Source organism: Hemicordylus capensis, chromosome 2 (genome assembly GCF_027244095.1).
Source record: "Hemicordylus capensis ecotype Gifberg chromosome 2, rHemCap1.1.pri, whole genome shotgun sequence".
NCBI lineage: Eukaryota > Metazoa > Chordata > Lepidosauria > Squamata > Cordylidae > Hemicordylus > Hemicordylus capensis.
This window is the reverse complement of record NC_069658.1, coordinates 338,331,075-338,907,790: the sequence shown is the minus strand read 5'-3', so window position 1 is coordinate 338,907,790 and position 576,716 is coordinate 338,331,075. Positions and strand designations below refer to the sequence as shown.

The 576,716-nt window shown below is 43.1% G+C and overlaps 1 protein-coding gene across 7 annotated transcripts; it reads left to right on the top strand.

Annotated features, from left to right (window-relative positions):
- Positions 1-245,131: 245,131 nt before the first annotated feature.
- On the top strand, positions 245,132-544,267 carry GRIA1 (glutamate ionotropic receptor AMPA type subunit 1). Of its 7 annotated transcripts, none has more exons than XM_053288235.1 (17): positions 245,132-245,208; positions 245,382-245,644; positions 247,839-247,976; positions 411,309-411,548; positions 412,792-412,976; positions 423,307-423,360; positions 459,619-459,780; positions 460,914-461,081; positions 463,747-463,851; positions 464,426-464,533; positions 474,494-474,700; positions 475,626-475,996; positions 515,036-515,234; positions 516,202-516,449; positions 526,170-526,284; positions 538,778-538,912; positions 541,129-544,267. In XM_053288235.1, exons 2-17 carry the CDS (start codon positions 245,563-245,565, stop codon positions 541,318-541,320), a joined length of 2,709 nt encoding a protein of 902 aa, XP_053144210.1. In that variant the 5' UTR covers positions 245,132-245,208; positions 245,382-245,562; the 3' UTR covers positions 541,321-544,267. The 7 variants fall into 7 exon arrangements, 3 of the variants coding, with proteins under 3 accessions (XP_053144210.1, XP_053144211.1, XP_053144209.1); XR_008314540.1 differs by lacking the exons at positions 245,132-245,208; positions 526,170-526,284 and adding an exon at positions 525,346-525,470 and having other exon boundaries at positions 245,215-245,644; positions 541,129-541,233; positions 541,494-544,267; XM_053288236.1 differs by lacking the exon at positions 245,132-245,208 and having other exon boundaries at positions 245,215-245,644; positions 541,129-541,233; positions 541,494-544,267.
- Positions 544,268-576,716: the final 32,449 nt, after the last annotated feature.

Genomic DNA, 576,716 nt, shown 5'->3' with positions numbered 1-576,716 from the left:
AGCTGTAACAAACAACAAACGTACTGAGCAATATATTCACTATCAGTGGGTTAGAGAGATTGCTGGTCCCTAACAAATGAAAGGAGCAGATGGTACTGGGAAAAGACTGCATGTGTACTACAGTGTTGGGGTAGCATTCGTTAGCGCCCTGCTGCACAGCTTAGAGCAACAAAAAGGCAAGTCTATGAAGCCTAAGAGTTTGTTTATACAGTTTTAATATTGCATCAGGCCTTGTTTTCCTGATTTATTAGTAGCTGATGCTTCCTCTGGCATAATACTCTTTAGTAAGAGCTATGTCATGTTCTCTAGGCCTTATGCCAAGAAAGAATGTAGTAGGGCTCACCTCTGCTGCTCTGTACTAGGTCCTGGAGCATGTGTTATCTTTTTCAGCAGCTGCTTTTAGTAATTCAGAAATGGAAGTGGAGAAGCTACCAATTGTACCTGGCTCCTTTACCAGATGGGTTGAGACATCACAGACTTTTGCCTGGGAAACAGCATAAATTTGCACACACACATACCCAGAAACTGGATTCCTTTTTTTAAAAAAAGTAGATCTGGGATAAAGCTGAATGAGAGTGCCATATAGTAGCCTATTGCTTCCAATTATTTCAGCAAAAACAGAACAGCTTGTCTCATATCTGATTATGGCATTTCTTTCCCCAATAGGAAACAAAGAAAGGACACAAAAGGCCTGAGGCCACAGTGTATGGGTGAATCTGCTTCTTCTCACATGGGACTAAGTGGGACAGATTCTCACAAAGCCTCTACCTTTGGTTCTCTTGATTAGTCACAAAGCTGAATTGGAGAATCAGAAGAAGAAAACTAGACCCTACTGTTTAGAGTCAGCACTGAATTTTTAAAAAAGTGATATTTGAAGCAAACATCAGGGTTTATCTCATGGATGAACATTTGAATAATTTCAAGGAAAGGCAAACAAATTTCTATAAGACAAATGAAAAATGAAAGGGTTTCTATCCATTCCTAGAACTGGCAACCAAAATTTCACACCAATTGAAATTTCAGGGTTTCTCCCAAGGAGAAACATTTTCACAGGAAGCCAAATGAGTTTCTTTCAGACAAGTGACATTTCTCTGGAGTTTTCTGCACCCCACTGCTTCCTGTTTCCCTGAACAGTGAGAAATTTCAGGAGTTACAATGTTTGGTTTCCATTTGATAAAAAAGCACTGGAGGCTAATGCCTTTGTAATATTTTCAGAGAGAGAGAAAGAGAGCGCAGAGCCTCTCTTACTCCTGGATTTCTGGGCGGAGGTCCAGGGCCTCCACAACCCCCTGGGGGCCCCAAATCCCTTTTAGTGACCGTGACCTATGCCAGGCATGACCTCTGCTTTAGAGACAGAGTGGGGAGTGAAGAGAGAAATATGTGGGATGGGAATACATGAAGCTGCATGTTGAAATGTTTCTGCCAATGTATATTTGCATAACTATACATGCTTTATATTCCTACATTCTTGTGAGTTCAGTTGCTGTTTGTGCCCTCAAGAAACTATGTGTTTAAAAATACTGTGTGTATACCACCCCCTCTCTCTTACTGTAGGGGGATGATGCTTAACTTGTGGTAGGGCTGGGCTCCAAAGGCCTTTAGATCCAGACTCCAAAATTACCTATGTGCATCTCTGAGAGAGAGACCCTGCACCACCAAGATATCTTTAACTATCTTAGTGCCCTTCCACTATCCCAAAATTGCAAACTACTATTCTACTACACATACACACCCCTGCCCCATAATTTCATCTGGGGTGTGAATCATGTTCCGCAAGCTCTGATAGGTAAAAATACATAAGGGATTCTAATAAATATTTGAATGGGATGCCGGTAAGAAAGCTGGGCCTAGCAGTGCTCCCCCAGTGTCCCTTTGCTCAAACCAACTCCACCCCTTCCATGTGCCTTTTTTTGAAAAGCAGGAAAGGGAAAATCCAACCTTCTATGCAGGATTGAATTAGGGAGTAACATTTTCACCACAAAAAAATGTTGCTACAATTTTTGCAGCATGGCAGTGAGTTAAGGGCATACTCTGTTTTCTCAGAAGAAGCAAAGATGAAGATCCATCAATAATGACATGAATACTCAATAGCACTGACATTTAATTGGATTGTGCATTTTATATATTATCTGTTCTTCACTCTATGTAAATGCAAATTATCAGTGTATAGATTTATGTCAATTTTGTTTCAGTTTTGCCTCCCCTCCACTTCCCAAGGTGTTGAGCAATTTCCATGTTTCTCTAAATAGGTTTCTTGAAAATGAAATGGATACAGAATTCAAAGGCTATGTTGGATAAGATATGTCCCTTTTAAATTGCTCTTCTATAACTAATTATTGTTTATGATGTATGTTACAAAATGTTCCTGAGCCATATTCATTTGTGTAGCAAAATAAAAAGAGTTTTCTCTGGGCTTCTACCCGAAGCCCAGGGAGGTTCAAGCTCTGTCAATAAGAGAGGTGGTGGTGGTGGCAGCTTTTTGACCCTACCGATATTACATAAGAATTTTTTAGGAGAAGTCTAGTCCGGCAGCTTAACAGGGATGATTCAGTATTTTGTTCCCTCATGTAAGCTTGCTCTGAGAAAAAGGCTTTAATCCGATATAACTTGTAAGCCACATCTGTGAAAGTGGCCTTGGTAGCAGTTTCAGAAAAAAAGTGTTGTTAGCTGTGCTTATTCTGCCTGGCTCCCAGGACCCTCCCTGGTTGCAGTTGCATCTCCAGGCTTGGAGATTGCACTTTGGATATGCTCAGGAGCTTCAAAGTAACATGAGCTCTCAGTTTATGGTACACATGAGGGACAGGTCACTTAGTTGGTAATGGGCTAGTTGTCCCTAGATTTGGTTACCAACAAAGCAAATTGGAATGGGGATCAAGATGCACACCTCCTCCCTATGTGGGAGCCCCAGCTAAGCAGACTCCAGAGTTAAATACAGCAAGTTAACAGGCATCCAAGGCCACTCTAAACTCAGAGTGAACTGCGTTAACTCCCCTCATCCTCTTGCAAGAGATAACAACATAACAATACATCAGAGAGCTGGTCTTGTGGTAGAAAGCATGACTTGTCCCCTTAGATAAGCAGGGTCTACCCTGGCTGCATATGAATGGGAGAATAGAAGTGTGAGTACTAAGATATTCCCCTCAGGGGATGGAGCAGCTCTGGGAAGAGCAGAAACTTTCAAGTTCCCACCCTCGCTTCTGCAAGGTAGGGCTGAGAGAGATTTCTACCTGCAACCTTGGAGAAGGTGCTGCCAGTCTGTGAAGACAACGCTGAGCTTGATAGACCAATGGTTTCACTCAGTATATGGCAGTTTTCTATGTTCCTAACATGCTAACGAGTTCATTATGCCAAGCAGGAAGATATAAAAATGATTAAAACAAAAATAATAGATAGATAGATAGATAGATAGATAGATAGATAGATAGATAGATATTTTAAAAGTAGATAAGGTGGTGAAACAATGGTCTCCCCATCACAAAGAAGATGAGTCAGTGACATAGACCTAGAGGTGTTTCTATTCACATTATTGATAGGACTACTGGAGAGCCTGTCCAGGCACAGATACTCTTTTGCATAGCTGTATGCTCTGATTTTCATCACAATCAGCCTTGCACACAGAAGGCAATTCCCACATTGTTACACCCAGAAAAGAGTGACCAGACACAATGCATTCCATGCAGGTCCATTCTGGCACTTCTAATCAGAAAGAAAGGGCAAGAAGAATTTGCCCCAAGGCATGTTGTGGTATATAAGTATCCCCACTTCCATGAACCAGTGTGCTGCCCCGTGTAGTCATTCATTCATTCATTCAATTTCCATACCATCCTTCCAAAAATGGCTCAGGGCGGTTTACACAGAAAAATAATAAATAATAAAGATGGCTGCCTGTCCCCAAAGGGCTCACAATCTAAAAAGAAATGTAAGATAGACACCAGCAGCAACAGTCACTGGAGGTACTGTGCTGGGGGTGGATAGGGCACCCCACTTGGGACTCCAACAAGCAATCTTTGTGATCTCTTATGCCTCTCACTTGGGGCTCCATCAGATGCTCCCTACAACCTTTGTGCTCCCTCGTATGCTATACCTGGGACTCCATTGAGCCCTCCTTGTGCTTTCCTATAATGAGCTTGAAATCACTAGCAGCTTGGGCTATTTGCTGTGCACCCTCCATTGCAATGAGGGGTGTCCAATTTTTCATGCCACTCTCTGGATCAGTCCTTCTGCTGATCCATCCAGTTTGCCTAGCTGCCATAGGAAGCTGGTCCCATGGAGTACCCTTCTCATGGGCACCTCTCCCTCTACTAACCCCTGAAACCCTCCTGCATCCAGTCTCACTGTCTCAGAGGACAAGATTCTGCAGTTCTTCCCCAAGTCCTGAGGTCCTGTCATCCAGATCAGGTGAAAGTGAATGTTTGCCCCACAACTGGGCCCTTTCTATCCTTTTCATAGATCTAAGCTACCCCCATGATCTAAGCTACCCCCATCTCTCTCTCAAGCCTCTTTCTCTTGCCCACCTGGGAACTTACACAATTAGACTTTACGCTAAAACACCTCTTTGTAGTCTAATGTATTTTTGAAAGTAATATTGCATTAACCACATATTTCTTTCTTTTGTATCCCTCCCTACAATAAATAGCTTCTTTTAATTTTGAAACCATAACCTTTTCTCAGCCCAGCCATTTCTTGTGTTCAGATGTTTGCACAAATTAAAACTGATGAAGCTGACCCCCTTTAAATTCTAATTCCCCCACAAAGCCCGAACATTGGGGTGCTGACCAAACACCCCAGGGCAGTTCCATTAACAAGAGAGGCTATTTTAACAACCATTTGTGAACCACTGTTTTATTCCCTCTAAAATATCCCTATATATCTTGTCTAAGAACCAGATAAATTTGTGAATAAATCATTTTTAAGGGTCCTCATGAATGAATGGAAGGACCACATTTTCCCCACCAGTACATTTTTGTCATGATATGAAATCCATTAAAATGTCAGAAGAAAATGTCCTTTAGTTTGAAATCCTTAACATTCCTCTAGATTCCACAATTTCCCCAAATACAGTCTAATTATCTGTATCTAAATGTGTCCAGCTGCAGCAAAGCAAGATCTTTAATGAAATGGATCCACTTAAAACAAATTCACTGTGTCCTTAGAAGAATATCTGCCTCTGTAAGGGAAAGACTTGCCATTTGAACTACGAATACAAATACGACTATTTATATACCGCTTTTCAACAAAAAGTTCCCAAAGCGGTTTACATAGATATAAATAGATAACTAAAATGGTTCTAAAACTATTAAGGGAGCAGAAATAGTTCTCCACTACAGCTACAAGTGAAGCAAATGGAAAAAGTATTAAAGCCTCTGGCAAAACTCTTAAGATTTCATCTTTTATTATTCTGTGTAATTACTGCAGAAATAATGATAAGTAACTCACTGCAAGCAGATTCAGTTCATTCTACCTCTTTAGTTGCTATGAAGGCACAGCTGTGATCAAGGAGCTGAACAAAGCTGGCCAATGGCTTTCTCTAGGCAGGTTCATCTGCTGATGGTAAAAGGAAATCTGTATTCTTCAGGCAGATGTTGCTGCATTCAGGTGTTAGTTGCAGCAATGGTAATCACAGTCCATCACTAATGTGGATAACAACCATCCTCAACCATAACCCTGACAATGTTTCTCTTTCTGCTTCATTGGTGATTAGGGTGGGGAGTGGAATTGTTTAGAGAGCCAACTCTAGGTACCTTATTGTAAGTGGATTCCAGATGGCCAACAATTTAATTCAGGTGAACAGCTCATTTAGCAGGATAAGGCCAGCGATTCAGCAATTTCAAGAACAGACAGCATCTCTGTGGCAAAACATGAAGAACAAACCCCCATAAAATATTGAAGCAGAGTTATCAAATTGAAGTTCAGAAAATGGACGTGCACCTGAGCCCTACAACAGAGGCTCATGCATTTTTAAAGTGTACTGAAGCATCCAGACAAAAACTTACCTTACTGGTATGTTTATGCACATTGGGAAAGAATAGGAAATTAGTTGGCTTTCCACATTGTCAAGATACAATGTAATGCATTTTTTATGCATCTTCTTCCATGCAAAACATCTATGCTGCTATACAGAGAAACATGAGCCATGGATCTGAGGATAAATTGGGAAGCATTTGAATAAGTTTTTGGACTGGGGGAAAGTATGTGGGAATAGGTAACATTAGTTTACATTTCAAAGATAAACGTCCCTGGTATTGGAGAAAATAACCTTTATATTTGCAGTATAATTAAACTGATATAAATCAAACTGATTCAGATATCTGGAAATGAAAAGGTCCCAAATATCAAGACCAACAATTTCTAAAACTACTACAAATCCAAATATTTTTCCTTCGTTGACAAAGAAGGTCCTGCTTCTAAGAAAAATGTTAAAATTAGGCATGGTATGGAGAAAGTGAATAGCATTATTTGAGGTCATTCCCACTATCACAATCCCTGGTGGCTAGTAGTGGTGTGCAAGGAACTGGCGTCTGCTGGTTTGAAGGTGGGGGGGTATCTTTATGGATGGGAGAGGGCACTCTTACCCCTCCCTCTGCATTCCTACTACCAGCGCTGTCTTTTAAAATGGTCCGGCGGGGCGGCAGCTTACCTCCTTGCCACTCTGGTGCCTCCTCGGACCAGAAGTGGCTGGAAGTGCCCAATGTGTGTGTGTTTGTGACATGTTTGTGATGTGTGCACACTCACACACTATATGCGCACGTGCACCAGGCACTTCCAGATCCAGGAGGCACCGGGGCGCCAAGGAGGTACGCTGCCGCCCCACTGAACCGTTTTAAAAGACAGCGCTGAGAGGGGAAATGCAGCAGGAGGGGTAAGAGCACCCTCCCCCGTCCTTATGAATGAATAGCTTTATTACAATCAATGATCAGTCATATATACAAACAGATGATGCTATATTCAGCTAAGAAGTAAACCATACAGAATACACCAACATAGAAGCCTCATGTAACAACATCTAAAAAGAAGGGCTGGAGGTTAGCTGTTGATGGATCTTAACAGCAGCTGCACAAAATTTGGCAACCTTGTAGGTGGTAAAGGGTTTCTAATCTGCAAGGAAGAGTGTGGCGTAAAATTCAGCAGTCCGGCGGGGAAAGCATAATAGCAAGGGAGAAAAAAGACTGCACCGGCTATCATTATAAAAAGGACAAAAGAGCAGCACATGGTGGACAGATTCCACCTTACCTGAGCCACAGGGGCATAATCAACTGGCCAGAGGGTTTTTCAGAAAACTTCCAGATAAAACTACTGACAGTAATGCATCATATCTTGCTCTGAGGAAAATCCTGTGATGGCTTGGTAAAGAGAGGGACAGTAGATAGATATCAGGTTCCCAGTTAAAGTCACCAAGGTGCCCTCTTGTGGTCTCCGGGATGGAGCTTAAATCGTTCTGATGTTCAGTGTCCAAGACCCTCTGTCTGAGGATCTCCTTGGCCTGACTATAATCTAATAATGACAAATGTTCAGCAGACAGGCCGAGTGATGACAATTTACCCATTGGGCTCGTGTCCAGGTGGGATTGAAACCTATCGGCCAACATAAGAGAGATCAGTCCTAGAGGGGAGAAATGTATCCTAAGCCAATAACTGAGGATTAAAACCCACTTTTGTTTCCAACCTCTGGAGGGTCCCCCGTCCTTAGATATCACCCCACCTTCAAACCGGCCAAACCACCAGACATTTGAACCAGTTCGGAGGCCCATAAAAGGGCCTCCAAACTGGTTCATGCACATCCCTAGTGGCTAGGGAGGGTTGGAGGGAAGGCCCACATGATCAGATGCTTATTAGAGCTCCGCCACCCTGCATGCCTAAATGACCACTGTGGCAGAGCTGAATAAATAGGGGATCTGGAGGAAGAAGTCTTCCATTACCCCACAATGTATTACACGGACAGCCAAGAGGCTTCCTGTGGCAATGCTGCAGCTCTCAGATGCTCTTTAAGCTGTACTCAGTGATCCTCAGGTTGCCGGGCTTCCTGGAGCTGCAGAACACAGCTCCAGTCACATACACTGATGGGGTTGCCAAGGTGAGCTGGGGCTTTGCTCCTTTAACCTCAGTTTTAAGATGGGTTTCCTAACAGGGTAGCCCTACTCCGGAGCAGTGGAGCAGGAGCATATTCCAAGACTCCACATGAGCCTCACAACTCAGGTTTTCTCACTCCCGCTCCACTGCAGCTGGTAGTGAGAATGGCCTTAATCTTTTTTTTTTAATCCTAATCTTAATCTGTAATATTGGAACCCAGGGTCATCCAATGAAATTGATTGTCAGGGGATTCAGAACAGACAGAAGCAAGAGCTTCAGACAGCACATAATTGACTTGTGGAATATGTAGTAATGACAGTAGCCTAGATGGTTTTAAAGGGAATTAGATAAATTTGTGAAGGACAACTCTATCAATGGCTACTAATCTTGATGGCTACAGTATATGCACCCCAGCTTCAGAGTCAGTGTGCCTCAGAATGCAGGTTGCTGGGGATAAATGAAAAGAAATGGTTACTCTCCTGCTTGTGGACTTCCAGAGGCATCTATGGGGAGAGGACTGGATGTACCTTTGGTCTGATCCATCAAGGCTTTTGTTCTATTCTTATGCTCTTCCCTGGATCTTTTCTTTCATTGAGATGGTATAAGATCTCAGCTGGCTTCATACTGTATATTTAAGATCAGCCTTTTCTCTCTCTTCTAGTATCATTTTTTTTAATCTTATGGTTGCTGTGGACATCTTGATTTCAAGAAAGCATTTTGCAAAGTTTCCCAATTTTTGTTACCAACGTTGGCAAATAAAGGCTAGATGATAGTGCCATCAGGTGGATTCACGACTGGCTGGAAAATTATACTCAAGGAGTTCTTATCGATGTCATGTCATCAAAATGGAGGGAGGTTCTGAGTGTGTGATGCAGAATTTGGTCATGGGCCTGATACTTTTATTCGTGACTTAGATGAAGGGAATCTTGTTGGTTTGTTGTCATTCAAATCAAGTATTGGCATGGAAAACTTTCTCCCCCCATTGGCTAAGGGAAGAGAGGAGGGAGGGGTACACTTTTGGAGGGAATTGCAAAACGTATTCAAAGGGATTGGAAGGCAGAGAGAGAGAGAGAGAGAGCGCCCTTATGAAGAACAGGATACATCAGGACAGGAGTTTGGGCTGCAGAGCAGAGTGGCCCATGCAAGTTCATCGAGCTGGCTGGCAATGCTCTGCCAGTTCAACAAACTGATTTGAATTTTTGCAGTTTGATTTGAGGTTGAATCAGAAAGCAAAAAACAATTCACATACATCTACTAGATGGCCTACAAGGACCCTCCAGCTCTACGATTCTATGATTTTATGAAGTGCTATTATATACTGTATGTATGTGTTATAGCATGGGCTTGATGGCTGACTTGTTATGAAGGGAAGGCCTAAGTAATATTGGAAATGAAATAAATAATCCAATGGTTACCCAAAGGCATTGGCAAGATTGTTTCATGGACATTGGCCAGGATCCATAACCATTTTAATAAAGAGTATCTACCACTGGATTAAACATGAAGTTGCCATATTCAGAGTCAATCCATCTAGCCTAGAAACCAGTTACAGGTGTGTTGGAACTTCCTGGGCTACCAATGTATACACAGTGGAAAAGGAACATGACTGCAGTGTGTCTTCATTCGAGCTTCAACAGAGATAAAAAATAACTAGAGAAGCAAACATCAGTGTTAGATCAATAAGCAATTCAGTAGATCTAAGAGTGGTTTTTAGAAACTACAGTGAATGGGTAAGGCAGATGCAGGAGTAACTTGCACATCTGCTTTTTGTGCTTCCACAGCAAGATTAAAAAAAAAACCAACTTGTGCATCTTCCAAACAGTGAGATGCAGAAATTCCCAATGTGGGACCAGTTCATGCACATCATTGCAAATGGCAGGGGGGTGGGGCGGCGGAATATACATATGTTCTGAGTTCCTCTTTTAGATGTTATACCAGAAACACAAAAAGCAGACACACACATTCTTTCTGCATCTGCTTGCCCTCCTTTGGTGTAACATCTGAAGCTGTTCTAAGAGAACTTTGTTAGCTTTCTGTAGAGACGCCTGTAGAGTCTAACATCTGAAGCTGTTCTAAGAGAACTATGTTAGCTTTCTGTAGAGACGCCTGTTCTTAATGTTCCATAATAATTAAATGCAAAACCTAACCAAAAAAAAAGTTAACAAAGATCTGGTAGGTTGGGGGTGATGATTTCTCTGCCTTAATTGTATTGCAATGCTAAAACTATGAATAGATAATAGATTAATAATAGAGCATGGAGGACAAAAGAACAAAGGAGCAACAAAGGGTACAACAAAGCAACACAGAATAAATGCAAGCTCGTTCCCAAATCTTCTTCTTCTTCTTCTTCTTCTTCTTCTTCTTCTTCTTCTTCTTCTTCTTCTTCTTCTTCTTCTTCTTCTTCTTCTTCTTCTTCCTCTCCACAATCTTCAAACTTGAAAAATCCAGCTTAGGGATGGCCTGCTAAACTCTGGTTAGGAAAATATTTTTGTTTCCCTCCTAGACATGCCAGCGTATTGTACATACTCTGCAATATTGAGTGTGATTGTAATGGGAGCATAGTTTTTCAGACTGGCAGAAAGTTACTGGGAACCAGGACACCAATGGCTGAGCTCTGTTCTTGAAATAACTACCTGCCGTCCCCAGCCTTAAACAGGAAGTCATGTATGTACACTGGAGTCATATGGGGTGAAGCCTATATTGGTATTCTGGGACACTTCTGCATAACATCTTTTTCCGGACTTGGAATCAACAGAGAGTTGAACTCCCATGTAGAAGTGATCCAAAGGTGTTTCTCCCAAAGTCAGTAAAATAAAAAGTAAGTGAAATAATGCTTTCATGGCCAAAACATTGAAGCAGAGGTTGAAAGACAGAGCAGAATTCAAAGTGGTCAATTGTGCAGGAATAGAGGGTAGGTAGGGGAACGCATAGTAATAAACAGTGTTCCCTCTAAGGTGTGTGAGTGTGCACACACTGACACATTTTTTAATGTGCCCTCAGTTAATTTTAGATCTTGCTCAAGCTGGATCAGGAAGGTCCCATTCTGAATGCACGTGTGCAAACACTGCCTTGATACTGCTGCCCGTAACAAAACTCATTCTGTACACAGAAGAATGAAAATTGAGAGAACACTGGTGATGAAGTATGTGTCATCATCATGACACATAATGAGGTTTGGGAGGTGGATGTTAAGGAAGATTGTCCTATGATGCTTTCATAGCTCCTATACAACAAATATAAGTAGAATGTTTAAAACAATGTTATACAAAACTGAAAAGTCACATCAACCAAAGCTTTGCAGGCTACTAGTCTGAAAAGTCACATCAACCAAAGCTTTGCAGGCCACTAGACTCCAAACTTTGCTGCAATTGAGCTCTCCCCCCGCCCTTTTTATTTATTTTTATTTTTTAAAAAGCCACCTAATGGTGCAGCAGAGAAATGCTTGACTAACAAGCAGAAGGTTGCCAGTTCGAATCCCTGCTGGTATGTTTCCAACACTGATATCGGGCAGCTGCGATATAGGAAAGATGCTGAAAGGCATCATCTCATACTGCACAGGAGATGGCAAGGGTAAACCCCTCCTGCAGTCTACCAAAGACAACCACAGGGGTCTGTGGGCGCCACAGGGGTCTGTGGACTTGATGGCACACTACCTTTTTTTAGGAGAGGAGAGCTGGTCTTGTGGTAACAAGCATGACTTGTCCCCTTAGCTAAGCAGGGTCTGCCTTGGTTACATATGAATGGGAGACTTGATGTGTGAGCACTGCAAGATATTCCCCTCAGGGGATGGAACTGCTCTGGGAAGAGCAGAAGTTTCCAAGTTCCTGGCATCTCCAAGATAGGGCAGAGAGAGATTCCTGCCTGCAACCTTGGAGAAGCCGCTGCCAGTCTGTGTAGGCAATACTGAGCTAGATGGACCTATGGTCTGATTCAGTATATGGCAGCTTCCTATCTTCCTATGTTCCTATGTCTCACAGAGCAAATGCAAGACAGGTGACTGGATCTTTGGGTTTTTGTATTCTCTGAGTAGTGAGGCTCCTGCCACTTGAATGAGTCAACCAACTCCCCACGTAAGCACTCCCTCCAAGGACATGTTGTTATTAGGCTTACTTGAACCCTTGTATTCTATAGATGTGTGCATCTATGCTTTGAAGCTAAAATGGGGGAAATACTCAGAACCAAATTTGCAAATAGGAATAACATATAGATCAAAATCCAAGTAGTGCCAAAAGAGGAGCAAACACTCAGAGACAAAAATTTCTGAAAAATAAGAAATAAAGTTTATTTTTATAGAAGAGAGGCACAAGAATGTGGTATTTGGTAACCTTGATAATACATGGAGCTGAGCTCCCAGAGGAAAAGAGAGAGAGCGGTGAGGGGGAAGGCGGAGACTCAGATAGCTAGTGGCTGGTAGGTGATGAAATGTGGATGGACAAGAGGAAAACACTTGTCTCTGCAGCAGCCTAATAGTCAGTATGGTAACAGTTGCCCATGTGCAGCATTATGGAGCCATAACACTATTCTTCAATGGCAGCCCCCAGACTTTGTTCCTTCAGTTGGACATTGGGCTGGGGAGGGATGCATCTAGGCAGACATTTAACAGGTGCTGTTTCCCTAATCACTTCCTAGAGATGCACCTGATGAATTCCTGCCTGATACATCTCTGATTAAGGCAAAGTGTGGGTGCATGGAGCCTCATTTCTCATCATATACCAAACTGTAGAAGTCTTTACAGCTTATAGGGTGCGGAAGTTAAGATGGGCACCATAACTTGCCATTTCCATTCTTCTTAGAGCACAAGTGAAAATGTAAAGCATCTTAACTCTCAGCTTAAACTGAAGGTTTTTGGATTAATGAAAATCTTGCTTTCAAGTTCTTTCATATGACATTTTGGTGGCAACTCTGTACCACTCCTTCAGTGAAGTTCAAGAATGCTGAGTCCCTTGAGAAAAACAAATAGTCACATTGTGTGACTTGTAAGCATAGTTCTGAAAACAGGCTTTTCAGGTCAGCATTGTCTGCACAAATTTCAGCTTTCAGTATGGAAAGCACATGCCAAAGTTGCTTTTACAAAGTTGTAATGCACCAGATCTCTGATCTCCTTTCCCATACAATGGAATGGCAACTGAGTAGAAGAAGTTATTTATCAGATGTAAGACATTTAAACATGCAATTGATCATGTGTCCTGCACTCTCTTCCAATTAAAACAGATCAGATAAATGTAATAATGACTATAGCAGCACTTAGACTTGCACAATAGAACTACCCAGTGAGGGTTCCTATCTCTATCTTGCTGTATAATTAGAAATGCATATATAAACAATGCCAGCTGCTACTGTCTGATAAGATTCAGATGGAAAAAAAATATTATACCAATAGGGAACCCAATCATTTAAGAACCTAGACAGAAAGTATAAAGGACTGGCAATACTTTTCAGATGATATAACAATATCTTATTGGACAAAAGAGACTGAATCTGTTTGGCTAAAGAGATTTGGTTTTTCCACACAAAGCGCAGAACTGTTTCAGACTCCGTGTCTACCAAGGTTGTGGTGCAATTTAGGAGCTGGCCAAACTGGTTTGGTGGTTCAAGGTGCATGGTAGGAGGCCAGGTCAGTTCTGGAACTGCACTGCCACCACATGGGTGGGCTGTTGAGGGGAGCACTGCACACTGGGTCTGAAACAGGGGGCTTTGAAGAGCAGCCGCTGCTGCTGCCGGACCAGTGAGCCCCTTTACATCTACTTTTAAAGTTGCCCTCCCGCCACCCTCCTGGCCACCTTTTTGAAGCCCTTTCAAGCCAGGATTCCCCTTTGCTTATAAAGAGGAATTGTCATATATATGGTACACCTAAGGGAGAGAGGTGTGTGACACCCAAGACCATGCATTTTATCCCAGTCGGGCCTCTTGCCCAATGAAATGAATGCCTATGGTTCATCATTTCATCATCAGGCTAAGCTAGGCCTAGGACAGTCCAAAAAAGTAAAAGAATGAATAGAGGGACTCTTTCCCTCCTATTTTCTTTTTTATTGTGAAATGAAAAAGCAGCATCAAAACTCAATCATTGACATCAAGTCAAGGCACACACTTCATTAGAAGTTTTCAGTTGCAAGGACAGTAGCAAGAACAAAAAGACAAAACAAAAAGAAAATACCAAAACAAGCTCCAAAATACAAAGTATACCCCCTCCCTCTCTCCTGGATGGTCTCACTAAATAGTTGATATTTCCATCCCAGATAGCTCCAATCCACTCAGTTCTTTCCCTTGAGCCCCAACACACTGAGGCTATTCACACGGACTGCAAAAATCGGGCTAAGGGAGCCTAGCCCGATTTTTGCAGTCCATGTGAACCACTGGGCTAGGCTGCGAGCCCGGTGGTTCCTGAGCGGGTAACCTGCTCAAGTAACCCGCTCCTTATTCCAGTTTTTGGGATTGTGAGTAGCTGCAGCTCCGCAGCTGCTCACGAGGAGACCCCCAACCGGGAGGCTTAAAAGCAGCCTCCTGGCTCGGGGGTCTCTCCAGTATGCCCTGCACGCTCGCGTAGGGCATACTGGAGCTTCCAGGGGCTGTGCAGCCCCTGATCCTCCCAGCCCCCACTGGCTCCATCATGGAGTCAGCAGTCATGTGGGCAGCCGATCTGGCCACCCAGGGCTGCCACCCTGCTCATCTGTGGGGAAAGCGGGCTTAGCCCACTCTCCCCGCAAACCCTATGGAGGCGGGTCTCTGTGATTGTGAGACCCGCCTCACTGTTTCAGGCCTTAGTTATAGGGTTTCGCTCTCACTCTCCCTTCTCTCAACTCAAAACAAAAAGCCAAGTGCTGGTGATGAATTCATTGCTCTGAATGGGAGGGAAGAATTGAAAGCCATAGACTAGGGGTGTGCAATTCGGTATTTTCGGTGTTTCGGTTCGGACCCGAACCGGAACACCCCTGTTCTGTTCTGTGCCCGAATTTTGCTCACCCGAATCACCCCTGATTTGGTTCGGATTCAGATTTACCCGAATCTGAATCTGAATCGATTCGGGTAAGAAAAACGGGTCCTGGGGCCAAAAGAGTGGGGTTAACCCTTGCCGGGTAGGGGCAAGGAAGCTACCTGAATTTTTTCAAAGGATTTTGGCAGAGGGCTGATTTTTGGTTAATTGTTGAAGTTTACGCGTCTTTAAGGTTTTTCCTCATAAGTTATAATAGAATTGAACTTTCAGCAGCCCCATAAGTGCACTTGCGGGGTGCTGGGGTGGCCCAGAGCGAGTGGTGGTGTAGTGCACATAGGGTGCCAACCACCCCCATGGGTTTCTAACCCATGGCATACAGGGTTCTGTTGTTTCTGAGGTATTCTGAGTGTGGATTCTATGATAGCAAATGAGATTTTCAATGACACACCATAAATCCACTCTAATTTGCTATCATAGAATCTAAACCTTAAAGACATGAACTTCAGCAATTAACCAAAAATCAGCCCTCTGCCCAAATCCTTTGAAAAAATTCAGGTAGCTTCCTTTCCCCTACCCGGCACTACCACCAACCCCACACTGCTCTAGGCCACCCCTTTCCCCCTGACATGAAGCGATACACCCCCCATTCTACCTAATGGGGGAAAACCTTAAAAATGCGTAAACTTCAGAAATTCACCAAAAACCAGCCCTCTTCCCAATCACTCTGCAATTGGGGTGGTAGCCTCCACCCATTAGGCACTACCACCCCACCCCACTCTTTTGGCCCAGATCCCACTTTCTGCCCCTGATCTGCCCCAAAGACACTAAAACTTCAGAAATTCACCAAAAATCAGCCCTTTGCCCAATCCCTCTGCAATTGGGGTGGTAGCCTCCAACCATTAGGCACTACCACCACACCCTACTCTTTTGGCCCCAGGACCTTTTCAATTAAAGTAAAAGGAAAGCAATTTCTGCATTGAAATCAATGGAGGCAAAAAGGCAGGTAATTCAAAGAGACGTCAAACTGAAAACGGAGGGGGAAGAAGAAGACAAGGCTGGCACTTTTCTAGGGCATAAAAAGGAGACCCGAAACACCCAAAAAATTCGGACCCGAAACAGGGGTGATTCGTTTCGGGTCCGAAAATTATCGGGTCTCATCATGAGTGATTTGGTTCGGCTCCAAATCACCCAAAATTGGTCGTTTCGGGCACAGATTGTTCTGTGCCCAAAACATTTTGCACATCCCTACCATAGACAGAGAGCAAAACAACAGGACATTTTTCTGCTTTGCTGTTCTAAGCAAAAACAGAGTCTCAAACCAAGACTGCAAAAAATGGCTCTACTCAGCCCCACCCCTGTCCATTGTAGATCAAACACCCACCAAAAATTGACTGCTGTTCATAACACAATCTTCACTGGATTCCCCTTTACAGGTATAGCTCCTTGAACTGCATAACCAGTCCACTGCGAACCGGGCTGGATTTGCTTCAATCTCAGATTAAACTGACTGCCTTTCCTAAATGGTTGTGATAGTGATGTGATTATGATGAAACGGTTGTTCAACCAGCCCAGTTTGTAGCAGACTGTTTCACGGCCGAACCCTCCATGTACATTCCTAGGAGCTAGACAGGAAATTAGTATTTCCATGGTTGCAAGAATACAGATGTCTATAAAAATGAAAATTGTTTTAAAACCTTATATTTCAATTATCTGTGGCAAGATTTAAGGAGGATTTAATTGCTCAGAAGCAGAATCATTTTATGTGGTACTCATATTTTATCATTCAGAATATCTATAAAGATATAACCTCTATTCTGCCACAATCCATATGGCACTTGGAGTCTACTTATTGAAGTGCTTGATTATAGTATGGTGCATCTTGTATAGTTTAGTGTACTGAGGTACAGTGAAAACTAGTAAGAATGTAACCAAGGCCGGACTGGGAGCACTGAGAGGGTGGTGGAATGTATGTGGGGAGGGCACCGGGTTTTGAGCAAAATCGGTGCTTAAGAGTGGGAGTATTCACTGCTGCTGAGTGTGGCGGGACGCAGGGGTGCCCTGCAGGTGGGGCGCACCAGAAATATGCCCTGTTGCCCTGTGGGCTAGTTTGAGCCTGACTGTAACTAGCAAGAAGTGTGATAACTGGATTTTCACACCATAACTGCCCTCTAAGAAATATGGTTGACAAATGTGGTGATCTATAGTACATGTAGCAATACTAAACTCCACCCCTCCCTCCATCCCAGTAGTAATGGGCAAAAACTGTATGATCCAGCTGATCCAACTGGTTTTCCCAAGCTAAGCAGTCAATGAAGCAGTTATGCCAAAAAGATGAATTAGCAAAAGGTATTTTCTCTCTCTTTGAGTTCCAGCTTCATGTTTCATTATGGGTTTGTTTTTTTTATGGCTCAGATCTAGCTCTCCAAAATGTCTGGTTCTAGAGGAATCATATAATCTGGTTTGTTTGGTTTATGGGTTTGTTTCTTTTTATGGCTCAGATCTAGCTCTCCAAAATGTCTGGTTCTAGAGGAATCATATAATCAGCTCCATTATTCAGCAGTTTAACATTCCATGAATACTGAAGGGAGCTTTCTGAATGCTTCTCCATTTTCATTTGTCTTCTGATATGATTTTAAATGATGATAGCATTGAAGTCTGCAGAGACTAGGGAGAAAGCCGGCAAGGAAGTGAAATCAAAACTGTGGTGAAAGCAAATATAAATTTAAAGAATTCTTTTTTCTTTTTTTAAAAAAGAAAACATTGATTGGATTTTAGTTCCTCTTTCTCTCGTGTAAAGGCAATCTTCCAAAGTTCACAAAGAACTACTGAAGTCATTATTTTTAGAGCTGAGACGATTCTATCTTCCCACACTTCCTCTGACTTCAGTTGAATTTGATACTTTATATTTGATATATGGCATCTGATATTTTACTTTACATATTTGTTAGTCAGTAAGGGCATGACCCAGCCCCATGCTTGAATTCCCATAGATCCTCAAAAGTGTATAAATTCCTTTGAATGATTGTATTAGATGTATAAATAGGATGCATGCACAGCCCTCCCACTCTGTGTAATGCCCACTGCACATACACACCAAGCAGGCAGAGGAGAAGTCAATTCTGCTTAACTCTACAAAATACAATAAATACACAATACAAGCATTAACATGGCCACGGACAGCAATCTTTTAGCTAAACTCCCAGCGTCTTTTTTTTTTGTTCTAGTGCTTTATTTTTTATTTTAGCTCTTATCTTACAATACGAGTGTATGTACAATATGCAGTCATAAATATAGGGCTGGTTCATACAATAGGTCTGACTGGACCCTACCCACATATGATCAGAAACACATGTAGGCACATACCGTTTCCTTCACTGACCTTTCCTCTTATAATGTGAACAGTGGGTGGGGAGGTGGGGGTTCAGATGAACCATTTACCACATGATTAGCAGATGGGGAAAGGCACAACAGGAGGGAGAGTGGGATGTGCACAGTGATGTCTCTAATTGCATGCATCCAAACTAGTTCACTGTAGGTTGCATTTTAAGAGCTTCTTACATATGTGGAAGAAACTCGGCTTGCTCAAGGGCAGCAGGGAGGGGAGGTGACATTGACCAATCTCCTCTTCCCTCTAAAGCAAACTGCGTCCCCACAAAATCTACTCCTGATGGTCCTCTCAACATTTGACAATTTGCAGAGGGATTATTTAAAACCTATCAAAGCAAGCACAACAGTGAAGAAAGGGAAATGGGTCTTCAGCATATCTAGAAGATTGATCTTCTAAATTGTGAGATCATTTGATACTGGACTTTGCACAGAATTGATTGGTCATCATCAGTTTTGTATTATGCATTCAGAATGTTTAGAATGAATGAATTGTGAGGTCAGTTATCAAGGCAAGCCTATCAGTGAGTCCGCAAGATAGGTCTCTCAAGGAGATTCCAAAGGGAGCAATCTGAGACTCACAAATGTAAGAAGCCCTCAGGATAGAATCCAAGACCTATTAAATTACAATTTCACTAAAATGTAGTATCAGAATTACAGTTACCACGTGGTTACTTAACCCCTGAATTGCAAAGATGACCTTAATAGACCACAGGGCATAGAGACTACAGTAATTAGTGTCAGATATACAGTTGAATAGCAGTTTCAGTTTCCCTTCTGCTATCTTCATAGATGAAATTATAGATGAAATTATTCCTTTCAACCAGTTACAATTATGCAACACAACATGAAAGGTTGTGAACCTTTGGCTCTTAGTAAATTTTTCTGAGGCCTTATCTCTGAGGCCTTGCTTGCCCAAGCCTCCGTCAATAAGGCACAGGACAATGGAGCTGCATTGTTTGGCTGCCGGGCATTCTGAGTGATGATGCTGAAGCTTTGCCACATACTAAGCTCTCTTAGGTAGTTGGGCTTTTTCCTGATCACAATGGCAGGTACAGTGTGCTGCCGGGGAACCAAATTTAGATTGGTGAACACTTTAAGGTACATGTTTGATGTAAGGAAGGGTCCCTGTCAGTCCCTAGATGCTTTATAGCTCAGAGAGCACTGGTGAGGGGGCTCTTCTAATTTGTTGAAACATCACCAGTCCAAAATGCTTGACTGCTTGGGGCTGGTGATGTGAAAGTGGATACCTGGCTGTAGGTTGGCTAAGATGGACAGCTCAGATCTCGGCTGATGGTCGCCCTTTGTATTACAGGCCAGACTCACACCAGGGGTTGCGAGTCTGTAGGGACCAGACTGTAGGTGGGTGGAGAGTGCTTAATTGCTGTCATATCTATTAATAAAGTTGTGGCCCTTTATACCCAAAACTTGCCTCGTGACCTTATTCATGTGAGTGCAAGCTGACACAGACTATCAACTCTTTTTCCAACTTCTGCTCTGATATACTCTAAATACTGTGTGTTTTACCCATGTGTCATTTTTATCTTTGTATTTTTAATATTTTAAATCAGATTTGTTTCATATTTTTAGCGTAATACTTTTAATTGTTGTTTTTATTCTATATTTTTTAACTTTTAATTGTTTTAACTTTTAACCTTGGGATTGTTTTTAATGAAAGGGAAATAAATTTTATTTATTTATTTATTATTAGAATTTTTATACTTTCTATAAAAATTATAGAATTTTTAAACTTTTGTAAATTTTTATAATTTCTATAAAATTTTTAGAATTTTTTAACTTTTGTTAAAAAAATTTTAAAATTTTAGAATTTTTTAACTTTTAACCTTGGGATTGTTTTTAATGAAAGGGAAATAAATTTTATTTATTTATTTATTATTAGAATTTTGATACCGCCCTTCCAAAAGGCTCAGGGCAGTTTACATTAAAACACCATTAAAATCAATTAACAATTAAAACAGAATATCATGATTAGTTAGGCCTGGATAATGCAAACAAAACCCTGACTTGAATAAAAGGATTTATTCTGAACACATTACAATCCGTATCAGACATCTTATTTCTAAAGGAAGAAAAGATGGCCTCCCTCCATATCCCAAGGTAACATTGTTGTCTTCCTTTTGCCAATATAAGCCACTACTGAAGCATCATAAAAGTTTTGATTATGCAAGATACATTTTAATAGCATCCATCTTAACTTAAAAACTGCTCACAATTTCCTTTTGCTAGCCTAAAGAGGCCCCGATGCTTAAATTTTTTAAAAAATGGTCTATTCTTTGTTAATTCATGCATCTCTTCATTACATATATTCCAGACAGAGTTAATCTCTATTGAACGTGCATGATCATAGTGTTACAAATGTGGGCTTACAGTTCCCATTGAAGCTGAATTATTTCGTTTCCCCATCCTTTCTGTAAGTGTTTTGCCTAATATAACAGAGACTTGGCTTTCTTTGCAGCTGCATTATATTACAAAATCGTAGTCAGCTTCTGATCATCCAAAGACCCTCCAGGGCTTTTTTTCTTCTCCATAGTTCTCTGTAGATGAGTCCCCAGATGATAGCTAAAGTGTGTGACCATTTAACCTTTGTATTTTTGAAAGGGAATCTTCAGTACTAGCTTTTTCAATTCTTTGTCCCCTGGACATTTTCTCCCCACTATCATGTCTTAGAACAAAGCTTGTAAATTAGTAAGACAGGGCAATAACTGTAGAGTATTTTAATGAGTCTTTATCACTGTAATGCTACTACTCAGTTAATAGCTATTATATTAACTTCGTCAAGATTGCAATATTGGGAGCAGAGGACATGAGAGAGTGATATTTTTGAACAGGTTGTTTTAGATAATTATTCTATCCTTTTAATAAGACTTTTGTGATATGGAATCAATTGAAGATTTTGGGCCAGTTCAGATAATACTTTTAAATGCACATTTGAGTTTCCCACTTGGAAAACAGATTCATTTGAACAGACCAATAAGGTTAGAGTGTATTCTTCCAATCACGCATTTAGAACCTTCCTCCTTTCACAGATGCATGCTTATCACTCCCATATCTTTATGGTTCCCAGGCTTCCTTTGTTGCATTTCCTCCTTCAAACATAGCACCTGCTCACAGAAGTACATAAAATGAAAGCCATGCACAGCGATCAGCTGTTGAGATTCAATTCTTTTCCAAGGCATAACTGAGAACTTTGGCTACTTTGTCTTCTATGGAGATATGCTTACCTGTCTGATAACTTTAAGTACACAAATTAAATGGGCATGTTTGGTGATTGCAGGGTGCACCCCAGGAACATATATTAGCAACAGGGCTTGCAAACATTCCTCTCAATAGCAAACCCCACCCCCACCCCCGGTCTAGCCTTTCCTATCTCTATGGCGTTTCATTCTCCATGCTTTTCAATGGGAGAGTTTCCTCACATTTTCTGGGAAAGTAATGCATTTTTTGTGGGGTTTGGGATTGTTTTGGTAGTCTGGGCAAACCAAAAACCTACCTGCAAAAACTAGAGAGATGTTTCTATCTTTTGTGTGTTGGTCTGGGTGAGTGCCAAGCAGGGATGGCTGGGTGGATGGATGGATGGATAATGATCAATATAGTGAGCTCCAAAGTGGAGGAAACTCTTTTATAGGACAGGATCCTCTCAGTATCCAAGAGCACAATCCCAAATTTCTGCTGGAGAAGGAAAAGACACAGTTTTGCAGCTTTGAGTGGGGTGGTAGGAGGTGGAGAAGATAAGGCAAGGGAGCAGCAGTGACCCCAATACCTTAAGGGACCTACCTGTTGGTCTGGCTTCCTCCACCCCACCTTGAGCTCTCTCCTCTTGCAACCACACTATGTAAATCCTTCACCCCCCAAGCAGACTAGGATCTTCCTGGGCAAAATGTTCTGTCACATCCTAGCAGAGAAAAATGTGATGGGGGCGGAGCAGGAGGGAGTGACTGAAAAGGCTGTAAGTAGGGCTTTGGAAGGTAAGGGAGTGAAGACAAGGGACCAGGGGTGACCCTTGCTTGCACTTGATGGGTAACACTACCTTTTTTTACCCAGCAAAAGAGAGAGATAAAAATTCATGTCTGATACTCAAATAAAGGCACACACGTGCACACACACAGATAATTTTTCACATTTATTTAATGTCAGGAAGTGTGTGGAACTTGTAAACAGCATGCTTTCCTTTTCAGAAGCACATTTTCCACCTGTGTCAGTTAGTGTAGCAGAGATTAAAAGAGCTATTTCACAACTATCTGTCTCAGAAAGGGAGAAAAAAAATGTGCCACAAGTAATGTTCCCTCTAACAGGGATTCCCAGATGTTGTTGACTACAGCTCCCAGAATCCCCAGCTGCAATGGCTTTTGTCAACATCTGTGAATCCCTGTTAGAGAGAACACAAGTAAGTTCCGCCTACATAAACATATGACTTCGTCCTGGGCTCTGTCCTGGTTACAATTCAAACTCTGTGGTTAAGGGGGGAAACACCACATTGCAATTCAGAATATTCTCTGGTCACATGATAGTGACTACCACACATTCTAAATCCTACATATTGAGGTTGTTCTCATGAGCAGCCAAGACTGGCCTAGGGCAGTGAAGCCTGGGCTTGGCTGCCTGTGGGAACCACTAGGAGCCTCTTGGCTCCCAGCAGCACCTCGGTGGCAAACCCAACTAAGAATCTGGGCTATTACACGAGGTTGTGAGTGCTCCCTCAACCCCATTTAACTGACCATGTGTCAGCACCAGCTTCTTTCAGTCGGTGCTGAAATGACTGCCCGCCCATCGCTGGTGGTATCCCCACAATGCACCATGCACTCGCATCCTTTCCCCTTAAAGGATCCCCACCAACACTACTGCATGGTGGGAATGATAGCCTTTACTTGGTGCCAGAAGGACTGTGCAGAGTTTTCAGCTTCATCCGAAGCTTTGTGCAGGCCCAATAGTCAGGGAACTGTGCTTAGGGTTGCTAGGAGCTGCCACTGGCTCCCGGGCCTTACAATGAAGAACACTGTCCTAAGACCATTCAAGATCTCAGTTGGAATGGGAGGGGGGAAAGCCCAGGCCACACAGCTGAAAAGGGAGCCAGATTTGGACACCTCTTCAATTGGAGGCCGCTCAGATAGGCAAGCCCTAATATGAGACAAAGAAAGACATGTCAGGCTTACCACTACATGGCACTGAGTGCAACACCCACCAGGTCCCTTATATAAGAATACATGAACAATATTTGACTTTCTGCCCTCTAGACATGTGGGATGTTCTCACAGAGCCCCCGCTAACTTTAAAAGTGCAAAGAGGCATTTTTAAAGCGGAGAATTAGATAGGTTTAGCAGGGGATGTGTTACACACTTGAACAAGCATGTGTATATTACCACATAGTTCAGATTATTTTAATGAAAAGTGGTATATTAATTGAACAATAAATAAATATATGTATCTGCACTTTTCCTAGAGCCAAGGGAATCAGCTCTAAAAATAAACTTGCAAGTGTGCATAACAAGGGATTGCAATTTGGAAACAGGCAAATTTCAATTTTAGAGTATCCCAGAGGAGTATCAGTCTCAGAGATATTTGAAACAAAGAAATCAAGTTTATTTATAAAACAGTAGCACAATGCAAACAAGTATTTGGCACCGTTGGTATAACTGCAAAGAATACAAGCCGTTCACTCAGACCATTCTAAAAGGGAGGGGGAATGAGGGAATGATGGTTATGCTATTCAGGCAAAAGGGGGACAACTAAATTATTATTATACGGTTAACTTCTTGGCTTGACTACTACAATGTGCTGTATAATGTAGGGCTGCCTTTGTATGTTCGGAAACTTCAGTTAGTTCGAAATGCAGCAGCCAGATTGGTCTCTGGAGTTTCTCAGGGAGAGATAATATGCCTTTTTTTAAACAGCTGCACTGGGCGATATGCAAAGATACGTTTCTAGGCAAAATACAAAGTGCTGGTAATTACTTTTAAAGCCCTAAATGACTTAGGACTGGGTTACCTGGGAAAACTCTTTCTTCAGTGTGTTCTCCATTGCACTTTAAGGTCATCAGGATAGGTCCATCTCCAGCTGCTGTCAGCTCGCCTGGCAGTAACTTGGGACTGGGCCTTCTCTGTAGCGGCTCCTGGGCTCTGGAATGCACAGAATGGAATGCTCTCCCAGGAGGGTGAAGGGGTTTCCCTTAAAAGGCATGGAAGGCACTGCCTACCTGCCAGCCTCCGCCCCGCTGCTCTTCCCTTGCTGGTGCTCTCTCCAAAAGCAGGCACGCGGGACAGCAGCGTCCCTCTCTGTGCCCCATTCTGTGTCACTATGCAAATGGCCAGCCATCTTGCTATACTGAGTATATACTGAGTATACTTTCAGTATAGCAAGATGGCTGGCCATTTGCATGGTGACACAGAATGGGGCACAGAGAGGGATTGGGAGACAGTAAGCTCAGACAGTGTAAATGGCAAAGAGGTTTTACTAGATAGAGCTAAAGAGGATTACAGAACAAAGATATACCATACGTCCCTTCTGCTCATCAGGAACCCCAGATGATGGCAGATGAACCTCCCCCCCCCGCGCAAAGCTGGCAGTTGCATGGCATCTTCCTAGGACTCCAGATCCACGCTGAGGTTCAAATTACTGTGGGGCTCTGCAGACTTTCTTATACTTTTACAAAACTCATAAATATCACCTGGAAATGTGCTGCTGGAACACCTTATCAGTAGCCTGTGCAAGACCCAAACACTTGCCCAAATGCCAAGGGCATTTCAATCAAGATATTGTCCTTGGCTGCACATCTTCCCATCCTCCCCATCTCAGGTGGTTGATTAGGAAGTATGTTTGTAAGTAAACCTTATCTTGGTCTTGCTATACTGATTGGCACAAAGATTTAAATTCAGAATATGAACACAGGAATGCAGGTGGATACATGGTCTTCAGTGAAAAACAGGATTACAATGTTACAAAAGTTTAAACTGAAACCCTTTATAGGTATGAGTATAAGAAATCTGTAAAATCCCACATGTGCAAAGGGAAAAGGGGGACCACACCACTAAACCTCCTCAGTATACCTTCCACAGTGCCACTACACTGTCCTTGTTTCCCTTGGCTTACTGCTTTTTCAGGTCCCTGCCTCCTTAGGTCCTAGGCCACGATCCTTCTATTCTCTCATAAGAACATAAGAACAGCCCTGCTGGATCAGGCCCAAGGCCCATCTAGTCCAGCATCCTGTGTCACACAGTGGCCCATCAGATGCTGCTGGAAGCCACAGGCAGGAGTTGAGGGCATGCCCTCTCTCCTGCGGTTACTCCCCTGCAACTGGTACTCAGAGGCATCCTGCCTTTGAGGCTGGAGGTGGCCTATAGCCCTCCAACTAGTAGCCGTTGATAGACCTCTCCTCCATGATGTTATTCAAAGCCCTCTTAAAGCCATCCGGGTTGTTGGCTGTCACCACATCTTGTGGCAGAGAATTCCACAAATTGATTATGTCTTGTGTGAAAAAGTACTTCTGTTTGTAGGTTCTAGATTTCCTGGCAATTAATTTCATGGGTTGACCCCTGGTTTTAGTGGTATGAGAGCTCCTTTCCTTAGCTCTTCTATCTGCCCTGCTTTCTATGATCTGAGTGGCTAAGTCAATGGTAGCCTTGCTTGCCCCAGCCCTCTGTGATATGCAGTCACCTCACCACCACTGCTACCATGAAAATCCACAGAGCATCACAATGCAGATACTTTCTTCTAATAACTTGGAGGAAGTTATTTCTTCTAATAACTTGGTGGAAGAAACAACCTAGAATATACATATTCATTTATAATTAAGACAATATAACAGCATTTATATATAAAGTACAACTTCTATATTAATGTTGAGGCCTAGAACAGAAATAACCCAAAAAGCAGATGGCACTGCAAAAAATAACCCTGGTTTATTCAGAAGCATCATTAAAGTGAATAGTCTGATGATGAGGATATGGAATGTTCTATTTTGAGTGTTGGTTCGTCACCATTTTGTAACTATTAATTGTAGACAGTACAGTCTGGTGTCCCTTATTTTAAGGGATGACCTTTATCTTATATAGTTGCCACTTAATCCAGATGTCAGGAGCTGTCTGGTTTGAGGCTGAGCCATAGATTTTATCTACAGCTCACCCATGTGACACACTGTAGGGGGATGCACAAAAACAGTTTGTTTGGTTCAAGTCCAACAATGTGCATGCAAATAGCCAATGCACATGTATGGCAGGCAGAGGGCAGGGAAGGCCCATAAATGGGCCAAACTGGCCTGAAAAGGACTGGGGGAGGCTGGCGGAGGAAGGGGAACCTTCTGAGATCCCCCTGCAGCTGCGTCAGCACTCCCGGAGGCCAGCATTATGACCCAGACTCAGCAGTGAGTTATTATGATTTAAACAATCTTGCCAAAATATAGAGCTCTTGAGCCATGAAGTGGGCCTCCCAACCATGCTGGCTATTAAATCCAGGATGGACTAAGGCCTCCTTCTGGGACTAAGACTTGGCCCGAAGAACAAATTCTTCTTGCTTCTGGTGTGTTTTCTGATCATAATTCCTGCCCAGCTTGACTTCTGGCTTTCACTCTGACTTTTGTCTACTTGGCTTTGACCCTTGGCTTTGGTGTTGACTCCTGACTTGCTTCCAGATGCCACTGTGGCTGTCTGTGATCCAGCACTGACACCAGTATACCACAGTGCAACACATATAATAAATAAAATTTGTGTTCAAATGCCATCTGTTATAATGGTTTGTATCCCAAGAAAGTTAGTCCTGCCTAAGCCCCACTGAAGTTAATGGGATTTTAAATTAGTTACAACTAACTTGTTTCATTGATTTCCATGGTACTAAGTCATTATTAACTTTCTTCAGATCCAACCCAAGCGCTTCAGTTTCCACATTACAAAATTGCCTTTGGCCTTTCATTATTAGGGATAGGAAAAATGAGCCATGTAGCTTAGATTATGTGCACAAAGGGAGGAGCAATAGACCAAGATGTGTTAGGCTGGGCACAATTCCCTCCTCTGTCAGCCTACTGCCTAGGGATGACAGGGAACTCTGCACATGCTAAAAACATCTTTGTTTTTTGTTAAGTTCATACACTGAAAGGCTAAACATTAGTACTGAGGCTGATTAATTCTGGCTCAGACGAAGCACATAGGGTATCCTTATGTAGGCTTGGGGTCCAAACATTTGTTAATTTTTCTAAATATCTGTTCGTGTTTTCTACACTGATTTAACACCAGTTAAAACTGAGTCCCACAAATATAACACTAGAAGCAGTCTGTCTCCTACTTGCACTCCTACTACTGCCAGCACTGCTCCTAGTGACTGATATACTGCACAACACTCTGTGCGTGTTTAGCACAATGTGGGTGCCGCTGCATCTTCCTAATGCAAGGTGTGAAAGTACAATGTGCAAATATTAAAACTGCATGAGGAGACATGCGTGATTGCACAGCGACTAGAAATAATGGCCAGAGAATTGCACAAGTCCCTCATGCAATTTTGGCATGTCTGCAAGTGTGCGCTTTTGCAACTTGCATCAGGAAGATGCAACAGTGCCTGTGTTGTCCACAGAGATGTCCACAGAGCACTGTGAAGTATGTCAGCCAGTGTTGTTTGTGAGAGTCAGTAAGTGGGCTATGGAATATTAAGATACTAAAAAGGTGAATTATGAATGACTTGTTTTTTTAAAAAAATGTGTGAAATATTGTAAGAAAATTAAGCTTGCAGTGCTTTAAAAGCATGAAGACTTTTTTCCAGAATATATACATATTTATATAGACACACATGCCACACTTAAAATTCAACAGTTGCTTTTTCAAAGTAGTCCTTCCCGTCTCCTGTGGAGAAAAGAACACCCACAGAAAAAAATGATTCATGGTGTGAGCATAGATTGATTTGACAATGGTAAAAATATGTATGACTAGATAGCACAGATACAGATATGGACTGCAGAAAAGTTCCCATTGGAAAATGAACCTTCATTGAAATTGGCATTTCCCATCAGGAAATGTCAATGCTAATGGAATTTTTAGATTTGCTACCAGCAAAATATTTTTAAAATACATTCCTGTTTTTCAATTCTGCTTTGAATTAAAAATAAATTAGAATTGAAATATGGACTTAAAACTGGAATGAATGCTTAGAAGCAAAGAGGCAGAAGGCTGAATATTTGGATATATGTATTCTAGCAATGTGAAAGTCAGCACTGGAATTGACACTCTAGAAAAAATGAACTGATATTTCAAGATATTTTTTCCACATTTCTAAATGTCAAGGATGAAATTTTCCAAACAACATTTTCACAACTTCCATCCCATTTTCCAAAAGTTTTGAAATTTCTACTGTGGGGGTGGGGTGGGGGAGGAGGTAGAGATTTTATGGATTTCGGGTTTTTAGCTGGGGAAAATAAGAACTGGCAAAGCTAGAGCAACAGTTTTGCACTAGCACAATGTCTTCCTGCAAGCAATGTTTAAATCAACAGACTTTCTTAGTTGGACTGGAGATAATGTTAACTGATTGTATGTCATTAGGATGCCGGTGAAATTATCCTAAGTCAATCCTGGGACCTAATTTTGGGAGATTGTTAAAACCCACTTCCAAGGAAGTGGCTCGGTCACTGCCAGTGTTCCCCTTACAACTGAAGATGTGCACATGTGCACATACAAACACAAGTTAATTCTTTGAAGTGTAAGCATGCATACATAGAGATGCCCAATTTATCTTGGGAACATAGGAGGGAACATAGGAAGCTGCCATGTATCGAGTCAGACCATAGGTCCATCTAGCTCAGTATCATCTACGCAGACTGGCAGAGGTTTCTCCAAGGTTGCAGGCAGGAATCTCTCTCAGCCCTATCTTGGAGATGCCAGGGAGGGAACTTGGAACCTTCTGTTCTTCCCGCAGTGGCTCCATTCCCTAAGGGGAATATTTTACAATGCTCACATTTCTAGTCTCCCTTTCATATGGAGACCCTGCTTAGCTAAGGGGACAAGTCATGCTTGCTACCACAAGACCAGCCCTCCTCTCCTAGAGAAGGTGAGTAGCCTCAGTGCTAAAAGAGATAGGTACCTGTAGGCCCCCCCCCACACAATTTGTGAGCTAAATGCAATTTACCAGCTATGTACAGAGGGTCACTGGGGGCTTGATGACCTTGATGATGTTTATGTTGCCTACCTGGGACTGCAAAACCATAGGAGACACAGGAAGGCCACAAATACATGGTTGATGAGAAATATCCAGATCAGCAGACCATAAGCAACGAAGGCCTGTTCTAGGCATGAACCATCAAAACATGAAATTGGCACAAAAATAACATTGTCCAGCCTCAAATGCAAAGAGATTCCTTCTAATGCAAGAATGCAAGAGTAACATTGGCTTTAGTTCCACAAAACCTTGAGGCCATTCACATGACTAGGCAGGCAGGGTGGCAAATGGGTGGGTGGGATGGCTGGTTGTAATCATCTTCTCCCCAGACGAGCACTGGTTGTTTCTGGGAGTGAGGACCATGCTCCCAGACTATCCACGCTGCATGCTGCAGGACAGAGCTCCAATGCACCATGCACCATGAACCGAGCGCAGTGCACTGGAGGATTCCCCCAGGAGACAGGCACTCTAGGTGCTTGTCTCTGTGTATGGTCAGGCTGGAACACACAAGTAGCAAGCCTGGGTTAAGGGAGCACTTGCTCACTTAACCTTGGCTAATGGATAAGCTAAAAAGCTGGGCTAGGTGGTGCTGGTCCACTGGGATCTGGCCCAATCCTGGCAGTTCTCACATGCAGCCTAACCCAGGCTGAGCTTCCCTAGCCTGCACATGAGAACTGCCTCTATCTCTATAATCCATTTCAGAAAGAGCTGAAAATGTTGTTATCCTTATGGATGCATAACTGGAGCACCTGAAGGCTATAGGAAGGTACTAGCAGATTCTTGGTAACCTGCAGATACATTGGTTTCACAAAAATCTGAAGAAGAAAACCCCAGAGGGGCCAACCCCACAAAAAACTGTGCAAGTGTAACTCAATGGTGCAACATGTGCAGAGACATGTTCAGGGCAACTGACAACCAGGTGGGAAGAGCTAACAGAACTCAGTGGTGAGGAGAGAGGAAGGAGGGCTTGGACAAAAAGAGTGGGAAGTTTCTCAGCCTGAAGAATACTCCCTCATGACAGTCACAATCCCTTCTGCTTCTGAGGGAGAAAGGCGCCTAAACGTTCACCATGGTCAGGCTCAGGTGCAGGTTAACACATGCATAGCATGGATATGTTGCAACCTGTTGTTGCAGGTCTAGATTTGTATTATTGTGGTTATTTAGCCATTGTATCTCCTGTATATTGAATATCAGTCACCCCCATCTTTCACACTTTTTAAACATTTGTTCCTCCTCTTCTGAATTTCATTGTGTTGCTAAATGCTCCATAATTTCTAGAAATCATTTTGAACATTCAGCAATATCATCTACTTTGTTTGCTTATCCCGTATGATTTGAATCATCCAAGCATTACTGCCTGTTCCTTTTTATCCAAAGAATTGCTTAAGATGTTGAAAAACAATCTCAAGAAGACGCTCCAGAGCTCCACTGGATACCTCTTCCCAGTCTGTTTGAGTCTCCCCTTAGTGTCTCCCCTTCTCTGGATATTTTTAAGAAAGTCCTGAAAACATAACTGTTTAGTCAGGCTTTTAGTTTATATTTGCAGAGTTTTAAGTTTTAGTGTTCTTATCTGTACTTTAAACTGTTTTAATTGTGTTAATATTTTTTTAGGCTGTGAACTGCCTAGGGATTTGCATATGGGTAGATATAGCAATGTGTTAAATAAATGTCAAACATGCCCCCATACCACTATTGTGCAGGCTATGAATTCAAACCAAAAGCTAGTTCTCACTTCTAAGGAGAGACCACTTCAGAATGCTGGTGAAGTATGATTGAATACTGCGGTGATTGAATACTACTATGAATCCTACTACTTCCCCATTCAGAAAATTTTATGCACATAGAAAGCTAGAAAGAAGGCTAAACTGCTACCCTTCTCCGTGACAGTTTTCCACTTGCAAGGCATTTTTTGAACAAAGGAACTTTCAGTTATCTGAGCCCTGATCAGTGGTCTGAAGTGGCCCAGACAGAGAGTTACCAGCTCAGTAAGAACTAGGCCTGAGATTAATTATTGGTTGAACTCAGCTAATGGAAATATAGAAAAAGGTCTACTTTGAAGGCAAGGTATAAATGTGTGGTAGCAGGGGGAGAGCTGGTCTTGTGGCATATTGTCTTGTGGACAACATGAATTGTTCCCTTTGCTAAGCAGGGTCTGCCCTGCTTTGTATTTGAATGGGAGAGTACATGTGTGAGCACTGTAAGATATTCTCCTTAGGAATATCTGTGTGAAGAGCATCTACATGCTTGCATGCAGAAGGTTCCAAGTTCCCTCCCTGGCATCTCCAGACAGGGCTGAAAGAGATTCCTGCCTGCAACCTTGGAGAAGCCTCTCTGCCAGTTTGTACAGACAATGCTGAGCTAGATGGACCAATGGTCTGACTCGGTATAAGGCAGCTTCCTGTGTTCCTATGTGTAACATTAAAAATACAATTATCATAATAGTTTGCTACACTGCAAAGCCAGAAACCCTCAAATGACGCGTGAGGGGAAACCTGCTTGTATCAATTGTTAGGCCTGTGCAAGATGGAAAATGTCATATCTGATCTGATCTGACAGAGAAATTGTCATGAAGGCTGACATGCCCCCGCCCCCCAAAACTGTTGGAGTCAGATAAATTGGTCCTAACATTTCTTCAACATCCCCTCCCCCACTGCCCTCTTTCCATTCCCTTCTGTTACCTGGCCATGACTGTATCCATTAAAAGAACTATGATTCCCACAATCCGCCACTCTAACTAGGCTGCTAAAGACCTAAATGAAAGAAGTGCGCCTTACTGTGACAAGGGGCAAAAGGCCAGGGGGCTGCAGAAAAGGACATTACTCTGCTGTCCTCAGGTCCATGTGATGGGAGGGAAGGCTGAGAAAGGGTAAGGAAAAATAGGAGAAAGGAGGAGAATGGAGAGTGGGCAGTGTGGGGAAGGTCTGACAGACATGTCAGAACTCTGACAGCGTTCTGCAATCACAGGAATTTCATTGGAATTCTGACTATCAAAACCCTCTCCTATCACTGCAGGACTCATTCTGATAATGCCAACATGGTGTATATCAGGTCTGACGTGCCTGTCTGATGTGCCTGACCAGCCCTTTTAGGTGTAGCAGAAGTGCAGATCTGTTGTTCAGGGCTGGTGATTTTCTTTGAGGGTTTTTACACTTGCACTCTACAACCCAAGTAATCCAGAAAGAATAGTCACATGGCACTATCATGACTCTGTACTGGGGGACCTGTATTGCAGATATACTTGAGCCCGGAGCAGACATTGAGGTTGCTTTCACAACAAGCTGCAGTGGGGCAGGAGTGGGAAAACCTGGGTTGTGAAGCTCATGTGGAGCCCACCCTTCTGCTCCAGAGTAGAGCTTTTGAGAGACCCAGCTTAAAACTGAAGTTAAAGGAGCAAAGATCCAGCTCACCTTGGCAGCTCTGATCAAGTATGTGATTGGGGCTGTGTTCTGCAGCTCCTGGCAGTCTGGCTCCCTGATGATCACAGAGTGCTGGTTAAAGAGTGGCCAGGAAACTGGGATCTGCAGCATTGCCATGAAAAGCCTCTTAGCTGCCTGTGCAATGCATTGTGGGGTACTGGACATCCTCTTCCAGATCCCCTATGTATTCAGATCCACCATGCCGGCTGTGTGGACATGCAGTCTGGCAGAGCTCTAACAAGTCTCTGATCATGTGGAGGAGGCAGGAAGTGTACCACTGTGCATGTGCTCAACATAATGTGTGAATAAGTGTACCTGTAGAGACCTGTGCCTGTACTCTCATTGTACAAGTGTTGAACTTATGTAAATAGAGCTTTGAAAGCCCAAAGCCACAATGACTTGGGCTCCATCCATTGTTCTGTTCGTGTTTTTCTGCAAATATATTGAAATATTCCTGGAATATATTGAATATTCCTTGAAAAACCAGCCACTGTAATCAAGCTGAATTCTTCACACCTCCTTTCTAGGTGCTTTTCCGTAAATTAAACTTAGTAATAGCATCCTACCTTGCAGCTGGTTTTCACAGAGACAAGCCAAAACTATTCTGCTGATGATGCACAAGGAAGGGCCAGGATTCATCTCACTCACTCTTACCTGTCTTCATCTGCAAAGCTAATTGGGACAAAACAACAATAAAACCTGATTGTAGACACTGAAGTCAGCATGTGACCAGGCACACTAGGAGAAGATCTGCTGACAAAGTTGGTGGCATAGTTGCAGAGAGGAAGCCTTCTTCTCCCTCTGCCTCCCCTACCCCAGTCACCATCCTAAACCTCTGTGTGTTGAGTGGGTTAATGCTTCAACATTAAAATGTTAGCGAATCCTTCTTCTTCTTCTTTTATTTTTTTGCCAAAAAGGCTTAAGAAAATGGAATTAAGGACAGAGTTTGCATTTCATTAAAAAAAATCCTGCTCAATCAAGCATTTCAGTTTCCTCCTATTTTCTTTTCCATTGCCCCTCCAACATAGATTTTCATAGGACATATATACATGTCGGTGCCATTGTGAGCACAAGGTTCCTCTGTCAATGCCACACTCAATGCATGCAAGCATAAACCAGTGATTTAGAAAGCAGGGTTTTCCTCCAAGGCACTGGCCTCATCGTTATTAGCTATATAATTGCAACCATTTAGTTGAATGTTTCCTGTGTTATTTAGAGGAACAGCACACAATTGAGCTGCTACAATGCAAACTCTTAGACTTCCTGAAAAGCTCATTGTCAGATCAACACTTTGAAAGAAAAGACAGCCTGCATGGCCAGCAATATGGGCCCTGAGGAGGAAAAAACAAGGGTCATCTTCTTGGACTTGAGAGCTGCCTGGCATAACTGTCAAATTCTCAAGGGCTGAGTGCATCCTTCCAAGTCTACGTGTCACAAAGCAATAGCAGAGTGCAATTCTGTTCATTAGCCTTTCCAAACACACACAGGGATAGCCTTATACACTCAACCTGTAACAACAAGGCACTATATCAAAGATAAATTACTTAGAGCAATTCCTTTCCTCCAGCTTTGAAGAGATGGAGCCATTTCCCTCATTCATCATGCTCCCAGAGCCTCACTACAAAGTAATGCAATTAGCAATAAGAAAGGAAACCACGGCCAATCCGTTGAGTAATCTTCTTACATATCTCTTAACAATTATACACATTAATTAAATTTGTGCACCACTGTACTGCAGCAAGGAGAATTAGTGTGCAGCAATCACACCTCCAGGATCTTCTCTTTAAAAGAATTCTCCCTGATTCCTCCTACACCCACCCACTCCTTTTTTATTACAAAAAAGCTTATAATTATTTCCAAGTCCAGAACATAGTCTATGTCTTCTTTTATTCACAATACATTCACTCTGATATAACTCCACTTAATTTAGTAGCATTAGGGCTGTCAGCAGTGTGTAGGCCCTACAGTTTGCATAGCACAACAGTTTTCGGTTATATAGAATGAGACAAAAATAATGTTGACTTCTGAACATTTCAAAAATATCTATATAGCCTATGGGCAAACACATGTCCTTGATTTTTTTCACCACAGATAACCGATTATGGCTCCCCCCTCCACAAAAAACGTTATATATTAAATCTACTATTTGTAAGGTCTGTATTAGTAGAGGAGTTTTCTGTAGAGTAATGCTGAAAAACTAGTGAAAATGGCTTATTATCAGGGATTGTTGTGAGACATATGGTTTTTAGGGCCCCCATTTCAATTAACCTGGGCCTCTTTGTGAAACATAACTACATAGTACAAAGAATTTGTTGTATTCTATCCAGTAGTCTTGTTTTTGTTTTGTTGTCCCAGCGGTGATCCTGTAGAAAGTGTGGGGGAGGAATCAGAAAGAAAAAAGAGGGGAAAGGGAGAATGAGAAAAATGGAGTTGTCTCTGAATAAAATGTAGTTAAATAAATATAAGATTTATTTGAGTTTATGAGGGAAGCTTGATAAAACGGAATTATATTTTCTGAGAAAATGGGGCAAATAGCTGTTTACATCTACCGTAGTTCTATGCAGAAGATCCCAAGTTAATTCCCTGGCATCTCCATATCAGGTGGCAAGTGATGGGAAAGATTCCTGCCTGAGATTTTTGAAAGCTGCTACATGTCAGTAGCATCAACAACACTGGGTTAGATGGTCCAATGTTATACAAATGGCAGCTTCATATGGCAGGTCCACATTTTCTCTCGTAACAATATGTGTGCTTTAGTGCCGGAGAGTAGGCTTGCCCACTGCTTAAAGCAGGCCAACTTCAACTTCAGCTGTCTTGCAGATCTTGGCCTACAGCTCCAATAATCTCTGGCTATTAGCCACTGTGAAAGACTAATGAAACAGTTGAGGGCCGAAATTGAGCAGGCCTGGCTTAAAGCAAGAACAAAGCCAGCTAATCTGAAGCATGTTTTAAGTCTCATTAATTGCAGTAGGAAATATTAAGCAAGTGCTTAGCTCCCCCATTTAACTCAGATTTCAAATGGTGGCCATTGATACAAAATGGTCTGCAATCTTCCAGATGTTGAATGTTATATAGCACCAAAAAAGAGAAAAAAAGAAACAGTGTCCTTGTCCAAAACCTTTACATGGAAAACCCTGATTCCTTTCACATGCTAAAACATCAATATTGTAAACGTTATTTTACAGCATTACTCCCAATTCTGAATAGCTGTTGTCTGTGGAGAACCACACCAAATGGAACCATAGGCATGCTGTTCATCTATTGAAAGAATAAGCTCTACTGCTGAACATGCAGATCTAAAAAATAACTTCAAATGATTGCCAATTTTTTTTTGCTAATAGACTTCTGCACAGCTGCAAGAGATTTGCTAAGCTTTTTTCCACAATTAAAGAAGCCATACTTGGAGACTGGGTTGTGCACTGAGCATGCTCCAACAGACAGGACCTTAATTTGACCTTTAGGCCTGGCTAGTAGGGATGTGCAAAAAATTTCGGGCACAGAGAAACGAACAATTTTGGGTGATTCGGGGCCGAACCGAATCACCCCCGATGTCCCCCGATATTTTTCGGGCACGAGCCGAATCACCCGAATTTCGGGCATGAAAAATTCGGGTGATTCGGTTCATGGTTGATTTTTGGTGAATTTTTAAAGTTTTAGTGACTTTGGGGCAGTTCGGGGGCATAGCATGGGATCTGGGCAAAAGGAGTGGGGTGGGGTGGTAGTGCCTAATGGGTGCAGACTACCACCCCAATTTCAGGGGGATTGGGCCAAGGGCTGATTTTTGGTAAATTTCTGAAAATTTCATGTCTTTGGGTCAGATTGGGGCAGAAAGTGGGGCCTGGGGCAGAATAGTGGGGTGGAGTGGTAGTGCCTAATGGGTGGAGGCTACCACCCCAATTTCAGGGGGTTTGGACAAAGGGCTGATTTTTTGTGAATTTTTGAAGTTTTAGTGACTTTGGGGCAGTTTGGGGGCAGAAAGTGGATCTGCCCCAAATTAGTGGGGTGGGGTGGTAGTGCCTAATGGGCGGAGGCTACCAACCCCATTTCAGGGGGATTGGGCAGAGGGCTGATTTTTTGAGAATTTTTGAAGTTTGGGTGTCTTTGGGGCAGATTGGGGGCAGAAAGTGGATCTGCCCCAAAGGAGTGGGGTGGGCTGGTAGATAGTGCCTAATGGCTGGAGGCTACCACCCATCCCCAATTTAAGAGTGATTGGGCAGAGGGGGGAATTTTGGTGAATTTATTTTTATGAGGTTTGTCTTCATAAGGTGAAGTGTGCTAAATTGATTACTTCCTCATATTATTCATAGTAAAGGAAAGTGTGAAAAAGTGAAAGTGGGGTCATGAGAGTTGTTTAATTGAAAAAAATCTCATTTGCTATGATAGAATGAGAATTCACACCTCAGAAGTTTTTTTCTGAGGTGTGAATTCTCATTCTATCATAGCAAATGAGATTTTTTTCAATTAAACAACTCTCATGACCCCACTTTCACTTTTTCACACTTTCCTTTACTATGAATAATATGAGGAAGTAATCAGTTTAGCACACTTCATCTTATGAAGACAAACCTCATACAAATAAATTCACCATAGTTCACCCCTCTGCCCAATCACTCTTAAATTGGGGATGGGTGGTAGCCTCCAGCCATTAGGCACTATCTACCAGCCCACCCCACTCCTTTGGGGCAGATCCACTTTCTGCCCCCAATCTGCCCCAAAGACACCCAAACTTCAAAAATTCTCAAAAAATCAGCCCTCTGCCCAATCCCCCTGAAATTGGGGTGGTAGCCTCCGCCCATTAGGCACTACCACCCCACCCCACTATTTTGGGGCAGATCCACTTTCTGCCCCCAAACTGCCCCAAAGTCACTAAAACTTCAAAAATTCTCAAAAAATCAGCCCTTTGTCCAAACCCCCTGAAATTGGGGTGGTAGCCTCCACCCATTAGGCACTACCACCCCACCCCACTATTCTGCCCCAGGCCCCACTTTCTGCCCCAATATGCCCCAATCTGCCCCAAAGACATGAAATTTTCAGAAATTTACCAAAAATCAGCCCTTGGCCCAATCCCCCTGAAATTGGGGTGGTAGTCTGCACCCATTAGGCACTACCACCCCACCCCACTTCTTTTGCCCAGATCCCATGCTATGCCCCCAAACTGCCCCAAAGTCACTAAAACTTTAAAAATTCACCAAAAATCAGGATTTTGCCCAATCCCCCTGAAATTGGGGTGGTAGACTCTACCCATTGGGCACTACCACCCCACCCCAAAATTTTGCCCCTGGGCCCCTTTTTCCCCCCCGAATCGATTCAGATTCGGATTCAGATTAAATCCAAATCCGAACCGAATCAAGGGTGATTCGGGTGACCCAGATTCGGGCACAAAACAGAACAGGGGTGATTCGGTTCGGGTCCAAGCCGAATCACCCGAAATCCCGAATTGCACACCCCTACTGGCTAGCTTTGTGCTTGGCAGGCACCAGGTTCAATCCTGTCTTGCTCCAAGTGCACAGGGCTACGAAGGAGCTCCTGACTCCTTTCGATTATAGCTAGCTTTTTCCAGCTCTCATTCCTTCTCTTCCCTCCCCCAGCCCCTTAGTAAGGTGCCAGGAAGGGAAGGAACTCAGTTTTTCCATTTAATTTGCTAAAATGCCAAATTACCTTTTTTTCAGTTCTAATTTGACCCATTGGCTTTCACTTTCATTTTTGGTTCTTTCTTTGTTGGGGCTAGTTCTTTCAAGCCAGCCATGCTCTACTTTCATGCTGGAGCTTTACTTGAGGGCTCCCTCTCTGAGGGCCCTCCTTCGGAATCCTGAGGCAGGGAGCATTTGACTCACACGAGGTCTCGCTCTGCTTTGCCTAGCCAGAAGTGCTCTGCGCATAATCCCCTGGCTGTACCTGCTGGAAATGCGGAGGATGGCAAAAAAAGTGCACAAAAAGAAGACATGCCATATGGAGGAGGGTAAGAAAATAGGCGCAAGCTCTTGCAAGCGCCCAGCCCCCTCCAGTGTGGTTTGCCTCAGTGAATGCCTTCTGCTGCAAGCGCTTTGTGAGGAGCATCCCACTTGCCACCCTCACCGGAGGACCCAGCCATGCCACCTCCCTTAGAAGCTTCCAATGTGGCATTTCCACTGCCAGTTCATCTTGCGGGCAGCCTTGGGGAGTCTGTTATTCTGCTGCCAATCAGCTGGCAGAACCACCATATCCACAGTCTCTGACAGGCAGTCCCCCTCAACCAACTATGCCGCCGCCTTCCATCCAGCCTGCTTTACCACTGGCATTACCAGCAGACAAGGTGCCTTCTTTGCTGCCTCCACCCGTATTGCCTGTTGAATCTGAGCAACCTGCAGAGCCTGCATGGCCCAGCATTCCACCCAAGGAGGTTGTGAATATGGTCCTCTTGCCTACCAAGGACACTTTTCCTCCTGATGTGTCACTCTAGTTACAAGATTTTGTGTTGAGGCATTGTAGTTCCCTGATTGTAGCTCAGACTTTTTTGCCTGCTCCTGTTTTGCCTACATTCTCCCTTAACGCAAACACACCCACAACTAATCAGAGGCTTTCTGCTCAGCCTTCATGCTATTCCTCGCCAGCTTCTAGCCCTCGCAGGTGAGCTATACCCTTTAATAAAAGAGGGTGTTTTATTCCTTATGCCAGGAATCATAGATGCAAAAAGTGGGTTAGATCTCCTCCTCCTTTTTGTCTGAATAGGCTTCCCCCCCCCCCAAAAAAAACAACCTGCCCATTCCTCCTCCTCCTCCTAAAGTACCACCTCTGGTGCCAGGCCAATCTACAATCTCGGGACCTTCTTTTCCAATGCCTCCTACCCAGGTCCTTTCTACCACAATTATCCAAATTCCTGCAGAGGCCTTCCATTCAGATGGGGCCGTGTCACAATGGGGGGCAAATGTAAATAAGGTATACTCAGAACAGGTCTGTCCAATTGCCCCAGAATTATGGGAATCACACTTTCAGGAACTTTATGGCGACCACATGTTTAAATCCCAGATTGACTTACATATAGATACCTTACCTTCTTAGCCTTTGGTCTCCATCTATGAGGTGGAACAACTAATTATGCAGCTGAAGGGTAGAAAAGCCCCCGGGAATGATTACATCCCTCCAGAACTATTAAAAACTCATACAGACTGGTGGGCCCCAGCATTGGCTCTTTTGTTTACTTATATAGATCAAACTTCACAATTCGCTCAGGATTGGGGCTCAGCCATGGTCTATAAAATCTATAATCCAATCTATAAAATCTATAAAACCTGATCTATAAAAGAGGCAATAGGGAGGATCCCTTTAACTAAAGGCCAATTAGCCTTTTGAATATAATAGGTAAATGGTACACCAAACATCTAGGTATAAAACTTTGTCCTTGGATGGAGCAGGAGCATATAATCCACGACGAGCAAGCAGGGTTTAGACTTAATAGATCTGTTATGGACCATTGCTTAATTTTACAACAACTTGTGGACAAACAAGTTAGGGTCTTTAAAAGACCCTTGTTTGCCACTTTTGTGGACCTTAAAATGGCCTTTGATTCCATTTCAAGGAATTTACTATGGACCAAATTGGCTAGTACATCTATAGACCAAAGGCTTTTATTACTGCTCATTAAGCTCCATGAGAACTCCTCTTTAAGAGTACACTTAGCCACTGCTGGCAATTTCACCAATTCAATTCAAACTGAGAAAGGTGTGCGTCAAGGGTGTGTGCTGGCCCCTTATTTATTTAATTTTTACAACAATAATTTGATTAAACGGCTGCAAAATGTCGATATCCACGCACCTAAATTAGCCAGTAAAAAGATCCTGATCCTGATGTATGTGGATGACGTGGTTATTTTATCCCAAACCAGGGTCAGGCTCAAAAGAGCTTTAGGTGTTCTAATGTCATATTGCCAAGAGGAATATTTAAAGATCAACTATAACAAATCTAAAATTATGTGCTTTAAAAATAAAGCAAGGAAATTTATATGGACCTTGGATGGTCATAAATTAGAACAGGTCAATCAAATAAAATATCTTGGGGTGGTTTTTCAACAAAATGCTGGGAAAGCTGCACACATGAGAATGGTTACAGATTCAGCAAAACGTAGTGTGGTTGCAAAACAGATTTTTCAGAACGCAGGGAGCAGGTTTTTTTCCTGCGGCTTTAAAACTATATTCAGCAAGGGTTATCTCTCAGCTTTTATATGGGATCCAACTGGGACCTTATGTGAATTTTGATACGCTAGAAAGAATTCAATCAGGTTTTTTGAGAGCTATCTTCGGTACTACGAGAGGCACCTCAAATGTAATTTTGTATATAGAGGCTGGTCTCATAAAGATAGAATCTCGCGCCTGGCTTTTAATTATTTATTTTTGGTTGAGAGTCCACCTGTGTTGGGTGGGCCTAATTCCTCAGTTTCTATCGATAAATCCACAGCCACAATGGTGCACTGTAGCAAAATGCTTGCTACCCTAGTAATAGATCCTGAACAGCTGCTGGAGTTAGACTTGGTAAATGCTAAAAGAATAGTGAAACAGCGTTTGACAGATATTGAATTACAAAATAACTGGGCTTCTTTAACAGAATTCTATAAAGGAGTAAGAACTAGACGGGATGTTTTACCAGTGAATTATTTGTCCCATATTACACTCAGCAAATTTCAGTGAGCATTTACAAGGGCGAGAACAAATTCTTTTCCTTCTGCACTATTAGCCGGGAGATACAGTGGTATTCCCCTGGAAGAACACTACTGTAGATGCTGCAGTGGGGAAATAGAATCTATCGAGCACATTCTATTATCCTGTAAAATACATAGGCAATCGAGGGAGCACTTAATTTTACCTTTGGTCTTTAAACAGACGGATCAATCTGCTGAACAACTTGTTACATTTCTACTTAATGATGAGGATGTTTCAATTTTTAACTCCGTAGCAACTTTTGCTATATTGCTTTTAAGATGTATAATGAGAAGCTATAGAGTTTCTTATAAATTTGTTTCGCCTTTTGCATGTATGGATTGTTTGGTCTAGGACCGTAAATAAAACTTGACTTGATTGTGTTTTAATTGTTTAACTTTTAATTTTAATTGTTGAAATGTTTTAATCTTTTATTGGCTGTTTTTATCATTTTGTAAATCGCCCAGAGAACCTGTGTTTTGAGAGGTATAGAAAAGTATTAAACAAACAAACAAACAAACAAACAAATAAATAAATAATGACCCAGAGTCTACAGATAAGGATGAACAGGAACTATTGAATGAAGCTACTCCAGCCCCAATACCAGGCTCCAAACGTCTATTTTTCCTCCTCAGACTTTGACGTGCTACTTGTTAGGCCAAGCGTGCCACAAATGATGTAGTCCCTAATGATGCTCCCTTAGAACAGCCTGATTGATGGAATAAGTGCCATCAAGTCAGTGTAGACTCTTAGCGACCACATAGATAGATTCTCTCCAGGATGATCTGTCCTCAACTTGCCTTTAAAGTCTCTCAGTGGTGCATTCATTGCTGTCGTAATCGAGTCCATCCACCTTGCTGCTGGTCATCCTCTTCTTCTCTTTCCTTCAACTTTCCCCAGCATTATGGACTTCTCAAGGGAGATGGGTCTTTGCATAATGTGTCCAAAGTATGCTAGTGTGAGCCTGGTCATTTGTGTCTCAAGAAAATTCTGGATTGATTTGTTCTATGATCCACTTGTTTGTTTTCCTAGCTGCCCATGTTATCTTCAAAAGTCTTCTCCAGCACCAAAGTTCAAAAGCGTCAATGCTTTTTCTATCTTACTTCTTCAAAGTCTAGCTTTCACATCCATAGAATGTCATGGGGAAAACCATTGTCTGAACGATCCTAATCTTTGTAGATGTAGGCACGTCACGGCATTTAAATATCCTTTCCAAGGCCTTCTACCAAGTACTAGTCTGCGGCATATCTCTTGACTGCTGGATTCTTTACTGTTGATGGTCGATCCTAAAAAGCAAAAGCTATCTGCCACTTCAATGCCTTCATTTTCAATTCTGAGGCTGGTTGCTGTACCCGTTGTCATTAGTATAGTCTTCTTTACATTTAGTTGTAGTCCCATTTTTTCACTGTGCTCCTTGACTTTCATTACTAGAGCTTGCAGATCATCTGCATTCTCAGCTATCAGAGTGGTGTCATCAGCATAGCACAGATTATTGATATTCCTTCCTCCAACTTTAAAATAATGCTCATCTTCTTCCAATCCAGCTTCTCTCAGTATATGTTTAGCATATAAATTGAATAAATACGAAGAAGGTATACAGCATACTCTTACTCCTTTGTCTATCTGGAACCACTGTGTTTCACCATGTTCTGTCTGGACTGTGGTTTCCTGTCCTGTGTATAGGTTTCTCATGAGAACAATGAGGTGTTCTAGGATGCTCATTTTCCTAAGGATATTCCACAACTTGATATGGTCGATACAATCAACCCTCTGTACCACCTAAAAATATGTCTCTGAGGGTTGTGGGACCTTCAGAGACATATTTTCAAGAGACACAGGCAGTTGCAGAGGGAAGAGGGGGTGACCAGGAATCTCTCTCACACACAAACGCACATGCTCGTACACACACAGACACACACAGACACACACACACACAGATTCAAATCCTGTTTCATCATATGGTATTTGTCTGAATGACAGCCACTGACCTGGATGATATCAGCAGACAGGAAGCTTCTCCTGCCCCGGGACCACAGTTGCTCTCAGCATGTATAAAAATGTATAAGCCTGTTTCCTATCTTAAGTTACACCAAGCTCTGAGTTTAAACCAAATAAGCTTGACAACAGAACTGCTTTATTCCCCCTTGATACTATTCTGTACCTTTAAGCACCATATGCCTCAGACTACCATGCATCATTTACTTCTTGTACTTAATAAACCAAAAGTTCTTTTTTCATGCAAGGTAATGTGCCATTGGTTAATAATTTATTTTGATTGATTGATTGATTAATTAAGTGCTGTCAAGTCAGTGTCAAGTCTTAGCAACCACAAGTTTACTCATATTATGTATTTGTTATATTCTATGCACCAGAATCCCATCCATGTTTCCTCAATGTGAAACTTTCAAGTTTCATTCTAAGTACTTGTGCACAGAATTCCAGCCAAACTAACTGAAATACAGATAATTAAAGACCCCATTTTTCATTTTATCTATTGTAAAAAGTAAAGTGTGCCGTCGAATCGGTGTCTACTCATCGTGACAACAGAGCCCTATGGTTGTCTATGGTAGAGTACAGAAAGGGTTTACCATTGCCTCCTCCTGCACAGTATGAGATGATGCCTTTCAGCACCTTCCTTTATCGCTGCTGCCCAATATAGGTACCAGTGGGGATTCGAACTGGCAACTTCATGCTCGCTAGGCATGTCATTTCTGTTTATTCCCACATTCTGCTTCCCATTTTATCCAGTTACTGATGCAAAAGTTCATAGGCCTCAACAGCTAGCCAGAACATCTTCTTGCAGCCCCTTCCTGCCCACCACCCATATGCAATTTTATCATTAAGGACCATAACTACTAGCAGTTCTGTGAAAAAAATTTATTCATTGTGTCTCTTCCACTCTTAAATTGAGCCGTGGGAGGCTGAATGTGCTGAACTAGTACATTTCTAAAGACAAAAGACCCTAATGTTTTACTTTTTAGGCTCTTTTTTTCCTCTCTTCATTACCATGTTGCCAAGCAACACTTTACCAGTACCAGCAGCTGGAAAACTAAAATATGATTGTAGGAGCAGGAATTGAAAAGGAAGATTCTTCCCCCTCAATATCATTCCTTTGCACCTTCCTGTCAGCATTTTAAGCACATTTTCCCACCTCACAAATATTAAACAGTTTATGTCTTTCTTGTTCCTCACATATTCACAGCTTTCAATGTTTTTGATTGAGCTGGTGGCTTTCTGCATTTTTTAAAAAAGGCTTCTGTATTTAGAACACATTGAGAGATGGTGATCCACATTGGTAAGATTACAGTTGAAAAGTATTTCCAAATAGTTGCATAAAATAGCTGATTGCCTTATAGATAGCCAGCACTTGTAGACAACACTCTGACAAGGACATAATAGTTTATGGGATCAGTCTGTTATCTAATGCATGTAAAATCAGATCTAAAACAAATGTTCCAAGTTAATGTTATCAATGTTGGGCACTTTAAGAAGTTTAAGAAAGTTGGCACCAATGTCTCACAAAGTGAAATTCAAAAACATCTCAGGTTTCCTCTTAAGAGTTCTCTTATCTGAGAATTGCTGAGAATGAGGGAAAGCCAGCAAGTTTCTATAAGAGAAGTGACATTTCTCAGGAGTTTCCTGCACATCCCTATTTTAAAGGAACATTTCAGGTGGAGGCATTAATGAGTAAAAATGCCATGATAAATTTGTTTACTCAGTGGGAAACAAGTCATTTATGTAATTTTTGATTGGCTGATCATGTACTGTGCTGCAGTGCATATTAGTTGATTGGGTATTCACTGAATTCCTTGGTTTTTAAAGCTCACTCACATCACTTTCACTTTTAGTTTCTGAAAAGTTGAGCTAAAGAAAATAAAAGGAATTGATTAAGCAATGGCAAATGGAATGAAGAAGCTTATCTGAGCAATGATAAAAATTAGATAAGTTATATAATTAGCAAATAGCATGAACCCTGTTTGTTACAATTATTTTCTGAATGTGTACAGGCATTTTTTAAAAATCTAAATCTGGCTGAGATCCAGACTAATACTATGCTTGTGCAAATGTGTTGTGCTTACGTCTAGAGCCTGCACTTCAGACTAGTGTTGTGCTTCAGACTAGTACTGTGACACACCTCATACGTTTTGCTAGGGATTTTTGTACAATAGTGCAAAAATGTATTGTCAAGCATCCCCATGATTTGACAGAGCTATTCAATCTTCTTCCACTAGCACCCTTGCGCAAGCACGTCATTAATCTGGATGTGTCAACCCTGCCTTTGCCTCCCTTCCTCTTATAAATTCAGCCCAGTAAGTGGTGTTATGGTAGATAACAGATCTGCCCCAGGTGATCTACCAAGAGGTACACTGATGGTGTCTTTGCCTGATTCCCACTTCCCTCTAAATAGACAAAATAGTGTCTCTAGGAACTGAATGATTACATTCAATTCTCCTTTGTAATGCCACTCCCTACTGCCATGCTAGCATGGTAGAGAAGGGGTGGGGTTGTGCCCAGCCTCAAGGAGCAGGACAAGCCTAGCTGCCATATTGCCACATCAAGCAAGTGATTATGTTCAACTAATCAGGAGAGGAGGTGGACCAGCATTCACTCTTCAGTGTGGCATCGAGCAGGACCTGTTCCCTTAGCTAAGCAGGGTCTGTCCTGGTTGCATATGAATGGGTTACTAGATGTTTGAGCACTGTAAGATATTCCCCTTAGGGGATGGAACCGCTCTGGGAAGAGCAGAAGGTTCCAAGTTCCCTCCCTGGCTTCTCCAAGATAGGGCTGAGAGAGATTCCTGCCTGCAACCTTGGAGAAGCCACTGCCAGTCTGTGAAGACAATACTGAGCTAGATGGACCAATGGTCTGACTCAGAATATGGCAGCATCCTATGTTCCTATGCACTGAGGAGAGCTCGGGTCGGCCATGTGGCTGTGCAAAGCCAGTGTTGGCCAAGTCAGGGTGTAGAGGTAGGGCCAGGAATGGCCTGCCTGAGGGCTGGCAGCAGCTTAGCTGCAGGTCTGGCCTAGGGAGGAACGTAGTCAGTTGGCCTTTGCAGCGGTTGGGTGCTGCAGCCTGGGTGGTCGGCCAGAGGAGTGCAAGACGGCCTTGAGGACACACTGCTAGGCCACATGTGGCCTGCACTCAGCCCAGTGTGCAGCTCTCTTTGGTGAGAACAGAGTGCAGTTGGGAGGCTGCTGGAGTAGGTCAGGTACTGCCAAGGTGTGGTGCCGCTGGGGCAGTCAGAGGCAGCCCACTAGCAGGCTGCAAAAGTGTGTGGTGCAGCTCGCTTGGGGACGAATGGAGATTGCCCCTCCACTGGTTCTTGGGAGTGGGCTTTGGGGTGCACGCTTGCTGGGGGCTGTGTGTGAAGGGATTGCCCTCCCCTCCAGTTATCAGAGAGTAGTTGAGGATGTTCTTCCTGTCCCCCCACCTTGGTTTAAAGGATTCATCTCATTGGGTGATTCTATATATACTTGTTGGACTGAAGTCACACTGTTGCTGATGTTATAGTTTACTTTGGGGCAGCTACCAGCAAACTGTGCTTGTGGGATTGGAGTTGGTGGTGCAATGACGTTGCAGTAGTGCTTGTCATTTCAATTTCTAAAATGCCTCCTAATAAGGGGACTGGTAAAGGGAAAGGCAAGGGTAAAGGGGAACCTCACATGGGGAAAGGCAAGGGTAAGGGCCCCACCCTAACACTCCCTGCACATCGGCATTCAGAGCCAGAGTCCTCTTCTTCAGAGGAGGAGGAGGGCCAGCTAGTTATGGTGTGGATTTGATCCTGCCTGGAGGCACTGGAGAAACAGAGCAAGTCTCCTAGTGGTGAAGGCTCCAAGCAAGGGTTCTAAGAAAATTGGGATCCAGGATAATAGAAATTTGCCATTGTTACAGTCTATTGATGCATGGCTGGACACGCTGGATAAAAGCAGCACTCCAAAGGATTCTCTCACAGAGCCGGCTAATCCAGATGTTTTTTCTCAGCTGAATGCACCAAATGCGGATGTTGGCCCTTCTGGTGAGTACGATTTGGACATGGGGTATCCCCCTTGGGCTAGTCATGTGACTAGCTTTGGAGGAAAGCCTGGTTGGTGTGCATATCCTGTTTACCCCATGCCTGTTTGGCTGGGCGGCCCTGCCATGCCCGTGGCCTCCTTAGAGGTGACTGCTAAAAAGCCGATGCCCTCAGCACAGCAACAGTTGTCCCCAGGGGAAAGGAAGTAAATGGACAGTGATAGGGCGATGGTTTCTGGCCCTGGCATGGAGGGTATGAGCCAAAATATGGAAAATCTTGAGGAGAAGATTGAGCATTATCCACATGGTAAAGTTTCTATTCCTCTAGGGGATCATTTGCTCATGTCCATGAAGGAGGAGATTTGGAAGAATGAGTACATGAATATGTTTCCCTTGTTGTTCCATGAGACCAATTCTAAAGACTCAGACAAATCAGACAGAAGGGAGCAGTGTTCCCTCTAAGGTATACATGTGTGTGTGCTCACAAGTTTTTGTGGTGTTTTTTTTGTCCGCTCAGTTAATTTTAGATCTCACTCAGGTCGAATCAGGAAGATCCCACGCTAAATACATGTGTGCCTCGATACTGTCTCCCAGAACAACTCATTCCACACACAAATGAAAAAAATTAGAGGGGATAATGATAGAGAGAGTGAAAAAGTGAAGCAGAACGTGGTGGATTGGAAGTGGTCCAACTGGCTGGTGGGCTTCTTAGTGTATATGGGTGTGATGTTACAAAAACAGCCGGGGCATGGAGCGTCTACAGTTAAATAGACTCCCATGCTTTTGGGGAGTCTAGTGGACCTGCTTGGGCTTGGTATGGTGAGGCATTCAGGATGAGATAGGCATTAAGTCCTGCCCTCTTATTGGACTGTCACCAACCCCAGATTTGGTTACAGATCTGGTCCCTCCCAGTGGAGTATGTGCTACGCTTTTGCATTCCATTACACAATCGTGGTTTGTTTCCTGGGTCTATTGGCAGCAGGCTGGAAGCATTGGCCTTCCAGGCAAAGCTTGAGGGACATGCTGATTCCACTTCTGACTTTAGAATTTGAGGATGCTAGAGGGCTGGGCACAGATGCATCCCTGCCCAGATGCCGGGGTTCTCCCCCCACCCCCTCAACTGTTAGATAAGTTGCTTGTGCATTTTAATTCCTTTTGTTTCTCCAGCTGAGGTTCTGCTGTCCAGAGCTTCTGTCCTGGTAGTTTTTTGGGGGGCCTTGCAGATCAGTGAGCTGGTTGTCGCTTCCAGGTTTGATACCTTGGGACTTGCCCTGCCATGCTGGAATGTGGATGAAGGGAGGTCATTTTACACATCTGAATGGTCAAGACTGATTAGTGGGGCAGGGGTGCCAGGGTTACCTTTGCAAAGGGTCCCTCAGTGACGTGTCGGGTGCGGGCTTTGATTGCTTATGTTGAGGCCCAGGGAGACACTGGGGGCCCTTTATTCAGACATGAGGATTCCTCTGCTTACCTGCTTTCAATTCTGTTCTATTATGAAGGTGATGCTGGTGAGGGAGTGTTTCAGCCCTTCCAAATATGGCACTCACTCAATTTGTATGGGTGCCACATCTTTGGTGGCAGTTGCTGGGCTGCCAGAGAGTTGCATCCACACACTTGGGGGGGGGGGGGGTGTTTGTCTGTGTGCCACTGCTACATTCCTCCGTTGAGACCCAGTGACATTCGCTTAGCCCTGATCTTACAGGCAGTTGCTGACATGCATGTTTTGATGGCCTGTTGGCCAGGTTTGTTGTTAATGTGGTCCAACATGATTCCTTAATGAGTAGTGTTGAGAGCCTAAGAGAGTTCTGCGGGGAGAGCCTTGTAGCCAGAGGCTTCCCAAGCAGCAGAGTGCATATGAGCCAGGAGGGGGAGCAATTTTCACTGATCTCCCATGCCTCCAAAAATGCTCTTTGCTTTCCAGAAATACATCCCTGAGAGCCACACAGCCCTCAGGGCCATATTCCTGAAAGGCAAAGAGCACTGGAATCAGGGAGGGGAGAGGTCATTTTAACTGGAGGGAGGCAGGTCTTACCTGACCCTCCATTGCTCCTTTGCCACCCCAGCATGGCACTGTTTTTATTAAGCAGCCAGGCTAACTGTTTGAAAAAGCCTCGCTGCTCTGGCTGAATTTGTTCCCTCTTCCCAGCAGCCTTTGGACAGCATCTGGAAAGCAATGGTATCTGAGCATGTGCAGATGCCATCTTGAGTGGTCTGCATGGTGTTGCAGACCACTCAAGCTGGCATCCACATATGCTCAGACACCATTTCCTTTCACACTGTCCAGAAGGTTCTGTAAACAGGGAACTGATACAGCCAAAGCAGTGTGGCTTTTTCAAACAGACAGCCTGGCTACTTAATACAAACAGTGCCACAGTGGGGTGGGGTGGGGCAGCAGAGGAGCAATGGAGGGGCAGGTAAGACCTGTCTTCCTCCAGTTAAAGTGACCAGCTCACCCCCACTGAAACAATGGGGCAGCTCAAAACATTTCGGAGCCTTGAAATAGAGGTGTCAAAACACTTCAAGAACATCCCTAATTGTTATAAAGCAATTAACAGTTAGAACCAGTTTGAGCCTCCAAAACTGGGTTGGGTAGTAGGCACCCATGGATGCCAACTACCACCCAAACCCCAAAGCAATTGGACACTCCTATGATATTTAATGATTTTTTGAATTTTTTTAATTATTGCCCATTATTCCCAATATGGAGTACCTAGGGGCAAAAACTGGGGTGGGTACCACCCACTGAATGCCAAAGCAATCAGAAACTCCTGGGATTATTAATGATTTTCTGAAGGTTTTTTTTTTAATTTTTGTATTCCTCTCATAGAGAATAATGGGGATTTGAGGATGCCCCATTCCCCACCTTTGGGGGGTTGCCAGGGCACACCAAAGTGGGTCTGGGGGCACGGCAGGGCTGGCCTCCAACCCCCCCCGGCACCCCCAAGTTGAGAGGATTTATTGTTGATTAAGCAGGATTTTTAAAAGAATTAATTTTTGGCTCCATTAGAAACCATTGCCTGAGCCTTTCCATTCAGAAAGAACACTGTGTTCCCTTTCACCTTAATAGCTTAATTGCTGTGACCCGAACTCAGAGTTCAGAGCAATAAGCAATTAAGGTCAGTTGATGAAAAAGCATTCTGTTATTTCCTATGGATTCACCTCTGGCTGGGTAGTAAACTCCAAATGTCCTCTGATACCCTTCCAAGCTCTCATGAGAGGTGTGGTTCACCATCAGAAGCCTAGTGGCTCTAGAAAGCATAAGATATATCTTCTTTTGCTATCTGACTGTGCTCCAGGAACTTTCTGATGACCAGAGCTCCCTTCTCATAAGTCATGCAGTCTTGGGGCAGACCTTCAGGTGAGGTTCCCTTTGTGGAGTCTCTTTTTATTCTATTGAGGAGTTGCCCACCCTCCCTGTGGAAAAAGGAGAATCCCTTTCCTAGTATCCTGGTGAAACATAGACTTAAAGCTTCTAGCATGACTGGCTGGAACTTTTATACACTCAGACACTCATATCTAACCATGCATACGAAGGATGGGAGGTGGAAGATGTAAAAGGCTCCCAAGGGCCATGGAAGGATGGGTCACCCTCAGTAGTCACTTTGTCCATGTGAGATGAGTAATTGGGGTTTGAGAACAAAGATGGGGTGTGAGAATGGTATGGCAGTTTCCAGACAAGTCCTTGGAGTTATTGCCCCTTCGAATTTTTGGACAGTTCTAGATTCAAGAGAAATGCCCTTGTTAATACTTGCCCATTGACTCTACCAGTAGGAGGATAAAAGGGGTGCTTAAGGAAACAAAAGGATTCAAAAGAGTGCTAGATGGAAGACATACAAGTGATGGGGATTTGTGGAAATGTCAGCAATATTTTGGGGAGGATTCCAGAGATCTGTGAACTTCTGGGGCTTTCATACCAATCCAGGAGGACCTGGGCAATTTGGTCTGTACATGCAAGAATGCATGGATGTGGAGAACGTGTCCTTGAAGGACTAGGCAATGGAGATGTGGTCTGGGGAAGTCTTCAGGACTTTTTGGAAATAACAATGTGGTTAGCCTTGCTTAGGGGTTCAGGGAGACTGTTTCAAACTCTCAAAGGAATCAAAAGCTTTTGGCTTGCTTCTTCTATTTTGGCTTCCTGGGCTATTCCTAATGGCAGTGTTAAACACTGTCCCAGTCCTGGATGGTTTCCTCTCAGACACAGCCATGCCAAGTAGCTATGTAGGGGTGTCAAAAGCGGGGTGCACTTGTAGTTCCATTTTGCTGCCTCATAAAAATATGCACTAGGTGCAATACAAAAACTGAAAACACACATCTGCCCATAGTCTCACAACCTAAAAATATGAGACAAGAGAAAGAGTAACTGGAGGGGAAAGGGAAACTTTGCACCAGCTGGGAGAGAGTGAAAGAAGGAAGAGGAATCATCTGCTTTCAATGGGGGAAAGCTAACAAATCATCCCACAGACAAAGAGGAAATAATGGGCAGGATAAGGCATCAGCAGCAGTGAGTGATGGAACCAGAGATGGAGGGCAGAAGCAACGGGAGGTGCAAACATGAAGAACTTCCACAAGCATGCATTTCACTGGTATGACTGGCAGTTGAGGTTTGGGGTAAACTTGAAGTGCAGTCAATGTACTCTTAGCTTTCTATTTTACATCTATCTTCATCTTCAGATTCTATTGATCTCTGTGGGGCATTCCATGCATGCAGATTTTCTGAGTCAACATCTGCTGCACTGCTCTGAGGCAAAACCTTTGCCCACTAGGGTGAAACAAAGTGCATGCATGTAAAATGGTGCCATGCTGTGTTGCCACTGCATTGCCTCAGGCAGGGTAATACATTTGCAGCCAGAACATTCAGCTAGCGAAAGTAAATGCTGACTTCTTCCTAAGCTTCAGAGCATCAGAATCTATCAAGTTTCTTTATGAATTTCAATAGATATACAATATGTTAACATAAAGTTCAAAATGAATAACAGAAAGAGCTACATAATGTGACTAGACCACAGAAGAAATTAGTGTAGGAAAGGTGGTTAGATTTGCAATAAGAAGAGTATTAACAAATTTCTGTCTTGCTGAAGTTCATAGTGGAACCCATGGTTCCAGATGCTCCCATTGCCCAGCAGATTGGATTTGATAAGACATAGAGATGTGCATGCACTCTATGCATTTTGTACATTTGTATAAAAGCCACATTTTTAACTGTGTATTTTGCTATATATCATTGCAACAGCTGTTTGGATAGGAAATACATAGCATTCAAATATATAGTTAAATGTATTATATAGCTAAATCATTTTTTTTTAATAATGAAAAATGCATCCAGGAACTTTAGCAGAAGTGAGTAGTATGGAAATGAAAATAAACCATATGATGTTCTGATGGAATGGAAACAGAGATCCCTCCATCCCTAGTTTGCAAATCCCATACATAAAATTGATTAGTATGAAGACATTAGGGATGTGAACAAATCACAATTCATGTACCGATTTGAAGGGTCAGTTCGGGAATCTTTAGGAGTGAGGAGAGCAGGTCCATATCTCTCCTATGCCACTTGCTACAGCTTCCTGCGGCAGCATCACACTCCCCAGCACCCCTCATGTGGTGGCTCGGTGACGGCACATACATGCCTCCGCGCATGCTGACCACGCAAATGGCCCCCATCATAAGAGGGGTGCTAGGGAGTGCAAGAGGGGTGCCGGGGAGCACGATGCCGCAGCAGGAACCCGCGACAAGCAATGGAGGATTAGGTACAGGCCAGCTCTCCTTGCTCTTAAAGGTGCCTGAACTGATTTGTGATTCATGCACACCCCTAGAAGATATGAGTGAGAATTTGGCACTCTTGGCCAGGAAAGGATACTCAAGTGAGAAAAGTAGGGGTGCAAAATGGAGAACCCCGCATGATCAATACAATATTAATAAGGAAAAGATTGAAAAGGGGCTGTTAGCACCAAGCCTGGACATCAAGACTGAATGATCAGTTATGTTCAAGATGCCAGACGGATCAAAAGGAATGGAGATGAAAACAAGGATCTCTTTTAAATAACCAGAAATGTGTTGGAAACTTTATTAAGTACTGTTTTGATGGAAGATAATGAGCAAGTGGTTGATTGTGCCATCCATAGAGAATTGCGGGGCTAGCTGTAGATGTATGCAAAGGAAGGTTTGGTAGGGATGTGGGGGGTGGGGGAGAGCAATACTGAAAACAGAGAGGAAGATGCCAGATGAAAGGGAAAGGAATGACAGAGATGGATAATGCAAAGTAGAAAATCAAGGGGTTGGAACCATGAAATCAAAGGATTGGTAAGGAGCTTAGATCTCCCCAGCACTCTCAAAAGCCCACTTTTCATGTTGAATATCAAGTCTCACAAATTTTGGTGTAGTATTGATACTGGCTTACATCATATGCAGCATTATGAAGATGTAATGCTTCACTCCAAGCTGCTGCAAACCAGTAAGGCAGCCCCAATGCTGTTGAGAAGCCCTGGTTGCACAAACAGCACTACAGCAGTTTTCCTTATTGCAGTGAATGGGGGAAACTGCAGAAACACTGCTTGCACAACAGCTGCTTCTCAACAGCATCAGGGCTGCAAATTCAGAGCAGCCCAAGGACAGAGTGTTAACATCTCCATAATGCTGCACATCATGTAAGCCACTGACATTTAATCAGATGTGTCAAGATTACATTGTGCTGAAGGACAAATATTCAAACACTTTTAACTACTGAGGGGAGTGGGGAAATGCATGTTTACTTCCTTAAAGTAAAGGAATATTTATGAATATAACAAATATTTATAAACTGCTTTTTAACAAAGGTTCCCAAAGCAGTTTACAAATACATATACATACATACATACATACATACTACTAATTTACTAATAAAGGAAACTACTAATTACCAGAACAGAACTTTACTTCCATTATCATCACAGTTTTCTGTGATATTCACCCAGTTCCATTCCCCCTATTAATGTTTAATGAATAAATATCTATATTTGGAGACACCATGCCACGTAAAATGCAAATTGTATAATTAAATAAGCAGTTGTTTATGGAGAATACTAATTGTCAACTGACAAACATGTTATACTTCCTTCCATTTTTGTGTGCCTGTCCATCTTGTGATCTAATATAATCTGTCCATTTTGTGATCTAATCCACTAAATGTCTATCAAAGTAACTGCCTGAATCTTGGATAACATAAAAACACAAGATGCCAGTAAGATATAGTAACATGTAAGAGCTGTTCAACAGTGGGATCATCTATTCAAACAGAGGCTGGATGGCCATATATCAGTGATGTTACAGTAGAAGTTTCCTGTACTGTGCTTTGACTAGAAGACGTATAAGGTCCCTTCAAACTCTGTGGATTCTGTGATTCAAAGATATAGCACAATGAGCCTCGTGTTCAGAAATTTAGGAATAGCAAGAATAAATGATAGTGGGTCTGTATTAGTGTTGTTCTTTCCTTTCATACTGATCCAGGACAAACTAAATGTGTACAGAAACACATTTCTGGATCTAGATCCATAGATGCTAAAGGTGCTGGTAGGACAACTTATCTAGCATTGTACTGCTGAACAATGAATTAATGATTTCAGCACTAACAATGTTGATTGCCATTTTCCTTGGGCAGGGAAGCTGAATCCAGACATTCCTTTGCCCCCCTCCCTCCATTTTAAAAGCTGTTTGGTGAGGTTGAGAGGGTGGAACTGAGTTTGTCATAAACACCATTCTTTTTCCATTGATCTGCTGGGTGAACCTTGACCTTTTCAAATATGTCATTATAAGAGTAGTTGTAAGAGATAAATCAAACACAATACTCACCTCTCATTTTGTGTGAAAGATGAAAAATAAAGTAGACTCAGTGTTACAGTGACATTTGTAGGTAGAAAAAAATGTATTGCCTCAAAGTTCTAATGATCAACAGTTATGATCATAATGATCAATGAGCCCCTGGTGGCGCAGTGGTAAAACTGCCGCCCTGTAACCAGAAGGTTACAAGTTTGATCCTGACCAGGGGCTCAAGGATGACTCAGCCTTCCATCCTTCTGAGGTCGGTAAAATGAGTACCCAGAATGTTGGGGGCAATATGCTAAATCATTGTAAACTGCTTAGAGAGCTTCGGCTATAGAGCGGTATATAAATGTAAGTGCTATTGCTATGTTGATTTTGCAATGTATGGTTGCAAAGTTGCATCTGGGAGAAGTACTGAATGGGTTAGTATTAGGTTTTTCAGACTCACAAACCATTATCATGAAGCATATGTGGGATTGTCTAATATCTATTCTACTACTGGATCACTCCTGTAGACAATAATACAAGTGCCTTCTTTCACTTAGCCAGAGCTTCATAGAACTGGAAGTTCTATTCTTGAAGGTCCCTTTGCAAGGTTCCAACAGTATTAATATTAGTGGTGGTGGTGGTAGTAGTAGTTAGTATAATTGTCCTTCTTCAAGGCTCTTCTGTGATGAATGTTATCTTTGTTATCACCAATATATCTAAGGGCTTAAACTTCTTCTTTAACTCTATAATATTTCTTTTCAGTAGCTAGTTTAGACTTTACGCATGGTATGGAACCACAAAAGATAACATACCTTAATAAGGTGAATTGTAAAACTTTTGTTTTTAACAAAGAAAAATGATTCTTTCCTTTCTCCATAGTTGCAGAATAATATTACCACGTTTACATGGTGGCTTAGATACTGAGTAACAAACCGCACACCCAAGAGGGATGCAGACTCACAGCTTGCACAGCACTTACTAGCCTGTCACCATTGGTAGTGCAGACAGGGGAGATTCTATGCAAATGACAGTGTGTGTCAGATCAAATGACAGAGTGTGTCCAACTCCCATTGGGAATTTAGGGAGTCAAGTGCAGCTGCACTGACACAGTGTTGTTCACACGGAGCCTCTCCCACTTGTGCTAGAAGTGGCAACAGACCAGTAAGTGCTGCACAAGAGTGAGCCCGCATCTCTCTGGGATGCGCCGTTGACTGCACAACATCTAAGGCAGTATCCCAGCTGCCTTCCAGTTAAGTTCTTAAGGCTATGGTATCAACTGAGTGGACTTAATCATTCCCCTTGTTAGAGTCCAACTACCAATTTACTGCTTTTCATTCAATACTACTTCTTTACAACTCTCTCTCATTAGTTAGCCAATGAAGGTTGTTTTTTGTCTCAAACCTGATACCAGGGTCTGTAATTTCCTATACTGGCAAATTTATCAAGAGGAATCAGGTTCTCATCTCACAAACCTCCCAGAAACATTGGCCTGGAGATCACTCCTCCTTCAACACTTCTCTGGGCTTTCCTCTTGGTGACCTCAACCTTTTTGCCCTTTTCCAGGTTTTCCTTCCTCCAGCAATGCCTGCCTATCCTCAGGAAACTGTAGAAAACCTCCAACTGAACTTCTTCTCCCAACTGCCACTTTTTTCCTCCCTCACAGTACCTTCCCAGCCCAGTGGAAATCATACCCCTTAGCAACTCTCCTAGCAACAGTTATTAGGTTGGACTTCCTCTTAACAACACAGCCATTAACCTGGAAAGAAACACATAATCCCAACAGATTCTCAATACTTATTTATCTCCCCACAGAAGCCTGAGCTTTTCAGCACGTATTTATCAGGGCCATTCTGAAATATCAAAATGGCAGCCCCAATGCTTAAAGATAGCAAACATTAAAATCAAATGTCACTGGGTGTCAAATCCAGAAATCCATCATTCAGGGAATATTCAGACAATTTCCAAGGATTTGGGGATGTCACTTCTTAAGAAGACCTATAGTATGTTATGTCCAATGCTGGTTATTTGATCCTGTTATGGAAGCAAATGGCTGCCATTATGAGAATGGAAACAAGGAAGAGTTCTTGTAGTGGGTGGGTCAGTATGGTGCTGAAGGGAATAAAATGCACCAACCAGTGTTATCATGGGACTGTCTACAAATATGTTTGTACTGTGTGGATACTGGACAAGCAGATAAAAAGGACTTGTTCACATGCATACAGCAGCAGAGCAGTATCATCCCTGGCATGTGATCTCATACAGCTGCAGGCTGCCACATGCGTGAGCATTCCTAGGCCAGAGTGCTGTGATATGATTTACATGGGATTGCCCTTGACAAGCATTAGTGTACTGGGGTATACATATTTTAAGTAAGTTAGGCAAGTAAGTAAGATGTCTCATTAGGTACAGCTGGTGCAGTCTGTGACCAGGGTGCCAACTAGGATGAGTTGCAGAGAAGAAATCTTATCAGTCTGGGCTCATCTGCAGTGGTTTTCTAATTGCTTCTGGGTCCAGTTCACAGTCCTGGTGATGACCATCACCTTTACATTCCTAATGGCCTAGATCCCACATGTATTTTCTCTACATTATCATTTAAGATCTGATGATTTGCTGTTTTACTCTGTTTTCCCTCCAGTACTGAAGTAAGATTTATGCAGTTGCAGAGCAGACCCTGTAGTGGTAATGTCTTCAGTAATGACCTTCCTAGGGAGATCTGCCAAGAGGTCCATTTGATTTCCTTTTGTCAAAAGACAAAGACCTCCTTTTCTTGCAAGCTTTTCAAAATTAGGTATTATAGCATTTTTACTGCTGCTCTCATTCTGATTTGATTTGCATGTTAATATTATTTAGTTTGATTTAAGAGCATTCTATTTTTAAAAAATATTGTTGTGAGTCACCTTGAGAACAGATTTCCCAAGTTGAGAAACAACAATAATGCTACAAGAATCCTCCATTTTTAATAAATTATCCTGGTCATACTGATATGTTTTATCTTCAACATTTGTCCCATTATAATGATTTAATTTTCTTAAATGAGGCAAAATTTTGTTTTGTAGTTTGTAAAATTCATAAAGAGATACTGAATTGATGTAAGTATCCCCTTTTCAATTTGTTATGTATGATGATTACTGCATGGTGTTTATTTTTATGGTTGATGACCATAATGATGACCCTGGTGGCGCAGTGGTAAAACTCCTGCCCTGTAACCAGAAGGTTACAAGTTCGATCCTGACCAGGGGCTCAAGGTTGACTCAGCCTTCCATCCTTCCGAGGTCGGTAAAATGAGTACCCAGAATGTTGGGGGCAATATGCTAAATCATTGTAAACCGCTTAGAGAGCTCCGGCTATAAAGCGGTATATAAATGTAAGTGCTATTGCTATTGCTATTGCTATTGCTATTGCTATAATAAAGGAATCTGAATCTACCACGAGAATCACATGAGCAAGGTGAGCCACATTATCTTTCTCCACCCAGTTGTCCTTCCTCTAAGCTGGGCAATGTTTGAATTAGAAAACCCATGCAATTGACCTTGGCACACAGTTCCTGTAATCATATACTTCAGTTGTGTGGGAACATGCAGGATTGCGGATCAACAAACACTGCTGTTGATATATGTAGATTAGCTCAAAGAGCCCAGTTGTCAAGACCCATATAGGGAGATGCTTGCTAAGCAGAAGAATGCACAGCTGAAAGGGTTTAACACTTCTTTATAAGACCTTTATTTCTTCAGGAGGCTTTTAACAGAAATGAGTAGTTGTTGAGCTTGTTTTGTCAAAGTTTTGCTTTGGGTATCTAGTCCACATTCTACTCCTGTGCTCAGTTCTCTGTGAATTGAAAATATATTGCCATTAAATATGTATGAGTCTCAGAGAAACAAACTAAACCCATTTTAGTAAATAAAAAATTATTTTACTCCACATCAAAAGTGACATTTATATTAGCTCTAGTTAATATACATTGATTGGATTAAAATGTATCTTTATGAATAAAAGTGCCTGGCTTAAGGAAATGAGACACCATCAGTTTCAGAGAAAGAACAGCCAAACACTAAGAGGCAAGGGATTGAGTTTGTTTTGTATGCAGGGGATTTAGCAAGAAGGCATTGATGTAAACTATTCTTATGAAGAAGTAGCTGCTCAAGTTCATTTCTGCATTAGACATGGCAAGAATATCTACAAGAGTTGGTCTGTTTGTTTCCAGATATACAAGGGAGCTTATACATTCTTGTTCTTAGAGATAAATCTGCCAGAATTGTACGTAATTTAAACTTGGGGGGGGGGGGGATATTGTATGTATATATGAAGTTAAGTATATGATAAACATGCATCTTTAATAGATCCTCCCCTCGCAGAAAGTAAACTTAGGTAGTGTTATTTGTGCTCTCTTGACTTTTCTAAGTAAATTGTTGTAGGATTGTTATTATTATGCCATTTTTAAGGTGTTTCTCAACAACTCTCTGAAGTGGGTCATTATTAGTCCTATTTGGTAGCTCCTATTTGGAGCTGAGGTTGAAGATTGTGGCTTCCTGAAGAAAAAATCCAACCTATAGCACTTGTGCAGCCATCATGCATATGCAGCTTGTGCAGGGGCCTGAAGAGGAGGAACTATCTGGGACCCCGAGGCCTTGAGGATACTGCTTTCTGATGCCCGAACTAATATGGGTGGAGGCCATATTCACTTCAGCATCTTTTGCCAAATGGGACTAATGATAGCTACAAATGGCTTTACATATAGGCCATGTTTGGACATCATGCAAAACCTGAGGCAAACTTACCTCAGGTTGTTCCCTGAATAGACAGAGTCATGGTTCCAGGACCCAACCACGGCTCCGATTCACACCCGCCAGCCTCCAGATGAACCCTCGATTGTAAGTAAGGTTCACATAGCAAACTGAGGGTCCAGAGGCTGAAGTGTGTCATCTGGTTTGGGCAACTTGCCCAAACTGGAGTTAAGGAATGAAGCTCCTCCCGCTGCTCAAATTCCATTGACTGGCATGGCTTTCCTTCCTGGGTCCTGGGAAGCCCATGCATCCAGTTTCCTCCCACCTTCCAGGCTTGGTGAGCACAGCTCTAACTTGTCTGTGAGTGCATCAGGGGATGGAGAGAGGAGAGCCATGGGTTCACTGAACCCATGGTTGGGAACTAAGTCTGAACTTAGTGGCTTCATCTAGATTTAAAGTGCAAAGGAGACAAGATAGAGCTTTCCAGGACTCCACACAATAATGCCTATGGACTAGAGCAGAAGTTTCCTGCTGCTACCCTTTGAAACTGCCAAGTCAGGTGCACATGGGAAACAGGGCCTGTGAGCAATGTGTAGATGGCCTGAACAAATTATCATGCAATTTGGCATTCACACATGACAGACGAGCCTCTACTTTTCTACTAAGTCTGTCAAAGCATTCTGGAATTCAACAGGCTCAATCAGACTCTGGGGATAGTCTATATAAAGAGTTCTCCAACTCTGCAGAAGTTTTGAGTCTGTATATGATTTAACCACAACAAAACTATGTCAGGTCAACAGTATGTGGAGCCAATGACACGTTGTGGAACATTCCATAGTTATTTTAGATACCATTAATTCCTGAGCTATACCTGAGGCAACCTCAGCATGGATGAAATTTCCCCAGACCATAGGGAACCACAATACCAAACCAAAGACTACTTCACTGTGTTTAGTCAGACAGCCTACCAAGCTATAGGCTGTGGCGGAGGGAAGCTGGCGGCGGCCTGTGTTTGGCCGCAACGGTGGCCTAATGGCCCTGCCCCCCACATCTGCTGTCAGACCCAGGGGGGCAGCTAGCCGCACTCCCACATCTGAAGTCAGATGTGGGGTGTGTGGTCTCCCTCCCAAATGGGGCTGCGTGGCCCCATTTGGGAGGGAGATCGGCCCTGCTGCGTTGGCAGTAAGGCCAAGAATGGCTCTCCCTGCCTTTTAAAGGCAGGAAAAGTCACCGGCCTATTTTGGTCCCAAACAGAGCTCCACGGTCCCATTTGGGAGTGAAGTAACACCCCCGCATCTGACGTCAGACTTGGGGGGCATGTCTGGTGCCACAGCCCAGGTTCTTTCAACCCGTTCACCCAATGGTGGCTCCGCCCCTGTCTATAAGCAGGGTGGGTGACATACTAGCAGAAAGTCTAGAAAACCTAACGTAATGAATTCCTTGAACTCTGGGAACTGCACTCCCAGTAATAAATATCAAACTCCTGTTTTGCAGTTAAAGTTGGCTTCCTGTTTGGAGGGCACCCCAAGCCTTCCGATTCGGCTGATTCATTATTCTTTTTGTGTGTGGTTTTTTTTTACATTTTATATCCCACTCTTCCTCCAAGGAGCCCAGAGCAGTGTACTACATACTTAGGTTTCTCCTCACAACAACCCTGTGAAGTAGGTTAGGCTGAGAGAGAAGTGACTGGCCCAGAGTCACCCAGCAAGTCTCATGGCTGAAAGGGGATTTGAACTCGGGTCTCCCCGGTCCTAGTCCACCACTCTAGCCACTACACCACGCTGCTCTAATTGCTGACTGATTAAACACAAGGCTGCAGAGAAAACAAATGATGTTTGCCACTGTAAAAATGGCCATGCAAGTGCTGCATGTGGATCCAAAAATCAACATTGAATCCAGAACATGGCATGACACTGGTCCCTCCTATCATGTTCCCACTGGAATAGGCCAAGAGGTTTAAATGGGAAGAACCAGAAGAGAGGAAGTTGTTTGCCTCTTGGCAAATTGCTTCTTCTCTGCATAGACTGCTGGAGGGAGAGTGAGCTTGGGGTGTGGGCTATATTCCCAAGATGTAGAACCTCAGCTCTGGATTCCTTTTAGCTGTCTATATAAAGAAATGACTGGGATGTGGCATGAAGATTCAGTACAATTCCTGCTCCATGTTTGGATCAAACTACCATGCTCCAACAGTCAATGTTGGTCTCTTAATTTTAACTCAAGAGTAAATATTTTAACTTTGCATATAAATACAGTTAAAACTCAAAGGAGACCAATACAATATCAAGGTTAATGATAGCATCCATTGTCTGCTTGGGTTTTTAAAATGAATATGCAAAATCTATCTGACTTGGCTAAGCTTCCCTTCTCCCCAGTGCCTTTGACTGGCTTACCGGTCCTCGGAGTATGTTTTATTCAGCAGAACAAAACATGCTGGAACTTGAGACTTTGGTGAATAATAAATTTACTTTGCCTTGGCCTTTTAGCTCATTATGAATCTTTTAAAAGGTTAGTGTTCTTTTCTTGTCTCTTGCTATAGTGTCTCACTACCATTTGGTCAGGCAGGGATTTGGTGCAGAATTACATAGTCTGAGCTTGAGCATCTTTGTAAGGGCTGGAAACTGTTGGGTTTTGCTAAGCTGATATCAGGGTAACTTAGATAATAAAATTTTCATAAGTATTTTATATATTTTGTTAACTGACTTGAACCATCAAGCTGGGGTTGGTTAAAAAAAAGCCCATATAAATCCTGTCAACACTGAAGCTGCCAGTATGAAGCAATGTGAAGAGTTGGACCACTGGTTCATTATTGTCTACAACAGAGCTGGCTCTCTAAGGTTTCAGACGGGGCTATTTCCCAGTCCTACTCGGAGTGCCAAAGACTGAACCTGAGACCTTCTGTATGCAAAGCATGTGCCCCTAACTGCTGTTTTCCTTCACTACATTCATCACCAAACATAGCTACAGACACCTCAAATGCACTAAAACAGGGTTTCTTAACCTTGGGTCCCCAGATGTTTTTGGACTACAACTCCTATCATCTTCAGCTACAAAGGCCATGTCTGGGGATGATGGGAGTTGTAGTCCAACAACATCTGGGGGCCCAAGGTTAAGAAACCCTGCATTAAAAGATTTAACTCCGGAATGGACAATTGACAGTACTGAGCCCAGATATGGACTTCTTGTCTATGTTTTCCAGACAACCATTATAGAAACAGAATTAAATAACATCTGCCAAAAGATCACCACCACCACCACTAGATAGGAACTAAAGAAAGATTATTAGAAATGTTGTAACAGAAAACTTCCATTTGGTTAGCTATGCTTACACAAGGACGGGGAAAGAAAATCCAAATGAAAAGGTCAGGAAGCAACAGAGGGTGATCTGAAAGAGTGTCTGTGTATGATGGATGGAGATACTCACTCCCAACCTTCTATGGCTTCTCAAAGTGTTCTGTTTGCACTATTTGTGTTAGAAGGGGCTGCACCTGCTCAACAAGTCTGTCAGGTGTTTGTTTGTTTTTACCGAATTTGGGGAAATAGTTAAGTTATGAGGAGTAAAAGTTAAACAGTAGACATGAAACCTCATGACCACAGTTTGGTCTCTCCTCCCACCCCAACTTTCTTAATGGGATTTTCTGCATCCAAAGAGGAAAGCACAGACTGATTCAGTTTCTTCAAGAAAGATCTTCCATACAACACACTTTTGTGGATTAGTTTAAATAAATATATTTCTACAATTTTTTTTAAAAAGATGGTCCCTTAACATCAAGTTTGCACATGCCTATTAGTGTCAGAACATGTTCATGTGGAGGAAAGGAGAGGGGGAAGGGAGTGAGTGGGCAGAGAAGGCAGGGGAAGTAAACAGTCTCTGTCCTTGTTGCCCTGGAAACAGCTGTGAAGGGGTTCTGTTAGGGCTGGATGGTGAAATCTTTTCCCCCTTCCAGAGAAGGAGAAATGTCTTGAAAGGGTAACCATTACAGTAGAATGATTTAACTCATGTCTCTGAGGTAAATAAAATAGACTTGATCAGGCCTCATTTCTTACTTCTGGCTGCTTCTGTTTTGCTTCATTTTACCCCAGAACTTGGTAGACCTCAGTGTTCCACTATGGCTTTTACCACCCTCCAACCTTGTTCCTCCTGAGGGTGGAGGGCTGCAGCTGCTGAGTTCCTTGTAAGGGCCAGTGGACCCAGGACAGTTGCGTGACAGGCAGATAACAGGTACAACTTTGGCTAGCATGTGTTTCAGCTGCTTGACAGCCAGAACTGACACAAGTAATGCTTCAACCATAAAGTAGCAACCACCATAGCTGCTATAGTTGCCATTTTTGTTAAATAAAGTTATGGCTTGTTTTATACCATAATGAGCCGGGTCTCACGATCTGTGAGACCCGGTTCTGCAGGGTGAGTGGGGAGAGCGGACTAAGCCTGCTCTCCTCGCTCATGAGCGGAGAGGGAGTCCTGGGCGGCTGGATCGGCCACCCACGCAATTTCCGGCTCCGTGACAGAGCCGACGGGGGCTGGGGAGCTCGGGGGCTGTGTGGCCCCAGCAAGCCCCAGTATGCCCTGCATGAGTGTGCAGGGCATACTGGGGAGACCCCCGAGCTGGGAGGCTGCTTTTAAGCCTCCCAGCCCGGGGTCTACTCATGAGTAGGCGCAGCGCAAAGCCATGCCGCGGCTACTCACGATTCTAAAAACCAGGTTTGTGGAGCGCTCGCTCCGTAAACCTGGTTTTTTACCAGGGGTTCCCGAGCGGGTTACCCGCTCTCGAACCACCAGGCTCATAGCTGAGCCTGGTGGTTCTCACGTATAGCAAAAATCGGGCTAGGCTCTCCTAGCCCGATTTTTGCTAATCATGTGAATGGCCCCAATGTCTGCTTCTTTACTATTCCTTTATTACTCCTAAACCACTATTTCTCACTCATACTTAGTATTTTTCACTTATACACACTTCACAATATTATGACTTGCTTCCCCCATGCCCAGATCTCTATATAACAGCACTTACCACATGCTTAGAGTCATGTTATCAAATTCTTCTTAAACACTACTGTTAACACTAGCCCCAGCTTTTGCTGTTGCCACCAGCAACAAGTAGTGCATCATGGACCATTGAATTTCCTCATTTTTGGAGCTCAGTTGGACGTGCCACACCTATAACTATCCTGGAAACAAAAGGGTCCCCCTCTCCGCTTTAATGGAATATACTATAGTAATCAAGGGTTACTATAAACAACAGAGATTTGGAGCACATGTAGAGGGGTGACTTGGATGAGCACCCCTCTCACACACCCTCAACTCCTGCCTGTGGCTTCCAGTGGCATCTGGTGGGCCACTGTGCGAAACAGAATGCTGGACTAGATAGGCCTTGGGCCTGATTCAGCAGGGCTGTTCTTATGTTCTTACATATAAAGGTCTTCCTGATAGTGCGCATTCTGCAACAACAACAACAACAGGGTAGGCATGTTCTGGTGCACCCCCATCCTGATTGCACACTGAGGCCAAGAAAAAGAGATGTCAGAGGAATCTCACTTTAAAAGGGCTTGGCTGTGGCATGAATTCCAAGGAACACACTTGTCTGTCTCTTCAGCACTACATTGTGTTGCTTATTTCTTGACTCAGTAAGCTATAGACAAAAATCATACCAAGACCCAGGGCAGACTACTGGCTGCATTTGTACTGCACTAGACTGGCATGATCACACATTTTTGTCTTGACTTGTGGAGCACTTGCCAAAAGGGTTATCCACCACTGCTGAAATATGTGGACATGAAGAGATGACTATACATGAACTGAATGCCAATCACATGTCACATTGTAAATTCAAGTTCAATATCATTCATGAATTTCAAGTTCAATGCTTTCCAATATAATTCATTAACTATAAGTACAGGCTTAATGTCCATTTCATTAATCTATATAACATTTATTCTGTAACATAAATGATTCAGGAAAAATAGCACTCTCATAGTCAAAGTAATTAAGCCAGTGTTTCCCTACTTTTTCATCCTCAGCACACTTAATATTAACAAAGATTGTGGCAGATCGCCACCAACCCGAGACATGTTTGGTCCTCCCTGGTACATAAAGGAATGAGCCAGCTCCAAAAGCGGGGAATTTAAACTCCTCACTTTTGGAGGTGACTCAGAGTGAGTTAGTGCAGCACACCAGCTGAGAATTAAGCCTGAATTAAGCTGACTCTCTCACCTAATTATCCATAGCTTGCTATAACATGAGAATGCATAAAGAGACTGCTGTGTGAAATTATTGACTGCTGGTAACCAGCTCCTACCTTGATACCATGATAGTGATTTCATGTAGCAGTCTCCTTAATACATCCTCATTTACAGAGATCCTTGGATAATTAACTGCCCTTGCTGATGTGTTTAGCACATGAAAAAAAACCTACCCAAAGATTTTTAGATAAACCATTCAAAGGAGCTCATATACTCATTATAATCATGAGTGCTTGAAAAATATAAAACAAAACACCCTGTAATTTCACTGGGAAATTACTTGATTTAATATATATTTTAGTGAGCTTCATATGATCACGTTTTCAGAGTAGGATTACAATTCTAGCCCCCAGTAATTCCATGCAGAAAAAGACTTTTTGTCCCTTAGGAACCATGGGGGCGTGGGCAGTGAAATGTGTGAGAGTTCAAAGTAAGCGGGGGGGGGGGAGAAAGATGTGCAGCACAAGTCTATGCATTTTTACGCTGAAGGCAATCCCTCTGTATTCAGTGAAGCTTACCTCCAGGTAGGAGCATAGGAAGCTGCCACATACTGAGTCAGACCACTGGTCCATCTAGCTCAGTATTGTCCACACAGACTGGAAGTGGCTTCTCCAAGGTTACAGGCAGGAGTCTCTCTCAGCCCTATCTTGGATATGCCAGGGAGGGAACTTGGAACCTTCTGCAGGCAAGCATGCGAATGCTCTTCCCAGAGCGGCCCCATCCCCTAAGGGGAATATCTTACAGTGCTCACATATGTAGTCTCCCATTCAAATGCAAACCAGGGCAGACCCTGCTTAGAAAAGGGGACAATTCATGCTTGCTACCACAAGACTAGCTTTCCTCCCCATAAGCTAAGTATGCATAGTATTGCAGTGTTATTTCACTCCTATGTACACTTACCTGGCCGTGAGACCCATTGAGCACAGTGGGGTTTACTTCTGACTAACCCTGCATAGCATTGCACTGTCTAACTAAAGTCAATCAAAGAGGAGTTGTAAGATATCTGTAACAAAAGGTGGCAACTGAATAGCTCAGTCCTCTTTGTCTCCATCATCAGCCCCATTTCCTCACAGTCCCAACAGGGTTGTCACAAGGAGTACTTCTGGAAGAATGTGAAGACTGCCATACCATGGAGTAGGGGAAGACCACACTGCCTCTCCAGCTATTGCTAAACTACAACTCCCATCCCAATAAATTGCAGCTGGGGGTGATGGGAGCATGGTCAGTCCAAGGTCTGACAAGGCTGTGGTAGTTCATCTGGCTGCCCCATAGTGCAGCAATAAACAGGTTCTTAGATTCCCAGTTTTAACACAGATAGGAAACGTGTGTCATCAAGTCTATTTCGACTTCTGGCGCCCACAGAGCCCAGTGGTTTTCTCTGGTAGAATGTAGGAGGGGTTTACCATTGCCTCCTCCCATGCAGTATGAGATGATGCCTTTTAGCACTTTCCTGTATTGCTGCTGCCTGATATAGGTGTTTCCCCAAGTCTGGGAAACATAACAGTGGGGATTCAAACTGGCAACCTCTGGCTTGATAATCAAGTCATTTCCCTTCTGCGCCACACAGATAGCTCCCGACATATTGTGAGGGTGGTGCTTTCATGCCTGTTTGAGCATGGACTCTGATAGTTTGTGCCTCACATTCAGCCTACCTACTTCACTTTGCGGAGTGAGGTGGTGGTATTGCATTGTAAGTCTCCAAGATTCATATTCAAATTGCTTATCCATTTGCGGGGCGGGGACCCCCACACACTGCTGCTGCCTGCCTCAGTCCCAGTTATTAGTGCTGGCTCCCACTCAGGGCATGCATGGTGCACCCAAAAACTCTACTTCTGGGAACTAAGTGCATGGTATACAGAGTCTCTTCCTGAAAGAAAGATCCCTATTCTTAGTAGAACAATGTCACAGCTGATGTTGACCCCACCCCAACCCACCAGCATCACACCTATAAGCTCCACTACAAATATTCTATTTAGAACTTAAAATTTTAAAAAAGCAGCCATGTCTAGATGCAAACAGGATGCATTCCATCCTGCAAGTGTGGTATGTTATAGCTGCTGCCCTATGCATCAGAGGAGAATGTGATGGCTCAGGAGACAACTTAGCCCTCCTTAGCAAGACTCCTGAAATGTGTTTTAGCAAATGATGTCTTTTGCTACTGTTCCCAAATATCCCATATTTTCCCCAGCAGGAGACAGCACATACAGTCATTTAAAAAGAAGAACTGCATTTGCTGCTGGCTTTCCAGCAAGCTGGAGGAGTGAATCGGGAAGGGAAGAGGAGGAGGAAATGGAGAGAGGCAGGGGGAGAGAGAGAGAGAGAGAGAGAGAGAGAGAGAGAGAGAGAGAAAGGTTCTAAAATAGCTTCCCGTGTAATGATATCTTACGTGACCACAGCATGTGTCGTTCTTGCAGATGGTTAATTTTTGTTCAGAACATTGCTTGTACCATTTGTGAGGCATTCCAATTCTAGTAAATATGGGTCCTTGCTTGGTCTTGTCTGCAGCATTGATTGCAAGATATTATTTTATCACTGAATATTTCATTGCCTATAGCAATATTCTCCACTTTGGCTACAGTCCGGCAGGAATCACCACACACATGCACAAACACTCACCTTTGTAGAGATAGGACAGTTCAGCCTCTCAGATTAACAATGGTTCAAGCAGTCTGGGGAGACTGGGAGGATGCACAGCCAGCCAGTGTATCCTGGCATTAGGGGTGTGCACTAAACGTTAGATTTTGAACTGGTTCGCATTGAACCGGGCCGGTTCAGAGGCTCGATCACGAACCAAACCGGAGCTGATTAGGCCTGTGATCAAACCAAACCAAGGTTCGATGCAAACTTGTTTGACATCAAAGGGGAGTGGCAAGAAAGGTAGTCTAAAGTGCTTACTGGCCAGCGTGGCTGCCAGTGCAGTTGCTCGCCGCTACCCATTGCAGCCCAAGCACTGCCGATTTCTTTTTAAAACAGGCCGCCCATGCAGCAGTGGCACGGTTCCAGCCTCTGTGAATCCACAGAGGCCGGAACTGTGTTGCCGCCACGCGGGTGGCCTGCTTAAAGAGCGATTGGTGGTGCTTGGGCTTTACTGGGGGGCAGTGAGAGGCCACGTCAGCAGCCACACCGGCCAGTAAGCAACCTAGACTAACTTTCTCACTGCTCACCCACCACCCAGTGGATTCCCCCACCCCTTTACATCCAGCAACACACAATTTGTGCTTTATCCCACTGCTGAAGTGGAGATAGCCAGTAGGGATGTGCAAAATGTTTCGGGCACGGAACAATCTGTGCCCGAAACGACCAATTTCGGGTGATTTGGAGCCGAACCGAATCACTCATGATGAGACCCGATAATTTTCAGACCCGAAACAAATCACCCCTGTTTCAGGTCCGAATTTTTCGGGTGTTTCGGGTCTCCTTTTTGTGCCCTAGAAAAGTGCCAGCCTTGTCTTCATCTTCCCCCTCCGTTTTCAGTTTGACGTCTCTTTGAATTTCCCGCCTTTTTGCCTCCATTGATTTCAATGCAGAAATTGCTTTCCTTTTACTTTAATTGAAAAGGTCCTGGGGCCAAAAGAGTAGGGTGGGGTGGTAGTGCCTAATGGGTGGAGGCTACCACCCCAATTGCAGAGGGATTGGGCAAAGGGCTGATTTTTGGTGAATTTCTGAAGTTTTAGTGTCTTTGGGGCAGATAGGGGGCATAACGTGGGATCTGGGCCAAAAGAGTGGGGTGGGGTGGTAGTGCCTAATGGGTGGAGGCTACCACCCCAATTGCAGAGTGATTGGGAAGAGGGCTGATTTTTGGTGAATTTCTGAAGTTTACGCATTTTTAAGGTTTCCCCCCATTAGGTAGAATGGGGGGTGTATCGCTTCACGTCAGGGGGAAAGGGGTGGCCTAGAGTGGTGTGGGGTTGGTGGTAGTGCCGGGTAGGGGCAAGGAAGCTACCTGAATTTTTTCAAAGGATTTGGGCAGAGGGCTGATTTTTGGTTAATTGTTGAAGTTCATGTCTTTAAGGTTTAGATTCTATGATAGCAAATTAGAGTGGATTCATGGTGTGTCATTGAAAATCTCATTGCTATCATAGAATCCACACTCAGAATACCTCAGAAACAACAGAACCCTGTATGCCATGGGTTAGAAACCCATGGGGGTGGTTGGCACTGCATCACCACTATGTGCACTGCACCACCACTCGCTCTGGGCCACCCCAGCACCCCCCCAGGTGCACTTATGGGGCTGCTGAAAGTTCCATTCTATTATAACTTATGAGGAAAAACCTTAAAGACGCGTAAAACTTCAACAATTAACCAAAAATCAGCCCTCTGCCAAAATCCTTTGAAAAAATTCAGATATCTTCCTTGCCCCTACCCGGCACTACCACCAACCCCACACCGCTCTAGGCCACCCGTTTCCCCCTGACGTGAAGCGATACACCCCCCCCATTCTACCTAATGGGGGAAAACCTTAAAAATGCATAAACTTCAGAAATTCACCAAAAATCAGCCCTCTGCCCAACCACTCTGCAATTGGGGTGGTAGCCTCCACCCATTAGGCACTACCACCCCACCCCACTCTTCTGGCCCAGATCCCACTTTCTGCCCCTGATCTGCCCCAAAGACACTAAAACTTCAAAAAATCACCAAAAATCAGCCCTTTGCCCAATCCCCCCAAAATTTGGGTGGTAGCCTCCACCCATTGGGCACTACCACTCCACCCCACTCTTTTGGCTCAAGAACCCATTTTTCTTACCTGAATTGATTCAGATTCAGATTCGGGTAAATCTGAATCCGAACCGAATCAGGGGTGATTCGGGTGAGCAAAATTCGGGCCCAGAACAGAACAGGGGTGTTTCGGTTTGGGTCCAAACTGAAACACCGAAAATACCGACTTGCACACCCCTAATAGCCATACCTGAGTATAGACATCAGGTCTACAGAGGGAGTATTTTCCTTTGTTCTAGCATGGAACATCTACATATGAAAGTCCATGCCTGCTGAGACTACAGACAACTTTAGTCAAGCATGTTTGTAAATTGCCTTGAAGGCCTACATGGTAGAAAGGCAGACTATAGATCCTCTAAAATGAATTTATAAATTATGCAGCTATTGTAAGATACCATGGGGGAAGCTCTCCATAACTGAGATGGTTTTACACACTTTCCTACTCCTTTTGGACTGCATGTTCTATAGATTATCTGGGGTGTTGGGGCTGATCTGCATGCAGAAGGGTGTGCAAAGCTTTGAGACAGAAGTGAAACTGGACATTTTGACCAGACTCAAAGCATTTCAATCCAAACTGAGATCCTGGTCAGTTTGGGCCCAATTGGGCTGTATCAGGCTCACTTTGATTCAGGCTGCTTTGGGCCACTTCATCAGCCATTACTCCCTTACATAATCCCTTAACCCCCTTTAGGGACAAGACTAGCAGCTGCAGTGGCATCTGCTTAACAAGGAATGCCAGAAGACGTTTCTAATCCTAGGCATTTCCAGGGTTGTAGCTATTGCCATCGTTTCTGAAAAGACTATGATTCCCAGAAGATCTTGCAATTTCTCAGGACTGCACAAAAAGTCGATAAACTTCTGATTGCAAACAGGTGCCATGTTGCTGTAGCTATCTGTCTTCTCCTCATAAGTGAGAGGGTCAAAGGATTTTGCAGGGAGGGCTAGCAAAGAACCAGCAAAGTGGCCAACACAGTTTGACCTGAATCAAAGCTTTCCCCCAGTCCAAAGCCCTAAATCAAAATACAAAGGCCAAGGTGGCTCCCAAATCAAATCAGGAGAGCTTTGCACAACCCTAAGTGCACACATGTTTCTCTGGCAAAGGATGGCATGAATGGAAGTCATTTTTAATATGCAAACAAGAATTTGTTAATGCTGGGGTGCATTTGCAGGGAAGGACATTCATCCATAAACATAAAAGGGAGTGTTGCAATCAGGCTTTGGCAAATGCTTGGAGGCAGTGACTCAGGCAAGCTAAAGGCCATAGCCTTATTGATTGCAGGCTGTACAACAGACAACATGTCAAATTGCTGCTAAGTGTGGGGGTGACTATTGGCTCCGTCTGTGGTTAGTGGAAGCATGCTTCCAATAACACACCGACACACACTGCTTTTCATGAAAGCACTCACGCTCATACAGAAACAAACAAAAACAAACCATGACTGAGTGTGATAAGTGACTGTACTAACCTACCCATGCAGCACAATCATGAGTTCAATTGAGTTTACTCCCAAGTAAGTGTGCATAGTATCAAACATTCACTTGCTTGGATATGTCAAAGAGTAACTTTTTAAACGCAGTTGGCTTTAAAAGCATGTGATGTCAGAGATGGGCTTTCTGATGCAAAATGATTCTGGCAATCACCCTGTGAAAACAATACAAGACTTATACCATGACTAATCCAGGAATCTATTGCACTGTAAATAACTCACTGTTTTAGAGTCAAAATTCTTTGCACATCTGTTTGCTATTATTTATTCATATGGGAAAGGAGTTGTGCAAAACACTAACATTGAAAAAAAGAAGGGAAATTATATTATGAACTCTGTTAGGGTCTTTTTGTTTCTGGACTATTTATAAGACATACTGATGAAGAAGGCATTCTCTAAGGATGTGGAAAAATCCGTATTTTATTTCCATGGATATTTCCACATTTCTGTACATGGACTTTGCATGTTTGGGACCCTAATCTGAAAAAACTGGGCATGCTGCTTTTAATTTAATTTAATTTATTTGTTTAATTTTATTAAATTTGTAGACTGCGCCAAACGTCTATCTCTGGGCAGTGAAAACAATACAAGACTTTTTTTACATTTATATCCTGCTCTTCCCCCAAGGAACCCAAAGCAGTATACATGGTTTTAATGTTTATTCGCACAACAACCCTGTGCGGTAAGTTAGACTGAAAGAGGCACCCAATGAGTTTCATAGCTGAATGGGGATTTGAACTTGGGTCTACCCTTTTCCAAGTCCAACCCTCTAATCACTAAACGCATCTGCTCTCTGAATCATTGCTGTACATTGCATGCATATTGTTAGGGACAGTATTTACAGCTTCATTCTTCTCATTAAATGCACAGATATTACTCTAAGCAGAGTAATACAGAATTGAACCATTGCTGTGCATTGTATGCACAATTGGATTGATCTTGCTCATCTATTTGCTATTTCTTTACATCCAGTGAGACTTTATGCTTCATTTGTGAGAAAGCTGACATATCAATCGATGGATAATAAATGGATCTGTATCCATATAATGTATCCATATAATCCACCACCACCTAAAAGGCTTTGTTCCCAGTAGATGACATTCTAATCACCAATACTGGCAACACCTAAAAAACCATAGCCTGGGACGATTGTAATAAAGCAGGATTATATGCATCTGGTATTCAGCTCCAGATAGATGTCAAACTGCCACATTTTTTAAGAAATGAAATTAGCACACTGTCTTTAAGAGGTATACCACACAACACTGCAATGCAGTGCAGTGGTTATTATTATTAAAAATATTTTTATCCCACCCCTCCAATACAATACTACTCTGGGCAGTTCACAATTTTAAAAAGCACCAAGGAATATAAAATTTAACGCAATAAAACAAATCACAATGTAGACTAAAAACAATTAAAACAGACACAATTAAAATTAAAAACCCACCGAGCTCTAATAAAACACATTTAAAAGCCTCTGCTCAAGTAAGTTGTAATTTCTTCTTTTAAAAGCCTGAGGGAGGGAGCATGGTGAAGCTCTTCTGGGAGGGCATTCCAGAGCCGAGCGGCCTCAACCAAAAAGGCCCTGTCTCTTGTCTCCACCAGCTGAATCTCAGTTAATGATGGGGCCTTGAGCAGGGCTTGAGATGATGAGCAAAGGGCCCTGGCAGATTCATATGGGCAAATGTCGTCCAACAGATACCCTGGTCCCAAGCCGTGCAGGGTTTTAAAGTTCAAAACTAGGGATGTGCAAGCCAGCTCAATTTGAACTGTGGTTCAAACTGAACCATCTTGGTTTGGGTCCATCCAAGTTTGAACTGGCCCAGCCCCACAAAGCGGGGTGCCAGACTGGGTTTGAACTGGGGTGACCCCTGCTTCTAAGAACTGGCTCACAGCCCAGTTCAGGTATACTTGCAAAGGGGAATTTGGTGAGGATTCCCCTTTACAGGTAAAGGGGGATCCCCTAACATAAGACTGGGGGAGTGAAAGTACCTTCTATTTTAAGCCTGCAGTGGTGGTGACGCGAATGGACTCTGCGCTTGTGTGGAGGTCACAAAAATGGCATCCATGCATGCACAGAGGCCCAAACCGGGGTGCGGCCGGCCCTGGCTGTCATTCAGGAGGCTGGTGGGTGCTTGGAGGAGCCCCAACCATTGCCCTCAGCGGCCTCCAGAGACTCTCCTCCATTGCCTTTATATAAAAGGTACTTTCACGCATTCCCCCCACCTTATGTTAGGGAATCCCCCTTTACTTGTAAAGGGGAATCCTCACCAGATTCCCCTTTACAAGTATAACCCCAAAGTGACCCACAAACTGGTTTGGCCCAATTCATTGGCAGAAATGGACTGCACCCGATTGATCTGAGCCCAAAGCCGTTCTGGCCAAACCAGTTCCATGCACATCCCTACTCAAAACCAGCACTTTGAATCTAACCCAGAAGTATAGAAATATGTTAAATAAATAATAAATAAATAAACTGGAAGCCAATGAAGCTGCTGGAGGATGGATGTATTACTCGATAAGCAACTAGCACCTATGAGCATCCTTGTAGCAGCATTCTGGACCAGCTGAAGCTCCCGAACTGTCTTCAAGGGAAGCCCCACATAGAGTGCAATGCAATAATCCAATCTGGATGTCACCAGTTGGAGGTCAGCTCCAGCTTCTCCAAGTAGGGTCACAACTGGCATACCTGCCATAGTTGGTAAAAGGCACTCCTGCACACCGCCTGGGACTCAAAGGACAGTGTTGGGTTCAGAAGCACCCCCCACAACTTCAGACCTGGAAATGTGACCCCATCCAAGACCAGATTTACCTCACCACTCAGATAACCAGGTTTACCGACCCTGAGCACTTCCAGTTCAGTAAAGAAGTTAGCAGAGCAAGCATGACAGTATTCATTTTGGTATATAAATATTTGTCATCGTTGGCATTGTTGCTGTTGTAGTAGATCTTTTGCTTTTCCAAAAGAGATCCAGCTGATGAATAAGCACAGCTATCACCTGGATATTAAGCAGTAATGCTGGGACCAGGAGCACTCCCACTGTGACCTTTCTCTTTAAAGGGGAGTGTGATTTTACTGAGAAAAGATATGCCCCATATCCAGATTGGTGGACCTACCCACCATCCGCATCATCTTCCTTGTATTCCAGATCATGTATCCTCATACAGTTCATTACTGACCTTGAGTCATTCCTGAAGGAAACTACTACACCTGATGCAGAAGAAGAAGAAGAGAACTAAATCTGGGTGTCATCAGCATCTTGTGGAACAATTTTGCGGACTTCTAAATGATCTCACACTTCATTTCCTGTAGATGTTCCAAAACATGGGAGATAAAATGAGACCTAACAAAACCAAATAGGATAATTTCCACAGCAGTCTCCCAGCATCAACTTCTGAAACCATCCCATGATTAGATGTGAGATCTGGGGAAATCAACAGGGCCACCCTCCCCTTATCTTCTCCTGATGTGGGTCATCTTTCAGGGTGACCAATGCAGTCTGTATCCCAAACCCTATGTAGAAGCCAGATTGAAGGGATCTAATCAAACAGTTTCATCCAAAAGTGCCTGAAGCTTCTGTTACTGCCTGCTCCACTACCTTGGCTAGGGATGTGCACAGAAATCTTTGGCGCTGGTGGGGGTAGCGCTTTAAGGGCGGGGGAGGGTGTACTCACCCCTCCCGCCGCATTTCCCCCACCGGCGCGTTGTTTTTTTGAAGCCCCTCGGGGCGGCAGTGTTCCTCCCTGCTGCCCTGTTTGCCCCGTCGGCCGGAAGTGGCCGGAGGTTGTGAGCAGAAGGGTGCGCATGCAAAAGGCGCACGCGCACTCATGACTTCCGGCCGACGGGGCAAACGGGGCGGCAGGGAGGAATGCTGCCGCCCCGAGGGGCTTCAAAAAAACAATGCACCGGTGGGGGAAATGTGGCTGGAGGGTGAGTACACCCTCCCCTGCCCTTAAAGCACTATCCCCGCCGGCGCCGAAATGCCGAAACTACCCCCAGTGCCGAAACGTTTCGGAGGCCATCATAATGGCCTCTGAAACGTTTCAGGCACATGCCTAACCTTGGCAAGCAATGACTAATCTGTGAGTCACCATTATAAGAGGATCAGCTGAAGGTTTAAATACTATAAATTGACCTTTTGGGGGATTATTGGCACTTGAATCTTATGCAGAGAGTCAATAGTAATCACCAAAATAGGTTCAGAAGCCTTTCTCGGGAGGCCTTTACTAGTCAAGATGGATGAAGATTCAATGGCAGGTTACAGAGTGAACAGCACAAACTCATTTGTCCGCATTCTTAGATTTCAATAACTGAAACATTTCCTGTAGCATAGGGCACACAGGGGTTCTGGACACTTTTGCTATAGACTCTGTGCGTAAAGTAGAGTCTCAGTTGGAAGAGATTGGAGTGATTTTTATCCACAAAGAACTCTGAAAAACTAACAGCAAGTAACCGAGTGCTCTAAGATGCTGGATGAAGAAGAGCTAGGCTGAAATAGCCTCTTTGTCACATGAATAAGCTCCACTGGATGCAACAGTGTAGACACAATAGTGGCAGTGGAAAATAATTCTTCTTCAAAATCACTGAACAAAATCATTGAATAGGCCTTTAAATGGACCCAGAACTGCACCTGATCAGATTTCTCATGGATTTTCTTCCATTTGCACTAGCTGTTATAACTGCTGCCTCATTGCCCCAAGTTTCCCAGTAAACTAAGGAGATGACTGGGCTCTGGCAAAGAAATCGAGAAACTATTATGTTTAAGCAGGCAATACAATCAGATATCTGGGATGGAGAGTGAGACTAGGATCCAACAAGGGAACCAGTCAATTCCAGCCCAGAACTTGATTCCCCAATGGGCAGAGGCAGCAGAAGGTGGAGGAGAGGTCTATCAACGGCTACTAGTCGGAGGGCTGTAGGCCACCTCCAGCCTCAGAGGCAGGATGAGGCTGGAGTTGAATACCAGTTGCAGGAGAGTAACAGCAGGAGAGAGGGCATGCCCTCAGCTCCTGCCTGTAGGCTCCCAGTGGCATCTGGTAGGCCACTGTGTGAAAGAGGTTGCTGGACTAGATGGGCTTTCTTGGGCCTGACCCAGCAGGGCTGTTCTTAAGGTGTAAGAGACACACAGAGAGGGCATTCCAATCCCAGGTCTAAGGTTTAGAGGGCTGTGTGAAGCTTCAGATCACCATTCCATTTAATTGAAATTTGGGCTGAGGGCATCAAATAGCTAAATCCAAATCAAATAGCTAGCTCTCAAAATCTCTCTGAATTAAATAAGCAATGTCTAAATCTATAGGTAGAGATTAAAAGAGATTCAGCCAATCAGAGAGTTTCCCTCTGTTTTCAATGGCAGACATTATAACTTGTTGAATCTGGTTGTAATGGAGGGTAAACGTCCACATATGGAAAACACTGATGGGGAGAAAGAGTGCCAGGATTCACCCGGACACTGACCCTGAAGAGAGCAAGTTCAAGGAGGAGAGGGGGTCTATCTCAGCCTGGATTCCAATCCCTGATGGCAGCCCTTGGGAGCTATCAGCGTCAGAGCAGGAGGCGGTGGCGGGGGGGGGGGGGGCTCCAAGGCCAGGACCAAGTTCTGGCTTTGCAAACTGAGTGCATGCTTGCAGGCTGAGGTTGTCCCGGGTCTCCCTCCTGATGGGTTCCCGAGGGAGGAGGGGAGGGACAAGCCTGAGAGCAGAGGCGTATCTAGGGAAAATAGCACCTAGGGCAAGCACGGAAACTGTGCCCCCTGTCCAGACATCTGACACCCATCTTTCAGATAACTTTACCATCATATCAGCTGAAAAATACAAGTCAAGCTCATTAATCTTTTAATATTTCAAAAACTATTTAGCAGTGGACGTAGCCAGACCAAAAAATGCCAGAAAACTACAAATTTCAGTATTCTGGAGCTCATGAAATACCCAAATACTATGTGGAGGTGTACTTGGAAAACTAAACAGAAGTGCCTGTCTAATTCTCTACTATGCATTGTAGCATCACTATTACATAAGTTTTAAAAATCAATGGAGAATTTGACTTTTCCCAGATACTCTGAAAATAATTAAAGGATATGCAGAGTAAACTGTGTCACTGCTTGGAATATATTCTAGTATTTCAGAAAGACAGTTAAAATGAGAGAAAGAGAGCAAGAAACTCCCAGTGGGCCTTAATACTAAGGATTTCACACTGATTCAAAGACAAACTCACCATTAACAGCCACATTTAACTGACTTATCACAAGAAGCAAAGTAAGAGCAAATGAATACAATCCTAGCTCATAAGCTTCAGCTCAGTATTCATAAGCCCTGACTCTCTGTACATAGTACCAATCTGAATATGTGTACAGTGACTTATATTATATCATTTTAAAAAAAAAATTACCTGTAGCCCCTTCGGGGGGCTTCCAAAAGGCTGTGGGGGGTCTGCAAAGGTTCCCCCTCCCCTACTGGCCTCTAGGGCCTCGCAGGGACCGTTTGAACATGTGTGGTGGTCATTTTTTGAATTTTTTTTTTTAAATGGCAGCTGAAAACAAAATGGTTGCTGCGCATGCTCAAATGGCCTCTGTGAGGCCTGGCATGGTCTAGGGCCTCACAGATGCCTTTTTAGCATGTGCAGTGGCCATTTTGTTTTCAGCAGCCTTTTAAAAAAAATAATTTTAAAAAATGTCACCCCCCCTTCAAGTGGTGCCCGGGGCACGTGCCCTGCCTGCCCTACCCTAGATATGCCCCTGCCTGAGTGTCTCCATGGGAGCAGGGCTGTCCTAAGACTTCAGGGAGGGACAGATCCCTTGCTAGTCATAAAACCCCCAAGTTGTTGCTTGTGCATTACTAGTACAAAGGTTCTCTAAAGAGCTTGTGTCTCCTGCCTGCCTGACTTACCATGCTGCCTTTCCTGACCCAGGTTCAGACAAAGAGTCTTTGAAATTGACATCTCAAGGTGGCCAATGACTTTGTTCAGATTCTGTGTTCAGGCTCTCTATTCCCTTCCAATCACAGTGTTCTGGGTGAGTGTTGTAGAAAAAGTGTTCGCCTTCAAACATCATGAATCTGAACAAGTTTCTTTTTAGATTGTGAGCCCTTCAGGGACAGGGATCCATCTTATTTATTTATTTCTCTGTGTAAACCACTCTGAGCCATTTTTGGAAGGGCGGTATAGAAATTAAATACATACATACATACATACATACATACATACATACATACATAAAATCAAGGGAAAGCTAGGGAAAACCCACCTCAGGCTGGCCCTCTGTGATGTCTGAATTATGGGAATCACAGTTCCCAAATACCAACCGTGATTCCAATTCCTCCCCCAAACCTCCAATTGAACCCTCAGTTGTAATTAAGGTACACTTATGAAACCAAGGGTCTGGAGGCTCCAAGGTGTCATTTGGATTGGGAAACTGGCAAAACCAGATTTGTACACACCTCTCGTGGTCTGTGTGTATTTGCTAATTTTGTCAGAAACCCTCTGCACCTATTTGCATGAAAAGTGGTGGGCATAATGTCTTCTAGCAGGGCTGCGGATTCACTGTTATTTTCATCTCACTGCTGAATAACAAAAATGAATTGGAAGTCTTTTTTTCTCCAAAATTTTAAAGTTTATTTTTAGGGACCCTCTGCACCTATATTCCTTTGACATTTTGTAGTATTCATGCCCACCTAAGATGGTGCCACCTCTGTTGTTTTCATTTCATTCTGTAAAGAAATGAAGACATTATAGGCTTTTATATTGATTCTGCCCGATATAGCATGCACAAATATTCAGATGAATTGAATATTTCAGGTCTGAATTACCAAATAAGAAAATAATAACATAAAAATATGAGTACAGCCCTGATGGATCATGCTGAAGGACTATCTAGTCCAGCATCCTGTTTCCCACAGTGGTCCACCAGATGCCTCTGAGAAACTCACAAGCAAGAGGTGAGGGCATGCCCTCTCTTCTGCTATTGCTCCCTTACAACTGGTATTCAGAGGCATCTTGCTTCTGAGGCTGGAGGTGGCCTATAGCCACCAGATTAGTAGCCACTGATAGACCTGTACACCATGAATTTGTCCAAGCCCCTTTTTAAGCCGTTGAAGCTAGTGGCCATCACCACACCACATGGCAGAGAATTCTATAGATGTGCTGTGTGAAAAAATACTTCTTTTTGTCAGTCCCAAGTTTCCTGGTCACCCCAAGTCCTGCTATGCTGCCTCATTGTGGCAGGGAAGGGTGTTCCTGGGAGGGATGAGAGAAGTACGCTGGGAGGTATACTCCCAGTAGTGTCACCCAAAGCACGAAGGTCATCCCAGCTGCCCAGCTAAAGCAAGCAGGCACCTATATTGGGCAGCAGCGATATAGGAAGGTGCTGGAGGTGGACGATCATTTCAGTGACAACAACAAAGGCATCACTTCATACTGCGCAGGAGAAAGCAATGGTAAACCACTCCTGTAGTTTACCAAGAAAACCACATGGATAGACAAAATGGAATGATTGTCGATGTAGTGTTGGATGATGGGCCCCTCAGGTCAGATGGTACTCAACATGCTACTGAGGAAGAGCTGAGGATCTCTCAGAGTACCGCTGGTGTTTATGACGTGGCTAGACTAAAGCCTTTTGGACATCTAGCAGCTGATGTTGCCATACGGGAAAAGAAAATCCGAAGCTGCAAAGACAGAATTACAATGGGAACATAGAACGTAAGAAGCATGACTATGAGCCAGCCAGATATTGCCTCAAAAAAGAATGAAAGTAATCAGATCCATCAACATTCATGGGTAGACTATCCTAAGTAGTATACTACTCCTGCACAGGGTCTAGGAATATGTAGATCCGAATTTAATTAGATTGTAATGTCCTTTTTTCTTTCTTTTTTCTTTTTACAAAAGAGTTAATAAAATCTCTCCACAGATCATTTACATCCTGTCCAGAGCAGAACTAATGCTAATCTGGATTTGTCTTTCTCATTAATTTTGCCATGGGGTGGCTTCTCCCCAATTCATTGTGGGGAGAGTTTTACAAAGGGAGTGATGAAAATGAGAAAGAAAAAGAGTAGCAAAGCTAAAAAGAATTTGTGGAGTAGGGGAGTAAACACAACTAGGTTTTAGAGGTAGTTGTGTCAGGACTCCTCTAATTTGTCTTTACCTTTTTAACCTAGCAATAGCAGTGATTGAAGCACTGATCATCCACTTGCATCCAGGTGTCATTTTTCTTCCCAGAAGGCACCAGGTTGTAATGTTCACTGTGAATTCTAGGTAAAAATTTGGCCCCATAGGCTTCTGCCCTAGACCATTTATGAATAGTAATCCTCCAGACATACCAGACTCACCATTGTCTAGCATTTATATAGTTGACCTGATGATAGTTAGTAGTACATGTCTTCTCCTTTTGTGTTCTTGCTACACCACTTGTCTGCTATTCTTTTGTAAGGTAATCACTTTGCCTGTACGATGCCTCTGCTAATTCTGGGAAAGATAGCTAATGCATTGTCCTGTAGCACCATTCAGCATTGCTATGCTGGCACAGCCTCATGAGGCCAGCTCACAATCTCAGTTCAATGCTACAAGTCATAATATTGCCACAGCACATCAATGATTGCACTCTGGTACTACTTTTGTTGTTTTGCTGGCACATTGGGTTATAGGATCAGGCTGCTTGTTTGGCAAATATTTTATGGTAAGGTCATGAATGCATGTTTGGAATGTAGAGTGCTGATGGCTTTCTCATAAAGATATTATCCTTAGGTAGATGTGGTGATTGTGAAATGAAATTTCAAGAGAGGTAACATGGGTGGACAACTGAATGATCTACAAAAAGAAATGCAAATAGTCCCTACTAGAAATAAAATGGCAGATAAATAAATGAAAGTATTGATAGAGCAATAAGTCTGCCAATACTGGAGACTAAGCTGTTCGCTTCCTTCTTCTGATTCAGATTGATTCTAATTACAAACATGAGTCATTTGATTGTATTCAGGTTTTATTTATGATCAGTTTTGATTATACAAATTATGACAAATGAGAATTAGGTAGTAACGAGCCCAGCAATACACTCTATGTTGCTAGGTAACTAGCCAACAGTACTTCAAACAGTCCAGTCAATGAAACAACAAAGCCATTGTTCCATCTGTTTCCTTTTTGTATATATATATTAGACCTTGATGCTAAAAGCCTTTTAATTTCTTTCAATTGAATGCAAGGATTTTTAAAAAACAGAATTTCAGACAAGTGCCTATGTTCAGTCTCAGTAGAGACTATAGAAGAATTACTCAAACAGCTATTGAGGTCACAGCTGGCTTAGCACTGGAAAATTATGTAGATCTAGAAGTTAGAAACCCCACATGTGGTCAGTTTGTTCTGATGTCAGGGTACCCTACCAGCCAAATCAGTTAGGTGACCCACAGCGGGGGTGGGTGGTGGGGACAAGGAACACAACAGCTACAGAATCAGCTTTTATCCTTAATAACATAATAAAGCATTTTCTAAAATGTGTTTCATGTTCTTTTTCTGTTAACCTCAAATGTAATTGGATGGCTGATGAAGGACAGTCAGAAATTCATCTGAAAAATTGTCTCAAAGCAAAATATATTTAAATGACAATTTTCAATCAATATTTTCTTCTGAAAATGTCTGAGAAAGGCCAGTCAAAACAGAAACTTTATTATATGGAAAATAAGTAGGGGACATATAATTTCTAAGGAGGCTTAGCAGGTTCAGTATTGAAAGCTAAGGAGGACCTGTGCATTTGTTGTTGTTACTGTTCTGTTACTTCTCCTGTTATTTTATTGCATTTGGATATTTTAAACATGCTTTTTAAATTAATGGGACTTTTGCCCTAACTTTGTAGGATGGAAAAGGGGTTTTGTTCTTCTTCTTCTTCTTTCACTTTGATTTGCATATCTTGGTTTAATTTTTTAATGCAATCCTTCATGGTAGATTAGCGAGGGAATTAGTATTTCTAAGAAGTCACAGGTGAGAATGAAGAAATAACAGAATCCTTTCCCAAGGATCATTTCCCAATACAATCTCTTGTTGAATTACCCCAAAATTCCTTGTTAGCAGTTTGTTTGTGATCCATGATTAAGGCAGAGCAGTTTTTTGGGACTCAATTAATGTAATTACTCAAGGCACCAGAATCCTGCCCTGTATGGAATCTAACAGCTCCCTAGCCCATCACACAGTGTTTTTGTGAATCTTGTTTATTCCTCACATTCATTTTGCTAAGTTCATAACCTTTGTAACTGCAGCATAAAAGCTTAAAAGCACAGGTGGACATTCTGAATAAATTACTCGATGGCAGTCCCATTGACATTAAGTAGTCCTGTAGTGGAACTCCTTAGTAGTACTACTGACTAACTTAGTTTGGATGTCAGCCACACAGTTGCTAACACATTAAAAAATTAAGAAGCAGCATGTCCAGCACAGCCGCCTGTCCTTCCCTCCGACAGTGGAGCTGTGGGGTGCTACAGTGAGGCAGGAAGAAACAGCTGCTGGGGAGAAGAAGAAGAGGGCCCACCAGCAGGTAAGAACCTGGCCCCAATGGGCTGCAGCAGGCAAGAGCTGCAGCCCACAGCAGGCAGAAGCTTCAACCACAAGGCTGGCATGGAGCTGGCAGAGCCCTGAGAGAGTCGATAGGGAGGCATGCGGGAATGACTCCTGAAGGGAGGGGGTCTGTGAGGGAGGAGGGAATAGAGAAGGGCAGGGCAGCAGCTGGAGACGATGGGGAATTACAGGGAATAAAGATGGGCATTGGCCCTGTGGAAGGGAGTGGTAGGTGCATAGCCCGTGAAGGGGCTTATGAGAGGCCATCGGGGATGAGAGGCTGGCTGGCGGTGAGTGTCAGGAGCCTCCTGAGAGGGCCCAGTACAGGGAGCAAACTGCGTGGGATGGAGGAGGAACAGGGTGACACTGAACCCACTTCCCATTCCCGCTCTGAGGCCAGACCTGCTAAGCCTTGTCAGGTTGAGCTAAGAGAGCAAAGGGGTGTACATCCAGACAGTGGTGGCCCGTATGGAGAACTGCCTTCAGGGAGGGAGGTCCATCAATGCCCCATGGAGAGAGCAGGGAGACTGGCTACACCCTGTGAGTATGACAGACCCAGCAGTGGCTGCCTCCATGGAGTTGGCACAATTTGGCCAGTGGTTGTCTGACAGACAAGAGCAGCTTATTAGAGACGTAATGCGTCAACTAGCCACCCAGACTGACCTGGCTAGGCCCCTGGTGGTAACACTTGCAGGAACAGCCAAAGGGATGGGGGGACGTACGTTGGTTTTCAGGCTAAGTAATAACCCCCAGTGATGACTATGATATAGTAACGGGCGCCATCTTGGATCGATATGAAATCTCGAAAGAGACATACCACCAAAGGTTTAGGGCACTGATATGGTAAGGGGACCTGGCCACAAGCTTTTGTCGGGGAACTGAGGGAGTTGGCCCTGAAATGGCTTCAGCCCAGATCGGCGGGCGAGACCCGCATTATGGAGAAGATTGTGCTAGAACAGGTAATGCAGGGCATTTCAGTCGACGGCTAGGTCTAGCTGATGCGAAGCAGACCAGGCACTTTGAAAGTAGCTATCAAAATTCTGGAAAACTACGTGGCAGCCAAAACAATAAAGACTCTCAGAAAGAGAACCTGGTATGAGGTTGAAAAAGCCACCACACAAGAGGGCCAATGGGATACATGGGAGATCCAGGGCCGAGAGCCCAGGTGAGTGTGGTCGTCTACTAGGTGATTGATAGCCAATGAACCCAATGGTGACTGATAGCCAATGAACCTGAAAAAGGAGAAGACAAACAGGAGGAAGGAGAGGCAGGCCCCATGGGTCTTGCAAGCGACAGGAATTTATGGCAGGGGGGATGCCTGGCTGGGGCCCCTGTTTCACATGTGGGCAGATGAGCCACCTGAAGTGGGAATCTCCTTCATGGAATGCAACTTCTGCCAAGGTGAAGTATGGATGAAAGTGAAGGTGGAGCCTCTGGTAATCACCACAAAGCTACCTGGCGGGGAGGCCCAGGCTTTTTTGGACACCAGGAGGCCAATGGTTCAAGCTTGTTGGGCCAGCCATGGAACTACGGTAAAGTTTCCTGTCTTCATCGGCATGCACATCAGTTGCCAGTGTGGTCCTTTCAAATTGGGCTACCCATAGGAGAATGTATCTTGGAGGCGCTAATATCTGAGAACCTGCCCTATGACATGTTATTGGGATGAGATTGCCCCAGTTTCTGGTCTGTGGTCCATGCCGCATCACACCCTCTGGCTACAGAGGAGTCGTGTGCTGTGGCGGAAGAGGATCCAGGAGAAGGGCCTTCCACCCAAACACGACCCGCTGCCAGGGACAAGATCCAAGGAGGACTGGACAGGTGACCCTGAATTCCAACAGGCCCAATGGGAGGATGACTCTTCATCCCTTCTGAGCCTTGGCCCAAGAAGCAACCGCACAACATGAACCCAACAGGGAGGATGGGATGAGTGAATAATTTGAGATATGAAAGGGCATCTTGTGCAGGGTGGTAAACCAGGGCAGTAGACAGACAATGCAATGGGTAGCACCCCGAGGATATAGGGTTAATGTACTGAAGGTGGGACATGATTCCCCGGGAGGAGGGCATTAAGGAAGTCAAAAGACCCTGAGCATCATACAAAGATGGTTCTTTTGGCCCTTCATGAGTTAAGACATGCACGCTTATTGTGAAATATGCCCAACATGTCAGCAAGGCAACGCCAGGCTACCTGCTTTGGTTCCAGGCTACCTGCTTTGGCTCAATACAGCCCACCTATCGACCATTTGAGCGGATAGGTATGGATTTTATAGGCCCTTTACCCTGAACTTAATGAGGCTTTAGGTATTAGGGATGTGGGTACAAATAGATTTGTACTCGAATCTAGCTAATTCGGGTGAGTTAGAGACAAAACAAATCACCCCTGTGGTCCATTCGCTAGATTCTGGTCCAAATTGAATCGCCCCTGATTCGATTTGAATTGATTCAAGATTTGGACCACTCCTATTTATTCCCCCAGATTCCCAGCTTTCATTTTAAAAAAAGCTAAGCTCTAGCCCTTGTAGAAGTGGAGTTATGGAGCAAAATGAGTGGTCACTATTTTTCAAGTGTTTAGATTCTTTGGTGTATAATAACTTTCCCTCAATGAATCCTTATGAGGATTCATTACACACCTTCATTTCTTCTATTCATTTTGACTGTCTTTTCAACAGTGCCAACCGTCAACTGCAATGTGCCAATTACACCACACTCCCACCCACAAGGCAGTAGGTAGTACTCAGGTTATGTTCTAGGATTTTTTTTCAAGTGTTTAGGTTCTTTGGTGTCTAATAACCTTTCCTCATAATGAATCCCTATGAGGATTCATTACACAGCAAAGGGTCTAAACAACTCAAAAATTCCTAAAATATAAACTGAGTACCCAGTGGCTTGTGGGTTGAGGAGTAGTTGGAACATGGGATGCCTCTAATTCTCCAGTCCACCTGCAAAGCAGTGGGGTCAAAATGAACAGAAGAAATGAAGGTGTGTAATGAAGACACCAAAGAATCTAAACACTTCAAAAATACCTAAAAAATAAACTGAGTACCCCAGAGTATGTGTGTGTGTGGGGGGGGGTGTAGTTGACACATGGCAGTGACAGTTGGTACTGCCCAATGATAGTCAAAATGAACAGAAGAAACGAAGGCATATAATGAATCCTCATAGGGATTCATTATGAGGAAAAGTTATTTAGACCCCAAAGAATCTAAACATTTCAATATGCCTAAAAATTAAAATGAGTACCCCACTGCCTTGCAGGTGGTGTGTGTGTGTGTGTGTGTGTGTGTGTGTGTGTGTGTGTGTGTGTGTTGACAGTCCAAATGAATAGAAGTAATGAATGTGTGTAATGAATCCTCATAGGGATTCATTGAGGGAAAGTTATTACACACCAAAGAATCCAAACACTTGAAAAATAATGACTGCACATTTTGCTCCATAACTCCACTTCTACAAGGGCTAGAGCTTAGCTTAAAAAAAAAGAAAGCTGGGGATCCGTGTTAGGGTTAGGATAATCCCTACCATTGTTTCCTATGGCGGAAATGTTCAAAATCAGTAAAAACTAAAAGAATTCATTAACTAAGTGTCTCACTGCCTTGAAATTTGGGTGGTAGGTGGCACCCATGGGGACCTACCCACCTCCCAAATTTGGTGCCCCTAGGACCTTGTTAAGTGGTCCAAATCAGTCCAAATCCAAATCAAAGCAAAGCAAATAAAAATCAAATCTGGAGTGATTTGGAAGGGTAGATTTGGATATAAAACAAAATAGGGGTGATTCGTTTGGGGCATAAATCGAATCAAAAAAATTTGTGCACATCCCTATTAGATATACCCTAGTCATAGTGGATTATGCCACACGGTATCCAGAAGCTGTGCCCATGCAGACCATGAAAGCCAGTCGCACGGTCGCTGATGCATTTGTTTGCCCATGTGGGACTTTGCTAGCAGAGCAAAGGGGTGTATAGCTGGACACAGCACATGTATTCTTTTTCAGGGTTTCTAAGCTGAGTTCATTTTTATTAGCCTACTTTTCAGTAGGCTTATGAGATCACCCGACATTCAGTGTGTGTCTGTGTGTCCTCCCACCATCAACTTTTCAACACCTGGAACAATATGAAGCAAATTGCGTACAGTTATAGGGAAACATAGGGACACCTCAACAGTGTAGTTTGTGATGATGTCATCCACCCCAATCCAAGATAGTGGACACGTAAACTTTTGAGGCGTAAGTGAGCTAACTTGTGAACCGCTGAACCAATTTGAACCAAATTTGCTACAGCTGCAGGGACACATAGAATGCCCAAATGAGTGATGATGTCATCCACTCCAATTCAAGATGGCAACCATGTGAACATCTGAGGCATAAGCAGGCTAATTTGTTGACTGTTTAACCAACTTAAACCAAATTACATACGGTGGCAGTGAGTGACACACAAAGACACCTCAATAGCATAATTTGTGATGGTGTCATCCACCCCAATCCAAGATGTTGGACGTGTAAACCTTTGAGGTGCAAGTGGTCTAACTTGTGAACTGCTTAACTGATTTGAACCAAATGTGCTACAGCTGCAGGGACACATAGGGATGCCCAGATGGCATGGTGTGTGATGATATCATCCATTCCAATTCAAGATGGCAGCTGCGTGAACATCTAAGCCACAAGCGGGATAATTTGTGGACTGCCTAACCAATTTAAACCAGATTATGTACAGTTGCAGTGAGTGACACACAGGGACACCTCAACGGCATAGTTTGTGATGATGTCATTCACCCTTATCCAAGATGGCAGACATGTAAACTTTTGAGGTGTAAGTGGGCTAACTTGTGAACCGCTTAACCAATTTGAACCAAATTTGCGACAGCTGCAGAACACATAGGGATGCCCAAATGGCATGGTGTTTGATGATGTTGCCCACTCCAATTCAAGATGGCAGCTGCATGAACACCTGAGCCGCAACTGGGCTTATTTGTGGACTGCCTAACTGATTTAAACCAGATAACGTACAGTTGCAGTGAGTGACACACAGGGACACCTCAATGGCATAGTTTGTGATGATGTCATCCACCCCAATCCAAGATGGCAGACATATAAACTTTTGAGGCACGTGGGCTAACTTGTGAACTGCTTAACCAATTTGCACCGAATTTGCTACAGCTGCAGGGTCACATAGGAATGCCCAAATGGCATGGTGTTTGATGATGTCGCCCACTCCAATTCGAGATGGCAGCCATGTGAACATCTGAGGTGCAAATTGGCTAATTTGTGGACTGTCTAACCCATTTGAACCAAATTACATACAGTTGCAGTGAGTGACACACATGGACACCTCAGTGGCATAGTTTGTGATGATGTCATCCACACCGATTGAAGATGGCAGATGCATAAACTTTGGAGGCACACGTGGGCTAACTTGTGCACCGCTTAAACAATTTGAACCAAATTTGCTAGAGCTGTAAGGACACATAGGGTCACCTCAATGGCGTAGAATGTGACAATATCATCCAACCCAATTCAAGATTATTATTATTTCTTGTTTACACAGTCAGACAAGTGTTATTGACTGGTTTGTTTTATCCAGACATCGAGTCCTTCCCAAGGACCTAGGATGGCTGAATTCTATTGTCAATGTTGTTGTTGTTGTTATAGATATTGTCGCAGAATATAGGCTGTTCCCAGTAAAGCTGCTTTTTGTAACTGGCTGATGGTGATTTCTGTGGCCCCTATGGTGCTGAGGTGCTCTTCAAGGTGTTTTGGGATTGCACCTAGGGTGCCAATTACCACTGGGATTATTTTGGTCTTTTTCTGCCACAGCATTTCAATTTCAATTTGTAGATCTTTGTATTTGGTGATTTTTTCTTTTTCTTTTTCTTTTATTCTGCTATCAACTGGTATTGCTATGTCGATTATTTTAACTTGTTTTTCTTTCTTCTCAACTACAGTTATATCTGGTAGGGGTGTGCAATTCGAGTATTCGGTGATTTGATTCGGGACCCGAACCGAATCACCCCTGTTCTGTTTTGTGCCCGAATATGGGCCACCCGAATCACCCTTGATTCGGTTCGGATTCGGATTTAATCCAAATCCAAATCCAAATCGATTCAGGGGGGGAAAGGGGGCCAGGGGCAAAATTTTGGGGTGGGGTGGTAGAGCCCAATTGGGGGAGTCTGCCACCCCAATTTCAGGGGAATTGGGCAAAGGGCTGATATTGGGGGAATTTTTGAGGTTTTAGTGACTTTGGGGCAGTTCGGGGGCATAGAATGGGACTGGGAAAAAGGATTGGGGTGGGGTGGTAGTGCCTAATGGTTGCAGGCTACCACCCCAATTTCAGGGGAATTGGGCAAAGGGCTGATTTTTGGGAAATTTCTGAAGTTTTCATGTCTTTGGGGCAGATTGGGGCAGAAATTGGGGCCTGGGGCAGAATAGTGGGGTGGGGTGGTAGTGCCTAATGGGTGGAGGCTACCACCCCAATTTCAGGGGGATTGGACAAAGGGCTGATTTTTTGAGAATTTTTGACGTTTTAGTGACTTTGGGGCAGTTTGGGGGCAGAAAGTGGATCTGCCCCAAAAGAGTGGGGTGGGGTGGTAGTGCCTAATGGGTGGAGGCTACCACCCCAATTTCAGGGGGATTGGGCAGAGGGCTGATTTTTTTGGAATATTTGAAGTTTTGGTGTCTTGGGGCAGATTGGGGGCAGAAAGTGGATCTGAGGTGTGAATTCTCATTCTATCATAGCAAATGAGATTTTTTTCAATTAAACAACTCTCATGACCCCACTTTCACTTTTTCACACTCTCAATTACTATGAATATGAGGAAGTAATCAATTTAGCACACTTCACCTTATGAAGACAAACCTCAGAAATTCACCAAAATTCACCCCTCTGCCCAATACACTCTGAAATTGGGGACGGGTGATAGCCTCCACCCATTAGGCACTATCTACCAGCCCACCCCACTCCTTTGGGGCAGATCCACTTTCTGCCCCCAATCTGCCCCAAGACACCAAATATTCTCAAAAAATCAGCCCTTTGTCCAATCCCCCTGAAATTGGGGTAGTAGCCTCCACCCATTAGGCACTACCACCCCTCCCCACTATTCTGCCCCAGTCCCCACTTTCTGCCCCAATCTGCCCCAAAGACATGAAAACTTCAGAAATTTCCCAAAAATCAGCCCTTTGCCCGATCCCCCTGAAATTGGGGGGTAGCCTGCACCCATTAGGCACTACCACCCCACCCCACTCTTTTTGCCCAGATCCCATGCTATGCCCCCGAACTGCCCCAAAGTCACTAAAACTTCAAAAAATCCCCCAAAATCAACCATGAACCGAATCACCCGAATTTTTCAGGCCCGAAATTCGGGTGATTCGGCTCGGGCCCAAAAAATATTGGGGGACATCGGGGGTTATTCGGTTCAGCCCCAAATCACCCGAAATTGCTCATTTCAGGCACAGATCATTCTGTGCCCAAAATTTTTTGCACATCCCTAATATCTGGTGTATTGTGTGGCAGATGTTTGTCTGTTTGTAGTCGGAAGTCCCATAATATTTTTCATCTTCATTTTCGATAACTTTTTCAATTTGATGGTCCCACCAATCTTTGGCTACAGGTAGCTTGTATTTTTTGCAGATGTTCCAGTGTATCATCCCTGCTACCTTGTCATGCCTTTGTTTGTAGTCAGTCTGTGCGATCTTTTTACAACAGCTAATTAGGTAGTCCACCGTTTCATCTGCTTCTTTACAAAGGCGGCACTTGCTGTTTGTTGTGGATTTTTCTACTTTTGCTCTTATTGCATTTGTTCTTAGTGCCTGTTCTTGTGCAGCCAGTATTAAACCCTCTGTTTCTTTCTTCAAGTTGCCATTCTTAAGCCATTGCCAGGTCTTGGTGATGTCTGATTTTCCACTTATATTGTGCAAATATTGACCATGCAGGGGCTTATTTTTCTATATTTCTGCTTGGTTCTTGACTTGTTCTTTCTTGTAGGCCTGCTTTGTTGCATTGGTGTTGAATAGTTTCGCGTTATTGACCATTTGAAGTGCATCTTCTTCACTCTCCTTGATATATTCTTCAAGGCCTCTTTTCTCCTCCTCTACTGTTTGATGGACTTGCAGCATTCCTCTTCCACCTGAGCTGCGAGGGAGGTATAGCCTATCTACATCACTGTGGGGGTGCAGAGCATGATTGATGGTCATGATTTTCCTGGTCTTACAATCTAGCGTCTCTAGCTCTGCCTGGGTCCAGTATATTATTCCTGCAGTGTATCTGATAACAGGTATAGCCCAGGTGTTTATGGCTTGTATGGTGTTCCCACCATTGAGTTTGGACTTGAGGATTTTTCTAACTCTCCTGATGTATTCACTTCCCATTTTTCTTTTAACTTCAGTGTGTGTAATGTTATCAGCCTGGAGAATGCCCAAGTATTTATAATGTTCTTTCTCTTCCAGGTTCTTGATGTTGCTTCCATTGGGTAGTTCTATTCCTTCTGTTTTTGTTATTTTTCCTCTTTTCATTATTAATGCAGCACACTTGTCTAGTCCAAACTCCATTGCTATATTGCTACTGAATATACGGACAGTGTTTAGCAGTGATTCTATTTCTGACTGGGACTTTCCATACAACTTCAGATTGTCCATGTACAGCAGATGGTTGATTTGACTTGATGTTTTAGATGTTTGGTATCCGAGGCCTGTTTTGTTTAGTATTTGTGAAAGTGGGGTCATGGCGATTACAAACAAATTATTATTATTATCTGCCATAAGATGGCAGACATGTAAACTTTTGAGGCACTAACTTGTGGACTGTCTAACCAATTTGAACCAAATTTGCTACAGCTGTAGTGAGTGACACACAGGGACACCTTAATGGTGTAATTTAATGATGCAATCCACCCCAGTCCAAGATGGTGGATGCATGAACATTTGAGATGCAAGAGATCAAACTTGTAGACCTTGATTTGAACCAAATTTAGTCCAGTTGTGGAGACAGTGAAAGGAAAGTAGGCTGATTAGTTCTTACTAGAACAACATGTTAAGTTTTGGAGTTAATAACATTAGAAAAGTAAACATCTCATAGAAAGGAGTTTGTTTACTTATCTAGAATATTTATATGCTGCTTTTCAACAACAACAACAACAACAACAACAACAGCAACAACGAATCCATAATGCAGCTTAAATATAAAAAGAAAGAGAAGATGGTTCCCTGTCCCAAAAGAGCTCGCAATCTAAAAAGTAACGCAAGCGACACCAGCAATAGCCACTGGACAGATGCTGTACTGGGGTTGTATAGGGACAATTACTCACCCCCTGTTAAATATAGGAGAACTACCACTTTCAAAGGTGAGTCTTTGCCCAATTAGCAGGGACTGAGAGTTGGAGAAAGGATTATTTTGATGTGCAAAAGCAGGATGTTCATAAGCAGAAGTTGGGAGCTTATCCTTGATGTTTACCCTGATAGGCAAATTGTCTGTATGAGGTGTAATTTTATGTGGAGGTGATTTCAAATAAGCAGCACAAACCAACACTTGATAATTGTCCCTCAGAGAAATAATACTAATTTGATTGATTGATTGATTGATTGATTGATTGATTGATTGATTTGTTTGTTTGCTTGCTTGCTTGTTTATGTACTCCCTTCCAAAAATGGTTCAGGGCGCTTTACATAAAAACAAAAACAAAATCAATTAACAAATAAAATCATTAAAACATTAAAACCATGAATCTAATTAAAAGGCTGGGTGAATAAATTTGTCTCCCGTGCCTTTTTTAAAGTTGCAAGAGATGGGGGAGACTGTTATTTCAACAGGGGAGTGCATACCAAAGTCAAGGTGCAGCAACAGAGAAGGCCCGTTCCCAAGTAGCCGCCCAATGAGTTGGTGGCAACCGCAGACAAACCTCTCCAGATGATCTTAACTGGCAGTGGGACTCATGGTGAAGAAGACGTTCTCTTAAATACCCAGGGCCTAAGCAGTTTAGGGCTTTATAGGTAATAAACAACACTTTGTATTTTGCCCAGAAATGTATCCACAGCCGGTGTAGTTCTTTCAACACAGGAGTAATATGGTTTTTCCCAAATGACCCAGAGACCAACCTGGCTGCTGCGTTCTGGACCAACTGTAGTTTCCGGACTACATATAAAGGCAGCCCCACATAGAAAGTGCTTTATAAAGTTCACCTGCTTTATAGGTGAAACCTATATATTGAAACCTCAATATATATGAGTATATTGTACTCATTCCACTCCTTGTGACAGATGCAGGGCTGAAGCTGAGAGAACAGTGTAAGAAATTAGGGACACCTGGTGAGTGTCCAGGGGACTATTGGCCTCAGTTTCTTAGCTACTACACTATACCAACTCACAGGTTATTCTGCATCACGAAACACCATCCAGGAGGTCTTCAGTTCTGAAACTCAGGAGATTTAGGAATGTGTCAGATCCCCTCTTCCTATGAAATGTGCTGGTCTTAGCAAAAGTCCTGCTTCCTTCCTCAGGTTTCCCTGGATATTTCTTCGGAGCAGGTATCTCCAAATTCACCTTGAAATTTCACCCTAGGTAAATTTGGTGGCAACTTCCAGGTCTTTTCAAGTTTGGACTCCCAACAAAACATCCAGTATTGGCGAGAGTGAAATTGTATGCAGAGCATACTCTGGGTCTCAGGTTTGTCTGCCCCACCACCACCACCACCACTGAGAAGTTTTGCTAACCCTATCAAAACTGTTTTTGGCTTCATTCAACATTTCTTGGACCAACCAGGAACTTCAGTGTTTCAATTTTAGGAGGAAACTGTTCAGTATGATTCCATGTTTGTTTGAGAATTTGTTTAGGGAGCTTACTTAATCCTAAGCATTTATTTATTTACTGGAGGTTGGGAATTGGTTTCTACTGGAGTCCCATCTTACGAGTAGTCAAAAGAAATCCTTGCTCAGTCCATCCCAGCCAAGGATTGGCAGAAACAGCTAGTTTTAATCCAACAAATAATGCACTAAAACATTGTCACTTTGGAGATATGTCAAGAACACTTCCAGTCGCTTTCCTTCCTTGGAACAGCAGGAGAAATGCTCCTGAAATGCGCCAAGGAATAAATTCTGCTCTGTAATTATACCTGTCAGCACTTCCGACTGAATGGATATAAATAGCCTGCACAATAGACCTTTAACTTTTCTATTGTGCTCTTTTTCTTCTTTCAAAAAGCCAATATGCCCCTGCCTCAGATGGCAGTGCCAGTCTGAGATGCACAAAGCAAGCAGGGCCCCTTCTGCTATATATTTTGCTTCCATTATAAAGCTGTGCATTACTCACTGAGGGAATAGAATTTGTGTAATCTTGTTTGCTTTAGAGGAATTGTCTGTAAGGTTTATGTCACACAAGGAGGTTGGAGAGAGTGAGTTTAACAACTTAAGTCTTAATGTGTTTTTATTTTCATGCATTTGGGAGTATGTTGATAAAACTAGTTTTATTTTGGAATAACAGTGAGGATTATTTATTTATTTATCCTATTTTTCTACCACACAAAATGTACGATTATGGCCAGGACTTGAGCCTGCACTGCAAAAAATCATAATACAGAAATAAACATGATTTACTGGCATTCAGTGCTCATTTTAAGATCTCATATCATGAGATCTCTCAGTTCCTTGTGTGATGCTTCTGCAGAGAAAGGTTGAGTTGGGTGGGATAGACAGGATGGATCCTGAAACATTTTGCAACACTGGAGTCTTCAGATTGAATGAGGACAATTTTGTAACATGCACATCTCCCTGGAAAAGTGGACCCATTGATTGAACACTCTGAGTTGATTCAATGACTGAAGCAGGGAATGGGGAGAAACAGTGGGAACTGTGGAGCCCAAGAAAGAATAATTTTCAAAGCTAATGTTTGTCACTTAATCTGCACTATCATGAATTTCATGTGAGTATTGCCTGCTCATGGCAGAGATGATCTGAATGGCTAATTCTGATTCTTTTTGTAGGACCTGTTGAATCGTTCGTTGAATCAGCAGATCCATAGCATACTCCAACTCTTATGCAATTTCAATACACAGCTAGTTCACACTGCAGTCTGGAATGGAGATTCTACAGTACATGCTGCAAGGTACTGAAGTGACAGTGTGTGACCCTCCACCACTTAAATTGACCATTTCGTCTGAATCAGAGCCTGTGCACATCTAATAGGCCCCACTCACACAACCTATCCGCCATTTAATAAGGCTGGTTGCATTGTGTGGGTAGGTCCTACCTACTCACAAGAACACACAGGCAGGATTCAGAATGTTCAGTGACCATTGTCGTGTATGCCTGAGCATGAGACTCAGTCCTGTGCCTATCGCATGTAGAACCTTCACACCATGCACAGTGCAAACCAGCCATAGCTGCTTATTTCAGTTATAGCTGTGTGTGTTCACTCCCACCCCCACCCCACCCATGATGGCTCTGTAGGAATTGATATGGCAGGCTGTCATTTGCTTAGACTACTATCCATTTTTAAAGGCTTAGCTAATTAAATATACTAGTAAAACACAGTGCAAGAGACCTTTCTTTGATACTACATTGCAGTGACTTTTGCAGCTCTCCCTCCACCCCTGGCCCATCAAATGGTGTGGGAATTAATGGAAAATTATGTTGTTCATGTACATACAAAATTGGTGATAGCTTAGTGTTTAAGCGACATATTGCATTACAGTATATTATAGTGATTTGTGGTTTGGAGAATTGAGATTTGGAACCATCTCCTCCTCTCTTACTTATTAGTTCCCTCATTCACTTCCAGATTTTCTTTAATTATAATTTGACATTATGTCTAATTTCAAAACTATGAACACTTATTTCAAACCATGATTTCAAAAAAGTGGACAGACATCCTGACTAAAGCAACCTGGACATGTCAGGAGGATGCACAATTTTGTTATTTCCAATTTAACTGAGCAAATTTTGATGATCTGTTCTGCCTCTGGAAGTGCCCTGTAGGGATGTGCGAACCGGTTCAAATTCGAACCGGTTCAAATTCAAACCAGGGTGGTTCGAAGGTTCAAATTTGAACTGAACCAGCCATCAGGTTCGCTGCATGGGGGTGGTTGGCACCCTCTTTGCACTAGACCACCACTAACTCTGGGCCACCCCAGCACCCCACAAGTGGCTTTAAGGTTTTTCTCCATAGGGAAGAATGGAGGTTTCAGCAGCCCCATAACTGCACTTGGGGGGTGCTGGGGTGGCCCAGAGAGAGGGTGCCAACCACCTGCATGGGTTGCTAACCCATGGGGTACTGGGTTTTGTTGTTTCTGAAGTGTTCTGAGTGTAGATTCTTTGGCTGCATATAAGATTTTCAATGACAAACTATGAATCCACTCTCATTGCTAACCTTAAAGACACATAAACTTCAAAAATCACTTAAAAATCAGCCCTTTGCCCAATTCCTTTCATATAATTCTGATAGTTACCTGGCCCCCCTTGGGCACTACCACCCACCACACTCTGCTCTTGGACACCCCTTTCCCCCCGATGTGAAGCTATACATTTGCTGACACCTCCATGCTTCTTTATGGAGAAAAACCTTAAAGCCACTTGTGGGGTGCTGGGGTGGCCCAGAGTTAGTGGTGGTCTAGTGCAAAGAGGGTGCCAACCACCCCCATGCAGCGAACCACCCTTTTAAATAATTCTGATAGCTTCCTTGCCCACCTTGGGAACTACCACCTACCACACTCCACTCTAGGACACCCCTTTCTCCCCGACGTGAACCTATACATTTGCTGCAATCCTAATTATTCTCTATGAGGAATTCCAAAATAATTTTAAAATTCACCAATAATCAGAGGAGTGTCCGATTGCCTTGGAACTTTGTGGATAGTAGGCACCCCTGGTTGTCTACCACCTACCCCACTTTTGTGCCCCTAGGTGCTCCACAATAGGGGATATGGGCTGGTTCGGTTCCTATTATACCCTATGAGAAAAATAATTTAAAATATTTCAAATATTCATAAAAAATCATAGGGGTGTCTGATTGCTTCAGGGTTCACATGGTTGTTGGCACCCATGGGTGCTCCACAACAAGGAATAATGGGCTGGTTGGACTCCCATTATATCCTATGAGAGAAAAAATAAAAATATTTTTCAAAAATTCATAAAAAATCATACGAGTGTCCGATTGCATCAAAATTTGCTACCACAACTATACACCTCACACTGTGCAGCTGAGGAAGCTCTCTGCAGCATGGATGCATCTTCTTGGTGTATCTGCACTGCCTTGTTCAGGCTGTCAGTCATACGGCTTAGAATTTAGGAGTTTGCCAGTTCAGACAAATGGCAAGGTGTGATTTATAGGGTGGGTGGATTATTGATAGTAAAGAAACTATTCCACTCAAGGTGAAAAGCAGTTGGTCTCTCTCAGCTCTGTCCTCCAGATCATGCAACAGCCCCGCCTGGAGGGTCGGGGAGGGGGCATTGCAGTCATCTATTGAGAGATCCTCCCCATTTACAGGTGCCTGGTCAGGCAATCTCAGAATTTCGAGTGTTTGTCTTTGAGGGTGGGCCTCCAAGATAGGCTGGGGATTCTGTTGGTGTACCAACCACCCTGCTGTACTTCAGTCTCCCTACCTGAGCTGGTGGGGGTGGTCTCGGAGGTGGCCTTAGGTTCCCCCAAACTTATTGTTCTGGGGATTTCAATGTCCATGCTGCGGCCTCCCTAGTAGGTTTGGCTCAGGATTTCATGGCCTCCATGGCAACCATGGGCCTGTCTCAATTGGTATCGGGCCCTCACCACATGGCAGGACACACTCTGGATGTGGTTTTTGCCGACCAGGGAATAAATGATCTGAAGGTGGGGGAGTTTGAAATAACTCCCTTGTCACGGACAGATTATCATCTGGTGGGGTTTAGTTTGACTACTTCGTCTGCCCTCTGCAGGGCTGGTGGACCAATTAGGATGGTCCGCCCCCGGAGGCTTATGGATCTGCTTTGATTCCAGACGGCCCTCAGGGAGCTTCCAGTGTTCAGAGCCCATGACCCTGTCGAGGCCCTGGTAGATCTCTGGAATGGAGAGATGACCCGGGCTGTTGACACGGTTGCTCCTAAACACCCTCTCTGGCTTGGTGGAGCCTGTTTGGCTTCTTGGTTTTCCTCGGAGCTTAGAATGATGAAACAACTTGGACAATGGCTGGAACTATGCTGGAGGAAGAGTCATGCCGAATTCGACTGAACACAGGCTAGAGCCCATTTTAGGGACTACTCCGTGGTGGGGGCGGCGGCAAAGAAATCTTTTTTTCTCTGCCTCCATTGCCTCTGCTCAGTGCTGTTTCGTGTGGCAAAAATATTGCTCCACACATCCCCCCAGGTAATGGGGGAGGAAAGATCTACAGGCCGTTGTGATCAGTTTGCTTGTCACTTTGCAGATAAAGTTTCTCGCATCCAAGCTGACCTGGTCTCCAGAGTTTTGGCAGTTCCAGCAGACATGCCTTGGGTACCATCTTGTTCTGTTGTGTTGGATTCTTTTCAGTTGGTGCAGCCTGAGGATGTGGACAAGATCCTGTGCAATGTGCGGGCGACATAGTGCGTTCTTGACCCTTGCCCTTCATGGCTAATAAAAGCTGCCAGGGAGGGGAGAGGTGGATGGTTGGAGGTGATAATTAATGCTTCATTAAGGGTGGGCAGGATGCCACTGTGCCTCAAGGAGGCGGTGGTAAGACCATTATTTAAAAAGCCCTTCCTTGATCCCTCCAACCTGGATAACTATAGACCTGTATCTAACCTTCTCTTTTTGGACAAGGTGATAGAGCGTGTGGTGGCATCCCAGCTGCAGAGGGTATTGGATGATACGGATTATCTGGACCCTTTTCAATCTGGCTTCTGCCCCGGATATGGGACTGAGACTGCTTTGTTCGCTCTAGTGGATGACCTTCACCAGGAACTAAACAGGTGGGAGTGCGTCCCTGTTGGTTCTGCTGGACCTCTCGGTGGCATTCGATACCATCAACCATGGTATCCTTCTGGACCGCCTCTTGAGTATGGGAAGTGGAGGTACTGTGTTGGAGTGGCTCCATCCCTTTCTTGGAGGGAGGGTCCAGAAAGTGGGGCTGGGGGACTACTGTTTAGCCCCATGACTATTGCCCTGTTGGGTCCCGCAGGGTTAGGTTTGGTCCCCCATGCTGTTTAACATCTACTTGGGAGAGGTCGTCTGGAGATTTGGACTGAGTTGTCAGCAATATGCAGATGACACTCAGCTCTATCTCTCCTTGTCACCTGATCCTAGGAAGGCGATGGATGTCATGAATCGGGGATTGGAGGCCATGATGGGTTGGATGTGGGCTAATAAAGTGAAATTGAATCTGGACAAGACGAAGGTAATGTTGGTCAGTAGGAGAGCCAATTGGGATGAGGTGATTGTACCTGTTCTAGATGGGGTTGCACTCCATCTAGAAGGAGCAAATACGCAGCTTGGGAGTATTACTAGACCCGACTCTGCTTTTCGAAGCTCAGGTGGAGGCGGTGGCCAAGGGTGCCTTTGCATGGCTTCTGCTAGTGTGCCAGCTGTGTCCCTTTCTTGAAAAGGCAGATCTGGCCACGGTTACCCATGCCTTAGTCACATCACGGCTGGATTACTGTAATGCGCTCTAGGTGGGGCTGCCCTTGAAGAATATCCGGAAACTGCAGCATGTACAAAATGCACCAGCTAGGGTTCTATCTGGAGCTGCCCGGTGTGATCATATCACAGCTATTTTGAAAGAGCTGCACTGGTTACTTGTGTATTTCCGGGTCCAATTCAAGGTGCTGGTTTTGACCTTTAAAGACCTTGACATTTTGGGCCTGGGATACCTGAGGGACCGCCTGCTCCCAAGGGTTGCTGCCCACTTGACAAGATCATCTGAGGGGGCTCTGTTCTGGGTGCTGACAATGAGGGAGGCTCGGCTGTCATCCATTCAGGACAGGGCCTTCTCTGTTGCTGCCCCCAGACTTTGGAATGCTCTCCCGGTGGTCATTTGCTCCTCAGACTCCATCACAGTTTTTAGAAAGCTTATTAAATCTTGGCATTGTGTCCAGGCCTTTACATGATTGTTTTATTGCTGCTTCTGTGTGTTTTTATCCATGTACAGTTTATGTCTGTATTTTATATATTTTAAATTAGATTTGTTGTCATATTTTTAGCTTAATACTTTTAACAGTCATTTTTATTATGTTATTTCATTTTTATAAACTGCCTTGGGATTGTTTTTAATGAAAGGTGGTATATAAAATTTTTAACAATGATAAATAAATAAATAAATAAATGTGGAATGTTTCCTCAGGCCAGGTTAGTTGGTGCCCACTAAGGTAGGTTGTGTTTCACTCTCCCATTGTGGCATTTGGTTTGGCTCTCTTGCTTGTGCCATCTCTGGATCATTTTACGGTGACACTGAGGCCATTCTCATAACCACATTAATCTGGGTTGGGGGAGGGGAGTCAGGATCCCATCAGACTTGCCCCAGATGACCAGAGTCTCCTCTGGGCTCCGCCACTTACGCACCCACATAACCGGTGCAGCAGCAGATTCCCAAAATGGGATTGGGAAGAGGAGGTCCTCCCATCTCCTGCAATGCACCATGCAAGCAGCAGAGAGGCAGCCTGTGACAATGCAGCAACACTCCTCTCCCCGGACTCACTGAACACTGGACTCTCTAGGGCCACCACTCCCAGCAGCCATTTTATCTGCCACAGTACTCCAGATTACCACAAAGTGACTCCAGTGACTGTTGCTGGTGTCTATCTTATGTTTCTTTTTAGATTGTGAGCCCTTCGGGGACAGGGTTCCATCTTATTTGTCTGTTATTTCTCCGTGTAAACCACCCTGAGCCATTTTTTGGAAGGGCGGTATAGAAATCAAATGAATGAATGACGCAACATCATCCCTTGGTGCATTCCAGGAAGCAAAATGAAGCTGGCTGAGAAAGAAATGGCATTTCTCACTCTGCACCTGACACTGCCTATAGAGGTTGCAGGTGTTAGTTTAAAGAAGAAGAAGAAACTTGCCAATATAATGCACAAGCCTATTGTCACCATTGGGATTTGCAGTGCCACTGCTAGGGAGCTGGATAAAGCAATGCTGTTGGAGAGAACCAATGGTTACTCTAGCAGCATTACCATATTTCCCCCATTGTTATGAATGAGAAAAATATGGTAACACTACTGGTACTACTGTCAGTTCTCTACAGCAGCACCACTGTTTCTGGATCTGCAGTAGTTGTGATGAAATTCCCAATGATGACACTGGGAATGCCCACTACAATGATGCCTCTGTTGCCTTATTATGTATGTATGTATGTATGTATGTATGTATGTATGTATGTATGTATTACATTTATAAACCGTCCCATCCAGAGCTCTGGGCAGTGTACAACAACTTTTTAAAAAGACATAAAACCAACAATTCAAATAATGCTAAAAACAATATTAAAACAATTGAAAAAATCATTAAAATTATTTAAAACCAATTAAAATACCTTTAAAAACAACAACACTTTACAAGCCTTGGAAGGCCAGGCCAAATAAATAGGTTTTTAGGGCTCTCTTAAAGGCCAACAGTGAGCCTAAACTGTGGCTATCTGCCGGGAGTACATTCCATAGACCAGGAGCAGCTAGAGAAAAGGCCGGGTTCTGAGTTGCCGCCAGACATACTGGTGGTAACTGGAGATGGACCTCTCCAGATGACCTCAATGAGCGTTGGGGATCATACCGAAGAAGTCGCTCTCTAAGGTAACCTGGATGCAAGCTGTTCAGAACTTTAAAGGTAATAACCAGCACTTTGTATTTTGCCCAGAAACATATCGGCAGTCAGTGCAGCTGTTTTAAGACGGGCATAATATGGTCTCTCCAGGTTACCCCAGAGACCAATCTGGCTGCCGCATTTTGAACTAACTGAAGTTTCTGGACTACGTACAAAGGCAGCCCCACGTAGAGCGCATTGCAGTAGTCAAGCCTGGAGGTTACCAGCTGATGCACCACTGTTTTGAGATCGTTCTTTTCAAGGAATGGACGCAGCTGTCGAATCAGCCGAAGCTGATAGAAAGCGCTCCTGGCCACTTGAGATACCATGGTGAGGTCTGGATCCAAGAGCACTCCCAAGCTGCGTACCTGTTCTGGGGAAGTGTAACCCTATCCAGCACAGGAAGATCTAACTCATGCCTTAAATTCTGATCCCCCACAATGAGCACCTCCATCTTGCTTGGATTCAGCTTCAATTTGTTATCCCTCATCCAGCCAATTACTGCCTGCAGGCAGGCATTTAGGGAGTGAATGCCATTTCCTGATGATGATGATGATGATGATGATGATGATGATGATGATAAGGAGAAATAGATTTGGGTGTCATCAGCATACTGATAACACCCTGCACCAAATCTCCTGATGACCTCATCCAGCGGTTTCATGTAAATATTAAAAAGCATTGGTGACAAAATGGAGCCCTGAGGGATTCCATATAATAGCTCCAATTTTAAAGAGGAACTGTCACCAAGCTCCACCATCTGGAATCTGCCTGAGAGATAGGAGCGGAACCACTGTAAAGCAGTGACCCCTATCACCAGCTCCGCCAGGCGGTCCAGAAGGATACCATGGTCAATGGTATCAAACACCGCCGAGAGATCCAAAAAAACCAACAGAGTCACACTCCCTCTGTCAATTCCCTGGTAAAGGTCATCCATCAGGCCGACCAAGGCAGACTCAACCCCATAGCCTGCTCTAAAGCCAGTTTGAAATGGGTCTAGATAATTGGTTTCCTCCAAAACTGCCTGGAGCTGGTTAGCCACCACTCTCTCAATCACCTTGCCCAACCATCTATTTAATTGGTTTCCTCCAAAACCACCTGGAGCTGGTTAGCCACCACTCTTAATCACCTTGCCCAACCATGGGAGATTAGAGACCAGCCTATAACTGTCCATCACTGAGAGATCTAGGGAAGCCTTCTTAAGAAGTGGTCTAATAATTGCCTCCTTCAAACAAGGAGGCATCCTACCCTCCCTCAGCGATGAGTTAATAATATTAACTAAGACATCCCCAACAATCTCCGTGCTAGATAAAAGCAGCCAAGTCAGGCAAGGATCCAGAGAACAAGTGGTAGGCCGCACCGCCCCAAGCAGCTTGTCCACATCATCAGGCATCACAGATTGAAACTGATCCAATCTGCAAGAGGGATTGCTAGACATCACCTTAATAGACTATGCAGAAACAGTGGAGTCCAAGTCGGCCCGAATACAGAAGATTTTGTCCACAAAGAACCCATTAAAAGCAACACAGCAGAACAAAGTCCCCGAGGATTGGTTTGAATTGGAAGGAGCCTGAATCAAACTCCTCACAACCCGGGACAGCTCTGCTGAACGCAAACCCACAGAAGCAATGCGCACAGACCAGAATTGTTTTTTTGCCGTACACACCGCCTTCGCATAAACCTTCAAATGGGCTCTATGCTGTGTCCTGTCACATTCAAGCCAAGTTCTCCTCCACTTGCGCTCCAGTCGCCAACCTTGCTGCTTCAGACCCCGTAACTCCTCTGTATACCAAGGGGCCACTTTTAAAGCAGATCGGAAGGGACGCTTATGTAAGCCTGCAAGACTTTTCTGGAAATTCAATGCACTTTTATGCCGCCCCCCCCCCAAGTGTTGAATCCGCTCCTCCATTTTTTGCCCCCAGTAAAAACTTTGGCAAAAATGGGAGAGGGAATTAGTCCTACAACAAACTTCCACTCATGGAATGGGGCTTTCCTGCCTCCTGCCTCTCACTGCTACCCCCTTCACCCTAAAAAGCTACTTTTGAGGGTTGGGGGACTCTCCAGAGCAGTGGTAGATTTAGGATGATGGGTTGAATGGGAGAGCAATTGGCAGTAACTGAGGGCCTCCCTCCTTTCCACAAGCAGAAGTGTCTCTCTGCTAATGCATGGTACCATTAGATCCATGTCGTGGTAATGGCCCTAAACTGTCTTGACAGAATGCCATAAATATTAAATGTTCTTCTCGCACATCATAGGCAATGAGTCCTTTCTCACGATTGGAGAAAATGCTCAAAAGTGGCAACAGGAGGAAGCCTCAAAATGCTTACCTCCCCCGCAGACGTTCCTTTTCTTCTGGCTGGGTGAGCAGTTCACTTGCCCAGACATTTGCCAGCTGCTACTTTCTTTAGATGTGGTGACCAGAATTGTACACAGTACTCCAAGTGTGGTCGCACCATAGTTTTGTATAAGGGCATTATAATATTAGCCGTTTTATTTTCAATCCCCTCCCTAATGATCCCCAGCATGGAATTGGCCTTTTTTACTGCTGCAGCACATTGAGTCGACACTTTCAACAAGCTGTCACCACAACCCCAAGATCCCTCTCCTGGTCAGTCACCGATAGCTCAGATCCCATCAGCGTAGTTGTCAGCCAATTAATGGTTTTTTACTTTTGTCCTCCAAGAAAATTTCAAAGGTTGGGTAGTACTCACCTTATTCTGGCCTTGTGTGTCTTTTTCTGTCAATCTCCCGCTAAACTCCTGCAAACTCCTTCATTATCTGTTAGCAAAGCTCCTGGGAGCAAAGCTCCTCTGGTCCGAGCCAGCAGTCAAACTCACTCAGCTCAGGAATATGGGGCCTCCCACAACCTGGGGCCCTTACCTGGAATGAATTAATCCCCCACTCAGGCTTCTCCTCTGGCAAAGACACAAACACTGCCAGCCAGCCAGAAATCTAACCCTAGGAGATTCCCAGCCATAGCAGACCTAGCTTCTCCTTCCCCCCGTTGTTTTCTTGGTGATTTATTTATTTATTTAATATCCTTGCTGTGGAAATGTTGTGACAAGCTGGTTGCTTCTTTCCTCCTCAAGTCCAGCAAGCAACTCCTCAAGACCAACAAGTGGAGTTTGTGATGATGTACCAAGCTGATTAAAGATGGTGGACGCATAAACCTTTGAGGTGCAAGTGGGCTAACATGCACCACTTAACCAATTTGAACCAAATTTGCTACAGCTGTAGGCATACATAGGGACACCTCAGCAGTGTAGATTGTGACAATGTCATGGTACCTTGTGGACTGTCTAACCAATTTGAACAAAATTTGCTACAGCTGTATGGACACATAGGGATGCCCCAATGGTGTAGTTTGTGCTGATGTCATCCACCCCGATCTAAGATGGTGGATGTGTGAACTTTTGAGATACAAGAGATCAAAATTGAGGACTGTCTAACTGATTTGAACCAAATTTGATACCGTTGTAGTGAGTGACACACATGGACACCTCAATGGTGTAGTTTGTAATGATGTAATCCACCTCAATCCAAGATGGTGGATGCATGAACATTTGAGGTGCAAGAGATCAAACTTCAACTTCTTCTTCTTCTTCTTCTTCTTCTTCTTCTTCTTATTATTATTATTATTACATTTATATACCGCTCTTCCTCCAAGGAGCCCAGAGCGGTGTACTACATACTTGAGTTTCTCTTTCACAACAACCCTGTGAAGTAGGTTAGGCTGAGAGAGAAGTGACTGGCCCAGAGTCACCCAGCTAGTTTCATGGCTGAATGGGGATTTGAACTCAGGTCTCCCCGGTCCTAGACCAGCAGTCTAACCACTATACCACGTTGGCTCTCTTGTGGACTTTGATTGATTGATTGATTGATTATTTTATTTATTTATTTATTCATTTATTCATTTATTCATTCATTCATTCAATTTTTATACTCTCCTTCCAAAAATGGCTCAGGGCAGTTTACACAGAGAAATAATAAATAAGTAAGATGGATCCCTGTCCCCAAAGGGCTCACAATCTAAAAAGAAACATAAGATAGACATCAGCAACAGTCACTGGAGGTATTGTGCTGGGGATGGATAGGGCCAGTTACTCTCCCCCTGCTAAATAAAGAAAATCACCATGTTAAAAGGTGCCTCTTTGCCAAGTTAGCAGGGGTAATCATGACAATGTTATGCTGCCCATTGCATTCTGGGAGGTAAAGTGGTGTTGGACAAGACAAAAAGTAGGCCTGTGCATTATGAAAAATATCAAATTGGATCCAATCCAATAGATATCAATATTGGGACTTTTGACCCTTCAAAACATTGTTATCGGTATCAGATTTCTGATAGGAAATCTGATAATTATTGGTAAAAAAATCCCCATAGAAGTCTATAGGGAAACTTTAAAAGATTGGCCAAAAAAAATGACTGGGCAGAGAGCTAAATAAGCAAGCTTTACTCACAGATTGGTTCATGGATCCAAGTGAGGTGCTTCCAACTCAGTCCCTCAGCTATACAAGAGAAAAACAAATGATTTTTCCAGAGTTACACCAAAATTATTTGACAGAGCAGAAGTCTGAACCAAGATCTCTTATAAGCTAATTTTGTAGCCACTGTTCTGGTGGGAACAAGCAGAGGAGGTATTTTGTGTGTATACCAGCTTGAAACAGGCAAATATTGTTCTGCCATCGAAGGAATTTTCCAGAGGGAATTTCCAGCTCACTGAAGAATCAAAGAGGTTCATGAACTGAATCCAAAATGATTGCTCATATAGCTTAGGCTGTAGCTGTGTTTATATCAACCCAAACATAAAAAAATGGTATTGGTTAGTGGGTTTCCATTGTTCCGGTAGATGGTTTCCAGGGATGTGAATGAATTGATTATTTTGATTTGATTTGTGCCCAAATTGAATTACCCCTTATTTATTTTGTGTCTGAATCTGTCCCCCCCAAATCACCCCAGATTGGATTTTGATTTGATTTTGATCTATTCAGACCACTTATAAAGGTCCTAGGGGCAAGATATTTGGGTGCTGTTGGGTAGGACCCCATGTGTGCCACCTTCCATCCAAATTTCAAGACAGTAGGGCACTTGGTTGATTTTTTAATGAATTTATTAAGTTTTTACTGATTTTGTATATTTCCACCATAGGAAATAATGGGGATTTGAAGTCACCCTATCCTACCCCTAACATGGACCCCCAGGTTTCATTTTTTTAAAAACCTAAGCTCTAGCCCTTGTAGAAGTGGAGCTATGGAGCAAAATGTGCAGTCACTATTTTTCAAGTGTTCGGATTCTTTGGAGTATAATAACCTTTTCTCATAATGAACCCCTATGAGGATTCATTATATGCTTTCATTTCTTCTGTTCATTTTGACTGTCATTGGACAGTACCAACTGTCAACTGCCATGTGTCAACTACACCACCACCCCCGAGCGGTATTTTAAAAAATTAATGCACAGCTTATTTTTTAGGAATTTTTGAAGTGTTTAGATTCTTTGGTGTCATCATTATATACCGTCATTTCTTCTGTTCATTTTGACCCCACTCTTTGCGGGTGGAGGTGGGGAATTAGTGGCATCCCATGTGCCAACTACCCCCCAACCTGGAAGCCACTGAGTACTCAGTTTATATTTTAGGAATTTTTGAGATGTTTAGACTCTTTGCTGTGTAATGAATCCTCATAGGGATTCATTATGAGGAAAGGTTATTAGACACCAAAGAGTCTAAACACTTGAAAAAATTCCTAGAACATAAACTGAGTAGTACCCCACTACCCTGCAGGTGGGAGTGGGGTGTAGTTGGCACATGGCAGTTAACAGTTGGCACTGTTAACTGCCAAAATGAATAGAGGAAATGAATAGAGGAAATGAAGATGTGTAATGAATCTTCATAGGGATTCACTGAGGGAAATTTATTATACACCAAAGAATCCAAACACATGAAAAATAGTGACCATACATTTTACTCCATAACTCCACTTCTACAAGGGCTAGAGCTTTGCTTTTTAAAAAATGAAAGCTGGGAATCTCGAGGAATTAATAGGAGGGATCCAAATCTTGAAACAATTTGACCTGAATCTGGTGTGATCCAATTTGGACCCGATTCTAGCCAATGAACCACAGGGGTGATTGTTCTGTCTCCAAATCACCTGAATAAGCTAGATTCGGGTACAAATTGATTTGTATCCAAATTGATTCACACATCCCTACTGTAATTACATCCCTTTCATGTAATTTACAGGTTCTTGCCATTCTAACACGAATGCATTGTGCAACACAATTAATTTCTCTATTTCTTTCTAACAACCTTCACTTTATTTAATTTAATTAAAACTACTAATAGAAGTAATTGGTAACAATACCAAATCCTTTACCCTTTTATATGGTTAAAAAGCAGCACTGCTAATAGTTGAGTTCATTAGCACACCTCCCTTGGAATCAAGATGTCCTGTCATAACAAGGACATCTTCATTTCTTGCAGTCATTCCTCTGCATTTTGCCATGACCATTAACACTTGCTTTGATGGAAGTTCTTGTCATTCCAAGAGCTCCATGTTTCCTTTTGGTGAGATTTATATAACAGTGTTCTCCACATCCATATTTTAAACCATGTGCATATTTCATTATTGAAAGATGGAGATGTGAATAATGATATGATCAGTGTTATAAATTATGGGAGTGCTGTGAAACAAATCAATTCCTTTGGTGAGTCATATTTACAAGTGCTCTTTCTGAAATCAAAATGATTGCCTTTTTAATGTACCCGCTCCCTTCAAGTCTCCTGTGTATCAGGTTTTAAGTACCACTAAGTGTGTCTGTATTTTAGGTTTCATTTTTCTCCAGCACTTTTTTTCATATTGATCTGTCATTGAATAGTATCCTCTTCTTAAGAAGATCTGAACCAAAGGGCAACAAAATATGCTTCCATCTTTATCCACAGGAATCAGTACCATAATGGGCCAGTTCAGATGATACTTTCAACACATGATTAGATTTATCTATCCATTATCATCCAAATGGAAAACCATACATTCTCTACCCTGGATTTAAATACTAGATGTAATGTAGGATTTAGAATGTGGGGTAATCACTACCATGTGATTAGATGATCATCTGAATGGTGTTTCCCCCCGCTTAACCATAGAGTTAGCAATGTAAACAGCACAGAGCCCAGGGCTGGAGCATCCAGTTATGTAGGCAGGACTTCATTTTGGCACAGTTTTTTTCTCCCTGCCTGGAGAGTTTGGGGAGAGTTCTTTTAATCTCTGTCACACTAACTGACACAGGTGGAAAGAATGTGGCTTACAAGACAGCATGCTGTTGACAAGTTTCACCTATTCTCTGGTATAAAATAAATGTGAAAAACTGTTTGAGTTTCAAACATTTTTTTTTTTTTTTAAGCCTACTTTCGTTAAGGAAAGTAAGATTGTGAGATCACTTAGCATTGTGTGTGTGTGTGTCCCTTTCAACTTTGTAATGCCTGGACCAATATGAACCAAATTGGCTACAGTTGTAGGGACACATAGGGACATATAGGAACATCTCAATGGTGCAGTTTATGATAATGGCATTTACCCCAATTCAAGATGTTGAACACATGAACATTTGACAAGTAAGTGAGCTAACTTGTGATTGGGCTAACCTAACTGATTTGAACTAAATTTGGAACAGTTTTAGGGACACATAGGGACACCTCAATGATGTAGTATGTGATGATGTCAACCACTCCATTTAAGATAGTGGAAGCATGAAAATTTGAGGCATAACTGAGCTAACGTATGAACTGCCTGGCCGATTTGAACCAAATTTGCTACAGCTATACAGACGAATAGGGACGTCTCAAGGATATAACTTGTAATGTTGTCATCCACCAAGATCCAAGATGGTGGACACATGAACATTTGAAGCACAAGTGGACTAACTTGTGGACCACCTAAAGCAAATTTGTTACAGTTGTAGTAGGTGACACATAGAGACACCACAATGGTGTAGTTTGTGATGATTTGCTACACCAGTAGGAATACATAGGGATGCCTCAGTGGCATAGTTTATAATAATGCCATCCACCCCAATTCAAGGCTGAAATAGGCTAACTTGTGATTATCAATCAAGATTATAATGAAAGGAAAGTAGAAAGTTTAGTTCCTACCAGAACAATTTGATTAATCTTTTGCTGTGACAAGAAAAAAAGAGGCAGTTTTACCCACCAAGCCTTAAGCGCTCCCCAGTGCCCCAAGCCACGCCCCCTGCATCTGACATCAGATGCAAGGGAGCAGGGCAACCTAACCCACCCAATTCTTTCCCTTCCCATTTCTTGAATTCACCGCTAGGTTGCAAAGTTTGGTCCCCCCAGCTCCAAGAGCCTGTCTGGGTGGGCTGAGGCATAGGCTATGAGGCGCTTGGCTCCCTCCTGGCTGCATCTATCTATCTATCTATCTATCTATCTATCTATCTATCTATCTATCTATCTATCTATCTATAGCTGCTTAGACCTCCTTCACTCACTGCTATGAAACTCCTAGACCAATGCACAAAAGATAGAGCGAGGCGCTCAGTTGTGGCTCCTACTTCTGGCTACATCCGGTAAATGTGGGCACGGGGCAGCAGGGAGGTACGCTGCTGCCTCGGCAGGCTTTTAGGGACTCATGCGCTGGTGGGGGAAATGCGGCGGGGTGTATGTATAAATTCACCCACCCCCACCCTTGCGGCCCCCACTGGTTCTATGCACAGGAGAGCTGGTCTTGTGGTAGCAAGCATGACTTGTCCCCTTAGCTAAGCAGGGTCCACCCTGGTTGCATATGAAAGGGAGACCAGAAGTGTAAGCACTGTATGATATTCCCCTCATGGGATGGAGCCGCTCTGGGAAGAGCAGAAGGTTCCAAGTTCCCTCCCTGGCATCTCCAAGATAGGGCTGAGAGAGATGCCTGCCTACAACTTTGGAAAAGCTGCTGCCAGTCTGTGTAGACAATACTGAGCTAGATAGACCAATGGTCTGACTCAGTATATGGCAGCTTCCTATGTTCCTATGTTCCCTAATAGAGATAGGAAATGCTAGAGTCACAAAGTCAGATAAGTTGATATTTGGAAGAATGCTTCCGAACTGCAAGCCCTTTTACTAACATATGTACCTGGGATGCATCTTGAGATCTCCAAACATGCCCATTTAATTTGTGTATTTCAAGCTAACAGGCAGGTAAGGTAAGTATGTCTCCATGGAAGGCAAAGGAGCCACAGCTCTCAGTTCTGCCTTAGGAAAGAATTGCTTCTCAGCAGCTGATCATTGTGCATAACTCTATCTTTTTATATGTGTGTGTGTGTGTGTGTGTGTGTAGAGAAAGCGGGGGAGTGCTGTGTTTGAAGCAGGAAACACAGCAAAGAACGCCTGGGAATAATAAAGGCCTGTATCTGTGAAATGAAGGTACAGTAGGATTCTAAAGATGTGATTGGAAGAATACACTCTACCTACATTGGTCTGTTAATCTGAATCTATTTTCCAAGTGGGTATAAAAAACTACAGATATACTAAATGTGTGTTTAAAAGTATCATCTGAACTGGCCCAAAGTCTGTCTATGTGTCACAACTGAATCAAAATTCCTGCTGTTCACCATAGCCTTTGAGGGGGGGAAAGTGTCTTAGGGTACCTTAAATACTTTCAGAAGTAAAGTACATGATGATTGCTGTACTATCCCCACCATGCCCTTACTATTTCAATTGGGGAGCCATTTTATTTTATGAAATGGTATTTCAGCTTTCTCTTCTTCAACAGCTCATTTTGTGGATACCATACCTTGTTAAAGGTCCTGGCATACCTGGGACCATTGGCTCACCTGGGTCATTATTGACTACACTCTCTCTCCAAGGTTTAAGACAATGGGCTCGTTCTCACAACCTTATGGTGGTGAGCTCCTACCTCGTGCCTCCCAGAGTCCTCCTTTGGGCTCTGCAGCTTGTGCGCCCACATGGACACCACAGTGGTGTTCTCTTTTTGAAATCAGGAGCTGAGGTCTCCACCTATCCTACAATGCATTGCACAAGCAGTTCTCACTTGTTCTCAGCGTCATGGCTGTCTTATGAGTCTGCAGCACCCCTGGTGCACTTTGCGCCACCAGTGGCACACACTATGCATCATGTTGTCAAACAACAGCAGCAGCAGCAACAGAAATTGCCAGGCTTTTTGGGAAGGGCTATTCTGTTTGCCACAAGTTTGCTTTAAAGTAGCAAAGCCAGGAACAGGGCTACAGTGTCTCCGTCTCTCTGTCTTTGTTTCCCAGACCAGCACTCCAATCATAGAAATTGTCTTTCTCTGGCTAGGCTGCTGAAACACAAGGGACAATAAGCAACTCTCAGGAGTCATAAGTTAATATTCCCCTTGGAGTTTCTTTTACCTTTCTTTGACTTTCTTCACAGGAACAATGAAGCCATTGCTCTTCTTGTGCATGCTGCTCTTAGTCTCAATATATTATTGCCAAACCAAATCCCTCTGTGATATTGGAGCCTCCAAAAACTTCCACTCCTATCAAATTTGTGTGGGTCCTTATTAATACCTCTGGCAACGCAGTCATTCCTTCCTTCCTCTGAAACCAGAGATTTCAACAGTCATGGGAGTACCTTGCAGGCTGAATAATAGACTACATCTACAATTCACTAGTTTGGCTGCTGGATATAATTAGAGGAAATTTTCATCTCCTGATTGCCCATGCTCCTCAAGAACAATGTGAGCTAATGACAGGCTCATGAAGTGGTTTGGCTGCATTACTCTGCTACAACATGAACTGCAGTCCTGTTTGAAAACAGCCTCTAATTTAGAGGAGATTGCAAGGGGGAAATTATTCTTTCCCATTTTTACGGATGCTATTCCTCTCTGAATCCATTTCTTGTAGGGTTTTATTGTGTGTGTGCATTCAGATATGCATTTTCTTTGCTGATAACAATGAAAGGATAGCTGCCCACTGCTGGGTCACTTCTACCCATTTGTTAGAACATGCTTGTGAAAAGTCCTACACTGGATGCTTTCTCTCCTTGCAGAGTGTCAGTTCCTTCACTTTCAGAAGAATCCAGGATGTGTTTTCTCCCAGTGTGGTTGATAATGTTGCATTAACTGGGCAACGCCCTTTCAGATCAGTCCAACCTGGACTTCCTTCTCCCTCCCATTCCTGGGAGGGGCATAGCAAGACCCCTGGGGCCCAGGGACAAAATCTTTGTAGGGGGCCCACCCATCACACACGTGAAGTGTGTGCGCACCCCAAGCCATGCCCCCTGCATTTGACATCAGACACAAGGAGCAGGGTAACAAACATCTCCCCCCCGCCCACCACTGCCCTTACCCAACTGCTGCTTTTTATCTTTGCCCCTGTGACAGTGATGGGTGCTGTGGCTGGGCTGGGCCTCTCCAGTCACCCTGCATGCCTCTTTCTCTTGCCAGCCGGCTGAACTGCATGTCTGCACAGTTCAGCTATGGACATAGCATGCCCTGTGCATGGGGGCAAAGATAAGCGACGGTGGGGCAAGTGCAGGGGGCGGCAGGGCAAGGGTGGTGGTGTGGTGGTGCAGGGGCAGCGGGGAAGTCTGCTTTGGGGCCCCTTGACGCCAAGGGATATTTGTCCCTGCTTGTCCAATGGACGCTACGCCCATGCTGGGAGGTCTGTGTCAGAAACCCTTCCTTGGGATGTGTATATAACCTTTTAAAGAAATCAGATAACTGGCCAAAGCTATTTGGTTCCTGAGTTCAACAGTTAAGATTCAACAGATAACATAGGTTCAATGTGGATTGCCGTGCTTCCGCAAAAAGTTTTTACAGAAGAAAGGTTGCTACCAGAACAAGTATTAAGGTTTGGATCCATGCAAATGTTTAAAAAAGGAAGTGGAAAGGATTTTTTTTTAAATGGGCATGCAAAAGAAATCAGCAAGATAATGCTTCTGTGGCAATTGGGATCATCAGGAGAGGTCCGTCTGCATTTGCTACCGGCTCGTCTGGTGGCTACTCAGGGACAGGCCTTCTCCGTGGCTGCCCCGAAGCTTTGGAATGTGCTCCCTAGTGAAAGAAGAGCCTCCCCATCTCTGACAACTTTTAAAAAGTCTTTAAAGACACATCTGTTCACCCAGGCTTTTAACTGATATTGCTTTGTTTTAGTGGTGTTTTTAGAATATTGTGTTAAAATTTTAAACTGTGTTTTAAATTTTTGCTTTTAAATTTTCTGTTTTTGTTTTTAATTAATATTTTAATATTAATGTTTTTATCTGTTGTGAACTGCCCTGAGACCTTGGGATAGGGCGGTATAAAAATGCATTAAATAAATAAATAATAAAATAAATAATTTAGGAACATAGGAAGCTGCCTTATACCAAGTCAGACCATTGGACCACCTCTCCTCCCACTGCACCTGAAAGCAGCGATGCACTGCCCAGCACCTGCTGTGGCAGAGGATCAGCTCCGCCACTCAGCTGGCCTCTGCACATGTGTGGAGGCCATTTGCCACAGCTTTCAGGTGTGGCAGGATGAGAGGTAATTTAGAGTTAAAGGTGCCTCCCTCTAGCCCCACGAGCCAGCGGTGCCTGCACCAGCCGCCACTGCACCTAGTGATGCACAACTCAAATGCCCTGGTGGGCCAGAACCAAGCATGACTTGGTGTGCAGGAATTGAGGTGAATTTTAAGTGCATTAAATATTGCTTTAAAACTATTAATAATGATCCGAGTTCAAATCCCCATTCAGCCATAAAACTAGCTGGGTGGCTCTGGGCCAGTCACTTCTCTCTCTCTCTTCACAGGGTTGTTGTGAAAGAGAAACTCAAGTATGTAGTACACCGCTCTGGGCTCCTCGGAGGAAGAGCGGGATATAAATGTAAATCATCATCATCATCATCATCATCATCTCCTTTCTTGCGGATTCGTTATCTGCAGTTTCGTGTATCCACAGTCGGGAAAATGACACTTGAGCTTGGCATATGCAGCAGGTTGCATATCTGCAGGTTGGGGTTGGCCAGAAATGAGCCACAAAATGGCTCCCATAAAAACAATAACCCTCAAATGCAAATTTTGGCTGATTTTCGGCCATTTTTCAGCAAGTTGAGTGCACAGTGTGACTTGCGGGGAGCAGCAGAGACAGGTAATGAGCTCTCCCCCCCCCAACCACCACCATGAAAATTGGCTGGTTTGGAGCCATTTTTGGCTGAAAATGTCTGACCAGGAACCTAATCCCCACGATTCCATAGGGATCATTGATCTGATATTTATGGTTTCCATATCTGCGGTACAGCCACAGAACAGAAACCTGTGAATATCGAGGTCCAGCTCTCTCTCTCTCTCTCTCTCTGCAATGTGGAAGGGGAGAGAGAATGACAGAAACAGATAGAAGGGCTGCTTGTGCAAGCCTTCTTCAGCCACTATACCATAGTACAGCTAGGGATGTGCATAGAACCAGGTGGAGGTGGTTCAACAGTGGGGGGAGTGCATCTTTAAGGGTGGGAGGTGCACTTACCCCTCCTGCTGCATTTCCCTTGCCAGCACTCCATTTTGTTAAAGGTATGTCCCTGCCACCCCGTCGCCATGTCTCCCGGAAGTGACCGGAAGTAACAGGTGCACCTGAAGACACATGTGTATGTTCTGATGTGGCCAGTTTAAATTTGGCAAGTAGCCCTCACTGGAATATGTGTGAGTATTGTCAGATTCTCACATGCACACTGTACACTGAGGTTGTTCTCATGACCAGCCCTACCCAGGTAGCCCAGGTAGGTCTGGTCATGGGAACCACTGGAATTACACCCAATCCTGGTGCTCCTCTGCCAGATAGCCCAGCCATTAAAGCTTGGGTAAAAGTGAAGTAGGCGGAGGTGCACGCACCTCCTACTTCACTGCTTGGTCATGTGGAAGCTCAGCTGCTGGCAGCTCAAGTTTCCATAGAGCCGGGGGAAGGAGTGGCCTGGTAGTGGGAAATCTCCCAATGCACCATGCTACTCCTGGTGGCTAGGTGCTCTTCTCTCACCTCTAGATAGCTGTGCCACTTGCTGCATTGCTGATCATGTGAGTGTGCAGTGCAGTGGAGCCCAGGAGAGGAATGGGCAATGTGGGTGGGTGGGTGGGGGGAGATAGGTAGTATCCTGCCTTCCCCTCAGGTCTTCCCAATCCCAGCCTGAGCGGTCATGCGGACACTTTCATTATTTCTCTCTCATGCTCACAAACATGTCTGCTTTCAAAAAAGGGTATCTCAGTTGGATAGGCATATATTCACAGAACCAAACTTTCCACTGAGCCTGTTGAACTGGTTTGCCTCAGTTTGAAGTCTACTTCTGGAAGAGGAGAAGCCACTTGAGAAAGTAGCAAGGTTTTCTTTAAAAAACAAAACAAAACAACCCCTTCAAACAAACAGGAGGTTGAGGAGATTTTGAGAGGCTGATATCTCTTTACTGGAGAAGTCCGTGTGTGTGTGTGTGTGTGTGTGTGTGTGTGTGTGTGTGTGAGTGTGTGTGTGTGTGTGTGTGTGTGTGTGTGAGAGAGAGAGAGAGAGAGAGAGTGTCTGTCTGTCTTTTTTGCCAGGGCTGACTTTGAGGGCTGTGTATACTTCATTTTTAGATTATCTTTTGCCTGGAGAAAGACCGTGGGAGGAGCCAGCTAGGGCTGCAGTGAATCACACCTGTTGGGAGAGAGACATTCCTGTTGAGCCTGTTTGCCTCAGTTTGAAGCCTACTCTCTACATAAGAGGCAACGGCCAGAGAACTTACTGAGCACAGCCTAGCAAACAGAAATTGGCAAACAGGGTCATTGGAGTTTTGCGTGGAGTTTGGCAAGGAAGTGTGAAAGGAGGCCCCTTGATCACAAAGAGACCAGTGGAAAGAGAAGGTAAGTACTACTCCTCTTATATTCTTGGGATAGGGGAAACAAAGTTTGAACTGCATGGCTGAATAGCTGACAACTTCAGCTAACACTTTCAAATAAACAATCTCTAATACTCTAAACAACTAACAAAACCAGTCATTCAAACCGAAAGCCAGCAAGCGAGGGGGCTCTTTCCACTGCATTGCACAGAGTGTTGCATGTAACACTATCTTTTTTTTTTTTAAATCTGCTTGAGGGGCAGAAGTCATAGATGTGTGCTAGGTGCAAGGAGCTCCTTGCTTTCAGGGAACAAATTTGTAACCTTGAAGCCAAGGTGGCTTCTTCCCTGGAGAAGCTCAGAGAGGCAGACAGGTATGTGGGTAAAACCCTAAGGGACATCCCACTCCCAGGCCGACAGCTCCTCTGCTGTCATGGAGAATGAAGACCCCAGGGAAGGAGGACATCAGTCTGAGGAAGAGGAGCATGCTCCCTTAGAAGGGACCCCTTCCTTGGGTGATACATCCATATCCTCTTGCACAGAGGAGACTCTTCTTGTGACTGGGGGCCTCCTAGTAGTGGGTGATTTGATTGTTAGGTGCATAGAGAGATGGGTTTGTGACTCGCATGTAGACTGCACGGTGACTTGCCTGCCTGGTGCAAAGGTTGTGGACATCACACCTGGTGCATAGGTTGTGGACATCTAAATAGGCAGTGCTGGAGAGGAGTTGACTGTTGTGGTGCATATTGGCAACAACGATGTTGGGAAATGCAGTCGGGATGTCCTGGAAGCCAAGTTGAGGCTGCTAGGTAGCATATTGAAGTCTAGGACCACCAGGGTAGTGTTCTCTGAAGTGTTAGCTGTTCCACATGCAGAGCCAGTGAAACTGCTGAGGTGCCAGGAGGAGGGGTTTAAATTTGTTAGGCACTGGGATACATTTTGGGGCAAGCAAAGCCTGTAAGAAAGGGATGGGCTCCACTTGTACCATGATGAAACCAGACTGCTGATGCTAATTCAAAAGGTTCACAGATCAGCTTTTAAAATGATATCTGGGGGTTTGGCAACAGGAACTGGGTGGTATCTGGTTCCCCCTAAGGTACGAGGGAGTAAATGATTCAGATTAAATAGAAGGGGACAGAGTAGAACCAGATTAAGAGGAGACAGAAGGCTGTGCTAGCTAGCCAAAGAGACCAAATGGCCAAAAGAAAGATAGCACACACCAGGTAAGAGATTCAGCATATAGGTGCTTATATGCCAACGCCAGAAGATGAGTGAACTGGAGTGCTTGGTTGCTAATGAAAACATAGATATAGTGGGCATAACAGAAACATGATGGAATAGTGAGAACCAGTGGGACACTGTTATCCCTAGATATATACTCTATAGAAAGGACAGGGAGGAGTGAATTGGATATGGAGTAGCAGTGTATGTTAAAGAGGGGATAGAATCTAACAAGCTCGAAAACCTAGAAAGACCAGAGTCCTCCACAGAAACTCTATGGGTGACAATAGAAGACCTGAAAGGAAGTGTGGTACTAAGGACGTGCTATCGCCCTCCTGATCAAAATGCAGACAGTGAGTGGGAGTTACAGAAAGAAATCAGGGAGGCATCAAAGAGAGACAGAACTGACTTCAATTACCCACACATAAACTGGGTAAATTCACATTTAAGTAATGACAAAGAGGCCAAATTTCTAGATACACTGAATCACTGTGACCTAGAACAGTTGGTCATGGAACCAATCAGCGAGAAGGAGATCCTGGACATAATACTGAGTGGTGCCCAGGACCTGGTACAAGATGTCAGTGTTGATGACCATTTAGGGAACAGTGACCATAGTGCCATCAAATTCAGCATACCTGTGGGAAGAGAATCGCCAAGGAAATCTAACACACTAACATAGACAATTCAAAAGAGGAAACTTACCTAAAATGGTTAAACAAAAACTGAAAGGGGAATTCAGGAGAGTATCTTCACTCCAGAATGCATGGAGTTTATTTAAAATCACAATAATAGAAGACCAGTTAGAATGTATAACAAAAAGAAGAAAAGGTACCACCAAGTTTGGGACAATGATAATAAGGCTAGCAAGTGAGGTCAGGGAAGCTATAAAGGGGAAGAAGACTTCCTTCAGTAATTGGGCCTGTCCAAATGAAGAGAACAGAAAGGAACACAAACTCTGGCAAAAGAAATGCAAAGTGACAATAAGGGAGGCAAAAAGAGAGTTTGAGGAACATTTAGCTAAAAGCATCAAGGGGAACAAGAAAAACTCCTTTAAATACATCACAAGCAAGAAACCTGACAGGGAGGTGGTTGGTCCATTAGATGATGAGTGAGTGAAATGGATGATTAAGGAGGATATGGAGACTGCAGAGAAGCTAAAGAGTTCTTTGAATCTGTTTCACAGAAGAGGATACTGAGCGTATACCTGTGCCTGAACCAGGCTTCTCAGGGACAGAGGCTAAAGAACTGAGTATGACAGAGGTGACGAGAGATGATGTTCTAAACTCTCTGGAAAAATTAAAAATTAAGAGATCTCCAGGGCCAGATGGCATCCACCCAAGAATCCTTAAAGAACTCAAATGTGAAATTGCAGACCTTGCAAAAAATAGAATGTATCCCTACAATCAGACTCTGTACTGGAGGACTGGAAAGTGGCCAAAAATCTTTTGATTTTTAAAAAGAGATCCAGGGAGGATCCAGGAAATTACAGGCTAGTTAGCTTAATTTCTGATTTGGTCAAACTGATGGAAATTGTTAATCATATAGAAGAACAGGCCCTGCTGAGGGAGAACCAGCATGGCTTCTGCAAAAGGAAATTGCCTCACCAACCTTTTGGAATTCTTTGAGAGTGTCAGCAGGCATGTAGATAAAGGTGACCAAGTTGACACAGTATACTTAGACCAGGGGTGCTCAACTTCGGCCCTCCTGCAGATGTTAGCCTACAACTCACATAATCCCTGGCTATTGGCCATGTGGCTGGGGATTATGGGAGTCGTAGTCCAAAAACAGCTGGGGGTCCTAAGTTGAGCAGGCCTGACTTAGACTTTCAAAAAGCTTTCAACGAAGTTCCTCATCAAAGACATTTGAGAAAACCTAGCAGTCATGGGATAAGGAGATAGGTTCATTGGTAACTGTTTGAAGAGGGAAAGAATAAATAGAGGGTAGGAATAAATGGCCATCTTATGTGGCGCAGCAGGGAAATGCTTGACTAACAAGCAGAAGGATGCCGGTTGAAATCCCCACTGGTACTATCTTGGGCAGCAGCGATATAGGAAGATGCTAAAAGGCATCATGTCATACTGCACGGGACGAGGCAATGGTAAACCCCTCCTGTATTCTACCAAAAGAAAACCACAGGGCTCTGTGGGCGCCAGGAGTTGATACCGACTTGGCGGCACACTTTACTTTAGGAATAAATCGACAGTTTTCTAAATGGAGGGAAGTAAGAAGTGGGGAACCCCAAGAGAGATGTACTAGGACCAGTCCTTCTTAATTTATTCATAAATAATTTAGAAGCTGGGGTAAGCAGCGAGGTGGCCAAATTTGCAGATGACACCAAACTACTTATGGTAGTTATATCCAAAAGAGATTGTGAGGAGTTCCAAAAGGATCTCTCTGAACTGGGAGGGTGGGCAACAAAATGGCAAATGCAGTTCAATGTTAGCAAGTGTAATGTGATGCATATTGGGGCAAAAAAAGCAACTTCACATATGATGGGATCTGAGCTGTCAGTGACTGACCAGGAGAGGGATCTTGGGGTTGTGGTGGACAGCTCATTGAAAGTTTCGACTCAATGTGTGGCAGCTGTGAAAAAGGCAAACTCCATGCTTGGAATCATTAGGAAGGGGATTTAAAATAAAACTGCTAATATTATAATACCCTTATACAAAACTATGGTGTGGCCACACTTGGAGTAATGCATACAATTCTGGTCACCACTTCTAAAGAAGGATGTTGTAGAACTGGAAAAGGTGCAGAAGAAGGCAACCAAGATGATCAGGGGCCTAGAGCACCTTTCTTATGAGGCAAGGCTACAACACTTGGGGCTTTTTAGTTTAGAAAAAAGATGACTGAGGGGAGACATGATTGAGATCTATAAAATCATGCATGGTATGGAGAAAGTTGATAGAGAGAAATTTTTATCCCTTTTGCATAACTCTAGAATCAGGAGTCGTCCCATGAAACTGATTGCCAAGAAATTTAGGACTGACAAAAGAAAGTACTTTTTCATACAACACATAATCAACTTGTGGAATTCTCTGCCACGAGATGTGGTGACAGCCAACAACTTGGATGGCTCTAAGAGAGGTTTAGATAACTTCATGGAAGAGAGGTCTATCAATAGCTACTATTGATAGACTATAGGGCTATGGGCCATCTCCAGCCTTAGCTGGTCTTGTGGTAGCAAGCATGACTTGTCCCCTTAGCTAAGCAGGGTCTGCCCAGGTTGCATTTGAATGGGAGACTCCATGTGAGCACTATGAGATCTTCCCCTTAGGGGATGGAGCTGCTCTGGGAAGAGCAGAAGGTTCCAAATTCCCTCCCTGGCTTCTCCAAGATAGGGCTGAGAGAGATTCCTGCCTGCAACCTTGGAGAAGCTGCTGCCAGTCTGTGAAGACAATACTGAGCTAGATAGACCAATGGTCTGACTCAGTATATGGCAGCTTCCTATGTTCCTATGTTGAGGCAGGATGCCTCAGAAGACCAGTTGCAGGGGAATAACTGCAGGAGAGAGGGCATGCCCCCAACTCCTGCCTGTAGGTTTCCAGCGATATCTGGTGGGCCACTGTGTGAAACAGGATACTGGACTAGATGGGCCTTGGGCCTGATCCAGCAGGGCATTTCTTATGTTCTTACTTCATCAGTCAGTGCCTAATGGTGCAGGGTGTTGGGGGGAAGCTCAGATCCTGTTCTCATACCAGGAAAATGGAAACTTAAGGGTGGATTCCCTCCTTTCTTTGTCTGGCTTCATCATCATTGTCTTCCTTTTTCTTTCACAAGGCTTGAAATAAGCTGTAAGGGAAGATGGTATTATATAATGTCAAAAATATATTCGTGAGCAGCCACTGTAGCCAGACCCCTCCTGCCACTATTGTCCTTCTCTTGAAAATGTCCACACAGCACCAAGAACATCCTGAGATGGCTCATGGGATTAATTGTTAGGTGTCATTAAACACTGCAAGGTGCTTGATGGAAATGGGGAAGGCCCTAATTTGGCATGTGAATGAAAGCAGGGGTGTAACAAGGTTGGACAGGGCTCTTGGACAATAAGTAAATTTGGGCTCACCTCCACTTTCTTCTTCAGTGAGGCAGGAGTCGGAGAGTGAAGGGCAAGCTGTCTCGCAGCTAGTGGACTCCCTCTCTCTCAGGGACATTTGTCTCCCACCTTTATTCAGTTATCACTTGGCCCCTGAATGAAAGCTTCCAAGCCCTTTTCTTTCTTTATTAATATTTTTCAGGCCAGATGAAAACATTCAACAAGCATACATTATGACCAATAATCAATTAATGATACAATTATTTCATCTTTTAGCACAGTAAAACATCCCCCCCCCGCTGCATGTAGTTCATATTCACCACATTCCTATCCAACTCCCCTTTAAATAATCAAACAAAAAAAACAACAAATATTTATGCTATGGTAAAGTTTATAAATATGATATGCATTGTTAGGAGTGTCATGGGGGCGTACCCCCAAACCAGATATTGCCTAACTATTTAATAAAAAGGAGGATTTCGTAGAAATGGCACCTGGAAAATAACATATAGTAAGTGTTAATAGCAATTTCTTGTGCTGAGTTTGGATTATTGGGTTAATTAACTCATGTCTTGGAGCCCAAGACTAATCATGTTCACCTGGAAGTAAGTCCCAATGCTTAGGATTGCACTCGTGCTTTTTTTTTAAAGCCACTTGATGAAGTACTTGTTTCTTTCCCGAACATAGCTTTTCAGTGTAAAGGAATTATCCTTCTGACAGAGGAGTAACTGCAGCTGGTGGCACATTTGCCTCTAGGCCAGGAGGTTAGAAGTTTATTTCAATATCCTGGCTTAGGCTAAAATCATGGGTGACAAAGCTACACAGGCTTTAGAGAAGATGCTGTGCTATTAAAGGTGACATCCTTCAGATGAGATGTTACTTCAAACTCCTTTGACCTCATCCCACTTGACTGGGCAGGTAGAAGTTCATGATCTCATGACACTTTCAGAAGGAAGAGAAATGAAGCTCAGTGTCTAAGCTGATGTCTGTCTTCTTAACAGAAAAAGGTTCTGATGTCCAAGGTAATGAATGAGTTATAAACCAATAGTTCTATTTCTTAAGAATATCTAGACCTTAGATTTCCAAGATCTTATAATATAGCAATACTTCAAGTATAAGGATGTGATGGAGATGGGGGGGACAAACAAACCAAAAAAATGGTGGTGATGCACTATGATGAAAATACTGCACCATCTTGGTTTTTTCAAGTAAAAACAAGAAAGTTACATTGAAGACTAATGCATTTATTGTGGTGGAATTTTTTCAAAGGCAGTTGATGCTCTTGATTGTGAACAGTTGTGCCACAATGAATGTAATCCTAAAATGCCACTAGATATACCTGAGTACTTGATGTGCCCACTGCATAGGAGGGCAATGGGATGAAGCATGTTATGGTAGGTAGTTGTATGAGTTATCCAATGACCATTCATGGGATCTTGTTGAAAAATCCCTTGCCGCTCCAACTGCAGTGCTGAAAGAAGATGGGTTCAGAGTGATTGGACTTGAACATGGTAGAAATGCATCAGAGCAATATATCCTGCTTGTTCTCTCAAGATTTCTCTCTCTCATTTGTAGAATTTAATACAGTCGACAGGGTTTTAAAAAAGCAATGTTCATCTTAATAAGTAGATTTTTCAAGGAGCTTTAGTGCCAGCATGACCATTCTCTGCATAAAATCACCTCTGCTGCTTGTCATGCTGCTATAAATTGCTACCGCCCTACATTTAAATGGAAAGAATCAGCTACAGCCATAATCTCAGAATGGCAGGGTGGTCTCAGTGGAAAGAAGCGCCTGTGTTATTTTTTGCTTCACAGTGTCACCAGTTAATGTATCTGGGGAGGAAAATAGAACTCAGGTTTTCCCTTTTATTTCCTTTGTTCCTCATCCCTTAAAAAGTTTTTTTTAAACTTCCTATTATTATTCTCTTAAATTATTCTGTGCAGCAAGGTCCAGCATGGGAAGTTTATATGTAACATTTTCCTTAAAGCTGCAACATGTTTTTTTAAAGACTGCAGTAGCAAAACAGTTTCCAATAGAGTGTGTGAGAATTATTTTCTTGATTTTTCACAAATAATACTGGGCTTGAAATCCTCTTACCTCTTTTGAGTCCCTGATACTGAGGTGAGTCTCACAATCAGTGAGACTCACCTTTGGGGGGTTTGCAAGGAGAGTGGGCTTAGCCTGCTCTCCTTGCAGACGATCGCCCACAGAGCCCTGGGTGGCAGAATCGGCCGCCTACACAACTGCTGGCTCCATCACAGAGCTGGAGGAGACTGCAGGGATCGGGGGCCACGTGGCCCCCGGAAATTCCAGGGTGTCCCACATGAGCAAGTGAGGCATCCTGGAGAGACCCCCAGGGCTGAGAGGCTTGTTTCAGCCTCCCAGCAGGGGTTTTCTCGTGTGTTGCCGCGGCGCGGAACTGTGGCGTGGCAACACACGATCGAAAAGACAGGGTTAGTGGAGCCCTGGCTCCACTAACCTCATCTAACGGGAGGGCTAGTTAAGCGGGTTACCTGCTTTGAGGGCACCGGGCTCACCTGCGAGCCCGGTGGTTCTCACGATCACCAAAAAGTGGGCTAGGCTCCCTTAGCACAGTTTTTGACGATTGTGAGAATCACCTCACTGTTTTTGTCCCTTTAAAATGGGACTAAGAAGCCTTTTGAATTGTTCTGTGAGGAATAAAGGTGTGTTTTTCTCTCTGTTGTACTCTATCTAGCAGTCCTGTATGTTTTGTTGATTCAAAGTTTGTCCTAGCGGGGATCCTGTAGAGAGTGTGGAGGGTGGAGTTAGAAAGAAAAGGGAGGGAAAGGAGGTGGAGAAAATGGAGTTGTTCTTGGAATAGAGTCTTAGTTAAATCCAGATAAGATTACTTTGTATTTACAAAGGAAGCAACTATACAACTTCTCTTCCTTCCTTCCAGAAAATGGTCCAATGACTAATGGTCCACTTTTCATACCTTGATTCTCTTGGCTTCCAACATGTAGATTGAAATATTTCATTCCAAATAGCTTTTTAAAATGTATCTTTCCTCCACAAAAATATATACCTTCAGAACAGGGGTGGAGCTGTAATTGTGCGCACGGGCTCAAAGAACCCATACTGCGCTGCCGCTGGGGCCGCCTGGATAGCTTATGTGCACATGTGGTGGCCATCTGAGTGGTTGGCACAGCAGCAATTGTTGAGCTAACCACTCAAGTGACCACGACACGTGCACAGAGGATAGCAGAGTGACGGGGGCAGGGCAGCCTCCCCTCAAGCTGCTGGGTTAGCTGGAGAGGCTTCTGGTACCTGCTCATGTGTAGGTGCTGTGCGGAGCTGAGTGGCACCGATACACAATCAATTAGCCTAGTTTCTGGGTGCCCTTGCATCCCAAACCCAGGCTAAGGGGTGGGCTCCCTAAGTGGGTTTGCTGCCATGCCGCCACTGGGAGCCGCACAGCTCCCAGCAGTTCACACGTGCCAGTAAAACCAGGCAGGGCTTCTTTAGCCTGTTTTTGCCTGCTTGTGTAAATAGGCCCAAAGACTAAGGACGTGGAGGTTTCAGGGATTTGCAGCAGGCCCTCCTGAGAGCCAAGCCCAATAATCTCAAGCTCTACTCAGTAGTACGCCTCATTGGGTCCAACTCAATGAGGTGGAGGAGGCGCAGAGCCAGCCGAAAAGCAATATACTACAATCCCTTAGAAAAACCATAATTCTTGAGGAGAAAGATGGGTGGAAGCCACTTCTCCCCTCATTCATAAAAACCAGCAGCAAGCCTCAGCTCCTGCAACATAATCTACTTAGCCACCTGAGCAAAAATACTACTCCACCCCACCAAAGCATCAGCTAGCTATTCAACAAGAACAATATCGTACTTAGTTAAGCCTGCTTCTCTGGTGATTTAGAAATACTTCTGTGTGTGCATGCATGCACACAAACACACATACCAACCTTTCATTTATGTCCAATCACGAAAAAAGACTGAGGTTGAGGAAAACCAATACTAAAACCAATACTAACCAAAACAATACTAAGGGGCGATTCTCACAACCAACAAAAATTGGGCTAGGAGAGTCTAGCCCGATTTTTGTTGGTTGTAAGAACCACCAGGCTCGCAGCCGAGCACAGTGGTTCTCGAGCGGGTAACCCGCTCGAGAACCCCTGCTAAAAAGCAGGTTTGCAGAGCAAGCGCTTCAGCAAACCTGCTTTTTAGGCTTGTGAGTAGCTGCAGTGCGGCTTCATGCTGCGCCGACTCACGAGTAGACCCCCAGCTGAGAGGCGAAAAGCCACCTCCCGGCTCGGGGGTCTCCCCAGTATGCCCTGCGTGCTCGCACAGGGCATACTGGGGCTTGCGGGGGCTGCGCAGCCGCTGCTCCCCCCACCCCCCACCGGCTCCGTCACGAAGCCAGCCATCGTGTGGGCAGCCGATCCAGCCACCCAGGGCTCCCTGCCTGCTCGTCTGTGGTGAGTTTAACAAAAGCGGGTCTCACAGATCGTGAGACCCGCCTCTAAAACTTTGAGCCGAACTGGGCCAAGTCCAGTTCGAGGGTGAGCCCTTAAGCTGGGCCAGTTCGATGTTGGACTGGTTGAACCGGTTGAACCGATGTTGGTTGAGGTTGAACCGGTTTACACATCGCTAATGCTGACATACCTGGGAGTATGCACATATCCCCTACTGAACTCACTGGATGACATCCTGACTATCGAAGAGTAACGACAGCTACAGGGTCGCAGTGAAAGCCTGTGCACTCCTCCATTGGGTTCTCAATTATGCGTGCAATTGTGCAAGAGCACTAATATTTGAAGTGCTCTCTTATGCTCCAGAAGCATTATGTGGAAGCAGAAACACTCCTCTGTTTAGAAACATGTTTCTGCTTCTGCAAATCACTACTGGAGCATAGCAGAGCACCCCAAATATCAGTGATCTAGGACAATTGTGCTCAAAATTCAGAATGCAACAGAGCTCTCATTGTGTCCCTGCAGCAACAAGAAATGTGGATGCTTTGGTGGTCAAAATGTCAGCCAGTGGGACTTACTTCTGAGTAAACATGCATAGGGTGTAGATAAATATTTATAGCAGTATATAATTATTTAGAGGAAGAGGAAGAGTATAAATTAAAACTTACTCTATTTCAGAAGGTGAAATAGCTCTGCTCACAACTAAGTTCTGCTCCTAAGCCACAGGAGGAAAGGCTTTGCAGTTGGCTAGTGGGTGCTAGAGGAAGGAATACACCCCTCCTCCTTGATCAATCAGTCTTGGCAATGACTAGTCATTTCCCCCCCCCCACTCCGCACTATGGGTGTGGAGTGGGGGAGGGAGAAGCTGCTGCAGTGGGGAAAAGCGGAGTTTACTGGTTAAACATGGGAAGGGCTCTGATCCTCTCTAACTCCCCACTTCTGGAGCCCATATTTCTCCCAGTTTGGGACAATTCCCTTTCCCACTGCAGCTTCTCATTCTCTACTGCACTCCATTCCTGAAAGTCCCCCAAACCTTCCCCAAGGGGGTGCAATAGACTGATATGGGAAAGAAGGGATGTGGAAGTTTCCATGTTGGAACTTCCTTCAGTATTTAGGACCCAACCCATATATCAAAGAAGGAAAATTCATATTTTTAACTCAATATGGCCAATGTACAGTATTATATTATGTGATTAAATATTATTTACATTTGTATATTTATATGATATGTGTACTAAATCCTTCTTTCACCATCATCTTTATCTTTCCCCTTAGTTTCCTCTTCTTCTCTAACGTGGGTCAATTAATCAACCCTTATTACGGTCAGAGACGAGCATAAAATTTCATATACAGATTAGTGTTAAAGGGACTGATAGTAATTACAGATTACAAATCATAAAATTCATAAAGTCCAAATGAACTTTTTCAAAAGAATGAACGTGGATCAAAAAGGCTTACTTCTGAATAAACATGCTTTGGATAATGTTAGGATCATAGGAAACTGCCATATACTAAGTCAGACCATTAGTCTATCTAGCTCAGTATTGTCTTCACAGACTGGCAGTGACATCTCCAAGGTTGCAGGCAGGAATCTCTCTCAGCCCTATCTTGGAGAAGCCAGGGAGGGAACTTGAAACCTTCTGCTCTTCCCAGAGCGGCTTCATCCCCTGAGGGGAATATCTTGCAGTGCTCACACATCAAGTCTCCCATTCATATGCAACCAGGGCAGACCCTTTTTAGCTATGGGGACAAGTCATACTTGCTACCACAAGACCAGCTCTCCTCCACCTTGAGTTCCTGTTGCCTTCTCTTTCTTCTCTGTTCATTCCTTTGTAATTTTTCTTGATGTTTCTTGGATAATTTAGTTTATTATATAATTTATGTGTCCTATACTTTCTTTGTAGATATGATAGATTTTGTGCAGTATTTGAGACTTGTTTTATAAAATATGTATTTAAAAGGCATAGGCTAGTGGTGTGTGTGACTTTGAGAAGCTGATATGTTTGAATCATTACTGGTTTCTTCTTTGGTTGATAACTTTATTTTGCAACTCATTTCCCCAGAGTCTAACTCTTCTGGGAGCTAGTCCTTCCCTGAAGTTTGGAAATATGCACACAATGGCTATAATCTTGGTCAAAGAAAGAGGCACTAAGGAAAAACAGATGTGAACAGGGAGCCTCCTCTGGCATAAATGGTTTGGATGATGGTGAAAAACCTTCCAAGTGAGATGATGCTAACTGGGCAAAGAGGCACCTTTTTAATGTGATGATGCTCCTTTTTTTTTTAAGCAGGGGGAGAGTAATTGGCCCTATCCACCCCCAGCACTGTACCTCCAGTGACTGTTACTGGTGTCTATCTTATGTTGTGAGCCCTTTGGAGACAGGGATCCATCTTATTTATTTATTATTTCTCTGTGTAAACCGCTTTGGAAGCTTTTGTTGAAAAGTGGTATATAAATAGTTGTTGTTGTTGTGAGGTCACACAGTTATCATCCCTACGAATGTACACAGTAAAGAAATATAACAGAGAGCACCTATTGTGCCTAGTATTCTATCTTAACACCTCTATTTTAATGTATAAAAATGTGCTATTCATTGAATGTGTTTAGTTTCTTTCATGTTGTACTTCTCATTTTTCTTAGTGTAAACAGGAAAAAAAGACAAGAGCTGGATATACAGAAAACCAAAGAATACATGCCCTTGCTTTTCATCCATCCATTTTATACCTAGACAGGATATTGTTTACCAAAGACTAAGAGATCTCACTGAGTTATGTGTCTGTAATGTCTTCCTGTGTCTTTCCAGTGCTTTGTAAACTGATAGTTATTGACAGGTGGCATGTTCTCTTGAACATCCAAGAGCAGGTCATGTATAACCTTTCATCACTGATGGATGGATATGCAAAGGAGCCACTGCATAAATTCCTCATTGGGAAGGTTGCAAGAAATTATAATTGGACAGTCCTTATGATCCCATCTAAGGAATGAGAATGTTCCTGAATTTTATGGATTGAACCAAGGGCCACAACCTTATCAAGTGACCTGAAATTTAATGCCCATACGCCTCACCCCATACCCAGTCAATGAAGGTGTACTCGCTGCTAAGATGGAAGGCAGGCAAATAGCATATCCTGCTGCCAGCCCTGTTTTGGTGATCCCACCCTGGCTAAAAGCCTCAGAACAAAGAATATCCTGCTCCTTGCTCTTCATTGTCCACACTTTAATGGGTGTGCCAGGAATGGTACTGTCACCATTCCATCCCCAGCTGGCAGGTGAACCTAGGGAGACATTGAGGTCACTGGGTCCCCTCTAGCCTGTAAGCCATAGGAAGCTGGTTAAGTTTAGCTGCTCATCACTCCAATAACTCGGGGGATTTACGATGTATTTTAGATCTCTCATACCTCCCCCCGCCCCACCACACACATAACAAACCTGCTGATTGCAATCTAATTGTGCCAATAAGAATGTTTTTTTAAAAAATCATGGATCCAGTCTGCTACAAGACCACTCACTATTCCAAGAGAACAGAGCAGGGAGGAAACCTCCCCATCCCAGGGAGGTTGCTGCCAGTAGCCCTTTCTCTTTGCCCATTTCCCAAAGGTGTACAGGGGTCAAATCGGGAGCTCCCATTCTGACCCATGCAAGACTCTAGAGCACAAAACTCCTCTTTCTGCTAGTTCCTTACCTGGTGGTGGTGGCAGCAGCGGCAGTTGCAGCAGCCCCCACCCTCATCCTTGTTCTCTTTTCCTCCCACTTCCCAGGTGAGCAGCAGGAAGTGTCTTTCATCAATTCCTGCTGTTCCAACATCCCCATCCTTGGCCTTGTGAACAGATATAGAGCAGGAACCAGCAGAGAAAGATGGGGACAATGATGATGGGTGGGAGTGAGACAGGAAAGGTGGCAGGTCGTTATAGGTCCTAATCCACCACCTGCACCTGCCTGTGGCAACCACCTCACCCTGACTCATTAGCAGACTTCTCCTCCCTGACCCCAGGAACAATGGCATATTGCATTATGGGCTTTGTAAGTGTGTAGACCCTGGAGTCTGAATACAAGAACAGGTAGAGTCTCACTGCCCACTAAGGCCAGATCATTCCTCAAATATATGGACATTTGAAATGGATCACCCCCATTTACATTTTTCCTTAAAGCCTTTCAACACCTGGTCTATAGGCTCAGTAGCAGAGTACATACCTTCAGTATAGATGATCCAAGGTGAAATGCTTGGTATCTCTGGTTTAAGGATCTCAAGACCTTTGCCAGGGGCCCCAGAGAGCCCCTTGTCAGTCGGAACAGAAAGGTCTAATCCAGTACTAATGAGTTAGAGGGACAATTGACTGGTTCATTATAAAACAGCTCCTTATATCTAGGACAAATACATTTTTAAAATATTTGTATTTGCATACTCATACTTGTGTAGGTTTGCTGCAAATGTTGAAATGAATACACACAGGTTTGGAAAGGAGCCTACCTCTGTGATGCCAAGTCCCCATGCCTACATGTTCTACCAGGAACATGCATCTAAAAAGAGCTCTTGATGAAATTTAGTTGGAAGAGAACCAGGGATCTTAACATATGGGAAGAACCAGCTACCTACAGTTTTCTCATTCCTTCTCTAGTTTGGGAAGGGTAATGCACTGGTTTTATGATAAAGAATTTCCAGTCAAGTCTAACATATAAGGGAAAGATATAAGATCAGGCAGGATTTTGCTTCCTTTCTCTCTTCCATCCACATCACACCAGCCAAAGACAGGCTGATGATTGGGTCAATTACCATGTGCAAGTTGATCACATCTCTAAAAACCACAGGTTCCCAGTCCCACATCCTAAGATGAAAAAGAATGCATGTGTGTCAAGTGACAGCAGTGCTTGGAGAGCAGTTGCAAACGAAAACAAAAAGTGGAAAGGATGAATCACCCATTGTGTGCACTGACAATAGATTCATGTGCAGTTTGAGACTAACAAGTGCTTGCCCCATGTGTTGGCCTTCTGGCTTGCAAACATGGGCCAAATGTCACTTTTGGGGAAGGCTTTGGTCGGACGGGGTCTCCACAGTCAAATTGCTGGTATCATACAAAGGTCACAAACACCCCCACGTGTAATTTACTAGGCTCTTACTGGCAAATCTGTTCTGAGTGCTTAAGAAAAGCACAAAAGCAGGCCTAAGTGTGTGCCAGGTTTCCATGACTCCCTAGTCAATTTCTAACTGCAGCTGCCTCTCAAGAGCTAATTGCCCAGTAGGAATGTTGAGTTCTCTGCCTGCTTTCTTCCTTTTCCCCTCCCCCGATTCTCTTCCTTCTCCCCAGCCCTCAGATTCCTCTCTCTTTATACTTCACATTCAGGATACAAGAGAACATAGAACAGAATCACAGAGTCCCTTAAAATCTCCTGCTCTGAAACCCACTGCCTCGCTGTTATGTTCCATGGAACAAATAACAGTGCAGCATCTTTCTGTACTGAACTTTCACAAGTTGTCACAGTGTGTGGTTATGCTGCTTCTTTCAAGCCCCCAAAGAGGTTACTTTTTCAGTAATGGTGTAGTGAGTCAAGGGGCTGTGGTATTACCTGGTTGTTGACTAGGTACAATGGGTCAGAATTGCCAATTGGCTCTTTCAAGAACTTGGTGTGGAACATCACCACCTTCCAAGGTAGGCTCTGAAAATGGTTTTACAGAGCCCTGGTTTGGGAATGGGATTGCACCTGCTGGCTCCAACCTCCATTGTACCTTGTGTGCAGAATCTGTGCCACAAGGGAGTGGCCTGGGGGGAAGGCAGTAGCCTACCTGCCTTACCCCAGATGACTATCTGCCCATCAGGGCTCTGCTGCCCACACACCCACATGAGCAGTGCAGCAGCGAGCCCAATGGCATGCAGGGGAAAGTAAACCAGGGCCACCAGGCATCCCACAATGCACCATATGAGCAGATTGGTGCATTGAGGAGTCTGGATGCTCCTTCTCCCCTGCTCTCTGACAAGCATAGCCACCAGCTGCTCAAGAGCAGTGTCGGAAGTGGTGGCAGTGCACATGATCAGTGGGTGAGGTAGGGATGTGCTTGATTGTCTGCCTACCTCACTTTTAACCTGGGTAGCCTATCTGGCAGAAGGAGATGGGGAGACGGGAGATGGGAGAAGGAGACGGGGATGGCCTTGTACTCAGTGGCTGGATATTATAAAAAATGACATTGGAATGACCATGGCGGCCTTAAAGGAAGCTGTCCGAGATAGGACGGCATGGAGTGCAGTGATGCACAGAGTGACCGAGAGTCGGATATGACTGAACGGAGAGAGAGAGAGAGAGAGAGAGAGAGCCTATCTGGGCTAAACACATATGGATCTTCTGGCTCAGGAGAGCTCCTACTGCTGCAGATGACCAGAGCGACTTGGGTAGAAAAGGGTTAACCCAGATTGCTCTGGTGGTGGAAACAGTGTTTCTATGTTTTTGGCACGATACCAATCCTGCATGCTGTGCCTATGCATAAGGTCCAGCCAGAGTGTAGCAATCAAGAGTGAGGCCTGCCTCCCCACATTCCCTATCTCCCCTTTCTGCTGCAGATTGTACCCTCTTAGGAGTATCTGCATAGGGCTCAGGAGTGCATGAGGGGGGAAAGCAGCAGTTTAGATTTTACAGGCAGCTATTTTCAAATTCTAGAAATGGGATGATGTTGCTATGCCTTTGATACTGCCTGTGGGCTGTGTCCTGCAATAAGTGCTCAGCCAGTTGATTTGTGGGTGGGAATATGTCAGACCTGGGGTGGTGGGGGGGAGAGAAGTCTCTGGCATGTTCCAATCCAAGTAGATTTAAATAGAAGTGCCTACCTTAAACAAGGAAACCAAAGCCAGAAAGACAACTACATATGCTGATCACATAAACGAATCCTCAAGGTCATGTAAGAGGATGGTTTGCCAAGGGTGAGATGCATCTCCATAAGAAGGCTTACCCAAGTGTTAAGGGAGGGATAGGCTCCCCGCTCATCAATCCTCCCTCTGCTTGAAGCCTGGTGCCATCACCCAGGCTTGGCTGTGAGTTTCATGAGGGGGTGGGGAAATCTCCAGGCTTTTTCTGAATTCTAAAAATGCCTGTCCCCTCAAGGAATTGGCAGTGTGCCACCTGTCTGACCAAAGCAGCAGAAGCAGGTGGGAAAAGATACAGCAAAGCCAGATCCGAATGGAAAAGTGTACATGTGAGGCTAAGAAAAGAGGGAAATATGAGTAGTATTTGCATTCCAGCAAGCAGCACTTTGAAATTCAGCACTAAAACTCTGGAATTCCTTCTTCACTGCATATTAAGATGAACAGATGAGGGGCCAAAATAGATTATATACGAATGCTTATAGTACAGACCCTGATTCAGGTTTTTGTTTTAGAAAAGCTGCTTTCGAGGGAATGATTGAGAATGGTGAAACCGTGGGATGGAGGGGTACAGAACCTTTTCACTGCCTGCCATTCCCCTGTTCCAAATCACTTTCTCAACAGGATATAGGACTGTGCTGTGTTTTTGTACATGTACTTTTTGCTGGTCTATGATTGTAATAAATCATTCATTCCTCATTCCTTCATTCATTCATTCTGAGTAGATAATCCCACTTGCTGTTTTTCTAGTCCCAATCACCCCACCAAAACTGTTTTCATAAACCACAAAAAAAGCATCTGAGACTGTAATATGCACATTGGTGCATAATGTTAGTTAGCCTCTCCACCATGTTAAATAATCATGGTGAGTTAAATCACCATGATGTAGGGGGGCTTGTGGGGGGGATGTTACGGTGATCACTGCTTCTAATGTTTTGAATTGCCACAGCCCTTCATTAGGGATGTGTGAACTGGCTCGAGGTTGAGCAGATTCGCTATCAAACTGGCCTGTTCTATGGCTCACCTTCGAGCCAATCCGGGCCCAGTTCAGTTCGGCTCAACCTTGAGCCAACCTCACCCCACCCCCACCTGCCCGGGCCAGCTTGGAGGTTCTTGGAGGTTGTAAAACTTTTTTTAAAAATTAACAACTTACTGCCGGATCTGGCAGCCTCCGGGGGGTGCTTCCACGGCTGTGGGGAGGTCTCCAATGGTTCCCGCTCCCCTGCCAACCTCTCCTGGGCTTTTTCGGGCCTTTTCAGCCCTCTCCCTGCTCATGGTGGCCATTTTGAAGAACGCCATGTGTGCACACTGGTCATGACCTGGCCACACAAATGGCCAGTATGCATCTGCGGCGGCCATCAAAATGGCTGCTGTGAGCAGGGAGAGTTGAAAAGGCCCGGAAACAGGCTGAAAAGGCCTGAAAAAGACTGGGGGGTGTAGCTGGGGAGAGCGGGAACCGTGGAGACCCCCCCTCCCAACGGCCACAGCAGCACCCACTGGAGGCCTGCAGACATGGCAGTAAGCTTTTTTTAAAAAAAATGTCCCCTGCTTCGAGCTGGGCCTGAACCAGTTTGACCTCAAGCCAAACTAGGGCCCAATTTGACATGCACAGAACCAAACGGGCCCAGTTTGGTTAGAGTCCGGTTTGATTCTAACCAAACCAGGCTTCCTAGTTCCAAGCACACCCCTACCCTTCATGACCAGGTCCACCACGCCTTTCAAAGGAATTCTAGGAGGTAGTGGGTATCTTTTTATTCCAAAAAAATGCCCCCCACCAGCGTCAAAACAGTGTGAGTGCACATGCATTCAGAGTGGGACCTTCCTGATTAAACCTGAGCGAGATCTAAAATTAACTAAGCAGACATCAAAACATGTGTGAGTGTGTGCACATACACACACCTTAGAGGGAACACTGCCCCATACCAGGTTGGTGGGGGGCATTATTGCCAGGGGCAAACACTAGTGGATTGGAGCAAGGGAGAAAGGTAGGGAGAAAGATAGTCGATGAGGGGCAGAGCATGGTAGCATCTAACAAGTCTGGTGTGTGTGTGTGTGTGTGTGTGTGTGTGTGTGTAGCTCTAGCAAGGGAGAGTGAGAAAGAAGTTCACCAAATGCTCATAAATGGTTACTGATTACCTTCTAAAACATGGATTAGGACAATAATAGCTGGTTAGTAACCACAGCTGTGATCTTGCCAGGTGCCTATGACATCGAAATGTAAGCATAAATAAAAGAACATAAAAAATAAAATAAGAAACCAGAGCATCCAGTCATTATCTCCCTGCAGGAAGAATCATCATATATAGCTGGAGTCTTACCAGGCTCTGCAGGGAGAGTGGGCTTAGCCAGTAGGGGCGGCAGGGATCAGGGGCTGCCCAGCCCCTGGAAGTCCCAGGATGCCCTGTGCCAGGCGTGGGCATTCTGGGGAGATCCCCGAGGCCAGGAGGCTGCTTGTAGCCTCCAGGTCGGTGGTCTACTCGTGTGTCGCCGCAGTGCAGAGCCACTTGGCAGCGGCACACAATCAGTAAAATGGAATTAGTGGAGTGCTAGCTTAAGGGTGGGGCTTAATCAGGCTAACTGCCAGGAGCCACGTGGCTCCTGGCAGCCCCCACGACTGCAGGAAAGTGGGCTGGGCTCCCTTAGTCAGTTTTCCTGTGGTCGTGAGAATAGCCTCAATGGTTTACTCAGCTTCTTACCATATTTATCTGAATAGAAGGCAACTCCGAATTTAAGATGACACCAGTATAACCAGAGGTTAAATACATTTTATACCTGCATTCACCCAAAAGGAAGAGGACTCTGAATTAAAATGACCCCCACCCCCATTTCTAACATCAAAGAACTTGGTGAGAGGGAACCTAGTCTTAGATTCAGGTCAATACAGTAGTTATGACTTACTTGTGGACGTTCCTCCCCTTTTCCATTTGTTAGTGTCCTATCTGACAGTGTTTAGACAACAGATGAAGAAACCACTGACTCTGCAGGCTTTTTATGGAATCTGGCTCTAGCTGTCTGATTCTGCTGTTGTTTTGAATTGTTTTACTGCTGTTCTTTTTAGTTTTACTGCTTATTTTTAAGGGCTGACATGGTGTACAGGACTATGGAAGCTATAAATCAGGGCTGCTCAACTTCGGCCCTCCTGCAGATACTGCATAATCCTATAATCCCTGCATAATCCCATAATCCCTGGCTATTGTCCACTGTGTCTCGGAATTATGGGAATAGTAGTCCCAAAACATCTGGGGGCAGGGCAAGTTGAGTAGGCCTGCTATAAATGAAGGTAGCCCTGCAGTGCCACGAAAAGGCCGGGGCTGTAGAGAGCTCTGGTCTTGTTCTGCATCCTATCAGTAGCAGTGGGAGGAGCAGGGCATGGTTTTAGTTTCTCTCCACTCCCCACACTAGCCATTTTTGTTGCCAGGAATGTGTCTGTGAGAGGAGCACTGCTCCTAATGGAAGTAACTTCAGCACTGAAACTATTTTTAGCAGCCACGGAGCCCCTCTGAGCTATGTAGCACAGCACAGACACAGTTGGGAGGAGGACAGAGTGAGCCTACATGCCCCATACTTCTGTCAGTGGGGCACTGAGTGATATATCAGCCACTCTCTCTTTTGTCTGACCTTACCCAGGGTTGACCGATACCCTGAAGCAGGGTAAAGTGGGCTGCAAGCTGTGAACCAGTTCGCAGGGTCAGCACAGCAATCTGTCCAGCACCTTCTCCATGGATGGCCTACAAAGGAAGGAGGACAAAATGACAGCACCATGATTTCCCTCTTCTCTTCCGGATGGAAAAGGAAGGGGAGATATTTGAAAGAAGGGAGGAACTGAAGTGTAATTTTAATATAAAAAGCAGGGATGTGCACAAAATGCTTTGTGCATATCCCAGGGGGTGGTGAGGATTTCCTTCAAAAGGCTGCAGGCAGGTCATACCTGGCTCACTGGAGGAGCAGGTATGACCTGCCTGCCTCCTTTTAAAGGAACCCTTGCCCTGTGCCGAAATGTTTCCGCTGCAGGTGGCTGAATTGTTTTGGCACCTACCTCCAGAGGTACTGAAAAGAATCAACACTTCCCTAATAATAAGAGAAAGGGAAAGGGAAAGAAGGGGCTCCATGCAGTGTTCCAACAGCAAAATGCCATAGGCCAGCCCTGACTTTGCCCATAGACAGGGGTTTTATCACAGAATAACAGCCCTTACATAAAAAGTCAATAATACCAACCAACCTCTGACTCTTGACGTTAAATCCACCGAGTCCTGGAGGCGAATCAGAATTAAATGAACAGGGCCTTAGAAAAAGGACTCCGTTCATTTAATTTTGATTCAGTTTCAGGATGGAGTTAGCCAGCCCATCCCCATCCCACCTGACCCTGTTTCCTGTAGAGAAAGGTCTCTTCTCTATTTGGTTGCAGCAGATTAATTTGGCTCTGAAGCAATTTACTGAGGGTTGATAAAACTTCGTCCCATCTGGTTCTCCCTTTTTTTGTTTCTGAATTTTCATAGCAGCAGGAGAGTGTGGTGTACAATGAGAGTGTTCCTGAAGAATCAGACTGTGAAATACACAAAAGAAATACATTTGTTGGAATAACTGGCTGACTTAACAAATGCAACAGTAAAGGAGTTACAAAAATGAATCCCTCCAGGGAAGAATTGACCTGTAGAGGGGAAAGTTCTGCTGATGTATGTACACATGTGCATATAGAGTGAAACTCCATTTTCTTGCAGTATAGCTCTTTCTTTCTCAGCGTCAATCTTATAGAAAGAAATTTGTATGCCAAAAAATTCTCCATATTTGACAGGTCTTTATGCAACAGAAGCTTTTGCCTTGTGCACTGTCAAAAAATAAACAATCATAAACCAAGGGAACAAATTTGTCTAGACTCTTAAAAAAAAAAACACAAACCATTGATAATCCACAGCAGCAAGACTCCAATATAGCTTGGCTTGTTTTTCTCCTTCATAGTAATTCATAGCAGTGAGAAGACTGCAGACTGAGACCTCTGGAAAATGAAATTTCCCATTCCTCTCCAAAACAGCATTTGCAGCACATTCAGAGGCAAATTCAGTTTCTCCACACTGAACTGTTATAAAGCCACATCACTCAGATATAGACTCAGTCTTTACAATTCTCACACTTATATTCACATTGCTTTGAGAAGTTGCTCAGAAAGGAAATTTCTCATAGAACCTGCTTTCACTCAAACAAAGAAATGCTATGATTCACACCCCCTCCTTTTCCCTGCCGATGGCTCGTGATGATATCACTGCATGCTAAGCTTTCCCCATGTTTCAGACAGATTGCCTTGGTCAGTGTGGCTTCTTTGGATTCATATTCCCAGCTCTTCAACTGCATTAGGCTGGTCTTCTAACAAACAAATAAGTATGCCCTCTTCATACATTATTTCTTCTCATATTCACTGCATTCTGGACAATGATGGTACCTGCTGTCATGGTGTACATGTGTGCATCTTCTTGATCAAAAATGCCCAATGCACGGCTGCCAGAAGTATGAACAGCAAATTCAGCAGCATTAGACAGTGGGGCTAGCAGGGTAGCAAATGCAGCCCCCCTCCCCACTTTTATTGAATGGGGAATATTTCATGGGGGGCAGCTCTTGAGAACTGGTCACATTACTTGAGCATCTGTCTCAGTTCATTTGCATCAAATGTATATGTGGTTCTTATGTGACTTGAAGAGAATGCACAAAATCTGACAGCATGAAGTAGAGGTGTGCAGAGAACCACCTAGCCCAAACTCGAACTGCACTGGGCCAGCTTGGTTTTGGCCCCTTCAAACCCGCCCCCAAAATTGGGTTGGTTCAGGGCGGTTCATTGAGCTTTTTTTTTTTTTAAACACACAAACCAAAACCTTTTTTAGCTTACCCTCTCCAGGGGGCTTCTCCAAGGTGGCAGTCATGACCCAGGCCATGCAGGGTCCCACTACGCAGGCATGGTGGCCTCCAAAATGGCCACTGTACCAAGGAATAGGCTCAGAAAGGGCCAAAGATGCCCGAACCAGGTGATTTTTAGGAAAGGAAGGCTGGCGGGGGGAGAGGGAACCTCCATGACACCCCTGCACCTTTCTTAACAAAAAGAGGGGGAAATAAAAAAGCTTGACAAACCCCCAAACTGGTGGGGAGAAGTTTCAGTTTGGGGTCGAGCTGAACTGGGGGTGGTTCGGCTCAACCATGAACCTTGGAACCGGTATGCACACTCCTAGCATGAAGAGGGGATGTTTTTTACATTGCCTAGTCAATGTGTCTAAACTCCCATTGATGTGCCCAAGTAGACATTGTCGATCATGTGGCATATATATTGAGCCCTTTCTCATGACCAGTGAGAAAGGGCTACCCAGTCCGCGGGGAGGAAGCCAGAAAGTGCTTATCTCCCTGCACATGAGCAGCCATCCTTCCTTGGGCAGGCAGATCGCCTGCCCAGACTACCACCAGCTCTTTCCGATAGCACAGAGGGTTGGGGTGCTGGGATGCACTGCACCACCCTGTCCCCCGGAGCTCCAATAATGCACCACACAAGTGTGTGGTGCGTTATGGTGACCCCCTCCCTGAGTCTGCCAGCCCGTGGCTGCAATTAGCCACAGCTGACTCATGGTCAAATAAATGGGGTTAGGAGAGTATTCGCTCTCCTAAACCTGTTTAGAAGGGTGGCTCCATAGGTGGGTTTGCCGCTGTGGTGCCGCTGGGATCGGGTGCAATCCCGGCAGTTCACATGCACCTGCAAAACCAGGCTAGGCTCCCTTAGCCCGGTGTTGCACGGACATGTGAATAGCCTCTGTGTCCGGTCTATGTATATATAATTATATATCGTCTAGTCTATGTGGACTATGCAAGTTGCTCTAGCAACGTATAGCATCTATGTGGAGGCTATGCATATCAGCCGGGCAAAATATATAGTCCTCTCTGATCAAATCACAGTCTCAACATCTCTGGCTGATTAGTCATATTGACCAGGCAATAAACAAAATTTTCTCCTGCAGATGCTGTCAACTTGTGCATATTTGCCATGACTTAATCTGAATAACATTTATGCACATTAACCCTAACATATCAAGATATATGTATATCTGAACCCTGCATTTAACAGCACAACATCCCAGCATCATATGCATCACCACAATTAGCATTGGAATGCAAAACAACATTCATGGCACAGTTATTTCGACCATTCACAAGATGCAGAAGCAGGGATATGCAATCCCATTCCTCCTGAGAAATCTGGCCTACTCTTATTGGAACAAATTTAGCTCCTTTCAGAATTGCTTCTTGGATGCTTTACCCAGGAAGAAACCTTCACATTTATGACACAATTTTACTTTCGGACAGTGTGAGGTAATCGACAGAGTGCTAGACTTGGAGTGGGGGGGCTCAGGTTCAAATCTCCCCACTGAGGCCATCAATATTGAGGCCATCAATGCAGAGGCGTAACTAGGGAAAACGGCGCCCGGGGCAAGCACTGAAATGGCGCCCCCCCGCCCCCGACATACTACATTATACTTAGGTTTTTCCTCACAAGCAACAACCCTGTGGAGTTGGCCTGTATCTCAAACAACAGAATTATGACGCAATGATGATACACACTGATGAAGTTCACCTGATGATTATTTGGCTAAGGAGAACTAATGAATTCACTAGTCACAAGCAGAGAATCAAGGAAGCTGCTGTTCTTTAGAGGATCCACCAACTTGGACTGGTAATGAAAGAAAATTTCAGCAACACATTCAATCAGCCTCTGCAAGGTGAACTGCTTTTTTCAAAGTCTCTTTACAACTCCAATCACTTCAATTTCACAGGGTTGTTGTGAGAAGAAACTCAAATATGTAGTACACCACTCTGGGCTCCTTGGAGAAAGAGCGGGATATAAATGTGAAAATAAATAAATTAATTAATTAATAATAAACTTCTAACCATTCTTTGGAAGCCTCCCTCTTTCTGTAGGCTGCCAAGCACAAACTATAAATAGGCATCTCATTAAGATTTGGAGTCCTTTCCAGGCCTTTACAAAGCTCTCCTAGTATGGCAAACATGTGGGAATTAGTACCAATAAAAAAGGTGATTGAGTCAGAATGGGAGGTCCAGCACATACAAGAACAAGGGTATCAATAGGGTGAGCAAATGCAAATACATCCTTTGAGAATTTGACAAATAAATCTCTATATGGGGTAGAAAGTAAAGAGCTATTTCAAGCATTCTGTTTTGCAAAACTTGCCATCATTGTACAGTTTCCCAAATATCTGTTATTTGATTTATTGAAAACTCATCAGTCAGTCAGTTTTTAATTAATGCAAACTGGGAACAACAATAGGAGCTCTATTAAATGTACCTAGCCTACCAGTGATTTTCCCCCCAAAAGGGAATTTGAACTAATATATCAGAAAATGAGGAGCTATAAACATGATTAATAAGCATATTAGACTTTCCTTATCACATTTGTTGGCAGTTTTTATCTGGTCACAGCTGAAATTCCATGGAGAAATGGAATTTCAATTCTAAGCAATGTAGAACTGTATTTTGGTCATTTTCCAGTAGGAAAACAGACCTAAGTATATGATGATGGCACCTCTGTCTCTTGCATAGGAAGCTAGATCAACAGTTCATCATGAGTTTATCCTGAAAATGGTGCATTCAGATTCACAGTACTACAATAAATCTATGCTCGTGCTCTTTAATTATAGTTGAAGACTTAACATTTCAAAGAGGGGAATGGAGGAGGAGGCTTGGGAAAGAGAGTGAGCGCGCGGGGCGCAAGATAGGGAGAAGGAGGGAAATTGAGGCGACGGGAAAGAGAGAGCGAGAGAGTGAGATAGAGAGAAGGAGGGAAGTGGAGGAGATGGGAAAGAGAGAGCGAGAAGGAGGGAAGTGGAGGAGATGGGAAAGAGAGAGCGAGAAGGAGGGAAGTGGAGGAGACTTGGGGAAAAGAGAGCGAGAAGGAGGGAAGTGGAGGAGACTTGGGAAAGAGAGAGCGAGAAAGTGAGATAGAGAGAAGGAGGGAAGTGGAGGAGACGGGAAAGAGAGAGCGAGTTAGAGAGAAGGAGGGAGCTCAATGGAGCCATTTCAGAAAGCCAAACTGGGGAAGGTTAGTCACCTATAGCAACCTGGCTGCAACATTCCACACCAATAGCAATTTCGAGCAGTTTCTGCCGCTGGAAACCCAAGCCCCTGGGTCACTCCATTTACCCGCCAATGAGAACAGCAAGGGGGAGGGCCAAAGAGTGCCTCGAGACTTCTAGGAGCAGTTATTGCAGTGCAGAGCCAAGAAGGAAGAACCTAGAGAGTGCCTAATCAGTTTTAAAACTCTCTTCTACGTCCTGCTCTGCCTGGCATTCACCAATAGCTGTACACACACACTACAGGAGTACCCCCCCCCCCAAAGCTCCCTAAGGCGCTGGGTCCTCACCCTACTGCCGCCCGCTCCGAGATTCTGTCTCCCCCACCCCCTTTGCCCACTTCAGTCATACTGCAGCTCCTCAATGGAAAGCCATATTGAGGCTGGAAAACGTGAGGGTGGGATTGAAGCGAAGGCGGGTAGTGGTCCTAAGGAGTAGCCTTTCTGCATGCTTATATATAGACTCGACTCACTCGAGATGAACTAAGGATCTCTGAGGCTCCGCCTCAGGATCCGTTTTCATGACCACAGGACTGTTCTGGGGCTTTGCGAAAATAAACAAGAATGAAGTACCTTTGAGTAATTTCGCAGAGCTTTCTAACCACATTCAGACGCCCCTCCTGTTGCCCATCTGCAATCTGGAGTGAAGGTTTTCGGAGGAAGCAGGGAAGGAAGGCACACGCTTAGCTGTAGCAACTTTCACATTAGAATGTAAGCCTTGCTTTTAATGGATACCACCACCACCCCTCCCCGCGCACCAAAACACACACGCCAGAAAACACCCATACAACCATTTTGCTTTTTCGTCTCAGCAGTTATGCTTAAGCTAGCGAACAATACTAATTACAACTCCAGGCAGGCGCCCACACCAAAAAACTGCTGTTTGTTTTACCTGCCTGTGAAATGAAAGCAACGAAGGTTGTTCAAGAGAGAGGGGAGGAAGGGAGACAGAGAAAGACAGCGTTTCAGTAGACTTTGCTTTGATGTGGCCAAACTATGCTCTCCCCACGGTTTTTTCTCTCCCTCCCGCCCTGCCTTTAATCGCTGACCTGGGGATGGTGGGGTGAGACAGGCAACAAGAAGATTAAAGGGATTTTTTTTTCCAAGCACAGAAACTGGAATAACAGCAGGGACGTTTAAATACCTGAAGGGTTTGTAGTGGCGGGAAACTGCCTGTGCACACAAAACGTGCTCTTTGTGCCACACTCCACAGCTTTGGGGCAATCTTGACGGGATTTAGAGGCTTCCTCCGTGGGTATGACGACGAAGACGAAGTCCACGTGGTGCAGGCAGCGGCGCCGGCGGGGCGGGGAGTGAGCGAGCATCAGCGGAGTGATATGTGATGAATGACGGTCCGTTGATGAGCTGATTTACCGAAGCAGCAAGCAGGCAGGCACTGCAAGTTTAGGCGCCCGCGCCGCGGCGCCCAGGAGCAATGGGGGGGGACCTGACCCGGGGAGGGGACTGCTCAATGCGTCCCACACTGCCTGCTGCGCCCCCCCCCCCAAATTTTTTCGAACAAAAAAAATTTCCCCCAGAAAGGCAGGGGCTTGGCGGGGGCACTTTTTGGCGCCCCCCCACGTGATGCAAAGAGTGGCGCCCGGGGCACGTGCCCCCCTGCCCCCCCTATCGTTACGCCCCTGCATCAATGTCCTTCAAGCTACCCCAACTCACAACATTGTATGAATCAAACAGGAGGAATTGTCAAACCACAGAGACCACCTTGAGCATCTTGAAGGAAAGGTAGGATAAACATATAATAAAAATAATTAAAAACATGGTGGCAAATTTGTCTATAAGGTTTCAGATTTCTGTTACGGGTTCCGATGGCTCTGCAAAAGAGTTTCTCTGAACACCTTCTGAATACTCTGTTACCATTCACCTGGCAGTTTTGCCAAAGTTAAAATGCTGTCATCACTTTAAGATGAACTTTTCAAAAATACACAATTAATTTAGTTTTAATTTAGTCTATATTAAAACTGTAATTTCTTATTGAAAACAATTGTGGATTAACAGCTGTGTAATGGATCTGCATAAATTACATGGCTGTTATTCCTCATTTAATATGCCTTTTCAATCAGTTTGGTATTTAACCTACAATAGCTGCCTTTTGCAATTAGCTTTTCAAGCATTGCTGTTGGTAAATATGCAAATTCAGTACTTTCCTTTTAACCATTCAGGTGGCAATCGTGAGACAACAAACAAGCGTGCTTCTTGGCTGATGAGGCAACTTTCAGGTAAGTAATTTCAGGCTTCCAGGACAGGCATTTAAAAACCATTAAAAGGTGCCAATGCGGTTCAAGTCAGTTTGAACTGTGTGGGAGCTGCTTCAAATTACTAACCATGCAGAGTTGGCACCCAGGTGGTTTGTGTTCTCAGCAGCAGCCACGGCACCTGCACAACATATCTGAAGTGGGCCTGGGTGGGTGAAAATAGCCACCAGCTGGAGATCCCTGGAGCAGGTTACAAATATAGTCACAGTCTCTACCATTCATAACCTTGAGTAATATCAGTTTTCCTGGGCTTTGAACCCCAGGCTGTCTCAAGGCATGCCAGTGAAAGTAGCGATCCAGACAATCTACTGAGGAGGAACTCCTGATACTGACTCACCTTCACTCTATTGATTCATTTATTATAGCCAGTAGCACTGAAACATGCAAGATCTGTGAAGAATAAGAGGATAGAATAGGTTGGTTGAATTACTGCTAATATCACAATGAATTCTGTCTGAATATTGCTACACAAGTCCAATATAGGTTTCCCCCCTCCCCTCCAAAAAAGCATATCCACATGTGGGGAAAAGGAGAGCTGGTCTTGTAACAAGTATGACTTTTCCCCTTAGCTAAGCAGGGTCTGCTTTGGTTGCATATGAATGGGAGACGAGAAGTGTGAGCACTGTAAGATATTCCCCTCAGGGGATGGAGCCGCTCTGGGAAGAGCAGAAGGTTCCATGTTCCCTCCCTGGCATCTCCAAGATAGGGCTGAGAGGGACTCCTGCCTGCAACCTTGGATAAACCTCTGCCAGTCTGTGAAGACAATACTGAGCTAATAGACCAATGGTCTGACTCAGTATATGGCAGCTTCCTATGTTCCTATTTTATGTTGGAACACGTAATGCATGTGGGTTATTGCATTCCCGTGCAATATTTTGCCCCCACACACCCCAGGCCCAGCACAAGACAAGTTCGTTTTGGGTGAAAGGGACACAACTTTATTAATTATTATAGTGATTGAATGGTGGCAATAGGCACAGCTCCACCCCCAGCAGTGTGTGCTGAATTAAGACTGGTGTCAGACTCTCATCCTTCTTGAGCGTTTTGGGTAGGGTTGTGCGTTTTGTTTTGTTTTCTGTTTTGTTTTTGGCCTGAATCCGAAACACCCCCATTTTGTTCTTTGTTTGAAATCAGCCAATCCGAAACACCCCAATTTTGTTCTTTGTTTGAAATTGCAAAATCCGAATCCGAAATGTTTTGGATTTTAAAAAATGGCCCCAGGGAAAAACTAGTGGGTGGAAACTACCACCCAAATTTCAGAGGAATTGGGCAAAGGGCTGGTTTTTGGTGAATTTTTGAAGTATAGGATTTTTCCCATAGGGAAGAATGGAGGTTTTAGCAAAAGTATAGCTTTATGTTGAGGGGAAAGGGGTGGCCCAGAGCAGAGCAGGGTGGGTGGTAGTGCCCAGTGGGGGCAAGGAAACGGCCAGAATTATTTCAAAGGAATTAGGCAGAAGGCTGGTTTTTAAAGATGTAATGGAGTTTGCACATCTGTAAAGTTTTTCCCCATAGGGAATGATGGACCTCCATAACTCTTGCCCCATAACTGCACTTGGGGGGCACCAGGGTGGCCCAGAATGAGTGGTGGTGTAGGTTCTGTTGTTCCTGAGATGTTTTGAGTATAGATTCAGATTCTCTGGTAGCATATGATAATGGATTCATGGTTTGTCATTGAAAGTCTCATATGCTACCAGAGAATCTACACTCAGAACACCTCAGAAACAACAGAACCCAGCACTCCATGGGTTAGCAACCCATGGGGGTGGTTGGCACCCTATGTGCACTACACTACCACTCACACACAGCCATCTCAGTGCCCCCCAGGTGGAGTTATGGGTCTGCTGAAACCTTCATTATTCCCTGGTGGGGGGGGACCTTAAAGAAGCGTAAACTTCAATAATTCCTAAGAAATCAGCCCTTTGCCCTATTCCTTTGGAATCTGGGTTGTGGCAGACACCCCTGGGGGCACTGCCACCCAACCCACTGTTTTGCCCCTCAGGCCCCCTTTCTGTCCCAAATCTGCCCCAAAGACATGTCAACTTCAGAAAATCTTTAAAAATCAGCCCTTTTCCCAATTCCTTTGGAATCTGGGTGGTGGCAGGCACCCATTGAGGCACTACCACCTGAACCACTCTTCTGCCCCTAATTTACCCTTAAATTTGCTTAAAAGGAATAAGGAGGCAATTGCCAGCAGATCAGCCCATGCTTTTGCTGGCCAATCTGTGGGCTAGAAGGGCTGGAAATTCAAATAGATGTCAAAACTCAAAATAGAGACTGAAGGAGAAAGACTTTTTGCAATTGCAAAATGGAGTTCCAAAACAGCTGAAACAACAAAACGTTTTGTATCCGAAACAGGGACGTTTTGTTTTGGCCACAAAATTTTCTGTTTTGAGCATTGGGTGTTTTGTTTTGGCTACAAAACAGCCAAAATGGCCTGTTTTGTGCACAAAACATTTTGTATCCAAAACCCTACAAAAGCACATCCCTACTTTTGGGCAACACATCCTGCCTCAGTTCCCAAGGCCCTAGCCGAGGCCATCAACAGCCCCAAAAAAACATCGGAGGCAGACAGCTTGTTTTTTGGTTTTTAACATCTTGCAAGTTCACTAATCGCCCTTTCACTAACTTGCAATATGTTAAAAACCACACCCAACAACCAAATTTCAAATCCATCCAGGCAGCTCAGGGCATCACTACAAGGTACTGCCATGCCAGTGGGCCCCACACCTGCCCAAGACCCCAAAGGAGGGTACACAAAGAGCCGCTGCTCTTACAGCCCTGAAGGAGAGGGAAAAAACGGCAACAAGGTGAACCAGCACAATGCCCAAATGCTCCGAAAACTCCAATGCCAAGAACTTGTGCATAGAACTGCAGACTGTAAAAAACCTCCTATGGTCCACAATCTGCGATGCCTAGAACAAGTCTAAGCTTTCCTAGGAGAAATAACCCTGTTCCCACCCCCTCCCATCTGGTAGGAGGGGGGTCTGTCCACATCTGCCCCCACTGCTTGATCCAACCACAGCTGGAACTGGTGTTTTTCCTGCCACAGGCCCCACAAGCATGGTAGAATCTACACAGGTCATATAAACAGTACCCACTGTTTAATTCCTTTTCCAGGCCCTGCATGGGCCTGGAAGAGGACATGATTAAGAGGCACAATTCCCAAAGCAAGGTGTCCCATGAGATGGAGAGGTCCAGTGCCAAGCACATGCAGAAATTCTCATCATAGTGGATCCAAGATGTGCCTGTAAAATCCTTAAATGTGTGGTGAATAAGGCTGAGATACCTCACCAGCCATGAGCCCTGTGAGGACTGGATTTGCACGACCACCCCCATGTAAATTGACCATGGTATCCTTCTGGGCCACCTCTCGAGTATGGGAATCGGAAGTACTGCGTTGCAGTGGTTCCGGTCCTTTCTTGGAGGGAGGGTCCAGAAGGTGGTGCTGGGGGACTACTGCTCTGCTCCATGGCCATTGGCCTGTGGGGTCCCGCAGGGTTTGGTCTTGTCCCCCATGCTGTTTAACATTTACATGAAGCCGCTGGGAGAAGTCATCCAGGGACTTGGCTTGAGTTGTCAGCAATATGCGGATGACACTCAGCTCTATCTCTCCTTGTCACCTGATCCTAGGGAGGCGGTGCATGTCCTGAATTGGGGGCTGGAGGCCGTGATGGGTTGAATGTGGGCTAATAAACTGAAATTGAATTTGGACAAGACGGAAGTACTGTTGGTCAGTAGGAGAGCCAATCAACCGGTTCTGGATGGGGTTCCACTCCCCTTGAAGGAGCAAGTACGCAGCTTGGGGGTACTACTGGACCCGGCTCTGCTTTTGGAAGCTCAGGTGGAGGTGGTGGCCAGGGGTGCCTTTGCATGGCTTCAGCTAGTGCGCCAGCTGCGTCCCTTTCTCAAGAAGGCAGATCTGGCCACGGTTACCCATGCCTTAGTCACATCACGGCTGGATTACTGTAATGCGCTCTACGTGGGGCTGCCCTTGAAGAATATCCAGAAACTGCAGCTAGTGCAAAATGCGGCAGCTAGGGTTTTATCTGGAGCTGCCTGGTGGGAGCACATCACACCCATTTTGAAAGAGCTGCACTGGCTACCAGTTTGTTTCCAGGTCCAATTCAAGGTGCTGGTTTTGACCTTTAAAGCCCTTGTTTGGGCCCGGGATACCTGAGGGACCACCTGCCCCCAAGGGTAGCTGCCCGCTTGACAAGGTCATCTGAGGGGGCTCTGCTCCGGGTGCCGACAATGAGGGAGGCTTGGTTGTCGTGCACGCAGGACAGGGCCTTCTCTGTTGCTGCCCCCAGACTCTGGAATGCTCTCCCAGTGGCTATTCGCTCCTCGGTCTCCATCACAGCTTTTAGAAAAAATGTAAAATCTTGGTTTTTTGCCCAGGCATTTATTTGATTCTCTGCTGCTGCTCTTTATAGTCTGTATTGCTTTTATGCTTTTGTTTTAAGTTTTTAATCAGATTTGTTTTATTTTTTCCCACTTAATATTTTGTGTCTTTTTTACCATCTTGTGTTTATATTTTTGCTGCAAACCGCCTTAGGATTGCTTTAATGAAATGTGGTATATAAGTTTAACAATAAAACAAACAAACAAACAAACAAACAAACAAACAAACAAACAAATGGTATACCCCGTGAGCCAGTTATTCCAAGTGCGCTCTGCAGGCTTATGCTTTGTGGCCTCCTGTTCCTTGCTTAAGGTTTCCCTGCCCTTGTCTTTCACGTTGGGCTCCCTGAAGTGTAGGCTAAATATATCACATATGCCCCTCTGTCATATTTTCTCCTTAGTCGATGGCAGCAGGTGGTCACCCATAGGGAGTGAAATGGATCCATAAGGACTTGAGGAGAAGAGACCACTCCCATGGTCCCCTCCCATGCTGAGGAGAGGGGACCACTCTGATGGGAAAAGCCCCAGACCCCCCACTGTAGGTGCTCAGCACAGAAGGTAATGAATTAGCATGCCAAATCTGAGAGCAATTCCTGTTAAGGGGAGGAGCCCATACTCACCCATCTGGTCATGCCTCCAGTCGGACCAACTGATGAAGCAGGTGGTCACAACTGCACAAACCCCATCTTTGGATAAGAAACATTCACAAGGGGGGGGGCATAGGCTCAACCCCCACCTGCCTGGAAGTCAAATTCCCTGTGTCAAATTCCCCCACCTGCCCGGAAGTCAAATTCCTCACAACCACCTGCTGGCACTGCATCCAACCACCGAATGGCATCCGTCCCAGCACCAGGAGCCTGGGTCATCAGCTATCCAATGCAGGGTGGAGGCACTGGTGCAGGCATCAGGTCCACCACTTCCTGCATCCACCAGTCCCTCCCGACGATGCCATGTTCAAGCATTGTCAGTCTGTTGGAGAGATCACACATTAAACCACCTCTCACCACTCCCCAAGTACATTTCTTCCTGGAACCCTCTAGCTTGGAGGGCCCTCCACTATTAGCCTTACATCCCGCCCCCTGCTTTTCTTTCTTCAGTGCCTCCAGATGGGCAATAAGCACTCAGACTTTGCCCAAATCCTCATCCTCTTCTGAGGACAACTGCGGAGGTGGAGGTCTCCTTGGCATCCGCACAGGGCAGCCACTCTTCTTACCCTTAGCCTTTTTAGCTACCACACACACCGCAGCCCCCAAACCCCAGATAAAACATCCTACCGAGACCCCAAGTGGCCACCACCCCAAATGTGGTGGAAAGATAGTTACAGTGTGTGAGTTTGAGTCCCCTCAAATGTGTGTGTGTGTAAAGGCTCAGAGCCCACGCTCCCAGTCCAACACTCCAACCACCACAGTGCTCCACCCCACAACCCCCTTCATTGCCAGATAAGGCCCTACCTGGCATAACTGCGAAATGCGTGGGGGGGGGGCAGCTCAGCAAAGGCAATAGTATGCTTGCTATGCCAAGGCCAGCCTCTCTCCTTTCCAAAAGCCCTGCACTCACCAAGCCCTGAAAATATTTGCAGGGATGAGTCTCCCAATGCCCACAGCCCTCAAACCACCTATCCAGGAATGTGTTCTACAACAATCCAGAGGATAGAAACCTGTGGAAGCCCTGCTTAGCCAGGGGAACCAAAGACACTTGCTATCCCAGGCCCAAACTCACCCATTCTGGGACCCTCCCACACCTGCCAAATACCCAGAAACAACTCACTTAGGGGAGTCTCCATGCTCCCCACCCCAAAACTACCCAACCTGGGATGTGCCCCAGTGAAAAAGGTGACAGGGAAAGCCTTCTCCAAGCTGTTGCCTGAGGCCCTTGGGGCCTAACGCTCTGCTCCCCCATCACTTCTGGGCTGTGTTGCTCACTGCCAGCCCAGGCCTCAAAGCCCTGATGAAGCTGATGACGGCACCCCATTGCACAACAAGCCCTCTTGCTGCTGCTGAAGCCTGGTTGTCCCCTGAAGCAGTCTCCACTCCCCAGGGCTCTCCACTGCCCCTCTGCCTGGCTCACCCACACTGCAGATTCCACTTGGTTCTGGGAAGAGCAAAAAAAAAAAAAAAAAAAAGCTCCTTCTCCACTGCCTGCCCAAATCAAGCTGAACCTTGGAGGGCGAGCAGCCAGGAACAGCCTGCACAACCCCACCCCCTTCACAAGGCCTGAAAACCTCCCACTTGCTCAGTGCCTTTTATGGTGGGGTGAGGCAAAACGCCACCTCCAGGCATGAGGCCATTGGGTGGCCCATTTCACAGGTATTTCTCCATGAGGATGAATGTGATGCTGGTCCAAAATATATTGGCTGACATCTAGGCTAACACAGTGCTCATGCACTGATCCTAGAGGGGAAAGATAATTTTAGTCAATCTCCCTTTTGTGGAATCCAGAGGGAAGAGTTGTGGCACACAAGGACAAGGCAGTGGAGTACAATCAGGAATATTATGGGTTGAATGAAATAGATATTATTTACAGAGAGGCAAGTGCAGACTGCTTTTGAGTACTCTTGCTGCTGGCTGTTCCTTAGCCCCAACTGTACTACAAGACTGGACCAGTAACTAAAGCACCATTCGAAAGCAGGCCTGGATAAAAGAATGGATTAACCAGAAACACCACGCCCTTCTTTCTGAAACTTATTCTGTCTGCCATATATATTGTTCTTTTATTGCAGCCGTAGGCCAAACAGAAACAAAGGTGACAACCATTCAGAATTACAGTAAATAGAGTAAATATAATGATACATATAAACTAAAACTACCATAAAATCAAACCTATAAAAGACTGTGGTGGGATGTCTGTCTCATCGCCCCATATTCTGTCTGCCAAAACAATGTCCCTGAGGGCTCCAGGGACATATTGTAGAGAGGCAGAGTGGTCTTCAGAGGGAAGGGGAGATTGATGAAAATCACCCCTCTCTCATAGCACCATCACAGTGTTGGATGTTGGCCACTGAAACAATAATCATTCTTGAAGATCAAATCAGCAAATAGTATTGCCTCAGTTCTACATGAAAGAATAATCCAGAGTTCTACAAACAACAGACTGACTGACTGGCTAGGAGAGATATTTGGATCATGTTGGATAGCTCGTTTGTGCGGCTGCTGTGAAAAAGGCCAATTCTATGCTTGGAATAATTAGGAAGGGGGTTGGAAAAAAACTGCTACCCTTTGGGGACAGGGATCCATCTTATTTATTTGTTATTTCTTTGTGTAAACCACCTTGAGCCATTTTTGGAAGGGCGGTATAGAAATCGAATGAATGAATGAATGATAATGCCCTTATACAAATCTATGGTATAAGGGCATATGGAGTACTGTGTACGGTTCTGGTCACCATATCTTAAGGACATTATAGAAGTGGAGAAGGTGCAGAAGAGGGCAACCAAGATGGTCAGGGGCCTAGAGCACCTTCCTTATGAGGTAAGGCTACAACACCTGGTGCTTTTAAAAAAGATGACTGAAGGGAGACATGATAGAGGTCTATAAAGTTACGCATGGTATGGAGAAAGTAGACAGAGATACATTTTTCTCCCTCAATTAACACTAGAACCAGGGGTCATCCCATGAAACTGAATGCCAAGAAATTTAGGACTGACCAATTGAAGTGCTTTTTCATACAATGTATATTTAACCTATGGAATTTTCTGCCACAAGATGTGGTGAGAGTGACCAGCCTGGATGACTTTAAGAAGGGCTTAGATAAAATCATAGCGGTCAAGTCTATCAATGGATACTAGTCTGAGGGCTATAGGCCACCTTCAGCCTAGGAAGCAAGATGCCTCTAAATACCAGTTACAGGGGAGCAACAGCAGGAGAGGTGGCATCCCCTTACCTCTTGCCTGTGAGCTTCCCAGGGGCATCTGATGGGCCACTGTATGAAACAGGATGCTGGACGAGATAGGCCTGATCCAGCAGGGTTGTTCTTATGTTCAGGAGTAGGGATGGGCACAAATACAGTTCTGTGCACAAAACTGTTTAAGCACAGTTCGGAAGCGGGGACCAGGAGTTTCATGAAAGAGGGAACAGGTCCTTACCAGTTCTCCACCACCCCTTGCAGCTTCCTGCTGGGGCAGCACACATCCCAAGAATCCCTGCATGGTCCCAGCACGCGCATGGTATCCGTGCCTGAGCCGATTCAATTTGCATGGTCAGCAGAACCATGCTATCATGAAATGGCACCCATGCACGTGAGAGTCTGCATGCTGCTGCTGCCTGGGGATTCATGGGATGCACACCACCCCAACAGGAAGCTGCACTGAGTGATGGAGAGAAGGTAAGGACCTGCTTTCCTCTTTCTTAAAGCTCCCAGTTCCCGCTTCCAAACTGTGCTCGAACTGCGGTTCATGCACATCCCTAGTCAGAAGGAAGACAAAGGGGAGAAATGCTAATTAACATTAAGAAAAATCAGTGTCAGAATTATTTTCACTCACATTACCAAACACATATGAGTGTGTGACAATGTAACATCATCATCTTCATCATCATCATCATCACCATCACCACCATCACCACCACCATCATTATTACTATTTAAATATAACTTTTCAGAGCACTTTTTAGTTCCCTGACTTGATGAGTTTACCATGTAAAACTTGACGTAGGGGAGACAAAAGAGAAAGATGGAGAAATGGAGGCTAAACAGGGCAATACCATGTTATAAGTTCACCTAGCAAGTACTTAGGCTTAATTTCAGTAAGCACTAATAATAAGAAAAAAGCTACTATAAAATATTCACTGAAGTCAGTTGCTGACCACTTTAGAAGCCTAGTAAAGAAGCTAAATGCTTGTATTTGGTGCAAATTGGCTTTGAAAAATAATGTGTCATTCTGCATTGAGTGTACAAGTAGAAAATCCCCTTGCTCCTGCAAGAGCTCTGCCACCATGCACAAAGATCCAATATTACTGCATGACTGCAAACAAGTTTTCAAAAGTGTTTGTAGTGAATGGTGACTTGAGATTTGTATGCACGGTGGGTCGAGCTGAAGTCCAAACAACCAAATAAATAAAGGAACCTTCTTCCGTTCCTTTGATGTAAGTGAGAAAACTGAAATCTAAAACAAACTTCTGTTTGGTAAGCTTCTCTTTTATTTAAAACATTTCCCTCCATCACCAGAACCTTTCTAGCAACAGTTTTCTCTGCTTCCTTCCCCACTTTTCCATGTCATGTATCAGTGCCTTTGGTTCAGAAAGTGCAATTATCGTATTATACAATTGCAGGTATCTTATTTTTGGGAGGAAATGTGAGAAGTAGTTTAACATTTTATTTAGTCTATTTATTTATTTTACTCATATTAAGTAAGATGAAGAAGCTTGCTATTATCAAGGTTGACTCAGCCTTCCATCCTTCCGAGGTTGGTAAAATGAGTACCCAGAATGTTGGGGGCAATATGCTAAATCATTGTAAACCGCTTAGAGAGCTCCGGCTATAAAGCGGTATATAAATGTAAGTCCTATTGCTATTGCTATTGCTATTGCTATTATTTTAAGCATTCTCTTAAAACCAATGATATGGCATTGAAAGGCCCTACTGAAAGGCCCCCACCCCTCACACACAAATGCAAGGATAACACTGTTGTAAGCTCCAGAGTTCTAAAGCACGCAGACAGTTAAGCTTTCCATGTTTGCAGATCTTTCCACATTCAACTCAGACCAAAGTACATGTCATGATGATTCCATCTTGAAGAGACAGGCTCTATATATCAATCAATCAATATATATATATCATTCTCCCCACAACCACCACCACCTTCTTTTTTCTTTTTAAACAAAAAGTAGTCACAAAAGGCCAGTCAAGATCTGGATAATGGAACATGGAGGGAGTGTGAACATTTCCCTTCCCATACGATTTATATTTTTTAAAGAATTTACAGTAAGACTGCCCCTCTCCCCCCTCTCTCTCTCCCCCCCCTCTCTCTCTCCCCCCCCCCCTCTCTCTCCCCCCCCCCTCACACACACTTACTTTAAAAATATTTCTGGGCAATGATTTACTTTTTTTTTTTTTTTGCTTTTTGTTCTTCCAGTGTAGACAACTACAGTTTCCATATCAACTGTCAGGAATTAATATTCTATGGAAGCAAGCAGAGATTTAACTATTTTGAACATCATACAGGCGAAAAAGGAACTGGTAGCTTATTGCAGGCAACTTGGGAGAAAGTGGTAATAATGGGCAAAGTCTGAGTATTAAAGTGGGGGCATGGAGACCGTAAGGAATTTGAGAATATGCCGTTCTGATATCAACCACACATTCTAATCAATGTCAGTTTTACATCTGCATTATAGATGTGGGGAATGAAAACAACAATTTAATCTTCCCTTGTTAAAGTAGCCTCAGAGAACCTTTGTAGCTGATTGTAGAGGCCAGGGGGCAAATGACACATTGCACAAATTCGGATATAACATGAAACTGGAGTTAAATGGGGCAGAGGTTGGAATTTGGTTATGTCCGAATTCATGCAACTGAGGTTTCAAACTGAGGTCTTGCAATGGGTCATGAGGTGTTTTGGGTGGTGAGAGTGGGATGGTGTGGTACCCAGCCAAGGTAGTGGGGTGGAGGTGGTGGTTGGAGTTCTAGGGTGGGAGGTGGGGAGTTTTGGTGTGGTACCCATGGGTGTTAGTGTGGTAGCTGAGCTAGTTCCTTGTTTCTGGAGTTAATGAGGGTGCATGGCATGGCAACAGAGTGGGGTGGAGGGGTATGCATGCAGATTCTCTGGTGTGTGTGTGTGTGTAAATATAAATATAAATAATATATATGGATATAATATATATGGATATGAAAAGTTCATAGGAATTCATTGAGAGAACTCATACAGCAGGAAGTCCAAACACAAACTGGATTCTTGGTTGCTGTATGAATTCTCTCAATGAATCCTTATGAAGAACTTTTCATATATATATATATACACACACACACACAAGATCATCTACTCTAATAGAGATAGACTGTTAAAAGGCCAGAAACTAAAGAATTCCTGGAGAAAAAACATAAACCCCACCAGCTTGGGGCTGCCTGGGGGAAGTTGTGGAATAACCTGCTGTGCCCAAGCCCACCCACCCCCCAAAGGGGGGGTGGGGCTGCCTCAAATCCCTATTATTCCCTATGTGAAAAATGAAAAAAATGGAATAATCTTCCAAAAAACATCAAAAATCACAGGAGTGTCCAATTGCTTTGGGATTTGGTCATCTAGGTGCTCTTCATAGGGAATAATGGGCTGGTTCAAGTCTCCATTACAATCTATGTAGAACCTTTTAGAACCAGTTTGAATTCAAACCGCACTAGTCGGGGGGTGGGGGAGTGGTTCTCGCAAAACCAAAACTGAATATACCCAACCTGGTTCAAGGCTGTTTCAAATTTGAATCAAACAGGCCAAAGCAGTTTTATGCACATCCCTAGTGGTTCATGCACATCCCTACTAAAAAGGAGACTAGTCTTGTGGTAACAAGCATGAATTGTCTCCTTTGCTAAACAGAGTCTGTTCTGGTTTGCATTTGAATGGGAGAGTACGGGTCTATTCTGACGATCACAAAAATCAGGCTAAGAAAGCCTAGCCCGATTTTTGTGGGTCGTCAGAACCACCGGGCTCGCAGTCAAGCCCGGTGGTTCTGGAGCGGCTAACCCACTCCTGTAGCCCACCCCTTAGCCCAGGTTTGCAGAGCGAGTGCTCTGCAAACTGGGACTATCTGCTCGTGAGTAGCCGCGGCGCGACTCCATGCTGTGTCTACTTGTGAGTAGACCCCCGGCTGGGAGGCTTAAAATCAGCCTCCCGGCTCGGGGGTCTCCCCAGTATGCTCTGCGCGCTCGCACAGGGCATACTGGGGCTTCTGGGCGCCGCACAGCCCCCAAGCTCCCCAGCCCCCGCCAGCTCCATTTCGGAGCTGGCAATCGTGTGGGCGGCCGATCCGGCTGCCCAGGGCTCCCTCCCCACTCGTGAGTGGGGAGAGCGGGCTTAGCCCGCTCTTCCTGCTCACTTCCCCAAACCGGGTCTCATGGATCGTGAGACCCGGTCCTACATGTGAGCACTGTAAGATATTCCCCTCAGGGGATGGAGCCGCTCTGAGAAGAGCAAAAGGTTCCAAATTCCCTCCCTGGCATCTCCAAGATAGGACTGAGAGAGACTCCTGTCTGCAACCTTGGAGAAGCTGCTGCCAGTCTGTGTAGTTCTGATTCTACAATTCTAATTCTACAGTTCTATAATTCTGAGCTAGGTGGACCATTGGTCTTATTCGATATAAGGTAGCTTCCTATGTTCTTATGTTCTATGTTCCATCAAATCAAAGCCACTGATTTCCACAGAGAAAAAGTTAAGCAAATCTTTAAAGTTATAGTCACAGACACACTCCATTGAAAAAAATCTCCATCCAAGTAAGCAGCTGCAGAGCTTGGAGAAAAAACACTTTCACCAAGTTCTGCAGGCTGTGCTACTCAGAAGAAAACTCCACTTTGGCTCTCACCCTGCCCTGTGCTTTCACCAAGTTCTGCAGCTGCTTACTCAGAAATAAACTGCAGTTACTAGCAACAAGAAGCAACCCTTCCTCTCCTTCTCAGCCTCCCCACTTCTTTCTCTGGTTGGATTCAACAACCTGGGGCTTGAGAGGGTGCAGGCACTGGCAGCAGGAGGCCAACACATGCAGTGAGCAGATGGGGATGGAGGAGTTGGCTGAGCAGACAAGAGTAGTCTCCGGGATCACCCACAGTAAGTGTGCAACATGGGAAAGAAGGAGGGCTTGGCTGGGCAAAATGAGTCTAGACACAAGGAAACAGGCTAGATGATGCAATCTGAATTCACACCAGGGTTGTGTGTGTGTGAGAGAGAGAGAGAGAGAGAGAGAGAGAGCAGTAAGGCACTTCCACATTCTTCCCTCTGCCAGCATGAAGGCAGCCCTTGTGCTTCTCAGGCATTATCAGGGAATCTGGGGTGGAATTCAAAGTAGGTAGCCCCATTGTCCATAGCAGTCACTCTTGTACAGACAAGGATGGTGGACTTTTTCAATGTAAGATGACTTCATTTTAGTTTGACAAGAGAAGGACAAATGAGATCTGATCTCTCCAATCCATGCTCTGTTATCTCTTCTCTGAAGAATTCTGTTGTATGCTATCTAGTAATCTTTAATGTTGAGTTATTGAGAAGTTTTCTCAGTGGGGATTCTGTAGAGAGTGTGGAGAAGGAGTCAGAAAGGAAAAGGGAGGGAAAGGAGAAGGAGAAAAATGGAGTTGTTTCCTTTAGTTAAATCTACATAAGATTTCTCTGTGTCTATGGGGGAAGCTGCTATAAAAGAAATTCCTGCCCTGTCCCCTAGCACCAAGAGGGTACATGGTGGAGACTGTCTTTAGAATGTCTCTCAAAGTAGTTTATCCCCTGAATCTATAGTAGCTGTTTAAGAAAAAATGAGAAAGGCATTAGTGAACATACACTCCCAGTTCACACAGGAAAATAGTGAACTGCAGCATGAGAAATGCTAGTGCTTCTGAAAGCATTGGCTATTATGGGGGGTGGGATTTATTTATGTGCAGACATATCTTTATTATATATTGATCACAGTTACTATATGTAACAATGTTTTGCATCTTTTGTGGGAAAGGGTTTCCTTTTTTGAGTGGGTAGATCATCTTAAATTCAGGATCCTCTTCCTTTAGGATAAATACACGTATAACCGTTTTGTGGGGGAGTCATCTTAAATTGGGGTGAATACGGAACATTTCCCTTTAAACACTGACATATAATGTGGCTCTAAAACCCACAGTACCATAATTTCTGTCTTTTGAATAAGTTGCTTGGCTCAGCAACCTTGCCCAATAAGGGTTCCTTTGAATTTTTGTTTTTTGATAGTTACTTGCCATGTCTTGTGTCTTGGCTCTCTCTCTGTTCATTATTATAGTGATTAGAATGTTTAAAAGAGGATTGTGTTGTGCCACAACATCCTGCAGAAGAGGGAGTGAGTCATGAAGCAATGAGCTCAAGACATGCATATGGCTGAGCTAACAATGATCAGGAAACATTTTCTAATTGTATGGATATTTGAGCAATGGACTAAGATGTCTGAATAGTGATGGAAACCCCTACAGTATTTTTAGTGGATGCAGAATGTTGGTATTCTGCATCACCAGAGGGCACTCAAGCTGCCTTCTTATAATTCACCTACACCCTACCTCATCCTCAAAGCAATATATCAAGAAATGGAGGATGCTTCCTTATGTGATATTTCCATAATTTGTGAAGTTGAGGCAGAAGGAAGGAAGGAGAGTACCTGGCAATGGACACTTCTGTTTTGCCAGGCACACCCTCCAGGGTGGGAGAGCTGCTTGATTGACTCAAAAACTGCCTCAGGGCACATTTGCAAATATAACAATCCTGAATAAGCCACATAGCTTCAGAATCTGATACACTACGGAAGCTCACAAAGCTGGTTCTTGCCTCTTTCCCCCTTCTTGTCTCGCCATGCACCCTACTCTTTAGGAGGTGCCAAACCAAACTCCGTACACCAAACACACTAGGAAGGACAGGTAACACTTCCATTTCAGCCATCTATCTTCTGGGCAAACTCACCTTTCTGCCTTCCTCCCCACTCTTCCTTTTCAGGCATTTTCGGTAAAGAATCCTAACTAAACTCTCCATTATGTTCTGTAACGTGCTAGCCAATTTATTGAAGTTCCTAACCCAAACTCCCTTTGCCTTCTGTAATTCTCTCATTTTACTTTGAATAAAGCTTTGAATCTATAACTTCAACCTTCCTCATCCTTTGAAACATTTCCAATACACCTTACTTGCCTAAAATTGATACTGTGTCTTTGAACTGCACCCCAATTGAGCTAATTTCTCCCACACAGTACAAAAACCATAGCTAAGTGCTCCCGTAAAGTTTTGGTAACAGTACACAGTGTGTCAAAAACATATATTTTCATTTTTAGAGGAAACACAGATTTTTGGAGCCATGCTGTCAAATAATGTAATTGTTATTTTATTTGTTTATCAGAGCTGCTTTTAATTAGGCCTATAGGATTTCATTAAAAACTTCATGGCATTTTTCATTCTGCATAAATATTGATCTATCCAGCATGTTATGAATAGAGGTTCTATGAAATCTTGCTCAGCAGAAATGGGGATAACTACATTACTCAGAAATAGATATTTATAATAGATGACTATTATGTTACAGATTTACATTTATATTACATTGTTTGTATAAGGCCTAGTAATAACAGCAGTTGTTGCCATCATAGCTGATGAATGGAAAATTTCGAGACTTTCCCCATCACCATCCCCACATTTGGGGATCATAACCATAACACCTCTATAGGTGTAATCATAATACCTCTATAGTCATCTAAGGGCCAATCTACATGTTGCCATCATTACATGACTGAAGCTGCAAACATTCTACATGTGATAGCTTCTACGTACTGTAGTGCGCAGTACTAGCCATTATGTAATGTGTTGACTGGTTCTTTTAGGGTTTTCTTTCTTTCTTTTTTCTTTTTGCCTAAATGAAGCATGTGGCATGTAGGGATGTGCGTGAACTAAGATGCAAGGTTTGTGCACTGGTTTGGTGCTGCAGGGAGGAGAGTGGTGAGTGGGATCTTTTAAAAAGAGGAGAGCAGGACTTTACCTGCTCTCCGCCACTGCATGCAGCTCCCTGCGCAATGGTGCTTCCCACAAGAAGCTGTGCATGGCATGGGCACTCACATTGTGTCCGTGTGTGCGTAGGTGCCATTTGCATGGTCAACAACCCCATGCTGATCACACAAATGGTACCCATGCATGTGTGGACACTGTGTGTGTGAGCCAGTGCCATGGGTGGATTCTTGGGAGCGACACCACCGCAGCATGAAGCTGCATGCAGCATCATGTGAATAGCAGCCCAACACAGTACAAAGCTCTTTATAATAATAAACTGTAGTAGTGAGTTGATAGCAACGTCCCTTGAATTGTTCTTAATGCAGTGGACTGTAGGGATGTGCATGGAACCAATCTGGTGCTCCCTTTCTGGAGCGCTGAACTGGTCTGGTCCACTGGTGTCCAAACCGGTTTAAAGGGCAGGGTGTTAGCTTCAAGGGAAGGGAAGGCGCTGCCTCACTGTCAGCCCCCACCCTGCTGCTTTCCCCCCACCAGCGCCCTCCAAAAAGTGGGCGTGTTTGGCTACAGCGTTCCTGCTTGCAGCCCTGATCAGCATCACCACGCTCAAGGCCATTGCACATGTGCTTGAATCCAGCACACCTGCTTTTTGGAGGGCACTGGTGGGGGGAAAGTGGTTGGGTGGGGGCTGACAGGGAGGCAGAGCCTTCCCTGTCCCTTAAAGCTACCTCCTGCCCTCCCAGGAGTGCATGGACCCGTTCCGTGCATAGCTCTAGTGGAGAGAAGACTCAAGGCAGTCAGAACATGATGAATCTTGCCTAATTTTTAGCTGATATTTTTACAGGAACTTATTAAATGGGCAAATACATGTCATATATCATACTGAGTACTGTGGGAATTAGTTTATCATAATAAATATGAGGAAACATGGATATCAGGATTCAATAGAAACAGTGAGAAAAAACTTCTTCTTCCCTCATTAACAAAGCCCAGTAGCAACCTTCAGTTTTTACATTATATAAGCCATTCAACTGAATGGGAAAATAGGGACATGTTGGCATGTATGCATGAACCACACAGACAGCTGAAGTGTACCATTGGCAAGGGCAAAAAACCCAAAGCCCCATCTATAGCAAATATATTAGCTAGCTTATATAACAACGGACTGTATGTTGGTGACTGTTTCTGTGTCTGTGTCCATGTCTGTCTGTCTATGCGCACAAGAGTGTATGTGTCTTTGGGCCTGCCTTACTTTCCTCTGATCCACAGACAGCATAATTTGCCAAGCACTGGCTAATAGTCTATGAACATTTAAGTAATAGTAAGCACCACTGAACACAATCAGACTTACAGTTGGATCAGAAGCCTGCTCTGTTTCAAAAGATGAGCAGAGACTGTAACTGGGTCTAATATTAAATATGCTCCAAACTGTACTGAAAAGACTGAATATTGCAGATAGAAGAACTAGAAGAATATTGCAGATAGAAGAACTAGAAGCTCACAGTTCAGTACTCAGGCTATCAACCACAATGTATGTGTGTGTGTGTGTGTGTGTGTGTGTGTGTGTGTGTGTGTGCTCTCTCTCTCTCTCTCCATTTTTTTTTTTTTTTTTTGGCCTTAGTCCAGAGGAACTCAGTCAGGGGGGCGGGGTGTCTTCAGAATGCCCTGTCCACATTTCCAGGGCCTGTAATAGGTGGTTGTACAGTATTATAGAGACAATTAATATTAGTGCTGATTGACTGTGTGTTTCTCTACTGCAATTTATTCCACTGTCAGTATGGTAAAATAATAATAATAATAATAATAAAAATAATAATAATAATAATAGATATTGAACAATGGCTAACAACTGGGAAAACTCATCTCAACATGAAAGACCCAGCAAAAGGTGCAGTTCCAAGTAATTATAGACCGATAACTTGCCTGCCAACCATGTTCAAATAATTATTAACTAGAATAATAGCGGATGAAGTCATGAAACACTTATTAACTAACAAACAGCTTCCAGTTGAACAAAAGGGAAATTGCCCGAACACCAGAGGCACAAAAGACCAGCTGCTGATTGACATAATGATTTTAGAAAATTGCAAGAGAAGAAAAACCAATCTAAGTGTTACATGGATTGACTACAAGAAAGCCTTTGATTCATTGCCTCACACATGGATACTAAAATGTTTAGAAACAACTGGTGTCAGCAAAAACATTCAGATATTTATTAAAAAAACAATGAGCATGTGGAGTACACAGTTAACAATCAATGGTGAGACACTTGGAAAGGATAGCATTAGAAGAAGCATTTTTCAAGGGGACTCACTATCCCCTCTGTTGTTTGTAATTGCCATGACCCCACTTTCACAAATACTAAACAAAACAGGCCTCGGATACCAAACATCTAAAACATAAAGTAAAATCAACCATCTGCTGTACATGGACCATCTGAAGTTGTATGGAAAGTCCCAGTCAGAAATCAAATCACTGCTAAGCACTGTCTGTATATTCAGTAGCGATATAGCAATGGAGTTTGGACTAGACAAGTGTGCTGCATTAATAATGAACAGAGGAAAAATAAGAAAAACAGAAGGAATAGAACTGCCCAATGGAAGCAAGATCAAGAACCTGGAAGAGAAAGAACATTACAAATACTTGGGCATTTTCCAGGCTGATAACATCGCACACACTGAAGTTAAAAGAAAAAAGTTAAAAGAAAAAAGTTAAAAGAAAAAAAATTTAAAGATGGAAGTGAATACATCAGGAGAGTTAGAAAAATCCTCAAGTCCAAACTCAATGGCGGGAACACCATACAAGCCATAAACACCTGGGCTATGCCTGTTATCAGATACACTGCAGGAATAATAGACTGGACCCAGGCAGAGCTAGAGACTCTGGATCGTAAGACCAGGAAAACTATGACGATCAATCATGCTCTGCACCACTGCAGTGATATCGATAGGCTATACCTCCCTCGCAGCTCAGGTGGAAGAGGAATGCTGCAAGTCCATCAAACAGTAGAGGAGGAGAAAAGAGGCCTTGAAGAATATATCAAGGACAGTGAAGAAGATGCACTTCAAATGGTCAATAACACAAAACTGTTCAACACCAATGAAACAAAGCAGGCCTACCAGAAAGAACAAATCAAGAACCGAGCAGAAAAATGGAAAAATAAGCCACTGCATAGTCAATACTTGCACAATATAACTGGAAAATCAGACATCACCAAGACCTGGCAATGGCTTAAGAAGGGCAACTTGAAGAAAGAAACAGAGGGTTTAATACTGGCTGCACAAGAACAGGCACTAAGAACAAATGCAGTAAGAGCAGAAGTCAAAAAATCCACAACAAACATCAAGTGTCACCTTTGTAAAGAAGCAGATGAAACAGTGGACCACCTAATCAGCTGTTGAAAAAAAAGATCACACAGACTGACTACAAACAAAGGCATGACAAGGTAGCAGGGATGATACACTGGAACATCTGCAAAATATACAAGCTACCTGTAGCCAAAAATGGGTGGGACCATAAAGTTTAAAAAGTGGTAGAAAATGAAGATGTAAAAATATTATGGGACTTCCGACTACAAACAGACAAACATCTGCCACACAATACACCAGATATAACTGTAGTCGAGAAGAAAGAAAAACAAGTCAAAATAATCGACATAGCAATACCAGGGGATAGCAGAATAGAAGAAAAAGAAATAGAAAAAATCACCAAATACAAAGATCTACAAATTGCAATTGAAAGGCTGTGGCAGAAGAAGACCAAAATAATCCCAGTGGTAATTGGTGCCCTAGGTGCAATCCCAAAACAACTTGAAGAGCACCTCAACACCACAGGGGCCAGAGAAATCACCATCAGCCAATTATAAAAAGCAAGTTTACTGGGAAAAGCTTATATTCTGCGACGATATCTATAATAACAGCAACAACATTGATAATAAAATTCAGCCATCCTAGGTCCTTGGGAAGGACTCAATGTCTGGATAAAACAAACCAGTCAATAACACCTGTCTGACTGTGTAAATAAATAATAATAATAGCAGCTTTATTTGTTGGCCACCCTACAACAACAAACCCTTCTCTCGGCACCTTACAACACAACATCATAAAGCATGACACACAACAAACAAGTCACAACACAAAAGAGAAAAATAGAAAATACAATACCAAATGTTAAAAACAAATCTAATGTTCCAAAAATGATGGAAGATAAGATTCTCCCTGCTAGGGATGTGTAAAACATTTCAATGTTGTAATGTTTCAACTCGAAGTGGGCTGTTTCTAGCTTGAAAGAGGTCCTGTTTTGAGCTTAAAACCAAAACATCCCATTTCAATTGAAAAGTTTCAACATTTCGAGCACCATTTTAGATTCCTATTTCCCCCTTGATGATTGGTTTTCTAGCACTGATTTCCAGTTGGTTTGCTGTCTCCTTATTTCTTCGTAAGTATGTGCGAACCAACTCAACCTCTAGCTGGTTCGACATCGAACTGATCCGGCTCAAGGGCTCACCCTAAAGGTTAAGCCGAACCCACCCCACTGGGCTGGCTCCAGACCAATTCAGGGGTTAAGAGTCTTTTTTAAAAAAGTTTACCGGGTCCAATGGGTTCAGTGGTGGCCTCGGGGGGAGGGTGCTGCCGGAGCCGCAGTGGGGTGGTTTCCAGCAATTCCCCCATCCCAACACCAGCCTCCCCCCGGTCTCTAAAGAGACAAATATGGTAAGCGTGATGAGTTTCTGTGATCTGAAGGCTGGGGCACCCCACACAGCAATCACAGGCCTTCATCCTTAAGTATTTGTCTCTGCAGACAAATGCTGTAAATGTGTTCAGTATGGGTGAAGCTTCTGGGCACATCAGCACTGGGGTGGAGATTACAACTGTGCTCTCAGAACACATCTGCTCATGTGGGTACAGCTTCCCTTTTTAAAATAACATCTGAAGAGGACTACTTAAGCCTGTGCAAGTGGAATTTGTTATAGAATTCACATACAGAGACAGAGATAGGAAAAACGACCCCGCACAGAGCATCATATTCTCTTTTCCCTCAAAGTGATTCCACCAGTCAGACCACTAAGATGCAATTATTCTTATGGGCAAGTTTGTAAAACCCCAATTTTTTAAAAATAATAATAATAATATAGTCTTGGCAAATAAATGTCTACCTGACAGATACATTTTATTTCATTAAGATGAAACACTTGCGGTCATTAGGCTGGAGAGTAGTTCTTTTATTGTTGGCTAACAATGTTCAAAGAAGGCTGCCATCGACAAGCTGCAATAAGGGAAAAGCTCCTCTTTGAGACTCCCTGCCCTAGGCTTCCTGGAGCTTTTCCAAATGGAGATTGAATGTGGGTTCTCAACACTTAGGCTGGGTGTTCATTCATACCATGGAACCATTTACAGCAACCTCAGGATGGCGAAGGAAAGTGCTGTGCATACAGCCAATGGCACTATTCAGCTTTGTTTCTGACAGTTCACAGTTACTGTACATCATATGCATCACTGCATATGTACTTTAGAGTAGTGCTCAAAACAACTTAACTTTAGACACTCCCTGCTGTAGTATAGCCACCTGTCTGGGAAAGCTCCTGGTTCCTTTCCCAACTGCTTCTCTATCTAGAACCTGAGGCTCTCTACTCACTTTCCTTATTTATGATTAATGCTGCTGCTGGACTTTATCCAAGCCCAACACAGAAGTGAAATGTGGGGCATTTGTAATGCTTATCTTCAACATGAGATAAAACATTACCACTAAAAAATTTCTGCCACTCAGATTTTAATCTGAGCTGTAAAGGAACCTAAAACCACCTATCTGTCTGCCTGCCTCCCAACCATTAACAAGTCAATCTCTGGATGTACTGGTCAAACTCTGGGTGATTTGCAGTAGATCAGCAAGGATTTCTGACTCCCTATTGTTTAAAAGTTATAACAAAAATGCTCCCCTTTCCTCAGCAATCTAATTTAGAAATGAGGAAACCTTATGGGAAAACCAGGAAGAGATTCCTGTTTGAAAGTCTGTGAGCTCATTTTTTTTAATTGAAAACAAATTCCTGGGCACTTGAGCACATGCTCAGGGACACCATGTTCCTTCCTTCTAAGTATATGAGCCCTTGATCCACTATTTGTACCAGACTCTGGTTTGTGGTCTTCAGGGTTCTAGTAACAAATAAAGTACATCCAAGAAGCATAAAGTCCACCTCCCCTGCTATACATGAGGGAAACATTTGCAGTTTGGACACTTAACATGTGGATTATTCAGAATACGTAGGCCAGCTTTAATATGACAAAGGAATGGTAGACAATGGTAGAAAATGGAATTAATGAAGAATTCAAAATAGAATCTGGTACTATGGCTCTGTTCGCTGGTTTCCACTCAAAGTGTCTCCATAGGCGCCACTATCCCTACACAATTTATTTTCCAACTATGATTCAGACCAGTAATTTATCAGTTAGCAGCTGAAATTGGCTTTCATGCAAAAATAATAACAATAATTTTCCCTGGGAACAGGCTTTTAAAACAAGTTTCCTTGCAAATGTTCAGCCAATGCAGCTGACGCAAAATGATATGATATGCTATTTCCTGCTATGCTCTGGTACCAATACGCCTTTAAAATTATTTATATCGAAATAACATTGAGAGGTGATGCTGATATCAGAGCTCCCTTTGTGGTAGACACTGAGACAAATATACTGAATTGTTTCCACCCCAAGAATCTTCAATATGAATAGATGCCCTGGCATTAAAAATAGCTTCCCTCCTCCCTCTTTGAGATCATTCTGAATATGTAATTATATCCATTTTGGAGCTCTTGAAATAGTTTAATTTTTAATATAATTTGAAGAGTATTTCTGTTCTTCAAAAGTGAAAGGTGGGAAATAAATTCAGGTGGTGGAAGGGAGGGAAATGACAAAATTCAGAGCCTTGCACTTTTTCATCCAGATATTAATTTTGAAAAAGAATAATTTTTTTTAAAGATGTAAAATGATACAAAGCTATACCAGGCAACCCAAAACCTCACCAGGAAAAGAGGTGAATTCAGGGTCCCAGATGTCAGTAGTTAAACTGGGAATAGATCTTACATCTTCTGACCTCTCCAGGACAATGCAACAGAGTGCAATGTTGCTTTCAAACTAATCAAATATTCATCAAAAAGCAAATTGTTAAAACATTAAAATTAGCATGAACTTCGGGATTCACTACCTCCTCCCTTCCTTGATCCTCAGATCATGTTCAAAAGATTTTCTTTCACCAGAAGTTTGGGCCATCAGTCAGTCAGACTTTATTATGGTCTTTGACTAATATCCCAACATCTAAAACAATATAAAATTGTAAACATAGCCATATTAATTACAAAACTGTACACTGGATCTAACCATTAGCGAGCAGAATGCAATGAACTCATACTGCAGAACAGAATTTTGCAATTGTGTGTGAGATAGATGAATTCACATCTATTAGCAAATATTTGACAGAATTTGTCCAATCAACCTGGCAGATTATGTAAAACAGGGTCAATTAACCTTCACCTAAGATCTATATAAAAGACACACCACAGGAGCACATGTGCAACTGACTCAATCTCATCAGAGTTACAGGGGCAATATCTCTGCTCAATTGCAATTCTACTATATCTACCAGCCAAAAGGTCCAAAGGGAGGGCATTCATTCGGGCCCTCAGGATGGCCCATCTATGTTTAGGGAAAGTAAGGAGGAATAGATAATCTGGATGAGCTCTCATCCCACAGCTGAGCAGGTGAGATGACCTAGATGTCCTCGACAGGTCTTTCTGAAACTCAATATCCCAGATCCTTGGTTTAATAAGTTCTTCGGCCTGACCAAAACTTTAAGAACATAAGAACAGCCCTGCTGGATCAGGCCAAAGGCCAATCTAGTCCAGCATCCTGTTTTGCACAGTGGCCCACCAGATGCTGCTGGAAGCCTACAGGCAGGAGTTGAGGGCATGCCCTCTCTCCTGCTGTTCCTCCCCTGCAACTTGTACTCAGCATCCTGCCTCTGAGGCTGGAGGTGGCCTATAGCCCTCCGACTAGTAGCTGTTGATAGACCTCTCCTCCATGAAATTATCCAAACCCCTCTTGAAGCCATATAGGTTGTTGGCTGTCACCACATCTCATGGCAGAGAATTCCACAAGTAGATTATGTGTTGTTTGAAAAAGTACTTCTGTTTGTTGGTCCTAGATTTCCTGGCAATCAATTTCGTAGGATGACCCCTGGTTCTAGTGTTATGTGAGAGGGAGAATTTCTCTCTATCCACTTTTTCCACACCATGCATGATTTAATAGACCTCTATCATGTCTCCCCACAGTCATCTTTTTTCTAAACTAAAAAGCCCCAGGTGTTGTAGCCTTGCCTTATAAGAAAGGTCCTCTAGGCCCATGATCATCTTGGTTGCCCTCTTCTGCGCCTTTTCCAGTTCTACAATGTCCTTTTTTAGAGGTGGAGACCAGAATTGTATGCAGTACTCCAGGTGTGGCCGCACCATTGTTTTGTATAAGGGCATTATAACATTAGCTGTTTCATTTTCAATCCCTTACCTAATGATCCCTAGCATGGAATTGGCCTTTTTCACAGCTGCTTCACATTGAGTCAACCTTTCAACGAGCTGTCCACCACAACCCCAAGATCCATCTCCTGGTCAGTCACCGACAGCTCAGATCCCATCAGTGTATACTTGAAATTGGAGTTTTTCGTCCCAATGTGCATCACTTTACACTTGCCAACATTGAACTGCATTTGCCATTTTGTCGCCCACTCCCCCAGTTTGGAGAAATCCTTTTGGAGCTCCTCGCAATGTGTTTTGGATTTCACTACCTGAAATAGTTTGGTATCATCTGCAAATTTAGCCACCTCGCTGCTTACCCCTGCTTCTAGAACATTTATGAATAAATTTCATGTACAGTATATTTCATGTACAGTACAGTATATTTCATGTACAGTACAGATCCCTGGGGGAACCCACTTCTTACTTCCCTCCATTGTGAAAACTCTCCGTTATCCCTACCCTCTGTTTCCTGTCCTTCAACCAGTTAGCAATCCACACATGTACTTGTCCCCTTATCCCATGACTGCTAAGTTTCCCCAGGAGTCTTTGATGAGGAACTTTGTCAAAAGCTTTTTGGAAGTCCAGGTATACTATGTCAACTGGATCACCTTGATCCACACACTTGTTGACACTCTCAAAGAACTCCAAAAGGTTGGTGAGACAAGATTTACCTTTGCTGAAGCCATGCTGGTTGTCTCCCAGCAGGGCCTGTTCTTCTATGTGCTTTACAATTTTATCCTTGAAGATGCTTTCCATCAATTTGCCTGGAATGGATGTTAAGCTAACTAGCCTGTAATTTCTTGGCTCGCCCTGGATCCCTTTTTGAAAACCGGTCTTACATTTGCTACTCTCCAGTCCTCTGGTACAGAGCCCGATTGCAGGGATAAGTTATATATTTTAGCAAAGAGGTTGGCAATTTCACATTTGAGTTCTTTGAGGACCTTGGGATGGATGCCATCTGGCCCTGGCGATTTGTTTGTTTTCAGTTTTTCTAGATAGTTTAGAACATCATCTCTTATCACTTCTATCCGACTCCATCCCCGAAAAGCCTGGTTCAGGAACAGGTATATGCTCAGTATCCTCTGCCGTGAAGACAGATGCAAAGAACTCATTTCGCTTCTCTGCAACCTCCATATCCTCCTTGATAATCCCTTTCACTCCCTCATTGTCTAATGGTCCAACCACCTCCCTGGCAGGTTTCCTGCTTCTGATGTATTTAAAGAAGTTTTTGTTATTCCCCTTGATGCTTTTAGCTAAATGTTCCACAAACTCTCTTTTTGCCTCCCTTATTTTGGTCCATTTTGGGGGCAACTTTGGGCCATTTAATACTATAGAGCAATCATGGCTGAAAGATCAGACCCATTGTAGTAATGATGAATAGAAGACTCTTCTGGGAGAAGAGCCAAGGAGTTTCCTGGAATACATGGTTTTAAGCAAAACACATTGCTAGGATCTGCTATGGATCACACTCTACCTAAACTGATCCACTTAAACCCAAAATAGATAAAATAATCAAACTTGAGAAAGGCAACTTACTTCAGTCTCATTCTCACAAACAGCAGATGAACTGGTAAACCTTTGCCTCAAGTGCGCCCCTTCAAACTGCAGGTGGGGATGTCACATGCTTGTACAGAAAAAGAAGTCCCTACATAGAATAAGCTAGCTGACAGGGAAAGTTTCTAGCCTATCCACTCCCTGAATCTAGTTTTCTGAGCATAGGGAAATCCCCTGTGCACAGAGATTTTATCTTCATTCCAAGATGAAGTCTAAATACCATTGAGAAATAAGTGGATAATCTCATCTGTTGTGCGTGTGTGTGTGTATGTTTTGTATGGTGTTGGGTTTTTTTTTTAACATTTTATATCCTTTTCTTCCCCCAAGGTTCCCAGAGTGGTGTACTACATACTTAAATTTCTCCTCACAACAACCCTGTGAAATAGGTTAGGCTGAGAGAGAAGTGACTGGCTCAGAGTCACACAGCAAGTATCATGGCTGAATGGGGATTTGAACTCAGGTCTCCCCGGTACTAGTCCAGCACTCTAACCACTTTAACTAATTTGTTTTAACAAAGCCTTAGATTGCTTGAGACCACACTAGCCCCTGCACAGGTCCATGTCGAAGGAATTCTGGTCACATCCCATTCCATGCTCACCTTCATACATCCAAATCTTATCTCTGCCTCATTAAAATCTGTCACAGTTGGGATTAGGTTATGATTCTATCCACTGTAACAAGTTATTCTAGTAAGAATCTACCTACTTTCCTTTCACTATCCCTACTGGACCAAATTTAGTCCAGTTGTAAGGATAGTGAACAGGCTGGATGAACAGGGTGGATCCCTCTTGGATCAGGGTAGGGGTGTGCATTTTGGAATTTTCTTGTTTCGATTTGTATCCGAATCGAAACACCCCCGTTTTGTTTTATACCCAAATTTTCTGAATCTGAATCAGCCCTGTTTTGTTTTGTAGCCGAATTTTCCGAATCTGGATTGATTTGGATTTTTAAAAAGGGTACCAGGGCAAAAAGAGTGGGTGGTGCTGGTAGTGTCCAATGGGTGGAAGCTACCACCCAAATTTCAAAGGAATTAGGCAAAGGGCTGATTTTTTTGTGAATTTTTTAAGTTTACACATCTCTAAGAATTTTCCCATAGGGAATAATGGGGATTCCAGCAAATGTATCGCTTCAAATCAAGGGGAAAGGGATGACCCAGAGTGGAGTGTGGTGGGTGGTAGTGCCCAAAGGGGGCAAGGAAACTTCCAGAATTATCTCAAAAGAATTAGGAACATAGGAAGCTGCCATATACTGAGTCAGACCATTGGTCTATCTAGCTCAGTATTGTCTTCACAGACTGGCAGCGGCTTCTCCAAGGTTGCAGGCAGGAATCTCTCTCAGCCCTATCTTGGAGAAGCCAGGGAGGGAACTTGAAACCTTCTGCTCTTCCCAGAGCGGCTTCATCCCCTGAGGGGAATATCTTGCAGTGCTCACACATCAAGTCTCCCATTCATATGCAATCAGGGCAGATCCTGCTTAGCTATGGAAACAAGTCATGCTCAACCACAAGACCAGTTCTCCTCTCCATTAAGCAAAGGGCTGATCTTTTGTGAATTGTTGAAGTTTATGTGTCTTTTAAGATTTCTCCCATAGGGAATAATGGAGGTTTCAGCAGCCCCATAATTCCACTTGGGGGGCACTGGGGTTTCCCAGAGCGAGGGGTTGTGTAGTGCACATAGGGTGCCAACCACCTCCATACCCACAATCCCTTGGGGTACTGGGTTTTGTGTTTCTGAGGTGTTCATTGTAGATTCTCTGGTAGTATATGAGATTTTCAGTGAAAAACAAGAATCCACTCTCATATGCTACCAGAGAATCTACACCACAGAACACCACAGAAACAACAGAACCCAGCACCCCATGGGTTAGCAACCCTTCCCCTGGCCAATGTGGGGTCAGTAAAGAGTGGCAAGAAGCAAAAGAGCCAATGGGGAACAAGGAGGGAATTGTCAGCAGGTCAGCCCATGATTTATGTCACCGATCAGAAGGCAGGAAGGGTGGGAAATTCAAAGAGATGTCAAACACAAAATGGAGACTGACTCAGAGATCACCACAAAATGGAGGTCCAAAACAACAAAACGTTTTGTAGCCGAAACAGGGACATTTTGTTTTGTATACAAAACTTTTGGATCTGGAAAATGGGTGTTTTGTTTTGTCTACAAAACACCCGAAACAGGCTGTTTTGGGAACAAAACGTTTTGTATCCGAAACATTTTGCACATCCCTAGATCAGGGTGGATGAAATCATTTTAAATTATGCCCATGAGCCTTCCCTATGTGTCCCTACACCTGTAGCCAATTTGTTTCAAATCGGTTAGGCGATTCACAAATTAATTCACAAGTTAGCCCAACTGGGCCTCAAATGTTCACATGTCCATACTGATTGGGGTGGATGACATCATCACAAACTACACCATTGAGGTGTCACTCCCTATGTGTCCCTACAACTGTACCTGATTTAGTTCATATTGGTCCAGGCATTGCGAAGTTGATGGGGAGGGACACTCACATAGACACACACACGGAATGCCAGTGGTTTCATAAGCCTACTGGAAAGTAGGTGAAAAACAATGCCATAATACACAAGGGACTTTCTGGATTTTTCCCCCAATTGCACTGCAGTTCTGGTGATTACTGTGATGCTCAATATCCATCACCAAAAAAGTAGAAATAGAGGATACTTTTCTCATAAAATTTGCATATGTTTATTGGTATTATATATGCATATTTTGATAAAAACTGGATAATATGAGAATAAATACAGCTCCTCACTGTGAAACAGATTACCAGGGCATTTATCACATAGCAGGTTTTACTACCAGTTTACTGTGAGGCTTTACTGCGAGTTGGAAGTTGCACAAAAAAACTGATGCAAAAAATGGATTTTGTTTTTACCCAGGATATAAATTGGGCTATACTCTAATGCACAATGAAAAACCTGAATCATGTGTGAAATGCTCCTCGATAGCTCACAGGGACTTTAAGTTAAATCTGGCCAATATGTGAACACACACACTCTATTCCAGAGAAGATGCAAGCTAAAAGCCCTGTGTGAGCTGTATGTCTGCTCAGTCTGCTGTCTAGGTGCAGAGTTCTCAAGGCCCCTGTTTCTTAACTGTAAAATCATCTCCTGGTTTGGTTTACCACACACAAAATCATCTCTCCTCCCCGCTGGGTTACCCAGCCTTCACTCCCCAGTCAGGCCAGCAACTTTGTCTCTTGGCTTGAGGCAAGGCAGCCAGCTAGCTACCGAGCCAGCCTCTTTGCATGCTGGTGCAGTGGTGTGTGCATGGTTTCCCACTCGCTTGCTGTTCTCTACGACTACAAATATTTATATACGGCTTTTCAACAGAAGGTTCTACAGTGGTTTCCAAAGAAAAATAAATAATAAGATGCTCCCCTGTTCCCAAAAGGCTCACAATCTAAAAATAAATGCAAGGTAACACCAGCATCAACCACTGAAGGAATGCTGTGCTGGGGATGGATAGGACCAGTTGCTCTCCCCATGATAAACAGAAGAGATAGCAGGGGTGCTAACTGCTAACTTATCACTGCCGCCAGCACATGAAGCAAGCAAGCTGCACCTGCCAGGCCCACCTATCCGTGCTCCTGCATCACATGATTCTGCAACCTGCCACTGAAGCAGAACCTCCACTCTGGCTTTCTCATTGGATGGGTGTTCAGTAGGAAAGGGAAGGAGACAGAGGAAAAGAAACTGTACATGAGAACAAAGTATTCTGAGCAAACAAAATGTTCCAACTGCTCCCCAGAACTTTGGAGTTGTTGGATCCCCAAAATAGTCTCTGTTCCTCCAAATGCCAAAAAAAGTCATTTGGTCCCCCAAATAGTTGTATGCCATCTATAAAAGTCCCTAGTTGGTAACTCTAGCCCAGAGGCTTAGTGTGTCAATATATTGTCATGTCAGTGCAGGAGACTTCCGAATTAGACTTGGAAAAGAATATACTCCAATTCAAATTTTCTCAATTATTCTTCACCTACGGGGGTGAGAATATTTCAGAGAATTATTCTCCAAATCCCCACATTATCACCTTCCAATTTTTTTCAGACAGAAATAATCCAGATTTGCATATCTGTCCATAGATGGCTCCTTGAAGACATTTTAATAAAGAATCCGGAGCTCCAGAATACTGCTTAATGGTGGTTGGGGGGGGGGATCAAGAGACTCTTTTTTAAAAAAAAGCTACATAAGTGGTTGATAGATTCGATTTATGAACAAAATATCATTTTTTGGCAGAGAAGAAATGACTTTCTTAATTTGAAATTCTTCCAAATACGTAGAATTACTACTTTTAGCAAAACAAAAGGGGTCTTAGCAGTTTCTGTTTTGGTGCTGTGAAGACAGATCTCTCAATGTGTTTGAAGAGCATGCTTGGGTAGTATACAAATAAAGATTTATAAATTATAAAGGTAATCCATGGCTCTCCACTTTAATTGGTTAAAATATAAAGATGAGTTTAGTCCAATACTATCCCCTCTAACTGTTAGACCTAACTGATAGTGTGAGAATTGTTTGGTAATCTTTCAAAGAATACTTTACAGCTCAGCAGAAATTTATCAGAATTTCCCACCTCATATTCTCCTCCTGAAAATCCTTGGATAATATTTTGGGGTGCATTCATTCCCAGTCTTCTGCGCATGGCCCAGCAGATTCCAGTACATTCTATTCAGTGCTTTCATGATGGTGGGAAAGGTAGGGGAGCCCTAAAGAAAATCCTCAAGCCTCCCCCTCTGACTCCCCGCTCCCATTTTAGCCAAATAATGTAGGCTTTTAAAAGAGTAGCTAAGGATGGCAACACAAATATAAGAGGACTAGGCCCCATCTGCTCCCTTGAGGATTCAGTCATTAGAATCCCTTCTAATTCAAGCACGGATTCTATGGTAGAGCCATGGCCTCCAGAATCTAAGATTCATTCAGAAGGTGGCAGACATTTGGCAGGGATTTGGAAGAAAAAACTGAACCCCTTTTCTAAGGGTTCCATACAGCTATACTTTTTGCCCTACAAAACCAGCCTAAGCACAGTTTCTGGCCTCACAACCAAGCCTAAACCCAGCATTCCATCTTGTGTATGTATGTGTGTGGTGGGGGACCTATCAAACCTTCCTCTCCAGATTTAATGATCTTCCTCTCCCCTTACCAGTTTCAAGACCTTACAGTGCTGCTTGATATGCAAAAAGCAGGAACTCTGCCAGGATTTCCCCTCCGCCCCCCCGGCCCCGATGAATTTTCTTTCTCTCATGGATTGTTCTACCCTGAGGGATGATTTAGGACTGTATGTTTGCTCTCCTGGAACTAGAGCAGCTAAATTAGTGCCATTATTTTTCAATTAGAAAAATTGTGACTCAGTTAGAAACATGGAGCTCCAGTGAAAAATTGCAAACCCACTGGAAATGAGCAGTTCTGAAGAAATACTTGCAGTGCAATGGAGGCAGCAGTTTAATGCAATTAAACTGCTGCCTCCATGAGTGTAGATACCCCTGCAACATAAGACAGAAGATACAAACTACCATGAAGAGAAATGTCTGTTGTTAGAGATTGAGGTCACACACACAACCTCAGCCACATGCTCAGGAGGGCTGGGGTGAGGGAGGGAGGAGCTCACCTGCCTTCCCCTGCATATAAGTGGTGGCCATCTTGGGCTCTGCCATGCCACATGCTCACACAAGCAGTGCCACAGCAGAGCCGGGCTGGGATCAGGAGGAGCTGGAAGTCCTCCTGCATCCCAGTGTGCCCCACACCAGCAGTGGAGAAGCTGCTCTTAGTAGAGCAGTTGCTCCTCTAGGCGCAACCACTCCTTCTCCTCAGCTCACTGCCCAAAATGGCGGCGGGCTGAGGGAACATAGGAACATAGTAAGCTGCCATATACCAAGTCAGACCATTGGTCTATCTAGCTCAATATTGTCTTCACAGACTGGCAGTGGCTTCTCCAAGGTGGCAGACAGGAATCTCTCTCAGCCCTATCTTGGGGATGCTGCCAGGGAGGGAACTTGAAACTTCCTGCTCTTTCAGAGCGGCTCTATCCCCGAGGGGAATATCTTACAGTTCTCACACTTCTAGTCTCCCTTTCATATAGCTAAGGGGTTTAAGGGGTCCCCTGTTTAGCTAAGGGGACAAGTCATGTTTGCTGCCACAAGACCAGCTCTCCTCTTCTCGCACAAGGGTATGAAATTAATAAGTTGATGATGAACAAAAGCTACATGTCCAATGACATGGTCAGGGCCGAGGTGGTGATTGTCCAGATGATTGCTTACCAAGGTAGAATACACCCAGGGTTCAGTCTACCTCAGTAAAATGCCGGGTACAAAAGGCGGGTTCTGCAGGTCTGGAGCAGCTGGAAGCAGAGGGTTCCCAGAGCTCCTGGATAACCCTCTGGGTAACCCAGGTGGCTTGTGTCATGTGAATGCCCTCATTCCCCAGTCCTGTATAGTATTAATGATATTTTGAAGATTGTTTTAAAATCTGTAGCAAATTAAGCAACCCACACCCCACAAAAAAGGCACAACAACCAAGCTGGAAAAGCAAGAGAGCTCTAATTGCAGGCATGGAAGTGCTTTGGAAAACAAAAAGAGTGTTTCTGAGGTCTGACAGTAATTTCAAAATCAGCTTTTGCCTTCAAGCAGAGACGTACATAGAAAATGTGGTAGCAAAGAAAGAGATCCCTTCAGTTTCCCTCCCCAGGTAACATCATGAACCGTGATTTGCTTAGGTTGGGACATGGTGAAATGGAACGGGGTGGAGGCTGTTCCCCCATGATCCACCTTGGGTTACAAACCGAGGAAGACCTCTGTAGTAACCAGTCTCCCCTCCCGCTAAAGAGTTAACCAGAAGTGAAACCTTGTCTTGTCTTGACTGACAGGCTGATGACCTACAGAGATCGCCCAATCAGTCCTCCGGTGGGGGAGACCTAGAGAGCTGTTGCTGGGAATTCTGGGAACCAGAAAGGAAGAAGCTAGGCTGGAGGGGCCCAGTGGAACATGTGGCAATGGAGTTTGCTGCAACAGGATGATTGCAGCTCTTGGAAGATAGAGCTGCAGGGGCTTGATTCTCAATAGGAGTTTGGTGAGTTCACGGAAAGGAAGCCTGGGCTTTGGCTTCGGGAAGGTTAATTTAGGGGGAAAGTTTGGTTAGTCAGACTTTGCATTGCAAAAGACTCTATAAACATTTAAGCATGCCTAAGTCAACCTATTTTTGTATCCTACTAAGTATTCTTAATCATATCTAAAAGCTGAGAAAGCCTCAGATGGAAGCAGTCTGTAATAACTGAATAAAACTGTTTCTTTAGTTCTTTTCTTTTTACAAGCCTCTCCGAGTTGGTTTTTAACTCAGGAAAAAGAGGGGGGTGAAGGGGGACTTCTCTGGTGCAAACATTCAGCAGCTATCAGTTTTCTTACCATGTGTAGGCCTGCACATGGAAGATTTTTGTACTTGGCCAAGAGCCAAATTAAGAGGGTTTTTTTTGGGGGGGGGATTCCACTCCAAGCCCAGAGAGTTTCTGTAGACAAAAGTGGTGGTGTTGGCAGCATTTTGAATCTACCAATAATACATAATAATTTTAGGAGAAGCCTAGCCAGGCAGCTCAGCAGTGATGATTCAGCATTTCCTTCCCTCACGTGAGCTTGCTCTAAGACAAAGGCTTTAATCCACTACAACCTCTGTGCAGCTATTGCATGTGACAGTAGGTCACAAGACACAAAACACGTCTCTTAGAAGCATCCAAAAATGATCATTGGCAACATGTTTGGGCTAGATTTCTGTGCCTTTATTTGTCATATGAGAACAAACAATTCAGCGAGTGAAACTTTTCTTTGCACACAGATGCAGTATTAGGAAGAGCTTCACATGCTGACTTTCCTGCTGACATGTAACTGTTCAAGTCACACAGGAACTCTGCCAAAAAAAGAAAAATGATGACTGTCATAATTAATAAGCAATAGAACACATTTGGAGAGGCGGCTGTCTGCTGCTTTTCTGCTTCATCATTTTACGGAAGCAGCAGTGCTTGCAAAAATGTCCATGTGCATAGATTAAACACAGAAAGCAGGATGATTGTCCAACAGAAAATGTGCACAGCTTCAGCTTTTGATTTCAAACTACTCCCTGTGGCTTATTTTCAAACATATGGCCTGATATTACCAATACAAATGGCCTTCGTGTTATTGTCTGTAGCAGAGGGACTAGAGAGGGTCAATTGTTTCCTGAACAAAGTTACACATCTGGATTAGAGCTTGTGAGAAAGTCTTCTGTTTCTTGCTTCCATTTCAGTCTCCTGGGAACAGTACTTCTTTCAGTGAAACTGGCTGGCTTGTTTGTGACTCCTCCCTCATCATTGACTGTCTTGATGTTATGGCTAGGGCCAACAATTAATAGTGAAATACAAATGTCAATATTTCTCCCAAGGAGAAAAATCTGTGAATTTCCAAAGGAAATCAAATGGGGTAAGGTTTTCTACACAACCCTAGCTTGGTGGCCAGTGATTTAGTTCTTGGTGCTGATGGCTAATCAGTTCCAATTTTTGAAGGCATTTTTGCTTCTGTGTTTTCTTTTCTTTTTTTCTTTTTGAAACCTTAATTCATGCTACGGTCTCATAAGACCCTGTTCCTTCTTTTTTCTCTCATTCATCTCCCCCACCCCCATTATGGACAAAGCAATCACTACACTGTCAGCTTTCGTTAGTTACACACTAAGGGTATTCATGTGGGTGGGGCAGAAGGCAGAGTGGAACAATGCACCATACAATGAGCGATGTACAAGCTATGACTTTTTGCCATAATTTCTGGCAAACAGTTAGATTAGCTGTTTCCTCTCAAGCACAAGTGAGAGAAGAATCAACCTGTCCTCCCTCTTGCTGGCAAAAGCAGACTGGGAATAGTGACAGGGATGCATGTACTTCACCATTCCCAGTAGGCTCTTGCTGGCAAAAGGGCAGACAGGCTGCGTCTTCTCTCAATTTTCAGCAAGAGAAGCACTGAAACCTGTGCTAGATGGGCAGCAGAGGCAGGAGGAGGGCAAGGCAAGGCAAGGTAGGGGAGGCAAAGAGGGGCCAACACCTGGCCCTCACATGATAACGGAGGGGAGTGGGGTGGCTCTTGTTCTTCAGACATGTCTGCCCAATTACAGCTCCACCCTTGCCTCCTGCACTGGTGGGCCCCCAAGTTTTAACAGGTGGTGGCTAGAGCAGCAGCAGCAGCAGCAGCAAAAGGCAAACTTGGATGGCAGTGGGTGGCAAAAGCAGTTGTGAAAGTGCTGTGAGACTGGAGTATGCATGCCATTGTAATTGTTGGAGCTAGGATCCTGGCAGCATCTGCTCACAAGTGATTTTTAAAATCAAGCAAAATGCAGAAGGAGATGTTCAGCATTACAAAGCAAGACTGGTGGCAAAGGGGTTCTTGCAAATACATGGGGAAGATTATGACAAGACATTTGCTCCTGCTCTAAAACATACCTCAGTAACAACACTCCTTAGCATTGCAGCAGTGAAGAAAATGCAAGCGGATCACATAGACGTGAAAACTGCATTTCTTCCTGGAGACATCAAAGAAGATATTGATATGGAGCAGCCTCCAGGATCTGAGGAACCTGGTAAAGAAAAACTTGTATGTAAGTTGCAGAAAAGTATCTATGGACTAAAGCAGGCTGAAAGAGCTTGGGATGTTAAATTAAACCAGTTGCTAGTCAGTAAGGAATTTAACCAAGGAAAGGCTGACTCTTGCCTGTACTCGAGGCTCAAAGACAACAGATGGACCTATATACTTACTTTCATTGATTACCTGATAATTTGTTATGAAAGTAGAGAAGACAGCCTTGAAATAATAAAGCACTTGAATAGTGAGATAGAAGTAAAAGAACTTGGACCTGTTTGACTCTATCTTCAGAAACACATAGACAGAGAAGAGGATGGAAGCTATTTGCTTAACCAAAAACAAAAAATAAATGATTTACTAGAGTATTTAGGACTTACAGAGGCCAAAGAAACAAGTACACATGTGTACCAACAACAGAAGGAGGTTACCAACAACAGAAGGAGGAAAGTGAACTTCTGCCAGACAACAGTGACTACAGGACAGGAATTGGGAAACTTTTATATGTAGCTATAAATGTAAAAAAGACTAAACTAATGACAATGGGTACAGCAACCAGCCTCAGAATTGATAATGAAGACACTGAAGAGGTGGATACATTCTGCCTTTTAGGATCTACCATCAACAGTAAAGGATCCAGCAGTCAAGAAATACGCCACAATCTAGCACTTGGTAGAGCTGCAGTGAAGGCCTTGGAAAGGATATTTAGATGCCGTGATGTGTCTATACCTACAAAGGTTAGAATCATTTGGACAATGGTTTTTCCCGTGACACTCTATGGATGCGAAAGCTGGACTTTGAAGAAGCAACACAGAAAAAGTATCGATGCTTTTGAACTTTGATGCTGGAGAATACTTTGAGGATACCATGGACAACCAGGAAAACTAACAAATGGATCATAGAACAAATACATCCAGAATTTTCACTTGAGGCACAAATGACCCGGCTCAAACTAGCATACTTGGGACACATACTGTGAAAACCCAGCTCCCTTGAGAAGTCCATAATGCTGGGGAAAGTTGAAGGAAAGAGAAGGAGAGGACGACCAGCAGCAAGGTGGATGGACTCGATTACGACAGCAATGAATGCACCACTGAGAGACCTTAAAGGCCAAGTTGAAGACAGATCATCCTGGAGAGAATCTATCTATGTGGTCACTAAGAGTTGACACCGACTTGACAGCACTTAATCAATCAATCCAATCAATCAATCAATCAATGATAATAAGACTAGATATAGCTGCATCTGTGGGAATCTTGAGTAGGAAATTATGCACACCCAGCAAAGATGACTGAACTGCAGTAAAGAGACTAGGCAGGTACCTAAAAGGAACAATCCTTCTAAAATTAAAGTTGCCTGCTAGTAGTGGGCCCAAATTAGTAGGTTATATGGATGCAGACTGGGCTGAGGATCAAACAGACTGGAAATCAACCAGTGGTTATGTATTCTTTTATGGTGGTGGAGCAGTCAGTCTGCATAGCTGCAAGTAATCAACAATTGCTCTCTTATCTACTGAGTCAGAATATGTATCCGCCACTCAAGCATGTCAAGAGGTGGCATGGCTGCACAAGCTAATGTCAGATTTCAACATAGATGAACCAAAGCCCACTGAGATGTTCGAGGATAATCAAAGCTACATCCAGATCCCAAAAATGGTAGCAAATGTGCTAACTAAGCCATTGCCCAGGAATCATTTCAAAACCTTGAGAGAGAGAGAGAGAGTTGGGACTTATAGACAGCAACATGAGCTGATGAGAAGGAGTGTTGGAGCTAGGACCCTGGCAGGTTCAGTTTTCAGCTGCAATGTCTCATAGTAACTACTTGTTGGGGCGGTGGGGTTTAAGGTCATGGATAAAAGTGCTTGACTCCTCCCATCTTTGTTCTTCCAGTGTTAGTCTCCATTTTGTCTCTCCAGAGGTGGCTGTTTGTTTTGGTCTCTCTTTTCAGCCATGAGCTACAGCTGAAATTAAGCTGCAGATTTTTCACATTTGTTTGTAACCTTTTCTTTAAATAAATCCTTCAATACTAAAGAACTGTCTCAAGACCTCTTGCTTTGGTACTTTCTCACCAAACTGGTTTTTATTTGCTATTTGGGGACTGAACTACCATTCTTCCCCTACAGTAATTCTCCCTCAATGTACCCCAGTGATCCAGAGCAACAATATGTTAGGCCAGGCACTGACAAAATTTGGCCCTCACACTCCAACCTGCTTTTGCCACCACTGACCTTCCTCCTCTCTCTCTTCTCAGAATGTCAGTAGGAGATGAAAATGGAGATGGTGAGAAGAAGAGGAAGATGAGGATGAGCAGCAGCAGTGTGGCACATTTCAAGGTTTTAACTGAAGCACGTATGCTGTTTTAATTGCCTTAGTGCCTAGGCCTGTCACAGTATCACTTTGGAGCAAATAGGGATGTGCATGAACTGGTTTGCAGGCCATGTTGGAGGCCTGCGAACTGGTTTGCTTGTCCAGCAGTCTGACGAACCGCCGGCGGGGGGGGGGAGTTGCTTTAAGGGCGGGGGGTTGTACTTACCCCTCCCACCGCTTTCCCCCCTCCGGTGCTCCAGCTTTTGGCAAAATCTTCGGGGCGGCAGCATTCCTCCCTGCTGCCCTTGCCCCCTTGTTGTTCTCCAAAACCGGAAGTAACACGGGCACATGCGATTGGCAGCATGTGTGGCGGCGGTGCACACATGAGCCCATGTTACTTCCAGTTTTGGAGAACAACAAGAGGGCAGGGGCGGCAGGGAGGAACGCTGCCCTGAAGATTTTGCCAAAAACTAGAGTGCCAGAGGGGGGAAAGCGGCGGGAGGGGTAAGTACAACCCCCCCTTAAAGCAAAACACACACACCCCAGCATCGGACCGCGCTTCCGCATTTCGTGCACATCACTAGGAGCAAATTGCACTTGGGCTGGGGCATTGTGGAGAAATAAAAATGTCATGCACACTCCATTATTATAGCTGACTTTAAAGAGGAGAAAGAAGGCCTTCATCCAGGCATCAACAGTAGATCCTTCCGGGAGAGTGAGCCCTCAGCTAGCATTGTCAATGCTGACTGAAGCTTTTTCTGGTAACACCCCCCCCGCGCAATATTTCCCCCAATATTTTTTACAATGTCAAGCTTCAAATCCCTAGGACTGCATTCTATAATCACCTGGAGAATTATGAAAATTCCTGTGGGTTACTGCAACAGCTATTGATTACCTTCAAACATGAGTTCTCTGGGTTGCAACCTGGCAGACAATTTCTCAGATCCAGAGCTGCTACTCATGCCGTTGATTTACTCAGCTGCTGTGAAAGAGATTAATATTCCCTAAACCTGGTGACTGACCTGATTTGAATGCCCAATCACAGCTCCACTTACTGAGGGGTCTAAATTATCAGTTTGCTTTTCTGAAATCATAACCGGACGTACTCTTCTAATTGGATCTACTCCTTTTTCTGTCTTTAGCTGTCAAGACACAATCCCAAAAGTATTTTAAGGTATATCCAGAAGTAGCTGAGTGAGTAAGTTATTTAACCTTTTGTGGTTTTCGTCTTATTGAAGCTTCAGACTCACTGGAAGCCAATAGCTAGAGGAATTCAAAAGGACCAAGCCCAGCATCATCCCCATTCTAATTAGCCAAATTGCCATAGCAACCCTTGGAGGAGGGACACATTAGCAACAGCATGGTGAACTAATTGAACTTATTTCACAGCTGAGGAATGTAAAAGTGAATTTCACATTTAATCATGTTCACAACATTAACATTCAAATCAGAAGAATATTTTTGTGGGCCCAACTATACAAGGAAGTGGGTGGGAAGAAATCGTATCTTAGGCATGGAAACAGAAAAGATAGGTGTATAGGCAAAATAAAAACATATTTAATTACATTAATGATACTGTAAAATGTTGGGAACTGCGAAGATATATAGTCATGCATTCAATTTTTTCTCCTTATGTAGGAAATGAGGAAGCTTCTATTCTTTAAATTCTGCAAACATATTTATGTCACGTTAGTATGGCATTCTAATATATGTCCATTTGTTGTTATGGCTGAAGAACTATAAAGGTGTTATGGCTGCAATCCCAGAGGTGCAGCTCTATGGATTTATGGCTATATATTTAAACTTTTAAAAAGTGCTTTGTTTTGAATCAATCTGTCTAGTTTTCTGCCACCCAGACAGTATTTCTTTATACTACAACTCCAGTGTTCAGCAATGGACAATTTACATTTTAAAATATAACATTTTAGGGTACAATCTACAGGAAATTATCCTGTGCAAAGTAGTGCTTTGCTGTCACAAGCTCCCATTCATTTCCAACGTTCAAATTACAGGGTCCGGGGGAGCCCCTCATCATGTGAGGCTCTAAGCTGCAGCTGGATTTGTGCTTAAATCCAGCACTGTATACCATAACCAGGGATTTGAATGGCTCATGTGAAGAAGTCGACCAGCATTCCATGTACACCCATTGTGAGTTTTGTGTTCACAGTATCTCAAAATCTTCGGCTTCGGCTAGTGCACCAGCTGCGTCCCTTTCTCGAGAAGGCAGATCTGGCCAAAGTTACCCATGCCTTAGTCACGTCACGGCTGGATTACTGTAACGCGCTCTACATGGGGCTGCCCTTGAAGAATATCCGGAAACTGCTGCTAGTGCAAAATGCGGCAGCTAGGGTTTTATCTGGAGCTGCCCAGTGGGAGCACATCACACCCATTTTGAAAGAACTGCACTGGCTACCAGTTTGTTTCTGGGTCCAATTCAAGGTGCTGGTTTTGACTTTTAAAGCCCTTAACGGTATGAGCCCGGGATACCTGAGGGACCGCCTGCTCCCAAGGGTAGCTGCCCACTTTACAAGGTCATCTGAGGGGGCTGTGCTCCGAGTGCCAACAATGAGGGAGGCTCGGTTGTCGTGCACGCGGGACAGGGCCTTCTCTGTTGCTGCCCCCAGACTCTGGAATGCTCTCCCAGTGGCTATTCTCTCTTTGGTCTCCATCACAGCTTTTAGAAAGAGTGTAAAATCTTGGCTTTTGCCCAGGCATTTATTTGATTCTCTGCTGCTGCTCTTTGTACTCTGTATTGCTTTTATGCTTTTGTTTTAAATTGTTAATCAGATTTGTTTAATATTTTTCACTTAATATTTTAATTGTGTCATTTTTACCATCTTGTTTTTAAATTTTGCTGTAAACTGCCGTGGGATTGTTTTAATGAAAGGTGGTATATAAATTTAACAATCAATCAATCAATCAATCAATCAATAAAAATGCACCACCACAATCTCAGTGTCAACTGCATAGACGATTGGCTGCATTAACCATCCCTTAGGCTCCTGTAGTGGGAACAATGTAATTGAATAAGTTGAATTGCATTCTCTGGTTTGTTGAGATTTCAAGTTTTCTATCAGAAAGGACTGAGGTGTCCTATTAGTTACATCTTCCCTCACTATCTAATAAAGAGAACTCTTAATCTTTGGTTATTTCAATTCAGCCTATGACATAATTTGATGGGATTCATTCTTTTAAAAACAACTATGTAGCATTGTTTGAGGAGTGTAGATATAGATATATAAATATATGTAGCTGCTTTGGGCCTCACTGGCCGCCTTCAGACATCACCGGTGACCTGTAGCAAACGCATCTCAGGTTTGCCCCCCATGATGTACAAATGATTGGAACCACGGTTCCCAGACCTAACTGCAGTTCCGATTCTCCTCACAAACCTAGAAATAAACCTGCAGCTGGAAATTCAGTTCCACTCACCAAACCAAGGGTCCATAGCCTCCAGTGTGATGTTTGTGCAACTTACGCAAAACAGAGTTATGGAGGGGGGACTCCTCCCACTCTCAAGCACAATTGGCTGCTGTGGCTGTCCTTCTTGCATTGGAAGAAGCCTGGGCAGCCAGCTACTTCCCCTTTTCAGTCTCCGAGACTGCAAAGGACGATCGTCTGGGAACGTGCTGGGGAAATGCATGAAAACTGTGGGTCCACTGGACCCGTGGTTTGCTGTTAAGTCTGAAGGTGGCCACTTACGGACATGAAATTCCCAGACCAAAACACAACTGATAGGAACATGCCGTTTCCGCAGGTAGGTTCCAGACCCCACTCAGATTACCAAAAGTTTGTAAAACCCCAGAAAAATTCATTAACTTCCAAGAAAATGCAGAAAAACTCTCCCATTGGGAAGTATAGGAGATGATAGCTCATAGAGCTACAAAATGACTAGAGTAACAGTGAAATTTCAGCTTCTTCCTCCAGGGTATTCTGTAGAGGAGCTAGTGAGGGGATGTGGGTGGGGAGGTGGTATGGCTGTGGTCTATAAGGATAACATCTCCTTTACCAGGGTCCCTGTTAGGGTATCAGACCACAATGAATGTGTGAAGTTTGGGGACCAGGGATAGATTGAGACTTCTGTTGGTGTACCGATCACCCCGCTGCCCAACGGAATCCCTTACTGAACTTGCAGACTTGGTCGCAGAACTTGCGTTCAAGTCTCACAGACTTTTGGTGCTGGGGGACTTCAATATTCATTTAAGGACCAATTTGTCCGAGGCAGCTCAGGAGTTCATAGTGGCCATGACAACTATGGGCCTATCCCAAGCGGTCTCTGGATCGACACATATTTTGGTCTCACACTTGATTTGGTCTTTTACTCTGATCAGGGTGGTATTCCGTGGGTGGGGACTGCTGTGATATCCCCCATGTCATGGACGGACCACCATCTGGTTAAGGTTGGACTCACAACCGCTTTCCACCTCCGCAGGGGCGAGAGGCCTATTAGAATGGTCTGCCCAAAGAGATTACTGGATCCGGTAGGATTCCAAGAAGCCTTGGAGGGATTCAATGTTAGCTCTGCTGGTGATCCTGTTGATGCCCTGGTTGATAATTGGAACAACTTGCTCACCAGGGCAGTAGACATGATAGCTCCTAAGCGTCCCCTCCGACCTGCTTCAAAATTGGCGCCTTGGTATACAGAAGATCTACGAGGGCTGAAGCAGCAAGGTAGGCGACTGGAGCGCAAGTGGAGAAAGACTCGACTTGAATCTGACAGATGACAATATGGAGCACATTTAAAGATCTATGGTCAGGCGATACGTGCGGCAAAGAAGCAGTTCTTTTCTGCCCATATTGCCTCTGCAAGTTCACGTCCAGCGGAGTTGTTCAGGGTTGTGAGGGGACTAGTTTCTGTCCCCCCTCCCTTGAACCAGAATTTGGAAGCATCAGTCACCCACTATGATGTGTTTAATGAATTTTTCGCAGACAAAATCTCTCGGATTCAGGCCGACTTAGATGGAGACTCCACAATTAATTTGATGGCTGAACTGGAGGTGTCCAATAACTCCTCTTATACAATTCGACTGGATCAATTTCAGTTCGCGACTCCTGAGGATGTGGACAAGCTGCTTGGAGAGGTGAGGCCTACCACTTGTTCTCTTGACTCTTGTCCAACATGGCTTGTTCAATCTAGCAGGAAGGCTGTTGTAGGCGGCCTGGTAGAAATCATAAATGCTTCTCTGAGGGAGGGCAGGATGCCTCCTTGTCTTAAGGAGGCAATTATTAGACCTCTTCTAAAGAAGCCTGCATTAGATCCCTCAGAGTTGAGCAATTATAGGCCAGTTTCCAATCTCCCATGGCTGGGCAAGGTAACTGAGAGGGTGGTGGCCTCTCAGCTCCAGGCGGTCTTGGAGGAAACTAATTATCTAGACCCATTTCAAACTGGTTTTCGGGCGGGCTATGGGGTGGAGACTTCCTTGGTCAGCCTGATGGATGATCTCCAATTGGGAATTGACAGAGGAAGTGTGACTCTGTTGGTCCTCTTGGATCTCTCGGCGGCTTTCGATACTATTGACCATAGTATCCTTCTGGAACGTCTGAGGATATTGGGGGAGGGAGGCACTGTTTTACGGTGGTTCTGCTCCTACCACTCGGACAGATTCCAGATGGTGTCGACTGGAGATTGCTGCTCTTCAAAATCTGAGCTTAAGTATGGTGTCCCTCAAGGCTCCGTACTCTCTCCAGTGCTTTTTAACATCTACATGAAACCGCTGGGAGAGATCATCAGGGGATTTGGAGCTGGGTGTTACCAGTATGCTGATGACACCCAGATCTACTTCTCCATGTCAGCTTCTTCAGGCGTTGGCATATCCTCCCTAAATGCCTGCCTGGAAGTAGTAATGGGCTGGATGAGGGAGAATAAACTGAAGCTGAATACAGATAAGACGGAGGTACTTACTGTGAGGGGTCAGAACTCTAGAGACAATTTTGATCTACCTGTTCTAGATGGGGTCACACTTCCCCAAAAGGAACAGGTTCGCAGTCTGGGAGTACTTCTGGATCCACACCTCTCCCTGGTTTCTCAGGTTGAGGTGGTGGCCAGGGGTGCTTTCTATCAGCTTCAACTGATACGCCAGCTGCACCTGTTTCTTGAGATCAATGACCTCAAAACAGTACATTTGTTGGTAACCTCCAGACTTGACTTCTGTAATGCGCTATACGTGGGGCTGCCTTTGTACGTAGTCCGGAAACTTCAGTTGGTTCAGAATGCAGCAGCCAGGTTGGTCTCTGGGTCATCTCGGAGAGACCACATTACTCCTCTGTTGATGGAGCTACACTGGCTGCCAATAGGTTTCCGAGCAAAATACAAAGTGCTAGTTATAACTTATAAAGCCCTAAATGGCTTAGGCCCTGGGTATCTAAGAGAGCGTCTTCTTCATTACAAGCCCCACCGCCCATTGAGGTCATCTGAGGAGGTCCGTCTCCAGTTGTCGCCAACTTTTTTGGTGGCTACACAGAGACGGGCCTTCTCAACTGCTGCCCCGAAATTGTGGAATGCGCTCCCTGCTGGGATACGAGCCTCCCCATCTCTGGCAACTTTTAAAAACCTTCTGAAAACACATCTCTTCAACCAAGCTTTCTCAGCTTTTAAAAACTTTTTTTCAAATTGTTCTGATTATTTAATTGTTCTTTTATGATGTTAATTGTTAATTATCGTTTTATGCTGTTTTATAATTTTGTTTTATAAATAAATAAATAAATAAATAAATAAATAAATAAATAAATAAATAAATAAATAAATGTATGTGGTGGCCATTTGAGTGGTCAGCATGATACTTGATTGTGATGCTGACCACTCAAATGGCTGCCACACATGCACTGAGGTAAGCTGAGTGGCGGGGGCAAGAAGGCCTTCTCGTGGGATGCTGCATAGGGCTTCCTGCAGGATGCCAGGAGCAGCTGCAGCAACAATGTTCATCTATCTTATGTTCTCGCTGCCTCCCCAGAACTGCCTTCACAGGAGGAATGCTTGCAAACTGCAAACTCGTTTTACGTGTGTGTGTGTGTGTGTGTGTGTGTGTGTGTGTGTGTGTGATATATCTAGAAATCTTGAGGGCTAGAAATAGGAATCCAGGACTCTGATCCAACACCAAATTAGGTGTATATTAGCCCACTGATTTCAATGTGCTCTCTCTGTGTTGAATTGTGACCTAGGTATTTGATGACCCAGCAGCCACCTAATGGCGCAGCAGGGAAATGACTTGACTAGCAAGCCAGAGGTTGCTGGTTTGAATCCCCGCTGGTATCTCTCCCATACTATAGGAAACACCTATATCAGGCAGCAGCAATATAGGAACATGCTGAAAGGCATCATCTCATACTGCACGGGATATGGCAATGGTAAACCCCTCCTGCATTCTACCAAAGAAAACCAGGGCTCTGTGGTCACCAGGAGTCAACACCAACTCGACGGCACACTATATCTATTTGATGACCCATACAATCACAGCCTTCAAAAGTTTTAAAATATATAATAAAATCAAAATAGATGGTCAAGCATATTTGTTGTAAGCCTGACAGTAATCAGCCTGATGACAATTGGCCAATTATTAACGAAGGCTCTGGAAGACAATGAGGTGGTGACCACGACCTGTGGCTGCTGCTCAGGAGCAAGCAGGAGCTCGCTTGCCTTCCCCAGCAGATGAGTGGCCATCCTTGCCTCCCCTGTGCTGCTCACCCACATGAGCAGTGGCACAGTGAAAGCAAATGCTGGGAGTGGGAGGACTTCCTCCTCCCATATCCCAGAGGGCCCCGTGCCACAAGCGGGGCAGCTGCTCACATTAGGGCAGCTGCCACATGGCTCCTCCTTCCCCCCAGCTCACTGCTGGAAATGGGAGTGGGAGCAGGGCAAGCCTTTTTACCTGGTGCTGCACACAATCGCCTGCTGAGGTTAAACAAGCCTCCGGTTCGTTTAAGCTTGGCTCAGTGCGAGTTCAAGAGTTGGGCGAGTGGGGGCGGAAGTTCCGGGATCGTGAGCGATCCAAGGGCTCTACACAAGCAGCCCAACCCAGGCTGGCCTGCCCTAGCCTGGGTTGGGCTGCTTGTGTGGATATTATTATTTATTTATTTATTTATTTATTTATTTATTTATTTATTTATTATTTATTTATTTATTCTATTTCTATACCGCCCTTCCAAATATGGCTTAGGGCAGTTAACACAGAGAAATAATAAATAAATAAGATAAAATTGATAAAATAGCCTATCTGTCTTCACTATCCTATAAGTACAAAAGAGGATTCAAATGTTTAAAAACCTTCAGATTAAGATGAAAGTTAAGGTGTTAGCAGTGTTCACTTGTGCTTTCGCAAGTGTGCAAATTGCAAATTAAGGTAGTCACCTTAACCTCTGCAACATATAATCAGCAAAGGCTGTGCTCAGGCTTATGGATAATGCTGGCTTTACAAATTAGGGTCCATTCACCCACATTTTGCCTTGGTCTCTCAACTCAACACTGGGCTCAGAAATCAAGCACTGTGGCAGAAATTCAACAGAAATTCAACAAATCCCTGATCATTCATTAAGGGCTAAAGTATCACATGCCCCAAGATAATATTCTGGAACCCATGCATGAGGCCAGAAGAGGCCTCAGCAAACGTTTGTTGCATTTGCTCACAACCAACATTATGAAAATCACACTTGATTTCTGTGTGTCTACTTTATATTACTGAATTTGTATGTGTTACTCAGTCACAGTTAATATTAATGTCATGGGTAAACACCAAAATCATGAACTGATAAGCCATGACTTCTCAATCCAATCCTAGGAAGTATTGTACTACCTCATTAAATAGGATTGAACTAAATTCCCACCTTATTTTAATCCCTCACCCATTTATTAAAATGGGTACCCAGCTTCCTTTTGAATTCTCCTTGATGACTAGCCACCAGCATCATCATCTTAGATGTGGTCACTGGTCACAGTCAAGTATCTAGGACACTCTGTCCCTGAGGAAAGTTAATGAACTTGGTTGTGTTTGAAATCTCATATTTAATCTGTTAGCTGCCTTTCATTTCTTTTAGGTACACAGTCCTACCTACATTGTATCACAATTTCCCCATCAATCAAAGGAAGTTAATGATACCTGTTCATTTCAAGAAAGTATTTTAAGATACCTGGCTATTAAGATGTTTTTAGTGTAAAAGCAGAATATTATTCTGAATGATGCTAGTTTGAGTGCTGGGTTAAGTTTCTCTATAACTGAAGGTAAATCAGGAATTGAACAGCAATTTAAATATAAGTGCATGTCTTACATAGTTACACCTACTGAGTAAGAAAAAATAGAGTGGACTGAATAATTTACAATTCTGATTAGGAAGTTTGGCAAATTTAATTGCTTATTATATGTAGCATGATGCTATCTGCCTATTTATCTTGCAGTTTTTACAAGCCCCCACTACCTAAGTTTGATATTGGATAATTAAAGGATCAAGGGGGCTGAGAGAAGCTCTTTAATGTGTAGATATTTTAGTGTAATTGACCTAGAAGTTGACCTAATTTATTTTCCTGCAGTAATCATGTTATTCAGAAAAATGATTAGACTGCTTAATGTTTCAAAGTGTGGCAGTATAGAAAAGATGTTGGAAGGAGACTAAGGTCCAAAATGACATGTGCTGTGATGTTAAAACATGTAGTGTGGCACAGTGTGTTAGGTTTTTTAAAGTTAAAAAGCAGCTGTGAGGATGTGCTCATGTTGGGAGGGATATCTAATGTGTTGGGAGGGCATGTTGGGAGGGATATGTAATCCTGGCAAACATTTCACCTTCCAAAACTGTTGTTACCCATGCCAAGGAAGATGCCATGGGTGCCACTCAAAGCTGGTCTTGTGGTAGCAAGCATGACTTGTCCCCTTAGCTAAGCAGGGTCTGCCCTGGTTGTATATGAATGGGAGACTTGATGTGTGAGCACTGCAAGATATTCCCCTCAGGGGACAGAGCCACTCTGGGAAGAGCAGAAGGTTTCAAGTTCCCTCTCTGGCTTCTCCAAGATAGGGCTGAGAGAGATTCCTGCCTGCAACCTTGGAGAAGCCACTGCCAGTCTGTGCAGACAATACTAAGCTAGATAGACCAATGGTCTGACTCGGTATATGGCAAATTCCTGTGTTCATAATCTTTCCTTCAAAGGCTAATAGCAGCTGCAGGAACAGCATTTTTATCCAGACTGTGGTGCAGTTGGGAAGAGTAAAATAATCTCTCCTCATTTACCATAGTCTTAATCCTGATAATTCCACCTCCATGGCTGCAATCTAACTATGCAGGCTCAAAGTATGCATTTAAGATAATGCACAATTTGGCCCTCTGATGAGGCAGTCTGCAACTGAAAACTTTACATATTGTCATTCTGATGGTTCAGTTGAGTTATTATGACAGGGGTTTCGCTGTCCAGTAGGGGTGTGCACGGAAAAGCTAACTGCGGTCCGACACTAGGGTGGGGGGTTACCTTTAAGAGGGTTTACTTACCCCTCCCGCCGCTTTCCCGCTCTGGCACCCATAATCCTTAGAGTAATTGGGGCGGCAGGACACCTCCCTGCCGCCCCTTCCCCGACGTTGCCAGAGCGAGAAAGCGGCGGGAGGGGTAAGTAAACCCTGCCGCTCTTAAAGGTACCCCCCCATCCAAACCAGACCGCCCAGGACCGGACCGGTCGGGAAGCTTTTTTAATGGCCTCTGGACCAGTCTGGGCCCATCCCTACTGTCCAGACAAGATGGAAGTACTGCCGGTTGGAAACCCTTGTCAGTCTGGGTGGCATTGTGCAATGCCTGAGTTCTCCTCCTTCTCCCTAAAACCAGGTTCATAGTCCAGAAGTGCTTATGGACCCCTACAATGTCCTTAGGTGCTCAGGTGTGGCATTGGTTGCCAGGAGAACTGCTGTGGTCCTCTTTGGGGAAAGTGGATCTAGCCTGAAGAAGCAACGGCTTTAAGTGTGGTCATGAGTGCTTCTGTGACTGGAAGGCTGGGGCACCCTCACACTTACAGCATTTGATTCTTCGGAGAAATACTGTAAGTTTGAAGAGCACCAGGAGGGTGAAGTTTTCCAGTGTGTCAGCACAAGGCAGGACTTCCAGGCATGCTCTAGGACACTGTACAGATGTACCTCATCCCCCTTTCCCCCTTTTCCACATATGAAAAATTTCTTCTGCATGTAAAATTTCTTCCCATTGTTGAGGATGAGAAAAGTGTGATAACACTTGCATATCATGTCAACCACTCTCTTATATTCTGATTGTTTGTATCTTTTTTAAAAATCTGATTGCTGTTTCGCCACCCTGGGAGCACTTGTCCTAAAGACTGGGGTATACATTTTTTAAAAAATAAATAGCTTACTGACTGTTGGCACCATTTTTATAATGCTTGAGTATTGTAAATGTGTCTCCTTACAATGCTCTTAATGCTGTGTTGGTAGCAGGAAAAATGGGGGGGAACACACAGGCTTAAAAACACAACTGCTCTTTATTGTTACACTCAGGATCCACCCAACAGCTACAGCTCCCCAAAAAAAACTACAGGAGCTGCAGAAGAACAAAAAACACAACTGAACAACACAGCACCCCCTGGCAGACAACGGCCCTTCTCCTTTAGCTAACATAGTCCTTCCTCTAGTGAGGAGGAACCCATTCACAAGATGGTCTCTAAAGTCTACTGGTGGGTGTAGAAGGTCCAGGGGACTACACCTCGGCAACTGCTGCAAGCAAGGAACTATCACTCTTATCCACTGCTGGCTCTGGTAGTTCCATACTGAGTGTGGCAGACACATCAGCTCCAGATTGCTCCAAGAAAGGGGCCTCTGATGAGTCCATTGGGGCCCACTCACTCTGGGAAGAACACCTTCTCAATTGGTCAACATGGCAATGCCACACTGGTCCATCAGCACATTGGACCTTGTATGACACAGGTCCAGTGACCTCAATTACAGTGAAAGGAACACACCTTAGTGCCGGATTAACCTAGTAGCAAAAGTCGAATATGCTACAGGCCCCACATTTTCGAGGGCCCCGCACTAAATGTTTGCAAGCTGTCTGGTGAAATTGGCATCTCACCGTATTCTCATGATTTGGCAACACTGTTGTTTACTTGTTGGGGGAGCTGCATGCTGCATGGTACGTGTTGTGGATTCTGCGTATGTGCTGGTTGGCTCCTTGCTGTGTTGTGTGCAGGCGTGATGTCCTTTGTGCTATCTCCTATGTTGCCAAGCTGCTGTAGCATGCGCTGTTACGCCGCTGGAGGGTGCGCCACCACGGTGAGCCTGTGACAAGGGATGTGCAACTCCAGGGCTGGACGCGGTCAGATATCAGTGACTGTCAATTAATTACTGTCACTTTTTGACTTGCGAGTGTGATTGTGTGCCATGTATAAATGCCCGCTTTGAGGGGGGAAGGGGGAAGGGGGAAGAGAAAATACACGTGCAAACTCGTCATGGTGTGTTCTTCCTTGAGCATGACTGAAGTAGTACGTAATCATTATGGACGTCATTAATAACATGAATAAATAACTTCATTCAAACTGAATTACTTTACTATGTAAGTAAATAATTTATGTTTTAATATTTATGTGCATTTTTTAAAATTTAGGGCCCCTTTATAACATATGCTACAGGCCCCACACTAGCTTAATCCGGCCCAGCCCACCTTGGTTCAGATCCCTAGCTCCATGCAAAAACCTGTTCATGTGGTACAAATGAAAAGAGAGTAGGTGCTGACAGAGCAGCACCTAGAGCATGTTCCTGTTTGTCTTGTAAGTCCTCAGTTAAATCTGGATGGAGATGGTAAGACTAGTTTTTAGATGTCACCCCATAAGTAACTCAGCAGGACTGACTCCCATTGTTGAGCAAGGAGAAACCTGATATGTTGGCCAGTCTCCTCCAACAATTTGCTTCAGAGCATCCTTTGTTGTCTGTACCATCCATTCAGTCAGGCTATTTCCTTGGGGATGATGAAGTGCAATTGTGACAGTCCAGATAAGGTTTCTGTTCATCCAGACCTTAAACTCAGCTGATATGAATGTGGATCCATTGTCCGAGATGACAGTGTCAGGCAATCCATGGGTTGCAAATAAATGGCATAGTGCTGTAATTGTTGCAGTAGATGTTTGTGAGGGCACTAAGAACACTTCAAGCCATTTTGAATAACAGTCTACCACAATCAGAAAAATCCTTATATGAAATGGTCCTGCAAACTCCTGCTGATGACACCCAAATCCATGAATTGACTCAGACATTGAAAAGACTATAAATGAGTGCAGCACATACCAGACTACTAGACATAACCCACCAAGGGCACCTACCTTTCCCTGGGAAGTGACCAATAAGCCATGGTCAAGAATCCTTATTCAGTTAGTTCATTAGTTAATTAGTAGATTTTTATACTGCCCCATACAGAAGTCCCTGGCAGTTCACAATCTAAAAACAAACAGTAACATGAGTAAAATGATTTTAAAATATAAATGAAAACTCTAAAACCTGAAGCTTTAAAAATATAAACTAAAAGCCTGGCTAAAGAGATATGTTTTCAGATCCTTCTTAAGAACATTCAGAGAAGGGAAACCTCTAATTTCATTAGGAAGCACATTCCAGAGTCCTGGGGCAACTCTAGAAAAGGCCCAACCGAGCCAGTGGCAAATGTTCCAGAAGGAACAAGTATGCAGTCTAGGGGTGCTTCTGGATCCAAGTCTCTCCTTGGTGTCCCAGGTTGAGACAGCAGCCAAAAGTGCCTTCTATCGGCTTCGGCTGATATGCCAGCTACATCTGTTTCTTGAGTTAGATGACCTCAAAACAGTGGTATATCTGCTGGTAACCTCCAGACTGGATTACTGCAATGCGCTCTATGTGGGTCTGCCCTTGTACATAGTCCGGAAACTACAGTTGGTCCAGAATGCAGCAGCCAGGCTGGTCTCTGGGTCATCCAGGAGAGACCATATTACTCCCGTATTGAAGGAGTTACACTGGCTGCCGATATGTTTCCAGGCAAAATACAAGGTGTTGGTCATAACCTATAAAGCCCCAAACAGCTTGGGCCCTGGGTTTTTAAGCCTTCTTCGTTATGAACCCCACTGCCCATTGAGATCATCAGGAGAGGTCCGTCTGCATTTGCCACCGGCTCGTCTGGTGGCTACTCAGGGATGGGCCTTCTCCGTTGCTGCCCCCAGGCTTTGGAATGAGCTCCCTAGTGAAATAAGAGCCTCCCCATCTCTGACATCTTTTAAAATCCAGTTGTTGCTGTTGTTGTGGTGGTGGTGGTGGTATGTATGTTAATGCTATGTGCTTCAGAATTCAGCAGTAACACTCATAAAGCTATACAAAGCTACTCCTGAAATGGTGTGCAGAAAGGTAAAAACGAATACTGATGCACATTGACTATGTTGTGATTTAAACTAAGTGTGGACAGGGCAGGCAATTAGCTTCCATCAAACCTCCAGTGAAAGATCCTGGATGTAATCCTACATAATAGAGAAAACATTTTAAAATCAATTTTAAATGGAAATCTATGCATTTATGCCAGCTATCCCTGTTTTTCCAATGCATTTAGATAATGTGTTAGTTCCCCTACCCTAATAGCTCACATTTGAACTTTTGAACACTCAAACCATTTAAACACTCTTTCCTATAAATATTTTATAGATAAATGTAATAAGTACAGAAACATGCTTTCATATTTTGCTACCTCATATGAAAAATAAGCAGCTAAAAAGAAAATCCAATTTACAGACTGGAAGGAAATATCTTTATTTCAGGGGCGTAACTATAATAGGGCAAGGGGAGACAGTTGTCTGGGGGCCCACTGTCTCCCCCCCCCTGAGGCAAGTCACATGACTGACTCCCTCAGCTGCGCACCTGACCCGCCCCGGCTTCCTTCAGTTGTATTCATCCTCTGAAATTGATGTGAGTGTTAAGACCTGGAGCTACCAGAAGAACATGTCTTTCTCTGTACCGTTAAATGACTTGCATCATACACAATTTACAAAACCTTTTAAACAATAATTTAGGATGATGTTCTATTTTGGCACACATTTGTTGCCCCTATTCAGCCTCATTTAAGATTTCTTTACTTCATGAGCTGAGCTTCAGTGAGGGGGGGCATTTTAAAATCTTGTCTCTGGGCCCACTCCAACCTTGCTACGCCCCTGCTTTATTTACATTTATAATCTATCTTTAATGTAGCTGTTTCCTCCACTTCTACCCATAAGGAGAAATGACTGCACTTCTCACATAAAGAAAAGGTAGCACTAACGGCAAGTGCTTGTTGATTGTTGATGGCCTACTCATAGTCTTAAGCAGCTCTGATTTTCAGTCTGTGTAGACTTCCTGCTGTAGTGCTAAAGACTGAGCTGGTTGTGTGAATGCTGAACTCCTGTGAATTAGTGCCAACAGCAGAGGCTCAAAGAGCCTTGAATCACACATGTTCATAGGCCTCTTCCAGTCCCACACGTATGCATGGATGCACATAGAACATGTGTCAGAAATTACCTCATAAATGTGGTAATGGGGGTGCATGTGCCTGTTGATCCATCATAAGAGCTCAAGTCAGGTGACTGTGAAATAGCCTTGAAAAAGCACTATGCCACTTGTACGTTTTGTACAGCAAATAGCACTTGGCTAACCCTAAAATAATCTTAATTTTTAATGGCCTTTGAAAAAATAAGCTATAGCCTACACACACACACACACCGGGGGGGGGGGGGGCAATATTTCATTATAGATTGTGCCAGAAACTAGTTCCCCAACTACTTGAGAAGAAATCCCTCAAAACCGCTAGACATGCTACACAGGATTGGGACATTTCTCTACAGTCAGAACCAAATGAAATAAATAAGAAATGGCTCACTTCTACAAGCACTGTGAATTCCAAGAAGAGAGAGGCTCTGTGTGTGGAACTCCAAAGCAAATTAGCCTTTCAGCATTCAGGTAGGCAGCTTTGACCTTTTGTGAGGCCTGGGAGAAATGTGGTAGAAATCATTATCAGAGGCAAGGCATCTCTTATTAACACAGCACAAAAGAAAAACATCCAAGTTTCCCCTATCACTGCATGACAGAATAATGTGGAAAGGCCGAGATTTATCTCTTTTCATGATTACAACTTAGGGAATTTGAATGTCTAACATTCTTTATTTTAAATCTCTTTCGATAACAGTTATAGAAACAGCAAGCTTGTGTACTAGCAGCTTCAAGGCATTCTTATAGCACCAGTTTGCACTCATCGTGTTACTTGGATGCTCATGGCTTCAACCACACTTTAAAGAACTGGACCAAATCAAGACTGTTGTATGGCAGGTGCATTCAAGGGATTATTTATGACCTTCACCACCACCACCACCACCACATACACACACATATACACCACCCCAACACACCACTATGTTTGCTCTTGTTTTTTATGTCCTCCTTTGCAGATTTTTATTCCAGTGGGAAAGGGGAAATATAAGGTTTGCATTCAGAACAAAGAGATTCTGCGTGGGGGAAACATAAAATAGAGAGGGAGAAAAATATATTCTACTCAAACTGTTACCACGGTGACATTTCATAATCACAGCCCTTGGGAAGCATGCTTCAGCACAGAAACAGCAGGAGGAGGGACAGTTTTTTATAGCTAAATCATTAAAAGGTGTAGGCCTAATACCAATTGAGTGACCCATTCAGTGTAATAAAAAGTCAACACAATGAACTGGAAAGGGATTGTTAAAATGTGGTCATAATGGGTAAGGGTTTATAAGTCCTGGATATTTTGCTCTTTTTTTACCCAGTGGACCAATATTCATATTAAATCTCAGTAATAATTATCCTTTTTCCTCTTTATGCATAAGAAGGCGAGAGGACAGAAGGGAGGGAAGTACTTAATGCAGCCTGGTTGGCTCTCGTTAAGCTACAAGAAGCGAATTTTTTTGTGCTAGGTTTGGGCCTCCCACTTTATGTATTTATTTATTTTAAAGTTCAGCAGCTCAGGTTAACCAGGAGAATTCCTAGCAGATGGTGAGGCTTTGCATCCTTAAGGGGGTATAGTGTGGCAAAACGTATGAAAGAGCTGAAGGCCAGAGATTACAGATTTTCACTATGCAGCACAGGTTCTTGCATTGTGGAGTGCTTCATTGCCTGGGACTGATATAACTTAGAAAGGACAGTGTCTGCTCACTTAGCTTTTGATGTCTTCATAAAATAGCATGCTCAAAGTCCTTTCCATTCAGGAGATCAGGTTGTCAACCATACAGTATAGGACTCTCGGAGATTGCCCTAGTTTTAGAGAAGTGCCTCCCTTAAGCTACATCAGATTTCTTCGTGTGCTGAATTCAGGAATACTCCACACTGGTGTTTCTAATGTAAAGATTTATTTACATAGATAGCCTCCCTTAGTCATTCTTCAAATGAGATACAGTGTATCCAGGGGATGGAAGCACGCCAACTGGCCACACACAGACCCTCCAAATCCAAGTCCTTCAGTTCTCCCAGGTATAGTATTTGTCTGCAAAAGCAAATGCTATACACAAATCTTCTCATGATTTGGAATGCAGGGCACTCAGTGTCATCCAAGTTAGTGTCATCTATTTAGACATTATGGTAAAAGATCTAGAGCAGGGTCAGAGGTTCTGCTAGCAGTGTGCTGCTCATGGTTACTATGGCATTTATCTGATGAGATAAACACCGCATCCATGATGGTAGGTGTTTCCATGATTGGGAGGCTCGGATCCCCAGCCTCTCAATCATGGAAATGTCTGCCATCACGGATATGGTGTTTGATTCTTTAGATGGATGCCATTGTAACCATAAGTGGTGTGCTGCTGGGGGTGAGTGACTGGGATGAGGTGGGACTTCTGGCCCAACATCTTTTACTATTAAGTCTGATTATGGCTCTTGTCTCTCCAGGATCTATGTTCACCTCTCTCCTAGGGATGTGCACAGAACAGGATTTGTGTTTGGTTCCAAGCTTGGAATGCAACGCAAATGCTGGGGATGTTCCATTGGAACAACTGGTAGAGCCAGTTCCAACAGCATGAGCTCTAAATGTTTCAAGTGTTCTGACCACCATTTTGGAGGCCTCTTTCCCCCTTCCTGAGTGGTTTTGGCACTGACTTCTGTAATCTCCTTGCTTCTTGATCAGCTTGTTATCAGACAAATCAAGTTGATTTGTATAACAAGCCAATCAAGAAACAAGGAGATCGCAAGCCAATCATAAACAAAACCAATACCAAAACCAATCAGGAAGGGGAAAACAGACCTCCAAAATGGTGCTCAGGACACTCAGAACATTCCAACTCAGAAAGCGGTTGTTGTGTTCTTTGCTCAAAACAGGCCCTTCATTTGAAGGACATTGTGCTTTGAGCACAACAGACTGTTTTGAGTCAGAAAGTTTTGAGCTCAAAATGTTCTGCACATTCCTACTCTCTACCCAGGGAGAGCTCTGGGGCATGGCTAAGGATAGAATTAGCCAGCGTGTTTCAATTCCCCTGTATTTGGGTATACTATATCCTGTTATAGGTTGAATAGGTTGTACAGCTTCCTGCTAAGGTTCCTAATGCAGGTCTGCATCAAGGTTTTCCCTAGTGTAAGGGAACAGAAGGAAGAGAAGTCTGGGTTGGCCTTATGTGAACAATATACTGTACTGTTAATTCACTGTGATTTAATACAGTACATCTCTTTCCTGTTTTTTACTATGCCATTGGACCAGTTTGGATGGCATATCCACTGGTCCATCCTAATTGTGTGAGGGGGGAACATGGGTGCACATGACCCCTCACCACCTGGTACACCATCTCACCTTCATTTGGAGAACAGTTCGTCTGAACTATTCTTCTCGACACATGAATGCAATATTTTAAAGTACTATTTAATCTCTGTGTTGAGGGGTGGTTCAGACAAACCACCCCCACACCACATGATTTAACAACAGTATACTGGATGAGGGGAGGGGAGATGAGTGTGTCCACCCTTCTCCTCCATGATACATCATCTACATCCAATAAAGCACAGATTACATATTCAATGCTACTGTCTATATACCAGTTTATAAATTCACTGGGGCTGACACTCCACAATGGAGATAACTAATGTTAATAAGGTGTTCCACATCATGCAGAAGCCTGTTTTATGTGATCTCCCTGCCCACTGTGTTTTGAGGAGAAAGTGATAGATAGATAGATAGATAGATAGATAGATAGATAGATAGATAGATAGATAGATAGATATGCTATATATGGTTGTATATCACAGCTATGTATCACAGATAGGTTGCATATAGATGATGATGATGATGATAATGATGATAATTAATAATTCTGAGCTAATTTCAGTTGGGGTCTCAGCAGTTAACCTATTGTTAATTGCAGTAGAAGAGGAGAAAGATGAAATCTGGAAGCAAATAATTTGAATTTCTGTTTATGTGCTTTATTGCCATCTTTTTCTGATTCTAATAAGCCCGCATGCATAATACACACTTAGAGGGACATGGCAGCTTCCTATGTTTCTACGACTTCTGTGACAGGGAGTAAGCATGTAGTGGTAGAAATCAGAGATTAGATAGTATCAACAACTTTGTTTACAAACCTGCTTATCCTCAGAGGAGTGGGGGGCAATCTCTGGGCTTAGAGCTGACAGAGAGATAGGATGGGGGTGGTTACTGTTTGATGACTCTCCGAGGTACCCATTATTACCATAGTCTTTGGCAAAACCTTTCAATTCCGTCTCTGAACCAGTGGATTCAAATATCACCTGAAGGCTATTATCTTCAGAGTCTCCCATCCCATTTGTTAGACAACATTTCTTGAACCATCATTGTATAATGGCAAGATCTATTGCTTTCCATGCCTCTTTGATCCAACAAATGATAACAGAAAGGTCTGGCTGCTTCTGGCAGCCTGATGAGGTGAGTTTCCTCAACCCAGAGTACATCCACTCTATCCATTCTCCTGCAATAGCTGCTTGAAGGGCTGACTGCAGCTCACATCCATGACCTGCACCAGGATGGTTACAAGATCAGTCTGGTTTTCAGAGAGGATTGATTATATGGATGATGTTCTGTGGCATTTGAATGTATCCAGTACCAGCATTAGACGTCTCCTGGGGGAGTTTTCCAACCAGACAGATCTAAACCAATCCTCGGTTAAATGTTGATCCATCCATCCCCGTTTGTGTACCCTCACCCCACAAGGGGACACCTCACATTCTTTGCCAGTGTCTTCCTTTTAAATACAATTTATGAAGCCAGCTTCTCGCTGTTGCCAAGTACCCCCAGCTTCACCATGAACTAGTTCTTCTCATTCTCAGTTGTTCTCAGTGTGACATTTTTCTCCCCTTTTCTGAAAACCATTGCCTGTGAGGAAGGTTGAAGCTCAGTGGTGTCTGGGCAGCACTTGCAATTTGTCCAGTAGAGTACCGATGTTGCTTACAGGGCTTCAATACTACCATTGATACTGGCACAGTGGCAGACACTGAGTGACTGAAGTGTGCCTCCAGATGGACATCTTATGCCACCACATAAAGAGGTGGCACTATTTTGCAGAGGCTTTGAAGGTGCTGAGGGGATCCATCCTTAGAGAAAGCTGAACTGATTTTAAGCTGATTTCCCCAGTACTGACAGCATCCCCTTGGGATCGCCTATTGAGAACATACTGGAGCAGCTGCCTTTCCAGTTCTGGGTGCTGAACCTGGCAGCCACGCCCGGGAGCCTGCCAAAGCAGCCTTTGCGATCAAAGGTAGGTCTTCTGTTTTCTCCAGAGGTGCACATTTGCTTCATTCACCCAAATTCCCAACCTGCTGCATGGTTGCTGCTGTGTTCCTCTACATCTACAGCTTTAAGTTTAAAGGCCGTAGTGTAGCTGACTCTTCTTGCTGCCATGGAGCTCCCTGAAGGGTGGAGGGGAGGGGGGAATGAGAGAGCTGAATCCAGACACCTCCAGGGCTGCCCCAGAACCCCAGAGGCAAATACCGGACTCCCAGGAACATCCCGGCCTGTGAAAGCTTGGTCGTCACTCACCCTGCTTGCTGTCGGGAGGAAAGTTCCGCTTGGATGGGGGATGAGGCAGGAAGACAGGAAGAGTGCCGACAGTTGCAGCAGGCTGGGAGAGTCAGAGACAACATTCAGGCTAGTGTTGCAGAGCAGCAGCAGCAGCAGAAGAAGAGTTATCTGGAAAGAGTATAGCAATAGCACTAGCACTTACATTTATATACCGCTCTATAGCTGGAAGCTCTCTAAGCGGTTTACAATGATTTAGCATATTGCCCCCCAACATTCTGGGTACTCATTTTACCGACCTCGGAAGGATGGAAGGCTGAGTCAACCTTGAGCCCCTGGTCAGGATCGAACTTGCAACCTTCTGGTTACAGGGCGGCAGTTTTACCACTGCGCCACCAGGGGCTCAGTATGGTTTCTTGGCAGCCTATTCCCTGCTTTAACCAAGAGCCTGGGACTAAAGCAAGAGCCAGACCCTGGATCTAAAGCCAAGCCCCCCCAAATGCCTTTCCCAGCCTTTCCCTGAAATGAGCAACCAGTTCTCCAGCATCCTCCCGCTCCTGGTACAATCCAAAGTCTATAGGCTGGAGGATCAGGAAGAGGATCCTCACAGGAGCCAAAAGAGAAGAGAGCTCGCTGAAGGCTTCTGTTCCCATTCAGGAAGAGAGGCAAACAGAAGGGAAGAAATGGCTACAAACCCTTTGTAACACTCAGGCTTAAGTAGCACACAGTTACAAGGCTCCACACTCTGCACATGGATTGGCTCCTCCACATTTCTTCCACATGACAATGAGGAAATTTGACATTGCAAACTGGAAGCCTGGCCTGGGAGTCAGGAGAGAAAAACTGACCATTAATTCTAGTAAGGGGGCCTGGAAAGGGGGGGACCTCCCCCTCTCCCCATGGATGTCAGGGGACCAAGCCTGAACCTTGAACCTGGAAAGGGGCCTGGAAGGGAGGTAACCAACTCCCTATGTCCACCTGAGAAATTGGGAGGGGACCCTGAACCTTAAGTCAGGAAGGGGGCCTGTGAAGGGGTGAGCCACCTTCTTCTGTCCACCTTAAAGCCAGGGGTGGGGATGTGCAAAGTGTCTTGATATGCGTGGTGTAGTGGTTAGAGTGCTGGACTAGAACTGGGGAGGCCCAAGTTCAAATCCCCATTCAGCCATGATACTAGCTGGGTGATTCTGGGCCAGTCACTTCTCTCTCAGCCTAACCTACTTCACAGGGTTGTTGTGAGGAGAAACTTAAGTATATAGTACACCGCTCTGGGCTCCTTGGAGGAAGAGAGGGATATTAATATTAATGATGATGATGATGATGATGATGATGATTTGGTTTGAATCAAACTAACCAAATTTGGCTGGTCCGAGTTTGAATGGGCATGGCCCTGAGTTCCTTAGAACCAGTTTGTAGACTAGCTCAGGTACACTTGTAAAGAGGAGTCCTTGAGGATTCCCCTTTATAAGTAAAGGGGGCATCCCTAAGCCCTATGCTAAATGTGTGGGGTGGGGTGGAGAGAGAAAGGCAGCTCCATACCTTTAGAAGAGGCCACAGCGGAGGTGGTGGAGAAACATCAGACGTGGCAGTGGGGGCTCCTCCAAGTTGCCCGGCGGCCTTCTGAACGGCAGCCTGGGCCCTCCTGTCATTTGGGAGACTGTGGGTGGGGCTTGAACAAGCCACACACCCCCTCTGATATTTCTCCACCACAGCCCTCTCTAAAGGTATGGAGGTGCCTTTCTCTCTCCACTCCTGCCTGCGCACCTTTAGCAAAGGGCTTAGGGATGCCCCCTTTAATTGTAAAGGGAATTCTCAGTGATTCCCCTTTACAAGTATACTCAAGCTGGTCCGCAAACCGATTCGGCCTGGTTCAAGGGTTGAACTGAACCAGACCGGTTCAACCAAACCTGGAACTGGACTGGGCCAGTTCCATGCACATCCCTAGCCAGGGGACAAACCTTGGAACTTATGCCAGGAAGGGTGCATGGAAAAGGAGTCAGCTAAGTGATTCTGGAGCTTCCAGTGGGGATGGATTTGATTGCTCTACACAGGAATGTGTTCCACAGCCCAGACCCCTGTTGGATTGATCCTGGTCTCTGATGGGCTCTCAGGGAAGCCTTACCCACACTTGGGCATGTGCTGGGAGACTTATAGGAGGACAGGGTTTTTTTGAACCAGTGGCAGTTTGGTGACCCCATCCGCTTGGAAGAAATGATGGAAGTGTAGGGCCTACTCAAACCCTTTACTGAGTAGGAAACCTGGAGGCCAGGTCTGCCTCCCCTTGTTCCCCCCATAATTCAGCCCTGGTTGCCTGCCTGGGGATTTAGGAACCTATCTCCCCCATTTTTCCCAGGGGGTGAGCAGCATCAAATAAACAGAAAAAGATGGTATTTCTGATGGTATTAGTGTTTTTGCCAACACAGCTTAAATCCTATTTCTGTGCCTATAAAGCTTGGATGCATTGTTGATATGAGAATAGAATTAGAGAGCTCCAGGGCCAAGCTACACTTTCTGTTAAGTGTGTCATTAGATACACTTGATTGTTTTCTAAACAAGAGTTGCAGGGGGTCTGTTTCAGATTGGGAGCATGGCCTTGGGGAAGGGGGCTGCTATTTTTTTTATTTATTTTTTGGTAGGATTGGGACCATGGCAATATGCTGAAGCCTTCCTCTTCCCATGACATGGTCTGGGTCTGGGTCAAGCTTCCCTGAAGCTCCTAACTAGAAAATGGAAAGGAAAGGGGAGGGAACCCCCACAGTCATCAGTTGTAATGATACGCTTAATGTAAGGTATAGTTTGACCTTAGATTTCTAAGCAGAACCTGTGGGCACCTATAAATGGCTTGAGGCAAGGGTTCCCAACCTCAGTTACCCAGATGTTGTTTGACTATAACTCCCATCATCCCCAGCTATAATGGCCAAATGGGATAATGGGAGTTGTCAGGATGTATAAAAGAATAGATTTCCTATAAGGCAGTGCTAGAACAGAAAGTGCAAGTCATTGATGATGTAACTCAGATAGAAACTGCTGACAGAGTAAAACTATGCAGAGGTTATGTAACAGATCATGTGAGTGAAACTGAAACTGAATGTGATTGGCTAGGGTCAGTAGATATACAGACCCTATGTAAAGAGTTCTTTGTCCACTTTGTGACTCACATCACACTGTGTACCTGCTGCTGCAATCTGTGTTCTTGTATTACGTGTATCTGACTTCTGAACCGGCCTTGGACTTTGTATCTCGTAAATGTCCTTCAACTTAATACAACTGTGATTCTGTGATTCTGCTCGCGTCTCTGAGTGTTTACTAAGACCTTGCTGAGGTCTAGCAACTTTGTTCTTCAACTACTGTGCAGTTCCAACAGGAGTTGTAGTCAAAGATATGGGGAATGAAGGTTGGGAACCTCTGTCTGCAGGCTATATATTATCATAGGATAGCTCTTGTCAAAGGATAACTTAGCTCTTTATTTATTTCTTTTGCTCTTCTTTTTGGGGCAATCCTGTTCAGACCACTCCAGTTACCCAGCACTGAACCAGGATAGATAATTATTGGATCCTAGTTAGCTACCCTGGTTAAATGCTGGGTAACCAGAATGATTTGACCATGATTGCCCAAAATTCTACATCCTCAAGACCAGCTCCGTGGGGCTCACTGATCCTGATTAACCTTTTAACCAGGATACTTGTGATTGCAAGCATGCAACCAAAACCAACACAAAATATAGTGAAACAGGGATATATTTGTGAACTTCAAAATGTGAATTGGTCAGAATGTAGGTAGTCTGAGCCCTGAGCTTTGCTGCCAGAGGGCAAGTGGTAATAGTAATTAAGAAGACAGAGAAAAAGTCTAGAAACATTATATTGATTGTCCAAACAAGTGCTGGGAAAGCAGTGAAAACTGTGCAGGTTTGCTAGTCTTTCTCTTCCCCTACCTCATTCCCCCAACGGATGATAATAAGAACTCAGTTATATAGCACAGAGCACAACAAAGACAAAAAGCTGATACGTCTTTTTCCTGACTCAGTTATTCCATTTCAAAGCTTTGGTTCCCTTTTGACTCTTAGAAAGGCCAAGATAAGTCACTTCAGTGTGCAACCTATGTGTTTATTTATCCTGTGTGTTTGCAAAGCAGCATGGGAACTTCTGAGCCAGATGGTAATGATGGTATTTACAAAACTGTTTGAATTACTGAAATTGCTGATGCTCCTTCCTTGGAAAAAGAGAAGGAGAAGAAGAAAAAGAAAGAAATCAGCATCCTTTTATCTTGCTTCATATTTTTGTTTGTTTTTTCCATACTATTTGCTTTTGGTGCTGGGAGGAAGAAACAACGGTTGATTCATACTCTGATATTAAATAACAATAACCTCAATCTCTATTTGACTTTACTTGAAGTATTCACATTGTTTTTTTAATCCACATTTTCAAAAGAGGTTTAAAAAATGGCTATCAGAATTTCTGATGATGGTTCAGATCTGGTGCAGATAATGTATTAGCAATCAATAATCTTTTTAACACACATTTTGAAACATGTAAATTGTTTTTTGTTTTTTCCATTCAGCTAGAAAATAGGAAGACATTACAATCTGTAATAGTAATCAAAGCTAGAGCAGACACTACTGGGCCTGTGCTACTACTACTTTGGCATCTTAACAGCAATTCTTATCCCCTCTGAAGAGAGACAATAAGTGTTTTAATAAGAAAACAACAACATACATGCAGAAAGATATTTCCACCCGAAGGACCAAAGCCAAATGATTATGACTCAGCAATGGATGATAACTGAGTAGGAAGGAAAGAGCATTTATAAAGTAATTTTCCAGTGCCCTCCAAAATGAATCCAATCTAACAACTGGGTTTATAATTGTGGTATTTGCAGGAACATATATTGAACTGGTATATTTAAACGAATAGGAAGAAAATTGTCTCTGCAGTGACTAGAAATGTAGTAACAGTTTCTTTTTTCTAAGGATAGAGGAATTAGTGTCGCTTTCGAGGATTTGGTGTACTTTTCAGAAGGGCATGCTAGCCTCAGATAGTGGTTTTGGTGGAATATATTTGTCAAATTGTAGCTTGAGAACAGATTCTTTCAGAATTCAGGGGGAGCAGATCATATTTCTCAGGCAAAACCCCATGAAGTTTTCCACACCTGGCTTTTAGCCCACATCTCCTCCAGAATGGAGTGGGCATATTCACTTGTTCAGCAGATTTACCTCGAAGTCCCTGAGAAATACCAGGGATCATTTCACACAAGATTTGTGTTTTTCACTGCTCGTTAGAGTGCAACCTGATTTATATCCGGGGTAAAAAAAAATCAACTTTTTGCATCAGGTTTTTTTGATAGCACTGAGTTCGCAGTAAAGCCTCGCAGAAAACTCACGGTAAAGCCTGCTGTGTGGAGAACTCCCATGACTATTCTTATATATAGACTTCATATAGCAAATATCACAAGACTAACATTATTTAGAGACCACAGAAGATATCGATGCAAAAAACAAACAAAAAACACCCACCCTCAGACTAACCCATGTAGAATACTTGAAGCAAGGAAACCAAACAAACCTTTGCAGAACCCTGGAACAAGTTAGGCCTCATCTAGCTGAAGCATAAACAGAATATACATAACTAGAACTCTCTAGCATTATTCAGATGACCATCACATGTACACTTAATACACATATGGGGACTGGGATTGCAGTGGCAAGCCGGATCATTTTGCAGGTTTCCTGATGTACAGGCTCTACATGCACAAACTTTGTATGCATGTAGGGACCACAGAAATAGTGCATGGGTCAGGGGGACAAGGCTTGCTAGAGTGATCCTGCTCCCCTCTCACTCTGCATGTGGTCAATAACTGAACAGAGGCAATTATCAAAGCCTCATAAAGACACAACAACCCTTTGCAGATCATCGCTAGGTTGCTTAGCACCAGAGTTGCAGAGGCAGGCAGTTTTGCTCACTGCAGTCCTCCTCTCTGCCCAGCACTTTCTCCTCTTAATCTTCTTTGGTCTGAAAGGAGCTGTAAGCTCTCTTCTTCCTTGGTCCGCTTTGCTTTTATTTATGCCATACAAGACCCCACCTCCCCACCACTCCCTGTCCTCCCTGTCCTGCTTCGTCCCTTATTGCCTCATATTGCTTATTTCCTCTTCTCTCTTCTGATGCCTTCCTCCGAGTCTTTGATTGTTAAGTGTTCACCCACTCCTTCTCCTGTTGGCCGTTGCTGTCTCTTCTCCCTGGCCCTGCCTACCAATCATGCTGACCCACGGCCTGCCCTCATACCACAGTGTTTAACCTCCGCTCCATGGTTCTGGTAGTGGAGCATGCTCCGGGATGGCTGGCCGAGGTCTTCAAGTGGCCTCAGACTCACTGGCAGGGAGGGGCATGTGTGCTCCGTGGCCTCCTGACACCCTTTTAATTATAACAAAATTGTTCCATACCCATCTCTCTTTCCTAGGGTTGCTGATTCTGACTGAAGCTATTCCTGGATGCCCCCTCCCCCAATATCAACATTGCTATTTCTTATTTATTCGATTTCAGTTATGAGAACAGCCAGCTGGGGGACTACAAGCAGCCCCCCTCTATATGGTTTGGAACTGCAGGTTGGCTACCAGGCCACCTGGGCTCGTGGGATGGCGAGCCCTCCACATGCCCATATTTGGCCAACTCCCAAGTCAGTCGCTTAGCACAAGCAGCATGGGGCAACTTTACCCCAGGTTAAACATGACATGCAACTGTAAGGCATTTCCCATCCCGGCCCTTTGCTTACAATGTAGAGAAGGAGGCTGGCTAAGCAGCCGCTAGTTAAGTAGAAGGACTCTTTCTCAAGAGAATAGTAAAACTCCTCCTTTTGTTGGCACAAAGGATTAGTCTTACTCATCACCTCAACAGGAACTCAGATAAGGCTGTAACACTCCCACCTCACTATCGCAGTGTTAATGGTTTGGCACAGACCAGAGGAAGAGGCTTGTTAGTTTAAACAGAATTCCTACCTGGAAGTCTTCCTGACCCACAAGATAAGTTTTAAGCTCCTCTATCCACCTTATCCCATACAGGTATGTCAAACCATTCTACTTTGTTGTTCCTCAAGATTGCACACACTCATGAATGAATCATACAAGTACTCTTTTGTTAACCATGGATGTTATCCCCTGTAGCCAGGAGGTGTGACCCGTGTTTGGCCTGAAGGCAAGTTTTTGCCTATTTCAACCCCAAGCCTCAATCAATGGTGTGCTTTGGCTTTTGGCTATTCCATCAACCACAGCTATTGTTCCAGCCTCTGGTTTGGACCTGTCTCCAGATCCAAACCACACTCTATGCTTGGCTGCCTTAGAGAACTGACCATCCCTGGATTTTCCCTGCAACCAGCCCCTTTCCTGGTTCCCTGGCTTGCGGGTGCCATGCTTGCCTCTCCTCCACCATGTCCTCCTGCTTGGTCTCTGGGAAGAAGTACCCCAGCGCACCCTATCCTGTAAGTGTGACAGGCACACCAATGGAATTGGAAGAAGTATTACTAATAATCTCTTCCTCTCTCTCCCTTCTCTTCCTCTTAAGTCTAAATCTGCACTCCAGGTCCTTTCTATGGCCTGGCATAATCTGCTTTAATTGCAATTCGGACCTTTAAGCTAAAACGCCTCTTCATGAATCTCTAATTGATACTGCTAGTCAAGTTTCCATTGCCTTTTATCACCTGCCTAACTACTTTTCATTTCCTGTACCCCAATAATCCTTAAATAAATCTGATTGTACCATATTCCTATCTCAAGTGTTTATTTCCAGACAAAAGCTTTGCACAAATTGACACTGTAATGGACTGTTCACTCCAGTTTCACTAATTTCCCACACAAGCCCAAATGTAGTCTCAGGATGTTCCACCAGTGTTCCAGAACCGTTCCATTAACAACATCTCCAGGATTGCATTCAATAGTCACCTGGAGAGTAATGCCAGTTCCTAGAGACTGCAGGGGGCTATCAATCCTAATAGATTCCCCAAGAGCCTCTGCTGAATTTGAGCCTCTTCTTCCCTCTTCCTCCGCCAACACAAGTTGACAGGCAGCAAAAAGAGCAAGGCCAGAAGACAATGTGCCACTGAAGAGCTATTTTGTTAAACTAGCCACTTAATTTTAAAGCCATGCAGGTATGTCATCCATGAAGTACTAAAGAAAATACTTGGCATTTTGTTCGAGTCGAATACAATCTCCACCGGGAAGAGTGGCAATGGAAATAACATGCATTCCCATATCATATATCAACAGGGAAAGGATATGCAATTTGATTTATATATCATTTTTTTTTTATTTTATCACATTTGCATCTCACTTTTCTTCCAAATGCCTCAGAATGGCATACACGGGATTTATCCTCACTGCAAACCAGTGAGATATATCAGGTGGTAACTGACCCAAAGTAATCCACTGAGATTCATGGCTGAATGAAGATTGAACATTGGTTTCCAAATCTGATACTATTGTCTACTATACCACATTGGTTTATTGTGATCCCCATATGCTTCTGATAGTTTGTAGGGAGCAGGGTGGAAGAAATGAATTGGAATGTATATTTCTGATTAACAGTTATGCATTCTTTTTGTGATTAATGAAAAGTTGTTGCATTAAATTTTTAGTAATTAAACATATGCCAGAGCCACAAATTCACTCCATATGGCATAGTTTCATTTGCTGTTTCTTTATTTTTACTTTATTTCATTCATTGTTCTTTTGGTTTCACTTTCCCCAGCAGGTCAAGCAAAAAGAGTATGGAGAGAGAGAAGGGAATGGAAAATTGACCCTGGAAAATGTCCAGTCTTCCACTTGAATACATTTTGAGTCCAGCATTGTGATAGCTATTTTTTCCACATAGTCTTCCAGTTGCCATGACAGGGTTAGGGTCTTGAAAGTCAATAAAAGAGACAGACCAGGGCTTTCTTTTTATCCTGTGGCAGTTGTTGCTCTTGGAGACATGATGAGGCTATTCCCATGATCAAAATCCTGGGTGGCTAGGGCGGGGGGAGGCAGGAGCCCTCCTGCCTTCTCCACATGATCAGATGCTTGTTAGAGTTCCACTGCACCACATGCCAACACGACCAGCGTGGCAGAGCTGAATACATAGGGGATCTGGAGGAGGAAGTCTCTACTACCCCACAATGCCGAGAGGCTTCCTGTGGCAATGTTGCAGCTTCCGGCTGCCTGGCCATTCTTTAAGTGGCACTCTTAAGTGATCCTCAGGGAGCCGAGCTGTTGGGAACTTCAGAACACAGTCCTGATTGCACACACGATCAGGGCTGCAGAGGTGAGCTGGGGATTTGCTCCTTCAGCCTCAGTTTTAAGTTGGGTTTTCCAACAGAGAAACCCTGCTCTGGAGCAGCAAGACAGGAGCAGATTCCGAGGCTCCACATGAGCCTCACAACCCCAATTTTCCTGCTCCCTTCCCATTACAGCTGGTTGTAAGAACTTAATGTTCAGGTCCTCTGATCCTTGCAAAAACAGTTCCCAATAATCTATTCTAGATGCTGGAATACTTTCCAGATCCACTTTCCACTTCTCATTCTATTAATGCTTAGTGTTTGCAGATTAGAGAAAAAGCTAATGTAGCTAGAGAGAGCTACATTAGTGCTTTCTAGTACTTTAGAGGGATATTCTGGGGTGTAGCTATAATTGAACAAGGGTTTGGGTGGGAATGCCCCTAGGCCCATGAGGGGTGGGTGCACTGCTGTCTGGGAAACATCCCACCCTCCCCTCTCTCCTCCCACCTCCTTGACTCATTGGCAAGCCACTGGCTCTTGATCAGAGTCTGGGGAATGTGATATTATTTGCATGCAAGTGAAAGAGAGGGCATGTCAAGAAGGTTTTGTTTTCCACCATGTTCATATAATTCTTCTGCAGCAAAGGTGTGTGATGGGGAGAAGGAGGTGGCAGGGGCCCCAGGGCCCATTTCAGCCTTACAACACCCTTGGGGATATTTGTTCATAACCATCTAATTCGTTTGATCATTGTGACCTCTGATCATTGTGTCCCTCTGCATTCTTTATTCAATCATCATTATAAGGAATGGGTGGCATCTAGACTAAATTACTCAGTAGTACTACTCAGGAGTTACTCTAAAAGGCTACTTAATTTCAGTAGGAATCTATTAAGTAATATAGTCAGGATGTCAGCCGGTGTATGTTTATGCATCAAACATAGAATTTTCAATCCACAATTTTCCTCGAGGCACAAATGACCAGGCTCAAACTATCATACTTCGGACACTTTGTGACAACCCAGCTCCCTTGAGAAGTCCATAATGCTGGGAAAAGTTGAAGGAAAGAGAAGAGGATGACCAGCAGCAAGGTGGATGGACTCAATTACAACAGCAATGAATGTACCACTGAGAGACGTTAAAGGCTAAGTTGAAGACAAATCATCCTGGAGAGAATCTGTCTATGTTATCACTAAGAGTCGACACCGACTTGACGGCACTCAATCAATCAATCAACATCCTAATATACACACTTTTTATATTAGTTCAGAAAGTCTTCCTTTGTATCCTAGTGCCCATGTCTGCTGCCTAGGTAGTCCACCACTCATTCCAACTCTGGCGCTGTGGCTGGTGCTCATAACCACCAGCCTCAGTCTTTCTCCACCCTGCCAAATTCTACTGCTCTAACCTGATGCCTATGAGGTCACTCACACAGTCAAAAACTATGTTCTATCTGGGTTTGGCTGCTGTGTGTGCTCCTAGTTTTCACTTGTGTGGAAGAAAGGTAGGAGGGAAACCTGGGTAGCACACAATCACTTCTACCCAGATTTTTATCCTACCTTGCTTCCACACAACTGAAAATTGGGAGCACACACAGCTCCCAAACCCAGGTAGAACACAGTTTTTGATTGTGTGAATGACTTCTATATCTTGCAAGCCTGAATTTTCCTATACCTTATCAAAACTGGCTGCTCAAACCTGGTGCCTGCTTGGATACCCCTTCTGCTTGGGTATCCATCCTCATTTTTATTTCAATTTACAATTAGTTAGTAGATGAGCTTTGTACCTTTAAAAATTGCTGATAAAACAAGGACCTTTTCCTACCTGCCCGAAAACTGGTAGATCTGATCCCTTGGAGGGGTATGCTAAAATATTTCATGCAAATTGAATGGAAGACACAACCATTAGAGGCAACAGAAGTGTAGGTGAGTCTCCCATTGAAATCAATGGGAAAGGAAAACGAATGAGACTTATGAAAATGGATGATATTCATTATTAAATGACTGTGATCTTAATGAATTAGTAACTAAATGTATGACATTTTAAATAATGAAAAAGACTAGAATAATGAAAGAAGGAAAAACATTCTTGCATTACTAATTAGCATTCTGAATGCCTTTACACAATTCCTTTTAAATACCACTTTACAATAGGGTGAAGCCAAAGAATGGGGCATGCGTTATTTTTATGATACCTTTGTAAGGAGTAATATTAAGCCCAAACCCTAAAATGTGTACAGAAAATGTTTCCCCCCCTCTGTGAACCAGAAATGAAGCTGGAGCTAGAATCTCTTGCTTGCCTTAAACTTGATACAAACCCCTAAAAGGCCAACATCTTGACGAATGCAATCAGGATGTTAGTCAGTCAGTCAATGCAGTTACTCCGTATTAGTTATAGTGCAATTTCGATTTTTAAATTTGATTTTTAACTGATTTTAAATACTTTTAAAATTGCTTTATATTGTATTTTTTCCTTTTGGTGTGATATGGTTGTGTGTTTTTAAGGGAAGTTTTAATATAGTCTTGTACATATAGCCACCCAGAGAACAATTGTTATGGGGTGGCTAACAAATAAAGCGATGATGATGATAATGATGATGATGATGATGATATTTACACACAGTCTACCAGATGTTATTGACTGGATTTGGTACTTTAATTATCAGGCCCTTTCGAAGGGTCTAGGATAACTAAAGTAAAATTAAAGATATTGTCAAAGTATTCGTGCTATCCCGAGTAGTGTGGCCTTCTGTAGCTGATGTGTTGTAATTTTATCAATGCCCAAGGTGTCAAGATGGTGTTCAAGTTCTTTTGGTACTGCACCAAAGGCACCACCAACTATCGGCACCACTATTGTTTTCTTTTTCCAGAGCCACTCAATTCCATTCTGAAGGTCATTGTATTTAGTTATTTTCTCCAATTGTTTTTCGTCGACTCGTCTGTCCTCTGGGATTGCAATGTCAATTATCAGAACCCGATTCTTCCTGATGGCTGTCAGATCAGGCGTATTGTGCATTAAATGCCTATCAGTTTGTATTCAAAAATCCCAAAGGATTTTTGCCTCTTCATTTTTTGTGATCTTCTCTGTTGGATGATTCCATCAATTCTTGCTTGCTGGCAATTTGTAATCCTTGCAAAAGTTCCAGTGAATCATTGCAGCAACTTTGTTGTGTCTTTCCTTATAATCAGTCTGTGTGATTTTCTTACAACAACGTACAAGGTGCTCAACCATGTCATCTGCTTCCTTGCATATCGACACTTACTGTCTTTCTGGGTCTTATCAATTTTTGCTTTTATAACATGTTCCCGGGCTGCAAAAATGAGACCTTCCATTTCTTTCTTCCATGTCCCCTTCTTTAACTACTGCCATGTTGTGCTATTGTTGACTTTCAACAGTATGTCATTAAAGAACTGACCATGCAATATTTTGTTGTGCCATTTTTCTCATTGATTCATCATCTGCTGTTTTTAGTATTCATCCTTCGATTCCTTTATTTTCAACAGTTCTTTCTTACTCACTTCCTGTAGCAATTCTTCTTGGCTTTCATTGATGTATTCTGCCAATGCATGTTTTTCTTCTTCAACAGACTGAGGCGGGTCTCATGATCACAGAGACCTACCTGGGGAGGGTGAGTGGGGAGAGCTGGCTTAGCCTGCTCTGCCCGCACACAAGCAGCAGTCTGCTCTGGGTGGCCAAAGCAGTTGCCCACATGACTGCTGGCTCTGTTACGGAGCTGGCGGGTGCTGGGGGGAGCAGGGACCAATTGGCCCCCAGAAGCTCCAGCATGCCCTGCGCAAGCACGTAGGGCATGCTGGAGAGACCCCCGGAGCTGGGAGGCGAATTTTTGCCTCCCCTCTGCGGGTCTACTTGTGAGTAGCCACAGAGCCACACCACAGCAAATCACGATTGCTAAAGTCAGGTTTGCGGAGCGCTCACTCCACAAACCCGGTTTAAGCACCGGGCTACAGAAGTGGGTGACCTGCTTAGGAACCACCGGGCTCGCAGTCGAGCCCAGTGGTTCTCATGGGCTGCAAAAATTGGGCTAGGCTCCCTAAGCCCGATTTTTGCAGACCATGTGAATAGCCTCACTGTCTGACTGATTTGTTTGTTTGTTTGTTTGTTTGTTTAACATATTTTTATACTGCCCAAAACTTACATCTCTTGGCAGTTTACAAAGACTTGCAACATTCCACGTCCACCTTCATTTCTTGACAGGTGCATCCTATCAACATCACTTCTTGGGTGCAGGGCATGATTGATGGTCACTGGTTTTCCAGTCCAGTGCATCCAGTTTTGCTTGTGTCCAATCAACAATACCTGCTGTATAGCGGATTACAGGAATTGCTCATGTGTTGATTGCTTTGATAATATTAACTCCATTGAGTTTGGATTTCAGTGTCTTTCTTACTCGCCTGATATATTCCTTGCTAACTTTGGTCTTCACTTCAGCATGCTTGAGCTTGTCTCTTTGGAGAATGTCAGGTGAGAGACTCTTTATGTTGTTTCCATTTGGCATTTCAGTTCCTTCGCTAGTTATCATTTTTCCTTGATTTATTGCCAATATAGCACATTTGTCCAGTCCAAACTCCATTGCAATGTCATGGCTATAAATTCTAGCCATATTGAGTAATGACTCAATTTTGGATGGTGACTTTCTGTACAGCTTTTGATCGTCCATAGAAAGAAGGTAGGAAAGCTTAACTGATGTTTTTGAAGTTTGGTATCCATGGTATGTTGTGTTCAAGATATTGGATAGTGGAATTAGGGAGATTACAAAAAGTAAAGGCAACAATGAGTCTCCTTAAAATATTCCTCTCCAGATATTAACTTCTCCCACTTCTTCTCCATTTACTAGCAAATGAGTCTTCCTTGTGTTCATTGCCTTTTTTTTTTAACAAAGTTTTTAATGTTATCATTCACTCCAATCATATCCAGGCATTTTAAAATCCAGTTATGTGCCCCTCCAATGGGAACTACCTTGCTGAGATGGAGGGGCTTGCAAGCTTTGAGGATGCAGAGGGCTATGCTGGAGGGTCCCGCAAACCAGACAGGCCTCTGCTGAGAAGCCATACTAAATGTGCCTAATCCCGTAAGCATGGTGAGAACAAGAAAAACAAATTCTATACCAGATCAGTCGTAGCCTGGGTCAACAAGTGCCACGTCAAGTGCTAGAGTCCTTGGGCACTTGTCAAAAAATGGGTTATATGTCTTAGGATCTTCAGCTGAGCAACCAGGGCTGGAGACTACAGAGCTACTGGAAGAACAAACTCAACGGCAAAAGTATACAGTCGCAGAAAATTGAGAAATTATGAATTGTTACTTTAAATCAAACTCGTCGGAACGTGGATTCCAGAAAAGAATTTATGAAATATGGAGACAAAGACATCCAAACACAGAAATTACGGAACTTAGATTAGCGGATCAACATCGATTTATAATGCAAAGGAAAGTATTTACTGATGTGGAATTGGATAAACTCCAGCAAAATATCCAGAGTGAGGATATTGACCATGAACCACCGAGAAATTCCCCAGTAGATCCTGGAGCAACAATGGTAGAACAACAAGGCATAGTCAGAAATGAATACAAAGAAAGAAATGAAACACCTCTGTTGATTGTGCCAAATTCTCAAGATCATCAGCTAACTAAGATGCAAAAAGAACTGAAAAGACAAATTGTTGAACATATGAAAGAAAGAAAAGAGCATAAAAGACTGCCTGCACTGAAGCAGGTGTCCAAAAAAGATCTGGCACAAGCATTAAATGACCTGAACTAAGCTGTAGCTGAGATTAAGACTGAGTCATTACAGGAAATAAATCAGCTCATGTACAGTGCTGCAGCAGTGATCACACAACAGCTTGGATATGAACTTAACAAGCCAAAGGTACAACAAAAGGAAAAACCAAAATGGAAGGTTAGATTGGAAAATAAGATCAGTAAGCTAAGGGTAGATGCCAGCAAATTGAAGGACATGAAAGAGAAAAAGCTTAAGAATCAATCAATCATCTTTATTTGGTCCATTGATCAGCAAAAGCTTAAGAATGAAAAGATCAAGGAATACTTAATAAAGAAGTACTACTTGGATACCAGGAAGATCAAAGAAGCCCTTGAAATTGTGAAACAGCAAATTACAGCAATAGCAAAGAAGATCAGCCGATATGATGCTCCTGTACTGCAATACCAACAAAATTTCCTTTTCTATTCAAATCAACATTGGTTTTTACCAGAGTGCTAATGGAGAAAGATTTGATAACATCGTCCAAGAGGACAGGGAACAGCTCCTTGGGTTTTGGAGAAACATTTGGGACAACCCTGTTGCTTACAACAAGAATGCAGAATGGATTAAAAAAAGTTGAGGGAAAATTGTATGGAACCAAAATGGATGACTTGATTATAATGCCCCAACTGGTTGGAAACTGAGCAAAAAAGATTAAGAATTGGACAGCACTGGGAACAGATAAAGTACATGGATTTGTCTCAAACATCTGGCCAGCTTACATAAAAGATTAGCCGAGCAATTGAATGATATACTAGAAGGTGTACCAAGTAACTTAACTGCAATTATAGCAGATGCCATGCAAGACCACTGAGAAAGGAACAGTTACCAATGGAACAGAAGGGAGACTGTCAGAAAACAAGAGGCACGAAAGATCAGCTTCTTATTGACAAAATGGTTTTGGAAAATTGTAAATGAAAGAAGACAAATCTAAACGTAGCTTCGATTGACTATAAGAAAGCATGAAGAAGAAGAAGAAGAAGAAGAAGAAGAAGAAGAAGAAGAAGAAGAAGAAGAAGAAGAAGAAGAAAGCGCACCTAATGTATGGCGGCTGCATTCTGGTTTAAGCCGTGCCAGGGGGTGGGTGCTGATCTCCCCTTCCCTCTGAAGGGCTCAGACCTGAAAATATGTCCTTGAGGGTATCACAGTGCCCTAGCTTCCAACACAACATTACTAAATTGGATTTAGGGGCCCTGTAGCACTGCAGGCTTCTGCAGTGGCAGGCCCTCCTGGTGGGCTGGGGCCTCAACATTTTTTCAAAGATGCTTCATTCTGCATTCTCCTACACTCCTGAGTGTAGGAGAAGGGGGCAATAAAAAGAACCACATGGGTTTCAATTACCTTCTTACAGATTTAAATCAGTTATGGGTTTGATAGTATTCTGCATGAAATGTATCCAAACTGGTTCAAAACTGGTTCAAAGTGTCTGAACTAATTTCTGAGGCACTGTTTAAAGTTAGTGAGATTGTTCTCATGAGCAGCCAAGCCCAAATTTGGGTTTGGCTGCCTGTGAGAACTTCCAGGATTCATGTGGATCCCGGTGATCCCATGGCACCAAACCCAAAAACAAAGCTCGGCTCTTAGCCAAGGTTAAGGGTAGGGATGTGCAAACAGGTTTGACGTCGAACGTGTTTAACGTCAGACCAGTTCGGTTCAGCCATTCAGGGTCAAACCGAACCATCCTCTGTTCAGTCCAACCCTGGACCGAACACCCCCCCCCGATTGTTCAGGGGAGGGTGTGTGTGGACATTCTGTTATTTTTAATTTCTTTTTTAAAAAATTTACTTTACCCCTCCAGGGGAGTTGTTGGAGGTGGCAAGGGGGTCTGTGGAGGTCCCTTTCCCCCTGACAGCCTCCCTGGATGCCCATACCAGCTGGCCAGCTCATCGGCCCATATAGGCCTTCCCCCTCTGACGTGGTGCAATTGGCCTCTGTGTGACCTGGGTAAGTAAAAAAAAATTCTTTTTAATTTTTTTTTAAAAAATCTTTTTTTTAAAAAAAAAAAATTCGTGAAACACCCCCCCCCAACTGAAGGGGGGGGGGTTCGAGGGGATTCTGGACCGAACTGGCCTGGTCCAAACTGGCCTAGTTAAGGGTACAAACAAATTATGAATAAACAGATAAGTTAGTCATAAAAAATACTGTTGAACCTGAACTAGAACAGTGGCAAAAAATTTAATGGCTCACCTCCCTTAATTTTTGTAAAAGGGATTCAGGAAGTGTTGCCCTGAATTGGCTTTGCTTGATTTCAAGGATGTCATCACATTCACTATGCGGCTATTCACAAATTATTCTATTTACACTGTATACAGATTATTGACACATACAGTTAATCACATATAAATTCTGAGATTGCCTGACCAGGCACCTGGAAAAGGGGAGGATCTCTTGATAAATGACCACAACACCCCCTCCCTGACCCTCCAGGCGGGGCTGCTGCATGCTCAGGAAACCTGGAGGACAGAGCTGAGAGAGAACAACCCCGCCTAGCTTGTTCATATTGAAATTATTGTGCACATGGGAGAGAAATGGGATATCCCTGAATTTATTTATTTATTTAGCAAATTTCTATACCACCCCAAACTCATGTCTCTAGGTGCTTTACAATAAAAAATACAATTAAAACAAAATTTAAACATTAAAGCAAATTAAGATTTAAGACATGTTAAAAATGTTATACATTATTAAAACTGTAAATCTAATGAAAAGCCTGGATGAACAGATGTGTCTTGACTGACCTTTTTAAAGTTGTCAGAGATGGGGAGGCTCTTATTTCAGTAGGGAGCACATTCCAAAGCCTCAGGGCAGAAATGGAGAAGGTCCATCCCTGAGTAGCCATTAGACAAGCTGATGGCAACTATAGAGGCACTTCTCTGGATGATCTTAATAGATGGTGATCTTAATAGGCAGCCAGTGTAGTTTTTTCAGTACAGGAGTTATATGGTCTCTCCAAGATGACCTAGAGACCAACCTGGCTGCTGCATTCTGTACCAATTGCAGTTTCTGGACTACGTACATTGGCAGCCCCACATAAAGTGCATTGCAGTAGTCAAGTCTGGAGGTTACCAACATATGTACTACTGTTCTGAGGCCATTTATCTCAAGAAACAGATGCAGCTGGTATATCAAACAAAACTGATAAAAAGCACCTCTGGCCACTGCCTCAACCCGGAACACCAGAGAGAGGTTCGGATCCAGAAGCACCCACAGACTGCGTACCTATTCATTCCAGGGAAGTGCAACCCCCATTCAGAATAGGCAGATCAAAATCATCTCCTGAGTTCCAAGCCTGCACAATAAATACCTCCATCTTATCCCCTAGCTTGTCCATGAATGACACATGGGAGAATCATGCTACACATATACATACATAAAAAAGATTTCAAATCACTTTCTAGGTAATTCATCATTTAACTTATCTTTCCCCCAACCTATTGGTTAATTATTATATTTGTGCTAGCAGCTTGAGGCCATCACAGTAGCCCTGATGCCTGCTTGACTGACACCTTCATCTTCCCATCAATTTGTTTACTTAATTAGCTCCTGGAAAGGAAGAAATAATCTCTTTAAGTATGATGATAAGTGGATCATAATGATGACCAAATTGTGTCCATGTAGCCCATACTGAGAGAGCAATTTCTTCCTAGATTCTCTACAACATAGAAAGGTTGCAATTCATAAGAAATTTATTGTACACAGGTCCTATTCAAAAAGTAAATGGCATTTCAAAGTGAATGAGATGGGGAACTGCAAGGCCCAAAGTGTTTAAAGGTCACCAACCTGACATTTAGGGGGAAATGAGCAGAGGAAACAGGAATTCCTAATGGGAGCTATCTTGGTGAACCCCTTCTTTCCTGCCATAGCTTAACCTTAAACTACATTACACTGAACAGTCATATTGTTTCATTAAAAGGTGGAAGAATGCCAAATGGAGTTCTCAGGCTTCTGGTTCTCATTAAGATAGTTCATCTACAAGCTATACTCTTCTGCCACTCAAGCTTGGCACATTGGCTGCTGTACTGGCTTGTATATGGAGGCTGTCCTTGAGGATGATGCCAATATGGGGAGGCAGGAGCACAGCCAATTCACTGGCTCTCACTAGAGCTGGCGCTAGGATAAATAGTGCCCTGTGCAAGGAGTGCCTAAGGGGATGGGGTGAAAGTTGGGGGTGGAGCTCAGTGATAGAGCATTTGCTTGCATGCAGAATGTCCCGTGTTTAATCCCTGGCAGCTCTAGTTATTCTGGCAAAGAAACCTTGCCTGAAACCTTGGAGAGCTGCTGCTAGTCAGAATAGACAAAATTGAACCAGATGGGCCAATGGCCCGATATAAAGCATCTTCCTATGCTTAGGTCTCTCTCTCTCTCTCTCTCTCTCTCTCTCTCTCTCTCTCTCTCTCTCTCTCTCTCTCTCTCTCTCTCACACACACACACACACACACACACACACACTTCATTCACCAAATGCAAGCCATCAAGCTCAGTTTGGCGCTCCTTCAAGTAGGTGGCTTGGGCAACCACCTGGCTTGCCCAATTCTATGGTTAGCCCTGGGTCCTAGTTAGTTTCTCAGCTCAGTTCAAGTTTCTGATTTTAACTTTTAATGCATTTTGCAGCTTTGGTTATGAGAGAATCCCTCTCTCAAAACTGCCAACTTTGCAACTGAATATTGGTTTTATTTGTTTATATTTATATCCTGTTCTTACTCCAAGGAGCCCAGAGCAGTATAAATGGATGGCATCCATCCAAGAGACTTCAAAGAACACAAATGGGAAATTGCCGACCTACTTGCTAAAATATATACAGTAACTTATCCCTGCAATCAGGCTCTGTACCAGAGGACTGCAAAGTAGCAGATGTTAACACTGATTTTCAAAAAGGGATCCACGGGTGATCCTGGAAATTACAGGCCAGTTAGCTTAACGTCCATTCCAGGCAAATTGATGGAAAGCATTCTCAAGGATAAAATTGTAAAGCACGTAGAAGACCCTGCTGGGAGTGAAAGAGCATGGCTTCCACAAAGGTAAATCTTGCCTCACCAGCCTTGTGGAGTTCTTTGTGAGTGTCAACAAGTGTGTGGATCAAGGTGATCCAGTTGACATAGTATACCTGGACTTCCAAAAAGCTTTTGACAAAGTTCCTCATCAAAGACTCCTGAGGAAACTTAGCAGTCGTGGGATAAGGGGACAAGTACATGTGTGGATTGCTAACTGGTTAAAAGACAGGAAACAGAGGGTAGGGATAAATGGAGAGTTTTCACAACGGAGGGAAGTAAGAAGTGGGGTCCCCCAGGGATCTGTACTGGGACTGGTGCTTTTTAATTTATTCATAAATGATCTAGGAGCAGGGGTAAGCAGTGAGGTGGCCAAATTTGCAGATGATACCAAACTTTTTCGGGTAATGAAATCCAAAACAGATTGTGAGGAGCTCCAAAAGGATCTCTCCAAACTGGGGGAGTGGGTGACAAAGTGGCAAATGCAGTTCAGTGTTAGCAAGTATAAAGTGATGCACATTGGGACAAAAAACCCCATCTTCAAGTACACACTGATGGGATCTGAGCTGTCGCTGACTGACCAGGAGAGGGATCTTGGGGTCATGGTGGACAGCTCGTTGAAAGTGTTGACTCAATGTGCAGCAGCTATGAAAAAGGCCAATTCCATGCTAGGGATCATTAGGAAGGGATTGAAAATAAAATAGCTAATATTATGATGCCCTTATACAAAACTATGGTGTGGTCACCCTGGAGTACTGCCTACAATTCTGGTCCCCACATCTAAAAAAGGACATTGTAGAACTGGGAAAGGTGTAGAAGAGGGCAACCAAGATGATCAGGGGCCTAGAGCACTTTTCTTATGATGCAAAGCTACAGCACCTGGGGCTTTTTAGTTTAGAAAAAAGAAGACTACGGGGAGACATAATAGAGGACTATAAAATCATGCATGGTGTGGAGAAAGCGGATAGAGAGAAATTCTTCTCCCTCTCACATAACACTAGAACCATGGGTCATCCCATGAAATTGATTGCCAGGAAATCTAGGACCAACAAACAGAAGTACTTTTTCACAGTAATTTGAGGACTCTTGGATGGATGCCACCCGGCCCTGGTGATTTGTAAGCTTTCAGTTTTTCCAGACAGTTTAGAACATCATCCGTTGTCACTTCTATCTGACTCAGCTCTCTAGCCTCCATCCCAAAAAATCCTGGTTCAGGAACAGGTATGTGCTCAGTATCCTCTGCCGTGAAGACAGACTCAAAAAACTGATTCAGCTTCTCTGCAACCTCCATATCCTCCTTGATAATCCCTTTCACTCCCTCATTGTCTAATGGTCCAACCACCTCCCTGGCAGGTTTCCTGCTTCTGATGTACTTAAAGAAGTTTTTGTTATTCCCCTTGATACTTTTGGCTAAATGTTCCTCAAACTCTCTTTTCCCCTACCTTATTGTCACCTTGCATTTCTTTTGCCAGAGTTTGTGTTCCTTTCTGTTCTCTTCATTTGACAGGCCTTCCAATTTCAGAAGGAAGTCTTCTTCCCTTTTATGGCTTCCTTAACGGTACCCGTTAGCCATGCTGGCATCCTCCTGGACTTAGTGGTACCTTTCCTCCTTTTGGGTATACAATCTAACTGGGCTTCTAGTATTGTGGTTTTGAGTAAACTCCATGCACTCTGGAGCAAAGTGACTCTCCTGATTTTCCCTTTCAGCTTTCTTTTCACCATATTCCTCATTTTGGAGAAGTTTCATCTTCTGAAATTCAAAATGTCCATGTTAGGCGTCCTTGGTGATTCTCTCCCCGCATGTATGCTGAATGTGATGGCACTGTGGTCACTGTTCCCTAAAGGGCCGATGACACTGACATCACGCACCAGGTCCTGGGTGTCACTCAGAATTCAGTACAAGGTCGCCTTCTCTCTGGTTGGTTCCATGACCAGCTGTTCTAGGGCACAGTCATTTAGTGTATCTAGAAATTTTACCTCTTTTTCCTGACCCGAATGTGAATTTACCCAGTCTATGTGTGGGTAATTGAAGTCACCCATAATTACAGCCCTGCCTCTCCTTGACCCCTCCCTGATTTCCTCCTGCAACTCCCAGTCACTGTCGGCATTTTGATCCGGAGGGCGATAGCACATCCCCAGTAGCACATTCCCTTTCTGGCCTTGTATAGTCACCCACTGGGTTTCTGTGGAGGACTCCAGTCCACCTAGGTTTTCTAGCTTGTTAGATTCTATCCCTTCTTTAACATACAGTGCTACCCTTCCTCCAAGACGCCCCTCCCTGTCCTTTCTATAGAGTTTATACCCAGGAATAACAGTGTCCCACTGGTTCTCACTGTTCCACCATGTTTCTGTCATGCCCACTATATCTATTTCTGCGTTAGCAACCAAGCACTCCAGCTCACCCATCTTGGCTCGGAGGCTTCTGGCATTGGCATATAAGCACCTATACGCTGAATCTCTCCCCTGATGTATGCTATTCTTTTGACTCTTTGACCTGCTGGCACAGGCTCCCATCTGGTCTTTATGCGGTTCTGCTCTCTCCCCTTCTGTTTTATCTGAATTCTTTGCACCCTCACACTTTAAAGGATAGCTTTTGCCAAACAAGATACTGCCCAGCTCCCATCGGCTGTTCCCCTAGCATCATTTTAAAAGCTGCTCTGCAACTTTTTTGATTTTAAGCACCAGCAGTCTGGTTCCATCTTGGTTCAAGTGCAGCTCGTCCCTTTTGTACAGGCCTTGCTTGCTCCAAAATGTGTCCCAGTGCCTAACAAATATAAACCCCTCCTCCTGGCACCAACGTCTCATCCATGCGTTGAAACCCCTCAGCTCTGCCTGTCTCACTGTACTTGCGTGTGGAACAGGTAGCATTTCTGAGCATGCTACCTTGGGGATCCTGGACTTCAAAATGCTACCTATCAGCCTAAATTTGGCTTCCAGGACCTCCCGACTGCATTTCCCCACATCGTTGGTGCTGATGTGCACCACGACAGCTGTCTCCTCCCCAGCACTGCCTAGGAGCCTGTCTAGACACTGCGTAATGTCCGCAACCTTCGCACCAGGCAGGCACAAACCCATCTCTCTATACCTCGAATGATTGAATCACCCACTACAAGGAGGCCCCCACCCCCCAGAGGAGTATCCCCTGTGCAAGAGGATATGGGCTCATCATCTACGGAAAGGGTCCCTTCTAAAGGAACATATCCCTCTTCCTCAGACCGATGTCCTCCTTGCCCAAGACCTTCATTCTCCCTGACAGCAGAGGAGCTACCAGCCCTGGAGTGGGATGCCTCTGTCACATCCCTGAAGGTCTCGTCCACATGCCTCTCTGTCTCTCTGAGCTTCTCCAGATCTGCCAACTTGGTCTCAAGGGAACGGGTTTGTTCCATGAGAGCCACGAGCTCCTTGCACCGAGCACACACCCATGACTTCTGCCCATGGGGCAAATAGTCATACATGTGGCATGCTGTGCAATACACTGGGAAGTGCCCCTTCCCCTGCTGACCTTCTATCTTCATACTGTTTTAGTTGGCTGTTTACAGTATTTAAAGAGTTTATTGTCCATTTATTAGATAGTTTATTAGAAGGATAGGTCTCAGCTGCACTGGTCAGCTATTTAACTGTCCAAACAGCCTTTCCCGAGAATATGAGGGAGGGATTTGTACTTACGTTCTCTTCTCCACCAGGCTCCTTGTGATCACAGGGGCTTGTTCCAGGCTCCCCCGCACACTTCCCGCTAAACTCCTGCAAAACTCCTATGTCCTGTTTGCTATCCCTGTTGGCTATGCTTTGTTGTCAGCTATTGTCTGGTGACAATCACCAGAATGTGGGCTAAGGGAGCCTAGCCCACTTCCTGGTGATCATCGTAACCACTGGGCTCATGGGCGAGCCTGGTGGTTCCAAGGTGGCTAGCCCGCCAGCCTAATCCCCCCTCCCCTTAAATGAGGTTAAAGGAGTGAACACTCAGTTAACCTTGTTTTTCTGCTTATGTGCCACTGCAACACATGGTGACACCCAAGTAGATCCCTGACCGGGAAGCTACAAGCAGCCTCCCGGGCTCAGGGGTCCCCCCAGAATACCCCACATGCTCGTTCTGGGCATCCTAGGACTTCCGGGGGCCAAGTGTCCACCGATCCCTGCACCCCCCACCAGTTCTGTGATGGAGCCAGTAGTTGTGTGGGCCAAAGCACCTCCTAGTCTAACCCTCTAACTACTACATTATGCTGGTTTGAGTCGTCTTTATGAGGTCAGATTAGCCACAAGAATAAACAGGATTTTTTCAGGTGCTGCTGTAGCTTTGGGGAACAGCCTCCCAAAGGAAACACACTGATGGAGAAGATGTGGAAACCATCTTGTAGGAAGGCTTTTGGGAGCTCATGGGGTTTTGCTTAGAAGTGACTGTTGCTGAATTTTTAATTTTTAATTTTAGGATGTTTTATTGTTTTAAAGATTGTCATGAACTGCCTCAACCATAGGAAAGGTTTTAATTTAAAAAAAACTGCCATAGGACACACAAAATCTCACCTAAGGCCAAGATTTCTGGATCTGTTTTTATCTAGGGAAGAATATTAAGAATTGAGGAAGGAGAAGGTTTTTGATATGAGCCAACTGTTCTTCTGTTTCCTGTTTAATAGTGTATTAAGGCCAGAAGCAAAATGACCCACACCTCCTGCAGGTAGCCATGCTTTTTGAACACTGAAATGGAATTCCCAGCACAAAGGGGGAGGAAAGGAAGAATCCATTTGCTTAAATTGCTAGAATGCATAGGAAAAGTGTTTAAACTAAGAATCGGATAGGATACCGAAAGCATGTTTGCCTCTTTTATCTATTGAAATAGCAATTTAGCTATCTGCCAGCAAGTCAGTCTGTTTTAGCAAACAAATAGCTTCTCCTAAAAACGGATAAAATGGGTTCAGCCTGGTCAAACAAGCACTGTGAAATGAATGAGATAGGTTCGTTTTTGCCACATACATATAAAGATTGTGTGCCCCTTTCGGATAGGGAACCATCTTTAGATTTCATTTCATTTCATTTGCTATATAAACCATTTAGAGTACTTTTTTTGTTGAAAAGTAGTATCTATCTCTGAGGGAGGGCACGATGCCTCCTTGCCTTAAGAACGCAGACCTCTCCTGAAGAAGCCTGCATTGGATCCCTCAGATTTAAGCAATTATAGGCCTGTCTCCAGCCTTCCATGGCTAGGCAAAGTAATTGAGGGTGGTGGTTTTCCAGCTCCCCGCAGTATTGGAGAAAACTGATTATCTAGACCCATTTGAAACTGGATTTTAGGTGGCCTATGGGATGGAGATGCCTTGGTTGGCCTGATGGATGATCTCTGATTAGGAATTGACAAAAGAAGTGTGATTCTGTTGGGCCTTTGGATCTTTCAGTAGCTTTCAATACTATCGGCCATAGTATCCTTCTGGAGTGTCTGAAGGGGTTCGGGGTGGGAGACATTGCTTTGCAGTGGTTCCACTCCTACCTTTCAGGCAGATTCCATATGGTGTCACTTGGAGATTGTTCTTCAAAATGTGAACTTTTATATGGTGTTACCCAGGGCTACATACTGTCTCCAATGCAACAGCTACTGTACATGAAACTACTGGAAAGATCATCAGGAGATTTGGTACAGATTTTATCAGCATGCTGATGACACCCAAATCTATTCCTCTATGTCACCATCAACAGGAGAAGGCACAACCTTCCTAAATACCTGCCTGGAGGTGGTAATGGGCTGGATGAGGGATAACAAACTGAGGTTGAATGCAGAGAAGATGGAGCTACTTATTGTTAGGGGTTGGAATTCAGGAGATGATTTTGCTCTGCCCATTCTGGATCGGGGGGGGGGGCAATTAGTACAGAATGGGGCAGCCATGTTGGTTTCTGGGGTCATCACGAAGAGACCATATTACTCCTATACTAAAAGAGATACAGTGGCTACCCATATGTTTCTGGGCAAAATACAAGGTGCTGGTTATAGCCTATAAAGCCCTAAAAAACATAGGCCCTGGGTATATACATCTTCTTTGCTATGAGCCCCATTGCCCATTGAGATCATCTGGAGAGGTCCATATGCAGCTGCCACCAGCTCATCTGATGACTACACGGGAATGGGCCTTCTTTGTTGCTGTCCCAAGACTCTGGAATGCACTCCCTGCCCAGATGAGAGCCTCTCCATCTCTGACAACTTTTAAAAAATCCTTAACTACTTACCTTTTCACCCAAGCTTTTTAATTTAATTGTGGTTTTAAATTGTTTTAAGGTTTTGTTGTTGGTTTTTTAACATCTGTTTTATGTTGTAAATGTATATCTTACATTCCATATAACATGAAAATTATTATGGAAGTTTGGGGCGGTATACAGATTTGAAAAATAAAATAAAATAAAATAAAATAAAAATTCATTATATGGATATGCTCAAATGCTTTGTGCACATAATTCTGCTGCCTTTGTTTTCTTTAAACATATAAAAATGCCTTATATGGAGCCAACCATTGGGTCATTGGGGTCAGTATTGTCTGCATTTACTGGCAGTGGCTCTCCAAGGCTTCAGACCATGGCCTTTCCCATATCTTTCTTGAGATGCCATGGACTGCGATGTTCTACATGCAAACCTTGTGTTCTACCACTGAGCTACAGCATCACAGCATCATTCTAGCTGGCCTGGGCACAGAGCATCTGTGCCTCTAGTTCTCCCTCATTCTTGGCCCCTCGTTCTCAGCCCTCCCCATCTTCCCTCTTTCCCCTTCCATTTTTTTCCTCTCCGGCTGGCTGCTTTTTCTGGCCGGCTGGCGCTTTCTTCCCCCACTGGCCGCTGCCTCTTTCTCTCCTCTCCCCCCCCACCTCTGCTACTTTCACTTCCCCTGCCACAGCTGGCACTGCTTTCTCTCCCTGCCCACCCGCCTGCCCGCCTGCTCACCTGCCTGCCTGCCTGCCTACCTGTTCACTGGCCTGCCCATTGGCCTTATGTTCCTCACCACCGTCGCTCGCAAATTCTCGAGAGAGCTGCCACGCATGGGATTAGCGATGCGTACATCTAAGAGAATTATAGATAGATAGGAGTCCCTGGTGGCGCAGTGGTAAAACTGCCGCCCTGTAACCAGAAGGTTACAAGTTCGATCCTGACCAGGGGCTCAGGGTTGACTCAGCCTTCCATCCTTCCGAGGTCGGTAAAATGAGTACCCAGAATGTTGGGGGCAATATGCTAAATCATTGTAAACCGCTTAGAGAGCTCCGGCTATAAAGTGGTATATAAATGTAAGTGCTATTGCTAAATGCTATTGCTAGATAGATCCTAACATGGAACATTCTGATATCTTATTTGCCTTGCTATACAACTGCATAAGAGAGAAATAAAGTAGGCAAATGCTTGCATGTAAAGAGAAAAAGTCATGCCTGGAATGAAGCAATGCTATTAGCATTCATTTATGTCTAGTCTCTGTACAGATAGCTGTACAATATTCTTTTAAATCTTAAATTAATCATGATAATTACATCCTGCCCTGTATATATAAAAGAATTCCTAGAGAGATTGTCCAGCAAGAAAATTAAAGGAGTTTTTAAAATGATAGTATTTCATTAGCATCTTTAGAGAAGCACTAGCTCTTCATATAAAACAACAGAATGGAATACATTCTGTTAAGAAGCCAAATAATTTCTGGGTAACTTCCCCCCCCACCCTATCTTTGGCTATTATATCTGTACAAAATGATTTCTATTACTTTAGCTGTGATCAAGAGCAGTTCCAAGGGCAGCGGGGGGCAGGCACCCCCTCAAGCAAGTAGTTTGACCCCACCTGCTACCCATTTAGCTGTGATGGTACCGAAGAGACTGCTACTGCCATTTGGCAAGGAGGGTGGGCTTCTGTAAGGTAAACTTGGCCAAGGGTTTCTGGAGCAGAAGGAAGGATGCTGTGGAGGTTAGCAAGATGAGAGCTTTGGCTTGAATTTTGTAGGTTCTGAATAATGTTGCTTCTAGCTGTCCTGGCAATAGCCCTAGTTGGTTGCCACCCCCACACACATGTGAAATGATGTGGTGGAGAGAACTATGTAGGTCTCCCCCACGCATTTTGGTATCAGGAGACAAACTGGGTCGTGATGCAGCCCCTGAGATGAATTAGTCTGCCTTGCAGATTATAAATCAGGATCTGAAACCAATGATGTCTTGAACAAGCCTTATTTCAAAGTTCCCCATCACTTACTAAGGAATAAAAACATTGGCCCCCATAGAGACCAGCTTTGGCCTGTGAGGACTGTTGGGGGCAGCCCCTCCCCCCCTTCCCAGGAGTACGGAAAGACCAGTGTGCCCTGAGAGGAAGGCAAGAAAGGAGGCGCCCAGGCCAGGGAGCTCTTGTCCGCGGCTCCTGAGAAGACCAACAGCCTGAGACAACTTTTATACATCTTCTGTTATTTGCTTCTTTTAATATCCTATACTGCTTTGGGTGCCTTTTTCAAGGCAGAAAGGCATTATAAAAATGTAGTAAGTAAGGAAGGAAGGTAATGTTGTGGTCCAGGCCTGATTTATATACTAAATATGCTCATTAGCTAGCATACAAAATTAGGCCTGTCTCATCAGTGTCACCAAGTGACCAAGTTCTTTTATATAGTGACCATGTAGGATCTGGGTGCAAGGAAGAAAGGAGATCAAACCAATCCTAAATGATTCAATGGGCTTTACTGAGTATAAAAGAATAACAACATCAATCTAGCTGAGCAGAAAGCAGAACATTCTATCAGTATCACTAACAATATTTCAACCCTAGCCAGCAACAACATTCACCCAGTGTTCCTAACTAACATATGTGTGTGTATTAAATCTTCCTAGAGCCTAATATAATTCAAATATAGACGGGAAAAGGCGGCCGGGGGGGGGGGGTGGTAAGGAAGGTTGAGGACTGGCATGGATTGGGGATATCAGAAATTAGTGGGGGTGGGGGGGGGGAGGAGATAGAAGGGAAAGGATGGAGGGATCCAAGGCTTGTGGAGGCAGCATATTACCCGGATCAGAGGCTTGAGAATGGTGGATCTTTCAGCTGAAGGAGAGAGGCTGTAGCTGGGAATAGCAACTTGGGAGCAGTGGTCTGGCTTCTGGTGGTCAAGCAGACAGTTTGCTCAGAGCGAGGCAGAGAGTGAAGGTACCATGGCTGGGGAAGTCTTGACTTCTCACTGCACAGTGGAAGTCACAGACAGTTCCTGTCCATGGACAGAGTTCCTGCTTGTTGCCCCGTGGCTTAGCAGCAAACTCTGGGATTGCTCGTGAGCAGATCTTGCTTGTAGGCACAAGATTGCTAGGGAGTATCATGGCTGGGGAGTCTTGACTTCTTACTGTGCAGCAGAAATCACAAACAGACAGTCCCTTCTCCCATGGAAAGAGTTCCTGCCTCTAGCCCCGCGGCTTGGGCAGCAAACTCCTGGATTACTCATGAGCAAGTCTTGCTTGTAGGCAGAAGATTGCTTGTAGGCACAAGACTGCTGCTCTCTGTCCAGTAAGCCTCATTCTTTTTAGTTGTATCTTCCTTTGATCCCCATAGAGTCTTTTTGAAATCTCCTCATTTGTTCCTGGGTCCCCAAAAAGGTGACAATGCTGTTACCTTCTGGATATTGTCTTTTGATATCTGAATCTCATCTTCTGTAAGCTGTAAGCTTAGAAGGGGAGGGGGGACATTGCCCAAAGCAAATCTGCATCTCAGAGTTGCAAATGGGCCCCCTGTCCCCAGATTTGGGCCTGGTCCCAGAAGGTGTTAGTAAAAGGACTAAATCTACAGGTGTTCTCCTAGGGTGGAATTTCTATAGACAGCAACTGAGTAATCCCCTTTGGGCATAGCATAGCAATCATTGACAAAGATTAACATAGATCTCTTGCAACAGGAAAGAGGAGATAAGCCCCTGGCCTCTTCCATAGACATTATCTGATAGTGAGTTACATTTTAGCATTTGGATTGTTCTGGCCTGGCTTTTGTGCTTCCTTGAGTACCCCTTTCACAATACAATGCTGGATCGCCTCTTCCTTCACAGAACAGTTCATGAGGTCTGGGTGTCAGTTCACCCTGAGTTCAGGCATTTAATTGAACTCTTATAAAATGGAATCAGACACAGGCCTGGGTTCCATATAATTCTGGGTTGCCACCTCTGGGTCTAATGTTGGGGTACGGGCCAGGTGTCCCCAACAGTAAGTAAGGTAAGTAAGTAAGTAAGTAAGGAAGGAAGGAAGGAAGGAAGGAAGGAAGGAAGGAAGGAAGCTGGATCAGATTCCAAGGGTTTATCTGCCATTTACAAGGGTGATTTTTGTTTGTTTGTTTTGTTTGTTTGGGGGGTGGGCAGGAAACAGAACTCATTAGCTCAGTCTCGAAGGTGGGAACTGGTTTTGGAATTTCTCTTATTGGCTATTGGATACACTGAAGGGAAATGAACTCCTACAAGAGCTTAAGCAAAAGAAAGAAAGTGCATTGGTCTATATTTTCTACAAGAATATAGTTTTTATCCTACCTTTCAGCTACAGATTTGCTGATGGTGATGAACAATAAATACACATAAAAGTAGGGTGCTAGGACATTGCATCTTCTGGCAGAGGGGCTGTGCTTCCTGTCCCCCCCCCCCTTCATTTCTTAGTGTATGAAACTATTCTGTGACAATCTAGTAGAAATGGACTGCACCATTTCACTGCAGGTGTGTTAAAAGGTCCATGCACTTAGAAAAGTAACACATCAAGAATACAAGTTTTAGCCTACTTTTGTGCAGAAAGGTGTTGTGTTGTGTTGTGTTGTGTTGTGTTTTACACAGTGGGATGCTCAGAGATGTGAACTCTCAATAGGACTATGAAGTGGTGTAGTCCCAAAGAGTTACAGAACATGATTCATAAATGGTTTGGAGGAGAGAGCAGATGAGATGATGATCAAATATGCAGATGATTGATACAAAGCTGGGGGGACAGTGAACACTTTAGAATACAGGATTAAGATTCAGACAAATCAATCCGGTTCAGACTCAGGGACAAAACCAGCAAGATGAAGTTCAACAGAGACAAATGTAACATCCTGCATTTAGATTTATTTTTTTTAAACAAAAACAACTAAATATGAGGATGGGAAAACCTGGCCTGACAGTAAAAGGTAAAGTTGTGTAGTCGAGTCAGTGTTGACTCCTGGTGACCACAGAGCCATGTGGTTTTCTTTGGTGGAATACAGGAGGGTTTAGTAGCACATGTGAAGAAAGGACCAGGGCACTTTCCAGATTACACGCTGTTCAGCCATAAAATGCTTCGGCTTGGCAGCATCATTTTGGAAATGTAAATAGCTTGCACAACCTTCCTTCAGCAGGAAAATACATCTATTTATTTGCAACACACATGCAACATTGTAGGACTAAAACGCAAGGATAAAATCGGAAAGAAGGCATTGGAAATGTGAACAGCGCTTTGCTGACAGCTCAGGGACTGTGATGTCGAAACACAGGCAGTACGGAAACACACTTAATGGACAGTAGTGACACTGTTGTAGCGTGTAATCTGGAAAGCACCCGGGTCTTGGTGTCAAACATGGGACAGCAATGCAAACATGGGACAGCAAATGCAATCTTGGGTTGTATTAACGGAGGCATAGCGTCTAAATCATGAAAATACTTCCACTCTATTCTCCTATAGTCAGACCTCCCTGGCATACTGTGTCCAGTTCTGGACACTGCATTTTAAGAAGGATGTTGATACACTGGAATAAGTTTTGAGGAGGGCAGCAAAGATGGTGAGAAATCTGGAATCCATTTCCTATGAGCAATGGTTAACTGGATATACCTTGAGCCTGGAGAAGAGACGACTAAGGGGAGATGTGATAGCCATTTTCAATTAACAGAAGGGCTGTCAGATAGAAGGAGGAGCAGACTTTTTTGCTATTGCTTCTGAGGGCAGGGATAGAATCAAGTTAAAACTACACGGAAGTGGGTGTAGGCGGGTCTAGACATTATGAATAATCTCCTAACTATAAGAGCAGCTAAACAGTGGGACAGTGGACAATCTTCCTTGGGTAGTGGTGGGCTGGCTCTGCTTTGCCACATGTTTTCAAATAGAGTCTGAGTGTTCATCTGTCAAAGATGCTGCAGAAGTTTCCTACACTGAGCAGGTGCTTAGACTAGAAGACCTCTTGGAAGGCCCTTCCAGGTTTAATTCTGTGATTCAATAATTATATGTAGACGTAATTATTTGGCTATTAGGAAAGAGGGAAACTCTGGCTAACCTTTAGGGAAGGACTATGGCTGCACAGGAGTGAAGGATTGCACAAACACACACACATGCAGCATGTTCCAGGTAACAAAAATGAGCAACAGGCATTGAAGGAAAAAGGATGTGTACATTTTTTAAATAATAATAATAATAATCAGAATTGTAGTTCTTTAATGCAAGTCAGAAAGTCTGTTTCTTCCTTAATTCCTAGGGGAAATATATTTTCCTTTCAACTGTCAGTAACGTTGGGAATCTCTATAGTTTGTGCAAAATAAAGTCATACTTCCTGATGACCTTCAGATACCAAATTTTGCATACACAATCCTGCCACTGAAATTAGTGGAATGCACTACTTTTTACCCAAGATTACGCTCAGTTAAAATTTAAATAGTTTTCTTTCATTTTTTAGAATTCTGAATATCATACTTCCTAGCTAGTTACAGATAACAAATTTTGCATGAACAATCCTGCTACTTAAATGAGCTGAATATGCTACTTTTAACATCAGAATATACTGGGTGAAAGGTTTAAATTTTTTCCCCATATTTTTAGACAAAATTCTGAATCTAATCATATTGTAACTGTTATTGTTCTCAACATATTTTTAACACTCAATAATCAGATCAATAATTCCAAAATGAGATCATGCCCAAGAGAAGCAGAAGATCTTTCTCAGGTTCAGATTTACTGTGATTCGAATTGACCATATATAGAATTATTCAATAAAATAAATAATGTTATCCTTGCTAACTGAGCAAAGAGGTTATTAAAGTGGTGATTCACTTTATTTAGCAGGGGGAGAGCAACTGTACCTATCCATCCCCAGCACAGCATCTCTCCAATGGCTGTTGCTGATGTCTATCTTATGTTTCTTGTTTAGATTGGGCACAGGGAGACATTTGATTTATTTATTTATATCTATGTAAACTGCTTTGGAAACTTGGTTGAAAAGCAGTATATAAATATTTATCATATTCATATTCATATAATGTTTAAAATTGAAGTCTTACGAATTTCAAACTGTTCTTTTCCTTCCCTTTTGAAAAGGACATTAATTAAAAATTCTATTATATATATTTAATTTCTTGAACTTTTGTATAAGTGCAATCTATGCAAAATGACTGTCCAGTCAACGATGGGCCTCACCTGTCTCTGTGTGTGTGTGCGTGTGTGTGTGTGTGTGTGTGTGTGTGTGTGTGTGTATAGATAGATAGAGATCAGAGGTGTACCTAGGTAATTTTGGAACCTGGACCTAGAGGCCTTTTGCCCACCCACAACCACCATCACAAGATAAGCATCATCCCCCTACAAACACACACACACACACACACACACACACACACACACACACACACAAAAATAAAATAAAAGCATTGCTAGCTCCCACCAAACTCCCACCCCCACTACCCCTATTTACAAACACAGCTGTTACCATATATTTGCAATTCATCCTAAAGCCACAGGCAGTGCAAGAAGGTGTAGGAAAGGGGGGAGAGGTGGAGAAGCAGGAGGAGGGAGGGTGGTCTCGGCATCTGGACAGGACAGAGCACCTTGTTTTTGAAACTGTCAATTCTCTAAGCCCCTATTGTGCAAGCTTCATGCAAAACATCTCAGACCTTTTAATGCTGGGGCTTATGAGGCCGCCTCAGATTGAATTGGAAAGGGAGAAGGGAAACCAGGGCAATGCAAATGATTATATTGTAATAGACACACACACCTGCCAACATACAGTGCATAGATCTATAGAACACCTGGATGGCCTCACAGTCTGGAGCCCTGTTGCTGGGCATCCCAGAACATCTCATGAGAACAATGAGATGTTCTGGGATGCCCATTTTCCAAAGGATATTCCACAACTTGACATGGTTGGCACAATCAAAGACTTTTCTGTAGTCAAGGAAGTACATATTGATTTCTTTTTGGCATTCTTTGGCTTTCTCAATTATCCAGCATGCATCAGCAATGATGTCTCTTGTTCCTCTGCCTTTTCTGAAACCAGCTTGAACATCCGGCATTTCCATTTCCACATAGGGCTCTAATCTGTGTTGGATTATCCTGAGCATTATTTTGCTAGCATGTGAAATTAAGGATATTGTGTGCTGGTTTGTGCAATCTGTTAAGTCTCCTTTCTTTGGTAGGAGTATTTAGAGTGACCTCTTCTGATCTGTTGGCCACTGTGTTTTTCTCCAAATTTGCTGGCATAGTTTGGTTAGAGCCTTGACTGATTCTTCTTCTGTTGCCTGCCATATTCCTGTAGCTATTCCATAAATTCCTGTAGCCTTCCGACTTGGTAATGACCAGAGTGCTGATCTAACTTCATCTTCCCATACTAGAGGTTCTTGCAAGTCTGGAATGTTTTCTAGAGTATCTTGTATGTTGACATCCCTGCTGTACAGATTTTCAGTATACTCCTTCCATCTCTGTTTGATCTTCTTTGAATCAGTTACTATCTGTCCTTTGGCATCCCTTAACATACCAATTTGAGGTTGGAAACATCTTCTGAGTTCAGAGGTTTTTTGGAAAACTTTCCTTGTTTTTCCATGTCTATTTCCATTCTCAAGGTGTCATTGTAGTATTGCTCCTTGTCTCTTCTAACAGCTTCCTGAAATTCCCTATTAAGTTCCTTCCTGAGGTCTTTATCTTTCTTTACTTTAGCTTCTCTCCTCTTCTTGACAATTTTGACCATCTGTTCTGACATCCATATTGCTTTCTTCTGGTTCATGGTCTTTGGCAGTCTCTTTTCACATTTGTCCTTAACAACTTCTTTGATTTCATTCCACAGTTCCTCTGGTTCTCTATCAATGAGGTTCAGAACTAAAAAATGGTTCCCGATGTTTTCCTTGAAAATGTTGCGTATATTCTCAAGATCATATTGTGGAAACTGGATAGCTTTGTTTTTCCACTTTAGCTTGACTTGGAACTTGCATATGAGCAGTTTGTGATCTGTTCTGCAATCTGACCCCAGCCACGTTTTTGCTGTTATAACTGAGGTCTGCCACCTTGTTGCACCAATAATGCAATCAATTTGATTTCTGTGTACTCCATCTGGTGATGTCCATGTGTATGGGTGCTGCTTTGGTTGCTTTGGTTGTTTGAAGAATGTGTTAGCAATGAAGAGATCATTGGCTTGGCAGAAACTAATAAGTTGTTCTCCTGCTTCATTTCTGTTTCTTAGGCCATACAGTTCAACTGTGTTTTCCTCTTTACCTTTTCAAACTTTGGCATTCCAGTCTCCAACCACTAGCATCAAATCTTGCTTGCATGTTCTGTCAATTTCAGACTATACTTGAGCATGAAACTCACCAACTTCCTCTTCTTCTGCATCAGTCATTGAGGATTAGACTTGAAAAACTGTCATGATAAAGGGTTGTCCACGAAATATAATTGATATTAATCGGTCACTGACCACATTGTACCTAAGTACTGTCATTGCTATATCCTTCCTGACTATGAAAGCAACACCATTCCTTCTTTGTTTATCATGTCCTGAGTAGTACACGGTATGATTTTCTGACCGAAAGTGTCCTATTCCAGTCCATTTTAATTCACTGATTCCCAAGATGTCAATCTGTAGTCAATTCATTTCATCTTTCACTGTGTTGAGCTTTCTCATATTCATGCTTCTTACATTCCATGTTCCCATTGTAATTCTGTCTTTGCAGCTTTGGATTTTCTTTTCCTGCATGGAAGCATCAGCTGCTATATGTCCAAAAGGCTTTAATCTAACTGCATCATAAACACCATCAATACTTTGAGAGATCCTCAGCTCTTCCTCAGTAGCATGTTGAGTACCATCCGACCTGAGGGGCCCATCATCCAGCACTACATCGACAATCATTATACTTTGTCTATCCATGTTGTTTTCTTGGTAAAATACAGGAGTGGTTTACCATTGCTTTCTCCCACGAGTATGATATGATAACTTTGTCACTGTCACTGAAGTGTTCATCTGCCTCCAGCACCTTCCTAAATCGCTGCTGCCCAACATAGGTGCCTACTTGCTTTAGATGGGCAGCTGGGATGACCTTCAAGCTTTGGGTGACTGTACAGTCCTGACGTATTTCACTCATCCCTCCCAGGAACCCCCCACCACGATGAAGCAGCATAGCAGGACTTGTGGGGGATAATAAGGATTACAAGAAGTTAATTTATATGAAGTGCTTTGAGCACTTGTAAGTGTTATATGAAGCCTGAGTGTTACTATTTAGTTGTTATTTGCTGGCTGCTACGTGGAGTCAAAGGAACTTTCACTGTCACTTTGTAGATAAAATTACTTGCATCCCTTGTGAGGCCTACCACTGCCATGCATGATTACTTACTCATCTTGGTTCATCACCCTGCTAGAGAGAGGCTGGCCCATGGGGTACAAAAAGGAAAGAGTAATTCCATGATGGAGATTTGGAGTGGAGAAGTGGTAAGCCTCACTTCTCACAATGGATACAAGTGATTCATCTCAAGGGTAATTAGCCCCTACGCACAAAACTGTGGCTGCCTTCAGATGTCATTGGAAATTTTAGGCAAATTCACCTCAGGTTTACCGTGACATCTGAACAGTTGGAGCCACGGTTCCAGGACCCAACCACAGCTCAGATTCCCACCCCCCAGCCTCCGATTGAAACCTCAATTGTAAGGAAGGTTCACTTACCTAAATGAGGGTCCAGAGGCTGCAGCATGTCATCTGGTTTGGGCAACTCACCCAAACCAGAGTTAAGGGAGGAAGCTCCTCCCTTGGCATATGCTCCATTGGCTGGTACGGCTTTCCTTCATGAGTCTCCGAAAGCTCACACAGCTCGTTACCGCACCCTTGTAGGCTCCAGGACTGCAGCTCTGGCATGTCTGGGAGCATGCCAGGGGACAGGCAAGAGCCTGCAATTCTTAAAAATGTCCGAATTGGACTATTCTACGTACCATCTAAAGGCCCAGCTATATAAAATGAAAATTTCATGTCAAAGTGATTAACCCATGAAGGTTCTAGTTCAGGAACATTTTGTGTTCCTGAAAGCATTGTAATGCCTCTCTCATACTGTGAGCACATGATAATGTTGTTAATGTGGTGTAGAAACTGTAATAAAACAACTGAAAAGACGTGTTAGCATTCAGATTTACAGATGTGCAGGAAATAAAAGTTGAACAAGCAATCCTATACTCCAGTTAGTGTCGCCCCAGCTGCACTGGCCTCACGGCCTAACATAGGACCAATTTGGATGAGCACCACATAAGATTGGGGATGCACTGAGATAATGCCTGCTCTGATGTCACAGGAGGATGTGATATCACACCTCTACACATGCTCCAAAACCCTGTTAAACCAGCAATCATCCAAACCAGCCCATAGTCAGGATCCTATACCAGTCCAGTATAATACAGTAGGAGTAAATTAGAGCTGGAGAAAAACCAAGGAGGTGCAATCCTACCAGCCACTCCCCTGGCATCTTTGGTAATACCACCTGTATGCAACCATCACAGAGCAGCAAACCAATAAAGCCCCACATAGGCCAGGCATAGAAGGCAGCGATCCACACATGACAGAGAGGCAACCCCATGACACCGACACACCATGCCACACCCACACAAAACACACAACCCACCTGACACAAAGATGTCACAGCACCTTTTACTGCATGGGCTACTGTGATGTGGGCAGCAAGAGGTAGGGAAAAACCCCAAATCCTGAAAAACAAAAGCATCCATGACTCTTTGGCCAGCAGTAGGAATGGTTGCAGCATGGTACCAGGATGGAGTTTGCGGGGAGAGCGGGCTAAGGAGCTGGCGGGGGCTGGGGGGATTGGGGGCTGCGTGCTCCTCGGAAGCTCCGGCATGCCCTGCGTGAGCGTGAAGGGCATGCTGGAGAGACCACCGAGCCAGGAGGCTACTTTTAAGCCTCCCGACCAGGGGTTTACCTGTGAGTTGCTGTGGCGCGGAGCTGTGCCACAGCAACTCATGATTGTAGAGTCCAGGTTAGCGGAGCACTATCATAGAGCCCAGGTTAGCGGAGCACTCGCTCTGCTAACCTGGGCTTAAGGGAGGGTTACTTAAGCGGGTTTACCGCTTGGAGACCACCGGGCTCGCTTGTGGGCCCGGTGACTCTAATGGTCAGGTGAAATCGGGCTAGGCTACCCTAGCCCAGTTTCACCTGATTGTGGGAATAGCCTCTGTGTGTCTCCTGCCTGGGATCAGGGATTTATACATGCTGGGGGATGTGTGCTGTGATTGACCTTTAAGCAACAAAGTATTCCCTAGAAAAATGTTCAGCAATCCACTCAATCTGGACAGCAGCCATAGAAATTGTTAGTCTGCACCAGGAGACTTTGCGGCTATTCGAACGATGGCAGAAAATCGGGCTATCGGAGGCTAGCCTGATTTTCTCCCATTGTGAGAACCAGCGGGCTCGGCTGCAAGCCCAGTGGTTCTTAAGAGGGCCACCCAACTCACGAGTAGAGCCTCGACCGAGAGGCTCAAAAGCAGGGCACGCTTGCGCAGGGCATGCTGGAGCATCTGGGGGCTGTGCGGCCCCTGAACTCCCCAGCCCCCGCCGGCTCCGTGACGGAGCCGGCAGTTGTGTGGGCAGCTGCTGCGACTGCCCGGAGCAGATTGTCTGCTCATGTGCAGGGAGAACAGGCTAAGCCTGCTCTCCCCACTAACCTCCTTGACTCACCTAGAACAGGATACATAGCAGGAGTTCAATAGGCTACAAACATTAGCCTATTGCAAAATAAAATAAAATGCATTTCATAACTCCATTAGCCTTTGTAACTTATGTTTACATTTGTCTGGGGATCATTTGAGTCCCTGGATAATTCATTTCAGATGATTGTTTCTTGAGACCCCATGCATTTTTTGATGTAGGAGTAAATAGCGGGGAGAGCAGGCTAAGGAGCTGGCGGGGGCTGGGGGGAGCGTGCTCCTCGGAAGCTCCGGCATGCCCTGCATGAGCGCGCAGGGCATGCTGGAGAGACCACCAAGCCGGGAGGCTGCTTTATCTTACTTTCATTTAGTTTTCACTGCAGTCACTTCCTGAGGGGTGTGATCTTGGACATCAATATTGCTTTGATATGCAGCATAGAACTGGGGTATGGGGGGGGGGATGACTGCTGCCATGAATAAATTGAGGAAAATAAAGAGAAAATAGAAGGGGTGAAAGGACATTAGTAGGGTGGGGGCTAAACCGGCTCCCTTCCCCTAATGTGTTCATCCTCTGCAAATCAAGTCCGATCCTATTTGAATAGCTCCACCTCTTCATTTGCATCATCCCACCCTGGGTTCTGTTTCATGGTCATCCTGAAGTGTGATGGCATATTGGGAAGTGGAGTATGTATTTCTGTAGCTATATATCTACCAGGGCTGCTCAACTTCAGCCCTCCTGCAGGTGTTGGCCTACAAGTCCCATAATACCTGGCTATTGGCCAGTGTGGCTCAGGATTATGGGAATTGTAGTTCAAAAACAGCTGGGGGTCCTAAGTTGAACAGGCCTGAAAGATGTGTTTTAATTTTTTAATTTCCCCCATCTCTGTAAGTGATGGAAGCTACTCTGGTTTCCTGAAGAAGAATGAAATGAATAGAATGAAATTAATCTAGGCATCCATATGAAAATAATGATTGATCAGCTGACACACCAATAGAGATGCTGGTGCAGCTGCAGAATTTTGTAGGCCACTGCAGGATTGCTAGGACCCTGCTAGGCTAGGGTTCTTGGCTGAGATGGCTGCCTGCTACTGTAGTACAAATAATAATAAATAACAGTAATTGAACGGTGCCCTCCCCTTTCATTGTGGATGGATTTGCATTTACAAAATATATGTCCATCCATGCCCTACATGTTTCTAGGTCCCAGAAGAGACAGAGAGAGTGGGAAGCAAAGCTGTTAACTGTAAAATTGCCTGAACCTTTGAGACAAGCCTTGCACAATGCTTGTCTCTGCTCCTCATGCACATCCACTTCATTCTTAAGGCTAAGGACTACACTCACCTGTCCCATTTAGCCTGAATTCATTCACCATGAGGCCAGAGATGAAGAGCCACCTCTGAAGACACCAAAATGGGAAGTGCAGCTTAATTTTGGGCCGGGAGAGAGGAAGGAACACTCCGGCTGGATGGGGAAAGACAAGCTGGTCTTCCTTCCCTTAAGAATCCCCTTGGCTTCTGTTCTGAAAATCATTCCTCCTTCCCTTTGTTTCCATCCCATCTCGCCCATCATTGACTTAATGATGTGAGCTGGGAGCGGATGACACCGAGTTCGAATCCCTGGATCCCAAGAGCCGAGTAACCCTGCCGGAGGACCTATTGATCTGTGACTCAAGAGCAGAGACCTGACTCCATCGGAGTTTGCCCCTTAGGGACTGGCAGCTGGGCTCTCCTGGCGCCACCAAAAGGAATGTAGCGGGCGGGGGTGGAGGGTGGGGGGAGAAGGTGAAGAATTTGATGAGAGACGGCACACGGAGAAGCGGGCGGCGGCGTGGGGCGCGGTGGGGCTTAAGGAAAGAGACTGCAAAAAGCGGGGAGCTCTGCTGGTGAGAAGCAAGAACAATGCGAAGGAAATGAGCTTGACAGAAGAGTACTCTGTGTGTATGCGCGCGCGAGAGAGAGACAGTGAGGGTGTCTGCATGCATGTGCATGAGTGAGGGAGAGGAGGGGGGCTGTGGATGAGGAAGGGTTTCTCTCTCTCTCTCTCTCTCTCTCTCAGAGCTCAGTTAATCCTGCTGTCAGTTGGTGTTAAGGCAACGATCTAAGCGCTGGATTCCAAGAGAAAGGGACACGCAGCATAGTGGAGGAAGCGAGGACCCCAAAGAAAGACACCAGAAGAGGGGGAAATATCAAATCTATGCTTGGACCTGGGCTTCTTTCTCGCCAATGCAAAAGGGAATATGCAGCACATTTTTGCCTTCTTCTGCACCAGTTTCCTAGGGGCAGTGTTGGGGGTCAATTTCCCCAGCAACATCCAGATAGGTGAGTGTGCTTCCTTGCTATATGCTCTGTGTATGTGTGTGTGTGCGAGAGAGAGTGAGAGTGTGTGTGAGAGAGAGATTGATGGGTCTGCCCATAGAATGGATTTCCATATCAGTAGAACCGGCTAGGGGGTCATAATGTGGGATGTATCGGTTCTTCCTAGTGGGTGGTGGGTGGGTGACATGCCTGTGCTCAAAGTGCTTCTGAAATGGAGGAAGCAAACAATTTCTCTTCTCTTCATGGGAAATTCCTAGATCTGCGTCTCAGCATGTTATTTGGATGGGGATTAGGTTGAAAATCACTTCACCTTTTTTCTTTTCTTTTTTGGTATGGTTCTTCGTGTCTGTAGGTGAGGTACCTGACAAGGGAAATCAGTTCCCTCTCGTCTTTGTTGTTGCTGTTAAACAAAAGCAGAGCGATGCCAGGAAGACGTTGCGTTCACCCTCTCTTCATTGCATCCGCTTGTTTTTCCTTCTCTGAGCATCAACAATCTCTTTTTTCATTTCTCTTGTCCCCTCCCAATTCATTCACCCCACAGCATGCTATTGAGTACCGCATCTTTCCTTTCCCTTATGCCTCCCTCCTTTCTCTGGACGATGCCAATTGCTGGCACGTCCTTTGAGTAAAGGCAAGTCCTGGGCTAACCCCACTTGCAGGATCGGCACTTTTATTGCAGTTTACGTTCCCTTGCTTGCGCCCTCCTTTTGCAGATTTCTTCTGCGTCTCGCTATGAAACAAAAGGAGAACCTGGAAATTAGCAGGTTGTCATTTCTGACGCCTTCCTTGGCAACAACAGGCGCCTAAGCGCGGGTGTGTGTATGTGTGTGTGTTTGCGCACAATCTCTTCTTCCATAGCAGCAGGAATTATGCACACTGTTGAACATGTAGAAAGTATCCTACACTGTAGTAGGCTACTCTTCATGCTTTTGCTTTCTTGCTTGCTGAATTGAACCATTACAGAGAACAGTTGATATCAGGACTACTACTGTTGTTTCCTTCTATCCAGCCGCTGACTCTATTTGTGCCTCATTTGCACATCTGTACTCCAGTTGTGCCTTATTTGCATACTTCCTTTGCATTTCTAGCAAATTCACAATAAAAGTACCTTAAAAAAAGAACGCCCTAGATTCAAAGGTATGGCCACAAACTATGCTCCAATAAAGCAAGTCAGAAATAATATACTGAGATTAATGAAACTGCGAGTTGGATCTTTTTAGACGCTTCAGTATCTTACCATACCATGCTGCATTGCTAGGACCAGTAACTAACTTACTTCCATAAGCAGACCATAGAGTAGTCAGGTTTTTAGGTTGTCTTCCTGTCGCCTGAGCAGAATTCTTGGCACAGGTAACATCACTCCTGATAATAAGAGTGAAGGGCATAGGTTAATAGGAGCTGGACACAGAGAGCATGGTTTTTTATCTATTCCTCCTCTATTCCAAATTTGGTGAATTCCCACCTACTCCCCCCCGCCCTGCTCCCACATTGTCCAAAGCCAGGTGTTGCTTGAATAATGCTAGTTTTGTTTTCCTTTGTTCTGTTTCAGTTTGACAATAACTTGTTGCATAGACATCTGCTCAGTGTGGTCAAGTGCAGCAGATTGAGATCCTGTGCAAAGAAAAGGAAAGCAAGGTCCTAGTCTTCCTTGATGGTGTGAGATGCTCACCCCTTTTCCCTGATAGTACTGATAACATGAATTTCTCTAGTCCCCAAATGTCCTCTCACTTAATTCTTAAAGTCCTGTCAAATGAGGGCAAAGGGAATTAACCCGCCAGTTCTCCATAGTCCCCATACACTCGTAATTTATTCTAAGAAGTATTTTGGATCATGGTTGGTAGGTAGGTAGGTATGCATGTATGTGCGTATGCAGGTATGTATGTATTCGTGTATTGGTGCTTCCATACCACCTTTCGCTAATACAGCCTGAAGGTGGCTTTTATGTTACATAATGATCAGACTTGGCACAGGGTACCAAAAGCTTTTCTTGGTTCTTCTTTAACATGCCAAAAGAGTGCCAAAAGACTCTGTAGTTTTTGCCACAACAGACTGACATGGCTTCCTCTCTTCCAAGTGTTTGGAGTTTGACGCAAACTCCATTGCACTGAAACTGAATTAGAGAATGCCTATTGTCATTTCATGTTAAAATTCTTATTTGTTTCCCCCTTCTGTTCTTTTTTTAATTTTCTTTCTTCAGGGGGATTATTTCCTACTCAACAATCCCAGGAACATGCAGCTTTTATGTTTGCATTGTCTCAGTTCACAGAGCCCCCCAAGCTGGCTCCCCAGATTGACATTGTGAATATTAGTGACAGCTTTGAAATGACCTACACCTGTAAGTAGTGCCTATCCACAGGCAAACTTGTCTCTCTCTCTTGACTTTTTTCTGTGTCTGTTATCTTACCTGGTCATCCATCTGAAGTGTGGAACTCATGGAAGGGTTGTGGCTTTTAATTAAAACTCTCCATCAAGGGCTGTGTAATGAGATTTTATGCCCCCTCCCCCATTCCTTTTCATAGTGTCTTTGTTTTTAAGTTTAGGCAATGTTTGTTTTGCTGCAGCATTTTCTTAATACCTCTCCCAATTTTTCCCATAGTGTTGGGTTTTGTAGCTCATTGATTTGTCAAAGCACAAATGTGTGACACATACAGAACAGAAAAGCAAGTTATTTGATAAATATTTTAAAGCAGCATTTTTTTTTTAAAGCCAACAGTAATCTGTGGTTGGTTGGAAATGTATGAAAGTCAGATCCAAGTCTAGAAATATCACTAATAATGAAAGCAAGGTGAAAAATCTGAGCTCAAGAAGTTATTCTTTGACTTTTATCCGAGCACTTAAAATGTTTCTGAGAATAAAGATGCACTTTTACAGTATTTCATAAGGCGTTAATAGAGTCTTTCATAGACATCTGTGTAGAATGTTGCTCACCAGGTAATCAACCTGGTAAATGGCTCCATATGGCACCAACAAGGTGGAAGCCAAAATTATATTTTGCTATGTAACACCAAGATTATTGGCTGCTAAAAAAAAGCATAAGTGGGTAAATATTTGCATCAAATATGGGAAAAGGGAACAGGAAAAGGAACTAAGTATTTTGTTAGATGATGTCATTCTCAAAGAAAAGAGTTTTATTTGATATTAAATGAAATAATCCTATGTCAGACATCAGTGAGACCCACACTTTTTAATTAAAGAAAAACCACCCATAGAATTTGTGGCCTACCTGTTGATGTGAAATGCCTTTAGCCTCTTTTGCCATCTTGTTCCAGTTGGACATCTGAGTGAATAAAACTTGAGCTCCCATACATCAAAAGAGAAGAATCATATACACACATGCACACATCTTTCTTTCTGTGAGCATGTTGTGGCATGATGCTAATAAAGAACAATGTTTTGAGAAAGTATCCATATTTCTGTGATTCCTACTGTGCTGTTATTAATTATTATTCAAAATGGTGTATTCAGATTGTGGCTGCAACAGACAGTAGAAAACAAAGAGCTAGAAGGAGAGTGACTTTCAGGGTGAGAAGATGTTATTCTGTTGCAGAAAGAAAGGGTGTACATTTCTGATGAGTAGAGCAAAATATTAAACTTTGTGGAAAATAATGTGTGGAAAATAATGGAGCCAAATGAATGGCATCAAAACTAAACAGATCTCAGAGGAATGCAGTCTTAATGGAGTAGCTGATGAAAACTGGGACAACTAGCCGTCCCATATAACTAGATATTAAGCAGGATATTTTGTGTGTAACAACCAGACTCTGATTTGGTTTTGAATGAGACAGCTGTATTACCATCCTTTCTTTCAAAACTCTTTCTGGGTGTAACTAACTTCTTGTTGGCATCTGAACTTACAATGATGTAATAACATGAGGCATCAACCGGGGCCCTATAGGACCATTGTATAGTGGTGGGTTTGTTTTATAGGCCTGGGAGGTCCTTCTCAGCAAAGTGTGTTTATCTTTCTGTGTCCTTAATTGTGCGTAGGTAATTAATACAGAACTGAGATTGTGCTCATAATGATAGATTGGAAGAAAACCATCTCCACCTTTCTCTAGCTATAATGGAGCAGTAATTTTAACAAGTTTTACATTAGAGTTAGATTTTATGTAGAGTTCCTTTTTTGAGATGAGCCATGAAAGTCAGTCCACATCATCCAACTGCAATTATCCTCATTTGTCTTCAATTAAAAGCTTTTATGATTTGGTTCCCTGAAACTACCAAATGCAGTTTACTTATAGTCAATCTGTGCTTTGTTTTACTTCTAAAATCCATCTTAAAAGTTGTACTGACTAAGGTCCTTTTCTATTCCTTTCCTATATGTCAAGCTCTAACAGCAGAGGGGGAACTCACATTAATTTCTCTATTCTGTAATGAATACAAATCCTGATTGCTTTGGTGGGCTGTTCTTTTCATAATGTGATGAAAACATGGTCATCTGCAAATTATCCCTGTTTGTTCAATGAAGATGTAGAGAATGTTCTTGTTTCTTTGTGGGTTTTTTTGGATAACATGAATTTCTTTAGTCCCCAAATGCCCTCTCACTGACACTTTAAGCTATGCATAAAGCAGGTGGTTCTTGTGACAGTAACGATGACATGCTGTCTCCGAATGGATTTGGCATTACAAGGAAAACATGGGGGCTCCCACTCCTGTGTTTCCCTTAGAAAGCTAATGTGGGGGCTGACAATATTTTCAGGGAAGGATGGGCAGGTGGGAGGGGGTGCTTAACCCTCTCCCTACCTGATTATTCTCCTGTGTGAATGGAGGGGGCTGTTGACTTTTTTGCCTTCAAAGGGCTCTGAAACTAGAAGTGAGTCTGATTGGAGGGGAAACACAGCACAGGGGCCATTTGCAGAAGAGAACCGGTGGATGCAGGAAGAGTTAAGGAACCTCCCATTCTGCTCTCCAGTCCTTCTCTGCAAGTGCCCCCACCCCATCCCAGATCTGGTATCAAGGCAAATGTGGGCTGGCACCACATATTTGTTAAGATAACATTTATTTCTGCTCTGAGAATTTTAATAAGAGTTCTTCAGCAATTGCCACAACGACCTCATGCAACCATGCACAAATGGTGTGCAGCTTTATGATGGTAGCTGGTGAGCATCACTGTGAAGAAGGAGTGGGAGTCAGACAGAGAGCAAAAACCTAAGGCCGTGCTTTTGCAGTTCTTGAGACAGTGTTGTAAGAGTGACTTGTGATGCTGAAATGGAGCAAAAATACAGAGTGTAATATATAGAACTAGCTTGAGAAAGTGTGCGTTCTTTGCTCAGGTGTGGCACTTTGACTCGTAGTGGGAGTTTAGAAAGAAATGTCCATAACCATCAATACAGTACGCAATGTAAAAAGACATCCACTGCCATCTAGCAGGTAATAATGAAATAGAAATGGGAGTGACATACAGCGGAACTGATACCCTGTACTGACAGGCAGTAAACCAGATGCGGGAACAGACAGTTGCATGGTTGCCATGCCATTTCATCATCCTTTCATTTCATCCTTTCATCATCATTGATAAGCAGGCTATACTCTCCTGTGCATTTAAATCTTGGCTGTTTATGCAACAATATTGACTATTACCTCTAAGAAATTGAGGCCGTCTTTAAATTAAATTGGTTATAGAAGATGTTTGTCTTTTCCCCAATCTATCACAACAAGACTATCACAATGTAGTCAGTAAAAAGATGAAAACCTCTAGTGCAAATAATTCATACAAATGTCCTGCAATTTTAATTTCATGCATTTATTTCATAAAAACACAGATGTATACAAGTTTACTGGGTCCATTCAAATAACCACCTCAACACTGTTCCTATAAGAGCATGGTTTTACTTTTACTGATAGCGGCTGAGATGATAAGGAAAACTACTCAAAGTAGTTCCATTGAAACTAAAAGGACAAATTAGGCATTGCCTTATTTGTCCTTTTAATTTCAATGGAACTACTTTGAGTAGTTTTCCTTATGTCAGCCAGAGACTTTCATTTCAGAGACAATTGTAATCTTCTCTAGGAAAGCCCTATAACCAAACTATCCATAATATCTTCTTCTTTGAAACATGAAAGCCCTATTCAGACATTATGTTCTAGGAGTGTACATATGTGTTTGTGTGAAAAACTGTACCTGCATTCATTAAAAAGTGGACATGAGTATTTGCCCTCAAAAATGCATAAGTACATATAGGAAATGCACTACTTTACCTGTGTTCAACATAATGTGTGAAAAACTGCCTGTCTACAGACCTGTAACTGTGTATACTGTACACTTGTTGTACAAGTTTAGGAACATAGGAAACTGCCATATACTGAGACCATTGGTCTATCTAGCTCAGTATTATCTTCACAGACTGGCAGCGGCTTCTCCAAAGTTGCAGGCAGGAATCTCTCTCAGCCCTATCTTGGAGAAGCCAGGGAAGGAACTTGAAACCTTCTGCTCTTCCCAGAGCGGCTTCATCCCCTGAGGGGAATATCTTGCAGTGCTCACACATCAAGTCTCCCATTCATATGCAACCAGGGCAGACCCTGCTTAGCTAAGGGGAAAAGTCATGCTTGCTACCACAAGACCAGCTCTCCTCTGGACATAATATTTGAATAGGGCTTTTATTTTTAGTATTTTAAATGTTTCTCTTTCAGAATACTCAATGATGCAACAAAAAAAAAGAACTGCACCACAACACTGGGGAAGCAGCGGGGGTGGGGGGTGGAAGAGTGTTCCTTCCCTAAGCATTCCATTCTGCAATGCCATATATAGCATAATTAAAATAAAGATGATTGATCCATTATATTGTTATTGTTGAAGAAGAGTTATTGGATAACGAAGAACGATAGGATTTAGCCTTGCCAGTTTCTTACGTTTTAGAAGATATATTTGTAAATTGGATTAGCCATTGTTTTGGGCTGGGAGGAGATATTTCACATTAGAATTACTTCCCATATGGATTCATATCAGCCCTAATTCCCAGGGTGTGTGCTATCATATTTCCACATAGAAATGTGATACACACAGGAACATAGGAAACTGCCATATACTGAGTCGGACCATTGGTCTATCTAGCTCAGTATTGTCTTCTTAGGGCTGTTGCAATTTAAACTACATTTTTTGAGGGGGTGCCTCTTATTCTAAATAAATGCTATTGGGGCAAGGGAAATTTTGTAATCTTATTTATTTTGGTGTCTTATCCTCATCTCAGATCTCTGCAGTTGCTGGCACAACCATAAAAAATGTAGATACATGCCGGTGAAGCCACAGCCTTTCCAGCATAATTTTGAATGATTTTTGTTAAGGTGCTATATCCAGTCTGATGATAAGTACCACCTGGCAAAAAAATTATCAGGCTTCCCTTACATTCATAGATGAGGATATAAGAGATGGGGATCAACAGCCAGAGCTTTATATTCCTGATTTAGGGCTCATCCTAAGGTCTCAACTTGGTTTGAAGACATATAATGGGCCAGTAGCCCTTGCTAAGTATCTAAATATTTTATATAACAATGAGAACATATTATTAAGTAATGTATTCCTATGGGTTATTGGAGTCTTACAACCAGTTAAGTTTCTATTCATTTTCTGCTTTAAAGGCGAAAGGTACAATGAATGGCTTACCTGTAGGAATTGATACCAGGAGATTGGGGTCAGTCAGTCCACTCTTGGAATTTGTTTTTGAATTTCATCTTGTCATCTTTCATAACATCCACAAACCTATGAATTCCTTTTGATGTCCATAACTCAAATGAACCCAAATAAAACCTAGGGGAAAAAAAATATTTCTCAGAAAGGTTGAGGCTGGAGAAACATCTAGAGAGACAACCCCTATATCATATTAATAGTACTGTAAACAAGAATAGATTATTGGATATGGATGTGGGCAACCTTTGTTTATTCTTCCAGACCTCTTCCTCCAATGCTTGTACTTCAATAATTACCCTTTTATGCCTGCCCATCTGACCCTATCTGTTTCTCTAGCATATAATAAGATGTGACTTAGCTGTAGTATCCTGTAACAAGCAAAAAAAAAAAAAAGTACTACTGTCTGGAAGAAGAATTTAAGAGACTATTGTAATCTTCTCTAGGAAAATCCCTGTATCATAACCCACCTATCCAAAATATTTTCCAATCTGAAACACCAAAGACATGTAAGGCTATTTTCATGAGCAGGCTAACCCAGTCTAGGGCAGCCCAGCCTGGGTAAGGCTGCCTGTCTGGAGTGCCGATCCTGGCACTGTTTCCCTGCCTAACCTGACTTTCTACCCCAACCTTTAGCCTGGGATCACAGGCACATGACCAAACCATGGGTGAGGAGGGCAGGCTGGGGGAAAGCCAGGGTTTCACCTACATTCCCACCAGATGAGCTGTTTCATCTGCGGTGCGCTGTTCTGTACCCAAATGATCCATGCTGCTCTGTGCAGTGCAGATGGCAGGAGGCCGGCACTCATTTTCCCAGCCTCCAGGAATTCCAAAATGCACTATGTTGTGAGTGGGGTGCATAGGGGGATTTCCACAGGAGTGGGTGCTCTAGGCACCTGACTCTGTGTATGCTTGAGCTGCATGCAGATGGAGCATACACACAACCCAGGTGCTCGGGTTAAGGATTTGCTCGCAGTTAAAAGTTGGGTTTAAAGTCAGTTAAAAGTTGGATTAAATGGGGCAGCAGCACCCAGATCAGCCTTGATCCCAGCACTCCACACAAACAGCCTAATCCCAGCTAGGCTGCCCTAACCTGGGTTAGGCTGCTTATGAGATTAGCCTTAGAGTTTGGCATCTAGAGTGCCCAACTCCCAGAGGAATTCCCCAATGCACTTCACCCATCGCACAGTGCATTTTGGGATTCCTGGAGGCTGGGAAGCAAGTCCTGGCCTCCAGCAATCCATGTTGCATGGAGCAACGTTGATCATGTGGGCACGCAGAGGCATGCTGAAGATGGAACAGATCATCTGGGGGCAAGGAAGGTGAAGCCCTATCTTCCCCCCAGCCACCCTCCCCGTCCATGGTTTGGTTGTGCGCACAACCTTAACATGTTGCAGGAGTATACAGATGTCTGTACACTGGTACGTGACACTACATTAGGCCTACCATTTCAGTAACATCAATCTAAATAAACCATGAAAGCTTTGATGACTTACAGTCCCCAAATTCTTTTTAAAATGATCACTCCTCTTTGATAATTGTTCTTGAATCTTAAGAAAAGTGTCCTTTTAGTTTGGTTTCAATCTTTTCCACTGTTGCTTGGCTTAGTAGCAGTGAGTGGTTTAGTGACCAATCAGGTCCCCAACCTTTTGAGTTAAGTTGGCATGAGACTTAGGCAGACCTGGGGGGGGGGCAAAGAGTGCCTGAGAGAGTTGTCCCATTGTGGGGGGGTGGGAGGAGCAAGACTAGGATCATGTCAATCCATTCGTATGAGTGGTGCAGATGAAAGCAAAAAGTATGGCATATGGGTACATATGCCAACAAATATCAGTTAAATTATAGTGTTGACAAAAAAAAGTTAAGGTGATTCCCCTTTTTCTCATACCTTGTTGTTCTGTCTGATCTGTATGACGGGGTTTGAAGCTACATTTTAAAGCCTCATTCTGCCAGAATGGCTTCCTCTTTAAATTCTTTCAGTCTCTGCAAGGTCGACTGGAGGAATAGTAGTTGGTTTATGGTGGGAGCATAAACAGAGAAAATAGTTGGCTTAGTGTGTCTCATTGTTCTAGGGCAGGGCTGCTCAACTTTGGCCCTTCTGCAGATGTTGGCCTAAAACTTCCATAATCCCTATTAGCCACTGTGGCTGGAGATTATAGGAATTATAGTCCAAAATTCACTGGGGGGGGGCTACGTTTAGCAGGCCTGTTCTAGGGGAAACAAATCTACTTTGTAATCAGTGATTGAGTCCACACTATAAAGAGAAATGTTGACATAGCAGAATGGTCAGTCCTCTCAATTTAAATAATTTTGGAGCTGTATAACACCTGGCAAACCTTCTGGACTTCAGACGTCTAATTGGTACCTCTCTTAAGTGTGTTTCTTGCAACCGGAAGACTCTAGACACTCTCTATGAAGAATTTTAGTGAGACTATGCCATTTCACTGAGTGATTGAGGCCTTTGTTATAAGGTGAACATCTTGTATCTGTTATTCATGGAAGAATGCAAGGCAATGCAGTATAGCAAAGTATATGCTGCAGACCTGGCCATGGTGACACATGTCTTATTTACTTCTCATTTGGATTTCTGTAATGTATGCTATGTGGGGCTGACTTTGATAAGTGTTTGAAAACTGCCACTGGTCCAGAATATGGCAGATAGAGCCAGCTATTTGGGCGAGCTATTTGGAACACATTATTTTCTTATTATAACTACCTCAGTTTTTGATTCATTTCTGGTCCCAATTCAAAGTGCTGTTTTGATATTTAAAACCCTAAAAGACATGGACCAGCTCATCTGAAGGACCACCTTCTTGCATATTAACCTGTCCAGTATTAAGAACAGCTGTTGAGACTCTTCTCTGCACCACACAAACATTGGATCTCATCAGCATCTTATGGGGACACAAAATAAAGCCTCCTTATCTCTTCAACTGAAAGAGGAGATGTATTTCACCCATTCTCTGATGGCATTTCACTGCCATGCTAAAACCTTTCTGTTTAGGCAGGTGTTTGGATTATATCTCATTTTGGCATGTCTCATTTTGTGGGTGATGGTATTTCTTTCTTTTGTTTGGTATTATTATTTATTGTATTTCTAGTTTCTGTATTTAACATGTTATCAGTTGTCTTGGTTGGATTTTTTTAAAAAAAGAATTTGCTGTTGCACACAGTAAATGGATGGAAAGGTGAGGTACAAATGCTCTTAAATAAATAGAAAGAAGAGTAAAGAGAAAGAGAAAAAAAGAAAGAGAAAGAGAAAAATCTGCTTTCTTGGTAGATTTCTTCCCCCAATGTAACATTTCAGTGGCTTCCCTCCACCCCCAACCCCCACACCCCAGATCTGTTCTTCAAATATAGGCAGCACAAAAGCCAATGGAATTGAATCTCTGATGACATTTCACTCAATCCAACCATTAGGCTTGGAAGACTAAAACAACAACAACATAGCCCTCAGTTAGGAGGAAGAGTTAGGATCCCAGCTCCTTCCCCCAAATTAAAATCTGCAAAATTATAGCAACATAGTTTGATGAATGTGCGAGAAAATTTAGCTCAATCTTCTTAAGAGAATAGTCATATATAGCAGTAACAAGTCTAGTTATGTTGTTTCTAGAACTCCAGCTATATGCTCTCTCATGGCTCCTACTGTTTTTGGTGATATATAAAAAAAATACTAAACAAACAAATAATATATGAAATAGTAGTGTTGCCACAGTGTGAAATAATCAAGGTGAAATAAATCTCCATCTGTATTTGATCATAACCTCTACAAGCTTCTTGGTGTTTGATCTAAGCTACTGTCTACAGTGTGAAGTGATTATTGTGGATGGGAAAACTTAGAACCATTGTCAGAGAGGAGACAGCCCTGTGTTATGGCTTCTTTTCATGTTTTTGTTTTTCCTTTTCTGCAAGAATAGTAAAGGTAAAGTGTGCTTGCTGTCAAGGCAATTTCGACTCCTGCCGACCACAGAGCCATGTGGTTGTCTTTGGTAAAATACAGGAGGGGTTGACCATCGCTATCTCCTGTGCAATGTAAGATGATGTATTTTAGCATCTTTCTATATCACTGCAGTAGAATCTCTCAATTCTTGCTAGGGAGTGGAACTTGCAGGGGGCGGGCAGTTTAGCACTGAGTCTTTGGGCTCATTCAATAGCCAGCACTGAACTCTCATGCATGTGGTTGGAAAAACCTCAGACTCTTGCCCTTCTATTTTCTCTGGGAAAGAGAGAGACTTGAAGCACAGGTAGTTACATCTCCCTGTGTTCCATAGTCTCCGGTTTCAATCTTGTACCACATTTTGCAAGGTGAGAGTCCTAGCTTTACAGTCAAGTTACAACAGCAGGTGTCTCCTTGAGTACATTGTTTACCTCCAGCAATTGAATGCTTGGTGTGGCTAGGAGTTATGTTAATTTTGTCTTGGTATTCAGTTAATTTTCTTATAAGGTACTGGAGATCTGATTTGGTTGCCATAGCCTTCAAGGGCAGCAGGGGATTTCTGAGGAACTCGGATATTTCCCCCCCTCTTCGAGTGAGTCCTCATCATCTTTCCCTCCTGCATCCACAGGAGAATTTTCTTTTCAGGCCCTTAGTTGATTTTGAAGGTCATCTAGATTTTCCCTCTCTTGATTTGCCCATGCATATGTTCCAAGACATTTTCTTGCAGAACTGTAAGCATTTAAATGGCAGCTCAGAAGGACAACAAAGAACCTAAATGATCTGTTAAGGAGCAATAGTTTCCTATGAAGAGGATTTTATTTCATGCCTTCAAACTTTTTTCCAACATGGTTTTGAAGTTACTATGAAGATTTGGTTGATGTTCATGGGAGACAATATGAACTCACACATGGACACTTGACAAAGTAGTTCGAGACAGCTTATCACTGGGTTGCTGTCATCTTAACATCTATCATGGACTACATAGTTCTTCTTTTTGATTAGTTGTCATTTAGCGTATCTATTTTCTTAGCATTTTTGCCCCATATGATCTATTACTATTACCATTTCTATATGATTTTATAATTTATAATACAGTTAAAAATCATTTATTTCATTTCTCATGCTTTCCAATTATTATATCATTGGATCTGTAGGATTGTGGCCGGGTTGTGATTTGAAATCCTAGTTTCAGTTCCTTTTATGCTATTTGTGTGGAGGTACAATGGCTAACATCCTACCAAGTGTGAACACCTCATGAGACTGTGGAGGTACAATAGGAGCCCTTGCGTGGACCATCATTTATGTGTATCTGATCTAGCAGAGCCTTTCTGGAGTGCAACAAGTGCTCCAAATACTAAGGTTTCTTGTGCAACAGTACGCATGCAGGGGGACTGAGGAAGTTGTGTGAGGGCTCCCATCATGCCCCAACAGTCCCTCAAAGCTCCTATGCTTTGTTAGTCAGGATGTCAGCCACTGACATTAGGGATACACAAAACCAGAAAACACAGTTTGGTTCGAGTAGAATGAGACTTGAACTGATCTGGCTCTGGTCCAGTTCTGTGGACACTAAAGCCGGTCCCGGTCCGGTTCAAGTCTGAACTGGTTTGGGCTTGTCTCATGGTGGGGGTGGATGAAAATTCCAAAAAATTATGGCAAGGATGTGGGTTTGTTTTTTGTTGTTTAAAAAATTGGTGGATTTACCACCTCTGAGTCCTTGAGGGTTGCTGCTGGCAGCTGTGTGTGTGTGGGGTGTGTGTGTGTCTCTGGCAGTCTCCCTCCCCCCACTGGCCTCCCCCTGGTCTCCCCTGGGCTGTTCTGGCCCTCGCCAAGCTTGTGGTGGCCATTTTGGAGGCCACTGTGCATGCACATTGGCCACTTGCGTGGTCGGGTCATGACCCCGCTACGCAAATGGCCCATTTGTATGTGCGGCGGCCTCCCAAATGGCCACCACAAGCTCAGGGTGCTAAAATGGCCCAGGGGAGATCAGGAAGAGGCCAATGAGGGAGTGGAATAGCTGGACACTCCCCCCACAGCCACCAGCAGCACCTCCCAAGGCCTTAGAGGTGGTAAGTCTGCTGTTAAAAAAAGCTGAACTGGACCAGGCCTGGTCCAGCTTGAGGGCAAGCCCTCATACTGTTGCAGGGGAGCAACAGTAGGAGAGAGAACATGCTCTCAGCTCTTGCCTGTGGGCATCCCAGAGGCATCTGGTGGGCCACTGTGTGAAACAGGATGCTGGACTAGATCGGCCTTGAGCCTGATCCAGCAGGGCTGTTCTTATGTTTGTATGTAATATTGGGAATTCAGTACTGGAAAATACCATTGAATAGTTTGCCAACTCTGCAGTCTCCCAAAACTAACAAGACATGGCAATTAAAACTCTTGATGCCCACCATGCCACCTGCAAATATGTGCCTGAGGATCACATGTTAACTCATCTCTCCCCTGTAGGATCACAGTGAGCTCATCTTTCCCCCATAGCATTAGTGCATCGTTAGTCTGGATGTTAGTCTGTTTCTCAGAATGGTGCTGCTGTAATTTATTCCACTGGAAATTAATTAAAATTCAGTTTTGCAATTAAGCTTCCTCAAGCTCAGTTGTACGATACTATGTAAATTGTGTGTGCTGTTTTTGTTTATCCCAGGAGTGCCATAAAAGCAACCGAAGTGCACATTTCCATGCATTGCACTCCTTTGTGCAGCTAGGCCATTGCATCTTACTGAATTTCAGCTGTCTGTTTGTATGCAGGATTACAGCTGCAGATTTCTACACTTTATGTAATCAGAGCAATATCTATTGAATATGAGTTCATTTGAAAGGCTTCTGACTTCAGTATTTAATAACCAAGTGAAATCTAGTTAATATTATAATAAATTACCCAACCTTAAAAATAATTTCTCTTTAGATGCAGCATAAAAAGGTACTAGAAACAATTAAACTATATAATATGATGAAATCTGCAGAATCTCAGCTGATGTGACCTTTGATTTCATATAAAAATCGTTATTGTACAATTACTTTCCACGATATTGTGTAATAATGAGATAAATATAAATCATCTTCATATTTCCTATAGGGTTTGTGTATATCCTATGTGCATAACCAAGTTTCTCAACATTTATATAAAAACTGATTACAGTATAGTGCAATCCTATCCATGTTTTTAAAGAAATCCACTGTATTCAGGGGGGGTTATTCACAGGTAAGCATGCAGCCTTGGGCATTTATGATGATGTGCAATGATGGGAACATGACAAAAGTAGCAGAAGAGGGCAACCAAGATGATCAGGGACCTAGAGCACCTTCCTTACAAGGCAAAGCTACAACATATGGGGGATATCACTTCTATCTTGAAAGATCTACACTGGCCGATATGTTTCTGGGCATAATGCAAGGTCTTGGTTATAACCTATAAACCTTAGGCCCTGGGTATTTAATAGAATGTCTTCTTTGCTATGCACCCCACCGTCCACTGAGATCACTAGGAGAGGTCCATCTGCAGTTGCCACTGGTTTGTCTGGTAGCTACTCGGGGATGGGCCTTCTCTGTTGCTGCCCCAAAGTTTTGGAACGTGCTCCCCTTTGAAATATTTATTTATTTCACACAGTTCTATACCGCCCAAAACTCACATCTCTGGACAGTTTGCAACAAGCAAACAAACAAAAAGTTAAAAGAAATAAAATAAATGATAACAAATAAAATGATTAAAATAAATGATAATAAAAAAATTAAAACAGTAGTTAAAACAAAATAAATGACATAGTAAAAGTTAGAACATTACAACAATTTAAATTTTAAAACAACATTTTTAAATGATGTTAAAACTGTTTAAACAATATTTAATTAAAAGCCTGGGTGAATAGGTGTGTCTTTAAAGACTTTTTAAAAGTTGTCAGAGATGGGGAGGCTCTTATTTCACAAGGGAGCATGTTCCAAAGCTCTGAGGCAGCAGCAGAAGGCCTGTCCCTGAGTAGCCACCAAATGAGCCGGTGCCAACTGCAGAAAGACCTCTCCTGATGATCTCAATGGGCGGTGGGGTTCACAACAAAGAAGACATTCTCTTAAATACCCAGGGCTTTATAGGTTATAAACAGCACCTTGTATTTTGCCCAGAAACTTATCAGCAGCCAGTGTAGATCTTTCAATATGGGAATATATGGTCTCTCCGAGATGACCCAGAGACCAACCTGGCTGCCGCATTCTGAACCAGCTGTAGCTTCCAGACTACACACAAGGGCAGCCTCACATAAAGAGCATTGCAGTAATCCAGTCTGGAGGTTACCAGCATATGTACTACTGTTCTAAGGTCATTTATCTCAAGAAAAGGACATAGCTGGCATATCAGCCAAAGCTGATAGAAGGCACTTCTGGCTACTGCCGCAAGCTGGGAGACCGGGGAGAGGCTTGGATCCAGAAGCACCCCTAGACTGCGTACCTGTTCCTTCTGGGGAAGTGTGACCCCACGCAGAGCAGGCAGATCAAACTGATCTCTGAAGTTTCAACCCTGCACATCCGTCTTATCTGGATTCAGTCTCAGTTTGTTATCCCTCATCCAGCCCCCATTACTGCCTCCAGGCAGGCATTTAGGAAGATCATGCCCCCTCCCAATGATGCTGACATGGAGAAGTAGATTTAGATATTTAAATAAGAGCCTCCCTAACTCTTACAACTTTAAAAAAGGCAGTCAAGACACATTTGTTCACCCAGACTTTTAATTAGATATTGTTTTAATAGATTGATTATTTTTAATAATTTTAACATTCTTTTAAATCCTAAATTATTGTAATGTTTTAACCTTTTTATATGTTGTTGTATTGCTTTGTAATAGACCACCCTGAGACTTGCGTTTTGGGTGGTGTACAAATATGATAGGTAGGTAGGTAGGTAGGTAGATAGAGTTATTTCTTATGGCTATCTGTTTCTAGAACAATGTCCTTTAAAAGTGAGTTGTAGCTATTGTTATATGAAGTGTAGTCACAAGTAAAGTGATCTTGATAGCTCTTAAAGCTTCATACCATTAATTTGGATTGATCTCCACTCCTAATCCCCCACTTCAGTACGTCCTAGGGCCAAGCAAAATGTGACATTGAGTATGTAGTTTGGCCCTTGAATACTTGCTTTCCTTTGTTAAAAATCAGCTGTGGTGGTGGTGGGGTGTGTGTGTGTGTGTGTGTGTGTGTGTGTGTGTGTGTGTAAAATGACCTAGATAAAGTGGGGATGAAACATGGCTTTAATCCTTTCCTTCCACCATGGTCCCAGTCTGGATTGGGCTGCCTGCAGCTGCTCTTTCCCTTGGAAGGCAAACTCACGTTAGTGATTTGGTTTGGAACCACAGTAGAGAGGAAAGGGTTAAAGCTTTCCTCACCCCCCACTGTGGTCCCAATCCAGACTGGGGCTCCCCATGGCTGATTTTTAACCAAAAATAACAAGCATGCAGCTTGTTCTCTAGTTGGTATTACATTTGGAAGTACTTCTTTTTAAAACCTGTTGAGAGACATAGGTACAATTAGGAGCAACCCTCCAAAGAGCACTTGACCTCACTGACTCTGACTTTATGAAGTAAAATACCAAATGTCAGTGAGCAGAATCAACCCACATTTCAGAAAATTACCATTTTCATTCACAACAATAATAAACAGCACAGAAACTTCACTTTTTAATTATGTTATCAGGTACACTCCATTATACAACAAAGGAGGCATTACACCATGACTGTCCAAGATGTTCTATTAAGAAAACAGTTTATGCTTCTTATACACACACATGATTTTTAGGGTTTTGTTTAAATTAGGTTTTTATGTGCAAGGCTAGTATAGTTATCTCATATGAAGTGGAAATTTGCCTTAAAGCAATCATCTGAGCTGTGAAGGACTTCGTTCAGTAATGTCTACTGCCTGTGGGGCATTGATCTCCCTGCACTTTCTTGCACACAAGCTTTGCTCCATAGATTCAATCAGTGTGGGTAGCCTCTTGAAATGTAGAGAGAGCTCCATTTGTCCAGGTGTTTGTTTGAAATAGTTTCCTGTATGATTTGGACCATTTTAGCCACACCAATCTGACCCCTTTCCCCACTGTCCGAAAATTTGCTTGCATCATGCAGGTAGATGGCATCTGAAAGAAATGGCTGCTTGAATTTCTAAATCAGGACTTAGCATGAAAATAGAAAAAGCAAATATGGTCTGGTGTGGTGTACTAGCCCAAGGGTTAGCAGTGGTCAATGTTTCAACAAGCATCATTCAGACGAAGTTAGTCATGATGAAGCCCCATTGAAAGTTATTTTTCTATCTATCTGTCATGTTTTTATATCACCTGATATGTACATCTCTGGGTGGTGTACAAAATTTAATATATTTAAAAGTCAACACAGATTAAAATACACAATAAAAACAATAGCATAAAACAGTTATTAAAACAAATTATTAAAACTAGCTTAACCCATGCAAAGCATCTGTAAGCTAGGACTTGATTGCTCCCTTCACTCCCTGCCACAGCTCCCCTCACCTCAGAGATCTATCCACCCTCACCTGAGCCGCTCCTTCTCCTCCATCCCATTGCTTCCATCCCCCTCAGCCCTCATGGTCACTCCTCCATCCTTTTACTGCATCCCCTCACACCTCTTGGTTGCAGACCCCTATCCCCAGAGACCTCCTCACCCTCACCCCACTCCTGCTCCTCCCCTCAGGAGCAGCAGCGGTTGACTGGGCCCTTCCTCGCTGCCGCTGCCACCATGGCCACTCATTCCCCTCAGGCTGCTGACAGGTTCAGGCCCATCCCTCACCCTTCCTTCTTTCTCTCTTCCCCTCCCTTCTTTTTCTCTCCCCCACTCGCTCTTCCTCTCTGTCTTTCTCCCCCACCCTCTCTCTCTCCCTTCCTGAATTCACAGATCTTGTTCATCTTGTTTCCTCATCTAATTCACACAACAGCAGCCTCCTTCTCCTGAAGGGGCTCTTTCCTCCCTCACGACCCCTTTCTTTGCAAACCTCTGCAAACCTTTCTTTGTAAACCTTTGCAAACCTTCTTTGCAAACCATCCGTGTGTGTGTGTATTCCTCTCCTCTCCAATCAAGAACATATTCCGAACAATAACAGTTACATTCCAACTGACTTTAACCATCACAGGCTCCTCCTCCCTATCTGCATATGGAATTCCCACTGCCCAATCAGGTGCTTCTGCTCACGAATTGTGTGAGCAGTGTGTGTGTATATATATATATATATATATTCCTCTCCTCTCCAATCAAGAACATATTCCGAACAATAACAGTTACATTCCAACTGACTTTAACCATCACAGGCTCCTCCTCCCTATCTGCATATGCAATTCCCACTGCCCAATCAGGTGCTTCTGCTCACGAATTCTCATGAGAGCTGCCATGCATGGGATTTTCTACAGGTACACCTTAGAGAATTATATATTCTCTTTATTATTTAAGAGAATTCTCTTCTTATATATTCTCTATTCAAAGCCTGCCTTGAGGGTCTTCCTGAAAACAGAGAATGAGATGCTTTTATTTCAACAAGGAGCATATTCCAAAGCCCTGGGGCAGCCACAGAGAAAGCCCGGTCCTGGGTCACCACCAAACGAGCTGGTGGCAACCATTTCCACCTTTCTTCACCTTTCCAGAAGATCGTAACAGGTGGCAGCATTTATGACAAAGGAGGTACTCTCTTAAATAGCCTGGACCCAAGCTGTTAAGGACTTTATAGGTCCTTAACAGCTTTATAGGTCATTTATCAGCAATTTATATTTCATGTGGAAACATATTGGCAGCCAATGCAGTTCTTTTAAAACTGGAGTTATGTGGTCTCTTCATGTTGTCCCAGAGCCCAATCTGGCTGCCCCATTCTGTACCAATTGTAGTTTCCAGACTACATACAAAGGCAGCCCCACATAGAGTGCATTACAGTAGTCAAGCCTGGAGGTTACCAGCATATGTACTACTGTTTTAAGGTCATTTATCTCTAGAAATGGATGTATCTGATATAAGCTGATAAAAAGTGCTCCTGGCCACTGCCTCAACCTGAGAAATCAGGGAGAACTTTGGGTCCAGGAGCACTCCAAAGTGACAAACCTGATCTTTCAGGGGGAGTGTAACCCCATACAGAACAGGCAGATCTAAACCATCTCATGGGTCCTGAACCACCACAGTCAGTACCTCTGTCTTATTTGGATTCAACTTCAGTTTTTTATCCCTCATCCAGCCCATTACTGCCTCCAGGCCGGCAGTTAGGGAAGATATGCCATTTGCTGATGAGGTCGACATGGAGAAGTAGATATGGGTGTCATCAGCATATTGATAACACCCAGCACAAAACCTCCTGATGATCTCTCCCAGCGGTTTCATGTAGATGTTAAAGAGCATAGGAGACAGTATGGAGCCTTGTGGAACTCCACATTTTAGTTCCCACTTAGCAGAACAACAGTCTCCTAGCAACTCCATCTGGAATCTACCAGAGATGTAAGAATGGAACCACTGTAAAACAGTGCCATCCAATCCCACCTCCTTCAGGCGGTCCAGAATGATAACAAACACCATTTAAAAACAAACAAGTTAAAAACAATATAAAAACAAGTCTAAAACAATTCATAGCCATTTAAAACCAATTAAAACTCTTAAACACAGTTTAATAACCTTGGAAGACCAGGCCAAACAAGCAAGACTTTAGGGCTCTCTTGAAGGCCAACAATGAGCTCAGACTATGGATGCCTGGTCTATGGAATGCTGGAAGTGCATTCCATAGAACAGGAGCAGCTACAGAGAAGGCCTGGCTCCCAGTTGCCACCAAATGTACCAGTGGTAACTGGAGATGGACCTCTCCGGATGACCTCAAAGTGCAATGGGGATCATACAGAAGAAGGTGCTTTCTCAGGTAACCCGGACCTAAGCCATTTAGGGCTTTAAAGGTGATAACCAGCACTTTGTAATTTTAAGTATCTGAAAAAGTAGAATTAGCTCCACATATGTGTGAGGTGAGGAAATCTGCTTACTCTTCTCAGAAGTCTCCAGTGCTATCACTGAGGACGGGAAGTGAACTATCACATTTTTGGTACATTTCTTGAGACAGTTTTGTGATTAGCCACCAGTCCAATCAGCTTGTCTTGTACAGAGGTCTCATCTGGTGCATCTGTGTCCAGCTGTGCCCATTCCCAGCACTTCAGAGAATGGAGGGGCATCAAAGAATACCTTGAAGAAACAAATTACTGGGAGGTTAAAAAGAGTCAAAGGCAGATTTTCATCCCAGCATTAGCATTCCAACATCTTCCCAGCACAACACATCTCACGACGATACAGCCCATTACATACCACAGCAGTCCCCTTTCTGTTTGCTCCATGCATCAGTCATTCTTCCTCACACCAGCCGCCTTTGTTCGATTTCTTCCATTCTGCTCTTTAAATGTCACTGCCAATCAATCCTGACAGTAAAGATATTTTTGCTTACTAATTTTTCCCACTGTGCCTTTTATCTTGAGTTGTTGAAAACAAGCCCCATTCTCACTGAAATCCTTGCATAACCATGGCCAATAGGGAAAGGGAAGTAGAATGTACATTCAACAAATTGGATTGATCCCTTTGAGAAAGTAATGTCAAGAGGAAGAAAGACACCTATAAATTACCCAGGTTGTGCTTGTACCACAGGATTTATTTTTATTTGGGGGGGGGACAGTGTGCAGTAGAGCAAAAAAAGACTTATGTCTAAGGTTAGTAAGTAATGACAGAGATACTCATCCGAAGAGATCCTCGACTCTCCATTAATAACTGAAGTCTTGACGTTGTCATAGAGACAGGTATACAACTGTTAAGGAATGACAGGTAGCTAACGCCAGGGATTGAGACTAGTTCCGCAGAACTAGGGCCAAAATCAATATTTGCAGGCAACTGAGAATTGAAATCCCATGGTGCAAGATAAAACATGGGTAGAATGAAGGGCCTTGGACAAGAGCAATTTTGGAAGCTGTGGTGTTGCTTCAATGCTGGATCTCAGGATAGTGAGATCTCACACTAGGTCGTCTGTAATGCAGGTGTGGCCCAAGATGGTGCATGATGATGGGGGAGCAAAACGTAAGTGCAACAATAAATACCACTGTACCCATGTCAATGGAAGAAAGGACCCACCTCCTACCACAGGTGCAACAAAGTATATTTATAAACTCAGTGACAGCACTGGAAAGGCCCATAGCCCGAAAGAGATTTGGAATTGGCTTAGGCTATAGCTTAGCTTGCACTGGTGCAATTTCTGGTATAGGCAGCCATTGGATTGGTCAATTTGGTTTCCATTTCAATTCACCATTTAAGTTATGTCCCATTTATTACTATAGCAGGTTGCATTTTCATCTTCTATCCACATTAAATATTCTTCAACCAATTACTCAACTTTGTTCAATAACTAGATACTTAGTCAGTTCTGTTATTCTGGCAATTATGATTGGTGCTTTCATGATGCCTGGAAGGTCTATTTAATTGGGAGAATAAATGTTAAATTCAGAATCAGAACTTTAGCAAGTAAAATAGCTGTAACAACTTATGAAGATGAAACTAATCAAATTGAGGAAAGAGTGAAGACATTCTGAAGTGTGATGGAAATGGTCTGAACACATATTAATTGTCCTTTAAACAAAAGTCTTAGAATGCTGTGAGTGTGTTCATTATTCAACAAGGCATTAAATAAGTAAGAATATATAATGTAGGATTCATTCAGAGAAGTGGAAAAAGAATAATTTTATTATTTTAAATGTATTTTACACATTTGTATACTGCTCAAAACCTATGTCTCTGGGTGATTTACAACAAAACAATACAAATGACAACAAATAAAGCACTAAAATGTTTTAAAATTTAACTATTAAAAATTAAACTATTGAAAACTGTAAATCTAATTAAAAGCCTGGTTGAACAAATGTGTCTTGACTGCCTTTTAAAAAGTTGTCAGAGATGGGAAGGCTCTTATTTCAGCAGGGAGCACATAACAAAGCCTTCGGGGCGGCAACAGGGCAGCAAATTCCAAAGCCTCAGGGCAGCAAATTCACAGAAATGTAAAAATATGTGACAAATCAGACAATAAATATGTTTTGCTTCTCCAGAATATAACAAAAGATGACCTGTTAAAATTATAATTATTACATGACACTCTCCCTTCTTTCACTGAGAGCTGTCAGTGTAGACAGTATAGCATAATCATATAACCTGTTTTTACCACTCATTAATAGATGGGAAACAGAATCTACAAATTTAGCATAACAAATGGTTGCAGAAAAATAATATATGTATAATGATTTCTTGGAATTACTTCACTTGTTCTCCATATAGGTTATTAAAATGTGTGTGTGTGTGTGTGTGTGTGTGTGTGTGTATCAATCATTTTCATGACTTTATTTATTTATTTATTTATTTGATTTGATTTATATACCGCCCTTCCAAAATGGCTCAGGGCGGTTTACAATTAAAACAAACCACTAAAACAATAAAGAGCTAAAACAATTTAAAAACAATATAACAACAATTAACAATTTAAAAACATTTTAAAACAACAATTAAACGATTACAGTGATTAAAAGGCCCCAAATCAGGTTAGAATGTTAAAACAGATTTAAAAACCCTGGGAAGCCAGGCCAAACAAATACGTTTTAAGGGCTCTCCTGAAGGCTAATAGAGAATTCAAATTGCGGATTTCCGAAGGGAGTGCATTCCACAGCCCCGGAGCAGCTATAGAGAAGGCCCGCCTCGGAGTCGCCACCAGACAAGCTGGTGGTAACTGGAGACGAACCTCCTCAGATGACCTTAATGTGCGGTGGGGATCACGCAGAAGAAGGCGCTCTCTAAGGTAACTCGGTGTGTTCTCATTACACTTAGAATGTCTGTCTGTCTAGCTGAATACTGTGTTATTTAAAAAAAATGAAACTTAAGTTCATGTGGATATTCAGTGTTGGTTGAGCTGAATGTACAAATTAGACATTCACAGGCCAATTCATGCAGTCCTGTGTTATGAACTATTAGGTCAGGGTCCTCAGTCTCAAGGCTCACAGGGTGCTGCACTTGAGCTTTTGGACTATAGTCCCTTCCTGGAGGCTTGCAGGGTGCTGCTCCCAATTCGGAAGGTTCACCAAGAGAGGGACTTCACCAATAGAGGTGGTTCTGCCTCACCAACTGGGATATGGGGGACTCCTTCTGATACAGCCAGTTGGACTATAGATCCCGGCTCTTGGGACTTGCAGGGTGCTGCTCCCAACTGGGATGGTTCTGCCCAGCCCCAAGAGACTGATGGGGCTTCACCAATCAGCTATTGCATGCTCTCCTTGGATTCTACCCCCCCATTCAAGATGCATTGGGTCCTGTACCCTTCCCAATTCACAAGACCTAGGGGCCTCACCAATTTGGGGGTTCTGTACCCCACTCAAGAGCCTAGAGGTGCTGCACCAAACAGGGGTGGTTCAGCCCTAGCTCAAGAGTCTAGGAGTGGGGCTGCCCTGTTATGGGAAGGATACCAGTGGATACCCGAGACAAAGACCAGACTAGGGATGTCTTTTGTATTTTTACTTGAGAGATAGGTTCAGGATTACAGTACAAGAAAGGGTCCAGGCAGGTAAACCTATTGCTTTTAGTGTTATTTTAAGCAAGCTAACCTAGTGGGGGGGAGGGGTAAAGGAGAGGAAGGGAGATGGGGAAAGTTCATTTCCAAGGGGCAGGTAAATGCCCAGTTCACTGGTTCTCCCTATGATCCAGATCCTAGGATACGAGGAAAGGATAGGGGTACATGAAGCTGGGGTGTGAAGCACACTGCAATGCTGGAGAGGGTGAAGCTACTTCTTCTGGACTGCCCCAGACCCCAGTCTTATACTCTTCCTGGCCTTTGATAGTCAAGGGGGTAATCACTTTCCACACCTGTTGGGGGTGTGAACAGGTCATCCTTGGCACCAGCCCTCGTGATTCCAGTCTCAGAAGTTGTTGTCCAGTCTTGCCTTCTGGTTCTGTGGTGTTTCTACATGACAATCTTTATCTTTGGCACCCCTACTGCTGATGCAGGATTTTTCCGATGGGTGTTGTCACCTGGTCTTTGGCCATGATTGATAAGCAATAAATGCCCATAAGGTTGTCTGTTGTTCTTCCTGGCCCCTTGGCAAATTTCAGTTTCCATAGTTATTAATGGGGGAGGGGAGGGGAGGAAGAAGTGGGGATGGAGCAACAGCAATAGCAAAGACCCTTTTTAATACACAGGATGCCTGCCACGGCCTTGCAGACTTGCAATATAAGGACGTGGTCACTGATTCAAATATGCAACTAGCAGGGAAGGGAGAGTCTATTCTAAACTCTCTGAATCCATAGCTGGAATTTCACAAGGTCACTTGCACTTGCAAGGTCACTTGCAGTCACTTGCATAAGACATAAGTCTTATGTTCTGTCTTTCTTGAGCCTTCTTCTTCTGACAGTCCTGATATAAACAATGCTGGCATAAAGTCAAACATAGGTGAAGAGGCAATGCTTATTGCTATTAGCAATAATACAAACCATCATGGCACTAGTTGGGTAGAAAGGCCACGGGGATTGGTGGTCTGGTTTATAACACCAGATCAGTTTAAATGCTGCAGTTTTCCATGAGAATGTTGGTAACAAGCTCTCTTTCATATTTAGTTACCCTTAATTATAATTTTAGTTATTTTATTGAAAACAGCTCATGATCAGTCATGTTTGGTCCCTAATATCCATATCTGCAAATGAGGGAATGAGCTTGTTTGTTTATCACCAGCATTTTAGGATGCCCTGTGCATGTACAGAAATGCCAATCTTTCAGGCAGGATCAGCACCATAGAAGGTGGACAGTGGTAAAGGTATCCGGGAGCTTTCAGAGTAGAACACAGCTCGGAGTCCAAAATTATGGACATAATTTTCATTGTTATGGATATGATGGTGTAGGCAAGGCACAAGAGGTAGGAAGGATTTATGGAATAAACAGTTTAGAAACTTAACATATCCTAGGATCAGCCTTGGCAATAGACTTTGTTTGCACAAATAAACCCTTGCATTACAAAGGAGCATATATTTGTATATTAAGTGATTTTCCTCAAGCATTCAGACACAATTCTCCATTTACAGAGTTGCTCTGTTGTCAAAATGAAAAGGAATTGGCACCATCAGTGCAAAAATAGTTTACTGCATTTTACTGTAGAGTAAGAATATAATTGAGATAATGGGGTCATTCACGTGACCCACAAACTGAGGATGGGGAGGGCTGGGGTGGAAGACAGGAGCCTGCATGCCTCCCCCCACAGAAGGGTATTACTTATGAGTTTCCAAGAAGCATCTAACTGGCCACTTTTGGTAATAGGATACTGAACTCATGGGTGTCTGGGAAGGGGGGGAAGGGGTGCAGTTGTTACCATGGACTCAGCAAATATTAACATTGTAGACAACCAGCAGCTTTTTGATTTCTGTTTATACATACTACTACTACTACCACTAGCCACCTAATGGTGCAGCAGGGAAATGATTTGATAAGTAAGCCAAAGGTTGCCATTTCGAATCCCTACTGGTAAACACCTATATCGGGCAGCAGCGATATAGGAAAGATGCTTAAAGGCATCATCTCATACTGTGCAGGAGATGGCAGTGGTAAACCCCTCCTGTATTCTACCAAAGACAACCACAGGGCTCTGTGGTCACCAGGAGTTGACACTGACTTGATGGCACACTTTACTTAATTACTACTACCACTACAAATATTTATATACCACTCTTCAACCAACGTTCTCAAAGCAGTCTATATAGAAAAATAATAAATAAGATGGTCTCCTGTCCCCAAACGTTGTATGTGTATAATTTGCCCCCTGCAAAAAAGTTCTGCAGATGTCCATTGCTGGATTAGATAAACTTGATGCAACATTGCTACTTTCATGTTATTGTAATCCACATATCTTTTCATAGGAATCCTTATTACAGACCTGTAAAGTAGGCCAATGTTATTTATCTCCATATTGCAGCTGAGATGCTGAAGTTGACAGCACAATACCTTGTCTTAGGCTACCTAGAGAGTTTGTGGGCAAGATGTGATTTGAAGGAGGTCTGTTAGGTTCATAGCTCACACATATATGCACTGCATTGCCCCAGTTCATGATCATTCCTAAGGAACAGCACATCCCACCAGGATAATCTAGGGGTGACCATTTAATGTGACTTGGACACATCTGTACTTATTAGAAACTAGGATGCATGCAGGAGTCTCTTGCAGGATGCTTGGACAGCTAAGCTAAAGTAGGCCAGATATATATTAGGGTGAATTATGCAATTAAAGTGTTGGTCACTTGACTGTGGGGAGGATTCCCAATAGCTGTGGATATGAAGGTGTACTCAGCATTACGGTTGGATAAGCTGTTTGAGCTCTTTGAACTGATGAGTCTGAATAATAATCAGGGCCCTTTACATAAACACTTTGTATGCAGAAAGGCTGATGTCGGTGCAAAATAAACTCAGTATCCATTTTGCGCCCTCATCCACTTCCCAGTATTTTGCCATAATGGTCCTGGCAGGATGATACCAATACCTGGCAGTAAAACAAAAGGGGATGAGTCAGTAAGAAGAAAACTGCTCTTTCTCAAAAGTCTTCTCAGAAACAGGAGATATATAACCTGAAAGAGGTCTCTGTCGCTGAATATAATGTGCACATCAATAGTGACACCCTCAAGAGGGGAAGGTGTGGAGATTGTTCTGGACAATAAATGCAAAACTATCTGACCCCAGCAGCTGAGTAAAACAAACAAAAGACACTCTGATGCATCAGCACAGCACAAATGAGAAGTGTTCTTATATTACTGTATGACAGAGGGCCAGGGCTGCTGGGATGAGCTGAAAATGAGAAACTGGCCTTGTCTACACGGAGGTTAAGGGAAATGTCTCTGCACAGAAAGTGATTAATGTATTTAATGAACCACCAAAAGAGGCAATAGATGTGAAACAACAATCAGATTCTTTAAAAAAATTACAATTGGCTCAGTGTAGCTAGATCCTGCCTAGCAGAGCAGCTGAGTAGAACATGTAAATCACAGGATGCCCCCACAGTCATAACTATTGGAGGGTTTTGTGTGTTTTTTTAAAGATCTAAATGAACTGCACATTAAATATATGTATATTAAACTGGCACAGTAGTGCCAGTATAGCTGAGATGAGTTTTTTCAGCTTTCTGCGGTTATAAGCCCTGGACATTCTATTGGTCATAAAATCTTCTATCAAATCTACCAGACTGTATGCAGACATTAACTAGGGGACAAGTTACCACCCTACCAAATTTGGTTCAGATTGTTGAAAAATGGCTGAGATACATTTATTTATTTATTTATTTATTTATTTATAACATATTTTTATACCACCCAAAACGTACGTCTCTGGGCAGTTTACAACAAATCCATTTTAAAATCCTAAAACAAGATGGTTCATGTTTGCTATGCTTTTGCCATCAGATAACATATCTTATAATTTGTTTAATGTCACTTTAAACTTGTTTTTTAAAATCAGATATACACGTATACTTGGAAAAGAATATTCACCAATGCATTAACTATAACTGAAGAGAATATTTCAGAAAATTATTCTATCCATTCTATTAAATGCATTGGTTGTATTTTGGAAAAAAAGTTGATCTAGTATTTCCTGAGTTATTAGTCCCCATTACAACAGAGTCAAGTTCAATAAAAGGTGCCTATCACCAGTTTTGCCACAATTTTGCTCCACTCTGAAGCCAGAGTTGAAAAGGGCAAGTCCCAGCAAATGACTTCCTGGTTCTGAATGTAAAGGTATCGTGTGCCGTTGAGTCGATGTTGACTCCTGGTGACCACAGAGCCCTGTGGTTGTCTTTGGTAGAATACAGGAGGGGTTTATCATTCCCTCCTCCCACGCAGTATGAGATGATGCCTTTCAGCATCTTCCTATATCGCTGCTGCCCAATATAGGTGTTTTCCATAGTCTGGGAAACATACCGGTGGGGATTCGAACCAGCAAACTCTGGCTTGCAGGTCAGGTCATTTCCCCGCTACGCCATTAGGTGGCTTGTTCTGAATGTAGCTGCTTGATTAGGAGAGTCTAGGAGCACTCTGGCACTTCTAGAGTTAAACCAGTGTTTGTTTATTTATCTGGGGTACGGGGGCAGTGGCAGCTCCTCCCCCGGCCTGCCCAGAGTAGTGCGGGCCAGTGGTAACCCATTTCGGGCCTTCTCCAGCCTTCTTTGGGCCTCCGTGCATGCATACTGTATTGAGTGACTTAGTCTGGATATCAGCCAATACACACCAAGACATGCATAATGATAACTCAGAAACTATTTTCTGCAAAGTTCAAGACTGTCAACGTCTGGAATACTGAGAAATCTCCACACATCAAAGGCTCTTTTCTATAATAAAGATGATAGCAAGAAGGAAGTGTTCCCTTCTCCCTCCCTTTCCTTTTAAGGGCTTTTATTGTCTCCCTCCACTTAGGCAGCAGTGAGGTGGCAAAGGGCCTTGCAAGGGCACCCAAGGTATGATGAGGTGGCAAATGAACATAGGAGGGAATGTGAGGCAACAGCAAGATGGCAGGGGGCCTTGCAAGGGCACACAAGGCGGCAGCAGACCACCTTTGAAAATGAACTTTTCACATCTGTGAATATGGAGGTTCCACTTAGCCAGGATTGTAAGAGCTACTGTTCAATTTCCCTTTTCTAGAATGCCAAATCAGATTTTCCTTTTCAAAAAGCTCGCAAATCCAGTTATCTAATAATCTTCGGTTTAATATGAGAGTTAGGATGCTTTCAGTTTTCACTCATGCTCTAAAAAGCATGGAAATTGCAAGTTAAGGTGCTCCTCCTGTGCCATAAGCTGTAAAGGCAATGTATAGTCTTGAATATCATGCTGCTTTAGAAACTGCACACAGTGCTAACATTGTTTTAGACACCCACAGCAGCATGGGCAGTGTAGAACTGCCTGCAGTGCACTGCATAGTATCTCGTTGCTCTGTCTTTGTTTTAAAAAATACACCTAAAAATTCAAATGAATATTCTGTTAAATGAGTTCTGTTAAATGTTAAAGAGACCTTTCTCTAGCATGTAATGACTAAGTTTGTCGCAAATCCATCAGGTATAATGTGTGTGTGTGTGCGTGTGTGTGTGATTATTTTTGTCTAATTATGAAAATGGCAGCTATGAGATCTTCATGTCACAAACAAAATGTGAGGTCACAATCTTTGCTAACAACTCATTTATTACCAGGTGACAGACAATTTGTGCTTTGCCTCTGTGCTTTGTTTTGCTAAAGGAGGATGAATTGAATTGAAAACATTCTATTATTTTTTAAAATCTATTATTTTATGTCCCCCTTTTAATGTCTTTTATGCATTTTATGACTTTTAAACATAATAGTAATAGTATTATTATTATTTACTCATTTTCATTTTAAGTATTTTTAGCTTTTTTAGTACTCATATTTTTTAACATGTAATCACCCTCATACATTCTTAGTATTATTAGTTCTCTCAATGTTAATAGGCATCATCATCTATGTAACCACCTTCTATTTCCACTTTTATTTACTCATATTCTTTAACATGTATTTTTATGCTTGTCTATGACTGTAATAAAGGATGATGATGAATTGAAAACAATATGCTTAAAGATCTAGTTTATAGGCTAGCAAAGTGTTTGTATTCAGACGAAGCACTTCCTCAGCACCTGGTTGCCTTTTGCTAAATCAAACAAAATTAAACATGTGTGTGCACACCCTTAGGGCATGTGCACCATGATATGATATGCACCAAGACATGCAGAAACAGGGGCGTAGCAAGGTTGGAGTCGGCCCAGAGACAAGATTTTAAAATTCCCCCCCTCACTGAAGCTCAGCTCATGAAGTCAATAAATCTTAAATGAGGCTGAATAGTGGTAACAAAAAGCATAGTAAAACTTTTATTTATATATATATATATGCATGCTTTTTGTTACCACTATTCAGCCTCATATATATGAGGTAACAAAAAGCATTCAGCCATATATATATATATATAAACACTTATGTGCCACAATAGAACATCATCCTAAATTTTGAAAAAGGTTTTGTAAATTGTGGACGATGCAAGTCATTTAATGGTACTAGAGAAAGACATGCTGTTCTGGTAGCTCCAGGTCTTAACACCCACATCAGTTTCAGAGGATGAATATAACTGAAGGAAGCCCAGGTGGGTGTGCAGCTGGGGGAGTCAGTCATGTGACTTGACTGGGGGGGGCAAGACAGTGGCCCCCCAGACAACTGTCTCCCCTTGCCCTATTATAGTTACACCCCTGAGCAGAAACTATTTTCTGCAAAGTTCAAGACCATCATGAGTCTGGATTACTGGGAAATCTCCATGCCAATATCAAAGGCTCTTTTCTATAATAAAGATGATGGTAGGAAGGAAACTGGCAGAAACATGATCAATAGTCCTGTGTGTTACTCAAGAGAAACCACATAGCCATATGCCATTATTATAGTATATGTGGTCAGTGCTCAAAAGAGAATACAATGCATGTTAATGTTGAAGAGAAGCTGAGTTCTCTGTTATGCCAACCAGGCAAGCTGAGATTCAGCACCAGTTGTATAGTCAGAAGTAGAGTCCTAGGACATGAATTGAGGTCAAAAAGCGAAGAGAGGCAGAAGCAGGAAATCAGGAGCAAGACAAAGACTTGCATAATGACAGGACAAAGAATAAACAAGCGGTATATCAAAGACAGAGGAATCCAGGCACACACACCAAAGCCCCTTTGTCCCCATACCTGAATAAGAGACTGGAAGCACATGATGGACATGCAGGTGGGGAGAGGAGCACCATATGCTGACATTTCCTTTGAGTCAAATTACATGTGTCATTTAAAGCCTTATTAGCTCCGACAGGCTTAATTTTTCATTAATCAATAGCAGCTGAATTTTCCCCTAGAGTGAATAGCAGCCAGACCTTGGCCCATGTATCAGGAGCATGGCAAGGGGGTAGGATTAAAGGCAAGGGGGTAGGATTAAAGGCAAGGGGAGAGGATTCTATGCAGGGACTCCAATCAGCTGCTCTTGACTAAAGAAAAACTAAGGCCAGCAGGACTAAGAATACTTTACGCATCATGTGACCCAGCATGTGTAGCACATACACAGCAGAGCAGCTGCTTTTAATATTTCAGCCACTCCACTCCATGTGGCCACTCTTTCCCTCTGGCTCACTGCCAAAAATGGTGGCAGGCCAGTAGGTAGCACAGTAACCTGGGGGCGATTGTGCACACAATTGCCTACTGAGGTAAAATGAACCATAGGTTTGTTTTACCTTGGGAAAACACTGGGTAGAAAAAGTGGGCTACCTAGGTCTAGAGCAGCTGGGAGCGGAGGGGTTACAGACGACAGAGGGAGCGGAGCGGAGGGGTTACAGACTCCTGGGGTTACAGACGACATGAGTGTCATGTGAATAGGCTTAGGGGCTCACATACTGCTCAGATTTCCATGCACATTGCAACACATCATTCATGCAGTTGCACAAGTGTGCTCTTATGCACTTGCAAAAATTTGAACAGATCTGCACAGATGCCCATTGGAAAGAACGGCTGCACTATCATGCAGCTGCATTAGAGCAACTGTGTGTGTGTGTGTGTGTGTGTTGTGTTACAACATGCACAGAAGTTTGCAAAGTATGTGAGCCACCTCCTTCAGCATAGTCAGTCTGCTGCCTAAACCCCAATCCACCCATGCTGAGTTGTGGCAATCATTTAAAATTAACCTGTAACTCACTTGAATGATGACAATGACTACAAATATTTATATACTACTTTTCATATACATGAAAAGTATACACTACATTTATATACTACTTTTTTTCCTTTTATATCGAAAAAAAATATATATGAAAAAAGATGGTTCCCTGTCCCCAAAGACTCAGTCTTTAAAAAGAACATAAGGTAGCACTAAACCTGCAGCATAAATGCAACATGAAATGGGAAATTTTAGAGCCAGAAGCTTAGACAGCAGAGACCATTATTAGTTAAAATAAATACATAGAGACAAAAAATTGTTAGAATGGGTTGCAGGCCTTCATAGAAAAGCAATGGGTCTTATAATTAACTACACCACAATACAATTCAAAGTCTTTACTCCTTATCTCCCGAGCAAGCTACCTTTTATTTAAAAGCAAAAGTTATGTTGATTCTGCAGCTGTGTGCAAGTCTTTTTGTTTGTTTTTTTGTTATCAGAGTTTTCTTGATTGGGAAAAGAGAGACAGAGAACAGAGTTCTTAAAGAGCACAGATATGGTTCAGTGGAATTTGGTGCCACTGAGGTCTGTAGGAAATGAGGCAAAACATGTCCAGCTGTTGCTGCCATAGCAGGCACAGGTAAATCTCAGATTTATGATTAGTTACTTAGATTTCATTTTCCACATTTAATGCATAATTGGAGTTTTACACACACACTTGATCTTAGCCCAAACGCCGAGAAGCAATTAACTGGAGCGTTGTTTTGCAGTAGAGGTGCACATGGAACCAGATTTGCCAGTTCGGTTCAAATCCAGTTTGGATTCAAACCAACCTGGCCTGGCCAAACAGGGCCCGATCTGGTTTAACCGCCAGAACAATCTGAACTGGTTCACGGACTGGTTCAGGGGTCCTCTGGTAAAGGGGAATCTGGTGAGGATTCCCCCTTACCAGAAAAGGGGCAGGGGGGCTTCCCTAGGCCTACAGGGGGCGGAAAAGAAGTACTCACAAAAAGCTCCCCCACCCCCACCAGCCTCCTCTGGGGTAGCCTGGGCAGGTGCCAGGCCCACTTTGGGCCCCCACCATCCTGGACTACTCTGGGGGAGGCTGGCAGTAGTGGGGGGGTGAATTACTGCCACCCCCACTGTGTTCCCCCATGGCTACTGATGATGATTCATTTTGTGAATACTACTGACTCCCCTCCAGTCCCCCCCCCTTTACCAGTAGACCCCCGAACTGGTCCGAACTGGTCCAGTTTGAACTGGGGCTGTTTTGGTTTGAACTCAAGCCAACCAAACTGGCCTGGTTCAATTTGAACTGCAGTTCAAACCAAACCGTCTCTCAAATCCCTTTATTGCAGCTTTAAAACTGGTGGGAATTCTTTCAAGTTTGATTTTCAAGCAATTTTTAATTAGCCATTAAAATGCAACATTCTGAGTTGTGGGACATGATAAGGTGTAGAGGAGGCACCTTTCCTATATTTGTAACCATCCTTTGAATATATTTTTTTGGTTACTGCTGTGCAGATGGAGTGTTCATTTAGAAAGGGCATCCTCTATTGCACTGTTTCTCAACAGCCGGTCCGGGGACTGGTGCCGGTCCGCGAAGAGTTGGGTGCCGGTCCGTGCCTCCAAAGCCTTTCTTGCTTCCTTTCCCTCCCTCCTCCCTTCCACTGCCCAGAACAGGTCTGAGAAGACTCAGCACTCTCTTTAGCTCAAAGCTGGGACTGCAGAATTTTGCCCTGTGATAAATACAAAGGGGTGGGGGCTTGGAACTATTTGCTTATAGTAAGAGACGTGTAAAGTTACTGTCTGAAAATTCTCATCACAGTAATACACATAGGGGTGAGAGAAGAGGGGAGGCTATTCATTTGCATGCACTTTAGGAGCTATCCAATGAGAGGGGCAGTTTTTCAAGATGACTATCGCGTTCCAGCCAGTCAAAAGAAAGCTGATTTGTATATGCATAAAGGGAGGGGAGCTTACGGCACAAAGTAGGGATTCCTAGGTGCACCATTCTCTCTGCTCTCCTGGTGGTGCTGAGAAAGGTCATTCTCACCAGAGTTGAGACACTGTGTCTGAAGCCCAAGTTGGGGGAGGCACGGGGGGTGAGCAGGCGGCCTGGTGGGAGGTAGCTAGGCAGCTGCCGCCACGAATACCATGCTGGAGTATGCATGGAGAGGGTTTTCTCCTCGGTACGACTTGGGGATTACAAACGTGATGATTTGGCAGAGGTGGAAAGGAAGAGCAATGCATTTTATTGTTATGTATTTTGTACAGATTGTATTGTATTTATTTTATTAGGAATTTTAATTCATTTTATTTTAATTTAAATTAATCTTGGCCTGCCAGAACTTCAAAAGTTAAATTTTGATTAAATTCATTTTAATTAATTTCACTTTAATTTGATTTAGTTAATTGATTGATATTAAGTGTTACTTTAATAATCAGCACCCTAAAAATTGACCTCGGCCCCCATGAGCCAAGTCACAGTCAGTTTTGGCCCACCAGGTCATTTGAGTTGTGCACGCCTGTAGTATAGCACTAATAGGTAAACTTGAAACCCCTTTACTAACTGCTGGTCTGGGAAACTGCACACAAAGAATGTAGCGGTCCTTGACTCAAAAAAGGTTGTGAAACACTGCTCTATTGCTCTTTGAAATCATGAAAATAATATTAACCGCAATGCATTGCATTGTGTGTGCTATACAGCTAATTTTGTTTTTGTCCTGCCTCATCCTGAAAGCTCAAGATAGCATAGTAAACTATGCAAAAAGAAGCAGCAGCAGCAAAAAGAAGAGATGTGTAAAAATGAACTTTACAGTGGCTGCTATCCGGACTAAATTACTTACCCCATTGGGGAGTTTCTCCAAGGCTGCAGGGGGTCCATGGAGGTCCCCCTTCCTCTGCCAGCCTCTGTTTTGGCAAAAACCACTTGGTTCTGGCATTCTTTGGCCCATTCTGGGCCTATCCTCAGTTGCGGAGGCCATTTTGGAGGCCGCCACGCATACACAATGGACCCCTACATGGCCGGGTCACGATCCAGAGGCCCATTGCACATGTGTGGCAACCTTCAAAATGGCCACCACAAGGGGGTAAGGCCCAGAACAGGCTGAAGAATGCCCAAGCCAGTCAGTTTTTGCCAAAACTGAGGCTGTTGGGGGAAGGGGAACCTCCATGGACTTTCCCCTGTGGCCTTGGAGAAGCCCCCTCCAGGGGGTAAGTATTATTTTTTTTTAAAAAAAAAGAAAAGTAAAAAGGCTCACGAACCCTCCCCCCACTGAACCGAAAGAGAGAGAGAAACCCCAGTATAGTTCTAGTATTGAGCTAAACAGAGAGCAACAAGCTTGTATAAGTATCTGCTGAGCTGTGAAGCAATAAAGATTTGACTTCTCCCTGCACACACACATACAATCTTCTTGCACTGTGGTGTAACACTACTGGCCTGCTTTGTGATAATAGAGGGAACATTTCTGAGCACCCCTGCACACTTCCCTGTGAAACTCCTTTGCAGAACTCTTGTTTCCTGTTTGCAGCTCCTGTTTGCTGACCACCCAGTTGTGTGAAAGGCCTTATTGTCTGCCTGTACTTCAGATTTTATCTGTCTTTTTTCTCTTATATTTGTTGGCAGTCTTCAGGTCCCATGACGTATATTGTGTAAATTATCTATTGGATGTTTTATAATTATATCTTTAAAATAAAAAAAAATTATTTGCCTTGATATTTTGGGTGAGATTTTACTTCATTTTACTTTTTTTTGCAAAATTATTATTTGAATAGATATTATTGTATATTTTGTATATTATCTTGTCCTGATTTGGAATATGTCATTCTTTTATTGGAACAGGCTTATTTTGTTTTTGGTTCTGGTAAAAACACAAGTAGGCCATACAAAACTTTCACCTATGCAGTTATCCAAATAATGCCATCTCCTGCTTCTTCTGTGAGGTTTTAGCATGATTGGCCCATAACTGAGACGATAACAGTAGTACAAACTAGGATGACGACAAAGGAGTGAGAAAACAAATGAAGCAAAGGAAGACATCCTGCTCTGACCCACAGTGGAAATATCTGAGAAAACTCTGCATATACAGCCTTGGAAATAAAGTTGTTCTGTCAGGAAAGAATACCAGCAATTTGTGGCTGTCAAAGCTTATACAGTGAGAAAAGAGAGGATATAAAAATGTACCTATACTGTCCTAGAATTTATTGGATAAATTCAGTGTCCAATTGCTGTTCCTGGGAGAAATAGATATAATCTCTAAAAACACCTATATGGCTTACACACAGAGAGACGTATTGCTTTCCTACAGCAATAGCTGCTCATACAGTACTAGAATTATTAGGAGCCATTTTGGACAGGAATGATATAGCCGCTATTTACCATCTGCTCCTCCAAAGCCATTACAATACTCAGGAATTCCCCTCATAATTATTAACACCGAGGTCTCCTCTCTCTCTCTTTCACTGAAGTGACAAGGCTGTAATTTACTCGCTCACTTCTGCCTTCATCTTTATCCCAAAATGTGGCCCCAGAGATCTGGCCCTATGCCTGGGGCAGCTTGACTGACATACTGTTAACTGCCACTTCTGAGAATTGCTAAGAATTAAATTGTAGAGAAATGCTGACTTGGGCAAACTTTTCTCTCAGAGCAGGATCTGATTCATACTTGTCACTCCATATGCTTACCCACAAAGAATGCTTCATCTTTCAGGGTGTAAGTCAACTATAGGAAAATGCCCTAGAGATTCACACTACTAGATCACTTGATTGTTCTTACAGTAGAGAAAGAGTCTTCTTGCCTAAATATTGGAGCAACCCTGTACCCATCTCCCCAGGGCCTGCTTAAAACCTTTGTGTCTGGAGGAAAGAAAGAAAGAAGAGAGCCCAGACCACAGGATCTCACTTCATTAGCTCCTGAATGGACAAGCTCTGGCCTGAGATACTGCAACTCTTTTTTTATCTTGTAATGTTTATCTTGTTGTTTTAGTATTTAAATAATTCTAAACTACCTTGGGAGTCTTGGGAGAAAAGTGGTATATATACTGTATATGCAGCCAGCAAACAAATATAAGAATATCTCCAATGAAAATGTGTCAGAGCTTCGTTGGAAGTCAGTGATGATTCCAACCACACTACAGCTAAACTGGCCCAGGATCCAGAGTGACCACAATCCAGTGGGTGCAGAAGACCTCTGTGCTGTGCCACTGAAATCAGCAGGTGCTTGACCTTTGAGGAAGCCTTCCCTGGCTTTGGAAATTACCATAGTGAGTCTGTTCTGCGTCCACCATCTTTAAGCATAGTTTTAATTCTTCTAGTCACACTCTATGCTTACTATTTCTTTTTCTTTTTTTAGACTGTGAGCCCTTTGGGGACAGGCCGCCAATTAATTAATGTCAACTAAATTAATTAATTCTGTATGTAAACCGCTTTGGGAACTTTGGTTCAAAAGCGGTTTATAACTATTTGCCGTATTTGTATTTCTTTTTATTACAAAGAGCTCTGAGTGGATAAGATGCTACTGATTTTTTTTAAAAAAAACATATTTGGTGTAAAGGGGTTTTGTTTTATTCTGGGATTGTAAGTCAGAGAAGCAACCACCACCCTGGGCATTTCCTCTGATTGTGACTTTCTTGGTGCCTATCTTCAGATGTCATAAGGTCTCTTATAACCTGACAACAGGAATCTAGAAAAGAATAAAAGCAGCAGGGAAGATCACTGTGCTGCTACAACCCTAGGTGGACACAGTAAATTAATATTATAATATATGCTTGATAAAACTGGAAACATTTTCTAGAGGCAAGCAAGGGAGATGTTGCATAGGCTTCGTAATGGTTTCTGATCCTATCAAGACATTATGTTGAACACACAGAAGTAATTGATCTGTATACTGGTACAGTTATTCACATGTTATATTGAAAACAGAGCAGTAAATTTCCCATCTGTACCATGCATTTGAGGGGCCTCTAACCAGTCTCACTTTAAAATGAATGCCGATACAGTCATTCACATGAATAAATGTATGAGTCTATAGACATCTGTGTACTCGTACAACATAATGTCTGAATCGGTTTCCTATCAACCAATATTCATAGTCTTACTATGAACATCTTTTTTATTTGTGACACATATAGGACTATAAGAAAGTTGCTCATGCCACTACCCTAAACATTTGCATAGCACATCCACTGTTACACCAGTCTGTATCCTGACCAAATGTATCCTAACCCATGTGAATATGTTCACTGAAGGTCTGCCAAAAATCCTTTGAATGCTAGTATGATGATAGACTTCAATTAAAGATGATTGCTTCAAAAGAGTATGATTGCCCATCAGGAGATGAAATAAATAAATAACAGTCTGATGTCATGTCCAGTTAGTTGATTTAAATACTGCTTCCTAGGCAAATGTACAAAGCAGATTGTTGTTGACAGTGCTCTAGTGAAGGATTGTGCTCTACATGTTCTTGGGAATCTAGTCAGTTCCTTTAACCTGCAACTTACAGGTACTTCACATATGCACAGTTGTGTAGAAAAGATAAATGCATTAAAGATTGAAACATGCTTAGCAATTATGGTAACGATTTCTAAAGCTTTCCATATAATTACCTCAGTGAGAGTGCTAATTCAGTTGATCTCATACTGTCATTTACTTGACTTTTGTCTTTGGGCAAGCCCACCAGAGGACAATTTGTACAATTACTAAAATTCTCTTCCAGGCTTAGGAATTCCAATTGGCTGGCTCTCGAGGCCTATCATTCTCCAGCACATTCATTTATGGTGTATCTACTGCAAAACTAATTTCACTGGCAATCTTTGCTAGAAAGACCTAGCTGATTTTAAATCAAAGAATAAGTTTGTGAATGCTGTGATCCCTTCCCAACCGTCAACAAGCTTATTTTACAGGCTACATAAAAGGCAGTTTGCAAAGCAATTCAGATCACACCTGGTCTGACTGTACTGTGTTAAGAGAGAAAATGCTGGCATAAATATGGAAATCACATTTCAGAAAATGAAGAATCAATAGCTTCCAAGCAGCTCACATTTAGTGCCTTCACAAATTATTGCTTTGTAACAGCCTATTCCTATGGAGAATATAAATCTTGCTAACTAGATTGTTGTGGGGTTGGGGGAGCTGAAAAAGGGAGAGCAGGCAAAGGGAGAGTGACAAACTCTCAAGGCTCTTTGTTGGGGGGGGGGGAAATGATTTTTCTATTCTTGAGTGGTGTCACTTTTAGGATCAGTGGAGAGTTTGGGAGTTCTACTGCACTCAAGCTATTTGGAGAGTGATTTTGACAAGGCTAAACAAGATATGTCATTTAACTAACCCTGCTACCCTGACAAGAACTGCATACAGAAAGCTCTTGTTCAGATCATCCAAGGTTTCTCAGGGAACTTGGCAAGGCATTGAAACATCCTTTTTCTTTCTTGAACAGACTGTCAGTAATCGAGAAAAACCCCAAACACTTCCAGAATTAGCATGTATACCCTAAAGTACTGTCTTCATACCCGATGAATGAAGCAGATCCGGACTGTACTTTTGAATTATAAAGGACTGCTGTCTGTTCAGTGAAGGAAGAAAATAGTTGAAAGGGTTATAAAAATGCTTTCAACAAAGCAGTTTAATAGTCAATGCCCAGTATAAGAAGAAGCTTTCCTTTATAAGTTTGCTTGCTTGGTGATTAGACAGGTTCGAGAAGATGATTTCTTCATTATTACAAAGTAAAGAGAGAGACAGCGCTCAGCCACTAAGATCTTTCACCTCTAAGTTCACCAATTAAATCTGGAAGCGCAGAGATGGTTGCCAGTAATCTACAAACTGAGACCCTTTGTGACTCACTAATCAGTACCTCTGACCCTACCCCATGTTGTCAATGTACATTCCCACCCTTTGATAGCAGCTTTAAAATAGGTCAGTTCTGAGACTATATATCAGTACTGAATTCAGCTCCTCACAGCTTTATTATTATTATTTTTTATTATTATTATTACATTTATATCCCGCTCTTCCTCCAAGGACCCCAGAGCGGTGTACTACATACTTAAGTTTCTCTTTCACAACAATCCTGTGAAGTAGGTTAGGCTGAGAGAGAAGTGACTGGCCCAGGGTCACCCATCTAGTATTATCTAGTATCATGGCTGAATGGGGATTTGAACTCGGGTCTCCCCGGTCCTAGTCCAACACTCTAACCACTACACCACGCTGGCTCTCAGTGACGACTACATATTAATGCTTATTATTATATTCCTATGAAATGGGCCAAAACACTGGCTTCTAGGAGAGCAACTGAGCATTTGAACTGGAGTGACTGAATCTTCTGACTGATCAGCAATACACACCATTGCATTTCACCGACACACAGATGACACATCCTATATAACTTAGCAGTTAAAAGGCAAATTTTGTTTAATTTGGTATGATTGATAATTTACTCAGCCTGACATCCTAACTAAGGAAACGGATGCACCCCAGGAAGATGTAACCATGCTGTGGAGAGCTTTCTTAGCTGCAGAGTGCAGAGGGTTAGGGAGGCAATTTTCTCTTATCCCTTCTTCCTCCAGAAGTGCTCTGCACCACCCAAAACTATGTCCCTGAGGGGTGTGCAGTCAACAGAGATAAATTATCCAAAGAAAGGAGGTATCAAAGAAAAGTGCCCTTCCCCCACCCTCCACACTTTGCACTGCAGTACTTTGGAAGCCTTCCACAGCAGATGTGCATCTTCCAGGGGCACATCCACTTCCTTAGGCCACCACTTTGAGCATGCAAGTAGGAAAGCAGTTTAGAGATAGGGGTGTGCAGGAACAGTTCGGTGCTGAACGGGTTCACCTCAAACTGGGCTGATTCAATTGCGGACTGAACCAGGGGCAGTTCAGTACGTGCTCAAACCAAACCAAGCCCGGTTCAGGAGCACTGGTTTGGTGGTGAACAGGCGGGTGGCAAGAGAGGTAGTGAAAGGGTCTGCTAACCCACCCTGCTAACCCACCCAAGTCCATGTTGCCACTCACTTCCCAGCACAGCCCATAGCATGCTCCTGTCTTCTTTACCAAACTACCCACTTGGCAGCCCCTTGGTTCTGGTCTCCGTGCATGCAGTTCTGGCCTCCACACAAGTATTAACCACTGAACTTCCAAACCGGTTCAGTCAAATAGACTGGGCTGGCCAGCCGATTTGACCAAACCAGATCAGCAGCATGCTGTTTGGCTAAAATTCTGTTCAAATGTGAGTCAAACCATGATTTTTGATTCATGTACACTCCTATTTAGAAATTGAATATATAAATAACTGCAGACATAAAGAAATAGGCTGGTTGTTTCATTATTTGGCACAGTTTCCCCCTTTGCTTACCCATGCTCTACGGCAAGTCTATGAAGGCTGCATTCACACATGTAACATGGAACCACAGGTCCAAGTCCCACACCCCCTACCCCACTCTCCTGTTCACATTCAGACATTCAGGAGAGCGTCCTCTCTGCAGCCAGCAAAACTGCAGAGAGGCAGGGGAGCTGGCTGTGTGGGCTTCCTTCTTTACAGAAGGATAGCCCACACAGCCAATCAGAAGCTTCCTCCATCAACTTCGGTTTGGCTGGATGCAGCCTCCAGTGCTTCATTCAGACAAAAAGGAGGCTCCCTCAACCCTCGCTTTGGAGCAGCTAAGCCTCACTCCAAACCGAGGGTTCAAATTGGGGTCTCATCAGCATGACCTCGGATTGCACTGCTGATGGGGCTGGAGTTAGATAGGGTCGGATGTAATGGTAAGGAAACTGTGACTCCCTCCAACTCCGGTCCCCCATTACATGTGGATGCGACCAAAGTGTCTTGGATATCTTGACTCTTCTGAGTAACCTACATACATTACACAAATAGAATGTGGCATTCTATTCCTGCCCACACCCCTGGTAAAGCAGTAATTCAAACTGCAGTGCATTTTAGGAATGGGTTGGTGTGTGTGTTGGTTAGCTGTGTGAGTTGTGGAGTGCAATACACATGCATATGAAAATGTGCAACCTACTGAAAGTAATGCAGTGCAATATAGCAATAGCAATAGCACTTACATTTATATACCGCTCTATAGCTGGAAGCTCTCTAAGCGGTTTACAAATGATTTAGCATATTGCCCCCCAACATTCTGGGTACTCATTTTACCGACCTCGGAAGGATGGAAAGCTGAGTCAACCTTGAGCCCCTGGTCAGGATCGAACTTGTAACCTTCTGGTTACAGGGCGGCAGTTTTACCATGGCGCCACCAGGGGCTCTCAGAGTGCAGACAACCATCCACTCTTGGATGCACATTCAGCCTTAGTTTTTGTTTTTTTTCCCCTTACATTTATATACCGCTTTATAGCCGGAGCTCTCTAAGCGGTTTACAATGATTTTAGCATATTGCCCCCCAACATTCTGGGTACTCATTTTACCGACCTCGGAAGGATGGAAGGCTGAGTCAACCTTGAGCCCCTGGTCAGGATCGAACTTGTAACCTTCTGGTTACAGGGCGGCAGTTTTACCACTGCACCACCAGGGGTTCTTAGTTCAATATGCCAAGCCTAAACAAGAGCTTGCACATCCAGCTGCTGGTTTCTTTTCTCTGACAGAAAGCAAACTGGAGAGAACTGGATGTTTAGAAGGTTCAGGATAATTGTCCACAGCAGAGAACAAATGTGTCAGAAATAGAACAGATTACTGTGGCATCTCTAAGTATAGTATTGTTCCATAAGGGGGGGTTGTGTGTGTATGTGCATCACATCATCTATAAATAGGTTCTACATTGTTCATTAGAGAACTCTGTTGATGTAAAAAAAACCCAAAGCATTACCATGATAACTATTGCTGTTGTCAAGGGTTGTTACATTCCTAAGTTCTGCATTGGCCCAATGAAGGTAGTTGGTGTGGGCATGTGCATGCAATTTTCATAGTATCAGTACTCACAAAGTACTATTTTGCAGCCTAAAAAGGTATCCATTGTAATACCTGTCTACAAGCTGCCAAAACGTGGCTCTTAGTCTACAAGAGGGGCATTTTTGAAACCACTTTTAATAAAGCTATTAAATAAAAATGTGAAGTATACAATATCTTAGATAGTGTTTTTCTCACCTGAGACGATCTACAAGGAACATCATAACAACACAAGCTGCTGGCCTGCGTAACTGCATATGAGCAGAAAGCTCAGGAAAGAAGGGGGAGAGTAATCCACATGTGGTTAAAGAATCCAATCATAAACTGCATTCAAAGTCCCCAAATCTCCAGTTGGGATTGAAGACGTGTTTGCAGTTGTCGAGAGATGAGCTGTCGTGCCTCCAGGCCTTTTCTGTTCCCTAGTATAAATCAGCCATGGACTGAATAAAAAATGAATTCAAGAGGATGGGATTCCTTTACAAGAAGAAGCCCAGTGTCCCTCCTCCCGCTCATATATAGGCTGAGCTGTGAAACTCTTAGAAAAGGAAATTCTATTATTCTTAGTGTCACTGTGGATTAAAAAAAAAAAACAACCCGGGGAAAGCCATTATTGGAGATAGGAAACCTGGACGAAGAGGAATATGCAATGACATGTCCATGTATAACTTGCACACTTAGCAAAACACAACTTTTATTAAGAAACACAACTGATTGCACCAGTTACATATTTTAATTCCATCTTGACCCAGTTACTATTTGGCATACCAGTTTGGTATAAACAAATTGGATAGAACTAGATATTCAGAAGGTTCAGGATAATTGTCCACAGTAGAGGACAAACATTTAGAAGAAGTCCAAAATATATTTCTTAGAAGTATTTTGTGGGCATCTAAATGCATGGACAATGTTGTGTTGCACCTGGAAGCTGGCTTACCAACTGTTGAGACTCAAGCATGGGTGGTCATTTTAAGTTACTGACTGTGTTTAATATGTTTAACACGGCAAGGATTATTACTTTTACTATTTTACTGACTCCTATGTGTCTTCTTTGGTGAAGAGTTGGCAACAAAAGTTGAATACTATTGGCCTTTCTGAGGATTTGATACTTTCTTTAGGTTACTATAAAGCTAGAAAATGCTTAAAACAAGTGCTTCTAGACACAGATAGCCAGTATACATTGGCCTCTGCCAGGAAATGTTGTTCCCCTCTTTATAGTTATCCAAACCTCAGTTCCAGCACCTTATCTATCAAACTTGACAAAGATAGACTTAGGAAAGCTTTTTTGCTTGCAAGGTTTAATGTACTACTGTTGTTGACAGGCCATATGGCTAGAATTCCTGCTGTAGACTGTTTGTGTCCATGTGGGCTGAGGGAAGTGGAAAACTTGATTCATGTATTTTTGTTGTTGTAACTTCTGTAACGGGTTACACAATGGCCGTATTTGCACTTAACGTGAAAGTGGAGGTCCCTTCACCAACTGAAGGTCCCTTCACAAACTGCACGTCCAAATGCGGTCAACCAAAGTTACAGCAAAAAATGGACCCGCGGTTTCCCTCCCTAAACTCTATTTTTTTACCTTCAGTTAGGGATGTGCGAGCCAGCTCACTTTGAGCCGGGCTCAACATTAAGCTAGTCCAGTTTGGGTGGTCCATGTTCAAACCAGATCAGCCCCCCAAAGGGCGATGCCAGTCTGAGTTTGAACCAGACCAATCCCTGGTTTGAAGAATTGGATCACGGGCCAGCTGGGGGCTATATTTGTAAAGGGGTTCCCGTGAAGATTCCCTTTTACAAGTAAAGTGGAATTCCCTAGAGTAAAGATGGGGGGCAAGAGAAAATGTAGTTCTTACCTTTAAAAATAAGGTGGTGGGGGTGGGGGTGAAATCAGAGGTGGCGGCAGGGGCTCCTTAACCCACCTAACCTTGGCCTCACAAATGACAGTCCAGGCCAGCTGCAGCCCGGTTTAGGCCTCTGTGCATGCACGAAGGCCATTTTTTAAACCTCTGCACATGCACATAGGCCATTTGCAAATCGCGTAGTGATGCAAATGGCCTGTGCGCATGTGTGGAGGTCACTCTAATGGCCTCTATGCACACAGCCAGCCCGGGCTGTCATTTGGGAGGCCGGTGGTGGGGTTGGAAGAGCCTCCAATGTTTCTGCCACTGCCGCTGCTGCCTGCATTTTAAAGGTAACAGAAGCCTTTCTCTCTCCCCACCCCTGCATTTACTCAGAATGCTCTTTACTTGTAATAACGAATCCTTGCTCGATTCTCCTTTACAAGTATGCCCTCCAAGCTGGCCCATGAGCCAGTTCGGCCAAGCCCAAGCCTGGACTGGACCAGATCACTTCGAGTCTGGATTCAAACCAAACCGGTCTCATGTCCAGCTAATACATCCCTACCTTCAATTATCTCTTTATTTTGCCACCTCTACCTCCAGTGCCTACCTTATGTCTGAACACTGGCATCACTGTTAGCCTTTGCCCAAACTGAAACTGAGAGATGACGTTCCTCCCTTGCTCTTGCTGCTATTGGCTGTGTGGGCTGTCCTTCATGTAATTGGACCCGGGCTTCTGTGTTATGTCAAAAGGTGGCCAATATATTCATTCAGCCATTGCTTTATGGTTTATCCTGGGAGATCTTTGGGGTTCTATGTAAGTTTTTTAATAGATTACACTAGGCACTACAAGGAAATGTAACCAGTTCTTTTGTTTTGGCAAAGTATGTGGCAAGCTCATATAATCCTGTACTGAATTATTCTGAGTCAATCTTTGTATTTCTGACAGCCTGTGATTTTCTTATATTATTCTAACTATCCAGTTAGAAATATCCATGCAAATATTTTTGTTATGGCTACGGCTAAACAAATAAACAGATTGAATTCCATCTTGACTTATGTGGCCCTTTATGCATTAAGAAAGGGTATCTGCAGAAAGACTAAAGAACAAAACAACTATTTCAGAGGATTATTATTGCCAAACATTATTGAGTTAATGGAAATCTCATAGTATTTAAAGCTTCTGAAATCATAATCATGGTTACCTTTTAAAAAATAGTTGTGGACAACTCTCAAAAACAGCATGTCATGGTGCAACCTTCCTCCCCCCTCAAAAAACAACCCACCTTTCCTGAGTTTTCAGAAGAATCAGATGAGAATCAAATGTTTCAACATCTTTTTATCTCAGTTTTCTTAACAAGTAGTCCTTCGCCTAGACCCTAGACCATTTCCAAGTGGAAAATATAACATTCACACAAACTCTTTTGCGAGGCCAAAAACAAAATAATGGTCAATAATTTGTAAAGCATGCACTCCCTTTGCATCAAGCCTACCTTACTACAAATACGTTGGGGAGACCATCTTTTCGGGAGATTTCTGCAATATAGAAATACAGGAGCTGTGCTTTCACCAGCATCAAATACTTCTTCAAGTGCTACAGTTTTTCCTTTACTGCTTATACCTGTCAATGAACACAGTTGCTGCTATTTTTTTTAAGCACACTGGATTACAATCAAATGCAGTGTCATTGTACTTTCTAAACTTATTTTCAGTAAACTGATCAAAGCAGCTCTTCCTCTGGCTCACATCCATTCTGAGAAATTCACAAGAGGATTTGACTCCTGCCCTAGTGAAATAAATAGTCTGCCTGTTAATAAAGGGGCCAGCTGTCTTTTTGATTAACTATATAGATGGCAGTACAAAAACCCTAGAATGGGTGACTGCACAACCCAGCACAGATCTCGTAAACCTTTTGCAAATGCCAGCTCTGCACTTTCTTCTGGATGGGTTTTGTTAGGTTTGGAATTGATGGCCAGGAAAGAAGGGGGCATAGATTAACAATAGCACCTGCAGCCAGGAAGACCAAAAGCAGGTGGAGGGAAATCTTCTAGTCAATCAAATGGCTGCCTGCCACATAAAAACCAACACAGCTTACTTTTATACCGCATCCATCAAAAAGTAGCATTGTGAGATGGTTTGTGGTAAAACGTCAAACAGGAAGCTAATGCTTTAAAGACTTCAGTGCTGTGTCTCTCCTGCAGGCAGGTGATGTGCAGAGATGGGAGTAACTGAAATGGAAACAAGATGAAATTTAGACAGCAGTAAGGATGATAATGCATCCTCAGGTCCCAGCAGAGAGTTATAATGAGGGTGGAGTGATATGCAGGATGTGTCAGCTGGGATTTCATTTCATGCTAATGAGATTTGATACGTGGCATCCCTTCCATCTCATCCCCAGGCCAGTATATGATATACCAATACACTACAAAACTAACCCGAAGCACCTCTTGCCTTCAGTTTTAGTTGTCCTAACCCTAAGGCATGCCCTGATAGTCCCCTGACATTTTAAAAAAAAATATATAATACATGTGTGTAGAATGGATAAATAGGTAGGTGGGCAACAAAACATGTGTGTAGGTGGGTAGGTCTGGACGGGGGGGGCATTCTATTGAGCTATTTTACCACAGTTCCTGGTAATGCTATGAAGGGATATACCCCAGAGTTACATTTGCCAGCAACTCTCTCAAGACCAGCCACTTTTTTTGAAATCCAGAAAGAGCCTAGCAGCCCTTTCTCATATTACCTGAGTAGTTTGGGAGCCTCTCTGCCTTGTGTCTTCTTCCCTTCCTGTGCCAGTAACATGGGAGGAGTCAATGAGATCACATGGGAGTCATAATGAGGAGTCATAAGATCACATGGGAGGAGCCAATGGATCCATTTCGATGATATTTCTGAGCCAGCCCCACCCACATGCGATTTGCAACATGCATGAGCACAAACTGCACTCTCTTCCAATGCACCATTTCCCTTCACTTAATCACATGAAAGTTGATTTGGCCCAACTGCTCCCTACCCACATGCAATCTCAGTTATTAAAACAATATTTAGATTGACTGGGGGCGGGTGATTCACACACAACTCCCCCTCCCCGCAAATGGGGAAGCAGGATGTGCTTGTGCACATCTCATCATGGTGGGTGGGGCCAACTTAGACGTATTGTCCAAATCAGCCAGTGATACAGCAGTTTCCTGAGTCAGCATTACCTCTTCAAAGAGGTGGGAGCCCCTGCAATGGGAAATGTAGTGTATGGAGCAGTTCTGTAAAATTATATTGCTCTATCTTGAAGGGGAAATTTGCTCTTTGTTGGGCCCGAAAAGTATGAATTGTGTGCATGGTGCTAGAAGAGAACAGTCAGCTTGCATCATGGTTAGAGATTTGCACAAATCGCAAATTGCGATTCGTTTCATGGTCGAATCAAAACCAGCTGTTTTGACTCAACCATGAATCTGGCCATCTTGAAAGCAGGTTGATTCAATTTGGACTTGATTTTTAAAATCAAATCCAAATCAGTTGAACCTGTGCTGTGGGGGTTGGGGAGGAGAGCCTCTGATATACTTGAAAAAGAAAACAGTGCTCAGGCACCCCAACATTAATTACCTTCATTGCAGAGCCTTCAGCAGTGACCCAACCCACCTGTAGACCTGGCCACTCCAGTGAAGAAGAGGTGCCTTTCAGCCTATACTTAAAGTTTTAAGGCTCCACTCCTCTGATGGGAGCCGAGACACCATAGTAGGGCTGGCAGAAGTGGGGAGGTGGCGATCAGACCTGCCATCCCCCTCCCCACAGGGAGGCCATTTAATGGAGTAGCCCAGTGTTCTTTTTTGCTAGAGCACTGGTGCTTTTGCACTAGAGCAACAGTGTTTCTTCTAGCAAAGAGAAACAAAGAGCAACTGTTCAGTTCAAATCCAAACCAGATTAGAACCGAACCAGGAATGTTCAGTTTTAGCACCCCTCAAACAGGGGTCTGGTTTGGTTTGAATTAGAACTGGTTCATGCCCGGTTTGATGGTGTGTTTGTGTGTTCAATTTTTAGGGGTTTTTTTAAGACTTACTGCCCAACGAGGGCAACAGTTACACAAATTTTCATGGTCACAAAAATGGCCACTGCACTCTCACAGAGGGCTGAAATGACCCTGAAATGGCTTGTGGGAGACCGGGGGGGAGGAGGCCAGCAGGGGGAGGGGGAGATACCCGCCCACAGCTGTCAAAGCACCCCCCAAAGTAATTTTTTTTAAAAAAACTAACAATTGAAGAACACCTCCCTCAAAATGGGCCCAAACTGGCTGGAGAGCTTCGGTCTGACCTTGGACCAAACTGTGTTTGATTGAGTTAGAGGTCAAACCATTCAAACTGAGCTGGTTCAAGGGCGAACTGGTTCTAATTAGAACTTGTTCACACATCCCTAATAGAACATTCCTGTTCATGTATTCCTTGCCAGTTTGTTTTCTTCCATGATCATTTCTTGCACAAAAATAATCTTCATGAACCATGCCAATTCTTCTTGTTGAAAATACTTCTTCGGGTGGGGGGGGATGCAACGTGGCATGTGTTTTTCATACTGAAAGCTTCTCCTCCACTTCGCCATTGCGTTGTGGCACTATAGAGCTGTGACTCCAGGGAACACACTCTTTTGCTTGTCCTATTTTTTGTGAAAGGCTGGGCTTCCCACAGATAGATAGATAGATAGACACACACACACACACCCTCCCTCCCTCTCTCTCTCTCTCTCTCACACACACACACACACACCAAAGAGTCTATTCTCCATGTGATCCCTCCATACCAGGATACATGCATACGCACACACACAAACACAACACACACTTTAAAACACCACCACCCTCAGCATTCTTTAAGCTGTTGCCTGTTTTGCAGAGTTCATTTAAAAACTACTGTGTATTGCTGAGGAAAATGAAGCCAAAACAACTGACTAAAAAGGTTTTAAAATGATCTCTGTTTTGTCATGCACTTATATATCCTTCCATCATTCAGTCTTACAGAAATCCCACACTTAGGGTCAGATATGAAAAGAAATGAGCCCTGCCTCCTTATAGGTCCATTGTCCTACATTTATCAGTCAAGAACCAGAAGAATGTTAAATTCTAATCCCTCTTTATCTTGGCATCTTCATTCAAGAAGATAATTTACCTAGAAAAGCCTAACCCAAGCTTGAAGTTCACCAAATGGGAGAATGGGCCATGAATGAATTGACTCAGTGTCAATAATGGGGGAAATAATAATTTTCCTTTAACTAATGACTAAGAAGAGAACATAAATTCTTATTCATCAGATTATCAGCTCATATCAAATCAGGACCTGCAAATATGGAGAGATTATTTCACAGTCTTGGGGGAGAAAGTTAGAGCAATGGGCAAATAATACTGGGATAAGATTTAATTTAGATAAATGTATGGTAATACATGAAGGAAAACCTAACACCCAGTGAGTGAGGAAACCGAAGAGTGGAATTTAAAGAGCAATAACAAGAAGGTAATTTATGGAGTGGTTGTGGGGATTGGAATTAGAATGCCTGTGAATGAATATATCCAAGATAGAACTTGAAAGATAAGAAGCTGAATAATGTCCTACTTAGGACTTGACTGTCAGATTCAGGCTTCATTTATTTTACACGCATGTGGATTTTGGTGGGTGTTTGTTTTGTTCTCTGTATACATGCTATGACACACTCCTGTTTCCAGATTTGTTTAACTTAACAACTTGAGAAGGTTTGTGCAAATTGCAGTTTCATTAAGATAAATTAGTTCAGTTTCTTACTCAAATCAAAGCTGGTGTTTGATTACTTGAATTGCTTAATGAAACAAAACTTTGCTAGGATTTTTTTTAAATGAACTAATCAAATGTGAACTTCAAATCTTTAAAGTCATACATTGAATCAAACATCATTCTTTGCTTCTCTGGAAGACAAGCAACCGATCACAAGCCTACCAACACAGCATCTTAATGAGCAGTTAAGAGTAGATTAAACATCAACAAGCTGTTTTCTGAAAGGTATTTAGTATCTCCAAAAGGTCTGCTTATTCACATTTATCTTTAGCCTCTTATTCATATCACAGCTGCCATCACTATTGGGTGGAAACTAGTGACCATAATTGAAATACCCATTCAAGTGTATTGAAGAACTTGTGGACATCCAGTGGAATTTTTGACTTCTTTAATTTCTGATTGCCACATCATATCCCAAACAACACACCTCAAAAGTGGTATGTCATGAAGCATGGGTTTGTTTGTTTGTTCCATTTTATTAAAAACAGATCTAAAGCCTTCTTGGGCTTCTATGACTAGCTGCATCGTTCCTAAGTCACAGTAATGTAGTGGCTAGAATGCTGAGCTTGAGATCCACAGAGAAGCTATGTTCATATCCTCACTCAGCCATGGGGCTCACTGGGGACTAGTGCAAGGTCATCCTCAGTCTCATTCATCTGATAAGGTAAAGGTAGTTGTTAGAATTGAGTTGTGAGTGTGCGGGGGGCGGGGCTACAAATGAAATATATCCTGGCCCATGTACTTAAAGTATCTATCTATCTATCTATCTATCTATCTATCTATCTATCTATCTATCTATCCATCGGGACTGAGAAACTTAGGGGGCCTATTTGGCTTCAGACTGCTTTGGCCTGAAGCTAGATGGGGACAAAGCAGAACCAAGCCACTTTTCTCCATCTTAGACCCGAGCTATGGGGAACAGTCAGATGTCCTCCTTTTTTGACTCTTAAAATGTCTTTCCCACCCTTTGCCCCTGGAGTGTGTGGGTGCTCCTGGGGAATGAACAATTTTCTGAGGCTGCAGCAACATCGGCAGCTTTAGAAAATATTGCATATTCCAGGAGCAGCCATGCCATTCCCAGACTTAGGGGAAGGATAAAAAGTCACTTTAAAAGTCAAGACGAAGGCTGCCTGCTCCCTTGTGGCCATGGAGAAAGATAGAGGAAAGCAGCTATCTCCTGCTTCCTCCTCGAAGTCGTTTCAGGGATGGGATCAAAATGCTAAAGCTTGCTTTGGAAACCCAAAGGGTTCAGACTGAAGCAAAGCAGGACACTCTCTCACTCACTTCCCTCAAAGTGGGGTCAAAGCAAATAGGGGACCCTTCTGAAGCTCCAAGACAAGTCTTCAAGTGAAGTGGGACTGCTTCACAAACCCCCATTATTAAAGGGGCATGGGAGTGCCACTTCAGTTAAGGTGAGTAGCCCCCCCCCAAATGTTTCTGCCATTATAAGCCTCAAAATTCTATTGCTTACAAATATAACAAGCTATTAGCTTGAAACTTAGTGTGTGTGATCTACTTGTCTTGCTGAGGTCTACAAATGTGCCTAATTTCAAAAAGATCTGTTTAAAAATGTCACAGCTACGGTGCTGAAAATTGACATCTCTTTTTTTTTGGTCCAAATTTTATCCAGGTATCATATGTTTCTTTCAGATTTTGATGAAAATGACTGATGTAATCTGTTCAGGCTTGTCTAGGAAGGCAATCCTTTGTTGGTTTGGTGAAGTTTTGACCAGCAGTCCAAAGGTTATTAAGGTTTTTCTGTCCCATTAAAGTCTATGGGTAATATATGTACTGGCAAAGTTATGCAAACAATGAAGTTTTCATAATGAAGCCAGAATGCTGAAACGTTTTGCCAGTCCTCTGACATCAGCAGGGGAAGCCAGCTAGTGGATCCTTTAGTGATGAAAGGTGAACTCTCAGGGAAGGTTGAGAGGTGAGGAGACATGGAATGGACATTTGGGGAAAGTTAGAGCAATAGGTAGTTAGAGCAATAGGTAGTTGGGTAGTTAGAGCAATGTGTGAGAGAAGCAGGAGGAGGGCTTAGTTCTGAGTACGTCTGTCCAGGACTGCTACATCCTTTCTTCCCCTCTCTCCCATCTTATCTTGTTAGTCAGTCAGGCAGAGAGTGGCTCCCTCACACTTCTTCAGAATTACCTCAGTTGACACTATCTTTGCTGCCCATCCCCCACTGTCAGAATTCTGACAGGAAAACTGCACTTGACTTCTGCAATGATGGTGGTGTGCAGTGTCACAAGCTGAGCTTGCTTACAACCTGCCTATGAGGCACATGGACACTGTGGGGCATCTTTGCTGCTGCCAGGCACTTCATTACACACATAATTTTCAGTTGGCCCTCAAAGACCAAGGAGACTTGTGGGTACATGGAGGACAAGTTGTAAGCAAGCACATGTGGTGACATTGCCCAACGTCATTACTGATCACATGGCATGTCTGTTAAGGCATGAGCCTTAGGTTCCAATTTCCCAGTTTTGTGGAGCTTTAGCCAAAACGAGATAGCCTTAACTCTGCTCTGGCATTCTCTCTCTATATCTATATCTATATCTATATCTATATCTATATCTATATCTATATCTATATCTTTTTCTCTCTCTCTCAGATAGAGATCCTGTCCAGTGTATTTAAGGTCAATCAAACACATAACTTATGCCATAAAGAATAAAATAATTGCCAGAATGTTATGGAATATCTGAGCTTTGGAAATAAATTGTCTTTTACCAACATTCATTTTGCTTGCTATTATGGGCATATTTTGTATGACAGTATGAAAACAGAAACTGGAGCTGAGAACCAATTCTTAACAGCTTTTACAGAGGCATTGCTTAAATTGAGCCAGAGGGGGGGAAACCTAGTATTCCCTCAAGTAAATGACAGCAGAGTCAGTGCACATCCAGCTAGGGAGGGCATGTGGTAGGCAAGAGATATGAGCAGCTTTCTCAGTAAAGTGCTATGAGTAGTGAAGCAGATTTCACATCAGTGTCCATGGAAGAAATTTTAACCTTTTTGAAAGCATAGTGGTTCAGTGGTTTTTGAAAATTAACAATTTCCCACAAGAGAGCACAAAGGGGATATCAGAACTTTTTGCTATCTCCGTGGAGTTTTATAAAAAATGGATAACCACCGGTTTGCAAAGAATTCGGTTGTAATGTACTTGGGTGGCTTCTCGCAATGTATGTTATACTAGGTCCTAGTGCTTGAGGGTAAAAAAACCACATGCTTTGTATCAAATATGAAGGCATATACTGCAGCTCTTCTATTTAAAATGCTCATATTGGGGCAGAGGGACTGAGACTTTCCTGCTCTCTAGCCTGAATGACAAAGTCAGGAGGAGTCTGGTTCAAATATGCAGCAACCATCTAGAGATGTACATATCAGGTGGTATAAAAATATGACAGACAGACAGAAGAGTCCATTAGGAACAGGGGTGGAGCAGTAATAAAGTGGATGGATTCAAAGAACCCATTGCACTCTATGTCCAGGAGCCACCAAGTTCTCCCCTTCTTCTGGCAGGGGCTCCTGACGCTGCTGCCTCATTCACCAGTTTTCCTGGCTCTGCCCATCATCCTTCCATTGGCCAGGCTCCCGTGAGTGGCCAAAGGAAGCTGCTGGCAGTGGCTGAAGGTGGCTGGCACTATGTGAATGTGGGCTCACTCTCCCCTCACTATACCCCTGATTAGGAATGTGCTAGGCTTATGCTAGGCTCATTCAGCTAGGGGTACAACCACCGCCTGTGTGAAATAATCCCATCATGTTTTTGCCTATGCATGAACATCTTGGTTCCTGTGAGGGAGGTGCAATACAATACTGGTAGAAACAGGCTGGGATGTAATTAAGTCTTCTGTGCAAACTGGGAAGGGGATATAGGACATTGTGTCAGAAATTATATGTGTTTCAATCATGATGTCTTCAATAAGCCCAAGAGCTAGCAGAGAAGCTCATTTCAAACTGGTACTCTGCCGATATGAAACATCTGGAAGATTATAATTGGTAATAAAAATTCAAAGTTCTGGAAGGTATCATGATGTTTTGGTGAGGAGAATGTCTTTGGAAATACGTAGTTGAAATGGGATAAATTATCAGATGTAAAGGTAAACCTATTTAGGTTTACCCAAAGGTAAACCTATTGACCTAGTGGCTATTTCATTGGAGTTTGTTGCTGTTTCTGCTATGCTGTTCAGTTGTAGGAAGCATGTTGTGTATCTATGAGGAGAAGAGATCAGTTTCCTTTGTTCAAGATTGGACAGAAAAGAAATGGAATGTGATCGTTATGTGCTAATTCAAATTAAAAGCAAGTCAATCAATTACAGAGCATGAGTTAAGAACTGATAATGTTTTCTTCACTATTGAATGATACATGTAATATCTTTGCTGTGATTTTGTTGCTTTTGAACAAGTAACAATTTTTTTTAAAGATTGGGAACAGATTGGTAACCTTGGGAACAGGTTTTTTTGGGGTTTTTTTAAAGCCACTATGAGCCTATCGGATGAAGTGAAATATAAATAAAATCAAATAAGGAAATGAATGAATGAATGAAAAAAATAAATAAATAACTTTTTTGGTTTGTTCAAACAATGTTCTAATTTTGTGGGGAGAGGAGAATTATTACTGAAACAGACCTGGCCTCTTATCCTCTTCCTGGAACAGGAAAGGGATAATAGGTCAGATATACCTTGTGCATCTGGCATTAGCAGTGAGTGGATGTGCTTTCATCTTTAACATAACTTTTACCTAATGTACTAGAAGGCACAGGCTGGTCCTGGTCAGAACTTTGATTGTCTTAGGATTTCTAAGACAATCCTAAGACTATCTAGGCATTTCTAAGACGTTCTAGGCTTTCATCAGATTGGTATGTAAATGGAAACAGATACCATTTTTGTAACACCTATAATGGACCATCTCAGCCATTAGATGTGGAGCAATCATTTTCTGAGGGCTTTGTCTCTCCAGGGCACTTTCCAGATTAGATCCTGCAACGGGGTCATGTCAGATCTTGGAAGTGTGCTTTCACACTTCCTGCGTTGTGACACCGCAGTCCCTACATGGACAGCAGGGTGCTATTCACATTGCCAATGCCTTGTCTCAAATTTAATTGCTACAATATAGAGCTCTGACCGACGTCATGTATCTGGTATAAGGAAGTCCCTGTTTTTTCGGGTTGTTAGTTGCTGTGAGACTGCTCCCCCTGCTGTTTACATTTTCAATGCGGAGGCATTTTACTGTTGTTGAGCAGCTAGCCTGGAAAGCGCCCAGTGGAAGTTTTTACTGCATTATTCATAGATGCTATTAGTTTTTACTGCATTATTCATAGATGCTATTTTCACAATAAACGTTTGTTTTCTTATGATTATGGCTTGTGCCGCTCTCCCCTACATACCCCTCCTCTTTTTTCATGTTTTGGTGTTTTAAATTTCTTGGCAAAGTCATGGTCTTGGCATTTTAAATTTCTCAGGGAGAAAAGTTTTCTGACACAACAAGAAGATTCCAAGTTCCCTCCCTGGCATCTCCAAGATAGGGCTGACTCTGAGAGAGACTCCTGCCTGCAACATTGGAGAAGCCGCTGTCACTCTGTGTAGACAATACTGAGCTAGGTGGACCAATGGTCTGACTCAGTACTAGGCAGCCTCCTATGTTCCTAAGCAAGCCAGAGATCCCAAAATTCCTCATCATATTTCTGATGAACATCAAGATTTCCCAGTGTGAATGGAACACACATTGTGATGCACTAGTTTTGATTAATAATTGTGAAGATTATATTCATATGCCCTAAGTAGGAAGACAAACACCTTCACCTTTCATGCCCCCCACCGCTGCCCCACTGGTAGCTGCAGAGAGAGAAGATAGAAGCCAGTTGGGCTAATACACACTCATTTTAAATTCATAGTACCAATAAACCAAATCCACCACTTTTGTAGATGGCATCAGCTAAGGATTCGTTCAGACTGTATATCACAAATTTTTTTGTAAGCAGTTCTTAAGAGCAACTAATTGGATAGGGTACTTGTAGAAAATTGATAGGCCAGCCGCCAGAGATCAGGGTGTAGATGGACCACCAAAGACCATCTTCCATGATGTAAAACAGAACATTGGATTTCTGGTGGCAGTCCCCATCAGCAGGTGATATGTTTGTTAGGTTGTACTCCAATAAAACAAATTTTGTAGACATTAGTTCTCTATGACGCAAGTCAAACCACACAGCACAAAACATGGTCTTAAATATTTATTGTCCATATGGGAAAATATTAAAAATTCAATTCCTTTACTGTGCACAGAAATAATGAATATTTTATATTGATAGCAACAGGCTGCACACTTAAAATGGGTTGCAAACTGGCTGCATTTGGAAATAAAAGAATGGAAATGAAAATCAAACTTGGGTTGAGATTCTCAAATCACTCAAATGTTACCGCTCCATCCATTTCAATGATGCTAAGACTCTAAAGAACATACACTTGTGCTAATGTAATGTGTGCATAGATTATCCCCCAGAGTAATACTATAGGCCCATGTTTAGGGCATGGCTGAAACAATAATGCCATTATATTAATACTAATTAGATAAAGTACTGTTATGACAATTTCATTGCTCTGGAAATTTCATGTAAAAATTGCCTTTGTTTTTCTTCCATATTACATTTGTACACCACCCCAAACTTCCATCACTTGGTGGTTTGCAGCAACATAAACAAATTAATACAGAAATTAAAACCTTAAAACAGTTTAAAACCACAGCTCTAGTTAAAAAGCTTGGGTGAATAAATGTGTCCTTAGAGACTTTTAAAAAATTGTCAAAGATGGGGAAGCTCTTATTTCAGCAGGGAGCACATTCCAGAGTTTTGGGGCAGCAACAGAGAAGGCCTGTCCCTGTGTAGAAGGCCTGTCCCTGTGCCCTGTGAACTGCAAATCAGCCTCTCCTGATAATCTCAATGGGTGATGTAGCACTATAGATACAAAACACACACATACACACACAGAGACACCCCCCATAAATATGGAAGGAAAGAAGTATATTTTACAATTTTAGATATGAACCCACAACTTAATATGCATTCATTAAAGTTGAAAAAGACATTTACCTTAACAACTTATATGACTCCTTCATTATGTTAATATATTTGTTTTTGTATTAGAAGAAGCTCGCCAGTTCCCTTTTTCTTTCTTCTGTTTTAATAGCAATTGTATTTGCCATTTGGTGGCAATATGAAAACAATTTAAATATGGTGGCAATATTTTTTTTTAATTATTTATTTATTTACACAGACAGGTGTTATTGACTGGTTTGTTTTATCCAGACATCCAGTCCTTCCGAAGGACCTGGGATGGCTGAATTTTATTGTCACTGTTGTTGCTGTTATTATAGATATCGTCGCAGATTATAGGCTGTTCCCAGTAAAGTTGCTTTTTGTAATTGGCTGGTGGTATTTTCTGTGGCCCCTATGGTGTTGAGGTGCTCTTCAATGTCTTTTGGAACTGCACCCAGGGCGCCAATTACCACTGGGATTATTTTGGTCTTTTTTTGCCACAGCCTTTCAATTGCAATTTGTAGATCTTTGTATTTGGTGATTTTTTCTATTTCTTTTTCTTCTATTCTGCTATCCCCTGGTATTGCTATGTCGATTATTTTAACTTGTTTTTCTTTCTTCTCGACTACAGATATATCTGGTGTATTGTGTGGCAGATGTTTGTCTGTTTGTAGTCGGAAGTCCCATAATATTTTTACATCATCATTTTCTTCAACTTTTTCAATTTTATGGTCCCACCAATTTTTGGCTATAGGTAGCTTGTATTTTTTGCAGATGTTCCAGTGTAGCATCCCTGCTACCTTGTCATGCCTTTGTTTGTAGCAGAGGCGTAACTATAGGGGGGGCAGGGGGGCACGTGCCCCGGGCGCCATCTTTTTTGGTCACATGGGGGGGCGCCGCCATGACAAATTTTTTTTTAAATTATTTTAAATTTTTTTTGTTAATACAAATGTTTCCTGCTCAGTGCAGCAGTGCTGCAGCAGTCAAGGGAGCGCGTCGGCGCCCCCTCCCCCACGAGCGGTCCCTTCCGCGCCGCCCGCACCCCCCCCCATTGCTTTGCTGGCGCCTGGCGGCCAGTCAGTGGCCTGGCTTGGCGGCGGCGGCGGGCGCTTGTGAGGAAAAACCTAAGTATAATGTAGTATGTTGGGGGCGCGGGGCGGGGGCGCCATTTCAATGCTTGCCCCGGGCGCCGTTTTCCCTAGTTACGCCTCTGGTTTGTAGTCAGTCTGTGTGATCTTTTTACAACAGCTGATTAGGTGATCCACTGTTTCATCTGCTTCTATACAAAGGCGGCACTTGCTGTTGCTGATTTTTCTACTTTTGCTCTTATTGCATTTGTTCTTAGTGCCTGTTCTTGTGCAGCCAGTATTAAACCCTCTGTTTCTTTCTTCAAGTAACCATTCTTAAGCCATTGCCAGGTCTTGCTGATGTCTGATTTTCCACTTATATTGTGCAAATATTGACCATGCAGGGGCTTATTTTTCCATTGTTCTGCTCGGTTCTTGACTTGTTCTTACTTGTAGGCCTGCTTTCTTTCATTGGTGTTGAACAGTTTTGTGTTATTGACCATTTGAAGTGCATCTTCTTTCACTGTCCTTGATATATTCTTCAAGGCCTCTTTTCTCCTCCTCGACTGTGATGGACTTGCAGCATTCCTCTTCCACCTGAGCTGTGAGGGAGGTATAGCCTATCAATATCACTGCGGGGGTGCAGAGCATGATTGATGGTCATGATTTTCCTGGTCTTACGATCCAGCATCTCTACCTGTAGCTCTGCCTGGGTCCAGTCTATTATTCCTGCAGTGTATCTGATAACAGGTATAGCCCAGGTGTTTATGGCTTGTATGGTGTTCCCGCCATTGAGTTTGGACTTGAGGATTTTTCTAACTCTCCTGATGTATTCACTTCCCATTTTTCTTTTAACTTCAGTGTGTGCAATGTTATCAGCCTGGAGAATGCCCAAGTATTTGTAAGGTTCTTTCTCTTCCAGGTTCTTGATCTTGCTTCCATTGGGCAGTTCTATTCCTTCTGTTTTTCTTATTTTTCCTCTGTTCATTATTAATGCAGCACACTTGTCTAGTCCAAACTCCATTGCTATATCGCTACTGAATATATGGACAGTGTATAGCAGTGATTCCATTTCTGACTGGGACTTTCCATACAACTTCAGATCGTCCATGTACTGCAGATGGTTTATTTTACTTGATGTTTTAGATGTTTGGTATCCAAGGCCTGTTTTGTTTAGTATTTGTGAAAGTGGGGTCATGGTGATTACAAACAACAGAGGAGATAGTGAGTCCCCTTGGAAAATGCCTCTTCTAATGCTAACCTGTCCAAGTGTCTCACCATTGATTGTTAACTGTGTACTCCACATGCTCATTGCTTTTTTTTAGAAATATCTGAATGTTTTTGCTGACAGCAGTTGTTTCTAAACATTTTAGTATCCATGTGTGAGGCAATGAATCAAAGGCTTTCTTGTAGTCAATCCATGCAACACTTAGATTTGTTTTTCTTCTCTTGCAGTTTTCTAAAATCATATTATCAATCAGCAGCTGGTCTTTTGTGCCTCTGGTGTTCGGACAATTTCCTTTCTGTTCAACTGGAAGCTGTTTGTTAGTTAATAAGTGTTGCATCACTTCATCTGCTATTATTCCAGTTAATAATTTGAACATGGTTGGCAGGCAGGTGGTCGGTCTATAATTACTTGGAACTGAACCTTTTGCTGGGTCTTTCATTATGAGATGAGTTTTCCCAGTTGTTAGCCATTGTTCAACATCACCGCCTTGCAAAATGTGATTGAACTGTTTTGATAGTATTTGATAGTATTGAAGGCTTGTATTATTATTATTATTATTTTATTTTATTTTATTTTATTTTATTAGATTTCTATACTACCTGCTGCCATAAATATACGTCACCGGATGGTTAATAAGGATATTTTATTGTTTTAAATTTTTATTATCACTATGTTTTCAATTTTGTTAAAAATTTTTAACTAATTCTAATTTCAGCCTGTTTTATCTATATACACTCAATTTATTGTTATATAACTGTAATCTTTCTCTTCTGTTTTGGCTTGTGGCTGTAACATTAAAGAACCTGAACTATACTACCCTTCCAAAAATGGCTCAGGGCAGTTTACACAGAGAATGAATGAATGAATGAATGAATGAATGAATAAATAAATAAAGTGGATCCCTGTCCCCAAAGGGCTCACAATCTCAAAAGAAGCATGTGCTGGGGGTGGAGTACGGTGGTGGTACTGTGCTGGGGGTGGAGAGGGCCGGGCCAATTACTCTCCCCCTGCTAAATAAAGACAATCACCATGTTAAAAGGTACCTCTTTGCCAAGTTAGCAGGGTTAAACAATCTACAGCCCTTGACCAATTGATTTTGATTGCCTGTGGTTTATTTATTTATTTTGTTTATTACATTTATATACTGCTTTCACTCCAAGGAGGCCAGAGTAGTGTACATGGTTATGTCTATCCTCACAACAACCCTGTGAGATAGGTTAGGTTGAGAGATGTGTAACTGTCCCAGAGTCACTAAGTGAGTTTCATGGCTGAGTGGGGATTTGGTCTCCCCAGTCCTAGTCCAGCACTCTAACCACTACACTAAACTGGCTGATCTTGTATTGCATTTCATTTTTAATATTTCTATTTTATGGGTCTTGTCTTTGCTATATTCTTAGTCACTCTGAGCTCTGAAGTTTAAAAGTGGCCTATACAATACTAAAAATGGAATAAATAAATCCCTGTTGTTAAATTTGAATTCATCCTTGCTTTCTCGCTCTTATCCTGTAAAATATTGATTGCCTGTGTTAGTTGCCCCTAAAATAATTGGCTAGTTAGTCATAGTAGGCTTCCCATTTCTTTTCAAATGTCCTGGAGATGGGGGTAGGGATGTGCAAACCAGCTCGATGTCGAGCCAGTTAGAAGTCGAGCTGGTTCGGTTTGCCGGTTCGGGGTTGAAATGAACCACCCCCCTGTTTGGTCTGACCCTGGACCAAACACCCCCCAAATGTTCAGGGGAGTTGCGAATGTTTTAGACTGTTAAAAAAAACTTTTTTCTTTTCCCCTTACTCCCCTTCCAGGGAGTTGCTAGAGGTGGTGGTGGGGGGGCATCCATGGAGGTTCCCCTTCCCCCTGCCGGTTTTCTATATGAAGGGGAACCTCCACAGACCACCCCCCACTGCCGCCTCTAGCAACTGTTATGTTATGGATGTTATGGCAAGTCTCTCTCACTGCCTGCTTGCAGAGAGGCGCGGGTGGCAAATTCTGGGGAGACCCAGTGGGAAAGAGCTGCAAAGGAGCAAGTGGTGGTGGCAAGTCTCACTTGCTGCCTACATGCATAGAGAAGTGGTCTGAGGAGTGCCCCCTTGGGGAAACAGCTGCAAAGGATCAGGCAGTGGAGCCAGATGAGCCAGCCAAGAAAGCATGTGGAGGCGAGGTGGGTGGGCTGCAGCGAGGGAGAATGCTGGCTCCTATGCCCGTTAGTTCAGCCCAAGAGTGAGAACTGATTCTCCCACTCTGCCTGCGGCAAGAGACTACTGGAAATGGTGACAGGTGTGCATGCACCCTGATGCCATTATCAAGGCGCACATGCACCTGTCACCATTTTCAGTAGGGTCTTGCTGCAGCCAGAGCAGGATAATCAGTTCTCTCGCTTGCATGAGAGAGCTGATTTTCCCACTCTGGCCACGGCAAGAGGCAATGTGGTGGTGGGGCAAAGGCGGCAGAGGAGACAGGAAAAGGCACAAGCAGCCAGAAATTCATCTCAGCATGGGACAAGATTGTGGGGCAAGACTGTGTGGCTACTTAAAACTGCTGCATGGGGAGCTAGAGTTTTGTGTGCAGGCACAGCCATGCACCTCAAACAGAACACAGGTAGCCTGTGTAGTTCTTTTAATGTAGGAGTAATATGGTCTCTTCGAGATGATCCAGAGACCAACCTGGTTGCATCATTCTGTACAAACTGCAGTTTCCAGACTATGTACAAAGGCAGCTCCACATAGAGCACATTGCAGTAATCAAGCCTGGAGGTTATGTACCACTGTTCTGAGGTTGGTTGTCTCAAGAAACAGACACAGCTGGTGTATCAGCCAAAGCTGACAGAAAGCACCTCTGGCCACTGTCTCTACCTGAGACACCAGGGAGAGTTTTGGATCCAGAAGCACTCCCAGACTGTGTACCTGTTCCTTCTGGGGAAGTGTGACCCTGCAGATCAAAACTGTCTGCTGAGTTCCAACCCCGCACAATAATACCCCCATCTTATTTTGATTCAGTCTCAATTTATTAACCCTCATCCAGCCTATCACTGCCTCCAGGCAAGCATTTAGGGAGGTTATGCCTTCTCCTGATGATGTTGACAAGGAGAAATCTAGCATGGGAAGCGTATTAAAAACATATCTTGGGGGATCAGGATCTTCAGTTTATATGTGTGGGAGGAGTGTCCAACAGTGCATAGACTGTGCTATTTTTCTATCTGTTTCATGCCCAAAAGGTCTCCGATCTGGTGAGGGACATATTTTTATTTTAACACTTTTCACTTGGTAGTTCTGCGGGCTTTAGGCAAAGGTTGCCCTACACACACACACACACACACACACACACACACACACACACACCTATGATACAATGAAAAGGATGTTCTGATCAAGTCCTTGCTGGATCTGAGAAGTTCTGTCTTTATATGCTGATATTAACTGAAGTCTAATATACCCCAGTGTGGTCTAGCAAAGTCCAGTGTTCCCTCTAAGGCATGTGCATGTGTGCATGCCCACAATTTGTTTGATGTCTGCTCAGTTAGTTTCAGATCCCACTCATGCTGAATCAGGAAGGCCCTACTTTGCCCATGTGCGCACATTGCCTTGATACCGCCACCCCAAACAAAACTCATTCAACACATAGTTGGGAAAAAAATAGAGAGAACACTGGCAGAAACCTGAGTTCACATGCCCCAGGGCTTCCAAGATAGAGAGGGAAGGCAAAAATACTTATCCTTCACTGCTCTGGAGACTGCCTTTTTTTTCTGATGAAGGTCAAAGCAGGGAGCATCATCCTGGTTGCCTAGGCAATGGAGATGCATTCCCTCTTTCACCTATTCAGTGGCTGAATTCGGACATAATGGGAAACCGAAGGTCCATTCACCTCCAGTTCCTGAAGCTGCATTTCCGAATTCAGGAAACCAGAGTTAAGGGTGAAAAGGGGCCTGCGGTTTCTCTCCCGAAACTTCACTCTGAACCTTTAGTCAGAGTTGGATTTGGCTGCCTTTAACTCTGGTTTTGTGGCACCAGCGTTACATCTGAATGCTGGCACTGTTGTTTCAGCCCTAGCCCAATGCTGGCACTGTTGTTTCAGGACTAGAGTTGAGGGAGGAACATCCTTCCACACTCCATCCCAATTGGCTGTCAAGAAGGAAGCCCACACAGCCAGCTCTCCCACCTCTCTGCAGTCTTGCTAGTCAGCAAGACTGCAGAGAGCCAGCTCTCTGGAACATCTGCATTTGGATAGAAAAGTTGGGGAAGGGGGAGGTGTGGAACCGTGGGTCCATTGCACCTGCATTTTCACATTACATGTGAATTTGGCCAATATGAGGGCAATGGGAGGTCTCTCACCATATTCACACAGGGACATCATCACATAGTCAAATATAATTGGCTACACAATATTTTGATATGATGTTCATGAATTGATCTTTGATTGACTTGTATAATGGAGCAAAGAAGCTTTTTTTCAAGTAAAAATGGTGCTGAAGAATCAGCAAATTGGAACAACAATGTATGCAACTAAATGCAAAGATATGTAAAAGGGTAGAAGGTAGGGTTTTGGTTTTTGCAAGACAAAATATTACAATTAATGTGTCATTTGAATTTGAATTGTGGTGGTTTGTTTTTATCTTAATGCTAAATAGCAGCTTCATGGGGGAATCAGGAGTGTGCAAAACCAACAAAATGTAGGACAGAAGTATTTGACAACAGAAATTTAAAAAAAGTTTGGTTCCATGACACAGGAAGTATACCATCAGATTTAAGTTCTAATGAGGACAATAGTGAAATAGAAGAAGGTTCAGATAGAGAATGTTTCAGTAAACAGTTCCCCAAAAACCAATTAGTTCCCCCAAAACCAAGGTGGCATTTTGAGAAGATCTACCAGACCAGAGCCAGAAGAGAGGACTGGAGAATTATTTTCATTGAGACTATGGCAGGAATAGGAAAAATATCTCCAACCTTGTGCAACTGTCCCAGTCCTGATTGACTCTCCTATCCTCGGGAGCTGCTATTTTACTTCGAAAAAGTACATGTACTAAAGTATGTATTTACCGCCTTGTGTAGTTTGGCCCAACATATGGATATAGCAACTACGTAAAAATAATGAGGTGGTAATGGTGTGGTAATGGGGTGGAGCTACCAGTGTTCCAAGGTGACCTTAGGGCACCCTTGTGGACACCCTTGTAGGGGTGTACGAACTGGTTTGACTCAAATCGGATTTGTTGTCAAGCTGGCCTGGTTTGACTGGTTCGAGTTCAAACTGGACCGATCCTCCAAAAAGTGGCAGTCTGAGTTTGAGCCAAACCAGGCCTGATGCAGATCAAACCAGTTAGGCCCAGTTCAACCTGTTCTGATTGCTTGCAAAAAGGAATCTGGTAAGGAACCAGCTCACAATCCAGGTAGTACGGCTCAAATCTGGTTCAGACTTGAACCAAACTGCCTGGAGTGGTTCCATGCACACCCCTACCACCTCACCCCCTCTTCCCGCTGGCTGGCCGGCCACTTTTCCTGCTGCTGCTGCCTTGCCTGCCCACCACTGCTTCGGTAGGGAATGGAGAGTGCAACATGGGTGTCAGGATCAGTGGCTGGCACAGTGCTTTTATCCTTTCCTGCATATTTTGATTCAATTGCTACATTGCACTCATCCAACTGCCCAAAGTTCAGCACTATCTAATATTTATAAACCTTCTATGAATATTAGGCAGACAGTAAACAATAGTTCCCATGTAGCTTTAAAGGAAGAATGAATGCGTGTCAGAAGCAGGTCTTCCAGGAATTCTGTTGCTAAGGAGAGCCTGTTGTAACAGACAGATTAGTTTCTGCATGGAGATGCAAATGCATAAGACCTTTGTATGATTGGTTCCATTTGCTCACCACTTCGGGGTTCAGCCAATAAATCTGATGTGAAGATAGACTCAGGCATATTCCTTGATCCCAAGACCTGCATTATAGCATCTTCCAAGCCATTCTGTGGCATCTTCCTTAGGAATTGATGAATGACAAAAACATTTCAAGAAGAGGAGCGGAGAAATCAAAATGCCTGCACTCCACTCACTTGACTATAGAGGCTTAATGCAATGCATATCTTTTTGTTTCTGTGATTAAGTGTGAGTGCAACACAGTTTACACTCCCATTCACATCAAGGCTGGCTCTTGCATCAGCATTTGGAAAATGGGTCACAACACGGCAGAAGGCAGCCAGCAGCTCTTGCAAATTTATTACAGGTCTCATAGTTTTCATTATAAAGCCTCAGCTGCTGAGGCTGTAAGATTCTCAGGTTTGTTTTGTTAAGTAAGCATCTAACCCTTTTTGGCTCCAGAGGAAATACTGAAAATGTACCAAGACGTGCAGCCGAGAGGATAATTAAAAAGTAATGCCAACACTATGCCTAAAATCTTGTCAGAGCACCTCAAGGGGCATCTCCCAATCCCATCATTTCACAATGAAGCTGATTAACCCCCTGGTAAAATCATGGACATTGTTGGTGTCCTACTGTCCTAACAGCACCAGCATTCTGGCTTTTGGCTCTTATACAACATTGCTCACACTAAGCAAAATATGAAAATAGTGCCCCCTCCCCACTGCCTCACACAAGAGCCCCAGCCTGTGGGCCAAGAAGTGCCTCCTTACCTACCTCTAGGCCAGGCTAGGTTATTTCTACTGCTCTGCTAACCAAGTGCTCTCTGTTTACATCCTCTTTACATTACAGTACCTCTTCCTCCCCATTCTGCCCACCGAACCCTCATACTTTCGAGAGCACCCAATTCATTCACTAGAAATAACTTCAAACGAACTATAAAATGAACAATAAGGACCTCAACATCTGGAAGTTATGAGATTATGGCAGGAGATATTGACCATAATAATAAAAAAGGTTGCTTTAATAAGGATGCAAAGGATTTCTGACAAATTCCACCCAAAGGAGAATTCAGTGGTTGAGTTGTGGACTCATCTCTACCCCTGCTTTAAAAAAAAAAAAAAAAAAGAGGCACCTTTTAAAACTGGTGATTTTCTTTGTTTAGCAGGGGTTTAGTAACTGGACCTATCCATCCTCAGCACACCATCCCTCTAGGGGCTGTTGCTGGTGTCTATCTTACGTTTCTTTTTTAGATTGTGAGCCCTTTGGGTGACAGGGAGCCATTTTATTTATATCTGTGTTGTACACCACTTTGGGGGGGGTTGTAGAAAAGTGGTACATAAATATGTATTCGTATCTCAGCAGAATGAGGAAAAGAATTCCTGGGAATATTACTAATGTTCCCCAGGAAGGCTTTGGTTGGTTCTAGCAGGCCTTGGTCTATGAAGCTTGGGCATATGAAGGAACGTCTAGTACAGGTTTGTTTGTTTGTTTGTTCATTTATTTAAAACATTTATATACAGCCCAAAACTTGCATCTCTGGGTGGTTTACAATTAAAATCATTTAAAAGATTAAAAACATTTAAAATCCAGTATTAAAATTATTTTAAACTATAAATCTAATTAAAAGCCTGGGTGAATAATTGTGTCTTCAGTGCCTTTTAAAAAGTTGCCAGAGATGGCGAGGCTCTTATTTCAACAGGGAACGCATTCCAAAGTCCAGGGGCTGCAATGGAGAAGGCCTGTTCCCGAGTAGCTGCCAGATGAGTTGGCGGCAGCTGCAGGCAAACCTCTCCAGATGATCTTAGCAGGCGGTGGGACTCATGGCAAAGAAGACGTTCTCTTAAATACCCAGGGCCTAAGCTGTTTAGGGCTTCATAGGTAATGACCAGCACCTTGGATTTTGCACAGAAACGTATCAGTAGCCAGTGCAATTCCTTCAAGACAGGAGTAACATAGTCTCTCCTAGATGACTCAAAGACCAACCTGGCTGCTGCATTCTGAACCAACTTCAGTTTCTGGACTACGTACAAAGGCAGCCCCACATAGAGCACACTGCAGTAATCCAGCCTAGAGGCTGGAGTGGATGGCAAAATGCCTAGGGGCATGCACACATGCTGCCGCTAGGATAACTAGTACTGGATCCTGCAGCTCTCCCCCAGTCAAATGGCAATGGAGATGGCTTTACTGACACTGAAAAACTGTGCAGAGGCTTTGGATATCCCCGTGCATGGATATTGGAGCTCCTATGATTCAGTGCAGCTGGGAGTGCCACACACATGTGCATAAGCATGCAAGCTCTTTGCACAGCTTGCCAACTGCATGGCATTCATCTTGTCTATGCTTGGTGTCGGTGAGAAGGGCAATCCATATTGAATACCCCACATAGAGAGCTCTAGACACCATCCACTTGTCGTTACACTGCCTTGTGGGCACAGTAGTAAGAGGAAGTACAGTTGTGAATCCCCGCAGGCCCTTTAGGAATTCCATGGCTATCTGGCGTCAACTTTCAGGTGCACAGATTTATGTATGGATTTCTTCTGTTGTGATTCACCATCTCTGGCTATATATTATAACAAAGGCTGCCACACATAACAAAGTTTACTAGGGCAACAATTTATATGAGTAATGTTGAGTGAGAGTATATGTTAAGACTTGGTGTTTTTCCCTACTGTGTCCCATTTGCATTACCAAGTTTTGCCTCATAGGTTCTTTGTTTTAGCCTTAGTACAGCCTTAAATTACAGGACAATTAGCAGAAAACTAGTTTTGGTTATGTATGCGACCTAACAGGGCTATGTGATGCAATGGAGCAATAACTGGATGGAATTCTCTGCAGGATATATTGGACAATTTTGCATCAGATTGGATCCATCTGATATGGCAGCAGGGCTGATTGTGGCTGATCCAATGCAAAGATGTCTGATATAGCCTGCATCAAATCAGATTTAAAGGGCACAGTGGGTTCAGCGCAGTGGGTTGCTGGTGATAAGGACTTGTCAAGGATGCTGCACAACATGAAAGGCAGCCCTGATGGTATTACACAGCAGGCCAGTTGCATGACTTAAAACAACTTCTGGACAGTTGTGCAGCACTACTTCCATTGCTTGCAGTGGAAGACTCTGGCACCTATCCACAGGCAACTTGGGAGGGGACAAAGTCCTTCTCAGAAGGAGCCACCACACTCCAAAGCAAAAAAGTTGCAAGATAGTGCTGCACTTCAAGTTTTAAAAGCTACCTTTCCATTGGAAACTCCTGGACCTATCTGTCTTAAAATGGGATTGCATCACACTAACAAGGGCATCATACCTAGAAGTTTGATCTCATGATGATGAAAACAAATGAAAAAAATTAATAAGTATTTCCATGAGTTCTTATTATTTCATATGGGCAATTAATTGGATAGGATCTCCGATTGGACACTCCATATCATCTTGATTCAATACAGCCACCCAGTTAGACTGGTGAATTATGTCCATACACTCCTCAGTCTCCATCACAGATTTTAGAAAGCATGTGAAATCTTGGCTTTTTACCCAGGCTGTTATATGATTGTTTCTATCGCTGCTGCTTTGTATATTTTATGGTTATATTGTGCTTGTTTTTTAATGTTGTAATCAGATCTGGTTTTTTAATTCTATCTTAATGTTTTAATTGTGTAATTTTTATAGTCTTGTTTTAACTTTGTGGAAATGGCTTGAGATTTTTAATGAAAGGCAGCATAGAAATTAAACAATAATAAATAAATAAATTGCTACAAATGTATCTGAATCAGACCGGAATAGGATCAGATCCAACTCTCTGTTCTGTGCACAGCCCTAATACCTAATGCAGTAGACATGTAGTATATGAACAGGAAAGTAATGATTCCTCCTAAAGCAACAGTTTGCACTGGGGCACAAATACCTAAGGATACAATACACATCCTGCTTCTGTTGTGAAAAGAACATGAACAGATTGTTTGTGACTATGCAACAATCAGGTTCCTGTTTTAAAATAAGGAGCAGAAGATTATCTCTCTATATAATTCTCCTAAACGTACCCATCGCTAATCCCATGCGTGGCAGCTCTCGCGAGAGTTTGTGAGCAGCTTCCTGGGGGACAGCAATGGAGAGAAAATGGCGGCAGCAGCAGCAGCTGGTTGGCGGGGAGGGAAAGCACTTCTGGCAAACAGGGAGGGAAAGCTCCCGTAGCCCAGCTGGCAGGGAGAGAAAGTGCCGGCCATGCCGGAAAGTGAGGGAAACTGCCACTGGCGGGCAGGGAGGGAAAGGAAAGCCAAGCGCAGAAGGGAGAGGGGGAGGATGGAGAACAGACTGGGGCTGAAGGGAGGGGGGGAATGACAGGGAGAACTAGGGGCGCAGTTTATCTGTGCCAGATCAGCTAGTTGTTGTTGTTTTATTAATATACTGCTTTTCAACAAAATAGGCTTCAAAGAGATTTATTTAAATAATAAATAAATAAATTTATGTATTTATTATAAATAAATAGGGAAATAAAAGGTGTTCCCTCTCCCAAAGGTGCTTACAACCTAAAATACCCTAGGGAGACACCAGCAACAGTCACTGGGAGGGTTTGAAGTACAACATTTGCTATCCCCGTGCTAAATATGAGAGCCACCCCTTTAAAAGGTGTCTCTTTGCCCAGTTAACAGGAGCTAATTATATACTCATGCACCCTTCAGAAGTGATGCAGCATACTCATTTTTGGTGCTTGGGTATCTACCCAAGAACAAAATATGATGTTAAGAAGCTTTCCATAAGCACTGCTTCAAACAATGAAAAGAGCTAGATGCATCAGCAACCACAAAAAGGAACTCTGTGATATCTTAAAAGCTAACTGATTTATTGTGGCATAAACCTTCATGGGCTAGAACCTACTTTGTCAGATGCAGATGCTAGTCCACAAAAGCTTCCACCACATAAATCTGTCTGTCTGTAAGGTGCCATATAAGAGGCTTTATTGTTTTGCTGCAGCCAGCAGGCTAACACACCGCTATCCTATAGAGCAAATATTTTTTAGTTTATAAAGCGAGACTAAGTTAGTAATAGGTGTTTTGAGAAGCAGGAGAAAACTTCCTGCTAAATCCTTGTCTGCAAGAAGAGAGTCAGATCTCTCTGTGTGCTCTATTGTCAAGAGACAGCCAAGGTTGCTTCCCTTTTCTTATGCGGAAAGTGACTCAGCTGGCATTGTCTGACCTTGTTTAACAAGGCCCTTCCAGACTCAAAGGAAGCAATGCAAAATGAATTTGTGATAAGGAAGCACAGGAGAGTTGACCTCCTACCAGCATGCCAGCCAGTCAATTACCTCCTTGACCAGATGCCACAGCTAAAGAACTTCTCCTGCGTTTCCTCGCAAGGCAGACTTCTAATGGCTTGAGCCAAGAACATCTTGAACAGACTGAAAATTGTGTTGTCCAAGAACTCTCTGACTGACTTCCCTGAGGAAGTCAGCTTCTCTTGCAGTTCAATGCTAGCCACATCTATTTGGAAATGTCCCAATGAGACTTATGGTACTTCTCTGGGTAAGGATAATTCAGATTGCAATTGTATACTCATCCCATTTCATCTAAAAGCTCACTGTCTCTCATTCCAGTTTTCCTTCCAGCACTAGAGACAGAATAACTATTTCACTAGAAGTGATTAACCTAGCCCAGAAGAATTGAATCTAGTAAATCTTGCAGTATTACCTGACCTTGATTAAAGAAAGGATGCACAGGATTTTTTTAAAAAAAACTGCTACAATCTAGGGATGTCCCATTTTTCCTTGTCAGAACCACCAGGTAAAAATTCAACAGGCATAGCTTCAGACAATGGCCTTGGCTGGCTATTATTATTATTATTATTATTATTAACATTTATTAACTAACAAACAGCTTCCAGTTGAACAGAAAGGAAATTGTCCGAACACCAGAGGCACAAAAGACCAGCTGCTGATTGACAAAATGATTTTAGAAAATTGCAGGAGAAGAAAAACCAATCTAAGTGTTGCATGGATTGACTAAAAGAAAGCCGTCGATTCATTGCCTCACACATGAATACTAAAATGTTTAGAAACAACTGGTGTCAGCAACAACATTCAGATATTTCTTAAAAAAGCAATGAGCATGTGGAGTACACAGTTAACAATCAATGGTGAGACATGTGGATAGGTTAGCATTAGAAGAGATATTTTCCTAGAGGACTCACTATCCCCTCTGTTGTTTGTAATCACCATGATTCCACTTTTACAAATACTAAACAAAACAGGCCTCGGATACCAAACATCTAAAACATCCAGTCAAATCAACCATCTGCTGTACATGGACGATCTGAAGTTGTATGGAAAGTTCCAGTCAGAAATCGAATCATTGCTAAACACTGTCCGTATATTCAGTAGCGATATAGCAATGGAGTTGGGACTAGACAAGTGTGCTGCATTAATAATGAACAGAGGGAAAATAACAAAAACAGAAGGAATAGAACTGCCCAATGGAAGCAACATCCATTACCTGGAAGAGAAAGAACATTACAAATACTTGGGCATTCTCCAGGCTGATAACATCGCACACACTGAAGTTAAAAGAAAGATTGGAAGTGAATACATCAGGAGAGTTAGAAAAATCCTCAAGTCCAAACTCAATGGCGGGAACACCATACAAGCCATAAACACCTGGGCTATACCTGTTATCAGATACACTGCAGGAATAATAGACTGGACCCAGGCAGAGCTAGAGACGCTAGATCGTAAGACCAGGAAAATCATGACCATCAATCATGCTCTGCACCCCTGCAGTGATGTAGATAGGCTATACCTCCTTCGCAGCTCAGGTGGAAGAGGAATGCTGCAAGTCCATCAAACAGTAGAGGAGGAGAAAAGAGGCCTTGAAGAATATATCAAGGATAGTAAAGAAGATGCACTTCAAATGGTCAATAATGCGAAACTATTCAACACCAATGAAACAAAGCAGGCCTACAAGAAAGAACAGGTCAAGGACTGAGCAGGAAAATGTAAAAATAGGCCCCTGCATGGTCAATATTTGCACAATATAAGTGGAAAATCAGACATCAACCAAGACCTGGCAATGGCTTAAGAATGGCAACTTGAAGAAGGAAACATAGGGTTTAATACTGGCTGCACAAGAACAGGCACTAAGAACAAATGCAATAAGAGCCAAAGTCGAAAAATCAGCAACAAACAGCAAGTGCCGCCTTTGTAAAGAAGCAGATGAAACAGTTGACCACCTGGTCAGCTGTTGTAAAAAGATCGCACAGACTGACTACAAACAAAGGCATGACAAAGTAGCAGGGATGATACACTGGAACATCTGCAAAAAATACAAGCTACCTGTAGCCAAAAATTGGTGGGACCATAAAACTGAAAAAGTTGAAGAAAATGAAGATGTAAAAATATTATGGGACTTCCGACTACAAACAGACAAACATCTGCCACACAATACACCACATATAACTGTAGTCGAGAAGAAAGAAAAACAAGTCAAAATAATCAACATAGCAATACCAGGGGATAGCAGAATAGAAGAAAAAGAAATAGAAAAAATCACCAAATACAAAGATCTACAAATTGAAATTGAAAGGCTGTGGCAGAAAAAGACCAAAATAATCCCAGTAGTAATTGGCGCCCTAGGTGCAATTCCAAAAGACCTTGAAGAGCACCTCAACACCATAGGGGCCACAGAAATCACCATCAGCCAATTACAAAAAGTAACTTTACTGGGAACAGCCTATATTCTGCAACGATATCTATAATAACAGCAACAACATTGATGATAAAATTCAGCCATCCCAGGTCCTTGGGTAGGACTCGATGTCTGGATAAAACAAAACTGTCAATAGCACCCGTCTGACTGTTTAAATAAATAATAATAAATAATACTAATAATAAATAAACAACTTTATATGTTATCTGCCCTATAACAAATTATTCTCTGTGCAGCTCACAACACATTAAAAACATCTAATAAAAAGACAACAAATCACAACACAAAGCAAACAAAAAATACATAATACTATAAAAACATTTTTAAAACTTTTTATAAAATCTCTTTCAAAAATCAAATTTAAAAAATACAATTTTAAAAATCCTGAGTGAACAGAAAGATCATCACTGACATCTAAAACAACAAAGTGCCAGTGCCAGGCATAGCCTATTCCACAAATGGTAGTAATAGCCACACAAATCATCTAGTTTGGCAGGGGCACTCCGAGCAGGAACAGGGGCGTTGCAAGGTTGGAGTGGGCCCAGAGACAAGATTTTAAAATGCTCCCCCCTCACTGAAGCTCAGCTCATGAAGTAAAAAAATCTTAAATGAGGCTTAATAGTGTGGACGATGCAAGTCATTGAATGGTACTAGAGAAAGACATGCTGTTCTGGTAGCTCCAGGTCTTAACACTCACATCAATTTCGGAGAATGAATACAACTGAAGGAAGCCCAGGCGGGTGCATGGCTGGGGGAGTCATTCATGTGACTTGCCTCTGGGGGGGCCCCCAAGGCAGTGGGCCCCCAGACAACTGTCTCCCCTTGCCCTATTATAGTTATGCCCTTGAGCAGGACCTTCAAAGAAGACCATAAGGTCCGAATTGGGATATATGAGGCAAGGCGCTCCCTCAGGTAACCCTGTTCTAAGCAGTTTGGGGCTTTAAAGGTTAAAGCCAGCACTCTGAATTGGGTCTGGAAATGGACTGGAAGCCAGTGCAGCTTACGAAGCACTTGCATGAAATGATCAAAATGCAAAGTCCCAATTAATAATCTTGTAGCTCTATTTCATACCAACTGCAGTTTCAGGCTGTTTTGAAAGGCAGCCCTATGTACAATGCATTGCAATGATCTAAGCAGGAGGTTACCAGAGCATGGGTAACTGTGGCCAAGCTATCTCTATCCAGGTAAGGTTGCAGTTGGCATATCAGTCAAAGCTGATAAAAGGTGCTTTGAGTCACAGTCAATAGTGGAATTAGTGCATAGAATTTTTATTTTATTTATTTATTGTTAAATTTCTATACTGCCTTTCATTAAAAGAATCTCAAGGAGGTTCACACAAAAGTTAAAACAAGACTACAAAAGTTACACAATTAAAATATCAGCTAGAATATAAAAATATTTATCTGATTAAAAGATTTAAAAACAAGCACAATATAACCATAAAATATACAAAGCAGCTGCAATAGGAACAATCAAATAAAAGCCTGGGTAAAAAGCCAAGATTTCACACACTTTCTAAAAACTGTGATGGAGACTGAGGAGCAGATGGCCTCATCTGGGAGAGCATTCCAGAGTCTGGGGGCAACAACTGAGAAGGCCCTGTCCCGTGTGCATGACAGCCGAGCCTCCCTCATTGTTGGCACCTGGAGCAATGATTCCTTAGATGACCTTGACAAGTGGGCAGCAACCCTCGGGAGCAGGCGGTCCCTCAGGTATCCAGGGCCCAACCCGTTAAGGGCTTTAAAGGTCAAAAACAGCACCTTGGATTGGACCAAGAAACAAACTGGCAGCCAGTGCATCTCTTTCAAAATAGGTGTGATGTGACCCCAGCAGGCAGCTCCAGATAAAATCCTACCTGCTGCATTTTGCACTAGCTGCAGTTTCTGGATATTCTTCAAGGGTAGCCCCGGGTATAGTGCATTACAATAATCCAGCCATGATGTGACTAAGGTGTGGGTAATTGTGGCCTGATCTGCCTTCTCAAGAAAGCTGGTGCACTAACCAAAACTGTCCAAAGGCACCCTCTAGCCACTGCCTCCACCTGAGCTTCCAAAAATAGAGCAAGGTCCAGCAATACCTCCAAGCTGTGTATTTGCCATTTCAAGGGAGAAAGAGCAACTACACCAGAACCCATCCAGAACTGGTAGAATTGCCTCAACCCAATTGGCTCTCCTACTGACCAACACTACGTCCATCTTGTCTGGATTCAATCTCAGTTTATTAGCCCACATCCAACCCATCACAGCCTCCAACCCCTGATTCAGAACATCCACTGCCTCCCTAGGATCAGGTGACAAGGAGAGATTGAGTTGAGTGTGATCTGCATATTGCTGACAACTCAGTCAAAGTTCTTGGACAACGTATCTCAGCAGTTTCATGTAGATGTTAAACAGCATGGGGGGAAAACCAAACCTTGCGGGACCCCACAGTCCAATGGCCATGGAGCCGAGCAGCTGTCCTTCAGCACCACCATCTGGACCCTCCCCCAAGAAAGCACTGAAACCGCTCCAAAGCAGCACCTCCAATACCTACTCGAGAGGCGGTCCAGAAGGATACCATGGTCGATGGTATTGAATGTTACTGAAAGGTCCAGCAGATCCAACAGGGACACACTCCCCGTCTAGCTCCTGGCGTAGATTGTCCACTAGAGTGGTGAAGGCTGTTTCAGTCCCATGTTCAGGGCAGAAGACAGATTGAAAAGGGTCTAGATAATCCATATCATCCAAGACCTTCTGTAGCCAGGATGCCACCACATGCTCTATCACCTTGCCCAAAAAGGGATGGTTAGAGATAGGATAGAGATGGATAGAGATAGATGAACCAGTTATCCAGGTTGGAGGGATCAAGGGAGGGCTTTTTTAATAATGGTCTTACCATTGCCTCCTTGAGGCATGATGGCATTCTGCTCTCCCTTAATGAAGCATTAATGATCACCTCCAACTATCTGCCTGTCCCTTCCCTGGCACCTTTTATTCGCCATGAAGGGCAAGGGTCAAGAGTGCACAATGTCGCCCACACACTGCTGAGGATCTTGTCCACATCCTCAGGCTGTACTAACTGAAAAGAATCCACACAATAGGACCAGATGGTACCTGAGGCACGTCTGCTGGAACTGCCAAAACACTGGAATCCAAATCAGCACAGATGCAAGCAACTTTAACTGCAAAGTGACACGCAAACTGATCACAACAGGTTGTAGAATCTTGGGTATGCCACATGAGACCCAGTTCAAATCCTTATCGGAATGCACTTGGTCAAGACACTGCTAAAAGGAAGAGAAAGGGCACACCTTCCCAAATTCCCTCTTATAATGTATTATTAAAGGGAAAGAAGCCTTCTCCTATGTTGCATACACAACAGTATGGTGATGAAATCAGACCATTATGTATCCATGTTTCCACAGAGATGCACATTTTAAAGCTGTAAACTGAAAACTTCACAAAATAAAAATACAAATCCAGCTATTAGATGGAAATAGAAGACATTTCTTCTTTCCACAGACCCCAATAGATGGGTGATTATCTAGAATTGCCATTGTTTCTATTAAACCTGCTCCTGTGCCATTTACAGGCTGTCAGACTAACAGAAATGGACAGACACATGACGTTCCCTTATGCTCAGTCTGACCATTATTATATGTAAGTGAATATTGCCTGTTCTGACTGAGATAGAATGCACAGTCTATGCTGTACATGTTGTCTAGCCACAGCAGCAGGGTTTCAGACAAGGATCTTTCCCAGTCCTATCTAGAGATGACAGAACTTGGGACCTTCTGCACGCATGCTCTCCAGTCAGCTACAGTCTACATGTTAGCACAGTTCTTTCCTCCATCCTGCTGTGCCCCTTGATATGGAAGTCCATAATGTGGAAATGCCTCACCTCCAAAATGTTTTGAATGTCATGCTGCTGGTGAAGACACAGGAGCAGGGTCAATTAAAAAGGTGGCAACCATCATTCTTTGTGTCCAAATTTGGGGGTAGGGTGTTAAAAAATGTTTCAAAGCTAAACCAAACAAGTAAATATTTTGCTCACCTTTTCTAAAGGTGGGGGGAACCCCAGTGCATCACAAGCATGTCATGTTGGACATGGATGAGTTCCTAATATATTTCATTGCCATAAAACACCTCCTCCTCTTTCCCCTCCTCCTCATCCCTCATCAGAACTTTTCTTTAAGGTGACTGGGTGAGTAGAACTAGCATTATCTCAGTCTAAGTTATAGGAGGGAAAATCATCCATGAAATCCATTTCACCTGGCTCCTTTTTACATTGTTCTGGGGTGGTTTTTGTATTCAGTCAGAGAACAACTCATCATATTTGTGGAGTTGTTACTTGTCAGGCAAAGCCCATGTGGGAGAAGAAGTAAAGCATCCCTTTCCCCTCATAGGGCTGTCAAATAAAGCACAATAAGATGTTGCAGGAGATGATCATGCAGCAAGACTCCAGGAAAGAAAAAATGGAAGAGCTGGAGGTAGACATCATAGCTCAAGAGGATTTGTAATGGGATACATGGATTCCTACCCACGGCATGAGTTGCTTCTGCAAATCTCGCTCTAACCAGCTACTGCTATACGAAATGCAATTGTAAAGAGCAAGGCCATGTCCTTGCCACATTCTCTATTGTTAAAAAAAATCTCTATTGTCTATTAAATGTTATGAATTGTACTAGTGGCGCGGCTGGTACAAGGGTTAGGTTGTTGGAGTTTTCCATGGGAGATGCCAGTGGAAATCCCCATGCAGCCAGAGTGATCCCAAACAGCTGCTTCGCACAAAGACATTTTTCAAGTGTATGCCAAATGTTGGACACATGCACTGGGGGTAGGGGGGGCTGCGCATTACACAGAAATTGAACAGTGGGATCAAAAAGGAGAGTTATTTAAATAAAGAAATGCAAGGAAACAGCAACAACTGAGGACATTTGTGCATGTGTGGCGGCAGCCAAAATGGCCACCGCTCGCCTTTACAGAGGCCCGAAAGGGCCAAAAATACTACGTTTACCCAGATGCAGCGATGAGGGAGGCTGGGGGGGAGGGGGAACCCTCGCTGACCCCCCCCCTGCAGCCTACAGCAAGCCCCTCAAAGGGGCTACAGGTATTTATCACTCATTTTAAAAATTAAAAATAAAATAAAATAATCGTGGACCCCTCCCCAGACTGGACTGGGGGGGGGGGTTGATGGGGGTTGGACTGAACTGGCCCAGTTCCATTCAAGGCCAATCTGGCCTCGAACCAAACCAGGCCAAACCGTTCCGTGCACACCCCTACTCTACAGTCTTTATTACAGAAAAGTTATTTGTTTCAGTGGTTACTGAAAAGAATGTGGATTTTATTTTATTTTTATAAGTGAACACAACTGAGCCTACCTTAAGAACTTTTAGATCCCAGTGACTTCAGTGGCAAGTTAGACATATGTTTTCCTATTTCTAAATCGTCCTCTCAATATCTAGGATTTATGCAGCCCAGTCCAATACAGAAGGGCTTGTGCCAAAACTGGGGGACAGGGGCTGGGGGCAAATCTCACAAGCTGGACTTCCCATGGGTAGCTGGGATGCTCCCCCTGCCATGGCACATCCATCCACTCCCCTGGAACAGGGCATGGGAAATTTAAAATGGAGCCCCACTGAGAAGAATGCCCACTGCTGATGCCCAGAATCAAACATAAGACAAGGCCCAATAGGGAGACTTACTTGGTAGCAGTGGGCAGGAGCAGTGGATATTTCAGGAGTCAGTTGAGTCAGGGGAAGGTCCTTCAATGGATGTAAGTCCTCGAATTCATCCCAAGGGATCTCATCCAACCTGATTTGATCCTTCACTGGCCTAAAGGGGAAGGAATGGCCGCACTCAACTGGATCTGGGCCTCAGTTGCAGGAGAAAATTTACAGGAGTAGGAAAGTTCATTAGCAACCTTTATTCCCATCTCCCTACTGGAGCCATTGCTCACTCCTCACCCAGGGCTCCCTCCTCAGAAGCTCCACTTGTTATCAGTCTCTTCGATCCTTCACTGTTTCCCGCTGCCTTATCCTCGGCCCTTACTTTAAATATCTAACTGCAGGCCTTGCAGGTCTTGTGAGGGGGTGAGCCTCTGCTCTGCATGAGCCCATCCTCTTGTGAAAGCGCCCAATCCACTCAGCTCCTCCCTGTCTTCTCTCCACTCAGCACTGGCAGGATCCTGCCCTGCCATCCCTTTCCCATAACAATTTGTTATGGGGTGGCTAACAAATAAAGTTGTTGTTGTTGATGTGTTGTTTTATATTTCCAACACTACCTATCTCTGTAGCTACCTAATGGCACTGACGGGAAATGACTTGATTAGCAAGCCAGAGACTGCCCGTTCAAATCCCCACTGGTATGTTTTCCAGACTATGGGAAACACCTATATCGGGCAGCAGAGATATAGAAAAGATGCTGAAAGGCATCATCTCATACTGCGCAGGCAGGAGTTGAAAGTATGCCCTCAACTCCTGCCTGTAGGCTTCCAGTGGCATCTGGTGGGCCACTGTGTGAAACAGGATGCTGGACTAGAAGGGTCTTGGGCCTGATCCAGCAGGGCTGTTCTTACGTTCTTATGGCCATGGTAAACCCCCTCCTGTATTCTACCAAAAGACAACCACAGAGCTCTGTGGTCACCAGGAGTCGACACCGACTTGATGGCACACTTTACCTTTACCTATCTATGTGGCTGAAGGGACTGTTCTTCCCTCTGCTTCTCCTTTTTGGACACATGAAGGCTGTTCTCACAAACAGAGTAACCCAAGCTAGGGTAGCCCAGCCTGGGTTAGGCTACTCATGTGGAGCACCGCGATCACTCCCAATCTGAGCACTCCTGCCCAGCCTAAGCCACTTTTGAAGCCCAGTCTTTGGCCAGGATTAATGGCGCAAGCGCACTGGCGCCAAGGTCAGATGCATGCAGCCTGTGCATACAAAGAGCCAGGGGAATCCCCCAATGCACCACATTCATTGCATAGTGTATTGTGGGATGCCTGGAGGCTGGGATGAAGAGTCCCAACCTAAAGCAATCCATGTTGCACAGAGCAGTTTGGATTGTGTAGGTGCGCGCTGGTGTGCCAAACAGGATGTTGATGCTTGTCTGGGGAGAAGGTAGGTCCTTGAGTGCCTGCCTTCTCCCTGCCCACCCTCCCTGCTGCTGTTTTTATCATGAGCATGACCTCATAGTCTTGTCTGCGCCTCACTGCTGACAAACAGTGGAGCCATTGATGTTCCACACCTGACCTACTTCTGACACTGCCCATATTATGTCATATTATAGAAAAAAGTGTCATATTATAGAAAGAAATCCCAATGAGAGTAAATGGCTTCATTTAGTTTTCTGCTCAGCTCAGGACTTGCAGAGTGATGCTGTTCACCCAAGTATGTCTTGGATGCAGCCATCTTGAATGAAGCACGAGCTGGGAGGGTGTTATTTTGATGAGCTGGACATTCGGGTGGGCAGAATTAGCCAATAATGTCTGGGTGTTCATGCACACCCGGACATTTACTTGAGATTCGAGTGGCATCCCCCCTCCCCCCCTCTGGAAAATAGTTTGGGTCATGGCTGGCCTGGCCATCCTTTTGGAGACTGGTAGGAATGGAGGGGGGGCTCTTTGAAATTGGCACATTGAGATCCATGGATTTCAGTGACCTTATTTATGAAGGTTTAATTTTTTTGTTGTGTTTGAACTTTTCTCTAATTACAATTTTTTATTGATATTATATTAATAATAATATGTTTATTAATATTTTCTCTGAGCTTGTGGGTATGGGATGGGACCTTTACTGTGGAACACTGTGGATGTTTTGCTATGTGTCTGAATCAATTATAATGTTCATGTACATATATATTTTTGTTCGTTTTGGCTCTCCCCACTCTTCATATTGTTTAAGTGCTGGATGCTTAATTGGTTTAGATGCCTGAAATTTTATGATGGTTAGACTGAGGCCCATGTTAACATTTCTTAGACTGAGGCCCATGTTAACATTTCTTAATCTATAATTATACACACACACATCATCATCATTATTATTATTATTATTATTATTATTATTATTACATTTATATCCCGCTCTTCCTCCAAGGAGCCCAGAGCAGTGTATTACATACTTGAGTTTCTCTTTTACAACAACCCTGTGAAGTAGGTTAGGCTGAGAGAGAAGTGACTGGCCCAGAGTCACCCAGCTGGTCTCATGGCTGAATGGGGATTTGAACTCGGGTCTCCCCGGTCCTAGTCCAGCACTCTAACCACTACACCATGCTGGCTTCTATAATTATATATATGTATATGTGTGTGTGTGTGTGTGTGTGTGTGTGTGTGTGTGTGTGTGTATGGCATATATAATTACTATTTGTATCTTGCATATAGAGGTTTTTAAGATGAATATTTTCTTGTTTGTAATCATGTATGACTCTCAAAGATGTAACCTTTTCTGTTTTTACTTATATTACTAATAAAAGCATCACAAAATCTTTAAAAAGAAAAGAAAAGAAAAAGAAAGAAATTGGCTCATGATCAGCTGTTACCGGGGAATCTCTTTTTTGCCCACCTCGTACTGTTCTCCATAGTTAGCCCGGCTCCCTTTGGTCATAAGTATAGTGCAGGTATGAGACATTAGGGCAGTTTATTGATGAGCACCCCAAGGCACATGACTTTGCCTGAAAAGGAGTTGGATTCATTTCCTAGAAGCTTTATGGCTCAGAGAAATTTGACAGTGTCTTCTCTAGGACATTAGGGCAGCCTGAGGGAGAACAATTCTTCTTGCTGATACCCTGGCCTATTCAGGCTGACTAGAGAAGCAATGATCACTCCTAGGGTTGTTATGCTGCTTTGAGACAAGATATAATCCCAACAGGATACAATGAATACAATGAATATTTGTATACCACCTTTCAACAAAAGTTCCCAAAGTGGTTTACATAGATATATGTTGATAAACAAAATGGCTTTGTTTATTCTTTTCCAGGATTAAGGAAAGGTAATGCATCCTGGGCTCCGAAGCTTTCTTAGTTCCCACATTGTGCTTTAGTGGAGAGCCCAATTCCATTGCAGTCTAGTTGATTTGGCTGTTTGGTTCAATAACGTTGTGGCCATTATCTTTCCAATAGTATATCTTGTGTCTTTATTGATGTGAGGGGCAATGATCTTGTACAATATATTGGTTGACATTCTGCACAGTGGAAGGCCAAGGGACTCTCTCTCTGTGGCGGCTGCACAATGTGGAAGGCAGCCCTGAAGATGTGGTGTGACAGGGCAGTAATGCAAGGACTTCAAACAGTATCCTGGAAGTTTCACAGAAATACTTCCGTTGTTGTGCAACACTGCTGGGGCTGCCTTTCGTGTCAGACATCAGCCCTGACGGGTCCCTAATGCCAATGTTTCACTTCACAAGGTACCGGCCACTGCCTCCCAACAATCTCATAAACTCTTTGGGAGAATGGAATACAAATGTGAGAAATAAATGAAATCCCAAAGAAGTTTTGCAAACTTATTTACTTTTGTCTATACCATGTCCTTGGAGAGAAGTGTTTCACTATTGCCAAATTTTTCACTTCCAGAAGATGTTTGTTCTACTTAACAGTTCTCTTTTAAGAGCCAGCGTGGTGTAATGGTTAGAGTGCTGGCCTAGGACCAGGGAGACCCGAGTTCAAATCCCCATTCAGCCATGAGACTAGCTGGGTGACTCTGGGCCAGTCACTTCTTTCTCAGCCTAACCTACTTCACAGGGTTGTTGTGAGAAGAAACTCAAGTATGTATTACACCGCTCTGGGCTCCTTGGAGGAAGAATGGGAAATAAATGTAATAAATGTAATAAATAAAAGGCTCCAGTATTCTCCTTACCATCAGTATGTCTCTGCTGAGAATATTGATCACCTTTATCAGATGGAATCATATCGTTAGGTGAGGTGCACATAGACTTGATGACACATAGGTTGTCATCTCTAATCTGTAAAGAAGCAATGGTGTGCTTTGGAAGGGGTGTTTTTTGGATGCGTATTTTATTTTTGTAAATCTATGTGGAGCTTTTCTCTCCTGCTAGATTTCAGTTTTTCAACTGAACAAAGAAAATCTATACCAAACCTGTTGGCCTACTGGCTTTTCTATCTGTTTTATTCTAAAATCCCGAGAGAGACTCACTTAATGGGTAGCTGAAGCCCAGGGATTTCAATTTGATGCCTTGCCCTAGAAAGCAGAATCATGTTTTTGCACTCATGGAGGCAGACGGCACTTGATGGAAATGTCAGCGATGAAATAAAGGTGGGAGCTGCGAAACCTCAATTATATTGAAGTTAGATAAGCTTTGGGGCAATAATAAAGCTGATTTAATAAAAAAAGTGAGAGTCTATTAAAGCAATTCATTATCTATGCATTGTTCTCTGGGGTAGAAGCTGAGGCCAGTGTCTCAGACAAGGAATAAGGGGATGTCACATACAACTGAGAAAGAAGCTAATATTGGTTTGAGATAGAAAGCTAGAGCAAAAGGCTGAGGACAGGATTATTATGATTTCCCTCCAATACAAGATCATGGAGAGAAGGGGAGCATAATCGATCAAGGGAAATGCTGACATCCAAAAGGCAGCAAAGGGCAGAAGTACAGGGCCTGTTACCTGAAAATGAGTGGGTGGAGGAATGCTCAATACATTATTTGTATAACGATGATGATGGAAATTTATATACCACTTTTCAACAAAAAGTTCCCAAAGTGGTTTAAACAGACATAAATAAATAAATAAAATGGTTCCCTGTCCCCAAAGGGCTCACAGTCTAAAAAAAGAAACAAGATAGACACCAGCAACAGCCATTAGAGGGATAGTAAGTGACATAGCAGGGAAACAAGCAGAAGGTTGTCAGTTCAAATTCCCACTGGTATGTTTCCCAGACTATGGGAAACACCTATATCGGGCAGCAGCGATATAGGAAGATGCTGAAAGGCATCATCTTATACTGCAATGGGAAGAGGCAATGGTAAACCCCACCTGTATTCTACCAAAGAAAACCACAGGGCTCTGTGGGCACCAGGAGTCAAAATCGACTTGACAGCACACTTTAACTAGTAAATAGGTGTAGATGTACCTGTAGATTAACAAATGTCCCACTGTACCTTAAAGGCATATTTACACCACAGACTTAAACTGGAAAAACAGTTCTTCCATCTCCCCACTGTATTCTGGGAACTGTAGTTCTATGAGAGGGCCTAGGAACTGCCCATGGAGAATTCTTAGCACTGTCAACAAACTGTACTTCTTTGAAGAAAGCTATAGCATTTAAACATCGGCAATCACAATGTAAGTTTGTGGTGCAGATCTGCTCCAGCAAACTGCATGTTCACAATGAATATATGGTAAGGCTGCTGTTAACGATGTTATAATGCTGGTTGATAATGTGTATTTCTGTGCTTGCTGCTGCCTTAAATGTACTGTAGAGCTAAGACGATTGCACTGACGACCAGAAGCAGGAATTCCTTATTGTTTTTCATTGCGTTCTTTGTGGTAGCTAAATGGAATCAGTGCTTTAATTTGGGCTTAATGAAATGGCTTGTACATTATAGTGACATTAGCTGTATCGTTATGATACATGCCTGTGACCGTTTGTGTGTTTTTAGTGTTGTTTGTAAAGATTAATTATTGTGTTATTTATCTGTATTTTAGAATCTGTGTATATAGCAATGTGTAGTAAGTGTGTGCAGGAGGTTGATTGCAGCTGCAGAAGTGAGACCTCTGCAGGAGAGACAAGGAAACCATGTTTGGAATGCAGGAGGAGGCAGACAGTGACAGTTAAAGCCAGAGGCGTATCTAGGGAAAATAGCACCTAGGGCAAGCACTGAAATTGTGCCCCGTGTCCAAACAACTGACACCCATCTTTCAGATAACTTTACCATAATATCAGCTTAAAAAATACAAGTCAAGCTCGTTAATCTTTTAATATTTCAAAAACTATTTATCAGTGGACGTAGCCAGACCAAAAGATGCTGGACAGGGAATGCTGATTCTCTGTACATAGTGCCAAACTGAATATGTGTACAGTGACTTATATTATATTAAATTTAAAAAATATATTTTAACTGTAGCCCCTTTGGGGGGCTTCCTAAAGGCTGTAGGGGGATCTGCAAAGGTTTCCCCTCCCCCCTCTGGCCTCTAGGGCCTCGCAGGCACCATTTGAGAATGTGCAGTGGCCATTTTTAAAAATAATTATTTTTTTAAAAAATGGCTGCTGAAAACAAAATGGCCACCACGCATGCTCAAATGGCCTCTGTGAGGCTTGGCATGGCCTAGAGCCTCACAGAGGCCATTTGAGCATGTGCAGTGCCATTTTGTTTTCAGCGGCCATTTAAAAAATTATTATTTTTTAAAATGGCGCCCCCTTCAAGTGGCACCCGGGGCATGTGCCCTGCCTGCCCTACCCTAGATACACCCCTGGTTAAAGCTCAGACAGTCAGAGAAGGGGACCTGGAGGCTTGAATTAAGAAAGTAGTTGTGAACAGGAGGGACTTCTCTGGAGAAGAAAGGCTTAGGGAGAGGCAGAGGTTCTCTGGTAAGGAAGCCTATTACCTGTCCAGGAAAAAACCTGAAACTCCTGAGAGAGGAGGCAGGTCAAGGTGATCAAGCTAGGCACCAATCCCCTTTGAGGAGAAGAGTAAAGAAAAGAAAGAAGCTTAACCGGGTAACATCTAGAAACCACCTGCAATGCTGTAAGCTATAAGGAATAAGATGGAGCACATAAGATTCACTGAAGTAAATTGTTTATATGTGCCGTGGCGTAACGTGAGGAGTGCAGACCTGTCCATACCACTGCAGGGCTCAAAATCACTGCTGTGCAAGAGGGCGGAACCAACACTGCTGATTCTTGCACAATCACATGTCACACGCTACTTCCATTATACCCAGTGGAAGCAGTGCACAATATGCGGTTGCATGAGAGTCAGCTGTACTGGTACTGCCTTCTAGAGCAGCAGCATCGGATTTAGAGCCCACAGTGATGTGGGTGGGTCTGCGGTACACTGTGGGACATGTAAACCACCAGGACTAGTCATGAGTAAACTTGCATAATTACATCTTTGTAGTAAGATCCATCATCTTGTGTTATTCAACAAGCATACATTCCCAAAGAATGTGGCATTATTTTCACAGGTACCACGTATGGCATTGTGGACAACGTCTGCAAAAATAGTCCCATCAATGATGGGATTTGGCTAGCCTGTGAAGATCCTTTGGATGGCCATCTCAAACTTGATGGGTCTTTTACCATGAATATACAACTACAAAAATGTAGTTGTGAGTAGTCTTATTGACTTCAGTCAATTTACCTTCTCCATCTGAACTGTGTGTGTGAGTGTTTCCAAGGTGATTTTCAAATTTCCATCTGAAATATTTTATTTTATTTTATTTTATTTATTTATTTAATACATTTCTATACGGCCCGAAACACAAGTTCTCTGGGCGATTCACAAAACAATAAAAACAGCCAATAAAAGATTAAAACATTTCAACAATTAAAATTAAAAGTTAAAACTATTAAAACACAATTAATATTAAACACAATATGAAGCAAGTAGTTGGAAATGCACTAGTTTCAAACCAGGTCCCAGGAGAGCATTCCGATAGTAATACTGCAGCCTATTTGAAGAGCCACAATAAACAAAGGGAACCCCATTATATATTCATATGGAGGGGTATTACTATTTTTGATGTATTGCTATTACTGCATTAAAATGAATACAGTGAAGGATGCAAGGCTTTGTCCAAAACCTGGACCCATTATAATGGAGTTGGATTTCCAAGCCGAACGCCCCATTGATATTCATGTTTCACTCCTGCAAAAAACAAACAGCTGTGCCTGTCTGATTATCTCATTTCACAAATTCAAAGTCAAAAGCACCGTGACTTCATATATTCATTTGGACCTGTGACAGGTAAGGCACCAGCAGTTTCTGATGAGATGGAAAGAGATAAATCACTTGATTCCAGTGACTGGAGCAACACTCCAGCCATTTAAGTGTTTTTATGGCCATCACATCATCTCCTGCCGTTGTTGTGATGCCAGTTAGGACACAAATCCTCTTGACTGAGCTTGCTGCTGACAGGCTGTGAATCATGAAATGAAATGCCGGTGTGTGAGATTCTGAATATGACAGGTGGAGATTCTTACAGCAGTGATGTATTTGGGCACTATTGGCTGGAGTTCACAATAAAGAACAATGTGCTATGACTTTTTGCCCCTTGGAGCAAACAGGTAGTCAAACAAGTAGTCAAAAGCAAGTTGGTTGTAAACATGTTCTGGCTGTCTCTATGAGAAGCAAGGGATACATACATTGAGGCATATGTGTTCTTGGAGTGGTCTTGTGAAATAGTACAAAGAAAGTAACAGGTGTTTCCAGAATCTGACATTTAAAAACAAAAAACACTCAAGTGTTGCTCTCAGACAGCTCAATATAACATTGTGGATTACTTCAATGTATTGAAGCCCAATGTAGACTAGTACTTTCCCCCGGTGTCCAGGCAAAAGATGAGTCAAGTTTTCATGAGTTTTGTTTCCTATGTATAAAAGTTTGCAGGTTTGATTAGGGAGGCCATTTCATCAATTAGCTGAGCAAGTGGCACGGAAAAAATAAAATAAAAAGTGTTTCTTGACTTTTCGTCTACATTTTGGACTAGTCAAGAAGTAGCCCCAAACAGCGAATTTTTAAGGTTCCAGGGAACTACGTCCAGTCTCTTGAGTTAGCCTAATCGGGCACAGCTCTGGGGATCTCTGAGCCTTGAGAGGAAAAGAACCACAAAACACCTGAGTTTTTCTGCTTTGTGCCTCCCAACTAAATGAAATAAAGCTTTGGCGGAGTGCCTTTATATATAGTCTCTAAGCCCTCCTGCAACTGATGTGACAAGAATATTTTTAGTTTTGTTATATTTGTCTCATTTTTAGTATTAAAAATTTCATTTGTTTGGCTATTCATTCACTAGGGTTTTGTTTGTTTCAGTGGCTGACATGATACACACCACTTGCAGGTATAGAAGTAATCAGCATCTATTGAAGACCTGGAAGCAGTACCTGTATTTATTTTTCTGTGTAAACCACTTTGAGAACTTTTGTCGAAAAGTGCTATATAAGTAGTAGTAGTAGTACTAGTAGTGCTGCTGAGAGAACTGGCAGTAGTGTCGTGAGCATTACCATATTTATTCCCATTCTTGCAAATAGGAAAAACTATGGTAATGCTCATAGTGCTACCACTGGTTCTCTCAGTGGCCCTGCTGCTTCTGGGGCTTCAGTACCGGTGGCATCAATGTCTTCTGTACCTGTAAATACTCTGCATCATGTCAGCCATTAACCCATTTGCTTTCCTTCCTCACTGTTTGCATTGGAAATCCCAGTTACTTTTAATCGGCTTCACGTAGAAGAATTATTGATGGCTGGCAAAAAGCAACCTGCCACTGAAGACCCTTGGGGCAAAGGGGTCTTCAGAAGTGGGTTGCTTTTTGGTCCCTATAACCCACATGTAGCTTTCATGTCTCCCTTTATTTCAAAAAGAGGTAATGCCTACTGAGACATTACACTGTGCACGCCTACAGATGTACAAACATATGTATATGTTTTTGTATGAATGGCTGCAGCAGGTGTGTTCATTTTTAAAGGAGAACCTTGGTACAGGTACCAACTGCAGGGGATAGGAAGCATACTACTGTACATGAATTGAACATAATGGATGAATACTTGTATATGTGCACAGATCTGTACTGATTTACACTGTGCACAATATTACAAATGCAGGCTACAGATAGGAATACTGCTGCTGCTGTTGTTGCTGCTGCTGCTACTACAGTACATACTTTGAACATAATATGTGAATAAACTATACGTGTGAACAAATCTGTACATGTGTGACTTGTACACAGATTGTGCATGATTTAAATGAGGTATGAACAGGGCTAAAGCAAAACCCAGTGTGCCTTATGAAAGACAAACATTAGCCTACACTGAAGATCCTGTTGCCCCAAGACTCTTCAGAGATGATTTGTTTTTTGCTCCCCACATGTGTTTTCAGACTGGGAAGGTCTCTTTCACTGATTTCAATGGAACCCAGACTGGTGCTGTTAGAATCAGTAAGAGATAAAGACTCTGCATACCAGAAAACAAGGAAATAATTACATAAGGGGCAATGGAAGCATTTGAGAAAAACAAAAAAGAACTACAGGGCTGCATCAAGAGAAGCATGTGCAGTGTTCTGCTTGGGCAGTTGGGCTATCCTACGCCCTCCACATGGGTGAGCTTTGGTTTCAGTGTCCTTAAAACACCAGAGATTGGAAATGTATGGTATTTTAATAATATTTGCTTTACTGCACTGTATCTGCTCAGTGCTGTCAAGAGAGGAGCTCTTCCACATGGAGAGAAGCCTATTATATTCTGAGTAACAACATATGATGGATTCCTTAACAGCATATGATGGATTCCTCAGAAGTCTGCTGCGACCAATATGCTGTTCACTTTGTAGATAAAATCACTCACATACCTTCTGACTTGGACAGTATGTGGTTCTGACAGCTACATCTTGGGATTCCATCTTGTCAGTTTTCATTGGATTCTTTTTGGGGTCTACAGCCTGAGGATGTAGAGAAGATTCTTGGTAAGGTGAGATCCATCACACGTGTTCTCAGTCCTTGTCCATCCTGGTTTATTCAATCAGATTGGTTAATAATCTGGGTTGTGGAGGGAATAAGTACCTCCTTGAGGGAAGGTGAGTGTCCAGCTGCTCTAAAGGAGGCTCCTAAAACATTACTTTACCCAGCTAATCTTAACAACTACACCCATGTTTCTAATCTTATTTAATTTTATTTATTTATTTATTTAGCTTCGATTTGATATACCGCCCTTCCAAAAATGGCTCATAGCAGTTTAGGCAAGGCACTTGAATGTATGATGGCAAAATTGCTCTGGGATGAGATTGATTATATAGATTATTGTTTCTGGTCCCATTTAAGGACTGAAACTGCTTTGGATGACCTGGTGGTTGATCTAAGCTTGGAGATGGGTAGTGGAGTGCAACCCTATTTCCTGCACCTGGCAGCAGCTTTGACACCATCAACCATGGTATCCTTTAGGACTTCTATGGGATCTGCAGGATCTGTTCTGAGATGACCTCATAGGTCCCAGAAAATAGTGCTAGGGATGTTGCTCTGCCTTGAGCCCTTTGGTATATGCAGTACCCTAAATCTTTTCTACCATGTTTTTAAACATCTAAATGAAATCACTGGGATGATACCTGGGGATTTGGGCTTGGATTTGGGGCTCACTGTGTAGATGATCCCAAACTTTCTCACTTCCATCTTCAAGTCCTGGTGAGAACTAGTGTCTGGTGGCAGTTTTGGATTGGATGAGGGCAAACAAACGGAAGCCTAATCTAAGCAATACAGATTTACTATTGGGTGGGAGTTTTGGTGAACTAGGAATAGATGTACAACCTGTTTTGGATGGGATTGTGCTTCTCCTTAAGCAGCAGATTTGCAATTTGGAAGGGCCCTTAGATCTGGTCCTGCTTCTAGACAGTCAGCTGACAGCTTTCTACCAGCTTCATCTTATATATCTATTGCACCTTTGGAGGGCAGGGGAAAAACCAGATTTGGCTTCGACTATAGGTGCTCCAGTTACCTCCAGATTAAACTACTGTAGTATGCTTTACATGGGGCTGCCTTTGAAGACAATCGAGAAGTTTCAGTTGGTTCAAAATTTAGCTGCTAGAGTTCTGACTGCAGCCAGTTGGATCTTGTGTCAGCCTGACTGGTTGCCAGTTTGTTTCCAGGCACAATTCAAGGTGCTAGTTTTGACTTTTAATCAATTAATCTCAAAAATCTCATTCCTTCATATGACCATGCCTGACAACTTTGTTCATGTTCTGCATTGGGTCCTCCTGCCACTGGAAAAACAGTGGGCTCTCTCTCTCTCTCATGCTGCATTTGTACATAACACAAAACCAGAGGCAAATGGGGCAGAGGCTGGAAATACGTTACGTCCAAATGCGTGCAACCGCAGTTTTGCAGCAAAAGCAACTTGAGGTTTGCCTCGCTAAACTTCAATTTTAAATTTGGTTTGTAGTGTGTTTCGCTGCCATAACCTGAGTTTTTTCGGTGGCAGCATTATGCCCGAATGCAGACAATGCCATAACGGTGGTTTCATTCGCTTTCTAGAGCCAGAATTATAAAGATGGCAGCACAGACCCACCCAGGATTTCACTTGCTCCATGCCAGCAGTGCTTCTCGCTGGCTGCCTCTCCATGCACTTGCCCTGCCCCCATTCTCCGATCCAACAAATTATTTTCCTGGCAATAGGTATGCTGCCACATCCCGTCCCAAGCCTCAAAGCCTGTCAAACAGCAAAGTCACACAGGGACATGTCCTCTTACCACTCTTCCCCTTGCTCCCCCTTCCTAGCAATCAGGAGAGAAAGGTGATGGGATGGCATTATAGGCACTGTGCTTTGCTCTCCGAAAATTAAGCAGCAAAGATGTACGTTCTCAGGCACATTCCTTCAAGATGGCAACACAGGCAGGGCAACCCCATTTGAGTGCTGGTACAGAAACATATGGCAGGGGGGCAATACCTGGGGATGGGTTTCAAAGGGCAGCCCGACAGGCAGAGCCAAGATGGTGACCGGTCAATAGCTTAACTCATGAGCTCCTGCCCTAACCTGGGCTTCTTCACCACCACCATCACCATCACCACCACCACCCATTTTGGGCATACCTTCCAGGGGCTTGCCTCCCCCCAGAGGGAGGAACAGATCTCGCAAGAGCCCTGCAAACAGGAGACCAGCTGAAAATAGTGAAGGATGCATTAGAAAGAAGAAATAAATCAAGATCGATCTCTTCCTCCCTGCCCCCAGGTGGCAGTGGGAGATGTGTACATTGTGAGTACCAAGAATAGATTTACGCCTCCCTTTTAGACAAGGAGGCTGCTTCACGCAAGCCGGCTATTAAACAAAGTGCATCCAAGCCATTTTGGAGGGCCACTCTGAGCAGCTGCCCAGATTGGAGAGACAGGCGCCCAACACTTTCCAGCTACGCATCCTGCCCCTCATTTGATCTCATCACTCAGCAACTCAGTGATGCCTGATCACCATTCCTGGATCAAATACTGAAAAATTTGCTGTCAAAACATGTCCTCTGTCAGCCCATCTGCCCATTTGAACATGTCCATCTTTATTTTTGCCCGGAACAGCAACCCCACTCTCCTGCAGTCGCTGGAAACCAGGGTTCCCTCTCCTCCCTCTCCTGTGATTCCTCACAGTGGCAGATCTGGATATTGTGCAACACTGGTCCATAGACTGCGGAAACACTGGGACTGGGGACAAGTCTTTACTCTCAGTCAAAATTCCCAGGCTTCCCTGGAGAGGAGGGGTAGCAGTGCAAAACTTCTATCATTAACCAGAGGGAGCGGGGGGTGGGTGGGCTTTGTTGAGCTAGCTCAACTCATGAACACTCAGTCCGACAGAAGACCAAAGGTTTTTGTGAGCCTAAGGTCTTCCCCAGTAGACTGGCTCTCTCGTGAGATTGCTAGTCTCCTGGTGGCAAGTCGCCACCAGGGCAGGAGTGTGGTTTGGTCTCCATGGACTGCTTTGCGAGGGTGAGCTCTCACTAGGGCATCCTTGGTTGCAGCAGGCCAGACCCCAGGATCCTTTGCCCTCCCTCATATACATATCCCCTCCCTCCTAGGAAGTCATCATGTTCCCTTCCCTTTCCTGAGTAACAGGAAAATAGTGCCCCTCAGCATCTCTCCCTCACCAGAAATGGTGCTTGTGTGAGACTGTTTTGTTGCTGAGCTCTTATGAGGGTGGTGGTGTAACTGCTATCAGATGAAGGGCTTGCACGGCATTTAAAGGGATTTAAATGCCCTTTTCCTGATAAGGGTGGGCAAACAATTCTGGAAAGGCAAGAATACGCTTGGCACCCCCCCCCCCCACTTCAGAATCATAGCCAGTGGCTGGCTCTCTTGTGATGTGGTGCTACAGAGCTTGTTGGAATGGTGCCTCGGTGGACCAGTAAGAGAAAGGGGCTATCCTGCCCTGAAAACAGAGGTTGCCAGGCTGTGGTTGGACGAACCTCTGTGATACGATTTACAGTTAGGAAAATTAACCGTGCATCCAGCAAACTCCAGTTTTAAGTTACGTGCGAATGTACACTCTCTCTCTCTCTCTCTCTCTCTCTCTCTCTCTCACACACACACACACACACACACATGCACACACAATTTACACCAACTATTCCCATTAACTTGCAGGGGGAAATCACCTTGTCCAAGCTCTGATGATTAAAACTCCAGAGAAATCTCCAGCTATCTCCTTAATATATCCTAGGAAATCTGCCTAACAAAAGGAATGGCTGACCAGAAGCTATAGGCCATATAGCAGTATTACAGGAGAAGAAGCATGTGGTGTTATTCTTGAGGGAAACTGTGAAACCATCACATGCTTCAAACTTGGTCTGTCTCTGTATCATATACTGCTGTGAAGCTAATTTAGTTGCTACCAAAGTTTGCTTTAACCACTAACTGTGCCAAAATAGCACATAGAAAAATACTGTGGTTTGGTTTTTTTAAATCCAACTTCTGTTAGCAAACATTTGCCAGAAGCACTGCAGCACTTTCTAGCCCACGCACCCCCAAAAGGTGGTATTGGAAAGGCAGGCCTACATTGTGTTCAGTCTGAACAACATCTCTGTCTTGCTGTTGACTGAGTCACTCTTTCTCAGCTTAGTATTTTCCCCCCTGTTGATGCTAGGTTAGTCCACTTACTTGGCAGGTGTTTACTGTGTGGATTTCCCAAATCATTTCCTCAGGGCACTCATGGAATCCAAAAAGATCACAAATCTCAGGAGCTCTTCTCAGCGTAATTACTGTGTTTTTTTCTTGCTGCAAAATGTGTCTTTAATTTAAAAAACAAAACAAAAAAACTGCACACAAAAATAGCCTGGAGGGAATCTCCAAGTGAGAGGAACATTATGTGGAAGGAGGTTAGATTATTTCAGTCCCAGATTTCTTTTACACAGTGAAGCTCTTATTTATGTGGGTCAGCATAGAGAACCATGAAGGAGAACTGTTGCTTTAAGAAGTACAGAGCATAGTGAAGGAAAAATCAGTGTGGGTCATCACAAAATTAGAGGGCTTTGTCACTTTGCTTTGGAAGACCCAAATCAATTGAAGTTCAGTTCCGTCAGGCCTCAGATCAGAAAACCTTAAGTTGCTCATAGATCATCCTCTGTGCTTCCTTTGGATCTAACTAAACAGCCTGTCTTACCTTGCTGGGTAGCATGGAAAGCTGAGCTAACTGCTGAATCAGATAATGTTTGCCTGGTCTCCCAGCTGCGAATATCCTCATCAGTACTTAACACATCAGTACATACAGCACAACGCCATACATATCAAAAGCCAGCCGCAGCAGAAGAGCATCTCCAACCAGTATTTCCACTAGGGATGCTTCTGAAATTCTCCTCATACAGATCTGTCCCCATATTTTGGAGTTTGAAATAGCCTAGTCTTTTCTTTTTAAAAAAAATTACCAAGTGGGCTAGTTCAGATGTCATGCACAACCACCGTTAGAACTTGGTTCCATGCAACATCCCCGAGTAATGGAAACAATGAGCATATGAAGGTACCTTATACTGGTCCATCTAGCTTAGTACTCTGCTCTGACGGAAATGGAGTGCTGAAATAGAAGTCATAAGAAAATAGGAAGCTGCTGTGAACTGAGTCAGACCATTGGTCCATCTAGCTCAGTACTGACTATTCTGACTGACAGCAGCTTTCCCAAGATTTCAGGCAGGAGATTGAGGTCCTCTCCAAAGGTATTGTGGCTCTTGTTAGCAATTTTGGGGATATTTTGAATGTAGGATAGTGTGACACAGCAAACATTTTAAAAGAAGATACATTTTCCAAAATAGCAACTCCTCCTCCAGTCCCTGTAATGGGTATTGAAATGGGGAATTTTGATGATTAGTGTCTGTCATTAAAAATAACAGGCAGAATATATATATTTTAAAATAGCAGAGTATCCCTTAGTCCAGAAAAACAGTCTATAGCATTTCATTAAATTCTATTTGCTTTTGAAAAACTGGTTTTCGTTTTGTTAGTGAGATCATAAAGCACGACTCAGGGCTATGCTTCTTCAAGCACCTACTCTAAACATAATTTTAAACTTGTAACTAGTTTGTGGATGTATTTGTAAATCCATTACATTCTCCAGATAAAAGTGTCATAATGTCTGGGAGATAATGGCTGCCTTCAAACATAATGGCAAACCACAGGTCCAGTGGACCAGCCTTTTGCCTCCATTCCCCCGGCACGCTCCCAGACAATTGCGATCTGCGGTCTGGGAGCTGGCAAAGGGGGAGGAACTGGTTGTGAGGGCTTCCTCCTTCATATGAAGGAAAGCTGCAGCAGCCAATTGAATTGGAGAGAGGGAGGAGCTTCCTACCCTTAACTCTGGTTTGTGCTACTTGCACAAACCAGAGGTCATGGCGGCAGCATCTGGACGACACAATGCTGCCTTCAAACCTGAGGTCTCGGCAGTGAAACTCCAGACAAACCTAAGATACACATTAAGGTTTGGGGGCAAAAACTGATCTGTGGTTTGGCAATGAAACCATGGTTTCACACTTTCGGACCACCACAATCTTAAACCTCTGGCACATTTGCCTCCATTTTGCCATTATGTCCGAAGGCAGCCAGAGTATCTATTAGTAACAAATTTGAAAATCCCTGGTTTGGGTGCAAAATGCTATATAACTTCTACTGTAAAACTACATATGACACCCCAATAGTGGATATTTAGAGATATAAAATTACATTAACAAACAATTCTTCAGAGTTTCATAATGATGGAAAAGAATGGTATCACCAGTCAAAATGAAGAGTTATGCAGCAAGATGCTGCTATCTATTTCAGACTAGATCCCCCAAAGTCTGGACTATCACTTAACTCCAAGCATGAGATTGCCTAAAAGATCATTAGGTGTGTGTGTGTGTGTGTGTGTGTGTGTGTGTGTGTGTGTGTGCTTAATGTAAGTCTGTATGGTTACAGATGCCTACTGATTGGCCTACTAGCAACATACCTTCATGCTACTTCAACCATTCATAATTTAAAACATCATCATTAAGATTTGTCATATATTGTAAGAATATGTTTCTGAATATATGGCTAATGTGATGATTAAGAGAATGAGCTGGAAGAAACCTCTTATGCTTTTTGTGCTGCATTTTCCCTGACAAACTTAGCTTACAGCCTTGTGATTCATCTACAAGACTCATGACTCGTGAGTGGTTTTAACTTCCTTAGAGAACTCTGTCCAGGGACATCATAAGGAACTTGCTTTTCACTTATTTCTCCAGTCCTGCAATATGCCTGCCCTTCACTCACATCCCTAAAATATTTGGCCCATAAACCTTTTGTTATGAAGGATTTCCCTCATTCAATCCTTTCTTCCTACACCAGATAATCCAAGTCAGCAACAGACTCATTCTGCCAATCATTTCCCCCTCTCTACCCACATTGATTCTCAAGGTTGCAGTGCCAGTCTCCAAGTGTGGCAGACTCACGCTTCTAATAAAAGTGCTGCAACATTATACTTTTAGTGAGGCCCTCAGAACAGAAGAGTCCGGATTCCTGAAATCCTGAAATATGATCAGACCAAGAAATTGTTAATAACACTGATGAACTGATTCATGCCTTTATTTACCTTTAGTTCCTTTCTGGATTCCTGTTTTCAAGCTGCTTTAATAACCATGAGGACTAGAACCTTAATTAGAAATAAGAGAGAAAGAAAATGAAAGTTCATCTTACGAGCATAATTCCAGGAGCTGGAACATTAAGTAAAGTGTTAGACATCATTAAACTTGCAATCAAGGCACAAGACTTCGCACACTGAAGTGTAATGTCCCTAGAGCAATCATGCCTGCAGGAGGACAACAGTAATGGGAACTCACTGCATTTTATAGGTAAGAAACAATTAAGATGATTGCTTGTTATATTTGCTCAGATGAGCAGAGAGACAGGGAAGAATGCAACCTTTTCCTCTCATCTTTAAAGTTTAAAATCTAGATTCTGGCCCAGTATAAAGGTGTTAATACACAATCTAATCTTAGCACTTTGGGTAAAATTTTAAATTAAAATGTGAATTGATAGGTAAGTATGCATCAATTAACACAGATAGAGGCTAAGCACCAGAGCAGCCTAACCCAGGCTAGAGAAGCCAAACTCGGCTTGGGCTGCTCGTGTGGAGCCCCAATCCTAGCGGGATCGCTCTTGACCCCAGTGCTTATGCTCTTGTTAGCCTCCCCCCACCCCCAAAAAAATCTATTTTCCCCTAGTTATTCCACCTCACCAAACATTTTATAATTGCAGATTTTCCCTTTCCTTCTCACATATAATAGCAATATGGAAGTGGACGAAAAGGCATGCTTCCATTCTATGGGAATTTTGTTTAATTTTCACTAAGACATTGGAAATGATCTTCTTCTCTTAAACATGTAAGTCTTTTAGGGTTGTATGACAGCTGAATTTAGGAGCCTGCAGATTACTTTTGCTCTGGACTTCTAGAAATGCTGGGCAGTCCTGTGCATCATTTCTAGTCACGAACAGCACTGGAAGTAGGAGGGTAGCAAGACTGGAGGCTGCCCTGGGACCTCCAAGCTTGAAAATACCCCCTGCCCAGCCATGCCCCTTCCACTGACATGCTGGCATCAGGGAATGTGGCTGGCATCGGGGCACAGAATGGCCACCTCTTGGCCTCTCCCAGCCAGTGAGCACTTTACAAGCTGGCTGGGTGCTTCCTTTCGCGCCCTCAAAAGTTAGAAATAGAAAGGAAGCACTGAGCCCATGCACAAAGCACTTGCCAGCTGGGAGAGGCCAACGGGGGACGTGTTTGTCTTAGGATGCTGGCTACCCCTTTTGTGCTGGCACCAGAAGCTGTAACATGTCACCTAGTGGCCTCTCTCAGCTGGTGAGCACTTTGTTCACTGGGTGCCCCGTGGGGTGAGGGGCTTTTGGGGGACAAGGGGACCCCCAGGCAGCCTCCAGACCCCAGTAGTCAGGGGATATCTGTCCCCTCTGCCATTCAGTGGTGGCTATGCCTCTGATCGCAAGCCTTGGATTTGGAAAGTATTGGTGACTGAGGCTGAGTCCTTGCAGAGAACCAAGGTTTGGGCTAAAGAATACACATTTTCTCTCATTGTCCAGGATGGGTAAAGTGAATGTGTGGATTTCTACAGAGGAGCACTTTTAGGAATCTTAACATAGGTACAGTAGGGCACAATCCAGCAAAAGTTCATCTTGACCAAGAATGCAATCCTGTGTGTATATATTTATTTGGAAGTAAGCATCATGACATCGCTAGAACTTGCATCCAAGTAAAAATGTATAAGATCAGCCTGAATATCCTATCGCATTGCTTTCAATGGGAGTCACAAATAATTTCTGTTGGGTTGTGTTCATGGCTAGAAAATGATGCAGATGCAGATTACAAGGTCAGAAACGACCAGTAGCAGCAAAAAAAAAAAAAAAAAAAAAAAAATTTTAATGGCAAAGGATGTTTACACAAGTGTTATTAAACTCAAAACAAACAGAAAGAAGCATAACATTAGCTGAGTTTGTTCCTTCTCTGCCCCACTCTGAGATCAAGATTGTGAATGGAGAAGTGAAATAGCTATAGAGGCAAAGCAAAGATTTTTGTTCTTTAAACAAACATCAGTACAAAGATTTCTGAGCTAGAAGTTAATGAAAATGGAGTCTGTATTATGAATTGCATCCCTGTTTGTCACAGTGGGAGCCACAGAGGGAGTCTCTACGCTGCAGAGACGTCGTGTGACCATGCACAGTTTGCTGCAAAACCCTTGTTTTATCTTTTCTGCCAGTATCCTCTTGAAATGCAAATAAATAAAGGCAAAGACATACTAATGAGGCCCCAGGGATAAGGAAGCGTAGGGTGGTGGCGGGTGGGGGGGGGAATCTACCATCATGTTTTCTTGGCCTATGCTGCGGGGCGGGGCAGGGGGGCAGATGAGCAGCTCCCTAAGAAGCAATTAGATTTCCATCTCCCTGTACACACAAGTCTGGACACACTCTAAAAAAACAGCAGTGAACAGACCAATGAACAAACTGGTCAAACACTGGCACTGAGATTCAGGCAACAACTTCCTCAGTCAGCCTCCAAAGCCAACTCTCTGCTGACAGCTAAGAGCAACTGGATTCCTGGTTGGGCTCCCTAGAAATGGGTTAGCCGGGAAAGTTTATTTTCTCTCGGCTATTTCAAAGGTTTTCTGAGGTTTTGTGTTTCTCAGAATAACTGCCAATTCAAAAACATCCAACAAGCTGCCGCACAACCCTCTGGCAGCAACCACACACTGGTGTTTTAAGCAGAAGACAAGCAAACCTAGCATAAAGAATGGAAGACTGAATGAAGCTTACTGTGAATACGAACTTATTTGCAAATAGTAAGGTCGTGCACTGCAGGTGGAAATGCAGGGAGGAAGCAAGATCAAGTTTACCTTCTCCCCCCCCCCAATGGTTCCAGTTGATGTGTGGGACACGCAGCTCACAAGAGAGCCAGTGTGGTGTAGTGGTTAGAGTGCTGGCCTAGGACCGGGGAGACCCGAGTTCAAATCCCCATTCAGCCATGAGACTAGCTGGGTGACTCTGGGCCAGTCACTTCTCTCTCAGCCTAACCTACTTCACAGGGTTGTTGTGAGGAGAAACTCAAGTATGTAGTACACCGCTCTGGGCTCCTTGGAGGAAGAGTAGGATATAAATGTTTTTTTTAAAAAGCCCACCCAATATGCACTGCTCCCGGAAGCCAGGATATCTGAAGGCCAGGAAAATGAGTCCTGGCCTCCTGGAATCCCTAAATGCACCATGGGAGCAGCGTGATGCATCAAGGGATTCCCCCATGGGTCGGGTGCTCTAGGCACCCAGCTCTGTGTCTGCGTGCAGCCCAAGAAAACACAAAACCCCGAATCTGGGGTAAATTGCCAGGCTTACAGGGGAGGCAGCCTCGGCCTCGATCCTGATGCTTCACATGGGCAGCCTCCCAAGCCTCGTGTGAGCAGTCTTATTGTCTATCACCATGTTGGTCCCTAGGCCTCCCTTACTCTTTCCTTCATTTCCACTCCTTTTTCAAATCCCACTTCAGGACCCACTGATTCATCAAACAAATTGAGCACCACCTCAGTTTCATCTCCAGTACCAACTGACTCTATTGTCACTCTTGATATACCCTTGATGGGGCAAATAGTCACAGGGAGCATGGGGAGAGGAGGAGATTCAGATTAGAAAAATGGCACAGAGGCAAGGATTATCTTTCCCCAATACCATTATTGTAAGACATAGGAACATAGGAAGCTGCCATATACTCATTCAGACCCTTGCTCCACCTAGCTCAGCACAGACTGGCAGCAGCTTCTCCAAGGTTGTAGGCAGGAATCTCTCTCAGCCCTATCTTGGAGATGCCAGGGAGGGAACTTGGAACCTAGATGCTCTTCCCAGAGCAGCTCCATCCCCTGAGGGGAATATCTTACAGTGCTAACACGTCTAGTCTCCCATTCATATGCAACCAGGGTGGATCCTGCTTAGCTAAGGGGACAAGTCATGCTTGCTGCCACAAGACCAGCTCCCCTCTCCAATTCTCAGTCCAATTCTCAATCCCTGTGTCTCCTTTGAACAGAATTTAAACAGAGATAAGAGAGCCAATGATTCGTGTTAGAGGAACCTAGGAAGCTGCCTTACTGGCAAGCAGGAGTCTCTCCCAGCCCTACCTGGAGATACTGCTAAGGAGTGAACCTGGGCATTTCTGCATGCAAGCAGAGGCTCTACCACTGAACTATGGCCCCATCTCCTAAGGGGAAAAGCAGACAGTACTCACATGTAGTCACCTATCCAAATGCAAACCACACTGAGATGACACTAACCACACTAAGCCCGCTCTCCCGACACAAACCCTCCTAGCGCTTCACACGTGTCGTGTGAAGCACCTCTGTTTCTCTAATGCACGTCTCTAATGTGCACTAGAAGATCAGTAGAGGCTTGACTGCTTTATTTCCCTGACTAGAAACTAGCAGCCAGCTGGCATGCTTTTTGAAACTTTACCCTATTTCTTCACCCACTAGCCACAGTAGGATATTACACTGCTTGCCCCAATCACTCAGTCTTTATTACGGTCATAGACCAGCATAAAGTAAAATGTGTGGTTACAGGTAAGGGTAAAGTTGATTTCGACTCCTGGCGACCACAGAGCCCTGTGGTTTTCTTTGGTAGAATACAAGAGGGGTTTACCATTGCCTCCTCCCGCACAGTGTGAGATGATGCCTTTCAACATCTTCCTATATCTCTGCTGCCTGATATAATACTAGCAGGGATTCGAACCGGCAACCTTCTGCTTGTTAGTCAAGCATTTCCCTCCTGCACCACTTAAGGATTACATATTAAAACCAAAGTGACAGTAGATATTAAAAGCCTAATACATTCTACAAGCATAAATCTGTAATAAAGGTAACATTTCTATGACTGAGCAAACATGACAATGGGCAAAGGCATAACAGAGTGGGTTAATTTTGCTTTCCCCCATGGAGAAGGTGCAACTGTATGAAGGAGCCACCATTACATCTAATTGACCTTCTTTTCATGAAAATGTGAGGATAAAGTAAAATCATGGGTTTATTATATTATTATAAAAATTACATGCTCATGAGACCAACCCCTGAAATGCACCACAACCAACAAAGCAGCAATGGCTGAACTTTTTCTGTATTGTAATAAGGTACCATTTGCAACCTGGATGTCTTTTACTGAAGAGGTCAAGGAGGAAAGCACTTAGTTGCTCCACAGAAAGGTTAACATAAGCTGTTTCCCACTGATTTCCCTCTGCTGTTCATTAATTCTTTCTCAATATATTTATTGAGGAAATTTTGCCTTGGTGCAACCCACTAAGGAACCTCTCTGCCTCACACCAATTCCAATTACGCCGCACCATTCCCAATTATAACTCACCATTGTACGGTGAAGAGCCCACACAGTAATAGTGTGTGTGTACTCTCTCTCTCTCTCTCTCTCTCTCTCTCTCTCTCTCTCTCTGTATGTATATGTATATGTATATATATATATATATACACACACACACACACATACACTATTTCATTGCTAGCTCTGAGATTTATGTGTGAGATTATACAGTAGAACCTTAGATTTGATGGAGTGGCTGCTGTCTCCAAGAGTGTTTGCCTCACAACCCACATGAAATAAATGCAATGGAGATTTAATCTTTCTGTATAAAAATCTGTCTTCCATGCCCTATACTTCTTTTTGCCATTTGCTCAGCACAGTTTTAAAAGGAATAAAAAGAACATCCTTGTCTAGTGAAGCCCATGCATTTACTTAACTTTGAATTAAATTCCTAAATGTCATGTTGCTAAGCTAAGCTCATGTTTATTGATAGACTGAATGATAACCCCATTTAATTAATATTTAGGACTTTCTGAATGAGTGTTATACTGGATTTGACATGAAGGAATGAAGAAATGAAGGGAACAGGGTAGGGAATTCTCAAAAGCAGCCAATAAGAAGAAAAGAGATATGTGAGCACTAGTGCAATATATTTTCCAGTATGATTTTTGGATAGAAACTAGCAATTTTAATGGAGTAGAAGAAAATTGATTGTGCAAAATATTCACCCCTTTGGTACCTATTTAGAATCATTTTCCTGTCATCTGCTGCGGCCTCAGTACTCATTTTTTCCTATCTGCTGCTTTATCAGATCTCTATACATACATGGGTGATTCCAGTCAGTCTAGGTTTATATGCTGACTGCAGTGACATCGCAACATTTCATAGCCAGTCAGATTTGACCTTGTGATTATGTCACTGAGGGTATACAAGTACATATTAGGGTTGTTCACACAGTCTGATTGTTCCACACTTCAACAGCTTCATCAGGATGCAATGAATCCAGGTAGGAATATAATTGTTGACCCATCAACAACTCTGTTGGTGACCTGCCTGTTGTGCTCTGGGGTGTGATCCCGTACTAAAGAAGAAATTGGGCTAGTATGATCTCCAAGCTTCTGTGTGTCTTCCTTTTAAGCCCCTCCTTTATTGTTTTGAAAAGCATTTTCCACCAAATCATTAGAAGCAGAGACAATTTGTATATGGAGGATATTGGTTTTGTTCATAAAGTCCTGGAAAAGCTCACTTTCAAACTGGGGCCCATTATCACTCACTAATATCTCAGGCAGTCCAAAAATAGAACAAGTAAGGTGAAGTCTATCAATTGTGGCTTTAGCTGTAGATGAAGTCATGGGGTGGGTCTCAGTCCATTTGGAATGGGTATCAACTATGATGAGTAACATCTTGCCCAGGAAAGGTCCAGCATAATCTATGTGAAGCCTTGACCAAGGATGTTGCAGCCATTCCCAGGGAAGAAAGGGCATCTTTGAAGGGGCATGACCAGGTGGACTGGCAAGCCCCACACTGTCTGACTATTGGCTCAATTTCCCGGTCCATGCCAGGCCACCAAAAGTAACTGTGGGCTAACGCCTTCATACACTCAATGCTCGGGTTCCCTATGCAACAGCATCAGAACGGTGAGTTGGAACTTAGGGAGAATAACTAACCATGAATCTGTGAGCAAACACCCCTCCTAAACAATCAAGGAATCTTGTCTTTGCCAGTATAGTTGTAGGTCAGTGACCCACATGTCTGTCCATCCTGCAGACACTATCCCCCGAACTCTGGACAACAGAGGATCTGCACTAGTCTCTCAACAGATTGCAGCAGTGTTCAGAGAAACAGTGGACATCATCTCAATAAGGACAGTTTCCATAGGTTGAGGTACAACTTTGGCGACGTGGCCAAATTTGCAGATGATACCAAACTCTTCCGGGTAGTGAAATCTCAAACGGATTGTGAGCAGCTCCAAAAGGATCTCTCCAACCTGGGGGAGTGGGCGACAAAATGGCAAATGCAGTTCAATGTTAGCAAGTGTAAAGTGATGCACATTGGGACGAAAAACCCCAACTTCAAGTATATGTTGATGGGATCCGAACTGTCGGTGATGGACCAGGAGAGGGATCTTGGGGTTGTGGTTGACAGCTCGTTGAAAGTGTCGACTCAATGTGCGGCAGCTGTGAAAAAGGCAAATTCCATGCTAGGGATCATTAGGAAGGGGATTGAAAATAAAACGGCTAACATTATAATGCCCTTATACAAAACTATGGTGCGACCACACTTGGAGTACTGCGCACAGTTCTGGTCACCACATCTTAAAAAGGACATTGTTGAACTGGAGAAGGTACAGAAAAGGGCAACCAAGATGATCAGGGGACTAGAGCACCTTTCCTATGAGGCAAGACTACAACACCTGGGGCTTTTTAGTTTAGAAAAAAGACGACTGCGGGGAGACATGATAGAGGTCTATAAAATCATGCATGGTGTGGAGAAAGTGGAGAGAGAGAGAGATTCTTTTCCCTCTCACACAGCACTAGAACCAGGGGTCACTCCATGAAATTGATTGCCAGAAGGTCTAGGACCAACAAACGGAAGTACTTTTTCACACAACGCGTGATCCACTTGTGGAACTCTCTGCCACAGGATGTGGTGACAGCCAACAACCTGGATGGCTTTAAGAGGGGTTTGGATGACTTCATGGAGCAGAGGTCTATCAATGGCTACTAGTCGGAGGGCTGTAGGCCACCTCCTGCCTCAAGGGCAGGGTGCCTCTGAGTACCAGTTGCAGGGGAGTAATGGCAGGTGAGAGGGCATGCCCTCAACTCCTGACTGTAGGCTCCCAATGGCATCTGGTGGGCCACTGTGCGAAACAGGATGTTGGACTAGATGGGCCTTGGGCCTGATCCAGCATGGCTGTTCTTATGTTCTTATGTTCTTAACTTTGGGCATATCTGGCAGAAGAAGTCTACTAAGGGCATCAGCATGAGCCATTGCTGGCCCTGGTTTATATTCAAAATGATAATCATAAGCTGACAATGTCAAAGCACATCTTTGGATCTTGGATGAAGCCAGTGAAGGCACCAGCTTCTCTTCTCCAAATAGACCCAGTAGTGGTTTGTGGTCTGAGCGAAGGACAAAATGTCTGCCAAACAGAAATTAATGGAATTTTTAAACCCTCAAAACTCCTGCTAACCCTTCATGCACTGACGACAAGTAGTTCTTTTCTGCTGCAGTCAATGATCTCGACACATAACTAATGGGAAGCTCCGAACCACCCGGCATCTTATGGGCCAATTCCACCCCCAGACCATATGGCGAAGAATCACAAGACAAGTTCATTTTTTTGCATCATAATGAATAATGAGGGTGGAAGATGTTAACAGATTCTTGGTTTCTGAGAAGGCAGCTGCCTGTGCTGACCCCCACTGGAATTTCACACCCCAATGCAAAAGGACATGTAAAGTTGCTAGGACTGTTGACAAATGTGGTAGGGTTTTATTGTAATAATTCAGTAAGCCCAGGAACAACTTCAGTTCAGACACATAACCTGGCAGTGGTGCCTCAGTTATGGCCCTTACCTTTCCCTCAACTCGGTGTAACTCCGCTGTATCAATTCCATGACCCAGGTAGACAACTTCCAGGAACTTGAAAATGCATTTGTCCCTCTTGAGGCACATCCCAGCCAACGAGAGCATGGTCAGCATCTTGTCTTGCAAAATTTCACCTCCGCCTCCCATGTTACCAAAATATCATGCAAGTACAAACAAATGTGAGACATGCTCTGGAATAAAGTGTCCATAGCCCTCTGGGAAATGCCTGGGGCCACTGAATGCCAAATGGCAAGTGATTGTAGAAAACAGTCCTTTAGGAGTATTGATTATCAATTCCTTGACATGGTCAGCAGTCTCCTCCTCAACTCAGTGAAGTCTCTTCCTTCTGGCACCTTTCTGCATCATCAGCTTAGTATGGCAAACTTTGGCAAGGTGGCCCTGCTTTGTACAATTCCAGCACTCACTGGTCTTGTAGGGGGCATGTGTGGCCATCATGATTACACCCACCCACACACACACACACATACACAGCAGAAACAAGGTACCATACTGGGAGTGGGGCACTGATCAGCAGAAAAAACCTGAGGTGGCATCTGATACCTTATGCACCCGGGCAGTGAGGACTTGGGCCTCCTGAACTGGGTTGCCCCTGCCCCTGTATCTCTAAAACATGGCGGGCAGCCACTTCCACATCCTGTGCAATCTCCAAGGCCTTTTAAAAATCTAAAGCAGGTTCCGCTAACAAGCGTCTCTGGATCCTGTATTCATTAATGCCACACACAAGCCGATCTCATAACATAGAGTTCAAAGTATCTCCAGAATTGCAGTGCTCAGAGAGGTGGTGCAGTTCAGCTACAAAGACAGCCTCAGACTTCCCTGGCTGGCACACACAGCTATTGAACTTAAAACGCTCAACGATGTCAGAAGGCTTGGAAAGAAAACGATCTGTTAGAACAGCAATCAAAACTTCAAAAGATTTGTCTGTAGGTTTTTTCAGGGGCTACCAAACTTCTAATCCGGCCATAAGTCTTTGCTCCACAAACACTCAGCAGGACTGCATATTTCTTGTTGGCCTCAGTAGCATCATTAGCAAGAAAATACTGTGAGAACCTCTCAATATACTGCACCCAATCTTCCTGGGACTCTTCAAACTCTCCCATAACCCCAAAAGTAGCCATATTAGGCTTGTGTACTTTCACCTTGTCACCAATGTAGTGTATAGCCACCACGTCTGGTCCAAAAATAGTTGTGTTTATTAACAAAGAAGTTCACAAGAGCACACACTTCAAGCAGCATCCATCTTGTGGCTCACAGCTCACAAACTGATTGTGTGGCAGAGCAAAACTAGCTTTAGCACAAGTTCCAGACTTAGCACTACTAGCTCCAGCACAATGTCCTCCTGCAAGCAATTCACTGCTCTTGATGTTGGCCAGTTTCTCTTACTTTATAATGTATTCAGTTATTTTTATTTCTCTCCCACCCTATTCTTAGAGCGTATAGTGAGACGCAACAGTTATAACAACATCAGCAACAACAATACAGGTGAAACTCGGAAAATTAGAATATCGTGAAAAGGCCATTAATTTCAGTAATGCAAATTAAAAGGTGAAACTGATATATGAGACAGACGCATTACATGCAAAGCGAGATAAGTCAAGCCTTAATTTGTTATAATTGTGATGATCATGGCATACAGCTCATGAAAACCCCAAATCCACAATCCCAGAAAATTAGAATATTACATGGAACCAAGAAGACAAGGATTGTAGAATAGAACAATATCGGACCTCTGAAAAGTATACCATGTACTGTGCTTGATTGGCCAGCAAACTCGCCTGACCTGACCCCATAGAGAATCTATGGGGCATTGCCAAGAGAAGGATGAGAGACATGAGACCAAACAATGCAGAAGAGCTGAAGGCCGCTAATGAAGCATCCTGGTCTTCCATAACACCTCATCAGTGCCACAGGCTGATAGCATCCATGCCATGCCGCATTGAGGCAGTAATTGCTGCAAAAGGGGCCCAAACCAAGTACTGAATACATATGCATGCTTATACTTTTCAGAGGTCCGATATTGTTCTATTCTACAATCCTTGTCTTCTTGGTTCCATGTAATATTCTAATTTTCTGGGATTGTGGATTTGGGGTTTTCATGAGCTATACGCCATGATCATCACAATTATAACAAATTAAGGCTTGACTTATCTCGCTTTGCATGTAATGCGTCTGTCTCATATATCAGTTTCACCTTTTAATTTGCATTACTGAAATTAATGGACTTTTGCACGATATTCTAATTTTCCGAGTTTCACCTGTAGACAGCCTTAGGGCACTTAAAAACTGACTGTTTCTAGACAGACAGAAGCTCCAGGTTGATTTTTCAGTACAGAATAATGCTAAGACTAATATTCCATAGGATTGTACGGACCATGTAAATATATTTTTGTGCAGGGAGTCTTTTTTTAGCTTATTATATCCATGAACTACAACAGGGAAACCTTTGTCTGCATTGCCTATCTAAGGGTGGGGGAGCAGTGTAATCAAATGCCCAGCATTATCACTGATGTATGAGCTTTCGACATGCTGTGAGTTTATTTTATTCTAATACAGAAGAGCTTCCAGAAATAAGAACATAAGAACATAAGAACAGCCCTGCTGGATCAGGCTCAAGGCCCATCTAGTCCAGCATCCTGTTTCGCACAGTGGCCCACTAGATGCCGCTGGAAGCCTACAGGCAGGAGTTGAGTGCATGCCCTCTCTCCTACTGTCACTCCCCTGCAACTGGTACTCAAAGGCATCCTGCCTTTGAGGCTGGAGGTGGCCTATAGCCACCTAGTAGCTAGTTGAAAGACCTTGTTGATATCCTCCTCCATGAAGTTATCCAAACTCCTCTTAAAGCCATCCAGGTTGCTGGCTGTCACCACATCTTGTGGCAGAGAATTCCACAAGTCGATTATGTGTTGTGTGAAAAAATACCTCTGTTTGCTGATCCTAAATTTCCTAGCAATCAATTTCATGGGATTACCGCTGTTTCTAGTGTTATGTGAGAGGGAAGAAGAATTTCTCTCTATCCACTTTCTCCACACCATGCATGATTTATAGACCTCTATCAGGTTTCCCCGCAATCATCTTTTTTCAAAACTAAATAGCTCTAGGTGTTGTAGCCTTGCCTCATAAGGAAGGTGCTCTAGGCCCCTGATCATCTTGGTTGCCCTCTTCTGCATCTTTTCCAGTTCTACAATGTCCTTCTTTAGATGTGGTGACGAGAATTGTACGCAGTACTCCAGGTGTGGCCGCACCATCATTTTCTATAAGGGCATTATTATAATAGCAGTTTTATTTTCAATCCCCTTCCTAATGATCCGTAGCATGGAATTGGGCTTTTTTTACAGCTGCCGCACATTGAGTCGACATTTTCAACAAGCTGTCCATCATGACCCCAACAGCTCAGATCCCATCAATGTATACTTGAAGTTGGGGTTTTTCATCCCAATGTGCATCACTTTACACTTGCCAACAATGAACCGCATTTGCCATTTTGTTGCCCACTCACCCAGTTTGGAGAGGTCCTTTTGGAGCTCCTCACAATCTGTTTTGTATTTCACTACCCAAAAGAGTTTGGTATCATCTGCATGCACCCCAGCTGCAAATAGAAGCCACAACTGGTACAATTCCAGAAGGGGTGTACCTAATTGTCATTTTTCTGAATATGTCAATTGACGTGATTTTAAATTGAACTATGGATGTACAGAACCCCCCTAAGATATTATAAGTTGGTTCACCCAACCAGTCTTTTGTGGGTAGGAGAGGATTAAGCGTGGTACAGAGGTTCGTCTGGAGCCTTAGGAACCTCTCCTACCCAGCAGCTGCTTAAGTGGGTATCCCACCTTCTTTACGCACACTGTAACCAAGGAAGGACAGAAACCCCCCACTGTCCTACCTCAGTTTTAGGTCGTGTGGGTGCTGGGAGCCTCTTCTGCAACTCTCGGAAGCTGGTGCCCATGGTTAGGATGGAGTCCAGGGGAAAGTGTGACCAGGGAGAGACGTCCTCCCTGACGTGTGGAGGACTACCTCTCTGCTGCCTGCACAGGCCTTCTTCCCCTGATCCCACTTCAGGAGTCTGATGCCACACCAGTTATGTGAGTGCATGTGCAGCAGAGCCCAGAAGTGGCTCAGATCTTCTGGGGGAAGGCAGGTAGGATCCTGTCTTCCCCCCACCACTGCCCGCCCCCCACACTTTGGTCCTGTGCATGGCCTTTTTATTTGTTATAGAAACTTGTTTGAATTTCCTTGAATATTATCATATGCATTTGCATTGGGAGAAATCCTACTATTCACTTTGAATTTCACTTTGGGCAGCTTCTCACAATTGCCTGTAAATGTATACAAAGGTGGTATGAGAAGAAGCAGAGTTGCTGGGGATCATGCACGCAACGGGCAGGACATCTGAACCTGCCCACCTCGGATTCTTGCTGCTGGTTACTCACTTGCCGCTTAGATTTTACTGACTTTGTCAAGCCAGCTTCAACTCCTGGTTTCATGTGGGTGCAGAAAGCCACTAAAATCTAATTTGGGAGTGGGCAGCTGGGATTGGGAACTGGAAGTGGGTGGATTCAGATGTCACGCCCATTGGGAGTCTGTGCTCCCCAGCACCTCCAGTTGTTCTAATACCTACTTTGTAAGGCTTTACAGGTGGCCTTGTGAAGCCACCCACTGTTCAGATTCTCAGTGCAAACCCTAAATTTGACCAGTATTATCACAGATGTCTACACAAACAGCAGATGAAGTAATAAAGCTTTTCCTAGACTATACCACTTAAGAATACCGTGAGGAGTTCCTAGACTATACCACTTAAGAGTAGAAGTGGGGAAAATTCATTCATTCATTCGATTTCTATACCACCCTCCCAAAAATGGCTCAGGGCGGTTTACACAGAGAAATACCAAACAAATAAAACAAATAAAATGTAGGGATGTGCAATTCAGATTTTCTATGTTTCGATTTGTAACCGAATCAAAACAGCCCTGATTAGATTTGGATCCAAACCTGAGCCATCCGAATCACCCCAAATTCGATTCGGATCCGAATCGTGGCCGATCTGAATAGAATGGATTCGGGTTTTGGATCTGTCCTATTAATCTCCCCAGATTCCCAGCTTTCATTTTTTTTAAAAAAGCTAAGCTCTAGCCCTTTTAGAAGTGGAGTTATGGAGCAAAATGGGTGGTCACTATTTTTTAAGTGTTCGGATTCTTTGGTGTATAATAACTTTCACTCAATGAATCCTTATGAGGATTCATTACACACATTCATTTCTTGCTCATCTTTCCATAGGAAATACTTCCTACGGAAGTTTTCCATAGGAAATCATGTTGGTTTCAGCAGCCCCATAACTGCACTTGGGGGGTGCTGGGGTGGCCCAGAGTGAGTGGTGGTGTAGTATACAGAGGGTGCCAGCCACCCCCATGGCTTTCTAGCCCATGGGGTTCAGGGTTCTGTTGTTTCTGAGGTGTTCTGAGTGTAGATTCTCTGGTAGCAAATGAGATTTTCAATACAAACCATGAATCCACTCTCATTTGCTACCATAGAATCTACACTCAGATCACCTCAGAAACAACAGAACCCTGTACCCCATGGGTTAGCAACCCCATGGGAGTGGCCGGCATTCTATGTGCACTACACCACCACTCACTCTGGGCCACCCCAGCGCCCTCTAAGTGCACTTATGGGGCTGCTGAAACCTCCATTATACCTTATAGGGAAAAACCTTAAAAATGAGTAAACTTCAACTATTCACCAAAAACCAGCCCTTTGCCCAATCCCTCTGCAATTTGGGTGGTAGCCTCCACCCATTAGGCACTACCACCTCACCACATTCTTCCACCCCAGATCCCACTTTATGCCCCAAATCTTCCTCAAAGACACTAAACCGTCAACTATTCACCAAAAACTAGACCTTTACCCAATCCCTCTGCAATTAGAAAGCCAGTGTGGTGTAGTGGTTAGAGTGCTGGACTAGGACCAGGGAGACCCGAGTTCAAATCCCCATTCAGCCATGAAACTAGCTGGGTGACTCTGGGCCAGGCATTTCTCTCTCAGCCTAACCTACTGCACAGGGTTGTTGTGAAAGAGAAACTCAAGTATGTAGTACACCACTCTGGGCTCCTTTGAGGAAGAGCGGGATATAAATGTAATCATCATCATCATCATCATCATCATCATCATCATCCCCCAGTGAGGCACTACCTTGGTGTGGTTGTGGGGCTTGCATGCTCTGAGGAAGGTGAGAGCTATGCCAGAGGTCCAACCATACTGGACAGGTCTCACCAGAGGAGCCAGACAAAGAGTGCCTCTCCCATCAACAATATGGTGAGACGTAACTTTAATAAATCTATACCGGATTAGTCGTCACCCGGGTCAACAAGGACTGCGCCAGGTGCTGGAGTCCCTGGACATCTGGTGGCAAGTGGGCAACAGGACTCAGGATCTTCAGTTGAGCAACCAGGGCTGAAGACAGCAAAGTTACTGGAAGAAACGTCGCTTAACCGAAAAAAAATATACGAAAAATGCCAACAAGGAAATAATGATCTGCTATTACAAGTCTAGTCCAACTAGAAGAGGTTATTTAAAAAGAATGTACCAAATTTGGAAAGAGAAGCATCCAGACACAGAAATAACAGAACAAAGGCTAGCAGACCAGAGAAGATTCATAATAAGAAATAAAGTATTCACAGGAGTTGAGCTGGAAGAACTGCAAAGAGCAACACAGGCTCAAGATAAGGAAGAAGAATTACCACCAACTGAAGCAGTTGCTCAGGTGCAGGTGGAGGAGGTGTTGGAAATAGAGGATGCCACTGTTGCTGAACTGTTTCAAAATCAAAACCAGGCAACCTCCCCTTTGCCTTCACCTCAAAAACCCAAATGCCATTTAACAGAAAAGCAACAAGAACTAAAGCAAAAAATAACTGAGCACATGAACCAAACAACCACCAGAGTTCGACTTCCAGCTCTAAAAACAGTTGCTAAAAAACAACTTGCTCAGGCATTAAAAGATGTCAATGCTGCACTTGCAGAAATAACAACCAATCATTTGCAAGAAACAAACCAACTAATGTACAGTGCAGCAACAATAACAACACAAGAGCTCAGTTATAAGATCAGTGGACCTGTAAAAAAAGAAAGTAGTGCATCACCTAAATGGAAGATTAGATTAGAAAATAAAATCTCCAGGCTTAGATCAGATGCTAGTAAATTGAAAGATATGAAAGACAAGAAGCTGAAGAATGAAAACACCAAACAGTATCTGATCCAAAAATACCACCTAGATTCAAGGAAAATGAGAGGAAATAATAAAGCAGCAAATAACAGCAGTGTCAAAGAAGATTAGCAGATATGAAGCCAGAATTACACAACACAGGCAGAATCTCCAATTCCAGTCGAATCAGAGACGTTTCTACCAAAGCATAGAAGGAGAAACTGCAAGAAATGTAGAAACACCAAATAAAGAAGAAACAGTGCAATTCTGGAGGAAATTATGGGACAATCTAATAGATTATAATAAAAAAGCAGGCTGGATGAAAGAGGTCGAAAAATGTAACCAACAAATGCAAGACCTAATAATAACACCAGAATTAATAAGTGAAAGAGCAAAGAAAATTAAAAATTAGACTGCTCCAGGCGACGATGAACTGCATGGCTTTTGGCTTAAACACCTAACAAGCCTTCATAAACAACTTTCAAAACACCTCAATCACATTTTGCAAGGAGGTGATATTGAACAATGGCTAACAACTGGGAAAACTCATCTCATCATGAAAGAGCCAGCAAAAGGTGCAGTTCCAAGTAATTATAGACCGATAACCTGTCTGCCAACCATGTTCAAATTATTAACTGGAATAATAGCAGATGAAGTGATGCAACACTTATTAACTAACAAAAAGCTCCCAGTTGAACAGAAAGGAAATTGCCCGAACACCAGAGGCACAAAAGACTAGCTGCTGATTGACAAAATGATTTTAGAAAACTGCAAGAGAAGAAAAACCAATCTAAGTGTTGCATGGATTGACTACAAGAAAGCCTTCAATTCATTGCCTCACACATGGATACTAAAATGTTTAGAAACAACTGGTGTCAGCAAAAACATTCAGATATTTATTTAAAAAGCAATGAGCATGTGGAGTACAAAGTTAAGAATCAATGGTGAGACACTTGGACAGGTTAACATTAGAAGAGGCATTTTCCAAGGGGACTCACTATCCCCTCTGTTGTTTGTAATCGCCATGACCCCACTTTCACAAATACTAAACAAAACAGGCCTTGGATACCAAACATCTAAAACATCAAGTAAAATCAACCATCTGCTGTACATGGACGATCTGAAGTTGTATGGAAAGTCCCAGTCAGAAATCGAATCACTGCTAAACACTGTCCATATATTCAGTAGCGATATAGCAATGGAGTTTGGACTAGACAAGTGTGCTGCATTAATAATGAACAGAGGGAAATAACAAAAACAGAAGGAATAGAACTACCCAATGGAAGCAAGATCAAGAACCTGGAAGAGAAAGAACATTACAAATACTTGGGCATTCTCCAGGCTGATAACATTGCACACACTGAAGTTAAAAGAAAAATTGGAAGTGAATACATCAGGAGAGTTAGAAAAATCCTAAAGTCCAAACTCAGAATCGGGAACACCATACAAGCCATAAACACCTGGGCTATATCTGTTATCAGATACACTGCAGGAATAATAGACTGGACCCAGGCAGAGCTAGAGACGCTAGATCATAGGACCAGGAAAATCATGACCATCAATCATGCTCTGCACCCCCGCAGTGATGTAGATAGGCTCTACCTCCCTCGCAGCTCAGGTGGAAGAGGAATGCTGCAAGTCCATCAAACAGTAGAGGAGGAGAAAAGAGGCCTTGAAGAATATATCAAGGAGAGTGAAGAAGATGCACTTCAAATGGTCAATAACGCGAAACTATTCAACACCAATGAAGGAAAGCAGGCCTACAAGAAAGAACAAGTCAAGAACCGAGCAGAAAAATGGAAAAAATAAGCCCCTGCATGGTCAATATTTGCACAATATAAGTGGGAAATCAGACATCACCAAGACCTGGCAATGGCTTAAGAATGGTTACTTGAAGAAAGAAACAGAGGGTTTAATACTGGCTGCGCAAGAACAGGCACTAAGAACAAATGCAATAAGAGCCAAAGTCAAAAAATCAGCAACAAACATCAAGTGCTGCCTTTGTCAAGAAGCAGATGAAACAGTGGACCACCTAATCAGCTGTTGTAAAAAGATTGCACAGACTGACTACAAACAAAGGCATGACAAGGTAGCAGGGATGATACACTGGAACATCTGCTAAAAATACAAGCTACCTGTAGCCAAAAATTGGTGGGACCATCAAATTGAAAAAGTTGAAGAAAATGAAGATGTAAAAATATTATGGGACTTCCGACTACAAACAGACAAACATCTGCCACACAATACACCACATATAACTGTAGTCGAGAAGAAAGAAAAACAAGTCAAAATAATCGACATAGCAATACCAGGGGATAGCAGAATAGAAGAAAAAGAAATAGAAAAAATCACCAAATACAAAGATCTACAAATTGAAATTGAAAGGCTGTGGCAGAAAAAGACCAAAATAATCCCAGTGGTAACTGGCGCCCTGGGTGCAGTTTCAAAAGACCTTGAAGAGCAACTCAACACCATAGGGGTCACAGAAATCACCGTCAGCCAATTACAAAAAGCAGCTTTACTGGGAACAGCCTATATTCTGTCACGATATCTATAACAATTGACAATAAAATTCAGCCATCCCAGGTCCTTGGGAAGGATGTCTGGATAAAACAAACTAGTCAATAACACCTGTCTGACTGTGTAAACAAGATAATAATAATAATAATTTGGGTGGTAGCCTCCACCCATTAGGCACTACAACCTCACCACACTCTGCCACCCCAGATCCCACTTTATGCCCCAAATCTGCCTCAAAGACACTAAACCTTCAACAATTCATCAAAAACCAGCCCTTTGCCCAATCCCTCTGCAATTTAGGTAGTAGCCTCCACCCATTAGGCACTTAACTTAAACTGAGTAATACCTCACTGCCTTGCGGGTGGGAGTGGGGTGTAGTTGGTACATGGCAGTTGACAATTGGCACTGTCTAAAAGACAGTCAAAATGAATAGAATAAATGAAGGTGTGTAATGAATCCTCATAAGGATTCATTGAGTGAAAGTTATTATACACCAAAGAATCCGAACACTTGAAAAATAGTGACCACACATTTTGCTCCATAACTCCACTTCTAAAAGGGCTAGAGCTTAGCTTTTTTTAAAAAATGAAAGCTGGGAATCTGGGGAGATTAATAGGACAGACCCCAAACCCGAATCATTTCAAATCGAATCAGCCGTGATTCGATTTGTTCCCGAATCTAGCCAATGGACCACAGGGGTGATTTGTTTTGTCTCCGAATCACCCAAATCAGCTAGATTCGGGTACAAATCTATTTGTATCCGAATCGATTCGCACATCCCTAATAAAATGGAACCCTGTCCCCAAAGGGCTCACAATCTGAAAAGAAACATAAGATAGACACCAGCAACAGTCACTGGCAGTACTGTGCTCGGGGTGGATAGGGCCAGTTACTCTCCCCCTGCTAAATAAAGAGAATCACCACGTTAAAAGGTGCCTCTTTGCCAAGTTAGCAGGGGTAAATTGCATGACTGATATCCCCCACAATACAAAAACCTCCTTTCTCTCTGGCAAGTTAGTTTCCTGTGTATAATGATATTTTTTCCAGAGAGGTTTTTATTCAGAGATTTTCAAAAATGTGACTCCTCCACCATTACCACCTGCAATCTTCAGTGGTATAATCCATGAGCCGTTTTACACCTCATCTACTTCTTTGTATGGCTAGGCCATAATGGAATTGGATACAGTAGGAAAAAATGAAAAGCATCATAGAGACATAAAGTCGTATGATTCTTAAACAGGAGAGAACACTCAATGTAGCCCTGTGAATGTGAATGACCCTTCCTAATACTCCTGGAGATGGAAAAAGAAAATACCCACAAACCCATATCTATCATCTTCAGGACCCAGTGTGCCCTTTATCCACAGCAGGAGTATTTCCATTCCGGAAGGTATTTGCAAGTCACCTGTCATATCTTTCTGCTTAAAATCTGCAAGATCTGTCAATCCCAGGTCCTCCCTTTACAAAGACAGCAGATGCACTTAAAGTTATGAAGCCCAGAGTAAGCAAATCTAAAATGTTTAATCTATTATTAATCAGACAGTTGCTGAAATGATAGGGCTCTGGGGGACTTGAGAAAGACATCAATATTTATGGGCTCGTTAGCAAATGTTTCTCTCTCGTTTTTCTATTTATCTTTAAAGAGATAGCAGGAGTTTATGTTTTATGTCATTACATAAGGAGGCAATGTCATGTTTGGGGACAGGAAGATTCAGTACAAGGCACTGAATATTAATCACAGAAATCAAATGCTAAAATCTGTTTCTAGTCTTCTTGGTCTTGTAACCAAATACCCAAGTCCTTCCAAAGGCAGCAGAATATAAACAAATCAGAAGATCATAAACACTTAGCCAAAGAGGAAATCTAAGAGTCTATGGCCTATCACAAGCACTTAGTCTCGAGGCCACAATCATAGCGATGTATGCTTACCAACAAATCCCAATTGCCCAGCCATGCACGCTCCCATGGAGCATGTCATATGGTGGTGGTGGTGGGGGGGAGAAAATCCCACATTTAACCACTACTAACCAATGTAGTTTTGATCTCAGGTTTGTGATCCTGATTAAAAGTCAGTTGGTCAGAGTGCAAATCTGGGATTGGGAGGTTTTTAGCAACTTATGCTTTGCAGGAGTGTCTGCATTTTGGCAATCTGGGATTTGCCAATAAGCACACATTGCTCTGATTGTGTGAACCACCCCTCACTCTTAGATTAGAGGTGCACTCTCTAACATCTGTTCCTGATTTGAAAAACTGGTCACTTCAAAATCTGGCCCACAGGGTTTCAGTAATGTAATTCTGTCTGGATTAGTTTAAATAAATCGGTCTGTATGAAGAAGGGATGCTGGGATAAGATTTGCATTCCAAAAGAAATCCTCATAAAGTGGCATTACTTGATAGAGTAGATTTTCTATCTGCCGGTGTTTACCTATTTCCCTAGCATATCCAGTTTGCCATGTTTTGTTCTTCTAATAACTTCTGTAACACTTTGTTGAACATGTTCTTGATAGTTCACCTGCTAAGACTGGCTTTAGGACATCATTTCCCATGCTGTTTCACTGACATTCCTTATTAAGTAATTTCTTATAATCTTGCATGCTTTTTCTTTTCAATGGCTGTTTCAGGAACAACACTCCAGTGTTTTTCATATAATTTCACCTTAACTGCTTCCAGTGTTGTAAAAGATATCCTTGCATTTCTCATACACATATACATACATTTCTTCCATCCTTCATTGCACATTCATGATTATGCCTTTATTTTCCCAAACACATTCTCTGTGAAAAAATACCATCTTATACTCTTCTGGTTCAGATATCATGCTGAACCTCAGTTAAAGCTGGGCTGTGCATGACATCTCTGATCCTTGGGAGTGCATGATTCCCCTACCACCACACACCCCATGTGAGTGTCCACATCCTAAGTTAAAATGAAGCAAGACTGTCTATGACATCTGAACCCACCAATCTTGGTTTATTCTAGCCTATTTACTTCAAATAAGCTGAGAGCTGTACCCAAGGTTTCATCTTGGTTTAGATCTCAGCTTATTTGAAATAAGTATGCTAGAATAAAGGGAGATCAGTGGATTTGGATGCCACAGCCAATCTTGGTTTACCTTAACCTAGATGGAAAGTGGATGCTTGTGCAGAGATGGGAGCAGGGTTTGGGTATTAGCAAGGTTAAGAGACATCATGTGGAGCCTGGCTTTAACCAAGGTTCTGTATTACATCTGAACCAGCCCACTGTGGGACAAAGACCATGGTGGGAAGCCCTGAAAAAGGATCACAAAGTACCTAGTTTCTTGAATTGTAAAGTTGCTCAAACGGTTTGGCTGAATGAGTACACAGATGTAATTATGCAAATACACCTAAAATATGTATATATCTCTAAGCCAGTTCACATGATCCTAGATAGAGCAGAACAAAAATCTTACCCAGCTTTGGGAGCTGTGTGTACTCCCCACCACCACACCCCCATGCTAGCATCCACATCCCACCAAAGTTAAAATGAACCAAGATTGGTCATGATGCCTGAATTATGCAAATTCTGAAGGAGGAAGTGTGTCCTGGAGATGAGCAAGCCAGAATAGTAACACATTATTGGATAAAGCTCAGATATCCTACCTCCAGCCCTCCTTATATCAGGAAGAGGTGATGTGTAAAACTGCCAGTGTAGAAACAGCTACTTATTTTTTCATGGCTTGTCCTGTTTGAGTACAAATATTGGCAAGAGAGAGTATACGTAGTCCAGTCAAACATTTATAAAGGTCTCATCTCCCCAAGGACTACATTTTATTGCACTTAGCTTTTAAAGTAGTTCTGAAAAGCTGAGCATGGCTGGGAGCAGAGAGACCTATTGTTTACTGATTGCATTACCTTGCTACTACTGTTGTCGCTAACACAGTATCAGGACTGCATGACATCAAGAATGCCTTCAGCTCTGTTTAGCTTATAAACTGGTTTCTGACCCCTGAGCATAGAACTCTATTGTTTGCCAGTTGAGTCATCTGCTGATGCTGCATCCCTGAAGGCCTTCTGCTGATATTGTTTTCACTGTCTCAAGTTCCTTGTTCTCTTAATCATTGTTGTATTCTATCCAGTCTCTTTTATATTTATGTTTTGTTGTTTAGAAGTTTGTCCCAGTGGGGATCCTGCATAAAGAGTGTGGGGGAGGGAGTCAGAAAGGAAAGGGGAGGGAAAGGAGAAGGAGAAAATGAAGTTCTTTGTGAATAAACCTTTAGTTAAATCTTTATAAGATTACTTTGCGTTTATGAGGGAAGCAGCTATAAAAGCCCTCTATTCCAGTTTCTTCACCTATGCTAATAATACATATAATTGTCCAATGCCTATGTTATCGGTGAAGTCTCGAGTATACCTGGTGCACAATCGCCCAATTCATTCCACACCAGAGGAGACAGGTTAAAACTTTATTTGCTTTGCAAAGCAAGGAAAAGCACTGGTCCTTGGGAAAATGAGTTTCCAAGAAAAAAACACGGCCACCTAAAATAACATTTACACAAGGTTTATATACAGACCAGATACAAAATGGCACCCCCAAGTAATAACACCAACCTTGCTAGGCTGTTCAGCACTCCTTTTACAATAGCATTCTTTCAAGATCACAAAACAGTCTTTGTAGTAACATCTATATGCAAGACTCCCTACTGAGCTAATCTCTTATCTCTAGAATAGCCATTCCTGCCCAATCACTGGGCTCCAAAGAAGGTTCAGTTTTTTCGCTGATTGTTACAACAGGAGTGTGAAGATATGCAGTGGGAAAGCAATTTAGGCAGTCTGTAAACATGTTGGCAGGCAAACTAGGAAAGTGGAGACACACAGCTCCTGGTGCTCGTGCAGAATCTAACATGGCACTACTTAAGCTAACTACAACTACTCAAAATAAATTATAAACATTCTATTCCACCATTAACACCTGCATAACACAAAACCCTCAGAACTGAAGAACTATTTTCCAGTGCTCCATGCTTAGAAAATAACAGCAGTCCTTTGATGGTGGGCTGCAGAAGCTGTTGTGCTTATGACCTTGGGGTTGCAACATTCTGTCACAGAGGTTGGACAGAGGTCTGTCAGGGATGCCTACACTGAGTAGGGAGTTGCATTAGAAGACCTCCAAGGTCCCTTCCAACTTGACAACTCTATGATTTTATTATTTGGCTTGTGTTCTGTCTGGTTAGGGATGAAAAACAAAGGGGTTATATCAGAAGGGGCCTTCAGAGGAGAAAGGGATGGTTGTGCGTCAAGAGGACGATTGGTTGTCATGGTGGAGAAAAGCTGGCTGTGTTGTACAGGGAGAGTGTTACTATGACACATTTGGGACTGCAGCATGAAATGCACTGAAATGGCTGACACAGTGAATGGGGATCTTTTGTGTGTGGGTGTCATGCAGCAAGAAGCATTATGATACCTGTCACTGAGAGAGAAGGATTACTGCACCTGTGACAGGCAGTGAAGGAGGATTACTGTGCCCATGATATGAAAGGGATTATAGTACAGGGAGTTTTGCTCTGCATATGCAAAGCTAGAAGAATCACCAGAGTCTTGCAGGTACAGAGTAAAGAGTATTTTTGTGTGTGGATATAACAGGGAGTAATTTTTTAATCTAAAAGCTTTCCAGCTTTCCTACACTGGAGAGAAGTTTTCACAGGGTTGCAGGGTGGATACAGCTGGGTGTGGACATTACATCTGTTTTAATTGCCTTACATTATGACTCTTCCCCCCAGCTATCTATTATCTTCCCTTAGTATTCATTTTACTATTTCCATCTGCTTGTACCTCACCTTTCTTCTCAGTAGCCAAATGTACAAATATAAATACCACCGTGTGCAAGAGGTGATTCTCACAATTGGCAAAAAGTGGACTAAGGGATCCTAGCCCGCTTTTTGCTGATCATGTGCTGCAATGGGAACCGTGCAGCTCCTAAAAGCAAACCTCCCAAAGTACCCCTCCCCTTAGCCGAGGTTAACGGAGCAAGTGTTCTGTTAACCTCGTCTTTTTGATCATGTATTGCCGCGGCATGACTCCACATCGCGGCAACACATGAGGAGACCTCTGGCCGGGAGCCTGCAAGCAGCCTCCCGGACTTGGGGTTCTACCCAGCATGCCCCGCGGGGAATCCTGGAACTTCCGGGGGCCGCGTGGCCCCCGATCCCTGCAGCCGGCGGTGGCTTTGTGACGTTGCCGGCAGTCGTGTGGGCAGCCGATCTGGCTGCCCAGGTATGCAATTGTGATCATCTGCAAGCCCGCTCTCCCCGCAAACCCTCTTAAGGCGGGTCTCACTGATCGTGAGACTCTCCTCCAGGTGTTACAGCAGAGGGAATGAATGTTATTCTACAGGTCATTATCCCCCATTCAGAGGCTGTTCTCATGAGCAGCAAAGCCCAACCTTAGGCTTGGCTGCCTCTGAGAACTGCCAGGATCTGCGTGGATGCTTCAGTGCTAAACCCAGTGCCGAACCCTTAACCTGGCTCCCAGGATCATGTGTCAGCACAAGCTGCAGCTCAGTGCGCCCGTCCCCTGGGGGAATCCCACAGTGCACTGCACTCAGCACAAGGTGTATTGTGGGATTCTCAGAGGCCGGGATGAGTCCCAGCTTCTGTTTACCCATGTTGCCAGGAATGTGGATAGCTATCCCTTCTACTCCCGGCAGTGCTGGTCATGTATGTGCATATCTGGTTGTGTGGGCACACAGTTTGTACACCACAGGCACCAGAGCAGTCGTATGGGGGAAGGTAGGACAGGTACCCTGCCTCCCCCCCCCACCCAACTGCACACACATGTGCAATCATGTGAATAGCCCCTCTCAGTCTCAGTTACCTCCACATAAATCATGTAGATCCTACTACCTCAAGTAAACAGTGGCTTACATTCTATGCAGTACCCCAACAAATCCAAGAGCAGGCCTTGCACACTGGTTCCATGTGATTCCAATGCCACTAGCAAATAATGAGAGGCTCCATGACCACTAATAATTGTTTAAATCATTCTAGCAATAGAGTTTCCATCATTCCGATACAGAGCCTCTCCCCATCTGCTAGCAGCATGCAATGGTTTTGAAATTGCATTGAACCTCAACATGCACCATGCTCTTGGATCAGCCGAGCACTGCACAGAAAATAAGTTAATATGCCTCAAAAGAGAGACTGTACAAACAAATGAGCAGATGACACATCCCTAGACCTGGCCAGGAATAGTATTATCTAGAATGGGGATGTGCACACATTGTGATTCAAAGCATGCTGGAGTTCTGTGAGGGCAGCTTGGGAGAGTGCCACTGGTGTGCAATGATAGCTGGGGGGAACACCGCTGAAACAGGAAGTGGCAGCGATCAGTGGAGGAGCAGATATGTACCTGCTCTCGTCCACTTTAAAGGTGCCAAGGATGTGCTGTGAATTGCACTTTGATTCATGCACTTCTAGACTTCTAGTCTAGAAGTCAAACCAGTACCAATACTTGTATGATCCTATGAACTTGAAACTAATATCTGCTCAGAGAAACAACAGAAGGTTTGGAGGACATCTTGCAGGTATAGAGATATAACATTTTTCCTATATCTGTGAAAAAGAATGCCTTGCTATAGATTTTTGGTATAAAATCTACCTTGGTATAGAATTCTGCTGGCACATATTTTTATGGGTACTCCTCCATGAATAGTCTTTTGTGGAGGAAAAAACTATCTGCATCCTAGGTCTCTCTTGAAATAATTTCTTCTTTCTAATACTTGTGGCCATTCAGCTGAGTGCAAAATTCTAAACGTGGGGTAGCTTCTCAGTTGCCCTCCAAAATTTAAGTGAAAAACCTAACATTTATAAAGTTTGAGAAACTGTTACTTCTAAAAAAATATTAGTATGGATTTGACCCACCGTTAATACACTGTTGTGTGATGGATATTTGCTAACATTTTAGAATCACTGCCCAAGAAAATGTGCTGTGTCAAGCATACTTCCAGGTCTTGGTGAATGTCTCTAACTATGTCATTAAAGCTGACATCCTGTGAAACACAACTTGCCTCAGGGTCATTATGATGTCCCTTCATGCCACTGGAACAGATGCTGCTGCTGTATTCAAGTGGTTCATTCATTCATTCATTCATTCATTCGATTTCTATACCGCCCTTCCAAAAATAGCTCAAGGCGGTTTACACAGAGAAATAACAAATAAATAAGATGGATCCCTGTCCCCAAAGGGCTCACAATCTAAAAAATTGGGTGACTGAAGAAGCTGCCTATTTGTCCCGTCATCAAAGCAGCACTCATACAATTATAGATAACTGAAAAATATCAGCTAAATAGCTACAACCTAGATACTATTTCCCAAAGTTTTGACCAAGTTACAGGTATTTTGTAACTTATGGATGTCATCACCTGGAGCAGATTGAGTATGTAAGAAAATGCAAGCAAATGCAGTTACAGCACTTCTTACCAATATCAGATTCATCCCACTTAAAACATGCTCTGGGAAAAAATCATTGACTATGGCTGCACATATGCTAGGTGAGATATCCCCATGCAGTGGCAGGCTTCTACTAATGCAGCTATGACAATCATGTGTATATGTGTGGGGAGTGATCTTAGCCAATCTCCCCTTCCCCTGAAGTGCCCTCTTCACCTGTATATATGTCTCTGAGAATCATGCAGCCCTCAGGGATATATTTTCAGGTGGCATGGTGCTTCTGGAAGAAGGCAAGATTGGGGGAAATTGCTTCCTCATGTGTGATCCTACCAGTGTCGTGGTTGTCAGGAGGCCTTCCACAGAATGAGTTTTCTTCCCACTGCATCCTCACACAGCACTTGGCAGGATATTAGCCAGGATTATTATTCCCATTTTGCAGATGTGGTGCAGAGGTTGAAGGAATGTAATTAACCCTTTGTGAATCACTATAGCCCTATTCAGAAGTTATCTGAATATGTAGAGGGGAGGGAGCAGGATTGTGCATATGCAATATAAAGTCCCCACATGTACACCTGTATGCACAAAGGGCTTTCACCATGCAGTTGGGAATCATGGTTTTTCAGAGTTCCTAAATGCATGGGAGAAAGCTCTCCACACATACATCCATGCACATAATAGCTTTTTCAGATTTTATCCTGAGCAGAGATGCACTGAGGTAATTTTGGCGCCTGGACCTAAAGGCTTTTGGAGCCTTCCCCTCCCCGCCCCCTGCCCACAACAGTATTTTTAACACATTTTTAATGTGACCACACCACCTGGGACAGACAAAAAAGGATTTGGGGGCCCCCAGGGGTCTGGAGGCCCTGGACTTTGGCCTGGAAGTTCAGGGGTAAGAGCGCTTCTGATCCTGGAAGTCAGGTATGCACAATCCAGCTACCATTTTCCTCCATGTCTTCAGATATCTTTCACAAAGGTTTTGTTTTGTTTTGCTACTGTCTCTCCGCATTTGGTTGTCACAGATCACTTTCACAAGATTGAATTATTTAGGGTTGTTTGTTTTTTTTTTTAAATGGTGACACTTTCATATCCCTGGAAATGGTAGCTCATATACTGTGCAGTGCAATGTAGGCAGTTGTAGTTTGAGGTTGTAATTTTTTAAAATATCAGGTCTGTGTGACATGTAATACAACTAGTATAATTATTTAATTAAAAGTGATTGTTTATATCATAGTTCTATAGCCTACGTGTATAACCGAATGAAGTATTGATGTTGATAAGGGGAATTGCTCCCACTTCAAGGATTGTCAGCAAACCTAATAGAATGATTTACTTCTGGTTAAATAACTCTGTGTGTGTGTTTGAAAGAATGCATGAGTAAGCAACATACCAGCCCCCCCAAAAACCATGGTGAAATGTTGGGAAGAAATGCCCAAAACAACCAGAGAAAACTGGATAAAATGCCGGAGACAGCAGAAAAGGAGTTGCTTGGAAAACAAGGAATAAGGTCGATCCTGGGATCAGACGGATGTAAACACAGAACATCAAAAAGCTTCAAAGGAAAGCAACCCTTTTAAAAGTCAGGCATCAACAGATGTTTTCTCGGAGAAGCATAGAAGATCGTGGGGCCCACAGCTTCTTCCAACACCCCGTTTTAAAGACTGATCACCTTTTAAATGGGGCTGGTGAGTATGTGTGTGTGTGTGTGTGTGTGTGTGTGTGTGTGTGTGTGTGTGTGTGTGTGAATGGACTATAGTTTAGCTTATGTTTAGGATGTAACAATAAACTGATGAACTAAATCCAGCTGGTGTCCGGGATCTGTTTTCTTTGGGGGACCTGTACTAGCCTCTCCGAAGCAATACTCCTAATTACAGGTGACCCCTTAAATATTGGACACAAGTGTGTATAGATCCAGAATGTTCATGTAGTTTCTGTCACCATCTTTTTCCTCACTAGGAAGTTTTCCTTCAATTGCTAAGAACCTCCCACGCCTTACAAATGGTATAAGAAATGAAGATTACACCTAGTTCTGTGAAATACTGACATTACCAATTAATTGACAGTAGCAGCCTATTTAGTTTACATTGGATAAGTGTTCCATACCTAGCTTCGTCCTTTCACTGCCAGATGGAATGTTTGGATCTTGTCCATTTTTTATTCAGTTGTGAAGATTTTTGATCAACTCAAGGGCAAAGTGATAAGTGATTTATTTGCTAAGTTTTGCTTCCTAACATTTTGTCTATGAGCTCAGAATATTTTCTGCTACATTTTGTATCCTAACTTTTCTCCAGTGAGCTCAGAATATTATATACGAGATTCAGAGACACTCTGCCATCCAATAACTGGCCAAACAAACCCAGTTCAAGAAATAAGACTTCTCCAAGTACCTTTAAGGTCAGGTTCTCGTTTAGTTCCTGTTAAATGAGCACCTTGTGCCCAGAAAACTATAGAAAGGAAATGCAGATACTAGAGTCCTGCTGTAATGTCTTTTTGACATCTAGGAAACTGATGGCTAAATTTTACTTTCAAAGACAGTCCCAATGAGAGTCCATTCTATATGAATTCATTTTAGGGCCAGCTTAGCATAGTGGTTCCTACTTTCATTTTATTCATATGGTAGCTCTTAATTTTAAGACAAATCATCATTAACAACTATTCAAAAATCTCTAGCAATATACAATACTTTAGAAGTACAAATTCAATAAATATACATGTTTACATGAATTCATGTATGGAAGTTCAGTATTTTCCAACAAGCTTTGTATGGAAAAGTGGACAGGTTATTTGACCATTTGAATATCAAATCTCACCTACATGTCATTCATTTTTCAGATGGAGAATCCAGTTGATGGATAGGGACTTATTCAAACACAAATGAATGCACAAATGGCTCTTACACACAAGCCCAAGAAAGATCATGCCCCAATAAGCCAGTTAGTATGTAGCAGCAATAAGGTGTGCAGCAGTCCAATCCTACACATATTTACTCAGCAAGACTTACTCTCAGCTAAGTATGCATTATGGTTCCTAAACACATTTTCTAGGGAGTGAATTGAATTCAGTGAGATTTACTTACTTATTAGTAAATAGATTGGGATCACACTACACATGTTTGCTGTGTCACATCACTGACTAACATAGCTACTCTCTGAAAGATGAAGATTGTAAACCCTGTTGAGAATGCACGGTGAAGCAATAATAATTCTTATAAAAACATGTCTTATCCCGAGTCAAACCATTGGTTCATTTAGTTCAGTATTGTCTACCCTGACTGGCAGTGGCTTCTCCAAGGTTTCAGGCAGGAGTCTTTCCCAGCCCTACCTGGAGATGGCAGGGATTGAGCCTCAGACCTTCCGCATGCAAAGCAAATGCTCTACAATTCAGCTACAGCCCCATCCCCCAATAATCATGCCTGTAATAATACTGCACAAGAGTACGCCTAGTAACATTGCATTGGTACAAGTTGCGTAATTTGTGCAAATAGTGTTACAAAAGAGCAAACTCATTGGAAAGAATGGGTTTGCTCTTGTGTGACACAATTTGCACAAACTTTGCATTTGTACAACTTACGCAAATTGTACAAGATCACTGTTACTAGGCTGATGTACTCTTGCACAGTATGTCACTCCATAATAATAACCTCTCAATGCATTGGTTGTAAAAAATGTGAAAACCCCTGTTCCTTAGCAGCATGTGCTGTTTGAGAATTGTTCCAACACATGCCACAATCTATACATAAAAGTTACTGTTATACAGAAGGCTGAAGAATAATAAATCGGAATCCAGAGCCAGCCATCTATCACCGTTTCTACTTTCTACCCCTACGAGTGGCTGCAACTTTTGACACTTCTGATTTTTACTAGGCATCAAGAAATCTTGTGGATGGAGGCACAGCAGAAATGAAAGACTCCCCGTTATTATTATTTATTGTGCTCAGAATGCAGAAAGAATCAAAGTTATTAGACTGTCTAGTAAGTGATGGTAATATTACCCCATGACATTGAATAGGCATGAAAAGGCTACAAGCACAATGAAATATTGCATTAAAAGTGAACTCGGGGGAGTGGGGAGATAAATCACTATGTAAGCTATAAACAGGCAATAGGTTTAACCCAAGAAATGCTAGAATGTTCTAAAGCCTAAAGAGGCTGCTGGCCTCTAGTACACAGTTAGACATTAGATTGGGACATGTAGGACCCATCCAGAAAGCAATTCTGGAGATTTTGATAGGGGTGTGATAGGAACCATTCTCAGCGGTTCGGTTCAAATTCGAGCCAAATTCAAACCGAACCATGGGTCTGCAAACTGGTTTGTTAGAACTGGCCAGCAGTTCAGTTTGTGCAGTCAAACTGGGTCAAACTGGTTTGGGTGGCTAGGCTTGTAAAGGGGAACCCAGTGAGGATTCCCCTTTACAGGCAAAGGGGATTCCTAACTCTAAGGGGGTTGAAAGGGTAGGAGGGGGGCAGAGAGGGCAGCAGCTCCTCGGTGGCAGCAGCAGCTCCCCTAGACCCCGCTGATGCTCCCCCACACACACACACACAGAGTGCAGGTTGGAACCAGGTTGCTGCTGGCCCATGCTGCTATGGGGGAGCACCGGCAGGGCCTATAGGAGCCACTGCAAGTGTGCCACCGGCAGTAAGGTGCCTTTTCACCCGCCTGCCTTTTCCACCCCCCTAGAGTTAGGAATCCCCTTTGCTTATAAAGAGGAACCCCCAGAGGATTCCTGTTTACAAACATAGCCACCTGAACCAGGTCGAACTGAGCGGAACTGGCTCAATCCCAACTGGGCCCATGTCAGTTTGAACTTGGATTGGCCCCCTTTTGGAGGACCAGTCTGGTTTGAGTTTGAACCAGTCGAACTGGTTATGCACACCCCTAGATTTCAGTGATTGTCTAATATACACCTGGATCCTACCTATGACTTTGGCACAAGTTCCAATGACACCAATGGAACTGAAGCTTCTCTTGCGGTTTCTGGGTATGATTTTAATAATAGCAGTTTCTGCGTGGAATTTTTGTCAGGAGTCAGGACTGTGGCTCTACAGGGAAGTGTTTGATCCTACCCAGTCCCGCACACATCATGCACCACAGACCTGTTCAGGATCACCACCACCTTTATGGCTGCTATTTCACTTTGTATTTTTAAGGAAACACACAAGGTCATACTTCACATTTAACAAATATTTAATTTGGAACTGTCTCTATCCAACCACAGCACTGCATCCCTCCACTAGCTGTTGCTGCTGTCTACATTAAATTTCTTTTTAGATCTGCTTCATGCAATAATGTGCCAGACTGTACCATGTCACATTGCATTCAATCAGCCTTTCAAGTAAAATATGCAAAGATTCATTTATAAGATATTTTTAGTGTGGTCCACAAATTGCTTAAGCTGCTACACTTGTATAACCAGTCTTACACTTCAGTACTTGTTTAGTATTAAACTCCATTGAAATCAATGGGACTTTTCAAGTAAATGTGCTCAGACTGATGAATAAGCAGTGATGACCACAGGCATTCAACAAGGGGAAACTTTCCCCATCCCTGCAATCGCTTTCTAGGGAAAGCTATAGGGGTTGTACCATGCAGCTAAAGTCTCTGCCACGGAGGGAGAAAGTGGCAACTGTACCTGGTAAGACGCACAAAAATCTTCATGATCAACATCATCCAGAATGCAGTAAAACTTTATTTGAACCTTTTTGGTGCTATTTCAGACAATGGCTTACATCCAGCCTAGTGTGGCACTAGCATATTACTATTGCACAAGTGTAAGAACATAAGGCATTGCCCAGTTGAGGAGTGTCAGTTCCAGAGCAGTTCTTGTGCTAGTAGAAGATGTTGACATGTTGCACAATGCATTGCGAAACATGTTGCACAATGTCTTTCATAACACATTGCACAATGTCTTTCATAACATATTGTGGAGCACCACAACTTCACACAGTACTGCAAACTCATTGCACTAGTGCAGCACTAGACTGGATGTCAGCCACAAGCACTGAGACTAAAGTGGTTTCATTCCCAATGTTGCAGTTAGCATAGAGCCCCAAATCAATACTAAATAATGCAGAGGGAAGATGCAATTAATAATAATAATAATAATAATAATAATAATAATAATAATAATAATTTGATTTTTATACTGCTCTTCCAAAAATGGCTCACGGCAGTTTACACAGAAAAATAATAAATAAATAAGATGAATCCCTGTCCCCAAAGGGCTCACAGTCTAAAAAGAAACATAAGGTTGATACCAGCAACAGTCACTGGAGGTACTGTGTTGGGGGTGGATAGGGCCAGTTACTCTCTCTCTCTGCTAAATAAAGAGAATCACCACATTAAAAGGTACCTCTTTGCCAAGTTAGCCTTCGGTTGGAGCTGGTAAGTTCTGACATGGAGGACTATTTTCACAAGGGTCTTCTTTAAATCTAATGGCTCACCATATGAAAACAAATATAGTACAACCCTCTGAGAGGACTATACCACCTCAGCAAGCAAATGGCTGAATTCTCCTTTATAAATGAGGATTTAGCCAATTGGCTTAGTTGTAAGTAATTTTTCTTAAATTCCTTGTGGATTGCAGCTGTATACAAGTTCATCATCATAGGTATGTATATATCCTATATATAATCATGTATCATATTTAAATGCATCATATAGTCTGCTGTCACAAAAAGAAATCACATTCAAGCCCTAGTCCAGGAATCTGCATACACAGGATGGATATCTTATTATAAAACTAGGTAGGAAGGCGGTGCCGTGCCTAGAAGCAAACCAGAAACGTGCACTGACCTGGCAACAGTAATCATCTGTATCAGTGACCATACATGACACCGCAAGTCAACGAAGGCCTTCTACCCACTATGTAGTACGACTTTGGGCCCACAGACTGACCCAATACAGAAATGCCTTCTATGCATAGAAGCTTTTTCCATTACTAAATCAGAGTACAACTAATTGCATTTGATGCTTGGTTTCTTTAAAACCTGAAATAAAAAACCTTTCAAAATGCTGTATTCATTTTTGCGCTACACTTCTTGGGATATGCAGTGATGGATCTGTAAATTATAGCAATGAATCATTTTTCTGAAGCTCTCCTAACGTGTTAGATTTTTGCTTTAGGAATCAATTCTGCCAAGATGAACACCCATGTGGAACGGTATTTTCTGAGAAAGGTTCAATAGAGTTTGTTGACAGAACAGGGATAATATGAGACAAGAAACCTGAAGTCCAGGAGATGTAATATTTTACTGGAAACCTAAAAAATTCTTAGCCATGAAGAGAAATAATCCCTCCAAAACCTTTGTAAATGTTTGTGCAGACAGAAATTACGGAGTGCATCATGAAAATCTACTAGTTTATAAACATAATTCCACCTTCTGAAAATATCATCAGTATGCCTCAACTCTACCTATCCCTTCCCCCTTATATTGGTTAGACAGTCCAAAGACTCTAGATGCAATGCCCGTGGTTTGAACCTCTTGTTAATATGCCATACACTTGCACAATGGTTCAGTACTGTCAGATTTTCCAGCTGAATTCTCACACTGTGCGGGCCTCAAGCCCTCTCTGATTGATTTTGCGGCTATCTCTCGCAACCTGGCTCCATTGGTGAGGAATTTTCATGTAATCCCTCTCCCGGAGAGTGATTACTCTCCCCTTGCCGTTAATGTTATGTGGAAGGGAACAGTTTATCTAGAGGGCGGCCAGGTCCCTTGCCCCAAGGTGGGCTATGGCCCACGCAGAGTAAGATGGTCTGATGCTCATTCCACGTGTCTGTATCTTAACTCACCCAAAGCCCATTTTCTGCATGAGGCAATTATAGCTGGGCCTTCCAGCTTCACGGATGGCTCCTTGCTCAAATATCATGATAATATTTTGTCCTTAGTATATCCTGTGCTTGCCAACTTTTCTTTTCCATCCAGATTATATTCAAAACTCCTTTCTCGCCCATGGTTTGACAAGGATTGTCAGGTGGCGAAAAGGAATTTATTAAGTGCATTCAAAATTTACGCGGAAGATTAATTTAAGATCAGTGCACAGGAGGTACATACAATGAAATTACAATATAAGCAATTATTTAAAAAAATAAGAAATTCCAGTCAATTAGGAATAATTGGGCTGAATTAATAGAGACGGCCAAAATGAAAAATCAGACCACCTTCTGGAGGCTCACTGCTCTTTCCCTGGAGAAAGGCCCCTCTCCATCTTTCATTATATCTGTAGCAATTTGGGAGTGCCATTTCCTTACTTTGTATAGGAGAGCTGATGCTGTGGAGGTTAACCATGATTTGAACATCAATGAACTAGCTAGTTGGAATCCTGTCTCTTGCTCAGAAGTTGAAGATCTAATTAAGCAATTTAAAAAGGGTAAAGCTCGTGGAAATGACTTTATTACTATTGAGGTTACAGGCTAACATGGATTGGTGGGTTCCGGTGTTAGCTTCCCTTTTTACTTATATTGATAACATGGCAAAAATACCGAGGGACTGGGGTGTCGCCATCATAATATCTATCTAAAAAAAGGCAGAAGAGAGGATCCAGCAAATTATCACCCCATTAGTCTTCTAAATATAATTAGTAAAATCTATGCCAAACATCTACTTGCCAAATTGATCAACTGGAGATACGAACAATATCTTGGCCCCTGAGCAGGCAGGCTTCCAGGCAGGGCATTCCACCATAGAACATGCGTTTATAATTCTTAATTGAAAAATATTCCCACAATCCAGGTTCTGCCCTACATGTAGCTTTCATAGACCTAAAGTCAGCATTTGATTTTATTTCTAGAGAAAGGCTTTGGCAAAAATTGAAAGATCTCTCAATTGATAAGCAGCTACTGCTCCTAATTTCCAACTTGTATGATAATACCTGCTTGAAGGTATCCTACAACCCAAACTGTTACCTGTCATCAGAGATTCCAACTTTTAGAGGAGTGAGACAGGGCTGTATTGTAGCTATCTTGTTTAATATATATATATTAATTCTGTGGTGTCCCAATTAACTGTCTCCTCCATACATCCTCCAAAATTAGTGCATGGGCATGTTTCCATTTTGCTTTATGCTGACGACATGTCTCAGACTCTCGTTGGCTTAAAATGAGTACTTGGTCTTCTCAGCGCCTCTTGCGCAGATTAGTTTATTGAAGTTAATTATCATAAAACGAAAGTTGTGGTATTCACTAAATGCCCAAAGCATTATACTTGGGTAATGAATGGTCATAAAATTGAACAAGTTAATTCTTTTAAATACTTAGGCATAGTTTTCCATTCATCGGATACCCGCAATGCTCACCTAAATTCTATAATGCAGAATGCCCAACTATTGATTAATTTAATTATGCGGGGTGCTTCTTTTATCCCTGCTGCAATTAAACTCTTTGTTGCAAAAGTATACTCACAACTTTTATATGGAGCACAATTGGGGCCCGTAAGTAACTTCTCTTCGCTGGAGGCTACCCAAACTAAATTCATTAGACCTGTGCTGTAGGTGCCTTGTTGTGTGCCCAATGCTCTTATCAGATGCAAGGCAGGACTTATTAGGTTGGAGACATGCTATTGGAGAGGCATCATTCTGTTCTGGTTAAAATTAGTCTTTGCCCAAGTGGTCCTAGCTTCTCTAATAATGATTGACAGCTTTAACTTTAAATGGAAGTCCCTGGTTAAAACTTCTCAATTCGGACTTTCTCGAACTTACTAGGCTATGGATAGATCAGGCTATGAGGGCCATTAAGCAGCGCATCTTAGATATGGAGATACAGGTGAAAGTGGCCAGCCTTAAGAAAGGCATATATATAGGGAACACACTTGTTAATTTTAAACCAGCAGAGTACTTAAGTAACATACTAATTCCTAAATTTAGGTGTGCCTTAACCCTTGCCCATGTTAACGCGCTGCCTTCTGCTGTTTTGGAAGGAAGGTTTAAAGGGATACCATTTTCATCTCGACTCTGCCTATGTGGCTCTGGCTCTGGAGCTGTTGAAACTACCGTTCATGTCATCCTATATTGTGATTTCTACAGGGACATTAGGCTAAGATTAATTTCCCTGCTTCTGGAAAATTTCCCTGGCCATTCTGATGATTTTTATTTTAATCTCTTATTGCCTAAATTTGATAGAGGGATTTCAACCAGAATGGCAAGGTTCTGTTATATGGTTTGTAAAACTCATTCTGATGTTTTGTAATGTCTTTGTTTTTATCTGGTCTATGACCGACATAAAGTGTGTGTGTGTGTGTGTGTGTGTGTGTGTGTGTGTCTGTCTGTCTATCTATCTATCTATCTATCCATCCATCCATCTATCTCTTGTTTATAAAATAAAAACAAATATTCCTATGTATTTTAGGTACCAGAAAACATTGCCCCTTTTAGCCATGTAATTTATCCATGTGAAGACATTAAAAAACCCACAAAAACCTACCCCTCTAGCATTCTAGAAATTAATTTTCTTTCCGATGTGAATGGCTTATAGCTTGACTTCTTAGTCATAGCATGCACGCATCAAAGGGATCACATGTGTGGTAGCTACATTCCAGACTAAAGCAGTGTGAGCATTTACACAGGGGGTGGCATTTTTTGCTAACTTCCCCTTTCCTCTGAAGCATCTGTGCCATCCCCAACATGTCCCTAATGGCTGCACAACTCTAAGGGACATATGTTTGAGTGGCATAGAGTACTTCAAAAAGGACAGAGGTAGGTGAAAATTCCAGCTACGTGCACACTGCTTTAGTTTAAAACACAGTTGCTGCACATGTGCTTCCTTTGATGCATATGTGCTGTGTTAGTCAGGCTGCTGGTCATCATGCTTACATTTTCCTGTGTAATGGCAACCTTTGATATGTTCCCAGTGCATGAAAGTGAACATTCAAACACATATACTCAGAGGGCTTTTAAAATGTGCTTTGTATAGTTGTGATCCCCCAACCCTTAAAAGTTAAAAGTTCTTTCCACATAATGTAAACATTCTGGAACTAGAAAAAACACTTCCAGAGCTTGAATGCCACCATGACAGAACAGATAACTTCTCTGCATGCCCATGCTCACAGATTAATTAATGCTTAATATACAGGCTGGTTCAGATGGTACCATCTACCAGCCACACCCACCACACAATGAAGTGTGTGAGCATGCATTTTCCTTCTCCCAGTGCGCCATTCTGATCTGCAGAATCATGTGGGGGTAGACTGTCTGTACTGCCCCCACTGATGATTTAAATAGTATTTTAGAGTGGTATTTAAATTGCATGAGGAGAGCAGTGAAATAGGGATATGTGAATCAATTCGTGGCCCAATTAATTAGAGCGATTCAAACTAGAATTGAATAATCCTTGAGGAAGTTTACCTGATTTGAGGTCAAATCGAATCACCCTCGATTCAGCAAACCACAATTTGAATCACCCTTGATTCGGTGAATCACATATCAATTTGGTGATCTGAGCCTCCATTTTGTCCCCAGCAATCTCCATTTTGTCCCCTAATAGCTTCTGCCATCACTGCCAAAGGTGAATTTTTAGGAATTTTTATGTATGGATTCTCGGTTGTGAAATGACTTCTAGAAGTTATTTCACAACCAAGAATCCCCAACACATAAACATTCCTAAAAAAAATCCACCCCTTTGCCCAATTCCATTAGGGGTTGGGTGGCAATTGGCACCCATGGGGCCCTGTCACCCAACCTGCTTTGGTGCCCCCTAGCCCTTAAAAATTGGCTGCTACACCCAACATCCATTCAGAATGCTGGGAATCAAGCAATGCTGGGATGACACACAGTATGATGATGTAATGATGCAAACTGAGCCTTTTCTGCCTTTGCTATAAGCAGTGATGCTTATTGGGTCCTGCACAGCCAGCCAGCCAGCCCACATTCCTCTTGGGCACATGGCTCGCGGCACTGTATGTAAGCCACTAATAGAAACAAAAGACGCTAATACACTGTAGAGAAAAACTGATGCAATGAAAGGAGCCATCATATAGCCAAGAGTGGTAGACCACTGAGTTTGCCCCCCCCCCCGCCAAAAGGTAATGTTGGCAGGCTTGCAAGTCACTGTTTGGCTGAATGCAGCACAAGCGCGCCTATTTTCATCTGTCAAGAACTGCAAGGCATGATTAATGCTGCTGCCCTGGCTAGTTTCTGACAGTGCCTGAGTATGAAATATAGAGGACTTCTGAGCTATTGAAAAAATAAGAGAGAACGAAAACCCTTCCTTATTCTTCTCTACTACAAACACTTCCGATGTCAGGAGATATTGATTATGCAAAACCTTCCCGGGGAAATGGAGAGAAATCCCCTGTCTTGCAACATCAAAGCTTTCACACTGCAACCTGTAACAAGTTTAAAAACAACCAATTTACAAAGCCCTCATCAAAAAGGAACCTTTTGCTGGAGACAGTCACAGTGTCTGGTGCCTAAGAGAACTGCCACAAATGACTGTAAAGAGAAATGCTGAATATTAAAAGGGGTGGGGGGTGGGGATTCAAGTCTATCAGTGACAAATTATATTCATTTACCCCGCCTTTATGTAGTGGATTTGACTTCTGAAGTGCCCCTTTTTCTTTTTCTGTATTGAATATGGCAGGTATGGCTTGCAAAATAGAAGAATGACATGAATTTAAAAAGTATGAAAAATGTGAGCCATTCTCTCCATGTGTACTGGCAGCGGCACAGCTACGAAACTGGGGGCCTGTACTATCCTCCCTCAGTGGCGCCTCCCCATGGTGGCACTGCCGCACCACCCCTGCTCATCCTGCTGCCCACCACCACTTGCCATTGGGCTCAGGGGGCACTTGGAGGCAGGGAAGCCCCATCCCATTCTTCTCTGAAGCTGGCAGCAGCAGCAGTTGCAGTGAGTGGCAACAGTACAGTGAGTCATGGGGAGCAGCAGGAGCCACCTTGGCAAGCGAGGGAGGGTGGGGAGCAGTGAGTGGCTGAGGGTCCCTGAGTAGCTGAGGGTGGGGAGTGACCCCCTCCCCCTCCCAGCAGCCCACATTCTTTGAAAGCGGGCAAACATCACTAGCTCCACCCCTGTGATCTGGCTTAATCAAGTGTTGTATCCATAATTGTTTAGTGCGGCCTTGAAGCTGCTGAGGATGAGGTGGGCCCACTACTCTCACCAAGCTATGGCTTTTCAAACTGGTTGGAGAGAGTCTTAAAGAGGCCCTTTTAAAGGGGAATCCCACTGTTAGCACTTTGGGCAGGGAGAGCCTATACCTGCTTCTGACTGGCCAGCCAAGTGTCTGCCTTCCCATTTTCTTATAAGTGATAATTAACATGAACTAAGGGTTTTTTAAAAAGGAGAAAAAGATAGCCCTTTCTAATATCTGAATAGTCCTAAAGGCTTCAGCACAGTGAATGGAGTAAAATATTATCTAATTACTGTGTGTCATTGGAGCTTGCACTGTGACATGTGTACAAGCCTTAGCATTTTTGCCGAGCTGGGAGTTTATGATAAAGACTACAACATCACGGCTTACATGCAGCTCCCCAGAACTCAGTACAACAGAAATACCAAGCAATGTCATGGATAGATATAATTTGGTAGCTACAGAGGTGCTTTTACCCCTGAACTTCGGGGCTGAGGTCCAGGGCCTCCCCACACACCCCCGGGGACCCCAAATCCTTGTTAGTTTGTCCCAGGTGGTGTGGCCACGTTAAAAATGTATTAAAAATATTGTTTGGGTGGATGAGTGGGGCCTCCAAAAGCCTTTAGATCCAGGCTCCAAAATTACCAAGGTGCACCTGTGGGTAGCTAATTTGCCCCTTTCTTGTATGGCCCTGCTGCTTGCACCATTAAGTGGAACTCACAGGAATTAAGGCTAAGAGTTAAGTATTCTTGTATGGTTCATTTAGGAGTCTGGGTCCTTTACCTCAGCATGATTCGTATACTCTTTATGAACAATAATTGACAACCGGACTAAATTACTCCTAAGCAGTCCTGTTGAAATTAAGTAGTCCAGACTATTCTCTGGGTAGTACTGTTCCGTAAGTTAGTCTGGATGTCAGCTAGTGTCTTTTCACAAATAAGGAAAATATCCAGTGAAGTCCCCTGATGACATCTCAGAGCTTGCCTTTTCAAACTGGAAGCAGGCAGCTGTCCAACAGGTAGAGACCCTTTGGGGGGGGAATGGGGTTGAAATGGGCCATAATGTGGTGAAATTCACATGAATAAATGGTCTGAGAGTATATTGACTAAGCTTTCAAGAGTTCATATGCTTCTTTTTAATTGTAGTTCTTCACCATGTGGGGAACACAACAAGAGTTTAAAGCAGGTTAAAACATAAGTGTCCACAGGAGAGGGCGAGAGGGCAACCACCTCCCCCCAATTCACAGCCAGATTAAAGTGCATCAGTTTACATATTTTATGTATATATTAGTAGGTGAGGCCTGTCATTGACTGGGCAAAGTCATTTCCCGTAGATTACACTTCCAAGAAAGTTCAAAAAAATTAAATATATCTAATAGAACTTTTATTAATGTGCTTGCAAAAGGGAGGTAAAAGAGCAGTTTGAAATTTGCAAGATTTGAACTTCAAAATCATTTGATAATGACCATATATGGTAAATTTGAATCATAGTAAATTGAATCTGAGAAAGATCTGCTTTCCCTACACACATATTTTGATCAGACTGAGTGTTAAAAATGTGCTGAGAACAATAATAGTTAACATATGATTATGTGTGCAGAATTTCTGCTATAAAAAAACAACCACCCAACAATTATTTTAAAATGTACCCAAGCATCTTCCAGGGTAAAAAGTGATGCATTCAGCTAGAGGCAGGAGTGTTCATGCAAAATTTGGTTCCTGCAGGTAATCGGGAAGTATGATATTCAGAATTTCTTTTTAAAAACTGTTTTCATGTAATAATCATTTTTATCATGCATATTCTGGTGCAAAAAGTAGTGCATCCAGCTAATATCAGTGACAGGGTTGTGTAAGAAAAACTTGGTACCTGTAGGTCACTGGGATTAATTGATTGATTAAGTGCCGTCTTAGTGACCACTCTTAGTGACCACATAGACAGATTCTCTCCAGCATGATCTGTCTTCAACTTGGCCTTTAAGGTCTCTCAGTGGTGCATTCATTGCTGTAATAATCGAGTCCATCCACCTTTCTGCTAGTCGTCCTCTTCTTCTCTTTCCTTCAACTTTCCCAAGCATTATAGACTTCTCAAGGGAGCTGGATCTTCGCATAATGTTTCCAAAATATGATAGTTTGGGCCTGGTCATTTGTGCCTTAAGTGAAAATTCTGGATTGATTTGTTCTATGAGCCATTTGTTTGTTTTCCTGGCTGTCCATGGTATCCCCAAAAGTCTTCTCCAGCATCAAAGTTCAAAAGTGTCAATGCTTTTTCTGTCTTGCTTCTTCAAGGTCCAGCTTTTGCATCCATAGAGTGTCACTGGGAAAACCATTGTCCAAATGATTATAATCTTTGTAGGTATAGAAACATCACAGCATCTAAATATCCTTTCAAAGGCCTTCATTGCAACCCTACCAAGTGCTAGTCTGTGGCGTATTTCTTGACTGCTGGATCCTTTACTGTTGATTGTCCATCATAAAAGGCAGAAGCTATCCACCACTTCAATGTCTTCATTGTCAATTCTGATGCTGGTTGCTGTACCCATTGTCATTAATTTAGTCTTCTTTACATTTAGTTGTAGTCCTATTTTTTCACTGTGTTCCTTGACTAACATTACTAGAGTTTGCAGATCATCCGCATTCTCAGCTATCAGAGTGGTGTCATCAGCGTAGTGCAGGTTATTGATGTTACTTCCTCCAACTTTAAAACCACGCTCATCTTCTTCCTATCCAGCTTCTCTCAATATATGTTCAGCATATAAAAGGAGAAAGTATACAGCCTTGTTTTACTCCTTTGCCGATCTGGAACCAGTCTGTTTCACCATGTTGTGTCTGGACTGTGGCTTTCTGCCCTGTGTATAGGTTTTTCATGAGAACAATGAGATGTTCTGGGACGCCCATTTTCCTAAGGATATTCCGCAACTTGATATGGTCGACACAATCAAAGGCTTTTCTGTAGTCAATAAAGCACATATTGACTTATTTCTGGTATTCTTTGGCTTTTTCAGTTATCCGGTGTACGTCAGCAATGATGTATGTTGTTCCTCGGCCTTTTCTGAAACCAGCTTGAACATCCAGCATTTCCCTTCCACGTAGGGCTCTACTCTGAATTGGATGATCCTGAGCATTATTTTGCTAACATGTGAAATTAAGGATATTGTGTGACGGTTTCCTTTCTTTAGTATGGGTATGTACCTCTTCCAATCTGTTGGCCACTGTATTTTTCTCCAAATTTGCTGGCACAGTTTGGTTAGAGCCTTGATTGTTTCTTCTTCCGTTGCCTGCCATATTTCTGTAGCTATTCCATAAATTCTTAAAGCCTTCTGACTTGGTAATGAATGGAGTGCTGATCTGACTTCATCTTCCCGTACTAGAGGTTCTTGCAAGTAGGGAATATTTCTACTGTATCTTGGACGCTGACGTCCCTGCTGTACATATTTTCAGTATACTCCTTCCATCTCTGTTTGATATTCTCTGAGTCTGTTACTATCTGTCCTTTGGCATCCCTTAACATTCCAATTCAAGGTTCGAACCTCCCTCTGAGTTCAGAGATCTTTTGGAAGATCTCTTGCCTTGTTTCTCCATGTCTATTTCTATCCTCAAGGTCTTTACAGATGTCATTGTAGTATTGCTCCTTGTCTCTTCTAACAGCTTTCTGAAATCCCCTATTAAGTTCCTTCCTGAGATCTTTATCTTTCTTGACTTTGGCTTCTCTCCTCTTCTTGGTAATTTCCACCATCTGTTCTGACATCCATTTTGCTTTCTTCTATTTCTTGGTCTTTGGCAGGTCATTGGGAAGTATGACTTTATTTCACACAAATTCTTCAAAATATATAATAGATTTGTGTGTATATACTCTACCCCAGCTGGAAAGATTCCTGCAGATGCTCATGGTTAAGAATTTCCTAAACAGAAGTAACATTACAGATAAGACATTTGGACAGAAGATCATTTTGTTCAAGTTATCACTATAATAGGCCTCTAGGCTAATTAGGTAAGAAGGTGGCTTTCCTATATGCAGGGGGTAGAGCAACTGTAGAGCAACCCAGTGTTGCAGCTCTTCAGTGGCTATTGCTAGTGTGTTGTGTGTGTATGTGTGTGTATGTGTTTTAGATTGTGAGAATGCCTTTGAAACAAGGAATTATTTCTGTCTAGTTTTTGCTTTGTAAACTGCTTTAAGGACCTCTTTTGTTGGAAAGCAGCAAAGAAATACTTTTTAAAATAGTAGTTATTATAATATTTTGCAAAAAACAAAAACAAAACCCAAAACCCACAAAAAAACCCCAGACCACAAAGATTTTATGAGTCATTGATGATTAAGGTAGGAAGTTAGGTATACTGTGATCTGTGCATATGCCCTGCCTAATATCTATCCTTTCCCCTCTTTTTTTAAAGAACAGTTTGCATGTATGTGGCTTGGATTGGGCACATCAGACAGATATTTGGAGCAGTGGTCTTATGTTGAAATGCCATGATGTGCCCATTAATGATAATCACACCTTAATATATATTTTTATATAGCATTCAGAGATTTGAGAGATGAAGAAATCTGAGGGCAAAGCAATACTTTTTCTGTTGACAGAAGAAATGGTCTGGGAGGGCTGTAATGGATACTTTGCATATGGTAAATATGATTTTTAGAAAATTACATTCCATTTCATGAACAGATTCTCTGTTGACACTGCACACAGCTTCATTTACTCACAGTGATTTAGTAGGGTTTCTGCCTCTCAGAAATGTGCTAGTTTAACAGATGAGAAAATAAGACATTGTAGGTTTGGTAAGTGAAGGGAGGAGCAGGTGGGAATTATCCCTTTTAAAAATCTCAGCTTTTAAAAGGTGTAAACTCACAGTTGTGTGAATACTGATGAAAAGCTATATGCAAGGGAATACATGCAAAGGCCATTATACATGACAGAAAATAGGAACTCTGCAATTGTACAACAAGAGTTTGGGGACCAAACATGCCAGACAGGAAAAACTAGATCTTATACTCACTTTGCTTATGACCTAACTTGATTTGCTGTAGCTCACTGGTGTTGTGAAGTGGTGAGAGGTCAGGAAAGGCCAAACTGTGCATTATGAACAGCCTGCATTTCCCAGAGGGTTAAAGTGTATTTTGCAGAGTGCACCCACAGTTCAGCGGTGTACATGGATTACCAGTGGTTCCCAGCCTGGGGACTAGGGATGTTCATGAGCTGAGGTTTGTGCACACGTTTAGCATCGAACTGATTCAGATGATGTCCAAACCAATTCAGCACTGCAGGGAGGGGAGCAGCAAGCAGGATCTTTAAAAAGGAAAAGAACAGGTCCTTTCCTGCCCTTTGTTGCTGCATGCAGCTTCCTGCTGTGACGGCACTGCTTCCAAGAATTCGCACATAGTGCCAGCATGCACATGGCATCTGTGCATGTGCGGATGCCATTTGCATGGTCAGCAGCACCATGCTGACAACACCATAATCAGCAACACTATGCTGACAACACCATTGTCCAAACTGGTTTGGCGCCGAACCTGTGTATGAACCTTGGTTATGCACAGAAGAAATTCAGTCATACTTCCCAATGACCTAAAGTCATACCTCCCAATGATGAAATAAAGTCATACTTCCTGATGACCTACAGATACCTTGGTTCATGCACATCCCTACTGGAGATGTCCAGATGTTGCTGAACTACAATTCCCATCAGCCCCAGCTACAATTAACTGTGGCTGCGATGATGGCAGCTGTAGTTCAGCAACATCTGGAGGTCCCCAGGTTGGGAACTGCTGGACTAGACAATTAAGCACGCCTCAAAGGGCACAGCCCTGGTTTGACCCCAAAGGCCTGGGAACTTGCCAACCAAGCACTCTTCTCTATATTAGTGTGGCCAATCCAGTTTCCATTTTGCTCCAAGTCCTAAATTGTTGACAATGGCCGGGAGTAAGGCTGAAGATTGACTATAAAATGAGCCAACAAGGAAAGAGATGGAAGTTTCCTATGAGACATACCTTCAGGGTAGGAGGACAAGGAGCTCTAATGGGATTAAAAAGGTGCTTTTCACTGGGCTGGTTCAGACTATCATCTGCTGGCACATACAATAACAATGGGCACCCTGAGAGCATGCCCATCCTGATGTCACCAGCAGATGTCCCAATGCACTCTTGAGACATGCTTTAATTTGTGAAGGACACTCATGTGAATCACTCCATACACACTCTCCAAAGCCCTGTTTAAACATAGTTTGGGAGTGCAAGCAGAGGGGCAATTCAGATGAACATCCATCCATCTCATGCAATTAAAAGATGCCCCATGAGTGCATTGGGACGTCTACCAGTGATTTCAGAGCGGGTGTATTCAAAGGGCATCCCCAGTGTTTTCATATGTGCTGGGCTGTGTTCATCTGTGTACCTCCCAAGTAAGTGGTTTGTATAGGGGAAGAATGGCAGTTCAGTCCCCAAATAGCAAAGCAAAACCAGATTGGTGAAAAAGTAGCAAACCAAGAAGTCTTGAGACAGTTCTTTAGTATTGAAGAACTACAAGGATTTATAAAAAAAAAAAGGTTACAAACGAATGTGAAAAAGCCTGCAGCTTAATTTCTGCTGTAGCTCATGGCTGAAGAGAGAGACCAAAACAAACAGCCATCTCTGGAGAGACAAAATGGAGACTAACACTGGAAGAACAAAGAGGGGAGGAGTCCAGCACTTTTATCCATGACCCTAACAACGCCCCCTGCCCCCATGGTCACTATGAGACCTTACAGCTGAGGGCTGATGCTGCCAGTGTCCTAGCTCCAATAATCTGAACCATCCTTCTGCCTCTTTTCAGTCCCTGCAGATACCTTATGCTCTCTGTTTGACTTCACCTGCAGATCCTCTCCTCCTCCTCTGTAAGCTTCTTTTCGCTTCCTAACTCTGCCCATGCATAGATATTCTTGGCGTGAGCATTGGTAGTGAGCAATCAAGAGCTATGTGGCACCTCACACCAATCACACAAGAAGCCATTAATGGCTGTGTTAAGTTAAGAAGCTATTAATGGCTGTGTATGCTTGAGCTTGCTCTCACTGCCTTCTTCCTCAGCCACATGCTGAGGCACCCTGAGGGCTAATTCTTACCAACATCGTTGGGTGTCTGACAGCCACCTGAAGTTCATTCCCACCATATCCAAACTAGTTGTGTACAGGCACTGCCATGCAGAGGATCAAGCAGTTTTCACATTGTGGTGTTTTTGGTTAATCCATTCCTTGATCCAGGCCAGCTCCTGAACGGTGCTTTAGTTACTTCTAATCTAGTCCTGGTCTAGAGGCAGGCTAACAAACAGCCAGTAGCAAGAGGATAGTCTGCATTTGCCTCTTTGTAAATAAAATCTGTTTCATTAAGCTATTAATATTCCTGGTTCTGCTCCACTGCCTGGTCCTTGTGTGCCACAACTCTTTCCTCTGGATTGTACACACATTTCAGTAAACACTCATTAAATGTACATTTTTACAGAAGTGTAAAAAGCTTAATTGGGTACATGACATTGACACAGTTGCTTGGTTGTGGCAGAAAGTCAACACATCCAAGAACCTGAGGCAACTGCCAAGCACCCAACAGCTGGGTGAAATGGGCCTGAAGGAATCCATGCAGAGGAACATTCAGCATATTGCCCCACATGGAGATCCCCATTATATGAGGCTGAAGGAGGAACAACAGAAGTAGAATGCTCTGGCTCAAGGCTGCTCCTTAGCATAGAAACAGATGGTTATTTACTGCATGATAGCCACTTAAACATATTGCAGCTGTAACCTGTGTGGAAATCTGGTTGTCTTTAGATTCTGCTCATATGATGACAAATGTAAATACATACTCAGAATTTCTGTAGTTCTTTAAATCCCACTATATAGGCCAAAGTGCCTTTAAATGTTTAAAATACACAAGTAAAACTAAGATGGTGGCCCTGACATCAATTGACTGATTGATTGATTAAGTGCTGTCAAGTCAGTGTCAACTCTTAGCGACCACATAGATAGATTCTCTCCAGGATTATCTATCTTCAACTTGGCCTTTAAGGTCTCTGTGGTGCATTCATTGCGGTTGTAATTGAGTCCATCCACCTTGCTGCTGGTTGTCCTCTTCTTCTCTTTCCTTCAGCTTTCCCCAGCATTATGAACTTCTCAAGGGAGCTGGGTCTTCGCATAATGTGCCCGAAGTATGAGAGCTTGAGCCTGGTAATTTGTGCTGTGACTAAAAATTCTGGATCGATTTGTTCTATGGCCCATTTGTTTGTTTTCCTGGCTGTCCATGGTATCCTCAAAAGTCTTCTCCAGCACCAAAGTTCAAAAGCATCAATGTTTTTCCTTCTTGCTTCTTCAAAGTCCAGCTTTCGCATCCATAGAGTATCACGGGAAAAGCCATTGTCCGAACGATTCTAATCTTTGTAGGTATAGACATGTCATAGCATCTAAATATCCTTTCCAAGGCCTTCATTGCAACCCTACCAAGTGACATCCATAAGCACGACAAAAAAGATACATCTTTATGGTCACAAAAAGGGGGACATCCTGAAGGTACTTGTAGTATATATTTAAAGTACTTTATCTTTAAATGTTCAATTTTCAGAGCCCCTGAAGGCATTTCTTCAGGCTCCTAAAGCTGTTACAATGGGAACTAGTTTCCTTTCTTTCTCCAGTATTCTGAATGCTCTTCTCGAGTATCCATAGCAACCTGAAGTTCCCCATCTCCTCTTCTGCAAGTTAACTGACAAATCAGACACTAGACTTCACAATCTAAATGTAACCACCGACCCATGGTCACACTTATAAGCTAGTTGATGGAGATGCCAGACTTTTAAAATTCTTCTACATACAGTATTTGCTTCAGCTCCATTCAACTATTCATTTACTCACACTTCCAGGGTGCAACATTTTATCACTTACAAATTCTGATGAATTCTGCACAGCAAGTGGTAATATAAGAACATAAGAACAGCCCTGCTGGATCAGGCCTAAGGCCCATTTAGTCCAGCATTCTGTTTCACACAGTGGCCCACCAGATGTCATTGGCGGCCTACAGGCAGGAGCTGAGGGCATGCCTTCTCTCCTGCTGTTACTCCCCTGCAACTGGTATTCAGAGGCATCCTGCCTCTGAGGCTGGAGATGGCCTCTAGCCCTCCAACAAGTAGCTGTTGATAGACCTCTCCTCCATGAAGTTATCCAAACCCCTCTTAAAGCTATCCAGGTTATTGGTTGTCACCACATCTTGTGGCAGAGAATTCTACAAGTTGATTATGCATTGTGGGGAAAAGTACTTCTGTTTGTTGGTCCTAGATTTCCTGGCAATCAATTTCATGTGATGACCACTTGTTCTAGTGTTATGTGAGAGGGAGAAGAATCTCTCTCTATCTACTTTCTCCACACCATGCATGATTTTATAGACCGCTATCATGTCTCCCCACAGTCATCTTTTCTAAACTATAAAGCCCCAGGTGTTGTAGCCTTGCCTCATAAGGAAGGTGCTCTAGACCCCTAATCATCTTGGTTGCCCTGTTCTGCACCTTTTCCATTTCTACAATGTCCTTTTTTTAGCTGTGGTGACCAAAACTGTACGCAGTACTCCAGGTGTAGCGACACCATCGTTTTGTATAAGGGCATTATAATATTAGCAGTTTTATTTTCAGTCCCCTTCCTAATGATCCCTAGCATGAAATTGGGCTTTTTCACAGCTGCTGCACATTGAGTCGACACTTTCAACGAGCTGTCCACCACGACCCCAAGCTCCCTCTCCTGGTCAGTCACCGACAGCTCAGATCCCATCAGTCTATACTTAAAGTTGGGGTTTTTCATCCCAATGTGCATCACTTTACACTTGCCAACATTGAACTGCATTTGCTATTTTGTCGCCCACTCAGCCATTGTGGAGAGATCCTTTTGGAGCTCCTCACAATCTGTTTTGATTTCACTACCCAAAAGAGTTTGGTATCATCTTCAAATCTGGCCACTTCGCTGCCCACCCCAACTTCTAGATCATTTATGAATAAATTAAAAAGCACTGGTCTGAGAATGAGTGCATTTGAGTATGGCTGCAGATTATTGGCTGCACAGTTGCTTAGGTTTGTGCAATTGTTTGCATCCTTAGTCTGCTTACACAAGTGTTGCACTTATGCAACAAGGCTAATGGAAGTTTCTTTGGGATGCATAGAAGGTTGTGTTTCAAGGTTGCACAATGTGTTACATAATCCATTGCACAATCCATTGTGAAACCTGTTGTGCACCTTTTTGTCATCTTCAACTAGCAAACTAGTCTGGAACAGACATTCCTTTCGTAATGCAATTTCCTTGCACTACATCCTTGCAATAGTGCAATAGCATCACACTAGTGCAATGCTCACCTGGAACACAAGCTCTCAACTTAGTGGACCTAGCTAGCACAACATCTTTGCACTAGCACAACATGTTTGCATAAGCGTAGCATTAGTCTGCATGTCAGCCAGTATAATTAGTGTAAAAGTCTAACATTCACAGGTAGGCACAACACTCTTCAAGGACATGACATATAATAGAAGTAAATTTCTATTAATTAAGAGCATCAACATTTGAACATCTGAACATTGATTGATTGATTGATTGATTGATTGCATTTATATCCTGCCCTGCAGCTCATACATTCTAAATAAATATCTTGTATTACATACTTGCAGTGCAGTGACTGGATATGAATGTGTGGATAAATGATGCATCCTTGCCTTTAGGTAGTTTGATTTGTGTATCAATGAGATTTTCATACGAGGTAGTTTAGCATATATCAATGACAGTTTTTCAGCCGCTGAGCTTTTTTAGCTGAAAGTAGATATTCTTCATACATTTTATCACATAAATCCAGATGATTCCATAGCAGTAAGTTGTGAGAGTGCATCTGTGTGTGGTAGAAATATTTCTTTCAAAGATTCAAATTTTTCACGGAAGAAGACATTTGAGATAAGAGAAAGGATAATAGCCGTACAGTATAAGGTGTGTAAGGGATTATACATTGAAAACCAGCATGTTACTGATTTTATATTCAGCACCTTCTGTCATCACAAAAAGCTTTTGTTTGTGTTTCCCATTCCATGTTAATTTTGAAACACTATTAAACTACATTTCAAAAAGCCCAAGTAAAGTTGCATTCCATCACCAGAACATAAAGTGTACAACTGACATCCACCTGAACGTTATATCCTCTCATATGAAGCTGCCTTATTCTGAACCAAGACAATTGGTCCATCCCTCCTCTGACTGACAGCAGCTCTTCAGGGTCTCAGGCAGAAGTCCTTAACAATCCTGCTTCCTTGATCCTTTTAAATGGAAATAACAGGGATTGATATTCTGCTTCTGTATGCAAAATATGTGGTCTGTTACTGGTGGTCCCTCCCATGTCTGATTTCATAAAGATTATAATAGGGTTGAGGGAACAGAGGGAACGAGTGTGTTATTTGTGAGACATTTCTGAAGTAAAAAAGTAAATAAACACACATGAAAAAGAACTGAATGGACCATTTTAAGACTCAAAGAAATTACAATGACAGAGTCAAAAAGAAAATTAAAAAGTGTGAGGCCTTCAGCTAACTGCCAATAAAAGGCAGGAAAAGGGGAAAGATGCCATTTAATGTGTGTGAGAAATGTGAGGGAATTCATGGGATGCAGTGAAGAGATGCACAATGGCACCTATGCCATATCAGAGCACTACAAGGACAAATGTTTGTGAGAGAAAGCAAGTTGCTCTTAATCGGAACAGACATTTGCACCTTGTGATCACAGTTCCACCAGCTTCTCTGATCCAATGTCAGGTTCTCTATCACCATGTGAGGGGTTGCCCTCCAGCACGACATGCTAAAAATAAACTACATACACCCATACAAATCAAGCAAAGCTAAGGACTGCTCCTTGACTCTGCAGATATCAGCAGGATTTCTTCCATCATTTCCTTTTCTATTTCTACATTCAGTTTTTCACATAATTCATGCAATATGAACAATTGTCAACTGACATTCAGCCTAGGTGGTGTGAAATATATTCCATAATGGAACCGCCCTTCAGAACCACTAGAAGGCTGCATCTGGGGCTGAACCAACAAGGACTGGGCCACTGAGTGACATTGGCTGCTTAAATGGTCAAATGAAGGTAGGCTGGACACAAGGACTCTGGCTTTCTGCCCTTTCTCACTCAACAAAACAGTATATTCTGCCTGTTGCACTTCAGGATCTGGTTATTAAGAGCAGGTATCCTGGCTTGGAACACACCTTTTGTGAGTCTGGATATGGGAACAGATATCCATAACCCCAGTCTGCTTTGGCACACACAGAAAATGGTATCATACGTCTAAATAAATCACAAAGCAATTTAACTTTAGAGAATATTACAGAATTATCCAAAAGGGCCCTGTGCATTTTGAGCTGTACTGGTTCTTTATCAAATGGACTCTGACATGTTTAAAGATAAAGTCTCTCTCTATTTTCTTCTTACAGAGCTGAATAATGCCCATTTCCTGTGCCTATGCAATGTCCTCTTTGGGGAGATCCATTTGGCCCCATCACTGATAACATTCAAAAATGCTTTAAAGCCCTCCTTCTCTTTCTAAGGCTTTAGTGGAATTCTTTTACATTTTCTGCTGTTTCCCCCTTCTTACTTATTGATTATGATCTTTGTGAATTTCTGCTAGTCTTGTATTAGTTTAACTTAATCTGCTTTTTGTATGTTTTCTGTTTTTATGATCTAACTGTAAGCTGTCGTGGGAGCCATTGTGTTTGAACAGTGCAATAGAAATTGTTTAAATTAATAAATATATCCCCTCATCAGATCTCCATTCAAACAAACAAACAAACAAACAAATTTACTCAGTCACAAAGGACATTTAGCAGAAAGGAAGAGGGAAGAAAAGAAACACAAATATGAAGATCAAATGTATGTGTTTAGCATGGACACTAACTCATATATCATATGAACAAGTTTAACCATTCGCTTTAAATTACAATGACTAAGGTATTGTTTGCTATCCTCTTATACTGGTGTGCACCAGGGAAGGAACTGCAGTGTATTATTAATAGTTTCTTCATCCCTTTTGCTTATTACCTAGTTTAAAAGTGAAGAGTGCACCAGTTCTTACTCTGACAAATCCTTGCTCTTCAGATTAATGTGTGCTTGCTATCATGTCACTAAATTACCAACTTTCTATTTGTGCCTCTCATACAATACAGGACTGTAGACCAGTTAGGGTCAGTGGGTGCCTTGCTCTTTTGGGAGCACTGATTGGTCCCTCCAAATATCTTTTTTTTTTAATTCAGGCTATTAAATTGTTGATGTAATAGCTTCCATTTAAATAATTATGGCTTGTGTGATAGGGACATTACTGTTTGTTAATAAATAAATAAATAAGTAAGTAAGTAAGTAGCGCCCATCCCCAACAAAGTTGTGGTGCTCCAAACCTCACCCACCTGCCCAACCCGGTTCTACCCATCTAGATTCCCCCTGGCTCAGGAAGGATTTTTAAAGACTTCATTTTAAAAATCTTCCTTTTGTTACCATGCATGGCAGATTGCTAAAAGGAAGTAAGGTGTGAACAAGGACATTATTTATTTAAGGAAGGTACCCATTATACATCAATAAATGTTTCTGGACCTTAAAATTATTGTTCTTATTCACTGTACAGTGTATTATTTTTTAAAAGAAAACTTATTAAACTAACATTCAAAGTAAATACAAATTAATAATACAGCAACAATATTCCAAACAGGATCCAGATATAAACTAGTGGCCATTTATGCCCAACCAAATCAAGAAAATAACCTCCTGTCTGACGTTTCCCTAGGCATTGTTGTATTCCCATATAACAAAAATGATGTCTGCTCTTTTCCATATTTATCAATAGAATCTCCTTTCTCCTCCCACATCTCTTTATATGCATTCAGTTTGCTCATAATCATAACTTGCCAGAAGTTGATGCTAGCCAATTGAGAATATTTCCATGCTTCGGCTAATAGTATCTTAGCTGCTGTCAACAAACTAGCTATTAATCTCCTCTGTTCTTTCATGACAGAACAATCAAAGCAACATAAGAGAAACACAGCTGGGTGGAATGAAAGCTCATTTCCATTAATCTCCCTGATAACTGCTAAAATGCCCTTCCAAAATTCCTTTGCAATTGGGCAATCCCACCAGTTATGGGCAAATGAGTCTCTGTAATTTTGACATCTCTATCATACTGATAATAGTCAATTGCATCTTATGAAGTTGAGTTGATGTATAATACTAGCTATAAAATATTTCACAGTGGTTTCTCCAAAATCTAGCTTCCATATCAAATCAAACTATATTTCGGTCCACGACCAGCTTGTAAACAGAGTACAGAAAGGAAAAGAAGATCAAATTCAGTCCAAGCATATAATAAAACACAAATATAATATTCAGCAGCTCTTACAATGTAAATAGCTCACAGTCAACCTAAGACTAGCTTCTATATAAACCCTATTATTTACATATACTTGCCCACTGCTCATCTGTGAGGGTTATATTAAACTTCCCCATCTGACTTTTAACGGAAGAGTCCAGTGTATCTAATTCTGATTTTTAAAAATATATTTTTAGACAGAATACTCTTTTAGAACTGCCTTACACCATCAACAAATCGCAGGATATTTCTGATGCTAGAAGTTCATAAACCTTATTAGCCACTTCGTCCTGGTGACAGGGTTATAAATGCGATTTTCCACTAATTTGTTTGATGAGGCAAATGAAAATGCAGAAATAAGGAAGTGAAAAAAATATGAGTCTTTGGAATAGGAAAACAACTTTTGCCAGCCTCAGGGAAGCGACATATAATAACAAAATGGTGCAAGGTCATGTCCGTGATGAAACTCATTTTTAAAAATTTTGCTATTATTTTCTATAGAAAATAATTTTAAATCAGTGAAATAATGTGTAAACAAAGAGAATACATTATTCATGTCTGAAACTAATTCATGCAATTCTTCTCCCTCTGAATGTTGTCATCTCCCTTTGGGTTTTCTGTATTCGAAGGAAGAAGAAAAAAGGTTGTACCACAGGAGTTGATAAACAGGTGGTGAAACTGCCAGTCTAGCAAGTGAGCCATAGATAGGATAAGTAGCTGCCTTTTCAAACATGTGCTGCCTATAAGTAGATTTGAAAAGTTTGGGATTATTTCTAACCATCTGGGCAAGAGGAAAACAAACTGACACGCTATCTAATAATAATGTCTAACTTTGTATGTTTTATTGCTATTTTATGGAGAAAAAAGTAATAAGTATCTTTCTTAGTCAAAAGTTCATTTTTATCATCAGAGAGAGAGAGAGAGAGAGAGAGAGAGAGAGAGAGAGAGAGAGAGAATGCAAGATCTTAGTCTCACAAGCTTCTTCTGTCAGAAATGAAAAATTAAATGAGCCCCGATAAAGCCTTAAAATGTCCATCCTATCCTCTAAACCAACAATTCATTCGTGTTCACTATATAGCAATTCACTCCTGTTGACTGAATGCAGAAAGCTTTGAAGCAATGCAGAGTTGTGAGGCAGGTCAGAGGGGATGGCCATCAAAATATTCTTCCTGGCCCACTTCCCCTGCTAGGGAGTGAGTATACAAGAAGGAGGCAGAGCATTTTCAATCATTTTTAGGACTCCTCAGTTCCTGGGTTTCCTTGTGCAGTGGCTGGCACAATGCTAGTTTACAGCAGGGGTGCCTCTGTTGGGAAAAATTACTGGAATGGGTTTTGATGTATTTGGCACCAGTACAAGGCATTCAGATTCTGAATTAATTCTAATTCATAATTCATGACACCATAGGCTTCAACAGTCCCTATTACCGGGGTCACCCCCTACTATCTGGAATCTGTCACTGATAAATCACTGCTCCTGTTGTTTTTGCCTCTTGGGGGTGCCTTGTTCAGTCCCCCCCCACACACACACACAATTGGCTAAAACTGTCATTCTTCAGAATTCAGCTCCCTCCCAGAGTCTCTAGGAATTAAATCAACAAGTGGGTGGGTGGATGCATCCTGTCTGTAGTGTGCCTGCTTCCAAATGGATGCTCCACACCAAGTGCACAGTAGTGCACAGCAAATTGGTGATGGGAATCCAGTCTTCAGAAATGTGTAATAGTGGATGGGAGGCTTGGACTGAATTCTTGGAATGAGAATTTGTTGTTACAAGTATATCCCTGCTTTCATCTGTGAAATGTTGGAGAGTATGGGCTTGGCTCATCTGCTTTGGTAATCTGGAATAATGTGTTCGGCATGCATTTTACTACTTGTTTTCCATTTGTGGTAGCCAGAGCCATATGCCAGACCTCCCAGGTTGCCTGGCAATGTCTCCTACACATTCACAGTCATGTTCCTACTTTCAATGGTGAAATGTTGGAGAGTATGTGACACTTGAGCCCTGTTCAGATGTCCTGTAACTGCATAAAGTGTACTTAGTTCCAAATGCTCTCTGCAACCCTACCCCAACACTGAAGAGATAAACTCTGTACCCAGGGAGAGACCTTGCCATGATTGCAAGCACTATGTCCCAGCATTCACTGTCACAGGGAAATGTTTCCCAGAGTGCAGCATTTGTTTCTTCAGGCAAACAGTGTGATAAGCACTGGGAGAACTGGAAAAGGTACAGAAGACGGCAACCAAGATGCTCAGGGGCCTGGAGCAGCTTCCTTGTGAGGCAAAGCTACAGCATCTGGGGCTTTTTGGTTTGGAAAAGAGTGACAATGGGGAGAATGATCGCGGGGTATAAAATTATGCATAGAGTAGAGAGAGTGGACAGAAGGAATTTTTCTCCCTCTCTCACAACACCAGAGCCAGGGGTCATCCCATGAAACTGAAGGCCAAGGAATTTAGGACTGACAAAAGGTTGTACTTTTTCACACAGCGCATAATTAATCTATGGAATTCTCTGCCATGGGATGTGGTGCTGGCCACTAGCTTGGATGGCTTAAAATGGAGCTTAGATACATTCATGGAGGGCAGGTCTATCAATGGCTACTAGTCTGGTGGCTATAAGCTACCTCCAGCATCAGAGGCAAGATACCTCTAAATACCAGTTGTAAGGCAGCAACAGCAAGCAAGAAGGCATGCCTTTACCTCTGACCTGTTGGCTTCTCAGGGGCATCTGGTAGACCACTGTATGAAACAGGATACCGGGTTAGATAGGCCTTGGGCCTGATTCAACAGGGATTACCTTAGGTTCTTATGAGAGCTTACTTGACAGATTAGTGTGGGGGTGGGACTTTCAGGGAGTGTTTGTAACTGCATATACTGGATGATGACGATGAACATTTATATATTGCTTTTCAACAAAAGTTCAACAAAACTGTACATAGTTTAAAAGCTGGACTGGACTTTGTTAGAATTTAGGGGAAATCTCAGTTCACCAAAGTTGAACCTGGAAATTCCACCTGTCTTTAAAAGAGACCTTGTTTTTGCAGGTGTTATGTTCCCGCCTATCATCGCTAATGCTGAAAACCACAATACGTGAAACCTTGCGCCTAGGGGAAGTACTGCAGAAACTAACCCCATCATTCTTATAGATGCAAAGTTTCAAACATCATGGCTTTCAGCATTCATGGCCCTCGATAATGGAAACCAGATCTATTTATTTTGACTGCTAATAGCCGAAACCATTGAGGGTCTCCTAGATTCAAATGTTGGTTTTGGCTGTGTTCTACTGCATTGTGCAAGTATGGGTGAATCTTACACAGCACAAATGTTAGCCAAAAACTGTAAGTTAAAGCTATAGTGCAAGTTATTAACAACTCTACACCCATCATGGTTAAACTTCCATAGGAAAGACCTCTATGATACTCCAACTTGGATTACTGCTTAATGAATTTTAAAATGCAAAGACCATAACATTTAATGACATTAATTAAATTAATGTTTAATTAATTTAAACATTTAATTTAAGAAAGAATTTAAGAATTTAAGAAAGAAATCGCATTGCTTTCCTCAAAGAATAACAATGGCTGACATCCATTGACCCCTGCAAATTGTGCAAAGAGGCACCTTTTTAACATAGTGATTCTCTTTATTTAGCAGGGGGAGAGTAACTGACCCTATCCACACACACACACACACACACACACACACACACACAGCACAGTATCTCCACTGTTGCTGGTGTCTATCTTATTTTTCTTTTGTGGACAGGGAGCCATCATATATATATATATATATATATATATATATATATATATATATATATATAACACAAGCTAAGGTCGTATGTGGCAAGTCCTGCCCACACAGTGCTTTACCAATCGGAGGTAAAAGAACAAAAGGGCCATGATGATTGGGCAGTCGGAATTCCACATGCAGATAGGAAAGAGGAGCAGGTGGGAGTGAGTTAGTGAGCGAGTGGTAGAGGGGTTGAGTGAGTGAGCAGTGGGGAGGGGGCAAGCTGTGGGTGGCTGACCAATAAAGAAGGGGCTATGGTGGGGGGCAAGGAGAGCAAGTCTTAGCACACAGATGGTCTGTGTGGGTTCAGCTAATTTATTTATTATTTCTCTATGTAAACTGCTTTGGAAGCTCTTGTTGAAAAGTGATATATAAATATTTATTGTTATTGTATCCTTACTAATCTTGCACATGAGGAGCAGGTTGAAGTGTCTCCATTGCTGAGAACTTCCTAGACTCCACAATGTCCATTGCACAAGGGGGGAGGGGAGGTTTCCCCCCTCCTTACTCTCAAAATGCCCTTTGCAACCAGAGGATAAGCCCTTGTGGGCTGCACAAGCCTCAGGGACATATTCCCCTCCCCCCCCCACAATACACATAATAGAACTTAAGAAGCTCTCCATAGCAGGAGATCCCACAATGCACTGTGCGAGTGTGCAGTGCATTGTGGGGATTCCCCCAGGGATGGGCAGGTGCCTGTCAGTGCTTTAGCACTGACAATTCCACCCGCTCCATGTGCACATGGTTAGTGAGGATGCTAGCAATCTTTTTAATTGAATTTCTATCCAGGAGGGTTCCTAATCTCTTGTCAGTATCCTAGTTACCTTTTAAAATAAAATTTAAATGAATATATAGTGCAAGGTAATGACCAAGCAACCTTTTTCATAGAACAATAAAAAGCATCCATTGCCGCCACCTCCTCCTCCTCTTCCTCCTCCTTTCCCCACAGGTTTAATGTTGATGACATCTAATGTGAATTTTAGTTAGGGCACTTCAACAGTTTTATAGCTTTTACCGCTCTGACACTGAATTTAATTTAACAAAGTGAGTTTATTGCTGAAAATATAACTGTACTGTTTAGAGAGATTATTAAGACTTCATATGAAGGGTCAAAAAGATCTCCATATTGCTCTCGCAAGTGCTCTAATCCACAGGCAGCCCTTTCTTCAAATAATCTGCTAGGCTTCAACAGTCTGAAAAGGCAGAACTGTGTGTTCTTTGCTACAATCTGTTTCAAAGGCTGGGATTATCTGAGAACAGCGTAGGAAGAGAGCTGAATGCTCATGATTGATTCTTTGAAAAAAGCAGAGAGACTGAGAGGGTGAGACTGAGTGCAATTAGCAGCAACTATTAATTAATGCATTTGGTGAGATCATAGTCTGCTTCATAAGATATGTGGGCCACAGAGACCATAAAGTTAACTTCAGCAGACAGATCATAGTTGCACCAAGAATATCACTTTAATCAAGCAGTGAGACAGAGAACTGGAATTCCATAGGTCTGCCTAGAATTTGACCTCACATGTTTGATCATACATTGCCTTTCTATATATTCACACTCGCAGTAGAGATATTAAAAATATATTCCAGTCAGTCCCATTATAGGCTTTGGTTCCTTTAGCTGTACAGATAGAGAGACTGTTCTCATGAGCAGAAAAGACCAGGCTAGGTTAGAAAAGCTCAGGCTTAGCTGCTCATGGGAATCCACAGGACCTGATTGGCAACCAGCAGCACCTTGGTGGCAAACCTGCCTTGGGAGCCCGCCTCTTAAATGAAGTTAAGGGATCAAGCGCTCCCTTAACCATGTTTACTTGATGGTGTGTCAGTGCTGGCTGCTTGCAGAAGCACTGACAGGTGCCTGCCCATCACCAGGGATCACAGGCGTTCACTGGGTGAACTGCACTGCATGGCACTGCACTCCCACAATGCACTGCACACTCACACGGTGCATTGCAAGATCTCCGGGGGCTGGAGCTCCGTGCAGCAGGAACGTAGCACTGCTCATCTAGGAGCATGATTGGCGCTCCCAACAGCAGAAATCAGTCATCCAGGGGGAAGGTGAGTAAAACAAGCCTTCCACCCGCTGCCCCTCCCACCTGGTCGTGAAAATGACCTCAGTATCTCTTTAATGTGCTGTAGTGAGACCTTTTTTTTTTCCTAACGTAAATCTGGAACCCCAAATCCTCCTCACCTTTCCATGATGATTTTCACCACCACCACCACCACCACCTTCAAAAAGTGAATCCATCTTAAATTGGTGAGGGCATTTTAAGAAAAGGATCATAATGCTTTTTTATCCAATCCATGTTTGTTGTTTGCTACCTAGTGAGGCTTTGCACATGAAACAGACTCTTTAAATGTGTTTGTACAGCACCTTGTTAAGTTTTTTGACACCACAGTCCTATTGAATCTAAGAAGTTGTTTAGAGTAACTCCTGAGTAGTACTATTGAGTAACTTACTCTGGATGTTAGCTACGGAAACTAGGCTTCTTAATCAGCTTCCAGTGGAGCAGCAACCATACCGTATATGTATATCAACATCTTGTATATCAAGATGGTATTTTTTTGTATATCAAGATGGTATTTTTTCCTCTACATGAAATTCCATATATTCAGAAAAAATTGTAACATGAGAAGCAACATTCTGGTGGAATTTCTTGGGGAAACTAATGTGATTATTTATTTTGAAACTCAGTATGTGCAAAGATGAGATGAAGTGATATTGACCTACTTAAAATCCCTCAAGGATGACAGAGTGATACCTGCTAATTAAGGTGTTCCGTGAATTTATAAGGTAATTGAGTACATTAACTATTGCTCATACCAGAAAAAAGCACCTTATTTTCTTCTAAGTACTCCATTCTGTATATGCATACACCCCATTTGCATTTTGCAATGGAAACGTTGCAAATTATAATTGGAAAGTTTGTTTGTGGTGGCTCAGGGCTATACTGGCCAGATTTTCATACTGGATTTTGTGTTTTATATTTGCCCTGATGACTTTCCTATGTTTGCTATAAGGGAGATATCCTAGCAAGTAGCTGGTGAATCAGATGCCATAATGTATGTTGAGAAACAGAATTGTAGGAAGAAGGAATTAAGCTGATATAGTCAGCCAGTTTGGACAATATGTCCACCGGCACTCTCAAATGCATGGAGGAGGAGAATGAGTGAGTACATTTCCCCTGCATCTAGCAAACAGAAAAAAATGTTGCTCCAGCAAAATTCTGGAGTCGAATACCAGCTACTTGGTTGAGCCATCCAAAAAATTATCTCTGGTTAAAGATGGAACGTTTTCACAGTGACTCCCTCCTCTCAATGAAAGCCTTTGACAGACCCCAAAGAGATTTTGATGTTCCATGTGTCCGGGCGTTGCTGGATGGACAGACTGGGGAAACAGCAGGATCGGGGACAGATCTTAACTCTCATTCAAATTTCCCGGGTTTGGACTGGCATTGTGGCATATGCAGATCTATTGCCATGGGGAATCGTGGGAGAGGGGAGCCCCAGTTGTCTGCAACCCCAGGAGAGTGGGGTAGCCATTCTGGGCAAAAAAAAAAGATGGACATGTTCAAATGGCTGGACAGGCTGGCAGAGGGCCCACTTGGATTGCTTCTTTGTGGCAGTTGCTAAGACAGAGAGAGCTGTTGCTGGAGTACCCGTCGCCGCAGCTTGCTTGTGTCAAGCAACCAGCTTGTGCAGCATCTGCCATCCAGCCTGCATGCATGTCTCCATGGCCTTACACTTTTAGGAACATAGGAACATAGGAAGCTGCCATATACTGAGTCAGACCATTGGTCTATCTAGCTCAGTATTGTCTACACAGATTGGCAGCAGCTTCTCCAAGGTTGCTGCTCTTGAGTGGACCATTCTTGTGAGAGAGCGGTCCATGGGAGAAAAGCTATCATCACACATTATTAGCGATTTTATCAGATCCTCCTGTCCCCCTGGACAGTTGTTCTCAGTTGTGAAGGGGATCCCCATGGCCTTCCACTCTCATGATAGAGTGGTCCGTTCAAGAACAGCATCCATCCTCATCACAACTGTTGCCAGGCCACTGCTTTATTAGATCAGAGACAGGGAGTGCGGCAAGTGCTCACAGGCAGCCAGTGAGAAGTGCTGCAGACATGGAGCAGGTGCGATCCTGGACAGGTCTGGGCCACCCTCTCTATGATTATGGTTCCAGAAACTGCACAAAACCTCAGTTAAGGCATCTGCATTTGGATGTAACACTGCCACAGCAAAACCTTGGATTTGGGAGGCAAAACTCACTACAAACTTAAGGTTCAAATTGGAGTTTGGTGTAGAAAACTACAGGTCACTTTTTGCCATGAAACCATGGTTTCACACATTCGGACATACAGGAAGGGGAACTGGCTGTGTGGGTTTCCTTGTTTCATGAAGGACAGCCACACAGCCAATGACAGCAGGAAAGGGAGGAGCTTCCTGCCGCAACTCTGTTTGACTTAATGCTGCTTTCGATTCCACATTCAGATGTAACACAGGCTGCATTAAACCTTGGGTTGGAGTGGCGAAATGCACTACAACCCAAGGGTACAAATTGCAGTTTGGAGAGTGGGACATGGGTTGCTTTCTGAGCAGAAATGGAGTACAAAAGAGCCGGCCTGCATTTGGATGTAACAGTCTGGTAACCTCTGGTCCCTTCAACTCCAGTTCTGCTTTACATGTGAATGCGGCCAACAAATAAAGAGCAGACAAACACTGTGACTCCACCCAAAAGCCAGTACATAGATACATTCAAATTGGAGAAGCATGCCCCATACAAATAACTGAGACAATGTCTATGGAAAAATCCCTACAGGAAGGGGCATATTCTTGGGTCGTAAAGGAGATGCTGGATCTGTGTGCCCTAGTTCTTTTGATGAGGAAGTTCCAGCAGAATGGAGCCACCTAGGATCTGGCTTCATACCATGTCTCATACCCTGAATGTGTCATGACAATTCATCTCAGTGTGCGGCAGCTGTGAAAAAGGCTAATTCCATGTTCAGAATCATTAGGAAGGGGACTGAAAATAAAAAAGCTAATATTATAATGACCTTATACAAATCTATGGTGCAGCCACATCTGGAGTACTGTGTATGGTTTTGGTCACTGTAACTTAAGAAGGTGCAAAAGAGGGCAACCAAGATGATCAGGGGCCTGAAACACCTTCCTTATGAGGCAAGGCTACAACACATGGGGCTATTTAGTTTAGAAAAAAAGACGACTGCGGGGAGACATGATAGAGGTCTATAAAATCATGTATGATGTGGAGAGGGTGGACAGAGAGAAATTTTTATCCCTCTCCCACAACACTAGAACCAGGGGTCACCCCATGAAACTGAAGGTCTGGAAATTTAGGAGCAAGAAAAGGAAGTACATTTTCACACAGCACATAATTAATCTATGGAATTCTTTGCCATGGGATGTGGTGATGGCCACCAGCTTGGATGATTTTAAAAGGGCTTAGACAGATTCATGGTGGACAGGTCTATCAATGGCTACTAGTCTGGTGACTGTGGGCCACCTCCAGCCTCAGAAGCACGTTGCCTCTCAATACCAGTTGTAGGGGAGCAACAGCAGGAGAGAGGGCATGCACATACCTCTTGCCTGTGAGCTCCCCAGAGGCATCTGGTGGAGTTCTTATATTCTTATCCTTCATTTTGATCAGCACAACCCTGGCAGTTATGTTTTCTTCCTCCACTACCACCTCCCCACACTACTAACTGTATTGCCTGACTGATCTTAATCTTAATAGCAATTGCTATTCAATGCTGGTTGTTTCTTTAAGCCTCTTCCTTAAATTTCCTCTTCAGTATCCTTCACATATACCACACCTTGTGTGTGTGTGTGTGGGGGGGGGGGCTTTCTTTCTTCCCATTTTCAGACTAGGATGGAAGAATGTAATTTCCCTTAGCTACACTTTGAGCAGAAGATTTCTGTATATGCCTCTGTTGAGAAATTCCATTATGGTAAAATTTGAGAATCACTACTCTAAATTAACCATATAACTAACAAAGACTGTAGCAGGGTGAACAAGGTGTCAGAAAGGCTTTGAGGAAGACCAGAACCCTCTCTCTGATAGTGTTCATTACACATATGAATACAATGAGCTTGATGTTATAAGCTTGGAATCAGATCAAGGAAAGGAGTGAACAAGGTTTTTGTAAGGGTTTCCAGGGTATCCTCCAATGAATAATTCACATCCATCCCTTAATGGCTAGAGGCTTGGCCAAGGGGGAAATTGCTGTCATTCTCAGTGCCAACTCCCTGGACATATATTCATTGTAACTGGAAAGTAACATAACAGGAGTGAAATTAAATGAGCCTGACATTATCTTGCCCTGTGGTTTACAGCTCAAAATATGCTTCTGTCCCCCCACCATGCAGCCTCCGCCCCCAGAAATTTGTAGTCAGCCTTCAAACACCCATATGGACTTATTCAAGTACTCTCCTGAGGAATTTGATGACAGAGATCAACATCTTCTGCACAGGCAGCAACACCAACTACTGCAATAAGATACAGAACTTTGGGATCTCTGACATTTTTCAACTTTGGTTTCCGATATGTAAAATTGCCATCTCTTCAGCTATTTTACATTAGGAAAATAGGCAACTGACTTATACTGAATCTCAGACCACTGATCAATCTGCATCAGAATTATCTATACTGATTGGAAGTGGCTTTCCAGAATTTCAGACAGAGATCTGTTCTGGGCATACCTGGAGATACCAGAGATTGAACATGGGACCTACTGCATGCACAGCATATGCCCCATCCCCATTCCTACATTTGCAGACATGATGGCCAAACTACTGTAGGGTACTGATCAGTATACCCTCTGATTTTTAAAATCTGTGCACAGAATGTGTTTTGTCCTGGGTGGCAGTATCAAGACATTGTGTGTGCATGTGCATTCAGAATGGGGCCTTCCTGATTCAACCTGAATAGGATCTAAGATTAATTGAGCAGACATCAAAAACTTGTCTGTGTGTGCACATGCACATGACTTAGAGGGAACACTGGTACCAACTCCCTCCCAAGAACAGATAAGTCATAAGCAGCTACGGAGAATTTTACCACACTTCAGGTGCAGGAGTATGGTGAAATGTGTCATAAAATCTGTTGTTAAATATCCATATAAGTCCTGTTAGGTATGTAAAAGAAGTTACAAGAAATCACATTGTGCCGTAAAGACAAACCAGGCCAGCAAAAATAAGGGACACTATAGTGCTGTGATGTTCATTGTATGAACTAACAATACAATTCTCTTTTGTCTGGAGGGTTTTCTTTTTGAGGAGGACTGAAATCTGTGTCCTTGCTCAGTTCTATAGTGTTCTATAGGGATCGCATAAAATATAATCCTTGGCAAACACATAAAAACAGTTTAAACATGAAGCATTGTGAGGTTAGGTAAATGTTTTAAAATGTTGATTAGTAGTAATCTAGTTAGTGTTTGAGATTGTGGTTTTAAAGGTTTAGATCTTGTGTTTCCAATTGTTCTGAAGTTCTAGCTGGTCTCACCAGTCATTGTGCCTGTCCTGTGGCCACTGGTGACCTGGAGGCCCTCAATTCTGGATAATTAATATATGACTGGAATATATGTACACCTAGCCATACCCATACACTTTTAAGCTGAGGAGTCTGGATGAAGTCTAGGGAGATATGTGCCCACCCTCCTGATTTTCTCCTGTATGAGTCTCCTTGCACTTCAAATGTTTTGAGGAGGCCCTGATCTATATTGCACCCTATGAGGAGGCTAGGTTAGCTTCTACTAACAGCAGGGCAATCTGAGTAGCTGTCCCACTGTTGAGGACTCTCTACCAAAAGATATCTCTACAATCCCCTCTCTTCTAACTTTCCAAAAATAACAACACTTTTTGATTCCATTCAGGTTTGAAAAGTCACTGGTATTTTTCTTGGGTTTTTTGTTTTTTGTTTCTTTCTTGTCCTTGTACAGATTTCATTATCTCTATATTTGTCTGTATTGTTGATTATTTTATTTAGATGTATTTATTTTGTGGTGGTTCTACCAAGGTTCTTTTTTAGTTTGTGAACTGCTTTTGTGTATGTATGTGTATATGTGTGTGTGTACACACGCACGCGTACGCACACACACACACATTTTTTAAAAATATGGGGCTTGTTATTAATAATATTGGCTGACTTCCTCATAAAGTGCTGGTGAACTGTGTGATATATGGGTGCTATGTATTATTCCAGACTAATGCAGCATCAGTGCCCCCCTGGGTAGATGAATTTCAACTATCTCCTCTTCCCCTGGAAGTCTTCTGTCCTTGAGGGTTGTGCAATCGTCAGGGACATAATTGCACATTAGAGTCCTTCCATGGGAAGGGGAAATTGGTGAAAATCACCCACCACACACATGGAAGGACCTGCATTTCAGAAATGGGAGTTGAGTTGCTGCGGATGTGCATCCTTCAGCAGTGCACCTGCTCAGTTAGTCAGGATGTCAGTCACTGAAATTTTGGAGATTCAAGAGTTTTTTATATGACATTTTGAAAGTAAAATTTATGTTTTGAAATAATTAGATTTTAATTTGGATAGGCTTATTTTCAGCTGAAATATAAAATATATTCATATTTAATTATTAATTCCCAAGGAAAATGTAATGTTTACATCATGGAAGAACAGATTGCTTACATAAATGTGCAAAATGTATGGCTACATTTTGGCTACCATAATCGGAATGTCTATCTTGTGCAAGCTGTTTAGTTTCCATTCATTATCCAAAAGTGTTTCCATGGAAGGTTCTTGTGGTATTGGGAAAGAAATAATACAGATTTTCTAGTCCATGAAAACATGATGACACAGTCAGAAAGCTCTTACAGCATCTCCCCCCCACCCTGCTTTGCTAATTGGTTGGCTGTGTTGGATGGATCTGCAACTTAATCCTACCAGTTTTTAATCATTATTTTTCTTGTGGGCATTGGAGGATCCATCATTCCAGACCCTCTGATCTCAGTGGAGAGTGCTGTACTTGAGCACTGGCTCAAATCCAGAAGAGGTGTCTGATGGCCGAGGAGTGGAACGTTGCCCACTTTCAGACTTGGGTATTTTAGTAGCACCCTATTATTGCTCTTCCACTTAGTTGCAAACAGAATAGCAACTCTTCTCCCACATATGCAGCTGAGTGTACACTCCCCCCCTTCCCCAGCCCCAAAGGTGTGTTTGCAAAGGCACTCTTACCCCTGGACTTCTGGGCCAAAATCCAGGGCCTCCACACCCGCTGCCCCCCCCCAATCCTCCTAGGTGTTGTGGTTGCCATGGGCCCGCACTGTGCTGGGTGGCCGAGTGCAATTGTGACCAGTGCCAGGTGCTTTAGAGACAGAGTGGGGAGTGGGGAAAGTGTTAAGTTGCATGTTGGAATGTTTTTGCTAATGCATATTTGCATAAATATACCTGTTTTGTATCCTTACATTCTTGTGAGTTCAGTTGCTGTTTGAGTCCTCAAAAACCTATGTGTTAGAAAAACTGTGTGTGTCACAGTGTGTGTAGGGGGTGATGCTTAATTTGAGGGGGTGGGGCTCCAGAAAGGGGGGGCTGCTCCAAAGCTCTTTAGGTCCAGGCTCCAAAATTACCTAGGTGCACCTTTGTGTGTTTGTGGGTGGGGGAGATTTTCATTGGGACAATGCCAAGGAGTGGAAAAGGGGTTAAACACTCTCTTCTCCCCCCACTCCCTCACCACTGTTTGTATCCTGATTTCCTCCCATTGCTATGATTTATTTAAAAATTAAATAAATGAATAGAAGGCATTATTATTTAGAAAGTAGAGCGAGAGAGTGAGTGTGTGTGTGTGTGTGTGTGTGTGTGTGAGAGAGAGAGAGAGAGAGAGAGAGAGAGAGAGAGAGCTGTTTATAGAGAAGGAGGACAGACCATAGAAACATATTATGCCTGGAACAATACAGAGAATGCTAGCTCCAGAAATTGATTCATCAAAAGCCACATAAGTCACCAGTCTTGATTCCTCGTTCCTTGATTCTATAACTCTGTGAGATATTGGGAGGCTTTGAAGGGTGTACATACTTATCAAAGAATTAATAATCAGGGTAAATGGAGGCTTGTCTAATTTCTTCTACATCTGTTCTGACTTTCTTTCTTCCCTTTTTTAAAATCCCTCTCAGTCTGTTCACAGTTCTCCAAGGGTGTCTATGCTATCTTTGGCTTTTATGAGAGGAGGACCGTCAACATGCTCACATCCTTCTGCGGGGCACTCCATGTTTGCTTTGTAACACCCAGCTTCCCTGTCGACACATCCAACCAGTTTGTTCTACAATTGCGCCCAGAACTGCAGGACGCTCTCATCAGTGTTATAGAATACTACAAGTGCCAGAAATTTATGTACATTTACGATGCTGACCGGGGTGAGTCATAAGTGCACCGTAAGAAAGGAAGGGCAGGGACTGAGTAATAGGATATACCAAGGTCCTTAGTTCAAATCTCCTCACTGCCATAAACATGCTAGTAGACCACTTGGGGCAAGCCACCATCTCACAGTCTCAAGGTTCCCACCAGTGTTCCCTCTAATCTTTTTCATCTGTGTGTTGAACAAGTTTTGTTCTGGGTGGCATATCAAGGCAGTTTGTGTGCATGTGCATTCCAAGCACGGCCTTCCTGAGTCAGTCTGAGTGGAATGTAAAATTAACTGAGTGGACATTAAAAAAACATGTGAGTGTGCACACATGCACACGCCTTAGAAGGAACACTGGTTCCCACCTCCATCAACAATATGGTGGAACATCAGCAATATGACCTAACTCCATCAGCAATATAACCTGCCTTGCAGGATGTTGGGAGGAAAGGAAATGCTTGGGTCTTTTGAAACTATGGGTGGACACATGGAGAGAAACCTATAGTTCCCCAGCCTGAAATATGGAGAGATCTTGAACCTGGCACTACAGACAGTCACATATCTGTTTGTTGAAAGGTACAACCCCCTCCCCCCGCCGCCGCCAATCCATGTCTCCCAGCAAGGCCCTGGATGCTCTCCCAGACTGCCTTGTGCTGTTCTTTGATGGGAAGGCCTTCCCTACATCATCCACTTCACAACCATTGGTCTCAATGGCAAAGGGGACTGGCTCATCTGAAATGAAGCAGAGGTTCATAAAGAGAATTTCTAGGGGTGACAAGTCAACTTCACTTCTTGGTTGCCTTCCATGAGGGAACATGAGGTTCCTGCCATAGGGTGGGTTCATGTGATCATGGACAACTAGATGTCCAGGATTGCATATAGATATTATTTCTTGCCATGAGGCTTAGAAAGAGTGTGCATGGACTATACTTATAAATACATAAAATGAATAAAGGCCATGGCTGATGTTGTGCATGCTGAATAATGATTTTTGCCAGTCTCTCCTTCCTTTATGTCTCATGAAAATATGTGCCTGAGTGTCCTACAGCCCTCAGAGGCATGTTTTCAGGAGGCACAGAGAGTTTCAGAGAGAGATTGGCAGAAATTGCTCCTCCCTCATTGCACGACTAAAAAGTGGTTCAGTGTGTGAAAATGTTGGTCTGGGTTTCTCACTGACTATTGTAAAGTAAAGTTCTATGTAAGAATAAATCATGGGATTCATGTTTATTTCTTTTTGTGGTTTCATCCCATCTCAGGCTTGTCAGTCCTTCAAAAAGTTCTGGACACAGCTGCAGAGAAGAACTGGCAAGTGACAGCTGTCAATATCATGACAACAACAGAAGAGGACTACAAGTCATTATTCCAGAATCTGGAGAAAAAGAAAGAACGGGTCGTGGTAGTGGACTGCGAATCAGAGCGACTAAATGCTATTTTGGGCAAGGTTAGTTATAGCAACTGGCACTGCTGACACAAAGGGAAGGATGAAGGGTGGGAAAAGAAATTTGGATATAAGAGGTAGACATTTGTACTGGATATCTGTGTCTTTTGTTTTTCTTTATTGATTGATGTTTCAGTTGTTTATTTTACTTTTTTGTATTCTATCTTGAGAGCCTATTTGGAACAGGAATATAATATAATATAATATAATATAATATAATATAATATAATATAATATAATATAATATAATATAATATAATATACAAAACATATTACATAACATAATTCAGCCTCCTCATAAACTGACTTTAAAAAAATGCACATTAGGGATGTGTTAAAGAACTGAATTCAAATTCACACCAATAAATCATACAATTTAGCCTTTGGGAGTTTCTGCCCTCAGAACATTCAAAAGTTTCTGTTTAATTTCTATATCAATTTTTTAATTCCCCTTCTGGATAATCCCAGCCTCCATCTGCCTATGCTAGCAGACAGACCCATCTCAATCCTACTTTATGTTGATGATGCGGCTCTACTATCGAGGACATTGGTTGGCATGAAGAGAGTGCTACAAAGACTTATACAGTTCTGCAAAGATGAGTCCGTAGTCATAAATACCCAAAAGACTATGGTTATGGTATTTGCCAAAAGACCGAAAGAACACAAATGGCAAATTAACAGGAGTAGGGGTGAGCAGTTTAGGAGCTATGAGTACTTGGGCATAGTTTTCCATGCAAATGGTACATGGGGTACACAATATGAACATGCTGCTGCAAGTGCACAGAGGAGTGCATCTGGTATATTAAATTTTTCCCATACTAGAGGGGGCTATTTTATCCCAGCAGCTGTCAAGGTATACCAGGCCAACATATTGGCACAAATGCTATATGGGGTCCAGATCTGTTCCACCTGCAACTTCAAACCCATGGAAGTTGTTCAGCCTAGATTCCTTCATGCCATATTCTAGGTGCCTAGATGTGTTTCAAATGCCAACCACCTAGAAGTGGGTTTAACCAGAGTTGAGGACCAGGGGTGGGTTTACATATTTAATTACTGGCTCCAATTATACTTTTGCCATCAGGGCCTGGGCTCCCTGGTATTGAAAAATGAGTTCCATTCTAATTGGTGTAAGAGCCTTCATGATAAATTGGGCAGATATGGCCTTTCTCCATAATATCTACTTTCATTGGGACATGACGCCACCAAATGCATTATTAAACAACATATTGGGAGTCTAATCCAGAAAAGGAAATTCAACCTATTGCCCTAATTATGATCCTGATCTGAATCCTGCCCATCCTCATGGCTGCTATTTGCCCTGAGAGAGAAGGTGCCTTTGGTTCCAATGGAGATTTTCCTACCAGAGTAAATAGCAGCCCTTCAAGCAAAGGGTGACATTCCTCCTCCTATTCCCACATCGTGGTACCAGTCCAGACTGCGGCCCTCTTCAGCTGTCATTTACAAAGGTCAAACACTGTGCGTAAAATTGTGTCTAGTTTGGCTCTGAGGCTGTATAGCAGTGGGGATATTTGCTATTAGATCAACACACTACATTTGATGAACATCCTACACACTTTACATCTGATGTCAAATTCTCCCAGTAAAGAGATCAGAGCCAGGAATGCTGAACTGCTGCTTCAGTCTCTTATCCCCCCCCCAAAAAAACATACCTCCACTCCTTCTGCTCACCCCAATAATTTTCATAAAATATAGCGGTTAGCATGTTAGATGAAGTCCACATAGTTCAAATCCCCACTCAGCCATGAAGCTCAATGGGGGACTTGGGGCCAGTCATATTCGGATTAATGCTGCATGGGTGCAGCCCAAAGAAACATGTGTTCATCTGAAGTATTTGCATTTCTAAAGAGTGGGTTCTCACATGGGGAGAGCAATTTTTGTTGATCTCCCCTTCCCACAATGGAAGTGCATTGTGCAATGCACAAATATGTCTCTAAGAGTTGTGTAGCCCTCAGGGGCATATTTGTGCATTGCACAGAGCTTTTCTGGGGAAAAGAGAGATCAGCTAAAATCACACACACACACACCCTGTGCATGAGCACTCACACTTCAGAAATGGGAATGCATCTGCTGCATCCATGCTTGTTTTGACTGCATGCACATGGCATTAATCAGCATTTCAGCTATTATTTCTCACCCTTACCAACCTCACAGGGTTGCTTTGAAGATAAAATGAGAGTGGGGAGAACATCTATGCATGCTACCCTGAACACCTCGAAAGGACAGACTAAAACATTGGCTAACAATTACAAAAACAAAACACGCAAAGCTACCATACCATAGTATAAGTCAGGAAATGCATGCATCCAGTTTTTTCTCCTAATTGCTGAGACCTTTCCTTCCACATTCCCAGAATTGAGGATGTCATGCATATGACTTTTTCTTTTTTTGCTTCTCTTGTGTCACATACACTCTTGCAAATAAGGCAATGGGTTTGAGAATAGTATCACTTGTTCTGAGGGAGAAAGTAGTAACTACGCATTCAAGACACTCAATAAAATTGATTTTGAGTGCAATATACAAGAATGATTCCGATATGCACAGCAAAAACAGACTAACCACATCTGTAGAAGAGTGCTCCTGACACACTATGCCACTGTGCACGAAGGCACAAATATCTGAAGAAATTAATGGATGTGTTCTGCAAATCCCTGTACAGTTTGCATGCCTGCTCTGATGCATAAACAATTGTCCGTGGCAAACATCTGTTGTGCCGTAACTCTGGGATTAGAGTGTTTATCAGATTAATCTCACTGTTCCCCTGGGCTCCTCCCATCTGTTTATTTGTATTCACCTGTTGCCTTATGTCTCAAACCTGTATGGCAATTTATGCTGCTGAGAAGCAGTTATTTCATTCTAGAGGCATTCAGCACCACTGTCACAAAGGCTTCCGAATTCTTTAATAAAGACCACACAATTGAAATCTTGCAATAAAAAGGAAGGCAGCAGGATGTGACTCTCAGTGCTCTAATGAGGGTGCCAGGTTTCCTTCTCTGGGGAGAAAACTTTTATCTGTATCTACAAAGTGGCATCGAATTGAGAACTTCTTAATGTGTTCAAGTCCTGTAGGCTTTGACCTTCCTACATCTGCAATTGGAAACCCTGGCTCTTACATTTAGAGAGACACAGCAGCACATTTAAGCCCTTGTAGAGTTTAATTTTGACTACAAATAATTTCATTTGGTTTTCAAGGAAGATGTATTGTTCAGAGATCACATGTATTGTTCAGAGAGCAAATATGCCTTTGCTCTCTCTCTGAAAGCTGATCATTTAACTGCTTGCATGAAAATGTGAAAATATGCAAGCCCTCTCAGCAACAAATGGTACATCTGTGAAATAAATCCAAGTATCTTATTCTGAACCTTTTCAGAATAAATAAGATTTTACTTAGCTCAGCACTCCCCCACTGCCTTTTATTACCTTTGCAAGCAAGGGGAATCCTCACCAGGTTCCCATTTACTGGTGCTTGAACCTATGAACTGGTCCGCAGATGAACCAGGTTCGGTTTGGTTCGATTGTGGACTGGTCCCCTTTCGTCAGGGTTGGGCTGATCTGAGGTCGAACTGGTCAAACTGTCCCAGTTTGATTGCAGACTGGTTCAGCACAAAGCCCTAAAAGGTCCCAGCTCTCTACTATTGATGGTGGGTCGTCCATCATGTCAGCTTGTATATTTTGTTGCTTTCATGATTTTTCCCCCCTTTGGTTGTTAAGGTTTGTTACTTTTTTTTTTTTTTTTGGACAATCTCACTTTGTTGCTCTGTTTGGAATTTTCTCCTACCACCCTTTCCCCCCTTTATATAGCTTGTGTCTTACTTAACATACCACCAGCTATCACCCACTTGCAGTGCTCTCTCCCTCACCCCCTCCTTGCTCTCTCCCTCACCCCCTCTACCAAATTTCCAGTGTTATTGGCTGCACTCTGTTGATTGACAGGAGGAAGAGAACCTCCTTTCAAAACCTTTGGTTAAGAATTCAATGGCTGCAAAGCGTGTGTGCTCTCTGCTTCTTCAGGTGTGGACTTTGGCTCTGTGGGAAGGTCCAGGCTTCTCCCACAAAACTAACATTTTGGGGCATGCCTTGTAGTCCCTCCCAACATCCCAGTGCCCACCTAGACACCCTTAATGGGTGCTTGTGGAGGCTCTGTATCTATTCTCATGTTCTCTTAGCAGTCAGCAATATATTAATAAATAGGATGGCTGACATACTGCACAACACCATGTCAGCCTAGTAACTTTGCATGCACATAATCTGCACAAGTAGGAACATAGGAAGCTGCCATATACTGAGTCAGACCATAGGTCCATCTAGCTCAGAATTGTCTACCCAGACTGGCAGAGACTTCTCCAAGGTTGCAGGCAGGAATCTCTCTCAGCCCTATCTTGGAGAAGCCAGGGAGCGAACACGAAACCTTCTGCTCTTCCCAGAGCAGCTCCATCCCCTGAGGGGAAGATCTTACTGTGCTCACATGTGGTCTCCCATTCAAATGCAACCTGGGTGGACCCTGCTTAGCTAAGGGGACAAGTCATGTTTGCTACCACAAGACCAGCTCTCCTCTGCAATGCAATGCAATGCAAAATGTGTGCAAATGTTGTTATATAAGAGTATATAAGGAAAGCATGTGCTTAGTCTCATATAACGTCACTTGCACAAATTGTGCATTTGTGTAATCTGCACAGTTTATGTGTATGCAAATTTACTAGGCTGGTGTACAGTATGGCTGGTACAGTATGCCAGCCAGCATTTTTAATTTGAAAGACGGCTGCCAAGAAGGGATGTGCATTATGTTTTGATGTCAAAATGTTTCAACTTGAAAGGGGCCATTTCAAGTGTTTTGAGCCCAAAACAGAACACCCTTTAAATAAAGGGCCTGTTCCGAGCTCTGAGTCGAGCATTTCAATTGAAATGTGTTGACGTTTCAAGTGCCATTTTGGAGGCCTGTTTTCCCGTTGATGATTGGTTTTCCGGCACTGGCCTCTGATTTTCTTGTGATCTCCTTGCTTCTTGGTTGGCTTGTTATCATAAAAATCAAGTGTTGTTGTGGGCAACTGTGCCTCCATTGGCTGGGGCCCTGTGGAGAGAGAGGGGGGAACACAAAAGGAGGCTATTTCAAATTCAAAATGTATTCAAAGGGACTAGGAGACAGAGAGAGAGACAGGACTAGAGTATCCTTAAAGAAGAGGACATCAAATCAATACAGGAGAGGAGAAAGGGAAGGTTTGATTTTGTGGTTTTCTTTTCTCAGTACTGAGTATAATATGTAGTGCTGTTGCTGCTATAACTATCTGGTCAAGGAATGGACAGTGGCAGCTGTGTGTGTGAGTGTGTTTGTGTATATTTGTGTAATATTTCTTGATGATTGAACAGAGCACTCACTGCTCTGGTCTGCTCTGCAGTCTGCATTGGCTAGGTGTACTCTGTCAAAAAATGTTGCTGAAATTGCTTTAGTTGAGCTTTGCTTGCTGCTAAGTGGCTGGCAGTGGGTTTTGGTCAGTGATCTTATTTGGCCATTTTTGGACTGTGTTTGCAATATGTATTCTGTGTTGCGGGGGACAGATTCCATTTTACTGTGAGCTTCTGCAGTGTTTTCCAAGGCAGGGTTGCAAAATGCATTGCAAATTGCAATGCAAAACATGTGTGCATGTACTCTGTGAGTGCAGCTTGTTCCAGCCAATGGGGGAAATCGAAAAACCCAATTGTTCCCCTAGGGACACCAACTTGGGTTGGGTGGTAGCCCATGATGGGTGCTACCTACCACCCAACCCACAAAAGAAATGGGCAACTGAGTGATTTTTAACAAACATTCAACCTTTCCCCAAAACCCCCATAGGAAAGGTTAAAAATTTATTTAAAATTGCCCATTTGCCCATTTCTTTTGTGGGTTGGGTGGTACGTAGCACCTATCATGCCCTATCACTCAACCCACTTTGGTGTCCCTAAGAGCTACCCATGGGAAACAATGGTGTGTTTTGATCTTCCCCATTGTTCCCTATGGCTGAAGTACTTGAAACGTTTTGAGAACGTTTCATTGAAACAGACAGCTCAACAGCTGTTTTTGATGAAACATTTAGGTCATTTGTGATTCGTTTTGAGCTCAAAACAGAACACAAAATCCATTTTGTGCACATCCTTACTGCCAAGTTTTTCCAAGGAGCAACTCTAGAACCCTCCTCAATCCTCCTAATGGACTTGAGTCCTCAATGTCACACCCCTGCCTAAACTGTCCTGCCCAGTAGCTCTTGAGTTGCACCCTTCTTCTTTTTCCATTGGGAGGAATTATCTAATTCAATGTTTTGAGTACATTTAGACATTCAATCAATTACATGGGCTTTGATAAGAGGGTTAAATGCTTCAGTGTCCAGTGCAGGTCTGAAGTTTATTCACTTTGACATGAGTACAGGTCTGAAAATGTCTTCACCCGGTAACCTTGATGCATGATATAAAATTCAAAATGCTTGTTTCTTCCTTTTCTTTCTTCAGCTCCAATATTTCTTTCTAATACATGGAACTCCTGCCCATTACCAAGTGGGTAATGAAACCTGGTAGCACAAGTGAGCTCTCAGGAGGCAGTCTAGCTCTGTCTCTTTTTCCATTAAAAGGCAAATGATCATTCTCAGCATGACACACTGAGCCAGAAACACTGGAATAGAGAAACTTTTTTTATTGTCTAAGTTAGACATAGCTGGCTAAAGCATAGGACATAATGTCTGTAATGGGTGCATATGGCCTGATAGTTTAATGCTGGATCTGAGATGTTCTTTGGATACAAAACTGCCGGAGAGAATAACTGAATCAACACAGCTTCTGCCCAGACATATAAATTGCTCGCTTATATGACAGTGCCTCTTAAGAGAGGCGTGTCAGGTTTTGCGAGCGTGGCCTCTTCTGTCATAGTGCTACAACAATAGGACGCGTCTCCCTGGGTGAATTTTTCCAAGTATGTTGGTTTTTAAAAGGAAGTTGTAGCATTCAAGCCCAATCTTTGGCATCCCTCTTCTTTGTAATTATTTCTTATTTCTGGTAACTGTGTGTGTGTGTGTTTGTGTGTGTGGCTTATTATAAAAACCATTCCACAATAATGGAAAGCAGCTGAAATTTCCTTTTAAAAAATCACTTTCCATATGTCCTTTGTTCTACTTATGTCACACTTCCTTACCTGCAGTGATGGCTCATAAGATGACCTTCTCTTCTTCCTCCCCAACCTCTATCCTCCATATCATGAGATCTAAATCTCTTTTGAGGTTTAGGAGAAATCTGTATAACAGAAACAAGCCTTCCCTGAAAGATCATGCCCATCTGCAGCAGTTCCCAACTCATTTGCTTCAGTCATTATTTAATTATCCCACCCAGGAGATCTGTGTGGTGTGAAAGGTGGAGGAGCCTTACTTATTTGTATCCAGAAGTGCTAACAAATGTCTGCTCTGATAACACTAATTGAGGTGCTGGGATATTAGCATCAGAGTCAGACAGCTTTTAATGTATACTCAAGAGCATTGCAGCTGCAAAAGGCTAAAGCAGGTGAGTCAGTTAACATACGAACAAGTGTCCAATAATCTTTAATCCATTTGGTGATAATTGTAATGCCTGGGATCTTTATGGCATTGTTTAGCATTTGTGCTCATCTCACTTGGGTATTGATGTTTAATTGAAAACGTATTCACATATCTCCATTTCTGTGGTCATGTGTTCTATATTTTAAAAAGAGAGAGAGAGCCTGGAATTTAATTTGTGTTGTGACTATTATTATTTATAGCTGGAAATGTAATAAAATAGATGGGGGAGAGAGCCTAACACCATGGCTGTTGTCTTTGGCTAGCAACATTCATTTCCTTTCCAAAAGAGGTATTCTCATAGGTTTTATCCAAAATAGGTATTTTCATGTGTGCCTGATAGGAGCATGGCATACATTTATATTGCGTGGATGGAAACAAATGGATCACAGCAGAAACCCAAAATAAACAGATGAGGAACAATGCCGCTAAATTTGCCCTTTAGGCAAGGTCTTTCTACTTCCAAAAAGAAAATGGAAAGTTATCTATTATTGGCGAAGAAACATGATAGCATTATGAGCGGTTCTACAGTTATGTTGACAAAGTAGCAGTAAAGCTGTCTGAGTGTAGCCCCACAAAGGTTGCTGTGGTGGGGAGAGAATGCACAGACAACACTGACCATTCCTTAGACAGGAACATCATATATCACGTTACACACTATAGACATCTTCCACTGGCTAGATTTCAATGCTCCAGGGCAACATATGCTCTCAAGACATTGCACAGTGTGAACCTAGTTAAATGTCCCTGTGTCCCTGAAGAATATAGGTTTGAACTATATTCAGTTTGACATGAATACAAATCTGAAAATGTTTCTACTCCGTAACCTTGATGCATAATAAAATATTGTGAACTAGCTGGGCCAGGTGCAGAGCATCTGCATGTCTAGCTGCCCGCTCACTGCCGTTTGCCTGCCCACCCACCCACCATTGTTTTCTCTCCCATGCCCGCCGGCTTCTTCCTCCACCCCCACACTTCTTCCTTTCCCCGCCTGCTTCTTCCTCCACCCCCCGCTTCTTCCTTTCCCCACCCACCCGCCCACCCACCAGCGTCTTCCTCCTCGCCCATTTCCTTCCTCCATTTCCTTCCTCCCTGACCGACATCCACCCACCATAGCCATGTTGTCACTGTTGCCGTTAACTGCCACCATTTTTTCTCCACACATCCTGTGGCTCTCTGGCAGCTCTCCGAACTCTCACGAGAGCTACCACACATGGGATTAGCCACAGGTACGTTGTAGGGAATTAAATATATAGATTTCCATAACGTTTGTTGAACTACAATGTACTTCCAACAGGTTGCAGGATGCTATACAACCAGACACTGTTACCCTTGTGCATCATGTCAGCCACCACCTTTTTGCTGGCTTCTCTAGTTCACAATTGATGCCCATGCCATTTAGCCAGTCCCTTGGTTCTTCCTGCCAGAAACATCAATGCATTACCACATATGTAGAGACCTTAAAGGCCAAGTTGAAGACAGATCATTCTGGAGATAATCTATCTATGTCGTCGCTAAGAGTCGACACCGACTTGATGGCAATCAATCAATCAATCAATCAAGTGATAGCAGTAGCTATCCAGTAGCTGTTTTTTTGTTGTTTGTTTTTTAAAGGAGTAGACAAATCCATAGTGTAGATCTGTTGAGGCATGTTTCCTGTGATAGCTACATGGAACTTCTATGTACAGAAGTACTCTACCTGAATATCAGATTTTGTGTAAACTGCAGGGGGTGGCTGTGCCCTGCCTGTGAGCTCCCAGAGGCATTTAGCCAAGTAATGCTGCTGAAAACAGATTACTGGACTAGATGGAACTAAATTGATTTAGCAAGACAACACTTGCTTCTTAAATACTCTTAAGTACACACGATGCATGCTTCTCTTTTCACTTATTTCTACTGTACTGTGAAGGTACTCATACCTCTCTCACTATAAGATCTACACATCCTAGGTCACTAGGGACTTTTACACACAGCAGGCTTTACTGCGAGTTTACTGGGAGGCTTTACTGAGAACTCCAAGTTGTCTCAAAAGCCCAACTCAAATAGTGGATTTTTTAACCCCAGATACACACTGGGCTACACTCTAACATGCTGTGAAAAATCTGAATAGTGTGTGAACTGCTCCCCAATAACTCTCAGAGACTTTGAGGTAAATCTGCCAGATATATGAATGCACCCCCTCCATTCCAGAGGAGATGCGATTTAAAGGGCTTTAGAAGTCCCATGTTTAAAACTTCTGGAGTTCACAGTGGTCATTCCAGATAAAACTGGCAAGTCTCACCTTGAACATTACAGCAAAAGCTGGAAAAACCAAAGAGCAATGCCCTCCCTCAGACTTCTGGTTTTTTAATATATATGTGCAAACCAAATCTGGGAGTGATGGCAGTTTCTTCCTGTCAGGGGGTAACCATTATTCTCTTTCCATCATTAGATTTTAAAAATAGCATTTCTTTTCCACTATTGGTGATGCATGTGTCCCAGTATGGGTTTTCATCCTGCTTTGGGGATATAGTTACTGTGCTTAATTTGCAATTTCTTACTTGTTCATTTGGATCACATAGCAACTGTAGCCCCATGTGTCAGAGATCTTCTCCTAGCTTGTATTTGGGAATTGTATGTTTAAGTAGATTCTCAGTAGTCCTGATGCAAATTTTCTTATTTATAGCACAACTTGGCTTAAATAATTACAGAGGCAGAATGTACATAAACTCTCCTCTCTTCACCAGCAAGTGATATTAAATACAATGTTTTGTTTTTCATCATTGCAGATCATCAAGCTTGGGAAAAATGGGATAGGATACCACTATATTCTTGCAACTTTGGTAAGCTGAACCTTGCTCATTTCTGGTTGCCCATAATATGCACTTATTTTCCAATCAATGCCTTTTAATTTGTTCCAATTTTAGAATGTGTGGACAGTACAAGAAATGCGGGGTAGTTCTGAACCTTTCCTTAGAATGGTGTGCTCTTCTCCAGCCAATTATACACAATGGCACATTTAGAGGAGCTTGTGACAACATGTTGTATTCTAATGTGACTCTTGAGAACAAGTGTTGCGGAGTGTGTTGCCCAAACATAATACAATTAGGAAGGAAACTGGAATGGAAATAGGAGTTCACACCTTCTTTATTTTCTCATCCCCCATAACTGATCATACTACTTATGACCAGTGCCCATGAACGCATGATAGCTTCTTCCAATTTACCCCTGTTCCAGCTCATCGTTAATGATAAACCATTGACATAATGCTGTTGTGACCTTGCTTCCAGATCCTTCTGTAATGATTCCTTAAAGTAACTATGTTACTTTTAATGTGTGGTTTGACTCTGCATGTCTCAATTTTCTTTTATAAATAGCATGTTCAGGTGTGTGTGTGTGTGTGTGTGTGTGTGTGTGTGTGTGTGTGATCTGGATCAAAACCATGGTGTGGCAAAGTGTTAAAACTCCCTTACCCTCCATGATCCCAGTCTAGATCAGTCTCCGACATGTGCTATTTACACAAGAAAACCAATACAAGATCAAACTATGCACTAAAAGAAACATGTAAAGGCTATTCAAACAAGCATGTGTGAATAGCAGGGAGGGCGGGGAGATGGCAAGATCTAGCTTACCTCCGCCCGCCCCCCCAGATGATCGTCAAGTATTGCTTTGGTGCACCACTGCGTACCCACACAATCCATGCTGTTCCTGGCAGCATGTGCCGCCTGAGCATACACACGACCCCGGTGCCAGGGTTAAGGTCATGACAGCTAAAGGCCAGGGCTTAAAGTCGGGCTACTTGTGAGGGCAGAGCCGAGATTGGCCTATGGGCAGCCAAAAGATTAATCCACCCCTTAGTGCTCATGAGCAGCCCAACCCAGGATGGGCTGCCCTAGCCTGGGTTTGGTTGCTTGTATGCATGGCCTTGTGGTTTGACCATTTGTTTTCTTTCTGGGAGCACTCCCAGATCCTGAAGAGCCTGAAGTCCTCATCATGTGTTATAGTTCTGGTATGTGTACTCAGGCAGAGGGAACAGAAGCACACCCACTAGCACTGGCCCACTGCCCTTCATTGCTGATGGTCCCCATGGCCACAGCCCCTGTTCTTCCTGGGTTCAGTACCGATTCACAGAGGCAAATGCTGAACCTGGAGAGATTTTATCCTGGTATGCTAGAGCCTTGTTTTCTCTACCTATTCTAGAATCCTAGACAGCCACAGTTCTAGAATGCCAGAAGAAAATCTCCCAATCAGCACTCACCTCTGCAGACAAGCACAGAACCAGGGAGAGCATAGGGTGTGGTCACAGAGCATATTGATGCAGAAGGGGCTAGCTACCTGTTGTGCTGCCACCGCCCCGCCCCGCCCCGCCCCCCAGCAAATTATAATGTCCAAAGAGCACTGAAATCTCCTCTTAAACAGAAGTTATACTCTGGACCTGTTACCTGGAGCCTGTTACTGAGTGCCTCCATCTAAAGGTCACCTATCAAGTTTGACTTTATAGTGGGATAACCAAGCTTAAAGAAACTCATAGCCTGGGCAGAAACTGGTCCAGTCTAGAAAAGTGCTCAGTCTAGACTGCATTGCATATTTCTGCCCGACCACATTGAGATGGCTTTTGGTGACTTTGTATTCAGATCCCAAAAAGATGAAGGTTGGCTTGTATCCAAAGATTGTTTTACCATTCCAGTAGGGCTAATATTCAGAGACAAGAACTCATATGCAAATTAAAACTGCCAAATGTTTCTGTGAACTTGGCTAAAATGCATTCGACAGTTCCCTGTGAGGGGACTCTTTGTCTCCAGAGCTGTTCTGTCTTTTAGTTCTTGGGTGAGACTGCCAATAATTGTTTAAAGGTTTGTTGTGTATGTCATGGCCACATGGCTTCAATATGTCCGTACTTTCAAACTCATTTAATCTAGGCCACCACACAGCTATAAGCTGGCAGTAATGACTTTCATTCTCTGTTAAACTGCACTACATTTCAGTCAGTGTACCAAAAATGAAGTGTTCCATGTCCCATTAGCAATCCCAGGAGCCCTCTCAGCAAAAGAACAGATTGGGACTTCAGTCAACTATAATATTCTAGTTACCATATAACTCAGTGGTAAACATCATCTTACTGACGTACTAGAGTGTTCAAGAAAGAGAGGTGGGACTTGGTTGTTCCTCTCTTCATGCCAGATGAAAATTAGGTCAGTGTAAAAGCAACATATGTTTTAAAAGGTGCTTTATTGAGAGAAGAAAGATGGAAAGGAGTGGAGGTTGACATTCCCACTCTCTGAGCCACAGGAACATTGCTGGCTGCTTTATGGGCCAGTTTGAATGGTACTTCATCCACTGGCCAAACTACACACAACAAGGACATATGTGCACCGTGAGCATGCATGTCCTTCTTCCTCTCCTGGCACGCTGGGCCACATTTCCCTAATCACATGGGCGGCAGTTCCTGAACTGCTACTTCACACACACTGCAAACACTAGTTTAAACACTAGTTTAACTAGTGTTTCCAGAACATAATTTAGACAAACCGTCTACTTCCCATACAATAAAGGAAAGACACCCTGGCATCCCTGGAGTTGCACGGTTGGGCCAGTGGACAAAGTATCATCCAAATTGGCCCTGTTTTTCTGTCATGGCACTTCAGGACCCATGGTATGTGAGGGTCATTCTCCAATGCTTTTTAACATCTACATGAAACCGCTAAGAGAAATCACCAGGAGATATGGTACAGAGTATTATCAGTATGCTGATGATGCCCAAATCAATTTATGCATGTCGGCATCATCAGGAGAAGGCATAACCTCCCTAAATGCCTGCCTGGAGACAGTGATGGGCTGGATGAGGGATAACAAACAGACTGAATCCAAATAAGACAGAGGTACTTATTGTGTGAGGTGGAACTCAGGAGACAATTTTGGTCTGCCAGTTCTGGATGGGGTTATACTTCCCCAGAAGGAACAGGTATGCAGTCTGGGGTTGCTTCTGATTCCAAACCTCTCCATGGTGTCTCAGGTTCATGCAGTGGCCAGAGGTGCTTTCTATCAACTTCAGCTGATACATCAGCTGCATCCATTTCTTGAGATAAACAACTTCAGAATAGTCCCCAGCTCTAGTAATTGTGAACACAAATTTGGTGTTTGAAAATGATTTTATGCTTGCTTCACAAAAAGCACACTTTGCTTGAAATTTCTGGAACAAGAAAGTTTCATATTTTAAAAGTGGCGAGTGACAATTCTTCAGCAAAAGGAGAATCCAATGTGTGGAACACCTCCTAGTTGGTGGCCCAGAAGTCACAGCCTTTAGAAGAATATCCCTGCATGTATGCACAGGAGGACTTTGTTATTTGTGTATCTGCGGTCGGGTAATTAGCCCCCAACCTCCGTATACACAGAAAAAACCTGGGGGTAATAAAGGTTAAACCCACATATCTGTTTGTAGGGGATGGTGTCTCAACCAAAAAACAAAGCACAATTTTGTTTTTGGGAGCCATTTTATGGCTCATTTAAACAAAAAAAATGGGGCAAACCCAGCTATTTTTGGCTGATTTGAGGCCAATTTCTGGAATGGTGGACTACCTGAGAGCATGGTAGGGCACTTTGGGGCGTTATTGGGGGGGCACCTATTTCCAGCCAATGTTTGGCAGTCCAGGAATCTAGCCCCCCTCCCCCCAATTCCCATAGCCCTCGTGATCCATCATTCATGGATTCTCTATCCACGCTCCCTACCCCCAAGAATAATGGGGTTTTGTATGCATGGAAAAAGTAAGAAAACCCACCTGTTGTAACTCTTTCAGAATCTGATTATGTGGACCAAAGGAAGGTGTTTTTTTTAAAAAAAAGGATTAATTTCAGCATATGCCCCAAGAAGCTCTGACTGATCTGGCTCTGCCTAACTAGATGAAGAAAGGATGAAGAGTCAGATTATGTGAAAGAAAAGGCATATGACTTTCCTTTCCTAGGCATATTTAGAGAAAGAAATGGTCTGTGCCCCCTGAAAAATGAGTGGGCCACAAGGTGGAGAAGAGGTAGAGGGCAAGGGGAGGGGAAGTGCCAGTCTTTCTGTGCCATAATGTACAGGCTGCACCAAAATTTATCAGCAGCCGAGTGAGCTTGTTTTGATTAGTAAACAGTGACTTTCATTGCTCTAGCTGTAAGGAAACGTTGTACAAAATGTGAGTTTTATTTTTGCAGTTGACGCACACATAATCTGATGTTTTCATGGCAGAAACAGCTTTTCAAACAAAATGACTGTTCTCTACATGAAACAGCTAATGACTTTTTCATGTTCACAAACAGAAAAAACATTACTTCTACCTTTCAGAAAACTAGAAAAAGCCGAATCCTATGAGCCTCTTCAGTTGTTCACCTGAGTAAACAGGGAGCACAAATGGTTAGCATTTTTCCTTTTCTTGTGCACACTGCATAACATACAAAGCAGAGACTTGTACATCTCCACCACAGAGATCTGCAGTAAACCAAGCAGACATCTCTTTCCAAGTTTTTCACTTTGCATGCTACCCAACAAGCACACAGACAAAACAACAACAACAAAAAGGGTGGGGGAGAATCATCCACATGACCTTGTCACTACAGAATGGCTTTCAGGGCCACATCACATATTATGTGTGTACACTGGCCGACATCAAGGCCTAAGAAGCGCTGGTGCAGCTGTCCTGGTGCTTTGAAGGAAGGGTGATTTTTGCTGGCATCCCCTTCCCCATTAAACCTACTATGATTACTGAAAATGTGTCCCTGAGAGCTGCGCAACCCTCAGGGACATTTTTTTTTAGTCACAGTCAGCTTCAGAGGGAAGGGGAGACTGATAAAAATCACCTCTTCCCTGTAGCACCAGTGCACCATCACTGCACCTGCACTTCATTAGTCTGGATGTTGGCCTTTGTATTTTCACACACACACACACACACACACACACACACACACACCCCTACCTGGTTCAGACATCACATGACACCATAGCTAACTTTTTATTTATTTCTTTGTTTGTTTGTTCGTGTGTGGCCCCCTGCAGGTGCATTTGAATCAAATCCAGACCACCACCCAACCCGATCGAGTTTGATACCCTTGCCCTACAGTGCACCTATGATAACAATAAAAGACAGGGAACAACACAGGGCATACTGTATTTGATACCTGTACCAAATGATCTTTACCGTACAACACAGTACAAGGAGAATTGCATGTAACTGTAAAATGAATTAGGAAGATGTTTGAAGAAAAAGGATTAATCCGTGCACCCAAACTTGGGGCCGGAAAACAAACAGGAAGATGATTACAGAAAGACAGGAAATGCAGAGATAAGGAAAGAACTGGGCCCATTCAAATGAATAGGTGTGAACACAAATCTTGATGGATGGGGGAGGAGTTGACAAACCTAGGGGTTTGCCATTGGAAGAAGGAAAGGTGGGGAACACGCTATTGCTATGCTCTGGAGAAGCTCAGGTATCTTGCCCTGCAATGCTTAGCCAGCCCTCTATAGGTGGTGCAGTGCAGCAGGAGTGGCTGGGCCTTCGCAGCTCTAGGCAGAGAGTGCCCAGGGTCAGTGCAGCAGCCTAGCCTAATGCAGGGCAGAAGCCGAGAGGGGAGTGTGATCAGGTGCTCCAAAGCCCAGGCAGGAGCCCTTACTTAGCCCAGGCAATGGGGAGCTGGAATATTGTGTTTGTGTAGCTGTGTCTGGGGGGGTCCCCCTCCCCACGCTTTTCTAGTTAAATCAGTTGGACAATATATAGGTTGGGATCCCGACTTAGTCCTACTTAGAGCAGACCCATCATGATGGTTAACTTGTCAAGTCAGGATCCCAGCCATAATCTTGACAAGTTAGCTATTATAGTGACAAGGGTTATTTATATTACTAGTCCTCCTTTCTTTATTGGTTAGCTTCTTCATGTATTACACATGCCTGAGTGTGTGATTGGAATTAAACAGTATAATTCAAATAGCATGTATTTGTTAATCATTAACTTAGGAACTACTGTATTTTTGGTTGCACATGCATGCTTCATGGCACTTACTGCTGGCACACAGGCTCTCAGCACCACACTGCACTCTTCAAAACTGTTTTGCAGTATTTCAGAACAGTTCTGAAGAATGTAATGAGGCTAGCACCTTAGCAGCAACAGTTTTAAACCTCCAACCCACTGTGCAAATGATCACTATAAATAATTCACTTTCTTTAACTTTTCTCCCAGCAAACTTATATATTACCAAAATAGGGTCTGTGAGATTTGCTGGTGGAACCAATCAGAAGCAGTGGTTACTGGCTGGCTCATGGGCCTTCTGTAGAATAGAGAGCATGCTTGTACCATCTAGGGCCTGTCATTCAGAGAAACGTATTGTTCCTGTGTGACATGCAGTTGAGCATATGCAAAGTGATGTTCCCAGCTATTAATTTAATTTCAAAGTGAATCTTTTCCAATGCTTTCCTAGTATGGCAAAGGGTGGCACCAGTGTTGCGGGAAAATCCTCTGGAACCTTGCCCTCCTGTTTAATTCAGTCCCTTGCTTTCATCCTTCCATCAGATTTGATGAAGAAGGGGGTGTCTTACTGAACTAAAGAGTAATTGACATGGTTCATGCAATAGAACTCGTTGCTGGACAGAATTGAGTCAAATTCAATGAGGGGTGTGTACTTCAATAAGCTTTTTATTCATGATCATGAAGGCACAGTACAAGTCAAAAAGAGTCTGAGAAGCACTGCACCCCGAGGGTACGCAGTTGCTAGTTTTTATATAGATTTTTAAAAGGAAGTAAATCAGTAAATCCTACAATACTTGTCTTTGTAATTAAACAGATGTTTTCATGTGGTCCCAGTTAGCCTTGGTCATGAGCTACTGTTTGGCCTATCTGCCCTCCCTACTCCTTATCGGTATCTTCTGGTGCCAGCTATGTTTCTTTTTCCGCTGAGTGGGGAATTTGTCTCAGGACCTTGGCTACATACAGTATCTCTTGTCAGGCTCTGGTATTTGCTACCTCTTGGCCAAGGGGCCTCACATCCTTGACTCGAACAATTCAATTCTGGCCTACTTGCCTTACGTTCTGTTTAGAAGCCTGAACCAAACTTGTATACACTTATTTGTAGGCCTAGATTAACCATTTCTATATCACCAGGGCAGTTATTGGTTCTGAAGCAGTTGCCTCAGGACAGCTCACGGTTGTGAGGCCGTTGAGGCTTAGCAGAAATGACACAGCCAGAATGTGCATTGCTCACTGAAAGACAGATTCTTTCCATGTGCAGAGGCAGATCCTTGCAAATGTTGCACTTGCACTGAGGGCTAGATAGAACGATCCAGTTCCTATTTTCTGAAAAGTATTAAAATAGAATGAATGGGTTAAGATATAAACTATATATTGGTTCTGCATATAATAAGTGCTTGTTCAGTGTGTGGATCTCTCTTCTTATTGAGGGTGTCAGTTGTGCATTTCAAGTTCCTAATAAAATGCACACATTGGGATTTTTTGTGTGTGTTACCTATGAAGATGTTTTAGCAGAAAGCTCCTTTATATTGGCATATCCCCAACCCTCTTGGTTCCCCTGTGTTTATCTCTGCACTTCTGATGAAAACTGTCTTGATAGTCCTCAGAAATCAGCTTAAATCATGGAGCTATTCTTAGAAATACCAGCTCACAAAAGTCTGCCATTTTTTGTGGGCATCACCAAACAAAACTATTTAGGTTATCCTTTTTAAAAAGAGTTCATGCAAGAAGTCTTCATAAGGAATCAAAAGGTGAACTTCTGTGATACTTTTAAATGCTCAGCTGTGTGCTTTTCAAGTCAAGGGACAAAGAGAGGTCCACAGCTGGCATTATCAGAACAAGAAGTTTAGAAACATAGGAGACCCATTTCTTTTGCTATCGCTAACATTTTTTATAACCTCGGCTTCATCTCCCACTGCACCTGATGCCAGTGATTTAGCTGGGGTAAAGTCTTTTATGGGAAGAACTCCAGTTTTGTGCTGAGCGGAAGGAAACCGGTGGCTAAAAATATGACATTTTCAAATTGCAGGCAAGTGGAAAATGTCACAGATACCTAACACCTAGAACAGTCCCCCCACCCCGCTTTTTCTGATTCAAAACCTCCATTTGGAAAATTTTGGAATATTGATGAGAAGCATATAGAAGGAATGTCTTCTATATCAGGACTAAATATGGGCAATGGATATAACATATTTCACTGGTGCTTCAAAATCTCCATTGGCTCTCAGTTGATTCCAGGCACAATCCAAAGTGCTTATCTAGTGCTGATCTCCAATGGCCTTAAGGGTGTAGAGTATGTGGAGGACCATCTTCCCATACAAATCTGACCATTCAGTTAGGTCATAATCAAACCCATAATCCCTGCTCCTAATCCTGCTTCTGGCAACCACCACTTTCAAAGACGAGTTAGACAATCACCAGGAGCAGGGTCTTTTCTAAGGTGATAGATACCACAACTGCAAAACATCCTCCTTGGGGAGATGACACCGACTTTCCTATCTTCTAGGTGCCCCCCCAAAATCAGGTTTTGTCATAGTGCTCTTACTGTTTTAGTTGTCATTTTACTCTGCTGCTACTGGATTCATCCTAGAACCTTTGGTGTTGATTGTGGTGTTCAGCTTGGCTGCTTTCATCTGCTTGAATTATTTTGAATTGCCTTTTTAGAACCAGTTTGTAAGCTGCCTTGAAGTGGCAAAGTGGGGCATAAACATTTAAATAAATAGAACAAATATATAGAGGATGTTCACACAATCGGAAACAAGTGTCCTAGCCAGGTTTGGGAGCTATGTATGCTTACAATTTCCGGTTGTGTGGGAACAAACAACTAGGTAGGGGGAGAAATAAGCGATTGTGTTGGAGACAGGAGCTGAGTAGGACAGTGATGTACTACCCAGCTTTCATGCCCAGCATTTGACCAAGATAGGAGGAAAAGCTGCCCTACCCAGCCAGCTCCTGTTTCCCACACAATCACTTGTCCCTCCTCCTACTTGGTTGTTTGCTTCCGCACAACTGAAAATTAGGAGCACACACAGTTCCTAAACCTGGGTAACACAGTTGTCCTACCCAGTTTTCAGCTGTGTGAACATTCTCATAAAATGTTGGAATCTTAAGCAAAATATTAAAATGTAAGACACTCACATACCATCACAGTTCCTTCATCCTGACAAGCCCTTTTCACAGACCAGGCACTGGCATCAAATTTTGTTTTTTGAGTCCCACCAGGGACTACTTTTCCTTTCATTTTCAGCTTCTGGACAGCTTCCTACTCCCATTTCTTCATTTCAGAAGGGACTGGCATCAGGGCTCAGCATTGTTGGGCAGCTGCCAAAGACCCACTACTGATCCCACTATGGCCCTAGCTTTCATGTGGTGGTGGCATCCAACTCTTCTGGAGCCCACCCAGCAAGGAGGGGGTCCATGAATGGCAATCTGCCAAGGGCCCCCTGGACCCTGGAGTCAGCCCTCATTGCAGGCACCAACAACTTTAGCATTTCTCAGCTGTTCAGCCATCTAAATGCCTTCAGCAAATCCCCTTGCTCTCATTCTTCAGCTGTGTTTCTGAAAAGCCCTTTCCTCATCCAGAAGAAGGGCTTTGCTCTGCTCTGCTCAGGGCTCATGTGTATGCTGTGATTCTGCAGAACTGCAGAAAAAGCACAGGGTGCCATATTTGGGAGTGTGTGTGTCTGTGTCTGTGTCTGTGTGTATCTGCTAAATTCAGTTTCCTGAATGGCAGCTTTCCTTTCAAAAAGCACACATTTTGAGCTCTTATGGCTTCAAAGATATGCTTGAAAAGTGCCTTCATACAGGCTTACATAGCCCCTTGCCCTTGACTGAATTATGCAGCAAAAATATGCACGATGATTAAAAATGCAATATAAAATAAGCATGAAATGTATATAATAGATACCAATGGCAGATTTTCTTGGTGCAGAATTTGTACTGCCCAAATACAGAATTGTATTCCGCCCGCCCGCCATTTTTTTTAGTGTGAAGTACACAGCGCCTTGCTTCTATGCAATTAAGGCAAATGCATGCCACTTTTACATCATACAATGTGGCTAAGTGGGAACTGACAACTAAACAGGAAGATGATAACAGTATGATAGTAAAGACTGTTCAGAGAGCCTGTCTTGAGTCACAGGCTGAGGATCTTAAACACTGAGCCATCCTTTCACAGACCTTCAGAGAAAAGAGTATAATTACTGATGGAGCAACCTAAAACTCTGTACATAAGTACTCTTTAAGGCTGTTCACATGAGCAGCCCAGTCTAGGCTTGGGCAACCCTGCCTGGGTTTGGCTGCCCGTGTGAAGTACTGGGACTGAGGCCGATCCTAGGGCTGCCTCCCCCTTAAGCCCAGGAATTTACCCCAGGGCTTTAACCTGCATTAAGAGGCGCAAGTGTGCCCTTAACCCCAGGTTCAGAGTCGTGTGTTTGCTTGGGCTGCATTCAGCCCAAGCAGCCACAGACCTAAGGCCTAGAGCGCCCAACTCATGGGGAGTCCCTAAATGCACCGCACGGTGCATTTAGGGATTCCTGGAGGCCGAGACTTATTTTCCCAGTCTTCCGAGATCTGCACAACTAGGAGCAGCACAGATCATGTGGGCATGCGAGCAGTGTGTCCCACACATTGGCCGGAGTTGTCTGGGGGGAAAGGTCAACTCGATTTTACCTTCTCATGCGCCCTCCCTGCCCGCAGAAAATGGTCATGAGCACAACCTTTTTGTGTCATTATTTGGTGTATGCTCAATAAACAGCTCTGAAGTGCAATCTAAAGATTTATTGACACTCTTTTGTAATGTTCTGCTTAAATGAATCATAGCCCCATCATTTGTAAGGACAGGTGTGCACCAATAAAACCTTTATAGCACAACTAAACATGATGTACTGCCTGAAAAGGCTTTATTAAACTGATGTCATATATTCTGGTGGTGCTACAGTTAGAGGGATTATTTCTCATTATGGGCATGTAACAATAGTGGGAACTAGAAAGGAATTAAAGTCATTCAGATGAACACTTTCAGAAAATCTCTGTTTTCAATGGGGAAAAGAGAACATAATGCATATGACTTGGGTCAAACGAAAATAGTGCACCTGTTTAAATGGCTTTTTCCATCAGAACGAAATGCACAGCCACAATGACCAAGAAAGGATTGGTGCCCCTGCTTCCATCTATTTTGCTGAAAAGAAAGATGATTGAAATGGCCATGCTCCATTTTCAATTGATGCAGGGTGCATATATTTTGTACTCTGGTAACCATAACTTAGTGTAAAGTGTAAAATGAGAAGGAAATTGAAAGAGTACCTTTGAGAATCTTCCCCCTTCTCACTCATACATAAATAATAGTGAAGTTTTTTATTGTAAGTAGAATAGTTCTCCAAGTGTTGGAGAAAACTGAAATGATTCAGAAGAGGGAGGCAATGCCCTAAAGGGTGAACACTTAGACAAGAGGCCTGATTCTCACTAAGAAAAAGGAGGAGGCAGATTAGGAACTTGAAGTTGCTGGAAAAGTAGAGAGAAGCAACACCACATTTTACTGTGGTACACAGACACTAATATCCAAAGACAAAATGTAAAGTGAGAGGCAACCTTCATTTGTTAAAGTGCTCCTTCACTTTGAAATCTCTTGAAATCTTAATCCCTAGTATTAATTCAGGACTGAGCAACTTATTGGATGTATACCAAGAAGAAGGAAATATACCAATCAGGTACCTTGTGAGCATGGCTAACAGGTAGAGTCTGAGAAGGTATAAAAATGAACTGAAAGGGACATAAAACCTGGCAAAAGAAATGCAAAGAGACAATAAGGGATGCAAAAAGAGAACTTGAGGAGCACATAGCTAGAACTGTCAAGGGGAATAGCAAAAACTTCTTTAAATATATCAGAAGCAGAAAGTCTGCCAGGGAGACAGTTGGATCCTTAGATGAAGAGGGCATGAAAGAGATTATTAAGGAAGATAAGGAGATTGCAGAGAAGCTGAATGAGTTCTTTCTTTGCATCTTTCGCGGCAGATGATACTGACCATATACTCACTCTGGAACTGAGTTTCTCAGGTTTGGAGGCTGAAAAATTTGGCCAGTTTGAGGTTACAAGAGAGGATGTTCTAAACTATCTTCAATAACTAAAAATTAACAAATGGCCAGGCCAGATGGCATCCACCCAATGTGAAATTGTTGATTTCCTAGCAAAAATATGTAAGTCAGGCTCTGTACCAGAGGACTGGAAAGTAGGTAATGTAACTCCCATTTCAGACTTCAGTTTCTCATATGCCTTTATGGCAAGAATATTTTGCTGATATAATCAGATCTGACATCACTGTAACTCTGTGGAGGACCGGGAACATGTGTCCTGTAGGAAGTCATGTAAGAACAACACTTGGGCAGATGGCATCCTTTTGTCTAAGCTCCCTCATCATTAATAAGTTGTGATAGAAATGAAGGAAATATTTTGTCTTCCAAGCAGAAAGTCAAATTAAATGAAAAGGTTGAATTTCTCTGACATATCCTCTGAGTTCTTTTCTGAGAGGATTGACTTTTTTTCTCCCTACAAGTTGAATCTGGAATGACCAGGGATTCTTTACATTCAGTCCAATCAATCTGGTGGTAGTTTTCAAGGAAGTGATCCTTCTGATTTCTGATTTCTGAAAATATTGTTTTATAAAAACATGGTGTCATGACACTGGTCTCTCGATGGCCGTTCTCTTGTTTACTTCTCCTTCTCAACTCCCCCGGGGGGGGGCCACAGAGTTTTTGAGGGGAGGGGGTTTGGTTCACCCGAGTCCTTCTCCTCCAGGCTCCTCGGGGTCACTGTGTCAGTCTCTCTCTGGAGGCCTCCACCACTCTCACTCTAACTGCCCCTTATCACTGGCTGAGCCTGCCTTAAATCCCTCCTGACAACTGATGCATCCTACGTGCCCACTAATTGGACTTCTGCCCTGCCATATCAGGCAGCTCTCACCCGTATCCCCCTCAGCTGTGCCTCTGTCTGCTGCTGCCTCCTGCCTCACTCGCCCCCACCCTTCCCCTGGCTCCTCTATCCCTACTCCTTGGTCCAACAATGGCTGGCTGATCATCAGGCTGCTCTGTCCAGCTGGCCGCCATGCCTTGGCCAGAGGGAATGTTGGAGCTGGTAAGGCCAGCAGGGGCCCCCGTTGGACACATGGTAATGAGTGGGAGAACAGGTTTGTGGCTAAAACATGAATCTAGGGTTTCAAAAACCAAAGAAGTTCAGTATATTGACTGGCAATTGGCATCCCTGCTCCCAAGCCTCGAAAGTACCTGTTAGACAGATAAAGCTCAGATTATGGATCACTACCAAGGTGTCTTAATTTGGAAGAAGCATACTACTTTTTCAGCTCAAATTATCTCAAAGGGACTTCCTAGGTACTTAATCACCACCCCCTGTGAACCACTCACACCTACTGCCTGCTACCTCCTGAGACTAAGGGAAGTCACCTGGCATGATTTGTTTATTATTTATTTATTTATCTAACATATTTTTATACCACCCAAAACGTACATCTTTGGCCAGTTTACAACAAAATAAAAACAGAAAAAGTAAAACATTCACTAAAACTAAAACAAACAGTTTAAAACATTACAACAATTTAAAAAATTTTAAACAATATTTTAAAACAGCATTAAAACCATTAAAACAATATTAATTAAAAGCCTAGGTGAACAGACATGCCTTTAAAGACTTTTTAAAAGTTGTCAGAGATGGGGAGGCTCTTATTTCACTAGGAAGCACATTCCAAAGCCTCGGGGCAGCAACGGAGAAGGCCCGTCCCTGAGTAGCCACCAGACGAGCTGGTGGCAAATGCAGACGGACCTCTCCTGATTATCTCAGTGGGCAGTGGGGTTCATGATGAAGATGTTCACTTAAATACTCAGGGCCCAAGCTGTTTAGGGCCTTATAGGTTATAACCAACACCTTGTATTTTGCCCGGAAACATATCGGCAGCCAGTGTAACTCCTTCAATACGGGAGTAATATGGTCTCTCCGAGATGACCCAGAGATCTGCCACATTCTGGACCAACTGTAGTTGGTCCACAATGCGGAGGATACTATGGTTGATACTATATACAAGGGCAGCCCCACATAGAGCACATTGCAGTAATCCAGTCTGGAGGTTACCAGCAGATGTACCACTGTCTTGAGGTCATTCAGCTCAAGAAACAGACGCAGCTGGCATATCAGCCGAAGCTGATAAAAAGCACCTCTGGCCTCCGTCTCAACTTGGGACACCAGGGAGAGGCTTGGATCCAGAAGCACCCCTAGACTGTGTACCTGTTCCTTCTGGGGAAGTGTGACCCCATCCAGAATAGGCAGATCAAAATTGTCTCTCAAGTTTCAACCCCGCACAATGAGTACCTCTGTCTTATCTGGATTCAGCTTCAGTTTGTTATCCCTCATCCATCCCATCACCAACTCCAGGCAGGCATTTTGGGAGGTTATGCCCTCTCCTGATGATGATGCCCCCTCCTGATGATGATGATGACATGGAGAAATAGATTTGGGTGTCATCAGCATACTGATAGCACCCTGCACAAAATCTCCTGATGATCTCTCCCAGTGGTTTCATGCAGATGTTAAACAACATCAGAGACAATATGGATCCCCTTAGGCATACCATACAAAAGTTCAGATTCTGAAGAAGAGCAGTCTCCAAGGTACCCCATCTGGAACCTGCCCAAGAAGTAGTAGCGGAATCACTGCAAAGCAGTGCCTTCCAAGCCCAACCCTCTCAGATGGTCCAGAAGGATACTATGGTCGATTGTATCAAAAGCCGCCAAGGGGTCCAAAAGGACCAACAGAGTAACACTTCCTCTGTCAATTCCCAATTGGATATCAATGCCTTTCTGGGGAGAGTTTTCTACAAATGAGGAACCATTCTGGTTGTATTCACAACCTGTTTAATGCATAAACAATGTGCATATAGTATGTACATGTAGAGATCTGTATACATGTATTCTTCTGTGTGAACTGCAGAAAGTTTGTTGGAAAGCAGCATATAAATATTTGTAGTAGTAACAGTAGTAATAACAAGTGCATTTATGTCCTGATTGTGTGTGCTCTCCATTCAGACAAGTATCGCCCAAACCAGCCTATGTACCACATGTGCACTAAATGGGGGTGTGCAGGAACTGAACTGCAGATCCGTGAACTGGTTCAGCCGAACTGTCTGGCTGGCATGGTATGTTCAACTGAACCAGCTCAAACTGGTTTGGCAGTTCGAGGGGCTACGCTTGTAAAGAGGCATCCGGTGAGGATTCCTCTTTACAAGCAAAGAGGAATCCTTGGAAGGGCTTCTAAAGGGCAGCCGGTGGGGGGGTGGGGTGCGGCGGCCAGAGGGCACCTTTAAAAGTAGATCTAAGGGGCTTACCAGTTTGGCGGCAGCCACAGCAGTGGTACCGCCACTCCGCGAAGACCCCCCTGACCCAGACCCAGTACGCGCATGGCGCTCCCCCCCAGCAGCTCTGTAGCCACGCCACTGCATGAACGAGCTGCTGTGGGGGGAGTACCACACATGCACTGGGTCTGGGCCAGGGGGGCCTTCAAGGAGTAGCAATACCACTTCCCTTTAGAAGCTTTTTCAAGGATTCCTCTTTGCTTGTAAAGGGGAATCCTCACCGGATTGTAAAGGGGAATCCTCACCGTTGAACCGTGGTGCCACAGACTGGACTTGATTCAGTTCGATCACGGACTGGACAGCCTTCCTGAAGGCTGGTTCAGTTCATGATCGAGCCATTTAAACCGGCCCGGTTTGTGGCAGACCAGTTTGCTGTGAACCGTTCATGCACTCCCCTAGCATTGAACATAATAACTGTACATGTGTACAGATCTCTACATGTATATACTATATGCACATTGTTTGTGCATTAAACAGGTTGTGAATACAATTAGAATGGTTCCCCATTTGTAAAAAAAACAACTCTCCCCAGAAAGGCATTCATGGCACTAAATCTTCTGCCCACCTACAGTTCACTTAGATGAGTAAAAATGGTTAGACTAAACATTAGTCATTGAGGTGCAGTAGCTGTGGTGTGTAGAGTGTCAGACTGTAATTTACCCAGAGCACCAAAATGCCTAAAACCAGCTAGATAACAAAGAACAGGGCGGGGGGAAGCCCCATATGCAGTTGCTTAAATCACAGAAGCCATAGATTGTTCACAGCAGCATTTCATTCTCAGTACTTCTATGAAGGGGGGGCAGGGGGTGTGTGGTACTGCATGGCATTATCAAAGAGTCCTGTTTAGCCTAACTAAATTTCCTTGTTTCCAGGGATGACTTGGGTTGGTAGTTTGAATTATAGGGACAGAAGTATATTCAGTTTCATTGGGAGAGGGAGGAGAAGGGACTATCAACCAAGGCAAGCAACAAGACCTCTGCAGCAAATTAAAGGAAAGCTGGACAAAGGCTGGCTCTGAGGAAATTGTTTCTCCCTCTCGTTCAAAAAGATAAGAGCTGCACATTTTGATTCCAAGCCTTGAGGGGGTAGGAGGTGTGAAATGGAGGGGAAAGAAGCCAGTGATCCTCAGAATTATGACAGGCACCTAGGGGACTATTCTACCCCCAAGAAAAACAACATAAACATGCTGGTATTTTAGACGGTGCTGTGCAGAAATTGCTAAAGGACTGTCAGAACAAGAGCAGTATTCTACTACAAGTTCATTCACAGTAAGGGCACATTTCTTCATATTGCTGCTAGTACTTTTGAAGCTCATATCCACCAATGTGAGTGTGTGTATAGTGGAGAGAGGCGCCTGCCCTCATAGATGAAAAGAGCTATTGGAAAAGTCAAGCTTATTGCCACTTGCACCACACAAAGCAAATAATTGCACGCCCCTTACTTATCAATATAGCCAAGGCTGCTACTGGTAGAAAAGACATTTCGCCATTATGTATGTAAATTGAGAATACAGAAAGATGGGAGAATATTCCAGCATTTCATGCATTGTAGTTTACATGCAGTATATGCTTGGGTAAGATTTGTTTTGAATGTTATGGAGTCTGTCTGGAGATGGGGAGATGGGAGGGCATGTCCACTGGTCTCGGTGCGGCTATTCCAGTGGTGGTGGGGAACAGAAGAAGTTACGTTGGCAGGTCAGCAGGCTGTTGCAGAGGAAGGGAAATCAGAAACTTAATAGATGTTTCCCCATCCGGCCTCCCTGCCCGCTCTTTGACCTTGGGGAGCAATGCCAACAACCCACAGAACCTTGCCTTGCTCCTTTGTAACGCCAGGTCAGTCCAAAATAAATCTGAAATAATCCATTATTTGATCAGAGATGAAGGGGCTGACCTGGTGTGTATCACAGAGACTTGGTTGGGGGAGGCTGGGGCCAGTTTGGGCCAGGCTTCTCCCTCCAGGGTATTCTGTAGAGGAGCAGGTAAGGGAGTGTGGGTGGGGAGGTGGGGTAGCTGTGGTCTTTAAGGATATCTCCCTTACCAGGATCCCTATCAAAGTGTCTGATCATATTGAATGTGTGTACGTACATTTGGGGACCAGGGATAGGAGTCCCTAACCGAGCTCGCAGACTTGGTCTTGGGTTTGGCGTTGGAGTCCCCCAGGCTTATGGTGCTGGGGGACCTCAATATCCACTTCGGGACCGGGTTGTCTGGTGTAGCTCAGGAGTTCATAGCGACCATGACAACTATGGGCCTATCCCAAGTGGTGTCTGGATCGACACATGTTGCTGGTCATACTCTTGATCTGATCTTTCATTCTGATCAGGGTGGTGTTCCGTGGGTGGGGACTCCTGTGATTTCCCCATTGTCATGGACAGACCACCATCTGGTTAAGGTTGGACTCACAGCTACATCCCACCTCTGCAGGGGTGAGGGACCTATTAGAATGGTCTGTCCAAAAAGGTTATTGGATCCAACAGGATTCCAAGAAGCCTTGAAAGGATTTAATGTTGGTCCTGCCGGCGATCCAGTTGATGCCCTGGTGGAGAGTTGGAATAATCAGCTCACCAGGGCAATATTTTTATTGTATGTTTTTACATTTTTATTGTATGTTTTTAACTTTTGTAAACCGCCTTGGGGTTGTTTTTAATGAAAAGCAGTATAGAAAATCAACAATAAATAAAATAAATAAATAAAAATAGACATGATCACTTCTAAGCATCCTCTCCGACCAGCTTCAAAATTGGCTCCTTGGTATACGGAAGATCTGCGGGAGCTGAAGCAGCTAGGTAGACAACTGGAGCGCAAGTGGAGGAAGACTCAACTCGAATCTGACAGATTGCGACATAGAGCACATTTAAAGATCTATGCTCTGGCTATACGTGCAGCAAAGAAGTGCTTCTTTTCTGCCCGTATTGCTTCTGCAGGCTCTCATCCAGCAGAGCTATTCAGGGTTGTGAGGGGGCTAGTAGGCCCCCCTAATCCCCTGAATTCAAATTTGGAACCATCAGTTGCCCCACTGTGATGCTTTTAATGAATTTTTGTGTGGACAAAGTCTCTCGTATTGGGGTCGATCTAGATCTAGATTTAGACTCCACAGTTATCGCAGTGTCAGATGCAGAGGTATCCAGGAACTCCTCTTGTGTGGTTAGACTGGATCAATTTCAGTTTGTAACTCCTGAGGATGTGGACAAGCTGCTCGGAATGGTGCATCCTACCACCTGTCTGCTTGATCCTTGCCCGACGTGGCTTATACTATCTGGCAAGGGAGTTATTGTGGAGAGCCTGGTGGCAATTAATACCTCTCTAAGAGAGGGCAGGATACCTCCTTGTTTAAAGAAGGCAATTATTATTGAGAGGGTGGTGGCCTCCCAGCTCCAGGTGGTCTTGGAGGAAACTATCTAGATCCATTTCAAACTGGTTTTCAGACGGGCTATGGGGTGGAGACTGCCTTGGTCAGCCTGATGGATGATCTCCAATTGCGACTTGACAGGAAGTGTGACTCTTTTGGTCCTTTTGGATCTCTTGGCGGCTTTCGATACTATCGACCATAGTATCCTTCTGGAATGTCTGAGGGAGTTGGGGGTGGGAGGCACTGCTTTGCAGTGGTTCCGCTCCTACCTTTCTTGCAGATCCCAGATGGTGTCACTTGGAGACTGTTGCTCTTCAAAATCTGAGCTTTTATATGGGGTCCCTCAGGGCTCCATACTGTCTCCAATGCTTTTTAATATCTACATGAAACTGTTGGGAGAGATCATCCAGAGATTTGGTGCTGGATGTTATCAGTGTGCTGATAACACCCAAATCTATTTCTCCATGTCAACATCATCAGGAGAAGGCATATCCTCCCTGACTGCCTGCTTGGAAGCAGTAATGGGCTGGATGAGGGACGACAAACTGAGACTGAATCCAGACAAGACGGAGGTATTTATTGTGTGGGATTGTCACTCAGGAAGCGATATTGATCTACTTGTTCTAGATGGGGTCACACTTCCTCAGAAGGAACAGGTATGCAGTTTGGGAGTACTTCTGGATCCACACCTTTCCGTGGTTCCCCAAGTTGAGGCAGTAGCCAGAAGTGCTTTCTATCAGCTTCGGTTCATACGCCAGCTGCGTCTGTTTTTTGAGGTTCATGATCTCAAAACAGTAGTACACTTGTTGGTAACCTCCAGACTTGATTACTGCAATGCGCTCTGTGTGGGGCTGCCTTTGTACATAGTCCGGAAACTGCAATCAGTACAAAATGCGGCAGCCAGGCTGGTCTCCGGGTCATGTCGAAGAGACCATATTACTCCTATATTGCAGGAGTTGCACTAGCTGCCGATAAGTTTCCGGGCAAAATACAAAGTGCTGGTTATAACCTATAAAGCCCTAAACAGCGTAGGCCCAGAGTACTTAAGAGAGCGTTTTCTTCTGCATGATCCCCATCATCCACCGTGTACATCAGAGGAGGCTCGTCTGTGGCTACCTTCATGTTGTCTGGTGGCCACCCAGGGATGGGCCTTTTCTGTTATCACCCCGAGACTTTGGAATGCGCTTCCTGTGGGAATAAGAGTCTCCCCATCTCTAGAGGCTTTTAAAAAGTGTCTAAAGACTTCTCTTTTTACCCAGGCCTTTTAGCTTTTTAACTTTGTCACTTTTTAAATTTTGGATTATTTATTGATTTGTTTTAAGCTGTTTTTAATATTTAATTGATTTTAATGTTTTGTTTTTATTTGTTGTGAACCACCCGGAGACCTTGGGTTGGGGCAGTATAAAGATGCACTAAATAATTTTTTTTATATATATATGTATGTATGTATGTATAAATGGGAGCATGGGCAGGCAAGTTTTCAGGGGCGGTGCTGATTTGTTATAAGGTGGGTTTAGGCAACTTGGATAGGTTAATCATTATATTTGAGGTGCAAACTTTTATTATCGTTGGCTAACTTAAAACATTTTAATAGACTAAAAATGCATTCCTGATTAATCAGGTAACACATTTTTTATTATAATTAAACAAAAATGAATATACACAGTACCAGTACATACACTTACATAGAATAGTTATATTAAAGAAAAAGACACACATCTTTCAGTATGGAGATTATATTTCTCCATAAAATCAATAAAGAGGAGCTAGTTAGTTTCAAAAGTCTCTGGCCCACATACCATGCAGTGTCCCACAGGTGGTTGTTGCACTGCTTCGGCATTTAGAAAAAGAAGTTGTGCAAGTGTAAATGCCTAAAATTGTGCAAACACAGATGTTCAACACTATAGCCAGTGACATGAGAGCAGGCATGCTTTCAGCACAGCCCCATCCTTATTGCATGCTCTGTGGGCAGTGGCGGATTAATGGAGAGGCAGAGTAGACTTCTATTCTATTCTATTCTATTCTATTCTATTCTATTCTATTCTATCTGTCTATCTAGCATTTTTTAATACCGCACAAAACTTACGTCTCTGGGAGTTTTACAACAAAGTAAAAACAGAAAAAGTAAAACATTAGTTACAACAAAACCCAAAAAGTTAAAACGTTACAACAATTTAAAATATGGCCCCATCTGCAGGCAGCCCATTATGAGCCTTTCTCTGCATGCATGCAGAGAAAGTCCCAAAATGGGCTGCCTGCAGACAGGGCCATTCAGTCATTTGGCAAGGAGGGGAGCTGGAAGGAGCTCTCTCTCGCTGCCCCCATCACCCCATCCCTCCACGCAGGCAGTGGCCTGGTGTTAAAAGGTAAACAGGTAGAACTTTCCCTAGTCCCCCCCCCCCTTCCCATCAGCTGCTGCTTTGGCCTCTGCCACCCCCTGGCAAAAAGCTTAATCTGCCCCTGTCCATGAGCATTTGTAATATCATCAACCTGCCCCCAAGGGGGAAGTTCCACATCATAAGGACGAACAGGTGGTTGGGCTTGCATGGGGATCCAGCACAAGAGACTCAGAAAATAACAGAAGTGCTTCACCAACAATGACTCGTTTATGGAGGTAACTGGGAGGCAACTGTTTTTGCTTTTTGCTTAGGCATCCACATGTCAGCTGCCTCCAGCCAAGTATCCACCTCACAGCATCACATCCAAAGCAGCCCAATTGGAGAACACATTTATTGAGAAACAACTTGTTCTTCCCTCTCCCATGTGCCCTTGCCCCCTTTCTGGGGCATTCCTTTGATGGGGTTCCACACCCTATGGGTTCTTCACCCAGGAATTCAGGGCTTACTCCCTTCTTGATTCAGGCATCTTGAAGAGTCCCTGTTACATCACAGTGAACACCGTCCCCAGGGAGTCCTCCTCTCAGGGCTCCCACTCCTCTTAGAAAGGCTCCTCTGCCTCCTGGTAACTTCTCAGCCTGTGCTTTTCCAGCTGACTCCTCTGTTTTAGGCTTCCTTCTGCACCAATTAGCAGCTTGCCTCTGGTGCCCTAGAGAGCTGGGCTCTTCTGCTCTGCTCTTGAGGTTCCTTCTTATCTTCCTCTTTGCTGCGCTGCCCATCCAAAGTTTGAAAGCAGGTTCCTTTCCCCACCTTGGCCAGGTGTGCTCGATGAGCCTGGGAGGCAACTCCCCCCCCTTCTTTTTGCTTACTCATCCACATGTCAGCTGCTTCCAGCCAGGTATCCACCTCACAGCACCTCATCCAAACCAGCCCAGTGTGAGAGTCTTCTGAGTGGAATGTGCTCCTACCTGATCTGGGCTCAGTAAAAGATCTCTACAAATAACAGTGGCGTATGTACTGTGCTACATTTCATCTGCCTTGCTACAGAACATGCAGTTGCGCAAAAATGCTTGTGTGCAAATGTGGGAACTTGCACAAGCACAGTAGCCGATGACCATTGGAAATAATGGCTGTTGACTGTGTATCTGTATTTGTGTATGTTCCCATGGTTGCACAAGAGCATTCTTGCACAACTGCATGTGCATTCCATTACAAGGCAGATGGAACTTTGCGCAGTATGTCAGTCACTGGCTGTTATCTCATAACACAATAGTGGATTAAATAGTGATGCTCCTATTGGAGATATTGTAGTTTGCAACATGGTAGCTTGCTCAGCATGACAATCAGAATGAAGATGCATCACAGAATAATAGAATTCTAGAGTTAGAAGGGATCTTAGAAGTCTTCTGTACCAGTCCCTTGCTCAGTATAGGAATCGGTTTACAGGATCCCTGACAGATGGCTGTCCAGACTCTATTTGAGCCCTGTACTGCATAAAGAAGACTATTCCATTGCCAAACAACTCTTACCATTAGGAAATTCTTCCTAATGTCTAACTTAAATGTGCTTCCTTGTACTTTCAACCCATTAGATCTAGTCCTGCACTCGGGGGCAAGAGAGGATAAATCTGCTTCTTCTTCTCTTCTGTAGGCAAAACATACTTAGCTTCTTTAGTCTTTCTTATAAGACTTGGTTTCTCGATCCCTCACCATCTTTGCTGCCCTCCTTTGAACCCACTCCAGTTTATCAATGTCTTTCTCAAAACACAGTGTCCAGAGGTGCACATGGTGGCTGACATCCAGAAAGATCAACTGTCTGACAGACAGAGCAGACAGAGCAAGGGTACGCAGGCATTCCTTACATAGTGTTTGCACTGGTGTGCCTGCTTTCTGAAGTGTGGGCACTTTTGCACTCTTGTGCAAGGGCACAATTTTTTTAAACTCACCTGTGCTCCAGAAGTACTCTGAGCAGAAATATGTTTTTGAGGATCAAGTGACGTGGTTCCACTCTAACACAGCACTTGTGGAGTGTGGGTGAGTTCCAAAATCTTGTACAAGACACAAACGTCCCATGATTTGGACAGCAGGCATGCCAGAACGGCTACTAGCACTGCACATTGGCAGATGAGGTTGCCGGTTTGAATCCCCGCTGGTATGTTTCCCATACTATGGGAAATACCTATATTGGGCAGCAGCAATATAGGGAGATGCTGGAGGATATCATCTCATACTGTATGGGAGATGGCAATGGTAAATCCCTCCTGTATTCTATCAAAGACAACCACAGGGCTCTGTGGGCACCAGGAGTCGACACTGACTTGACAGCACACTTTACCTTTGGGAGAGGAGAGCTGATCTTGTGGTAGCGAGCATGACTTATCCCCTTAGCTAAGCAGGGTCCACTTTAGTTGCATATGAATGGGAGACTAAAAGTGTGAGCAATGTAAGATATTCTCCTTAGGGGGTGGAGCCGCTCTTGGAAGAGCAAAAAGTTCCAAGTTCCCTCCCTGGCAACTCCAAGATAGGGCTGAGAGAGGTTCCTGCCTGCAACCTTGGAGAAGCCACTTCCAGTCTGTGAAGACAATACTGAGCTAGATAGACCAATGGTCTGACTCAGTATATGGCAGCTTCCTATGTACCTATGTACTAAGATACCTACAGTAGATCCTGCCAAGTCAGGTTTCCCCATCCTATACTTGTGTTTTTGATTTTTCTTACTGACTTTGCATATTTCTCTTTTGAAAGTCATTGTGGCCAGAGATGATGGAAGTTGTAATCCAAAAATATCTGAGAACCAAAGGTTGGGAAGCATTGCAAAACCATAAGAACTGGTTCCAACCACACTGGGAGTAAGATCACACCTCCCAACTAGGGGAAGAGAGAGGTGGCAACAAACTGCACTTGGTTCTTAAAGCAACACACACACACACACACACACACACACACACACACACACACACACACCCTATCATGGCATACCAGATGCTGGAGATAAACAACAGGGGGAGATTGTTACCTTCAGTGCCTGGCTTTTGAATGCCCAAAGGCTGGCCTCTGTTAGAAATGAGATGCTGAACTAGAGTAACCTGTGATATGATCCAGCATCTTATGTTACTATAAACCTACTTAAAACAAAAGAAGCCCATGTGGGTCAGTAGTAGGGATGTGCAAAACGTTTCGGATACAAAACGTTTTGTACCCAAAACAGCCTGTTTCGGGTGTTTTGTAGACAAAACAAAACATCCATTTTCCAGATCCAAAAGTTTTGTATACAATACAAAACGTCCCTGTTTTGGCTACAAAAAGTTTGTTTTGGACCTCCATTTTGTGGTGACTTCTGAGTCAGTCTCCATTTTGTATTTGACATCTCTTTGAATTTCCCACCCTTCCAGCCTTCTGATTGGTGACCTAAATCATGGGCTGACCTGCTGACAATTCCCTCCTTGTTCTGCATTGGCTCTTTTGCTTCTTGCCACTCTTTACTGACCCCACATTGGCCAGGGGAAAGATTGCTAACCCGTAGGGTGCTGGGTTCTGTTGTTTCTGTGGTGTTCTGAGTGTAGATTCTCTGGTAGCATATGAGAGTGGATTCTTGTTTTTCACTGAAAATCTCATATGCTACCAGAGAATCTACAATGAACACCTCACAAACAACAAAACCCAGTACCCCACGGGCTTGTGGGTATGGGGATGGTTGGCACCCTATGTGCACTACACAACCCCTCGCTCTGGGCAACCCCAGTGCCCCCCCCAAGTGGAACTATGGGGGTGCTGAAACCTAAACCTCCATTATTCCCTATGGGAGAAATCTTAAAGACATGTAAACTTCAACAAATCACAAAAGATCAGCCTTTTGCCCAATTCCTTTGAAATAATTCTGGAATTTTCCTTGCCCCCATTGGGCACTGCCACCCACCACACTCTGCTCTGGGTCATCCCTTTCCCCTTGATGTGAAGCGATACATTTGCTGGAATCCCCATTATTCCCTATGGGAAAATTCTTAAAGATGTGTAAACTTAAAAATTTCACAAAAAATCCGCCCTTTGCCTAATTCCTTTGAAATTTTGGGTGGTACCTTCCACCCATTTGACACTACCACCACCACCCACTCTTTTTGCCCTGGGACCCTTTTAAAAAATCCAAATCAATTCGGATTCGGAAAATTCAGCTACAAAACAAAACAAGGCTGATTCGGATTCAGGAAATTTGGGTACAAAACAAAACGGGGGTGTTTTGATTCGTATACAAATCGAAACAAGAAAATTCCAAAATGCACACCCCTAGTCAGTAGTTGGCAGCCCTCCTTTAGTCGCCACTTGTTATCATTCCTCATGCTTGCTGCCTTTTATCCCAGAAGATTAGTTCTGCAGACTGTAGAAACAGCACTAAGGAAAGGAAGTAATTTTAACCATCACCCAGTGTCGAAGCTGACCATTAAAAATGCTGATTAAGTTGTGTGAACTGCAGGCATTGATGCTTTTTGAAGAACAGTGGATAGTGGGGTAAATACGTTTCCAAAAAGACTTTAAGAAATACAAATTTCAATATGGTGAAAAGCTAGCCAGTTTGAAACCCATCAACTCACATTCCCGATGCTGTAGACCTGCTGCTCCATTTACATTTGATGAGAAAAACAACACATGCTTGATTTGTGCATTTCCAAATCGATTGACACTGAAGATGCAGTGGGAAGTCTGGCTGGGGAGCTTGCGGTAATGGAATGTAATTTTATTTCTTCATGATCTACTGATCTTAGAAAGCTTTCTAAACTAAAAGAAGCATGAAAATGCATCAGTGTTAACATTTCCAATTCACTCCCTTAGTGCTCCCTGGTAATTTGTAGTTGTGCTTGTCATTAATATTTCCTGCTCTGGGTCCATGTACACAGAGCATTGCTTTGTAAGTTACAACCTAGAGTTGCCATATGGTTGGTTTTAAAACAGACCATTCTGTCTCCTGTTCTTGGGTGTGTTTGTTTTAATTCAACTCCAATGCTAGACAATAGGCTGCTGTACAGATTTAAAACCTGCGTATTCTTAAACAAAGCAGCACATGCAATTTAGCAGGTTTTACTGTGAGAGAAATAGCAGCTGTAGTGATAACCAATGGGACAGATCAATCATTCTTACAGAACCATTAGTGATACTTTAGCTCATTATTTCCAAATGTATAAAATGATTCCTTTATGAGTTCACATGATACTCTCCTGCTAACTGTGCAAGGAGGCATCCTTCAAAGTGTGCATTTAGTGGGGAAAGCAATTAACCCTATTCATCCATCCATCCATCCATCCATCCATCCATCCATTCATCCTCTTCCTCTTCTGGATGTCCTTCAACTGCACAAGTAGATAGGGAGGCTATTCCCACGATCAGGAGAAATCGGGCTAGGGGAGCCTAGCCTGGTTTTGCCTGACCATGAGAACCACTGGGCTCGCAGTCGAGCCAGGTGGCCTCCAAACGGTTAACCCAGGGGCGTAGCAAGGATGGAGTTGGCCCAGAGATAAAATTTTAAAATGGGCCCCCCTCACTGAAGCTCAGCCCATGAAGTAAAGAAATCTTAAATGAGGCTGAATAGTGGTAACAAAAAACATTGTGTGTGTGTGCCACAATAGAACATCATCCTAAATTATTTTTTTAAAGGTTGTGTAAATTGTGGACAATGCAAGAGAGAGACATGTTGTTCTGGTAGCTCCAGGTCTTAACACTCACATCAATTTCAGAGGATGAATATAACTGAAGGAAGCCTGGGTGGGTGCGTGGCTGGGGAAGTCAGTCATGTGACTTGCCTCTGGGAGGGCCCCCCAAGGCAGTGGGCCCCCAGACAACTGTCTCCCCTTGCCCTATTATAGTTACGTCCCTGGGTTAACCTGCTAAAGGAACCCTGCCCTAAAACCAGGTTTGCGGAGTGAGTGCTCCGCAAACCCATTTTTTAAAATCATGTGTTGTCACGGCGTGGCTCCGTGCCGTGGCAACTCACGAGTAGACCCCCGACCAGGAGGCTTAAAAGCAGCCTCCCGTCTCGGGGGTCTCTCCAGCATGCCCTGAATGCTCACGCAGGGCATGCTGGAGCTTCCGGAGGCCATGTGGCCCGTAACAGAGGGCCTCCATAACAGAGCCGGCAGTTATGTGGGCAGCCACTTCAGCCGCCCGGAGCAGACTGCCTGCTTGTGTGTGAGGAGAGTGGGCTAAGCCCGCTCTCCCCACTAACCCACTCCAGGCACTTCTCACTGATCATGAGAAGAGCCTCAGGGTGTGTGATCTAGGAGATCATGAGGCTATTCTTTCAACCACTGGAAATCGGGCTAATGGAGCCCAGCCCGCTTTCCTGCAGTCGTGGGAGCCATGTGGTTCCTGGTGTTAAGCCCGCTTAATTTCCCCTCCCCTTAAATGTCTTTAGTGGAGCAAGTGCTCTGCTAACCCCATTTTGGCAACTGTGAGTCACCACAGCACAGCTCTTCACCATAGCAACTCATGAGGAGACACCCGCTGGGAGGCTAAAATAAGCCTCTTGGTCTCAGGGGTCTCCCCAGGATGCCTTGCACATCCTGGGATTTCTGGGGGCCGGGCAGACCCCAATCCCCACAGGCCCTACCAGCTCCGTGATGGAGCTGGTAATCCATGATGGACCTGGTAATTTTGTGGGTGGTCAATCCAGCCACCCAGGGCTCTGTGGATGCTCGTGTTCAGGGAGAGCAGCTCTCCCCGCCTAACTGCTCATGTGGAGAGCCTCCATGTCTATTGACTGCAGCAACTTCAGTGATTTTGGAAGTTGGGAAGTGTTTTTATAAGCTCATGGAAATTTCTGCCAGCAGTCAACAGTCATCTCTTGACTCATCTTTCTTCTTTATTCCTGCAAATGCTGGGATCATGAATGTAAGGGTCAAGCTACACTGATTGAGTGTTTGGGGTTTGCATGTTTGGGTTTAAAATGTAAATATCAGTCACATGGAGCACCAGTCTGGATCAAAAACCACAGGGCAGGAGGAAGGGGCTTTAACATTTGCCCACCCACAGCTGCTATTTTCCCTGGGAAAAGCTCCCTTGTTGTCCATGGGGGCTGTTTTCTCAGAGCAAAGATCAGCCAAGAGGGCTTCAGCCTGGATCAGAACCATGGCCAGGGCAAAGGGTTAAAGCCCTTGCCTAATGTTGCAGTCCTGATCTGGATTAGAGCCTCCCGTGACTACTATTTACAGTTCTAAGGTTAAACGTGCAGTCCCTGATCATGTAGTTTGGTTCTGTGTGAAAGTAGTGTTGTGGGAACTGACCCACAGAGAAGTCACCTCAATGTTTGCGGACCTGCAGTCCACAAACAGCTACAAATAGCCTGCAGCAGATCCACAGAATAATTTCACCAAGTCTCCTTTCAGGCCAACTTCTATAGTGGGAAAGGCCATAGCAGAGAGGCCAAAGGACACAGTTGAGTTGCTCTTGCCAGATGGCAGCTGCTTTGTCCATCTGAGATGCTGCAGGGAAGTGTCAGAATTCTAATTTGGGGCTATTCAACATTGGCAATCCATTGTTCTATTCATTCCCCAGTAGCAATAACTGCAAGCAATCCCACTGGGAAACAAATAGAAAAAGTGGAATGCAAAAGAGAAAACACAAAGAGAAAAAGTGGAATGCAGCTACTATTTTGGATTTCAAACTCCTAATCTGAGTTCTAAGAGTGCAGCACAATCCCAGAGAAAAACCCACATGGTTCTATAATTGATCCAAAAGATTTGCAGTGCTTTGATCGAAAGGGTTTGGTGAACTGGACACTTGCCCTATCAGTTTCTGTCAAGCTCATTTGAATGCACCATCGCATAAATATTCATTCTTGCTTCCTCCTCAGATATTTGACAAATGGCCTTGAGAGATAGGGTCTTATCAACTGTGGCACCCCAAATTTGGAGCAGCCTCCCTAGAGAGGTCTACCTGGCCCTCTCACTGCTCACTTCTATCCCAGCAGACACTTTCAGAATATGGTTTTTCTTAATTGGCTTGTACTGAATGCTGTAACAGTCAGAAGCATCTACAAATGCAGGGAGTTCTTTTACCTCAAAGGGTTTGGGGTCAACCATGGATGGAGCAGCTTTATTGCCAACCTGGTTGTATTGCCAGTGCTATCCTGCTGCCAATGCCTGGGAAGCAGTGGGGTGAGGGCTGCATGTCAATTTCCTCCCTTCCCTTCTGATGGGAATCCAACTCCCCCAGTGATAACTTACACGGCTGCCCTTTGGCCAGCTGAGTGGGGTGCAACCCTGCCAGGCTGACACCCAGAACCATCTCCCAGTTTCTCTCTTCACCTACACCCCTGCTAACTGAACAAAGAGGCACCTATATAAAGATTCTCTTTATATAGGGAGAGAGCAACTGGCCCTATCTAGCTCCAGCACAGCCTTATTCCTATGGCTGTTGCTGGGTGGCAGTCCTATGTTTCTGTTTCAGATTTTGAGCCCTTTGGGGACAGGGATCCATCTTTATTTATTTTTCTTTCTCTGCATAAACCGCTTTGGGAACTTCTTTTGAAAAGTGGTATATAAATATTCATCGTCGTCGTCTGGAACCATTCTCCTTGGTCTGCCAGCAAGGAAAACTCACTTACGAGTGAGTGAGAGTGAAACTCACTCTCTAAATAGGTGATCTCACCCTCCTAGGGCCTAGCCCTCCTGGCCAGGTGTGTCAGGGTTGAACGGGCATTTCTGGGGCTCCCATGAGGCCCTGGAGCAAACTTGCTGAGGTTTCTGTGTACGGCCATAGAACTGCCAAACCCTGCAGCAATTCCTTCTGGGGGCCCTGGCTCACAGTAGCTGTTTCTAATTTTTAAATTGTAGGTATTTTTGTTTGAATGTGTGTTCTTGCTCTGAAAACCATCTTGAGTCTATTTCAATACAGAATAGCCAAGCTAAAAAATCTTGGAAATTCTATCTATCTATCTATCTATCTATCTATCTATCTATCTATCTATCTATCTATCTATTACTAAGTAGCTAGGTCCTGTACAAAAGCATTAAAGCACCCATGATCCTGCCTGAAAGCTTACCATTTATTTATTTATTTATTTATTTATTTATCTTTTTATTAATCTATTTATTTTGTTGTTCAATTCTTATACCACCTTTCATGAAATTCATCCCAATTCTAATACTACCTTTCATAAAATGCATCCCATTACACAAGTTAAATTACAATACAATTCTAAAAAGATTACTTTAAAATATTAAAATCAATTAAAAAAAATCAAAACTATAAAACAACACAAAACAGCAGCCATAAAAAGACAGAGCAGCAGGGAAACAGAGAGAACCCCTAAGGAGTAAAAGCCTGAACAAATATATATATTTTTAAAGCAAGCACAGAGGTTAGAGGACAGACACCTCCCAGGAGAACATTCCAGATCCTGGGGGCAACTACAGTGAATGCCCAACAATTGTGCTCAACAATTGAGCCTCTATCAATGACAACACATGGAGCAAAGCCCCCTCTGATAACCTTGTTAGACAGGCAGAAAGGGAGCAGGTGGCTCTTTTGGGGAGCAGGTGGTCCTTCAGATATCCAGGGCCTAAACCATTAAGTGTTTTAAAGGTGGTAACCAACATCTTGAATTGGATCCAGAAATACATGGGCAGCCAGGGAGCTCTTTCAAAATAGGTGTAATATGCCCCGAATGAGCAGTTTCAGAAAGAAGCCTAGCCATTGCATTCTGCACAAACTGAAGTTTCCAAATATTCTTCAAGGATTAGCTTCACATACGGGTAAAGTGCATTGCAGTAACCTAGCCATAATGTGACTAAGGCATGGGCAACCGTGCCCAGATCTGCCCTCTCAAGAAAGGAACACAGCTGGCACGTTAACCAAAGCTGTGCAAAGGCACCCTGGCTACCATCTCTACCTGAGAATCCAAAAGCAGAGCTGAGTTCCTCAATACCACCAATCTAACTGACACAAAAGCTTCAAAGGGGAATGGACAAGGTCAGAGATGTCATTTTGGGGACATTGGCTTTGTATGTACTCCTATGCTAAGGAATACGGAAGGGAAACCAATAGAAGTTTCACTTTCTTAGACAAGGTTTTTTCCAGATTCGTTGCCCACACCATTAAAAAAAAAAAAGTATGCTAAAGCTAACCTGAATTCATCTGATTGTTTGAAATTTGCTCTGCTGATCCTATTATATATTTGTTTCTTATTGATTGTGTGACCCATACAGTACACTGTTGGTAAGAGCATAAAAAGCTGATTGCAGTTTATAAGATATGCAGTTTATAAGATACCTTTAAAAAAAAATTACACATACTTTAAATGCATTTTTCAAATCTCATCTCTTCAGCATCACCCAGGGATTCCTGCTCTGCTGACTGAATTCCACAGAACTCTATTAAATGCTTGCTTTTTGTTTTTAAGTTTAATGGACCACTTTTGAAGATGCAGAGGAATTTTAATGTAGATGGAAATATATTTGCAGTTCCTGCTGCTGAGGTTTGCCACATAGCTGGTTTTATGAACAGGGTTTTTTGGGGGGGTTTTAAGCTAGCTTGCAAGTTACACAGTGGGCAGTTTTAAAATTCTTTTTAAAAAGATTTATAGCCTATTCTATCCCATGGGCTCAGGATGGATAACGATCATATTAGTAAAAACAAAACAAAACAAAACAAAGCATTCTTGCCCTCAAGGCCCTATAATCTGAACAATTAATAGAAAGAGCTACAAAGAAAATAGAGGCCAGAGAAAAACAGAAAAGCACTTAAACATGCTATTTATTAAGAGGCTGTTGCTGAACTTGAGAAGCTGCTCCTTCATACTTACTTGTACTTGGTTCAGTTACCTTCCATTATTCCTCACATCCTGCTTTCTTACTCACATCTCCCCCCTTCCCCATCTTTTTAACCAGAAAGCAATATATTTGCATTCCTGCCCCATTCTTAGACCATACCTGAAAAGATAATAAAATAAGCTAACAAGAAGTCAAATGCAGAGAAGTCCGAACAGCCACTGGAGCAGGTTAGGTTCAACACTAGAGGGGTCAGGGGAATGACCCAGTATAAGCACCAGCCCAGGCCCAGAGCAGATTTTCTCCGTAGAGGAGGACCCTGTGGCTGACCACAGCACAAATGGGACCAAAGGGAGTCAACACACCCTGAAGAATATCCCGAGGATCTCCCCCTGGAAGACACCCTACCCAGGGAGACTATGAATTCAGGGATCCAATGCCCTCCAATTAGATATATTATATATTCCTCAGCTCTGAACCCTCCAACATGACCCCCAGGAGTCAAGGAGCAGAGATGGCAATTATCCTGAGCAAAAGCCCAGAGCAGAAGTCACATCACATGTCTGTCAGCACAAGACTGGCCATCTCCAAGTCCTTCTCAGGTGGAGGCATAAAGAACTGGTGCATGCTCTGGATTAAAGCCCTGCTGATGCTCCAGGAAGGGAAAGGGCAGCAGTGATACAGTTGCAGCCTGGCTACTGCTGGTGCAACATCTCCATCTGCCCAGCTCCTTGTGCTCTTGTTAAATTCCTTGGCTGGACAGCTCCCCTACTAATTTAGCACAGCTTGCTTAGGATCTGCTGTTGATGCTCTTGCTGGAAGTTCCCTGGCCTTGCTGATATGATGAGAAATCGAGCCAAGCCACACTGTCAAAACTGAGTCATTCCACACAATGGAATGGGACATCGTGGTGATGCTGGTGGTGGTGACATTTTTTCTGTCTGGCATTATCTACTCTCTTCTGCCCCAGGGAGCTGTTTCTTAAGTTTGCTCAGGAAAAGAGGGATGAAGTGCCAGCTGGAACAATGGTAGTAGCAATAAATATGGGAGCAAACACTTACATGGGATTGTAAGGCCAATGAATGGCCACATCCCTCCAGAAGATAATTCACATTTCTACATTTTCTGTGAAGCCCTTGCCTTAACTCCTGAATCATTGTCCCTTGCTGAAAAAACATCTAAATATGAAAAACTGAATTTATACTAATCTCTTATTAGCTCTTCCCTCCCCACTCTGCTGTCACCTTACTGTCAAAAAATAAGTTGTAAGCTTCTTTCAGGGCAGCAGACGTGTGTGTGTGTGTATGTGTGTGTGTGTGTGTGCGCGCGCGCATGCTACATTTTAAAATGCCAGGTACATTGATGGCAGATGATGATGGTGATGATGATGATGCCCCAGGCAGTGTGGGAGGTTTGGGGCCCGAACCCCGGAAAATGCACAATGCACCATGTGGGTGTGTGGTACATTGTGGGGATCCACACAGTGATGGGCAGGTGCCCATCAGTGTTACAACACCGACTACAAGCAGCAGGTGCTGCACATGGTCAGGGAAACATGGTTAAGGGAGCACTCACTCCCTTAACCCCATTTGAGAAATGGGCTCCCTAGGCAGGCTGGCTCCTGTGGGTTCCCAAGGGCAGCCAAACCCGGGCTTAGCTGCCCTGACCTGGGCTTAGCTGCTCACGAGAACAGTCTCATTGAATGCATCACAGAGAATCATTGTTTCTGGAAACAGATTTGAAACATAGGAACTTGTTAAACTGTGAACAATCAGGAACAGCTCTGCTGGATAAGAACTTGCAGAAACAATACATGCAGAATAAAATTGCTTCCTTACTGCATGTATTGCCACATCATAGGCCTTCAAATGGGCTCTACCTGTATGTGGTATCTTTTCAAATTCAAGAAGAGTCCTTCTCCATTTGTGCTCCAGTTGTCTACCTTGCTGTTTAAGCTCCCATAGCTCTTCTGTATACCATGGAGCTAATTTTGAAGTGGGTCAGAGAGGACACTTAGGAATGATTGTGTCTACTGCTCTGGTAAGTTCCCTGTTCCTGTTCCAGTATCCACCAGGGCATCGACAGAATCACTGGCAGAACCAACTCCAAACTCCTCCAAGGCCCTTTGGAATCCTACTGGATCCAACAGCCTTCTTGGATGGACCATTCTAATAGTTCCACCACCCCTGCAAGGGTCAGATGTGACTGTGAGACCAACCTTAACCAGGAAGTGGTCCATTCATGATAATGGGGAAACTACAGGAGACCCCACCCACTGAACAACCCCTGATCTAAGCAAAAGACGAAATCCAGTGTGTGTCCAGCCATATCCTTTCAGTATGCAATCTAGCTACCTAGCCATTCTTTCAATTAACCATGTGGCAGTTCTCATTGTGTTGTTGACTGAATTCAGCTTGTCATTTCCCAGTGGGGGGAAACCTCTCATGCATGTCATGCAGGTAGGGGGGAGTTTTTATTTCTTGCTGGTGGTGGTGGTAATGGAGGTGTTGCAATCAGTATCCAATATGCTCAGTACATTGAGGCATTTCAACATGTGATCACTGGCATTTTCCTGTGTTTTAGTAAGCAACATTGCTTCCACAAAATGTTAATAAAATGAGTTAACAAATTCATGTGTATCTTGCTATGTGTGTGAAGCAAAGTGATGAAAGAAGTGAAATACAGTACATAATAAATTAGATCTCCTTCATCTCTCCAAACTATGTCAAAAGAGCAGGTAACATACTATGATACAGTCTTTTTAACAGGTCTACTCTGGTCCTTGACAGTTAAATATGAATATTTACCTCCTGGTCAACTGAAAGGTCAATTTTTCAATTCATTCTGTTTCTTCAATGGACCTTGATCTGAGAATGAATTATCCCTCTATTGACACTTGACTGAGTGCATGAGAGTTAGAGCTGGATGAGCATCTTCTTGTGACTAATACTCCTTGCAAATTTTGACACTTTCCCCATTGAATCATTCTCTAGGAATACATTTTTCCATTATTCAGGCAGCCCTAATGAAAATGTACTCTGGCTAATGGGCCTATTTTCTTTTTCACATTGAAATTCAAGTCACCATCCTACTTTGGCATCCTCTTTTGGCTGTGTGGGATTGAAATATAGTAGATTCAGTCTTACTGGAGGAGAAAACTGAGATGGGAGTTTAATGTTGTAATTCATTAATAAATCTGAACCATTCAGGATACATGAAGCTGTAGTCCATTTCACACACAATCTGTGTATAGTCTGCACATAGCTGATTATTTGTACACATGTCATTAGTCACATCTTACATTCAGTGCATATACAGCAATACATGGGATCTCTGCGCCACAGTTTCAAAGACGTCCAGTCCCTATGTTGACCTTTAAAATGAATGCATATACCCCCTGCTAACTTGGCAAAGAGGCACCTTTTAACTTGGTGATTCTCTTTATTTAGCAGGGGAAGAGTAACTGGCCCTATCCACCCCCAGCACAGTACTTCCAGTGACTGTTGCTGGTGTGTGTCTTATGTTTCTTTTTAGATTGTGAGCCCTTTGGGAACAGGGAGCCATCTTATTTATGTATTATTTGTCTGTGTAAACCGCCCTGAGCCATTTTTGGAAGGGTGGTATAGAAATCGAATAAATGATAAATAATAATATACAATGAAAAATTGTAAGAAGATCTGTGCATGCATACAATGTAACATATGAATAGCTCTCTTGTGTTGCATTATTTTGCGGCTCAAAAGAACTCTTACAATTTTATTAAAATTGTATGGCAAATTTGCCAGACAGTTGTGAGGGGGGAGTATCAATAGCCTTTTATGCTCTTCTCTTATGCACTATTGTGAGATCACAAGTTTCTTATGAACTTCCTCCTGTCCAAACACATTCCTTGAGACTGATTACAAAAAGCTGGGTTGATCCCTTACCTGTGATGGAAACTACTTCTATGGCAGGTGGGAAGTAGCCACAGAAGCTACAAGCACTGTGGCTTGTTTCAAATAGCTTTATTCGGGGGACTGTTCCATGAAGACATGGGGACTCTGCATAGTGAACTGCATCATTCCCCCTAATATCCCAACACACTTTTTATTCCGCTTTTATCACTTTCATCACACTGCAGCCACTTTTGTTGTTCTGCAGTGTTAGAAGAGGACAGAAGCCAGGGAACTGACTTCTTAAGTATAATGAACATACTCGCCCAGTGTGTATTGTTCCTTTGCACTCCTATTAAACTCCTCATTTTGTGTTCCTTCTTCTGTAGGGATTCATGGATATTGACCTAGCAAAATTCAAGGAAAGTGGAGCAAATGTGACTGGGTTCCAGTTGGTAAACTACTCTGACAGCATCCCAGACAAGATCATGCAACAGTGGAAGAGCAACGATGCCAGAGAGCAGCCTCGTGTTGACTGGAAGAGGCCAAAGGCAAGTGGTACTGAAAAGCGTTTGTTTGAAGTGGCATCAGGGCCACTGTCTTATTACACTCATTCAGCTGGAAGCAGAGATTCAAGCTTTAAATCTTCATAGTAAATCCTAGTGACCTTGTTCAGACAAGGTCAAGTTGGGAATACAGCTTCTTCTCTCTTTTTTTGTCTAGGGAGGGCCTCATGTGGCATCAGTACATGTGTGGGGAACTGGTAACAAAAATGACTTGGAGTAAAAGCTTCAACTTGGGTCCTCTTTTGATTTTGTCTTGCTAAGAACAAAGCACTTAAGAAACAATGAGGTCTTTCACACAGCCTCGGCTGTGTGGGCAAGCAGGCTGGGGCAGGGGGGAAGAAAGGAGCTTGCCTGCCTTCCCCGGAAGATGAATGGTGACCATCTGTGCTCCCACCATATCGCACACCCACACAAGCAGTGGCACAGTGAAGGCTGTAGCCAGGAGCAGGAGGACTTCCACACTCCCACATCCCAGAGTGCTCAGTGCCATGAGAACAGCAGCTGCCCACATTAGAGCAGCCACTGCACTCGGCGCAGATGCTTCTTCCTCCTGGCCCGCCAGAAGTGGTGGCAGGGGGGCGGCAAGGGAAGCCTTTTAACCCACTGGCATTCACCCGATCGCCTGCTGAGGTTAAGCAAACCACAGTTTCGCTTAACCTCAGCTGAACGGTGGGTTTAAAAGTCAGGTTAGGTGAGCAGGCAGCCCTGGGATCAGGCTCCATTCTGGTGCTGCACACGAGCAGCCTGGCCCAGGCTGGGCTGCCCTAGCCTGGGGTAGGCTGCTCATGAGAACTGCCTCTATGTTTTGCTGCTTTCTATAAATACTGACATAGCTTAGATCTCAATAGTGTACACACACACACACACACACACACACACACACACACACACACACACACATCATAGTGCATTTTGTGTAGATTATGTCTTTTAAAATCAGGCACATGTGTTTTTAAAAATATCCCCAGATTCAGCATCTCTCAACACTTTCCCAGTGACATTCTAGATTGGTGCTCACGTGGTCTAGACGGAATCTGAAGGCCCTAGTTTGGGAGGAGGAATATGTGAATACAAGATCAACTCTAATGACTAGCACATGTCTTCTGTCTGTTTTCTAGTACACATCTGCTCTGACATATGATGGAGTTCGGGTAATGGCAGAAGCTTTCCAGAGTCTCAGGAAACAGAGAATTGACATCTCCCGTCGTGGGAATGCTGGAGATTGCCTTGCAAATCCTGCTGTTCCATGGGGACAAGGAATTGACATTCAGAGAGCCCTGCAACAGGTTGGAAATCAAACCATACTGTGAAATGCATGCTCTTGTTTTTCTAATAAGCAATCATTACGTATCGATCAAAAAATATATACATAGGCATGCTACTTACTTCCACCATTGATAGTAAGTGACCAGGTCGAAATTCAATAGGTGCAAGCAGTTTCACCCATCACTCCTCCAGTGAAACTTTCTCCCCACCCCTGAGGACTTCCATGACCCTCAAGGACTGAATGAAGACAGGAGGAAGGATTGCCAAATTTTAATGCTCCCTGTGCTTTGTGCCCTGTGCTTCATTGCATTTCCTTGCCTGCCAATGCAAAACAAGAAGAAACAGAATATCAAGTCGCTGCCTCAACACATGCTAAACAGGCCCTCTCCATAAATGGCACAAATTCAGGTTAATTTGGGGGGTGTACTTGAAAATGTTTTGTGGAACATGCTTCCTCCCTTGACTTGGCTTAGCTCTAATTAAGGTAGATGGTGTCTGCTGCCCTTCTGTCCTTTTAGTCAGAGATGCCATCAAAGACTTGATCCAATTCTCTACAATTCTTCTAATTGCTGATACCACTTTTGGCTGAGCTCTGAGCCATTGGTGTCAATTGAAAGGGCTGAAACTGCCTCTAGAATTCAGTGCAGGTTATTTGAGGGCCAAAGCAGAATGTCTATCTACTGCAAGGTATTAGATGGGAGATTTTCTTTTGTGGGATGTTTTTGTAGATGCACAATGCTTCAGGAATTTCTGCCTGGATTGAACTGAGACCAGGGCACAGTGTGGGAGCATGATGTCTAATTTGTAAACTCAGCATAATATGTGATGTAATATAAAAAGTATCTATTACTTACATGTTGCGGAAGTTAAGGTAACCACCTTAATTTGCAATTTCCATAATTTTTAGAGCATGAGTAAAAACTGTAAGCACCTTATGCTCATCTTAAACTGAAGGGTTTTTAATAGTTTTGTTACCTCTTGATTTCTTTAAGAACAGATTGGTATAGCCACTGGGCAGCCTCCAGACTAGTATTTGTGCAAGTGAAAGGCTTTGATTTGTGCAAGGGCAGGAGTGGCAATTTTTGGTGATCCCCCTTCCTTCTACAGTCTCTTCAAGCACTGGTGGGGGGCTCAGAGGCTCTAGAGAGGAGGGAGAGAATGGCAAAAATCACCCTGCTTTCTTTTGCATGAGCTGAACTACTTCTGTTCACACAAGTACTAGGTTGAATTCTGCCCATTATTTTCTGGACCACCATCTGGGAACATCCTGTTGAATCATATGAACACTGAATATTGTATTCTGAAATGTAGCACCCAAACAAAGTTGATTAAGAAATAAACTTATTCGGGAAAACAGAACTGGAAAAAGACACAATGGTAGAAAATCCATGCAAAGACATTTGAAGAAGAGAAATGCATTTTTCTGAAGCCTATTAACTCACCAAACTTTACTTCCCTTTGGAAATCTTGAATGAGAATTGGTAACTGTACTCCATTTTTCCATAGTTGACAATCAAGACTGAGTCAAATGTGCAAAAATAACATGTTGTGATCAGAGGTGTAGCCATGATTGACTGTGGTGGGGGAGCAGGAGACAAATGTCCCTTGGTTGTCATTATCCAGGGCCGCCTGGGAGGCCCCTCACATACATACCATGGACACTCAGCTGGCAAATTAAGTACTTGCCAGTTGTTAGAGACTGCAGGGTGGCAAACTCATGCCCCAATGCTGACAGCGCCCCCTAACACCAGCACATTGGCATGCTTATGATGCCATTTAAATGGACACATCCAGCATCGGGCCCAGACCTGCAAACCATCAGTCTCTCCCAGTTGGCAAATACTTTGTCCGCCACTGAGTGCTTCCTTTCTCTCCCTAACTCTGAAAGGAGAAAAAAGAAGCATCTAGCTGGGTGAGGCCGACAGGCCACGTGTTTGTGCCTGATACATGCATGCCCCTTATGCTGATGCATGCCCCTTATGCTGATGTTCATGCCAATGCACTGAACTGGTTGTGTGACTGGCGTCATGGTGCATGGCTGGCAGGGGGCCCATCTGGAAGTGGTCCCAGGGTTGGCTCTAACTTTACGACACCAGTGCATGTGATGCAGCCCTTTAGACCGGGCATGGGGGGTGCACATTTGCATGTTTCTTCACATGAACAAAATGCATCTCAGAAAGAAGGCCAGTCCCTATCCCTTCTCCTTGCTTAGATTTCCATTGTTTGGCATGGCAGCTGAAACACTGTGTAGAGATCCTGTGCAGAAGCACAGTACTTTCTCTATGGACTTGGAGTGGTTTATTACCTTAATTACCTTCTCGCCATTATCATTTGCCACTATGTAATCTTTACTGGACTACGTGGTGGTAGAAATTCCAATCCATTGTGTGTAATCTTTTGAGCCCATAGAGATGAGCACATTATGGTAGCTTGGTTTCCTGTATCATCCTACCAAATAGGAGAGTTTAACCACACATCAGGTATAGCATGACGTTTGTGATGGAATTAGGAGTAAGATGTAACCTTGTTAGCTTAGTTGTTGTCTGCTCTATATTTTTAAATTTGGTATAGAAGATCTTGATGGATCTGCATGTGGGTTTGTTCTGATGCTAAAACTTTGGATAGGAGCAAAATACTGAAGCTCATAGCAAACCTGATCATCTTGTCAATTTCTGTACTTTTAAGGTGCGATTTGAAGGACTAACGGGTAATGTCCAATTTAACGAGAAAGGACATCGAACTAATTACACCCTTCATGTGATGGAAATGAAACATGATGGGACCAGAACGGTAAAGTTACCATCTTTTTGAAAACAGAAGGGAATTGGGAAATGAAACATGTTTCCGAAACCTTTTCTCCTCATTTTTTTAAATTGTTGGCCATTTATGTGTGTAAATAATGCTTTGTGCATTAACTGCTAAAAATATGAGTCAGTGAGATCTTAAGTATAGTTGTAAGCAGGGAGTTTATTATAAAGAGGATTTATTCATACCTTATACTAAGTATTAAAGTAGCTCACCATTCATGTATGAATAAAGTGCTACGAAAGTCAGGAAATCCTCAGAACATATCAGTGAACAGAAAGGGAACTTCATATAAGTTCCATGAATGTAATGTCACCAATATATGTGCTGGTTTTGAAATACGTTGTGATTTTTCTGTTGTATCATAAAGGCCTAAGAGGGAAAATGCAGTCATAACAAAGGGCATTATATTTCTTAAAACGTGAATACAATCAAGAAGTTTAAGTGGGTGGTTAATTTCTCACACTGCTTTGTGCTTCTCTTCACTAGTATAACATCTGGCCACTTTGGAAACTAGTGTTGTGTCAAAGGTTTGCCATAATCTCTTTATCATTACTAGATTGGTTACTGGAATGAAGATGAAAAACTTGTCCCAACAGTCACAGAACAAGGTGCAAATGAAACGACAAACCTCCAGAACAGGACCTACATAGTTACTACTATTTTAGTAAGTGTTATACCATCAAGAACATTGTCTAAAACTCCCCTCTTCTACCTCTGCACTCTCAAACATTGGGGGTTGCCTATGATTTCCTTCACTATTTGCAAGTCAATGACAGCAGAATTTAGTATTTGAAGTCGGGGAGCCTTAAAACTTTCAACTTATTTGTAACAATCACATTGATAACACTATTAGAACAAAACTAGTATATAACCAGTGATCAGACATTCATATTAAGTAATTAGAAGAGAGTATTGATCAGAAGACATCCTACTTTGTAGATATTAAATTCTTTTTCATTACTGAAATGATTTACACTTGGAGGCTCTTCACAGGATTAGTGTGAAGAGCCTCTAATGGGTTTGTGGGGAGAATGGGCTTAGCCCGCTCTCCCCGCAGACGAGCAGACATTCCGTTCTGGGTGGCTGCAGCAGCCGCCCACATAACTGCCAGCTCCATCATGGAGCCGGCCGGGGCTGGGGAGTTCAGGGGCTGCACGGCCCGGAAGCTCCAGCATGCCCTGCGCGAGTACGCAAGGCATGCTGGAGAGACACACACCCCATCCAGGAGGCTGCTTTTCAGCCTCCCGGTCAGGGGTCTACTCATGCGTAGCCGTGGCTACTCACGATTTTAAAAACTGGGTTTGCAGAGCACTCGCTCCGCAAACCCAGTTTAAGGGGAGGGTTACTTTGGCAGGTTAACCGCCTGGAGGCCACCAGTCTTGCCTGCGAGCCCGGTGGTTCTCATGGTCAGGAGAAATTGGGCTAGGCTCCCCAGTCCGATTTCTCCTGATTGTGGGAATAGCCTCATAGAGTTGTCACTTTGGGGGGTTATTTTTCCTGTGCTTTTAACAAAATCCTGGCACACAAATTTAGCAAGGTAGAAATTTTTTAGGAAAGAGGTAAAGTGATGGGAACATGTCTAAATTTACCAGACATCTGTGATATGTTACACATCAAAAAAATTTTTGACACTAGTCAGCCGAATCTAGAATAATGTGTCTAGATTGGATCACAGATTTTTGTATAGTAGTAGGTATATTCAGGTAGACTCAATAGACAATCTAAGCAGATGGCATAGGCCTGTGATCCTCACTATTTTTCAAGTGAGGAACACTTTGGCAAAAGATCTTTAATGTGAGAGCCATTTCCCACTGCACTGACCCCCGTGCAGTGCTGTGCTTTGCCCTTTAAGAGAAACTGAGCCCTCGTTCCACTGCTGTCTTGGGAGGTGCATGTGAAGCATTGGGAAGTGTAGTCTTTCCCAGCATTTTCTCCATACAGAAAATAGAGATTTTTACTGGAAAGACACTACACCTCCCAGTACTCTGTGTACAACTTCCAAGATGGCATTGGGGATAGAGAAGGCTTCATTTCCTTAAAAGGAGCCCAATCTGCAATGAGCAAAGTACAGCAGTGAAAAACGGTTGCCTCTTTACAGTGTCAAGAGAACTGTGTGGAGACTTCAGCTGAAGCTTTGCATAGGCCTAATAAACAATTAGTTGGCGGGGTCAATGCACTTAGGGTCAATGGGAGCCACCACCGGCTCCCAGGCCTTGCAGAACACTGGTATAGGCTTTAAGAAGCATGCAATGATGGTCTTCAAATTCTTAAAAGACTGACAAAGAATATGAATACACTCAATTGATCCTGAGGCAAGAGACTGTCTGCTGATATTGTAAGAATAAAAGTGCAGTTTCTGTATCAGGAAAAGTTTCAAAAACAGGACAATACTGGTGATTTATAGTAATTTCCTAGCATAACTGAGAAATCCTTAAAAGGTTAAGTGAACGTCTGACAGGAGAGACATGAAGTTTGCTCGGTTTCAAAGGGTTGTAATAGAAACTTGATAATCCCCTAGCATGTAATGATTCTCTGATATCCCTAGCAAGCAAGTGTTCCATAAACAGATACTCTCTCTAAAACCAAGTTAGATAAAGGGCCAGCTCTACAAGCAAGCAATTCCAACTGTCTCCAGGTATGCACCCCCACTGTTCCTTCTGGCACTGTCTCTAGGTATGGACAATTTTACACGTCAACTGGTTGATCATGGATATGGCTCGCAGCAATTCCTATGATTGCAATGACTGGTAAAAGCTTTGCTGTGATTTGAGATGGGAAATTTTTCATAGTTCTATTCCAATTGAAATGCTGATTTGCTATATCAATTTATATGATTATCCATTGAAGGTCCACCCATCATTCCTAAATGCTAATGGCTCCTTTGGAAGGTAACTCGCATGTACACATCTTACTAATATTCACACTATGTCTTGGGCATTGTTACCTAGCTGCATTGTTTGTGTAAACTCATGTGACCTTGTTTATGGAATTCATTTGGAATGGTGGAAGAGCACGTGGCAAGCAGATTCAGCAGTGACTCTCAAAGCTCTCCCTCATACCACAGACCTTTCATAAGGGCTACAGCATCCCACATTATGGTTCTGAATATCAGCTGAATATGAGTCAGAAAGAAATGAGCTGCATCGCTCTGCACTGTACCTGCTATCCATCAGCAAGTCCCCTTCAGTTGTATCAATGAAAGAGAGGGAAGAGACTTGAAAGTCAATGGCCATGAGAGCAGGATGTTGAGGGATACATTTGAAGGTGCGAGAGCTGTTGGATGTTGATGTGGCTGTGTCTTTGTAAGGGACAGGGTGAGCACCATAGGAATATGCTCAGGGTGGTGTGTGGTTAATGTGGAGGGGGTGGGTGGGATGCATGATGGAAGCCTAAAGGGGTTAGGGTAAGAAGGAAATGAGAGTCAGGAGTAAGCTGAGGGCAATGTTAAGGCTGAGATTTCTTTTCTTTGCTGTTGCAGTAGGAGTGGTCAACAGCATCTGTAGCTTTAGCATGGGATCTCAGGTGCTCAAAATGGATGCAGGGTAAATGCATGCCTACATAAAAGTATGAATGATAGTGAGATGTCATACAAAGTGCTGTGGCTGACTGTTCACATATGTTAGTTGTTGGGTTTGGATTCCTGCAGGACCCAGAGTACCAGCCTTGGGGTTGGGGGAGTGGGGGTGGAGAAAGATATTGGGGCGCTAGCAGAGGCTAGCCTGATTTTTGGTGACCATAAGAACCACCGGGCTCGCAGCTGAGCCTGGTGGTTCTTGAGCGGGTAACCCGCTCGAGAACCCCTGGTAAAAAGCAGGTTTGCGGAGCGAGCGCTCCAGCAAACCTGCTTTTTATTATCGTGAGTAGCCACGCTGCACCTTCGCGCTGCACCTACACATGAGTAGACCCCTGGCCGGGAGGCTTAAAAGCAGCCTCCTGGCTCGGGGGGTCTCCCCAGTATGCCCTGTGCAGTCACGCAGGGCATACTGGGGCTTGCAGGGGCCGCGCGGCCCCTGCTCCCCCCCCCCCGCTGGCTCCATTTCAGAGCCGGCCATCGTGTGGACAACAGATCCGGCTGCCCAGGGCTCCCTGCCCGCTCACCAGGAGAAACCGGATCTCACTGATCGTGAGACCCGGTCCCTTGACTGTCCAAGTGATCGAGCCTTTTACTATTCAGAAGACAATGGAGCCAGTGGCTGACATTGTTGGGAATTCTCTCTGGTAAGAGATACCCTTCTATTACAACAGAGTGCACAGAGGCAAAGCACAGCGGAGTTTGCCTAGGCATGCGTGTATGCTGAGAGTAAAAGAAACTTGGAGCCAGTTCATAGTTTCAAATCAATATAAGGGAGCCATATATAAGTTTAAATATAAGTTTAAAATCAAAACAGGGAGCCAGTGTGGTATAGTGGTTAGAGTGCTGGACTAGGACTGGGGAGACCTGAGTTCAAATCCCCATTCAGCCATGATACTTGCTGGGTGACTCTGGGTCAGTCACTTCTCTTTCCATCTAACCTACTTCACAGGGTTGTTGTGAAAGAGAAACTTAAATATGTGGTACACCGCTCTGGGCTCCTTGGAGGAAGAGCGGGATATAAATGTAATAATAATAGAAATAATAATAATAATAAACTGGTGTCAGCAAAAAGATTCAGATATTTATTAAAAAAGCAATGAGTATGTGGAGTACACAGTTAACAATCAATGGCGAGACACTTGGACAGGTTAGCATTAGAAGAGGCATTTTCCAAGGGGACTCACTATCCCCTCTCTTGTTTGTAATCGCCATGACCCCGCTTTCACAAATACTAAACAAAACAGGCATCGGATACCAAACATCTAAAACATCAAGTAAAGTCAGCCATCTGCTGTACATGGACAATCTGAAGTTGTATGGAAAGTCCCAGTCAGAAATCGAATCACTGCTAAACACTGTCCGTATATTCAGTGGCGATATAGCAGTGGACTAGACAAGTGTGCTGCATTAATAATGAACAGAGGGAAAATAAGAAAAACAGAAGGAATAGAACTGCCCAATGGAAGCAAGATCAAGAACCTGGAAGAGAAAGAACATTACAAATACTTGGGCATTCTCCAGGCTGATAACATCGCACACACTGAAGTTAAAAGAAAAATAGGAAGTGAATACATCAGGAGAGTTAGAAAAATCCTCAAGTCCAAACTCAATGGCAGGAACACCATACAAGCCATAAACAGGCTATACCTGTTATCAGATACACTGCAGGAATAATAGACTGGACCCAGGCAGAGCTAGAGACGCTAGATCGTAAGACCAGGAAAATCATGACCATCAATCATGCTCTGCACCCCCGCAGTGATGTAGATAGGCTATACCTCCCTCGCAGCTCAGGTGGAAGAGGAATGCTGCAAGTCCATCAAACAGTAGAGGAGGAGAAAAGAGGCCTTGAAGAATATATCAAGGAGAGTGAAGAAGATGCACTTCAAATGGTCAATAATGCGAAACTATTCAACATCAATGAAACAAAACAGGCCTACAAGAAAGAACAAGTTGTAAAAAGATCGCACAGACTGACTACAAACAAAGGCATGACAAAGTAGCAGGGATGATACACTAGAACATCTGCAAAAAATACAAGCTACCTGTAGCCAAAAATTGGTGGGACCATAAAATTGAAAAAGTTGATGAAAATGAAGATGTAAAAATATTATGGGACTTCCGACTACAAACAGACAAACATCTGCCACACAATACACCAGATATAACTGTAGTCGAGAAGAAAGAAAAACAATTCAAAATAATCGACATAGCAATGCCAGGGGATAGCAGAATAGAAGAAAAAGAAATAGAAAAAATCACCAAATACAAAGGTCTACAAATTGAAATGGAAAGGCTGTGGCAGAAAAAGACCAAAATAATCCCAGTGGTAATTGGTGCCCTGGGTGCAGTTCCAAAAGACCTTGAAGAGCACCTCAACACCATAGGGGCCACAGAAATCACCATCAGCCAATTACAAAAAGCAGCTTTACTGGGAACAGCCTATATTCTGTGACTATATATATAACAACAGCAACAATACTGATAATAAAATTCAGCCATCCCAGGTCCTTGGGAAGGACTCGATGTCTGGATAAAACAAACCAGTCAATAACACCTGTCTGACTGTGTAAAGAAGAAATAATAATGAATCTTTATTGGAGAACTCCATTCTAGATAGGAAAGTGGAGAGATAGAATCTCTAATCTAGCTAGCTAGCTGGAAGCAGACAGATGCTGTCTGCATCTCTGTGTGCACATGCTGCAGAGAGAGGCAAGCGTGTGTGTTAGGTAGAAGAGGAAGAAAGGGAGGGAGGGAGGCAGGAAGGAAGTCCCTGAGAGTAGCAATCTACATATCAAAGGGATAGTGCCAGAGCAGTAGAGAGGAGGAATGACCAATATCTTGACCCCTCTAGCCCTCTGACTCTAGTCTGTCCCCCTCTGTCATTGAGGCATGAGGTAACACAGAGTCCTTCACTTCCAACAGACATGAGGGGCAGTAATCCATCAATGAGTTCAGAGCTACATTGAGTCAGGGAGCCTGCAGAGTTGTTGCATAGGCATGAATTACGAGATCCTTCCGCACTTTTTGAGGAGGATCAAGCAGCCCTTAATGATATGCGGGTGGGGAGGTTAGCAGGGATGGGATGTAATGTGCTATGGCTGTGCATTTAGATGTCTTACTTGTTTTATGCAGTGTTCCTTTTCTTAAAGGATGCACAGTGTGAACCAAGTGATTTAAACAAGAATCAAAATAAGTTGGCTTTAGAACACTCACAGCAATGCATTTTGATGTCCAATAACTAGAAAACTATTCTTTTTTCTCTTCTCAGAGGACAACCATTGCACTATCCTTGAGGGAAGGGAATCATGCCACTCTGTGTGCTTGCTGCACACAGTACACCCATAGGCATATGCTGTGGAGGGCATCTACAGCGATCATGATTTTGATGAGAAGATGTTGTAACAGTTTGGTTTTAAAAGAAAGGAGAACACATTTGTACAACTTACTTTTCTAATAGATTTCAAAAAGCTGGTTATTCTTTTGTTCAATTATATTTAATGTTCAACTTTTTGAATTGAAAAAGCCAATTGACTAGGGTTTTTTTTCCCGTGTGTGTGTGTGTGTGTGTGTGTGTGTGTGTGTGCACGTGTGTGGGTTTGCAACTATTTGTGTGTAGAGTGACTTTCAATTTCTAGAAGTAACCTTTCACCCCTAGATTTTCATTATCTTTGGGGTCCAAAGCTATGGATTCTGCTATGAGCTCTGCTATGTTGCCCTCCATTCTTGTTAGCATTCCTGACACCTAGGTAGATGGTTCCTACCTGCGAGAGTTACTTTGAAAACCAAATCCATAGCCATCTTTGAACAGGAACACACACACACACACACACACACTTGCATGGTCTTTGGTTCCTTGACATTGTTTCATTACATGTTGCAAGAGGAAACAATATCATCAACCTGTTGATTCTCCTGCTGTGCACAGTGGTTGCTCTCTTCTTAAGGGTGTCTTCTGTCCTTCACTATGACACCATAGTGAGGTCACTAAAGCAGATAAAAGAAATTAAATAAATATGGGTTCTCAAGCCAAGATATTGACCTCCACCCACCCCACCAATCACAGCAAGAACTGGTGCAACCTACTTCAGTAACCTAGAGACACATGTGAACACACATATCTTCACCTCCCTGTACCACTTCCCTACATTGCCTTACATGGACTTGAAGGAACCTATTGTAGTGCCCATCCCTCCCCAGGTTTAAAAAGAGGAAAATTCAGAAGGATGTGTGTGTAAGTTCTACACTATGCTATCTGTCATAACCCTCTCACCAATGTGCCTCACGCCATCTCCAAAAATCTCATGGGATTTTGCAAGCTTTTAAAAGTGATCTGGTTCAAATGAGTTGAAATATCATTACCACCACTCCAATGCAAGATTCTCCGATTGTTTCCCTTTTGCTAATGTAAACTGGCCATGTCCTCTACCATTTAAAAAAAGAATGCAGAAAAGAGGGCTGGAATCTATCCAACCGCTGGTAAGAATCCTCAAGCTCCAGAATCAATTCTGATAGATACTGAATGCTAGGCTTGTGCAAATTTGGATTTGAAAATTCAGATTTTATCTGAAATTGCTCAAGATCGGTAAATATCAGTAAAATCTGAATCTGGTTTTATTTTTTTTTTTTTTCTTTTTAAAATTAGATTTGTAAAGTTGTAACGATGAAAATGCGGGGGGGACCACTAAAAACCACTGGTTGGTCCAGAACCTTGAAACATGGTCCCTCCTTGGACCATCATTCCACCAGCATGTGGAGGAATCTGCCCTTTGCCTTCATGAAGGAGAGTCTTCTGTTTCAGAATTTTTTCTGTAAAGTTCTGGCTTGAAGCAAGCAAAATCCATTTTTACAAACATTTCCAAAAATCACCAAATATCAGGGGATTCACCAATCCTGTTAAAATTCATTACATTGGGCTTTGACTTTCTACCCCACATGTGTGACAAGTTTCAAGGCTCTAGGACCAACCAGTGATTTTTGGTGACCCCCCCCCCAAATTTCCCAATTGACCACTATGGGGGGAGGGGGGTCCAAATTTAAGTCAGAATTCAGATTTGAATTCCAGAACTGATATCTCATATTACCAGAGCCCACTGAATCTTAATCCAATATTGTCAAATTTGAATCGGGTCTAATCCGAATAGAATTTTCTGAAAGAGGACCAGGCCTACTGAAATACTATAAACTCCTAAGACGTGTTGATGTAGAATTCTGTGCCATCCCTAGACATATGGGAATGGCTGTGATGGCCTGATCCATGTGTTACAATTGCTCATGTCTGAGGACTGTTGGGACTGTTCAGATATCAAGCACAGTGTCTTAGGTTAGCCAATTACAAAGGCTACATTTGTGTGTTACATTCTTTAAATGATATTCATTATGATTTGGATGAAAATGCAGTTGGGATCGTAATGTTGCCAGGACTGTTTCTTTCATCACTGTTGATATCAAGTCTTGGCAGAAACACCAATTTCATGTTTTCATCATCAGGGATAACTGCCCTGTGTGCTGGATCTGTTTCAGGGAATGCTGAACAGCCATCATGCCTAGAATTCCTAGGCATCTGCACTACCATGCCTCCTTGGGCAAATACTGGAATGGCAACTTATAGAAAAGGAGCTAGAGCCACATTGGGGTCATTTAGGAATAGATAGCAGGAAGCCCATCCTGTAATCTAGCCACATGATGTGTTTATCCTTCACCTGATTTGCAGTCAGGAGAACGCAGTCAGGTAGAAGGGAATGAGATCCTGAATCCTATTGGGGATGGCTGGGTGGATCTAGATCAATACATCAGATTGGCACTATTTGAATAGAACTATGAAGTTCAGGCATATGGAATGTTCAGCTTTGCATTGGGTTTGGGGGGTTTCCTTTTGTGTTCACAATGAATAAGTTTTCTTCTTAGCCATCTCCATATTGGCGTGGCCCCTCAGGCCCTGCTTTGCCTCCAAATCTGACCCTATCTTCACCCCCTTTTGTCTCAAAATGGGAGAGTAGAAGGAAGGAGTTTTTCATCACCCCCCCCCAAATCTTCATCTTCCCTTCCTTGGGTGGCTTCATCTAGCCCAGGAAGATGCCGCTGCTGACCCAACTTGGGTGTCTTCCTTGAACCTTGGATCCAACCTTCTCAAATAAGCATCAGCAGCACTGACATTCAAATGCCTGCCGAGATACCATTCCTACTTTCAGTATAAGGTCTCACAAAATTCCCTTGAATGGCAGTGGCAGTGGCACTGCCCTAGTGATGCTACTCACTGGCTCACACTGCAAACAGCAGTAACCCTCTCTCTTTCTGCCTTGACTCCCAACCCCTGAGCTGATAGACTTTCCTCCGTGGCTTTGCCTTCCTAGTTGTTGGTGGGTAAGTTGGGAGATGTCCAAGTACAGTTGTGTATATCGGATTGGCTCCTGGTTGGAGGTAAACTCTTTGGGGCAAAGTCTTTGTGGGTCTCCTCCCATGTGAATAGGTCCTGGCTTACCTTGCCATGGGGAGATTTGGTAGCTTATTTTACCCTTTGTCTCTGCACAGTCTCCTTTTCCTCTCCTAGACAGCTTCCCCACCAGCGGATGGGAATTTTCTCCTGGATGCTGTTAGGAACATAGGGAGCTGTCTTCTACTGAGTCAGAACATGGGTCCACCTAACTTACTGACTGCACTGACTGGTAGCAGCTGTCCCAAGGCAGGAGTCTCTCCCAGTTCTGCCTGCAGATGCCAGGGACTGAACATGGAACCTTCTACATTCAAAGGAGATACTCTGCCACTGGGCTACAGTCATTACATCATTACCATGATCTGGACAGTTCAGGGATCTCTAGTGGGCCTTCTGATTACCCTGGGCTCTCAACAACTGCCCAAGGGTGCCAATTCCTGATGTCAGATCTGTGTTGTATCATATATTTTTTAATGTCAGCTGAAAGAGGTTATATACAGCTTCTTTCCAATAGATGCTAGCATGAGTACTGATCATGTTCATTTTCTTGTGGGATTATACAACAAGCAATCCAGAAAGCTGAAACCTAGTTCTGTAACTTGTTCTCTGCCTGTCAGGAAGCCCCGTATGTGATGCAGAAAAAGAACAACGAGCAGCTAAATGGAAATGACAGGTATGAAGGATATTGCGTAGAGTTGGCTGCTGAGATCGCAAAACATGTTGGCTATGACTACCGGTTGCAGATTGTTGCTGATGGGAAGTATGGAGCCCGAGATCCTGAAAATAAATTATGGAATGGCATGGTCGGGGAGCTAGTATATGGAGTAAGTTCCAGCTCTGATCTAGTGGTTTTAAAACTGTAACATTTAATGATGCAAGAACAACCCAAAGTGTATTATTCATTGTAGAAGGTTTCAGATGATTTTGCACCGTCACTTGCCATTTCTGTCCAGTTGCTGCGTGGCTGATCATTATTCACCAATCAGAGCAAGACAAATATTTAAATCTGCACCAGTAAATGTGCTGTATCACTAACGATACTGTACACCTGGCAAATAGCCACTTAGCTGAACCATTTGCAGGCAATTGAAATTATCGGTGTCAGTCATTTGTTAGCAGCAAAAGCATCTCCCGCTGGAAATAAATGACCAGGCATCACGCCAGCAAGAGACTCTTCTTTTTGGCTTGTGCAGTCTTAAGGCTTGTTATCATTGTGTCATTTCTGAATAGTAATGTTTAGTAAGGCGTTATAGAATAGAGATGTCACAGGTCCTAGTCTGTGGCATCAGTTGAGGGATCATACCACTAGACTTGTTACGGGGAGAAATAGACTGTTACTATCAGGAAAAGAAATAGTACAGGGCTCCAATGGGATTATTTTTTATGAAATAATGACAGTAAAATCAATCTGCCCAATCCAATCAGTAATGGCAATAGATATGGAAAAAAACAGAGAAAGAGTCAAGGCCAATAGAATCTCTGCACAAAATATAACTTGTATTTTTCAATACTGAAACTGGATATTTGGGCATTTGCTGTTGGGTTTGTTTTTTGTTTTTACAAAATTCCCTGGTTCCTAAAAAGCAAACTTTATAGCAGGAAGTCAAGATCGCTCTGGTGTATAAAAAAAGGAGCATGAAAATATTTGTTTAATGGAAAACACTCCATAGCAAAATCTTGATACATTCTGGGGCTGGTGCACTGCAGATCTTCCAGACATGCCTAATACCGACCTCTTTTCCCTTTCAGAGAGCTGACGTGGCCGTTGCGCCATTAACCATCACTCTAGTGCGAGAGGAAGTTATAGACTTTTCTAAGCCATTTATGAGCCTGGGCATATCTATCATGATTAAAAAACCACAAAAATCCAAACCCGGAGTCTTTTCCTTTCTGGATCCCTTAGCTTATGAGATCTGGATGTGCATTGTTTTTGCCTACATCGGAGTCAGCGTTGTCCTCTTCCTGGTCAGTCGCTTCAGCCCTTATGAGTGGCATAACGAGGAGCTGGAGGAAGGACGTGACCAGCCAGCCAATGACCAAACAAATGAATTTGGGATCTTTAATAGTCTTTGGTTCTCCTTGGGAGCTTTTATGCAACAAGGATGTGATATATCACCAAGGTGAGTAATTTTCTTTAAAGATGCAGACTTTGCAGGGAGTTACTGCATGCTGTGGGATATTTCTCTTTCTTCTTCACTTCTTCCATATGTAGTATCCCCTTCCCAATGTAGTATCTGAAACTAACCCTTATGCTTGAATATACTGAAGCATTGGACTGATGCCTCAGCAACTTGTGTCATCCTGCTGTGTCATCTATAGTCATCTAGCCCATTTTAAATGGTTGTGGGTGTTTATTTTTGTTTTGGTTTTTTTGTTGGCTTTGGGGGTCAAAGCACCTTTCCGAACCACTGTATGCTTTCTTCATTTTTTCCTTTGCTGTCACTTCCCCCCACCACCACTGTTGCAAACTAATCAGTAACGATCAAACAATATTCCCAGTTTTCTAAGCATAGTTAGAAAGGCCCAAGACATGATAGCACAGATACAGTATGATCCTCATATTTATTTATGTAGCTGCATAACATCTGTAGTCCATGCAGAAGACTGCTTTATTCAGTGTATTTAAGAGTGACACGTATATTTTTGTTTTGTTGTGCACTCATCCTTCAGGCAACAATTTGTGTGGGGAAAATTAAGTACTGTAAAAAAAAAAAGTAAGCATTCTGGAACTGTTTAAAGAGGATTCTCTGAAAACAGTAGACACTGCATCAAACAAAATGGTTGCTCTTGGAAAGTGTAACTGTTAGGTAATATTATTCTTGATTAGTTGAAAGTCAGTGGCTGATATTCTGCTTAGCCTTAGAGGGCAGAGCAAGAGCTCCATCCTGTAAAGAGAGACTAAGCTAACTGCAGGTGAAGCTTGGCTTACAGAACAGCACAGGCAGTGGAGGAGGGAACATGATTTCCCCTTCTCTCCAATCCCCGCAACAGCCCTTTTCATGTCCAGGAACACTCACAGACATATTTTTGGATGCAAAAAGGACTTTTGCATGGGAGGATAAGCAAAAACCACTTCTCTCCCCCATTCTGCTGGCACTGCTCTGCAAGCCAAGCCTTGCCTGATTAGTTTACTGAATCCTTTGAGGATGGAACTTTTACTCTGCCCTTGTAAGACTATGTAGCAGGGGCGTAACTATCATTAGGCAAGGGGAGGCGGCTGCCTGGGGGCCCCCATGCCTCAAGGGGCCCCCCAGAGGCAAGTCACATGACTCCCCAACACCTGCATAGCTTCGGTGCAGTGGAAAAGCCAACCCCAAGTTCAGAGCAAAGTCGACATGCATGCAGCAAAGTCCTTGTCTGCAGAAGCAACTTTGAGCAGGGAGCGCTCTTCCCCATGGGAGGGTAGAGGGACGGGGTTAAAGCGAGGGAGTGGAGTTTTCTAGAGAAGCTGGCATAATGGGGATGTGAGTGTGAGTGCACTATATATTGTGAAGTGTGTGTGTGCATCAGCGAGGGGCCCATTTTTAAATTTTGTCTCTGGGCCCACTCCAGCCTTGTTACGCCCCTGCTATGTAGAATGTCAGCCACTTTTAGGAATGGCACCTAAGCATTCACCAAAGACATCACATGTTCAGGGGAATAAAATGGCTGAGACTTTGGAACCAAAACAGTAGAGGATCATTTTGCAATTATCTATCTAGGATTTTGCAGCCTCGTATATTAACATATGTGTTAGAAAACACCATGGACATCATATTTCGAACAATCTAGACAACCTCCAAACTAGGACAGGATCAGATTCAAAGACCATGGTCATAATTCAAGAGAAGAGACATATGCATCAGTGAGTTTAACCTTATGCAGGTTTTGGTGTTTCCTATTGTCAAACAAAAAGGGATATATTTTTGTCTTTAGAACTGATTTCAAACTCTACATGTTCAGTACTGCTAATCAGTTATGAGTTTTGAGAGGTTCTGAGGATGCCAAGCCCTCCCATTTCTAGATGCTAGGAGATAGGGTGGATATTGATGAATCTGGAAGAAAGGCATATACAATATTTCAATATATTTCAGGGTTCGTATAGCATTAGACACAAAACTTTACACATCATAAGCATAATTTGATTAGGTAGCCCCTTTGTGACAATTCAGAGAGACCATGCCCACAAGTCCTTCTGAGACATCAGAGCAGATCAACCAGTGGCATGGAGAAAGGGCGGGATAGGTAGACAATGAGGAAGTGAAAAAAGGATTGTCAGGAAGGAGGTCCAGTAGTGTGCATGGTTTGTTACAGACATGGCCCATTTGCGTTTGTGTGTGTGTGAATCTCTGGCTTTGTCAAACTCACTTTGGAAATCTAGGAAATGGGGGAACACAGGAATTCTACAGTGGGATCAGTCTAGAACCAACTCAGGTTCCCCACTGCCTCAGGTCATGTTAGGGTTATGCGTGCTCGTGCCTGAGGTCTCTAGGCCGGGTCATGCATTGATGATGTCATCAGCACATATCGGGATTTAGAGGCAGGCCTCCATGCCTGCTATGGCCTTCACAGCACTAATTAGGACCTCCCTGCTAACGATATATCTCTGGGAAAGGGAGGGCCTGACCCATGTTGTAGAGCAGGGCTGCTCAACTTCGGCCCTTCTGCAGATGTTTGCCTACAACCCCCACAATCCCTGGCTATTGGTTACTGTGGCTGGGAATTATGGGAGTTGTAGTTCAAAAACAGCTGGGGGGCCTAAGTTGAGCAGGCCTGTTGTAGAGGCTGTAGCAGATCTGAGGCCCCGGATGCATGTGCACATTCAGAGCTTGGTGCAGACTGTTTCTGCACAAATCAGGCCCTTACCTCTGTTCTACCAAGTGACTCCACTGGGGTGGCAATCTGTACAGAAAAAACAAGCAAACCCATAGCGAGAATGGGAACGAACCACTAGTGCTTGGCATGAGCAGGGCCTAGAGACTGGCAAGCTATATTGCCGTCTGGTGAAATAAAACAACTCAATTGCTCAGATTTGTTGAGCCTGCCCCCTCCTAGAATTTCATGGAATTCTGCCCTAAAATTCTAGTTGGGCAATTTATGCCATTGTGTAGCTGGACAAGTTTGTGTACAATTATTTACAATACTTGTGAAACCACATAAGGTTTTCTTCCCTCTTAGGAAGTCTGAGATACACATGCTCTGTGAATCCTGTGGATGGAAGTTAATTGTACACACAGTATGCTTTGAGTGCAGGATAAAACAGAGTGGAGACATACAGACAGGACACATATAATTACTGGATCACAACAAATAGTCCTCTGTCATATGCTTTGGTTCTGAGCTGTGTGTTGTCTGCTAGACAAATTACTCATGAGAGGCCAGGCAGTAGTGAAACAAAGACCTTGGAGGCATTTGGACATCTGTAACGTTTCTGATACTAATGAGCCTTAAAAGGTCATTGCCTGATTACCGATTCTGAGATATCTAGTAGTATCTTGTGCTCATTAAAGTCCTTGCTAGGAGCACCATCAGCAGCAGCAGATTTTTTTAAAAAGAGAAGCCTCACAGTTTTCTCTTATCTTAGCCACATGTGTTGGTATATAGATTATTATAACTGATACTATAAAATGAACATAGTTTCCAATCAGCATAACATACCCAATGACAGAATAGTTTAAATATATCAGATGGCTGCTTTACATGATTTATTTTTCAGCATAGGATATTCTTTTAAAAAACATGTACTCATTTATTAATCATTTTTTTTACTTATATTTCTAACCTGATCTCTTCAAATGTTCATGGCAGCTAACATTATATTACTATTTGGCTTACAAGCTTTAGCTGATTTAATAGGCCAATTAACCAACCAGTGCTTTTACTGATTAAACTTGAGGGCAGATGTGAATTGGTGACTCAAATGTGGATAAATTGTGATTGGTGGGGTTGAGTATATAGGACAAACTTTTTTTTTTTAAGTCCTCTTGGCATTGGTATGTTTCATTGACAGTGACTTCAAAAGAAATTATTAAAGATGCCACACATTACTACTACTACTACTACTACTACTAGATGGCCTGTAGTAGGGATGTGCACAAACCTGTTTGGAGGCCCTTTTACAGGCCTCCAAACATGTTCGAATGACCAGCGGTTCAGTTGGTTTGAAGGCCGGGGGGGACACCTCTAAGGCGGGGGAGGGTGCTCTTACCTCTCCCACCGCATTTCCCGCTGCACTTGAAAAGGGTCCTTGTTGGACCGGAAGTGACAGGAAGTACCCCAGGTGTGTGCACACGCACACACCGGCCATGCGTGACATGTGCACACGCTTGCACCAACATGCACACACACACATGGGGTACTTCCTGTCACTTCCAGTCTGATGAAGGAATGGGCAGTAAGGGAGGTACACTGCTACCCTGCCGGACCCTTTTCAAGTAACGTGCTAGTGGGGAAAACGTGGTGGGAGGGTTAAGAGCACTCTCCCCTGCCCTTAAAGGTGTCCCCCCACCTTTGAACTGGCCCTTGCCAGTTCCATGCACATCTCTAGCCTGTAGTGATAGTCAGGCTTTAGGGAGGCCTCAATTAGAGTAACTGCTTGGAGGGTGGGCTTCTCCAAAAAAAAAAAAAAAGGAAGGAAGAAAGCTTGGGAGAATCAAATCCCTTTGGCCCAATCCAGAATGAGGGGCAGGGTTTACTGGACAACAGTCTATAGAGGTGTAGGGGAGGGGTGCATTAGAGTTCAGTTCTTCCCTAGAAGCTTCTGGGTGAAGTCTGATCAGCAACTACTGTAGGGAAATGGGGGACTAACAACTTTGGGCTGGGAATCAACTGGAAGTTCCTTACGTAGAAGTAAGTAGGAAGGATAGGGACCAGTACAGGTAGCTGCATCAGGGAATTTATTTTTGTTTACGTGCTTGGATCTGACTCCATGGTCCTTGTCATTCCTGGGGAAGGTTTTACTTTTTGGTCATTACATGGTCTCTCTGTTTAAATTGTTACCTGTTAATAGCATTGTAATTTCATAAAAAATAAATTCATCTCATACCAACAAAATCTTCCAAAAAGTACCTATACAGAGGTTTACTGGCACACAAATTCAATTACATTTAATTAACTAATTAAAAAGTAAGCAACGAAACAACTGAAGGAAGCCCAAGCAGGTGCGTGGCTGGGGTGTCAGTCATGTGACTTGCTTCTGGGGGGCCCCCAAGGCAGTGGGCCCCCAGACAACTGTCTCCCCTTGCCCTATTATAGTTATGCCCCTGAGCATGATGTACACAATCTTCTTCATGGAAGAACCAAGTTGATGCAGTGGAACCACCACCACCCCACACAAACACAGCCACAGACAGCACACATTGTGCATAGAATGGAACATGTGTTGCAGGGTTTAAATGCAGATGCCCAAGTTCCTTCCCCCTCAAAATAAGATGTAACTAAAATGGGGTATATGATGACTGTACATCCATATGTCAGGGCAGTGGAGAGTCCTGAGTACCACAATGTATGCATACCACTTCTACATAGACATCTGTGGGAACTGGCACCAAGTGTTAATTTCAAAAGGTGAATCAGCCTTTGCAGATCTGTCTATTGTATGTATTGTAACTGAGATGATGTGATATAAAAGTTGTATCAGCCCCATTCCACCATGGCTGGATCCAGGTGTTAGAGTTCCTCAGCACAGTGCCCTCTATGGCCCCACTCCTAGGTAGGTGGTGAGCTCCCTGACCCCCAAATCCATTGTGGTGTGACTTAAGTTTAAGTGACCTCTGGAGGGAGGCTACTATTTGTAGATGAGGAGGAGAGAAGGGGGCTGAGATGTTACCTCCTCTCCTCCCAGCTGTCCTTTCTGCAAATGAGAGCTCACAGGGTTATCTGGATTAAAGTTCTCATTTGTGAAGCCTGAAGGAAGTGGTGGCAGAAGGATTCCCTCCCTCCCCAAGAGAGTCATTTTGCCACCAGCCACCTCAAAGAACAGCAGTGGGCCCTTGACAGCTGCCCACAGTGCTGATTCCGGACGCTGACCCTAACTCCACCATACTCATAGGATGAGTATGTTCTTCTGAGGCAAATATTCCACCATATGGCCATTTCTTCCCCCTCAGAAAGGGTCAAGGAACATTGTGCATACAATTCTATGCATGGTCTTCTCATATGACATTACTTTGCACAAATGGTGTGGATGCCCATTCGTCCACCACCCAAAAAGGCTCCTCAACTAAATGAGCATGTGAATGCAAGTATTAACAGATAGAAGGTGATGTGTGTGATGTCTGAAACCTTGCTTCCCCCCCACCCCCGGGAGTGTACACAGCAGCTTCTTCTTTCCCACATGCTGCTCTAGTCCTGCTTTCCTCAGACTTTGGACCAGGATGCATCAGATCAATATTACAGACAGCTGTATCAGTTCACACAATTTGCATCAGCATGCAAATTTAAAGGGAGACTTTGTCAATGTTAAGGGGAGACTTTATCAGTTTTTTCAGGCTTTCTCCAGCATATTCTGCCAGAAAAATTCCCTTTTAACATTCTGGGCAAAAAACACAACAACTAACATCAGAGTCAAGAGCTGGAGCTTTCTTGCTGCCACTTACTAGCACAGCAGCCTCCTTTCCCGCACCACAGGAGCGACTGGATAAAAGCCTGATGCCTGTGTTAAGCACAAGGTCAGGGCTGCTTATTTTATTCACACTGACATTAAGAAAAGCCTTGATCAGAGATGGCATGTTTCCAAGGGTACCACCTTAAAACATAATAGAAATGCACTCCAACTGAAAGTAAGAGAGAAAGAGTGTTTAATTTGGAGGCATTTTCAATCGCATATGGGCAGGAATCTGAGAGGAGGACAGAAGAAAAACATCAAGAGCATCAAAGCTTTAGAAAATAATGAAAAATTGAAGTAATAAAATTGGCTTCTTTGCCCATTTAAAAATAAGAGAAGCTATTCCATATTTTGGGTGGGGGGGAAGGTCTGAAAAAGGCTGCCTTCTGAGCACATCCAACTTCCAAATCTTGCAAGCTCTGTAGGAACACAGGAACATAGAAAGCTGCCATATACTGAGTCAGACTATAGGTCCATCTAGCTCAGTATTGTCTGTATTGACTGACAGCGGCTCTCCAAGGTTTCAGGCAGGAGTTTCTTTCAGCCCTATCTGGAGATGCCAGGGAATGAACATGGGACCTTCTGCTCTTCCCAGAGCAGCTCCATCCCCTAAGCGGAATATCTTATGTTGCTCATATGGAGTCACCCATCCAAATACAAACCAAGATGAACCCTACTTAGTAATGCTTGCTGCCACAAGACTAGCTCTCTTTCCCAGCACATGCAGCAGTATGACACCATTTTGTTTATGTCATGCTATGTGATTTGGTAGGATCACACAGTGAATAATCCAGGAGCATGAAAGAAAGGCCAAAATGTTGTCTAACAGGGTTAAAAAAAGAAAAGGGAAATAAATGTTTTAGAAGGAAAGTTCTTCGCCTTGGAATAGTGAGTTATCATTCAAAAAATAAAATGATAATATTTCGCCCAGCTCTGCTCTAAAAACTGATAACTATTTTAGCATCTAGCTTTTAAACGTATTTATATGCTAAATCATTGTAAACCGCTTAGAGAGCTCCGGCTATAGAGCGGTATATAAATATAAGTGCTAAGTGCTATACAAATAACTATAAGTGTATACTTGATTCATTTTCCACATCTAGATATTTCTGAATGCTTGATGAAAAGACTATGGGGGGCGGTTCTTAAAGTAGCTAATAAAATCAACAAAATTGCAATAAAACAAACATTTAGAGCAATTGAAATGTCCTCTGTTAAAACCAGCATAAAAACAAAACCAGAAATAGTATTAGAAACAATAGCAGCGGCCACTATAGTTTTCTATCCCTATATTTAATCTTCATGCCTTGCCTGCTTAGATTTCAGCAAAATATGTCATTAATGTCACATTCTGCCCTTGTTCCTGCCTACCCAATTATTCTTGTGTGCTGGAAACAGCCTGCCTACTGTGGGAAGCTTTTGCACTACTCCTGGGAAGTACACATACAATAAGATATACTTCATTTTATTAAGAGCAGAAATGGCTCTTGAGGGGCTGTGACATGTACTAGAGGCCCTTACTTAGGGGGAGGGAAGCACAGGACCCTTACTAGGGGATGTTGCAAAGTGCTGACAGAAGCAGAGGGGCATCTAGGTCAGCACCAGTTTGTTTTCGGTGGACTCTGCTGCCATAGAGAAGTCTGACTGCATGCCAGACAGAATGGCTGCACTGAAATATACACACAACTCAAGCTTGGTATCGATCACTTGGAGAATACACTATTTTTCCCTGTTACTGAACTATAAATAATGATGTCTACAAGATATGTCTAAATAAAAGTGCTATCTATCTGGTCAGTGGATGGCATCCTGTATTTATATCTATCCTCCCCTTGTCATCTTGTACTCTTCGGACCATTAATCTCTCCATACAAAGTGAGTTTCAGGTTAGCAGCCAAAAACGTTTCAGAGAAGTTTTTCCTTCTGTTGATGTTCAGTCATTGTCTCTAAACTGCTCCGTACTGCTCCAAGTAAAAGGATGGGCAGCTGCTAGGAGAGCTTCTTCTTCGCTCAGTCTGTTCATAGGTTTTTTTAATCAGGACAGAAATCTGCTGGTCTTCAGCTGTAGGTCAAGAGCCACAAGTGGGCCACATGCCAGCTGGTACCCTTGGTGGTCTTTTTACAAAGTGTGTGTGTGTGTGTGTGTGTGTGTGAGAGAGAGAGAGAGAGAGAGAGAGAGAGAGAGATTTCCTTTACCTTTAATAGTTGCACAAAAGGAGAGATGTTGCTAGATACAACTTTTTCACTGAAAAAAACAAGAACAGGAACTTTCTAGGTAAAGCAGACAATTTATCTGGAAAACCACTTGCACTAGTCCAAATGTTTCAAGAGACTAAGCTAGATCATGTGAACTAGCATCCCTATCAAAGTTCAGGAGTTGTGCATGCTCCCATTTTGCGATCATGTGCGAGTAAAAAGCAAGATAGGAGTCAGGGAAAGTGATCATGTGTGAGACTCCCACTGGGTAGGATGGATTTTTTCTCCTACTCATTAAGCAGCTGGGTTCATAAGAACATAAAACAGCCCTGCTGGATCAAGCCCAAGGCCTATCTACTCCAGCATCCTGTTTCACACAGTGGACCACCAGATGCCTCTGGGGAACCCACAGGCAAGAGGAACGTACCTCAGTCTTGCTGTTGCTCCTCTGCAACTGGTATTGAGAGGCAACGTGCCTCTGAGGCTGGAGGTGGCCCACAGCCACCAGACTAGTAGCCATTGATAGACCTGTCCTCTATGACTATGCCTAAGCTCCTTTTAAAGCCATCCAAGCTGGTGGCCATCATCACATCCCCTGGCAAGGAATTCCATAGATTAATTATGCACTCTGTGAAAAGTGCTCCCTCTTGTCGATCCTAAATTTCCCGACCTTCAGTTTCATGGGGTGACCCTTGGTTCTAGTGTTGTGTGTGTGAGAGAGACATTTATTTCTGTCCACCCTCTCCACTCCATTTATAATTTTGTAAACCACAATTATGTCTCCCCTTAGTTGCCTCTTTTCCAAGGTAGAGCCCTAGATGCTGTAGCCTAGCCTCATAAGGAGGATGATCCAGGCCCCTGATCATCTTGGTTGCCCTCTTCTGCACCTTTTCTAGTTCTGCAATATCCTTCTTAAGATACAGTGACCAAAGCTGTGCACAGTACTCCAGATGTAGCTGCAACATAGATTTTGCATAGATTTTGTATAAGGGCATTATAATTTGTATGACATTATAATATTAGCTAATATTATAATATTGGGAGGGGGAACCCTTCCCCTTCCTAATGATTCCTAGCATGGAATTAGCCTTTTTTACAGCTGCTGCACACTGAGTCAACACTTTCAATGAGCTGTCCACCATGACCCCAAGATCTCCCTCCTGGTCAGTCACTGACAGCTAAGATCCCATCAGTGAATATGTGAAGTTTGGGTTCTTTGCCCCAATATGCAATACTTTACGCTTGCTTACATTGAGCCACATTTGCCATTTTGTTGCCCACTCCCCCAGCTTGGACAGATCTTTTTGCAGTTCTTCACAATCTGTTTTGGATTTCACTACCCTAAATAGTTTAGTGTCATTTGAAAATTTCACCACATCACTGCTTACCTCAAATTCTAGATAATTTATGAACAAGTTAAAGAGCACTGGTCCCCGTACCAATCCCTGGGGGACCCCACTTCCCACTTCCTTCCATTATGAAAACTGTCCATTTATTTCTACCCTCTGTTTCCTATCCTTCAACCAGTTGCCGATCCACACATGAACCTGTCCCTTTATCCCATGACTGCTAAGTTTACTCAAGAGCCTTTGGTGGGGGACTTTATCAAAAGCTTTTTGGAAGTCCAAGTATCCACAAGCCTGTTGACAAAGAACTCCAAAAGGTTGGTGAGGCAAGGCTTGCCCTTGCAGAAGCCATGCTGGTTCTCCCTCAGCAAGGCCTTTTCTTCTATATGCTTAACAATTCTGTCCTTAAGTATGCTTTCCATCAATTTACCTGGCACCAAAGTTAAGCTGACCGGCCTATAATTTCCCTGATTCCCCCCCGGATTCCTTTTTGAAAATCGGAGTTATATTGGCTAATTTCCAGTCCTCTAGTACAGAGCCTGATTATAGGGACAAGTTACATATTTTTATTAGATCAACAATTTCACATTTGAGTTCCTTCAGAACTCTTGGTTGGATGTCATCTGCCCCTGGTGATTTGTTAATTTTTAATTTTTCAAGACAGTTTCGAACATCTTCCCTTGTCACCTCAAATTGGCCCAGTTCTTCAGCGGCTAAACCTGAAAGCTCAGTTCTGAAGAGAGCATATGGTCAGTATCCTCCACCATGAAGACAGATGCAAAGAGCTCATTCAGCTTCTCTGCAATCTCCTTATCCTCTTTAATAATCCCTTTCACGCCCTCATCATCTAAGAGGCCAACCGCCTCCTTGTCTGGTTTTCTTCTTTTGATATATTTAAAGAGGTTTTTGTTATTCCTCTTGACACTTCTAGCTATATGCTCCTACCCAGTGTGAGACTACCCAGTGTGAGACTCCCACAGAATCACTTTTTACCTTACTTTTTACTCACACACTGTCACAAAATGGGTCAGGATATATGGGACATACAGCTCCTGAACTTGGGTAGGACACTTGTCCTACCCAATTAATGATCATGTGAACTAATCTAAAGTCTTATTCGGGAAATAGGATGCATCATATTTTGAAGGATCTTCAAAAAACATTTCCAAAAGAATTTTTATGTTTGCGTTGTCTGCTGCACCCAGAGAGTCCCTGGTTGTTTGGTTGTTTGTTTTGTTTCCTGTTGCAGGATGCTGCCCCCATGCATTTTACCTAATAACTTTTTAACCCCTGCATGATGAGCTGCGCCTGCCAAAATTCCCTCTTATACAACTATACAACTGTTTAAAATGCAGGAGTCCTTGCCCTTCTTTGTTTCTGTTCACTCTAAAGAGAAAACTGAGGACACAGGTGTATATGGTAAAATAAAAATGGAAGTGAGTCCCATCTTTCAGTTTGGGATTAAACATGGATCCTTGGTTTGAAAAATGAAGAAAACTGGATTAATTCACCCACTGTGAGACAGCTCTGTATTCCCTATGACTCTCTCTTGTGTTAACCAATGGAACAATACTAGCTTTTCACATCCTTATTTTGCTTTGCTGTTGTCTCTTCCCTCAAGAAGCTTAAAGGATGCAGAAAGATGATCCCACATTCCTACCCCTCCTCTCAGTCATCTCAAGCAGCTATTACCTTTAACAGTCTATTTCTGGCTAAGATGTAGGAGGTTCTGCTAGCTGAGCTATCTTTTAAAACACCTTTCATACGTATCTGCAGCAAGCTGCTTCCCCATAATGTGGTGTTGTATGCATGGAAAGACTACAACCACCTGAATGAAGCCAACCACATTGGTCTTTCCCACCAGATAGTCACACAGCCAAAAAGGGAGAGAGATGACTGGGTCGGAAAGGCCCCCATGATTTTTAATTTTATTTGTTTTATTTTCAGTTTTTATACCACCTTTCATAAGGCATCTCAAGGAAGTTTACAAAAATTAAAATACAATAAAATTCTGTAAAAGTTACATTTAAAATCTTAAAATCAATTAAACATTAAAACCATAAAACACCAAAGGAAGAATTAAAAAGAAACAGAGGCAAGAAAGCTGAGAAACCTGGTAGCCTCTAGGAGGTAAAAGCCTGAGTAAATAAAAAGGTCTTTAGTTGTTTTTTAAAAGCAGCCACAGCTGTCACAGAGCGAACATTCACTGGGGGAGCATTCCAGAGTCTGGGGGCAACAACAAAGAAGGCCCTGACCTGTGTGCATGACAATCTAGTCTCTCTCAACATTGGTGCATGGAGCAAAGGCATCTTGTTGGGTGGGCAGAAACCCTTGGAAGCAAGCAGTCTTTCAGGTATTGTTTGGGCTTAAACCTGTGACCCTGGTATCCATACATGTATCACAGATAAATGGATGTTGAAAACAGTAAAGCAGTGCCCATGTTGCTCTGGGTGTGTATGAAGGGTTACACCTGGATAGTATGGAGCAGTATTTTTCTTGAATCTGAGAGGCCAAAGTTGGGAAGCATTACCTATGCTTTTTGCATTGTCTTATCCCATTAACTGATTGGTTGGCAAAGGATAAAGCCCCTAAACATTCTCTGTAAATCCTCTAAAAAAAAAGGAAAAGACAAATTCATGGAGGAGAGGTCTGTCACTGACATTTAGTCATGATGGTGATGTGGAACCACTCTGTTGGAGGCAAGATATCTCTGTTGCTGGAGGGGCATCCATTGGGGAGGGCTGTTGTCTCCATGCCCTGCTTGTGTTGGCCACTACAGGAATTGAATGCTGGATTTGATGGATCTTTGGTCTGGTCCAGCAGGGCTTTTCTTATGCGCTTATGTAGACAGAGGTTTATAAAATTATGCATGGCGTGGAGAGAGTGGATAGGGTGAAGAATGCTTTTACCTCATAAAGGTCAATGTGCCTGTGCTTGAACCACTTGTGGAACAATGAGAACACCGTGCAAACTCCCTCTTTGTCAACTCTCATAGCCAATATAGCTTTGAATCTTCAAGCATTATTCTCCAGCCGGAGACGACCCCTCCTTTGCTGTCGTTTGTTGTAACAAGCTACAAGCACAATCTTTTCTTCTAGGAAAGAAAGATAATCCCTCTTGCATCTTTTAGAAAAGGCCTTCCCTTCATTCATTCATTAGAAAAACTCCCATTGTGACAGAGCCTGGAGCAGAAGGCTGGAAAACTGCAGCAGCACTTGCAATTCTCTGGGAGTTAGTGGCCATCTCTCCCCACCCTCTTCCTGAGATGCATTTTGTGAAGTTAGTTGGGTGGTGACTCACCATGGAAACAGCTTCATAAACAGCAAGTATAGTGACAAATAAAGAAGCAGTTGCCCTCTGAAATCAGTACACATTCCATAGCAACCAAGATGCTGCAGCCAAGGCAGTACCGGGAGGGAGAGACTGAGCTTCCTTGCCATTGCTGTCCTTATGCAGAGAGTTAATGAGAGCATTTAGAAGTTGACTGCCACAGGGCTGAAAGCCCTAAATATTCAGCAAGCTGGTAGTCAGATTTTGAAGCTTCTTTTTCTTTCAGCATCTTCCACTAAACATTTTCCCTTACCACTGAAATTAGACTAGCTGTGAGTTGTAAGAAATGCTATGATACGACTGAAATCAAAATGGGATTTCTCCACTTCCAAAGAGATTGTTGCAAAGTACAGATTGGCATTTCCCAACTCTCACTCCTACCCCATCCTTTCACAGTTGCTCCAATAGGGACCTTTGGTCCCCAGAAACACCATTAACAAGCAAGGATTCCTTTTCACTGGGGTATGTTTTTAATTTATTATTATTTCCTGTTTACAAAGTCAGATAGGTGTTATTGACTGGTATGTTTTATCCAGACATTGAGTCCTTCCCAAGGACCTGGGATGGCTGAATTTTATTGTCAATTGTTATAGATATCGTTGCAGAATATAGGCTGTTCCCAGTAAAGCTGTTTTTTGTAATTGGCTGATGGTGATTTCTGTGGCCCCTATGGTGTTGAGCTGCTCTTCAAGGTCTTTTGAAACTGCACCCAGGGTGCCAATTACCACTAGGATTATTTGGGTCTTTTTCTGCCACAGACTTTCAATTTCAATTTGTAGATCTTTATATTTTGTGATTTTTTCTATTTCTTTTTCTTCTATTCTGCTATCACCTGGTATTGCTATGTTGATTATTTTAACTTGTTTTTCTTTCTTCTCGACTACAGTTAGATCTGGTGTATTGTGTGGCAGATGTTTGTCTGTTTGTAGTCGGAAGTCCCATAATATTTTTACATCTTCATTTTCTACCACGTTTTCAATTTTATGGTCCAACAATGTTTGGCTACAGGTGGCTTCTATTTTTTGCAGATGTTCCAGTGTATCATTGCTGCTACCTTGTCATGCCTTTGTTTGTAGTCAGTCTGTGCGATCTTTTTACAACAGCTGATAAGGTGATCCACTGTTTCATCTGCTTCTTTACAAAGGCGGCACCTGCTGTTTGTTGTGGATTTTTCGACTTTGGCTCTTATTGCATTTGTTCTTAGTGCCTGTTCTTGTGCAGCCAGTATTAAACCCTCTATTTCTTTCTTCAAGCAACCATTCTTAAGCCATTGCCAGGTCTTGGTGATGTCTGACTTTCTACTTATATTGTGCAAATATTGACCATGCAGGGGCTTATTTTTACATTTTTCTGCTCGGTTCTGGACTTGTTCTTTCTTGTAGGCCTGCTTTCTTTCATTGGTGTTGAATAGTTTCGTGTTACTGACCATTTGAAGTGCATCTTCTTCACTCTCCTTGATATATTCTTCAAGGCCTCTTTTCTCCTCCTCGACTGTTTCATGGACTTGCAGCATTCCTCTTCCACCAGAGCTGCGAGGGAGATATAGCCTATCTACATCACTGCGGGGGTGCAGAGCATGATTGGTGGTCATGATTTTCCTGGTCTTACGATCTAGCGTCTCTAGCTCTGCCTGGGTCCAGTCTATTATTCCTGCAGTGTATCTGATAACAGGTATAGCCCAGGTGTTTATGGCTTGTATGGTGTTCCTGCCATTGAGTTTGGACTTGAGGATTTTTCTAACTCTCATGATTATTCACTTCCAATTTTTCTTTTAACTTCAGTGTGTGCGATGTTATCAGCCTGGAGAATGCCCAAGTATTTGTAAGGTTCTTTCTCTTCCAGGTTCTTGATCTTGCTTCCATTGGGCAGTTCTATTCCTTCTGTTTTTCTTATTTTCCCTCTGTTCATTATTAATGCAGCACACTTGTCTAGTCCAAACTCCATTGCTATATCGCTACTGAATATACGGACAGTGTTTAGCAGTGATTCGATTTCTGACTGGGACTTTCCATACAACTTCAGATCGTCCATGTACAGCAGATGGTTGATTTTACTTGATGTTTTAGATGTTTGGTATCCGAGGCCTGTTTTGTTTAGTATTTGCGAAAGTGGGGTCATGGCGATTACAAACAACAGAGGGGATAGTGAGTCCCCTTGAAAAATGCCTCTTCTAACGCTAACCTGTCCAAGTGTCTCGCCATTGATTGTTAACTGTGTACTCCACATGCTCATTGCTTTTTAAATAAATATCTGAATGTTGTTGCTGACACCAGTTGTTTCTAAACATTTTAGTATCCATGTGTGAGGCAATGAATCGACGGCTTTCTTTTAGTCAATCCATGCAACACTTAGATTGGTTTTTCTTCTCTTGCAATTTTCTAAAATCATTTTGTCAATCAGCAGCTGGTCTTTTGTGCCTCTGGTGTTCGGGCAATTTCCTTTCTGTTCAACTGGAAGCTGTTTGTTAGTTAATAAGTGTTGCATCACTTCATCTGCTATTATTCCAGTTAATAATTTGAACATGGTTGGCAGGCAGGTTATCAGTCTATAATTACTTGGAACTGCACCTTTTGCTGGGTCTTTCATGATGAGATGAGTTTTCCCAGTTGTTAGCCATTGTTCAATATCACCTCCTTCCAAAATGTGATTGAACTGTTTTGATAGTTGTTTATGAAGGCTTGTTAGGTGTTTAAGCCAAAAGCCATGCAGTTCATCGTCGCCTGGTGCAGTCCAATTTTTAATTTTCTTTGCTCTTTCACTTATTAATTCTGGTGTTATTATTAGATCTTGCATTTGTTGGTTACATTTTTTGACCTCTTTCAACCAGCCTGCTTTTTTATTATAATCTATTGGATTGTCCCATAATTTCCCCCAGAATTGCACTGTTTCTTCTTTATTTGGGGTTTCTAGGTTTCTTGCAGTTTCTCCTTCTATGCTTTGGTAGAAACGTCTCTGATTCGACTGGCATTGGAGATTCTGCCTGTGTTGTGTAATTCTGGCTTCATACCTGCTAATCTTCTTTGACACTGCTGTTATTTGCAGCTTTATTATTTCCAGGACTTCTCTCATTTTCCTTGAATCTAGGTGGTATTTTTGGATCAGATACTGTTTGGCCTTTTCATTCTTCAGCTTCTTGTCTTTCATATCTTTCAATTTACTAGCATCTGATCTAAGCCTGGAGATTTTATTTTCTAATCTAATCTTCCATTTAGGTGATGTACTGCTTTCTTTTTTTACAGGTCCACTGATCTTATATCCGAGCTCTTGTGTTGTTATTGTTGCTGCACTGTACATTAGTTGGTTTGTTTCTTGCAAATTCTTGGTTGTTATTTCTGCAAGTGCAGCGCTGACATCTTTTAATGCCTGAACGAGTTGTTTTTTGGCAACTGTTTTTAGAGCTGGAAGTCGAACTCTGGTGGTTGTTTGGTTCATGTGCTCAGTTATTTTTTGCTTTAGTTCTTGTTGCTTTTCTGTTAAACGGCATTTGGGTTTTTGAGGTGAAGGCAAAGGGGCGGTTGCCTGGTTTTGATTTTGAAACAGTTCAGGCATTTTTCGTATATTTTTTTCGGTTAAGCGACGTTTCTTCCAGTAACCTTGCAGTCTCCAGCCCTGGTTGCTCAACTGAAGATCCCAAGTCCTGTTGCCCACTTGCCACCAGATGTCCAGGGACTATAGCACCTGGCGCGGTCCTTGTTGACCTGGGCGATGACCGATCCGGTATAGATTTATTAAAGTTACGACTCACCATATTGTTGATGGGAGAGGCACTCTTTGTCTGGCTCCTCTGGTGAGACCTGTCCAGTATGGTTGGACCTCTGGCATAGCTCTCGCCTTCCTCAGAGCACACAAGCCCCACAACCACACCAAGGTAGTGCCTCACTGGGGGTTTATTAATTATTAGTAGTAGTATTATTAGTATTATTACATTTATATCCCGCTCTTCCTCCAAAGAGCCCAGAGCGGTGTACTACATACTTGAGTTTCTCTTTCACAACAACCCTGTGAAGTAGATTAGGCTGAGAGAGAAGTGACTGGCCCAGAGTCACCCAGGTAGTTTTATGGCTGAATGGGGATTTGAACTCGAGTGTCCCCGGTCCTAGTCCAGCACTCTAACCACGCTGGCTCTCTGTCACACCATGCTGGCTCTCTGTCATTATTGTCATTAGCAATATATTGTCATTAGCCAATATAAATACAATCTTGACTTCACTCCCAGGATCTCTTTAATATATTTGCCTTGCTATTCCAGCTCCAGGTTTGCGGTGGGGGGAGGAGGAGGGAGCTCAGCAAGGTGATCCCAGGTAGAGCCTTTTTGCCCAGGGGCACCATCCCCTTACTGTGTTGGTAGATGTGGGTTTATTTCATTCTTAGTGGGCTAGCAGCAGCAATAACAGTCTTCTAGCCAGTGGTGGCTAAGACACTACATGAGTGTCTGCCAGCTAGAAGACAAGCTAAGTTTGTTAGAGCTAGTCTTTTCTGGGGTTTAATTTCAGATGTCTAGAGGTTTTCTTTTGACAGGGCAGTTTCTGCTTCAGTTTCAGTTTGCCTAAAGAGACAGTAAGTGGGGATTAGTTCCAGGAGAGTGACACAGCTTGTGGGAGGGACCATATTTCTGAGGGTCTTCCGTTCAGAAGCAGTTCTTGAAGACAAGGCTCAGATCAGAGGAAATTTGTGAACAGAAGTTTGCAAACAGATATCGAAGGAGTTTGGCATGGAGTTAGATGGGGAAATGTGGGGGAGGCATGGAAGCGGTCACCATTTATTACAAAGGAGATACTTAGCATGAGGAGAAGGTGAGTACTACTGCACTTTTGTAATTTTCTTGGAAGACAAAGCTTAAAAGTTTTACATAGCTCACAAATGCAGCTAAGATATAGTTTTCAACTAAACAAGCTCTATATATTCTAAATATCCAATAAAACAAGTTATGAAGGTACAAGGCCAGCAGGGGAGGGAGTGCTTCCCAGTTTATTGCACAGAGTGTTGCATGTATGACTATCTGCCTGAGGGGCAGAAGTCATGGGTGTGTGCTTGGTGCAAAGAACTGTGAAAAAGGCAAATTCCATGCTAGGGATCATTAGGAAGTGGGTTGAAAATAAAAATGCTAATATTATAATGCCCTGAATACAAATCTATAGTGCAGCCACATTTAGAGTACTGTGTGCAGTTCTGATTACCATATCTTAAGAGCACATTGTAGAACTGGAAAAGGTGCAGAAGTGGGCAAACAAGATGATCAGGGGCCTGGAGCACCTTCCTTATTAAGTAAAGCTACAGCATCAGCATCAATTTTTTTCTAATTTTGAAAAGAGGCGACTATGGGGAGAGAAGATAGAAGTGTGTAAAATTGTGCATGGCATAGAGAGAGTGGATAGGGAGAAAATTTTCTCCCTCTTTCTTAACACTAGAACCAGGGGTCATCCTATGAAACTGAAGGCCAGGAAATTTAGGACCAACAAAAGGAAGTACTTTTTCACAGAGCATGATTAATCTATGAAATTCTCTGCCATGTGATGTGGTGATGGCCACGAGCTTGGATGGCTTTAAAAGGGGCTTAGACAAATTCAAGGAGGACAGGTCTATCAACAGCTGCTAGTCTGAGGGCTATAGGCCACCTCCAGCCTCAGAGGCAAGATATCTCTAAATATCAGTTACAGGGGAGCGTGGGCATGCCCTCAGCTCTTATCAGTGGGCTTCTCAGAGGCATCTGGTGGGCCTGTGTGAAACAGGATGCTGGACTGGATGGGCCTTGGGCCTGATCCAGCAGGGCTGTTCTTATGAAACATAGAGCACTTTTACAAAATTCACCTGCAATAAGTAGAAGGGAACTGGAGTTTCCCTGGGAGCATGCTCTCCTGGCAGGCAAGTTATGCAAACCTTCCAAAGTTCAGTTTCTGAGTACTCCATCCAACTTTCACTCAATTTCCATCCAACTCCCATAATCAAGTATTGAAGTTGGGCAGAGAATGTCAGGCAAATATCAGGTGGAGGGATCAGGAAATTGATGGGCGAGTTGTCACAAAATGCCTGCCGGATGCATGCACTCCCTGGGAACCTATGGTTCCCTCCTACTTATTTGCTGGCAGATTGTGTGATTCACAATCTGCCATAGTGAAGGAAATTAATCATAGTGAGAGGAATAAACCATTCGCAGCAGCCAAAGGCTAAAATACTGTTGTTGTTGTTGTTGCTGCTGCTGCTGCTGCTGCTGCTGCTGCTAGTGGTCTCCCAGAAGTTGCTCAGTGGTGCTTTCCACCAGAGCTGGCTCTATAATGAAGCCAACTGAGGGCAGTTAGTGCTGACTCCAGTGACCCTAACCTGCTTAGTGTTGACCCCAACCTGCCCACCACTGCTGCTGCCTCATTCTAACCTCATCCCTCAGGCTCAAAACTATATTGTCACTTTTGTGTCTATCCCCATGAAGGTGACAAATTTTCTCCCCAATTTTTGCAGCCTGCTAAAGCAGTGGCAAAAATGCAGGAAAAAATTCTGCCTAGTTCTTAACATATCCACAGAATTTGCAATTAAAGTGGTGTCAAGATCACTATGGCTGTGAACCATTTTTATCCTCAAAGTGCTTCACAACTGGGCCTCTAAGGGATCTGGAGTATCAGACTGCAGGCCAGACTGAAATAGGCCTCACTTCATTCAGAAAAACTCCACTGCACAGCACTGTGCAGAAGTATTTCTTCTTTGCCATCATGACTGCCACAAATGTAGACTTAAATATGCGCTCTAACTTCAGGCATTTCCAGATGGCAATTTATCCTTACAACTTGTGATGAGATCTTTTTCAGGACATGCAGATGATTTTAAAGAGTGTTGTGTTATTTCTTAGTGCCATCCAGTGGTGTAATCTCAATTTCAGAAGTGCCGGTAGTCTCCAGGATAACCAAACAGCCATATATCCTGCTTAGATAGATGTAATAATGTTACATATTGGGGATTCTGTTACAAGAAGTCAAGGATACAGTACTTTCCTAATCCTACAGAGCTTGAATTTCATCAGGTTATTCACCCAGAAGAGCAGTCTGTATTATCAACCACAAGGGGTGAAGGATACGCCTTGTAACAGAAGAAAGGAAGGATGGAAATAAAATCAATTGTAGTCTGATATTCAGTTATGTAGCAATTACACTGGAATAGCAAGAAGAGCATATTGTTTCCATGCAGAAAGCAAAGGGCTTTGTGTCCCTGCTGAGACCCTGGAGCGGGGAAAGTACCAGGACTGTGTTCCTTCCTGCCCCTGCTGCACTACACCACTGGTGCCATCTGCTAATCATTTGCTGGCAATCTGCGAGAAATCAATGGAAAAAAACCCATCTCTTTTAAATACTGCTTTTAAAGTAGTATTTAAAGGGGGTGGCTCTTTCAGAGAGTGTTGGCAATAGGCCAGCAAATAGTGATAACAAATAGCTCACATTCTTTTATGTCATCTGGATGCCTCAGAAAATCTCCCATCACAATTTGTTATTATGTTAGAATAAATAGCTATCTGAAAATGCCCTTCAGTTCCAATAACTCAGATTTCCTCCATTTGAGATCTAGTCATTGTCTCCATGGCTTCATTACCCCCAGGTCTTAGGTGAACAAGAGAGTTTTCTGGGCTCTGTCCAGAAGGAGAGGAATTATGTCTTCCAGATGATTGTTATCAGAATCCCAGAGAGTGACCAGGGCATCAATGGAAGTGCCTGCCATGCTAGGTAGAAACTATACACATTTATATGTTATCACAATGACCTATTTAAATATCGAAGTACTGAAATAATGAATGGCCAACAGCACATTTTCAGAATGAAGAACTATTGGATTACAGCTATGCTAAATGATGCACATCATTGTCCTGGTTAAATATACCTGAGCCAGCCTGCAAAATTGTGAAGTTTGTTTAATTAGACCTTTACATCCAGTATTGATTTCCATGATAAAAATTGCAGATTTGAAAAAAAAATAATTTGAAAAAAACATATTGCCTGAGCTATTTCCCCCTTAAATAGCCACGTTTTGGCTTGAAGCATATAAAGTGTGTGTGTGTGGGGGGTAAATAAATGAGTAGATGTGTAATCACTTTTCTTGTAATTCACCCTGCTGCTACCACTATGATCACAAGGTGGGGTGCCAGAGCAAATGAAGTTTCTGCAAATGGTCCTTCAGTTGCTACTTTTATAACTTAGTTCATTCTATTTAGGGTGCACAGGTCAATAGGTCAAATGTCTCATAAATCTTCTTGAGTTCGTTTTGCTTCAGAGCATAAACAGGTGCATAAAAGCATGTTCGGGTGGCTGAAATAGTCACTTACGTAGACACCATTCTCGCTGGTAAGAAAAACTAAAACAAATTGCTTCGCCAACCTTAGAATCCAAGTGGCAGTAGCTACTTGGCCAGCTCTTGGTGTTGCTTTCCCTAAGGCCAAATGTGCATTAAGGCCTCAGTGTGTTATGTCACCAGTTTTCAGTGAAGGAGTGTGATAGCTTTCTGGAAACCACATGACACATCGCAAGAACTGCCACAAAGAGTTTCTGGGATGGAAGGGGCCAGGGCTGTGATCTGAAGGTGCAGGAGGCAGCAATATAGGTAAAGCTAAGTAATGGCACAGCGGGGAAATGCTTGACTAACAAGCAGAAGGTTGCTGGTTCGAATCCCTGCTGGGACTATATCAGGCAGCAGCGATATATAGGAAGATGCTGAAAGGCATCATCTCCTACTGAGCAGGAGGAGGCAATAGTGAACCGCTCCTGTATTCTACCAAAAGAAAAACACTAGGCTCTGTGGGTGCCAGGAGTTGAAACTGACTTGACAGCACACTTTACCTAAGCATCTCTGATTCCTGGAAATGAAACCACCAGAGAACCTCATGTACCTGTCTGTACCTTTTATTGAAGAAAGGTGGGCTATAAACATAATAAATAAATACTAAGGAAATGTTTATCACCCAACATGTTTTACAGCTGCAGCTCATGATCAGAAGAATGTTCAGGTGCAACTTTTGCTGAGTTGCACTATTTCAGTCTGCAGTGGGGCAGGGGAGGGGATGCAACTTTGAATGCTTCCCTAAATGCTCCTTGCACAAACAAAACTAGCATGTTATGGACAAGGGTGACATTTTCTTTAATATCTTTACGTTCATATCTCGCTCTTTCTCCAAGGAGCCCAGAGTGGTGCACATGGTTATATTTATCCTCACAACAACCCTGTGAGGTAGGTTTGGCTGGCCCAGGATCACTCACTCCAGTGAGTTTCAGGGCTGAATGGGGATTTGAACTCTGGTCTCCCTGGTTGTAGTCCAACACTCTAATCACTACACTATGCCTATGAAGCTGCCCTGTAGTGAGTTGGGCCCTTGATTCATCTAAGTCAATATATTGTCTCTACTGACTGATAGCAGCAATCCAGGAGTTCATAAAGGGGTTTTTCCCAGCCCTCCTTGGATATGGTAGGGACTGAATGGAAAGCAGATGCTCTGCCACTGAGTGACAGTCGTCTGCTTTCTAGCCTAACTTTTAAATGGCGGCAGATGCAGAGATGCAATCTGACTGATACTTTTCAGGGAAAACATCACACCACCCGATTATCCTGATCACATGTTTCATCCTTAATTACATTACATATGTACTTTGGCCCTGCATTTCCCCCTTTACTTAAATAATTGCTGGGGCAGGGGGAGGGCTGGTCAGCATTAGGACTGTGGCAAACAGGGAACAAATATTTAACTCTTTTCTGACATCGTCCCTAAAAAAAAATCTGTGATCGTGAACCGCCCGGAGCAATTTTTGGATGGGCATCACACTCCAACACTGTTTTCTCATCTGTGCCACTGTAGCAAAAGATGAGAACATAAGGTCATCTTCACGACCAAAATGTGGTGAGCTGGGGAGAAGGCAGAATCCTACCTGTCTTCCCCAAGATGATTGACACCTCCTCCGGGCTCCGCCACCCGCATACCCACATACCCAGTGCAACGAGCCCAGATGGGAGTGGGAAAATTCACACTGAGTCCTCTGGGATCCCACAGCATTTCAGCAGCTTTGCTCTGCCTGGCCTCTCTTTCTCCCTGACTCTGTGATAAAAATGGCTGCTGGCTGCCCAGGAACAGTTTTGCAAGTGGCGGCAGCACCGATGACCAAAAAGTGAGTAGAATCATCTCTGTTTTTCTCTTATCTCCCTTTTTTAACCTGGTAGCAGATCTGGACTACCTAGGTCTGGAGTAGCTGGGTTGGGAGGACTCCTGGTGTCTCAGATGATATGAGCTGCCTCTCCTACCTAAGTAGCTAGTGTTGTGAGAATGGGCTGTATGTGTACTAACTGGAAACATGTTTTATTACTGTATTTGATCGGGTTGCCAGATAAAATTCAGTGCTCTTTACTACATATTGCTGCATAGTGTCAAAAAGCACAACAGGCCATAATGCACCACTATATATGTGAACACATGAGAAAAAAAAGAAAATGAGAGAAATCTCTCTATGCCTCTTCTTTTATGGAGATGAATCTGATTAAGAAACCTAGAAGGCAATTCTGACATTTGCTTATTACCCCAAGAGAGTTGCTGCTTACCCTCAGATCCAAAGACAGAGCCGCTACTTGTTCCATAGCAGGGATGTTGCTTCTTACTTTGATCCTCAGATAAAAGACCCCATAGAAGTGCAAAGTCATGTACCATCTTCCATTTTAGAAATACTAATTCGTTTCCCCAGTACCCTGATGAAATAGATAACAAGGATGGGGGAGGCCAATGTGCAAATTGTGATGGAGAGGAAGACAATGAATGTTAATTTAGAACAGGGCTGTCAGACTGCTAGTCCGTGAGCAGGATGCAGCCTGTGGAGCCTGGGAGTCCACTCCCCCCCCCCCCCAAAAAAACAACTGCTGCTGAGTTTCACTGCCCACCTCAGCATCCCTCCCTTCCACGGCAGCAGCAGCGTTCCTAACCCCCACCATCGTGCTCTTTACCCCCACCCTCACTGCACTTCTTCCCACCACAACACTCCTTATCCCTCACCCCCACTATGGTGCTTCTTTCCCCATCCCCACCACACTCTTGAAAACAGTCCGGGGTGCTTTCCAGATTAAACCCTACAACAGTGTCACTACGGATCTGCTAAGTGTGCTTCTGTACTTCCTGTGTCGTGACACCACAGTCCCTGTGCTGACAGCAAGGTGCCATTCACATTTCTGATGCGTTCTTTTGGATTTTATCTTTGCAATGTGGTGCTACAATGTTGCATGTGCATCGCAAAAAAGTAGCTGTATTTTTCCATTGTAGAAGTTTGAGATTCTGGGGATCGTTTTCAATACGATCCTGCCAAGCTGAAGAATTTACCCCTGTTGTAGGGTTTAATCTGGAAAGCACCTGGAAGCTATGTAGAGGTGTATGTCTCAGACTGGGACTCTCACCAGCCAAATTCTACTGTACCCACCATGTCCCACCCCTTCAGCGAGCCAGGTAGATTAGACTTCGATGGTTCATTGTGGTAGATTGTAGCTGTAGCCTTGCAGAATTTAGAGATGCGTGGGCAGGGCCTGGTATAACCAGGCATTTATTGGCCTTCCAGTCCCCAGTACTAGTTAACTCTCCAAACCAGCTGGCTTCACTTGGCTGAAGGCTACATCCAAAGGAACAACCCAGAAGAGAGAGGGAGGAAGAAAGGAAGATAGTGAGAGAAAGAGAGTGGGAAAGGAGAAAAACAGAAGGCACGAGGCAGGTGCAAGAAGGTGGTATGAGGCAGGTGCAGTCCCCTGGAGAGGCACTGGGGTCAAATCCGGCCCACCTGTAGGCTGGGGGGGTCTGCAAAGGTTTCCCCTCCCCTCGCCAGCCTCGTTCATCACTGCCACAGGCCATTTTACCCCCCCCCCCTTTTGGCCCTCTGCTATGCCAGAGGGCATTTGTGCATGCACAGGGCCATTTGCGCATGCACAAAGGCCATTTGTGCATGCAAGGTGGTGGAAAAAATGGCCGCCGCACCAACCTATGGAGGCCTGGACAGACTGAAAAAGGGGGTAAAATGGGCTGCGGTGGTGATGAACGAAGCCGGCAGGGGGAGAGGAAACCTTCGTGGACTCCCCACCCCCACTGTGCAGCCTAGAGGAAGCTCCCTGAAGGGACTAAAGGTTTAAAAAAAACAATTTTTCCAAAAAAAAATCGTGAAGCCCCTGAACTGTTGGGGAGGTGGTTTTCGGTCCAAGGTCAGACTGAATGGGGGGTTCGGTTTGACCCCAGAAACGTTGAACTGAACCGGTTTGACGTAGAACTGAACCCCCCTCGAACTGTTTGCACATTCCTAGAAAATACTGAATAATTTCCATGACACAAATATCAAAATGGGGGTGGAGGAAGGGGTAGAGGAAGCACACCACTGATTGCTTACATGTTTCATAAACCAGGAGGTTTACTTAGCTCCCAGTGGGCCACCATACATAATTGTTTGTCTGCTTTTTGCTTGCTAAGTCTCAGGTTGTGCAGGGCCCAGACTAGTGTTGAGTTTGCATATAGGATCTCCAGATTAAAATCTCTATTCTGCTTTCCCCTCATGGGGTGGCTTTGGGCTGTGAGGACAAAATGAAAGATATCCCCCATAAAGCTCTGAGCTCCTTGTAGGAAGGGTGGACAGAAATGTAGAAGAAAAATTAAAAGTGACCAGCAAATATTTATGATCCATATAAAGGCTTTTTTGTTTCTGCAATCTCTAGTTAAGTGTCCTGCTTGAGGCTCATAAATAGTGAATGCGATTTTAGGATTAGGAATCCAGGGTCGTGTGTTCTCTTTCTTTGCTTGGGTTACTAAACAGTTCTTGCTGTCAAAATTGCTAATTAGGCTTTCATGGGGAAAAAAGGGCTATTACCAGATGTGTAAATTTCCTTTCAGCTCAAGGATGCAGCTGATGTACATTCCGAAAGACTGGGGGGTGGGGAAAGAGAAGCCTAAACATCTGGCTAACTGTAAATGGTGTAATCTATTTCTGTCTGTCTAAGCATGAAAATTCATCTTTACTGAAGAGAGCTTTCACACAGAGATGGAAGAAAACCATGATTTGTTCCATAGGAGAGAAAAGACTGAGATGTCTGGGGTCATTAGTGTTAAGAGGGAGCAGTAAGTAAACCGTGAAATTTAATTAAACCCACAAAGATGGGAGTCAAATCACAGTGCCACATGGAACGGAAGTCTTCTGCATTGCAATGGTGATATGATGCAATTCATTCTAATTTGTGATCCTAACTTTGGATTAATCAAGGATAGTAGCTTGTTCATTAGTACTACCTGTTTAAAAGATAAATGATGCCAGTGCTTCCGAGGGCTACAAACTTTCTGTTAGTTCCTATGCTATTAACAGAGGCTTGATCAGCAGATGCCCGCAGGTGATAAAACTGATCTTCATTCTGTGAAAAGTTTCACTTGCTGATATCTTTAGATCAAAGTGCAGTTAAGGGCACATGAGTAGACCAGGCTAAGGTTGTTGCTTTCCCCCCTCTTTCTGGATGGTTGGTAACACTAAACATTCTCATTTTAAAATGCTTGCCCTTTCCTGGGTTTTATAGAAGTTACATTTTTCTCCAGATGCAGTAGTACTTACGGAATGGGTAGGCTTGATTATTGCATCTGGTTTGAAGCCAGGGTGCCCACAGAATTTTCTGGGCCTGCCCAGCCCAGCCATATAGGCAACCTAGAGGGTAAAATCAATAGCCCTAGCCCTCCTCCTCCTGCCGATGCAACCTCAGCAAAGTCCTTGCTATCAATTGCTCATCTTGCAATCATGCCAATGCACCATCTTGTAGGGATCTATCCAGCCCATGTGTGTGTTCTTCTCATGCAATATACTGGTTAGCTGCGATGTGTGCTGTTTTGTAGCCCCAGTGTGGGAGTGAGAGGAACCAGAAGGGAACTGAACAAAACCAACTATGAACAGGCTGGTTCCAAGGAAAAGGAGTATTGATCCAAGAAAGACTTTTGTGAGGGGTGGGGGTGCACTCAGAAATACAAACATCTCTATAAGCAGTATGAAACAGATTATCTTCATCATTTTGAATTGGTACCTGCCCTCCTTGCTGCCTTTGGGCCTGGTATGGGAGATTGTGTTCTTCTCCTCAACACTCCCTACAATTAGCAGCCCTGATTTGAAGGCCCAGGACATGATCTGAAGGCCCTAGGATCTAACAGTCTTGCTGAAGCTAAGCAAAACTTGGACTAGCCAATTCTATGTACATCCCCTTGAATTCCATTGAAGAAATGAAAGATGTAAACAAACAAACCTCAGGTAAAGAGTACTTCCCAGCTTGTGAGCAAACAGATACAGGCTTAACTACTCATCATTTTCCCACTCCCTTATAGATTCTTAATGAGGCTCAAGTTTAGTAGAAGTGGAGCACTCCTACTTCCATCAGTTGGAGTTATTTCTCAATGCACTTGCATAAATACCCTGAGTGCATGAAGTATGTGTATCCAGCCAGTTTGAATTAATGTTATCATTTGGTAAAGCTTCTACATCAATTAGGCTGAGAGGCAATAGGGAGTGTAGTACTTAAGCAGTTAAAATGTGACTTATGATGTTTTCCTTCCTTCCTCCAAGTGTCTCAGTAACTATGTGTGCAAAGAATGCAGGCCCTTTGAGTAAAGATCCATGTTTGCAGTATAATGACTTAAAGACAGTTTAAAACACTGAAGGTGTGAATTCCAATGGGCCACCTCTGAATAACTGACTTCACTGCAGCCTAAAATTCTTTCACATCAGCTTCCTGCTGTTTGGATTAAGCTGACCCCAGATGCAGCTTAATTGAATCAGGGGTGGGGAACCCTCTACACAATCTGTCCATTTCATCAACTGCTGTGGCTTCATTGGCAGTAGGTGATTGGAGTCATTCAGCACCGGCCACCCTCTGGTCAATCTGGAAAAAAAATGTAAATCAACAACTACTAGTGCAGAGGAGAACTCTCTGAATGAGAGCTGAAGACAAAATAAAAAACTAGAGATATGTAAAACCTACCCCTTTCTTTTGGTTTCAAGTAAGTAGTTAATTATGATGATCCATGGTCAGACACCAATAACTCTCATTTGCCTTCCCATATCCTGGGCATCACATGTACTATAGTGACTAGTGTGTCAGATTAGGACTGGGGAGACCAATCCTCATTCAGCCATGAAACTCACTAGATGAAATTGGGCCAGTCATGCTCCCTCAGTCCATACTTCCTTACAGGGTTGTTGTGAGGCTAAAATGGAAGAGGAGAACCATGTATGCCACCACCCTGATCTTAGTGGACCGGATTAAAATGTCCAGGTCAGTTGCCTGGGGTGGGGGGGAAACCAAAAACCAAACAAGCCTTTTTCTCAGTGCGGACCTGAATCACTATTTCACCTCAATCCCTAGTTGGCAAATGCATATCCTGCTCCCCATTCAAAAATACAGACATTTCTGTAAGCAGAATGATTTGTCCTCTTACACTCTGAAAAGCACCATGCACGCTCAATGATGCTACATAACTAACAAATCATCATCATCGCCATCACCATCACTGTTGTTGGCTTTATGAGATGTATCAAGGGGTGATTGGTAGACAATGGATCTTGGTCACATCCAACCCAGCGAATGTGGTTTTAATATTTCAGCTTGCATTTAAGAGCACTTTAAAAATAATTAGTATCTTCCTTGCTTAGTGGAAACTTTCCATAGCTCAGGGCTTAAGTTCATAATGAGAAGCAGTTAACTGTGCCATTTCTACAGTCTGAATGGTAGTGACAGCAGTGCCATCTTGGGGAGAGGGGCACTGCTTTTTTGTATTCCAACCTCATTATGCTCCTAGGTGTTCTGCCCCTGAGCAAGAGGTTATACAACATTTGGCATGTTCAGTTTGATGGTAATTGGATAGTGGAAATGGTGTTGCATGCATGTTTAGAATCAGAAAGGTTTGATTTGGTTTCCAGTCCTGGAAGAAAAGATGCTCATGCATTTTTTTTCTCCCGGCTTTTGCATACATTTACACAGTGACAAATATGTCAGTTGACTAAATAAGCCTTTATTAAAAATGAATTTAAAACCAAATCTAGGAAATCTTCCCTAAGCACCCACAGCTTTAGAACACCAGATTTGCCTTTCTAATTAAAATGCTGTCAGTTTTAAATGTAATTCTCCGCAAGAAACAAGTTCCAGGAGGGGGGGGGGGAGGCCGAGAAGCTGTTCAAACAATTTTCAAAGAGATTTATTTTGTATATTTCATGATGATCATGTTCATCTTTCCATCTTAAGTGTGTTCAGCTGGAGAATTGGTGCCTTTGGTAATAAACTGTCAAAGTGAATGCACAGTACTGTTAGTTTCAGTTACCTTCAGCAGGGGATAAGATCAAAGAGCAAATTGTCTGATGCGTGAGGTTGCATTTTGCTTTTTAAAAATGAGAGATTAATGGATACAGTTCTTTGTCATTGAAATAATTAATCTATTAAGGAGAAAAGCAAGAGACCCTGGCATAATTTGAAAAGGAAGCATTTTCTTCTTTGCTTTTTCAGCACATCCTTGGCACAGCTGCTTGAGGGAGCATTTTAGAATGTAGAATTAGAGAAGAGAAGAAAGTGAAGCGATTTTTTAAAAAATGTATGGTGTTTGTTGGTCTTTTATTGTGTTTTTAAGATGGTTCTACCTCTCTATCGGAGCTCTTTGGATTAAAAAGCGACCTAAAAATTCAGATTTAAATACATAAATGAATATAGACTAATTATTTGATCAGGGCCCAGATAATATTTCTACATTACAAATTTCTAATTACAAATTATCTTGCAAATGATAATTTAAACATTTTAGCAGCAAAAAGTACAGAACATGGAAACTGGCAGTGTAGAATTCTAAGGCTTGGGGCTAGGCATGGGAGCAGCCATTGGGGAACAGTGAAATGTAGTGTTTGGCATAAGCATGTTGAGTGAATCTTGCTATTCATTACTAATACTAGCTTCTGGTTTTCAAAGGGTGAGAGATTTCTCACCCTTTGAACCCTCTGGTGCCCTTTCCTAATAGTGCCCAAGGAAAAACACTTAGGAAAAACACTTAGGTCTTAGGAATGCCTAGTTTGAAACTGGACGTCTAGACCTTATAGTTATATTTTAATGGCAGCTTGAATGCATTATCAAGTGATAATCTTTGCACTGGTTTAGATGGTGCTATCCACGGAATTAAGAACAAGGCGTACATATTCTGACCTTCCACCACCTGATGTACCATTCCATCTCCTATGTGATTATATGGAGCAGAACTGCTCTTACTCGTACTTAAACCACGGTGGGGTGTGTGTGTGTCAGTTTGAATGCTTTATCCCCTGCGTGATTGATTACATGCATATCAAGTGGGGAAGTAGGATACATGTACCCTTGTTATGTGATGTGTGGGGCCAGCAGACAGGTAATAGTTAGTCCCAAGTAGCCCATTATCTCCATGTCCATGAAAAGCCCCAATGGCTAATTTATGTGGATAGTTTTAACCTTGTTTTGAAATATTGTTTTAAAATTTTAAATTGACGTAATGTTTTAACTTTTTGTCATCACTTATTTTAACCAATGTTTTAATTTTTCTGTTGTCATTTATTTGTTTTAACTAATGCTTTAACTTTTCTCTTTTCATTTTTTGTAGTAAACCACCAAGAGATGTGAGTTTTGGGCGGTATAAAAATATGTTAAATAATAATTTAAAAAATAAAATATTTAATAAAAATTTAATGCACAAGAATAGTCTAGGAAAGTTTTCTCTATCAGTTGGGAATCCTATTGGAGATGTAAAAAGTTCTGTTCTCTCTGAGATTACGCCCTTTTTCTGGCAGGCTCCTGTGCCTCCAACAGCTACCAGACAAGCAGAAACCCAAGGTGTGAAACTTTCCATGACATTAAGATGTAGCAATGTTGAAAGCTTTACATATTGAATGTTTGCCAGGTTCATGGCTACTAAAAGCACATAAATCCTATCAGAAAAAGCAACTCTGACCCCCAATATCAGCTAAACAGATGCAAGGGTAGGATTGCCAACTAATCACTGTTCTCTGCTCTTATGCCTTTAAGAGTAGTTTAAAGTGCCAAGATTAGCTGGAAGTTTTTCACATGGGGCTTTTAAAGCCCTTTAATTCGCATCTCCTCCAGAATTGGGTGTGTGTGTGTGTTCACATATTGGCCAGATTAACCCCAAAGGCCCTGAGAGTTACTGAGGAGCAGTTCACACACAATTTGGGTTTTTCACTGTGCATTAGAGTGTAGCCCGATTTATATCTGGCGTAAAAATATTTTTTTTGCATCGGTTTCTTGGTACAACTTCAAGTTCTCAGTAGAGCTTCCCAGTAAACTCGTGGTAAAACCTGCTGTGTGTAAAAGTTCCTGGTGACACTTTTTTTTACAGCAGATAAGCATTATCATGTGCCAATAGCAGCAGATCAAGCTTTTGTTAAAGACAAAGAAGCAGCGGTCAGTAAAATAAAAGTCAGCAGCCCTAAATGTGGATTCTCAGTTTCCTGATATGGCACATGTTTTTCCTTATATAACGTGAAGGGCCCATCTGGCCCATCTGCTGATTTCATCAGAAGAGGTCATTTGGTTGTCCTCCACATTGAGTTATCAAAACATTAATTAAAGGTTTTCTCTGCACAACTACCTCCTCCATTTATTGCTTTCATAGATCTGATTCTATGAAAAAAGATGCTCCTTCTTCTGAGTACTACCCACTATGTCTGTGAGAAAGAACACAATCTAAAGGTCAGACGCACAAATCCAAAAGTCAAGATTTATGACACATCCGTTGGGTTGTACTGAGTTGAGTGTAAGATAATAATTGTTCTCTAGTAGATAAAGTGCTTAGAAAGAAGCGACACTGCATCTGTTATCATGCCACATAACAGGTAAACCTCACGTTTCAAGAGTGGAAGAGACATGGTATCCTGTGGGAAAAGAGTAAGATCTCAACAGGTTATTGCTAAGAGAAAAAACAGGCTTTTGAGGGGATTTGAAATAATGTCCATAGATTATTTAATAGAAAAATATGGACTGTTGGGAAACTAAACCTTAGCACACTAAAAACAACACAGAAGTCAACATGATCCTTCATCAGGAAATTATTAAATATCAGCAAAATTGCCATTATTATGATGCGTAAATGTGTAAATGTGTATGAGCCCCTGGTGGCGCAGTGGTAAAACTGCCGCCCTGTAACCAGAAGGTTACAAGTTCGATCCTGACCAGGGGCTCAAGGTTGACTCAGCCTTCCATCCTTCCGAGGTCGGTAAAATGAGTACCCAGAATGTTGGGGGCAATATGCTAAATCATTGTAAACCGCTTAGAGAGCTCTGGCTATAGAGTGGTATATAAATGTAAATGCTATTGCTATTGCTATTGCTAAAGAAAATGTCTGTCTATCCACACGCACACAGTTTCTGTCATAGTGGTGGGTGACAACATATCTGTTGGCCATGTATGATTTATTTTTTTTAATTCTATGAATGACATCCCCAAGGACAGCTTAAAGTCTTCTGAAGGAATGAATGGCTTTCGTGGGTATACTGAGTACCACCAGTGGAATGCCAACTGAACGTGTCCCAATATCTCTCAACGATAGCCCTCTTTTCACAGAATCCCCCATATCTTTCCTGGAGGAGAGGCCTTCTGGCCCTGCCCCCTCATGTGGATGTACCTGCTGGCCATTTCCCACTCCCATGTCCTGTGTATTCAGCAGCTCTCATGAGGAAGGGGTCAAACTCATGGAATTTTTCCAGAGGACAGGGCCAGAAAGTAGGGTCCCACTCCTCCTGGGTTCAGTAATGTGTGGGGATTGCATGAGAAGAGGGCTGTTGTCTCTTTCTTCCATGTCCTTGAAGCCAGCTTCTAGGTTTGCATTTTCCTTTCTAGCCTTCACTTTCTCCTGCCCTAACCAAAGAGTTGGGTCTGAAGGGGCAGAAAGGCAATGCATCTGGACATTCTTTCTTCTCTGGCACAGCAACTTCTGGTTTTTGTGGGGAGGGGCAAAGTGGCTGACATTCTTCACTTCTCTCCCTCTCCTGCTAGGTGGAGTGGTGTTAGTATTAGAGATTGAAAGTGTTTCCTATATTGTCAGGATCATGTATGTATGTTGTAAGAAAGGTTTGGAGCATCATGCTGCAATCTGCTCAGGTGTGCATTGAGCTTTAAAATATATATATAAACAAGCAATACCTAACTGTCCATGGCTCCCCCCACCACCCACTCCTAAGTAATGACTGCTGTACATAATCGGATAGGATGAGCCAACTATAACAGGCAGACTGGGGTCCCCTTGGGATTCAGTGATTAAGAATAAGGAAACCATTCCTGAAGTCTAAAGGCTGGGGTCTAGTTAACTGCAGCTGAGGGAATTTAAGTCATAAAAATATCCTGGCTTCAGAGAAGAAGAAAAGCTGTATAATTTGCAGCTGGAGATGAATATGATTATTTGGCATGCAAATACTGTTTGTCAGATTGAAGTGGCCTTCGTCAGCAGAAATGATGGCACTGAATACTGGCGAGTTCTCCTACTTGGATGATGCCTCTGTGCTTGTCACAAGTGCTTCCAGTTGACAGGAAATGAGAGGGGGTGATTGGCAGACTGAGGATTGGAAAGCTGAATGGGAAGGGAGCACTAGAGATCAGTTGCTGGAGGAAGGGGGACACAGAATGAGGTGGATAAGTAGGGAAGCACCAGAAAAGATGGTGGATGAAGCAGGTGTCTGAGGAAATGAGGAGGCAAGGAAGAGCCAGTAAGGACTGAGAAAAATCTCACACAAAACTGAAAGACAAGAAGAGAGTGGACAGGCAATATTGCTTTTGTTTAGAGGCTCTGAGTGCAGGAAATAAATACAGAGCAAAGACCAAAGCAGTGGAAGGGTTGAAGGGTTGAATGACTTAACACTACTATTATGTGGCTCAGCAACTAGGATGTGATGTTTTCAACAGACGGTTGGGATGTATTTATTTTGCTTATGAAATTAGTGCTGAGCTCTCAGTTGGGGAAGTGTAGCAGATTCCTGAGACCCTCAACCCCTGGGCACAAAATAAGCTGAAATTGTAAAACTGTCACATATTCTACACAGCAGTGGAGTCATTTTGAGGATTTTCTAGGAAAAGGAGGTTACCAGTTAGGGAGCTGCAAGATCTGCTCAAGGGACGTGTCTATTGAGCCTGGCTCTACAGTGTTCTATTTTCATTTCCTTCATAAATCTGGAAAAAAAATGTGTATGACCTGGTACTTATGACATCCTTATCACATGCAGTCAAACTGACAGACAAAATATTGTCCAAACCAGTCCAGCGTATGGGAAGCACACAGTCAGTCTTCTAAGAACCCTAACGCTGATGACATCTGCATTTGGAATAAGATATGTGGATTTATCATTTCTGCAGTTTCAAACAAAAACTGTTTGGATGCTCTTTCTATCTGAAAGCTATAAATTTAATCAGGACGGATTTGCCACTGAGCACAGATGCTCCGTGGCGTTCTATCAGACACCATCTTTCTCCCCTCCACACTACACAAACTGACCACTTGGACAGCAGTCATCTTAATTAGTTTCAAGTTAAGTAGATATGAACAAGAAGACTGTATGAGGTCTGGTAGTTGTGCCAGAGTTGCATCAGAGCCCTTTATAAAAAGTAGGCAACATAGTCCGAGGGTGAAGCCACATATTGAGAGCAGTAGGTTTCAGTTAAAACATATCTTGTTTCTTCTTCTGTGGCAAGCTTGAAAATCCCATTCTGCTGGTCTGCAGCATGGTTGACTTTAAGCTGAAAAAGGCCAGAATAGGAGCCTAGAACTCTTGACATCACCAACAAATCTTCCCCTTCCACCAATCTCCGGAGCAAATTTGCAACTTCTTTAAACTGTTTGCACTTTAAAAAAAGAAAGGAAGAAACAGTACATGAATAAAATAGTGGGGGAAGAACAGGACTGATGTGTGAACCAGTGTTTGACTTGCTGGCATATCTGTCATGCAGATTGCAAAGCCAGGCTCTTTAAATGCCAGGTCGTGACAAGCAGTGCAATGGTTAGGTTACATTGGTTGCAAATGTAATATTTTCTTTTCTGCTTTGTATAAGTTAAGATCTGTCCTTTCTTCCAGCTGGAACAATGGAAACAGGAAGTGATTTTCCAATTGCTTCTTCACACTCATGAGTTCAGAGACCCCCTTTGGAAATGTGGGCAGTTGGAGCCTTTAAGTCATGAGACTCCAAGTATAAACAGCCTAGAAGCTCAGATGTCACTGGACAGCATGACATTCAGATAAACAAAGAGCTTGCTACAGAGAGGAGCAGTTTTCATTGCTCTCTCACTGAAGTGTGGTCCCCGCTGCTGCACCAGAGCATTGAGGTGGGAGGTGGGGTTGTGCCTCGTCATATGAGGCAGGCACAAGCACCATCTTGTCTCCCTCTCCATGTGACAGGCTGGCCATTGAGGGAAGGAGGTGGGCCAATTGGGTCCTGGCTGCTTCCATTTCAAGTAGCTGCTCCACAGCTCAGCACCCTCCCACCCACCCTGCACTCAGTGAGGGATAGCTGGTCACCTGCAGGGGCCAAGTAGGAATTTGGGGGGGGGGTCACACCATATTGGCACAAGGTGCTACCTTTTTTCACCTACTTCTCACTAAGTCCCTTGCTTTTTTGAGTCCTAGGTATGCACTGAAGTATCCAGTCACTTGGCAGGAGAGTGCAGGTGTTGGGTAGGTAGTTTAACTAATGGTGTTTGGATGGAGAGCCATTTGGGGTGAAGGGGGCCAAGGAACAGCACATTAGGGCTTTTGCAGCTCGGAGGGCTGGGAATGTCCCCTGTTTGGGGGGGTGGCTCGAGAGCTTGGCAGCTTGGGTTGGGGATGGGTCGGGTTCATCCCCCAGCAGGGTAAAGCCTCGCAGTGTGAGAAAGTCAGGACCTGGTGCCTGACCGAATCAGTACCCAGCCCTTCACCCTGGTGTGGGACGGCCCTCCCTAGGAGGCCATCCCACATGGGTGGAATACCCACACTCTGATTAGTTAGGTACCTCATTGCAAGTCTTATTCTACTATATATTAATAATGTGGCCCTATTTTGTTCCAACTGAGCATGTCCTGCCTTCATTGGGGCTGGGGGTGCAATGCTCTGTGCCTCCCAAAAATATGTCCCTGAAGGTTGTGCAGAGTGGGCTTCAGAGGGAAGGGGTGAAAACTGCCTCTCCCTCCAGGACCAGCGCAACATGAGCAGCATGAGAACTGTGTCAGCCACTGAATTGCTTGGATAAAGAAAATATTTCTTTTTTAATATAATTAGGGTTTTCCTGTGATTAATTTTGAAATGGACTGAACTGAATTTTTTGTAGGTGTGGGTCCTTTTTGCCATTTGCATGCTCTAGTTTAGCTCTACCATTGCTATGCAATGGAATAGATAGATAGATTAGATAGATAGATTAGATAGATTAGATAGATAGATAGATAGATAATTCAGTGTGTGTGTGTGTGTGTGTGTGTGTGTGTGTGTGTGTGTGTGTGTGTGTGTGTACAATCACACTGCCCCCAGAATTAACTAAATTTCAAGGGGTTATAGCATATAGAGGGCAGGGGCGGAGAGACAGCAGCAATAGATAATGCTGTCCTCAAGTGAGGAAAAATATTTTCAGAGGTTGACTTACTATGTGACATTACAGATGTGGTGGAATGTAAAGTTTGTGCAGTTGCCTAGGAGTACTGTTGCACAGCTCTTCATAATTTTTGCACATAGAGTTCTTAATTGTTGCATTGTTGAATGAATGAATGAATGAATGAATGAATGAATGAATGCATTTCCAAAATCCTTAAATCATTATTTCCCAGTCCTGCTAACCGGACAATGGGCCAACTTTTAAACTGGTAGCTCTCCTATATTTAGCAAGGAGATAGCATTCAGCCCAGCACAGCATCCCTCCCAGTGGCTGTGGCTACTGCATTCCTTGTGTTTCTGTTTGGATTGTGAGCCCTTTGGGGACAGACAACCATTTTCTCATTATTTTTGCTATGTATGCTGCTTTGGGACCTTTTTTTTAAAAAAAAGTGGTATATAAATATTCCTAATTTTTCTTAATTATTCCATGATTACTTGGCTGGAAAGACAAAAGAAGCTCTACATCTGTCTATCAAATATCTTCAATATTAAAATTAAACAAATATTGGATGTTGCACAACTAGCATAGGGTATGAACCAGTTCTTTCCACACAGAGAAAGCAGGGGTTCTGTGCAGGGGTTCCACATAAAAATTCTCTCCTTGCCGCATTATCTCCTTGCCTTCATTCCATATTCCAGCAATAAAGATTCCATAACCCATTCTTCATGTTCTTAAAGCTAACTTTATGGTGCTCTTCTCTTGAAAGGTATATTAAATAAATACAATTTTGTCCTGAAATCTGTTTCTTGTTACTATCATTATTATTATTATTTTATTTCTTCTGATGTAATATTTTGCCACATTTATTATGCAGAAGAAAACTGAACATAATAGAAATGAACATGCAAACCAACTTAAATACCTTCAGAAATTAGTGGATATGATCCAGCCTTTCCATTAGTGGACACAATCCAGCCCTCATAGCTCATAGGAGGCATTTTATTCAGGGGGTGGGGCTGCAGGTATTCTCAAGTGTCTTTTCCCGGGGTTGGGATGTAGCAGGTATGTTGGCCATGCAAGGATTTCCTGGGTCCTGCAACAAGCATGCCACAGGACTTAAGGAGAACCCACACAGCCAACCTGCCTGACTTCTGCCCCTTACTTCTCAGTTCCCTAGATGTGGCCTGGTCTGTACAAAACCCTTGAGGAGGGCTGTGGGGCCTCTAGGAGGGCTGTGGAATTGCTTCCAGCATAGGATATCTTTCTTCAACCTGCTTGGACTTTGGTACATTTCAACTAGGAGTAACTTGAGCATGAAGACCAGCACACTGCCTTTCTATGAAGACATCTATTGCCACTTCATGGTTGGTTCCAGAAGTACACTCCTGGCATAGCCATGGAACAATAGGGAGGGCTTCATGCATGTTATGGCCCCTAAAGCTAGAGCTGGGTGCCAGTGGCAATATGTACGATGGTTGGGGGTCCATTTGCACAGGTGGACAAGGCTTCCACAGCATGCCCTTTGTATGTGGAGCTCATGAATTATGTGGTTGGATTGGACCTTCTTCATAAGCAATATCAGGTCTACTTTTCACATAAAAGAACATTGACATGAAGGGCACTTGGAACCACATCTGTATGGCTGCTCCAAGCAGAGAGCCATTTGTTTGAAGCAGCATTTCATATGGATAGCTTTTTCATATGAATATGTAGTTTGTCCATACACTGCCATCAACTGACTTATTTTGGGATAAGTGTGGAAACAAAATACGTGAAAGAACTTTATCTATGTGGTGAGCACATAACCGACTCACTGTATGAAGCAGCTGCCAATGAACAGTTCTAGTTTCAAGGGGCCTCCACATACCAAGCATTTAAAATGAAACTGGCTTCATGAGTGACATTTATCTTATGCTAAGAAAACAAAAGACTAGTAGCCTTTAATATAACTCAGGCTGAGGTTAAACCTATACACTGATTTAGGCCTTGATAAGCTAATTGTGATTATAGCCCACAAATTTGTTCCACTGAGGCTTTTGTAGAAGCAGATTTGTGGACTGTTCTTTATTTCTTTATTTTCTGTTCTACTCCTCTTTTAATTCACTTTCACTATGCTTTCTATTTTCCTTTTCCTGCAGATCTTTGTCTGGACGTATAGTTGGTGGGGTCTGGTGGTTTTTCACCTTGATCATAATCTCTTCTTATACAGCCAACCTAGCTGCATTCTTGACAGTAGAGAGGATGGTGTCTCCAATAGAGAGTGCAGAAGACTTGGCCAAGCAAACAGAGATAGCTTATGGGACGCTGGAATCTGGTTCTACTAAAGAATTCTTTAGGGTAAGAGAAATTAGTTCTGCCTTCTATATACAAAGCAAGAATCTCATGCTAGCCCTTGTTCACAGGAAATAGAGCACATAGGGTCTGCCAGATACCATAAATACCCTAGAAACATGGAGTAATTACACGCTTCTACAGATTACTGAGTAATTACACTTAGCAGCATCAAAAGTAATTACCCTGTGACTTGCAGCTCAGGTTTAGAGAATAATAAGTACTTGGTTAGCTCTGTAATTTAATGGCACAATTTACCATATGTAAATACATCATTGTAACACTCAAGCGGGGCTTATGTAACAAGGCCTCAAAAAGTGTATTTTCTTTCAGTGGTCTGATGTGTCATAATTTTCAGTTCTCGTCCATGTTCTCTCCAACCTACTTACTCCATTGACAATCTACACTTCAAATGATGCAGTTTAGTTCTCTTACTGTTGACCAAATGAAACTGCCTTATACTGAGTATTGTCAGTGAAGGAGTATTTTGGAGTACTGCCTACTTCAAGAGGCCATGGTTCTTCAGTTACTTTTAAAGAACTGGAAATGCCAGTGATTGAATCTGGGAGCTTTTATCTATTATTTGTTCTACCACCGAGCTATGGCCTTACGTCAGTGCTAAGAAAGTGTTGCTTGTATTTAAACATTTGCACATTCACTACAAATTGCTAGTTATTTTCCCTTCTGTTCAGTTTTGTTCTCTTTTACTTATTAAAAATGCCATTGTGATCATAGAAATGGCAGCAGAAGTCTATCTCTGTAGTGCCAACTTTCACACAATACACTTCTCCACATACCCAAAGTAGGAGACCTTTTTGCCTCTTTAAAGTGCTGCACACTTTCCTCTCTTTAGCTATACAATATGTAGGTATTGCCTACTGCCCAGCCCCATGTGTGTCTTCCTTGGTGTATGAATCTCTGCTCTGTGTATTAACACGTGCTAAGAGCGGTGGATTTATGCTATTCTGGACAGAGATCTAAAATAGCGGTTTTTGAGAAGATGTGGACGTACATGAAGTCAGCTGAGCCCTCTGTTTTCGTGCTGACAACAGAAGAGGGGATGAAACGTGTGAGGAGGTCGAAAGGGAAGTATGCCTACCTGCTAGAATCTACCATGAATGAGTACATTGAGCAGAGAAAGCCATGTGACACCATGAAGGTGGGAGGTAACTTGGATTCCAAAGGCTATGGCATTGCAACGCCAAAAGGTTCACCACTGAGGTAGGTAGATTGAAAGTGTTATTCCTCACCCTGCAGCTCAAGCAAGCAGTGCATCTAAACTTGCTTCCAGTGTCCGTTACCACAATATAGATCATAAAACGGGGCGAGGGGGGGGAGGAGGGAGGAGAAATTAATGATGTGCTAAGAACTGCTGGACTGCTGCTTAACTGTGACAGGAGCAGCCACCTCTTCAAGGATTGCTTATGACAGAGGCCTGCTCCCCCATATTCTGTTTTCCGTTAATATAGATGCAACTCTGTGTCAACAGCAGGGATAGTGTGCCATACCAGCTACTGATTAACACATTATTACTTCGAAGCAACTTGCTTGTACTGCATGACAATAGTCAATATATACTGTAGCCGTTGTTTGGAGTCGAGCTTAGAAGGGATTCTGGGAGTAAAAGTATTTTGCTATGTGCATGTCTGAACAAAGAGATGCAAATTTGTATAGGACAAACAAATCGAAAGACGAAGTGTTTTCCTTCTTGCTAGGCAATAAATAACTGACAGGTGCTTTTGCTTAGCCTGTTACCCCTAGCAACCCATTAGGCCTAGTTAGTAAAATGTACTGGAAAGAAAAAGAGGGGGAAAGAAAAAGAAGAAGTATGACTAGCCTTTCACATTGGCCACAACAAGACAGAGAATACAACAGACACACAAAGATGATACACAAAGCCAGAGAGAATAACAGGACACACACTGGCTAGCTAATATGATGAATGGATTACTCCACACAAAGGAAAAACATTGCATACTATTATCCATGCAATTCTGTTTCTATCAATTTTCCGGCAAACATGATAGGATTTTCTCATTAATATTTCAATACTAGGAGCAGGGCAGGAGTTGTGTGCAGAGTTTTAAGGTTCAGGTTTTTGTAGCTTAACAGCAAATACAACTGGCTGTGAATAATGCTGTTTTGATTTTTAAATTTAGATTTTAATGGAATCCCACTTTTCCAAATTGTTAGGGTATGTTAAAACTGTAATATTTCTTCTTCTAAAGAAATAAAACAAACATACCAAAATGCAAATGCTGATAAATCCTGCCCTTCAAAATATTCCTCTATGGCAGGAGCAGGGGAAGAGAGATGCTTCTTCTTGATTGACTTCCCAGGACAATAGAAACAGCCAAGGAAGAACACTTTGTTTTTCTATTTGGTCTGATGGTGCTTCTTTAGAACGTATGGTCTCCGTTTTCCGTCCCATTATGTTTGTTGTTTGTTTTCATTTTAACTGTTGCACTAGTACTATATACTCTGCAATCACCATGTAGTGTCTTCTCTCCACTGTGAGGACCAACCCAGGGAACACATCCTTTTCTGCGCCTGACTGAACTGATGGACCCTCTTCTTGTTTCCATCCAAGTCAGCAGAAGTTTGTCTATTGAAGTCAATGGGATCAGAATCTGTTTCATAAAGAAAACATTTTCAACAGATAGGCCCATTGGGTAGAATCCTAGTTCTATTGACACTAATGGGAGTTTCATTACTGACGCCAGCGAAGGTACAGTTGTTCTTAACAAACCAACTGCTCTGTGATAAATGACCCACTGAGGCATCCAGTGTTCTCACTTTAGTGTTCCCACTTAAGGTTGCATTTGAATTCCAAAACTGAAACATAAGAAATAGTTATTGCAAAAGGAAGGACAATGATGTTGCACAGGATCTCTGCCAGGTGGCGATTTTGCTTTGGAAGGGCAGGTATGCGTTCACATATCATCTAGACACACTATTTCAATATTTCTCGCAGTATTTCGCCCCTCCTAATCTAATCCCCTCCTAACAGGTAAAGCCTGCTGTCTGGAAAGGCCCAGGAGGTTTTCCACGAGGCTTTACTGCAAGTTTGGGGCATAATGGATATTCCAACACAAAGAGAGGATTTTTTTTTACCCCGGACATAAATCAGGCTAGGTTCTAATATAGAGGGGGAAACCTGAATCGTGTGTAAAGTGCTCTCTGAAATATCTCACCGACTTCGGAATAAATCTGACACCTACCCTACCAAAGTAAAGTCACAATAAAGCTTCCATCTGAAAAAGTTCCAGGTGAACCTGTAGCACCGTTATTCACAACCTTTATTGATGATTTAAGAAATGAAATAAATAAATTTTTCCCTACTGAAATATAAGAAATAGTTATTGTACAAGGATGGACAACGATGTGACACTGCTGAACCTGTATTGTCATTATTCCCATCCCCTATACAGAGTGCACACACTTTGTCGGCACTGAAAATTCCCACATCCATAGCGCAGATCAATAGGGCTTATAACTAAGAGTGAGGGATTGGATATGCTGAAAAAGTGCATCAGATCCCCTGAAAACTGTCCCACAGACCTATCCTTTGTAGGAACAAGCATGGCAAAAACTAATACTGTGAAGAATGGGGTGGGGGTTACAATGATCACTGATAGGCAGAGGGATTGCAGGGTCTTGCATTTTGTTTAAATAGCTCAGGTTGTACCATCATCAACAGACTGAATTGACTAAAAAAAAATGGTGACCATTTTTAAGATGTAGTGTAAAGCATCCTTTTTTCTTCTTCAAGGGATCTGATATTGAGGAATTATTTTTTGTTTATTTGATTTCTATACTGCTTTTCATTAAAACAATCCCAAAGCGATTTACAATATAATTAAAACAATGCACAATTAAAATATAAAAAGTACAGGTATTAAATATATAAAAATCATTTATCTCTGTTTAGAAGGTTTAAAACCTATATAAAACAGTAACACAAAAACACAGAACAGCAGCAGTAAAAAAGGAGAATCAGTAAATGCTATGTTCTCATATAAAAGCCTGGGTAGCGAGCCACATTTTTACTTTTCTAAGAACAGAAATGGAGGCTGAGGAGCGGATGCCATCTGGGAGAGCACTCCAAAGCCTGGGGCAATGACTGAGAAGACCCTGTCCCATGTGCTTGACAGCAGAGCCTTTCTCACTATCAGCACGCAGAGCAGAGCCCCCTCCAATGATTTTGTCATGCAGGCAGAAATGCTTGGGAGCAGGCAGTCCTTCAGATATCCACAGCCCAAACTGTTAACAGCATTAAAGGTCAAAACCAGCACCTTGAATTGGACCCAGAAACAAATTGGTAGCAGTGCAGCTCTTTCAGAAAGGGTATAATATGATCCCAGCAGGGAGCTCCTAGAAGTTTCCAAATATTCTTCAAGGGCAGCATCACGTAGAGTGCATGACAGTAATCCAGCTGTGAAATGACTAAGGCATTGGATAACTGTAACTTTAATATGTGAGTTTGAGATCTTTCACCAGCTGTTGGGCATGCTGTAGGGAAGGCAAGTGCTCGCCTGCCTTCCCTGGCAGACAAGTAGCAGCCACCCTCCACTCTGCAGTGCTGCATGCCCACATGAGTGGTAGCACAGCAACGGCAGGAGCTGAGAGCAGGGGTACTTTCCCCCCTTTCATATACCAGGATGCCCCATGCTATGAGTGCAATGGCTGCTCTCCCTAGAGCAGCTGCCATGCTCGGCATGGCTGCTCCTCCCCCCCCCCCCCCGGCTCACTGCCAGACATGGTGATGGGCCCGGGAGGAGCCTCGTAACCCGTCGATTGCCTGCTGAAGTTAAGCGAACCACAGCCTAAATGCCAGGTCCAAAAGTGGGGCTAGGCACAGGGGCAGTGCTGTGATCTAGGCCAATCCTGGGGCACTGCCCCAGTCCATGGCAGTGCCAGGATTGGGCTAGATCCCAGAGCTTCACGTGTGCCGTCTAGCCCAGGCCATTTTTTTCTCCAGTTGGACTTCAGTTAATAAATGTTAATAAATGTATAAACAATTTGTGAATACTATATCAGACTTTAAGCAGTGCTGAACAGACAGAAATTATTTGGGGGATAGCATTAACACAAAACAACCTGTTCTAGTCTAAGGGAAAGTAAATTAGTTGGTGGGTGGGAAGAGAGACCTTACACAAAATAAATCTATATATCAGTGTTAAAAACAAAAGAAGAGAGATGATATAAAATGAAGTAGTGGTGAGCAGGTAGGACAGCATTCTGTACGTGCCTTCCCTTCTCAAAGTGATAACCTTTAAGCAAAGCTCCCCAGAGGCCCCATAAACTTGTATGTCAATTATTCCAAGTCATTTAAATGAATAAAAATGTTCCTTGTCGAAGATTCAACAAAACTAACATACTTCAGAAGAAATAAGTGCCAGCCAACTTGATTTTTCATCAAAGATTCAGGGGCTTGTCAGAAACTAGAAGATGCAGTGTGCCATATGAGCTACAAAGGAGAACCAATTACTTCAAATTTAGTCCCTTAGGAAAACAACAACATGCAGAACAAATGATATATGAGTGTAGCGGAGTGATCTGTACTTAAAGAACAACAAAGAGTTTATTGGGCTTTATAATACCATATACCCACGCAGGAATTAAAATATTCTTTCAGATCACTGATTACTACATCTTCCTGGATTGTTAAACAGTGACTGTACAAATGAGGCTGTGTTCTGCCTTAAACTACAGAAATAATTGTCTGTTCTGCGTCATCGCTGCTTGTTCTTAAAACACTGTTTACATGCTCAGTGCCTAACATTTCATGTGTCAAATGTGACTTGAGGGTGCAACATATCTCATGTAAGAGTCCCAGAGCAATATCATAATTGCTGATATCAGCACTGTTTCTTGACCAAAGTTACAAAAGGTTGCATTTGTGGAAATAGCCATGGCTATCCCATAGCTTTCCCCCCTCTCTTCTGTGCAGCACAGTTCTGTCAAGGGGGCTAGCTCATTAAAGGGATGAGAAAGAATGACATCAAGATATACTGTTCCAGTAGGGGACAATGGTCAAGTCAAAGCCTCAACTGAGGCAAGGAGGTGGAAGATGGTAGGAATTCTAGGAGGGACACAGACCTCAGACAGATCCAAGGAAAGTACAGTTGGTAGAACAGACAGGACCTTGGATAACTCCAAGGAGATGGGGAGGGTGCAGAGAGAGATCTGAATAAAACAGTTTAAGTTGAATGTTGCATCGGGCAGATGCTCTGAGGTAACTGCTGGTTTCTATAGCTGTTGCCCAGGGAGAGTGGTTTAGCACCAACTCTTCCTTGGAGAAAAACTCTGTCATTTAAAGGAGCCCTGCCCAATTTTGTAAGCACTGGAGCTGTGGAACCTCTGCTTGAACTGGCTGGTCTTCAAGGGACTCCTCCAAGTCAGAGGATGAAGGCAGAGCTGTGTTCCAAGGTCATGGTGGGAATGCTAGATCTGGCCCCCCTGGTTCTGGGTTAGGGATGTGCATGAGTGGCTCGGGGCAGCTGGTGGTGGGGCAGGGAGCGGTTGCCTTAAAAATCAGGCAAGGAGCTCCTTACCTGTTCGGATCCACCCCGCCGCTCTTCTGGTAGCGGCACGTGCCTTCGAAACCATGCAGGACTGCAGCACTGTTCCATGCAGCCTCTGTGCAGCTCTTTGGAGAGTGGGTGTTGCCACTAGAAGAGCAGCAGTGTGGGGACGAGCAGGTAAGGAGCTCCTTACCTGCTTTTTAAGGGAACCACTACACACCCCACCAAATTGGCTCAAACATCGGCACCCGAATCGGTTTGGCGCTTCCCAGAGGAGGTGCCAAACCAGCTCAAGCACACCTCTAATCTAGGTGTAGGAACTTTCAGGGACAAATATACAGTGGCCACAGAGTGCTTTAGAGGGAAGGGGAGAGTGGTGAAAATTGGCCCCCTTCACCCAACTATCCATGCTGCTTTACTCTGGAACACATGCTGTATGCACATTTCTTGAGTCAGGATGTCAGCCACTGTTTACTAGAATTATACAATGATTTGTTTATTTATCTCACTCCTTTTATTTAAACATTTCATGTCTTGTCTTTCATAATACAAAATGAAGGCTGCAATCCCTGCTAATTGAACAATGAAGAACCTTAGTGGCGGCTCTCTTATATTTAGCAGGGGGAGAGCAACTGTTTCTATTCAGTCCAGCATACCAGTGGCTGTTGCCTGTGTCTCCCTTGTGTTTCTTTTTAGACTATGAGCCCCTTTGGGACAAGGAACCTTTTTCTCATTCCTTTTGCAATGTAAACTGCTTTATGAACTTTTTTATTGAAAAGTGTATATAAATATTCTTAGTGGCTAACATCCTGACTAATGTAATGTGGGCATGCTAGGAAGATGCATCACTGCAAATAGCTTCCTCACTTCTGCAGCATCTGCCCACACAGTGTGGGGTGGGGAAGCCAATCTCCTCTGCCTCTGGAAGTGACCTGCATAACCCTCGGGGACATATTTTCAGATGGTTCAGGGTAATTATAGAGGCAGAGGAAATTGGCAAACTTGACCTCCCATTTTTGCCTGAAACTGCACAGCTAGGAAAGATCCCCACAGCATGAATATGGCTTTCTGGTACATCCACACTGTTAGTATGTCAGACAATTTTAAAATAATATAAAATAAAATAATTGACATAGCAATACCAGGTGATAGCAGAATAGAAGAAAAAGAAATAGAAAAAATAACAAAATACAAAGATCTACAAATTGAAATTGAAAGGCTGTGGCAGAAGAAGACCATAATAATCCCAGTGGTAACTGGTGCCCTAGGTGCAATTCCAAAACAACTTGAAGAGCACCTCAACACCATAGGGGCCACAGAAATCACCATCAGCCAATTACAAAAAGCAACTCTACTGGGAACAGCCTACATTTTGTGACAATATCTATAATAATAATAATAACAACAATATTGATAATAAAATTCAGCCATCCCAGGTCCTTGGGAAGGACTCGGTGTCTGGATAAAACAGACCAGTCAATAACACCTGTCTGATTGTGTAAACAAAAATAATAATTAATAATATAATTAATGATAAAAAACAGTGTTCAAAATCACAAGCTCCTCCATATATAAAATAAAATTCACAATTATTGTATGACATCCAGATTAACACTGTGTGCACTGAAAAACATTCCACAAACACAACAGAGAAGAGGTTATTCTTGCCAATCTCCCTTTCCCTTTGCAGCCCACTGTGCCTCCCAAAGATATGTCCTTGTGGTTTGCAGGGCCCTCAGGGACATATATTCTGGAGGTACAGATGGTTGCAAAGTGAGGGAAGAACTGGCAAAAATTGCCCTGCCCTTGTTGCACATGTGGAATGTTTTTTGGTGTGTGCAGTGTTATCCTGGATGTCAACCATCATCTACAACAGTAATAACTGAAAGCAGGTCAACATAAATTAGCATTACAATAAAATCCTCAACATTATGGGGGGGAAACCCTGTAATTTCAGACTCTGGTGGTTTTCCCTGAAGAGGGAAATCCATAAAGCTGGGCCCATGATAGAGAAGGCCTTAATTTGTACAGTTCCCAGTTTCATACTCCAGGATAATAGACTCTGAAGTAAGGCCTTCACAGATGAAAAAAGATGCTCCCTAAAATACGCTTGAATTGTGCCTGTAAATCAATGTCAGCCAAAGTAGTTTTAAATAATTGTTTTTTCAGTGTAAAGAGAGGCTGCAGCATCCTACACTAGCTGCAGTTTCCAAATGCTCTTCAGGGACATCCCTATACAAAACACATCGCAGCCATCAATTTTTGATGCTGCAAAATGCACAGATTAAGGGGAAGAGATCCCCAAGAAAGGATTAAAGTGGTAAATCAGATACAGTTGACCAGTATAAACAACTAAGTGAAAGACCAGATCCAGCAACATCTGCAGTTGCTGCACTTGATCTACTATTGGAATGTCCTAGGGATCCCAAATATTTCATCACATTTTCATATGAAATGTATATGAAATGCCTAATTATGCTTCTTTTAAAAATATGCTAAAAGATTACTCCTCAGTATTCGGTGCTGAGGAGGATGTACTGCAGCACAAGTCTTTATTGACTTTCTAGCAACATTAAATGAATTATGCCAACAATATGCTTGGCAGATACAGTGGACCTTGCACATCTGTTGCCCTTCCCCTATTTCTTCCCTTCTTCCCCTTTGCTCCTGCCATTCTGTCACATCTTATGTCTGCAGCTTGGAGAGTCCAATCAGACAGACAGCCTGACAACAGCACTGCTTCTAGAACTCTGAGGTGCATACAAATTGTAGCTAGAATGAAGTTAGCGGGAGGTTAAGCCACAAGTCACCAAAGGTTTACTGAAATGGCTTCTCCTCTGTGGTGTAATCAGCACAGCTGCATTAATTTCAATCTCTTTCCTCCTACATAGAATCTGGCCCATTGACTTCAATGGCATCAAAGGATCTTCCTTTTTCTGTTTTTGTATGTTGTGAAATGTCTTTCAGTTGTTGATTTGAATATGTTATACCTCTTAAATTGATTAAATGTTTATTTTTCTTTTTGTTCCTTAAAGAAAGATATTACTGATCGTATTGTTATATATGTCTTTTGTGACATGAGGATCACTCAGGAGGAATAGGCGAGCCAGACTCCCCTCCCCCATTCCCAAAATTATTATCTGCACATTATATATATTTATATATAAATATATTTGGGAAAGGCCAAATTATTGAGCCACAGCTGCAGCTTGACAAATGACACCTCCACAGCTCTTACACTTAATTGTTTCAGAAAGCAACCCTATGCCAATGCTTAGAAATCAAATTTTATACTATTATCAATTCAGCTGTTGTAGAAGATGGCATCCACTGGGAGCAGCTGTTGCCTAAAGCAAAGCAAATGTTGGGATGCTGTTCTCTGTTGTTTCTTTTGTGCTGCAAAAACTGCCAATTGCAAAGAGTGCTACCCCCCACCCCGCTGGTTTTTCTAACTGCAAGGGATATGAACTCTCTGGGGGAGAATACTGGAGCAGACTAAAGGGTGCTGGTTCACCGATCCCTTGTTGTCACATGACTTTCCAAGTGTTCTCCGCCTGTTACTCATCGAGTGTTATCTATTCATTTTAAAGAAACCCAGTAAACCTGGCAGTGTTAAAACTGAACGAGCAGGGGCTTTTGGACAAATTGAAAAACAAATGGTGGTACGACAAGGGCGAGTGCGGCAGCGGGGGAGGTGACTCCAAGGTCAGCCTCAGTAAGAACAACCTAGTGGGTATAAACGGCATGGATAGTAACCAGCAACCACACTGCCAATACACCTTGCATTCCAACACATGGGAAGAGCAAACATTATTGGAGTGCCCTCTCACTGGGGGAGAACATGCACTCTGCTTAACAAGAAAATGGGAAAGGAATACATGGGGCTAGATGTGATGCCTGCATGGCTGTTGTGGCAACCCTTCTAACAGAAGGGATTAAAATCACTCCTGTCCATTGCACTAAAGCTTCAGTAGGACCACATCCCTCCTTTCCCCACCTCCCATCCCAAAGTTTTTGTTGGATCTCTTGAGCATGACCATGGATAGGGGACTAAGATACTGTGCAGGGTTCTGCTACTGGCTGATAGTCTTGCAGATGGGAATGGTCTGTAGTCATCAGCATTGGCAAGACCATTGCAAGTATCTATGGCAGGTGGCTGAGGTTGCTGGTTACTCAAAGTGATATAGTAATACTCATCTTGCTTTGTTGGAAGAAAGAAGGGAACACATATGCTGGGAGTGGTGGGGATGGATGGTATGTTGGAGGAGGGTGGGGTGGCCAGATGGAGTATTCAATCGTATCACTTTGTAATGTATAACTTGTACAATGAATGCTGTGAATGAACTGTCTGTGCTGAATAACATAAAATAACATTGGTAATGTTATTTATGTTATTTCCCCCCCTGGTTTGAAGAGGTCCCGTAAACCTAGCGGTTTTGAAACTCAGTGAGCAAGGCGTCTTAGACAAGCTGAAAAGCAAATGGTGGTACGATAAAGGGGAGTGTGGAAGCAAAGACTCCGGAAGTAAGGTCAGTTACCCCTGAAGAGGTCATGCATACCCATTTAAAGAAAATAAGAAAAATCAGTGTGTTGCCAAAGACTCCCCTGGCCTTAGTGGTGTAAAAGTGGGACATCACATGGAACGTATTGGCACTGTGAAAATTATAGTTACTCTTCATGTGCATGGTAATATACATTTGTTCACACACACACGCATATATAGAAAACACAAAATAATAGGTGCCATGTCAGAATTGTACAACTGGACAAGAGAAAGAAATGATAGGCAATAGGAATGGAGAGAGAAAAAGGCAATCTTCATGACTTTGTGGAGCAGTAAAGTATCACTAAAGTATCAGGATCTTAAAAAGATATGGGGGAAGGGGAAAGTTTAAAAGTGAATCTGTCACAGAATTGCAAGTAAAGTTAAAGCTAGATGCCTAGACAGTAGTTTGGGTAACTAATATGTTTATATAGGTGTTGTGTAAGTAAATTTTCTTTTTTTAAAAAAAGAACATTTTTTAAAAATGTAAAAAGGTTTAGAATGAAATGAAATTTTGGATGCACAGAACCTGAGGTGTCTAGGGCCACTTCTTGCAATATGCTTTGTTCTTGGGTTCCAGTTGCCAAGCACAAAGTAATACTACATTTTGTGTCTAGAGCTGATATGAACATTATCTTAGAAGCATATTAGGTGAGATTTGAGGATACTGAATAGATTTAAGAAGGGAGGGGCAAAATAAGCTTATTTTGTATTTTATTTTATTTTTTACAGTTTATGCCATGCTTCTGCAGGCAGTGATAGCAGCACAGCAAGTGGCATCCAGCTGCCGTTTTCCCCAGAATATCCCAGAATGATGTTACATCATAACATATCATTCCTGAGGCATTCCCAGTGGTGGGGAGGGGAGGAATCTGGATGGGGCCAGGCAGCAGGGAGAGCTCCAGCACTTCCAGCACTGCTGCTGTCACTCACATAGATATGGCATAATCTTTGGATCTACACTATTCTCATAGCATAGTATCATGTCAAGGAGGCTTCTGGGAGGAAAATGTCAGCTACCATTTGGTTGATAAATTTCTCTGGGGGGAAATGATAGCTGCCAATTGAGTGAGAGATTTCTCAGAAATTTGAAGGCCACCTTGGAAATGTGCTGAATTTGGCTCCTATTCACCGTGTGAGAATTTGAGAAAATGGGAGGGATATTTCAGATCAGTTCTAGGTTATATCAGTCATGAAAGGTGCAAATGTGAATCAATCACAATTATATGTGAGCATAGATTGGGAAAGGCCTGAGATACCACTTGTGAGTACTTTGAAGAGGGAAAATGGGGTCCCATGGCATGGTCTGAGGGCACTTGATACAGCCACCTTGCTAAAGCTAAGCAAGTCTAACTCTAGTCAGGGCCTCAGTGCAGGGTGGCTTGTCCATGAGATGAGGCATGGCAACAGCTGGTGCCTGTGCCTTGGGACAGCCAATGCAGGCATCCCACTCTGCCCCACTCCCAGCCCACAGGCGACACCTGCTGCTGCTCCCCAGCTCCTCACTGCCCTCACTTTCTGTTCCCCTGACCTAGTTCGATGGCTGGCTTTCTCTCTTGCTTTTGTGTGTGTGTGAGAGAGAAAGAAAGCCAGCTAGTGAACTGGCTGCAACCCAGGAGAAGCTGAGAAAGGGCAGTTGAAGGACGCGCTACTGTCAGGGGGGAGGAGGCAGACTGGTCCCTCCTCCTGATGCCAGCACATCCTTTATGCTACTCTTCCTCAGCCTCTGAGGAAAAGAGAGATAAAGCAAGTCATGCAGTTAGCAAACCAAAGAGCCAGGAGAGGCTGAGGAGGGGAGGAAGAAGGATGAGCTAGCATCAAGGAGAAGGTGGCAGACTGGCCCCACCCCTAATGCTGGTGTCGGCATGCCGGTATCAGGGATCATAGCTGGTGGCATCTGCGTGAAGTCTTGCCTCAGGCAGTGCCAGAGCTCAAGCTGGCACTGCCTGGATGGTTGACCTGGGAACCCCATATACATTGCCTTGCATTCCATAGTGAGAAAAGGGGGCTATAATTAAATAAATGAAAAGCTGTTATTTATACTAGAATATGATGCATGCTTAACAGCCCAAATCCAAAACATATAGTAGGAAGTGAACCTTTTATGGACAGGAATGTCAGAGAGACATTCATAAGTACTAATATTATTAAATTCAGTTATGTACTGTACAAAATAAAAATAGGTAGCTCCTTGCCCAAGAGACACCACACCAGAGAATGAACAGGAGAGGAAACAAGAAAACGAGCAGATTTAGAGGAATGAAAGTTACGGCCCTGTGGAATGGGCCCTGATGGAAGAGTCAAGGTAATTTGATATCAACAGAATATAGTATTGGAAGCTATCAAATCCCATGATGATATTTCCTATTCTTGCTGAAGTTTTCCAGAGTAAAGAAAGACAGAAGAGAAGTAGGATCAGACCCCAAAAGGCCTGCAAAACGAAAGGAAGTGCAGAGAAGGAGTTCCAATTGAAAGGTTTTTGAACATAATTTTAAAAATAGAATGCAAACCATTCAAGGGCAACAGCATAGAATGTAAAAGGAGGGGAGACCTCAAGGAACAGAGACTGGTTCAGAGCTGCTGAGTGCAGCAGAAAGGTCATTGAGAATGAGAGCACAATAGAGGTCTTTAGATTTGGAGAAATTTTAAGAGCTATACTGTATACAGTGATATAGGCAGAAAGAAACCAAGTTTGAGAAGCTCAGAAGAAGAACTGAATGAGAAAAGCCAGTATCATAAATATTAATGTTCCATATTTTGAGGTAACATGAAGGAAGCTAAACTACCCATTTGAGAAACAAGAGCAATAAAGGAAGACTTTGCCAGAATTAGACAAATAATACAGGTAAGCAGGAGAATATCAGGAATCAGTGATCCGCTATAAATTTTTGCTCTCCTAACAATACTTTAGAATTCCCCCATGACTGATGAATAGATGCAATAATATTATATTGAGGTGTCTAATCCAAGCAGGGCTCAAAAGAATGCTCAAATCAACAGAAGCTGGCTGCTAATGGATCTTTCCTGAAAAATCTATGCAGATTTTCCATTGCACCACAATGTTTGCTACAGGCAAAGAATAATTTCAGAGCATTCTCACCAAGGAAAAGCATTGTCACTCTATAAAGAAGTTGTGAGACTGAGGTATATAATTAAAGAAAATGTCAGTGAAGGGTCAACTGGAGACAAATGGACAAACAGGGGGATTTGATAAGTGAAATAGAATGGCAAAATTAAGAAATGGACACATAATATACAGAAGAACGATCAGGTGAATCACTCTTGAAAACCTGGCCTTTATGTTGGCATCTGAGGGAGAGGTGAACTCTTTAAAAATCCAATTTGTATTGTAGATGCTGACTGACCCAGATGAACACAGCTGCTAATGCTGCACTGTGCTATACGGCATGGGCAATTTTGATCGATTTCCCCTTCCCTCTGAAGTCTACCGTGCCTGTTGAAAATATGCCCTTGAGGGCTGCCTAATCCTCGGGGATATATTTTCAGTAGGCACAGTGTACTTCACAGGAAAGAGAAGGAGAATTACCCCTCCTATATAGCAGCAGTTCAGTATTAGCAGCACCACTGCTGCACTAGTCTGGATGTCAATGCTAAATTCTTGCAAGAATTTATCCAAGCCTTGTAAGAACTGAGGTTTGACATAAAATACATTATAAGACCATTCAGCAAAAAAGGTACTCCTCTAGCAGATCACTCCAGTTTTGTGTAGTACTACACAAAACATATAACAATGTTATGCGCTGTCCATGAGACAGTAAGGGTATTCACGTGCATAGCTTAACCCAGGCTAGAGTGACCCAGTGCCAAGCCCCACTTTCAAATCTGGCATTTTGTGAACCTGTGGTTCACTTAACCTCAGCCGGTGATTGTCTGGGCGATAGCTGCCGGGATAAACAGCTCCCCCCACCCCCGCCTGGCCCACCATCATTTCCAGCAGCATTGTGGGGGAGGAGAGGCAGTGCCAAATTCAGTGGCTGACAATATCAGCCACTGCTATCATTCCCAAGGGCGTCCTGGGATGCAGGAGGGGTGAAGTTCTCCCACTCCCAGCATCTCCCTTCACTGCACCACTGCTCGTGTGGACACGTGGTGTGGTGGAGGGGAGAACAGCAGCTGCTCGTCTGTCGGGGAAGGCAGGCAAGCTCCTGCCTTTTCCACAGCCCACCCACCCTGCCTGGTGAGGCCGTGTGCACAGCCTCTGTCTTTCAGACAAGGTTTTTAATCAAGGCCCTCTTTCATGGCATGGGAGCATGTGCAGGAGGAATTAGAGGAAAAGTCCTTTCTTTAATTACCAATATTTTTCTCTCTCTCAATAATTATTCTACTCACTGGAATACAGAAGGAAAGATGACTTTAATCTTTTAAACTATACATAACAGGTTTCCTTTTTTTATCTATTTGGGCAGGGGAGGATAGGGTCATTATAGCCGGTTTCCCTTTTCTATGAGTAGTTCTAGTTGTCTGTACCTGCTCAACTATTTTGTAAAGTACTGAGGTCATTCACACAATCAAAAACTGTATTCTACCTGGGTTTGGGAGCTGTGTGTGCTCCCAATTTATGGTTGTGTGGAAGCAAGCTAAGAGGAAAAAATGGGAAGAAGTGATTGTGTGGAAGCAAGGTATGAGCTACCTTGCACCACAGTAGGAGCTACCTAGGTTTTCCTTGCTTCGTCACAAACCAAAATTGGAAGCATACACAGCTCCCAAACCTGGGTAGAACACAGTTTGTGACTGTGTGAATGACCTCACTGTACAGCATTGTAAGCAGGAAATATGCTGGTAGAAGAATCAATTTATGTTCTCTGCAGCATCTTTCTTATAGATCAATAGCCTTTTATTGGGGGCTAAATAACCTTTTCCTGATCCCACTAAAAAAAACCTCCATCCACCCCTCTGGGAATAAAAAAAAACCCCTACCATTCACACTCTCAGCTTGTTACAAAAGGATCATCATTTACCATGTAAGTGAAGAGTAACTTCGTACCTGTGTGCCTAAAGGGTCTCCTCAAGGCCTTCAGCCAAGGACTGTGTATTTATCAGTGCAAGAAAAAAGACCATATCCAAGACAAAATGATTGTGACATTGATCCTGTTTAAAACAATCAGTACCTACTAACTAGAATATTTATGTAGTTTAAGTAGCCTGTTTGGAGAAGCTGATCTCATATTATATTCCACACAACACAGTAGAACAAAGCAGAGCAGAGGGGACACGTGGGTTTACGTGAATCATAGACCTCAGCGTGGATCACATTTAGTTGCATGTCCTTAAAGAGCAGAAGCCAAACATGTGACTTGCATGTAACAATCATTGTGGCTAATCATAAAATTCCGAGAGCTTCTTGAAACCCTTTTATGTGCAAAATGTATTAATTCTGCATGCCTGAATTTCTGAGAAAATGAATAGAGAAAGGGTAATAACTAACTCTGTAAATCCTTTAGATCTTAGAATCATGTGAGTAGAAAACACTTTATTACTTAAAATAAAAAATTAATAAACCAATGCTAACACTCATTAATTCAGTATTAAAAGGAAAATAATGTAAAATGCTAAACAACAAAAAAACCCTTTAAAGAAACATAATTGTGCACACTACTAAAGAGCCCATATTAGCTTCTAATGCTCCCCAGTAGCTCAATGTAGCACACTATCTGCTGGATTTCTTCTTATTCTAACAACCTCATGGATGTGGTTATAAGAAGCCAGTTATCCTTACCCAGAAATCAGTATGCCTGCATAGTAAGAAGCACAGATGAATAAGATGATCCATTTTCCCCAACTTGCAATGGATGCTGCTACCTGCAAGCAAATATACAGAGTACTGGATACTGCTACAGAAGGGCAAGGTGACCAATACACAAGTCTAGTGTGCTCACCAGCAGAGTTGTGTGGTGCAGATCAAGATGCTCATTCCTACCCAGTTTTTGATGCAGATGAAAATGCAGACATGCTTTGGAGCTACTGCATGTGGCTTCCCCCTCTCCTCCATATTACTAATCATGAGCTTCATTATCCCAGGATCTGGGTCCTGTCCTGTAGATGATTATTTATTTATTATATTTGTACACCATCTCTGGGCAGTTTACAACATAAAACAAATTAAAACAGAAATTAAAACCTTAAAACAATTTAATACCACAAGTCTAGTTAAAAAGCCTGGGTGAATAAATGTGTCTTTAAAGTAAAGTTGTTCCCTCGAAGAGACTTTAAATACATATACATACCATAGTTTTATAAAAGCATTATAAAAATAACAAACATTATAAAGATAATAAACAATATAAAGATGATAAACAATAAAAAGCAATAGCATGGATTTGCAGGCACTGAATCATGTGTAAAAGGAATACATCAGAAAGTACAACCTTATAACATCTACAGTGAAATGTTTTGAGAAAGTTAAATGCCAGTTCAATAGAAAGTTAAATACCAGTTCTTTAGCATTTCAGCTTTTAAAATTAACTGCATTTTATACAAAACCCCTATTTGAACTTTCCATTAAAACATCTGAAATATTCAATCTATTTTCTCTCTCTCTACCTAAAGAGTCTTTTGTATGAAACTTCATTTTCTTGAGGGGAACTTTTTCATTCCATTCTAGTTATACGCAACATCTTAACCTTCTGCACTTTTTAACTACTTAGGCAAATATAAAAGCCAAATACATTAGCCCTATTCAGACTTTATGCTGTATGCGCATTCTGGTGTCTGCACAAATGTACATGTTTTTGTGTGAATGACTGTACATTCACTTTAAAAGTGAACCTGGGTATACATCCCTCAAATGCATGTTACTGCTGTACATGCATTGAATATAATGTGTGAATAACTGTACATGTGTTCAGATATGCACATGTGTACACTGTACACAGATTGTACATGTGTTGAACATAGCATGTGAACAGGGCTACTATTAATGACATATCTAAAATTTTTCTGTTTGACATCATCAACAAATAGTATCTGCTCCATAACAAATTTTTTGGACATTTTTCTATATTTTTCTCCCTACGATATGCATACCAGGATCTAATATAAACTTTTTTCTACATTTTTCCCTACAATATGCACACCAGGATCTAACATAGCTAGTACAAAAGCTAGTACAATGGTGAAGCATAGCTATGCAGAATTGAGTAGCCTTCCCCAGCTCCTCTCAACAGAATGCGCTATGCTACACCAACATTATGCTGACATTAGCCAGCTGATGTTAGCATCACCATTTGCTCTGCCTATCCCACTGAAATCCAGCTTAATTTGCAGGTCAGTAATGGCCTCCAGCATCCTGAGTGCTCTAGTCTAATAGTCTTACTATGGAATTTGAAAGGATGGTGTGCAAAGATGTTACCCCAAGAAAATAACCTGTTCTAGACTAGGATGCTGTTCTCACAAGTAGCCAAGCCCAGGCATAGGAAGCCAAGCCTGGACTCGGCTGCCTGTGAGAACTGCTGGGATCCACGCGGATCCCAGCGTTGTGTAGGGCCAAACCCAGCACTGAAGCCCAGCTCTCAGCTAAGATTAAGGATGCAAACGTGCCCTTAACCCGGCTCCCAGGATTCTGTGCCAGTATGGGTTACTTGACACAGAGAAAGGCCCCTAGAGCACCCATCCCCTGGGGGAATCCCCCAGTGCACTGCGCTTTGCACACGGTACACTGCATCCCAGATGCTGGGATAACTAGTCCCAGCCTCAGAGCAATCTGCCCTGCTCCGCGCTGCATGGAGCAATGGGGATTGTGTGGGAGTGCAGAGTGTGCTCCCCACTCCGGAATATTTCTGGGGGGGAAGGCAAATGTTGCAAAGCCTTCCCCCTGCTCGCCTGGTAGGTCATGTGAATGGCCCCTGGTTCCTATGCTAGTGGAAGACATTGCACTGTCTATAGGGCACTCATTCATTATCACACAACATATTGCCCTACCTCTTGCATACCACATTGCATAATCTCACACAACACGTTGTTACTACCTCACACAATCTCATATATCTCTCAGGGAAAGTTTTCCACCAGCAATTGTGAAATGTTGCAGAGCATCACAAAATGCTAAATATGATGTATATATACTATATAACACTAGGGCAGCACTAATTTGGATGCAGCTTCATGTTTTTTACAAGTAACAATGATCTTAAAGCTAAAGATTACACTTTTCACTGCATACTGGGAAGCTCTCTGGAGTTAAATGAAGCTAGTTGACATTATTTTTGTTTTTGAAATTTGTGGATAAAACTTTATTATATAAATTCTCCTTTATGAATATATGAATGTGAAAACCACACAGATTGGGAATGCTGATAAAGAATCACTCACATTAGCAATTTAAAAGAGCATACATCTTCCTTCCTATTACTTTGTCGTAGATGCGCGCACACACACACACACACACTTTTCAAAATCAATAGTTCTGTGAGGAATACAGTCACAGATAACAAACAGAATTAGCAATTAATGAATCACAAGGTAATAAGCACCTCTGTGAATGACAAAATCTCTAATGACAAGTGTAAATGGTAGCATGTTTGAGGTGAATTCTGGGCATTTTCCATTAGTTCTAAATATTCATTTGTGCTCCAAAGGCCCATGACAAACGCCTCCACTATGCTCCAAATAGTGCACATGTTCCTTCGTTTTCCCCCTTAAGGTAAGAGGGGAGCCAGGGAAAATGGGCCTTAAAGAGTTTCTGTCAGAGCAGAATAAAACAGCAACAAACAAGATGACGGATAAGTTGCCACCAGTTAAAAAGAAGCAGACAACGAAGGTGTTGTGTCACCATGGCAACAAGGCTGAAAGACAGGCTTTTTGCTTGCTTTTCACCTGCCAATCTTCTTCTTCCCTCCTTCTCTTCCCCCAAATGTAACTTTCCCTCTACAGGAGACAAGCTGTGACATTTACACTCCCACTAATAAGCTGGCTGCATGATGGGCAAACTCCTTAGGAGAGCATCTGTCACAAAGCCCAAATAGCAAGGCTCTGCAGCTCAGCAAAGAGGTCTTATTCTCTCAGGCAGTTAGTGTGGGATTGGTGCCTTTCTTCGTGTTCTATTATTATTAGTGCGATTAAGTCAGGAGCCTGTACAAAAGCAGCAGGTAAGGCCTTTTAGAGCCAATAAGCCAAGGCAAGCCATAGCAGGCAGGAATTGTTTTCTTGCCTTTGCAGTCCCTGTGTATATAAACCGGGTGCCAATATCCAACTGGGAATGAACTGTGGCTGCAAGACAATAGCCACTCTCCAGAGAACCTCTGTGCAATTAGAAAGTACATCTTTTAATGTGAGAGCCAAGAAACTGCAAGATGCCTACAGAACGTTCCAAGCCTAAATCTACATTGTGACAACTGGCTTTTTGACAAGTTCACTCTCAGTATACTTCTCCCAGCCAAGCTTCAATCAGCCTTGTACATCATATTTTTCATGCCATTTTCCAGGCCTGTATCAACTGTGGTAGCGGTAGGGAAAATTAGTCTCATAACCCTGAGCTTCCCAGCTGTTTCTCCCAGATGTGCCCACATCGCCTTTAGGCACTGGCCGGATGTAGAAATGGCACCGTTCCTGATTTTGCTTGCTTGCAGAGTCATTTAAACTTGGATTCATTTACATGGTTCATAAGAGAGAGAGAAATCCTTATTGGCAGCATATAATTGACCTTCAAAGAATTAAAGCACTGATAGGCAAATAAGTTCTTTCCTGTCTATCTTAGGAATGTATCTTGAGCTCATTTCTAGAGCAGAGGTTCTTATTTCTGTTGTACAGAATTGCAGCATCCTGATCTGTAACAAGAATGCAGTCTCTGAACATTCACACTGTAGTGCATATAGGACGAGAGGAAAGAACTAAATGCATCCTGTTAAAGATATCTTTGTGAACCTCTATTGTTGACATCAACTCTTTATTGCTAGTTATTCCCGAGACTTTGGAGGCATGGAGCTACAAATACTTGATAACTCATTCTACAATAAGTTGACAACAGTTAAGGCAAGGGTGTTAAACTTCCATCTTTCATTTAAGACTTATGAAAGATTCCATTATGATGATGCTAAGCCATTATATTTCAAGATGGGTTCTGAATAGATCTCAAGAGGCACCCTAATATGATCCTAATAACATCAAGAGGCAAGATTAGGCCTTTATGTAAAATGATCTTTTTTTAAAAAAAATTAAATGGAAAAAAATGCCAATTCCAAGCCTGTTTGTGTAGTGGTGGAAAGAAGGCTTTTGATTGTGTGTGGGTTTTTTGTTTGAAAGCTCAAAATTTTCCAATTATTTAACTTTAGAGAAGCTAGATTTTTCAGAAATAATTACATGTTTTCATTTGAGGATGTAAAGAGGCTATCTTTCAAATTCAAAAACGTTTTTCAGTCAGTTCTAGGAAATTTTATTTAATTAATCTATTTATTTAACATATTTCTATACTGCTCAAAACTTGTGTCTCTGGGCAGTTTACAATTAAAATCATTTAAAACATTAAATCAGTTAAACAATTAAAATCATTTAAGCATTAAAATCATTAACATTAAAATCATTTAAAACCCAACATTAAAGATATTAAAACTATAAGTCTAATTAAAAGCCTGGGTGAATAAATATGTCTTCATTGCCTTTTTAAAAGTTGCCAGAGATGGGGAGGCTCATATTTCAACAGAGTGTGTATTCCAAAGTCCAGGGGCAGCAATGGAGAAGGCCCGTTTCCGAGTAGCCACCAGATGGGTTGGTAGCAACCGCAGACAAACCTCTCCAGATGATCTCAACAGACCTTCCCCAGATGGAGTGAGGTCTCTCCCAGCATCATCACTTATAAATAATAGATGGCTATTAATCTTCTTGAGCCATGCCCCATCCACTTCCGAAACCCATTTTAGTGATTTCCCTCTCTATGCAGGGGTGGGGGGAATTCTATATTATTATTTCTATAATGATTATCCATTTATAGTTTGCTATTTGTAGCATTAGTCTTGAAACATCCTGTCAGAAATTGTGATGGCATCTGTTATTGACTTCCACAGCACAAAAGCTGTGGTCCAATTTTAGGTGCTGATTACCACAGCCCCCTTGCAAAAACTGCCTTTCCATGGGTTTACTCCATGATGAAGCTATGCCGTTAATAGCACGCAAACATAAGAGGCATCATGTGGGTACTTTCCCTGGAATTAACACGCATTCTCCCTTCTGCTGGGAAGCCAGTTCCATGGAAAAGACTGAGATGATTGTCCTACCCATGTAGTTTTAAACGTTACAACCACACCATAGAATGAACTCATGGAGAAGCGTCTTCTGTAGCAGGGCTATAACATGTAATAGCAGCTACAGACATGAGCGAGTGTAGCTGTTTGATGGAAGGCAGATAGAGACACAAACCCATGATCTTTAGCTAACTAATTGCACTCCTAAAACACTTAGGCCTCAACCGATAATTATCTGTGTTTTCTTCAGAAAGTTCAATGTTAATACACAAGAAACTAGTAAGCAAGGCCAAAGTCATTTTGCTGAACTGAAAAAAGCGTTCTACATAAATGACCAAGAAAATTCCACCAGCCTAATTCAGTCTTGGTATTCTACTACATCTGTAATCTGTGGACTGCATGGGTTAACTAGAAGAGAAATAATATTTTTCAACTTTATATTCAAAAGCAAGTTTTTGTTTCATTTGACACTCGGATTGATTCAGATTACTCTAGAATATTTGACAAATTAGATACCATAGTTCGATGTGCTTCCAACATTAATATTAAGGCTCAGTTCCTACCTCTGTAATTGTGGAACAATGTTACCTACTTATTTCCCATGGGCAGATTTAACTACTGGATACTTATGAAGACCATTCATATTCAGAATCAAATGCTAAATATGATTATTTGGTGACTAATAATCCTACTTATTAAATAAAATAATGAATTTTAAAATGCATCCCTGAGAATTAGGCACAAAATAATTCCTTTATTAAATACAAACCAAATCAACCTCTAGCAATAACACCTTTCAGTGTCACTACAAACTGAATAGTTATGGGGGAGGGGCATGCCGGGAAGAATAACATGTTGATATGTTGCTGAGCAACAGAAGTTGCGGAGGAAACAATCAAAGAAGAAAAGAACAAGTGTTTCCAGGAGAGTGGTTATTTTAGGAGAGAAAGATTTGAGATTAGCAAATGTCACCTCAAAGCAGATAACATTTTTATCAGTAATTGAAACTGCCTAGCATAAAAACATATGGAAGGATGATAATTAAAATCATATTGTCCATCCCTTTCCCAAGGAGTTGCAAAGCCACTGAAATGTTTAGTCATTCTGTGTGTGCAGTGGGGGAAAATAAACAGTTGTGATGAAAGAAAACTGAAATGTCTTACGTGTATTTCAAAGTGGTGGCTTGCCAGTATATTGTAGTACATTAAACTCTTGTAAAAGACAATCTTATATTTACAGTTTGTCTTCCCCTCCCACATCCTTTTCCCCCTTTCCTTTCTCTTATAGGACAAAACAAGTGCTTTGAGTCTCAGCAATGTGGCCGGTGTTTTCTACATCCTCATCGGTGGGCTTGGACTAGCCATGCTGGTTGCCTTAATCGAGTTTTGTTACAAGTCCAGAAGTGAATCAAAACGGATGAAGGTGGCAACATATTCACAGGCCTTTCACAGCTTCTTTCTGATACCAGCCAAACTCCTAACATTCCTTTAGAGATGTATTCAGCTCAGGAAGGCCATTAGGGTAGAATGTCAGTATTTTAGAGACAAGAATATGGATTTCCCTTTGATGTGTCTGAGTAAGCCCTTATTTGCGAATGGTTCTTAGGATTATTGGAAATCATAGTCTGCGCTCCCAGACAATCCATGCTGTGTGGCACAGCATGGAGCTCCAGAGACTGGGACGATGTGTCCCGGTCTTCGGATATCCTACAATGCACCACACAATATGTGCAATGCATTGGAGGATTCCTCCAGGAGGCAGGTGCTCTAGGCACCCATCTCTGTGCCTGCTGGGATTGAACATACCTCCAGTGAACATATGATCCCAGAGCCGTGGTATTTAAAAGCTGGGCTGGGCGGTGCTGTCCTGCCAGGATCGGGCCCATAGCTGAAACAGAGTTTAGGAACAGCTTAGACTTTAAAAAAGCAAGACAAGACCTACCTCTCATTGCTGGAATGGAATTACTCTAGGCTAATTTCATCATATTTCACTGATGGGTCCTGGAAAGTCTTTCTGGGAAAACTCAGAACTCTACCCTCAGCTAGTTGAAAATGGCTTCAAACATTACAGTATCCAAAGCCACTAAATGTGAATGTTTATGTTGCTCTACTGCCCCATGAAAGTCCAAAGGGGAAGTTACATGGGAAAGATTCACCAGCTTCAGATGCACAGTTCTTGCTCAGTTCTGAAGCTCACTAAGTAGCCTTAAACAAGTCTGTATCTCAGCTTAACTTACATTATAAGTTGTCATGAGCCACTTGTGCATCTAAATGGCTAAGGATGCTGTCACATCTTGAGCTGTTCTGAGTAGCCTTGCAGTGTCCATGACTGAGGAGAGGAGAGCTGGTCTTGTGGTAGCAAGCATGAATTATCCCCTTTCTAAGTAAGGTCAGCCCTGGTTTTCATTTTAATGGGATACTACATGTGAGCACTGTAAGATATTCCCCTTTAGGGGATGAAGCTGCTTAGGGAAGAAAGCCCAACTCCCAGGGGAATCCCCCAATGCACCACGCTCATTGTGCTGTGCATTGTGGGATTCCTGGAGGCTAGGAAAATGAGTCCTGGATTCCAGAGATCTATGCTGCATGGAGCAGCATGGACTTAATGGGGTGCAACAGTGCACCAGATGGCTCTGATAAATCTAGAGGTAAGGTAGGTCCATTCCTGCCTTCCTCCCCGCCCACCCTCTCCACCCCTATTATGGTCATGAGAACGAGCTTTAAGTCTCTTTAAGAAGGGTCATTTGTGTTTCTTAATTCAGGACTATAATGCTAAATCATAATTGCAGTCATTGTCAAGGAAAACCAGGGCCTCTAAGTGATATAGACCCTGCTCACTAACTTGATCCAACATTTGTGGATTTAAGGCATGGCCAGATAATTGGCTGTACTTGTTATTATTGAAATGTTTAAAGTACTCCCCACAAAAGCCCTTACCTTAGCAGCAGTGGCGGCAGCTCAGAGCACTTTTCAGCAACTGCACTGGGGTCCACCATCGTTTTTCTTGAGGACCTTGTAGCCTGGCCATGGGTCCTTTGACTTCATATATGCAGCTGACCACATTCTGGCTAGTGATCAGCTGACAAGCAGCTCGTAAAAGGTGCCCTTGACCCCACAGAGTCTAAACCGCTTGGCTAGGTAAAGGGTCAAGATGCAGAAGGTAAGACACCTTGGCCTAGCTAGGATCTGGCATGATTTGATCTAGCATCCCTTAACTGTGATACATTCAGTGTGTGAAGTGGTAACATGTAATTATTCACTCTACACATGATCAATGTTACTCTTTTCTTAATTTATTACTTTACGCATCCCAGTGTATAAGCACTGAAAACAGCTTTCAAGGTTTAGCTTTCATAGACATATATATCCACACCATTTCAAAAATTCTGTGTATCTCTTTCTTTTGGATCAGCATGATGATACTGTAGGACTATCATGGCTATATATGTGGACTAACTTTCTAAAACTTTAGCTTTAATAGTGCCAACACTTGAATTGGGTTTGATAGTGTCAGATAGAATGAAAAGGAAAAAGTCCAAGAGTACGAACAGACTGAAGAAAAAAAATTACAAAATGTATATTATGATTGTCCAACCATTGCGAAGGACAGGGGGAGATCCCCCTTGTCTCTCTTAAAAGGGTTTTTGTTTGATCCCACAGCAATCAATCAATGAAGCCATACGGACATCAACCCTCCCCAGAGCATCAGCAGCAGGAACCAGCAGTGGAGAAAATGGACGGGTGGTGAGCCACGATTTCCCCCAAACCATGCAGGAGATTCCATGCATGGGTCACAGCTCTGGGATGCCCCTGGGAGCGACGGGATTATAATTGATGGATTTTCTGGATTAGAGCGGGGGCTCGCTGGCCCCAGACTCTCCAGTGCAAAACCAAACCAATCTATTCAAGAAGAGGGACAAGTCAATGGATCCTCCAGAGGAAATCAGATCTATTTTCCTTTGTTTTTCTTTGTCTGTGTGTATGTGTGTTTTTCTATCTTGCAGTAAATCCACAGGCAGAAGAAAGTACAACCTGCATTGCAATAAGGAGAGGGCAACTGGACTGAACAGAATTTGGAGACATCCCTGAGTACACAGTTACAGAAACACTGAGGAAGACAGCGCCATTTTGTTTTTAACTTGGTTGTTAATAAGTTCTTAGTGTGTGCAATATATATTTTTCTTACTAATTCCCAATGTCAGGGTAATGTCAGCCCTGCCCTGCTCAACAGTTTAAAATCAGGTTTAGTTTGGGATGCAAACCATAAATGTCTGTGCTACTAACAGTAAAGAAAAGCAAGCAAACAAACAAAAAAGCAAGTCCTTTGAGACAACAGGACTCTTCTGTGTTTTAAAATTGTTGCAACAAGGCCATTTAGGCCATTGAAAGAGGTCTCCATTTAATTGTTAAATGAAGGACTTCAAAGACACTTGAAAGAGAAGCCTAACATGGAGAAAAGAATAGGAAGACTTTTAGTTGGAGATACAGGCGAGTTGTTGCCGGAATTAGAAGAGCCCAAGTAAATAGAGGCAAATGTGACCTTCATTCCAGAGTCTAAGAGTGAAATGTGAATGAAAAGTCTTGCAAGTTTGGGGCATATCAGCCCTCAGAATATTCACCTGATAGGCAACAATGGGCAGCTAAGACCATGGCTGTATCCTACATATGGGGAAAAACCAAGAAAATGCAACATATATATAACATATCCTCCCTGCCTGTCTTCTCAAAAGTGAAGAGGCAACCGTCAGCCATTTCCTCATTCCTGCACTTCTGTAAGGTTTCCTTTTCATGGTGATCTTTGACTCGAGGACCTTCATATTTCAACAAACTTCTACAGAATACTCTACAGCAAAAACTTCTACAGAATACTCTACATGAATCAGTTAATCAGACTTATACATCAGGACTGTTTTGTGTACATTTGGCTTTTTGGTCTTTGTGGGCCATATCTGATTGACATGCTATGGAGTAATTGGGCCGTATTCAGATTTAGTGTGACCAAAAATAAAATAAAATAAAAATCAAGATTTCCCTGAATGACACCAACAAGAAGGGCATTCACCTAGATACAGCCTTCCACAATATTTGCTTGCAACGGGCCCCAATTTCTTAAATCACTTTCAGGAATCAAGTCATGGCCAGCAGCATCATTTGCAGAAAAGCCAACAGATGTGGTTTCCATCTCATTAATCATCATAAGGGGAAGTGGAACACACAGAAGAGACCAGCTGGTACTCTGCTTGTTATAGAAAACTTTGTCTCTGATCCAAACCCCAAGCTTGCAATGAAACACTGAAATCCACAGAGCTGTCCAAAAAGCACAAAAGAATGGATTTGCTAGCAGTATTTCTCCAGTTGTGTGCATTAGTGTCTACATCAAAACAGAAATTTCATGTGTATGTGTGTGTGATAACACCACCATGAACAGTGAAATACTTGAGTAAAGCATTATCCTGAAGAAAATCATATTCAGAGGGGAATGTCTCCTACTCCATCATGGGTCTGGAGCAGACCCAACCCTTCCCCTGCAACTCCTGTCCCTATATATACATTTGCCCATGACTGGATGGTAACTCCAGACTTTATAAGGGGCTAAAACTTCCTCCAAGTGCCAGTGCAGAGAACCAGCAGTATTACAGGAACTTCTTATGTCTGAGACCTGCAGGTAATTTAATGTGTGAAATAGGAGATGGAGACATAGAATGGAGGCAAATGATTTGACAAGAATGCAACACAGACTTTGTTGTGGGCACCATCCTGATGTAGTGTGTGTGTGTGTGTGTGTGCGTGCGTGTGCGTGCGTGCGCGTGTGTTCAAGTGTGACTGGCAACTGGCTCTAAAAGAAATAAATTTCCATACATGACTTGCTGTGCTATAGACATCAACAACCATTAAAGACTGGTCTCTGTTAAGTGATTCTACCATTCAACCGTTTGTTGTTTCATCCATTTCTTCCACTCGTCTTAAGATGGCACCTTCATAAGACTGGCAAGACAGAAACTACAGATCCCCCTTAAGAAGGCACAGCATGCCTAGTGCCTATTTGTTTTCTCAGCCACTGGAAGCCTTTCTTTCTTCAACTTTCATCCAGCTTTCCGTCAGATCTCAGCCTCTGATAATAACTCTTCAAGGTCTTGTTCTCAGTGTGTGAGGCTTTTGGGTTTTTTAAAAATTATGTCTGCCTTTGGTTACATTTTGATTTCAATTCTGTATATGTGTTTATGCTGTGCAGAGTTCAAGATATCAAGCCTGCTTTTTAAAAAGGACATCTTTTGGGTGTCCAAGGAAACCTGATCCTTCGTTCAATCTCAAGAACTCTCATAGCTTCCCGACGATTTTCCACCTTAAAATGCAATGGGAACAGAGCGCAGGGATTTCCTTCTGTGTGGAATTTTAAAAGAGCCCCATAGAGCTTCAGAATAAGAAAAAGCTCTGTAACCTTTGTGGCAAAGGAATCAAAGAGACCTATCTGACAATTGAGCCAGCCAGGTAGATGGGTTTGTGGGAAGGAGCCTTCTATGATAGGACAAATGCCTGTACAATGGGACATGAAACTCATCTTTAAAATGTTTTTGATCAATGGAAAGGTGGGAGGAGAAAAAGAAGAATGATACAGAAGAAGAGGGGAAATGTTAACTTGTAATATGTATTTTTACTACAATTTTCTTAAATATAGAATGGGGGGGGGGACCACCTTAAAGACACTGACATTTTTCTCAACAAGAATCCATACTTAACAGTTTTGGCTTTCATTAAATTTTGCTCTTTGGTACCTGGATATTTTATTTAAGAGTTATATCTGCTTTCACTCATCAGTTTTGGGCTACTACAAAGGATTTGCAGATTTGATTTGATTTTTGCTCTGTATTTTTAAATGATGTTGAGAAATCAAAACTATTGCTTGGGACTTTTATAATATGGATACTTTCTCAATTTTTCTTCCCTGTCCATGTTTCTTTGCTCCAAGGCTGGGTGAGCGGAAGAAAAAAAAGTTACCATGTAGATCATATTTCTAAAATTCCTGTCAATACAGCAACCACAAATGGATGAGCAGATTTTATTTATTTGACATCTGGACAGATATTTCAGATCCAAGTCCTGACACAAAATGATGATACCAAGGCCAATTACCATCTAAAGGCTTAATTTGAATTCATTTCAGTCTGGACTCAGTTTCTGGACTGTCTGCAAGCTGGTCCAAAATGAATTTGCAGGGGCAAACCACTCAAATCCATGTTAAAAGTCTGAGTTTAATTGGATAGCATATCTACAGCAAGTCCAACCAAATCCTATCCATATGTAGGAACCAGATCCACACAGCCAACAGGCCAACAACTGCATGTGCTGGCCCATTACTGACCTGGAGAATATGTGACTCTTCAGATCAGCCACAAAACCTGATGATAGCCTATGAGGCATGCAAACTTCACTCCCCAATAGGGGGTGAGCACAAAACCACTCCGGGAGGTTTGGTTTGAGTTTGAACTGAACTCAAACTGGCCGGTGGTTCAGTTTGTGCCTAGAACTGGGGTAAACCGGTTTGACCTGGTGCATGGAGGTTACTCTGGCCTGTGTTGATGGAGGGAGCACCAGTGGGGCCTAGGGGAGCCACAGCCTAGGAGTTGTGCTGCCACCATGGCACATAAGCTGACCCCCCCCCCCCCGCCTGCCTTCTATTTCAACCCCTTAGGGTTCCCCTGATGTTTGTAAAGGGGAATCCTCACTGGACTCCCCTTTGCAAGCACTAGAACAGTTTGAACTGGTACAATCTGAACCAGGCCTTGTTCAGCTGGAACTCAGATTGGCTCCCCTTTTGGGAAGGCCGGTCCAGTTCGAATCAAATCCAGTTTGAGCTCGAACCGGTTTGCACACCCCTACTCCCCAGTATGCCCTGGATTTGCCAGAGCTCAACTGCCTCACTGGCAAGGGCAAGGGGCATCATTCCAGTGAAGCAGATTGTTTGTCAACTACATTCTCTGGCCAACATCATGACTAATGCTGCACTTGTCCCTGCTTCTGAAGTATGGGTGCTCACACAGGAAGCAATTTTCATTTATTCCTCCCATGCACAGAAGTGCTCAGTGAGACCCAGAAATAAGTCCCTAAGGGTCAAGCAGCCCTCAGGTAATATTTCTGGTTTGCACAGAGCACTTTCTGTGAGAAGGGATTGGTGAAAATTCTCCCTCTCCCATGTAAATCCATTATCATCAGCTTCATGTGACCATATTCAGTGTGTGGTTGAGTCACACAGTAGTGATATTGTTCATAAACTGGGCCTTGAGTGGCTATACCTCATTTTTGAAAAAAGAATTTATACCAGGGCTACAATTCTAAGCATACTTACAGGGAAGCAGATTCCACTGAAATCAAATAGATTTTACTAATAAGTAAATGTGCACTTTTCAGTTTCTGTTGAAAGAAAATAAGATTCAAAAATAATCCATACCAGTCATTTAATTAAACCTCAAGTATGGTTGTTCCCAAGATTGTGGAGCTATTTGTCAGAGCCAAGTACCATTGGAATTATGGAAATGGCACCCATGGCTGTTTGATCTTGACAGTTGTCTGAATATTTACAGAATAAATATTTTGTTTCCAGAAAGAGAACTTATTCGGGCTTTACAGAAGCTAATTTGTATTTGTGCAAATGATGATATTTCAATGATATGAAAGCTTAACAGTAACTATCATTCCCTTATAACTACTGCTTTAAGGATATAAACTAGAGATGTGAACAAAATGGGTTTTGCATTTCGTTTTGAGCTCAAAATGAAACACAAAATGCTCAAAACATTTTGTCAAAACAGCGGCCAAGCTGGTTGTTTCAATGAAACAAACTCAAAACATTTCAAGTGCTACAGCCATAGGGATTGATGAGGGAACACAAAACATCCTAACCTCTCCCCCAAGACCCCATAAGATCCTATGGGGTTTGGGGAAGTGGTTAAAGGATTGTTTAAAATTGCCCACTTGCCATAGCCATACACTCAACTAGAGCAACTTCAGCAACATTTTGACTAAATACACCTTGCAATGCAGATTACAGAGCAGACCAGAACAGTGAATGAAGCACAAATTAGTCTCAAGGCCAGACACAGAGCTCATCACAGCAATCATCAAGAAATATTACACAGAGAGGCTATTCTCACAAGCAACCAAGACTGGGCTAGAGGAGCTAAGCCTGGTCTTGGCTGCCTGTGAGAACCGCCGGGAGCTGTGTGGCTCCCGGCGGCACTTTGGCAGCAAACCCGCCTAGGAAGTTTGCCAGTTAGCCAAGGCTAAGGGTGTGAGCTCACCCTTAACCTGGGCTACTGCTCATATGTTAGTACTGGCTGCTGCCAGCTGGTGCTGACACAGGAGCAGAGGCGTAACTAGGGAAAACGGCGCCCGGGGCAAGCACTGAAATGGCGCCCCCCGCCGCCCCCCCGCCCCCCCCCCCCGCCGCCCCCCCAACATACTACATTATACTTAGGTTTTTCCTCACAAGCGCCCGCCGCCGCCGCCACCAAGCCAGGCCACCGACTGGCCGCCAGGCGCCAGCAAAGCAATGGGGGGGCTCAGGCGGCGCGGAAGGGACCGCTCGTGGGGAAGGGGGCACCGACGCGCTCCCTTGACTGCTGCAGCGCTGCTGCACTGAGCAGGAAACATTTGTATTAACAAAAAATTAAAAAAAAATTAAAAAATTTTTGGTCATGGCGGCGCCCCCCACGTGACCAGAAAAGATGGCACCCGGGGCATGTGCCCCCCCTGCCCCCCCTATAGTTACGCCTCTGCACAGGAGCAGGCTTCCGGCCATCACTGGGGGGATCCCCACAATGCACTGCATGCCCCCAGGATTTCTGGGAGCCGGAACAATGTTTCCAGGCCCCCAAACCTTTACACTGCCTGGGGTAGCAGTGGCTTATTTGGGTGTGTGAGTGTGTGCCCAGCAACTCTTCTAGATTGTCTGCGGGGAAGGTAAGCTGCTGCAGCCTTCCTGCTCATGGGATTGTGAGAAAGGGCTCAGAGAGAAAGACCTGCCACTGTCCATTTCTCACTACAAAACTATCCCACATAAACAAACCGCAGCTCAAGGACAGCAGGCACCCACGTTCCTCCTTTGTCAATCTTAGATCCAGCAAAACCAGATAGTTATAGCAGCAATAGCACAGCATATTACTCAGTGCTGAGAAAAGAAAACCATAAAATCAAATGTTCCTTGATTCCTTTCTCCTCTCCTGATGTACCCTCTTCAAGGGCACACTAAGGGCTCTCTCTTCCTCCCAGTCCCTTTGAATATGTTTTGAAATTCCCTCCAAATGTGTGCTCCCTTCCCTCCTCCCTCCCCCCGCCCAGCCAATGCGGGAACAGTTGCCCATGACAATACTTGATTTGTATGATAAGAAGCCAACCAAGAAGCAAGGAGATCTCAAGCCAATCAGAAGCCAATGCTAGAAAACCGATCAGCAAGGGAAAAACAGACCTCCAATATGGCGCTCAAAACACTCAAAATATTTCAACTCAAAATGAGGCTGTTTTGTTTTGAGCTTGAAACAGGCCCTTTATTTTAAGGGCATTTTATTTCGAGCTCAAAACATATTGCACATGCCTAATATAAACTACTGCTTTAGGGATCTTTCCCATGAGGTATAACTGTTTTTCAACCATTTACAATCTTGACACCAATTAATAGCACTGGTCATATACCAGTAATGATGGAACTACAGTCAAAATATGACCATCTATATTAAGTCAAATACAAGACAACCACAAGACCTGCATTTTCTTGATGTTGCTCAACTGATCATTTCCAAGGTTTCCTACAGTGGAAATTATTATAGTGACTTGATTGGACTCCATTATCTGCAGTAACAGCCAACCAAAGGTGTCTAATCCCATGTAAACTGGAAAGTTTGGATATTATATGTAGTATATGACCATAATGGCATAATATGGATATTACTGGCATACCGGCATACTAGATATTATATGTAGTATATGACCATACTATAGGGCTGGCATGAGCAGAATTTGACTAGGGCTTGTGAAAATATTCTTTCCCCATACCTACTTACATACCCATCTCATTTCATCTACTGCTTCTGGAATTCACCTTCAAGTTGGGCAGTATCCCAATTCCTTCTTCCATGTGAGAAGCTTAGACAGCTGTCTGCCCAGAAGGTGGGGATGTATATGCCTCAGACAAGCTTTGCCAGTAGTTGAATATGGACACTTTCATAGCTCTATCCTTGTTTTACCAGATAGTTTGACTGCAGGGAGGGCTGGATACAGCTGTCATAGGTGGGGATACAAAAAATAGGGGAAGTGTCTCAACCAGAAGGGAATCCGCACAATATGAAAAGGAAGGCTGAGACTCTATAGTCCTCTTCAGATGTTAGTGAGCACAGTGGCGCTCATAGTTACAGCTCCCAAAGTGAGAAGGGAGTCCTGTCATGGAGCTGTCACTTACCCCCTCAAGCCAGGTGCTCATGGTTACTGCACTGCTTGTCTGAAGGGGGAAGTACCATAACCATGATGATCAGCACTTCCATGAGAAGAAACTTCAGGCAGTCCAAATTGCTGCTCACTGAAGTGTTAGCCATCACGATTATGATGCTTCTCCCTTCAGACAAGCAGTGCAGTAACCATGAGCTCAAGGGGGTGACAGCTCAGGGTGGGGTCTTCCTCCTTACTTTGGAAGATATAACCATGAGTGAGGTGGCACTCAAATATCTGAAGAAGGCGTTAGAGTCTGGATACTCTCTCATATTATGTACAATGCAAACACAGTTGCTTAAGAGGATGCTCACTGGAAATAATGGGTGTCCCATTGCACAACTGTATTCATGTATTGTTAAGCCAGTGTGGATCTGCCCTGGCACACAACTCATCTGCACTGACACAGCAGCACGGTTGGGGTTCCTACTGCCCACGTTGCATTGCACAGTATGTGAGTGGTTGAAATTAATGTGTTTTGTTCCTGAACATCACAGGGGCCACCGGGATCAATGGGCTGCAATGGCACCTATTCATCCCTCCCCCAGGGACCCCATTGTCCTCCCACACCCAGACAGTGAACAAAATGCCAGTTAGTGGGCCATGTAGTCTCCTTTCCAGGAACTGGCCACGCCCCCTTGTCAGCATGCTGATGTTGACACAGAGGCATGGCTGGCACATATGTGGGCAGTGGTGGGGGAGGGGCCAGCAGCTGCCATCTGTCCCAGGGCTGACAACAAACTCCCTACACTCCTGTTTCCCTTCCTTTGTTATTTATTCCACGGTTAAAGTTTAGATTTTAAACTCATTGGCATAGGGTATCCCTCCCCCCCCCCCATGTTACTTGGTAAAGCATTATACAGTAGTTGTAAAAATCTTCCTTCCACCATATCATTAAATATGCAGATATTTTTTGAGTTTTTGGTGAACAAAGGAAAGAGGCCAAGAATTATTTGGACTGTGGAGAGCCAATTGAATCGGACCGTTTATTCACTAGGCAATTGATCATGGTAGGACAGCATATGTGGGGCATTTATAATAGAAGGAATGGGCCTATGTTGACTGAACAGTACCTGGCGGGCTTGATTAAGCTGATTCTTAAATAGTGCTAATAAGGGTGGAGGATTTTTTCACCCTTCTTGTCCCTCTTCAAATTGAACAACTCCTTTCCTAATCATCTCTCTCTCTAGAATTACCTGCCTCTGTAAACTGCTTAGCAGCCAAGGATTATGTTCTAGGGCACCTTTTCTTTCACTTCTCAGCTTACAGCAAGATATTTATTTTGAAAAGAGTGGGGAAAATTAAAAGATGCAAGAGAGAACATTTCAGGATATTGAGGTGCCCATCTCATCACTGATAATACCCTCTAGAAATTAATGGATGTCAAAAGTAAACATAGTGCCCTAAACATGATTCGTAGAAACATCTTCAAGATGTGAGAGTTCTAAGGGAAATGCAAGATAAATTTGTACAAATGCAAAATGACTGAATGTGAGGAACCATTTTGAAGAACTCCCATAGCAAAATCCCAAGTCTTCTAACTTTTTGGAAATGGCAATCCAAGTCCATTCTAACATTGGTAGAAGGAATATTAATTCTCCCAACACATGACTAATTAGATTTTCAGCACCTTTTTAAATATCTCCAAAAATAAATATCTCTCAAAGGCTGTTTCTCAAGTTCTTAACACTCATACTTATCCTATATCTTTACAGTGATGATTTTACCACCTGCTAATTCCTAGTTAATTCTAATTAAATCAGTTATACTGATTTAGACATCATAAAATTTATCCTGTCCTTAGATGCATTATAGTACTTCAGTAGTACAGATACCTAAACTAGTTGTGAAGCTTTTGGTTCCTTTTGTTACTCCCCAAACTGTTCAGTGTTGTTCTGATCTGCTACCACAATTAAATATTCTCAGCATTTGATACTCTTCCATTTTCACATTCATTTCAAAATGGCAGAAGTTTGAGTTGAGGAGGGCAAACACATTGCCTTGCTCTTCCAACTTTCAGAACACTTCTGCTGCTTGAGGGATTTTCACCAAAACAAGAGTTTTCCAATTTAGTAGCCACATACCTGGAAGTTTGTTCCAGGAACTGGGAATACAGCCTTCCAAATTTGGAGAAATTGTTTATTTTAATGAATTTTCTATTAAAATACACATGGACTTCAATAATACAGAAAACAAATATGCACAAATGGCAGGAGGGGAGTACTTCATCATCAAAAGTCCCAAACAACAGAAATGTTTCTTTCCAAATAAAAGAAAGGAAACAATGTAATCCTTTCAATCACCAAAGGAATAAAAAAGGACCTAGGTGAGTCTAACCAGAAACGCAAAACCAACCAAAAGAACCCACCACTAAAATATCTAATATTCATAAAAACATGGGATGGAACAACTGGGTCTAAATATCCAGTTTTTCCATCACACGTTTTTATGAATATTAGATATTTTTAATATCTGTAGCTTTGATAGTTTTCACCATCTTCCATGCATATATATTTTCTTAAATTGTAGTTTTAAGGTTGTTTGATAGTGGTGGGTTCTTTTGGTTGGTTCTGCGTCATCCTTTCAATCATCTCCTCCTTGGTTTTAAAGTCTATGGGTCACAATCCAGCCTGTACGAGAAGCCAAAACGTTCCACTTAGTGGTGGAGACAAATCTGACTAACTGGTAGATTTTAAAAGAATGGGGGAATAGCCATTTTTGTTTCTTTCTCCCAATGACACTTGGTGCAAACTGAAATCTATCATGCACTTAGCAGAGGCTAGTTTGAGAATATTCATAAAGCCTCCTGGACTCCACTCTAGGACTATTGCAAAGTGCATATTTGGAGGCTTTCCCATCATCTCCACATTTTTCACTCCTCCCATGCTGCTTTGGTTAACGTCTAGTCAGAAGAAGAGTTTTGAAGAATTAGAAAGCTTACTCACTATTTTGCGACATTTTTGTTGCTCCTAATAAAGGTATTACTCTACTTTGGCTTCTGGATATATTTTTTTTAAGGAAGCAACATAGCTGCCTACATTCCGCTCACCCACCCACACCCACCAACAAAGTGTTAGACATACTTAAGTCCAATGAAACTGTAGGGCTTAAGAACACTTAACACTGTGTTGCTTGTGGCTATAATGTTTTCATTGCAACACTTTGCTAACAGCCCAATTCTATGCATATTTTTTTGGAAGTAAAGCCAGTGGATTTCAGTGGAACTTGATTTCAAGTAAGCATACTTACAGCTGCAGCTTAACTAAGAATAAGAATATGGCAAATATACTGTTATTTATTAGGAGGCTGACATCTAGACTCAAATATTCATGAGTAACCCCACTGAAAAAGAACGGGGCAAGTTAGTTGGCAAGTTCCCCATAATTTCAATGGGACTACACATGAGGAATGAGACTGAATGTCAGTCATTCTTCTTTTTATTTTCAACTCCACCTTCCTATAAGAATATTCAAGGTGGCTAACTACTTTACTTGTAAATGCATATAACAGTAGCTGGATGGCCAGTTCAAAAAAAAAGGAAAAAGCCATTTCAAACAATGGTAATTGGGAGCAGAGAGATCTGGGGAAGGGGCAATTAATGCAATTTCCACCCACCAATTTCCCACTTCAAATCTTAAGTGGATTTTCCTCTGCAGGGTTTGAAGAGCATTTTTACAATGTTATCTTATCATCAGCCCCAAGTATCAAGGAGGAATCCAAAACTAACACCACGTTTTGATTGTTTCAGGGAGTAGAGTGACCAAAATTCAGCTTCTCTCCATAGTACCTTGAGCTGGGTTTTAAATGTTTTCTCCCTGCCATACGTTCAAGGCTCGTAGCTTCCCACAAATCACCACTATCATGCACAGAATTCTGCACAGAATTTTTTTTAAAAAAAATCTGACAGGGATACAACCTTCGGAATCTTTTCTCCAGTGGTGGCTCAATTTTGGTGTGTGCCTGAGGCACACACACACACACAAGCCAATTTTCTCCCTCGCCCTGCTTGCTCTCTGCCAGGTCAGAGCTGACTTCACTCTGCCCCCTCAATAGCTCCACTTCACCTCCAAAGCCCAGGCACCACTCTCTGCACATCCAGTGGGAGGTTGCTATGCCTGGGTGTGGGGTAGCTATAATTGAGTGGATGGGTTCAAAGAACCTGGGCCCCCTGAGCTCCAGAGCGCCCCCCCCCGGTAGCTCCACCCCTCCCTATTTTCTTCATTATCTCCTTCACTCTGAGGGGTCACTGGGGAGAGGGGCAAACACGGGCCCCCTCCCTCCTAGCTACACCCCTGGCTATGAAGCTGATTATTCAGATTGTGGTGGCGGCAGCAGCAATATTCTCCCAACCCTCACATCCAATGGGCCTCTTCCCCAACACGGATGGAAAGGAGAGCCAGTAGAAGTGAGAAAAGGAGAGACCTACTATTGCTGCTGCTATCGCCACTACCACTAATATAACGAGAGAGCCCAGGATCCCTGCCAGGCTTCTTCAGTCAAACTGTATGAACGGATAGATGAATCTATTTTTCTCTTCTAGTTTTTAAAATACTAGTTTTGATGTTTTCCTTTTCTAGGATCGGACCCTATTCTTTTCTTGGATTTCATTTGGCTGAGAAGGGAAACAGATGGAGAAAAACATTCACACAGTGCACCTGGAGAGAGAGAGATCACACAATAATGAGGAGGAGGGGAATCATACTGTGTTGTCTCTTGAATTTTGACGCCTGGATTCAGGCTCTACACTGGTGCTGTAGTGCTGATAATATTACTGGTTTATTTTACAGGGTTATATACAGATCCCTGGCAAGGCTCTAGCCACGGGCCTGCAACAGGGTTTCTACCAGTTTAAGGGAAGAGAGGGAAGAGGAGGTTTGGATTGGAGGCTGGGTTGTCCTTAAGGAAACAGTGCAGGGTTCACTCATTATGCCTGAGTGCCACACACAAAGTGAAATGTACTTTGCATTAGCATCTACAGCATTGAGAAGGCATCTGGCTGCTCAGTATAGTCATCTCGGTCCTTGCACCATGACAGTTTTAGAGTTTTAGATCATTTGTGAGTCTCAACTCATAAGAACAGCACTGCTGGATCTGGCCCAAGGCCCATCTAGTCCAGCATCCTGTTTCACACAGTGGCCCACAGGCAAGAGCTGAGGTCATGCCCTCTCTCCTGTTGTTGCTCCCCTGCAACTGGTATTGAGAGGCATCTTGCCTCTGAGGTTGGAGGCGCCCTTTCACCCACAAACAAGTAGGCATTGATAGACTTGTCCTTCATGAATTTATCTAAACCCTCCTAAAAGCCATCAGGCTGCTGGCTGTCACCACATCTTGTGGCAGAGAATTCCACAAGTTGATTATGCATTGTGTGAAAAAGTACTTCTGTTTGTTGGTCCTAAATTTCTTGGCAATCAATTTTATGGGATGACCACTGGTTCTAGTGTTATGCGAGAGGGAGAAAAATTTCTTTCTATCAACATTATTCACACCATGTATTATTTTATAGACCTCTAACACCCTCAGTCATCTGTTTTCTAAACTAAAAAGCCCAGGTGTTGTAGCCTTGCCTTATAAGGAAGGTCATCTTGACTGCCCTCTTCTGCACCTTTTCCAGATCTACAATGTCCTTCTTAAGATATGGTGACCAGAACTGTACACAGTACTCCAAATGTGGCCGGACCATAGTTTTGTATAAGGGCATTATAATATTAGCAGTTTTATTTCTAATCTCCTTCCTAATTATTCCTGGCACTGAGTTGACAATTTCAATGAGCTGTCCACCACAATCCCAAGATCCCTCTCCTGGTCAATCACTGACAGCTCAGATCCCATCAGTGTATATGTGAAGTTGGGTTTTTTTGCCACAATATGCATCACTTTAAACTTGCTAACACTGAACCGCATTTGCCATTGTGTTGCCCACTCCCACAGTTTGGAGAGATCCTTTTGGAACTCCTCACAATCAGTTTTCAATTTCACTACCTGAAAGAGTTTGGTATCATCTGCAAATATGGCCACTTTGTTGCTTGCCACAACTTCTAGATCATTTATGAATAAATTAAAAAGCACTGATCCCAGTACAGATCCCTGGGGGACCCCACTTCTTACTTCCCTCCATTGTGACAACTCTCTGTTCATACCTACCCTCTAAGTCCTGTCCTTCAACCAGTTACCAATCCACACATAAACCTGTCACCTTATCCCATGACTAAGTTTTCTAAACAATCTTTGATGAGGGATTTTTCTGAAAGCTTTTTGAAAGCCCAAGTATACTATGTCAACTGGATTACCTTCATCCACACACCTGTTGATACTCTCAAAGAACTTCAAAGTTGTAAAAGAATTGTATGTCAGCACCAGCAGGGATAAAGCAAAATGTGCAATACAGGAAATGCAATTAAGACTTGGAAAAATGAATTAATCATCCATTTAATGTATGAATGTGAACATCTAAAGGAAAGGTCCAAAAGGTGAGGCTCTGCTGGGCGGGGGGACATCTTAAAAGAAAAAAGCCATCATTGTTTTTAATGCTACTTTCATTAAAATGCACAAATGCTTAAGATAACCACACTGAATTTCATTTACCAAATCTGTGCCTGGTAAGAAACAAGACTGTGGCTTTCCTCTATTTTCTTAAGTATCCATACTGCATAGATACAAACTTCTTGTGTTCTTCAGCATGGCTGCCTTTGGACATAATGGCAGTCTGAGAGACTGCAGAGGGGAAGTAACTAGCTGTGTGGGCTTCCTCCACCACAAGGAGGACAATCTGTGGCAGCCAGTTGCGCTTGAGAGAGGGAGGAGGTTCCTTCCCTTAACTCCAGTTTATGGCAAGCTGCACAAACCAGATGACACATGGGAGACACCACTCTTCGGTATGGTGAGTGGAACTGAATTCCACAAAAATTAAGACACCAGTTAAAACATGGAGATTGCAGAAAATCACTCCCTCCGCCACATGTGCAGGTGCAGTGGCAGTGGGGAAGCCTCCAGATGCATTAAGAGCAGCCTCCTGATGTGAGAGACAGCTCCCCTTGTGTCCTTGCTTTGATAGTCAGGATGTCAGCCATAATTATTATTATGTACATACCACTTTTCAACCAGGAAGTTTTCAAAGTGGTTCACAGAGAAAAGAAGATGCTGCACAGCCCTCAGGGACATACCGCTAGAGGTGCTGGATGGCTTCCAAAAGGTGCAGTGAGAAGCTTGAGTAGTGAGAGACTGTTTCCTCACAGCCAGAGGCTTCCTTGGCACGTGCAGATGCAGAGGAGAGTGGTTTTTGTTGATATTTCCTATCTCTGGAAAGGATTGCTACTCCTCCTTGGTTAGTTAGTCAGGATATCAGCCATTCTTATTAATAACAACAATTTAAAATTAAAGTATTTTTAAAGCATTTTTTTTTAAAAAAGTGTGCCTGGCAATTCTTCTTTGACTTGAACTCAGTTTCCACAGTGAAATCCCCATTAGCTGCATACATTTAATTGGGAGACTGGTTTTGTCGGGGAAGAATGGCAGTTCAGTCCCCAAACAGCAAAGCAAAACCAGTTTGGTGAGAAAGCAGCAAAGCAAGAGGTCTTGAGACAGTTCTTTAGTATTGAAGAACTACAAGGATTTATTTAAAGAAAAGGTTAGAAACGGATGTGAAAAGGCTCCTTATTTTGAGCAGTGGCTCAGGGCTGAAGAGAGAGACCAAAACAAACAGCCATCTCTGGAGAGACAACATGGAGCCTAACACTGGAAGAACAAAAAGTGGAGGAGTCCAGCACTTTTATCCATGACCCTCCCCCCCCCCCCGCAGTGGTCACTATGAGACATTGCAGCTGAGAGCTGATGCTGCTGGGGTCCTAGCTCCAACAGGTTTAAAGTTCCCATATTACACCTGCCCCTTTGGTATACCACTTTAATCATCTGAATGCTGAGGAAGCATACTGCCAATCGGTTCAGCAGTCCTGAACTTAGTTGGACTAGGTTGGCCATAGCAAAACAATGCACAAGACTATGTCTAGAAGACCTAGGCAACAGCAAACCAAATGCCATGGAAACCATCGCTCCTCTTTTTTCAAACCTTGTTAGAAAGCAAGAACAAAGTTCCTCCCAGCTTTATTCATGCACTGGAGACACAGATGATTAGAATGACTGTGTTCTTTTTTTCTTCCCAGGCCTTTAAAAAAGTCTATTTCTGTGAGCAGGAGCTTCCCAAATTTCAGTTGGCAAAATAAATTATTCTGTCATAAAGCCAAGACTGCTGTCAGACATCACAAACCACATCCAAGTCAGCCACACCCACCCCCTGGAACATAGAAATGAATTGGTGAATTGACAGTGGGAAGCTGGCAAAGCATTGCTTCAAAGGGCAGCCAATCTGAACCCCTTTTGTGACATGAGGATGAACTCTGAAAGATTTCCAGCCATCCCCCTTAATCACTTGTTTATTCATTCTGAAGTATAATTTGTGCCAGGTGGCAGGAGGGGAAGAGGAAAGTTTGCTAGACTGAATAGAGAAGAGAGCTTTGATGTATTAATTGTATGTATGTATGTGTTTATGTATTTATTTTATTCTATTCAGTTTATATACTGCCTTTCCTAAAGTGGCTCAAGGCGGTTTACATTAAAATAAAACACATATAATAAAACATTTTAAAAGAATAATTTAAAGCAGTTTAAAATTAAAATTAAAACTAGATATCCAATCCAGTCCGATCTTTATTATGGTCATAGACCAGAGTACAGAGAGAGAGAGAGACAGAGTCAGAGACAGAGAGAGAAACACATGGAAACAAGGAACATATATGCAAGTAGATCAAGATTAAAACTAGATATCAATCATTAAAATCCAGGCTAAAAAGATGGGTCTTTAAGGGTACTTAATTAATGATATAAATGTCAATAAGTGATGTTCCTTTACAATGCAATTACTATCTATAAGTGGAAACCCGTGAACATTCATGGAAGGAGAAAACACAAGAGAGAAAGGAGACTCTCCAACCTTCCTTTTCCACTCCAGCTTCTCTGGACCTCTCCCACATCATGACTTGCACCAATGGATACCTCAATCAGCCTCCTCTCTGTTTGAGTTTTCGTGGTTTTTTAAACATATATCTTTTAACTTAATCTTTATGTCCTATAAACACTGGGGTCATATTTTGCAATGTGTTACTTATATCGAGATAGGCTGTAAAGCATATTTAGTCAATGTTTCCAGAGTAGCCCGTGGTAAGTAATTCTGATACCCATTCTATATTTGGAGAACTGAGCTGGAGAGTATAGTGATTTAGACAATTATAGAGATGAACTTTGAACATTCAAGGGGTAATCAGTGTTCAAAGAAAGGAGTCAGTGGCCGACATCCAGAGCAACAAGCCGCATGCAAAAACTTAATTGCCCCTCTTTATGTTTCCTCCTAAGCATTACAGCTGACATCCGGAATAAGTTACTCAGGAGTTACTCTAAAGGACTACTTAATTTTAGTAGGGCTATTCAGGAATTATCCCAATTATTCCTGAAGAGGAGCCCCAATATTTCTTTTTATTATGAAGTATAATCAGAATAACTTTGAGCACAGCAAATCAGAACAACTTTGAACACACTGCTCAGTTGTAATTTAATTTAAAATCTACCCAAGAACAGCTCTTTTTAAAATTTATTTACATTTATATCCCGCTCTTCCTCCAAGGAGCCCAGAGCAATGTACATTATTATGTTTATCCCCACAACCACTTTGTGAGATAGGTTAGACTGAGAGAGAAATGACTGGCCCAGAGTGTGCCAGTGAGTTTCATGGCTGAATGTGGGTTTGAATTTGGATCTCCCAGGTCCTAGTCCAGCATTCTAAGCACAACCTTACCCAAAACCTGGCTCCCTCCCCACCACCCAAACCTGGAATGTTGCTCCTGTTGCATAGGCAGGCATTCAGCTCTATGCTATAGTAACTGGTCTTCACAGTTTGCCTCTGACCATGGGGACTCCTCCACATAGTCCTCATTAATTATTTTTTTCATTTATATCCCACTTTTCCTCCGAGGAGCTCAGAGCAGTATACATGGTTATGTTTATCCTCACAACAACCCTGTGAGATAGGTTAGGCTAAAAGTTACATGATTGACCCAGAGTCCCCCAGTGAGTTTCATGGTTGAATGGGGATTCAAACTCTGGTCTTCCTGGTCCTAGTCCAACGCTCTAACCACTATGCTATACTGGCTCATGACTAATGGCCATTGTCCATTATTCATGTCCTCCATGAATGTGCCTAAACCCCAGTTAATCTAAGCCAAGGCTTAATAGCCAACTAAGCCAGTGGCTCTTGTCACATTCTGTGGCAGCAAGTTCAATAAATTAATCACCTTTTGGGTGGAGAAGTACTTTCACATCTATCTCCTGACAATGAGTTTCATCGAATGACCCATGGTTAGGGATGCAATAAGCATCCAGTTGCAGACTTCTACCACAGAAGATTATACACAATCAGGCCCAGTTAGTGGTGCTCATAGTAAGAAAATTAGTAAGTGTGTACATATTTACATTCTTGTATATTTTCCTAATTTATTTACCTAATTCTAGTTGTTTTTAAAAACATCGTCATTTCTTTCTTGCCCTTCTGCCGAAGACTACCTGGAATTGTTACCCTATTTCACCCTGTGAGGTTGGTCAGGCTGATAGTGTGATAGGCCTAGGAGCACTCAGTAACTGACTGAGTGTGAGAATTCAAACCAAGGTCTCCCTGATCCAGTACTCTAACCCATTACACCACAAACCTTTGAGGAGGAGCATTGGACAGGGATAGCTGTGAAATGAAATGAAATAAAATAAAATAAAATAAAAAAGTTGAAATAATAAATGTCAAGACTTTGAGTATCTGGGATATACAGAGAAAAAAAGGATCTGCACAGAGATAACTCTTCCTATTTCTGAACATTTTGCAGAAACCGCATATATTCTCAGGATTAAATTTCCTTGTGACAGTTACAAAACTGCTTCTTTTGAAAAGTATAGCTCTGATTTTCATTTTTGTCTTAAAAAAAAAAAGCCTTCCAGATTCTGCAGTTCATAGCATAAGCGTGACCATATAGACCACTATGAAAGAGTAAACACCCTGTATATAGCCGGGTCTGGGCTGTCATTCCTAAGCAATGCATGGCAAATCTATCACATTGTGATGCTTCTGCCAGTCTGAAATAGGGTTAATCCCCACCGAGAGAGTTATTTGTGAGGTTTAATAAGCTAATGTTTGCACAGCACTCTCGGTGGAATAATTATATACAGGATGCACATCCCATTTATTAGCAAGAGTCTTTGATGGCTCAGTCTGGCTGTCAGGACACCTTTTCATTCCTGAGGATCAATATAGGATAATGTAACAGTCACAAAGTATGTTCATTACTCTGCAGGGATGGTTTAACATGCTCCCTAGATCCCCTTGCCAGTAATTCCTTCTTCATTCAGGCTGGCATGAGAATTAATGGCATGTCGTGTTCTATAAGTCCTGACTTTTTAGATGAAAGGTACACGGTGTTGTTCACAAACGGCAGCATGATAAATCAATGTGTTCCTGCTGGAAGGATTTTTAGAAATGTCTCCGCTTGATCTTGGAAAGCCAAAAAGCCACTTTTCCTGCAGGCTGATTAGTTGATGTCAGCACCATTTCAGAACTTTTGTTATTGTTATTAACAACCAAGCACCCTCAGAACGCAGACATTAACAGAGCTTTGCAGATTCCCCAAATCAGACACAAGATTTGGTCCATTATTTATTTATTTGCTACATGTATATACCACCTTTCTTTAGAACAGTTTAATACCGTAGATGCAATACAAAAGCGGGCAGGGGGGCAGGGAGGGAAGAGGGAAAGAACTCCGATACTGTGGCCACTGTCAGCTGTGGTGGTGCAGCAGGGAAGCAGCTTGCCTAGGGAGCAAGAGGCTGTTGGTTCAAATCCCCGCCGGTGTGCTTCCCAGACTGTGCCTAGTAAATATATATTTGTAGTCACATATATCAGGCAGCAGTGATATAGGAAGGTGCTGGAGGTAGATGCTCACTTCAGTGACTACGGCAAAGGCTCATCTCAACAAGCTTTAGGCTCATCAAACAAGCTTTATATGTTATCTAACCCCCATTTCACAGGTTTGCAGGCATAAATGGGGTGGGGAATAAGACAGGTAGAGAAGGTCTCAAAAGCAAAACCAGAATACAAACTGGAAGTGAGAAGCTACACAATCAAGCATCTCATACTGCACAGGAGGAAGGCAATGGTCAACCACTCCTGTATTCTACCAAGAAAACCACATGGCTCTGGGGTCTCCCAGAGTCCACAAGCTTTCCTTTCTTTACTGTGGCCATTGCAGCTCTGAGACAGAGAGAGGAGGAGCCAAATGGTAGTTGGTCCCAGCGATGCCAGGGCTCTGTTGTCTCCTGCATCTGCTAATGTTGCCAGCTTTGCTACACTGACAAATGCACAAAAGCCACATCCTCTAGAAAGAACGTCAGGTAGGTATATTTTCTTTAACAGAGTAGTAGGCTTATTCTGCATTTAACCAGTTCAGCAAGAATATGATTCAACAGTGAACTAAGCAAAGAAGATGTTAATCTTGGCAGAAAGGCTTGCTTCTTTATTCTCGGGAGCTACTCTAGTTAGCGGACAGTTGTTCTGGGAAAGGAACCTTGTTTTGCTTCAGAAACCAACCACTTTGTAAGATGTCATAACAAAAGTCAGCAGTTATTGGTTATAGGGCAGTTACATAGGAAAATAGGAAGCTGCCATATTCTGAGTCAGACCATTGGGTCTATCTAGCTCAGTATTGTCTTCACAGACTGGCAGAGGCTTCTCCAAGGTTGCAGCCAGGAATCTCTCTCAGCCCTGTCTTGGGGATCCAGTTGTGGAGCACATGTATTAAAGCATGTAAGACCTAAAGAGTGTAGTAGCATTAGAGTGTGCAACTTCGGAGAACAATTTTATTTGTTTGATGCATGTTTAACTGCCTTTCTTCCAAACATTGGAACTTGACGCAGAATAAAATAAAAATGAGCAACTAAACTTACAATTTAAATTAAAATACAGTAATTGAACCAACCATTTAAAACCAACAACATAAAATCGTCTGCTACTTTTTTCCTTATTTATGAGTAAAACCCCTTAATTAAAATTTGTTTGGCTTACCAGGACCTGATAAAACTTCCTCAGGAGTCAGATCTGGCCTGTGTGTTGGATGCCAATTGGTCATCTCTATTCTTGGTTTGGGGGGGGGGACTAGAAACACGATCCCAAATTAAACACTTTGCTCTAGCATTGTATACATGATCTCATTTAAAAACATTATTAGAAAGAATTGGTATGTATCAAACAGAGGAACTCATGGCACCTAGGATACTCCTACAAATTAGATATTTTGGTGCAGTCTGGGAAGATGCACACTGATCTGAATGCAAGTGTATTTTGTCCAACAGAAAGGGACAGCATCATTGCTGAATGGTGTTACTGACTACTGAGGCTGTTCCCACAAGCAGCCCTACCTGGGGCTGCTTGTGTGAAGCACAGAGATCAAGGCCAAGCCCAGCACAGCCTCCCCGCATAGGCTAGGATTTTTACCTGACCTTTTACCCAGGTACGAGGTAATGTGACTGCTTAGCTGCACGCAGCCTCAGCGTACACAGAGCTGGGTGCCTAGAATGCCCAACTCACAGGGGTTGCATGGTGCATTGTGGGATATCATCACGCAGTGCATTCTGGGATATCTGGAGGCCAGGACTACTTTTCCCAGTCTCTGTAATGCTGTATGGCTCACGGCAGCACCAGTCATGTGGGCAGGCAAGCTGCAAGGTTATGATCATCACTGGATCGTCTGGGGAGAAGGTAACTGCTCTCCTGCCTTTCCCCTGCCTGCCCTCCCTGGCCCAGCAGAAGGTCGTGTGAATGACCTTACTGTCTTTAACTACTAATCCAGAGTTAGCACACGTGGTATATGCCAAGCACATTTTATATGGTTCTTTGAAAAACAGATAACGAAGGAAAGGAAAAGTGTGTGTGTGTGTGTGTGTGTGTGTGTGTGGTTTGTAGTCTAGGCTGTGCAGGAGCTCAGCCAACTTCCCAAGTAGTGGAAGCCTGAGGTTTCATAGCCAGCTTTACCCACAGAGGACAAAAGAATGTAATTCATGTTTCATACAGTTTACATAACAATAGGAGACTGAACATCAGCACTACATCAGTAATAATGATTTATTACCCATTCATAATGTTTCATGAATTATTCAAGCATACATAGTTTCTAAACCATTTAGGCTGTTAAAGGAAAGTTGTAGAAAAGGGAGTTAAAAACACCAAATGGCTGTTATGCTATGGCCTACTGACATTTCAAATGGCTTGCAAATTGTCTGTGAGAGAACTGCACCAGTGATTTTTAAAACTCCTCTCTGTGAATTACTGTCAGATGTTGAATTGATGATTTCCAAAGCTTAGGTGCTACTGAAGCTGTGACACTAACCTTGAGCTCTTTCTTTCGAAGGCTGGGTATACACTGGCATTTTTTCCTAAATTTATGGGATATGTGAAAGCAGCAGCAGGGACTTCTGGGCTTGCCTCTTTTAAAGACAGTATGCAGCAAAATCTGTGGTGACAAAAACTGTGGCGACATTTACAAGATGGGACACAGTCTGCACTATATTCTGTGAACTTCCACTGTGTGTATTCCACTTCTGGCTTTCCCACAAAAAACCAACTATCCTGCTAAATCAATGTCAGCAATTTTTGCAATTACTCACCTCTCCCTGACCATTCCCTCTGCCACCCTGGTATTATCAGAACTCCTTTTGTTGTTTGCTTGTCAGGTTTCATGTGAATTGGAACCATTTTACCCATGTACCTAGATAGGATATTACTTTGTCTTCTTAAAAAACCTTAGCACAAAGTAACTATCTGGATCCCAGAACCTGACTATTCTGCAATCTTGGAAATTGTTCATAATCCTTCTAAGGTTCACATCAACCCTCTTTGTTTATTCCCACAGCACTTTGCATATATTTTATTAGGTATGGTAATAAACTTTTGAATCTTTTCAATTCTGAATCTTCTATAATATATAAAATCTGAATCTTTTCAAATCTGAATCTTTTATAATATATAAAATCTTTTATAATACATAAAATATATTATATCTGAATCTTGTATAATATATGGAGCTGCCTTATACCTAGACAGATGGTTTGTCCACCTAGCTCAGGACTGTCTGTACTGACCAGTAGCGGCTCTCCGGGATTTCAGGCAAAGGTCTTTCCTAGCCCTACCTAGAGATGCCAGGGAATGAACCTGGGACATTCTGCATGCAAAGTGAATGCTCTACTGCTCAACTAAGGCCCTATCCCCATATGCAAGATGCTTATTAAAGATGTATAGATGCATATGTGTAACTGCACATATTCCGTATGTATTAATTAAAGTGGATTTAAAAGATGAGCATGCAATCCTGGGAAAGCATATAGGATAGGAAATTTCAGGCCAGCAAGGGACTACAAAGTGAAAGGAAAGTAAGATGTGATAAGAATACTGGTGTAGGCTAGGCAGATATCCCATGAGGCACAGTTCCACAGGGGCTAGAGATCATTAGTGGAAGATCTCAGCACCCCCACCAAAGTACAATTTAAAAGATCTATCTATCTATCTATCTATCTATCTATCTATCTATCTATCTATCTATCTATCTTTATTTACTGCCTGATATATACATCTCTAGGTGGTGTACACAATCCAAATTACAATATAAAAATGAAAACAAACGAAACACAGTCACAGAATAAAAACAAAAACAATTCACAGAGTGAAACAAAATAATTTCACAGGATACAAACAAGCAGTCTAAAATCAATGTTAATTAAAGCCTGAGAAAACAGGTGTGTCTTAAGGGTCTTTTCAAAAGCAATCAGAGATGGAGAAGCTTTTATTTTGACAGGGAGTGCATTCCAAAGCCCTGGGGCAGCCACAGAGAAGGCCTGGCCCCAAGTCACCCCCAGATGAGCCAGTGGCAACTGTGATCTGACCTCCCCAGATGATATTAATAGGTGGCAGGGTTCATGACAAAGAAGGAGGTCTTAAATACCATGGACCTAAGCTGTTCAGGGCCTTATATGTAATGATCAGCACTGTATTTTGCTCAGAAACATATTGGCAGCCAGTAAATTCTTTCAGAATCATTGTTATACAATCTCTTCATGTTGTCGCAGAGACCAATCTGGCTGCTGCATTCTGTACCAGTTGTAGTTTCTGAACTATGTACAAAGGCAGCCCCATGTAGACTGCATTACAGTAGTCAAGCCTGGAGGTCACCAGCATAAGTACTACCATTTTAAAATCATTCAGAAATGGGCATAGCTGGTGTATCAGCCAAAGCTGATAAAAAGTGCTGCTGGCCACTGCCTCAACTTTAGAGACCAGAGAGAGTTTTTTATTCAGGAGCACTCCCAAGCTACATACCTGAATTTTCAGGGGGAGTGTAACCCCATCCAAAGCAGGCAAATCTAAAGCATCTCTCAAGTCTTGTCCCACCTCCCACACACACACATACACACACACACACATACCCCAGTCAAGACCTCTGACTTATTTGGATTCAACTTCTGTTTGTTATCCCTCATCCAGCCCATTACCACCTCCAGGCAAGCATGTAGGGAAGTTATGCCTATACCAGCGGTTTCATGTAGATGTTAAAGAGCACTGGAGACAGTATGGAGCCTTGTGGGACTCCGTAGAGTAACTCTCGCTTTGCAGCATCAAACTGGCATCAAACCAATATTTAGTGGCATAGGTAAGTTCATAAAGGCATAAAGAGTACGGATTGGCTAGAAATACCACACTTGCCACTTGTTTCCTCTGTCTGCATATTTGCTCAGGAAACCTTTTAGTTTCTCCTCTCCATGTAACAGAGCTTCTCCTTCTGTTTCTATTCATCAGTCTTTCATCCAATTCCTTTAAAGAACCATTTTAACAGCTGACAGCCTGACTAAAAGCACTGTGACTGCACTAGTAAGCTGTGTCCATGCTGCAGAGAGCTTTCCTAGCTGGCAGCTAGGTGAAACGTGGTGGGGGAGCAAATTTCAGCGATCTGCTCTGCCTCCAGAAGTGCCCTTTGCCACCCAAATATATGCCCCTGATGGCTGCAAGATGCTCAGGGACATATTTTTGGGTGGCACAAAGACAAAGCAGATTGCTGAAATTTGCTCTCTGTCTGAGCGCCTGACACTGTGAAGCTAGGAAACCTCCCTACAGCATGGATGTCGCTTCCTGGTATATCCAAACGACATTTGTCAGAATGGAAGCCACTATTTTTAATATGCTTGTCTTTCCCTCCTGCCCTATACCTGGATTATTTCCCAATATAAGAACTCCCTAGTTTCCTTGGGCCATTGCATGGGGCTTGATGAATCATAAGTTTTACCTAAGCAGTTGCCCAGAATCTGGCAGTTCTCTGCTGTCTGAGTCCCTCTCCTACAAGCTAACAATCTTTTAACCAGAGCATTAGCTTACAGCGGAGTTAAACAAAGCAAAAGCTCCATCTGCTGACAATTAACTAAATAATGGCACAATGTGTTTTAATGCACTTTCATGGCAATAAATGAACTCTAATGTCCTTGAAGACTGATTGCTGGCTAGATAGGATGTGCATGAAGGAACATCAATAGTTCTGGATAAGATGCACCTGGAGGCTTTACAAACAGGGCTGCTACAAACAGGCCTAAGCCCACTCTCCCCGCACACGAGCAGGGAGGGAGCCCTGGGTGGCCGGATTAGCTGCCCACATGATTGCCGGCTCCCTCATGGAGCCAGCGGGGGCTGGGGAGCTCGGGGGCCACGCAGCCCCTGGAAGCCCCAGTATGCCCTGCACAAGTGTGCAGGGCATAGTGCGGAGACCCCCGGAGCTGGGAGATTACTTTTTGCCTCCCCTCCGGGCATCTACTCGTGAGTAGCCATGGTGTGGAGCCGCTCCATGGCTACTCACAACCAGATAGCTCGGGTTTGCGAAGCACTCACTCCGCAAACCCAGGCTAAGAGGAGGGGTACTTTAGCAGGTTACCCGCTCAAGAACCACCAGGCTTGCAGCCGAGCCCGGTGGTTCTCATAATCGGGAAAAATCGGGCTAGGCTTTCCTAGCCCAATTGTTCCTGATCATGAGAATAGCCCCAGTGTGTGCATTCACACACCAGCCAAACTTACCCCAAAATCCCTTTGAGATCTTTGGAAGCACTCCACACACAAACCTGGCTTTGTCTTCCAAATTCTAGCTTATCTCAATGTATTTCCGGGTTTTTAAAATGCTGGTTTTAAGCTTTTTCTTAAAACACTGGAGCAAATATGGAGAGACACCAGTGTAGAATCATTAAAGAGGGAAACCCTCTTTAGGAATGAAGATATAGGCTTTAGAAATCTCCCCACCCCCTCCCCCCCATTGGCTAGAAGGAACACAGAGGCATGTGATGTGAACCTGCTCCAAAAAAACACCCAGAGAGCAGAGGGGAGGGGCTGCTTCCCACAATGCCGTGAGTGTAATTCGAAGTGGCTTCGCTCAACATTTACCCTGCAGCATGAAGCCATGTGTGAAGAACTCCCTGTCTGCTGAACAGTCATTATCATGTGGATGGACTGAAGAGGGATGGAGGGGAGAAAAACAGCAACAAGTTCTTTTCAAAAAGAGTAAATTTAAGACTAACCCTGATTATCCTCTCTGATTCTGTGCAGGTTCTGATATTAAGCTAAATCACATTTGACAACATGAATCCTTCTGATTTTACCCTTCCATTGCTAGTGTTCATCAATCCTGATTTCACCCACTCAGTCCACAGACTGCTTCCTGAGAGTTCACAGAATGGTATCTTAGCTTTTGATATTTCTGTTCTACACAGTGAAGCACTGAGATGAAATCACAGTAACCATGGAAGCCTCTTATAAAATACCTGCTGTTTTTCTGCCGCCCCCACGCCTTTTCTCCAATTAGCTACCAAGTGATGACGAGCTTCTTGCTTTTTCTGCTTGACATTTAGATTGCAGGAAATGGTCAAGGTGAATGTTACTCATTACTGTTATTATTCATTTTATATGAACATATCAAGACCCCATTTATCCACTGAGAGCCCCTTGCTTGCGTAGTCTCCTTCCCTTATACAGCTGTGGTTACATAAGCATTCAACTCCCCAACCACTCCATGGTATGAACAGATTCATTCTTTGTTTCTTAATGAGGATACACCATTAAAGAAATTCATATACAAATAAAAATATATGAAATAAATTTTATAATAATCAAAACAGTCCAGAAAATAATCTATTATTGTTTGCAGCAAGTTTGTGCACCCACTCTAGATGTTCATAAATGTTAAACTCCAAATAATATGTTATTGCCTACCAGAGACAGGGTCAGCAAGTGCACTGCCTCATCTGGGGCAATCAATGCCTCAACTAAGCATTTGTTTGAAAACACTTTAAAAAGAATTGTGTGACATTCTCCAGTTGAACAATGCGAACTTGTTTTTTAGAAGGAAAAACAAAAATTAATTTTAAAATATCAGTAGTGGCTGGCTGAAACACTCCAAATGTGGTAGTCCGCCAAACTCCACCTCACTGCCCCACACTAGTCTGCCAACACAAGATTTCATAAGAACATAAGAACAGCCCTGCTGGATCAGGCCCAAGGCCTACCTAGTCTAGCATCCTGCTTCACAGCATGGCCCACCAGATGCCTCTGAGAAGCCCACAGGCAAGAGCTGACCCCTCTCTTGTTCTTGCTCCCCTGCAACTGGTATTTAAAGGCATCTTGCTTCTGAGGAAGGAGGTGGTCTATAGCCACCATACTAGTAGCCTCCATGAATTTGTCTAAGCCCCTCTTAAAGCCATCCAAGCTAGAAGCCATCACCACATCCCATGGCAGAGAATACCATAGATTAATTACACGCTGTGAGAAAAAGTACTTCCTTTTGTCAGTTCTAAATTTTCCAGCCTTCAGTTTCATGGGATGGCCCCTGGTTCTAGTGTTGTGAGAGAGGGGGTGGGATTTCTCTCTGCCCACTCACTCTACTCCATGCATAATTTTATATACCTCTATCATATCTCCCCATAGTCACCTCTTTTCAAAATTAAAAAGCCCCAGATGCTATAGCCTTGCCTCATAAATAAAGTGCTCCAGGCCCCTGATCATCTTGGTTGCCCTCTTCTGCACTTTTTCCAGTTCTACAATGTCCTTCTTAAGATACGGTGACCAGAACTCAAAAATCACTTTCTGTGCCATTTCCTATATGGCTCAGAAAGTAATTTTGAAACATTTTATCACCCCTTATGTTTTAGGATATTGATTTCTTGTTTACACAGTCAGACACACAGTCAATAACACCTGTCTGTGTAAACAAGAAATAATAAGCCTATATTCTGCGACAATATCTATAACAACAGCAACAACATTGACAATAAAATTCAGCCATCCCAGCTCCTTGGGAAGGACTCGATGTCTGGATAAAACCAGTCAATAACACCTGTCTGACTGTGTGAATAAATAATAATAATAATAATAATAATAATAATAATAATAAACATCCTCCTTTATCTATTATGACTGTGAGCACAACAGGATACTTAAAGTGTGAGTTTGGTTAGGCTGAAAGACAGTGGCAACCTTCATGACTGAACAAAAATCTAAATCAAGACTTCTTCAGTCCAGCTGCAACTCTGCAGACCTCTCCAGGTCTTATGACTACACCACATTGGCTCTCTGGGATGTTTTCCAGATTACGAGCTGTGCACCAGGAAAAGTCTTGCAAGGTGCAACAATATGAGGCAACAGCTTGAAACTGTGAGTACAGCATTTCTCAATGCATTGTGACCGGGTTGTGGCCCTTCATATTGCCCTTCTTTGCAATGGGTTTTCCAGGCAGGAGGTGTCCATATTCTACTCGACATGCATTCTCCTCCTGCACCATTTTGGGCCAATGGGGTTATGGAGGGGGCAGGGGATGATGTGATGACTTAAAAAAAAAAAAATTCTGGGCTGTGCAAGCCATCAGGAAAGCGCCGTTCCAAAACAAAAATTTAATTGCAGAATTACACCCTTGTGCCAGTGCTCCAGCAAAAACAAAACAACAACAACAACAATGGAGAGGGTGGCAGCGGGGGAGTCGAGGCAGCGGTGAGCAAAGCAAGCCCAGGCAGAGCCTCTCGGAGCCCCCTTGCAATGAGCCACCACCACCTTTGCTTGCAGCGAGCTCAGAAGAGCCACTGCCTGACCCTCTCCCTGAGCCCTGGGGAGGGAGGAGGGGGGAGTGCTCTAGAGGGCAGTGAGGAGGGGGTGGCCACCTGCCTGCTGCTTCCCCTTTGCACAATGAAAAATAAGAAGAAATAAGCTATAAAGATAACCAAATATGAAAGTAAAATTGAAACAGGAAGAGGCAATATGGACAGATTGCCGCCTGCCCCCCGCCCCACATTGAATGAGCTGTCCACACCATGCCACTGACACCGTGGAAACATTATTGCGACCCTCCAACAATGGAGAAATATTGCTGCTTTCCTGCAATGCAGATGCAACATTGTACCGCTGCAGCACAGCAATAAAACCCGAAATAGGGCATCAGAAATATGGTCGGCACCTTACTGACTGTGATGTTGGAACGCGGGCAGTACGGAAGCACACTTGGCAGACACGTTGCGAAACTGTTGCAGTGTGTAATTTGGAAACCGCCTGGCTGGCTGCATTTCTGATATAACCCTTAACAGGCTTCCCAGCCCTGTGCAGCCTGCAAGATCAAGGCAAATCAAGTGCACGTGTCTTTTTCCTTATGCCAGATTTGGTGATCCTTTTTGCAGAATGTGGCTGGGGAGGGGAGCACTGGCAAAGAAAAACTGAGAGGACTCTGAGCAGGCTTGGACTGGCCCACAGGGTAGCAGGGCATATTCCCGGTGCACCCCAACCGTGGGGTGGCCCTGCGCTCTGACTCCCACCCTTAATTACCCATTCTGCTCAAAACAGACTTTTGAATCTTTTCAAATCTGAATCTTTTATAATATATAAAATCTTTTATAATACATAAAATATATCTGAATCTTGTATAATATATGGAGCTGCCTTATACCTAGACAGATGGTTTGTCCACCTAGCTCAGGACTGTCTGTACTGACCAGTAGTGGCTCTCCGGGATTTCAGGCAAAGGTCTTTCCTAGCCCTACCTAGAGATGCCAGGGAATGAACCTGGGATATTCTGCATGCAAAGTGAATGCTCTACTGCTCAACTAAGGCCCTATCCCCATATGCAAGATGCTTATTAAAGATGTATAGATGCATATGTGTAACTGCACATATTCCGTATGTATTAATTAAAGTGGATTTAAAAGATGAGCATGCAATCCTGGGAAAGCATATAGGATAGGAAATTTCAGGCCAGCAAGGGACTACAAAGTGAAAGGAAAGTAAGATGTGATAAGAATACTGGTGTAGGCTAGGCAGATATCCCATGAGGCGCAGTTCCACAGGGGCTAGAGATCATTAGTGGAAGATCTCAGCACCCCCACCAAAGTACAATTTAAAAGATCTATCTATCTATCTATCTATCTATCTATCTATCTATCTATCTATCTATCTATCTATCTATCTTTATTTACTGCCTGATATATACATCTCTAGGTGGTGTACACAATCCAAATTACAATATAAAAATGAAAACAAATGAAACACAGTCACAGAATAAAAACAAAAACAATTCACAGAGTGAAACAAAATAATTTCACAGGATACAAACAAGCAGTCTAAAATCAATGTTAATTAAAGCCTGAGAAAACAGGTGTGTCTTAAGGGTCTTTTCAAAAGCAATCAGAGATGGAGAAGCTTTTATTTTGACAGGGAGTGCATTCCAAAGCCCTGGGGCAGCCACAGAGAAGGCCTGGCCCCAAGTCACCCCCAGATGAGCCAGTGGCAACTGTGACTGGACCTCCCCAGATGATATTAATAGGTGGCAGGGTTCATGACAAAGAAGGAGGTCTTAAATACCCTGGACCTAAGCCCTTCCCAGCCCTGTGCAGCCTGCAAGATCAAGGCAAATCAAGTGCACATGTCTTTTCCTAATGCCAAGTTTGGTGATCCTTTTTGCAGAATGTGGCTGGGGAGGGGAGCACCGGCAAAGAAAAACTGAGAGGACTCTGAGCAGGCTGGGACTGGCCCACAGGGCAGCAGGGCATATTCCCGGTGCACCCCAACCGTGGGGTGGCCCTGCGCTCTGACTCCCACCCTTAATTACCCATTCTGCTCAAAATCCGTCACCCTCCCAACATACATTCCACTGCTCTCTCAGTGCCCCCAGTCCGGCCCTGACTCTGAGACCAAATTTCAAACTTCCGAAGTCCCAGTTTAGAGTTCTGAATTGCAACTTGGCTATCGTCCTTGCCAAAGAATCAGGAATCAAAGCAGAGCTGATAAAGGAAGATTGAGCTCTCAAAGGTAGGGATGACAGCAAAGCACACAAATATCAGCAGGGTGCTCGGGGTGCTCATCTGAGATGCTGCTGCCTGTAGCTGCCAGCACAGTTAATTTGCTTTCCTCCTATTTGTCATTTTGCAAACAGGATGTTCCCTCACAAAGTCAAACCCCGGTTCCTCTACTTCCAGTGGCATGGCTTCAGGATGGAGGGACTTGCTCAACTTAAAAGGACTGCCGTTGTGTTGTCTCAGATTAGCTCAAACAGTGTGACGAGTATCCCCACATCAAAACCAATGCTGTTAACCTTGAAATCAGCATAATTAATATTTCAATGCAAGTCCCATCAGGAGCTGGAGAAAGAGGCTCTCCTGGACTGGTGACAGCTCGTCCTCATTTGATTCTAATCATATATGAGTTAAGAAGACATCATTAAAAGTACATTAAGTTTAATTATGCCAGCAGCAACCACAGACAGTATGAGCAGCAGCTTAATACAGAATCCATAATTAGATAAGACCTAATCCACTAGATTCTTATTTGTTAAAAAAGAGTGCCTCATATGTAAGTGTCAGTACCGCACAATCCTTGGCAATTGGCAGTAATGTAGCCATTTTCCGGAGGTCCCCCTCCCACCCACCCACATTTGCTCATTCTGCAATTTTGTATTTAAAATCCTACTAACCACTTTTAGCTGCTTTGATTTCTCTTTCTCTTCAAACAAGAATGCAAGGAGACTGATGTGTTACTCAGACTCATGCAATTATGCAAGGCTGTTGTTCTCCCGTTATTTATCATGTTTAGTATGGTGATGTCTAAATGCCTAGAAAGTACAGATCCACTTTACAAAGAAAAGGGGAGATTTTATATAAAGTAGTAAACCAAGAGGGAGCAAATATCCTCTTCTAATCAACCACATAAACCCTTCAAGTAGCAGAGAGTGACCAGATACATGCAGAAAGTTGCAACTAATAGGCACCTGTTTGCATATTGTCATAATCATACTTGCTCCCCCACCCACACAAGGACTTCTTTATGTAATCATGAAGTCAGCAACTTTATTTACATAGCATCATCAATGTATATTCACTGGCTGGGAACTTCCTTTCTCAGGGAGGGAGAAGGGAGAAACATCCAGCCAATGAAAAAAACACTGGCTAGCCAGCTGGGAAAGGAGCAAAGGGCCACGCATCCATGCCCTGGTGTTGGCCATGCCCCTTGTATTGGCATGCTTCTGACATGGGTGCAATGGGCTTAGCAGATTTGGGCGCACAGCATGCAACAGGGGGAGCTGTGAAGGCAAGCGGCAGCGGTCTGCCCCAGGGCCACCACCAGCTTTCTTATGCTCCTAGCTCTTTCCTTGCTTCTCTTTCTCCTGCAAAGTGAGAGCTATTATAAGGGAATGGTGAGCAAAAAAAAAAAAAAGGCACTTGGCCATAAAACAGCTCTCAATAGTGGCTCAAAGAACAAAATAATTCTTTGAAAGCAAGACCTGAGGATAGTTTTCTTGAGTTCTAGTAGGTTTCTAAAGGGGTGCAAGAATCATCTCAGCAGTCACCCCTTCTTCTTACAATGTTGCATGTGCAAGTGTAGATGATGGTGAAGTGGGAGCAAAATAAAAGAATTGTGTGTGTGTGTGTGTGTGTGTGTGTTGTATTTTAACTGGAAAAGGTTACTCAGAGTGCTTTCTGTAAATAGAAAGCCAGGCCAGGACATGAAAGAAGATTGTAGAAAAGGATAATAAAGGATCAAAGAGAAAAGATGCAGGATAGGTGAAGAGGGTTAAGTCGACAGTTTTGAACTGCAAAATACCAGAGGTTACAAGACCAAAAGATGTTAATATGCAAATTTAATACAACTGTAAAAGTGGCACATTGAATATTCAGTGAAATCTAGCACATTGCTCTATTGATACACGGGGTGGGGTGGGGGAATATATACAGTGAAGTAAGATACAGTCCATATGCAAAGTACAAGAACCAAGTGATTCCAAAAGGCTCTGTGACCCAGAATGAACAACTTCAAGAGTTATAACTTTTTGTTGTCTCATAGGAACACAGGAAGCTGCCTTATACTGAGTCAGACCATTGGTCCATCTAGCTCAGTTTTGGGCAGTCCATCTAGCTCACTGACTGGCAGCAGCTCTCCAAGGCTGCAGGAAGAAATCTCTCCCAGGGGCTTTTACACACAGCAGGTTTTACTGAGAGTTTAACAAGAGGATTTACTGGGAACTTGAAGTTGTCCCAAACCCCCCCGACACAAATAGTGAATATTTCCCCTCGGATATAAATTGGGTTATACTCTAATGCACAGCGAAAAACCTGAATTTTGTGTGAAGTGCTCCCCGATAACTCACAGGGACTTTGGGGTAAATCTAGCTGATATATAAATGCAACCCCTCCGTTCCGGAGGAGATGTGACTTAAAAGGGCTTCAAAAGCTTCATGCGAAAAGCTTCCCAGAGATGCCAGGAGGTGAGCTTGGGACCTTTTGAATGCAAGCAGATGGTCTACCATGGAGCAAGGGTGGGGCAGGGGCTCATCCCCTAAGGGGAATATCTTACAGTAGACAGTGCTTACATGTAGTTTCTTCTCTGAAGACAAACCAAGGTGGACCCTGCTTAGCAAAGGGATCAATTCATGCTCACTACTGCAAGACCAGTTCTCCTCCCTTGTCCTCTCATCAGTACAAGGTGCACTAGTTGGTGAACTAGAGGGCAATGTGCTCCTTCAGAAGTATCACACACTACTCATCTTCCAAGATGAGCAAATAAGCAAAGCAGGTATTATGCGGTTATAGTTTCAACCAAGAATCATGTAACAAACTCATTGTAAACCTTTCCCCATCCTCTGACCTGCACTTTGCAAACCAGGGCTTATTTATCCATCTACTTGCCCTATATGGATGCCACAAATAGTGAGGGAGTAGCGCCAGTGTTTTTCTTTTCTGCTTACAAACAAGCAAATTAAGGGATTTATAACATCACCAGAAACCTTAGATTACCACAGGTAGCATAATCTCAGTCATAAGCAGAGGCGCTGGACACATTTATATTATAGACTTAAACAGTAATTTCCTCTCAGGGAACCCTGGAAACTCTAATGCTGTGAGAAATGTCAGGATCTCTAAAACAGAATTATTTCTCACCAGTACTCCAGTTCCTAAGGTTCTCTGGGGAAAGCTATGTATAAAAACCTGCATAAAACCCAGTGTTTATGGATAATTGGACATAATTCCATAAATGGCATAATGTGATGTTTAGTTGGTATGTGCTGCTATTTCTTTTTGATCATAAATGCTGCCAGCATTTATTTATTATTTATTTATTAATTATTATATTTATATATCGCCCCATCCAAATGGCTCTGGGTGGTAGATGCATTTACTTGTTGAATCCTTAAGGATTTAACAATGCAGACAATACACACCAATCCTATAAACGCTCTCAGTGAACAACTGTATATTGTATCTCAAACCATAGTGACCTCTGTTTGCAGGCATTTGCACTCCTGCTCCTCATAAAGACACATGAGTATCTTTAAGAAGACACATGAGTCTTCTTGAAGTGCGAAGATCTTCATAACACCAACTGGCAGGAAATTTAGGACCAACAAAAGGAAGAACTTTTACACACCATACATAATTAATCTATGGAATTATCTGCCAAAGGATGTGGGGATGGCCACAAGCTTGTTTGACTTTAAAGGGGTTTAGACGAATTCATAGAAAACTGATCTATCAATGGATACTAGTCTTGATGGCTACAAGCTACCTCCAGGAAGTTTTTCTCATGGGGTGCCCTTTAACTCGCATCTCGAGGCCCTGTCGAGGCCCTGGTTGATCTCTGGAATGGAGAGATGGCCCGGGCTGTTGACACAGTTGCTCCTAAATGCCCTCTCCGGCTTGGGGGAGCCCATTCGGCTCCTTGGTTTTCCTCGGAGCTTAGGGCGATGAAACAACTCGGGCGACAGCTTGAATGATGCTGGAGGAAGAGTCGTGATGAATCCGACCGAACACGGGCTAGAGCCCATTTTAGGGACTACTCCGTGGCAGTGGGGGTGGCGAAGAAATGCTTCCCCCCCCCACCTCCATTGCTTCTTCTCAGTACAGACCAGTGGAGCTGTTTTGTGTAGCTAAGACACTGCTGCACACATACCCACAGGTAATGGGGGAGGAACCATCCACAGCCCACAGCGATCAGTTTGCGTGTCACTTTGCAGATAAAGTTGCTCGCATCCATGCTGATTTGGACTCCAGAGATTTGGCAGTTCCAGCAGACGTGCCTCTGGTACCATCTGGTTCTATTGTATTGGATTCTGTTCAGCTGGTGCAGC

Excerpts from the sequence above, each read along its gene's own strand:
- GRIA1 (XM_053288235.1), top strand. The coding sequence starts at position 245,563 with ATGCAGCACATTTTTGCCTTCTTCTGCACCAGTTTCCTAGGGGCAGTG. Across the intron at positions 459,781-460,913 it reads TTGACTGGAAGAGGCCAAAG|TACACATCTGCTCTGACATA; the intron begins GCAAGTGGTACT and ends TCTGTTTTCTAG. Across the intron at positions 515,235-516,201 it reads CTACTAAAGAATTCTTTAGG|AGATCTAAAATAGCGGTTTT; the intron begins GTAAGAGAAATT and ends TATTCTGGACAG.